Genomic DNA, 555,687 nt, shown 5'->3' with positions numbered 1-555,687 from the left:
ATAACAGGAAAACATAAAGGTGAAAGCCCAGAGGTGTTAAAATCTGTGCAGCAATTTCAACATAAATCTTTCCACTATAATTATGACAGGTGAAGCATTATTAAGCACTAGAAGAAAGATCATCAAAGAAGATATTTTGCCAAAAGCATTTGAAATAAGAAAAGCAGTGAACGTGGACCTTTAGCAATATTCAAAGCACACAATTCTGAGCACACAAACCATCTTTGCATGAATTTCTGCCCACCATCATTTCAGCTGCCTCAGTGGGGCTGGTGGAAAGAGTAGGAAAGTGATTTGGTTGGTAAACATGAACTCAGATTGTACTCTTAGGTTTAGATTTCAAGCTGGGTTTCAGTACAACTCTTTTATTTAAACCACTAATGCCATTGTTTAAGAATCTCAACTTTTGAGATTATCTAAGTGCCAGATAAGACCACAAGATTTTCCAGTTATCCTTAGAACCCTGGAGATGATTTAGTATTTAGAACACGTAGAATCAGTGTGAACTAACTAAAAATGCCGTTGGCACTAGGCCATTGCAACATGATCCAATGGTTAATTTGATTCCCATTAATTAACCCATGCCTTGAGGGCCAATCAAAGAAAGCCTGTTTTGGCTTAAGCAGTCTCCATGGAGGCACCAACCAAACATGTTATCTGGTCCAGAGACATAAGATTGTCCCTGAAGTCAAATTTCAAAACAGTACATTTGTGTTCTAAAACACGCTGAAACCAGCATCAGTCTGGGCTCCTGCATTAGTTTTCGTACATTTGTTTGCCAGTTTTGTGTGGAGGTTTCATCCCTGTCATGTCATGATGAAACATATGCTGGGGAAAAAGAGTTAATGTCATAGGGATGAATAATAAATAATAAAAGTTGCCTTTTAGACCATACTTAGTTGTTGAGCCTAGTCACAAGCCCCAAGACTGGACATAAAATGTTTTTATTGCACTGTGGAATTGAAGGAAACATAATACAGCAAAGCAAGATTTCCAAATGTTATGTTATTGCATGGACTGCACCTTTCCTAGCGCCTTCACTTATCATCTCAGGAGAGGGCTGCACAGAGCTGTACCTCTCTTCCCAAGTTAGTGAACAGCTAGCAAATCCAAGAATATTAATCCTGTGGATTTCTGTGCATATCCAGCAGTGCTCCGCAGTTCATAATTTAGATACCCTCTGTTAGGGTAAACTGAAGCAATTAAGGCTAATGAAATGCATAAAGAACACAATATTTAGGTGTGACTCTTAACACCTGCATATTTTACAACTGTAAAACTGTCTATGAAGGGCATAGTGAAATAATTACACTAGTCAGTTCCTCCATGGAGAAAAATTCTTACACTCAGCTAAATTATGCTAGGGCATAATTTCCTGAAATTAAGGATAAAATTCACAAGATCTCTGTCAAGAATATCTGTTTGAGCTAAACTTTTGTCCTGAAAGTATAAACAACATTAAGCATGCCCCATGTTTAAATTCTCATGCAATATGGCTTGTGCTTAGAAGAACCAAACACCCTTCAGGTCTTAAAGGACTGTAACACTATGTCAGAACACAACCACCCTCTCCCCTCACTTTGTTCCCTCTGGTTATTGCTGTGCTGTTCTTTGGAAAGCCTGGAAGATAAAGGTGTTTTGAGCTCAATTAATTGCACTTGGTATTTGTGTACCAGGAAGTCTTTGGTATTTGTGTACAAGGCCTTTGAGAAAGAATAGAGAAGGAAAAGGTATTTTGCCTGTTTTTAACATGGATGTTGTAATTGATAGCTGTTGGTGTTCAAGAAGATGTGGCCAGCAGAGCAGCTTGAGAAGGGAACTCAGAAGGGATCCATCCTCTCTGTTTACAGTGCCGAATCCTGCTACAGCACTACTGGGAATGCTGCCACTTCTGGATCCAGCACAGACATTGCCATCCAAAACAGTCCCTCTGCTGTGTCTGGATACCATGACCAACCTTGCAGGGCACACAATGCTGAATAAAATGCACTTCGACCAGCAAGGTGATGCCATAGTCACATGGAATGTGGCAATTACACACACATGGTCACAGTGCTGGTGCTGCCTCACAGCTCAGGAAGCACAAGCAAGATGCCTTGATTCCTCCACTGACCTTGTGTTTTTCCATGAGTGCATTCCAAAATGTTTAAATGGGTTCTCCAAAATTTTGGAGTAGACTATTTATGTGTCTTGCCAGGTAAAGTAGGTCCTGTGGAAATCCATTTGCCTCTCATTTGCTTGCCTAGTAGCCTTGATCTCCTTGAGTAGGAGATTAAATACACATGGGTTTGTTTTCAAAATTATAAATTACACTGATTTCTTATGCAAATAGCTTAAGAATTCTGGAGTTCCATAATAAGATAGTGCTCACTACAGCTCCCAGCTTAGTGTTATACTTTTAGTTTGAAAACCTATGCATTCCTCTCTAGTTTCACCTTGCAGTCACAGAGAGCTGTGGCTCCTGATAGTGATCCCTAAACTCTGCTATGCCCCTTGCTTACATTCAAAAACAAATGTTGTACTTTGACAAAAAAAGAATCAAACACTTCAATTAAAAAAAATAAATTAATTTAACAAAATTTTTGCATGTCATCCCAAAACATCTTTAGGTGTCTATGTAACAATGAATCAGTGAAAAACCAGAGATTCCTTTGAGCTTGCAAAAGCCTGCATTTACACATTTGTTTTAATCTCAAATACTTCCATTTTGATTTAAAAATTATTCCCAGGTGAATTTAATCAAGCTATTTTGGTCCGTTTGTGGGTGACATTATTTACTGTTTCTTTCAGACTAGTTATTTAGATTATTTGGCAAAGAGATTGAGGAAAGAAATACAAAACAGACATAATTAAAGGAGACAACTGTACGTCTACAACCTTAGAGTTGTTCACTGGTTGTTAAGCTACCTCATCTCTTTTCTGTGATTACTTTTAATATTGATGTAGGCAAATAAAGGTGAGAGTATGCTGCAGAACTCATAGAAAAAAGGACCAGTTTTCAGTTCTGCATAGGTGTAATACATTGAGATTTCCTGTGTGTATTCAGTGGAAAACTCTCATTCCCAATTCTGGAGTGGAAATTCACTGGTAAATGTTTGTCTTCTGGGTTTTTTTGCCAGGGAATCAGTTGACTACCTTACTTCATTCAAGGGAATTTCCCTTTTTTTCCTAAGTTAGTCAAGGAAGAAGGAGCAGGCTGGCTGGTTGGCCAGCCATGCAGAAACTTCCTCAGGTCTATGCTGTTCAAAAATTAATCAGCAGCTTTTCCCTCCACAAGGACAATACCTTTGCACCCATGTACTGGAAATGTGTGGACTGTTTCTATCAGAGTAAGCATTTTACAAGTTCAGCACAATGGAAATTTAATTGTCCAGCCACCTTAGGCTTGGTCTTGTAACAGAAATAAAAATTGCTATAGAGAGGATAATGTTTCTGGGGAAAAAAGTAACGCACGGTCATAAAAGAGACCAATACTTTAAAGCTGTGCATAGTCAAGGAAGCATCAGCCAGGCTTCTTGGTTGAAAGTGGTTTGTCCTCCAAAAACACAAGGTGGAATTTGTACTGAACACCTCCCAAAAGAAAAATTTATTGCAATGTAGGATCCTGGGGAATAAGTTAAGTCTAAGAAACAGCAAATAGAGTGACACTGCAGGCTGGTGGATTCTGTTACTGCTTTAAAAAGTAGGCTCATGTCAGAGAATGTTTTGGTTAGAAAGCCTTTCATTCAGTACAACAATTTCAATAATTCTGCTTACAATGCAAGTATCATAGTAAGTTAGGTCAACTAGATATTATGCTTTTTCTTACCTTTCTTTGTCTGAACCTCCATGCTTAAGCAGTTCATTAAAACTGGCATTTTGAACATAACATAGAGAAATCAAAAGATTGCCTAGAAGTATCTGAAGAAAGAAGAAAAAAATTCTGAATGCCAGGAACAGTTAAGAAGTTTTTAGCTGAAGCTCCTCTCTTCCCCTAACAGATTAATCCAAGAACAATGCATGGTGCTCCCAAATTTCAACTATTAAAATAATTTAAACAAAAAATTAGTAATATGTCTTGGATTACTTTGATATCCAGTGGGAACATGTATTCAAAACCAAGGAAATTAGGCAGTTAAAAAAAAAAAAAAAAAGATGGCAAGGAGGTGCCTTTCTAACATGTTGTCAGGCTATGGAGTGACACAGTAGGGCCAAAACTCGCATTTTGGCAGCTGCTACTTTGCAGAGAAATTAGCACCACTACAAATTACCTTCTCTGCAAATTTGAGGATGCCTCCTTCAGAAATGCTTCGCCCTCATTCTGTGCTGCTGCTTTTCAGAGAGACACATTTCCTTATCTTTCATCTTACTGGAAGAATAAGAAATGCAAGATAGTAACAGTTTCTGCTGGATTAAGGGCAGTTTCAGGGGTGGTGCTGACACTTCCCTGCAGCCTCAGACACAGGGATTCCTACTACAGTATTTCAACTAGCAGTGCCAGTCCGCTCGGCTGGGATTCCTCTTTCTGTATCACCTACAGCATGGGGGTTTGCATATGCACCACTCACCTACTCCTCCTCTATTGTCAGTGAGAGATACAGGCGACTGGGACACTTGTCATCTCTTCCGAAGGCAGATAGCTAAAATGATTAGGTGAATTGTGCTCTTGAAACTCTTGTTTATCTGCATTGACTATAAAACAGTCTAGACACCGTGCTCAGAGGAAGGCAGCCATGCTCCTGACATGTAAAGTCAGGGAAGATGAAAATCATACGATGTGAGTGAGAAAAGCAATTATATTCTCAGTCCTGAATGTGGGTTTATCTGTCTGTCGGTCTATGTATGTATGTATGTATGTATCTATCTATCTATCTATCTATCATTTCAGCTGAGTGTTTTTGAGAATTTTCGAAATTCCTCAGCCTATATCAATAGCAGGGATGGGAGGTGTAATAAATTTACAGATTGGATTAAAAGATCTGAGAGGCAGACAAGCACTGCCTGAAGATAGGACAGCCAGAGCAGAGCACACAGGAGAGATGTAATTTTTCTGTGGGTAGTTATAAAACCTTTAGTGCTTTGGCCTGAGATTCCCAGAGTTTGCAGCTAAGGAGATTTAAATGTATTTCTACCATTATTATTTCTTCAATCTCTAAGATCACTATTACATTTTAAATCCCCAAAGTACAAAACAGGAAGGTGTACCTCTTTTCTGCCTTTCCAAACAGGAAGACGCAGATATTTTTTTTTTCTTTCTTTGCAAAATTTTGATCATTTTATTTTGTTTTATTTTAAGAGTTCTCACGCTGGATTCAGGTCCCATCAGAAAAATCTTTTTTGTAGACCTGAGCTCTTTGAAGCTAAATCTGAGCTTTCCTGGCAGGAATTATTGTCTCATCAGGAATGCATCACAGTGGAGTAAAGCAGACTGTCTCAGCTAAGTGAGGGGAGCACCCCATATTGCCTGAGTTTCAATTACATCTTCCAAATGTTTCTGTACTCCTCAAACCACAAAGGAAAAATCAGACTGGAGCTGTGTGGTGCCACTCTCGGGGAAGAGCAAACTCCTGGGGTCCGGGGTCACACAGTGTCTGGGACAACACAAACACCAGTAAGGGAAATGAGATGGCTGGAGGACAGTGGGGTCACAGCTGCTTCCTCAGGATGTCTCAGGCCAAGCCCAGAAAAAAGGGGTGGAAGGGACTATTACAAATAACTTTACAAGTAACTTCAATGGCCAGGTCCAAAATTCAGGGATGTGATTCATTTTTTCTTGCCTTATTTCCAGTACTTGTGGATGATAGTCAGAGTGTCAGCAATATGTGATGAGAGGAATCTGATAGTGAGAAGAAAAGTTTGAGACAGGTATGAACTCATTCTTTCCAATACTGCAAAATTCAGATGAACCCTGAAGAGTTCAGTAAAAGTCATGATGATAATAACTCTTTACTTTTTCTCCTTGCCACAAAATGATGCCTCTTTGACATTTTTCAGTGAAACTGAAATGTTAGGAGGCTTTGTCCCTTCTGCAGCTCCTCAGTCATGAAACAGAAATGCCACACACTCCCCTTGCTCCTTTCAGGCACACACGCAAATATTTTAGTTTTTAAAATAAAGGATAGAAAATGCTTCCAAATGACGGGTGAATAAATAGAATGTTCGACTTGTATTTAAAAGGAAAAATTTAGGTTTTTTAAAAATCACCTCCCATTTCTATTGGTCCACATGCCAGTGTCTCCTGAAGACTAACAACATCCCAGTTTACTGATCAGGCCATCACCTTGTCAACAAGGTCATGCAAGGTGGTAAGAAATAAAAATATTGCTTACTTGATCAGCCACACAGCTCCAATATTGATAGGTGAAGAGTCAACATGAACAATTCATAGCAAAATTGCCCCAGTTAGCAAAAAAATGGATTAAACTGTTCACAGGAAACTTATGATCAGGTGTAAGAGCTACATTTGACCCCCAAATAAATGTTTTCTACTTATTGATTCATCTACTTGTACTAGAGACTATTACATAAATTTTAAAAGGATTTAGAGTGACCATTTTGTCTAGAATATAAATCTTGTGCCTATCTGTAAGTTGTTCATATTTGCTGTGGACTTTCACAGACAGATAGCTCTTTGTGTTTTTTGAGATATAAGACTTTAATAGGATTCAGTATTTTAGGGATCAAATATTTATTCTTACACACTTTTAAAGCTTAGCTGTAGCTTGAATCACTTGCTGTGAGCTGAAATCAGTTCTAGAACAGTAGTTTTTGCAGGCAGCCAGGCACAGGCATTCCTGCCATTCATTATCTATTGCACAAGTGCTATAGGAAAAAGGCATTGAGTTCTCAGGCTCATCCTAGGGCCATTGGTGTAGGCCTCAGATATCAGTAATGTCTTTCATCACATGCACTGGATATTTCACAAAATGTTCCTCTGGTGGTTTTGGGTTTTTTTTCCTGAGGAAGAATTAAAACATTTAGAGTTAGGATGTGAAAAAAAGCAACTAAAATAATAATTTTGCTAATGTATTGGTTTGAAAACAAACCAGTGGGAGATCACAGGTCAATATTAAAATTAATAGGAAAAATTAACAATAAGTGAGATAATACAAGGAAAAAGCACTGACAAAGTCAGATACAACCTGACACCCCATTAGGGTGGTGGTAGCAGTCCAACTGAAGTATTTCAGTTGAAGTGGTGATCCTGTGAAGGTCTGGTCTCCAGCTTTCAAGTGACTTGAAATCACTTCACATGATAGGGTAAAAATTATTATAACGTCACCTGCATCTTATGACCTTGATCACTTTTATGTCCGCCAGTGATTATACATCTCCATCTCCATGGAGGACTCAATCTCTTTACTGCAAAACACTGAAATTTGCACTAGCACATTTTGTTCAATAATGGTTTTGTTTGCAAGAAGTTCGGTTCTGGGTAAACAAGTAAACTCTTTCATACTCTGGTCCAATATAGCATATGCTTCCCCTTGAAAATTATCCAGCTTCTACTCTAAAATTTTCTGATTGAAGATTGAATATCATACAAACTGTATATAGCTCACATTTTCTTATGAATGATTAATTAGAGGTTCCCATAAAACAGGATTATGAAATGTGAACTGTTCCTGACTAGGAATGTCAAAGTTGTTCCAATGGCTTATTTTCATCAGTTGCAGCACCCTGTAGTCTTACTAAGAACACAGTGCCTTAAATATCTAATAAAAACAGAGCAAGAAAGCATGAAAGAAAATGAATTTTCTACTGATATTAATGGTCAGCAGTGATTGTGCTTTAATTTTATTCTGCAACAATCGAGATAGAGCATTCCCAAAGTCACATTGCATGCAAGTAAGGAACACATATTTTTTTTAAGACAAGTGGATGTTATTTTTAGTCAAGCAAAGAGAAAGACAAGGCAAAAATCAAAACTTAAAAGTAAGGATGGGGTAAAGTAAATAGAGCTGTAAGCTGAAGGGGAGCACAGTGCTTGTATTTTCCATGGGATATTTTGTCTTAGGTCATAAATTTTTTGAGGTGGTGAATGTCCTTATGTCCTTCTGCCCTGCATTTGTGTAAGAAACAAGAAGAGATGCACTTGCAAATATACACATTCATTCTACTCATGTCCTAGGTTGCAATATAGATGTAGTCAAGTATTCTATTACCACCAGCTGTGGGCCATTAGCTGCTATCACCCACTCCGGATGACAGGCAATGGGCCATCCTTAGCTATTATCACTTGCTAATGACCCACCCCCCATGACAGGCAATGGGCCATCAGGGACCCACCCAGTGACTCATGGACTTATCTCATCCCATTGTGAGATGCTCTGCCGAGGAGGGAGGAGCCAGGTGTTCCCACCTGGATATAACCTGGCCTTGGAACTGCCTGAGCTAGCCCTGTCTACTGGGTTCCCAGAGGACCAGAGCTACTACTGGATCTTCAGCTAGAGACTAGACCTTCACAGGATCACTGCTTCAACTGGACTACTTCAGTCGGACTGCTACTACCACCCTAACAGGGTGTTAGGTTGTATCTGACTTTGTCAGTGCTTTTCCTTGTATTATTTCACTTATTTTTAATTTCAATCTTGACTTGTGATCTCCCACTGGTTTATTTTCAAACCAAGACATATTTTGGCGCCCAACGTGCGGCACGACCTGGGGAAACTCAGAAATCCTATCAGCATGATGCTCAGCTTATCTATATGGGTACTGTATCTCGCTCTCTATATTTTTCCTCAAATGGGATACTATCTGCCCGTCATATTGCTCTTGTTGCGACCAGGGAATGGCATGAGGATTGCTCTATTGGTTTATTATGCCTATGGCATGGTTACCTGTGAGGCGATGAACACCATTCGTTATATATACTCGACTTTGTCTGCCTGGCCTAACCTGAGCTGCTTCGTCTGGGACCTCCTCAGCAATCGCACCCAGCCTCTGGGGCTAGGAAGAGAGAGCGGTTTCTTCCAACATTTCAGGTCAGGCACAGCCGTCCTTGACAATATTGAGGTCTCCCTGGATGCTAAGGATGGCATAATCTTCCTGTCAGTTCTGTTTTCTTTTTTCTCTGCGACCAGCACCGTGTACCTCATGCTGAAGATCAGAACAATATTTTGTCTTCTTGAGGAGGAGAAACAAAGCAAATCAGAACAGCCGAAGCCGGTAGCAGTTGCCCCCGTCCAGAAAAAGAAATCAAAGAGCAAATCAGTCCGCATAGCGACTGATGAGGATGCGGCAGGACCATCTCACCAAGCAGAAGAGACAGAGCCGGAGATCATCACTCGCTCTCTATCCCTGGGGGAGCTGCGGGACCTACGGAGGGAATTCACCCGGCAGGCGAACGAGTCCATCTTGACCTGGCTGCTCCGTATCTGGGACACCGCAGCTAATGACACTATTCTGGATGGAAGTGAGGCCAGGCAACTGGGATCCCTGTCTCAGGATGTGGTCATTGACCAGGGGATTGGGAAAACCCAGGAAACTCTCAGCCTCTGGCGGCGATTGCTACTGAGTGTACGGGACAGATACCTGTGCAAAGAAGACCTCCAGATGCACCAAAGGAAATGGAACACAATAGAACAAGGTATCTGATGCCTGAGGGAATTGGCCGTGCTAGAGATCATTTTCTCAGACAACGAGAGATTCCCCAAGAGCCCAGAGAATGTCCGGTGCACTTCACAAATGTGGCTAAGATTCGCGCGGCTCGGACCAGAGATATACTCTCGTTACCTGGCAACACTGCAGTGGAGGGAAGGCGAAGACCAGGTGGGCGTGTTAACAAACAAACTGAGAATTTATGAGGACACTGTCACCGCTCCACTACGCACCCAGATCTCATCAGTGGAAACAAACCTGGCCGAGCAAGTCCGGAGCTTGATTGAAGAGAATCAGAAACTAAGGAAAGAGCTCAAAGAAGGACTTTTCCATGCCACACCGAAACCAACCAGAGTCTCTGCCATCAGGAGCAGACATCCCCCAGCCAGGGAAAGAAGACAAACTCCGCGACGTGACCTGTGGTTTTTCCTGCAGGAGCATGGGGAAGACATGAGAAAATGGGATAGGAAACCCACCTCCTCCTTAGCAGCCCGGGTACGTGAACTGAAAAAAGAAACATCCACTTCAGGAGGCTCATCTAGGTACAACACTGCCCCAGTCTCTTGTGGACAGAACTCCAGACAGAATGGAAGTGATAATATGACTGATCCTCTTGAAGGGACCTCAGGAACACATTTACAGGACAAGAACATCGTGCACCAAAAACAGGATTAGAGGAGCCCTGCCTCTAGCCAGGTAGAGGAAAGGGACAATCGGATCTATTGGACTGTGTGGATCCGATGGCCTGGCACGTCTGACCCACAAAGATACTCGGCTTTGGTTGATACCGGCGCTCAGTGCACCCTGATGCCATCCAGGTATGTGGGGACCGAATCCATTTCTATTTCTGGGGTGACAGGAGGATCCCAGCAGCTGACTGTACTGGAAGCTGAAGTGAGTTTAACTGGGAATGAGTGGCAGAAACACCCCATTGTGACTGGTCCAGACGCCCCATGCATCCTCGGCATAGATTATCTCAGGAGTGGATATTTCAAAGACCCAAAGGGACATCGCTGGGCTTTTGGGATAGCAGCCGTAGAGACGGAGGACATAAGACAACTGAATACCCTGCCTGGTCTCTCAGACAACCCATGTGCTGTAGGACTACTGAGAATTGAAAAACAGCGGGTACCAATTGCTACAGCAACAGTGCACCGCCGGCAATACCGCACTGACAGAGACTCTGTGGCCCCCATCCATAAGATGACTCGGGAACTGGAGAGCCAAGGGGTGGTCAGCAAGGCTCACTCACCCTTTAACAGCCCCATATGGCCTGTGCGTAAGTCCAGTGAAGAATGGAGACTGACAGTGGATTACCGTGGCCTGAATGAAGTCACACCACCACTGAGTGCTGCTGTACCGGACATGTTGGAACTTCAGTACGAGCTGGAATCCAAGGCAGCAAAGTGGTATGCGACCATCGATATTGCCAATGCCTTTTTCTCCATTCCTCTGGCAGCAGAGTGCAGGCCTCAGTTTGCTTTCACCTGGAGAGGTGTGCAGTACACGTGGAACCGACTGCCCCAGGGGTGGAAGCACAGTCACACCATCTGCCATGGACTGATCCAGGCTGCACTGGAAAAGGGTGAGGCTCCAGAACATCTGCAGTATATTGATGACATCATTGTGTGGGGGGACACAGCAATGGAAGTATTTGGGAAAGGAGAGAAAATCATCAGAATTCTCCTGGAAGCCGGTTTCGCCATCAAGAAGAGCAAAGTCAAGGGACCTGCCCGAGAGATCCAGTTCCTGGGAGTAAAGTGGCAAGACGGACGGCGTCAGATTCCTTCTGAGGTCATCAATAAGATCATTGCGATGTCTCCACCAACCAACAAGAAGGAGACACAAGCTTTCCTAGGCGCCATAGGCTTTTGGAGAATGCACATCCCTGAGTACAGCCAGATTGTGAGTCCTCTCTACCTCATAACCCGCAAGAAGAACGATTTCCACTGGGGCCCTGAACAGCAGCAAGCCTTCACCCAGATCAAACAGGAGATCGCTCATGCGGTAGCCCTTGGCCCAGTCAGGACAGGACCAGAGGTAAAGAATGTGCTTTACTCTGCAGCTGGGAGCCATGGTCTGTCCTGGAGCCTTTGGCAGAAGGTGCCTGGTGAGACCAGAGGTCGACCACTAGGATTCTGGAGTCGAAGTTACAGAGGGTCTGAAGTCAACTACACTCCTACCGAGAAAGAAATCTTGGCAGCTTAATGAAGGAGTCCAAGCCGCCTCAGAGGTGATCGGCACAGAAACACAACTTCTCCTTGCACCCCGACTGCCAGTGCTGGGGTGGATGTTCAAGGGAAGGGTTCCCTCTACCCACCATGCCACTGATGCCACGTGGAGCACATGGATTGCCCTCATCACACAGCGCGCCCGTATTGGAAACCCAAATCGCCCTGGGATTCTGGAAATCATAACAAACTGGCCTGAAGGTGAGACTTTTAAATTATCTTCAGAAGAAGCAGAGGAGCAAGTAGCACGTGCCGAGGAAGCACCCCCGTATAACGAGCTGCCGGAGAGTGAAAGACGCTATGCCCTCTTCACCGATGGTTCCTGCCGAATTGTAGGCGCAGATCGGAAATGGTAAGCTGCAGTATGGAGCCCCACACGACAAGCTGTACAGGCTACCGAGGGACAAGGTGGATCGAGTCAGGTCGCAGAGCTTAAAGCCATCCAACTGGCTTTGGATATTGCTGAACGAGAGAAATGGCCAAGGCTTTATCTCTACACCGACTCTTGGATGGTAGCCAATGCACTGTGGGGATGGTTAGATCGCTGGAGAAAGGCTAACTGGCAGCGCAGAGGAAAACCCATCTGGGCCGCTGAGATTTGGCAGGACATCGCCACCCGGGCAGAAAAGCTGACTGTGAAAGTTCGACACGTGGATGCACATGTTCCTAAGAGTCGGGCTAATGAAGAGCATCGTAACAACGAGCAGGTGGACCGAGCTGCCAAGGTGGAAGTGTCACAGGTGGATCTGGACTGGCAGCACAAAGGAGAATTATTTCTAGCTCGTTGGGCCCATGATGCCTCTGGTCATCAAGGGAGAGATGCGACATACAGGTGGGCTCGTGACCGAGGTGTGGACTTGACCATGGACAACATCTCACAGGTCATCCACAGCTGTGAGACTTGCGCTGCAATCAAACAGGCCAAGCGGGTGAAGCCTCTGTGGTATGGGGGACGATGGTCAAAGTACAGGTATGGGGAAGTATGGCAAGTTGACTACATCACACTTCCCCAAACTCGCCAAGGAAAGCGCTACGTGCTGACCATGGTGGAAGCAACCACAGGATGGTTAGAGACCTACCCTGTGCCTCATGCTACTGCCCGGAACACCATCTTGGGTCTGGAAAAGCAAGTCCTGTGGAGACATGGTACCCCTGAGAGAATCGAGTCTGTCAATGGAACCCATTTCAAGAATGGCCTCATAAGCACCTGGGCTAGAGAACACGGAATTGAATGGATATACCATATCCCCTACCATGCACCAGCTGCCGGGAAAGTTGAACGGTGCAACGGACTACTTAAGACCACTTTGAAGGCACTTGGCGGGGGAACCTTCAAAAATTGGGAACTGAACTTAGCAAAGGCCACCTGGATGGTTAACACAAGAGGTTCTATCAATCGAGCCGGTCCTGCCGAGTCCGAACCTTTGCACACAGTGGATGGAGATAAAGTCCCTGTGGTACACGTAAGAGGTTTTTTAGGAAAGACTGTTTGGATTAGTCCCACCTCAGGCAAAGGCAAACCCAGCCGTGGAGTAGTTTTTGCCCAAGGACCTGGTTATACTTGGTGGGTGATGAAGGCAGATGGGGAAACCCATTGTGTCCCACAAGGAGACCTTATCTTAAGTGAGAACTCTGTAGATGGTAATAGAATAAGGGGTGGATAATGTCCTAGGTTGCAATATAGATGTAGTTAAGTATTCTATTACCACCAGCTGTGGGCCATTAGCTGCTATCACCCACTCCGGATGACAGGCAATGGGCCATCCTTAGCTAATATCACTTGCTAATGACCCACCCCGCATGACAGGCAATGGGCCATCAGGGACCCACCGTGTGACTCATGGACTTATCCCATTGTGAGATGCTCTGCCCAGGAGGGAGGAGCCAGGTGTTCCCACCTGGATATAACCTGGCCTTGGAACTGCCTGAGCTAGCCCTGTCTACTGGGTTCCCAGAGGACGAGAGCTACCACTGGATCTTCAGCTGGAGACCAGACCTTCACAGGATCACCGCTTCAACTGGACTACTTCAGTTGGACTGCTACTACCACCCTAACAGGGTGTTGGGTTGTATCTGACTTTGTCAGTGCTTTTTCCTTGTATTATTTCACTTATTTTTAATTTCAATCTTGACTTGTGATCTCCCACTGGTTTATTTTCAAACCAAGACAACTCAACACACTGTGAAAAGCCCAAATGCAGGGGGACTGTAAACTTACACCATTGAAAGGTTCACAACTATGAACCTGCTCTTACATAACCATATGTCTGTACTGCTGTTTCCACAAAGCCCCCGCCAGAATCTCAGCATCTAAAAGGAAATGCTCTGCAAGTTGTTGAAGCTAGTGGGAACTGAAGTAATTATGCACTATACTAAACTGAGGTAGAAAGGTGTATGACATGTTTCTCAAAACTCCATGAAAAAAAAAGTAAATTTAAATAAGAGACCATATCATGGTGCAAAGTTTGGTCCTCTGGTCTGAACAAGCTGTAATTCAGCATTTAACAATTGCAATTTCCTAAGCTTCTCTGAAGGAAAACAGCAAAATGAGAAAGAAAGATGCTGTGTTTACTGTTTCCTGGTCAAAGTGCCTAGGCAGCCCCAGAGACTGGGAAGTGAAATTGCTTGGGATAGATTGTTCACACATTGAAAATATTACAGGATGTGGTTGAAATACCTCTGATCACAGTCATCCATTTAGACTCATAGGTGCTGCATGGTGTACCTGAGTCTATTTTAGGACAAAAACACACTCTTGCACCATGTTGTGATCAAACTTTTTTGGAATTTGTGACCTTCAGCTCCAGAAAGGTGGGCTTGATAAGCTAAGAAGAGCAGCTCCCCTTGCCTGTTGAGAGGGAACTACTAAACACCAGGTAGTTTGGGATGCCTTCCTGCAGAGTGCAGGGCTCTGCATGCAAGTGATACAATTACAGTGCAACTTCTTACACCATCATTCATAAACCATCATCAAGAAAGGCACACCTCCCTCATCAGAAAGGCCCATATGCCATGGGAATCAGCAACACAGCTTTGGCAAAACAACATAGTGTAGAACATCAGCAGCTTTCAAAGAGTATCACTTTGATATGTAAATAATTGCAATTGTATGGAACACCACTAAGGTCCATATGTGAGTATATCTATACCTATATTCCTGTAATCTTCTGGAGCATTACAGAGGGAACTTTGCCCTCTATAATCTCCCTGGCTTAAAAGCATTTTTGGTATCTGCAGATAAAATGAACTTAGAACACTGAAATAGTCAGTGCTATTTATTTATGGTTTTTTCCTTCACTGAAACAATTAATGAAGGTTTGCAAAATATTTGTGGGCATATTGCTACAGACATGGAGACCTGCTACCGCTGATGCAGCAGTGCAGCTTTGGGAGGGGAGGTATGTATCCATGTAATGACTTTTCCTTGGTGGTGGGGAATATACAATTTTAAAATATCAAAATTGTAATATTGCATGATGCCCAATGATACTAAAATGACTAAGTGCTATTGCTATTGCAGCACATCAGTACAAACAGTAGCAGATTTATGTGATGTTGTGCATTGCTTTTTATCATTTACAGATCCTTCCACACCGAAGTCAGGCAGTGGTAACCACATAGCCTTTCTCCTCATACAGGGGGAAGAGAAGTTGTGCTGCCTTTGCATCCAGATTTTCAGGACTCCTTCTGTCCCACTGAGCTCCCTGCACCCTGAGGTCTGCTGTGGCATATAGGGCCTAGGAGGCAAACTGATGAAAGAATACATAGAGGTGTCTTCTGCAGAGGCTATGCAGAGCTGGAGGAGTTCCAGGGCAGCTTTGTGCCACAGCTTTCACCAGAAGGTGAAATGTCTGTCCCAGGATGGATTGACCAAACCCAAAGAGAACAGGAAGCAAAGGCACATGGTCCCTCACACGGCCCTTGAATCTCAGTGATGCCATGTCATCCTAGTGGTACCATGAGCCTGAATGATGCCATAATGGCTTTTGGTTTAGTGTCAGCTCAGACACTGGCACAGGTTGCCCAGGAAAGTCGTGGATGCCCTATCCCTGGAAGTGTTCAAGGTGTGGCTGAATGGGGCTCTGAGCAGCCTGGTCCAGTGGAAAGTGTGGTGGGGGTATTGGAACCAGATGACCTTTAAGGTCCCTTCCAATTCAAACCCTTCTGTGATTTTATTATTCCCTCCATGAAAGGAAATTAACTCCTTATCAGACACAGCTTCACCCACAGAAAGCTTAAAAATTTATGCCCTGATTACTGCCAGTTGTACAGTCTTTGGAGCACACACTGGCAGTGCTTTTACACACACTGAAACCCCCGGTGGTGAAGGGTTTCACAAGTGAAGGCTCAAATCTGGAGAAAAAACAAGAGGAGATATGCCTTTTTGAGGAATCAGACAGCTCTAGGAAGCAGCAAATCTCTCGTCTGAGCTTTGAAGTGGGCAAAATATGCCAGAAACATGAGAATATCCAGGGGCCAAGATTGCACCCGCCTTGAACAGGGATAAAGCACTAAGTGCTGTGTCCACAAAATGGATGCATTGCTCCCTGCTGAGATAGATTTGCTCTTTTTTTTTCCCTCATCCAAGTCATCAGTTCTTTTAGGTGAAAGAAATCAGCACTGGGGTTTTTGGAATTGGCCCACAATACCAAAAATCCAACATAATACAGATTTTCCAATGATAATCACATAATTAATGAATAAGCGCTTTGCCATTTTGGAGAACTGCCACCATTAGGAAGTCTGCTTTCTTCAGAAGGGAGTCTAATCGCTGGGAAAGGAGAGGTCAAAGGCAATTATTTTGCCTAAATGATCATGACTCTTTCTTTTGACAAGCAGTATAACAATTTCTGGCATGGTCCTTCAACTGAATGAAAACCTAGCTGGAATATCTTATCACTGAATGCTTGGAGTATAATTTTTTATCCTGAATTTTTATTTTAGACCACTATTGGAACTGAAAAAATACTGCTGTCTTGTTTCTTCCTGCAAAGTACCAGTCAGGATCTCAGGGCTTCCCAGTGCCTTTCTTCTCCTATTACCACCTGGAGAAAACTTTGGAAGAGTTTATTTACTGTGAGGGGGAGAGTAATTTTCAGGCTGTTTTAACACAGAAATTTCTGCTTAGTACAGCCATGCAAAGCAATTAGCACGTATTCCTGATAGGAGATTGTTTGAGACTATCTCACACCATCTGTACTGGAGACATCATTAGCAGCAATACATTTAGGAATCTCATTAATTATGCATATTTAAAACACACAATTGAAGAAGCAGTGATCCCTTTTAAAGCCCTACCTGATATTTCTCTGCTAGTAACAAAATCCTCTTCTCACTTTAAAAATTGTGCTTCGTAAATTGCATAAGGTTTGTGAGAGCTTTTTAGGTATATTCTCTCCATGTAAATTCACTGAAACACAATGAATCATATTCCCTTTCAGCGTGGGAGCAGGAGAAGATCAATCTATTTCCTACATCCAAGTGAACTTGAAACCTGGCTGCATTTATGCCAAGCAGCCCTGGGCCTGCCCAGGCATCCCTGTGCTCCTGAATGTCCCCAGAAGCAAAAAAGGGTGTAGGAGAGGGCAGGGAAATGGGCTGTGCTGGACCCTTGACTCTTCTGTGCACAAGAGCAAGTGATGGCAGTAACAAGCAATGAAGCAATGCTGTTGCAAAGAAAATCTCAGCAGAAAATACTGTCATAATACTAATAATAGTTTTTTACAGTCAAACAACCTGAGATTCTGCAGAGTGATCACAAAACTGTGTCAAGCTGCAGTTTTCTTCTCCCAAAGTTTTTCCATTTCTCCCATCAGCTCTTTATAGACAAATGCTTTGCTACAAGAAGCCAAAGGAAGAAGGTAACCTTCAGTGACTTTTACATTAGATGAAACCCAGAGCAGTCATGTGCAACAGTGCGTCTCACAAGACATCTTCTTTGGGGTATGATAAACTTTTTGACTCCTATTTCTTGACTAGAAGTGGGAAGAGGCAGGAAGAGTAGGAAAGAGTTGCTGTAGGAAGAGTTGCAAAGCAACAAACTACTTTGTCATTTGCTTCCCACCCTCTTCTTTCTGCTCAGCATCCCCACTCCCTGTGAAACTGTACCTAACTGTCGCTGTTGAGCCGCTAGCAGAGAAAAAGACCCGGATTCTCAGCATGGCATAAAAAAGAGATACTTTTATTATTTAATTCCAACTTATATAGATTTTTCAGAGGTCACTTAGATTGGTCAGTCAGAAACCTCCCCCTAGGCCTGATTGGCCAGGCCTGAACTGTCCAAATCTCGAGACACTATTTTTAATATCATCCAAACTTTATCTTTGTTTATAAAACACAGGAAAAAATTCTCATGGGAAAGACCTGTGCTAGCCACACCTAACCACGACAGCAATGATAAAAACAAGAAATAGAAACTCCTTCACACACAACCCTGTGAAATGATATAAAGCAAGCCAAAGTTTTAAAGGACAGAAAAAACCGAGGCCAGAACAAAAAGCAGATGGCAATGCAGTTAATGGAGAGGAATATGTTTCTGATATGGAAAGGCAGCCTTGCTAAATTTTTGATCAAATATATCTGCACTTTCAATAGAAACCAGAGTTAGGGTGTGAACCCTAAGGCAATGTGTTCATAAGAAAACGTAATTTACTTAGGTACTTCCCAAGAGTAAGTATGCTGACCACTGCTCATCCTCTGCAGTTGCTTCTGCACCTCTAATCTTATTGCCTGTGAGAAATATTTGTAATAATGTATTTGACTCTGAATTCCCATTAAGGAAACAATAAATCATGTAATAGATTTCTGAATCTGCATGCATAGAAAAGGAATGACTTTACTGGGACAGGATTATTTTCTATTTCTTTCCCTGTACATGCAAGTCTGTCCAGTTCCAGTAATAAGTGTGGAGCTGAAAAACAGTGTTTGTTGCCAAATCTTGTACTTCTATGTTCTTCCAGAGGCATGTCAGCATCTGGACATTTGATTGCCCCAACTTCCACTCTTTTCCAAATAGGTCTGAGATTCCTTGGTTATAGAGAAAATTTTGGAAAGATGAGTCCTAAACCCCATATGGATCTATAATTTATCATTCAACCAGCCTTATGATTTTTAAATACTTTAGGTTAGCAGAGTTATTTTCCTACACATTTCTTTGCCTTCTCTTTCATAATAGGGTGGGAAGGAGGAAAGGGAGGAAAGCACCCGATGAAACTTCATTTCACTTCTGTGTGAGCCATGCAAGGGGAAAAGCTGGTAAGAGAGACTCCTTCCTCGTCATTGCAATCACACACACAAGGGCTGGGCATTGGCTCCTGAAGCAGAAATACTCATGGTAACAATTTAGTGAAAAACATGATGAAATGAGATCCTTAAAGCTGAAAGTCCCTGATGCTTGAAATTAATTAAAATATATTTTAGCTCATGCAATAGCATGCACAAGGTTTCTCTCCTTCCCACAAAAATACAATAAAAGAAATAATAGGAGGCAGTTTCCCATCAGCCAGAGCAAAAGATGCTTTATATCTTTGAACCTCAGTTCCAGTCACCAGCACATTCCAGATTCTACTGGTTTTTTGACCCACGGTACATGGACTCCTTATTGCTTGAGTTAATCTACTGGCTGGAGTAAAGCCTTGTTTTTAAATCTGAGAGCAAAATGAACAAAGAGAAATCCAAGAAGAAATCGAGCAAAACATTACATGGAGGTGAAATCTTGTTTTCCACATATAGGGCCAAATGTGAAGTCAGTGGAGTAGCTTTGAACATACAGTGGTGGAGCTGAAGGCAGGACTTGGCCTTTGAAGCTGTGTATTACAAGGTTTGGAAGAGAATTTGGGTTGCTCCTTTGCAGCTTGGCTCTCACAAAATATGATTTCTGGACCTCATCCTACCAAGACAGGAATTATTTCAAACAATAATCATTTTGTTTGCATAGCTTAAGATTTCACTCAGTTATAAATACATCTTTTAAATTAAATTTCCCTTGGAAAACAATGATTAAAGGAATAAATTATTCATTAAACTGGGGGTATTCTTGGTGAAACCTAGAACTTAGGGTGGGGTCTATTGAGCTCAAACCACTGCTTCGTTTTTGTCATGACCACAACAATAGGATGTTCAGTCTGAAGCAGAGAGTAAGTTGGCCTCATGGTTTCTTTTGCCCTTCCTGTAACAAAGTGAAAAATTCACTGACAAGAATGGCATGAAGTTTGTTGTTTTTCTCTCTCTCCTTGCTCAATAAGGACAGACAAACTGTGGCTTTCAAAACACTTCATCTGTGGACCACACACAGCCTGAGGTTAATGCTATTATTGTCTCTTCATCAGGCTTTTCTTGTCTGCTCTGTCAAATGAATTGCTTGTTCCTTTATTAAATAGGATTCTTTTCTGGTAGCTATCTCCCTTAACCTGAAAATTATCTCCTTCCCTAGTGAAGAAAGATCAGCTGTGTACTCTAGTCCCTTAGTGAAATGGCAGAGACAACATCTCATCAAGGGATGTTATAGAGTGTTCCCTGAACCTCTTACAGAAAAGGCAACCTCCCTTATTTTTCCTCTCTTTGGGGCTGGAGAGTAAGTGTGTGGTACTCAGGTTGAACTCTGGTTCCCCCAACCTCTTTAACTGACCCTTCAGAAAGTAAAGCCTGACTTTTCTTAAAAAATATTAAATTTTTTCTTAGATTTATAGCTATCTATGAGATATAAGAACTGTCTAGAAAGCCTTTCTGCTTTCTGGGAAGTTCCAAGAGATGAACAGGATGGTTATCTAAATGAATGATTTCTGTCTGTGTGCACAGTGTAGCTTCACCTAATGTATCTTTGGTCATTGGCAGCATTTCAAAGACTTCAGAAGATTCTCTAAAATATCTACAGGACTATCATGATCTTCCTTTGTTCAGTTTTCAGTTCACTGCTCCTATGTTCATATTGCCTCTCCTCATTTTCCCAAGACTATGAGATTATTCTCATAGAAGTTGTCCTGGGGCCTAACTTTTGCTTTTTATTCCCTGTACAGCAATTTTTTTCTGGTGCAGTCTTTTTTTTTTTTTACCCTTCCCTTTGTCTTCCTCTTTTCTCTCACCAGTTGTGTTTTCCTAACTTAACCCCTCACTTAGTAGTTCTGCCCAGAAGGACTGGGCTAACAATTGTACAGTCATGATCTAATCAGATTGAGATCTGATGTCTTTCCTTTGTTGACTGGCAGGTGACATTTAAATCTTCCCTTTCAGGCTCACTCAAGGATGTGGGAAATATATTGATGTTTTTCATCTGGGATTTGTATTATATGAAAAATATAATTATGAAAAAGATAATTCCCTATTTTTTAAAAGCTTTGCCATCTGGAGGCATGGTATATTCCCAAGAAAGGTTATATTTGCAGTGGTTTTTTCCCCCGTAAATTACAACCAACATGCCAAATTTGGTTGGAAATGCTCAGATGAAGGGCAAGCTAAGTGGATTACTCTGGTTTTTTTCTGGTTAATGGTGCTGAAGCCTGCTCTGTTCTGGGGAGAGGGGAAGCAAGAGCAGCTGTGAAGTGAACCTGCTGGCTCTACCACCACAGGAAGGGCCACACCCCAGTCCACCCTCTTCTTACCCCTCTATCAATGCTCACTGTCTGCTCCTTGCAGAATGTGAGCGTTTCTTGGCTGTGCTGGTTTCGGGGGCAGAGGGAGAGGCTCAGCCCCTCGCTACATGGGATGGAAATGGGCAATTTAGCACCTCTGCCCTTGAATGAGAGCAAACACTACCAGACTGAGCCACGAGGGAACGGCAAGTGAGGTTCACATCTCTGCTTCTGCACTGGAGAAAGCAGACACACACCGGGCCCACAGAGACACAGGAATGTTTCTTGGCATGCCTTAAACTGGGGTCACTCGGCACCTTCTACTGGAAACCCATGAAGAAACCCCATGGGTTAAAACCCATGAAAATAGCCAAAGAGGAAGATTTTTGATGCCTCCGAGTAATAGTCAGGATTTCACACATATATAATCCAAAGTATACATTATTCCAGAAGAGGTCTGTATTTAAATAGCAAACCTCAGCATAAATGCCCATGCAAAAAAGCTGTAAAAAACTGACATCCGTGTTTTGCATGGGTATGTGGCAACACACTATTTTAAAGTCAGTTTTTCAGAGAAAAAATGAACAGGGAAATGTGGGTTTGCACTGTTAAAGTTTCCTAGGTGGTCAAATCAACTGGCTACCATGCTGAGGGGATGACAATTCCTCAAGTAGCATCCAGAAGAAGAGCACCAAAAGGAATTGTCCCTTCTCTCTCTTGTAGGAGTATGCACTGCTGAAAAAAAGGGGTCCACACAGTGGGATCCACAAACTGCTTTTTTTTCCCTACTGGGACAAAAAAACCAAAGCAGACTCCTAAGCACAAAATAATCTGTGTGTGTCACTAGGTGGTGAGACTTTCCCCCTGCAAGACAAATGCAGGATAAATTGCACTCTGGAAGGCACACAGCCAGGCTGCAGGCTGTGCTATGACAGTGCTGAACCAAACATGAGGGAAGGAAATTTTGGGTACATCTGCACTGAAATATGGACTGTTCTGAACTTCTGCAAGCAAATAATTAATGCCATAGTATTCAATATGAAGTTTGTGCGTGAGTGAAGCTTATATTTATAGATGTTCTATGTATAGATGTACAAATGTAGAACAGAAGAGTTGTGTGGAATACTGGGAGTTTCTTCTCAATTAGTTAATATGCAGAGGGCCACCAAAAGAGCAATGGGGGTGGCGGGGGGAAAGAGCTTGTTTTTATCACAACTGGAAAACACAGTATATTTCTGCTAAGAACCCAGTTGGTGTTAAAATCCTATTGGAGATTTGGAGATACTGCTGGGATGACATTTTGATGGCCCCAGAAGAAATGTTTATAGTATAGGAGGTCAGAAGAGAAAGTTTGGTTCTGGAGAGTAGACACCTGTGCCTTGAAGGAAGAAGGAAGTTATGAGGGCTGTGAGCCTGCCATTTCCTGATGGAAACTGCACACGGGATCACAGGGACAGCTTGTGGCTGCTCAGCCCCCAACAGGAACAGAGCTGGACCCAGGCTTGAGAGACTCCAAACAGGTTTGCTGTGAGCAGTAAACAAAATATTGATCTCTCCTGGTCCTGTGTGGCTGTGTAGTTGTTTGGGGACTGGCAAACCTGCTGGGTGAGAGGAGCTGCTCTCCTTGAGGAGATACAAGCAGAGGATTTGTAACAACTGCATGACTTCCTTGATACTGCGTGCAAATAATTTCTGTTCAGCAGAGTGAACTATAACCAGGATGAAATGAAGTGAAGTGAAGTGAAGTGAAGTGAAGTGAAGTGAAGTGAAGTGAAGTGAAGTGAAGTGAAGTGAAGAACAGAACGCAAACCACCATCCCTGAGCATGATGGAGTTACTGTTACGGAACAGCAAATGTATCACCAAAAAGGGCATGGAGCACTATTGAGGGGTCTGAGGCAAGGTGTGCTCAGCACTGTCCTCAGAAAATACAATCTCCAGGAGTCTCCCTGAGCTCATCCCATCTCTGCTATCAGCAGCTGACAAGGGCACAAGTTATGAATTTAAAATGGCATGCTGTTCTTCTCCGTCACGGTCACAACACAACAAGTACATGAGTCAATAAAATCAGATAGTGAGGAGCCCTCGCTGAATCCAGTAAAACCAAAATTCAGATGAATTATTCTAAATAAACTTAGAAGGTAAGCAAAAAGTCACTATCATTAACAGATTCAGCTAGCTTGGACTCATGTATGGCCAGCCAAGGATGATGTTCCAAAGAAACTGGGGAAAAACAACATGTTCAGCTAGTTTCCTTTACAAAAATTAGACTTAAAATAAAAACATGACATCTCAAAATCTTTGATGAAAGGCTTGCTTTTCCCACAGGGTCTGGTGAATGTGAATTACAAGAAGTTAATGTTGTTGAAAGGAGGAAAATAGGATAATCTGAAATGTGGTGCTGGCAAATATCCTTGTGTGCCTTCTGGCTAGTAAAATAAAGAACACTGCTGTTAGGAGCACTGCTAGAAAATGGTAGACCACTTCCAGACCTGAGCAGCCACAGACATATACTTTGGTTGTATCAGATATGGCAAAGGAAATAACTATAAAAATTTGTCATAGCAAGGTGCGGGGAGACAACCAGTGGAGAAGTGCAAGCAGTTTATTTGATAATGGGTATAATCAGAAATCTTTGTGCAGCTGACATAGCAGAGTACTAACAGAAAGGGCACAAGGCACAAGGGAAGTCTGAGGGATACAAAAGGGAAAACAAACCCTTATGGAAAATATATCTGAATGTGAACATAGAGAATACAATGCTTTTCCAGTTATTAGAAAGGTATCATATTTTATCTCCAGACTCATCTCAGGTTACATCTAAGCAAGGGTCATGCCACAAAGAGAAGCAAGGGAGTAAGGCCCATCAAATTTACATATAGCAGCCTACATTAATTTTTATAATTTTAAAAGTATTTCAGTTTTCCCCCCCTCCATTAGCTGGTTAATAAATAATTAATAAATAAATCTAATAAATTAATAAATAAATCTAATAAAAAAATTGTCTGACAATATGTCAGCTTCCATTTACATGGGTGGTGTTGTAAGGACAGTCATTCTGCAGTTGGGTAACCGTGGGCAATCTCAAAATGTACAGATCTGTGTATGCAAACTGGACCTATGTAACTGTTTATAGTCTTAGTGGATGAAAGCTCTTGGCAACAACCAAGCAAATGGAAAAGTTCTGGCTGTAAAAATTGATTAGGCCAGCATTTTTTCATTTCTCACTTCTTAGGGATCTTTTCCAAAAGACTAAGTACATCTCTTGCAAGCAGTGGAATGCAGCTTAAATGCAGCGTTGCAATAAGCATCTATTTAATCTGGGAAAAGAGGTTATGTTTTTAGACCTATTAGCAAAAACTATATTAATTAACTCATTTTAAAATACTGTTTAGCCTCCCGCATGAATAACGAAAGGAACAAATGTAAAATATTAGGCTTATGAATAGCTTAGATATTTTCTAGATGCTTGACTGCAAGGAGAGATGAATTTTTCTTTAAAACTGGTTAGCACCTATTATAAAATATGGAGTTTTTAATCTGAGAGACAAAACAGATAAGCCAAGATACAATGAAGAATTAGTTTGGAAATATCCAAGTTTATTTGTGTTTCTCCCTCCTCCCTTCCTTTGGCTGATGGTGGTCTACAATCCTCTGAACCCATTTCTGCTGCTGATGCAAATGCAGTGGGGACTGACTCCTCTTGTCCTGGCAGGGAACCAACCTCAAAGGGCTTCCAATTTGCACCTTGTAGAACTAGCTCTGTCACAATCAAAAAATGAGTTTACTGGAAGGCAAATCCCAAATTAAATAAAAACTAATGCTTGTGATTAAGAAACCTCGGCAGAGCATTTGCAGTGCAGAATTATGATCGGTACATCAAACACATCTGGAAGGTGCCTCAGTTTGTCCAGAAGGAGACACTGGAATGTGAATATGGACTATGTTGGGCCATTGTAAACTTGAAGAATGTAGGTCAGTTGCATTGCAAATCTGTTATCACATCTTTTTCCCAGAAACAAAATGAGAACTTTTAAAAAATAAAAGCCAAACAAATCCTTTGGGTCAATGACTGAGATTACACTGCAGTTGAATTTTACTCCAAGATCAAAGTCTATCATTTACAGTAAATGATCTTTTACTTATGTAGTGAGGTGTTGATCAGCATTTCACATCTGATTTCTTTATCAACAGTTTCTTATTTGCCTTAATCCTCTCCCTTTTGCACTGCGTATCACCAGAAGAAACTGTTTTCTAAAAAAAATCTGCTGTTTTCTCTGAGTGTCACATCAGTTAAAAGTAGAGAAATGGTGGATGATCCTGGTCACTGATGCTGTGGCTATGTCTAGGAATGAAAGCTCTTAGGTAGAAACTCCTAATGCTATTTCCATGGACAGCTGACATTTTGCATGAGTTCGTGGTTCCTTGAGCAAGACCTTCTTGCTGCCTGAAGTCAGGCCCACTCCCGGCAGATGTGAAATTAAAGTTCTTTGTTTCCCGGAGCACAGATGGTAATCTTCCTCCTAGAGCTCATTTCTGAAGAGGTCAGGCAGATGGGAATGGACCTTTTAGGTATCTATTAATAATTATGTTATAGTTGTATCATTCTAGCCTGCTTCTTGCTTCCACTAGGCATGCCAATGGGCTAGGAAGCTAAAGTCCCCTACAGACCTGTGAGATAGAGGGACATCTCACTGATTCTCCTGTTCATGGCACTGCTCCTCAGGTCTCTCATCCCAAGCTTGTCAAGTTTGGATATTCCCTTCAGCATCACCACTCTAAGAGAAGAAGCCCTAAGAATGACAAGGCTGGCTCTTGTCCAGCATCTAAGAGAGGTGTGAGTGACAATAGCCCCTGAGAGATGTCAGCTCTCCAGAACAGATTTTTGAGGCCTAAATCACCAAAAATCAAGGTGTTTTGCAGATTCAAGGAACCAGTTTCTTCTCAAGCCCCAACCAGTAACACCCAAGTGTTCTGAGCCAAGAGGTTGTGTACCCCTAAATTTCTGCAGGCTCCAAAACAGCAGGAATTAGAGGCGTGCAAGTGTAATTCCTCATGTTCCCTATTGAAAGCTTGAGTTTCTTGTTGTGCAGAAATGTATAATGAGGTGTAATTTGAGTGTAGTGAAAATTTTGTGTGCTGATAACTTTTATCCTCTCTTTTTCCTTTTTCCCCCCAATGGCAAACATTGCAGTAATAATTATAGCAGCAGAGTGGATATTAGTCTTGTTTGCAAAGGCTTCAGGTACTGAAAAATATACCTGAGACATTAGGAAGTAAAAGAGGGTGTAGCTTATTTTAAAAGGCAGTTATCCAGTTCCAGGTGGTTAGAGGGCAAGGTCAGAGCATTCATTCATGATGTGGGTGGTCTGGACTGAGAGCTGAACTATGTGCAAGGGAGTGGACTGCACAGTGGGAGAAAGAAAGCTTGAATTTATTGCTTTTTCATTTTATTCCTTTAAGTAGAAGTTCTTAATGGAATATGTACCAGCAAAGGCAAAGTTGCTGGTAGAGCTGGCAATGCTTCGTTTAAAATTACTAAAGATACTTAAGACAATCTTGGGAGAAAAAACACAGAGAAGAATAATATTCAAACTAAAAGTAGCTATGGGATAAGTACTCAGCTCTGAAACAATTCTGAATTTTGGCAAATCTGGATCCAAATCTACTGGGCCATGGCAAGCTATATTTCTTATTAAAAAAAATCTTTATTTTATATCCACAGGGAGACCCCTGTGCTGGTTTCATTTATGGAGCACAAGGGATTATTTAGGAGCGGCAGGGGAGCCATCTTCCTTTGATGATAGCATAACAGGACCCCCACCATGAAGGGGGTTTTGGGAGTGCTCCAGCAGTGTAAATTAGCAAAATCAACTTTCTGGCTAGTAAGTATGGGTTCCAATCCATTACTTATAGGCAAAATATTTCATAGTCATAATACCGGTTTTACAAGCAAAGCTTTTTCAACTACATTTTAATCTGATAGGAACTTTTCTGTCAAAGAGAAGAAGTGACTAGTTGTACTTTTGCTCTCCATGGAACATTTATACCTGTGTTTGTGATGCCCCAGACATGGGAGCAGGTGCATGGCTTCTGCAACACTGCTGGGAAACTGGACTAAAGCCTCTGTCAAGATCACTGAAAAAATACTTACTTTTAGTGGCATCAATCCCGTGTATGACAGAACAGAGCTTGGGCCATTATACTTTCAAGGTCACTAAAGACAGCAAATAGAGAAAATGAAGAAAAGATTATTCTAGAGCAGCTTGATTGGAGCATGTGAATAAGAAAAAAATTTACATGTAATATACCCTTTCAAAGTCTACTATAATTAGTCTGAAAGGTTTAACCTACTGGAAGCATTGCTTTCTATTTTTTGTTTCAAAAAATAGAAAGCAATGCTACCTAAATTTCTGGAAAAACAGTACTTTCAAGTCTGTTATATTAAGTATTGTTTCGCTTTGAATGTACTATTTCCAAATAAAATTACAGATGGACCAGGGAAGATGTGGAGTCTCCATCCTTGAAGATACCAGCTACACACAGCCCTTTGCTCATCTCTCCCCAGAGGGGACAGGGTAGGGAATGGGAAGGGTAAAAATGGGAAAGTCTGTATTTTGTGATAAAGACAAATAAACAGGTAAAGCAAAAGTTGTGTGTGTTAAATAGAGCAAAAATAAGGAATTCATTCACCACTTCCCATGGACAGACAGGTGTGCAGCCACCCCTGGGAAAGCGGGGCTCCATCACACAGAATGCTTACTTGGGAAGATAAACACCTTATCCCCGAAGTTCTCCCTTGCTCCTCCTTTCTCCCAGGTTTTATTGAGCGCACCCTGTGTCCCAGCCGTATCCCCTCCCAGCTCCCAGTGCCCCAAAGCTACTGGTGGGGCAGCATGAGAAGCAAAAAGCCTCAACTCTGTGCAAGATCTGCTCAGCAATAGCTAAACCATGGGGATATTATCAGCACTGTTTTGGTCACAAATCCAAACCAGAGCACGATGCAAGTTACCACAAAGAAGATTAACACCATCCCAGCCCAACCCAGTATATTGGTTCTTTTTATCACCGTAGTCCTTATCTTCCTCAACTATCTTCTAATGTCATTTTACATTCAGTCAGCAAAACCAGTATTTTATAGTTATTCAGGCATTTTTTGTTTAAACAGCAATTCCAATGAGCTAGTTGTGTAATTTTTTTGAATGATTTCTTTCAGTGAATTGGATATGTCCAGCAACTCTGCAGCTGTAAAAGTCTCTGCCAAAAGAAATTCCATGGCTGACTGGCATCACACATCACAACTCCAGCAAGAGGAGCTCTCACCCACTGGCTCATTCCCATTCTCTGTTGCATCCCTATAAGTCAGGAGTCAGTTATATTGGATGCTAACGGTGTGAACAGGAACTGAAACTAGGTTTAGGGTGGTCCCTTCCGATCTAAACCATCCTGTGATTCTGTTACTTATTATGATAACTAGAAGTAGTATTGATTAAAAAAAAAAGGAAGAAAAGTAGAAGGCACTGAAGTAAAAACAGAGAAAAGACAATTGGGAGAGATAGGGAAAAAACCAAACATTAAAATGATAGAATATTTAGCTGTTGTGTGTAGCAGTGGAAGGCTGTTGGGTGGCTGAAGGCAACTGGAACACCCCAAAGAGAGAAATCTAGTGATTACCAGCTTCCTCCTATGGTTTATTGCCTGGTGTATAATGTTCTGAATACACTAGATATTACAGGCTCATTCATCACAGAAGTGCTTTAATGGAACCAAGGGTCAAGGGAAAAATGAATGCTGAAGACAAGGGATGGCCTAAGTGTGTATGGATGTTATTTCTATTTTGGCTTAAGTTAAAAGGTTGCTGTGTGTCTGTGATGCACAGCTTTTCATTAATAGCTGCTAAGTGGTGACAAAAGTGAGCACAGACTACAGTATTTCTGGGTTTATGAGCATAGGGTTATTATAAAACTCCATGAAAATTTTCTAGATATACTAGGTAAACACTAAAAGATGGTTTTAAACTAACAAAACAAAACAAGAAGCTAAAAGGAGCAATCCATCCCTCTTGAGAGAATGTGGTAATACTTAGCCACAGAAAAGGGGAACTTAGGCATGCAACGGGAGCTTTATCCCAAGCTATTTCATTTTGATCTGTCAATTTAATTCAGATTTTTAATGTTCCTTTCTGACAAGCTTGAGAAAATTGTATGTAGAATAGTTAGCAAGAGACTTTTTAAAATTGGGACTTTATCACATGTCAGAGAAATAAATGCGATGAAGACTTCAGAGATCACTGGGGTTTCCAGCTGAGTCACTGAAAAAACTGTGAGCAAATACTATGGGAACCACTAAGTCCCCTGAGAGGCTATGTGCACATTTCTAACTTGCTCTGCATGCCAAAGGAGCTCAGAGAAAAGATTCCATATTTATGAAATCTGAACTCACAATAATAGCTTGATTAAGATCTAAGTGAAAACATGAAACTCCAAAATTAATTATTTTAATAGTGTATAATTTTCTCTTTTGAAGCTTTGCCTAGAAAGGACCAAAGAACACAGCATGCATAGGAAAGGCCTTTTGAATGGTTATTCATTTCTGCAGTGTTAATGACACGCAAGCAATTGTGCAGGGCCCACCCATATAATGAAGACAGCACAAATCAAACTCTCTCAAACCCACGTATTGCCAAAACTTAGTTTGCCTATACTATACAGCTCCTGTTCAGCCTGATTCCATACAGGGTTTGTGGTAAATTAATTGGTTTTATGGGTATAAATTATTCTTTTACAGCAGAGTCTGCCATTTACTACAGAATTGCCTGTTCAGGGAGCTCAATAGCTGTAAGACATTTAGTCTTCCCAGTTTAGCCAGTGACTTACTTGTTACCCACCACCTCAAGCCTACAGAGAATCTGTGATTCGTGCAGGTGAAGGGAAGCTGCAGGAAGGATAAGGATCGTGCCCCTGAAGAAGGTACCATAATGTGCACAACACAAGAGGACTAAATTAGGGACACTCACAACAACCTCAAGAGTTTTCAAGCATTTAATCACTTTCTAAATATATTTCATCTAATGATCTGATTTCTGGATGTTATTTCCTGAGCTTTTTTTTTGATCTGAAGACCAAGTCACAAGCCAGCAAGAACAGGGCTGAATTCTGATATGCACCGCTCACTTAGAATTGATCAAGTACATTAATAAACAGGAGAAGGTTTACAATGCGGGTTGTCCTTTCCATATATATCCTGTGTCAAAGTGAAGTAGAAGAAATTGCCAAGGATTATCAGCCCAAATCTCTCTACCCACATCCCTTGAGAAGATGTGTGTTCACACAGGTTTGAGCTGATTAAATGCTGTTCCTTAGGTCTGACCTGGGATCACAGCTTCCCAAAAGAGCAAAGATGAACCGAAGTTTCACAGCCACTGAAAAGGAGTTTGCTCTCTCCGCCATCTACATCCCTTCTCTTCCATCTTCCTGCTTGCACAATGCAATTTGTATTTCTATACATTTAAATCTTTGGATTCCAGGCAATGATTTGTGCAAGACTTATTATCTCATCACTGGTGTCACAAAAGCTTGTACTTATAGGGGTTTATTCTTTGGCCACCGGAGAAGGAAATGATCTAATTACAGACTAATATAGTAGGATTGTTATTATGTTAGCAGCCCAAGTCTTCTCTTTATAAAACCCCTTTTTGCATTGTCTGTAATTTGGCAATTTTAACTTCTTGACTTGATTTCTTTCATCCCATGAGGCTTCAGTCTATTTTTTTTTTAATAAAATTTTCTGCCAAAACCCATGCTAATTTCCAAGAACACAGCTGAAAAGAGAGATGCTATTTTCCTGACACTAAGTCTTCCATAGGAAAACTATGGCCCACCCACAGCTCTGAGCAGGGAAGAAAAATTCAGGGTGCAGGTTGAATTAAGGGATTGCTGTTTGAAAATCAAAAGCAATCTAAGGACTCAAAAAAATGTTTGGAAAAACAGTAGCTTGCACATGTTCATGAGAGACTGACCAGAGCTTTGTATCACCACTCTTCAGAGGGGCTGCCTGCAACGAGCACACTTGGCTTCACAAGGTTTTCTGCAGCAGGAAGATTTCCAGCCCAAACCATGAATAATAGTTCCTCCAGATTGAGTTGTAGGTCTATGTATATCAGATTTAAAGTCTTGAGCCTGCTGATAAATCCTGTTACTGTCGGTACAGTTACACAGTTGAATTTTACTTGTTTGCACCTTTCACAAGCTTAAGAAATTTGGCATAAGCTCTCTTTTAAAAAAACCCAACAGTATAAAACCCATGCAAAGTGAGTATTATTATCCCGTTATACAGATTTGCATCTGAGATATGAAAAGTTTAAAGCCAAATGTATCCACTGGTTTTCAGGTATCCAGCCAACAAGTAAAATTTAACTTTTCACTAATTTTTTAAAATTTTTTTTCTGAGTACATGGCTTGACACAACTGTAGCTATGTATTTTCTGACTCCTGCAAACCTATTTCAGGTCTCAGACATTCAAAGAATAGGGTATGTACAAGATAAAGACTACCTGTGAAAAACACAGAAAAAACCAGTGATCGCCCACAACCCCTATGTGACCTTGCATTACATGGAGGACTGCACCTAGGATAGGGAAGGAACTTCCTGACCAAGGGCTGACAGTAATATCCTGTATAACACAGTATTTCTATACAGTTACCCACCAAGATTAAATTATGTAAATAGGCATACTCACTTCCCAAAAAGGTTTTGGCCAGACCTACTTCAATACCAGCTTGGTATTTCTGTGGGTTTTCTCTTGTTTGTTTGTATGAACAAAAATAATATGAAATTATTAGTGTATTTTATATTGAAGGGGTATAACCACTGCACAGTAATTATGCCAGATATTTCGTATAGCAAAGATATTTATTATATAGACACAAAGATAATAATAATTTTATAAGATCAAACCTTTCTTTGGTATGTATTATAGAACAATTAATACCTTTTATTTTGGAAAACCTGAATTCTAGATACAGAGATCACTATTACACTGTGAACTCAGACATTGGAAAAAGTTGATGACAGCTACATGTAACATTACTCACACGGTATTACAAAACAAGCAGAGGAAATAAAACACAGTATTTTCTTTGAAACTGTTGAGATGTTCTGACAAACACACAGAACCATTTGAAATTAAGATAAACACAATATCCTCTGAGTGCTGCTGTGCTTGCAGCCCTTGCAAATAGCACATATGGTTTGTTCTTTTATCAAGTGTGCTTCAGCTTTTTTCTCCTAATGAGTGACTCTATGTGTTGTTGGGAGCAAAACAAGATTAAGTTAAATACACTCTGGCTGTTTTAACTCAGAATTTCCTTGTATTTATGAATTTCTATTAAATCCCTAAGGTTATTTTTAAATTGTTATTTTATCGTTAATCTTATTATCATCCAAAAAAACTGGCTGCAAATGATTGCTTTGAGGATTGGCAAAGACATTTGTACAGCTTGAAACAATTTATTGAAAACATGTTGCTTACTTAAGAGAACATGCTGTCTTTAAATGCTTTTGGTAAGAAATGTTCATTTCTTGGATTTCCATTCTATTTATGGACTCTGAAGACAGGAGAAAATACACTTCAAAGTGCACTTAGAGGTTGCATATGTTTTTAGGATCACCTTATCTTAAACTCAAGGGATCTTCCTTGTCCACCAGACTCCTCAGTGCACAGCACACAAGCCAAGGTAAATACTTTGCCTTTGCAAAGTATTTGATCTCTTCTTCAAAGAAGAAACATGTCACCAGTCCTGTTGTAAACTAGTGAACTATGGTTTAATAACGAGAAGATTTTAGTTTCAGATCAACGGAACAATTACTTTTAGCTAAATGTATTTCTGTGAACGTAGTAGGTACAACAAACATTGATTTATGGTGATGCATCTCCTTACTTTTCACCCTGATATCTCTGAAACCCTATACTTGAGTCATTTGTACATTCACATAACTTCCTAAGAGGAAATACTTTGTAACATGAAATATCTTTGCTATTTTATAACTGGTGAAAAGGAGGTATGGCCTGAGTTACACAGAGCATACCAAGTAGAACAAAAGTATGAACCTCCCAAATGGTGAGTCCCAGTGAAACTTCCTCTTTCCTGTGTGTAATGGAAGCTCCAGGGGCTGGATCTACTCGCTGGCCATTACAAGCATGAGAGCTCTGTGATCTCCCACAGCATGCTGGATACTCTCCTCCCCTCTCTGGGCTCATGGTGGATATCTTGCCAGCAGGACCTGGCAGGGATAGTCTAGGACTTTCCCTGATTATCAGCTCTGCCCAATACTGATTTTGTTTTTTTAAATAATCCTTCACTTTCTAAAAAACAGCTTATTTCAAATGTCATTTTAAACTGAGACCTAATCCTTACTAATTTTTATTGCCCTATAGGAAGGTTTTGACACAGTTATGTGATTTTCTTCTGCAGCTTTAAATCCTGATACTTCTGCTTTCTATGTAAGTAGCAAACACAGAGGCTTTCCTCTTTCTACTTTCCTAGTTTTCCACTGATCAGGTACCTTGTAATCTGCCTTTCTTTAGAACACAGAAGCCCAGAGCTTTTCATCATGCATTGTTTCTTTTCCTTTCCTTAACTTGGGAAGGGGAAGAAAGGAAGGATAGAAAATAAAAATCCCAAGCTTTTAACACAGATTCAGCCCTCAGAGCACCTTCTAGCAGCATGGAAGAAATTTATTGGCTTTCAACATGAAAATTTTGCTGCAATACTTTTAGGTCAAAATTAAAAAAAAAAAAGTAATCTCAATTTCCGTATATTCATCTACCTGGTTAGTTCCAAAGATCTCCCTGTATATCTGTCTGCACTCAAATTTCATAGAGGAACAGATATAAATCTTTTCTCCAGAATGAAGAGAAGAAGGAGATGGCTCACTTAGAAACTCAGCTAGAATCCCACATTTCTAGCTTGCTTTCCCATGTGGTCCCTTATTTCAAATTCACAAAGGCTGGATCCAAAAGCCCAGCAGTCCAAGTTGACTCTCCTATATTAATACATTCTTTTTAATATCCAGTTTTGAATGAGGAGAGTGACATATATGCTTAGGCATTCAAAACAGCTTCCTCTTAAAATTAAATATAGCTGTCTTGTAAAAAAATTGAAAACTTTGGAAACACAATAGATAGAAAGATTCCCCCAACCATGGGTATGCATAACTTACAATCACAGCCAGATTTCAAAGCTCCTGCCTTTACAGCCACACCAGAGGTCTTTTTTATTGCGATTCTTTTCCAAATAACTAAGTGCCTGCTAAGTGGTAAATAAGCAATTTACACTTTCCTTTTTATCCTTCGTGGGGCAGCTGACATAATGGCAAGAGCACACCTACCAGTTTGACCAACAGCAACACAGTTTTGGCCAGATCCCTCCATTCCAGTTTCCCAGGGATAAGAGGCGTGCGTAATGACTTTCCTGTTTCATTGTAACATTTGCCGTGTTCTACTTGTGGCCTGATTCAGCATCTCCCGCCAAGACACTGCTCCTTGCTTAGATTGATCACAGAGAGTTTAGCCATGTTTTTGTCAGTACTGTGCTTCCAGAAAGCTAGAATTTTTTACAGAAAGTATACGATCACTGGAAAAAACTGCAGCATGACTTGCACTTAGGTGTCACTTCTGGGTCCCCTGTAGGACCCGAGCACAGGGATGCTTGTTTGCCTGAGCGCCTGAAAATGAAATTCAGCATTTTGGAGTTTTATTTGTACTTTGCTGAAGTCTCCTTTCCTCCGTTCTGAGCAACACGTCTTTTTCCAGAGCTCCTGCCAAGGGAGGGAGCCTTGCTGTCCCTGCCCACCTCCTGTTACCGAGCGCCGAGGCCACACCAAGTTAAACGCTAGGGGTGTCACAGTTTAGTGCACAGATTGATCCAGACAGGTAAGAGATTTCTCAAAGACAACATCAGGTTTGCTTTTTCCTGGCACTTTTTCCTCCCCCTAGATTCTTCTGTCAAACTTCTCACTTTAAAAGAATCCAAAAAGCTGTTATGGAAACCTAAGAAAACCTTCAGGCATTTATTATTTACCCACCTACAACCAATAAGAAACAGATCATGATAACAAGATCATCAGACTTTTAAAGATCAGTGGTCAGGTTTTGACAAACTATGTTTGCAGCATATTTTTATCTGGCAACACGTAATCCAGTCACACAAAACCAACTGGTCTCAATTACTACCAAGTAAGCAGAGAGTTTACTTTCTAATCACCTCATTAGGTCAGCACTATTCACTGACATACAATTACATTGATACAGTCACTAAAAATAGTTCACCTATGTTCTTCTTTAAGGTCAAGCCTGGAAATTTATGGTAGCTGTTTAAATTTCTGTGAGCTTTAGATCTTCATGGAAAGTCACCAGCCCAGCACTCCCTCCAAAAGCTGTGGAATAAACCTGAGGAATATGATCTCCTTTGTCAGTGATCTAAATTAGGCAAATTGAGTACTCACGTTTCCAGCTTCTGCTTTACAGTCACAGTAATATAAAATTCCTGTACATAGCCTACCTGTTGGTATAAATGCTCAAAGTAAAGAGAAACCGGGCCAATTACATCCTGTTGATTAAAAGGTATTTTAGGCTACATTAAGCACTCCCCCAAGTTATTTTATAAAGTGTTTTAAATAAACATATTTTGTAAGTTTTATAAATTTACCTTATTTTCTTGAGACATTATGGTTTTGTTGGTTTTCTTTTAATTCTTCCTAAGTTTTCTGTGTATGTTTAGGGGTGTACAGTTATCATGGGCAACTTTCCCAAAGTGTTATGCAAGGTGATTTGAGATTCTGTTCCAGGAGCTTCGTCCTTTTATCTAAGTATTTTCCTTCTCAAGTAAATTTCTTCCTTCCTGCCTCTGATCTGAAATACAAGACCTCTTTCTCCTTTCCCTGAAAGTCCATGTTAACTTGATCCTCACACTAAGTATGCAAGATAAGGCTCCATTGCTGTCAGTTTTACTGCTTTCACTGTTACAGTTGTCTTGCTTACTTTTTATACTTGGTATACAGTGTATGCATATCAATCTTACGCATTATACCAAATGTTTATTCTCACCTTCTCTCAAAACAGTCCAAAAAAAAGAAATGACAAGTTCAGAAAGATACTATACTCAGCAGTTTCTGAAAATGTTGACAGGAGCTTGGATGGGGCAGGGGAATGAGGGTACACATGCAGAATAAAAGCCTCTGTGCTGAAGGGCATACCAGTCCTCCCAGTAGATCCTAGGAAAGGACTGAGCTCCAAAACAAAATGGTTATGCTTTCCTGGGCAGAATGTAGTCAAGCATTTCAGTCCAACCACGAGCAAGCAATTTGAGTGTTTCCACTACCTAGGTCACGGTCAGGCAGGCAAAACAAAGTATTCAAGGAAAGGAAACACCTTAAATAGACTGAAACACCCAAGTATTTTTGCTGAATAACAAGCACTGCCTGGAGGACACCATCCTTACCAGGAGCTCTGGCTTGGCTGTGGTGACCACATAAAGAATCCCCCAGAGCTCAGCATGGTTTCAGGAGCTCACATGCTATATAAACGTGCAGTCTCGTTCCCTGAAGCCACATCACCAGGCACTAGAGAGGAGCAGCCCAAAAATAATATTTTGGAAAGAGCACTGCCAATCCATCCTTCATATGAACAGCTTTTTCACTGGCTTGCCTTGAGGTATTAAAAGTTATGATATGAAAGCCCTCCAGGCAATCTTCCCTCCTAGTATTGTTAGCTTGTCCTTTTACTAATTCTGGTCTGCTGTGAGGGCCTCCATCGCTTCCCAGAGAGAGTTCTGGTTTCAATCAGTGCATTTAGACATCTTATTCCTGGGCTTTAGCTTTCTCTAAATCTGCAGTTTTCTTCCTTCACCTATTCAGATCTGGCTGTTATATTTCTTCTACTCACTTTTCTCCTCCCCAAAATGTATCTGCTTGGCAAAAAATATTCCCCTTCCCTGTATCGATCATTGTAATTGGCTGCTTCCTCTTTTTTCTGTTGTTTCCATGAGGCATAGTCCAAAGAAAAAATTATGTTTCCTGTTCACAAAAAAAAAAAAACCCAACAAAACCCAATCCAAAGCCACTGTTTGTCCTCCTCTCCTCAGGGCCTGTAAGCCACCAGACCATGAGGCCCTTTCCCATCCATCTATTGACAATTAAGGAATGTGCCTCCTTGTGCTCCTATTCCAGTGGCAAATCCTGCACTAGGTGCAAGGACCCTCCTGTAGTAGCTACTGCACACTTGTGGGGTAAAGCTGAGGCTGAGGGTACTAGTGAGGCCATAGGGTACTTTTTGCAAAGGAGGAGAAAAAAGCATAACCTGATGATGGGTTAGCAAACAAGCCCTGAGAAACACACTAAACATCAGACCTGGCTGGGTAGGTGAAAATCCAGATTAGAGATGAAGGCTGTGGCTTCAGGCAGGTGTACTGGAACAGGTACATGGAGGAAGGATTGTGGTACCTGTGAGTAGCAGAACTAAAATAACGCCCACCTCCAGTGGAGCTGAGTGGGAAGAGGACTGTGCAGCTCACAGCGCTAGGAAAAAGTAACAGCTGGGACATCAAATGCAAAGCGAGGCAATGGAGGCACATTAGCTAGACAAGTTTTCATCTTTAAACTGCATCTTTAAACTCTTACTCTGGAAACACCCAGAAAAACCTTAATCCACCACTAATTTGAAGAATAGTACCCAAGTGATGCCAGGCTTCCTCAGAGAACCTCAGAGCACCTCAGACTACCCACAAATGGCCTTTTAATGCTCTAGAGCACCACAAACCATGCCCTTTCAAATTAATACTAGTAGTAGTACAAATCTGGTATATCCTTAATCTCTAGAAAAAAAAAATACCCCAAACCCAAAATACTGTAAAGAGATGGGGGGAGAAAGAGCTTTATTACATGTGAACGCAGATCAAAACAATTTTCTGTGCCTATAGGAGTTTGAGAAAAAAATACAGCAAAACATAACTTTCAGTGAGGTGTCATTGATGAATGATTAATGGGCTATTTGTGTAGAAGTACTAAGCGCTAAGTCTCATCTTGATGAATCAGTTTAAATTCCACTAGAGCTATTAATAAATCAAGAGGTCAGCTCCACTCCTAATGTTATTATTATGGTGACTTTTGTCTGCTAATGCAAGTTTTGACATCTTCTTCACACCTTAGTATGAGAGAAAGATACATGTATCTCCTCAGTGAATTAATCAGCAGGATTTTGCATCCCACCACTCTTCCTTGCACTCCTTCAGCTTTTCGAAGGGAACATCAATAATATGTGAAGGACTATTGTGATAATAGCTGCAAGTTCCCCACACCCCTTTCTTAACGACTGTCCTTGTCACCTATTGTCCTTCCTTCCCTACTCCACATAGTCCTAGCCACGCCCCCAGTTTTCCCTATTAGTTCCTGTACCCTAACCCCACGTGGCCCTGGCCACTCCCTCAGGTTTTCCCTATTGGTTCCTGTATCCTAACTCCGCCCCTGTACCTCCCCTGTACCCAGAGGTCACTGGGCCTGTGTGCTGTCCCTGCCCCTCTCTGTTTCCCTATAAAACCCCTTACCCTCCGCCATCTTGCCGTCTATGCTCCACATGTGTCTGTGCATGTGAGGCCTTCGCCCTCGAGGCATCTCTGCCTCGGGGAGGTCGTTGGCCTCTGCTGCACCATGCAAATAAACATCTTCCATGGACACAACGCATAGACCCTCCTCGCCTCCTTTATCACCGACGGTTGTGGAAGCAGACGAACCAGAGCTAGCCTTATGGCTCCCTGGCCGGTGAGAGCGCAGTGTCCAGCCCTGGGACAGAGGGTTTGGAGCACTGAGGCGCTGAACCGGGCTGGGTAGAAAAGCTCTAGGGTAAAGTCTGCTGCAACATCCTCTAAACCGCAACAAAGGACAAGGATATAGCACTATGATAAAACTGAATCAAATTGACAAACCAGCCCTTTCAGAAATGGAAGCCTTCCCTCTCCCTTCTTCAATATCCTCTTCTCAGCCTTTCCCTTTGCTCTCCAACTGTGCAGGCTACCCACCCCCTCCCTCATGCTGACACCAGCCCTTGTCCAAGCGCAAAGTAAGTTGATGCAATTTACTATCCAAGCAGAACTTAAAAAAACCCAACAAAAAGCACTAACAAAAAGACCCAACACCCTATGGCACACTGTTTTGAAAATAAGCCAGAATACTTGTGGGAACTTCAGCAGAACAGAATGGCATTTAAGTGCTTCAAATTGATTTAAATGCAGTGACGAATGTCAAAGCCAGCTCAGGGTGAGAGGAGGGGAGAGAGTAGTATCTCTCCTTTCTGATAGCTGCCAGTTGCTAATTTGGCTCGTCCACTTATGAAACTTTATCTTAAAACTCTAGGACACACTAATGAGCTTAAAAATCATTAAAACTACCAGTTAGTCTGATTTTTAATTTGAGTTTGTCTAATTAGTTCCTACACACAAGTAATTCTCCACATCTTCACTGTGCTGATCAGTACTCAACAGCAGAAAGGGTTGGTCATTGTAATACATTAAGAATTTATTATTAATCTAAAAAATACTCAACTCCTACTTGTAATAAGAAACATTCTTAAGATGATACAGGAATTAATTTTTTTTCATAATATGTTGATGAACTTACATCTTCTGAAACACAAGCAGGTTCTGGTTGGTGTGAGAACCCTACTCCTTACAGACTAATTTAAGGTTGTGTGACACAGAAAGAGAGTACAGATAAAGACTGAGGAGAAATAGTTTCTACAAATTCTTAGAAATCATTTCAAAGAGAAGGGGGACTGAAGAACATACTCAAAGCTACACTGGAATTTAGAAATATTAATACAATTACTGGGATGCCAGTCTGAGGGCCTTTTTGTGTTTAGAAAAAAACCCCACAGTAGCTTCACAAAAAAAAAAATTCTACAAGACTATTCAGTATTATTTAGTAGTAATTTTGCAAATAATACAAGTTTATACACAAAAAACCTAATAGCTAAAAACTACACATAAGGATGTATTGGCCAGACTCTGCCACACACATGGTCCCTGCTCTGCAGAGTTTACAAAGTGCCCACAACGCATGCGCCCAAAACCAAATGGCTTTAGGTAAACTGTGTATTTCAGCCCCAAAATTTAAAGTGCTTTTTAAACTAAACATTCAGCAACCTCCTGTCTCTGCATTAATTAAATATTAAGCAGACACAGGAATGAGACAATGTGGTACAAAGCTTTATTCCCATGTGTTTAATGTTCCCCAAGAATTCACAAATGGTTAAGGCATGACCAAGATTTGCAGGTGTTTATAGGCTTTGGTTCTCACTTGGCAGCCCCTTCTGCAGCCTTGGAGCACCTTGCAAGAACTAAAAAACATCTCAATCACCCCTTCCCTTCCCTTCCCTTCCCTTCCCTTCCCTTCCCTTCCCTTCCCTTCCCTTCCCTTCCCTTCCCTTCCCTTCCCTTCCCTTCCCTTCCCTTCCCTTCCTTCCCTTCCCTTCCTTCCTTCCTTCCCTTCCCTTCCTTCCTTCCCTTCCCTTCCTTCCCTTCCCTTCCCTTCCCAAGCTTCCCTTCCCTCCTTCCCTTCCCTTCCCTTCCCTTCTCTTCCCTTCCCTTCCCTTCCCTTCCCTTCCCTTCCCTTCCCTTCCCTTCCCTTCCCTTCCCTTCCCTGGTAAATTACCTGACTTGGACGACTGAGATGAAGGGCAATGAAACAGAAGCACAGCAACCAAGGAAAGCTCCCTGTAGGAGCTGAATGCTTCATGACTGTGATAAATACATGTCATAATGTTGGCTTTTTGCAAATATTACAATGGATACTATGTGTATTGTTTTAATTCTTTTCTTATAGAGGTAGCCTGGTTGTGAAAAATTGCTGTGTAATGATGACTAAAGTCTGTCTAATACTAGCTGAGTTTAATAGTAGTAAAATAACTGTTATAGTTTTATTAGAATGCTTGAACTGGATAACATCCCACGAACAGACCCTGCCTCTGACACTCCAACTATCAGCACCTGTCGCCTGCAGGAACCACAATCTGGGAGTGAGAACAGAATGAATGAAAGATGACCGCGCATGCCCCGAGGAGGCGGATCAGTTCCCAGAACATGCAAAATAGTTTGGAGAAAAATATGAATATGTATAACTGTTTATGAATATGCATTAGGCTGAAGAGTATGTAAAGGGTGTTTCTGTCCATACCAGGTGTGGGGTTTTTTTTGGCTGAATGCCAAAGCACCCAGCACTGATCTTTTGCTTTTATCTGTCCCCTATTGTCTTTTATTAAACCCTTTTAATCCTAACAGTAGAGTGGACCTCGTTTTTCACAATGACAAACATTCTGAGCCTGTGGTCAACCCTTGTACCTCTGCTGACACATAGCTCCAAAGCCAAGGCCCAGCTCACACACAAACTCTGGCTCCTATATGCAAATATCCTGCATTTACTGTACAGTGCATGGCCGTGGTGTACACACCTGCTGCACACAGTCACACATGCAACAGGACAACCATCCCAGGCTAATCCCAGAGCAGGCTTGGAACAGCAACACAGCCAACAGATGGGAAGAGGACCCTGTCAGCACACAGGACATCAGTGTGATGATCTCAGAGTGACCTGCACTGCTCAGCAGGCAATCTGCAGCAGGTTTGGACCAGATGGGGTTTTTCAGGGTGTGATCTTGGTTCTTGCTAATGGAAATAATCATGACTGGCTGTCTCAAGTGCATGGATCACTGCAGAGGATAGGATAAGACTCAAACTCCTAACCAGAAGCAGATGGAAACATTTATAATTGTGGTTCTTACACACACACACACACACACACAGACACACAGACACAGTGGAGGGGGTCTAAAGGGTCTCACTGCCAGAGGCTGAGAGCCTGCCTCTGCAGTGGGGGAATATTTCAGAGCAAGCAAGTTATCTCAAGTACACTCCTCTTTTTCAGCATGGAATCAAGATCAGCTTTTGTCCTCTGCTATTATATCAGGAGTTCCCAGTTAAACAGCAATAATATTTAAACAGTTATTGTCTTTGTTGGGAAGACATGAGGAAAAAAGGGTATGATCTTATTCTGACTGCTTTGTTTCCTTACCGTTACTGCTCATAAAAATGTACTCTATGTTTTGTGCCATAAAACACTGCACAGCTTCATCTTGTGACAACATATATATAGATACAAGGTGGGCATTTTAGTAATTATCTCTGGCAGCCTCCCTCCTTCATTTACTGCTCCTCCCCAAAAGAGATTCATAACAGGTAAGATCTTATTTTATATCAGAACATGGGATAAAATGGTCACCAATTGCTTTAAGTAAAGAAAAAAAGATCAAACCCTTAAATAACTTCATCATACAGGCTACACATTCTTCAGTGGCTGTAAAAATCACTTAACACTTCTTTACTCAATTATAAAGAGCGATATCTCCCTTTTGCAAAGACTCCTGTTATTGAATGAAAGCTATCAGTAAAAACAATGCAATGGGAAAATACCAGGCTCAGTAGGAGCTGGCGAGCACCAGACGTAGCTGTGGGAGTGACCCCCACAGTGGGCTCTAGCTAAGATATGCCAGTTATGCACTCTTATTGTAAACTGGAGTTCTGACAAACACTCTTTTCCCATTATTGAACTAATGAAGCACAGTGTTATTCTGCAGCTGCAAACCAAAATTATTGGCAAGGGAGGTTTTTCTTACTGTTAATCGAAGCTAATCAGCAATAGCAATTTTATTCATATATTTAGACAAATGTTTCTCCTGGAAAACAGGAACTTTTTAGTGCTTTATATGTATAAAAAAGGTCTCTCCCTCATCCTAGATAACTAGGTGGTGGCCCCACTTCAGGGAGAGGTGATGATCTGGAGAAAGAAGACATCCCATCAGCAGCTGAAGGGCCAGCCCAGCACATCCACCTGCTCCCAGTCCTTCAGCCTTTCCTCCACTCACACCCTGCCCAGCTCTGGCACTGCAGTGTTGACTTGGTCAGCTCTCTCACCACAGCAGGAGTAATAAATCCCAGAACAGTTAGGGTTCCAAGGGGACCCTAGAGGTCACTTACTCCAACCTCTCATTCAGTTTATAGCCACATTTTAGAAATCCAGCACAATGTTTCTGACCCATCAGAAACTGTAATCACTCTAAGCACCCCAAGGGAACAGAATCACACCTGAGACTGAACTGGCCTCACTTTTTCCCTTGCTATAGGAGAGATGGATTGAAATGAACAGATTTAGCTCTCTAACATCTGCTCAGCAAATGCTCACATAAATCAGGATGCAGAATATAGTGTGTTTGCCACACCCTGAATAGCAATAGTCATGCAAGATGAAGAGCAGAGTGAAATCCTGGACTTGCTGAAGTCCATGGCAAGACTCCCATCTAATTTCAGGCAGGCCAGGGTTTTAATGCAGATTGTTACCACATGTTAGATTTTAAGATCAACTGACAAATGCAGTTAATAGCTACACTAACTGCATTCATATTATCAGAACCCAATCCACAGAATTCATGTATCTCCCAGCAACACCTATGACTGCCCTCTTAAAAGTACCCATTTTCACTAAGAAAAACTGAAATTCCTCTAATCAAGAAACATTCTCCCCCAAGCAAGCATATTTTCTATATCAGCTTGATTTTTAAGTGCCTAAAGATACTATTTTTAATGTTACATAGTTTATTGAAGTACACTATCTTACTCATGCTTAGACTTTTTCCAATCTTTTTCTGTTAATTCCAACAGAAAAGATTCTGTTCAAATAGCAAGGACAAAAATTGGGAGTTGCTCTTGAGGTAATACAGTGGTCTCCTCAAATCAAACCAAACATCAGCTAATGCAATAAGCCTAGAGGTAATACTGCAAGTTCATGCCCAACATCATAGTGTGGCTGTTGGTTTTTTTTTTTCCTTAAACCCTTAAAATAATTTAATAAAGAAAGACATTACCTCCAGACAGTTATTCTTAAATTCATCCAAGACTAAGATGAATTACTACAACTCACACTTCTCTCAGTATGATTGTTTCAGATTGCCTGTGTATTTAGGAAGACTAATGCACTCTGGTCACATTATTAAAATTCTTCTGTTAGCCTAAGGGAGAATTAAAACACCTTTTTCCTCCTATAGGCAGCATCTTCACACTGCAGATGTAAGGTTAATAGTTCAGTGAGCTATTAAGAATGAATTGAGTTGGGCAAAGTGTCTCTCACTATGCTGTGCAGCAGTCCAAGACATAAATTTGAGATACACTTATTTTGAAACATTTTAGTGGGTCAGTTTCTATTTTCTTATTCGCTCCATCTTATTTTCTCACAAAGTCAGTAAAGAACTTTCTACTTGTAAGGTGCTGGCCAAAAACTCCATTTGACATCTCAAAGACAAATCTTTCTCACTAATGCAGTATCACTCATGAGGACTCTAGAATTCCAGCTTCAGTAAACTATCTCATGTCCAGCTTGGCTCTGAAGCAAAGGCAGACTCTAAAAGATGATTAATAAAAATGCGTTTTTTAGCCACCGCTGATAAGATTATGACTACATAAAAAGAGGCAGGAACCACCTTGATTATACCATACCATGGAGATGTTTAAACTACTTGCACCAGCACTCAGCCATTTACCCTGCCAGTCCTGGCACAAGCTGCTCCAAGAGGGATGTTGATCCACTTTCACATTAAAGGCCTTCTCTAAGCTCTTTAATGCAAAGGAGACGCTTCAGTACTGCTGTGCCTCCAAACTGTGGGTAAATGTTAGTTTAGCATTTCCTGCAGGCTCCTGTTTTACATTCTTTCTCCCCCAACCCATTTATAGCAGAGCTTCAGCCACATGGTAACTTTGAAAAAACCCTACATTCCTAAGCCCAGCCCAGTGCACCACAGCACCAAAACTTTAAGACATCACCTAATGATTTGATGGGAATGTAAGCTCATACATAGCAGCATCATTAGTGCTCTCTACTGGATAAACACATAATTACTCCAAAGTCAGTATAGCACCGCAGGGACCTCAGTAACTAAGTAGAGTAAAATTACTTGCATTTCAATTGTAATGCTTGGAATATATTTATAAAATCTTACGCCAGTCAAAGGAAGTTAAAACCTTACATAAGGATGCAACAAAGGATGTGCAGAAGTCCTTGAAAACAAAACACAGCTGAAGTCGCAACTCTGACATCTGAAATAGGACAATTAGAGGAAAAAACAGGCAAGACTGCACAAGAACACTTGAGTCAGGGTAGTTTTAATCAGAAATATTCCTTCCCGTTCTTCACATACTATATCCACATGCACAGATTAATTTACAGCTAACAACTGTGAAATTCAATTTCAGAAATTCCTCTGCCCTCGAAAGCAGTAATGCATTTGGAGGTGGTGAAACAATTCACTTCATCAATGTTCATACCCTACTAATACAGGGCAAGCTTCTACTTCACAATCAGACTAAGTGGTGTCACTTAGTTCACTGACTCCCAGATGAACAAAACCAAAGCAGGGTTTCTGTTACGTCACCATCACCACCAGTGTCCATGGCTCCATCTGAATGAAGACAGTAAATGTAATTTACCATTCCATCCAGCCAATGCTGAGCCACCAAGCCAGCCCCACCACCAGCAGAAAGGTTGTGCTGCCCTGGAGTTCAACATTATTCAGAGCCAAACATAAAATACATAATTTGGCACTGAATCATTAATGGTTTGAGCATCTGAAACCGCAAACCTTTGCTTAAAAATGTGCAGTGACTGGCCTTTGTGAGAACCTCTTAATAATATATTTCCCCATAAATACCTGAAGCAAATCTACCCCTACACTACCCCCTTCTCCAGTGGCCACACAGATTTCTTAGCAGGAGGTCTTGCAAGTGCTGAAGACACAGAAAACATTTTACTGTAACTGCTACTTGCTTGAATTTTTAAATGCAGGACTGAGACTTTACAGAAAGTCACTTCTCATTATAGAGATGAAATAGTTAACTCTTAAGTTTTTAAATTGCATTGTTGTTACTATGTTTGATCAATTTTGGAATTATGTTTATCACTATAGCATTTAGAAGCTAGCCAAGAAAGAAACAGTGATAGGTGCAGCCCTGAACTGACGTGAATGCAGTGTAGAAGATGCATCTGTATCGTGGAGAGGTTACCATCCATCAACAAGGGACAGGAATGAGGAGGCAGAGAGTGGACATGAAGAGGAAGAACATCAGAACACTGCTGAAGCCATAGCAGGAAACATTTTGTAAACATGATTTCCACCAAATTTGTTAAGGGGAGAGTAAGATAAAAGAAAGTTGCCAGGTGGATAGGGCAAAATGGGTTAAAACCACTACCAAACACAGAACTGCTGAGAAAACTCACCAAGTGACAGTTTTCCTTAATTTGGAATGCCGCAGTTTTTCTTAGCTAGGCAGACTCTTGGCTGCATCCCTTCAGTTTTTCACAAGGCCCTGGAAGTAGGAGGAGGGGTAAAGAGAATAGTCGTGCTCGGACCTCGTAATCTCAAAGATAATATGCATTCTAAAAAAAAATTTTAAAAATCTGGGGTTAAGGAGGTTCCAGGGAAAAGGCTATCTACAACATAAAATAATACATTTATGACATCAAGTTAGGCAGTTACTACACATGCCCACACCTCTTCATGGAAGAAATTGTGCATGATCTTTTTAAAAAGTAGGGAGAGTATGCAAGGCAGAAAATGATATGGAAAAAATTAAGCAGCTATTTCTAAAGGAGTTCAAGTTAAAAAGAAACTCCAAAATACTTAAGTTTTGTGTAAAAAAAATTGCTTAGATAAAACATAGATGCAATGTAGAGATTGGACATTATTATAACTCAAATAATGAAAACACAAATACATCAGAATTGCCTTGACCAAATGATTGATATACTTTTTCTCATGTTTTTTCCTTATGTATACGTGGCATGTGAAGTTGGTATGGTTTTGATTAAACAAAACAAACTCTTTTTGGTCCCAAAAAGAGAAGGAAATCCACAGCTTTGCATACCCACACACTCTGAAGTTCTTGCTTACATTTCTTTCCAGCTTCTCCTTCTTAAAAACCCTCTGGTTGTTTTCATCTCATCAGATCCTTTCTGAAGCTGAGCATTCATGCACGTTCCCAGAACAGACACTGGGGAATATGAGCTGCTACTCTATAGTTCATCCTGATCTTACCCACTCAGCAAATCCTTAGTAGCTAAGGGGACCAAATAAGCTGGAGATGAGCTAACTTGACCTCAAAAACAGCCTTGTCAAATAAGCAGTTAAAACCTCATGGTTGAAGTGCCTCCTGACTTGTGGCTCATTGTGCATTCACAACTGGAGAAATACTGACCACAATGCACAAACTCCACACTGGATTTTCTCCCAAGAAAATGAGAAGTTGCAGAAATACTCTACTCCTTGATACCCCCAGTGAAAGGAAATGGTCTTCATCTACACTCAAGCCTGTGATCTGTGAACAAAGGGTGCACTTCAGGCCTAGTGGACTAATTGCATTTTTGTCTTTCCATTCACGCCTTCCACCATAACACACCCTGTGGGAGCAGAACAACTCTTGTAGGCTGCAAGATCACATTGACACTCCCTAGGATCCCACTCCAGGAAGTGATCCTTCTGCAGAAACCTTTGTAAGTGCTTTTAAAAAAAGATTATCCTTACATGTCTTCTTTCACATCAAATCCCCAAATGCAAAACACAGCAGACCAATCCAAATGATGAAATCATCCGCCTAGTTGCTTGTTTATACTGCAGCAAATTCCCTTCCCCAATGAATTCTGCATAGCTGCTGTCTTCATGGTCTCAGCAGTAGGAAACACCTCTTGCAGACCTGGGATGTTTAAAGCACAGCACACAACCAGCAGCTCCTACTGGAGCCAAAGCACTTATTTATTAAAAAAAAAATATTAGGTTCTGCATTACGTTAAAGCTTGATGTCTTCTTTCCCTTGGCAGCCCCCAGATTCAAGTTACTTAATCAAAGCAGAATTGAAACAGCTCAGATCGAGAATAATTCTTCAATTAGCCTGAATAGGACTTGGATGAAGGGGAGGTTCCCACGATTTTTTCCTTACAGGCAGTACCAAACTTAATCCAGAGACCACATAAAGGCAGCAGTTTCTAATGCCAGAGGGAGCTGTGGGCAGCCAACCTGAAGAGACTCAACTTCAAACTACATATTCTAGGGGCAACCCAAAACTTTCCAGTCCCTCTCACACAATTCACCACCCAGCAGTACTTCACAGATTATTAACAGGCCTGTTAATTGTTTGAGTTTCCTAGGTATTCCTGTAGTCGAGAAAAACAACCAAACCCAAAAGCCTTCTCTCAACTTTTAGTCTGGGGAAACTTGAGGAAAAATATAGAAAAGTTGAAAACAGTTTTTGAGAATCATGTCTTTATTTAAAGGTGGCCTAAATGGTTCTGTGCCATACCTTCCATGTTCATTGAGAAAGGCTGTATTTTAACTAACTGTTATGTCCTTTATTATTTCAACAAGTTGAAGTAATTTCATCTTCTTTGAAGATTTAAGTATCACCAATTGAGAAGACAACTCAAATGAAACACTGTCATATCATTGCATCTTAAACACACAGGAAATTCAGCTACTTTGTTCTCCAGATACAGTTGGACCATTAAGAGTTCTCAGATGACTTGTTTTCCATGTTTTTGTGTGAGATCCTCCAAACTGAGATTTACAGATAAAATATACAATCAAAAAAACCCAAATCACCACTGTTATATTTTACTAGCACATCTATCTTCCCTCTCAAGTCAAACACATGAAAACTTACATACTTTCAGACAACTTTTGAGACATTTAAAAATATATTTTGACTTCTTTATGCAGCCCAACACATGTACAGTAAAACACTCATTTTGCCCCATTGATTTTTAAAAACTGATAGGAAATATTATTAAAATTTATGCCAGTTTAAAAGATTTAAGAACAGGCATACTGCAAAAATGGATTCAACTGTAGTTCAGTAAAACAAACACCAGGAAAGATACAGCAAGAAAATTAAATTAGTTTCTTCTGAGAAGCTGAGCACTAAATATTGCAATCCTTTAGAGAACACTTGAGAAAGGGTGAGTCAGTAGAAAAATGGTACTAACATTTAAAGCCAAGTACTAACACATCCCTGTGTTTGGCAAGGGATATGCCCTCCCTTCCAAACTGGAATGGCCTTGCATTTCTGCAAACCACCTAAGGCTGAAACCTCTTGTTTTGTCATTTAATGCATACTTTAGGAAAACAAACAGCAAAACAGTTCACAGCTCTTGGAACTGATTTTTTAAGAACTCCAAATAAACAGACATCCAAAACAGAGTCATGCAGCACAAAGTTAAGGACAACAGTCTATATTCACAGAGTAATAGAAACTGTAATTATAAACTGGTCAATTTTGATACCTGCTCCCATCAAGTTAAAGCTCTTTCCAAGAACATACCCTAGAGAAGTGGTCTCCAAAGTGAGATGCATGTACACCAAGACAATCCATTTGGGTGCAAGAAAAAAGTATATTTTGTAGAATTAACAAGCAAAATTTTAAATAATTTTAAAATAGTATTTTTTCACTTTTCTCTCATACTTTTTTCAATTTCTACTCCTGTGTATGTACATAGTATATTAGTACAGCAATACATACGTATTTCATAAATTAGTAAATATATATATACTGAGTCGCCACATAAGAGTTTTTACTGAGGGGGTGTACAATCAGAAAAATTTTGCAGATCACTGGACTCAAGGATGCTGTATGATACCACAGTTACTTACACAATCACATATCCTGTTATTGAATTAATTTTTTAATATCAATCTGAAAAACTCTCCTCAGCAGCATATTTTCAATATGCCTATTGAGACGTTTTTCCTTCAAAATCTAAAAGGATATAATGATAAACCAGAAACTTTTGGAAGATCAGGCTCCAGTAACACAAGGCATTGTTGACAAAATGTCCTTTGCTGGAATTACACTGAAGTTACAGCAGTGAAATTAAAACATGTGCAACTTTTAAATCAGATGAGAGGCATCCTGTCTTTTTGCATTTGCCTCATTTCTGTTCAGCACTAGGTCTTCTCCTTCACCACCCACTGTCTCTCCTTTCTGTATCAGCTTCATGAGGAATCACCTACCCATGCTGGTGTTTATTTTGAGACATCTATTAAAGCCCTTTTAAACATGATTCCTAAAAATATTACCTGCAATGGAAAAAAAGAAAAGGAACAAGAAATGTGTATCCTGAATCCATATTCCTATCTAGAATCCTGCAGATTTAGAAGAGAACTTTCTGTTTTAAATAAGGGACGTATTCACTCTGGGTAGTTTCATCTGTTGTGCCTTTGATCTGGATACTTCAAGCAAAAGCAGATTCCCAGTGAACTGGGGATGTGTGTATGCACTAACACAAAAGAACGTGTGGTCAGGCAGTGCCACACTACACTACATCCTGGCACACCGAGCACAGCCAGAGCTCATGCTGGACACAACCCAGACAGCACCACACAATTCTCGGTTCTCGGTCTCATTTGACCCCACACCTCTGTGATTTAAAAGCATATTACCAGCTCTGAATTCAGATGTAGGCAGGGCTATGACGACTGGCTGTAAGGAACATGAAAGCCTTGAAGATTGGCTATTCTGATCTCATTTACATCATAGATCATTTACTCATCCTTTGAAAATGTCCAATAATTTCCATTTGATTACAGCCTTCTGAGGATACCTAGTGCTACAACCCATTACATCTCATTGTAGGTTGTTACCCAGGGATATCAGCCTTATGGTCAAAACTGAGCACATTTGCTTGCATCACAACTCCTCCTAGCTTCCACTTGCCATGATTTGTTAATTTTTATGCCTCATTCCCCTATATAGCAGACACCAACACCACCCAAAATGGAGCAGTTAACCTTTGTCGTTTTATTACAGTTTAGTATTCCCTTTATTTACACTTGAATCTTTGAGCCTTAAAAACAAAACCGGCAATGCGGCAAGACAGGAAACCCAACAAAAGAGCAAAACTCTAGGAAGGGACTGGAAGGGACTTCTGGTTGATAAAAGTCTAGTTGCCTACTATTCGGACACCACTTTGCATTTGATTACTTTCATAGACATACTTGGCTCTTACTTCAAAGCTCTGCCCAGAAGGCTGTTCCAGAATTAGTTCTAGTAATTTGGAACTTTGTTTCTAATCTAAATTTTATTTACAGAAAGTTTATACGCACTTGCTTTTGTTCCAACACCATCAGCTCACAGATCTTCTGCACTTTGTCTGTCACTTGTATAAAAAAGTGTTCTGACTCCATGAACAAACTTACCGCTACAGATTAAAAAAAATAAATTAAGGTTTACCCATGAAATTAAATTTCCAGTGCACAAAGAAGATAAAATATTTACCTTTCCAGAGAAGGGAACAAAGAAAAAAAAAATTAAGAAAAGCTAGCCAGACAGTGTGATTTGTTTAGTTATCCAAAGAAGCATCTTCTATCCTCATGTATAAAAGAGCTCACAGACATTGCAAGCACTTGTTACAGGGGTGACAGTCACAGCAATCCACTGTAAGGCTCCACATGAAAAAACTGTACAAAATTAACTGCACAGGAGAAAGTTAATGCAACTGCAGTGACTATTAAAACAAAGACCAAATCAAAGTCTGTCTTGGTAGAAGCAAATACAATTTTAAAAGACATACCACCCTTGAGTTTGGTACAACTGCATCTCTTTCATAAAAGAAAATAACAAAAACCCCTAAGCTTCTGAAAAGGTCTTATGTATTTTGTATCTTTCTATTGATTCAACTTAGAAAACAAATTAAAAACGGAGCCAAAAGGGTAAATAAACAAACCATCCAGTATTCATTCACAAGCAACAAATCAAAGTACCATATGTACATTTTTCACTCATATTATGTCCAGGATATAGAGGCATGCAACACCATTACTGTAAACAATAAAAAAGGTGCACATTTCAGAGCACGAAATAATTCTCCACTTCCACTATGTTTATGGAAACCTTTGAAGTTGGGTATCTATGACTCACCAGCCTAGGACAGTTGTCAGGTCAGCGAGTACACTTGCAAACAGGCATCCTGAATTTTCAAATCTATTTGTAAAACCCCAAGCAACTGCATCAACAGAAGTCAACAAGGTGAAAGAAGTAAGTTATTTCCCATTTCAGACAGTCATCATTTTGCAGATCCAACCTGATTGGCATTATTCTCATGTAAATTTGCCATACTTAACACCTAATTTAGAACAGGCAAACAAGGGTGCAGAAAGCCTTCTAAGAGCTCATGAAATAAATATAGTACAATAGGTATACAAAAGTCATACTGCATGTTATTTTTAGGTAGGCTACATAATTTGTATTTTTACTGTGAGAACATAAAAACAAAACTGACCTTTACAAAATTATGATTTCATATAGAGTAAAACCACTTACCCCTGCTTCTACTTATTTGTAGTTTAAAATGAACAGTAAATTGATACAGAGAGAAAAAATATTCCCATGGTAATGCAAAGAGTAGACAGCTTTTTATTGTATCCTCAATCAGGATGAAAAAAGCCAAATTAACCTGTCTTATAAAATATTTTAAAACCAGAGCAAACTGGCAGTGAAGCCTAAAAGGAAATAAAAAACCCTCTTAGACTGAAAGTTACAGAATTTCAAAGCAAAGTGAACTTTCAAAAAAAACCTCATCCAAGTACAATGAAATGACAACGTTCCCTCATGCTGGTCTCAAAACATTCCAAGCTTCCATGGCTGAACCGCTGGTTCAGAGACCTACAGCTGAGATAGCAATTAAAGGAGGAGGTCAAAGACAAGGTATCACAAACTGTCACAAGAAAGCTTGGAAAGTATTAAAAGAAAAGAAAGGAAAAAAAAAAGTTAAAAAAAATCAAAGTGAGCTGCTCTAGCTTTCTTGAGCATAACATCCAAACCTATTGTAGAATAAATAGCATTGTTTTAGTGATAATATAAAAATAGCTTGCAAGCTAAGTTACCTTTCAGACTAAACTCCATATATTTAGAGTCATATGAGCAAGATTTCATTCTCTCAACTTATCTTACGCATTTTCAAAGCACTTTCTAAGGAATTTGTTTATTTTTATACATTTATGCTAAAATCTGCCAGGTCCACATGCTTTTTAAGGACATACTTTGTCATCTAATAGAATATAAAAACACAGCAAAAACAGTGCAGAATTTTGTAAAAATACTTTAAATAAATTTACACTTCACTCTAAGATTACTCAAGAATTAATCACTGGGTTCAACAGTGTAAGTCCTTTACTTCTCTTATCTTCATTGCACATCAAAACCAAAGTTGTTATTTCTGCCAAGACTCAAAGGAGTGGATCCTCAACCTCTGCTGGCCTATTGAGCAAGCACACACTGCTCCACAGGCAGAATATTTTTTGACTTTTGCAGGAAAATAAAAAATAGTCCTGAACTCACCAGAAACTTCTCACTACCAGCAAAACCCAAAGGCAAAACTTCAGAAGACTCTGATAAGCAAAGATCCTCAGCAAAGATCAATAGAGGCAGTTTTTCTGTGACTTCACAAACATAGCTCCATTTATATGACCAGTTTTTCTCAGCAGTACAGGCCGTGAAAGTTACAGATTACTAGGTATGTATTTTTTTAAAAATAAAAAAATAAAGGGCAACACTTATTGCATTTCAAACTAACAAATTTTTACTTCTGGAAACCTAAAAGCTTTCAATAAATGTCTTGATTTCTAATGCTGACAAAAAATAATTGACTACTAAGACATTTTTCTCATTTTCTGCAGCCTCAGAGAGTTTAAGTTACAGTACTGCAAGGCACATACAGAACCTCTTCCTTTCCAATACTCAGCAGATATATTCCCTGAAATAATTTTAAAATCCTCAAAACAATTAGAAATGCTACAAAGTTAACAACTGCTATTTAAAAACATTGCTCCTACACAACATGCACTTTTTTTGGCTAACAAGTTAGCAAATATTTGTAATTTTTTTCTTTCCATTTACACTGGAAATAGACTGAATAAATTTTAACCTGGCAAATAATGTATCATGTCACATTTAAGTTATTGCCTTCATTACAAATTGCATCATTTCTGAAAATCCATAGAGGTACTGTATTTAAAAATAAGCTGTGGGTGAGAGACTACAGATGCAGTTTAGCCCATCTGAAAATGGGTTTCCACATAAAGCAATACCATCAGTGTAAAAAATAAACTTTCTTCATTCAGTGGATGAGGAAAAAAACTGATGTAAGTGCATTTGTACAGTTTAATGCAATGTCATTAGCATCTACTTAAAAATCTTAATTTTCTATCTTTTGGGCAAGCATCTTACTATGAAAGCAACTGAACTTTTAAGAGGTAGTTTTTTTCCATTATGCGCTTATTTATTTAAAATAAAACATAACCAAAAAAACACCAATATTTGCTTTTGGACAAGGATCAAGTCTCAACTCTTGGTACAATATTTGACAGAGTTCAGTATTTTATTTGTCCTCAGCAGCACTGGGCTGCTTTGGAACCAGTGTATTCCAGGTTGTCTTCATGGTCAAAAGACCAATCTACCGACGGTACTGAACCCACCCCCTCCTCCTCCACCTGTGGGCCCACAACTTCCTGGGGGATCGTTGTCATCAAATCCATTGGGTCGGAAAGAGCAAGAGGCTGAGGCAGCTTGAAGTGTTTGTGTTCGAGCACTAAGCTCTTGCTCCTGAAATGAAAGAATAAAGACAATTAAAAATAAACCAACCCAACCCAAAACCTCATGCCCTTGAAACAGCTTTTAATGCAGCATCACTAATTTCTAGTGAACAGCTTTGCTGAACTTTCAAGTTGAACATCCACAGTCAATCTAAGATGTACAATTTTGCTGACTGTCAGTAAGCATAAGTAAAACAAAATTAAATCCATCTGAGTTCATGCTAACTCATGAGTTATAGTGACATGGAATGTCATTAAAAATAAGATTGCTGATCAGAAGCAAACAAAACAGGTTGATATATGTTTTGTATGAATTTTCATTATAGCAAATTTAAAATGCCCTTGTTATTGGTAGCAAAATTGAAAGGTAAAACCTTTAGATCAATGTTAATGACTTTAAAGACACTTTTCTATTCCACTCAATCGACTGCATAGAGTAACAACATACTTGGATAAAAGGCCAAAAGACGGACAAGCTATCTAGTTTCTATTCACTGCAGCTTTTCAGCTTTCAAGTATTATTGTTACGCAAACTCTTACAACATTAGTAAGCCCCTGCAACTCTCAAGCACTTCATAAAAATCGGAGTCAACTGCTGGCAAATGCACCTGGCACAACTGGAAAGAACAAGAAATCTCTGCCTCCCACCAGCTGCTTTTTCAGCTGAATCTTCCTGAGGCTTTTTAAGACATCTAAGAAGGGGATAAGCACAGGCTTTTCTCTCATTAGACACATCATGCACTATTTTGTCTCTGGCCAACTAGTTCAATAAATCCTGCAGCAATACTGTATCTTTATACACCTTTCTCAAATTAGTGAGCTTCAAAAATTGACAGAGAGAAGGCAGGTGTTGGGCTGTGGAAGACCAACAGAGAAAAGAAGGGGGACCTGGAAACAAACTGACAGTACTGCAGTGCTAAGGCTCATATCAATAGCCTCCTTCACATGACACTTCATCAATACACACCTCCCTAAAGTCAATGGGAACAAACTTTGAAACAGGGTTTTAGTAACTACAGGAGTCACCTTCAATTCTTCCTGACTGTATTATACAATCATGAAAGCACTAAACTTAAGTCTTGTCCATGTACTTTCACAGGTGCTAGAAATAGTCTTTGTGACTTTAAATTACTTCGCCCTCTTCAAAAAACACAGCCTAACTTTAAAACTGTTGTACACTACTAAGGAAATGCATACTCATTTCCAAAACTACATAAAATATTTGGAGGACGCTCTCTACACAGATGCGCTGGCCATATTCCTGAAGACATTACTATGCTATCTCCAGCAATATGTGGATTCACAGGTATCTGGCTAACTGTATGACATAACAGAAACTAAGTACGTTTACTAGGAATAACAAGTAACTACTAAAAACTCACTTCTAGTACCAGAAATCAACCACAAATCTTAATTAAAATAGCAGACCTTGCATAAATAGCCTGTTTAGTTGAAAGACTACACTACCAAACTGGTTAGCTTACAGCACTGGCATTTTTACAACCAATAGCCCTATTTCTAAAAATGTTTAATGTTTATAGACTGATAGTATTTATCCCAACAAATCAGGCAAGTAAAACTTGATAGTCAGTACAGTTCTCTGGACTGAGAATAATGGAGAACATCCACCCTTTGCTTTCCATTTGTTCCCAGAATGGGTTTTAAAAAGAGTGGGAGCTACCCATATTGCAGGTTTAGTTATTTACAGTAAAACCATCTTAGTTTACCATGTGGTAAACTGATATGCAATAGCAAAACAAAAGCAGTAAGATAAAGAATTGTTTAACATGTCTTCTAAAGAAGTAAAGGCTTTCTCAGGGCAAAAAAGTATATTCTTAATTTAGCTGGAAAACATTCGTTTAGAACTCTGAACCAATAGTGAAATATGGCATCTTTAAATTAGAATAATCTAATTCAGTGAATTACACTATTGCATTAATTCGAGAAAAACAGCAACTGAGCACTTGTAATGAGCCTCAATTAAAATGAGAAAAGGACAGGAGCTCAGCAACTCTGTGATTAGTAAAACACTACAATGAAAGCCAATACTGAAGAATTCAAAGGTGAAAGGTAGGTAAAGGATCCAAAAACAAACAAGAAAACCCCCTAAAAAGCAAACAAAAATTATAAGCTTGGAAAATATTTTTCATTTTGAGGAGATTACAATTAAAAAAGGAAAATTCCTCCAAATAGGACAAGGAGCAATGGTTTTAAACAAAAAGAGTAGGGTTAGACTACATATAAGGAATGAATTATTTATGAGGGTGGTGAAGCACTGGAAGGGGTTGCTCAGGTGGTAAATGCCGCATCCCTGGAAACATTCGAACCCAGGCAGGATGGGACTTTCAGTAACTTGGTCTACTTGAAGATCTCATTGCAGGGGGTTGAACTACATGGCCTTTAAAGGCGCCTTCCAACCCAAGCTATTCTGTCATTCTGTGATCAGAGATTGCTGCTACAGAAGCCCAGGTGAAATCCAGAGAAGCTGCGGCACATAATCAAAGACAGACAGGACACAAAAGCTTTAACCAGACAGCTTGAAAATAGCAAGAGGGTTGCAATTTGAGCTCTCAGCTCTCCCGTTCACGTTTGTAAAATACCTGCAGCAGATTTTCCACAGTGAGATTTAGCTCATTTTTTTTAAAGTTAAATTTACCTAGTTCTTCTAATTTGAGTTGGCCTATAACCCTTATAGGAACAGCTTAACTCATCAAAGAGCACCACAGTAAAACACATTATTGCTCCAAAAACATCCAAAAATAGCAGCACTGTTCAAAGAAAAACACACTGAAGTGTGAGGAACACTTTTTTCTAACAGCAAACAGAAAGGCTGTTACAGCTAGGCGAAGTTCTCAAACCTCAGGGAGCGTGCTCTTGGCCAGTGCTGGTCCCACAGAGGATACAGCACAGGCAGCAAAGGGAAAATGGAATCTAGTCACCCACATCTGGTCATCGTTTCAGTTGTTCCAGCATTTGGGTTTTGTAAGTCATTACAAATCAAAATACACTAGTAAGAACACCACTTAGAAGTTTTTAAGTATACTTAAGCCACTCTTGTAATTTAGTAAAGGCAATGAAGCTTGAACTGTTTGAAGCCTCTCCTGTCTGGAATTACAAGTGGTTAAACAACCTATACAGGCATTGACACTAAAAGTTTAAAATGAAATGAGTTTATGCCATTTTCCTTGACATTTCCCATCCAATAGTGACAACCTTACTATGAAACCTGTCCAGTAACACCAAGATGGAAGCCAGAATGGTGATTTTTAAGGTTAATATATCAGAATACTTAAAAGTTACCTTATTCTTTCCTTTTGACTGCCTCTTGGGAGATTTAAGGAGATATCCTTTACATGAAATTTCCATCTTACCTGCAAGTACAGTTTGTTATCTTTTGTAATTGCATCCATGAGGTCTTTTTGTAGAGGAGGGTCTCCATTTACCCAGAGTCTATTTGTTGGATTCGTGTTGAAGCCACAGGTACTGTTTTGCTTTTTGTAGAACAGAACATAAGCAGTGTCCTTTGGAAATCTGCTGGTGATTTTCTGGACTGACTGGAATGAGGTAAATGTCACTCTGCTGTCATTGAACAGAAACCATTCTCTTGGCATCTCAGGGTCCAGTTCATTTTCTACAACAGTACAAGGACTCTCCTCTGTCAACAACTTATCCTGAGGAGAAACTAAAGAAAGAGCTGTAGACTGGTGGCAGAGCCCTGAAGGACCTGACCCAGTAACATTTCTAGCGTATGAATAATAATGTCCACTTTCAGAGGATACACCAGAATGCACCACCACAGAGCTCAACACATAGGGCACCAACTGTGGGCAGGTCACTTCATCAGCACCTGAGGGCTTCAGTTTTTTAGCAAGGTTTTCTCCAGTATCAGAAATCTCCACACCAACAGACCAGCCTCCTGAAACTACAGCTAAAGGGGATGTTGCTCTTTTCACTGGCACTTCCAAAACAAGTGGTAGAGACACATTGTCCAAGATTTTGCGCCTTACGTGACACTTTGGATCATATGAAAATCTCAAAAGAGTGAGAATGAGGTATTCAGGCTCCTCAATGATTTGCATAGTTTTTTCAGCATTTTGTAGAGAGGCACACTTTTCACAATAATACTTATTGTCTCCACTAAGGATCTCAGGTGCCAAAAAATAATTGAGTAAGTCTGTAACTGACAGGGTATTTTTACCTACTAGACTCTGAGATATATCCCCATTATTTTGAACTTTGAGTTCAGAAATTGTGGTATTCTCAGAGTTTGGCTCACTAGAAAAATCTTCAATGGTTCCTTCATTCATTATTGTGTCACAACCATGATTTACTTCCAAATTACCGAGAGGTATTTCAGCAGCAGGACTGCTTGCTAAAGTATTTCTTTGCACCATGTAGTCATCTTTCATTTCAGAATGTTCCATACATTTTGGGTCAACATTCTCTAAGGAAGTTGGAGGACAGAAAGCCAAAGAGAGATCTGTGAAAGCTTCTTCCTTTTGAGACATACTTTTGCAGTTCAAACAGCATATATTAGTCTTCAATTTTCCTCCAAACATCTTCTCTATCAGAGTTCTTTCTTCATTTCCCATACAAGGTGCTTCAGAAAATACTTGTGTTTTATGGACAGCTTCTTGTGCCTGGGACTCCTCATTTATTATACTTTCAGAACTCTTGGCTGAAGACAATGCTTTCAAAGTTCTCTCTTCTTCATGCAACCTGAAACAAAGAAAAATAAATCCAACTAACTGTGCTATTTTCCAAATACTGTCACTACCTCAGATTTTCTTTTCCAGATGAGCTAAAAAATATAGATGGTTAAGTGCCCAGAAGTATCCTACACAAAAATATCTGTTATTTTTTATACAAGCAAGCTGAACCATAGATGTCTGTGCTATCTAAAACAGAGTACAAGAGGCACAAATGCATTTATTGTGGGTCTCATATGTAATAGAACACAATGGATATATTGAAAGAACTGGCAAGTATTAAAAAAATCTAACAATCTTTTCATTATTTACCATTGCATTGTCTTAATAAATCAGCTCTTGAGTTGACTAGTCCGGTATGTCAGATTTCGTAAGACAGTAACTAACTATTTATCCTCTGCCAGACGATTTCCAATATAAAGGTCAAAATTCTGCAGCCAGGAAAGTTAAGAAACTACAGCAAGAAAATCCAAACCAAAAAAGAAACCCAAGACATGGGGAGAAAATAAGAGAACACTTTCACTACTGAGAGAAACTCCTCCAGAAGTAGAATGTGTCACAATAATATTGTTCAAGCCCCATCTCAGCAAGCCAAAAATAAAGAGGGTTATTAATAAATGTAGGTATTACTGCTTTATCTCTGCCACAGTTTACTTGTTTACTAAGCAGGTTATAAAGGCAGGTACATCTCTTTGCAACTTACGTGCCCAGTATGAAATACAGCTGTCTCCACCAGCATGAAATTCCAGAAGCACAACTAAACTGCTTTCACCAACCACATTAGTTTAACAACAGGACCACGACTTGAAAATAACACTTAGTTTAGATACGTAAAAGTGGCACATTGTTACCACCATAACCTGTTTTCAATTATGTGGATTCAAGATGGCATCCAGACTTCACCGCAGATTAAACCCATGAAGAAAAGTAGCTCCATAGACCATACAGAAAACAAGAGAAAGACAGGAATGAGGCTGAAAATTCCTGGTCCCCACTAAAGCAGTGGAACTCTTACACAACCGTTCCTAGGAGTTCAACATTATGTGGTAAGGCTCTAAATTCATTCCCATTAATGGCACAACCATACCTGTCTAGCAGGAATCTGAGATATTCTGAGCAGTCTTGCTGGGATCGAGGGGTGAACCATGGTGGTCTGGAAGCTTCAAAGAAAATTCTAGGAGCATATGCCTCCCTCTGTTTATGTGAGCGAAGAACAAGCAAGGTTACATAGGAAGTACTTAAGAAATTGTTTATATTATTTTAATATTAACAACTCTACTTTAGAATTATCCCAGAGTAGCTAAATGAAACACATGGTGCACAAACACTTAAACAACTTAATCAAACGAAGGGAGAGCCATTAATTTTGTAGCAATCACCTCCAGTATGAAGATAAAAAGTTTATCCTGCTGGCAAATATTAACATATAGTGAGTGCAAGCCAGATATTAATGTTTAGTGAGTGCAAGCCAGATATTATGTACAATAATAGCTACTGTTCGTGCTGGCGAGTTAAAAAACCTGTTTGCTTTCTTCAGAACAGCAGTACTTCATAAGTACCCATTTATTTTGAAGCTGATCCAGCCTCATCCCCGTCACAAGTTTATTGCTATTATTCCAAGAGAAGTGTCCTGTGTCTTTCTAGCACTAACAGAATGTTATGAATAGCTAATAATGTTCACATTAGAATTTGAACTACAATAAAATTTAGTGTAAAAGTCACTGCAGATCACAGTTTACCCTAGAAAGATACTTAAAATCAGCTTGTATATGAGCTCAGGCCTAATTTGGATTTTCTTATTCTTGCTTCTCAAAGAAAACCCATGGCTGCCTATCTATAAAAACAACAAAATGCCAACATATTCCAATTAGAGAAATGTACTTTTCAGAAGTCCATCCACACCATCTGAGCATTTGAAGGCAGACTCATCTCCATACAAAACTGTAATATTTACACTTGATATACTCAAGAGGACTCCCATGGCACCACGTTTGTTTCTCAATTTTGGTATATAGATCTAGGCTTAAAAAAAAGCAGATGAAATACACTGACATACCTGGGTATGGGCCAAAAATGCAAAAAGATGCTGTAATTTTCTCATTAGGGAATTACAGCCATTTAGATTCAAAGATAAAACATGTCTTCTGAAACTGAAATGAAAGAGACAGACATCAATTTCCTTGCTAGACTTCTAACAATGCAGTTATCATTGCAGTTCAGATAATTACTCCAAATTGAAAGAAAGCAAAACATGTAACACTTCCCTTTAATACTGGGACTCTGCTCCAGTGCAGATGCAAAATTACCGTAACAACTAACACTGCAAAATACATCTCTTAAGTACTTAAATGTCTAGGAATGGGCTACAGGCAGACAACATTTTTAATACATTCCAGATTATAACAAAAACATCACCAAAAACTTTCACAATACTGTATTGAGCAAGGACAGAGGGAAAAAGGACTTCTCTCTTGACACTGTGCAGAAGGATCAGGATTTTGAATGGCTAAAATTGCAGTTTCCAGAGCTGCGCTTGAACAAAGCAATCAGTAACTGAATGCAAAAAACTCCACTCAGCTCTAGCAAGCTGAGAGACTCAAGGACATGTTACTATTCTGTGAAAATCAAGAATGCAGTAACTGCAAAAATTAATGTGCAATGAAAAGAGCTGTTAAGAAGCACTTACTCAGTAGCCATAAAAAGTGCCTGAATAACACTGTTCATGTAGCAAGTATTTCCTAGATTTATTAGACCTGTCTTCCCAGTTTCAGATTTTCCAGAAAGTCTAGATAAACAAGACGGCAAAGAACTGGATTGAGAAGTCCAGGCACTCTGACTGAGAATCAACTTAATCTTCTCTTCACTGGGTTTGGGCATATCCTACAAGAGAAACATTTAACACACTTAACAGGTTTTTGTATTTGTTTCTACAATAGGTCCAGCCATTAATCAGTACTGTATTTTCCCCTGCTCCCCAATTCTCCTTCAAGGTCTTACTGCTGTCCCTGATAGCCTAGGAGATACAACAGTCCCATGCCCTTGTTCCCTCCCCTACACCAAACCTTCTCCTTCAGAGCTTTATTTTATATTTCAAACACAGTTAGGATTGACATGAGATTATATGGTTAGCTCTTTTCTCCACGCGGAAGCTCTAAAGAATTTAGATCTGTGGAACTACAGCTTCATATCTGGGAAAACAAAACATTCCACCCTCTTAACATTCCTAATGTACCTTAATAGCTTCCAGAATGGGTTCGTAGAGCTCTGGAAATCCTGAATAATGATACATCATACAGTGTATCAACTCAGTCAACTGCATCAAAAAGGCTGTACTGGAAGGTAAGCCATCTCTTTTGAAGGAGTGAACCAAACTGACCACATGCGGGACAATCTGAATGGGTAAACAAAGAAACAAACAAAAAGGTCTTAACTGCATTTTCTCATTGTTTTTTTCTTCTACAAACAACTTCATTGAACTTCATTGGCTTATACATGTCAAATGACAGGGGATCTTCTGTTATTAAATACAAAGTGGTTGAGAAACAATGACCTGAAAAACATTATTCTTTACCCATGACAATTTTCAAGCCACACAATTAATTATTCAATGTTCTCTTTAGCTCACATAGCAGGTGTTGGAACTTTATGAACTTAGACAGTGCATGCTAAGATTTTAAATGGTCAAGCGACCAAAAGGACTCATTTTATTAAGGATATTAGCTGCAAACATTTTGCTTTTGTGCCACCACTAACAGTTTAGTATCCTGTTCTAATTTCACTGATATGGTTTTTAAAACACACCTCTCAATTTTCCTTCAACAGAATCTAATGCTTGGAATCATGAGCCGATGAATACATTCCTGCTATTCCTACAAGGAAACTGGCTGACAGCTCCACCTAGTGAGGGAGCTCAGCTCCATAAATCATGACCATGTCATTTATTAAGAGGTGAAAGTTTACCACAGCTATGGTAATCTATTTGAGGCTTAGTTCAGATTCAGGACTATTTTAGTCAGAATTTAGGGTCAGAATTTAGAATCAGAAGTGTTTTATCTCCTTCCTCTTCTTCAGCACAGCTCTCTATTTTTAAATGCATGAGACATTAGCCTTAAGACATCAAGTAGAAATTTACTTCAAAGCAATTCCCAAAGAGTAAGGACTTCTTACTGTGAACCAAAGTATTTCAGTCACCTTTGCCAGCTTCCAAGTGATAAAAATTTATTAACTGTGAAAGAAGTTGATATAATAATTTCTAATCACTAATTACTACCTAACAATTTGTAAGATAAAGACATGAAATACAGAAAAGGAATTATAAGAATACAGGAATTTGAGGAAAATATACCAATTACAACAACCAATATAGTTCAAAACACCAAAGTAAAAGGGGCCAAGTGCAAAATACCGATTTGCCACTTTCAAATATTGGTTGTTCTGAGTATAAAAAGTATTTTCACATCTCTGATAAACAAACCCTGCTCTATAGGTAAGCAAGATACCCACTATTTAAAAAGAAAAACAAAGATGAATTCTTCTCTGTACTACAAGTCTGTAATGAAAACTATTGCAACAAAAAAGTTCTGTTTTCCACTTTATAAATGTGGGTACATAGCAATGAGAAAGGAACAACTGAGCTCCAAGGAGATTTCTAACAAGCAGGTCTGAGATACAATAATTCTGCACAGACAAAGCACATGGGAAGAACAGAAAAAGTACAGCTTCTCAGTTCTATCACAGAGAGTCAAATTCTGCAGGCTGGATAATACTGAAAGTTACACTTTAAATACACACAGAATTATCACTTCTGGCTTGAGGTTGCATTAAACTTTTATACATCAGTAGATTTTTGACCATAAGTTCTACATCATAAGTGCAAGACTGCCTTTTCTATAAAAATATCTAACTAATTTATGCTAATGATGCTCAAGTGTAAAGAAGGGGAAACAAATCTCAGATGCATTACCAAGTAAATTAATTTCTATTTATCAAATGTGCATTTAACCATTTCACCATCAGGCCATTTGTTATAAATGGTCAACAAACACTTTAAATGAATGAAAATATAGAATACTAAATGACAGTAGCATAAATGATGATAGTGAAGAAAACTGTTTAAAATGGAGCAAAAATCCTGAATGGAGGTTATTTATGCAGCCTCCAATAGAGATCTTCTTCGTTAAATTCCTCTTTCTAGAATATGCTGTCTCATATTTTACATTTTTCTGATGTTTCGTCTCTCTCAGGAAAAAAGAAGAAAAGACAGTAAATATATGAAATATTTACATTTTGAGCATATTCAAAGCTACTTGGCTCTTTCAATTGTGACTCAAATTTCTATCCTAGGCCAAGATTAGGGCAGTAGAGAGAGGACAGAGAAACTTCTGACATCTATCATTAAAAAGCAATGTAACAGGCATAAGGTAATTACTCTGACATTAAACAAAGAGTTTGATATCCCTTCAGAGCCTTGGGGAAAGCTTGGAAACAATGAGCCAAGCTGTTACTATTAAATCTCAGACATATTCCTACTAAACTTTAAGCTGAACACCGAGTATGGGAACATCTTGCTCTATTAATACAGTCACTATCATACCCTCCCATCTATGGCCTTAACTAATGAAATGCATTTTGAAGTGGGGCCATTAAAAATAGTGTCCTTTAATTTGTCCACTAACATTGACACAGATAGCACAGCTTTCTGGAAGTGAAGTACTTCTTGGTCTCACGAGCCTATTCCAGGTGACTGTGTTACATACAGCAGGTAACTTTATCTGTTTTCCCCAAACAGCTGGCCTCGAAAACCTACTTGCAGCCCAACTTTATCAGCCAGTTTCACACCACAAAAAATGGATTTCCAGAAGCATGCAGTCAAAATGTGGTGCTCAGACACTACTGCCAGAAATAGGTACATACAAGGAAGGACAATGCTTGCTTCCAGTTATATATGAAATGGCTGAATCTGGAAGCTAAAAAGCCCAGTGGTCTGTGACCACAGGAATCTGATTCTAGAACCTTCCAACAGACAAAATCCAAGCGCATCAATTCTGCTGCTCTGTACACCCGTTTCAGAAATCACATAGTGAGTGACATTTCAAAGGACTGAAAAACAGTTATTTAGTAACTCACCAAATGAAAAGCTTCTGGAGAATGCTGGAAACTAAGTAACATATGGGAAAGGACAGCAAGGGCACCAGGCCTCACTAGAGGAAACCAAAGTCGATTAAAGACCTAAAAAAACCCACACTTATTTCAGTAAATTTGCAAAGTAAAATTTCATAAGAAGCATAAAACCAAATCTTCAAACACACAACCATTTGAAACAGACAAAATCATTACATGCAAGTGAAAGCTATAGATACATTTATATCATATTTTCAGAGTAAGAAGATACTACATGTTGCAATAAACATGCTACACAATTGCATAGGTGTTGGTAATTCCTTTCCCTCTCCCTCAGTTCTGAATGCTCTTTTCGGACATACCAATTCGATCTTCAGCAGAGTGACATCAATGAGGATGGTAAATTTCTGGACTGCAGCCAATCCTTTCAGCAGTGCAATCACCCATGTTTCCACATGCTGAGCCAGGGGCCAGGAGAGCCAGTCAATCATTCTGAAAGACAATTGGAGAACAAAAAATATAAAAAACCCAATATGCCACTAACTTTAATCTCAACAAAAAACATACTCTATATTAACCAATTACGTGCAGGAATGTTAGGAAGTGGTAAATTAATTTTTATTATATCCCAAGTCATTTAACTCTGAAATTAATAATGATTTATTTAATACATTAGAAGTAAACACACATGCCCAAAAAATACATAAGCATATAAAAGTCAATATTTTGTATCATTTCTTGTTAGTCTAGAAAATGCACCCTGATTCTATAGAGAGTAAACTAACATTTGGCAAAAACTTACTACTGAAAAAGCACCTGTACTTGGTAACCTCCCCTCTTATACTTTTTGCCCCAAAGCAGACCTAAACTGACTATTAAGAAAGCCTCTTGAACTCACAACTACACTCCTGGAAGCCAGCTCAAATGCTCTAAATTAATGGTAAAATCTAGTAATTTTAAATACATTGAGCAGTCTGGGGTTTACATGCATCTCAAAAGGAAGAATTTCACTTGAGCTACAAAAAAAGGAAAAGTGAAGGGACCTCCCGCACCTAGAAAATGCAGTGAAGTATCAAGAACAGAAAACAGAGGTATTCTAGCCTTCTAAATTTTATTAGTCAATTTATACTGATCCTTAAGGTAGATGAACAGATTACTTGAAGCCATTTTAAAATGCAGACAATATTGTAAGGGATTGCCAGCTAAACAATGAAATTTAGGCTTTGTTCTTCTGAGATTTTACTTGGCAATATTTTGAGTTTTCCTTAACTGTCCACAAGATCCCCTGCTTTAAATAAAAAGAGGCAGCACTTATTAAGTGGAAGGAAAAACTTTTTACCACAAGGTGGTCACATATTGAGACTACATATATATGTATCTTAGAACTATGTATAATCTGCACATACAAAATGTAAAGGTTTCTCTAAAATAAAGGATCTTTAGGACTGCCTTCTTAACTAAGAAGCACAAGTCTTACCAAGTTTCTTCCACATTACTACAAAAAAAAAAAAGACTTGGGAAAAAAGTGGCAACATCATCATCATTGCTCTTACACAAAGCTCTCATTTGCTCAAGATGTTAAATTCAAACATGTTTATCCTTTTCATATACCTTCTAAAACAGAGAATCAAAAACACAGGCCCAAGCTGGTTTTGTCTGCAAAGAAATAAACAGACCCCACAACTCATAGTCCAATCAACTTCAAATCCTCCCCTCCCTGATCTGTAGGCTGGATACTTTTTAGCAGTGGCAGAAACACCTGCACAGCTAATTTAGGCCTAATGACAATATATTTGGTTTTCTTAACTGTATAGACAAGTATTCTGTAGAGCCCTACATCAGAACAACTGCTCTAAAACATATGACTGGTAATCTGAGAGTCAATGCTTTGGAGAGCAGATGCCAGAAAAACAAAAGCCAGAAGAAGAAACAGAAGTGAACTTGCAGACCTACTTGAAACTGCCCCAAAAAGCATCAAATCTTAGATCTGGTAGGTGAAGATTAGGTATTTGGGTTGCATTTACTTGGCTCCTGCTCTGTTGCAATCAATGACTGCATTTTTAATACAAAGGCAGATATTAGTATGGGCTATGAGGATCATGAACATAAACAGAGGATGCATTTTGTGGCTTGATGAGATTAAGAGAATCAGAAAAGCCTCAAGAGGACCTTCTGCTTCATACCATCCTAAAATGAGCAGGTCTTCTACCCATCTATGTGCCTAGTAAGGACAGCATTTTTGATATCTTTGAATGGAAAAAAAATTATTTGTGCAACCTCAGACAGTAACTTCTTTCACAAAAATATCTTCTTCATCCCATCAAAGAATCTGGCAGCTCAGGCACGAATCCGTCAGATTAGGAAAAAACCCTCCAAAATAGCAACAGAAGATCCTCAGACTACCTGGCACCCCAACAAGTCTTTTATAGTATTTTACATTTCTTCCAACAGGACAAAGCACCTGGTCATATCTGGTGCTTTTCTTAGCAAAATTTGCAGTTTCTCTTAACAAAGATACTTGGGTTGAAGTGCAAACAAATATTATACTTGCCAGGATCCTGAGTACAGCCAGTCCATTTCCTCTTAGAGTTCTGAAGTAGACCCTTAAAGCAGTCATATATCCTCAAAGTGATTCAACAGTTTTCTGCTTTTCCTCACTGAGGAAGGCCTCATGAGACAGCTGAGTCAATCAAAAATAGCTCAAGCCAAAAACCAAGTACCCTTCCTAACATGATCCTGTGTCTAATACACTACCTGCTCTGAACAAACTCAATTTATGAGTCTGTTAAATATAAATTATTTACTACTCTGTGCTCAGCTTTAGACAGACTCTGGAGTGCCATGGAAGCTATACTTAGGAAGTGAGCAACAAGGTCTCTTAATTTACAGTCACCAAAGCTCTGCTGACTATCATCAGACCTTGTTGTGCCTGAAGTTCTATATCTCCTGGGAATGCTGCAAGCCTGGTGACAGCATTGTCATTTGGTGCTCCAGACATTCCAGCTGCATTAACCTCTGTACGATTGCTCCACTAAGCCAGAAGTGAGTAGTAAGTAACTGCAAAGAGCTGCCAGAGGTAGAAAAAGAAGCTGGATGCAGTGTTGACATGAGAGTATCCACAAACAAAACCAACATGGTTCCATTGAACAAAAGTAGAGGCTCTCAAGATCAAGTATTACCTCAAAGAATGAACAAAGCAAGTAAGATTGCACTGCCCTTGTAAAAGCAAGAGAAAAAAAAAGCCCCACCGCATGGCTGGTACTAAAAAAAGAGCACTTATTTGTTAATAACAGCTCCTATTGTAACCAAAGCTCAGCACTGCATTACTTCCCTAAGCAGAGGCACACAGAGAAGCCATTCTCAAGCTACAGTTCTATGATCACACTGTGCTGATGCAGTAATGCAACATAATTGTTAAAATTACTCCAACTCGAAAATTAATCACTAGCACATTATTGGAAAATTATCAGCATGCCCAAATCCCGAATTTCCCAGATCTGTCACCGGGCACATGACTTTGGTGAAATCTATTCAGTCAAGGACATTCTTTTAAAGTCTCTAAACAATATGTCATCCCTCAAATTATATTATTAATGCTGCTTCTTTGCATTATGTTTTCAACTGAAATACAGCTTCTCAACTTAATCAAACCCAGGGAATGTCTTCAGTCAGAAAGCTCTCAGTATTTCACCAAGACACGTAAGTGCTACACTACAAGAGTGTCTAAGTAGTACACTACACTCAAAGGGATGTACTTAAAAGCAGACAATAAACTTAATGTAGTTAATTGCAGACATTAAACTCTTAGTTCATGGCTTCTAAATAGTTCTTTTTTAAACAATTCATATTTCTAGTAGTTCCTTGTTTAACTCCATTACCCATTTTTCTCCCCTTCAGTGCTCAATAACAGCTTCTTCAATAGGGTTTAAAAAATAATTCAAAGAACTTCAAGGTCTTCATCCTTCTATCATTGTCATCTTTCTGCATCACTATTATTCACATAACTGAATATTAACCAAGTCTGAATCCCAATCTGTTAAAACTGCTTCTCATCTCTACCATGTTTACTCAAGGTTAAATTAGGGACAAAAACAATATGCAATTGCTTCCACATTATTCCTATTCCTCTATCATTCAAAGAGCACCCAAAAAACCTCTGAGGACTTGAGCAAAAAGGGTAATAGAGGCTGTTCCTCTGTGAATCCTACTTAAAAATGGGAAGATATCTAAGCAGGAAAATCCCTCACAACTGAGCAGTAAAACTAATTTCTAACTGGTTCCTCTCTTCAGAGCAGGAGATGATGCTTAAAACAATCATGTGAGACTATCACTCTGCTTCTTGGAAAAGCAGAAAGGTTCATCTTCTGAAAACAAGGCCTTGTTTCTCAGTTTGACTGTAAACCCCATGAAGTTTCCTACTTATGCCACCTTCCATAAGGTAGGAAACCTACACAAAGATGTCACCTAAGAGGAACACAGGTGTTTCTATTTAACCCTCTTCATACACCCCACTAGAGCAAGGGAATGAAGCCAAAAGGCTAACGAAAGCAGCAACTTTAAACTGAAACCATGCCAGCAACATTCACAGCATTATATATATATATATATATATGTACATATCTTTACAGATATCTATAGATATATCTATATCTCCTTATAACCTTAACATGACAAAACACATGACTTGGAATACCACCTTAAAAGTTCATCTTTTTTATGTTCTTGCAGGTTTATTTTTTTAATGGAACCTAAGTAACAAACAGCTTCAAGAAAGACAAGATTAAGAAAGAGACTCTTCTCTCCCTCCACAATGAAATATATTACCTGCACAGAGCTTGAGTCATACTTGCATCTTTCACATTAGGATCTGTAGTAAGGCTCCTGATGAGTACTGTAATCATCTGCAATGGTATGTGCTGCACAAGGCTTGCCAGTGCAACAGAAGGTTCGAATGAAGTATCTGTAATAGTTGAACATGACATAAGGTAAGGAACTATAACCACAACCCCACAGAAAAAAGTAGGCTCTATGTTCTATCCTACAACTTCACCATAGCTGGAAAGTGACAATCATTCTATCCTACATCTTGCATTCTATTATGACGAACCAGACCAAAGTTAAAACATTTCAATGAATTATGGACAATGAATAGCACTGAATTACAAACTCCTTTAGACCATTTCATATCCATGCAGGAAAATCTGGAAACTTCCTCCTCCTTCACCCTAAGTGGAACTAAGAAGCAGGTTTTGTATTTTGCTAAAAAGAAGTACCATAAGTTGTTTATTATACTTCATGTTAAGCCTAGGGATATAGCGCAGCTAGTGTTCCCCATGTCCTATCAGCAACTCTCTGCGAACCATACCACTTATGGCAAAATGCAATGTTAAGTTTCCCATGTGCCTCAACAGCAAAAGCACAATCCAATGAGAACTAATACAATATTTCATAGATTTTAGAGGTCAGAAAGGATCTATTTACAATCACATTTCCATTACTCAGGCACTGGATGCTCCCTAAAATAGCCAAGTTTTATATATTCCTTTCATAAATCCCAGTTTGGTGAACAGTTCCAAGAAGCAAAGAAGAATCAGCTTTTCACTGAATCACAGAACTGAGCTGGAAGGGACCTCTAGAGATCATGTAGTCCATCCCCCCAACAAGGTAGGGTCACCTTGAGCAGGTGACACAGGAACATATCCAGGTGGGTTTGGAAAGTCTCCAGAGAGGGAGCCTCCATGATCTCCCCGGGCAGCCTGTTCCAGTGCTCTACCACAGTCAATCTAAAGAAGTGCTTCCTCACGTTAAGGTGAAACTTCTGTTTTAGTTTATGGTCTTTGCTCCTTGTCACGTTGCTGGGCACCAGCAGAGTCTAACACCAACTTCTTGGCAACAGCCTTTGAAATATTTATATGCATTTTACTACTGATAGTTTTATATCTTTCTAACAGGGCACCCAAAACTTCATTTCAGTATATCATCTAAAGCATTGCACCAGTTCTTCTTCCAAACACCATCCTGCTCTGCAGTAAAATAAATCACTATTGGCCCTCTGGTTTTTGGGGGGTGGGCAGGAAATAAAAAGGGCTTTGTTTTCTGGACGGCCAAAAAGTTGCACTTCAGTATCTGGGTGAGAAAGCAGTGGTTCCCTGGTGATGCCTGCAAAACAACCACTGCCTGTGCTAAGGCTCTTCCTTTTCTCTGGATAACCTACGCCCTCGTTACTCCGTGCTGCTCCCGCTCACCCGCGGCGGAGATGACGGCGAAGAGCTCCTGCAGGGAGGGCAGCAGCGTGTCGGGCTCGGCCTTCCAGACGCTCCTCAGAAGCCCGCTGACCTGGGTCACCTGCGAGACATAGAGGCGCAGCTCGGCCTCCCGGGTGCCCTGGCTCTGGAAGTGGGCGATGCTGCGCACCAGCTGCTGGCAGAAGGCGAGCGAGAGCTTCCTGCCGCGGGGCAGGCACTGCGGGAAGTCGCCCAGCAGCTGGCAGAGACGGGCGCAGAGCGGCGGCGCCGGCCGCTCGCACACCAGGCGCAGCGCCTCCACCTGCAGCAGCTCGAAGAGCTCCAGCACCGAGGGGCAGCTCATGATGAGGCGCAGCCCCGCCTGGATGTAGTCGAGGATGGCGGGGTCGCGGTTGCTCAGCTCGCCGTAGCCGCGCTGCAGGAGCCCGAGGACGAGCCCGCGGTTGAAGAACGCCTCGAACTCGGCGCGGTGGAAGCGGCCGTAGGCGTCCAGCACCTGCCGCCCCACCTGCCGCTGGAAAGGGTCAGGGCCCTGCAGCACCAGCCGGGTGCCGAGCGCGAACATGGCGCGGCACTGCGCCTGGCTCAGCGGCGTCTCCGCCGACTCCACCACGCGCCGCACGATCACTCGCTTCAGCGGCAGTGGGTGCGACGAGCTCACCAGCCCCTCCAGGATCTTGTCCATGGCTCCGGGCGCATCGGCCGAACGGCGGCGGCGGCGGGCCGGACCAGGCCTCGGCGGGGGGAGCCGCCGCCGCCGCCGCCGCCTCCCCGCGGCCCTCTCGCCGCCCTGCCGCGCAATGCCGCCGCTCCCCCCGCGGCTCCTGCCCGCCCCTCGCCCGGGCAGCGGCAGCCCCGGCCCCGCTCCCCGGCCCGGCTGAGGCTGTCCCGGCGGACGCGGCCGAGCTCTGCCCACGACCCGGAAGCGGAGCTGCGCGAGCGGGAAGCCGACCCGGAGGGGGCGGGGAGGCATCGCGCAGGCGCCGGCTCGGCCGCGGCACGCCCCGGCACCCGCGCGCGGCGGCCAATGGCCAGCGGGGGCGGGGGAGGGCGGGGCCCGGCCCGAGGGGCGGAGGGAGCGGGGCGGGGGGAAAGGGTCCGGGGGCCGGGAAAGGCACCGAGGGGCCGCACGGGAGAGCTCAGAGTGCCTCGAGGGGCTCTCAGGGGCCGCGCACTTCAGAGCCGGCGCGGGCTGTTCCACTGTCACCCGCTCCTCTGCGCACACAAGGTCCCCCCGGCCCGCTCCGTCCGCTGTCGGGGAGACTCCCTGGCGTGTGAGGCGATGGCCTCCTGCTCCCACCTTCGGCCTACGTGCACAGCCCGTCAGCTCCGCCTGGGATGTGTATTTATTTCTTCAGTTACCGCTCATCCTCATTTTTGGGTAGTGGTTACAAGTGTGCTTGTGACTACCAGCACTTCCTCAGAGAAGCCTTTGCTGTTCAGCAGTGCTCTAACATAGCAACACTTAATGCCAGCACACATGGGCTTGTAAGGCTGTTCCCATCCTTATTTAAGCATGGTAATAATTCCTTTCTGACCCAGTTTATCTGCAGCTTCTGACACTCAAATCTTGTTAATGTATCTTTCATTTTCATACCACAATATGTTTTCAATATGAGCGGGGAAAAAAAAAGAGTTCTGCAAATTGCAAGGACTGAATATTATCGTAGAGTCGTGGAATTGGGAAATGGTTTGGCTTGAAAGGGATCTTAAAGGTCATCTAGTTCCAGTCCCCCCTTATCATGTGCACTCACTACGTCATGTTTTTCAGGGCTCCATCCACTTTGTTCATATTATGTCTGAGAACTAGGTGACAAGAAAGGTCACAAATTGAATTAAAAACATCATCACCAGTAAAGAAACTGGAGACCAAACTCCACTCACTCAAAATCCCTTAGGCCAGCTTGCTGGTGACGTAGCTGGGTATGCTGGCAAAGTCTTCTTAGTTCTCTGTTTCTCAACACAAACATCTTAATGCTAGGTGGTTGAGCAATACCTGTAATCCAGCATTAGGAGAGTATAGAAAATGGGCCTCTTTAACCCCTGGTAGTATTTGAACTAGAGCAGGTGCAGAATCTGAGCTGGAGCTTAGGTTGACAACAGGTACTGTTGACTTAAGAGTAAAAAAAAAGACACACAAGCCCTACATGGACAGCTGTGAGATAACCTACAGCTGTCAAAAAACAAAACATGAAACCAGGGAGTTCAGAGCTGACTTGAAACTTGAGTCTGTTGTATATAAAACATTTCAATTGCTCAGTTACATTGCTTAGATCACTTGGACTTAGCTCCTCTGTCCTTCAGTTTTCTGTTTGCTTGTCACAGATGTAAGGTCTGGTTCTAGAAACCACCGCACAATTACCAAGTCATTATAGTCCAATAAAGTGTGTTGATCAAGAGCTTTTTCACAAGAACTTTGCAAAGTTCAGAGGCTGTTCCCACCAACATCTTAATTCTTTAAATTCCGTTTGTACAGCGTACTGTATTGGAATGATATCTAAATTAACTTTTCTTTCAGATGAACTTTGTAGGAAATACTCATAAAAAATTGACCTCCAGAAAGGTGCTAGATTGCGTGGCTTGTACACCTGTGAAACTTAATGCTTTGCATTCTGTGATCTGGATTAGGAGTGTTTTAATTTTCTTATGTTTACTAGTATGAATCCTTTTTTTGATTTATTTTTTTTCTAGCACTGTTCAGGGTGAGTTCTGAAGCCAGAAGAGGGGAGGAGGAGTCCACTAAGGAGCCCAAACAGAACTCTGAAAGAAAGAAGCACTGAAACCACGTTGCCAGTGACACATGCATGGAAAGGGATAAAGTGAGACCTTATCTAGGGAGAGAATCATGGAGAATGGAAGCAGAAAGGAAGTTTGGAAGTATGAGAAGCTGCAAAGGTACTCAGGTATATTACTGTTTATGTGAAAGAGAATAAAGGAGGAGAAAGGCAGCTGTCATGGCAGGTTCATGGGGCATATAATGGAGTGGGAAAAGAAAAAGGATGATGAGAGAAGCAGTTGCCACAAATAGGGAAGCAAATGGGGAGGAGCTGGAACAGTCATCTGAAAAGCTGGAGACGTGGATGATTTGCAGGAGCGTGGCGATATGGAGAATGCTGAAATTATGAGCAGCTGCAGATTAGCAGGATCAGGGGCTCCTGTGAGCCAAGGGATCAAAGGTCTCAGCTGTTTTTCAGTGTTTTGCCCTTTGTTTACATAGCATTGTGGATGGGAGGGGAGGCAGTGCCCACTGCTTGGGATAGAGGAACAAGCTGATGGTCTGGGACAATTCTGTCCAGCAGCCCAGTCACTGCCTACATAAAGCAAGTTCTTCTCAAAAGCCCTGGGAAGATCTGAAAATTTACAGGCCCCATAAAAATGAAAATTGATAGCTGGAGGTGGAAGGAGGGTAAGGTAAATTCTAGCAGGGAAGCTTAGAAATAATGATCTTATTTGCATGCAGATGACCAAGTATGCATAGTCTTTATTTAATGATCTTATTTCAAGTAATGGAACCAGCAATGAAAAACAAGTGGTTAAGTGTTATGATGTTTGATTGAGTTATTGAATTGCCTGTGACCTCAGAGCTAAGACTAACCTGAACTGTGGGGATGATCCAAATTACAGCCTTACTATTAGATATGCAATTACCAATCTATAATTATGAGCTAAATTTTAGGACACTGACTGTTCCTCTGTTTACAGTGAAATCTAACTCCTATATATATTACCAAATGTGACAAAACTAAAAATAAATTCATTCTTCAGTGAATAAAATATATCTTCAAATACTTTCTCTGAAAAAGTAAGTAAAAAAAAAACCCAGTCATGTTTCATCAAAAGTAATGATTATTGTTAAATACTAATTACTCTTATTGTGAAAAAGCACAACTAGCAGCAGAAGGTTAATCATGGTGGCATCTCTGTTATAACTTAACAATCTTAAAGAAAGGAATGCAGAAAGGAAACTTTTTACTAACAATCCTGGATTAAGGATATCCTGTCAGCCTAGAGACATTTTGGACCTTATGCACGAGATGAACTCTTCATAGCAAAACATTTCATAGATAAGGGGGCCATCTTAAAGGCTCATGAGGCTCTAGATGCAACATCTGTCTATTCCATATGCCACTCACATGAACCAGGCTAACATGCTGGACTTCCTGCTGCTGTGCAGAGGTATCCGCATGGCATTTCCAGTGAGTTCAGTCTGCCTGAGAGGCAGGACCCCCCACACATCTGCAGTAGGTTCAGGCCCTCTGACAGCAAGCTTCATGTGGCTTGGCTGTGTGCTTGCATGACTGCTAAATGTAGCGCAAGACAGGCAACAGGAGACCAGGGGAGATGAACAGCAAGCTTCTCTTTTCAGTCGCAGCTTGCTCTTAGAACAGTGTCACCGTGACATGAAACTGCACTATGAGTCACGAGTCAGGAGCACTCCTCGTGGCCTCGATACCAACTCCAGTGCTGGCTGCAAGCAGCGTAGTTAACTGCAGGGTTGGGATCGGTCAGGTACAAATGGTGGTGGCTAGGTGCTTGAGAGCACTGTAAGGTTCAATTAGGTAATGTTTGCTAACTATTAATTAAGTGTTTTAAGTTTTGAAGTGTTGATTAGAAATGGCTGAATGTTGAATCATCATGTTCTAGTTGTACATGTCACATGTCCCAAAGGTTCATTCAATCTGATAAACAGCAGGGCACAGGTTTATTTATCCAAAAATCAAGACAGCACAGCGTGTGGCCCCAGTGTCTTACTGAAACCTGTTATCATGATGCAATTATTTATTTTTGGAGAGAAGCTTTGATTTGATAGAGATGTTTTGCCTCCTGCAGATACAATCTGTCATGATTCAGTTTTGTGTATATGATATAAATATATTTGCTGTGTCAAGGAGCAACATCTGACTGAATGTGGCTTTATTTCCAATTCTGCATTAGTTTTCCTCAGTTGTAACACAGAGATGTTGGAGGTATTCAGGACCTGTGCAGATAATTGCCTTGAAAGTGAGCATCCCTGACTTCAGACAAAGAACTGACTATTAACAGCTGTGATTAAAGGCTGCAGTCCAGCCATGGTGGGAGATCTAGGAAGCTCCTTAGCATTTATGTGGCAATAATCTGCCACAGTATTAGGCTGAGGCACAAGAAAAGTTTAAGGAGACTCAGGCCTTAAACACGTGCCGTGTGGATTGTGGGGCCAGAAAGCTGATGTTTTAAAAGGCAAGAATTTCCATGTGAGATTTACTGGTAGACTATCTGCCACTGCAAATTTCCAGGAGTAAGAAGCATCCGTGTGATTCAGCATGGCTCAGATATATTTTAGCTGAAAAACTGTGTCTAGACTCAGGCTTCTTTGCCAGATACATTCGCCTTCTTTACTAGGTACTGTCTCAGTAAGGGGTTCAGCTGGTCCACTGTGATGAGCATATTTTGTATTTCTTCCTTTTACTCAAAAGGATAACTGGCAAGTCTTTACACAACATCTTTGTCTCCCATCTCCCTTACATCAATAAATAATATTGCTTGTTACCAAATATACTTTTCTCACTGACATCTGTCTCTAAAGAAAGACACACCCTAAAGAAAGTGAATGTACTAGCCATAGTGAAACAATGGTGGTTAGACTGATGTTTGGACTATTGGAAACTCAACTGTATTAGACTCTTCTTAATGTTTTTCACTTTGTGAGATTTAGAATTACATCAGTGAAGTCCCACAGTGGTCACGAAGGTTTAAGGTCCCTAGACATTCCCGGCTACTACCCAGAGGCAATGCATATGCCAGCTTTGTGTTTTGCCGGTAAGATACGCATAACTTTTCCAAGCCCTGACAGTCTAAAAAGTGAACTTTTGGTGGCTCCATATCTCCTTTCTCTTGCATTGCACAAAACGTTCATAGTAAATGTCCCAGATTTTCAAGCTGACATAAACTGCTTTATGTCTAGGATGTGTAAGGCTAGATGTTTATATATAGAGAGTCAGACTAAGTTGTGCCAAAACCCCCTGAATTTTTGCAATCCTTTATTTATTTTACTTGTGCAAATGCTTACTTTGCATGCATAAATTTGCAATACAAATGCAACTTGAGTGTGTTCATATGAAAATGTGGCATTATGTAGGAATTTATGTGCAATGATACGTGCTATTTTCAGGGAAGAATTTGTAATGGTGATCATCTCTTTCAAGTGCAAACTGCTCTTAAACCCAGAAAAACAAGCCTCTATGTGGAGCTTCATTTGATAAATGATACTATTAGATAAAATTCAGATACTTGCTGAGGAAGTAGCCTGTTTACAGAAATAGAGTTATACATCAACCCAGCTGTCTGTCAGAAAGTAATAAAAGCTGATTGCCTGCAAGGTCATCTGTGACTCAGAAATTAAACAGAATATGGACTGTGGAAGTCAACTGTAAGGCTATAGCAGAGAACAATACATACTTGATTCCTCCTCAAAAGATGTGTCAGATATCACACCTTTCTCAAGAAAGGTGTGACTCGTTAGGTGAAGAAAATATCAAGCGTTGTACTTCATTGCATATTGTGCACAAGTGAATTAAGAGGTTTTTCGTGGCGTGATATGTCTAAAATTTTCGTGAAATGTTCGGTCGTCACAAAGGCATCCAAATAGATACATATTCTAATTTGTAAAAATGTGAAGCATTCTTCACTTGGAAAAGTAGCAGGTTTAGCTTAAGTTAGACTGCTGTTTCTTTTATCAGTTTTTAATAAGACACTTGGCAGAACCAATACTGAAACCCTTATAGCTGTTGGCTGACACATACAATGTCTGCTGCTTAATGAAGGAATAAATTGTGTAATAAATCTCCTGTTTTTATTGCTGTTTCTTTGTGTGAGGAGTACAAATTACCTTTCAAATGTACAGATTTCTGCTGTCTCATTCATATATTATCTATGTGTATTGCAAAGGGTACCATAAAAGGATGTAATATGTCCAAGACCAAATATCAAAGATGCTATCGTATCTTCTGCTTATATATTTTATGGATGACATTTGGCAGAATTACTGAGGACCAAATGCACTTTATCATTAAAAACAAGTCCAAAAATATGTGGCAAATCTAGGAGAGAAAAAAAGGTAGAAAGAAAAGAACAAAAAGTTTGTTCCTGAGAGATTTCCTCATGGCTTCATTAGTGCATATTTCAAAAGAAGTGCTTTACCTTATTGGAGTCCATTGATTTTCCAGTATTACAATATCTATGCATCTTGTGAGGAATACAGCATCTTCTATGTACCTTTTCTAGTTGTTACCTTACATTTATAGACCTTTCACTAATCCAGCATTTTGACATGTGTGGAACTCTTTGCCCTGAGCTAACTAAACAAAATGTTTCAGTATATGCCTGATAATGTGGCACAAAAGAAATCTCATTATTTTCAGTGGTACTCCTGTAAGGATCAACTTGTCATCATTGCCTGGGCCTTTGCTGTTCTACTGCTGTGTGCAGACTCCTCCACAGTAATCTACTGTGTCTTGCATCTTGGTTGGTGCTTCTCTTATTTTTTGGGGGGGCATTTGTTGTATGTTTATTTGTTTGTTGAGTTTTTGGTAGCATACATAGAGTCTATATTTTGTCTTACTTCCATAATGCTGTTATTACCACTGGTCAGTCTTCATCCATGGACTGTACAACTCTATTTGTTCTGATTATTTTACCAAAGATTAAGCACTCGCTTTCTTGGGTTCTGAAAATTTTGTTCCAGGTAATAATCATGATTTTCCTTTCTCCACTTAAGCCATCAATGGGTTTATCAGTTGTACATCAGTCACAAATGTCTCTTACCATCTTTTTTTTTTTTTTTTTTTTGTCTCTTGTTGTGGTTTAAGGGATGTTAAAACCGACCTTACCGAGAGCTTCTCTACCCAGCCCGGTTCAGCGCGTCAGTGCACCAAACTCTCTGTCCCAGGGCTGGAGACTGCGCTCTCACCGGCCGGGGAGCCATAAGGCTAGCTTCTCTGGTCTGCTTCCACAGCTGGCAGTGATAAAGGAGGCGAGGAGGGTCTATGCGTTGTGTCCATGGAAGATGTTTATTTGCATGGTGCAGCAGAGGCCAACGACCTCCCCGAGGCAGAGATGCCTCGAGGGCGAAGGCCTCACATGCACAGACACATGTGGTGCATAGTCTACATGTGCATAGATGTGTGCATGGACAGCAAGATAGCACAGGGTCAGGGGTTTTATAGGGAAACAGAGAGGGGCAGGGACAGCACACTGGCCCAGTGACCTCTGGGTACAGGGGAGGTACACGGGCGGAGTTAGGATACAGGAACCAATAGGGAAAACCCGAGGGAGTGGCCAGGGCCACGTGGGGTGGGGAAAGGCAGAAAAATGGGAAACGGTAAACACATTAAGACGGAATGGGTGGGGGGACCTGCAGCAATTATCAGAACAGTCTCTGTTTAAAAATATATTGCTTAGTTATGCTTGTGATATTATGATTTATTCAGTAAACACTCTGTGTTAAAAATGTCTGTCAGTCATCCTTGTGATTGCATCTAACCTACACTGTGTGATGGAGACATCCAGCGTAGTTCCAGCCCAAGCAGGTGTATCTGTGCCCTGCCTCAAATAATAACTAATGCAATAATAACCAAAGCACTTCACAGAGGCACAGCTGTGCTGCTGCTACTTCTGGCACTGCAATTCATCTGCCACCAGTTCAAGTATCTCTGCAGTGTCCTTTGTTGGGAGGTAGGCAGGTAGGTAGGTCCTTCATTGCCTGGAAAAAGGTAAAGTTGAGTGCCAGAGCCCACCATCAGTGTCAGAGCATTGCACCTCTGAAATCTGTACCTCTTGTCAAATCCAAATGAAATCAGCCCTTTTATCTTAATGCTTATGATGAGGAAGAGTGGGTCAGACACAGGGACATGACAACATATGCCTCTTTTCTTTGTAACAGTAAGAAAAGGAGTCTGACTTCCAGCTCAAGGAATGCCAAAACACTAGAGAGATCATACCATGAATAAATTCACCTAGCAAGTGAAGTGCTGGGGAATGAGGAACACAGCAGCTCTGGACAATAATGAGGGAAAGAAAACAAAGAGTATTTTGGGCAAATGTGCAAACATGTTTAATGAAACAGAAGTCAGATGCAGACCCACTAGCATATATCCTCCAAAACCGAGGCAGCATAAGAAGTGCATTGTGTTGGTCTTGTACAGACATCCTCAAAGATTTCACACTTAAGTGAGCAGATCACAAGGAGTAATTTAGGCCTGAGACACAGGGTAGTCACATTGGTAATCAGAATGTACAATTAGTTTCTATCTTCTGCCAGAAATGTCAATGTAGTTTAGTGTTTTTTTGGATGAGTTTGCAGAGTTGCAATTTCATTTGCCTAGTATACTGTGGAGATTTTTTTGCTTTTTTCATTCAGGTCCAATATTCAAATCCCCTGAAGAATACTTAGCAACAAAGCAATATATCTTAATGTAGAATATTTTGGTTTGGCATCTGTGATAATCTTCAAAAATAAGCCAGTCTATCTGTGTTTTGATACTTTGTGTTGGTATTGCATGCTCTAACTGAAATGCATAGCAATGAAAGGAATTGTATCCATCTTTTTGTTTGAATACCTGAATTCTTTGGTAACAATTTGGATCACTAAGAAAATTTTCTGTACCTCAGGCTTACTTAAGATCCATGGAAATGTGTTATGGGATATAGAAAAGCAGCACAGGGTCAAAAGTATACTTTCAAATGTGAAATTTTGTAAAACACATTTTTATTTTGATTCTATTTTAAACTTCAGCACATAAACTGGAGTTTTTGTCCTACTCTCGCCTAATCTTGCAAAAGATTAGTTGTGGCCCACAAGTTGCTCTTGAAATAGACGTAACTGTAGACAGTCTAAATCATTTACCAAAGGCCAAATAATGATTTTACAGCACCTGGGACTCTCAGAGAATGATGCTTGACACTACTTTGTAAAGCAATATATTTTTGTTTCGATTGTAATTTATCTGTATTTTAGAAGTGGATCAGGAGGAAAAGAAATGACACCTGCAGTTTCAAAGTGCTTTATTAGTATCAGCCTTAGTAAAAGCCAATAGGGTGCATGTTTTAAAATTGCTGAGATGCTTTTGAAAGTCCACCTCTGTAAACTCCTTAACATTTTTCCTCATGAAGCTCTATCTCACATACCTTATAAATACCTGCAAAATCACCCCATTCTCTTTTTGTTGCTCTTTATCAAACTACCTCTTGATGTAATATGCTGCTTTAATCCCCGAAAGGCTGCCAGCCTCCCAAAAGCAGCAACGAAAAGGCGGCCAGTTGCGCTGAATACGGACCGGACGCGCAGCCGCGGTGACGCACTCGAGCGAATGCGGCTTCCAGGAGAACGGTAGCGCTTTAAGATGAAAGAGGCGTAGTCTTCTGCGTTTGGGATTCTAGAAGGTTTATTGTAGGAATGCGGGGCGAAGGACGAGGTAAAGGACAAGGTCGCCTAGAATCCAAAGCCCAGAAGCCCCGCACCCGGTTTTGCACGGTGTTAAAAGGGCGGTGAGAACGGGGCGTGCCCAGCCCTGGAGGACCTATCAGGAAGGGTCTTAGGGAGAAGAGCAGGCTTACAAATCTATAACAGTATTGCAGGGGATGGTACATAATTTTTAACTAATGAGATGTTTTAGCTGGGGAAATATTCTGGAACAGAAATTATAAATTTAGGACTAATTCACTGCAGCAGTAATACTTTCAGAAAAAAATCCAGTTTGCTTTCTGTGATCATTCCTTGTTTTTACTGGCCTGAATAATACTGTGATTACATCCATTCTCCATTTATTTTTTATCTCTTCTCTCTTGGCCCATATTTACATCAGCAATGCTCAAGAACTGGACTGCTTTTCCCATTTTGGGATTTTTCAGCATGTGCTAGGGCATAGCTTGCTTCATAGTGAACATTTCCAGCAATCCCAAAGCAATAATGCACCAACTTCACATGTGAGGGAAAAAGCAAGTGAGTATTACATGAACAGAGGTACCTCTACCCAACTGTAAGTAGGAAACTCCATCTACCGAGGGACTGTTTGCCACTTCAGTGATAAGAAGAGCTTAAAAATAAGGTGGAAATTAACAAAATCTTGTTCATAATTTTGTCTTAATGTGCGTGCTTATATCATGAAAGGACATGCCATGAATAGATGTTTCATTACAGTGGAATAGCGTAGCACTGGAAATATAAATAAAGATTGTATAATACAAATAGAGATGCTTAAATTAAAGAAGTTGGGATTCGTCTGGAAAGGATGAAATGAAACTGATTTTTGCTTCATTTGGATAGTTAAAATAGAAAAAAGGACCATTATAGTGCCAGTGATAGCACATTATAGCACAATAGAAATAATCAGGATTTCAGTTTAATGAGATATTGTAGAATGTGAGAATATTTTGAAGTGCTAAGGAAAAAGAAGTGTCCTAAGCAGTAGGAAATCGTAATTGGTAGATAGTAGCATTTCTAAAGAATAGTGACAGTTTCATATGAAAAAGCATTGTAAGAATGTTGATTAGCTTAACTGGGACAGGAAAGATTTACAGAAAGAAGGGATTCAAAAGAAGAGCAGCCTTTCTCCGGTCCTTGCAAAGCATTGACTAGTATTAATTAAAACTGAGACAGGACAAAGCTTAGGGCATGCACAATAGCGCAACTTCTTTTTTGTGAAACATAATTCATCTTCATGCAGCCAACCTGCATCCCTCCCTGCATCAACCTGCAGCCATCCTCTGAATGGCATTGACCAACACAGGTGAGTATAGCATTGCAGGACATGGGAGAATTACTCACTGCAGCGCTCATTGCCTTGTACCTAAGTGGTTGCATGGGTAAAGTGTTCATATTCCACCTGTTGGTTTAGCCGGTCCTCCCTGCATTCCAGGTAACCTGGGGCAGGAGCTCTCTGCCCATAAGCCATGGACATTCTGGTCTCATTTGTGTAACCAGCAGCATAATATTTAAGTCCCTTTTACCTTGGTTTTTTACATGGAACTGAGAATTAGGGATTATGATGCTTCTGACATGGCTTTGTGCATGCTGGTTTTAGACGCAAAACAGGGAAACAGCAAATGGTAAACTGAGCTTCTATCTGGTATTATTTAGTAAGGTCTGCCTTTTTCACACCAGTCACTGGCAAAATGAGTGCAATGAAAACTTTGATTTTTATTTTACCTTACTGACTTATGGCACTGAAAATACATTTTAAAAATACATTTAACATAAAATGAAGGGGTTTTTTATTCAGAGCCGTCTGATGCCATTGTCAAATATCTTATCTTACTTGATAATATAATTAATCTCTTAAAACTGAAGGAAATTACCATCCTAATCATTATTCTCTGGTTTGTCAGCTGAAGTTAGACCACATTTAATACTAAGGCTATGTAAAATCTGATATGCTGGGAATATATAACATATTTCTGAAGGGCATGATGATAATCAGATTTGTCTAGACATGTAAAACACAGTTTTGATGCCATGAACTCCTCCAATTAATTTCATGAGTTTTTGAGACTCATAATAATTTGACTCAGATGTAGTGTGGGAATTAGAAATTGTAGCAGCCACAAAGATTTTTGTAGAAAAGTCCCAGACTTCTTAAAATAATGAGGCCACGTCCCCATGTGTTATAAATACTATTGGTGTGTTGTTTCCAGTATTTAATGTATTCACTAGGATTCTTACTCAATGTAGGTACTTGCCTGTCTGAGGAAGGGTAAATTTAGACATTGGGCAATGTAGTGTATCCACTGGTTAGTTAATGGCAGACTGTTTCCGGCTGCAGCCATGCAGCTGTGAGCTTTTTCAGTTCATTGTGCTTCTGTCATGCCAATCCAATACATGCTGGCTAGAGCAATCCCTCTCCAGAGTGGCTGAGGAGTAGTGGATCAGGTCAGGATATCCATGATTTTCCATTGTGGCTCTTCTTGGTAGGAGTATAATGCTGTTCGAAACAGCACCAGTAAGCTGGTTGCATGTTTTAAAGTTGCAAAATGAGGGGTGCCACAATTCCATTTTTAATCTCGCCAGTGGTATGGTTTGTCCTGCAGTCAGATGTTTGCATGTTGCCAGCACTTCACGGCCGTGGAACACCCACTGGTTCTCATATCTGTCTTTCAGTTCCTCTTGCTTTCCCCAAAAGTCTGGTGTACAACCAGCTGGCAAAAACATGCCTCTACTGATGAATGTGTTCATCTAAAGCACTGATGACATTTCATTTGTCAAGCTGAGTCTTTTCCCATCTCAGTCTGGGTTTGGTGTGAGTATTCTCCATGTGGAAAGAGAGGTTTGTCTTTCTCTCTTTCTTTCCCCCCTCTGCAGACTGCCCTAGACACTGTAATACAATGTGAGCTGGCACAGACCGGGCTGTGGGGGGCTGAGGGCAGTCTGTCTCCACTGTCTGCCTGTCTTTAGCCATCAGCTTGTCTGTCTCCACTGTCAGACTGCACAGGAGCAGTGGATGACTGAGAAAGATGGGCTGTTCCATGCAAAGGACAGCCCCTGCTGCAGCAACACCCCAGCTAGGTTGGTCTCTAGCCTCACACAGCTGTGCCAGACTCTGCCGTGACAGACCCTTGTGGGCTCCCCTCACTGTCCCCAGCTCCCATTCCTAAGGGAGCAAACAACTCTTACTGTACTCAAAAAGAGTCAGCCAGAGAATAAAGGCTTGGAAATCACAGTAATATTTAAAAAACAAGTATCCATTACTGAAAGATATACTCATGTCTTTTTTTTTCTCCCAGGAGAAACTTAAAACAGCCTGCTTATTCAGCTTGATTGCATTAATGTAATTGTTCTTTGCTGCTAATAATACATTAAAACAAACATTACACAAAATAAAATTTGTCTCCCTTTGAAAGATATGGCTTGAAAAGTTTTGATGTGTGAAATCCAGTTCTAGCTGGGACCTATCTGAATTCCCCAAGTAAAATAAGCCCAGTGTGTAATTGTGTTTCAAAAAATGGGAGCATAAAATGTCACCTAGAAGTCCTAGGGGAGACAATAAAGGAATTAATTGGAGAAAACTCCAAATGGAGCTCCAAATCTGCTGGTTATGACCATAGGAAGGTTTTCCAGGAGGCTCATCTGCTTGGCAGCATCATCCCTGGAGACCTCTGTAGGCATCTAAATGCCAGCCAGTGCACATGAAAAGGAAAGACAAGAGTTGAAAAGTAAACTGTAAAGAGCAGACAGTTAATTTCCTGTACAAAGGTAAAATATCTCCATAGGAGAAAGAAGTAGAAAATCTTATAGGTAAAACTGGGATGACTGTTTCTCAAAGAACAGATGAAAATCTTAAAGAATGATGGAAAACAGAATTTGAGGCTTTGGCAATCTGGGCTTTAGCACTTACAGTGCATTGTGGGAATAAATGAGTCTCCACTCTGTGGACATTCTTCAAGTATCTAAAAGAGGAGTGTTCCCACTGCCTCTGGGGTTTCTCAGCATAGGGTCTAGCTGTACCTCTGGACATATTTGGAAGAACTGACATTGCCAAATCTAAGGCACACGTTTTCCCCTTCCACACTGTGTCCACAAATAGGTGTCTGTTGTTGCACCTGAGGAAAAACAGCCTGGCTGTAAACTTTCATTTGCCAACTGTATTCCTTTAGTGGTACCTTGGTTAGTACATCTACCTGGCTGCTTTTGTGTGGGTTGCTGCTAAAAGCAGTAGTCCACTTTCTTCTGATGCATGTTTCAGCACAGAAGCTTTGAAGATAGAGGTGTTTTCACTGTGAGTTAGCATCTACCGGTTTGAATGTATGGTGCCAAAATAGCAGTTCCCCACAGCAGACACCACATGAGAGCCTTATTCTAAGAGTGGAGGTTAGAGGGGGATGCAAATAGTTTTTCCTCAGCTGACAGGAAAACTCTGAGGTAGCTCCCCAGGGAAGCTGAATCTTTCCCTGGGGAATACTGGTGAACCTTAGCATCATCATCAAATTCATTAAAAGTTGTTCCTTCTCTCTTGAGATTAATCTGAAATGTAGGATTTAGCAGAGGACTGAACAAGTTTTCTGTTTCCATAGGAGGTCCTGAACTACAATATTCTTCATACTAGCTGGAAGTGAATCACCTCTGAAGTAAAAAAAAAAAAAGCAATTAGGTTCTTTTTCCTTCAGTTATATTGTTATAATGTCTTATTCCAGTGTTCATCCAGGAATATATTAGTTATTACTAATATTATAATACAATTATAAAATCTTTTGAGTGGATGTATGAATAAAGCCATCAAATAAGACAAAGTGCTAATAAAATCTTAAACAACTTGGGGAATATTACCATAGTAACACTTAATGAAGAATAAGTCATACATAACAAAAATACAGTAGAACAATGAAAATAATACAACTATAGTTATATGTTATTAATTAAATCCTTTCCCTTAATGTAATTTGATTATACTCCCATTCCACTAGGGGTCAAATTCATCTCTGGTGTGACTTGGAGGGAGTGGATTGGAGAGATGGATTTTTGCGTTTGGTTAGGGCTGTTCAGAACTTCGTGTCATGCTTCTTCTGAAGAAGTTCTGAGCACTCTCTTTTGGCATTTGTGTAAACCTGAGCTACAGTTTTTCAGGCTTCTTAGTGTCGTGTCCCTGCACGCCCCGGCTCCTTGCGCTCTTGTCCTTGAATGCCGTCTAGCGATACTGGCACTCTGCTGAACCAGAAATATTTGCTTAAACTCAGGCAGCAGAGCCGTCCTGTGACTCGGGGAATACTCGCATCAGTAGGTGGAGCTGTTCTGCGCAGCAGGAGCTCACTTAGATGCTCTGGCTTGCATCCCCCCTTAGCACAGGCATTGTGCTGCTGTAGGTCAGGGGAGTCATGTGAAGAAAACCTGTTAGCTGTCCTTAACTCGCACTTTGACCCCCAGCACAGAGCGGAGCGGACAGCAGTCCTGCGGGATCCTGACGGGACAGGAACTTCCCATTAGCAGAACAGAGCCTTAAATTAGGGAGTCCGTAGTATAAAACTGCTGGCTGAGTGTGCTTGAGGTAACACTGATGAGTGGATGACCAGAAATCAGGAAGCCATTCTTTTTTAAAATGCCACCTTTGTCTCCTACTAATCAGCTTGCTGACTATTTCATAATGAAGAAATTGAGCATTTTCAGTGCAGCCCCGGAATGTTTTTGCTACAGTCAGAAGTCTGCATGTGCAGATCACTTTTTTATTAGGTGTGTTTTCTGCCTTCTCACCAAAGTAAACATACCATCACTTGCAGTCGTTGAATGAATTTTATGTTTTTTGGTTTATTTGGAAATTTATTCTGTATGACTGCTGGTGTTTGAGTGGAAAAGCTGTCTGAGTTCATTAGTCAAACAACGACAAGGCTTCCTGGAGCTATCTCTCCATGCTTGTAAATTTCTTGCTAATACTTAAACTTCATCTGTTTTGCTAGTCCTTCCCAAAATTTTCAGTTCTGTTAGGCCACAACACGGTTTTCTTTTTTCATATATCTCCTGTTCCACAGAAATTGTCTTATGCTGTTGAGATCTGGTGTTATTTTTATTACTTTAGTAGCTCTCAAAAGGCATGGTATCACATAAAGCAAGTACTGCAACTAATATAGTACATCCTGTAAACTCTTCTTTTTTATTCTGATTGCACAGCAGACCATGTAAAAAAAGTAGTAATAATTTGTCTCCTTTATTGCATTTAGGTACTGGACAGATGGCCTACAGACATAACTGCAAAATCCCTTTTCTGTTCACTTTGCTGGATGATTGCTCCGTTTAACACATTCCTGAGCTTGACTCTTCACTTTCAGGCTTATTATTTTACAAGGTACAATGGCTAATCTAAACTGTTATGTCAAACTGTCAATACCTGGAATCCATTTCTTTCCCCTTACAGAAACACCTAACCAAACATTCAGGGGAAAAAAAAAAGTGAAGAACAACTCTCATTCAGCTGTCAATCATATTGTTCTGTAAACCAGGTGACAAAGATCAATGAAGTAGCACACCCCATCTCTATGAGTTTTCCTTGACTCTTTCAGTTATCTCAGTGCTTCTTTGCCACAGTAACATCTGAGAGCAGCTATACTTGCCCACTTATAGCTATAATCTCAGTTATATGAAACACTGCTTCAGCAATGTTTTCTTTAAAAGACAGCCACCCCCTTTTGCTGCCATCCCATATTCTCCCTTCGGCTATAAGAGCTTTATGCAGAAGATACTTTGGCGTCTCTGAACCAGTGCTTTTCCTCCTTTTTTCTCTATGAGAGGCATTAACTTCTCTCAAGAACTTCTTTCCAGGGACTTCAGACTGACTAAGGTATCTTAATATTCCCTTTGCTAAAATCGCAGGCTAAATGATGTAGATCTCAGTATTAGCAATGAGAACTTGTTTCCCTGTCAACCAGGTATGTGTCTTGCAGCAGGCTGATCAAAGATTCCAACATGCCGTCATAAAGTCTGTGTCAGCAAAGCCTCAGGTGACTTAAAGCCCTAAAGTGTATGTACTTGAAAAATATATTTTGGAAGAAAGTCTGAATGCAGTTAGCAAGGACTATTGCAGCACCATGGTTGTGTAAAGCAACAGAAGCAGTCATGTTGTACCCAGATTTTGCCTCAATCAATGCTCAGAAGAACCGAAAGAGGGTGTAGACTTAAGGAAGGCACAACTTAGAGCAAGCAAAATTCCAGATAAACTCTAGGGAAAGAAAGTTAGGTTTGACTTATTCAATCAGGCTGCACAAGAAGGTTCTGGAATCTCTGTCCATAGAGATATTCAGCACTGGACTAGAAATAACCCTCAGTAATTTCATCTAGTTTTGAAGATGGATCTGGCTTTGAAGTTGGTGATACTTTGTGCAGTGGAACAAATGACCTCCAGAGGTCCCTTCTAACCTACATCTCTCTGATCCTGTCATAAAAGAGCTGATGAGTTGGGGTGAGAAAGTAGAAATTGGGTGGACGAAGGGGAAAAGACAATGCTATTTTTCCTGTCTACTGCAAACAGTTTTCTTAGGTTCTTATTCTGTCTTGGGGTATTCCAGAATGTTTAAGAAAATGCTGCTGTGTCCAAATGACTCAGATCCTATAATGAAATATAGCAGGAATATGCATAAGGATAAACAATTTTGAATCTATCTTCCAAAGAGAGTTATCTGTAAAACAACAGCAAATGTACTAATTGCAGTATCTGCTTTTGGCATGGTTGAATGTTTTCTGTGGAAGCAAAACTAGATGGAGTTTCTTAGTATCTTTGATAGTCATACATGATCACATATATCCATTTCTACTGATCTTTACATCCATTCACCAATCACTTGTTTTATAACTGAATCTGCAAATAGTTTCTGGATTAAAACTCTAAATTTTGGGATGCAATAATGCTCCAAATGGAAAATTGCAGTTGAGAGCAGAATAGAAAGTAATAAAAGTACTGTGGTGATTATGCTGATTTCTCATGTTTGATCATTTTGTTTCTTACGAGTCTTTGAAAAGAGTGCTCAAAATCCCTGGGCAAGGATGGTAGGATGGTGGTCAGTGATCTAAAAATAGCACTGAGAACATGCGCAGATTTAGCAGCAACACTGGTGATTCATGATTTATCTGATTCTTCCACTTCAAAAAATATTTTCTTGCATCTCTGCATGGCATCAACTTACATCTTCTCTCCAAGATCTGCTGCTTTAAAAAATCAGTAGAGCATAAAGTTGTTCCATTTTCAAAATAATAGGAACCCAGGTTTTTCTGGATTTCATATTTTTAAGGACTCTGAATGAGATCTCTACTTATATTGTACATTTGTACCATTTAGTTTTTCTTCCTACAGTATACTGATCTAAGAGAGACTATGTGAAAAGACCTGTAGTAGTAAAAATTGAAATGATTTATGCTCCAATCAGTATTTTTCCCTGGAAATGCTGTGCAAATATAGCAGCACATTCCACCTTTTGCCATACACAACAATCAAAGAATATATTGTCTTTCAGTGATCATTGTAAGGGAAACTCACTAAAGTGACATTTCAGTATAAATTTATGATTTGAAATGTTCTGCTAAATCATTTTCCTCTTTCCTTTTCCTTGTGTCTTCATGTATAATTTTCTTTCTTCCTTGTATGAAAACTCTTTGTGCCATACAAACTGTGATAGCATCGTCATCAATGTGGTTACTGCTTCCTTGAGCCTCAGTGAGGGATGATGACCTTGAAAGCAATGGGAAAGACCATAAGAAGTAATTTTAATCTACTTAATTGAACATAGCCAAACAACAGTTACCAAAATGAAACTGCAGTGTGGTATTTCCAGCAGATATTTATGTTTATGGTTCTGTGCCTGTGTTTATTGTTTAGTGGTTAAACCAGTAACTAGCGCCATCTCTGCAGAGGCAGCGAAACTGAGCTGTCTTTTCCCCTCCTGAGGGTGGGTGATGCTTTTTTTCAGTTACCAGCAGAAGAATCTCTGAAGGGAAGGTGTGTGTTTGTCCAGACCCCTGTGCTGTTGTCCTTTCTGTGGGATGTAAAGGATGTTTCAGGGCAATCTCCCTCAGGCAGTACTTCCAGCAGGGCTGGGCTGGCCTGCGCATGCACAGGACGAAAGGCCATGAATGTCAATGCAAAATCTATTTCTGTGATTTTGCACAGAAACTGAGGCTCCATCTTTATTTGAGTAAGAGTATTGGTGGCCAGCTCATGGCGACTCAAAAGCAAGTCAAGACCTGTGCTGATTTTTATGCTTTCCAAGTTGTATGGTTGGCTTATCCCAAGACTAGATATTGAGATTTGTGGTCAAAACTTAACCCAGAACCCATCAAAACCAGTGAGAGTTCTGCTGACTATAGGTGGACTCAGATTTTACAGGTACTGGCAAATATTCTGTCTCACCTGACTAACCAACTGACAGGAGAATAAGGGGATTAGTGTCTAGGGACAGGGAGATTTGCCATAGCTCTGGAACTTCTTTTACACTTCTTCAGTTTGTAATTAAGGGAATTTTGGAGGCTAAGAAGCTGTTAAATGAAAAGCTCCTATGCCTACTCTCCCTCCAGAGTTCCTTCTTGCTAGGGAGGGCTCCTTTCTTCCTCGCTGCTGTAGATTGTTTTAGGAAGGCCCTGCAGTCCTGTACTGTAATTGTGCTCTTGTTAAGGGAAGTTCTTACATACCTGTTTTAGAAGTTACTAAAATGCATGCATATTTTAGTGCATGGAGCCCTGGAGCCTTAGTTCCCCTCTTTGCACAGACAGGAGCAACTGTATTGGATTAACAACCATGATTGGCACCCAGAAAAATAACACAAAATCAGAGGTAAACAAGGATGCTTTGGTCCTGAGACTGTGTGGAGACATAGCCTTCATACCTCATTAACAAAGTCTCAACTGCTCACATTTCTGGTTGATAACAAATGACAGTCAAAGATATAAAGTCTCTGAATCACACCCTGCACCACTGAGCCCCTGCACTGCCACTGCCATGGACTGGGAATACGGGGATCTTGGCATCCTACAGGCACCGCTCTTTACTGGTTCATTTAGCAACATATCTGACTTCTAATCTTGGATTCCTGAGCATGGGCTTTTACCTGTTGCAGCTCTAGAGTCTGACACAAAGAAAATTTGCTTTTATCACTAAAATGTGACTCTGATTGCACTTCAAGAGTGAATTTGTTGCTGAAGTATGAACTATTTCTATAATCGCATTTTCAAAGAACCAAGCAAGAAATTATATAACACTGGCAAAGTAGGCACATTTTTATAGTGGGAAAGAGTCATATTTCTACAGTTCTTGGTGATTTCAAACCAAAGATACTGGTTTTGTATATCTGATATAAAAAATGAATTTCCTTTAGCATATTCCTGCAAGTGAGTGCTGTAAAATCAAAAGGGAGTGTGTGCATTTTTATAAGTACACGAGTCAGTCGATGCCATGTCTTCCATTAAAAGTAAATCAAATCAAGTGCTGCTTATGCCATCATGTTTCTAAGGGTACAAACAACATATTTTTTGAACCTTAGCTGAGGACAGTGCAGTGCACCTGCTTCTGCTATCTTCTATCAACTTTCCATGCAAGGTATTTTGGCCTTCAAACCCCACATATTGATCAAGGTGCATAAGAAGATAACCTAACTGATGTTTCATAATCCTGTCCAAAGTGTCTGTAATTCAGGTGGCAGGAGAAAAGGGGAGGTAGAGAATGAGAAATATTTTTAATTCATAAACTAATACATCTGGTATATATCTTTTTGAGACAATACCCCAGGTTAATCTTGAGATCAACTGGCTCTGCACGTTTCAAAGGCTCTTGTGGATAACTGCCATATTGAACAAATCTTGAATGCCTCTTTCATGTGACAGAGTAGCTGGGTGTTTATAAATTTAACTTTTGCTGTGTCATTTGAAATGGTTCCTATTAACCTGGGCCCTGAGGTGATGCTTTAAGACAGTGAGGTTCTCGAGTTGAAGACACAAGATAGAGGTAGAAAGCTGTACAGAATTTTTTTAAATGCAGTTTTATTTTTCTTTAATGAACAGTAACTGAAGCCCTGTTATTGAGCAAATCCAGATACAATGTATATTCTTAGGTGTGGAAAGCTGGCTTCTAGAAAAGGGACACGCAGATGTAAATAGATTGCTTCTTAACAAGCCGCTTCTTAACAACAGCCATATTCAGCCAACTATTAATTAGAGACCTGCGTCCAATCAGCGATCTAAGGTCACCATGACTTTCTGCAACATGGAGGTTGTAGGAGCCGTCGAAAATGCGTTAATTGGTAGCAAGCATGCAGAAATCAGGCATTATAGGTAAACATAGATACATGTTAAGGCAAGTAGCCAAACTTAGGGCGTGGAAGTATATAACCAATAATATTGTACGATTACAGAATATGCATGATTTAGTTAACTACACTATAAAACTGTATACTGTAAATCAATAAACTGAAGCTTGTAGTAAATCCATATTGGATTGTCAAGCCTCCGTTTCTCAGCACTTAGGAGTGGAAAATACCTTGGTGATAGTAACCTCTCCTCCAACAGGAAAATCCTGACCCTATGCCAGAAGCCTACAGGACTGGCCCAGCAGCAAGATTTTGGGTAAGACAGTGAAGACTTTTTGCTCTGTAAATGTAGATGTAAACATATAGCATTTAAGTCCCAATCCTGCAGCAGTTTGACATTACCACATGTTTATGGAGTGCTTAGTGGCAAATAATATAAATATGGAAAAAATCAGCTGTCATGCATTTATGTTTGCCACCACCATCACTTTCATGTGATGTTAGGTTTTTGTATATGAAGGATCATTTTTATGATCTCTTGGGGTTTTAAAAATTTTATTGCAACTCATTTTTTCTTTATCTCTCATGATCAAACACCGTATTATGTCGCTGTTGAGCAGCTAGCAGAGTAATGAAAGCACCAGTTCTCAGTGGCAAGAAGGAATGACCTTTATTGTTTTGATTTCATCACATATATAGAGTTTTCAAAAGTCACCCAGATTGGTCGGTCAGAAGCCTTCCCCCAGGCCTGATTGGCCAGGCCTGCACCATCCAAGTTCTGGGACACTGTTCCAACAACATCCAAACTTTATCTTTATTTATAAAACACAAGAGGAATTCTCGTGGGAAAAACCTGTGCTAGCCACAGTATTAGTATTATATAAACATTTTAAATTATAGTAATTTGGATGATTTTATTAAAAATGTTATGTGGAGTTTCCCTTGTTCTTTCTATTTGTGTCTGCTGAAAGACTGTAGTAAAATAGTGATTTACTAAATCCATCTGAAAATTACACAATACTTATTAACAGATGTTCCATGTTGCTATTCTACCAGCAAAATGTGAAGAACAAAAATTCGGTATAAGGAAATGTATTGGAATGTCCTTAAATCATATGGAACATAGCTGTACCAAGCGTAATAGGTGGTAGAACAGATGGGCGAAATAAAGTGAGTTTATCTGCCAGCAGGTTCAAGTCAATTAATCAAGAAAGCATGTTTACCATATTTCTATTTATGCCAGAAATGAAAACCCCAGAAGGTAAAAAATCCCGCCATATCTAATAAGAAAATGCTTGGTTTTGTAGGCCTCTTTTTCCCCTTCCATAAATCTCTGTAATCCTCTTCAATCATGTGTGTAGGTGTTTACAAACACTGTGAAGGAGCACCTCCCAGAAGAGCTTCTGGTAGCTAGGAATTGGCTCCAGTACACACAGGAATGTTATCAGTGCTGTAGGTTTAACTGCAGTACTTCATGTTTTAGAGAGCAATATTCAAATGACTTGTCAGGATAAACTTTGTATCATGCATTAGCTGTTAGAAAAGCTGTTATTGGAGCGAGAATTCCCTAATACCCCTTTCTCCCTTTCCTGACCTCAGAAGACTGGAGAAAAATATTTGCCCTTTGCTCCATGGATTGCAAGGGGTGAGAGACTGCAACAAAATCTCACTCTTTCTTCTAGTCCTTCTTATGTTTTTGAGTATAGTGAAGACAGTGACTCTGAAAATTAAGGTTTCGTGAGACAGTTTGTGAACCTTTGAGTATTACTCGATCAAATTTATTTTTGGACTCTGACAGTAATTCTTGTTCCATGACCCATCCAGCTTATCTTCAGTTGCCTACAGTCATATTTTCCTGCTTCCAATTCAGACAACTAAACCCCTACTGAGTACTTCCCAGCCAAGCCTCCTTTACAAAGCCAGCTGCTGCTGCTGGGATCACCTTTATGTGGTGCTTGTAGGATTACTGCGCACACAGTACAGATGTGTGCCTACAGCCCCATCTCTGAGTTGCACAGTGAGATAAAGTCATCAATGGCCACTTAGGAAAGGTTACAGGATACATATAATCCTTGTGAGTACAAAGCATGTCTGAGGACACAACTGAAGTGTGTTCCTTGAATACAGTGACCTTCTGAGGACATGGCAGGTTGGCTTCAGGTGGTACCAGTTATCCTTTTCATCATAACTGGCTCCCTCTACTATGTTACAGGAAGGGCAGGTATGGGTATGTGTAATGGCCATAAAATGGGACTGTGCAGGGAGAAAGACTTCGCAGATTTCATGCCCAGAACGACTTAGTTTTTGCCCTGGAAACACTCTGAGTACGTTGTCGAGATATTCTGAAAGAGACTTGCAAGCCGTTGGAACAAAATTGGTGGACTGAGGGCTAGTAATGGAAGAAATAGCTGGAATAATATGACACCCTAAAGTACAGTAACAGGATGTATTTTCCAATGTAAAACTTCTATGATTGCTGCTTTTTGGAGTAGGATGAAATCCCAGCTGAATTACAATTGGCAGTTTGTTATAGCAGCTAGTCTTGAATTTCTTGTAAACTGAGATTGTTGTTTTGGTTGGGGGTAAACAGTCCCCCAAAGGGAAGAATGTTACTAACTAAATCAGAAAGAGCTGCCTGTTGTACTTCTTTGACTGGAATTTTATTTTAATATCATTCAAGTCCTTCTGACATCCATCTTTTTTCTCTAGATAATTTTAAAGGAGCACTTGTACCCAAAGCTAATAAAAAATGTTTTATTGGAGCAGTTTTTGTAAAGAAAAAAAATTCTTGCTGGTAGTTCTTCTCCCACCCACATTTTATCTTCTACTTTGAAGAAATTTTATTTCAAAGTGAGGAGAATTATTTTGGAAAACATTTAAATGTCTTGTTGAACAGCTGCAGAATGCAGTGCCCTGGGTTTTGCTCCTATTTTAAAAGTCTTTGCATAAATTAACAGAATGGACACATTTATAATTTATTGACATGTTTTGACTGTGGACTCGTGTTACAGAAACTTTGATTAATTGTAAAAATCACAGTAGTTTGCTTTTTTCTTCCAGCTTGGAATTAAACCACTTCATTTTCCAGTCACCACTACTTTAGAAAGAAGAAATGTGGAAATGGGTAGGCATAACTGCTACTGAAATTCTCTAGGATGCATCTTTAAATTTATTTCCTCTTCTATAGTCTCAATCTGTTGTGATTACATTTGGTTTTGCTGTGCTTTGGGACAAAGGATGTCCTTGATCATGGCACCTCACTCTTTAACTACCAGCAAAATAGTACTACCAGCAGGAAAATGCTGATTATCACAAAATTAGACCAAAGCCCCCAGTATTAGATGATAATAATCTCTGATTTTTTTGTTTGTCTGCTGCTCTGTGCACTCCCACCAGCCTTACCCTGGGAGGTAAAATTATAATAATTTTGCCAGTAATCTGAATTCAGACTGAGTTGGTTGCAGTCCAAATGGTGGATTTACTACCAGGAGTTTTCTGGGGACTCTTCACTCTTTTGTGCTTGGCATTGCACAAACACATAGTGAGAGTTTGTGTCTGACCTAAAAAACTACCTCAAAGCTGTGCAGGCAAACACATAAAGCAGAAGCAGGAACTGAAACTAATTAATCTAGTGTGCTGACTCCAAACATCAATTAGCTGGGAATAAATTTTAACCCCTGCTTGGGCCAGGCAGGATTTCATTTGATATCAAGAGGTGACAGTCTGTATAATTCATTTGCCATACTTTGTGTTCTGGGAAGAGGTTTATTACATTAAGTACTTCCCTTTTTTTGGTTTTTCACAGACCCAATCACCTTATTTCTTCTGAAGTGAAGCTGACCAGTTAAAAGCATGCTTAATACTATTTCTTCATTCTTGTCAGGTGCCACCCTTGTCAGTAGCACCAGTAAGCACCCCAGTTTGTGTACTGGTGTGAGGTGGGTGTCCCACTGAAGGACATGCTGCAGCCTCAGAAGCACAATTTCAATGAAGCCAGGATGCAGCCACAAGTCGTCCTTAAAGTGCAGGATGTTTTCAGTCAAAGTAAAAAATGTATAGCAATAAAACATATATTAACACAAATCTTGAACTTGTATATTAATTTAATAAATAGGAAGAGAATTATTCTAGAAGCATCTGAATTGGCCTCTCAGTCTATGCAAGAGCCCATACTGGCCTGCGAATCCTGGTTTCAGTGCACTCCAAATCACTTTAAGAATTCCTCTTTCAGCAGAAGTGGGGAATAATAGTTACTGTGCAGTTGGATGTAATGTCTTGGGTTGTGAAGGGCAGAGAAATATTAACCACAGTTGGCAGAACAGCTGGGACTTGAACAATTAGCCTCTAGACAGAGAGATAAAGCTCTCTTCCTCTAAGCCCTAAGATATTTTGAAGGGGATTAGTTGCTTTGCAAAAATTGTGTGAAAGTTGCGAGATTATATATAGTGACAAAACATCCTATAGCAGTGACCAGAATTATGTTACCTATGATTAATAAAAAATGACAACACTGTCTGTATGTGGCCTATTTCAGCAGGAGGAATCCAAAAGTTACATGCACAGAGCCTGCACTCCATCCTGCTGCTCTCTGTGGTGAAGGAGTCATCACTTTAGCTAACGCAAGGACAGGCCTTTTGCAGAACTACTGTCCAAGATACACTTGTGGCACAATTAATCTTCCACTGTACTCTGATGCCTTAAGGACCCTGGAAATGAAACAACACACTTTCAAGGTAATTTTACTGTAGGAGATAATATAAAAGCTGGTCTTTATTGGAGGCCTCCGGGAGCAAATAGGAAAAAAGTCTGTAAAAGCCCAGCCCCTAAAGGGCGAATACAGTTTTAGAAGTTTAGTAAATTAGCATATTTGACAAGAATCACCAATTAGAAGCACAGGTGATAAGGTAATTTCCCCTTCTGGTTCAACCTTTTTCTGGAGCTAGCTGTACTTTTTTAAAATGAAAATATGTCTCGAAGAGCCATTTTTTTGGCCTTGGTAGCCAGGGAGAGCCAAGATAGGATTGGGACCCCTGGAATGTGTTTGGTCTTTCTGCCTGGGGAAAGGGAATGGTAAAACTACTGAGAATAACTACTAATACAATAATAGGCTACAAATGTATGGGTAAAGAATACAGAGAATATATAAAAGAAAAAGTCTGGCATCACTGTGACCACTTGATGTTTGAAACACTGTAAGATCCAGCAGTTTTACTTTACCACATCACTCCAAAAAAGGGCAGTAGTTGGTTTAAGACTTTGGCACAGATGTTTTCTCTTTTTCAGTTACTGTGTTACCTACATGGCCAGAGGATCCATCTGCAAAAGTGAGTTGTGGGGCAATGTGGTGGTTTTGATTGGCCCAAAACATCAGTAAAGTATTTTGAACATCTAGGAGAAATCTGGACCCCTCAGAAGCTGTTGTGGTAGGCCTGGAGAGGTGTCTGAGGGGTGGGGAGTGGCACAAAGATGGCTCCTGTGTGTCCTGAGTGAAAGTTCCGGAAGTTTGTACATCAAATCCAGCAGAGCCAATCTCTGATGGCTCTGAAGGTGATGGACATGCTGACAGCCAAGTTTGGGCCAATTGGAGGTGCTGGTTACGCCTCCATGAAAACATATTTAAGAAAAAATCAAAACAAAGCAGGCATGCACTTCTTTCACTTCTTTGTAGTTGGAGGAGGAGGAGGTGGAGGTGAAAATATGTGAGGGAGAGCAGCATGGAAACGCCAAGGTCAGTGAAGAAGGTGGGAGAGGAGGGGCTCCCAGTGCTGGAGCTGAAAACCCTCTGCTAGCCGTGGTGAAGGCCATGGGGGGAGCAGGAGGTCCCCCTGCAGCCCATGGAGTCCACAGGAGTGCAGAAATCCACCCACAGCTCATGCCAGAGGAGCAGGTGGATGCCTGGAAAAGACTGTGAACCAGTGGGAGTCTCATCTAAGAGTTAAAACTGCAAAGGCCTTGACTGGGAGAGAAAGGCCTTTTCCTTGCTCCTGGCATGGAAGCAGCTTGGCCTCGGCTTGGGAGAGTCTGCACAGCACCCTATGGACAAAAGAACTCATGTTGCAGCAGAATTCGGGTGGGATGTTGCTCGTGAGATTGGACCCACGCCAAAGAAGTTCTCAGAGGACTGTCTCTCATGGGAAGGACCCACATGGCTAAGTAGAGAACCCCCTCTCCCTGATGGACTGACCAGAGAACCCCTCTCACCCTGCCCCCTGTCTGTGTTGCTGGTCTGGAAAGAGGGAAAGGGGGAGGGGTGAGTGGACTGCTTCTTAAGAGGGTGGGGGGTGAGAGCAGGAGAACTGTCTGGAGAGAGACAGAGATAAGTAGAGATAAAGAGTATTTGTAGTAGAAGAATTGTAGTGATAAATAGATTTAAGAACCTGCTCTGTGGACTGACAGAATGCCCCACACCCTGCCCCCTACCTGAGCCTGTTGGTTAAAAAAGACGAAAGGGGTGAATACTATAGGTTCTTAAGGGGGGGTTTGAACAAAAAACTGTGTGGAAAGTTTGCTTTCGCCTTGCATTTATCCTCCAACTCTGTTAGGTAATTAAATCACTCTTTTGCATCTTTAAGCTTGGAGCCTGGTTGCCCTCTTTTCATGCATCTTCCTGGCAATGTCCTATCTCAAACCTTGCAGGCATGAACCCAAGCTTTGCAGCTTGGAAGAGCTTTCCCATCAGCACTTGAATGCTGAGAGACTTGGAGGGTGGTGAGCTAGGGTAAAAGTAAAGCCCTTGTGAGTGGCTCTGCAGGGTTTCTGAGGTCATTGGTCTGCAGGTGTCTTATGGGATGAACTTCTGGGAGTTGTGGTAGTTGATAATTTGCCCTCAGTTATTCTAGTTTTAATTTCTAGCCTCCAAAATGGCCCAGACTCTGTAGTGCAAAAGATAAAAGCAAAAATTAGCCATACAAGTTCCTGTATCTTTTGGGGGCTTTTTTCTGTGTCCTTTTCAGCAAATATAACAATTTCAACATGTCCCTTGGTTGGTTTCTTTTGAAATCAGGCGCCTTCAGCAACTCGATGCCCCTTTCTCATAGCACTGAAGAAGTGATTCATAACTGACTGGGAGAGACACTGTGCAATCAGCATCTGTTATGGCTTAATTCTGCTGTTCTGTTTTACTTGCCTTTTCTCTAAATAAGAATTCCTGTGATGTGGGGGTGGTGTCAGTTTTGTGATCAGATGCAGCCTGCAGCAAGATAAACATGGAAATAGTAAGGAAGACCTTATATTTACTCTCTGAAGCTTTTTATTCAAGATAAAGGTCACTTTAGGGAAACATGTCAAGAATTCTAGTGAGGCTGGCTGACATCTAACATTACCAGAGAACCAGGAGGTTTAAAAAGGATTTACAACGGCAAGAGGAAAAAAGGAAATATTCTAAAAATATCTTTTAGAAATCTACAAGTTTGCTTTTTGAATGTAAGGACGTTCAATCTGGGTCATGTCTTCTGAACTGCAGAAATCCTCAGGTGTAAAATGATCTTTCCTGTTACTGTTCAGAGATGCAGCACAATGAGCCCACCATTTCCCCCTCTCTTGTGTTTGCCAGCCATGGTAAACTTGGTAAAGTGAGATGACACTTAGCAGATATTTATGGGCTGGACTTCAAAACCAAACATATAGCTTTAAGAGAACAAGCCTCAACAGATACAAGTGATAATACCAGTTTCTGAATCACTTCCTGAAACCTCTGTTTTCTTTGAGGTGTCTCATTCCTGCTGAAATTGGGAGAACTGGAATGTAAGTTATTAAAGAGGCCACCATAATCAGGAAGTGTAAATTTAAGAAGAGCCTTTCAAACATTGATGGGAGTGTGTAAAATGTGCTTCCTCCCCCATCCTTTGTCTGATGCAGCATGATATTGATTTTCTTCTTTGATGGTCAAGGTTTTGGGGTTTTTGCCCTAACAGGTATACTAGATATAAAGGCAAAGAAAGCTCTGATTTTGAAGCTATTGACTTCTTATCTGGTAGATGTATAAAAAATCCTCCAGCCCTGAATAGCTAAATGGATGAGGATTTGAGATTCCGCACCATTTTTGAGACATAGCACCACTTTAATCTGATTGACAGAGAATCTGGTGAAAAGTTGGCCTTGGTCACCAGCCTTAATCAATTTAGTAGCTTAAGGGTCTCTTTCACATTCTAGTAATATCACAAAGAGCACCACCATGACTGTTGGTAGTGGCTGCTCTTTCTCACTGAGCAGAGGTGCACATTAATGTGAGAAAGCAGGATGTCCTTTTGAGGAGCACTGGCCTGTCTGGGAGCATTGGCTGAATTGTTACTCGTATTTACTTCTCTTTTAAGTGCAGAAGTAATCATGGCCTGCCTCTCCAGCAGTAAATGCCTTCAGTGAGCAAAGTGGATGAAGGACATGTAAGAATTTGACTTGGTACTCTTGGGGGACACCTCTGATGTATGACACTGGATAATGCAATAAGGATATTCAGAAAGGGTATTTAAAAGCAGGTCGAGATATAGCTCAGATCAGCTTGAGTCAGCCTTGCATTGCCCGCCTTGTAGCAGTTCATACATTTATACTCTGACAACTGAATGATCAGATAATGAGTTAAAATCAAATGTGCTTTTAGGACCTGCTGGAAAAACACAGGTTTATGTCAGCCACTCATTTTCTGATGCAATGGGTACTCTTCACCCTGGCTGCTGGGACATGCCTTCCTTCCTCTAACAGCAAACTAAAATATTTCAAGTTTCAGTGATTTCTGATGGGAAAGCCAAAGCCACTGAGCTTTTCCAGATAGCTGCCAGGCACAAGGTTGGCCTCCCTGTCACCACAGTGCCAGAAGTCCACCATGCGTATATTGCTACACAAGATCTTGCACTCGTCCCTTATTTCACAGCACGTTCATTCCAGCTGATCCTGTCAATACTGTGAGGGTGGCACTGCCTAACTCCTAAATTTGATGATAGGGGTGAAAAGGCAACCAATTTACTGAAATTAAGCTATAAAGTTATTATATTTGCCTGCTAGATCCTACATCATGGGCACGACTGGTTCTAAGAACTTATTTGCTATATGGGAGATGACTTCTCTGTGGTTTAGGACAGGTAACAGATTCACTGCCACTTCTAGGACTCCAGGAGTCCAACTGAGTACAGCATGGCACAACTAAGACTTTTAGGGCATGCCTGTCCTTATTTCTGGTGATGCTCTTGGTCCTAGAAGCTTGGTGCTAGGACAGTCTGAAAACCACTCTAAAAGATGACTCAGGAATGTGTGACACGGCTGGCCTAAGAAGAAGGAATAAAACAGTAGGAAGCTGCATGCAGGCACTGAAAACTGGGGCCATAGTGCCCAAATGTGTCAGTAGGCAATAGTATCAGTGTGCATTTTCATGCTTTTTTCCATTTCAGATTGATAAACATTGTATTCAGTCATTTACTAAAGTTAATAAAAGATGCTGGTAGCAGGCTTTGAGACTGAATTCCTTTATTCGGGGAAGATATTCCAAAGAGGCAGTGAAAATATTCACTTCCCCTAGACACTGCTTTCAAAGTGCCTTTATGCTCAGTCACCATTTCTGAGATGTTAAAGGGCAGCTCAGTCACAATGTTTATGGAATCTCTGCCCTTTCAACTTAAACTGCCTACAGGGAAGGCAACTAATTCTGGCTCCTTGGAATGTAAACAGTAAGGAATTTTTTTGAGCACCATTTTTTCCCCTCCAAAATTCTACCTGTCATTTATAATAAGGTTTTTCATTTTATTTAAAACCTTCTCTACTACAGTAATTTCCATATTATGATGAAGTATAGATTGTGGTGAGCAAATACCCTGCTCTTTCACAGAAGTGTTTTTCTTAGTATTAGCTCCTAAGTGGGTCATGGGACTGCCTTCCTAGCACAGAGGCAATAAATGAGGAGCTTTTCTTTACTTCCAACCTTGTACTCATCATCCTCAGGCACAGAGTAATGGAGAGTGGAGGTCCATTCCTCCAACCTGCTGACTCACTCCCCTCATCTCAATTGGTACATAAGTCAATAGCATTTACTTCCTCTGTGAAGCATAAAAATCCCTGTTTTTTTATAGCTCACAGGCAACAATATTTCTCCTCCTGCAAGTGGTCATGTACCTAGAACATATACACATTCTTAGCAGTTAATTTTAGGAAGAAAAATCAATAGTGGGATGTCAAGATTATCTGTATATTTAGCAACTTTGTATATTCCAGTTTTGTTCTTGAATTTTCAATATTTGACAATGGTAGATAAATGCTTTTTTCTCCCCTGTTAAGTAACAAGACTTTCATTTGAACAGCTTATTGCTCTGAAGAAAGTGACTGTAGAGAAAAATCACTCAGAATTTGGGGGAGGTGGCAGCCTGTTTCTGGCTAGATTTTACTTTCTGTGGTGGGTTATATGTTTTACAGAGTTAATCTGGGCTGAAGCAGGCATTAAGAGAAGGAATCTTCTCTTATTTGTATTACTTAATGAAATAGCCTGGTGCAGAGCATATTGTAAGGGGAGATGTGTGCCAAGTAGCAGGTTCTTATTCCATAAATTGTAGGATTTTAGGGAGTGAAATAAATACAAAAACACAGAATGCTGAAAGCTTTTATTAGCTGAACTCTTTTGAGAGGCCTTAGGTAAATGAAGACTGTTTCGTTCACTGTGATCTCTGTGGAGAAGAGAGATCCAGGTCACCATTGCACAACTCTTTTTATTGACAGTGCAAAGAGAGTATTAAAGGATACCATTAGATTTTTATATGTTTCTGTATTTGTTCAGCACCTGGTTAGAATTAGTGCAAATGGACGTACATTTTGCTTTCTGAAAGTGATATATGTTGTGGCATTTCGTCTGCTTCCTCTTTGGTGTTGCTTTCCTTTTACTTTCAGAGCCATAGCTCAGGACAGATTTGACTCAATGCTGAGCCCTGAGCCAGCCTAACCAAAGGGAAACCTTCCCACAATGCGTATGAGTCACCTTTCCATTGAGGGATATCAATGACTTCAGGAAAACAAGCAAACCAAAGAGAGCACTGTGGCAGCACTTGTGGGATGATGGTGACCAACACTGGACACCACATGTGGTCCCATAGACCAGCCATGGGTACTTGCACTGGCACTGGCCAAAACATGCATGGTAATGCTTACACCAAATCCTCCTTATTCTTTTGTGGGCAACTCTTCTAGGGCTCGAAGAAATGGTCCCTCATTCCACCCCAAACACCACACAGCACACCTGAAACCTCAGACTATCCCATTTCATTGCAATCTGCTGCTGATAGACTTTCCTTTGCGTTTATTCCTCTGATGACCAGACAGGGATCCCAACCAACTGCTCTGGCTGAAGTCACTTCAGCATTCCTGCAAGATTTGCCTTGATGACCAGGTTTACCAACTACTGGAAAAGGGATGTAAGGCAGTCTGTTCTCCACCTACAGCTGTCCTTAAATATCCCACGCTTAACCTGTTAGTCCAAGTTCTTTTTTTTTTTTTTAATTTTTAATTTTTTTTAAATTTACATTGCACTATTACACAGATTAAAAAATAAAAACAAAACCAAAAACACCCAGGCAAAAATCAGAAAATAAAAAAGCTTTCTCTTGCTACTTTGTGGCCATTTAATTTCCTTTTACATATTCTAACACCAGCAGTTTCTGATCAAGGAGTTGAAACCTTGTGTTTTGTTTTCAGTATTCTCTGATCAAAGGAGCAAGTCTGACTGACACTGAAATAAAGAGGAGTCTGCTTTCCAAGACTAAAATAATTCATCATCCTCTGCCTTTCTCAGTAAGTTCTAAGCTTTTAGCTGTTCTTTTAATGGCTTCTCTGGATAATTGGTTTGTTGTTTACAGGCAGAGGTGTAACTGTCAGGCTGGTTAAGGAGTTCTGCTCCTATATCCATTTTTTACCTATATTAGTGTTGCCTCCTTTTTTTTCCCCTAAGATCTGTAATTGCCACTCCCAGCTTGTGCTGTCATTAGTTCCCTGTGCCTTTTACCTGGTGCTGCTGCAAACTCACCACAGCAGTGATTTAGGAGCTCTCCTACCTGCCTAAAGTTTTTGGATTAAATTGAATATGTCCCCACCTGCAAGGCTTGAGAACTGCCATGCTCCCAGTTGCATAGGAAGCAGGTTTTGACAAGCATTCAAAATACAAGTGCCCCAGAAACTGCTGGAAGAGACAATAGTTTGACTCTCAAATACTAGGGAAATAATATTTTTGGTTCCAGACAAAAGACCTGATAAGAAGAGAGCTGAATGAGTTTTGACCTCTGACTTGTTGGGTTTTGTCCTTCAGTTAAGACCTCAACAGAAGGGCATTTTCCCAGAACAAACTTATGATAGGGTGAAAAGAGAGATTGCAGTACAAAGAAAGAAGAAAAGATTAAAAGGTAAATAACTAAATGGAGAAAATCATCGTCTTTTCCTTTTGAACCTTCCGCCAAATCCTTTGATCTGTTTTTGGAGCTGTGCTCTCTCTGCTAAGGAAGACGAAGCAATGTCCTTTTCAAGTCTTTGCAGAGACATCTTGTTGTTTGGTTTGGTTTGTTTATACCAGACGGTCCAATTTGTTATCTCTTTTTGCTCCATCAATATACCAGACCTGGGGAAAAGGCGAGAGGGGAAAGAGCAGCAGTTGTTAATGATAATACAACTTGATTAATGTGGGAAACCAAAACTTAAACTTCAATTTTCAGAACTCATCCAGCTACTACCATGAAATCCCTTTCCTGCTCTATAACATGATGCAAAAAAAAAAAAAAAAAACCAAACCAAAAAACATTTGCTCAGATTTAAGCTCGGGATTATGTTTTCATTCTTATTTATGTTGTAGCTGTTAAACAATTTTATGAGATTTTTTAAGAACCAAATTTTGCACACAAGTAGTCCCACTGAGCTGGATTTCAGCTCAGTAATACAGGGGTAAATGGAGATTAGCTCCTTCAAAGGCAGATTTACTGTGGTATTTTATTATGTCTATTTCTGTGGGAAAAAAAAAAAGACAAACTTTTAGCAGGCACTTGCTTAAACTCTCCTGAGACAGTCTGGAAGAAATTCTATTCAGGTTATCAGACATGATGGTTTGGGAGGGAGAAAAAACTTACTGTGAATGTTTGAACCAACAGTCCTTAGTTAAGTAAAATTTCCAGAGGTGTCAACAGGAAGTTTGGTGAGGAGTGAAGGATCTCACTACTGCCCATAGGTCTGTTAGAACACTAACAGAGTAATTGCACAGGGAAACAGGGTGACTGCTGTGAGCAAATTCACAGATTGTTTAGGACAAACAGTACATTTAATAGGAAAGGCTGACTTTAAAACACTGGTTTTTACTTTGCATGTCAAGTTAGCTTATAACCCAGCCTAGCATTTAGATCACAGCACACCAGCCTGAGAAACGACTGCCTGGGAAGACAGCCAAGAGCTAAGAAAATTAGTGAAGGGAGAAAACACTTTCTGTAAATGTTGAGCTTCAGAGAATGTATGCTCCAGCCTGATATTTTTACAATTTTCTTGGGACTGATAATCATATCCTTAAAGCAGTATGCTTTTATGTGAACAACTGTTACTTCTTTTTGATTAGATATGAAAGATTTTACACTTCTGGTTCCTTTTGCTTTATTTCCTCCTGTACTCACTTCTCCTACCCCATCCCAGGAACAGTTTTACAGCAGTCCAAGAGTACTGAATTCAAGTTAAGAGTGACAAGTCCTTCTATTTTGTCACAGACAGGAACTTTGAAAAGGAATTGTACAATGGGTGGTCTGCAGTACTGTTTATTACTAAGCTATTTTCTAACTAGAGAGAATAATGTAACATTAGCTTTGTAATAAACAGAATTGTAGTCCACTAAATACTGTAAAATTAAAAAATTCAAGACGATTTCAGCTCTGCACTTTATTAGCAAAAATGAATAGTAATACGCATTTTTAAAATAACAACACATGCTATTACAATAGTAGAGCTTGGACAGAAAAAATTCCCTTCAACTATATTGCACAAAAATGGCTCAGAAGTGTGTAGTGTCCTCTGAAGATGCAATGCTGTATTCACAGAGCTTATGCACATGCCTACAGAAGAATTCCACTGGTTAAAAAACATATTTTTAGGATGGAGTTACAGGATAAGGCATAGGGGTGCTAGGTAAGAATGGTTGCATTGTTTAGTATCCTGTAATAAAACAGGGGAAATAAACTGGAATAACCTAGCTGATCTAATTTGAATTTACTGCCCAGAGATGCTCATAGATCTTCCATGTAATTTAAATCAAATAATGCTATGTATCAAGGACTACAAAAGGTGAATAAAAGGAGCCTAGGTCACATACAGTTTTGTAAAGAGTGAGAACTCCAAGCTGCTTCTTATGGGGAAACATCTGAAATATTATCTCGGTTGAATTAATTGAAAGTCTTTTCAAAGCAGCATAGCATTAAATTGGTTTTTACTTCCTTAAATTGTGGGGTTTATGCCTTAAGTGTAAGCACATCTCAAAAGTTTGGCCAAAAATGTAATCCTAGAGTATTAATAAATTGAGATTTTTTTTCAGCTAAAGGAAGGTGTATATAAAAAAGCCTGAAACTGCAGAATGCAGAAGGAAAGAGAGCTCTTGCAAACGTACCAGAATCAACAAATTACTCCACCACTGGCACTAAAAGATTATGCTGACATGACCAGTGATGAGTAAAGCTTTTTGAATTGAAAATAATAAAACCTATTCTCATTCCCGTATGGATTGTAAGAAGTTAAGCACAGTAGATGCTTAAACACAGCAGAATGTTGTCTTTTCTTAAATGAAATATTGCTTGGTGGTAAAGAAGCCTCACACAAAGTGATTTTATACTCGTATTTCCTATAAAATATGTGATTGGTTTTATGATAATTTTACTTTATTTTATTGCTTTCATATGGTTCTTGTAATAAATTTCCAACATTATTTTTACCAGTAGAGTAGCAAAAAATAAGAATAGAGTTATATGGTTGCTGAAATTATTTATATTTGAATATATATATATAGATATATATATACACACATACACATATATATTTTCTCACTCAAAATCCTTATTAATTTATTACCTTAGATAGAAGACTATAACTATAGCTAAAACTATAAATAGAAACTGTACTTGAATGGCTTTATCACTTTTAAAAAGCCCTGAACACAAAAATGAGCAATCAAAGACATTTACAGAAACACACTCTTTCTACAATGAAAACAAACAAAAAAATCAATACAATGATAACAAAATATCGTTATTGTAAATCAATAACTATCATAATTACTACAATATTTATGCTTTTATATAATTATCAAAACCAATGACATAACAAAATGAATCTAGAGAAGGAGGCAGCAGTAGTTTTTCTGGCTGGCCATCCTTCTTTCTGCCCACAGGATGCAGGACTGGTTTCAGGTATAAACCAGAAATAGTTCTGCTCATATTTGATGCCAGTGAGATTTTCCTGGTGTGCAGCACAGCCCCATCCTGTTTTCCCTGCCTAGGTACAGATGTTGTGCTGTAGGTAAGCTACAGGACCTCTATGCCTGCTGCAAGCTGCCTGTGGTGAGACCCTTCTCCAGAGAAGTTGGTCCATTTTTCAGTGTCTGTTCTTTGAGGAGCCTGAGGGGATGAAACATGCCAGAGCCTGCATTGTATTTTTAGATAGTTGAACAAGAAAGAGAAACATAAAATTCCTTCTATGATGCACAGCAGGGATCCCGGGCTTAATTGGCCAGATGTTTCGACAGCTGTGATAGATGACAATTAAAACTTGGTTCTTTTCCATATGCATAACTTCAGGAATCAGAGGGAAGGACTGAGCTTTCCCCATACATTGTGCACAGTTAGAGAGGACCTTCCCAGGGCGTCTCTGCTGCCTGCAGTGGATTTGGACCCCTGCTCCCACCATGGACTTGTGAGGAATTGCCTGGTTTTGTAAATGCTGCTAGAAATAAAGTCCTGCACCAACCTTCCACCTGAGGTTTTCTTCTGATCAGTCCTTGTATACACCAAACCAGTGAGAATAAAAATTAAGGCTGGGATATGCAGGTTGTCTTGGTATATCCAGTGCCGTCATTTTAGTGAACACAGGTGTGGAAAAGGAGCCTCTGTACTTGGTTTCTCCTCCTTCCCTTGCAATCTCTATGGCCAGAGGCATTTGGGCTACCTTTACTGAAAACACTTTCAGGTTGTAGAATAATAACTGCAAGAAAGAAGCATTACTGTGAAAGGGACATTCCAACACATTGTACAAAGGATTTGTTAACAGAATTCCAAAACTTCTTGTTAAGCAGAATCCTGGTTTACTGTGTAGGATTGAGAGCAGAGAGTAGCTTGTTGCACACCACTGTCAGGGAGGGACCTTTGATTTTCACTGCTTTTGGCCAGTGTACCGTGCTTATTTGACATGTTATCAGTCACATTTGACATGACAATCTTCTTCAGATAAATGCCTCTTTCCTACAGAGGAAGGAATTTGATACCTTCAGACATTCAGGTTTTTTGTCCTTCACAGAAGACATTTAAGAATTCACCGATTCGAGTAATAGCCTGAGAGTCTACAGTAAGAGTCTGGTAGATATTATTATGTGCGCTCTTTGTCTTCAACCACTTTTTTTTAACATTAAAATGGACACAGGATTACTATTGTATGGTCTTGCAACTTAATATTTTTCAATATGCTGTGCATTTTCCGATCTCTGTAATATTCAGAGCCCAGAAAATTAGCTGTTTCATGCTCAGGTAATCACTTTTGCAGTGAAGGTGGGTCTAAATAAAGACTTACTTCTGCATCAAACACAATTATACACTCCTTTTTTTTTTGCACACTGGTCAAATTTCATTGCATTTACACTTAGTTTCTGATAATTATTTTCAGAATGGGCAGAACAAACCCTGCAGCTCCTGACTTGCTGGAAAACAGCATTCAGCACCACTGTGTTGTGCTGGCTTGGTGAACCTGTGTTCTCTTACAACAGCTGAGCTCCAGTGAGAGGAAAGCCACTCACCACAGAGAAGTGTAGAACCTCTCCTACAAAGAGGTCATCATCATTGTTGGTCCTTTGCACCTCAAAAGCTCAAGCCTGAAAGTAAGCTTTTTTTCTTTTCTTGTAAACTGAACCCAGTAGAAGAAAAGCACTTGCTTGTTTGCAAGCATGACAGCTGTGCAGGTATCTGGCACTAACACACGTCAGAACTTGTTAAACCATTTGGTTGCTTAATACATAAAGAAAATCTCCTAAGGAAAACATCTTAGTTTTCACCTGTCATTTGAATTACCAGTGAGATCAGTTCTATTGTCTTTTCCTTCTTTGCTGAGGAGAAACTCATGTTTAATTCTCACTTAATTTGATGGCATTTTGATCTGAATTAATGAATCTGAATTAATTTGAATAAAAAATAAAGGACTCATAAAATCTGTAACCAATTTTGGAAACAATTCCTTGTAGATGTCAGAATAGACCAACAAGTATGATACTTCATTTCAGCTTTTAGACTACTAGTGGGTTGTCTTTGGGAAACTAAGGGTTGGAGCATCTGAGGTAAAATGATGCAAAGAAGCAGTGCTGTTCTTCATAGTCCTGGTACAATTACTGTGTTAGCAGACTTTCCAATTAATCTACAATCCGCAGCTTGACAATGTAGTGATCACTCAAAGATGTTACAGCTGTCCCAGAGGAATCTAAAATGTCTAAAGTGCTGAATTTATTTATCACAGTGTCTACTTTCCACTGTACCAGATACCATTCTAAGCTCATTCTCCATCTGCATAAATGGCTGCTTTAAATAAAATGCATACCCAGGCTGAATGGTCTCTAGAAAATCTGACAAGAAGTGAAGTCAGACTCCACAACGTGGGGTGCAAATGCGCACATTTGCAGCTGCTTTTGTCTAGAAGTAGCTCAGGCAGAAATCAATATATGAGTGAGGCAGAAGGTAAGTGTTAGACAATGAATACTTTTGGTCACCTGCCTGTACCCCAACCCAAAATCACTCACACACTTGGCTGCCAATCTTGCATCGGTTTTGAAAAGATTTTGATGCACCATTAAGGAATCCTCATGTGTGAGCTACCAGCATAAATCAGCTTTTGTTCAAAGAAAACAGGCTGCTTGGCTTCTCTACACTGTTTTTGTACTCCAGAAGCTGCAGCAAACCTGTGTAAACCCCATATTTGTGCCTTAAATTCTAGATTGCTCAAAAAGGGAGCACAGACTGAATGATGTACGGTAGAAGGAAATGGGATGTTCCAGTTTGAGTGAAACAGATGAAGCACTTCTAGACCAGGTAGTCTTTGACACAGAATAACAGATATGCAATAACATCTCACCCAATTACAGAAATAAGCAGTGTTTTTACAGAAAACCTTTATTGGTGTAACGGTACATTCTTACCTTCTGTCTAAACCATCCAAGTAAAAGCAGAAAATTTTGAAACATTCAGGATCAATTTCAATTTTTTTTCTGGTGTGTGTGTGCGTGCACATGTGTGTTATGAAGCAGGTTCAGTCAGCCATTACTATGTTGAAACCTACTTTTTCTCTAACCAGTCCTTGAATCATCTGGTCTGCTCAGAAAAATTTTCCCTGTATTTATAATCTACCATTGCAGATGTTTCGGGTCACAAAGTTAAGAGCAATCATACCTAGAAATACATTTTCAATTAAGGTTTTTAGGAGAGATATCAGTTTCTTAATAAGAAATTTAAGTAGTATTTGTCTCAGACCACAAAGTTACATACTCACTAACACAAATAATTTTGAAAAAAAATTCTATTGTTCAGGCCCATGTGTTTTTATGTGTCTACCCTTATGCAGTGTTTCTGGATTTAATCACCTAGAAATTGCAGAAAATTGTGTGCTCCATTATCCATGATGCCACTCAATGGAAGTAATCAGAACTGTATTGGAACTTGGAACTTGTCTGGCTATCAGATGTTTCTGCAGCAAAAGGTAACCTATCTAGATATTTTTAAACTATTGAAGTTACTATGGAGCATCTGGTAAAGATTCCTTTTCTACTATTAGTAGTGGTAGTAGTAGCAGCAGTATATTTTTACAAGTATTACAAATGCTGTTATTTTCTCATTATGGCACACAAGACTCAGGGGAGTCATATCCACTTTGAATCTGCATCGAGAGAATTATAAACCTTAAAGACAGCTTTTAAAAGATAATTTAGGTAAGAGTTTCTATGACCCTAAAAACACTAGCTTTGAAGACTTAAAGCTAAAAGAGCAATGTGATGATGAATCCTTAACTGTCACCAAAAGGACAAGCAAATTCAAAACATTTTTTGCCTTCTTGAAATTTGGCACCTTTTTGTCAATGAAGCTACCAGAAGAAACTAAAAAAATGTCTTGGGATGCATTGAGCAGTTTAAAGTCCATCAGGTTTCTCAAGAGAAAATAACTTCCTTACTTCACTGGAGAGTTTACAAGCAGGTAAGTAGTAAATCTCTTTGAGCTGAATGTCAAAACGCATAAGATACAAGAGAACAGAGAATTTTGTTAAGGAGTGAAAAAACTAATATTCTCTTTTCTGCTTTGAATTTGATGACATTGTAGAAATGGTTTTAAACTAAAAGTTGTGGACACCCATGGACGTCATTGGGGCATGAACAAGATAGTGAGACCACAGTTCAGTGTCTGCTCCATTAATTCTTGCTTAGCACCTTGTTTCTTAGTATTAAACACATGGAGGTAGGAGATGAAGTAGGATCCAAGGTAAGACAACGTCTTCTCTAAGCAGTGAAACTGTTGTGGGAACCATGTGGTGGGACATTCTGAGACAAACCTCAACTTTATCAATACTGCACCAAATTATGCAGATTGAGAAAATCCTGTTGCTCAGGTGCACCTAAATTAAGGACATAGCTAAAGTGTGATGATTATAATAGTTCTTCCCTTTGTCTCAGGTGCTTAAATTTCATTTCCCAAAACACTGGATGCAGCAAGTGATTTATGGCTTAACAGTGTCAGAGCCCAACGAAGAGAAAACAGGAATTGGTTCAGACTCACTCCTATTTTGAAGCAAAAAAACACAGCCCAGAGCATTTTGAGGCTTGGGCTTGGTTCAAGTCCCTTATCAGAAACCCTACAATTGTTTCTGCCATCTCTGAATGAGGAATAGATCTGATCCTATTATTTGGTATTGCTAGGTCAATGTCTGATCCTCTGCTGGGAAAAACTGAAGTCTGTGGACATTTTATACTAATTTAGAGAGTCTAAATTTTTCTCCTTCAGCAATAAGGAAAGAGATGGAAAACCTCACAGGGAAAAAAGGAAGGTGAAGTGATCCATTTGTGAGGTTGGGTATTTGGCTGGGAGAAAGGTGTCCTGGATTAATGAAAAAATTCTCTAGGCCTGGAGCGCTCTGAACAAACGTCTCCTCCGAGAGCCAAGGGCTCTGACACCCCCTCCCCGACCCACAACAGAATTTCTTAGATGGAAGTGAAGAAAAAAGTATTTATAACAAAACCATGCAGAGTGCCCTGCAAGGCACAGGGGAAGGGAAAACAGGGTTAAAGGAGTTATTAAACCTGATTAAACAGCTGGTGAACTTTAGTGTCCTTTTCCTCAGACGTAGTTTCTCTTCTCCGGGCCCCGCCCTGGGGGGATGGGCGGAGTTGCTCCAGTAGCTCCCTGGAGCTCTGCCGTCCTCCAATCTCCTTGGGTTTTCCGGGCGACAAAGCAAATCGGGAAAAAAAAGGGTCCAAACGAAAAAATTGGTGGAAAAAACCCCCCACAGGAACAGAGCTAGCAACTTCGACAGCCGTCGCAACCGCGGTCTCCAGCGAGTCCTCATTCACCTCCTCCTCGCTCCCCCGCAGCGTGGCTTGGGGAAAAAATTTTCAAAACAACCCGCGCTTCTCTCCGTTGCTGAGTGCAGTTAAAGCCACAGAACCACATTTCTGAGCATACAAGCTAACGATGGGGAATACAGGATTATCATAACATCACTCCAAGACAAAGGGCTACGGAGATGTCACTGGTTTCAGATGCCTTTCTCAGCTCTGTCTGTATGCCAGCAGCAAGTGTAGGGGTACTTTGGACTAATCTAGACTACTGTGTATTTTTTTCTTTTGAAATGTGTATTTTCTTCCAGTCTGTAGTGTTAGCTCCCACAAGGGCTCTAGCTGGAGGAGACTGCCTCCCACACCACCCTACCTCCAGTGGCAAATCCCTGTCTCCGTCCCTGTCCCTGCCCATGCAGGCCACTCCCTGCAGTACCACAGTGCAGTGGACCTGCTGGCAGGTCCAGGAGGAACCCCCATGACAGCCCCTCTCAAGCATGAACTGCAATAACTCTTACTCTTGAAAGTCAGCATGATGCTCATAAGTTATTCATCCCAAGATGCATTCATCCATCCATTATTTATTTGCATTTGTTTTACTACTATCATTACAATTTCATATACAGAAGCATAGAGAAGGAGATGGGAAGTTAAAGACACAGGTAGCTGCTGGACAAAGACCCTGGGTTTGCTTCGCTTTGGCCGCTGACTGCCTCCAGGTTTTGTGTGAAGGCATATGAGAGAACTACCAAAATATCTCCTCTCTCCATTCCCTTCTTGGTGGAAATCCTTTCTGCAACCTAAATTCCTCAGTGTAGTCATTTCTATTCTGTTGATGTGATGAGGACCCTGGAGTGTACCAAAGTGGTAGTCAGTGCTGCCATGTGCAAAAGCCAAGAGGGAGGCAGAGGTGGATAGGGAAGGGAAGCTGGAGCCACAGGTCTCCATCTTCCCGCCTTAGTGCATTCTGGGGGTTCAGGTTTCTGTTAGGAGGAGAACGAATTGGTTTAAGGTGTACTTGTACAATGAACAGATCTAGATTTACTATTTCTGGCCACAATGAGGTGTGGGGATTATAAGTGAAGTGGGAGATTGTGTTGAAAGGAGTTGGTGGAAATTCCTGTGTAGAACACTTACCTTCCTGGCATCGTTTCGCGACAGGCTCGGCTACCCAGACTGGGGACAGATGATTGGGAGTGATTGGTTTCCTGTGCTTCTGCCGTGGCAGCTGCTGGCCCTGCATGCTCACCATGAGTCGGCTGCGAGGTGAGGAGTGCTCCCGTAAACCACCTCCATGATCATTGCCTGGAGACAGAAGTTCAAATACCAGGTACAGTAAGGCACAAGATTGAAGGCCACTGGATTTCCCATTAGGGAGCTCGAGCCCTTCTGTAGCACAGGGCTTTTTGCAACATCTTATTGACCTTATAAAAGCCATAGCAGTTTTACTCTGACGACTGCCCTCCAAACCTCCTTCTTTCAAACAACATGCAGCACTACTGTAAATCAATGTCCAAAACCACTTCAGCAATACTGCTTTAATCTGGAGGAACCATTTTGTAGAAAAGGGACATTACTTTAAAAGAAAAAAGAAAAAATAAGAGGTATACAGAATTTCCTAAGAAATAATTTTGAGCCTTTTCAATCAGTTAGATATTAATTTTGTGCTACAAAACCACAGATTTTTTATTCAATTTAAAGAAAAAAAACGATTGCTACTTTGCTTCTGTATAAGAGAAAAAATAAATTGCCATGAAATTAGATGGTGGCATATAAACCTTTTATGTAAATCAGGACAAGATGTTAAATAGTTGTAAAAAGCCCTTAGCATGAAAAGTAGACTGTTTCAGATTTTATATGTTCTGGATTTTAAAAGAACAACTTATCTGTAGCTTTGTGTAAAACAACTGAAGATTTTGAAAAACATGAATCCAACAAAATGAAATCAAGGTCTGAGAGATGAAAATTTAATCAGGAAAAAAGAAAGCACTAAATAATGGATGTCAATGTCATGGATAGTTGAACATTTGTTGTGCAATATATGGTACATAGAGTTGTTATGATAGAAGGTTGTATTCTGCGGCTTTTTTCTGAGCATAAGCCCAGGTGAGAAGAACAGCTGTGAGATAGAGGAGCAGAAGCTAGCATCCCCTGTTCTCTCTTCAATAATTGTAGAAAGTGTGTTTTGCTGATCATTCTTGCTAGGCATGAATGAACACATAGGCTCAAGGTCCAGCAGATCTGGGACATTGTCTGTGTATTTAAATGTGTAACCAACCAAGAAAATTAACTTTTAGACACTATTCTCTTGCTTGGGTATCCTTCCTAATATTTTTTTCATTAGATTTTTAACCTAGCTAGCTGTGGTTGCAACAATAACCTTATTTCCCCATTATTTTCAAACAAAAGTACTAATATTGTGTCTTAAATTGGGGTAAAAGCCATGGCTAAGGATGCATCACTAGAGATCAAAACCAGTAAATGTCAAGAGTTTTCTTATTTCTGGACTTGGAGGATGGAGAGGAAATTTACACAACTGCCATTTGGTTTGGAAATACTATCCTGAAATAACTTTCTCTCTCTGAGTAGAATGCACATATTGGAACTTCATGCTATTTGTAAAACACTTGCATCACATAATTCTGCACTAGAGCAGTGTAAATTTGGGTCAATTTCATGTGCATCATAACACGATGTAGAGAGATCTAAAATATTTATAGTATTGTGCTGTATGATATCTTAATGCCATCCCTGCATTTACATTTCATTTAGCTGCTATCCTGCCCCTAGGGAAATCTCTTTTGCCCAAGAATGCACACTCTCTAACAAATAGGATCAAAAAAGCTCAAAAAACAATTGAACAGCAGTAATATTTACAGAAGAAGTATCTGTGTGTTCAGCATTATCAAGAATATTGACCTGGAGAAGCATTTTTGCACCTGATTAAAACCATTATTAAGCACTTGGACTGCAAATGGTAGCAAAACTTTAAAGGAAAAATTAACTGAATATTTATTGCATAGTGTGCTCCATTGTTAAAGCTTTCTGTACATTGAAAGTGTCTGATGTGTCCATAGCAATATTCAAGGCATCTGATCCCCCTGTGGTTTAGACCCCCATTAGAAGTTCTCTGTGTGGGAAGACTCAAATAATTAAGGGAATATGGACAATTTTATAAGTCTTCAGAATTCACCTCAGAAGGTGAACAGCACTTTCCAGTGATCTAGGAAAAATAAACCGGAAGAAACTCTAGGGAAATAAGTTTCTGATAGAGTAGCATTTAAAAATGATGGGACCTTTGTCCAAAATGGAAGTTGGACAGAAACTCCAAGCCACATGGCATGAAAGCAAATCAAAGTTGGGTGGATAGTCCTTTGATCAAGGCACAGACCTGAGAGCAAGACCAGGTCCCTGGTTTTGCTCTGCTGCAGACTCTTGCCTTTACATCTGCTGCCTGTTTTGTCTTCTGTGTACAGAGACTGAGAGCATCTGAACTGCTTGGGTGGGGCTGGCTCTGTCTTCTGCATGGAAGTGCCTCTTTTGCATCTTTAGGAAAAAATTGGAGCTATATCACCTTCAAGTATTTTACAGTATGTTGATTCATGATTCATGAAAGACTGGGAGCTTTTTGACATTTTTTTCTGGACTGGTAATTTCAACAAATGTAAAAAACCTATGGTTTTCCTCTCCAACAAACATCCTGCTTTTCAACCAGCCTTGCTGCATAGTGTCCACTGAGATCACAATTTTAATAAAAATGCCTTCAAAGCATTAATTCCACTGTTATTAATTCAAGAAACCTATCAGAACTTCAGTGTTCATAAAAGAAAAATCTTCTTTGGCTCACCAATACGTAAAAGTAATCCTTCTAATACAGTAGCACTGCCTCAACAGGAGCCAAAAGCTACAAATATAATTACTGAGCATGACTGGCTCAGGAATCATAAAAATCTTGGTTCTGAATAAAAAAGTCAGACTTCTATTAATAAATTATAACAATGACTTCTTGTAGCAAACAAACCCTGTATCTTCTTATGAAAAAGAAATGCATCTTTATGAAAAGATTAAATAATCTGATTATGTAAGAGCATATTTGTGGCCTAAAAATATGCCGCCATGCTGATATCACTGATCTTTACACTGAATTCTAATCAGGGTTTGGTAACAAAAAAAGAAGAGAGCTGTTCCTCTATGCAATTTCAGAGACAGGGCTTGCTGTCTTCCCTCTAGGCAAAGTAAATTTCAGAAGTTTTATGCCCAACTCCACCACTGTCTGTCTGAGACAAAGATGTGTTTTTAAAAGGACTCATCAGCTGGCTGATTTCAGTAGACTCAGCAAACGCAGTTCTTTCAGTGGGAACTGAGCTGGGCCACTGACAAGAGCTTTTTGAAGTCCTTCCCTCTTCTGATGTCCTTGGCCCAAATCACTCCTTTTCATGGCAGAGTAAAAAAAGAAACTCTTATAGGAAGGAAATCTCTAGACTGCTTTTTTGCATTGTTTTTATATGTTTTCCAAATTGTAATTTCTGTGCAGGAAAAGAGTTTACACCATTAACCTAAAAAGCAAATGACTGAGGTTGTGTTTTCACTCAAAAGCAGTGGTGGAGGCTTCCCATCACCCTGAGGATCCTTGTTCAAGTGCCTGGCTCCACAGCTGGCCTTGGAACCCTCTAAGAAAGGGTTTTCTAGACTCCAAGAAGCACTACAGGGAAGATAAACAGCAGAAGATAAACAGGGAAGATACTGGCTTTCCTGGTCCTCTCTGTAAGCAGCTTCCTTTCTCCCAATGCACTCCTGAACTTTCACAAAGCCTATTACTGATTAATGATGAGATAGCAAGAAATTGTGAAAATAGCTTTTCACTGTGAGGTGCTTTATTGCATAAAGCAGTAGCTTTCCATGTATGCACAGTACTACTCATTCATTTGAAGGGCATGAACAGATTCTGTGTAAGTCCTTAGATTTTGCATTAGAATTCAAAGGAATACTATACATTCTGTTTCTGAGAGAAAGCAGTTTTCTTAATTATGGAGATATCTGTCACTGAGCAATTAAAAAGGAAGGAAATAAACCCAGTAAAATATGAGAGTAGTCATATCCAAGCTCTGTTTGGTGGGGGAATTTACAAACACTGGGTCAGTGCAGGCTCAGGTTGTAATGCAGACGAGGCACCCTGGAATCAGGAGACTGTAGACATCAGAACAGAGTCAGGCTTGCAGCACATACTGGTTTAAGCAGCAGAGCAGAGAGGAGTGGAACAGGCATGGATGTGGTGGGATTGGATTCAAATGAACAAGGCCATGTATCAGCACTACAGGAGATATAAAACATCAGAAGTAAGTTCAGTAAATCAAACTGAGGGCGTTTTCCATTCAGATTGAATGAATCCATTAGTAGTTGTCCAAAGCAATAAAAATTATAATCTGGGGGAAACATATGAAGAGCACTCAGCTTCCATGATAATGAGGCAAGATTTCATTTACTCCTTGCTATACAAACTCAAGTGGCTGAGACCACCTTTCCTTCAATGGTGCTGAACCCAGTTTAATGTGATAAATAGACAACTGTTATGACAGGATATTCAAAGTGCCCTAGTCCCGTAGGCATGTCTGAACAACCTACCATTACAGCAGAGCATACTTACAAAAGAAGTAGGCAATAAAAGTGTAATAATTCAAACATAGCCATTCCATTGTATTCATAATGGGAAAAGTTAAAGCCTTCCAGATTAGCTTTGAGGAACTAGTGACTAGTGAGGATCTATAAGAGAAATGTTGGAGAAATATAGTACCCTGATGAAGAGTGAAACGCCCCTTGTGAGGAGAAACTATGTCTCACAAGCCTCTTAGAGCTGTCTAAATATATAGTTTAAAATGATTGAGTCGATGTAGTTCACTTGGATTTCCAGATGATTTTGGGTTAGGTATGAAGTCTCTTAATGAAACCTAGCAACAATGGCACGAGGAGAAAGATCTTCGCATGAATAAAAAATGCAGCAATTAGGGCACGATCTCCACAATGGTAGGCAAAGACACTTTATTGCCAAAATCCAGGGTTTTGAAACTGTTAGTTTGTTATGAGTTTACATACTTGTGAGGCAGAACAAATGTGCTCAACCAAGCACCATAGATCACAATAGGAACAGGCATCAGGTGTAAACAACCACGAGCCACCATGGTTTGAGCACTTCTGGTTCTAATAATTGTTTTTCAGTTATGTAACTTGTTTTTCACCTCTAGTTTAGCTGAGTCATTCCCAGAATGCTTTTCCAAGTTGGCTGAAGTAACAGAAGTGAGCAAGGATTTTACAAGGGTAACATGGCACTTATTTTGTAACATTTTTCTTCTCCGCAACAAGAAATGTTACCAGAAGACTTAAGAATCTGCAGAGAGGGTGTCTACAGGGTGGACTAGGCTCTTCTCAGTGGTCCCCAGCAACTGGACAAGAGGCAATAGGCAGAAACTGATGTACAGGAAGCTCCCCCTGAACATGAGGAGGAACTTCTTTACTGTGCAGTGACCAAGTGCTGGAACAGGCTGCCCAGAGACCATGTGGAATCTTCCTCACTGGAGCTATTCCACGGCTGTCTGGATGCAATCCTGTGCCATGTGCTCTGGGATGACCCTGCTTGAGTAGGGAGGCTGGACCAGGTTGGACCACTCACTGTGGTCCTTCCCAACCTTACCCATTCTGTGATTCTGTGATGGGAATAAATGTATTTGGCAGAGGAGAGAGACAGAGGAGAGTTCTGCCGGATCAGTGCTAGGATCAGTACTGTGCAGTATATCCGTAAACAACACAGGAAAGAGATGAGCAGTGATATAAAAAACTTTGCAGATAACGATAACTGATGTGAGAAAGAAATAAATATTGGAGAGAGGTCCCATGATCTTAATAATAACACTGGCAGCTGAAATTTAATATAACTCAAGTGTGAAAGCAAAAATTACCCCTAAGTTTATACAAACTCATATTTACTAGTGGTACTAGAGAACAATATTCCAAGATTATAACAGACAGTTTTATAAAAAATTTCTGGTCAGTGTCCAACTGCAGTAAAAAAAAATTAATCTAGAAATTAAATCCTAAACTGGGGCTGTTCTCCATTCTGACTGAATGAATTCACTAGTAGCTGTACAAAGCATTAGAAATTGTGAGGAAAAGAGCAGAGAACACAAGAGAGACTAATTCCCCACCTCTGAATACTGCATACCATTCTGGTCTTTGCATTTTAAAGGATCTAGAAGAAGTAGAAAGGTTCAGAAAATGGCAACAGGCATGTCAAAGTTATTGGACAACTTTGGTTGAAGGCAGGATTAAACAGATGGGAATCCTTCAGACTGAAAAGATAAATGCCTGAGGGATGTAGACCAGTGAGTGACATGACAGAGTGCATAATGATTGATTGTTCACAGCTTGTTCCACTAGAAGAACAAAAAGACATGAAATAGAGCTAACTGTATCTAAATTAGAAATAAAGGATATGGTAACAGACCTGAGGAACTCCCGTGTATATACTGATGGTTTACAGGCACTTGGGTGAAGATTGCAGGAACTTGTGTAAGGAAAATCTGTGAAAGGAATGCTCAGTGGCCAGAAACTACTTCTGTTTCAAGAAGTCCCTGAGATGCCAAAGGTTAAATGGTAGGAGAGACTCAGAGGACGACCATGTTCCTCAGATATCTGCATTTGATCATCGGTGGAAACAGAATACTAACAGCAACAATCTGGATTTTTTTACCCTCCAGTATGATTCGCTTATGTTCCTCTGTAGCATTATTTCAGTACTCGAAGTGGCTTATAAAAAAGAGGGAGGATGACTTTTTACATTGGGTACATAGTGACAGGACAAAGGGGACCAATCTTAAACCAAAGGAGAAGAGATTTAGATTAGGTCAGAATGTTTTAATCAGAGGGTGCTGAGTCACTGGCACAGGTTGCCCAGAGAAGCTGCAGATGCCCCATCCTTGGAAGAGTTCAAGGCCAGGCTAGATGGAGCCTTGAGTAACCTGGTCTAGTGGAAGGTGTCCCTGCCCTAGACAGCAGGAACTAAATGATCACTGCCCTAGACAGCAGGAACTAAATGATCACTGCCCTAGACAGCAGGAACTAAATGATCACTGCCCTAGACAACAGGAACTAAATGATCACTAAGGTCCCATCCAACCCAAACCATTCTAAGATTCTATGATGGTCCATAACAGGGCAAAGCAATCTCTAGTTGCAAGCCATGCTAAATTTGCAGGTTCCCTGTTTGCAGCTTAAGGAATGGTGTAGAGATCATGCTGTAATTAGTAAATCTTCCGATGTTTGTGGCAACAGGACCAAATATCCCAAGTTATATATTAGTAGCAATACTGAGCATGCAATAAAATTGTAACTGTGAACATTTCTGTCTGGATTGTTGGTTACTGTGAACATACACAATGGGCAATATACCAGGGGAACTAAAGTAGTGTAAATCACCCTTTTACATCATTTTAAGGCCCTTCTTTAAGGCCTTAATTTAAGGCCCTTTAAGCAACATGAAATGGTCTTAAATTAGTAAATAGCAGGCTGTTCCAGCTTACATCTACCATTGTTTGAAAGAGGTAGTCCCTGCCCATTTGATTTCAGACAGGGAAGAAGTACAAGGGAGATGGTAGGAGAGTAAACTTGTCACTGATGTGGCCCATAAATGCATGCTGCAGAGCTGCTTTCTTGATTTTAGGTGACAAAGAAGAACAAGTTGAAACAAATGACACAGAAAAATGTTCTTTAGATTTGAGCTGTTTCAACAATAATTTGTTGTCCATCAGATTTATGAAGCTTAACTAATGCTTTGTGAACTATATCAACTAGGATATCCTTTTTCTTCAAATATCTTTTCCAGTTCATTAGCTTGTAACTAAAATGTCTCTTGGGTAAGCTACAAATTCTAGAAGCCCTAATAAACTGACTAACCTATAGCCTGTTCCCATCTCCGCACTGCTTTCCCTTTTGTAATTCAGCAGGTTTATTCCTGTCAGTATATTTTTTCCTATAAAAAGAGCTGATTATTTTCCACCTGCTCTGTACTTGACCTCACCCTTCATGACACAAACTTTAAAATTATTGGGATACTACATGTAACAACTGAATTTTGAATTGAAAGTCAGGCCTCTTCTTAAATGACTCCACCAGGCCAGTGTCATAGGTGTAACTGGTAGAGTTGCTTTTTACAGATTTTTGGCTGGTTTTAGCTTTTATATTTCTCAACTAATGGTTATATGTTGTTAAAAGATAACCATTAGTTGAGAAATATAAAATATATATTTTTACTATGACATAGGTGTGCAGTACCATTTTTGTGGGAGAGCAAATAATCAGAACTCACCTCTAAATGGAGTAGACTGTCAACATAAAAATCAAGCCTTGCTTAGCTGCTCTTCATTGTGGCCTGATGTGCAACAATAAGCAAAGCTTTTAGCCTGCAAATGTTAATGGAGAAGTAATTCTAATAAATATATAAAGCACAGGCACCTTCATTATCATTAGCAAGCATGCTGGATTATTCCTGAAAGTCTCACTTAAGGAGATAAGTAGGCATTTGCCATTTATCCCTTAGTATATTTTAACTCAACACATCACTTTTCATGTTAACTTTGTGGAAGGTATTTTGATCTTAATTGTTTTTTTTTATTAACACGTTACTAAAATTGTGTATCCATTTACACCTAGCCATCCAGCACTGAGTTGCAGAGCTATCCATCAGGGACCACATACATGTCTGTGGTATGGGAAGTCTTGCTAGGATTAGGTAAATGAGGAGTCGGGATTTAGGTGGAAGTGTGGTGAGAGGACAGGCTCTGTAGGGCCACCCCCCTTCAGCAGGGAGTAGGGAGACTGTGACATCCAGCTTGCAAATATTGCTCCAGATGGAAGAGCTAAAGTGGCTGAAAGAGAGTGTTATAGGAAAGGAAGTGTTACTGTCAGGCACCATTTATTCCACAGCACTCCTCTCCCTTCTTTCTTGGGACTTTTTGGGAAGTTTCAGCACAGAGCTGTGTCCTGCTGCTCCTAAGTCATGGCTCCTGTGTATGGTGCCACTGCTTCCCCATGCATCCAGGGGAGGATGAGAAAGGCCAAGCACTACTAGGAATGACAAAGGATGGCAAAATTTGCCTCCCTGTGCTGTGGCCTCCTCTCCAAAGAAAAGGCTGAACAAACAGAAGTAGTCACCTGTGTGGTTTTGCTCAAGCATGGTCAGATTACCACACCACTGTGTGTTCAGCTGAAGAGCAAGTAAAAGGAACACTTCACAGCAAACTGACTATGTTTATTTGTATGGGAACAGGAAAGAACAGGACTGATAGAGAAAACATTGTTTCCATAATTTTTTATGCTGAAGAGGCAAAAAAATATGCACATATGGCTACCTCTTCAAATTATGGTCAACGAGGTAGAAATAAAATGAACTGTTGTCTATTCTTGAAATTTGGTGTTTTGTGGCAACTCAGGTGGAAGTGGGTAATTTCTATTTTGACAAATTAGGGGACAGCTCACTCTGTTGACTTGCATTTCTCCTTGACTACACAACTGAATGTAGTTATATGTCTGGGGATTTTGTACTCATAATATGTAATGGCATCTCAAATTTAAAAAAAAAAGCACTAAAATGTACACAGTTAAACTGAAAATAATCAATGAAAGTGGTCTGCTTAGCACCTTTAAGAAGTGTATACTTCAAGATGGTTGGCTGTATTTTTTTTTTGAGTTCCTATTTCTGAAGAAATAAAATAGAATGTCCCAGAATTTGATCTACCAAAACGTTTATTCCCTCTAAAAAGTCACCTTATCTTTGTGATTTTTATTTGTATTATACATTACAAATATCTGTGAAAGTGTACAGTATATACACAAGCAGTCATGCATGGATTTTTCAATAGTTTATTGTTCCATGGACATTTTCCATAAAATGATTTATTTTTTATACACTTCCTTTCATTTCACCTTTTTTTGCTTGTTCTGTCTGCTCCCATATCTCTTCACTATTTTAATACACGGCAGTCATATCAAAAAGCCAGATAAATCAATTAAATCATTGATCTAGAGAAGAAGAAATAATGGTGCTGTAGAAACACACCTCAACCAGAGACAGTGAAAGTTTGATTAGATTGTTGCAAAAGAAAAAGCAGCCTCTTGGAGTTGGAACTTTATCTATTAAGTAGAATGATCTCTGTATAACAGCCTTATTTTCTTCAGTTCCTATTCTTCCTTGTCCTGGCTGAAACTGTTATTGTGGCCATAACAGGCATTTATGCTGTTTATGCTATCGCCCAAATGTGAGCCATGATTAGTGTGCTTGCAACATGACAATATCGCAGAGCTGTTTATGGCAACCACTGTCTGGGAAAGAGTATGGAAGGGAGGAACACCCTGCCCTGCATCACGGCTCATGCTGAAGCTGAGCACACTGCTCTGTTCCTCCTTCATGGGGAACAGATCAGCTGCTTTCTCTCTCAGCTTGTACCTCTGTGAGCTTCCTTTTGGATTTTTTTTTGAAAGTCCAATGAGGAGAAGACAAGGACCATTGAAGTGGCATATAAGATTATTGCATTTCTTCTTGAAATTATAAAGGCTGTATGCTTGAACATGAAGCAATAAATTTGCTCAGGCTGAACATTGTGATAAACCCTATTGGACAGTGATGCAGGGGAACCAAGGCAGATTTTCTTGCTATGTCAACTTTTTGAAGGGAATCACAGGTATTTCCTGTATCTGTGGTGCCATCATTTTATATGGACCAAAATTGCACCTTCATCAATAATTTCTGCTCAGTTGTGGGTATTTTGAATCCCTGCCAATACTTTTGAACATCTACAAAAAGAATTAAAATATACATTTCAGTCCAGCCATCAGGTGCAGGAGAAGAGAATTGTTGGGTTTTTTTCTCCTAAGTACACCATCCTAATTAAAAAAAGTAAAATTAAAATTGTCTTTCTTTGGAAGCTAGTCTTGCATTAACACTGCATGTCAGAGATTTCAGGCTACTACTTTGTCTGGGAATGGCTTGGTTTTCTTTTGTCCTTGGTAGTTTTGCTTGAACAGTAGATCAAGAATTTCAACATTGTTCTTGTTTTATTTGTCACGAGTGGAGACAGAGGGTGGATAGATTTTACCAGTTGCTTAGGCCTCTGACAACTAGTGACCAAACCTATTCAGAGTGACCAGCACCCCAAAACCCAGTCTCACTCACAATAAAGACAGCCGATTTATGTCTAATGTAAAATAGATTATGGTTTATTAGACACAGGTGAGAATGGAGCAAAGAACTAGACAATGTTTCACTACCCAATACATGAAAAGCTATTTATAGTTAAACAAACATATATATAAGTTGCCCAAAATAGGGAGATTAAAAACAATATAGCACTAAAAGGAAAAGAAGGTACCTATTAATATTATTATGGCTGGCAAAGAAGAATACAATTTAGGAAACCAACGATCTTACCAAGTCAAATTTTTGGAGCTGAGATGCATTAGGATCCTCCCTCAATCCCACGAGAAGTAACCACAGGGCTGCGTCCAGACACCTGGGGAGAAGACTTTCCCTCACACTCCAATGTCCATGTAGAAAAGCTTCTACTTTTGCTGAGATTTCGTGGTGTTTTTATAGGAAAAAGAGTGTGGATTTGCGGTCACTTAAAAATTTTTCGCATTCTCTCAGTGTCTCACCTTGACTTCCAGGTGCCAGTACTAGATAGCCCTTGATTAGGCTATTGACCTAATCTGAGCCATCCATCTCTAGCCGGCGATCAGGGAGAGAGAGAGGAGGGGGGGGTGGTGTCCTGCCACATTATTGAAATGGACACATAGAGATTGGATTGTCTATATGTAGTGTACCACAGAATGCAATAAATATTTTTCATATGCCTACTACCTCATCTCACAGACTGGAAAAGGGCTTAAACAAAATGTCAGCTGAGAAATATGCTTGACTCTGTGTAGCCAATGAGCAGCTACATGTTTAATTTTTTAAAAGCATTTTGACATATTCCCTGACATTTTATCCTTTTTGTTATGGAACTGTCACCTTTTTTAAAAGCACTGTTGTGGCATGTGGATTTATTCGAGTACCATTTCCAAACAGCAGGCTGGTTTACTGCTCTTTTACACACCGTGTCTTCTAGAAATCCTAAAATAAGGAGAATAAAGGCCTCAGTGCTGATGAGAGTAGATTACATCTGTGCTGAAATGAATGAACTTGGTATCTAAATCAACTCTCCCCCATTTTGACAGTGTTTCATGTTATGATCATTTTTTGTGTTCTATTTTTCCAACAACCGTATTTACAGAAATTGTAATCTGAGATTTAAAGCATCCTATTACATTTTATAGGAAGTTTAACAGAACAGTAACTATCAGCCTGTAGTCTGAGGGAGCAATTCTTTGATATGATTATGATTGTTGCTTTAACCTTCCATTTCCTTTGTTTATAGCAAGTTGTGGCACGAGGAAAATATCATGCACCACAATGCATCTGGCTAGAAAGCAAAGCTGCTATTGCCAATACGTGCTGAGGTAATGAATGTCAATGCTAAATGAAGGACCGCAACACCTTGAAGAGCATTAGATCATATTGTGCTTCTCTGTGGCTAGCACAGGTCTTTCCCATGAGAATTCCTTTTGTGTTTTATAAATAAAGACAAAGTTTGGATGTTATTAAAAACAGTGTCCCAAGACTTGGACGGTGCAGGCCTGGCCAATCAGGCCTAGGGGGAGGTTTCTGACTGACCAATCTGGGTGACCTTTGAAAACTCTATATATATGATGAAATCAAAACAATAAAGGTCTTTCCTTCTTGCCACTGAGAACTGGATTCTTCTCTCTGCTAGCGGCTCAACAGCGACACTTCTCAGCCCTTGCTCAAATTTTTTCTGGAATATCCCTGCAGCCATATCACTTTTCCAAATTTTTATATGATTATCTTATTGTTAGCCACACAAATATACCTTGAACTGTACAAGAAGACTGAATGGAAATGAAAGTCTTCATTCATGAAATCTGCAGTTTTGTACTTCAGCACTCCTAAGTTTATCAGATTTAATATGAAAATGAGCATGAAAATAAATTCATTTCCACAGGTATAATCAATAGAGATGGTGTTTAGCAGTTTCCTCAGAAAGTAAAGCGCCAGTGAAAGCACTCGACAGACTCGAGCTCTTGGAGATTCATTACCAGTAGCAATACCACAGGCTTTTCCCTTGTATGCTGTCATCCTACTCTCACCTTTAATTGTGAAATGCTTGTTTATTCCCCGTGTTTTAACTCCTGCCCTCATTAAGGAGAGGGAAATGAATGGCAAGCATAGAAATTGTGTTGTGGTACAAACATTATCCAGTATATATGTCTCTTCTCTAGCCAGTTTCACATGCAGGTTAATTTTGTTCTTCCAGCCACAAGAGACATTTGTTCCACCTGTCCTTTGAAGGGAAGCTTGAGCTCACACTACATGTCCCCTGAGCATGGCAGAGGTGAAGCAGCTCTGTCTCAAAGACTCTGCTTAATCTATACCAAATATTTCTTATATCCTATATATGTTTGGAAAAACTTCCATCTGGGCGTATTATTTCCACCTAAAGGAAAACTTGCCTCCGAAAATGTAATATACAGAGTTTCCTACTTCCCTCATAGTTTTTTCTTTGCCATTGTTTATTCTCAATTTTATTTTCCTTTCTTCATTTTAAGTACATAGCAAGCAACCTTCTCAGGCAGATCACTGCCAGAATACAAAAGGCAGGAAAAATAAAACATATGTATATTCTGGAATGAGATTTTAGGGAAACCCTAAAGAAAATCAGTATTTGTCTCAATTTACTTTGCAGTAGGAATATAACATTTGTACAGTAAAAAACAACCTCCATATTCCCTTGGCAAAGGCTGCTGGACAATAACTCTGTGTAAGCCAGCATTCGCTTCTTGTCTTGTAGTCTCATTTTTTGTTCCACACAAAATGTTTTGAGATTGACTTGAAGGATTAAAGTCTTTCCACCACACCTATGGAGCCATGTCGAGCACAGGGAAGGGACAGGTAGCCACAACGCACATGGTCACACTGGCCTGAGGGCAAGGGAGCAATGGAGCACATCCGCAGCATTTGTCTCTGCCTTCCTGTCCACCCCCACGCTTCCTTCTCAGCTCATCTCTTGCTCGCTCTCCAGCCCACACCACAGAGTTTGGCTACTCAGTTCACATTTCCTGAGGTTCTGCTGGGTAATTTTAAGAAGAAATGTGAAAGGTGCAAGGTGAGTCCCACGTGTGATTTTTTGGTAGGCAGCTAAGCATACATCTCTCGCAGAGGGGGCGAATCCTCTTCTTACTCAGATGCTGCAGCTTCAGAACACTTTAGCTGGATCCAGCAGAATTTCTCTGGATTTGTCACAGGGGAAAAAAAGTAAACAGACTCTGTCACAGTGTATCAAATGCATATAATTCAATACTTCTGCAAGAAGCTGTACTTCTAATTTTTTCCTGCTTCTTGCTTACAGAGAGACTTACAAGTAATATATGTGTAAACCACTTGACCCCACATTGTCCCTAAAAATAACAGGAAGGAAGTGGTTACAGAGTTATTAGCACCATCCACATTTGCTAAAATGTTTTTTATAACCCTGAAGTTAACATCTTAACAACTAATGCTAGCTAACTAGTAAAAGAGACACCCCCACACCCAAACAAAAAATCCCCCAAATCCGTGAATGCAAACACTGTATTGTAATGGATTTATACTTTACCTGTGGGAGTTACCTTTTATTAAATGGTCTTTACAAAAATAGTGCCAGTCACTTAGGTCAATTTACCCTGAAATAGCTGAAGTAGTATCTATTCTGGAGACATTTATCTAAAGGCAGTGAACCAAGCAAATTAACATGCTCTGGAGTTACTGTTGTCTACCTCCCAAATATATATATTTTTTTAGAAGGATCAAGAACAAATGTTTTGTTCTAACCAGATGTATTGAATCACTGTAGCTATCTTCTCTATGTGGTTCTGCTACAGGATACAGAATCCTTGATTTTTCATGATAGCAGCAAAATATTAGGTTGGCAGAAAAATACATAAAACACAGAGCTAAATATTCTTACTCTCAAGCTGTAGAAAGAGGTCCGAAAGCTACATGAGAGTAACTACGTTAAATTCAGTGGAATATTTGCATGTATCAAGACGACTTAGATAAAAGTCAGGAAGGAGCAGGGGCTATTTCTTGAAACCAACCTTCTGCTAACCAGAGAAACTGACAGATATTAATTCCTTGATAAAAATGGGCTTGACTTCTCATATGACCTTAAACATGACTTAAATTATCTTAAATATGTTCCTCTTAAAAAGAATAGTAATACTTTACTCTTGTCTAGAGTCTGTTCGTTGAGGATTTTAACTTATCCTAACCACTCTGTTAAAGGCCAGACTGTCCACGACATGGAGAGACAGGCAATAGCCTGAGAGGCTCAAAGGAAATATGGTTCCTTCCTAAGCCTTGTGATCCCTCTTAGGACAACAATGTGATATGATTCTACTTTCTCCCAAGCTCTTTGAGGCAATCAACTGCTCAACGGTACAAAGGAAAAAGCTCCCCAGACACTTACCCAGATGTAATTAATTTTCCTTGGTCAAAATAAGGCACATAAGACAAAAACCTTTTTTTATACCCCACGGCACACAAATGTTTGTCTTGGATTGATGTTATGATAATTCTTTATCCCCTATCGTTGGCTTACATCCCCAAGAAAAAAATGTGTAAAAAAAAAGTGTGGTCCTGTCTCTTTAACTACACCCAGCCGCAGAGAGAAACGCGGGTTGTTTTGAAACAAACCCCTGTTTTGAAAACTTTTTCTCCAAGCCTCGCTCCGGGGGAGGATTCGTCGCCCGGCAGAGGCTGCGTGCTGGACGGCTGTCGGAGTGAGCTCTGTTCCCTTTTTTTCCCCCATTTTTTCTTTTTCCTCGTTTAGACCCCTTCTCTTCGATCTGCTTTGCCACCCGGAGACCCAGGAGGGCCAGAGGACAGCAGAGCTCTCAGGGAGCTCCACCCAGCCCTGGGGGGGGGCGAGGAGGAGAGGCGCTGCGTCTGAGGAAAAGGACTTTTTAATCAGGTTGAATAACTCCTTTTCACCTTGGTTTTCCCCTTCCCCTGTGCCTTGCAGGGCACTCTGCGTGGTTTTGTTAAATAAACAGTTTTTTCTTCACTTCCATCTAAGAGGTTCTGTTGTGGGTGGGGGAGGGGGTATCAGGGCCCTTCGCTCTCGGAGGAGAGAGAGTTTTATCATTAACCCGGGACAATGTTGAAAGACCAGTTATAGCCAGGGCCCAAATTTAACTTACCTCATGATGACAGCAAGGGACATTATAGCTATTTTACAAGTGGGTCAGATTCATGTAATTTAAGTGAAACTCTCAAAATTAAGTAAAATGTCAGTGACAAACATGAAGCTAGCCCCACTGTCCTCACCATCAATCACTACATAGTCATTATTTCCATTTGTTTCATTTACTTTACAGTGCAAGGCAGATAATATTTTTAAACACAGTGGAAAAAACAGACCTCGGCTAGCAGAACAGACAGCCCACTTTAAGCAGTGAACATCATTAGCCCTTAGGTAGTTAATTCATGCTACACACAAGTTTCTACAGGACAGAGAGGGTCAAAATCCAAAATATTAAAGATTGGGAGATGAGAAGTGAGGAACATAATCAGCTGGGCATATACTAAGCTCTCCAAAATATTCTTTGTATCACTCTTTTAAATTGCCGTGCAGGGAAAAGAATACACAGTGTACTGTAACCCTAAGACAGGCTGCAATATCATACACAGACAAGAGACTGCTATTTTTGAATGACATCAAATTGTGAATTGAAGCACAGTGGGTAGGAAAATACTGCAAAGGGGTTTGAAAGCGATGGCTCATCTGTGTAGAAAAATAAAGTCTTTTTAAAGTCCTGCTGTGACCAGTATAAAATGATCAGGGCTGCAAGTCTGCATGTGGTCTGCCAATGTGTAGAAAACAGGAGGAGAATCATTGTCCAAGGCAGAGCTGTACATTACAGTTACATGAATAAGCCAATACTAAATGGTGACAGAAAGTTATCCTGCAAGTAAAACTTTTCCTGAAATCAAGGTGGCTGTGATTTAAAGTTTTGGCAGATTAGAACAGGGGCTACCAATTTTCAAACATGGGGTGTCAGAACTGTAGTTTTTCAAATTAGAAGAAAAGTGTGACAGCAGGAGCTTGGCAGAAGCTCAGCAAGAGCAAGAGGGGTTTTTCCCTTCAAGAGATGAGATGTTGCTAATTAGCTGAGTAGTGGTATCTTACCTATGTGGCAGGCAGGCAGACAAGAGTTCTCTGCCTCTGTTGCTCCTGGTATTACAGAGAGCTGTGAGCCAGTCCTTTGCTCACATGTCTCCCTTGGGGTGCAACATCCTGCAACACCTGCAACATCCCTCTACCTTCTGTTCAAATCTGCTTGCTTGCTGACTTGAGTAATGCCTTAATGAGTCCTTGATTTTGCCAGTCAAGGTTTGATATGGTTAATCTACTTGTGTTGTCAGTGACATTCCTCTTGATGAATGGATTATGTATGGTGAGAGAAAAACCTATACTGGAAGCTTTATGTTCTTTTCTCTGATGGAGTTCCCCAGAGGTTACCCTACATGGACATGAGAGGTTTGGAGTGTCATGGCACAGGGCACCAGGTTTGCTCCCAGCTCTAAGGTTTTTGTTAGCATCAATGGCCGGAACCCACATAGGAGCTGTAAAATTTAATAGTCCAGGCTTTGTTTACATTGACCATTCCCTGGGAAAACTGTCAGGATCCAAGTTAAAGGCAAAAAATTCTGCTCAACAGAGTAATGGACTTGCACGAAGTATTTCTTCAATTGTCAGCTGCATCTGTCCTATACCTGGACTCCCCTCCAGTGCAAGAGGGTATAGCCTGTAAACGGAAGAAAATGCAACTTCAAAGGTTATTTTTCTATTTGCAGCCACACCTTATTTCTGAACATTCTATTCAAGTTCTAAAGTCCTATTTTTTAATGGAAGAGAGTATCTGTTAACACTTCAACTTACATTATTTTCTTTAGTTTTCAAGTGTTTACTTTTCTTGAGATAAATGTGGTATCTTCTTGGGCTGTTCTTGTGCATTCTATGCATTAAAGGATATTTATGTAGCTGTAAAGGCAGATACATATTAAATAAGGATGGAGTTCTCATAACCATTTTATCAAGCTACCAATGGCAAGGTATCCTGTCATCTTGCTACTTCAATCTGGCAGGCATTTGTGAATTTTCAGGTTTTTAGATGTTGCTCACCTTCAGCCAGCTGCCACAAACAGAGACAAAATCCATTTCAAAGGAGAGTGTGAATTACTGTATGAACTACTCCACCAAAAGCACTGGAAAGCTCTAAGGGGTTCATAATCTTTTGCATCAAATCTTTTAATTTTCATCATGCAAATGAAAATAAAAAAGCTATCATGGTTTGAGACAAAGTTGTTTTCAATATAATATGATATAAATAATTACACCAGTGGAGGGCAATGCAAATGTGAACTTGGCTGCTTTCTGAAAAATTGTCCCTTTGAAAAATGAGGGAATTGGGAACAGCTGCCCATTGGCAGGGACACTCCTTTTTGTAGGCTATGCTATCCCAGAGGATGTTTTTTCTCTGAATGCTGAGGCAAAGGGAATGTGGGATTAAGTTTAGGACAAAGCCAGATTCTTTTGAGTTTTTGGCAGAGTTGTAAAGGGAGAAGATCAGTAATATTATTTTTTTTGTAGGTAGGTAATAGTTATAGTTATAAATTCTCAGAATGAAACTGGAAGTCTGAACTATAAGGGGTTGGTCGCAGCAGAATAAAGTGCCATGAAACTGCTTACATAGCTATATTAATAGGGTTGGATTTTGGGATTTGAGGGTTGGAGGTTTTTTTTTTTTTTTTTTTTTGAGGAATTTTCTTGACAGCTGTTTTTGGTGGGTTTTTTCTTTTTTTTTTTTTCTTTTTTTTTTTTTTGTGGTGGAGATCAAAAATACACTTTAAAACAGGTCTGTTCTGGCAATGTACAAACCTTCCTTGAAATTCAGCCTACACAGAAAATGTGAAAAAAGTGATGGTGAAATCTTGTCAGCAAGTAGGGAACCACATATTGCTTCCATTTCAGCTCGTCTGATGACTTTATTGTTTTAGACAGTAAACTAACTGCTGGCTTGCCCTTTCACCTCCTGTCCCAAAGAAGTATTGCCAAAAGATATTGAAGTGGTTTTGCCTTGTGAGATAAAATAGAGCAGTGTGATTTTTTGGCAGAGGTTAAGTATCCAACATCAAGTAATAGGGAATTTGGCCTGAGAAATGGCATCCATTACTAGCAGACCTAATAAAAACTATGGCTTCTGCCCTGAGCATGGGCCACTAAAAGACCCCTGAAGTCTACAGAATTTGTACTAATGGAACTGGTCCAAAAATTTAACCATTTATCTTGACTCTTTTAAGCCTTGCATGCTGTCTAGTCATTTATACTGGTGCAAAGTGGGCAGAAATGGAATTAAAACTGTCTCTCTTTTTAAATTTGTTTGGTGTTTTTTTTTTTTGTTTGTTTGTTTTTTTTTTTTTTTGTTTGTTTTGTTTTCTTTTGTTTTAAGCTGCAGCCCCACAGTGTTTAGTACAAGATCTGCATATGTCTGTCTTGCCTGTCAAATCTGATCCTGATTTGGCCTGGGCACACAGCTGCACCATTGTCAAAGTGGTCAGAGCACGTGATACAATGGTTACACAAGCTTTAAGCGATGCCACCTCAGACAGAGGCTATTACAGTAAAGTCTCTCCATTAAAATGTTTTGAACTATAGAGAAGGCTTATGCTGTTCAGCATTTTGTGTCATATGACTATGGTATTTTCAAGTTCATATTAGTGATAAAATCATGTTTTCTGTCCTTTGGAACTCTGTTTCTTGTTGCTTGGTTTTACACAAAACTGCACAGCAACAAATGTTGAAACTTAGAGAAAATGCTATTGAAAAAGAGAACAATAATACTGTATTAGTGCTTTGTCTGGGATTTCTACAACTGCCTTTTTCCTGGCAGTGGGGCAAGAAGGGAAGTTACTGTTCAGATTGATAAAAGACAGTAGCATGTTATATCCAATGCACAGAAAAACACTAAGTTTACTTGGTTACAAGCATTCCTTGTATAACAAACATGGCAAATATTGCCAAAATGTAAAGACAGCAAGTTCATCTGCCTTTCAACAGGAGGTGCAATCTACTCAGCATAAGACATCAATTTGGTTTGAGATTTTTTATTATTTGCACTACCCCCATCTCTCATTTAGTACACAGTGTGATACTTTCTCTGCAGTGCTTTCTCCAGACATTCTGTATTGGTCTTTCTCGACGTCTTTTGATGAAAAGTATGTGATCATTTCAGATAACTGAGGAAGTGGTTTCCTTTGACATTGTTTTCTTCTGTATTTGGTAGTATGGTATTTGTCTCAATTTCAATTTCAGCTCCATGTTATTAGTTACACAGCTCTTCCTCTGGCGGGTGTTGATCCTGCAAGTTGTTTGATGTTGACAGTGGCCTGCAGAGGCCTCACTAGAGCCACTGGTACAATCTATTGCCCACACAGAACAATCTGCAAAGTCAAGACTTTGATTTGTTCAGTAAGTCATGGTTTGCAGTTCCACTGCAGAACCTAGGTCATCATCTTCTTGCTTCTTCTGCAGTAATTCTGTAGCTGCATTGTAATATGTGTGTTTGGTATAAATTGCAGTATTTAGGTGAGCAGGGTATCTTTTTGGCACATGTTCATTATCAGTGTAAGGAACAAGGTATGAGGTACCGAGAGCCAAACTGTAGTTTACGGTCACTGATTCTGTTTGTTGAGAGCCTGACATAGTTCACAGATTTCAATTTTGTGCAGTAATCTACAGTGACAGTTATGCAGGAAGCCATACCAGTCAAGTTCAGTCCTGCTAGGATGTGTTTTTTGCTGACCTTCATTTGGTGCTTTAGGTTTATTTTCAGTGTCAGAAGCATCCTTTGGTTTCAGGCAGGGTTGTTGGTTCCACCATGATATGACTTTAATGGGTGGGAGTGATCATGCACAGATGGAGGAAAGAAAGGTTTATGCTTTCATTAGGATTTAATTTTTGATTCCCTAGTTCTTTGCAGGTAAAAAGCAGGTATAAATTCAATAGTCTTTGCTGTACTGTGGTTAGTATGAAGAAGCAATGCAATTATGCCATGCAGTCATTCATACCAACTGTCCAGAGAATGAGCAACCTTGGATTTTTACCCTAGCTGTGCCTTCAAAGATATTTCACTGCTTGGGAATACAGAGTGCTTTAGATCCTTTTCAGTCCTTCTTTGATTCTGAGCCTAAATTTAACTTCTCTGCCTGACACAGCCCTGCTTCCTAACAAGGTTAGCATGACAGCCCCAATTGCATTTGGTGTACATCAACTCCTTTCCCTTGGTAAACTGTTATACAGACTGCCAATTGAAGATAACACAGAAAGAGCTTCTTGAAAAGAAACCCTTTCTATCCATAAAATATACTCTGAACAAAGGCCTAAGACAATAAATATTTGCATTTCTTCTTGCTTAGACCTTTGCCTTTCCTTGAAGGTTTAGTAAATTCCTATCAACGTTCTTATTTCCCCCTGTGCAGTGGGAGTCTTTGATTTCTTGTTAGAGTTTCTCCAGCAGAGCAGCTCTACTCCAGCTGCTGACAGGCCTTTAAATTCTACTTCTTTTCCTCATCCTGAAGTTCTTCAATGATTTATCATTCTTTTTGATCCCAGGCCTTGGCCTGGAAATAGTAAACCTTGATAGCCAGATTGGATCTAACTAGATTGGTTCTGGCTAGCAGAACGGGGATATCCTCCAGTAGTTCCACACATTGTCCCCTTAGGAAGTCTTAAGTCTGTAATGATTTAATTTCTTGTTTTCTCCTTCCCTCATCTCCTTATCCACTAAGTTAGAGACTCCCGGTAAAGACTTCATATTTATAAGGTAGAATATAGGACGTTATACATAGGAGTTGGGGAGATAGGAGAGAGAGATATTTCAGAGCAATAAGCACATTGATTTGGAAAATGTTGGGAAATAGTGGAAAGATATTAATAATAATAAAACCCCCCATAAAATGGAGGTTTTTAATACTATTTTTTTCCTTTTACTACAGATATCTGTTAAAAGCTGGGCTTCAGATGATACTTTCCATATACCAGAATGTGCTGCATTATGCAGCCAAGTACTTTATTAGGTCGGTGTCTTGTCTTCTAATCGTGCAAGTCTGCATTGCTTTTTTAAGAATACTTTTATAGTTTGCCTGGAGATTTCTGATACATTTATTATGAAGCACAGGTAGAGGTAGGCTAAAATTTTCAAGCCTGAGTGGATGCAGTTAGACACGCTAAATCCATATCTAGGCACTTAAGGAAATGTGATTGTCAGAGGCAGGGAGCATAGAAAAACATTTGAAATAATTTTGAGCTTGGTATTTTTGGGCATTAGATACCTTTTTTATGCTTAAGTGTATTTTCAAGCTCTGCAAATTTTGACTGTATGACAAAAGAGAGCTTAAGCCTACATATCCATTTTAAAACATTTCAGAGGTGGATGAAACCCTGATTAGCTAAAATATTTTTTCCATATTGACATAGGGCATATTTCTGAACAACCATCTTCCAGTAACATCTTGAGCCTTAACATAAGACTAATCTCAAAATCAGCCTTTTTCCTTCCTGTGGTCTGCAGTATGATTGGCTGTACAACAAAGCCTTGCCCAAGAAAAAGTATTCTTCAAGACTGTATTTTTAATAATGGCTCTTAACAGTGTTCAGTGCTATATATATTCAAGCACTGAATTTTATTACTGAAAAAAGTAAGCAGGGTTCTCATTGCAATGCCTTCCAAATCTAACAGGACATAATTTTTACAGATTTGGCACTTAGTTCTGAATTTATGTAGGAGTTTGGGATTGCTTTCATTTGAAAAGCGAGCACAGACTAAAACTCAATAATATTTGGTTCTTAAGGGAGCACAGAGAAACAGCCCATGCAACTGAATTGCACGTAGCTAAGTCTTGCAAGCTCCCTGTTCAACATCTAGATTGTCATTGGTGGCACTCTGAGTCTGCTGCTACCCATTCCTGTGCCAGCAGGATCTTTCCTGTTATGTGTTACACTCTGGAACATTAAAAATTGAACAAGGAAGAATGTGAAGAAACTCCTATTGTGAGAAGCAAAATATTGTTCATGAGAGACATTCAAAGACTAATCTCTGAATTGAAAAGGTGGTTTAACTTCACTGTGATGGTTGGTTCAATGAGAGCCTTATTCTGCAAGCATTTATGCATGAGTAGCTTTATATAAGTGGATAGTTCCATCAAACTAGATTTTTGTGTATTACTTTGTTTGGGTGTTTGGACAAGGTCAAATTATCTCTTGTGTCTTCTTGGGGTTTTCCTTTCAATTTTGTATAGGTTATAAGGTAATTTGTTTAGCTCCCAGCTTTGTATCTCTGTATCTCTGTTTTGACTTCAAACTCTCAAAGCTCAATCAGTCTTGCTTTGCACAGATCATTGTCAGGCTTTGTGCTGCTACCTTCTAGATGACTGCAGTTATTACAACACAGAAAACACTAAATCCAGCCCTGAAACAAATGATGTTGAATAGGCTAATGTAGCTATCTAATCTGTATTAACTTCAGTTGCTTGGAGAATGATGGTATAGGAGTGAGTTACACTGCTCAAATATCAGGCGGTGTCTTGGAATAATCACAAGTAGTCTCAAAAGGATTGATTGATGTTTCAAATACCAGAACTTATCTAACTAGAAAAGAAGCAGAAAAAAACCCCTGGATTAAATGAAGATTATTATCAAGCGAGTAAAAGACTTTAAAAATTATTTGTCTTAATTCCTCTGTTGCCATACAAACAAACCTAGTTTTCAGTTGCCGCGGATTAAAGGCCAGGTGTATGGATGCCATTAGCACTTTGTGGAGTGGCAGCACCAGCCGGAGGCGAGGTGAAGCCCTCCCATTTTCCTTCCTGACAGGACCCGGTATCCCTGATCGCCCACCCCCCAAAGTTTTGAGGCTGGAAGACAGCCGGCCCAGAGGCTCCGAGGAGTCGCTCGCTTGCCTCCTAGGGAACCCGTTTCCCGCTCCGGGAGAGGAAAGCGACTGGCGTTTCCCACCGGTCCTGCTGCGTTCCCCTGAGCCACAGTGCCCAGGGAGACGCAGATATGCAGCTTGCCAGCCCGCGCCGAAGTGGCGCCGTGCTCCTCGGCAGCGACCCCAGCCTGGTCCGACCGTCCCCTCAGGCCGGGCGAGCTCCGCCACGGCCTCCCAGCCCCCGGCAGTCGGCAGAGGCGGCCGCGGAGGCCGGGCTCCCTCTGGGTGGCAGGAGGTGAATGGCAAGCGCCGGCTTTTCCCGCCCACACCCCAGTGTCGGTCTCGCCTCCTCCAGCAGCAGCAGTAGCGGGTCACCTCTGCGCGGCTGAGCCGAGCCGCGCCGCGCAACGCTGCCACAGGGCTGCCGGAGAGGAGGCTGGCGGCTCCCCTCGCTACCTGCGGGACGACCGCCGGCCCGCGGTGACACTGGGAGGGGACTCCCGAGGGTGGCGCCGGGGGCAGGAGCGCCGTGCCCAGCGTCGGCCGCACCTCGCTCTCCCGGCGGCGGCGGGGAGAAGGGCGACGGGCGGGCTAGGCTCCGGCTGCCCAGGCGCGCAGCCCTTCATTTCCTCTCGCCGACCATCGTGCTGCTGGAGGCTCCGGACTATAAATAGCAGCTCGCCCGCCGCCGAGCGCCTCCCTCACGGACTGGGGGAAAGTGTCGCGTCGGCTGCCCCGCCGGGCGCCCGCCCCGCTGCCGGACAGGTACCGCCGCTCGGGAGGGGTACGGGGGCTACTGCCGCTGGCCGAGGTTTTGTTTCCTTGTTTTCCCCGCGGGCTCCGGCGCGTCAGGCGAGATGAAAAGCCCGGAATCAGTTCCGGCAAAGTCCCTCCCTTTTATTCCCTTATCAAGTTTCTTAAGGTTACAGCCCGCCGGGAGCCCTGGCAGCGGCAGAAGGCGCGTTCGCCGGAGCCGCGGTCGCATCTCGGCGAGGGAGATCCGGGCTGGAGGGCGCCGAGGGCGGCTGCCGCTCTCCCGCCCCCTCGGGGCCGGCGCTGAGGGAAGGAAGGTGGCCCGGCGGCACCAGAGACCCGTGCCCGGCCCGCCGCCGCCCTCCGCGGGTCGCCGGGAGTGCGGAGCAACCCGAGCTGCCGGGGCAACTTCCAGCTAGGAGCCGCCGGGGATCTCCCCTAGCTTATCCCGACGGCGGCGGCGTTGCCCTCCGGGAGCCTGGATGCCGCCTTGGCCGCGGCGCCGGCCCCCCTCCGTGCAGCTGCGGCCGTGGCCCATCTGAAGGGGCATCAGGGGGTCTCGAGGACCTTATCTGCAAAGGTTTTGTGTCACGTTCGAAAGTTGGGGATACTTGGATGAGGGCAGCGACTTCTGTAAGTGACGCTAAGGGTTAATTTGGTGGACTTATTGAGCTAGAGGATCTCCATCCCCATCTTGCAAAAAGCAGGTCTGCCGAGATGTAATGGAAACCCCAGGAAAGGTATTACAGATAACTGAGAAGAGTTGTAACTTGAAATTGTATCAGCCAGAAAAGTGGGGGTGGGGGATGGTGTTAAATTTCTGATCTGTGATCGAGTACAGCTCTGTTTTCTTTTTTCTGAAATGACACAGAGATTTTGAAGCACGGATGGCAGAGCTTGGGACTCTAAGCTTGGTCCTCAAGACTAACCTGGTGCCGTATCCAAAATAGAAATAATAGGATGAAGTCTTTGTGGAGCTGTGTTTTCATCTGATGCCTTGTTATGTTTCCATTTCCCTTCCTTGCCAGAAGAAATTTACTTATTTACCCATTAATGATGTGTTAAAATAGATATACTAAAATCAGGCCATAGGTATGCCATTTAAATCTGACTTTGAATCTCAAAGATGAGAATATTTCCAGTCTTTACTGGCTTACAGGCACTCTCTGTATTTAAATGATGTCTATACAGCAAGAATCATGGGGTGAATGTCTCCTTCTCAGTCTGTATCAAAGCAAGAGTATGTAAATAATTGGTTACTAACAGAACTTCTACGCAGATAAGTATTTGCAAGTGTGATAGCAGTCTTAAAAAAGGCAGTTTTCTAGTCACTTGATTATTTTCAATACTGTTTTTATTTTACTTGATTAAACTTGATCTAGCTTTAAAGCCCTGCAGTATCGTAGTTTTTTTGTTCTGCGAACCTGTATATTGGATGGGGTTTGTGTAGGTAAGCCCTCATTACTGTATCTATCCATGCAGGTCTGAATGCTGTTTACTTCACACATATTGATAATTCCACCGAAATTAAGACACAAGTCACAAGATTAATATGAGCAGCAATTAGTCCTGTGAGATTTTTACAGCCCTGATGGCATTAGTGGCAGCATGTGGCAGTGCTACTACCTCAGAGCCCTATTTTTGTTCTTTTTTTCCCTTTCCACTTTCTGTCAGGTTCTACAGCACTCAAGATAAGATTAAATCTTTCTTTAAAATACGTCTTTTCTTTTACTGGCTTTCTTGGACTGAAGCTTCACGTTTGAGTTCTCCATGGGTTACTCAAACCTTGCAAGTGTGGGTGATCAATCTTTTGCTCTTGTTTCTATTTTTCTGGAGAGACTTATCCATAAGGCTGCTTTAGTTCTTTTTGATCAAAGAGTTCTGTCTTTCTCAGGCTGAGGTATATCAGTCAGAGCAGGTGTAAACAGGTGCCTCTTACAGATCCTCCTTTATGATCTATAGTCTCCTTATCTTCTGATGCCACGGAAAGATTTCACAAGGTTAGGTGAAGGTTTTGTGAATCAAAAATGCAAGATTAATACTCTGCTTATTGCCTGGAAGTCTACTGTACTGTAAGAAGACAAAAAACCCAAAAACCCCTAACCCCCAACAAAAACCACTGGAGTGGAAGACCTGCCTGGAGCATCGAAGTCAGCCTGTAGAGGACAGTGCTGCTGGCTGACAGTAATCAGTGGAGGCTGTGAGAGAGTCTGCAGGTGAAGTAGTTGTTTGAATAGGCCTAGGCCTAAATTCACTGAATTTTTTGAGGCAAAGTAGTGGGATTGATAGGTATGCTGAATTATTTAGCTTGTTATGGATACATATTTTTAGCATATGACTTCTGCAGAGAAATATGAAAACAATACTTTTTGGATTTATGTAACAGATTTACAGGAGGAAGTTAAGATGGTTTACTGAGACAAACTGAAAGGTGGACAGTTACTCCCAGACTAAAGTTTCTTCAAAATTGCTGGTCATTTGAGGTAGCATGCTTAAACACTTGGGCAGTTAGCTACATCTCTCTCCCTAAATTATAATTTCATAACCCTTCCTGTATGTCAAATTATTCCATCCTGACTGATGGAAATTTTTAGAAAGGGCTAATTTTGCTTGGTTGGTTAAATATCTTGTATTACACTAATATCTTATTATTATTGATGAATGATGAATGTTATTTATTACACTTTTCTCAAAAGTGTTCCTTCTTCCAAAGCAATCTGGGCTGATATAATTCAAATTCTATGAAATACTCTTCCCTGGCTTTTTTAATTAACTTGTAAATCTCCCATATCCCTTTGTGTGTCAAAACTGTGGCTGGATGGGAAGCTGAAATGTTATTTGGGATAAGTTGGCAGTCCTGGCCCCATTAGGCCTTGGGTCTTTACTACTTCTCCTGGGTTTAGGAGCCCTCCCCATACTTCCTGATTTCACCTACCAACCTGGCAATCTTACTACAAATTCATCCTGGGTTCTCTATCTCTTTCTTATGCAGCAGTCACAGCTGATTTTGCTCCTGCTGTCTTTAAGGTTTTTTATAATGGAATGCCTAATTCTTCCTTAACTCAGCCAGATAAGGATCTGGTTAGTTAACTTCTCAGGCTTTCCTGTCCTGGATTGTTGATACTTACAGAAAACCCGAGGCAAACTATGAAATGCCGGCTGGATTGCACAAAGGTTGAGTGTGGTGCTGGGCTTCAGCTCACAGATGTCTTCACAGTCATCCAGGATTTTAATTAAGAAGACTTTCTCATCTTCATACAAAATCCATGCTGACAATTCTAAAGAGGGCTGGATGTTTGTGGATTTCAGTTTTCGGCTGTTTGGAAGGCTATGCTTTTGCTGTTTGCCAGAAGAGGAAAACAATATAAATTACTGATGTAGAATTCCATTCCATTTCCTCCATTATTTGCAAAGGGAGATCCAGTTGATTTGGCCAGGTCAGTAGCAATTCTTTTTGGGGAAGATTTTTTCCCCCATTTTTTCTGTCATCATAAATTAACTAGATATGGGCAGAACCTCAAAGAGCAAATAAGATTTAAGCAATCCATTCTACTATGGAAATTTCAATTAGGAGACAGGATACGTTGTCTGTCTTCCAAGTCTCGTGTACCTTTTTGGCAAGGTATACTGAGATAACATACTGAAAAGTGAAATGGGCATCTTATGCTGTACATGGTATGATTACTAATTTGTCTTAAGAGGGAGTGAATGGAACAAATTGTATCTGCTGATTCTGTAGGTTTTTCAAGTTTACAGTGGTAAAGCTAGCTTATATGTTTCAGCAATGGGTTTGGAATTGTTTGATGTCAGTGTCATTAGTGGGACTTTTAAGAAACGTAGAGTTATTTCTGCTTCTCATGTGTACTAAATCCAAGGTCTAAAGAATTTACCACCCTTATGAATCCAAAGAGATTGGGCAGGAGCATTCTATTTACTGTTGCTTCAGCTCTGTCTCTGCTCAGGAAGTTTAAAATTGGGTTTGGATGCTGATAGTCTTCTTGCTTCAGCCTGGCAAATTAAGCCTCTTCCTATTTGTCAGTGAATTTTCCCCACAGGTTCCTTTATATTGTTTTCAGTGTTGAAGAAGGCTCTATTTAATCAAAATACATAAGAAAACACAAGCTAAAGGTGCTTACTTGACATAGTGCTGTGTCAAAGTGTTAAATGTGATGCTGCTTATCAAGTAATTTTGGCAGGCTGAGATTGTGCTCTGAGTGTCATGGCATTACAAATCAAATCCATCTGTGCTTTTATGATGGATATTTTTTGTTTTGTTTTGTATCCTGTTTCTATGAAATTTCACCCTGTGACCCCAGTGAAAATTTATACCAAGTATGGCAGTTAAGTCAGTCTGGGGAGCACTTTTTCTTAAACTTAACATATATAAATTACTTAACCACTTTCATTTGTATTAATTTCTTTCATTCTGTTATCTGTAGTCTTGCCAATAGGAGTTTCTTGCTGCAAAAACTAATTTGACAAATAGAGCAAAATCTTTTAATATGAGGGTCTAGAAAGATCCTGTTTTTTAATGTGACTGCAAGAGGCAAATATGTAATGGACAATTAAGAGGAAAAAAGTCTTGTGGGAAATAAATTTTTGCTGTGTTTTGACAGTTGTTCGTGTACCATCAAGTTTGTGTAGTGTTTGTTTAGTTATCAAGTGTGATTTTAGCATATTATAGCAATGCTAGTAAGATGCACTAAACCTAGGGTGCATATTTCTATTATGAAAATAGCTCAGAAACATGCAAATGGGTGTAAAATCCAGGTGTTAAATGGAGCTTGGTATCTTGTGCATTTGTGGCTGTGCAAATGGAGCATTAAGCAGAATGCATCAACTCTCTGGTGTTGTGTGGTGTTTCTGTAGCAGCAGTAAAAGGTTCTGTTTGCTTTGTGTTTGTGTAAGTGGCTAAAGAAAACAGCTGTCAGTAAAACTGAGTTTTCTAAGATGAAGTAACTTTCTCTGCTATAGAAATGTAATTTTGGAATAATATCTTTATTGGGTTATTCCATTTTATTCTGTAAATGACAATGGGGTCTGGTACACAGAGCAGGAGATACTGCATTTGACGTTCACAAATACGTCAGTCTGCTATTTTTATAGTTTTAAAAATATGCTTTCAATTGATGAGAAGATCTTTAATTTTTCAAATTAATAATCTAGAAGTTGAAGTATTTGAGACGTGCCTTTTTGCTTTAGCCAAGTAAGTGTGTGTATTGGGTATTTTTTTTCCCCAATTCAAAAGACAGCCATAGAGCTCCACTGTATCTGGAATTTCTGTATTGCTGCCTGCCATGACACAGAACTTGGGCAGCTTTTATAGAATGACCACATGATGTATGCTCTCTAGGTTAGCTGGAAATGGGAATTCCACAATGTTTCCTGTGTGTGGAAAGTTGGTCATAAAGCAGAGTGCCCTGCAGTCCTGCACAGCAGCTCTTTCCACAGGAGCACTGTGACCAGGAACATCAGATGGTGGTCCAGTGATTGAACCTTGCAATAAAGACAGAGGATGTAAATGAAGAAGAAAATCCTGGCGGAAAAAAAAAAAAAATTGAAATAAGCATTCTCAGTTTAGACCTCAGTTTAGACCTGCAATTGAGAAATATTATTCAATTTGATCTGTAGTTTCTATACAAGCACAGATGCCTAACTTGCATTAATTTTCACTGAGTGAATCTATGTTAAACATTTTTCCAAATGAATCATATGTGGTAGTTGTTTAGCCATAGAGTTACAACAATTATGAATTATATATTTACAACTGTGAATTTTTCTTTGCTTTCCTGCTGTTGGTGTCAGATAATTTTAAGTTCTGCTATTTTGTCTCAGCTGGCTAGTGCTGACTTTTTCTACTAGGAACTGATAGTTTCCAGGTATTACAAACAAAAGTGATGGCTGCTATTTTTATGGAAATGGTTTTGGTTTTGGTTACTACAGGTGCCCATAGTTGGAAGCTTGCAATGTATCAAACAGCCTACAGTAGGTGGCAGTGTAAAATATGAAGAAGCATAAAAACATTTGGAATTCTTTACAAACCTAATAGAAGCTGCCACATTTTTGGCTCATTTCATAGACAAGCACATTTTTACTGCATATTCTCCTGTTAAATATGAGGTCACTTGTTTTTCATGGTCTTAATATGTCTTGAGTCAGAGAATGTTTGGGTAGTTACTGTAACATAGCTGGTGTAGTGAAAATTCAGTCTACACTTTTATTGTGGTTAGCTGGCTTGTGTTTGTAGTTATTGGTTAGGAAAACAACACATTGTTGAAAATGTTATGTGAGATGTACCTTCCTTACCTGTAGGACAGAAGTTGTCAACTGATAAAACAATGATTGGTGAAACTTAGTTTTAATATTTTATAGCTGTATTATAGCCATTTATTATTTATCTAGGATGAGCTGGTATGCATATGTTGTTTTTAACATAGAATCAATGGAACTGTATGTAATCTGATGTCAAATTGCATGCACTGTTTGAGTTTATTGTCTTTCACTTAGAGAATGTATATGTGTTAAATAAAAAACTCCTCACAGCTGCTGTGGGTATCAGTCTTCTTAAAAATGTCATGATGTGTGAGTCTTTAAAAGTTCAAATGCATCTTAATGTTCGTCAAGCTTTGCAAGGGTGCTTTAACGACAGTGTGAGTTAGGACAGTTTTCTCTGAGCAAAGTGTATAATTTGTTAGTAAAGGTTTGAGTCCTTTTGAAGTTTTTCTTCAGCAATGCCTGATGATACAAAAATTCTGATCAAGGTGGAGAAAACATTTACCAGAAACCTTTAAATTGGTTTCTCTACCATCAAGATTCGATAGCCTAGAGATAGATTTCCCTACTAAAGCATAAAAAGCAAGAGGGATCAGAGCAGCCAGCCTGTAAAGGTTGTGTGCAGAGTTGCTGAACTGCTTTGTTAAGTATTTGCAAGTGAAATGAGAAAGCAGTTTGATGTATCACAGTGAAAGCTTTACAGTTTTATAAATTGGATTTCTCTCTCTGACAAAAATGAAAAGCCTGGTCACAATAGTTTCTTTGCAACTGTGTACTGCAAAAAGCAAAGCTGTCTACATGAGATTATTAAATGAATTTAGGCTGTCAAAATATACATGTGAATATATGTAGTACCTTGCACTAAAATTGATCAGCAATTAATCTGATGGTAAATGAAGAAGACTGTACATACAGAAGGTATAAGTCAGGATATACTGAATATGTTTAAAGAATGAACATTTTGCCAAATCCCAACTTCTGATAATGACTTATTTTAAGCAGAGGATAGACAAGTACTATGAAGCAGTGGGAGTGTTTAGTGAGGAAACACTTCTCCTTCCTTGCTTTTTGCTCATACGATTATGCTTTTCACAGAAGAAAATGTTCAGTACCATTGATACCTGTCATATCAGTATTTTGAAGACAGTGTGAAAGATTTACCAGCAGAAAAGGCAGATGGTCAAGGAAACCTACACATGGAAACTTACTGAAAGTATGTACGGCTCCTTGTGGGGCACAGTAAGTAGTGACCCTCTATGTTTATGTAGTCTTTGGAAAATTCAGCCTTAACTTTTATCATTCAGAGACTTCAGCAAAGGAAACTTGGCGTAAACCCTACTTGGAAGCTCCGAATCTTAGTTGTTGCTTGTACTCCAACTGTAAATTGAGGCACCACGTCTCAGTTTGGATTGTTTTGGTTCAGCATTCACGGCTATTTTTGTTTGTTTTGAGTGGTTTTCTTAATTGAATGGCAAGCTGTGGTAATCTTGCACAAAAGCAAAAACATGCTAAGCACCAATTAATTAAAAAAAAGGGTTGTGGATGTCCATATTAATGTTAATAGGAGTTGTCCTACAATTTGCAGCTGAAGACTAATCTAAAGATGTGTGGGAATCTGACACAGCACACCCCTGACAAAAGCAGAATGTGAAAAGTCACTGACTGAGTCACAGGTGAAAGGAACAGAGACACTGAAGCAAGATTAAATGGTAGCTTATTTTAGACCTATATGAAAAGTATTCCAGAAATAAAATGTCTGAGTTGATGTCCAAAGATCTCACCTCCAACCATGATTATAAGGAAACTGAAATCCTTTGGTCCAGTTTGGACCAAACTGTCCAGTTGGGACCAAGCTGTGTTTTGTAACCCATGGGTGAAAACTGAAGGAATTACTGATGTTGATCTGGGAAGCAATGTGATGAATCCCAGCTTAAGCAAAGCAGAGTTTCTAGAGGTTCTGGGAACAAGTCACTTCTTACTTGAGCAGTGGGAACAAAAGGAAATTAACTGATCTGGAGTTCCTTACTTGCTTTTTCTGCTAAAGCCAAACCTTGTAGCCTTCTTCCAGGTGGTAATGTTTGTTGGCTACCATATTTAAATAAATCTGACATCCCACTAAAAACATGCTACAATTGTTTCCATGGTACTCTGAGAAGATAAATTTATAACAATTATTTTAAACATGTAATTCAGCACTTGCTCTATTTGTTGAACAGCTTGTTAATAAGGTGTCGTAGAGTTACTATGAATATTTATTAAGATTTATATCAAGAGGAAAATATTGAAAAACTGTACTCTTTTTCAAAAGAAAAATTATGATTACTCATTTTCATTGCTCTGAAATTACCTTAACAATCAATTTTGTTATGTTAAAATAGAATTACATACTTGGGCATTTTGCCTGAAGAAGAGATCTGATATTTACGGCTCTCTCTTTGTGGTGTTTTTTTTTTTAACCCTTTTAGAAAAAAGAAGAATTAGCTTTATCCTCATGAGCTGTTCCATATGGGGGAAAAAGAAAAGGGCCAAAACACCTTAAAAGATAAAAATAAAACATTTTGCCTATTTTAAATGAAATACTGATGAAGATCTAGCCCATGTCTGTGGGAATTTGTCTTGGCAGGTGCTTCCCAAGTTCTGAAAAACATCAGCTTTGAGAATCTATTTTTGTGTTCTGAAAGAGCAGTGTCTCCCACTAAAGATTGAAGGTTAAGGTAGAAATACTTTTATGGAAATTGAATTACAAAGTGCAATAAGATATATTTTTAAGCAATTTTAAAACTGTCAATTTTTACCCTAGTTTTTTATTTCTGTATTTGGAACAGTGTTACAGTTTTACACCCAGATGATGTGTTAGTTCTGCTGTAGTAAATAATTAAAAAGAGTCTTTGTTGTATTGTCAGCAATATCAGACATCTCTCATCTCCCTGAAGTGATCGGAGCTGATTCTGACCCCATTTGCAGTGCTGAAGCTCAAGGAAGCACTTTGTAAGACCTTGGCTTTGTGTTTTCTTTCCTATAAATAAATAAATAATAATAATTAAAAATCTTAGCTTAATTTAAAAATGTTAAAAATTTATCAGTTAATTTAGCATCTCATATGTTGATTCTGGAAATGCACAGAAGGGACAAGATGGTGAGAGACCCAGTAGTGCTGGTATTTCAGTAGAAAGTGCATGTCTCATGTTGGAAACATTCATCAGGTTGAGGGTCAGACTGGAATTTTGAGTCCTGGAACAGGAATAGGATGTGCCTCTGTTGAATGGTAATGAGGAGCTGGAGGAGAGCTGGTGTCTGCAGAGCAGGGCACCTCTGGGGAGCCATAAAAACACTCAGGGCTAATAGAAATTTGCTTACCAGATGGGAAATGAAGGAGTTCACCATAACCAGTCTCAGTGCTGTGGCTTTCCTGAATCTTTAACAATGAAGAGAAGTCTTTGTATGCCTGGCAACTTCCCGTCTTACCTCAAAGTTTGTTTTGCTCCTGTTTGTGTTTAGAGAATTTCTCTGTCTGTGAGGAGATGATAGGCTGGCTGCCTCTTTAGACTATAGTAAATTCTATTCTTACATACTGTTAAGCAGCCTGGTTTTTGTATTTTAATGAAAAGTGCATAAATTTTTTTTTTTTTGGAACTTAATGAGAATTGTTCATTAGTGTAGAAAACTTGTGAAGTCTCTGTCATACTACAGCCAACTTGCCTGCTTGTCAGTGATACTGGATTTTCCTCTTTCTTGCATGGTTATCTTTCAGCTTGTTCTATTTCTGTCCAAATAGTGTTGCTTCCATTCTAGCCCAGTGAAGGATATTCATAGCTTTCAGACCTAGTTCTCATCACAGCCACACCACTAGCAGAATCAGACAATGCTGAGGTGGGAGGTGCATGGAACTTGCCATGCTCTTCTCAGTAGAATTTTCCGCATCTGACAGGTGATGCAACCAAACAAATAAAACTCAGATCCTGTAACGTCTGTAGGCAGCAGGTGTTTATACAGGTCATGGACTGCAGTGGGTTGGGTAACTGAAAAAAATAAAATAATTTATACTATGTTTAAAATAGACACTGCCTTAATCCATCAATTTAAAAAGTCATATGTGAAGAAGAGTACAGTGTAAGGAAGTTCATAAGATTGAACAAAGAAAGCCAGACAGATGACTCTTTTTGTTTGCTGTGCCACATTGAAAAAAAAAAAAAAAAAGAAAAAAGGCTCTAAAAGAATTACCAGGCAATGAGGAGATAATTAAACCATCAAGCGCAGGGAATTTCATGGCCATTGTGGGTAAACATCTCTGGCTGCTCCAGGCAAGGGACCAATTTAATTAAAAACAATGACCAAAAAAAAAAGCCAAACCCAAAATTCTAATTTAGTTAACCCATTTACCAAAGAAATATATTGGAAACCCATTAGTTTTCCTACAGAAACTAACACATTGCCTATAAGTGCAGCATTTTAGAAACTTTCTTTGACATTGCTTTAAAAATGTACAAACAGCATGGGGTGCAAATGCTGGGGGCTTAAAATTAATTTTATGCTAATTATGTGATACTTTTTTTCATAATTAAATATTTAATTTTTCACTACTAAGTAATGGGAAAGCTGAGATCTGTAGCAGGAATTGTATTTTTTCTGTTTATTGGAAAATTTTTAGGGTGGAGAGAAGGACACAAACAAAGTCAACCGTACCCTGGACTGCATAAACAGCCGTGTGGGCAGCAGGAGAGGGAGGAGATTCTGCCCCTGTGCTCTCTCTGAGTCTCTTTCTGCTAAGACTCCACCTGCAGTGCTCATCAGCTCTGGGCTCCCAGCACAGGAGGGACATAGAGCTGTTGGAGTGAGCCCAGGGGAGGCTGCAAAGATGGGCAGAGCTGGAGCCCCTCTCCTTTGGAGGCAGGCTGAGAGTGTTGGGTCTACTTAGCCTGGAGAAGGCTTCCAGGGAGACCTTAACAGCAACCTGAATGTGCCGCAAGAGAGCGGGAGAGGCACCCTTGGGTGTGGCTTGGGAAGACAAGGGGCATTGGCTTAACACTGAAAATGGGCAGGTTTAGATTAGATATTAGGAAAAAATTCCTTACTGTAAGGGTGATGAAATGCTGGAATAAGTCACCCAGAAAACCTGTGCATGCTCCATCCCTGGAAGTTTTCAAGGCCAGATTAGATGGGACTTTAAGCCACCTGATCTGAAGGAAGGTATCCCTGCCCATGGCACGGGAGTTAGAATGAGATGATCTTTAAGGTCACTTCTAACCCAAACCTTTCTGTGATTGTGTGACTGTGCAATGAAGCAAAATCTTTGCACAGGTTGTGCAGCAGATGGTGTTGTGGGTGCTCTCCTGGCCTGCAAGCCTTGCCTTGTCTGTTATTGCACCATTTTGGCTGCAGCATTACCAGTTTAACATCTCATTAGCACATGGGAAGCATATGGAAATAGAAATTTCTGGGCTGGATTGCCCAGGGAAATACTTGGTGGCTCAAGTGAAGATGGGTGAGCTTGAGACTGTGTTGTACCTCAAGCTGCCAAATCTAAAACTTCAAAATCAATGTCAATCTAAAAATTCAGAGTGAATCAATGTAATTCTTCCAACCTTCACTTTGCAAGAACATTTTTATTTTTACTTGGTTTCCTAAATTGTTACAGAATATGGTATTTGCAAATAGTACCATTACTTCATAAATTACTGCCATTCTTACTGGCCCATTTAGATGCCTTAGTTGCTTTACTGAAGTTGTGGGGGAAAAGGCTAGAAAAGAGTGCTCCTGTATACATGGACATATATAAAATGTGGTGCCAGAAGGGCAGCAAGGGAGAAAACATAGGTGGTGGCCAGATGTACCTGTGAAACCAAAAGGCAGAAATAAACATTCTCATGGAAGCTTTTGCTGCTGTGCTTACAAAGAATTAACACTTCCTGTTGTGTGGAGTTGTACTACTACGTTGTGCCTCTCTGACAGTACTTTGGAAACATTTTGAGTCAGAGTGTGTGTATCCCCTTCTAGCTCAGTGGGGCAGTGATTCCTGAAAATAGCAACTGAATTAAACTTGAGATCATATTATTAGAGGGCATAGTTATCTAACAGTTTCTGCAAGTAATTTTCCAATCTTACTTTTAGTTGTGGATTTAATATTTAACATGCAAGGATTCTTAATGTTAAGAGTGATATTAAGGAACATTAATATTTAATTTGGTGTCATAAGTAATAGCTTACAGTAATTTTCACAAATGAAATAGGTAAGATATCTCTCATAGTTCCTTAGGAATTTTGGGGCTTATTAATCACTCTTTGCCTAAGGGATAAAGCATAAAATCTTCCTTTGTATGTGGCTGCCGGAAGTTAGATTACATTGGAACTAAATAAACTCTGAGTGGAAGGAATTTAGATTAACATCCGTATTTGTAGATTTTTAAATTACCTTAATCTGGAAAAACAAAGCTTGAAAATTGTCATCTGTGTCAGCACTGTGTTAAGCTCTGGGTTGGCATGGTTCTCACTTCTGCTTTGCTCTGAACCGGCACTTGGTGTTTTGCAGCTCTATTTTTCATTCGTGGCAGCAGGATGTAGTGGAAGAACTGTCTCCTTGGATGTGTGCTCTGGATTTCACTCTGCAGGGCAGTTTGTTGGTCTGAATTGGTGACTTCTCTGGAACAGAAGGGTCGGATCAGATCAAGGAATTAACCTCAGTTAAGGCCTTCAGTATTAAATCTGCATTATTATTAAAACCAGAACACATTGGTGGTTTTATTAAAAGTCTTGCTTTGAGCTGTGGTTTGAATTTGAATTCTTTCTTTGAAGAATTTTTGGCAAGATTTTTTCTGGCTCCCCTGTGCCTCTGTTCCTGAGGTGCAGAGGCACTTTTGTGTGTGCTGTTCATTGCTCACCAGCTCAGTTTCCTATTCTTCATCTTAGTTGTAGTACACTACCATTAAGAATTACTTAATAATTTGGCTAGGACTGTGCATTGCCAAAAACTGAAATATTCCTCTTTTCTTTGTGTCTTTAAAAATGGTAGTTTTCTGCCATAATCTAAAATGCAGTGTTATTCTTCACACTGAATGCAGGAGGTTTAAGTATGTTCTTTTCAACACAAAAGTATAGAGTTTCTGGCTGAGAAAAAGAGTTTTTGTTTTTTTGGTGTCTTTGTTTGTTTGTTTGTTTTAATAGTGGGATATAGAAAACCATTTCAGAGTATTTAGGTACAGCCTTGTAGGGAATGTCTGCCTCAAACATGGTAATGTTTTTCCATATAATCTGGGAATGATTTGGGAACAGAGCAGTTTTTCTAGAGGATGCTGATGTTGGAAATGGTGGAAATCTAGCTTTGCGGGAAGGAAGTCTAGTCAGTTCCTATAATGACAGCCAGAGATGATTCAAGTAGGAGATAGGTATGAGGGATTAGGAGAGTATTTTATAAGCGTTAAAAAGATGATCACTGGAAGTGAAGTGACAGTCTCTTGGTTAATTTTGCTGTCTTCGTTTATTTCTTCTTCAGTTTTTAAGGCTCTTCTGTTAACATATTCAATTCAGCATTGAGAAAAAGAAAATGTAAGCTTGAAGTATAGTTGTGTGTGTTGCTTTAGTCTAAGGGAACAAAATAAAAAGTAACAAAGTTTATCTAAACTGTTTTATTTTATGTTTCATCCGTTAGTGATAGGAGGGAAGCTGCAAGGAAGTAGCTGCACAAACCTTTGGGCAGTTTGAGAAAATCTTAGACCAGAAAAATGAGAAATGACAGAAAAGCTGGGAGAGCAATGGGAAAACTGCTAGTTCTGTACTTCCCTCACTTTCTACCTTTGTTTTCCTTTATAAAACTGAAGTGTAGCTTACCTCAGGGCATGACAGATAGCTGTTGTCTTTTTTCTTTTTGTTTGCTTGTTTTTAAAAGAAAAAAACCCTGAATCTCAAAACTAGTCCTTTGTTTTCATATAACTTTCCTGTGCCTGTGTAGAAATGAATTTCAAATATAAAGTGAAACATTTTAAAATTATAATGTGGTTTATCAATAAAATGCAATTTATTTTGTGTAGCCTACAAATTAGTTGCTTCATGGCTATTAGAAATTTTGTACAAGTCATAGTCAAAAAATTAATTTAAAAAATCCAGTCACTCTTTTCCTTGTGAATGTAGTTTTTCAATCTAACAGAGGAATAAATAATCTTAATTAAGCAATCTGACAGAAAAAAAGGCAGAAGAGCATGCAAAACCTCCCAGGCAGTATTGAGTTCCACCATATGAAATAGAGGAATGTTGAGTATTCTGTAATCAGTTAGCACAGGACAGCAGTGTTTACTGCACTGACTGACTTGTCATCCAATAAAATTTCCTGAATGCTGTCATGAAAACACATAATTTAGTAACAACAACAAAAGTTATGTTGCTCTCAAGTGCAGTACTTGGCTGGAATCTGTGTCCATCTGCCACCAGTCACTGGTGGAATTGTGTTCCTCACTCCTGGAAGCACAACTCAGCAGACCCAACAAAGGAAGGGGGCAGAATTGGTACTGTGGGATTGAGTCCCATGATGACATAAAAAGAGACAAATTATACTTTTCTAGCCAATGTTCTATGGGTCAGAACTTACTGTTGTATTTCTTTAACCACTTTTTATTTAGCTTTCTTCCTTTAGTTAAATGTGCAAATTGCTATTCAAATCTATAATTGTTTTCTCACCATCCATGGAAATGTGGATAAAATGGCAGAGAATGCAGCTGTCAGTTTGAGCTGTGCTCATTTAATGACTATGAAATTTGACCTCAAGCTAGGCCTTTCCTATGGATAAGAGATTTGATGGAAATATTTTGGTATGATAGCATTTCAAAATTTTGACATTTATTTAAATGGATACAGACTGCATGTTTGAATCTGTACTTAGCCTTTCACTTAACCTGAAGACTTACAACTGAAAACAAAACAAATGAACTAAGCATTTGCTAAAATCGTCTTGAGTGATGCCTGCCATGCGAGGAAAACAGCAAAGCAGCTGCCAGACAGTATCAGACCTAAAAAGAGACAACCTCATCTCTGGCCAGGTACAGCAAAAAGTTGTAGTAAAACATGGTTACTGCAAAGCAGATATTAGGAGGTAAACGATCCTTTTCATTTTTTGTATTTTAAATGCTCTGGTGTAAATAGCATAAATGCACCTGATATGTCTTAAGATGTACAAAACATCCTAGAACAATGTCCACTGCCTCTTGTACATGGCAGCTGGTGACACAGCTGTCTTCTGTGACGAGTCGGCCTGGCACTGCTGCCGCCAGAGCGGGTTACTGCAAAACCTGAGATATGCTTTGTCTACAGGGCTCTTTTTCTGCTCAACAAATTGATGTCCAACCCCTGATTAACCTCTCTGGAGCACAAGACCAGAGGTACAGTACTGGATTTTGGGACAGTGGAATATTAAGCTGTTACATTTCTCTCTTCAGGCTCAATTGGGATTGCTCTAATTTATGTCAATTTTGAGCTGATACCTCGCAGCCTCTGTGCTGTTCAGATTAGTCCAAGCATAAGGTGCTTTGGGTAAATTGCTTCTCTCATGCTCAGATTGGCTTCTAGCACCTCTCTCCTTGGGGTGAATGTAGGACCATTTTGTTGCTGAGATGAGAATTTAATTTACTACCAGCCACACTGTGGATCTTTTTAAGGATTAGCCCAGAATAGATATGTGAAACATTTAATTTTGATACTATTCCTTTCCTTCCCCCTTCTCTTTGAAATGGTTCCAAACACTGTGCAGCCAGATACTTGAACTGTACACTGATAGGTGCCACTTCTTCCTGTTGCTGGATTTTTTCTTTCTTTATCTTTACAGAGTTTGGAGTAAAATGCAGCAGCCATTTAACAGAGCTACATAGCCACCATTAAGGACAAACAGAATAGTCTCTATCTGAAGCTGTACAGGAAACATTAGTATGTATCTGGGAGTTAGGTTTTGTCCAGGATGCCATAATTAATGACCTTACTGGAAGACAAGTGTCCATTGCTTATATTCATACAACAGCTCTCTTGCATGTTCATCCCAATGTCAGAGGGTGCTGTGCCCCTATAAAACCAGCAGTTTTTCACCCTTTTTTGAGCTGTAGATACACAGAAGTCCTTTCTATCTTGGCACAGCGATGAATTTGATGAAAACTCTTAGACTGCTTGTGTTGTGTGTGTTTTATCTCCTTACTACTAAGAATATATATTACACTATCCAATACTCCCCTCAAATTTTGCTGCAGCAGTGGACAAAATACTTGACTCAAAATTGTATTTTTAAATATTTTTTCCAATGTAAGTGAAATGATAGCTCATCTCAGCATCAGTATTCTATTGAGAATGTTAATTCAACTGGGAAAAGTTCTCAGAAGTTCTTGGAATCCACTTTTTCTTCAGATAAAATTTTAAAATTAAATTTGACTGATTCCCCAAAGTGTTTTTTGTGTCCTCTATCAATAACATATAGGTATGAGATTTTTTTCTGGAGAAAACTTCCTGAAGGTGATCAGTTGTTGCTTTCTGCTTCTCTATCCATTCAGCTCAGCTTGAGTTCTGTTGGTAGCAGCAGTGGAGTGTAAGGAGGAGAAAAATTGTGGGAGTCCCAACCGTGGGTGCCCAAAAAACCCCGGAGTTTGGGGAAGGGAGAGACTGCGGGAGAGGGCGGGGCCCCGAGGGAGCGCAGGTGCTGTCAGCAGGTCGGCAAAGCAAACAGGAGATGCAGTCCAGATTGTCGGTGCTCCAAGAAGGGTTTATTAGGGTAAGGGGTGAGGGGAGTTGGAGGGGTCTCGGGGCATCGACAAAATGGCCCCGAGCCCTCTTGTACAGTAACTTTTATAGGGGGAGGGGAAAGGGAAGGAGGAGATTTGGGGAGCAAATGGGGAAAGGGGGATTTCTGAGCGACAAATCATATATCCAAGGAAATAACAGTACTATAAAAAGAAAACCAACCAAATAACTGCTTAAACATGAACAAAGAAGAACACTCTAGAATCATAACCATATAAGGAACCAGGGGAGGGGGAGAGAAGTGGCTGTCACCTTGTCAAGCCTGGGTGCCTTCCAACTGGCCTGGAGAGCAGGGGGTCCTGGGAGTGTACCAAGCCCAGGATCCATCCCCATCTCTCTCCCAGGGGGTTGGGGCACCCAGGTGAGCCATGAACACTGCAACAAAAAATGAATTACTGGTGCTGCCTGTCTCTTTACCAGAAGTGTTTGTAAGTTAGGTACTCCATTCTTTGTATACTTGCAGTCAGGGCAACCTGTACAGAAATGGCTTTCTTCATCAAAATGAGAGAACATACCACTTAGAGTACCATTTTCATCCTGGAAATGGAAAATATTTCCCTTCTGAGAAGCACAAGCATTCAGACACACTCATGTCTTTGCAACTTTAAAACCACCACGTAACTCCTTAAGAAAATGAATCAAGCTGTCAGGCCTATAATCTGTGTTCAAGAGCTCTGAGTCTTCCAAGGCTCAACATGTAGGACCAGAATTTTGTCTCTTTGAGATGAAAGTCTGTGAGTAAGCAGAGGTCCCTCTTTCACAATTCATTGAGTAAATTGATGTTTCTTGCTGCGGGAGGATGGCAGGAAGCGGCAGCCTCCCAAAACAAGGTCCCCCGTCACGTATCTCCACCAAGTCCGGGCTGGGTGGCCCCTGGGGCACGCTCCGCCTGGCATGTGACTCCGGCCACAGAAATTCTAGCAGGAAACGGAAGGTGAGGCAAAGAACGTGCTGCACGCCATCTCCGGGTCTGCCAGGGAAGTTTATTAGGGTCCTTAGGTGGGGTGCAGGGAAGTTAAAGGGGTAGGAAAGCGGGGGAAAGGAGTAAGGGCTGGCAGGCTCAAAGATAGAGACCCCGGGCTCCTGCCGGCATCGGCCTTTAAGGGAAGGGAAGGGGGGAAGGATTGGCTCTCTCAGAGCCTATCCCAGGAGGTCTGAAGGGAAGACAGGCAGGGGAACACACCAATAGATTTCGGATAAATTAGGGTGCATATTTCAGAAACAGCCAATAACATACAGAGCAGGGGAACAAAAGAAAAACCACATGGAGCTCACATTGCTATAGTAAATAATTGCCCTTTCTGATATGTCTGAAATGTTTACTCTGCATATATACCATGCATTGGCTGATTGAATGTGAAGACTCAGATAGGTTTTGGATTTTTTCTTCCCAGTTAATCAGAATGTGTGTGGTGGAGAGCTATGGTGTAAGAGAAACAAAAGTGAAGCTGTGCAGTCTTTGATGGACTGAGCAGTCATTGAAAGGAAAAGCATTTTCAGGATCTCAGCACTAACATCCATCTGTCTGTGATTTCCAGGGCCTATTTTATTTACCAAGGTTTTTAGGAATACAGAGCCACCTTGTAAAGAGCTCTCTGAGAAATTATTTATTTTGTTGCCAACAGGATGACACCAGTCTGTAGTTAGCCATGTCTAGTCTGTAATCAGACTCAGTGGGGCAGATTTGGTGTTCTCATAAAGGGAACATGTCTGGAGAAGATTGGCAGCAGAAAACAACACATATACTGAAGCAGCTGGACTTAGATAATCAGTACTCCAGGAGGCTTGAGAAATTTGTTTTTGAATGTTTTGCTTAAATTTTACGTTAAGAAATAAAATGGTGCCATTCTCTAGATATAACACCTAGTCCCTTCAGATTGTAGGAAATTGTTTATTTGCATACATTCATCTGCTTGATTATGCAATTTTTGTATTTGTTTAATGGTGGTGATCAGCTCTGTTATTACAAGAATTAATCCCATCAGGAGCAGTCTTGTAAGTATGGAAAATCATAACCTTCAGGGATGGTGATTCATCTGTGTTTAGAAGGAATATACAGATATTAAATCCAAGTTATATTATTGAGCAACCTGAGATCCCTGTCTCCTGGCTTAGTACAGGGGAATGGGAAGCAAGAGTAGAAGGCAGATGATGAGCTTTGCTGTGTGGTGCTGAAGTTGCTTGGGAAATTACTCTCCTGATTGGTTTGTTGTGGTGTTAGTGCTGGGCAGCAGAAACAAATAATGTTCTGGCTGTTACTGGTCCCAGCCAGATTTTCTAGTTTGTGTTGATACCAATGCTCATTTGTGTTGAATAGCAGGTGTTGAGGATCAGCATATCTTTATTTTTGTCCCCTTGCCACGGGGGTGGTGCCTTTCTCAAAAAAGGAGGAGTGGCAACCAGCAGTATTGCAGTTTCAGACTGTCACTGCTAAATTCAGTGCAGTCTGTTTGAGAGGGAGAGAGTAAGATTTTGAAAACTGAAAATTTTAGGGAATTTAGAATTTTAGGGAATTTAGAAATTGAAAATTTTAGGGAATAGGGGAAAAATCAGAAGCAATCAATGTTCTCCAAGACAGTGCTTTGATACACTAAACTCAGGTAAGATAGTTGGTTGTAATTATTTTTCCTTTAGAAGTAATTCTTGACAACTTTGCATTATGTATGTATGTATTCTTTTTGTTTCTGTGCTTGGCCTGGTCCTGGCTCACAAAGGTATCTGAAGACCGTTTGGCCTTATGGAGCAATCATTGGAATAAAGGCTTTATGTTGCATGCAGTAGCCTAAAGAGAATTATGACAAATATGTGTGGTCCCCTGCTACATGAAAAATCTGCTCTTTTTGTTGAAGCTAGCTCTAAAGGGACTTGCTAATAGTGTTAATATTAGTTCTCAAATAATCAAACCAAAACTTTTGGAAATAACTGTAGGTTTCTATTGTGGCATCATGTCAGATTTATTTGTTAGATGTTTCTGGTAACACGGTGCTTGGTAACTTAGGGTTTCCCCTATGCCTTCTTCTTTTTCTTCTTTCTTTGCATAAGAAAAAGAGCCCAGCAACAGTAAACCCCACAATATGCAGGTTCTGGTCCTATCTGCATCTGCACAGATTTGCTGTGAAAGAAATCTTGAGCTATCTGTATCTTCTTGAAGAATTTCATAAGTTAGAAAGTATAGATTTGTATATTAGTAAACAAACTTTCCATTATTTCTGTTCTTTTATTTTTTCTAGTGCCTCTTTGGTTTGGTGCTCTTATGAGAGCACTGAATTAATATTTTCTAATCTACGATTTTGCAAATAGCTTGTCTTTTTCTTCTCCTCTTCTGTAGTAGAACTTGATGCCTCAGTGTTTCCTGTCCTCTGAGGGTATACCATTCTCTTATCCTCTAGAGGCTGCTGTAGAAATTGCTGTAATACAAAAAAACCCTGCTAATGTGATTAGTAAGTTTAAGGTTTTACCTGATTTTTTTATTAGTTTCCATTTAAGGATGCACATCTAGACTCCATAGTTTCTCTATTTGGCTCAAGGGCCTTTTGCTGTAGAATAGGTTGGTCAGTGTTTGTTTAAATTTACAGAAGTCATGATAAGCAAGTTGTGCTTGTTACAAGCTGTTTCTTATTGAGTCTGAAAAAGTACAGATGCAATCAAGCATTCTGAGAGTAACCTGCTGTCTAATCCCTGGCTAAACCCAGAATGATTTTCTCAGTCATTTACCTAATTCTACCCAGAAGTCCTATCAGCAAGCTGGTCTCTTTATCCCAGATGGATTAGTTTAGGTATCATATGTGTTTATATATCCCACTTATCTTTCATATGATCAATCTTTAGGTTTTTGGTGAGCAACTTTCCCTTTAATTCCATCAATTCATGCACACAGCTTCTTTACAGGCTAGCATTTGGCTTTCTTGTGCCTGCATAATGTATAGGTAGAAGTTCCATCTTTTTATCATTTTTATGAAATACAGGTTTCCAAGGCTGTCTTCAAAGTAATCTCAAAGTTGCAGCTGGGTAATAAAAAGGTACTTGAATATTAAAGGAAAGGAATAAATAATAAAAAAGGTAGTCAAAGACAGACCAGAATTTTGCTGACCTGTGTATTATAAATATAGCCGGTATGCGGGATATCAAGCTGGATTTAAAATACCAAGTTTAAAAATGACAAGAAGCAATGTTGATACTAAGGAGTTGTGTACGTGTGTTCAAGTGGATGTGGTAAGTCTAACAGAGCTCTGTCGTTTGCTGAAAAATAGTCAGAAAACCAACGGTAAATTACTAGTACGTTATTATTTTGGCTTTAAAAAAAGTCTAGTATGCATCAAGCCTCCTCTTATTTTGCAAGACATGTCTGAGCAAGACATGTCTGAGCAAGTTACTCAGACTTTGTCAGGGTGAAGTGGCTTCCATTGTGCCTGACATTAAATAGCTGCTAGAAAAGGGAGATTGAGTAGACAAGAAATAGGGTTGGGTTAAGGCTTGCAGGAGGGCCAGACATCCTTGAAAGAGTCAGTTGATCGCCATGAAATGCCCTGGGAGAATTAGTGTTGTGCCTTTTCAGCAGATGTGGTGTAAGCTGTGTTCCCTCTTGTGTTTGTAGCAGTTACTGCATTTCAGCAGTTTGTAACAGGTACTACACATGAGAGAGGTGGTGACAGAGTTGCATTTCAAATGTGAGTACGTCTGGCCTTTCTGGCTTTTTTCTGTAGAATCAGTGAGGTTGTGTTCTGTGAATAGATGGACAGTTCTTAGATGCTATGATATAAATGGAGATAATTGACATTGGCATTTATAGTACTTCAAAAGATGCACTTGTAACTTTGGGTTTAGGGTCTTAAGCTTCTGTGATATGGTCTGGACTGAGAGAAGAAGCTCAATATTTCAAATAGACCAGCTCAAAGCTGTTCAATAAAGGTACCTGCATATATTAAGCTTTCTGGCAGAAATGCAGGGCTTAATCTGGCATAACGCTAAAGTAACTGTGTCCATAAACTTTGGATTTGGTACAAAAATACATTTAGTTTTGAATTCATGTAGTATTTTGGTAGCGTTCCTGTTTGCATTTTCTCTGAAGAGAAAGCCATGTGCTGATAAAAACAAACTTGTACTTTTATGATTGTGTGCAACTGCTACTTTACTTGCCCTCCCCATGTTTTTTAACATCACATAGTAGTAGAAAGAAGCAAAGTACACCAGCTACTGCTCCATCTCTTCTGTATGGTGATAATAGAATAAGGAGCTTAATGGGAAAGAGAAAGATGCTGCTTTTCTGTAAAAGTCATGTAATATTACAAGCCATGTTACTGAGATTGAGAGAGCACATAAAATGAGTAAAAATATTTATATTTACTTCAATTTGTGCTTCCCTGGGGAAACGTGAAGACCAAATACTTTACGAAAATATGTGCTAAAAAGATTTGCTGTTCTTATCTAAGAAGAAAGTACTGTCATTTCATAATTAGGCCAAATAAAATTAGTGTTCCATCATAACTTCCTGAACTTTAAGTCAAGCCTCTTGTAAATAGTTCAATCACCAGGGACTTTTAAGTATTACCTGAACTATTTAGAAACCTGTCTTAGGGATCCAGAACAGAGTTGCTATATTAATTTTTCTGTTCTATGCCATGAGAAACTGCAACTTTTTGTCTCTCCTGCTTGTATTCTGAATGTGGTTTTTTTTCATTGCACATTCTCTTTTAGTAAGCAGAGCTTGTTTTTCTATCAGTATCTCCGAGTGACAGTGATAGTGCTATCTATTGTTTCTTATTCTAAATTGCCCTTAACTTCATTTTATAATTAAAGAGGATGGAAATACTGCTTTGCAGCTGCTGCTTTCATGCTTTGTCATGATTTTCTTTATTGTTGCTTAAGAAAAGTGACAAGTCACCATCTGAGATTTAGAGCTTTGTTACTATGGTAGTACCCTGAAGTTCTGTCAGCTAAGACTGCATTGCTTTGCTGTGAGTATTAGAACAAATGTCATATCCTCTTCTGTGGCTTTGAATCTTTACTGCCTTAAGTTTCTAGTTGGATACTTGGATTTTTGATATCTAGAGGAGTACGACTACAAACCTTTAAAAAGAGAGACTATTCAGAAATTACCTCTGTATTTTTCTGTGAGATCTCCCACCCCGTTACTAATGGTTAGAAAATGAGTCACTAGAAGCCCCATGTAACCAATGGTGCTGAATGTCATACCCTATTTCATTTTGGGAGTGGGGGAAAGTGAAAGAAATGTTAAGTTGCAATGAACTTCTTTTCAAAGTCTGCTAACCCATTTTGTTTATTTTGTTCCTTTGTCATGGATAGACCAAAAGCTTACAGGCTGGAGGTCACGTAAGACTTTGGCATAGTGGTGGAATGTAGAGATGGGCATTTGTAAAATTGTAATTTTACAGATGTGTTAGACAAAATGGTGAATCCACTGGTAAATCAATATAACCTATCTATTCAATATCCCAGTGGAAGCTTGCGGCTCTAAAAAGGCTGAAGGGAATCTAGCTAATGGAGGGTAATTGCAAGTGTATGTTTGTGGTTCTGCAGACAGTAGAAATATTGAAGGTTTCTTTTGGAAGAGTGCAGTGAGTTGGAGAAGCTGCAGGGCTGTGTGCATGCTTATTTGGCACTGATCAAAACTCTCCTTGGCCTAGGAACAAAGATGTAGCAGGATAACAGAGATGTATCAATTGAGGCCTTTCTCTACAGAGAGGATTTGGAATTTTTGACCATTTAAAGTGCATTTACTGGAAGGAGAGTCTTTGAAAAGATGAGATCAAACCGCAATCTCCAGAGAAATGGCTTGCTAGCATTGAGAATTTGTGCTGTTGCTGAAGAACTTGAAATTGAGAAATGAGATAGATTTGCATAATGCCTATTTTTTTCTTTAAAGTATACATGAAAAGAGGTAGGAAACCAAGGATAGCATGGTAGATAAAGTGATGTAACTATACAGAATAGACAATTATGATGATAAAAGCTAAGTGCAATAAATATTTCTGAGAATTGTAGTCAGGTATGTAACAACTGGTTATGACTACGCCAGCTTTCAGTGCAGTCAAGGTTGTAATAGTTGAACTGCAAGCAAAGCTGAAACACTTTTGTTCAAATCCCAAGAGCTTGGGGTATGAAATGGAATAATTTGAATTGCAAAATGTAAGACTGGATATTACAGCCATAAGGTAATAGCACAGCAGTCATAGCAGAACATGAATATTGAAGGATACAACCAAAACCTAGAAATAGAAGTTATTGAATGGCACTATGGTACATGATATTATAATGTTATTAGAATGGTGCTGTAATAACTTGGAGGAAATGATAGTGAAACAGAAAGCACTTGGATTGATGTCAGTTCAGTGAGAGGTGCTATGACGGGGGGGTGGGTTTGGTAGACTTCTGAAGTGCTGAATCTGGAAACAGGAAATTGTACTGGAGTAAAGATAAAAATTACTGGGCACATCTAGAGAGAAACATCTTTGTAAATATCAGCTGGAGAACAAGTGCTGCTGATAATGGTAGGTAGGGCCGAGAGAGTGTGGTTGAGAGGAATAACAGTTTTTTTTAATTTGAAAATAAACTGTGGGACCAAAACCAGGTGAAACTAGTTTTGAGTAATGTAGTTTGAACTCAGACTTGCATATCTTGAGGATTTATATGGGTTTGGTGTTATATGTTTTCCTGAGAGATGGGTTCAGGGAAGGATTATGAGGACTGGAATGCTTTCCTTAGAGGGCATGAATTAAGAAATAACAACAACCCCAGAACATGGCTTCCTTTAACACTTCCTGTAAGGAAAAAAAAGAGAACATACATGTAAGATAAAGGTCAGTGTTGGCATAATAATGTGGATAATTCAGACAATAAGACATTTACTTTGAAAATTACAGAAGGTTCTCACTGTTAAACCAGTCAGTTTCTGGAAAAACGTTCCTCTGGGGATATAGAGGCAAGGCAATCTAGCTACTTTTAGGCTTGAGCTCAATAATGTGTTGTGGAAAGGATTAGATTTTGATGTTACGTGTTGTAGTTAGTCTGATAACTCAGAGGACTCTTTCTGTTCAGTATATTTTAATGTTGTTGGACTAATCCTATGTGTCCAGCATGTAATTTCTGGGTTCAGCTGGGTGTTTGGTTGAAGTCAGTTTGTCTTTCTTTGTTGAGATAGTCCAGGCTTTACAAGGAGTAGTTTTTTCGTTAGCAGTTTCTTTTGAGAATTAATCCAATTAAGTTGAAATGTCACTGCAACACACAAGAAAATTTGCCCTAAACCTTTCATTTCCAGGTCAAGAGAAAGCACTGAATGCAAAGTTTAGAAGACTTCGTGCCTTTAGAACAGATGATGGTGTAGCTGACTGGTTTCCGACCCTTGGTAATTTTTTTTGTGCTTGAAAGGTAATCATAGGAACAGTCTTTCCTTCTCACAAATTTCAAAAGGAGCAGCATCAGAAAACAAGATGACAACAATTTCCCTCCTTCACCTACTACCCTTTTAGACTTCACACCTCTTCCATCCACCTGCAGAAAGAGTCTGATGTGACCGGTCTTTACACTTGTGCTAATGGCAAGGGAGTTTTCTAAGCATCTCCCTACAAAGTGATTTTTGAATGGATGTTAGGCTCTCTTGCTAGAGAAAAATAAAGGTTGAAACTTCTTATTTTGGTAGAGCAGGAGAAGTCAGCTGATGCATCCATAGACTAATTAAATATAGCTAAGCTGGATTTGTGGAAGCAAACAAACAATAAGCAGCTAAATAAAGAAGTCTTGTGGGTCTGTGTTACTGCTGGGGGGTGGTGAATTAGTGTTTTAAAACAAAAGAGAAATATTGGGCAGAAGTTAAAGCTTTGGCTGTATCTACCACGAATCATCGAAGAAAATGCCAACTTAGTGGTATTCCAAACAAAATGCAAAATGTCAGTCTTCCTTTGACTCAATTATTTATTTAAAATTTTTATTTGTTTAAAAAATGATTTTAAAAAAGAGGAAGAACACAAGTAAGTTTGAGAAACTGCACCATGCCAAATTTCTCTGGTTGTATCTTCCAACTAACATACTCCTAATTGTCCGACTACCTCAAGGAAATCAAAGAAGAAATCAGGTTTTGAGTAATTTATGGATTTTTTTTTTCTCCCTTGTAAGGTGCCACTATGCTATAGTGAACTGGGGAGGGGGTGGGTAACTACAACAACCTACTCTGGATAAATTGAGTGGAATGCTTTTAGAAAATATTGTTCATGGGCATGTGTGTGTGCTTATAGTCTGAAAATTTTAAGATGTTGTCAGAAGAATGCAAAAGCTTCTTAACAGGAAGATTTACGTTTCTTAGAGTTTTTTGTCTAAACTCTTGCACAAGTTGCTTTTCTGCCTTGAAGTAAGATGGATAAAATTGTTTAGGCTAACATCTGAAAATTCAAGAACAGACAGGGACAAAAGTCCTGAATCCAGTGATGTTCTATCTGGGGATAAGAGTTTTAAGGCTGTTATACACCAGTTGCAGAAATTGTGCCCCTCTACCACGTGCAGAGGAGCTGTTGGTCCCCAGAGCCAGTCACTTTAGCTGGGCTTGTTTAGAGAGCTGGAAGAGCATGAGACTTAAAAACCTTCCTGGAGGTTTTAGTGTGTAGCTTCTTTGCCTCTCTTTTTACCCTTCTAGACTTACCAGCAGATCCCACATAGGACTCTTTCCTCAATCCTTCTCATATGTTCTCTCCTTTGTGTTCCCACCAACTCTAATGAATCTTCCCAGGCTATACTCTGTTGCCATTTGTTATGGATATGTCTGTCCCTCACCTGTCAAGTGTGTTGCTGTATTTGGACCTTTCCTTTCTGCCCCCAAACTTTCCTTCTTTTTGTGGTGTTCTATTCCAACTGACTCTCTGATGGCTCTTTACACAAAGTCAGCTGTCTTGAAGAATTGAGAAGTATATACTGGAATTGCATTACTTTAGAAAATGCTTTCTTGAGAAACACTTTCATAAGTTAAATAATATTCCTGATTATTCAATACAAAGAAAGCATTCATTTTGAAAGATTTAGATACTAAGAGATTCAAATCTTTTAATGTATGCAAATGTGGCTAAGATCAAAACAACTTTCATGTCTGCCATGGTGCAATGACATTGTAATGGAATGATGCAGTGAGGAGGAGGAGATAGCTCATGATGGTATTATTAAAATTTAATTTTGTGCTGAATTAATTGTACTGTTATATAGTCACTTTGTCTGAGTCTATTCTTCTTCAATATCTGGTTCTATGTCATTAGTAACATTGATAATTGCTCCAGTGCTGACTGGGATGGAGTTTAGTCCAGCCACTCTTTTTATTTGGAGGGCTTCTTCCTCAGGCTGTGCTTAAGGTGAAACACCTCTCTATGGGCTGTGGGATCCTTCTACTCTATTTTTGCCTACTGCAAACACATCAGAGACTTAGTGATACCACCTGGTGAGAGAAACCTCCTCCAAGCTCTGGCCAGGCTGTAGGTGCTCTGCTCTGCCACTGTGATGGGATGACACGAAGGCAAAGAACACAAGTGTGAGCAAGGAACATCCTGTTTGTAACCACCACTGCAGAGCTTTGTAAGCTGAAACTCCAAGGGATATTCTTCCTTTCAGCCTTTTTAGAGTCAGATCTTTCAGTGTCTTGGGTTTGTCGGTCGCTTTCTAAGCTCTGTTTCTCTGCTTCAGGCCTGTTTCCCCGTTAATTCTTGCCCAGAGGGTCTTTTAGAAGCTGAGAATCCTTCAAAGCATGTAGGTCTGATTAAAATGTAGGTGATAATCCCTCAGCTAGATGTTGAGCAGGTTTTCCAGGCTGGGCAATCAGATGCAATTTTACTATGGATGAAAAAGAGGCTGTTGCCAACCATTCACATCCTGAGGCAAGCTCAGTTTGTGTGTCAAGGGACTTGGCTTGTACTATTGTGCACCTTCAGTTTTCATCACAGAAACATTCAGCCCTAGCCTGCCACTAGTAAAAATCACAGCTGTGTTTCATGTTTAATATAAAGCCATTCATTTAATTCAGACATACCTGTTTTGTAATAATTGCATGCTACCACTGCAGTCATGGCCTTGTTACCCAAATAAGTCTGTACATGATGAGCATGAATATTTTATGAAACCAACTCTTGAATTTTGTATTGTGTATGACAGCCTTATTTTTTTTAAGTTATTGCTGTGAACTTTTTATCTTTGTGTGAGGGGTTTGATCTGAAAAACATGTACTTTTAGCGGATTTTATGTAGCTGGGCTATTTACCAGTTCCAACCTCTCAGACTAAGGCTGTCTAAAAAAAATTATAAGAATTTGCCCATTACCCTTTTAGTTGAAGAGAGTAGGGTGTCATACAGAGTAGATAACTGTATGCAGAAATCCAGTTAAATGTGTGGCTCTACTGCCTAATTAATAACTTACTAACTAAGATGAAACTTATTTTTCAGGATTATTTCTATTTCTTCACTATTTCCAGCTAGTGGAAAGCTGCATATTGGTGAAAACAGCGCTAATGTAGTGATGGATATGAATAGGAACTTTAAGTTTACTTGAGTGAAGTGTTAAACTTCTCAAATTGCCTGTCTGCATGGAAAGGTGTTGGTAGGTTTTGGCTCCCAACAGGTGGTGTTTCTGTTGCTTACAGGTTGTAATGGCAAGGAATTCTGCAGCCCCAAAACCAGCAGACACATAGGTCACTCTGGAATGAGCCATGGAGGAGAGCTTCAGTATGTGCACATACGCAGTTTGAGCTGTCCTAATCTTAATGGAAACAGGTATTTGGGGAGAGCCAGATCATCCTTCAGCCTGGGATTCAAGTTGTGGTTCTAAAGTATCACCTTTTAGTTTCTTCCAAATGGTTTTAGCTTTGGATGAATTTAGGGACATAGCAGCAGCTTGGTTTAAAAAACTGTGAAGCTTGTAAGTCTGCTTAATACACCTTATTTAGTCTCTAAAATACATAACCTTTATTCTTATCTGCTAATTGAGGATATGTTGTTCAATTTAAGGCAAATGATCAATGAATGACTTGTTATTGCTGTCATATAAAGCAGAAACATTCTTAGTCTTCGTGTTCCATGAGCTTTGTTGCTGTTTTTCCCTGTATCTGTTTTGCATCTATTCCTGAATATTTCCTTCCCCAGGTGAAATAATAGATTCTGTGTAACTGAGATTTCTCTTGCACATAGAAATTGAATCATTATTGAGATACAGTTAAAATTATTTATTTTACTTTCTTAACATAACAGCAAGAAGTCACATTTCCTAGATTTATTTGCTCAACAATTATGTTCTTAACAGTGATACTCTCTTTTTAATTAGAAATGTAGACAACCAGATATTTGTGAACTTTCAGGAGCAGTATATTTAAGTTGGGAATGTACATCATATAACATCTTTCCCCCCCCCCCCCCCACCCGTATTTTAGTTGACTTTTAGATATTCATATTAAATATAATCATCAAATATCAACTCACTTACTTTTCCATGCTTTCCTGCTGTGAGTTTAGAGGTAAATGAGGGAAACCCAGTAATCTCCTTCTGATGGAAAGTGGAGGAGCAGGAGAACTCATGATGTCATGGTTTAACTCCAGGCAGCCACCAAGCCCCAGGCAGCCACTCTCTCCTTCCTCCACCAGCAGGATCAGGGAGCAAATTGGAAGGGTAAAAGCCTGAAAACCTGTGGGTTGAGATAAAGACAATTTAATAGAGAAAGCAAAAGCTACACACACAAGCAAAGCAAAACAAGGAATGAATTCCCTGCTTCCCATGGGCAGGCAGGTGTTCAGCATCTCCAGGAGAGCAGAGCCCTACCACAGGGAACTTGGGCAGACAAACACCATCCCCACAAACGTCTCCCCTTTCCTTCATCTTCCCCCTCTTTACATCCTGAGCATGATGTCACCTGGTCTGGAAGGTCCCTTTGGTCAGTTGGGGTCACCTGTCCAGGCTGTGTCTCCTCCCACCCTCCCAGGCACCCCCAGCTTCCTCACCAGCATGGCAGCAGGAAAAGCTGAAAAGGCCTTGGCTCTGTGCAAGCCCTGCTCAGCAATGACAAAAATATCTCTCTGTTATCAACCCTATGTTCAGCACAAACCCAAAACACTGCCCCACCCCAGCCCCGGGAAGGAAATTAACTCTACCTCAGCACACACTGTCTCCCCGTAAATGTGGAATAGCCAAATCAAAGCCTCTTCTGGGTCTTCACAGGTGAGTTAGTTCCTGTGATTGTTCTGAAGAAAAAACACTTGTTATTTTCATGAAGATTGTATGGAGAAAACCAAAGCAGAATTAGTTGTATTAAAGAGAGCAGGAGGAGTTCCTCCTTCTGTTATTACCAAACAAAAAATGATGGTGAATTCCAGAACTGTCTGGAATTTAGCAAAGGGACTTTGTTCCACGTACTTGAGATCTTTAATCTCAAAAGATATTCCATTGTATTTTATTTTGTGTGTGACCTGATCCAGTCATCTTCTAGCTAGAATGTTTTGGAGCTCAAATGGATTGCAAATCTCTCAAATTTGCTGTTAAAATATTTTTAATACTTTCAGTTTAGATATTCCTCAGATATTGTAAGTTTAGGGGAAGGGAAGATGTAGAGAGAAACTGTGTTTCCTCAGCGATGTGGTTTTTTTTTTTTAAATATATATAGGTGTGAAGACTGATGAAGTTTTTTAGTTCTAACATATGATGCAAACCATTTTGGTTAAGAAATGCAAAGGTGTTGGTGACTGCAAACTTAAGATAAAATCCTGTATCTTAGAGAGTACAAGCCGCAGTCTTATAACAGTAATTTGTCTGTTATAGTAGAAATGACCGCTAAAACTGATGTACAGCAATTTTGTATTTTAAGTTTGCTTCTATCTTTTACATGCTTATAGATACTGGAAGAGAGAGGAAATAAATCTTCTAGTGGCAAAACTTCCAGTTACTACTATTCAGATACTGTATCTTGTAGAATGGCACAATATAGTGCAATATTTTTTGAAATTGGTTACTGTGTTTTACCTTTGTTCCTTTCTGTATGGGATTGGTGTTCCCAGCAGGCAACTTCCCCAGGCTGGTTTTACTACCAGCTTATGTATAGGAGCTCCTGGTGAATTGGGCTATGCTATGTTCATTTATTTTGGATTTTTCTTTTGTTCTGTTGGAAAGGCAGGTTACAGGTCTGTGTATTTTCATTCTTGGAGACTAGAGAAAGTAATGTTCTGTGTAAATAAATTTGTAAGTAAGTAGTGACTGCAATGGTAATATTTAGCTGAGGTCCATCTGCTCTGAACCCATGGGGTCATAATAGTGGCTGAACTTGTCTCCACAGTTGTTTGCATGTAGCTGATGTCTTGAATCATTAGTTGGTGCAGTCACTTTTGAATAGGGTTTTGAAAGACTGATTTAACCTTCTGGTATTTGTTTTCAAGTGTTACAGAAGACAGCTTTTATAACCCAGCTTTCTTGCTGGCCCAAGAGAAACTTATAGACAGTGCTGTAGCATGGCTGGGGCTGAGCAGACATGGGAGGAGGAGGAATTAAAGGCAGTGCTCCTTGAGAGTACAGTTGGAAATTTGAGTAAAGCTCATGGATTAATTTGGATCTGCCAGGAATCTTCTTGAGTAAGGACTGTGTTTGAGGTCCGTAGTATGGGAATTGTTGTCCTAAGGCTGCAGTTACACCATCATACTGAGCTGACACCTCTACGGTCTTCTGCAGAAGGACTACCTGTGGGAGCACATTTTGTCCTCTGTATTGGGTGGACATCGGCCTTTCTGCAGCCAGGTAGATCAGGGTACATCTTGGTTAGGTTTTCATCGGGGCCAGTTCCTTGAGTGTGGCTCCATCAGCACTGGTGCTGCTGTGGGGAAGGAGGGCTCGCTGTCCCAGCAGTCTGTGCCTGTGTGGGGTCAGCGGCTGCTCCGGCACAGCCCGAGGGAGGTTGCACTTGGAACCCTTGGTGTCACGGTCAGGTGGCTGTGCTGAGCAGAGCAGTAGATTCGTGCTCAATCTCTGCCTAGCGCGGTGCAGTAAAACCACGTGGGATAACTCCCACAACATATAAATGACTTCCTTCCCCCAGGGCAGGTTTTCAGCTGGATCACTATCAGTAGGTGGAGGTGCATCGTTCATTGGGTGTGTGAGGTGATACCTGTTGGCGGTAAGTGCTTATTTGTGTTATCCCTTTTAGAGGAAACAAAAGGCAAGATTTTTTTTCCCCTTCCCCCAGAAAGATCACGTCTCAATGTGATCTGGGAATAAATGCTGGGAAACTTACATGAATCATTTAGGAATTTGCTTGACTGGGAAATCTGTCAGCTGAAGGGAAGACGGAGCTCTTCTGCATGGTTGCTACTTTTTTCAGCTGAAGGGAATACCTTCAAGCCAAGCTAGCATTTAATTTTTCCTTATCTGTCTCCAAACAGAATAGCTCACCTCTCACAACCTTTTTTTCGGGAGATACTTTGCTTTTAAGGTCTTGTTTAGTTTAAGACTTAAAAAGGGATTTGCAAACAGCGGTGATAGAGGATGAGGGTGCTGGTTTGTTTATGTGGTGCACAATTGCCATTGTAAGGCCATGCATTCCTTGGAAGAAGGCTGGCTCTGGTCAGGGATTGCCTTGTCAGCTGGAGTTCCTATGTAATTCTTCAAGGCACAGTGAGGTAAGGGTGACTGAACTGAAAACTTGCAGAGGATAAAGTTATTACAATATGGTATGTGTGTGATTCAGCATAAATACAACAGAAATAACCACTGGTACTATTGTGAAAATGGATAATTATTTAATGCTTCTATTATCTTTCTTCTTTGCAAACAAAAAAAATTTCAAAATTGCTTTCAATGCTCAGTAAAGGGGGTCCTAGGAAATGATATGACTTATTAACTTGCTAAATGTTGCAGGCCTGACATTTTTTGATTATAATTGTTTTTGAAAGGCACAATGGCTGATAAATTGTAGGAAGAAACGTTTCAACTAGTTAAGGATGACAATCTGGTCAAATAGAGTACTATAGTACTTGCAGCCTATCAAAGTTTAAGTGAAAACTACAAACATTTGATCAGCCCTAGCTTTGACCTTGCTGGAAGGAAATAAGACAGGCAGGAGACAAAGTGAGGTTATTGAGCAGCTAGAAAGAAACTGAAATTCTCCCTGGGAACAATCAGTTAGCTTGACTTCATGTAGCCAGCTGCTAAGCATCTTTAACTTCATATAGAGAAGCATGAATAACATTTTATTGCTCATAAATACTTAGTGATACTTGGTATATAGGTCTTGCCTGTCTTATTTTAGTGAGGAAAAAAGAAAAATCCAAACCTAAAGAGAAGATTCTTTTGTAAGACAGTTTTTTATACTGCTTTCTACTATTTTCTACCTTTATATTAGGGTTTCCTTTGCAGATCTCTGAAATCTTCTTTGGAACGCAGTCCCTGAATTTATGTCAGCCAGGAGTTTTCTCCCCTGCTGATCAGCTGTTAATGATTTTCAAGGTAAAACTTAAATATATATTCAAGTATAGATTTTTGAAATCTTTACTTAGATATATCCATATATCTGCCTATTTGAAACTCTTGCGTGTATTCATTCTTTTTGCTGACTCTGCCTTGTACTCTTATTTCCTCAGTTCAAGGCATAAAACCTAGTGCTTTTTTTCAATGTTCAGGGATCAGGGATAGAATGGAGAGTTTTAATGGGGGAGCATAATGTGTTATTTCTATTTTATAACCTAATAAAGAGACAGTACGTGGAATTAGCAATATCTCCTTGCTTAAAAAGAATATAATTTTTGAAGACAAAATTATGGACTAATCTTGCAGCTTTCCATTTGAAGACTGTTTTCTGTGCTGTGTGTTGCAAAGATTAAAGAAGTACTTAATGCAAAATGATGTGAACTAAAAATATTGTACCTTTTCAAAGGAAGAGAATGGGAGTTTAGAATGTATTTGGCAGGGTCTCTGAGGACTCAAAGATTTGAGTTCTAGTGTTTTTATTTTTGAATTGCTAAACTAATGAAATTGGGCAGTCGATTTTATTGACTTGGTTACAGAGGTTTAGAAGATTGCAGTAAAGCTTGCATTTTAACACTTTACCAAAATGTCCAGAATTAGATACTGTGCTAATGAAAGCTGCAAGGTATTATGCACTGATTTGATGTTGATCTGGGCTTATGATCCATAAGAAAACTTGGATCCCAAGCGACTCTGCTAAAAGTGTTTCCTTAAGGTAGTGCATGAAGCCATGAAGGTGCTTACTCCCTTTTGTACTTGCAGTAGTGACCTCCTACACTTTCTGCTTTGGCAGGTATAGCCTGGTGGTTACCCAAAACTAATAGAACATTCTGTAGTAGCTGTTCGCAGAGTGAAAGATGCAAAGTTGCAAATTTCACTTCTGCAAAGTGAATGTTGCAAATTTTTTAATGGGTAGCTGTTGTTCATGCTAGCCTTTAAGTACTGAAGTCAATTTTGTGCAGGTTTCACATGATAAAACTTCCTTGTAATTTAAAAATTTACTTGAACGTGCTACTGGGTTTTTTGACTTCTAATGTTTATGAACAGGGTGAGAGGTGGGTTCGCATTGCTTCAAGTGATCTAAAATGTGCATTTCTTTTGTATTAATCAGAGATGTGTAACTGTAAGGCTGTTGCTTACAGTTACTGTATGTTGCAGATCTTTTTCTGTGTCACGTGAATCAAATAGTCCTAATTTTCCCCTGTCCATAGAAAGTGATCATAAAAATTATAACCTCACTTTCAGGGAGACAGGGGACATCCAGCAGAGAACTTGATAAATTTTGTGGTTTATGAGCTGGAAAAATGGCCATCTTTTCTAAAATTAGTGCATTCAAGGACATAGATGCTTCCACCTCTTTCTCTCCTGGCCACTCACAAAATAATTAACTGGTCCAGTTTGCTTATAAATTATGGTTGTGGTAACTGTGTGTGGAAGAACGTTTAGGGGGACTTTAGACTCAGCATGCCCCTGTCTCTAGCCATGGACATTATTTAATGTCTGTCTCTTGAACTGCTGGTATTAAATAACTGAACACAATATCTTTTCTATCTGACTTCATGCTAGGAAAGAAATTATCAAGGAAAAAAATTTAAAGGCAATATATGACTAAGTGGTTACCCTGACTGATAGTTTTATTCTGAAATGGAGACAGAAGGGAAGTGGATTATTGAGGTAAAAAGTCTTTCTACTTTTCCAGTGAGACCCAGTGCTACAGCTTAAGACAGACATGTCCTTTGGAGTTGTTTACCTTTAATTTTATTATTGTGCCAACACTGGTTGTGATTGCCTTTGGATGCCCATCAAGTGTTTAAGTTAAACCCAAGTTTGGATCCCATGATTTCTTACACCTTTTAGGTCTGAATAATATTCATACACTGTTAGATTAGTTTAACTTCTCTGGCAAACTTCCAGGCAACAGGCACCTTGAATATTACTGCTGTGGAACTGCTGGCCCTGCTGCCTTGCATTTCTAGATACTGGCTGATACATACCAAAGTGTTCTGTCTCAAGGGTTTTTCTGCAGTGTGCTATTCTTACTGTCCCCTGTGATTTACATGTTAAGGTTCCTATGCAGAGCAAATGGTGCACAGAGGAGATAAAAGGAATTTCTAGGCTGTTACTACTTTACTGATAGATATACTATTTCCCCTAGAGGAGAAAATAAAAAAATCAATACGCACATCTCCTCCTGGAACTTTGTTACTCCTTCTAATAGCCTTTTGAGAAGCCCAGTGTGTTCTGTTTACTGGGTATTGTTCTTAGCCAGTAACCTTTATTTGCTTTGATAACTTAGGTTTTATTCAACTATTAATGGTTTTCAAGGCTTTTCCGTCTGGGACCAGACTCATAGGTTCTCATTTTCTTTATGCTACTCAAAGAGATTGAAGCAATCAAGAATACCTGTAAGTAGATGAAGATGCTATTTAGGGTAGATTTATAAGGTGTTTGTAAAAAGGACTGGAACCAATTGGTTCACAAACCAGTAAGGAGGTTGGTTTCTGTTGGATTCTAGCACAGTGTTCTCTAAAACAAGAAGGGTACCAATGAGTTGTGCGAAAGGTGTGCAAGATACCTGTCTGAGAGAGGACCAGCCAAAAATAAAACAGTGCACAGAAAGTTGGAGACCACAAGTTTAACCTGCCAAACTCGTTTGTTGTTTTTCTTTAAAAGTAAATAGGTCTATTGCAAAGACTGTTTTCTATGTTGTTAAAAATACAGTCTGTGGCTGTGAAACAAAGTGAAGAATTAATTCCATCCAGCATATGGAGACTGGTAGGAGTGTACACACTACCAGTTCCCAAGTTCCTTTTGTAAGGGTCATTGTGGCTGGGCTTTGTGTGTCGTGTGGCCCAACCAGCATCTTTGGATGGATTTGGTCTTCAATGCTGAATATGCTCATAGTGTAAGATTTCAGTGTATGATAAATATTCCATTTGTAAGTGCTGTATGAGTCATCTTTCCACAGCTGTAGTCTATCAATTTACAAAACATTAGCAGCCATCTGCACCTGCATGATGGAGCCTCTGATAGCTCATTTTGGGCAAAACAGCATCCTGGTACTGGAAATTGTAGGTCAGGTTTTGAGATGACCATAACGTTATGAGGTCATAATTTCAAGAAGATTATGAAGATGGTGTAAGAGAAGTATAGCTGCTGATGTTCAAGGGAAAACAAGAAAGAAGGTGTGAGTGGGAATGAATGGAAAAGTCAGAGCTGTACCTTCTACTGCTTAGATATGTGTTGGGACTGCTTGAACGTATTCTCTTCCTTGCTTGCCAGGGTATTTGATAATGGAAACTGAAGAGCTTTTAGCTTTATGGCAGTTCTGTAGAACCTCCCTAGAAGGAAAAAATTACTTGGAGATTTGTCTTCAGACTGTCATATTTTTGACTAGGCTATTTTTCATATTTACAAAGTAATAGTTGGATTTGGTCTGCTTTCACTGTTGTAGTGCTGTTGGAATTGGCTGTGGTATAGCTATTGGAAATTGCTGGACACAGCAGTGGCCATTGTTTGAGGGATAAACTGAAAAAGAAAGTGAATATCAAGGTGAAAATAGGAATGAAAGGGGCCACAGAAATATATAGTGCAGAAGATGTAACAGTTGAGAGTAACTTAGTCGGGAATTGTTAAGAGTTGTAGTTCTCCACCAGATAAAGATGTCAGTGTTGCTCTCTGAAGGATAAAGGCTTCTGATTTAGAGATTGAACTGGCTTCTGAAGCCCATGTGCTGGGGATTGGGCAGCTTCTTTTTTTTCTTAGACTGCATAGGAGTATTAAAATCCATCTGGCAGGCTTCAGTTGCTTGATTGTATTAAGGGTCATACCAAGAGTTCTTTTTTTGAGAAAGGCCTTTACAAAAGTGTTGGATATTAAAAGCATAGAATATTGTGGAGATTAAAAGGAAGATCTCAAGAATTACTTTTCTGGCCTTATTTTTTCATTCTTGCAGCAGTGTGAAATGGTGCTGTGTTAACTGCAGTTTGGACAAAAATATTAGTTTCTGAATCTCTGGTGGTCAAAATTCCTATGGAACTTAATACTAAAATAATTTCCAATAAACAGAGGAGGGATTCTGAGAAGGAAACAAAGATCTCTTATATATGTCAAATATAATTTTTTCATGAACTTCAGTATATGTTGTTCCAATAAATGAAAGCATTGGGTTGGTTATTTTTAAGGTTTTATGTGGGGGGAGGGGGTGTTGGTAAGGGGGGTAGGGAAATACATGACTCATTTCCTGCAAACACGGAAGAAAATGTTCCGAAAGAACTGAAAACTGTTAGAATAGTGAAGTTTTTAATAGTTAACAATTGGTATTTTATTATTGTCCCTCTGAAGGAAATGGAAATAAAAGACAATCTACCCTCTTCCCCTGATGGGGTCCCGGACCCCTAAACTCAGTTCGGGATCGGGTTGGCTACGTAATCGGAGCCCGGCGAGGCAGCCCGCTCTCGGGGGGGAAAGCAGGGCGGCCGGGAACGCCAGAGCTCTCGGGGGAGCAGTGTGAACCAGAGATCGGGAGCGGAGACAGGAGATGCAGGCAGTCAGCTTGGCAGTCCAGGAGGTTTACTAAAGGGCAAGGGGAGATGGAGGGGGGAGGGAGGGAAGGAAGGGGACTGGATCGGCGAGCCAAAAGCGAGGTTTCTGCGTTGCGTAGCAGCTTATAAAGCGGGGGAAAAAGGGAGGGGACAAACCGAAAGAACCAACGGGGTACATAGAACTCTGGATTGACAATAACTTCATCTTATGAGGGAACAAGGGGGGAAGATACAGCACTTTAAATTTTCCAATCAGAGAACACGGCATTGGCAGACAAAGGAGAACTTCCTAGAATTAATCTTTATGTAATGTAGGAGGGGAGATGAGCTGGGCCAATAGCTTTACTTCAAAGCTCTCTGGGAGCACCCCCTTTAGGGCTGCTTTATTCCCATGACACATCCCATGGGGCAATGCCACTGCTAGGGATGCTCAGCTGAGCCAGAGCCACTGCAACATTCCTCCGGCCCCCTAAATGCATATTTATATGCCTAGTTATTTATACGCCTATAGCCAAAATATAGTTTTAGTAGTATTGGTAAACCCTGGAAATGCTGCATACAATTACAGCTTCTGTATGAGGTTCTACAGTTACTGAAAAGAAACTTAACTTTTCTTAAGAAGTGTGAGGGGTCACCTGTGTGACCTTGGGTCTTTTCCCCTATTACTTACACTGCTCACATATTACAAAAAGAAAGTAGTGTTTGAAGTGCACAATAGAATGGAAATCACAATAAACAGTGGCATCTTTTGTGTTTTTTGTTTTGTTTTTAATGTTTCAGTTGACCTTCACATCTGCTGCCTAGATTTTGCTCAGCTTCAACAGATTAAGTAGCACCATCATTGTCCTCTTCCATTTCTTACTCATCTTCGTCCTCTTCCCAGGCAACCCCATGAGATTCAATGTCAAGGATCTGGCATTGCTGGCCAGGTACCCATCAGGTTGTTTTGACAAGGAAGGAAAGCTGAAGATCTGCCGAGTGGTCAGGGATGAAAAATTAATAGGTAAAAATGACTTGCACTGAGAACTACTCCTGGTTGTGATGCCTTAAATCACTAGTAAAAAATTTTTAGACGCAGACACACAGTATAGGAGAGGGGTTTTACCTTGGTTTAATAGGATCCCAGATGCACACCGACGAACAAGCCCCGACGATATCCCCCGTATACAATTTATGGGCAGCCTAAATTAGAATACCTATCTAAAAGTCTCCAGTAAGAAGTCTAACAAATGAAGTAATTGCCCCCTTATTAAAATTACCTCCCCCCAAAAAGATTGCTACTTAGTTTACAAAAAACATGTCTCACTGATGGGGCCCTGTTCAAGGTTGGTACTTCGTGCTTTTGAGATTGTGGGATTTGTTTCGTCTTCCCCAAAGGATTCTGAGCAGGGCAAGGGTACTAGGGTGATAAACATGTAGGGTTAAGATACAGGGAGTAAAAAGTACAGGAACGGGGAAGGGTAAAAGGTTATATATAAAGGATATATATAAAGAGTATAAAAGTAAAATAAAAAGGACAAAAACCCATCAGGCATCAGTTGCTGTGCATGCTTTGTGCAGTTGTTAGCTTGGTTTCACTCATCACATACACCTCAGTTTGTTGTTTTCTTCATTACTAATGCTTGACTGGCACTAAATACCTTTCTAAATAATGAAGCCATAGTCATATACCTGACTAAGAGTACAAAGTCCTTAACATGATGATTTTTTTTCCCTGTAAACAAAGACTGTTTTTTTTTTTTTATTTTCTGCTAGTAACTGCTAGTCACCAGTCACTGGTTGCCATGTTTTAAAAATTAGATATCCAGTTCCTCAGTTTACACCTCCCATCTCTAAAAAAGATGTTCTTTTATCAGTATAGATTTTCCATGGCTCACTTCCCACCTCCTTTACAGGTTTCTTCAGGCTTTTGTGATCGTATTTTAAATGTCTTTCTATTTCCAGTGAGCTTGAATAAAAGTTCCCTCAGTAGCTGTTAAAAAATAGCTCATGTTTAGTGGTAAAATCAGTCCTAACGCAGTAATTGCAGCAACAGCAAATATTTTATTTTCACTTGTCTCAGCTGATCTTCATTGTGATTGTATTTACTTTTATTCTATTAGAAAAGAACCAAACAAGCTCAAACCCAGCACAGATTCAGTTATAAGGGGCTGAGCAAGTTCCAAGTCACATTTTCAGGATGTTTTATACGCGTTCTGGTACACAAACCACAGTGTGCTTTTCCTAATGATAAACAGTCAGAATTTCCTGTTTAGTGTGCAGCAACCTTCCTGGGCAGAAGGTTTTAGGAAGCATTCATTTCTGGCTGCTTCGAGGTTCCTCACCAGGTTTATCTACCCTGTGTTCTCCTTGTAGGCAGCATATAAATTCCTGCCTGGCTGATATCTGATATTTTTGAGGATATTTTGAATTTTTGGTTACTTATTAATATGTTGAGTGCTACTATTAATAATGCAGCTAAAAATATTACATTAGCTGGAGAGAGACCAAACGTTTCCGTAGCCTGGTATCATGGGCTGTCTGTGCCATGGGCAGTGGTAGTAGATTCTAGGAAGGTGTTTAAAGAGCTTCATGTGTGTAGGGTGTTCCTATAGCCCGATAAATCCTTCTGGGTCCCAGCAATCACACAATGATCCCTTGAGAAAAAGGGTAATTTTTGTCAGCGCTTGTTGGTCACTGTGTATCCTGTTCACTGATAGACTTGTCATTGTTAGTCTGACTAATCTTTGGACTTGCTTGTTTTTCATACTTACAAGGTAATGACTCACCCAATCCTATAGAAAATTATCTTTTATCTGAAAAAGCTGCAGTGTGAATGTGATTCCTTCCTTCTGATGACCACTGAGTTCTGGGAGATGGAATTTAGTCTTAGCAGTGCCCTGCACTTGTACTATAAAGTTACATGCTCGGATCTGATAACTGTGTTTAAGTTTTCGGTTGGTGGATGTATGTCAATTTATGTTATTTTCTGTCTTGTTCTTGCACTTTAGTAGGTCTGAAAAGATGCCAGAACTTCAATTCCTTTTCTAAGAAAATCCCCCAGGTTATAACTGAACACAATTATTCTAAGTCCCAGTGCCTGTGTGTGTGTAAACCTCCTACTTTCTTGTAGGGAAAAAGCTACTCTGATTTTCAAATGTTGCCTGTTGAAACGTTGTCTTGGTTTGAAAGACAGGTGCCTGCTAAGAGAGGTGGAACCCTCCCTAAGAACAGATAATGTGATCTCCCTTCCCTCTGAATTATTTTAATTTTGAAATCAAAGGCTTTTAGGCAAAGATATGGGAAAAGAAATAACAGTTCTTTACTAGTATCTATAAACAAGCAATAAGAATAATAGCAACCACAACTAGAACCAGAAACCAATAGCAGATGACTTGTGAGCTGCTGAGCCTTTTTCCGTGTGGTGTAATCACGGTTGCAAGCAGCAGGGGCGCTGTTGAGCTCCCGGCTGGGCAGGGCAGGTGCGATGACTCCCGAGCAGCTGCAGGTGGCGCTGTGGCGCAGGGTCAGGTCAGCTGCATGCCGCTGGTAATGGCGAAGAGCTGAGAAAGCAGGCAGGCAGGCAGCTTGGAGTGACGAGCATGGCGGCAGGGGGCTGGGGCTGGTGGTGGCTCTCCCCGGCTAGCCAACGAGGTAGCAAGGATTCTGCAGTCACGGCAGACGATGCGGTCTCGTGTGGCGGAAACGAGGTGGGCAGCAGGGACAGCCGGACTCCCCGGCAGCTGCTGCGAAAAACACAGCCAGGAAAACTTACACTCCCAGTAGGAAAGTGGTTGAATCAAAGCTCACCCAGCCAGGAGGAGAAGACAGAGCACAGCTGGATCTCCTGTGGTTGCAGCCAGAAGCAAAGAGCAGTCCCTTTCCTCCTGGTGTCCCACAGACGAGAGTGCCAGTCCCAAACGGCCGGCTGCTTCTATCCCCTGCCCCACCCAGCATACCCTTTTGTCTCTTACAAAAGAATTGATGGCTATAATCACCCAGACACTTGTTGCTTAGTGACAGGGATGGAGAAAAAATTCCAGTTCCCCCCAACCTCCGACAAACGTCTTAATGGAAATTATCAAGAGGAAATGAGAATGTTATTAATTTATTTACTGTAACAAGACATCCTTCTGCTCAGTATAATGTTGTTAGTGGTGGCCAATTTAGGGAAATGCAAGAGTTCCTCAGAGACAGCTGTAGAATAAAGTGACCTTAAGGTACAGCTGTTCGTCCAGCTCCCTAGCAATTCCAGGCTGGCTGCCATCTGGAGGTACAGAGTTTCATGTGCCCTCTCAAAAACACAAAATAATACATCTTGTGTAAAAAATATTCCTTCCTCTTTTAAGAAATGACCTCTAAAGAGATCACATTTGTCTGCAAGATCAGTAATGTTTATTATAGATTTATGTATCTATATGTATATAGAGATACACCTACAAGTGTGTTTTTTAAATGTAAAATAATGCAATATTAAAAATCATCTGTTTATGGAAGGATAACTTTTTAAAGCTTTTTGAACCACTCACTGACCGTGAAGTTGTGAAACATTCCCTGTTCTCAAAAGTTTGTTTACATGCCTGCCTGTGTCTATAAACAAAAAGATGTTTTTCCCACTGGTTAAATATTATTAAAAAGTATAGAAAAATAGTAATAACAAAATGGCTGTAAATATTTAGGTGTCATTTTACTCCGTTTTTAATGTTCTGAAAATTGCAAATTCAGATTAGCATGTTCTAATCTAAGTTTAATAGTTAATGTTTTTCTGTTTTAATGTGGATTATTTTTGATCTTCTAAAATGACAGGAGCAAAAGGTGTTCCATACTAAAGTGCTTGTTTCTGCTCCCATGTGAGGAAAAGGGAGAAAAGCTGAGAAAACAGCGTTGAGTGTGTGCTGCAGTTACCAATTCTCCCAGCAGCAGAGTAAAAGAAACCTTCTGGGAAGTTATTAGGCATCTGACAGCATGTTGTGTGTAGGTAGCCACTAAGTGAAGCTGTCTTCTTTTGGTTGATAATGATTTTCTTTTCTGACCTTTATAACTAATGCACCTTCTTTGAGAATCATTTAATGTGTGAAGACAAAAGGTTGTTGTTATTAATCTCTTACTTCTTTGCATGCAGAACCGAGGGAGAGATGGTGCCGACTGAAAGGAAATCTGCTTTTTTAAATGAAAAATAAGGTAATTCATTTTCCTACTGCTTTTCTTGATGTGCTGCTTTAATGTGAAAACTTGAGTAATCCTTTTTCATGATAGCTGTATTGACGTGTTTTTAGGGACAAAAAAAAAAAACCACTGTTATTAGAAGAGTGGAAATTAAAAAAATCCATTGTTTGCTGTCTGTAACATTGGCTAGTCTTCATGATATCAACATCCTTTAGCTGAATCAGAAATAGTCCATGTCCAGGGTCTGCTCATAACATAGACAAGTCTAAATCTGGAGTTACTCCACCGAATCCACTGGAGCAGTGAAAACAAAATCGCTCAGTTAAACAAGGCATTGTGGCAACGTTCAAGATGCAATTTCAGACCCCTACTACAACCTTTTAGTGTGGTTTTCTAACTAAATCTGTTATAAAGAATGGTATTATTTTCTCTTCCTTTGTTGTAAAAAGCAATTATATGCCTAATATGAAGGGACTGTTAAAATAGGCTCTGACCCTGACAAGCAGTGCAAAGCCTTGCATGAGCTGCTGAGTGCCCTTGTTTGTCATTGGCTTTATTGGGAGTGGAGGCCACTCATCTTCTGGAATGAACAAGCACTAAATGTTGAATTGCCCTTTTCTTACCCTTTCTCTTACCCTTTCCGTCTGATACTATGAACATGCTTCTATAGTTGCCTGAAAATAGAACTGGGGATATTGCGCAGCTTGGGATGCTCACCTATTAACAGTAAGTACTTTGTAATTGGCTTCCAGGATATTTTTGTACTGTATGTATGGACCAGCAGTTGGATGGAAATGATTGTACTGCTGGGCAGATTGTGTATTTTATTGGAAAGACTTTTCAATATCACATAGTGGCTTATTTTAATATAAGTGATGAATATGATAATAGTGATGAATGTGCACATATGGTACATTTTTAAAGCAGTGTTTGCTTTCAAAGCACTGTTTGGGAGCATGTGAGAGATTTCTGTATGTTTGCAAACAAGCGGAGACAGTAGGACATAAGGGTTTCTCTGGCTTGAGTTTCATCCAGCTGCATTTCCCTGGGTGGTAAATGATCTGACAAGTTTGATGTAGGTGACAGCAAGCTCATGGCCACCCTTTTGTCATATCTTTGTACGTTATCATTCTGCTGTATGATTTGCAGAAACTATTTATAGTGAAGGGCTTTAAATTTGAAACTATTCTCTTCTATTCCATGTTCCTCCAAGTGCCCTATTTTCATCGGAGCCTTGGCATTTTGTGTAACAGTTTAAGGAAATGTTTTGATCAAATTTGCAACAGTGAAGAAAGGAGTGGGAGTGTTTTGTGGAAATCAACTGCTATGCCTTTGAAATTCAAAGCTGCACTTTGAGTAACTTGGAGAGTGAGACACAAATTAATAGCTTGTTGCTGAAATGATTTAGGCTTGCAGGAAATAAATGGGAATTCCCCTTGAAATGTTGCAATTTGATGGAACCAGTTAAATGGGTGGGTGATTTTTATTCTACGTCCAGGTCTGTGCTAGAAAACTTTGTCTTAATCTGATTTATTTTGCTTTTCAAGTTTTCAAAATTTGCAGAAGTTGTGGAAGGAACCAGGAGATTTGACAAATTTTGGCATATAAAAGACTAGTGACATGATTAATGTCAGTGTTTTCAAAAGGTGACTTTATCAGGTACTTTCTTTAATTAGAGAGATCACAATAAGAGAGGAACTTGGAAAGAGAATCAAACAAATGAATCTAATCACAGAATGATTGGGCAGTGAAGCCCAATTGTGGTGAGATATAGCAGGTGCTTTGTTTTAAAATGTCGCAACCTACCAGGCTCAGTACAGAGACCACAGAGTGCTTAAAGGGCAATGTGGATCAAACTAAATGATGTAGCACTTCCTAGTCAGCTTATATCCTAGAAATTTGTAAAACAGTCACTTTCAGGGGCTTCATCTTTTGGGTACTATAAAGCATAGCTTCTTTGACAAAGACAAATCTCTCTTGAATCTCATATCCACGTTTCAAAAAATGCAATTTATAGGCATATGTCATGGATTTGAGACTAGACATTGCCAGGAGGACACATGAAAAGAGGGCAACCAGGCTCCAAGCCTAAAGTTGCAAAAAATGTTTAATTACCTAACAGAGTTGGAGGATAAATGCAGGCAAAAATAAACTTTTCATACAGTTTTTGTTCACTCCCCCCTCCCTCTTAAGAACCTATAGTATTCACCCCCTTTCCTCCTTTACAGTCAACAAGCTGGGTGGGGGGGCAGGGTGTGGGGTCTCTTTTCAGTCCACAGAGCAGATTCTCAAATTTACTCATCACCACAATTCTTCTACTACAAATACTCTTTATCTCTACTTGATTCTCTCTCTCTTCAGATAGTTTTTTTCTGCTCTCACCCCCACCCTCTTAAGAAGCAGTCTCTGCACTCACTCCCCCCTTCCCTCTCTCCAAACCAGCAACACAGACAGGGGGCAGGTTGAGGGGTCCTCCGGTCAGTCCAATCAGGAAAAGAGGTTCTCTACTTAGCCAGGGGTCCTTCCCACGAGAGACAGTCCTCTGGGAACTTCTTTGGTGTGGGTCCAGTCTCACGAGCAACATCCCACCCGAATTCTGCTGCAACATGAGTTCTTTTGTCCATAAGGTGCTGTGCAGACTCTCCTGAGCCGAGGCCAAGCTGCTTCCATGCCAGGAGCAAGGCCTTTCTCTCCCTTGCAAGGCCTTTGCAGTTTTAACTCTTAGATGAGACTCCCACTGGTTCACAGTCTTTTCCAGGCATCCACCTGCTCCTCTGGAGTGAGCTGTGGGTGGATTTCTGTATCCTTATGGACTCCATAGGCTGCAGGAGAAACTTTTTGCTCCCCCCATAGCTTCCACCACGGCTAGCAGAAAGTTTCAGCTCCAGTGCCAGAAGCACTGGAGCACCTCTTTCTCCCCCCTTCTTCACTGACCTTGGCGTTTCCATGCTGTTCTCCCTCACATATTTTCACCTCCACCTCCTCCTCCTCCAACTACAAAGTGAAAGAAGTGCATGCCTGCTTTGTTTTGAATTTTTCTTATATATGTTTTCACAGAGGCGTAACCAGCACCTCCAATTGGCCCAAACTTGGCTGTCAGCATGTCCATCACCTTCAGAGCCATCAGAGATTGGCTCTGCTGGACTTGATGTAAAAACTTCCAGAACTTTCACTCAGGACACACAGGAGCCATCTTTGTGCCACACCCCACCCCTCAGACACCTCCCTAGGCCTACTACAACAGCTTCTGAAGGGTCCAAATTTCTCCTAGATGTTAAAAACACTTCACTGATGTTTTGGGCCAATCAAAACCACCACAGCATACTAAGTAAAACGAAAGCAATTTGTGTGCTGTGAGGACAGAAGGGAGTGTACCCTGTACTTTTTTTCCTCTTAAGTTATTCTAGAAATGAACAGGTTTCCCATCTAAAGCAGATTGTTGACGTAGGAAATAATATTTTAAATTTTGAGAGCTAGTTTGCCAGTATAATAACGAAAAGTAGTTATATGATAAAAGTTATTAAACATCTTAATAAACAAAATTGCCGATTTTCTCTTCTTTACTAGAATTAGGAAAGGTTTCAGTAGGCTGCTAATGCAGTGTGTGAAAGATAAGTCCCAAACAGCACAGATGAAGACATGCTCCTATTTTTGTTCCTGGAATCTGACTTGGCCTAAGGCTTGACATGGAAGAAAGTTTTGATGATGTTCCAAAACTGATGTTTTGGGAGATCATCTGAGTGCTGAGCAATTAACTCCAGAAGTCACTGTCATGAAGAAAGGACTGATTTGCTACTATTTGTTAACTGCTGTCAGGGGCATGTGCTTGTCTCCCTATAAAAATGTTTATAGTTTAGTGGCAGACTCTCATTTCAGTTCAGATGTTCATACATTATGCTACTTGTGTAAGAAGCATCTTCTCTATGAAGTTGCAAAGGATGCCTCCCAACTTATCTGTGCTGTAAATCTTAAGTAGCGTGGGAATAAATTTTCAGTGTAGGGAGAAAATATGGTTCATTCTTCCACTTTTTCATATTTGGTTGCAGGACATACTTGGATGCATAAGCTATTAGGCATCTTAAGGACATTTATTTTCTTTTGTCTAGCAGTGTAGTTAGTTATTTTGAACTGAGACGCAAGCCAGCATTTGCTGGTATTAATGAAAATTGCCCTTTGTAGACTTCAGTGTGGTTCTGTGCGGTGTGGGTAGGTAGGTGGTTTTTCTGTTGATCCTCCTCCACCCCCCAAGTCGTTTTCCTACCATATTGCATTGGTTGTAGATGGGAAAATTATAGCAGTGAGGGCTCTGCAGGAGTGGTCTCTGTGAAAAAAGGTCAGGGCTCTGCACCAGACCCACCACAGGACACAGCTGTGCCCAGCAGCAGCACAAGTGGTGCCTCTGGGAAGATGTATTTAAGAAAGGGAAGTGTGAGAAATAGCCCTTCAAACACTAAAATCAGAGGAGGAGAAGATCTCCTCCAGATGGATGAGACCATGCAGGGACATGTGGATATACTCAGAATGATCTGTAGCCAAGGGCCAGCCCACATTGAAGCAGGTTCTTCTGAAATGAACAGTAGCCCTTGGAGAGGACCCATACTGGAGCAGGTCTTTGATGTTTGCACCCTATAGGAGGGACTCCATACTGGAGTAGGGGAAAAGCATGAGGTGGAAGGAGTGGCAGAGGGGAACTGTTATGGACTGACTACAACCTTATTCCCTTCTCCCTTCTGCCACCTAGGAGGTGTGGAAGAGGAGGTTGCGTAGTTGAGAATGAAGGAGTGTGAAGTTGTAGCTTAGGAAAAAAGGGGGCTTGAGGAAACTCTTATTTTTTGTCTTTGTTTCTTATTATCCAGGTATATTTTAATTTGCATAAACTTAAATTAATTTTCCCTGGGTTGAACCTGTTTTCCTGTGACGGTTATGTGCAAGTGATTTCTCTGTCTTCATCTTAACCCATAAGCATTTAAATTTTATGTTCTCACCCAGTCCTGTTAAGGAGAGGCAGTGATAGAGCAGGCGGGTGGGTAGCAGTCTAAGCAACCACAGATATGACCTGGCATGGGAAGCATATTTTGTAATACCTTCCTGTGTGAAGTCCACAAACCTTGAGTTTGTGTGTGTAGGCTTTGTGTTCACTTCCCATGAAGCGGCAGATGTGCCTTTGTGTGCTATGAACACAATAAGTATATGCTGCTTTTGAAGGCAGAGTTGGGAACTGGGCTCCTGAAAGCTGTGGTCAGCAGTGTGACTGAGGTGGGGAACCTCGGTGTGACAGGGTTTCCAGAGAAGTATTTGACTTTGTGTGAATCTTGGAGCAATTCTTATGAATCCTAGTCCAAAATATTTTTTATGGAACTTGGCAACTTTGTGACTCACCTAAAGTCTCTGGTAAGTGGGTTATATACTTAGATTCTACCCAATTCCAGACAGGGAGGTGCTGTCTTCCAGAACTTGTTGAGTGGGATACTGGGAGAATGATTAGTCAGCAACAGTTGCTAATGTGTACCGTAAGTATTAGACATTTACGTACATTTTTTCATTCACATAGGAGGGGGCTTTTGATTAGAAATTTTGGATCTCTTTGAGGATTGCAGTATTGTGTACAAGTTTTTGTTTTAGTTACAGATCACAATTTATAACAGTGGTTTTCTTGAGGGGAAAAAACCCAACATAACCCAAAAAACCCCCAAGAGAACAGTGCATATTTTTGTCATGATGCTTCATTTCCTTGACTTTCTGTTCATAGCTCCTTCAGAATAATTTTTTGTTTTTCTTTCCACTAAAGGAATAAACATATTACTTCAGCCTTTTTCAGTTTCTTAATCCTTATGTCAATTCAGGGCTGGATTCTCACCTAAATTGTTATCTGCCACATATGTGTGAATTTGGAGTCATTGCTAGTAATATAAATAAAGAAGCTACCTAACCCCTCTATGGTTCATTTTCCCATATCCTAATATTCCCAAATAGTAGTGCTGATACTTAAGCAGATTTATAAATTATTTTGCAATCTACATGCAAAACAAATACACTAAAAAGTACAACTACGTTTTGCATCTCAGTAATAGCTCCAGAGGGCCCATTATGTTCTATTGAGTAAACAAATTGACATTGCCGCTTATTTTTGAATGTGTATTTAGCAATTAATTTAAAAATGGATTATTGATCAATGGTCTGTAGTGGATTCTCTAGGACAATCATTACCGTACATTGTGTAAATCTTGCTTACCTTGTAGTTTAATGATCCTGTGGAGGTACCCATTCTAATCTGTCAGGCCAGTTCGTCCATGCACAGGCTCAATAAACTCATTCTGCTTTTGTGTGGGAAAAGTTGCCTTTTAAGGTATTTGTGATCTATTGATTTTTAAAAATTACCATGTAGAAAGAAAAAAGTTTAGTTTGCAGATGACAATATTGAAAATTAAAATAAAAGCTGCTATGAGTGCTGAAAGTATCTTTACATTAGAAGTCATATTGCACACAAAATTATAAGCATTTTTTTCCTCTAACCTAAACAGTGTTGTGGTAGCAAACTTGTATAGCACATTCATACTGCAGTAAATCCATATGAATGTTTCCTGACCCCCTAAAGCCAAGGGACTTATATCGGCCAGAGCCAATCCATGGACTTAACTCCACAGATATAAATTGGAGTGCTGTAATACACTTATGCCAGAGAGAATTATGTAAAAGGTGTTGAATGTTTTGAGACTTCTCTTTTAATGAATTAAATTTCCTTACGCAAAGTGCATTGTTTGGCTTAAGATTTTGTAGAAAAGTTTAAAGAACAAATCTAAATGGTTATGCTGTCAATAGAAACAAGCTTTCCTGTAATTTATGTGAAAGCTTAACATAAATTATGTTACAGCATTTATCGCAAATGTAGTATGTTAATAGTTGGCAAAAAAAGCTGAAAGTAAGATTTCAGATTGATTCATAAATCAATAACCAGAGAACCACATGCAAGGTAGAAATAGTAATGACATACTCCTGAGTTTCTGGTGGGAATTATATTGTAATGCAGCTGTGAAAATGTTATTTGTGTTTTCATGGCATAGTTGTATGTGAGTTCTGCCACAAATAGGTGAGAATGTATCAAAGAATCTTATCTGCATCAGGCAGGCATACACAATGTATCTTCAGCATTCCATAGCTGTAGAGTTTTAGTATTTTCTCTCCAATTTGATATTTTTAAAATATTCTTACATAGTGAGATTGCTTTATATATATTGAAGCTCTGGAGCCTTTTCTGATCTGTTAGGATATGAAATTTCTGTGTGTGTGTGTGTGTGTGTGGTTATCATTCTGTAAGTCTGTAATATCTCCAGGGCATCTTGAAATAAAAGCCTCTTCTGGCTAAGGATGTACTTATTATAAACCATTTTTCAGCAGTGATTTTAATTTTCTAGAGCATGCTCTGTGTCAGTTGAAAGACTGAGCAGCTGAATAAGTGCTGCTGCACAATGTAGCATAGCTTTGGGATTGAATGTCATTGCTCATGTGGTTTTTCTCTAGCTATAAACTACATGTATGATATTGGTTATGAGCATGTTCTGCAATACCTGCAAGCTGAGGAGCAGTTAAGTCAATCTATGTCTGTAAGTTTCAGTGAAATATATTGTTGCTGTGTTGGTAAGATTCTGATTTGCAGTAGGAGGGGTGTTAAATGGAGAAGAAAGTAGAATTACAAAACTGTGGCACAGGCAGATCTAAAAGCCTTTTCACCCCTTCATGGTTCAGAAGTCTCAGTGTGTTTCTGAACGTTCTCAGCCCCAGTGTTGCCAGTGCTTCTGCCTGCACTTAACTAGGCTGTAAGTTGTCCTCTGACTGTTGGAATGAGATATATACAGCAATACATACATGTGTCTATAGATGTATAGCTATCCATAAATATGTAAATATCAGGCAGTGTTTAGTTAAGAACTCAAATGAATTTTTGTTGCATTGGGAGGAGGGATGTTATCATGTGAGCTTTGAATCTGCTTTAGTGTAAGTCCTGTGACCTGTTCATGTAGCCATGCGTTCATGTCATCTTGTAGATGTTTAAAGTCCCTCACTTACACTGGATCTTTTTTTAAAAAGCCACTTGTGTTGCCCCTTATGTTATACTGTGAAGGTATTTTTGAGTGCTTTTTTTTTTTTTAATGCCTTATTTTAATAGTAGATTTTTTAATGAAGATTTCATGGTGGTTTTAGCCATTTGGACTGGGAGAATGCTGTGCAGAGAACTCTGTGCTAGCTGAATGCTGCAAACTGTAGCCCTAGAAGCCTGCTGAGCACAATGTACATTGTGCCAATGCATAGCCCTGTGACAGCCACCTCTCCTTGGGGTAGCAGGAGCTCACAGGGCTTGCGTTCCCAGGAGTCTGTGCAGTACCACTAAGGTCTATGTGCTGACTGTTGCTGCAGTCTGCTTTCTAACAGTACTTGAAAATACAGTTTATAACCATTGAGGAATGAGAATAATAATTTGCTCCTGTTTTTACTATGAACTGAAAGACTTTATATCTCTCTTTTCCCATCTTAACAGGATCCTGGCAAGCCCTATTGCCCTTTTGCTATCTGATTCCCTCCATTATCTTGCTGCTTTTCCACCGTGCCTCCAGATATTACTGGCTTGCTTTCCACATAGTAAAGCCCTCTCTTCCCTTCCACTGCTGTTGGAGTCAGACCTTTCTTGTAACCTGTTCTCACTTAGATAATCCATTCTGTTTCCTGGTTTTCTTCTGTGTCTGCTTTCGTCTCTTGCTTATCTTGTTCCATGGCTTCATTTCCTTTAGCTTTTTCACGGTGTAAGCAGGCTTATCTCCTTCTTCTTTTGTGCCTACCTGTCCTTGACCTGCCTGGTGCCTCAGTTGTGCCTACTACTCGATTTGATATCTGAAGTCTGTTATTGCTCTGTTTACAGTGTCTTCCATTGTGTTTCGTGCAGAATCCTCCCTGGTGCTGTTGCTACTCCTTGTACTCTACAGAACAGCCTTTTACTAATCTTTGAATAAACTGTTCTAAATGAGAGCTAAGAAGCATCTCTTGTTTGTGTGACTGTCATTTCCACCACTAGCTCACCCTCTGACTGTGGCTCCTTTTTCCACTAGTCATTCTCAACTTCTTCCATTGATTTTATTATTTTGAGAGATTAATGGTGTGCTGTACATAGACTGAAAGCATATATGAGAAACTGTAACTTAGTACTGAATATTTTTCAGTACTAAATTGCATCTAGACCTGCCTCAATATTTGTTTGTTCAAACTGCACTTCCATCTTGCCTTTTAGAGGCTTCTTCCTGTGCATTTAGCCATGAATTCAGTTTCAGGGGGAATCAAACACCTGCCTAATCTTTTCTGTCAAATTCTTTCTCCCATTGCTTTTGGTGGCTGAAGTAAACATCACTTCTCTTCCTGCTACTCATACAATTTTTAACATTGCTTTCAACAGGACTGTGTTTCTAAGTATTCGTGTTCTGGCTATCTTTGTGTTTTACAGATTCTTTTTAAGATAGACAGCTCTTTCCAGCCCTGTATCACCTAGAAGTCTGGACTGAAATAACTTAATTTTGCATTTTATTTTAATGTAATGTCCTTCTCCTCCTGTTCTTGGTAAAGAAGACAATTGGTTAGACCTCTGCTGTCAGGGTTTAATAAATCCATGTGAGACAGGAACAACATAACACCAATGTGATGCAGAAAGTCGTCCCACTTTATTCTTCAGCAGTGCTTCTTTTAAAGCTTTTTACTTTCCGTACATGCGACACAGAACTCTACATATGGCTTGTACATGCGCCATGCAATTATATAATTGGTTATAGGTGATAAAAGCTAAGCACGCACTATATGATTGGTATATGCAGATTACTAATTTGGGCAATATTTCCTGTATTCCTTGGCCAGCAAGGAATTTCCTACTTAGGGCAAGGTATCCGGTTTTCTCTGACCAGCTGCTTGCTTTCTTGCAGCATCAGCAAAATGCTTCCTCTTATCTATTTTCAAAGACTTTCATAGGTCTGTTAAGACAGACCTGCTGTTAAGACAGACTAGACCCTGACACTCTGCAAAAACAATTTTCTTCAGGTTTTTTTTACCACCACTCTTCCCTTTGCATCAGATTCTCATGTCCTTCCTTTTATAAGCTTTTTGTTTTCACTGTGAAGATTTTTCCCTGTCTCCAATACCCTTCTTGTTCTTTGCTGAAGTTTTCTTTTGAGTTCTTCTCATTTGAGCTGTGTCCAGCAAACAAAAAATGTGTTCATAGATCTGTCAAAGCAGCAAGGAAGTACTAAAACAAGACACTTACTAAAAAAAGTAATCTCATTATCTTCTCCAAAGTTCTGCCTTTACAAATCATCTTTGCTATAATGCTTGCCAAAAGTTCACAATGATAATATGTTTTTAATTATAATAAAATGTTCATTGGCTCTTGTGTGCTCTGATGTGGGTTTGCTTGTTTGTGGTGTGTAAACTCTCCAGTTTTCTTGTTCATCATCTGTGTTGTGTATCTGTCACTTGTTAATATAATAGGGTCCTGTGATCCCTGATCTGCATTCATAAACCCTTGGGTGATAAATATAAACTTTTAATCTGACCAAATCCCTGATTTTGGAAGTGTTATCTAATAGAATTATTTTTTAGAGTTTATTTTTTTTTAATTGTGGTTTTTTCTATCCCTGCAGCAATTGCTGAGTTATAATTGTGTAATAGATGGAATTGTTTGTATTAAAATTACATAATAGATGATAATCAAGCATTACTCTTGTTTGGACTAGATAATTGTGTAGATAACTATTTAACAAAAGGTTATAGAGCATCCCCATGTGGTGCTGTCTCAGTTCAGTAGCTCTTACTCGATTTGGTGCTGCTCTATGGTAGTTCTCACAGTGTGAGGTCTGTCAGATGTTTTTGTTGAACGGCTTCTTACATGACTGCAGAGAGTCCTGGGAATGAGTGTGCATTCACTGTTTGAGATGAATTTACAAGATCAGGACTTGATTAGCTTCCCTACTGTTTTGGGGCATTTGGTGGCAGTTTTTGCAGTACAAGCTATAGTTTCTAGTGAGGACTCTAATAGCTGTCTGGTTTGGGTTAGAGAAGACCTGATATTGGAGACAAGAAAGGCTCTGGAATGCTGTGCACAAGTCCCGAGCAGAAACTGTGTAGCAGACTTTAGCTTTTAACACATGAAAGGAACCTAAGGATGGAGGAAGGCTAATAAAGCCAGTGTATTAACATGCTGCTTTAAGAGGGGACTCCTGCAGTCTGTAAATCTGCACTGAAGGGAATCATGGAAATGTTTTCGTTTGTGTTTTGAAGTTGGTGTTGGCTGTAGCTCAAAGAGCTTCTTGGCCTGTGAAACTGTTTCACTACACAATGTGTTCCAGTGAAGAACTTCATAGGAAAAGAAAACCATATCAAACCAAGCAAAGACACGACACTTTTGATTATAATCAATCTGAACTGGGATATTACTCCAAGATAATATGTTGTGAAAGAGTTAGAGATTGATCTTGGAATAGCATACCTAGATTTCTTTAGTGCTGAGCGACTAGCAATCAAAGAAACACCCACATTTTATTTAAAAAACAAGCAAACAAAAATAAACCACCTCAAAAAAACCCTATGGTTTGCATCAGATTTCTTCTGTTTAAGGCAGTAAACTAGTTTATGAGGATACTGTTGCTAAAGTCCTCCTTCACTGAAAGTGATCTGTGCCTGATATAAAGTGTTATTCATATTTCATTTTCCTGCTGTATGGATAGTGTAGCCTGCCTGGCTGCCAGCCTGTGCATTCTGGGCTTCTCTGTTGCATCTGTTTGTCTCACTGCAGACGCTAACCTCGGTTCAGGTTGCTTTAAATTTTGGTTATAATGGAAGCTGTCAGTAGATGGCAGCAGCAATCTCCTCAGATAATAGTTTTAGGTTACCAGCCAAATGAACATCTTACATTAATGTTAAATAATCCTAAGGAAAAACAGTCTACTGAAGTAATTCACTGCGGGCAAAACTGGCTTTTTTTCTTGGCCTAAAGCAAGATTTTGAAGTCAGGGGCTGCTGGTTAACCTTGGTTTAGACTTTCATGAGCCAGCTGATGAGAGAAAAAGTGAAGCCAGAGTATGTACAGCTGGAGACATCTTGCAGCTGCAAAGTGATTGATGGCACCAGCCCAAGGAACTCATGGGTGAAGCCAAATGGACCATTAAGGATCTTTGGGCTAGGCTGCTTTCCCCACCATACTCATTAGTGATGGTTGTGTTTACAAGGGCTTTGCACATGTATAGATACATTTCAGGGTGCTGCTCTTGAAGCTGCATTAGCGATCCTAACTATTTCTAGTGCTTACTACTGCAGTGGCTCTCAGGTCTGAAAGCAGGCTGATCTCAAGGGGCAGAGGCTCCAGCCTGCCATACCCTCTGCCCCTTCAGGAAGTGAAGCATAAAAGGGTTGTTTTATTCTGTCCACATCCTTTCCTGCTTGGGGTTGACATAGGATGTGTTTTTTGGTTGCTGGAAGGTGCCTCAGGGAGGGGCTGTTTTACCCCTCTCAAGGATTCCGTTGTAATCCAGATGCCATGGCCTGGTTGCTGGAGAGATGAAGGGTAACATTTTTGTGTCACCTTGACACCAGCATGGGAATACCAAGAAATAGAGGAGATCAGCAGTGAAGGGCAGTCGTGCTTTAGGCATCTGGTTGTGCCAAGAAAAAGACTGGGTTTTTTACCTTTCCTTCACGCTGAGATGAGATTTTCATTTTTCTGGAGGAAGTTGAATATCTCCGATTTATAAGAAAGACTGTAGCTCTCTCCTACTCTCCCATTTGGGATGTCAGCATTTTCTGACTCTTAAGGGCGAAATAGTGCCTCCTTGTTCAGTACTTCCACCAAGAATTATTTACTCTTCTCATTCTTTTTCTGACCAGCCCTGACAACTGAGCTGGATTCTCCACAGCGCGACCAGAATTTATTTACTGAGTGGTGAGAACTAATTATAAGTCCAATGTTTTAAAAGTGGTTGTGCTTTGCCAAGTATGTACAGTTTGCACTTCTCAGCACTGAATTTCATTTAATATTTAATCACTTACTTGGTGGGGATACTGAGAGCCTTTAGCTCTGCCTTCAGTTATCACCTTGCTGTACACATTGTTGTACCTAGGCATCTATTAATAGAAGATATTTGCCTTTTATACCTTTGCAGTGTAATTTTTCTGAGCAATTGGATAAGAACCTGGTAAACCTTTTTTAAAAGAAAGTTAATGTATGCTGCACCAGTGCTTCTGATTACTCTAACAAGTTTGTGATATATGACTTCTACAAAACCTGTTAACTCTTTACCTTCCTATTATTTTATTTTACTCTGAATTATAATTTCTACCCATGTCTCCACTACAGTGGAGGTCTTCATTAGAAAGATTTGTAATCTGCTATTATGTGCCTGGTTGTAAAAGATTAGTATTATTAGCCACATGCAAGTATTGGCCAGGCTATTAACCAAACTTTGGTTTTTTAGGGTTAAATATTTTTTTTAAACAGAACATGTTACCTAGATTAATAAAAAACTGGCATACTTGGAGCTTTTCTGTAGCTATCTAATAGAAGTTCAGAAGTGAAATCTGTAGCTGAAATAATGCATGCTCTTTTGTACAAAGGAGGAGACAATGGCAGATTTTTATACCTTAAAACAATTGTTAGGTTTAGGAGAGTTTGCTTATGTGGTCTTGCGGGTGATTTTGTTTTTCTGCCAAATTTTTTTGTTCAGTGTTAACATCATTGTAGAGTTTTTGGTAGTGTGTTTTTTGTTTTGTGTGGGCTTTGGTGGTTGCTTTTGTGTGTGTGTGTGTGCGGTGGTTTGTTTTTAATCACATGCATCTGGCTTTTAGGCTTACTCAAGTACTTAAGATTTGGCTCTCCTCACTCGAAATGTCTTGAAATGTCTGCCTGATATTGAATATATCTGTAGACTTTTGCCATTGACCTTTAGAGCAATATTTATAAAGACTAGAACAAATGTGGAACACAACAACTCCTGAAACAAAAATGGATATCTATGTACTGTTTCAGAAGGGTATGAAAGCCTTCCTAATATAAAAACATTTTGAAGTACTCCCAGGAGAGGAGATATGGCTGAGCATTACCCCTGATGTCTCCTTTTTCTCACAGGTAACACACCAGTGTTAATGGATCAGCTCTTTAGAGAATTGCAATTAATTCTCTTTCTGTTAAGTACATTGCAGATACCAGTGCAGCATGGGATGTGTGACAAGTTCCTATGTCCTTCCTGCTTCAGGTGGTTTGTTTTCATTGGAGTAGGGATCATGGGTTGCAGCAGTACTGCTTTTTTGCAGGAGTTATTTGGATGATGTAAGTTTGCTGATGTGCTACACAGCTGAATTAGAAGATACTCCTAATTTAAATAGCCAGGAACACACCATCATTTCAAAATTAGTAGGTGGAACTGCTTTTAGCTGACACACTCTTTGATTTTATGGATATCTCCTAGATACATTAATAGCTTAAATAAACACTTAAAATGTAATGGGACATTTTGAGGATTAATGTCAGTGTAGTCCAAGGCAGTAATGGGATTCAGTGAAGCCAGCCTGTTTGGCATTTTAGAGAAATAAATAGAGTGTATCATCAATTTTTACTGATGACATTTTCTGTGTTTGAGGAGGATTCTCTGATCGATATTCTGGTGAGGAGTCAATGTTGGTGTGGGTTTTATCAAAGCTTTGATAGCTCCCACTTTGATGAATATGATTTTAACACTATGTATGGCCATCTTGAGCCACACCACTTAATAAAGAGAAAAATTCTCTGCGATATATGTAACAAGAAGGAAATGTAATTATTTTCTTTTTTAAAAAGTGAAACCAGCTAAGAGAGACAAAAAAATGGGAAGAAGCATTAGGGTGGTATAGGTTTTCCTGGATGCGTCCTTCCTCTTTTTGTATATATTAACCCTAATTTTATTTTGGAAGTTTTATATAGATTTTAAGGAGTTAGGACTAATGTCTGGAATGCTGGACACATGGCAGCTACCAGAAGCCAAGTTATTGTTTAGAATGCTTTTAAATTCCTCTGCATTTCCCTTTAATGAGCACAGCAGATTTGGTCAGGTGTGTGGGAAGAACCTCTGTTCCCTGAGTTCTGTGTTTTTGTTTCTACCTGTCATTCTTTTCTGATCCGTGGTGCAGACATTAACCCTACGAATCCCACTAAACACTTTAAAGACCCATTTTAGATTTTTAAAAATGGTTTTAAAGTACTGGTGCTTGCTGTATTTTGTCTTGGAATCTTTCTGTGGTCACCAGTGATCACAGTATGATTGTGTTGAAAGGGTGGGATCTTAGGCTTTTTCTGGTGCTGGTTGGAACACATTGTGCTTCACTTATTTCAGTTCCAGCTAACTTGTATGTGGGGAAAAAAATCACCTCTATTCTCTGAGTTATAAAATTAGTGTTTTGAAATAATTTTAAGGTCGAGAGCTGTGCTGGGAAACTAGGACACAGAATTCCTGTGTCATAAAAATAATTAACACTTTAACAGTCACTATTAAGACTTAGGTGTTTAGCCTATTTAAAAAGATGTGAATTGAAGGGAAAAACCCCGTTTTGATATACATTACCACTAAAATCTTTAAACAATTATTTGAAATGCTCAGTAATCTAGACTGGAGAAAATTGCATGTGGTAAGTGGTAGGATATGAGAAAAGGCCTCAAATTGTGTCAGGGGAGGTTTAGATGGGATATTAGGGAAAATTAGGTTGTCCATCATTGGAACAGGCTGCCCAGGGAAGCAGTGGAGCCATTATCCCTGGAGGTATTTAGAAGATGTGTAGATGTGGTGCCTCGGGACAGGTTTTAGTGATGGGCTTAGTGGAGACTGTCACCACGTTCCAGTATGTGGCTGCAAAGAGGATGGAGACCTCTTTTTTACGAGGAGTCACATGGAAAAGAAGAGAGCTAATGGATACAAGTTACTCCTGGGGAGATTCCTACTAGGCACAAGAGGAAATTTTTTTACAATGAGATCAATTAGTTGGAACAATATCCCCAAGAAAGTGTTGGTTTCTCCAACTCTGGACACTTCTAAAATTCAGCTGGACAGGTTCCTGAGCTATCTAGTCTGGATTGTGCTTTTGCCAAGAAAGGTTGGACCTAATCATCCTTGGGGTCCCTTGCAACCTGGAATCCTATGGCTCTAAAATAGGCACTGTGGGTTCAGAATTTCTCTTCCTTCCCTTTCCGAGAAGACTCAGTGTGTTCTACCCTGTCTACTCTGACACTAGTTTAAATGGGTTTCTTGAAGACAGACATAAAAGCTTTGTGTGAAAGCTTGTTCAGGTGAAAATATTTTGCCTGAACAAATTTTCCTTGCTCTCATTATACAGGTAGTTACCAACCTGTTTGCTTGCTTTAGACTGTTGCATACGTTGAACTAATGCTAAACTTCAGAAAGTTTGCATATAAGAACTCGAAAAGATATGCAGGTGGGTCATTCTGTTTCACTGGTGTATTGTGTTTCTGTCTGTATTGATAGTTTTAATCTGACTACTTTTTCATTATGAGGAGTCACATGTTGGTGTACATCCACTTTTAAGTAGATTCATATCTGAAATGTCCTGAATGTCTCTGTTGGGAACATCAGGTCTTTTTATTCTCTGAAGCAATAGGTCATGTTCCCTTGTGCCTGCTCCCTCCTGCCCCTGATAAAATTGCAAAAAAGAAAGGTAGGATGAACTTTCATACCTTATTCAATAATGCATCCTTTTTTTATTCAGTGATATGTTATTTCGGTGTTCAACCACATTGAATGAACTTCTAAAGTGGCATGAGACCAGGATGAACAGTATCATGGACAGGAATGTTTTATTTGCCTTTTAACTTTTATTTTATTCACCTTTTAACTTTTATTTTATTCATGGAGAGTCTGATTTTTGAATGTCTTTGCTCCCCCATGCCCCAGTTCCATAGGTGATGCAAATATTTTTTGTCTGATCTGTGAACTGTCTATGCCTTTTTAGCTTCTATATCACTATTTTCCCATTTGAAAATTAAATTCAGACTGAATTCAGTTTGTAGGAGAATGTTTCCAGTTTCTTTCTGCTTGGTGCTGGAAAGAAGTTGGATAAATGTCTAACCTACGAATGATTTTGTCGTCTTCCCAAACTTGAAAGGAACTGGAAATATTCTTCCATAATGTTTCTTTAGCTGCCACATAGATAAAAGGGAATCCAAATTTTTTTTCATACGTGCAAGGTAATTTGAATGTTTTCAGCCCCATTCTACAGTATTTTAAATATGAATTTTTGTTGAATGAAGGAATGTTCTTCTAATTGTTTTTCAAAAGGGGTTTTGAGTACGTTTTAATTAATATGAAGTAGATAAATTAAGGATGGGGGGTAGAACTATAATTAATTTGTTACTCGATTTCTTAATTGCATACTCAGTTTTTTTTTTAAATTACATGCCTTATTCTCCCCCTTCCTTTTAGAAGGTGGTAATTTTTGAGTGTAAGGCTCAAGATGGAAAGAATCTTTGTCAGGATAATTTCAATGCTCATCTGTGTATTCTTAAGCCAAGTATTTAGCTTGCCTCTGAAAGCTGACTCATGATTGCACTTTTTAAAACATTGTTCCCTGCTTGCTGTGTAGGAAAACAGAACCTGAAAGCAAAGTCTTGTTCCCTATGAAGGAAGCAGCATGATTTGTATGTAAACTTTACAGAGCAAAAAACAACAGAAGTGGGCTTACGCATGCTAGAAATTCTGGTTAAGAAGTTGGGACTGTGCTTCCGTTGTCTTCATCTCTCTCTGGTTATCATGAAAGACGATTTTCTGAGTGACCCTGCTCTGACAGATTTTTGCTTCATGTGCCTCTTCTGACTCTCTGCCTCATGGAAGGGGTCACTAAAGACAAGGAAGTTTTGTACTGAATTCTGCTTTCCACCATGATGCTATTCCTATGTGTGTACTTCTTGTCAGAAAGGAGTTCTCATCCCTGAAGCAAGATGATAGTTTTTTTTTTCCTGGCACTAGACCTAAACTGTGGCTCCTGCCTTCTAGGGCAGTCCTGAAAATTTACACTGCAGCTGGACACAAAGGCCAAAATTCCCTTTTGCTGGAATGATGGAATCTTGCTGACGTCATCTTAAGATCTCTAAATTTGACTTCCTACACCTCTTTCCATTTGTATGGGAAAACTAAAATATCACTGTCCATTTTTAAGATATAATAAAACTTTTCCTATTTAAATTTAGGAGCCTATACTGTTAAAGTCAGAAGTGACTTTTAGAATTGTGTAGCTAAAGGAAAAAAGGTCTGGTATTGAGTCTTGTATGTGATTTTTGTTTATTGCTTTAAGTTGTCCCCAAGGGGAATTTCTAAATATTTATTGTTTTTCAGAAAAGCAGGGGGATTATTGTTGGGTTTTTTTCTCTTTTTTTTCTTAGAATAACCAGCGAAATATGGAACTGTGTGAAATATTGCCCCAACAAAGTATTGTTCTTAAATGTTGCTGGCTCCATGTCCTTGCGTTCCAGTCTTGCAGAAGTTCCAAATCTGTAAATACTCAAATTTTCTACTTGTACAGGAATATATATTTTCTGATCCAAAGTAGATAGAAAACTGTTGAAGGAGGCCAGCTCTTCCCTATTAAGTAATATTGCTGTGGCTTGTAAAATGGGAAAATGGAATATGTGAAACTGCAGCTTTCATTTTGATGTATTGCTGGCTGTTATGCCTTTCAGAATTACAAAAGACATACTTAAGTACGAATTGGAGAATAATGTGAAGGGAAAAAAATGTTACTTTTTGGCAGTGCTTTAAAATGAATTAAACTTTAGAAACGTTCAGAGTCAGGTGTTCCCATTTTGATTCATTCCCTTGCCTTATTAGATCCCTAGTATTTTTTGTCGTAAATTACCTTTTCCATTTCAAATTAAAAAAAAAAAAAAGACAAACTAGAGGAAAAGCTTTTTCTTATTTTCTTCTCCCTCTCTGGAATAGGAATGTCTTCAAGTTCAGTAAGTAAGTAAGCGAACATTTACAAATGGATGAAGGGGTAGAATTTTAGAGTGAGGTGTTCCATAAAACTGGAGTAAATACAGTACCAATTAACTGGTCAAAACAACAACAAAAAAAATGGAATTATATTTTTCTTAGAAGATCAGGTATGTGTATACATAGGGGATGTTTGTGGTGTGTTTTGGGTTCTTTTGGGTTGGTTTTTTTGTTATGTTTGTTTTGGTTTTTTTTCTTGGGCACCTCTTTCTTGGAATGTGAGATCTGAAGGCTGTAGTCGGAGCTGTCCTTAGGCTGTGCCACGTTTCGGGAGCCACAGAGGCCTTGGATTCTGGCTAGAACTTGCCAGACCATCTTAATGAGGTGTTTTGCATTCTCCAGATCAGCAATGTAAGAAAAACTAAATTCTGATTAACTCTGCTGATGGTACACACTGGTACTTCTAGAAGGAGATTAAGGTGAGCTGCTTCCTAACAATTTCCAAGCTCTTCAACAGCAGTGTAAAAAGTGAGCAGCATGATGGCCACTTCACAGGTGATTTGTGTGCATTAATACAAGCATTCATTAGAAATTGGAAGAAAGGTCAAGACAGGTCTCTCAACTATTCTTCCAACAATTCTACATCATTTGGCATCATGGTGAGGTCTTCTGAATCTGATTCCTCCATTAATTAAAAACAAAAAAGAGAAAGGCCTCTTTAAATGGGATATCACTTGTGAAGCACTAGCTAGATGTGCAGATACCTCAGTAAGCTTCCTTAAATTCCTTTAGGTTCTCAGCGAAGGAAGACAGTGACACATCCCTTGAATTCAATAATCTATTTGAGATTTTGTTACTCTGTTGGTCAGTATGTCTCTAAAAGCTGGCTCAAAACAATATTTAGAAACTTTTCATTATAGGTAAAACCTTGATATGCTGAGACCTGGTCAAGTGAGATTCAAAAGTCCATGGGTATAAAGAAAAGGAATTTTTCTGTATTAACTGAACATTGCTTCATTCAAAAAGTGTAAAAGTCTTACCTTAAATAAAAAGTACAATTTTTATTTCTTCTTTAAAGAATGAGTATGTTTTTGGAATTCCATATTGCTGACTGTTTTGGTAGGCAAAGGAGTCTATTATATTGTAATTCAAAGTTAGAGTAAGCAAATTTTGAATTTCCAGAATTTAGTTCTGTTTAACTTTCTGTTAAGAAAATGTCTGTATTTAAGCAAAGCTCTCCAAAGGCATAATTTAAGCGACTTTATCCTGCAATCAGGGTCAATATATCTTTTTTCTTTGGAAATTTTAAGAGGAAAGGTGAATGTTAGTTTGTTCTCTCAAGTTATTGAGCTGAATGACAACTAAGTTCAGCAAATGTAGCCCATTGATTTTACTATGAACTCTATTTGGAATAGTGCATATTGCCAAAATTCCTTTATGTTGATACCAATTACTGTATTGCATGGCGATCTTGTCTTTTTTGTCCTTATTGGTGACACTAGACTCGGTGGTTGAGATATATATTATTGTGCAGCTTTGCTTGCTTGTAGTCTTACTTAAGATGAAAGTTTTGTCGTACAGTTCACCTTGCTTTATCAGTTAAAATTCAATGCTAAAGAATTTGTTTATTTTTATTTAACAACTTCATGTCAGCAATACATCAGCTTACACTTTGTATGCAATGTCCTACTTGTCTATCAGTAACGTAGGTTGTAATAGCTGAGAGGCAGATAAGGTATAAGGCTCCCCAAATTATTCCCAGATGTCATTGACTTTGATTTCACTGAGAGTGCTGTGGACTGAAGGTTTTTAAGGTTATGCCCTTTGTGTAGGACATATTTGAGGAGAGAACTCAAATTTAAACTCAGCATTGCTGTGTGTTGCATTGACTTTGTAGATGAGTGAGGTGTGCACACACTGTATGCAAACTAATTATGTTAAATATTCTCTTTAGTGGAAAAAATGTCCAAATAGTACTAAACATGTTAAAATTAGAGAATGAACTAAGTGGATGAAAGACAGTTTTTCACATAATCAAAACACTTGTTTTCAGATGTTACTAAACTGATTAAATAATAGAATTGAGGTTGTTTTTTCAAGGATAAGACTAAATTATAAAGCAGGAGAAAATGGAAAATAATTTATATGCTAAATATATTTTTGGAGATGAAAAATTTGTACTCTACAGAGACACAATTCAGTGTGCTTTGTTACACCGAGTGTATTGAGGATAAATGTGAGAGATGGCTAATCAAAATAAACCAAGAAGAATATGAATATTGAAATAATTAAAAGGACAGTTGTTTTATGAAACCAGGAATCTTGTATCTTTGGCTGGATAGATTAGGAACATTTCAAGGACTATTTATAGATTTTCAGGACAAAGTTTTAGGCTTATTAGAGATAACCTCTCTTGTTCTCTTTATGTTTTGTGGGGTTTTTGGTTGTGGGTTTGATTTTTTTGTTTTTTGAGGGAGAGCATATTCTAAAGCATTGGAAATCCTACTTTATGATCTCATGAACTTGAGAAGTCTTTCATTGTAATCTACCAATGGCAAGGTAGAATAACATTCTTTGGGAGAAGAAACAATTGTGAAACAGAACAGAGCTACCTTAAATGTGCATAATTATGATGGTTACAACAATATTAATGAAAGTATTATTTCAGATGCTAGTTGGTACATGGAGAGAGGTTGTGGATTAATTAAGAATTACCACAGTGCTGGAATGTGATACACTGTTCTTTAGTAAGTGTTGTTTTATCCCTTAGAAACCTCGGGAAGGCAGCAGTTTGACTGACCCATTTCAGGTCCTGAAGTCACTTTGTTCTGTTTGTTCTTGCTTGTTAATAATAGACTTGGTTGTACTGTGTGTACTTCTACTTTGCTGCTGCAGCTGAGAGCCAAACAGCAGAATAGGTTTGTTTTCCAGGAACTGAAGGCTGATATGCATCCCTCTTCCATGCTTTTCCTAGGATGCTACAAAGACAGTATCTGGCACAGTAGCAGCAGTTGATGGAAGTGCTCCTTCCAACAGCTCAGATTCCAAAATGTGAGACAAATATGCTGCTAAATCATGCTCTAACAGCATTCATGACTACTGGATAGTTAGAAAATATTTTGTTTTGTTAGCAGGAAGGTGAATGGAATACTGCTCCTTAATGTAAAAAAACATGGGACAAGAGGATCAGTAAGGGTCAGGGAAGAAAGGTGCCTAGAGAAAGCAGCAGCTTGAAAGGTGGTGAATATAAAGGAAAATAACTAAATCTGTTTTATGGATTCTTTGCTTGCTGAAGGTGGAATTGGAACATATGTGTAATTATGTCTCAAAGGGTGCTTTTTCAAATTGTACAGCATGTGCTGTACCTTCCATGGTTCTCTTCCCTCACTGGTAGCAGAGCACCTGCTGTCTCTTGCAGTAGCATTGCCCACTACATAATGACTACATACAGGAAAAGTGAGTGACCTTTTGTAGTTAAGAAACTGCAGAAATTGCAGGTGGGTAGGGTCTGATTTGGTGAAAGAGTCATATTCTCTGCACCAGTTTGATCCTGCTGTCCACAATCTGATATTCAGAGCTTTAGAGCAGTGACGGCTGTAATTATTTCTTCATTGTAGCATTCATTTAGGTCACTCTTAAAAAAAAAAATTGAAAAATTGGAATTATGGCAGGCACTGTATATTGTTGTGCCTGAATTTCTTCCTGATTTTTTTAAAGTGAGAGCTGGAAATGCAGTTTGCCACGTGTGAAGTTTCTTTGATAAATGGCCTTAGAGGAAGAGATGCTTATGAAGTGTCACAGTCCAGGTGCCTGAAAAGGTTCCAGGGTCCAAGGTGCCTGACAAGCTCCCAGGAGAATGCACTTTCTGTGCAGAAAGCACTTGGCAGTGTATGCAATGTTGGATTGATGATCCTTTTTTCAGATGTCAGGATTGAGTGTTTCCTGAACACTTCAAACTGGATTTTTGTACCTTGGTACATAAATTATTTAGCCCTTCTCTTGGGCTTCATTCATGTCAAATTGTTGCAGGGATAATATGTTTCAGCTGTTCTTTTAGTCTAGTTGCCTCATCTTGGTTTTAAAGTAGTTAAGTTTAGTCAGATCTGTTTGTTTCTTCCAGTTTCATTTGTCAATCTCTGTTAGTTTTCTTTCCCTCTTTCTTAAGGGAAAGGTAGTTCTTCCAGTTTTGTATGAAACCCCCAATTCTCATTCTGTCTCCTAGTTTTATTTTCCCCTGTAGCTTTTTGTCTTTGCATTTTGTCCAGTTTTTCCATTTTCATCTCAACACCTTTCCTGCATTACCTGTATTGATTTCTCATTTTACAGTGTAATTTTTGTATTCTTTCATATGATCCATGTTTTGGAAGCTACATAATTTCAGTATTACCAGGCATATGAGTATTATGTTGCAATTTTCAAGAAGCTATTAAATCTGACATATTTTGTGACTCTTACTCCTGTATGTTATAATTAACTCTAACTATTAATCAAGACAGATTAGTAACTAATATAATGAACTAATTCCTTTCCACATTATTAAAGTGAGTTATTATTTACTTTATGGGGGAAATATTTTATGTATGTTAGAAAGGATGTTGTAAGGATGGAAAACATTAAAACGGTTCAGTTAACAAAATGTGATGGCTTTTTCCATCTAATGAAAAGGCTGGTTGTTCAAGAGATTGAATGATTTTAACATCCATGCATTGTTCACTATGCAATAATAAATAAGGTGACTTCTAAATCAAATTTTAACAATCTGCTCCTAATTCAATACCTATTTAACCTTCAGAGCCTAATGATCTTCCAGTAAACCAGCAAAATCAGTAGCTTATCTTACAGTGTCATCCAATTTTCCCCTTTAGGTATTGCATTTCTTAATATTTGAAATTGAAGGTTTATTGAGCTACAGCTGCAAAGCTACTGTAGTTTTGCTTACAGCTTATAGAATGCAAATTGGTTGCATATAACTGTGTGCTTGACAGTGACCTTGCTGCTAGAATTTGTGTGGCTTGTGTTGACTTATTGACAGTGAGCTCTTGAGTTTCCTTCAGTGTAAATAAAGTGCATGGAATTAAACTTGCACTTCTTACCAATAATTGTAAAGTTGATGCACCTCAAATTTAGTGGATTCCTAAATTTAATTTTCAGTAAAGCAAAGCTGTTGTTCAAAAATTTAAAGCTATTTCTTTTTCAAAACAAATTACAGAATTGTGTTAGAATTCTGCTCGTATTAGCCTCAAAATTCAAGGAGCTGAAGGTTTCTGCAACATAAATGCAATTTTGTTCTGCTTGTCCTTTTTTATGCTAATTTGTTTTACTTCCATAGAGGCTGGGTGAGAATCACTGAGGAAGGCTCTTATTATGCTTTGTTCATGAGCAGAAGGCAAGTCCTGCACAGAAAGAGTGTGGAGTTTTTCCAGTTTTCCTTTCTTTCTTTTATTTTTTCTTTTTTTTTTCCCCCCTGTAGTTCCCCAACCCAAAAATTTCAAGATAGATGTAGTATTTTAAGATAGATGATGTATTATCCATCTTATTCTATTAGTCCCACTATTTAAAGTTTCATCAGTGTTATCCAAAAGGGGTCTTTGCACTAAGATCAATCCAAACAGGCAGTGCAGGACGAGGGTTGTTTGGCTTTTGCCGTCTGGGAGAAAGGCAAATGATTACTTTGAGGTCATCTGTGGGGTTGGATCATGTTCCTTGAGGTTTTCCTGTGGTGCAATAGGGTTGAAGGTGTGCTGGCAGATGGGAGGCCTCTCATGCACCAGTCCTCCTGCACCTTTTTGGAAGACTTGCCCTTGCCCTGGGTCCTGGTGCTGTTTACCTCAGGAAGCCTATTGAACAGCAATTTTAGTTATATGAAGGTTCTGTATTGACCTCTTTTTCAAAGACTACACAAACTTGTCCTCTTCTGCCTCTGCTGGAGCATGAAGTTCCTTGCCTTAATCAGTTATCTTTGGAAAAAAAATTGCAGGAAATAAATTTTTGTTTTCAGCTAACTGTTAGAAATGTTGTGATACAAATCAGCTGTCCTATAAACACCTGTCAAAATAATTAATTGGGTGCAAAGCCTCTCAAACTGCTCACAAAAACATGAATCAGAGTCATAAATTGATCTAGTTTGGGAAATGACAGGTAGTGTGTGGCCATGGATGGCTAGGAACTTAACAAGCTGCAAAGCTGCAGCCTCCGTAGATGAGCTACATGTTGCAGAAGAAACTCCAGGAAAATCAAAACATTTTCTTTCAACAATCCTTATGAGAAATTATGTGCACATTTAATGAATGAAGAAATGCTGCTACATGTCTATTACCCACCTTCCCTGTCTGGTTTTGGGTGGGCAGGTTAGGTTTTTTTTTAAAGCCCCTTTCCCTATTTTGTCTTTGAACCAGCTAGGACAGAATCATTAGTTGTTGACAATACAGAAAAATTGGCAGCTGCTCTCAGGAATAATTTTGTAGATTTAGGTCTCTTCAACTGTACTTATTTTTGGTGTTGGTATCTAATTTGATGTATTCCGATTTGGATATATTCTGTGGAAGGCCAAATTCATACTCTAATCTTGCCATGAATAAGTACATATTATATACCACTTTGTTACTCCTAAATAAACCTCTCTTTAGTCATTAGTATGTAGCTTATGATGTGAAAGAATAGAAATGTGGGAGGAAAAACCAATAAATAAAATGTGCTGTTGTTTGTGGACACAGAAAAAAAATCTTTACATGCAGAAAAAAATTGGAATGGAAAACCGCATCTACTAAAGTATGCTACATAGAGAAATGATAGTGAAAGATTAAAGCAAAAGGTCGATTCCTGGATTGCCAGCAGTATTTTGTTTAGTTGGAGGATTGAACAGCAGGCTTGGCACACCTACACTGATATTGACAGGTGGTGATTTCATTGAAGGTCAACAGCTACACCAGGTGAAAATTCCATGCTCAGGCAGGCGACACTTTGACTAGTGCTAGTAGTTTTAACAAATGGATTTATTTAGATTGCTATGGATTCTAAAAAAAAAAAAAAAAAAAAAAGTAATATCTTTAGCTTTTTTAGTTTTAGTATTAGTTTTATTATTTCGTAGGCTTAACAGTTACAGGATGATGCCTCCATCGTGCTTATTCTCTGTATGAAATTTAACCAGGGCAAGTGCTGGATTCTGCACCCGGGATGGGGCAGCCCTGGATGGACAGACAGACTGGGGAATGAGAGGCTGAAGAGCAACGCTCTGCAAAGGGACCCAGGAGTCCTGGTCAGTGCAAAGTTGAATGTGAGTCAGCAGTGCCCCGGCAGCCAGCAGTGCCAGCTGTGTCCTGGGGGGCATCAGGCACAGCATCGCCAGCTGGGCAAGGGAGGGGATTGTCCCGCTCTGCTCTGCACTGGGGCAGCCTCACCCTGAGTGCTGGGGGCACTTTGGGGTGCCACAATACAAAAAAGACATTAAGCCCTTGGAAAGTGTCCAAAGGAGGGCCACAAGGATGGTGAAGGGACTTGAGGGGAAGCCATAGGAGTGGCTCAGGTCAGTTGGTCTGTTCAGCCTGGAAAAGAGGAGACTGAGGGGAGAGTTTCTTGCAGTTACAACATCCTTATGAGGGAAGTGGAGGGGCAGGCACTGATCTTTTCTCTCTGGTGACCAGTGACAGGATCCAAGGGAATTATATGAAGTTGTGTGAGGGAGGTTTAGGCTGGATATCAGGAAAATGTTCTTCACCAAAGGGTGGTTGGGCACTGGAACAGGCTCCCCAGGGTAGTGGTCACAACACCAAGCCTGACACAGCTCAAGAATAGTCTGGACAATATTCCCAGGCACAGGGTGACTATTGAGAGTCCTCACTGGGGACTCTTGGTGTACTGTGCAGGGCCAGGAGTTGGACTTCGAGGATCCTTATGTGTACCTTGCAACTCAGGGTGTTCTATGATTCTTGTTATCATCAACCAAAATGTTTAAACGCTCAATAGGTGTCAGGAGATAAAAAGGCAGCTGAATCTTGGCTGGTTTTAAATTAGTTCAGCTTGACTTCAGCCAGCAGATCTGCATCTCTTAAGGCCACATGAGGCTCTGGCATAATAGGCAAAGGCCGCTGATGTTGTAACTGTAATTTGTAAAATCTTCAAAGACTGTCAGGAAAGCGTATCAGCTTTCTCACTCATTTTAGTTCCTATTCTGTTCCCAACTTTCCTGGCTCTTTGAAACTTGTCATTTGTCTGTTTCTAATTTGGGCAGTAGTACATGACAGAAGAAAGAAAGCAAATTGATCCGGTGTGATAAATTGATAGGGATGGGTGAAGTTAATTTGTTTCTTTGAGCAACTTTTGATCTGATAGTCTCAAAATTTGGCACACAAGTGTTTTGTACAGGAGAGAGCTGGGACAGAATAGCTGTTATATTATAATTTCTAGGATCATGAGTAAGTCAAACTAACATAACAATTTAATAGAGTCTCTGTTCTGCTGTATTGTACTTTCTAATTTTTAGCCCCAAAGAGTTACTCTAGATCCCACCCCCCGCCACTGTCTTTAGACTGTAGTGTTGTTCCTATCTGCTCTATTGCGCAAAGCATTGCTGCATCTGCAAAGAACCAGGATGGAGTGACTGAAAACGTAGAAATCTCTAGATATCATGTTTTATGCCTTCATCTCCTACTTCTTGATAGAAATAAATGAAAATTAGTTTAATCTTCACAGTAACTGGATTTTAGAAGTGGAAAAAATTGTGTTAAACATTCTAATAATCTGAACAAAGTGATTCGGAAATTCTCTGAACTCAGTAATTTTGTTTGGAGAAATCTTTGTTTTAAATTGAAATACTGATTTGGATATATGCTTCAGTGGATGAGGTTTCCTCTGCTGGCAAGCACCTCAGTAAATTGGTGCTCTAAGCAGCATGCTGATTGCGTTAGAGAGAGAGAATCATTATCTTTCCTCTAAGTGATTTGAGATGATTTGCCCTAGATCAGCTAGTCCATGAGGTCTGCAAGCATGCAGCAGACTGCTTTCCCATTATGTGCTGAATGGTTACCTGAAAAAATAAATGTGGCATCTCAGTGTGCTGCTTTTTCAGTCAGATATTTGAATTTGTGTGTGTATGTGTGCAAGCACAGCCATGTGTACCTGGAAGGCAAAAGGTGAGAGGAACAGTGATAAATCCTTGAGAAGCATCGCAAACTGCGTGTCCAAACTGCCAGATTTACTGCTACAGGAAAACAATATAGGGTGCATATTGCATAGCAGTAAGTCTTTCTGTTCCTCTCTTAAGCATGTGAGGAAATTCTAGAGTTCCCCATTTTTGGGATCCAGAAAAGTGCTCTAGCCCAGCACATGGCTCATCCTACATCCACCAGTCTTTACTATTTTTCAAAACACATTCTAAAAAGCTAAATTGACTTTTTTTGTTACTCCAAGTTTATAAATGGCTTCAAAGAATCTATTTAAGGTCAAGGATGTTAGCATGTGCTGCAAGCTGTGAGTGCTTTTATATTCCAGTATGAGTGTTTCAGTTTTTGTTATGTGTCCCTCAAGGTGTGGTGCAGTTAAACTACAATCATTATAGTTCTCAGGGCATAGTGGAGTAAGGAATTCTGTGTTTTGCTGAGGTATCTAAAATGCTGATGGAAAGTGCTGCTTAGAGTCAGTTTTCTGAAAGAGCTTTCCTTTGTAATTGAGGTTTTTTTTCCCTCCTCTGTAAATTTTTTAAAGCATTTTCAGATTGCTCTATTTCTTAAAGCACCTTCATGATTTACTGGCAAAGTTAATTTCTTTAACATGATTAGTTAGTTGTCCTGTCTCTCCTTAGAACTGGCAATTAACTGAAATTCTCATATTTGAGCTGCTACATTTACCATGAATAACTTGTTTAACGTGAATATCTTCCTACGTAAAATATCTGAAGTATCTGTCTGTGGAAAATATCTAAATGCTTTGGGTCATATTGAATACCAGAGGTGTATGTTTGATCATTCCTTGAAATAATGTGTAGTCCTTATTGTGCTTTGCCTTCTGATAGAGGACACTTGGCTTTTAGCTGTACATCAGCAGGTGTTATTTGTCTTGCGCTAAGGAAAATCTTTCTGGATAGAAAGGAGTTCCCTTGTCTGAACCCTTCCTTTGTATTAGCGTCTTCTTCACGTACATGAGCTGATTCACGGGAGAGCAAGGGGATGATTTTTTGTCATGGGTAGGGCTTTGCTTGGGGATGTCTCCCACTAATCCTCTGTTTCATGTAGTAGTGTTCGGCTTTCGGTGGAGTCTAGTAGCTCAAATCAAGAAAATGTTACCAGCTCTCTGCTCCACACACCTCATCCAGGGAAAGGAGAGTTTGCCTGGTGTTCTGCTATGCTTTAATGCCCAAAGGTTTTCTGTACTATGCTTATGTGATATCAAAGCAGTTTCACTTTGAAATGCACATATGTGATAATAAGGTCCTTTGGTTTTTCAGAATTGTGTCCTCTTTCTTACAGTAGAATAAAGAAGAGAATACAGCAGAAGAGAAGAATGTGCTGAGTGAAGAATCATCCTCTTTATGAGGGCTCTGGGAAGGATTGAGACATGATTTCATGTTTTCAGATTCTGCAAATGTGTCTGTCTTCTGTACTGTTCACTGGACTGTAAAGAAAAAAATATTAGTAAAAAATTTTATAGTGGGTATGTTATTTTTGAAGCCTGGTACATTTTACCCTCAGAGGTGCGGGGGTTTTTTGTTGGGTTTTTTTTATCCTGTTTCTCCTGGAGTCAGTCTCTTGTAGAATTAAAATTCTAAAAATTACAAGATAGAAATAGCAGCAGTTTCCCAGCCACAGATTAGTTATCCCAATCTCTTCTTGGGGGAATTATTCTCTCAACTTTCAGTCAACAGCAGGAAATTAAAAGGGGGATGGTTTACTTTCAGTTGTGATCATACTCTTAATGTGCAAGTAGACTGTTTTGCTTCAGGGTACCTTAAAAGGATGTTCACTAATGATGTCTGTGGGCTTTGTAAGTGAAGAATGGATGGATAAATTTAAAAAAGAAATGGAGAGCAATGCCAGTAGTTACAGATTTTAGCTAGGATACAAAAAGATTATTTTTCTTTGCAAAGAGATAATAGAAATAATATAGCTAGCTTTAGGAGTCAGCTCTCCACATGATTTGGCTGTCTGAATTCATAGGAATTTTGCTATGCTAGTAGACCTACACTGTAGTGAAGAAAGATGGTTTCCTATGGTCTTGACAATAGCTAGGAAATCACCTCTGGAAATCTACATATACAGATCAAATAATACACTGGCACATAGAAATGAATTGCTGATCCCAGGGCCATTTCTCTTTCAGTTTTAATAATAAACCAGCAAAACCTGGTGCAGTGAAAAGACTTCTGCTCAAATATGTGCCCTGATGTAATTGCAGTCCTTCCTTCCCCCAGCCTGTCCCTGTGGCATTCAGCTGAGCTGCGCCCCTTGTCTTCCTTGTGCAGATAAATAAGGCTAATTATTCCAAATGTAATGAAAATGTGCAGTTGGCATAATATGCAATATATGCAATAATTAAGAATACTTTTACTATGATGTACTTGACATTTTTAGGTTCCCCAAAACACCTAAATTACCCTTTCTTCTATTCCTCAAATTAAGCCTCTGCTAAAGTGAGGGAGTAAATAATTTGAGTAGAATTTTCTAACAGAAAAATGCTGCTTTTCAAACTTACTTTTCCAACACTGGGATGAACTCTGTTCCAAGTTCAGACCAGGAAGGAATATAGGGTTTTCTCCTTTGTTTTAAGATAGTGCAGACAATTGTAACAAGAGTGCAAGCTTTGTGGGCTCTTCGTAGTGTATTTATAATGTTTCCTTGTAAAATGATTATCAAATTCGTATGTTACTTTTTTATTAACTCTGATCATTTACGATAGGATTGGTCTTGAAACTAGCAAATGGAAACCTTGATCAATTTATTTAACCAAAGCAATTAATTCAAAATTTAGGCTTCTTTATCCAAGAGCAACTACTTGAAGAAAAGCGTAACAGTCTTTTTTCAATATTGTAAAAGTTGGTACCTTATGAGAAAAGTCTGTCTCTAGAAGAGGGAAGGGTGGGCATGGCTACAAGAAAGCTAGCCATGAATGCTTCTGGCTAGCACACCTTTATTTTTTTACTCTATATGGAAAGGAAGTTTAAAAAGTAGTTGTGTTGCATTCAGCAGCACTGGGACTTAAGGGGAATCCAAGTGAAACAAATGAGCTTTGGCTCATTTTTAATAACTTCTGTGAATGTGAAAATACTTTTTCACTGTATATAGTCCCAAAATAGCATGTGCTGTCTTGTCCTTGGTGGCCTTTCAGAATGAGGAACCATTAGAGTGAGTAAGGTTTCTACAACCTCCTGAAAGGAGGGTGTCAGTCTCTTCTCCCCAGCAACGAGGGTGAGGACAAGAGGAGAGAGTCTCAGGTTGCACCAGGGCTGGTTTAGATGAGATATTAGGAAAAACTTATTCATCAGAGGAGTTGTACAGCCTTGTAACAGGCTGCTCAGGGAAGTGGTTGAGTCACCTTCCCTTGAGGGATTTAAAAGATGTGTGGATGTGGCTCTCAGGGACAGGGTTTAGTCGTGGGCTTGGCAGTGCTGGGTTAATGGTTGTGCTTAATGATCCTAAAGTTCTTTTCTGACTGAAATGATTCTATAGTTCGTATTCTGTTTAATTTTTCTGACCTGGATCAGAGTCGTGCTCTCTTCTGTCTTGTGAAGAATTGTAAATTACCTAGATACTTCTTTCAGAAGTGATGAATTTCTCACTGTTGGTTTCTGTGTGTACTTCCATTTTAGACAAAGGATTCCCTTGTGTTTCTTTCTACCTCTGTTAGTGGAGAGTTCAAATGCAGAAAATAGTTTTCAAGTCAGTTAATACATGTGATTGCTTACTGAAACTTCATCTCTGTTTCCAAACTGTTGGCCAAGTAAATACATGGTTGCCTAATGTATCTGCTGTATTGATTTTGGGAATCTGAATGTGACTGCCTGTCCCTGATGCCACACACTGATGCTTGCTATTTCAGCTTTTCTGTAATGCAGCATTATGCAACACTTGAAAATTATGAAATGAAATAACAGAAATGAAAATTAGAATTGCTGTACAGAAGAGAGCAAAACATAAAGTGCTTGATAGTGTAAATTTTGCTGATTAAAAAGTCTATTTTAAAAATCCCCAAAGCTCTTAAAAACACATACCAGATGACTGAGACTGTTATTAAAGAATGCTTTTGTAGTCTATGGAGCTATAGTTATGTAATGATTGTGTTACCCTCCAGATCAAAGTTACAAAATAGATGACTAGAAAGAAGATTTCAGCTGTCTGAGAGCTTTAAAAGATGGACAGGCAGTCACTGCTGTTGTGAAATATCATTCATTAACCACAGTAGGAGTATAATACTCTAAGTGCAGTAAGAAATTTAATTGTGGAATAATGCCAAATTTTATGTAGCTGCTTTTTTTTTTTTTTGGTACTATGAATGGTTATAAGGATATAACTGGTTGTTTTTCAGGGTTTTAGCTGCAATAAATCTGCTATTTCTGGTTTATTTTTTCTCCTGGGTTTCTCGCCTTGAAGACTGACACCTTCAGACATAAGAGTGTTTAAAACTCTGAGTAAGGTTTTTTCCCCGTGGCAAAAAAAAAAAAAAAAAAAAAAGAAGAAAAAAAAAGGTTTATTTCGCCCTTCTCTGTATCAGTCTGCTCTGTTTTGAGCTGAAGTGTAGATATTGAGGAAGCTCCAAAACTGAACGTCGTGGGGTAGAACAAGCTTAACTTATAAATATGCAAAGTTTGAATTATGTGACACACCAGACATATTCTTGAATCGTTGCCCTGCCAGCTGTGCAGGCATAACTAGTACAATAATTGTGACTTTTCAGAGATAGTGAGCTAATGGGAAGCAGAAACTTGGGGGGAAATTGTGGCCATTGGTTTAGAGAGAAAGTGGAGATCTTCTTCCACTTTCCTCTGTCACCAGGAGGTTCTTAAGGTCAGACTTCACATGCGGTAATCAAGTGTGAGATTAAATCATTAGAAGCAGTGGCAAAGGAGGCAAGATAAATGTCTTTTCTCTCTCTATGTGACATCAAGTTCACTGTGAAATGATACACAAGGACCTCGCTGATTTGAAAGAGCCAATACTGGTAAATAAACTGTTCATTTGGAAGTGACTCCAGCATTCTGCTTGTCTGCCCTCAACTTCCAGAGAGGCAGGAGCTGGAAATGCAGTAGGCATAGTACCATTGCATGCTTTGGAAATTCGTTTTTCTGATGCTCTAGATTCTGTTCTGATTGCAGATTCCTCTGCCTTGTTGGCAACATCCCACATTGAACTAGTATGTCCTTTGAGATGTATCAATGTTAAATCTTGAAATTAAAAGAAAAATAACTTTTTGTAGTATTTATATGCTTAGGTATTAATATTGAAATGCTTAACTTACAGGAGTTTTCAATTTTTTCAGCAACTTGTTATTGATTGGTTGTGGTGTTTTTGTTGACCGTAACATAAGGAATTAATGTAAAATGGCCATAGACTTTGCAATTATGTGGATTAAGAATCCTGTGATGAGGTGGTGGAAGTGGTTGTTGCCTGCATATGGAAGTGTAGGCCAGCTGTTTAGCAGCTAAGTTAAACTGTTCTTCTTGTATATTTGAGGGAGTGAGAGGGATTCTTTACAATAAAGAGAAGTTTTTCAGGAAGACAAAACCAGTAGATCAGAGCTGTATTAGCTGCACGTACATAGATGGTGTGCCAAGGCATTCTTATGCAAAACAGTGCAAAACAACTTCAAATGTTGTTTACTCAGATGCCATGGAAGTATTTCAGGAATTGTGTTTTATACTTGCTTGCTGCTGTGTGCTGGCTGTGGGAATTAAAACTGGACCCCTATGTGCCATTCAGGACTGGACCCAGGAGAAATGGCACAATGGAGACTGAAAACTGCATGCAGAGATAGGGTTGCTCAAATTCTCTTATTAATATTGAAGCTTAGATCTTGGAATGGGAAACTTTTTATTAAGGCAAGCCAATAAGACAGCCTTTTGGATTTGGCTACTGTTTTTTATGAGGCTTGAGGGTTCCAGATCCATTTAAGACTTCCACTAAACTACCCCTACTGGAAAACTGTGTGGAAATCTGTTCTTGAAAAATCTTCTGGTAGTGACTTTTTAATGTTCCTTTAGAAAAACCCTAAGCCTGAGGAAGACCCTTGACACCCCAGGTGAAAAGCCTTCGCTGAAGCAGGTTCATTGCGCAAGATCTTTCTGTTCAAGCAGTGGAAGTAGTTATCTTTATTATGGTGCCAGTTTGCACTGCACTCTACTGTCACGTTCCTGAAGTCTTCTATTTAGATTGAAGCCATAGCCAAAGGGAGTCTAAATTATGTAAATCTTGTCAGAATCACTGTTCAAACCCTAGAAGAATTACTGCTTAGTTCCTGTCCATAAACATAATTTAAAACCCAGGGCTTCCTAAAGAACAGAGAGAAAGTCTGTATAAGAACCACCTTTAAAAAATTTTTCATTTAGAGAGATTTAGCTCATATAGAAACAGACATCTTGTTAGGCCAAATCTCAATTCAATTTTCTTTTTTGACTGTTTTATTTCCTCTTTTTACCTATTTTTATGTTTTAGAAATGCTGTTATTTTGATGCTGAGGAAAACTCTTAATGTTTTAATCTTAGAGATGAATAATATTTTGACTACATGAAGAAAATGAAGGTATTTTGTATTTAATGGCTTTCTGTACAAGTCTAATTGGATAATGATTTTGTCTTCGTGGATAAAGCTGAACATCACTACCCTCTCCAAGAAAAGACAGCAGGGAGTACAGGGACCTGCTTTACTCAGGCTGCTTGTAAACACAGAGGGACAAAAACCGGGAACTATGTGTGTAAAATACCAAGCAACAAGATGGTCTTCATTTGATTCTGACATTTTCAAGTTTTTTAGATTCAAATTAGCTTCCTCATCATTGCACAGCTGGAAGGATGCAAACACTGCTGGTGTCTTCCTGGATGGGGTGAGAGTAACCCCATAACAAGGGGTATATGTTACAGGCAGCTTACTGAGGTGGAGGATTTGATTTTGATGGTGGTTTACATAGCCTTGGAAAAGGAAAAGTACTGGATTTGTTTCAGCCCTTAGTGACTTTCATGCAACATAGCAGAAGTCTTTGGTTAAAAGGGACTCTGTGATGCTTTTACAATAACTGAAAAGGAAGAATATTGTTTTATGTATTGTAAAGTGCAGAGTAGCTAATATTGTTATAAGATGATCTTTTCTTTCCATCCTGCAAGAACTTGTACAGCAAAATAGCAATCTCTGTTGTAACAGTGATTCTACTGAAAGTGCAGACTGTAGCTTGAGCCAAAATCTGATCTATGAAACGGAATTTGTTCTAAGTGTAATTCCCAAGCCACTGATGAATTGCAAGGGACACATTTGACCCACAGATGTGGAGTTGGCAGCTGAAAAACCTGGAACATGCCATCATATTTCTCAGTATACCTTAAGATGTTTTGCTTCTTAATGCACCCTCTTGGTGTTTGATTTCATTTGTTTGTTTTGGTTCTTCTTGTTTTGTATTTTTTGCTTATTTTGGTTTTTTGTTTGTTTGTGGGTTTTTTTTTTTTTTTTAATCTTAAAAGCATTTTCAATGCTCTGTGTCAGTGCAGAATTCAGTCCAGAAGACATGGATTCTCATGTCATCATTAGGTTTAAAAGCAGTGTAATTATATCAATAATTTTCAATGCACAAGAGAAATAATTTATATTCTTAAGCAAATGTGGTCTAAACCCATGTTTTGGAACAAGTCATTACAGAAGCGTTGAAACTGATTTTCTTCTTTTGATTTCCCTTTTTTTTTCTCTCTAAATGCAGCCTTATTGAAAGACATGAAAAGTGAAAGTTTGATTTCCTATTTTTGTTAACTGCACCAGAGCTGTGTGGGAGTCCAGTCAATGCATTTAAGCAAAGAAGCAGGCAGGCAAATTTTCCGGAGTTAGAGGTGTCTGGAGCGAAGACTTGGAATTGCCATTCTGAACTTCATTTGTTTCTCAAAGTAGCCTTGAAGCTTTTTAATGGGCTTCATTTCAGTTACAAAAAATCAAAACCTGGGGTTGGGGCAAGAGGATGCCATAATAAAAAAAAGTGAATATTTCTAGATGATTAGTTAATCTGCAGTCACACCACTTTAGCATTTATAGTTTTCCAAGTTTTTACAGTCTTTTAAATTATACTTGTTGCAAGACTGGCTCTTGTATTACAATGTGACAGCAGTGGTATGGCACCAGGAATTTGAAGGTTTTTGGAATTGTGCAGTGAACTGTACCAGCTGCTGGAACAATCCTCCTCATCAGTTAGTACTTTGAATGCAGAAATCTTTTTTAAATGAGAAATGCAAAACTTCTAGTCTTCCAGTCAAATACGTTTTTCCCCTTTTAGTTTCTTGTTCTTAATATTTGGATTCTTTTATATGTGTACCAAGCAGGTTTTAGGGCAAGTAATTTATCTTTAATTGGATTTTTTAAAATTTCATGCTGTATATTCCAAAGGATCTGTTATTTTCCAGTTTTGGGGCTGGGGCGGGGTGCTGCTCACCCAGAACTTAGGGCTAATTTTCAAATTATGCCTTTAGAAAAGGAGAGGAAATTTGCTTGGTGTGGCAATAAATGCTCAATGATATTATTACTAAAGTAGAGACTCATATGGTCCGATGTCACTACATTTTGAGTACCTTTCAGCCTTGGGGGTTTTTTAACCATAAAAATGAGATCTTTTAAAGAGTAGCCTAAAATCCATCGTATAAGTGTTCAATATGCTCTTAATATAATTTAAAAGGCTGTATGGAAAAGGATGGCAAAATAAGTTTAAATATACCTTAAGGGTATTTCATATGTAGTTTTCACATAATTTCTATAATAATAAAATAAACTACTTGACTAGAAGACTTTTTAAAATTTTTTTTGTCTGAGGAATATATCTGGTCATAACGTTCACTTTAGTTTCACTTTAGAAAGATTCTAACTTCTCTTTTGAATTTGACTTTTTTTGTCAGATTATAGTCCTGTGAGTCACTGGATAATCATCTGGAGTTCATTCATGGATGTTCTATTTACTTCTCCTTTATTGTCTTTGTCTTATTGAATGTCTTGATGATTTTTAAAGCAATTCGCATCTCAGCTTTGATGGGCTGATGATCCTTTAGGAGAAGGGAAAGAACAGTATATTTTGGGCCAAGAAAAGAGGGAGATTAAGTGAAAAGATCCTGTTTAATGGTAGGAAAGCAATAAAAGGAATAAAACTGAACACTGTATGAATGGTTGAAAAGGATTTCTCCAAGGCAGAGAGCTGCTTCAAGGGGCATGAAAGAAAACTTCACTACTCTTACAGATCTGAAGAATGATAAATGTCCCGCTTACCTATCACAGAGATCATTCAGCTTCCACAATAGTGATGCACATTTAATACTTGTATTTGAATTTTTGCCGTTATTCATGATTTTTAAGCAATAGTTCTTACCGAGTACATTTATATTTTAGGCTCTATTCCCACAGGTGTGTTTTCCTACTTGTATTCAAGTTAAAGTTCATTTTATTTCTCCAAGCATCTTAGCTCTTTAATTTCTGCTAAACTTTGTTTCTCAACCTCTTGTGTTGGCAGTAGTGCTTCCACTAGTATTCTGTATTAGCTCTCTTATGGATATGAGTGAAATAAATATTTCTGTAAGTCCTGTCACTTTCTTCACTTCAGAGAGGAAAACTGCAAATCCCACTATTATCTTTGTATCCCTAGGTAAGATGCTCTGTAAAGGTGAGATTTTTAGTCTGAAATGATATAAAAATTACAAGTCACATGTTGACAATGGAGGAAAGGGAAGGGAGAAGGAGGTGGGACACAGTAAAGTGATGAATTGTGATGTCACTGTTGATACTATGAACATATATTTACCTTCATTAATAGTAGTAGTAGAATGGTGACCAGGGTGACAGGAAAAGCTATTTGTTTGAGCCCTCAGTGTATGGTTCTTAGAGTATATGGTATATCTTTTCCAGCTCTTTCCACCAAATGGGGCCAGAAGAGTATTAAGGACCTCTAAGCAGGTCTGTTCATGCATAAACAGCAGTCCTCCACTTAGGAAATCTGTGTGACCCAGCACTGCATGTGAGAATAAAGAAAGTAGGCAATGCTTTACAAACCTCTGGCACTAACACAGCCACTTGGTTAGAATTGGATTGCCTGTTTTTCTGCCCCTGTGCAATGGAATAATCTTGTCAAATTATGTAGGGGGCTTGGAAGCCACAGTGTCACAGCAGGCTAGTGGCAGAATTAGGTCAAGTTTCCAGCGTTTGACTATGGATTTCTTATACACGGTGTCCAGGACTTCTGTGGCTGATGGTGCAGAAATTGACAATTTTTAATAACAAAACACCATCACAACAATTTGAGTTTTACTTTTTTGCATTTTTTGTTTCGTTTTAGAGATGAGGAAGAAGACGGTTTCACTGTTCACCTACTTCATGTGTGCGCTATTGCTCTGATTCAGGAAAAAGCCCTAGAACAATAATTTTACTCTGTGTGTGTGTGTATGTGTGTCTCAGTTGTTTTCCTGTTCAAGTTGAATGTGAATTAATTGGTAGGATATAGTAATACTTGCTTGCAAAAAGAATGCATGATTTTGATATGCTTTTAGATGGATTTGCTAGCTATTTGTTGGATTAAATATTTCATATTTAATGAGTTAATCCCTGGCTGCAGTTGGGTATTGTCCTAGATCAGAACAGCTTCTCTGTGTTGTAGGTCTATCTAGAGATTATCCATTTCTTAAAACTATTGGTATTATTTTAATGTCTGTTTTGTTCTTTGTCATATTCTCCTGAAAGAAGAGATTTGGCTGTGCATCACAGAAAACTCTTTGTATCATGTTACATAGAACCAGCTGAACAGTTATTCTGCAGCTGTCCCCAGCCTAAAAAGTATTAGTAGGTAATTTCATAGTATTTCCATCTGAAGAAGGATATGGAAGTAGTTTACAATAATGGGTGAATAGTCTTTCACGTCACTTGTTGTAGATGGGAGATCTATATTGGATTTCAAATTGTGATGCCTAAGCCATGTAAACAGCATTTTACCTGATAAAGCTGGCAGCAAAAGAAAAAAAACAAAACCCAAACCATTGCAGTTAAGGTAGCAGTATGAGATAACTGAATGTATTATTGGTAAGAAACAAGGCTAACTTCTTTGTGTTCTAGATAATGTGGATATGCTTATCAATTGCTTTTTATTACCATTAAAATTTTAATTACTTGAGTCCTGGCTACTTTTAATCACAATGTCTCTGAAGTCCTGCCTTGAAATGTGGATTGTTGTAAGACAAAATACTGAAACAAATTAGCTAAGGCTTCCCAAATGATTATTAGGCAGAGCAGACCTTAGGATTGAATGTCTGTAGGTATATGTTCACAGCCAGTTTGCTTTAGGATTAACTTCCAGTAAATTTGAATTGCAGGACTTGACCATATTTGTTCTTTTTTTCTTTTCCAAATTTAACATTTATTTGAGAAATGTTAGGCTTCCTGTAAGATAGAGGCCATATTGGTTTTGCAAGTTTTGCTCTGTATTATAGAATATACTCCAGAGAAGCCTCTCAGTTGATACTGTACTGAGCACAAAAGCATCTTACTGAGTTGTTTAGCTGAGACATAGGGAAACATTAGATACTTATTTACAAAAATATGTCGTAGGTCCTTGTGTTTTCAGGCCCATTTTCAGGGCAGGTTTGTTAGTAGCATTACCACCATATGCTACATATTGGCTGAGGTCATGCTGGAGCTGGGAAAGGTTTTTGTCTTTTTATTAAACTCTGAGGCTGTTTTTTGTTATTTTTCACATACGTATTGGTTTCAGTAATTTGAAAGACTGAGATGAATAGGAAAGAAAAGCAGCAGTATTTTTTCTTTTTTTTTTCCCTGTTTGCTCATCAGAAGTTAAGATGAACCGTCATTTATCCATTTCTCCTTCTGATTCGCCTCAGTCGAGCTCAGAGACACATCAGAGAGCAAGTCAGTGAAGTGGGTATTTGCTTTATTCGGTGCACCGGATGTGTGGGGATTGTTTCCACCAAACACACACACCTCAGTACCCCAAAGACACAGTGTTATAGGTAAAATTCATGAATATTCATTACATTCTTCAGGATAGGAGTGGTTATACAAATTACTTCTCATAAGTCATTAATTTAGCAATTTCTTGTGCTCAATGGCAAAAGGATTCCTTTTGCCCCCTTTTATCTTGATAAGGTTAAGGGAATCCACAAGGCTAGAACTGATGGGTGCCATGCTGGTAGAAGGGCTAAAAGCTCAAAGAAACAAGAATGGTTGAAGTGCAAATAGATTTGGGTTTTCTATTTGACTACTCCTTTCTCACTTCAGGACTAGAAGTGTCCTAGTGACAGACTAGTTGTGTGGTTTCCTTCCTGAGGAGGGTGGAAATATTTACAGTGGTGCTGAACTAAATTTATGAACAAATAAGACACCTGCAGTTCATTCAGATTTACTTTCCTGTGTGCTTGTTGTGGAGTACTATTGTCAAATATACTGTAATTTGGAGTGCCCTCTTTATAGGTGTGCTCCATTAATTTTTGAGGCTTGCAATGTTTGCAAAAATTCAATCAAGTTGTCACACTAAACCTCTATAGATTATGTGAAATTCTCAGTGGCTTGTAGAGACATAAAACACTCACTCATCTTATGCAAAAAGAGACTAGGTTGTGGGAAGATTAGGCCTTGCTGCTTTGAGCTGAAAAGGAGTGATATCAGTTATCAATTGAAACAAAGTTTATTCTTATTTTGAAAGCATTAGCTGGATTTTTAAAATAATTTTTTGGTTTTTGAATTCTAAAAAGAGATACTGGTGTCCTAAATTCTTCTTTCTGCTGTGAACTTGAGCTGCACATTGACATTTTCCCCCTCTTGTGAACCTATCAAAATAATAATTGAAATAATGGAATGCCTGATCTCAATTTCTCATACAACAGCTTGGTCTCCAAGGTTTTCAACTGAAGTGTTTCAAAAACCTCCTCTAGATTTTAATCCCTTATTGCTCCAAGTCTCTCTAGGAGAGCTGCTCTTCAGGCTGCTGTGGGATATCACTTGGCTTCCTCTACAGCAGTGACAGTGGTTCTGCTTTGAAGGTTTGAGCAAGCAGAAGGATTTCTTTTCATTCCTCTCATCCTTAGAGAACATGAAAGTATTTTATGTTGTAGATAATGCTTTCTTAGGTGGAGGCGGAGACAGCTGTTAGTCTAGGTGGAAAAATTAGATTTTAGGGATACTAAAGAAGGCAGATTTGTGACATCTCTGAGCTAATTGTAAGGAAGACAGGTAGTGTACAGCAAGTGGGTAAACCTGTGTCATGAAACACAGTGAAAGCAAATGTCATGAAACCTTACAGTCTCTGACCCGATGGCTTTATGGAGCTGACTCCTGCAAGACACAAGGTGCTTGATGAGCCTAGCGCTGGCTGTTATTACATGTTTGCTGCATTGGAGCAGTGTGCTTGCTAGGTGGGACAGAGCACACAAAAAGGGACTTTGTTGAAAATATGTGGAGACCTCTCTCTCTTTACAGGCAGAGCTGGATTCTGCTGTCCTCGCAGCTGATCTTGTGCTTGTGATTTCACATCCAGTGATAAGCTGTTTGAATGAGGTCTGACACATCTTTTCACCAGTTATCACTAGCCACTTCCCTAACCTGAGCTGTGCTAATTGTATTGCCGGTAGTGATTGCTTTCTCAAGGGCTGAAGTTGTCGAGTATTTAACAAGAAAACTCCTACGTATTGTGAAAATTAGCCACCACCTCAAACTGTTTGTTTTAAGTGGAGCCTCATGGCTTAGTTTTCTCAGAGCATTTACTTGACTCCTTCTTAGTAGTAAAGGTTGCTAACAAACTCAATCACTGTCGTCATGAAATAACAGGATAACCTTAATTATTTTTATGCCAGCTTCAGTAAGGGCTCCGGTTTCTGTTTGCTAGAATTCTACTACTTTTAGCTGCCTCTTCATTTTTGGACATCATCAGGAGCATGGGCACAAGTCCCAGAGGCAACCTGTAAACTGAAATGAGGTTATAGTTACCTTCGGGGCTGAGCTTGGATTTGAGTGCCTTCTATTGATTGCACCATTCAAAGTCCTGTGGATTTTTTTTTTCATTTGAAGATGCTAGTTTTATTCTACCAGCTAAAGATTAGGTGAAATAAAATGTGTTACAACTTCTTCTGTAGGAATAACAGAAGCTGGGTTTCTATATTGTGGGGAATTTCTAAACACGAGCATAGCACAGCTAGTCTTGAAGGATCTGAAAAATTGGAATTCCAAATATTGTATGGAAAATAATTTTAAATATTTTATAAAATTTAAGTGCTTCACCACCATAGGTGGCATTTGAATGTACTATCTGGGATTTAGTTCTACTGCTAAGAATGATTTTTATCTTTATTCCTACATGTCTGTCTTTCTTCCATGTCTCAACCAGTCTTACCACTGCAGCATAGTGAAACCATGCAATTGTCAAGTTTAGCACCAACATGTGTTCCCTTGAAGTTAATTGTTGTTTCATGCAAATGTTTTGGCAGTTCCTTTTGTTAATATGGTGATTATTTCCTGATGAAAATCAGGTGAAATCAAAAGCAGATTGCAAGCTCCATTCCCTTGCACCAAAATGAAACTCTATATGTGTTCAGCTAACAGTGAGGCAGATGTTCCTTGGATTTACAGCTTTTTACAGCCTCCGGGATTAAGAATGACTTTTTCTGCAAGGTCCAATATCACTGAAACAGCTGTGACTACATTGCATATTCAGAAAATGCTGGCAGCTGTGGTGAAATTAGAGGTGGTGCTTATTCCAGCCAGGAGTACAAGGTGTAGGCCAAGGCTTTTTGTCTGTTGCTGGGTTTCTGTTTTGTTTACTTTGTGCTAATTAAATTTTTTTTAAAAATTTTTGCTCAAAAAAGTTTGCTCAAACTACTTCAAGGGCATCAGTTAATTGATGATGATCTTTTAATAGCATATTTTGATCTTTACTGAACTTGAAATGCATAAATTTAAAGCCTATCATATCTAAGTTGAAAGGACACATTTAAATGGAATGCCAAATTGAAATTTTATTGGGAAAGAAGCCAGGAAATGAAGACTTAAAGTTCTGATATGGACTAAATTGAGAATCCCACATGCTTTGTGTCTGTACAGTGCTTTACATTAAGGAATCAATTTCTTGTTTATTCTTTGCTGAAAAATACATGGGTTTAAACTTATGTTTTCACTTTAAATAATAGACATTTCTAAGAGATGTAAGAAAACCAATAACATATGAACAGGAAATACAAATAATATTTTTTCTAACCTTATACTGAGCTTGAAATACTACTGATTTGAGTTATCTTAAGGTCATTTTAACTACTGGTTTGAAGCTGTGCAGTGTAATGAATGAATTGACATTATGTTGCTGTTAAAGGAAAATAAATCACCCTGCTCCTTGAATTCATCCTTGGTCCCAGTGGTGTGGTTCTGTGCCCATCACTGTGTTTCTTCTGATGGTTTTTGAATTGATTCTGTTCACTAAATTAGCAGAAAAATCCTCGTGTTTCTGGGTTACTCATCTTCAGGCTAATACTTGATACAGCTTACAAAGAGTCTCACAGAGCTAATACTAGAATTAGAGCTAGAATGAAGTGTGTGGCAGTGAAGGTGGCAGTGCCGGGGGAGGACAAAAGCACTAGATATTGTGATGTATCTACATAAGGATGGCAATTAGACTGGCATTACTACCTTGATTCCTTCACTCTGAATTGATTGGATTTTGTGGCAGGCTGCTCCAAAATTCCTCATTCCAAATAAATCTCTGGCATTGCTAGTCCAAGAGCCCATAAGTCATGCTAAGGTTTCTTTAAGACGGTAGTGAGAGCTTTGAAGAAATGAAATCATAAAAGCATTGAATGGTTTGGGTTGCAAGAGACCTTAAAGATCCTCCCATTTCAGTCCCTCTGCCATGGGCAGGGACGCCTTCCACTACATGAGGTTGCTCAAAGCCCCATCCAACCTGGCCTTGAAAAATGAAAATGTGAACATAGATGAAGTAAAAGATAATAGATTGCATAATAGAGTAACTAAACTTGCTTGTAGTGGTCTTAAAAACAATTTAACTGTGTTTTCTTGAATTTGTATATGTTGCATTTATAGTGCTTTTTTTGGGCTGGGTGTGGTTTTGGCATTTGAAGCTGTGATGTTTGCCATTGCTACAGGTATAAGCTGGAGTTTTGGCCCTAGAACAGTTATGTGATGGCTGCTTTGGTATTGTGGTAAAAAAAGTATGAACAAAAAAGCAAAAATGACTTGGTAGAAAATTTAAATTTTGGGTATGAAGGCTTTAAGGGTTGTTGCCACTTTCAAAAAGTTGCCCAATAATCACAGGAACAAATATGTAGTGAGTATTGTATTATTGCAAAGTATGTGTAAATGTTCTCACAGAACTTGATGTGTTGTAGTTTGACTTCTCTTTCTGGTATCTTACATGTTTTAATAGAGTAATTTTTCTCCAAGTGTATAATACTAGACATCAGCTCTCTTGCTGTCTGCACCCAGTTTGTTGTAGTTCAGAGGGCTCTTGTGAAGACCAAAACAGTTTTCTCATTTCATCATGTATGATCCATCTTGATAGAAATCAAGGCTAACAATGATGATAATGATAAAAATGATAAAATTCCATGTGCAATACTTTTCACGAGGAATAATGCAGTTGAACTTTTGAGCTGCAGCCCAAACGGTGGACTTTAGAATGTTTTTGGGCCCCAGAAAAGCTCTTACCCTGAGCATCCCATCTTCGGCAAATGGGAAGTTTGAGAGCAAGGGATGGATAGCTCTCTGTATGCTCAGGCTTCATTCCTGGTCCGCACAATTCAGGGTTTGGGACCTCAGACTGTGTTCTGCATGCAGAGGTTGAAGCCAGCCTGATAGCGTGAGCAGTCTGTCTGGTTTGTGCCTTTGTGGAGGTGCTGTCAAATTGGAGTAGTTTTAGGCTGGGCTGATCTGGGAAGTGCCCAGGTATAACCTGCATGTCCTTGAGGGCTGCTGCTCTTGGATGTGTGTTGAACTGTTTCTGCATGAAGGAAATATTTCTGACAGATTGGCCTTTCCAGCTTTTTGTTCCTTCTGCAGCCCATTTGCCCAACATAAAGGAGCAGGAATGGAAGTAAGAGACTTATCCTAGAACGGTCTGTCACCACGTGGTATTGAAACATAGCCTGTCTGATTTCTCACTAATCTGAAAATGAGAATGAGCTTATTTGTTGACCTTATATATGATAGCTTTGGGTTTTTTCTGTGGAAGAGGTTGTTTGGGGATTTGTATTTAATGAGGCCAGAACTGGGTCAAAATTAACACCTAGAATGGAGAGAGCTTAAAGGCTTAACAGGAGTTTGTATCCGGTGATGCAGAAGCAGAGTGATCTTAATATGACAGAACTTTCTTCTACTTGCCAAGTCATATCAGGTTGTTTAACCCAGAATAGAAATGCCAAATGGGACCTTTTACTTATCTTTTCACGTTTTGCCTTATTGGTCTATGATAACTTCTTAACAGCAGAAAATTCTCTTTCATCTATGACTCAGATGTTTTTATTCCTAGCAACATTTTATTGGTAAATGAACCTTAGAGAAAATGTTGATACACTGTTGTTACTCTGTTTTCTTACTGCCTTCCTGTACTGTTGTGTGACCTATAATAAATAATCTTTCACAACAGCACTGTCTTTTTATGGCTTTTGTAAACTAGCAAAACTGTTTTACATATTACAACCGTGACAGTGATGACAATTTTAGTAACTTAAGTCTTGTGGTTTAGGCACAATTTGTTTCAGTTTATGTACTGTATAAAGGTGTAAAGGTGATTTCAAAATGCAATTACTCTGTAAAACACACCACTTTTTCCTGGCAAATTAAAACATTGTAATTATATCCGTGTGTTAACTCACAGCCATTATGTCAAAGTGAGGGGTTTATATAGGTCAGCCTAACTTCATTTAAGGCTAAAATTCTGGTACAACCAAAGAATTAGTAATTAATGACCTCTTCAAGTTTAAGTAGAGCGTGGCACTGCTCTCAGGAAGGTTTATCAGCAGTGGCATTTGTGCAGAGCTGAGAGCAGCTGGAATGAGCTCAGCACAGCTGCCTGCAGTTGCTTGGGCACGACAGCCTGTCTTCAGGCACTGTGCAAAATCCTGTCTCCGTGCTGAAAACCTGGGATACTTAAAATAGGCTGTTTAAATCCTGGGCTCTTTGTGCTGGCACACTGGATATTAACTGCAATAGAAACTAAGAACTCTCCCTGTTAGATCCAGCTCTCTGTAAAGCTACTCTGCTGCTCTTGAGCTTTATGTGAAAGAAGACTGTGAGTCAGGAAGGTGCTAAAGGCATTTTTCTCAAGCTGTGTTTTCTGCCCTCATCTGCCAGTAAGGGTGCGGTCAGTTCTGTGTACTTTTTCCTTGGAAAGTGGTGCTGCTGGAACAAAATCCTGCCATGGGCTGCCTGGTTCGCTGAGCTGGTTGTAGGGCTACCTTAGAGTAGATCTGATTAGCCACAAAGTGCTGGAGGGAGTTTGTTGCCTCTCAGGTAGAATGATTTCAGCTGAGGGTCTGTACCATGTGCACACATTAGGACCTGTCCACAATGTGCCTCTCCAGCCTTCACTCTGTTATACTTGCATAAGATACGTTTTCATTTTAAATATAAGATGTGGATGGGTGCATGTTTTAATGATAAGCTTGTCATAGAAATCACATTTCATAACATCTACTGGACTTTGAGTTAAGATTAGCTTTTCAAGTAATTTTGATGCCTTCACAAATGGCAAGATGGCAAGGTTTATATTCTGTATTAAACACTTTACATCAGAGCTGAGTGGGGCAAGTAGTTATGTAACTATTATCTGTGGTTAACAAAGGAGGCCCAAATTAAATATTGTATAAATGAATGTGCAGGATTTATGAATGTTTTTCCAGCTTGCTGAATTTGACATTTGTCAGGCTCAAATGAAAGTGGCATTGATACTAAGCTAGGCCGTTAAAGTAGCAGCAGTTGCTGAGGAATATGTGAACCACCAGGGTTGCTGCTGCTTTCTGGGACTACAAGTGAGCTGAGTTTGTAGCAGGCCAGGGAGAGGAGGATGCCACAGCCAGTCTGCTTGTGGGAAGTGGTGGGGAGAGCTGTCATATAAACAGGCTCATTCCCTTCTCTCATATATCCTTTTCTTGTGGTCTTTATGTGCATCTCTTAATAGGAACTGAAATTGTGAAGAGTTGCAAATGTTTGGGAGACTTCTTGGTCCCTCTACTATGCTTTAAATGCTCCTGTATCCTTATGTCCTTGTGTCACCATCCAGTCCCTTATGTGAAGGTGGGAGTGCTTCCGTGTTTCTGGAAAAGCTACTGTAGTGATATTTTCAGTACAATTTCAATAAATTTCCTCATCAATATAGTATGATTTTCAGAAAATGGTAAAAAAGAAGGGAAATGAAGTACAACAAGACTGATGAACCTTGAATCTAGCCTCTATATCTTCACCTAGCATGGCATTGCATTAATGTTGTACCAGTGATTTGGGGTTGCAGAAATTCATAAAACTTACTAATTTGTAAAATTTTTAGGTTTTTCTGTCAATTTTGAGTTAAAGTGTGAGCTTGACTGATTATCCCCGTGAGAGCATATGACTGGAGTATCTTATGTTACAAAAACTCTATTAACATCACTGACGTTCTGGACTCAGATTGGCCTTTACCATTGTCTCTGACAGTTCAGCTGTTACAAGGTCTAAAGACATGATGGATGGTGGTGCCTGAGGATAAATAAACTGTCTGAAGCTCTTTTTTGAAGCGCTACATAAAATAAACCAAAACCCATAGTTTCATTCATTCCATTAAAAAAAAAAGCTAAAACAAAAATAACCTACAAAATAATGAGGTAGAATCAATATATAGTATAAAGTTTAATAACAGAAAATACCATCAAAAGCTCTTGTGAGAAGCTTGAAATTGGCACAAGGAACATAACAGTTTGGGATTAATTTATCTGGGGTAGTTATTATTATGACATAGTCAGGAAGTACTAGAAAAGATATTTTGAAAGGTGTGTGTGCATGAAAATTATTATTTTAGGTATCCAAATAAAAACAAGACAGTCTGGTAGATTAATATGGCCATTGAAAAGTTTATTTACATTTTCCACAACTAAAAAATTAATATAAGAAATGTCTTAGTGGGAAAAATTCTGCTCTTCTGTTGAAGGCTTTTCTGCTGTGCTACTTCTAGAGTGTGTCTGTGTTCTTCAGATGAGAGCTCAACAGCTGTTGATGTTGACCTAGGCATAAAAACATTGCTTTTTCTCCTAAAAGCAAATTTCCAGTTAAGGCATTTATTAATAAAAAAGAGGGCGAGGGGACATTTATGGTATGCATGTTTCTTATGAGCACACATAGTTCCAGTGGCTTTGTTTTTCAGAGCTGGGATGCCAATATTATTCCTATGGATAAAAGACCATAAAAGAGTCAGTCTTGAAAATTTAGATTTTTGTGTGTGTGTGTAAACTTGTGGATATGATACTTCTACTTAACATTCCTAGCCAGTTGCCTGGATTAAATTCTATCTGGATTTAAGAAAGTGCTCAGTGTGTTTCAATTTATTCACAGCAAAAGTGGTTAAATGGTAGCTGTAATTCTCATCTTTAATATATTGACATGGATAAGATGTTCTGGAAACCTGATTCTCTTAAGGACTTCTTCCTTGTGTGAGAAATTTATCTGAAGAGAAGTTCTGTGGTAAAGAATTAACAAAAACTGATTGTGCATATCCCTGGCAATTGTGAGGAAGATTAGTTGGAATGAGTCCAATTTCATTCTCCTCTTCTCAGAAATTACTGTGCTTATATTGGGACCTTAGAACAGAGTAATTACAGCTACTGGCTTAAGAAAGTTAAAAGTCCCAATTTTGGTTTCACTTTGGTTTATCGATATTAGAAAAATGAAAAAAAAAAAGCTCTCCGGAAGTGCTTCACAGTCTCTGGAAATGACACTCAGTGTCAGATCTTTTAAGTAATCATCTGTACATGGAAATACTTGCTGAGATTTCTCCTTAATGCTTTCATGTTCATTCCTTCTCCTCCTCCTGGCCTCTTCATGAACATCTCTGCTAAGGATCACTGTCCATGGGTCTTGTGTGTTAAGACAGTCTTGCTGTGCACATGCCCAGAATGATGGCAAGCTTGTCTTGTGCAAGAAGATGAGACTCGTGTGGCTGTCAAGCCTTTCTTTTGCTTGGTTCAGGCGATGAGTGCAAGACACCTGCAGGAGGAAGACTATTAGAGATGGGAGCATCTGAATGGAATTATAGATGTGTCCCTTTTTATTTTTAGCAGTTTTTACCTAATGCCAAATATGGCTATCTAGCTTTGCTTTAGTTGGATTGAAGTCTACAGCAATGTTGGAAGGACAAGAATCAACTTAGTGGAAGTTGTTGCTTCCTACAAAGTTATTTGTGTTGAGGGTTTGATTAACAAAATCAACATTTCACAGCTTTATCCACCCTTCTGCCACAACCCTGGAAAGATGAAGGCAGTAGAGTGGCCAGGACTTGTGGCCTGAGAGGACTTAAGGAAACAGGGCTCCAAGTCTAATTGAGCTCCAAGGGCTCAGTGAGTAGAGAGAGAGCTTGTAGCTGCAGGCTTCCCTCAAAACAGAAGTTTGCAAGAAATCCGTAGAGATTCCTGCAACGGGAGAAAATAAGATTTTTTTCCCCTTAAAATTCTGAAAGAGAAGGAAATGGTTTGTATTCCCACTCTGAGAAAAAATCCAGGACCACAGCTGGGCATCATATATTCCTTTGGTCCCCTGTCAACACCGACATGAGATCATTCTTCTCTGGGTCCTGGCTGGTGGGGATTTGGTGGTGTTTGACCAAGAGAACTGGAAATGCATGTGTAGGGATCATGCTGTGTCAACCTTATTATTTTACCAGGCTGTCTGCAAGCTCACAATGTCCTAAAGTGAAGCTGGGGTGGATGTGACAACACAAAATAATTTCATTAATCGTATTACTTTGAAATATTCAGCTGGTGGGTTCTGCTTACACCTTATCAAATGTGATTACAGCATCTCAGTGTGATAAACATGCACCTTCTGTAACACTGAAAAGTCACATTTAGATGCTTTGACATTTAAATTAGTAGTAATAGGATGTATGTAGTGGGTACTGAAGTCAATGTTGTAAGTAGCTTCACAGGGTTTCTATGCAACTGAGTATAAATATTGTACTAATTGTTTAATGTGCTGTTATTTTATTTTACCCTAGGTTGCTGGTTGCCCTTTATGCTGTGTCATTTTGATCAGTTTCCTGGGGAATATCTAATACTTCACTCAATGTTTAGAAATATCTAATACTTCACAGCAGTTACAGTGAGAAGGTGTATCAAGCAATAAATAGCTTTTTGAGGGTGGCTAAATGCCAGAGCAGTGATGAGGCTGCTAAATGAGACAACTGTTTGTAAAAGGGCTTTTTTTTGGGAAATATTTTTCTATTTTGCTCTAAATGGAAAATAAAACAAGTAAGTGGAAGCAGGGGAAATAATGGTTTATTTATTATACATTGAGAACATTTCACTTTGCTGCTCACTAAGTGTCTCTACTTTGTGTATCAACTGCTCGTAAAAGTCTGGAAGGATTTGGCAGCATAGCACAGGAGAGCTCTTACTAAAACCACGAAGGAACAAATGTGTAGCACTGTGTTAGCATCGTGCATGTATCTGTTCTCAGGGGGATACTTTGCATGTGTAGTTGTGTTTTGTGGTCAAATATCCTTGTGTTTACTCACTGAAAGCACTACATAGATGGAAGCAGATTTTGAAACAGGATTTTCCTGCATCTTTTAATGTCTATAAAGAAAAATAAGGTTTTATGTAGCTTTTCTAGGAATTAGTGTTTGTTTGGTTTTTTTGGGAGGGAGTACTATGGCTCAAATTTCCCTTAGTCAATTTTAATGTCGTCTGGAAAGTTTTTGATCTTCTGTTTGAGAACAGTGCTAAAACTATGACTTCTAGAGCTTAGTTTTTTCTTCTCTTTTTTTAGACCTATAATTACAGCTTCAAGTTGGAATATGAAGCCCATACAAAGGTTGTAGTTGGCTCTGTAAAATGTTTCTAGGCTGTTACGTTGCAATAAACATTGACATTTCCAGAACAATGTATAACTTCATCATCTTTAATCCAGTACTTTCAGCTACATTTTTCTTCTAATAATAGTCATGAATGTGTTTTAATTTTATGCTGAAAAATCCTTGGGGAAACTTAATTACTGTTATCTCTAGTTCAGCATTTGACATAGTTGTTTCAGAAACAGTGTGTTGCCTTTTTATGACTGAAGAAGAAGGAAAATGTAGAAGGGCAAGATAAAGGCTATTTTTCCTTAACTTGTTCATGATCATGCAGCAAAATCACTTTGTTGCCAGTGAGATTTTAGAGTATTTTATCAAAAGACCTTCAAATGCAGCATGAACCAACAACCTAAAATGCCCCAAAAAAGCACTATTTAGCCAACGTGTCACAGGTTTAAAACACTTTCTAAAAATTGGGATAGGATTCTTGCAACAGTTCGATTTGTGTTTTGTAGCCAAACTCAAATTCTCACAGGTAAAAATGAATGACTTTATGTAATTTTGTGAGAACTCTGCAGTGATCCATACTGCCCTTTTGCTTGCCCTAAACTTATCTGTGTTGTATGCTTTATGCATATTTCCAAGTGTTTTCAAACACAGTTTTACTGAGAATTTTATTTTTGCTTTCTTTTGTCATGGGAGTACAGTAAACTAGGAGAATGTCTATTGTAGATGGTTATGTAAAATAAAAGCCAATGTAATATCAAGAAATATTTAGGAAATTATTAAAAAAAATTAGAAGGATTGAATGTATTAGCAAATGTATTATGCTGAAGGAATTGATACGAGTTCACTAAACACAATTACCCATTAGTTCCGAAAAGTTCCTGAACAAGTCTAGTAGAAGTTTGGAGGTATTTTAGAGAAGCATGGTTGTGAGCTTGCCTTGTTCTTAAAGAATTCTCTATTTGCCTTTGCTTACTGTTATAAATTCATACGGTGCTGTGTGGATCTTTGCACAGATGCCACAATTACTGTGTAATTTATTTATTTAGGCATTTTTAAATTTTGATTTAATGGCTTCTGTTGTGATGTAAATGTGGCTTTTTCTTTGTTAAAGTACTCTGGTTAGGAAATTAATAGTTTGAATTTTTGTAAGACACTGACACGACTGGAGTGATTGTCGCTGTAGAGCTGCTAGCAGAGAAAGAAGACCTGGATTCTCAGCGTGGCATAAAAAAGAGAGCTTTTATTATTTAATTCCAGTTTATATAGATTTTTCAGAGGTCACTCAGATTGGTCAGTCAGAAACCTCCCCCTAGGCCTGACTGGCCAGGCCTGAACTGTCCAAATATCGAGACACTGTTTTTAATATCATCCAAACTTTATCTTTGTTTATAAAACACAGGAAAAAATTCTCATAGGAAAGACCTGTGCTAGCCACAAGTGATAAGCAATGCTATTTCTCTGGAAGATAGGAAAGATTTCAAAATATTTATGTTCTTGCCTGGTTTCTTTACTGTGCAGCATTTTTGGTGTAACAGGTAGACTACTGGAACAAATTTTGAAGCAAGTTGAGACAATTATCTCGATGATGGTGAAATCTGTATTAATTTCATAAATAGTAGCCAAAGATGGCCTTTGAAATAGCTTTACTATTCTATGAAGGATATGTACTTCAAGGCATATTTTAGAGCTTTTAATTTATCACAAATTTAACAATCAATTTTATGCTTTCTGTTTATAGCCAATATATTGTATTGTAGACTTCAGTATCTTCACTGTATTTGAGGCATATGAAATGAATCAAAATAGTGTTTAGATGTAAATAAAGTAATATTTAGGGCCTGTTGATGCTGTAATCAACAGTTTCTGGATAATTGCATTTGAGTAACCTAACTTTGTAATGGCTCTATTAATTTTGCTTTGAATATAGAACATGATACTTAAATATTTGAGAATCCAGAAGACTGATAATAGTTTCTGTAGGTGGACCCTTTTGTTCTTCATGCTCATGGCTTCAAATAGAGATTGCTTAGCTGGAGTTTTCAGTTTGGGATTGAATTTTATAGTTTCTTTTTAAAATATCCTTTGATTTTTGTAAAATGTAGAAAGAAAAGATTTACAGAGAGAAGGTGGAATGGTCTAAGTAGAGATAAAAGTTCGTTTTAATGTATTTACTCATCATTTAAAAAAGAATTATTAGTTAAAAAATAATTTCTGTTAAATAGGTTAGAAACCCCAGTGCTATGCTTTGATAAATACCCTTGAAAACTTTATTTGAACTGCACATCGAGTAACTAAATGTAGCTTGAATTTAAACATATGATGGTGTCCCCACTCCAACAAGTAGGTACTGTCCTTGCTCACACATACTCGGCTATTGATCTTTTTTTCCTAGCTGCTAAAAATACCTTTCCTGAAACTTCTTTCTGTGGGCTCATTAGTCCTATTTTGTTTTTGTGCGTTTTACTCTGAACACTCTGAACAGTGATAGTGGTGGTATATCTGAGTTGAGAACACAATATAAATCAGTAGCTGGAGGCTGTGGGGTTTATTAGACCAAGTGACACAGCTGAGAAATGACACCTCCTTGATCACAAATGCCTTTGTTAAGGTCTGAAATCAAAACATCTGTATTCAAAGCAAAATAGAAGGTGAAGACAGTTCCTCAGAGTTAAATACAGATCAATTTTACCATCTCAGAAACAGAAGGTAATTCCTGGGACGGGAGGCTGGAGAAGAGTAGACAGTGTGTTCTTGGTAGAGGGAAGAGATGAGAAAGCAGTTTCCTCCTAAGGATCAGAGACAGGCAATTTATAGCTGGTGGAATGTGAGGAGTTGGCTGGGGGGGGGGAAGAGATCATGCTGGGCCCATAATTTTTATTTTATGGCCCACTGGATGTATTTGGTATCTAGCAGGGTTATGAATTTTTGCCGTTATGTCAATTTAGTTCCTCGTAAAGCTGCATCGTCTGTTCCAAAGCTCGTGTTTGAGAAGTGCTGTGTTAGTTTCCCTTGAGGATGGTCTGAGAGCTCAGATATGAAACAACTGTTTTATGAGAAGTGTCCTCCTGCTGATAATCTGGCTGCTTTTGTCCCATATCAATTGTCCGCATGAACGTGCTTTTTTCTTGAATATTTGTTCGTGCTTAGTTACAGTTGTTACAAGTAGTCTAAAACAGGAAAATATGATGTTCTAGTAAAACAAAATGGCTATTCTTTTTTTGGGTGAAGCACTTGTTTTTCTAAAATCTCTATAAAAATTTGCTTGTTAAGAATAAGGTGGGGCAAGCTTAATGTTTGTGATTTCATAATTTCCTTTGATATTTAACTTAAGCATGAGTCTTGCTGCTTACAACATTTTTCTCCTGATTCCCCAGCACCAAAGATCTGTAGTTTCTCATATGGATACTTTGCTAGGTCCTGTTTTGTGGAAGAGTTCCTGAAATGTAATCCTGAATACCAGAAAGCCAGTATCACATTTGAAATAAAATAATGTTGTTAATCAGTAGGGAAGGGAGATGTCTTTCTTTTTAAAACTAAAATTGATGAAGCTTAATAAATCTGTTTCATTTCAAAGAGTATGATGTAAGCTTTCTAAAAAAATGAGAGCCTATAACCTAGATGGTTTTTCTCTGGGTGCCCACACATGAATTGACCACTCTGCCTTTTATGTCCAGTGACTTATTGGTTGCAAGGGAATATGAGAAGAAATTTCTCTGGGAGATTAAAAAACCCATCATCTTTCTTTCTATGGCTCTGAGGTTTTTTGATTCAATTTTCCTCAAACATGATATCCTCTAAACATCTCTTCCTTCATCCTTATATTTTAAGGGCCTAATTCTGCTGCTCTTACAAGGAACACAAAAGTGCAGATTAAAGGCAGAGTGTACCTTGCTCTAATGTATCTTCTTATGCCCCATTGTGTTTGGGAGTGGTCTGGAGGGCTACCATTTCTTTAGCTGCAAAAAAGAAAGGAAAGGAAAAGCAAATGCTGGAGGAGTGGTGAAGTTCACATGAAGAAGCTTAAAAAGAATTAAAGTATTTATCTTCTTTGGTTCTCTGTTTAGAAGTTGGTGTTTATAGATGTTGGGCCTGGTGACAATTTACAGGTCTGCTAGGAATTCTCCTGATCCTCTTACAGACTACAGCTAATCACACAACATTAATCTCTTTGCATGCTGAGTCTTAAGCATCCTCAAAAATACTCTGTTTGCTTCTTCCAAAAGCACTGTGCAGGAGATTAAAGCTCAGGGGGTGTGTGTGGGACAGTCATAGCCTGTTTTTTCAAATGAACATCACTGTGGGCAGTCCAAGGAAGCAGAAGAACAGGAGCTATCTTTACAATACATCCGTTGGATATATTGGCAGTTTATAATTTAAAATATTCAAACCACTTAAATTTTGCAATATTTCTATTCCAATTTGGAATCCTATGGTTGTGGAAAAAGTTGGTAGCATATAATGAACTTTGAGTTGATTTTTCACTTCGGGAATACTTTCAGGGGAAAGCATGAGAAAGGTTAAAAACTGTATTTGTTATCAAGGACTCCATCCTGAGGCTGTCTCTGGAGTTCTGTGGCTCATGAAGCTCAGTCTTGTGCAAAGTACAGTTCTCTGCAGTGGTAATTTGCACAGCATGTTACTTGTTGGAGGCCAATGAGTAGAATGCAGTTTGGTCTTGTTTTTCTCTGCTCTTGAAATGTTTTTAAAATGCCATATTTTGCTGTAATTTGTGTTGTCATTTATGATGTTTGTACTTTAAATATATTCAAATAATTGCACACGCTGTCTGTGCATCATTTAAATCAATGATCTGTATGATGCCTGAAAACATCTTGCAGTTCCAAGAGAACAGGGAGAACAGTTATATAAGCAACTATTTTTGTTCACTTTATATACCTACATTCTTAATTTCCTTTTCAATATAGTTTTTCTCACCTTCTGATGCAAATAATCCTTATCACTACGTTGCTAGACTTCCTCTTACGTGAATGACTAGCTGAATATAAAATAAGGTCTAGGAGCTGTGACAGCCTGGTGCTGTTGCATCTGGATAAGTGGTGAAAAGAAGATAGGCAAGGAGAAGAGAAAATCTGATACTTGATAAATAGTCAAGATGGGGTGTCAACTATGAGTAATCATAGAATGTCCTTATAAGTCTAAATCATTAGCAATTAAGTGGCAGATAAAAGTCAACATCCCTAAATGTGAAGTTCCACATGTGAAGAAAGGTTATAAAAGTTTCCCATCAAAATAATGGGCTTGGCACCAATTCTTGCATTTCTGCCCCAGAATGAGATCTGTAGAGAGATATATTTCTCTTAAAAGGTCAGATGGATGATCAGTTGTGGTCACAAAGTAAATTGAATATTAGGAGATGTTGGGAAGGGAGAGAACAAAGCAGAGAGCTCTGTCTGTAAAGATTCACCATGCAATTAATTCCACCTCATCGTACAGGATATAGAGGAGCTGGGAAAGTTTCAGACAAAGGACTGTCATCAGGACAAAGAATAAAAAGATAAAACTTTTCATCCTGGATAAGAGGTGATGATCCAGATAGTCTCTGATAGTCATCTAAAAAATCATTAACAACTTGAAGAAGAAGATATGGATTAATGGTTTATTGTCTCTTCCAGTGTGACGTTAAATTACACTGGGGGAACTGGATTGCAAACAAAAGAAGGTGGTTTTTCATGGAATGCATAGTGGAAATATTGGAATTGATCGCCATGATGTCCTGCAGATGCTAAATGTAGACATATGCTGGAAAAGGTACCAGCTGCTCTCAAGGGGCATTATTGAGAGTAAGTGAATGGAAAAAGCATCTGAGGAAAAAATTCAGATGTGAAAACAGTAGGGAACTGAAAGAGGACTGCCTGTGGTTGCTCTGCTTTTCCTCTTCCTTGGATACTTCTTTATGTCACTTGTAGGTAGAATAAGGGTTCTTTGGTCTGATACAGCTCTTTGCTTGGAAATGTTGCATGTCAGTTTTATGTCAAGTATGCACATGCTCAGACATACCAGAATTCCCAGGATTACTGCAAATCTGGGGGCACAGCTGTGGTCAGGGCTTCTTAACATTTCTGAAGTAAAAAGGCAACATATTGAGAACTGAACAGAGATGAATGCCACATTTTTATGTAACCACCAAAAGTGTAGAACAAAGTGGGAGAACTTTGTCTAAAAAAATGAATTATCCAAGGTGTGTGTTGTGATGCATCACTGGGTCTTGCCCCAGAATATAACTTTGAAAAACGTAACTAATTAGTATCTGAACTACATATAACTAACTTCTGGTGGGAAGGTCACAAGAGATTTTTTCAAGCCGAAATTATAAGCAGAGTGAATGTGGGGTGTATAATAAAGAGAATGTGTATTTGTGTATTACTAATGCATTTTGAAACTGAAAAGGAAACTGCTTTTGGTTATGTATTCACTTTTATTAAAGGCAATGATCTATTAAAGGTAGTTTTCTGTTCTGCAGAACTTATTCTGTGATGTAAGTCAACATTTTCCAGAGTGAATGCAGATTAGTGGTACTATATTGTCAGCTTGAAGTTGGGATCTGGCAGCATTGTGTGATAGTTTAATCACAGTGGGTAGCTCATGCTTTGTAAAGATGATTTGAGCATCTTTCATGAGCTGACAGTTTGTAAAGGTGGTTGTAATGAACTGCCAGGTCATAGCTTGCCTGAAGTAATTGAAGCACCTCATCAGACGCACAACAAGCACATTTTTCCTTATCACACAGCTTGGGGTGTAGGCTTTGCATTACTTAATAGACACAGGATGGAGATATTATTACAGCAGAAGAATATATAATAATAAAGGAGATTTCAGATTGTTGAATTCTGCTTACTAACATTTAAAGGGGTGTTTTTAATTCTGCAAATTATATGCTTGTGATTCCCATGCAGTCATTTGTTAATACCTCAAAATTAGAAAAATTTTTTTACTCTATTTGATAATGGGCATATTGCTGTACAAATATATTGAAATCAATTTAAACTATTAGCTTTTCTGTTTGTGAATGATATTGCCCTATAATTCCTGTTCCTTTTTTTCTTGTTGAAGCTATAAGAAAGCTGTGCTTTATCTGTGGAGTGATGAACCTCATCTGTGCTAATGCCAGAATAGCAAGTGTAGGTGGTAATGTTTATGGCATAGTCAAAAGTGTGACCCGTGCATGTGCCTGCATTATTGAGCTACTATCAGTCTGATCAGCTCATTTTCCAGTACCAGGCAAAATAACTGAGGTGCAAAATCACATGTAGTTTGGTGTATGTAGCATCCCCAGTCTCTAGGGTTTTGATTTAATTATTTCAAACTTGTGATTATATGCTTTTAAAAGAAATCAAGTGTGCAATTCACACACACACACACCACATGGACCTCGCCCCCAGCTGGCTGTGGAGGCTTTTAATAATGTCTTATCTTACTTTCTGTAGAGTTTGTTCTTTCTACAGTGCTATAGCTTTACTTTTCTACTTACTGTATTAGCACAAAGGAATTACTTGAAATGTCACTTCTAATTTTAACTGTCAGCTTAGTTCTTGACTTGATATACCTACCAGTTGATTCCCTACCCCACCTCCAGGAGCAAATCTCCTATTGTAAAATCAGATCACAATGACACACTTCTTCCCCCCCACAATGGCACTCAAGTCAGAACTACTGGAATGCAAAAATAGCTCAGATGTGATGCTCTCTTTGACAGCTTCAACAGTTTCTCAGTGATTTAATTTTCTAGGTTTGGGGACACTTCAGCAGTTTCACAGAGATATTTAATTCATATTTAGAAATCATTGAATTGTCTCCTCAAATTACTGTTTTAAAACAATTTCCGGATCTGGGGTGGTGTTGGGGTGCCTGTTGGTTTAGTCAGTATTTAGATAAAGGTGTAAGAGTTTAAAGTCTAGTTGCTGTTTGGCATTTGGACTGATCCAGTAAGTTTTTATAAATTATTGAAGAATACCAATGGCAGGAAGAAAAAAACCCTAATATATTACATCTTAACACAATAGTACAGATCTGAATTTGATAACATTTTCCATATATAAAGACCAGATCACTAGAATGAGCCCTTTTAATAGAGTAAAACCTAGAAAAATAAAATAATAGCTAGTCCAGATGAGCTTATGTTGTACACCAAAAGTAAGAGAAATTTGGGATCTCTTCAGGTGCTGAAGAACAAAGCTGATCCTCTATCAGATATGCATAATAGTTTCCTTGATTGCAATTTTGTAATTTAATTTGTAAGTAAATTTCTTGTTAGCTTTTTGTGTGACAGAGCATAGCATAGCTCATATAAATGATGAAAAGTCTACCATAATAGTAATTCTGATGGTTTTTTTCTTCAGGTTTGTGTCAGGATGTGCAAAATGTTTTGCAGCAACATGTGCTTTATTTTCTGGCAGCCTTATGCTCTTTCATCCCTTTTTCTTGTTGCTCTTCTTGTTCCCTCTCACATACAGAAAAAGCAAATACACTCTGCTCAGTGTTCTGGATTGTGTATCTTAAAAAAAGTATTCACGTTCATTTGAAGTTGCAGCATTGCTCCATTCCAGCTTCCACTGGTGCAGCGAAAGGAGCAACTCATCTCTAAAGAGATGCTTGAGCTGCAGCATCTGTGGTCTTAAAATCAGAGATCTTGAAATCATCTTCTTCTCTATTGTGTTTGCAGTTAATGTTGTGTGTCAACTGCACTGTGAGACAGACTACACTGAGACAGATTCTCGTTAATTATTCAAAAGCTATTCTTGCTGCCTGCTCGCCAATTTGTTTGTATTATACACATGTCTTTCATATCCAAATCAAAACACCAAGTCTTTCAGTCTTGGCAACTATAGCAAACTACACAGAAGCTGTGATTCCTCATTCCTGGTCTTGCCTGAAACCTGGCTTGCCTGAAAGCAGTATAACAGAGAGTTGTTTTTCTTTGCATGTTGACACATATCCAGTTATGTGGTTTGGAGGAAATGTTAAGTCTGGGGACTGCTCATATTTCTGTGTTTCACCTGTGGAGCATGAATGTCACCAGAGGAACAATTTTCTGCAGAGATGGAAGGAGGAAAAGGTGTTAAGATTAATTTTACTTTTTTTTTTTGACTGAGAAACTTTTAAGTACTCACAGCTGAGTGTTAAATGGACTCAGACCTTTGCTAACTTCCAGAATAAGCTCCTTCTTTTGGTCATACCTCCTCTGAAAGATTGCCAGCTCTGGAAGGAATGAGGCTGCACTATCCACTCTTCAAGGGAGGGTTATCTGGGTGACTCAGCTGGGGCTTTGAAACCTAAAGAATTAAAATATTTATCAGGGTCTTGCAGTGGAGAACTCTCCCTAATTAGTCTGCTTGTTTTGTTGGACTGTTACTATCTGTTTTCCCAAACTGACTTTAGCCATTGCTCATAAGGACTTGTATTTCACTTTCCTGGTAGAACCTCAAAACATGTCCCACTCAATAGCACTTGAGGGTTGCTGCTGGGTTACAATGTATTGCCACTGAGTTACTGCATTCTATAAATAAAAAAAGTTCTTAACATAGCACTTGTGTTTCTACCAAAACTCACTGTCATTTCACTATTTTTTCCTTTTCTCTTTTTTAAAAAAAAAAATCAGAGTATTTTTCTGTCTACATGACAATATGTGCTTTTTATTTAGCCCAGCCTGAATAATATTTCAAAGAAATCGATTTATAAGTGGTTTCTAGATATTTTCTTAGTCTACTACAGCTTCTCTCTTAAATTCTGGCATATTTCAACACAATATGCTATTTCGTTTTATTTTAACCTTCTGTTTTATTTTAACCTTCTGTTTTATTTTAACCTTCTGTTGTCTTTGGGTGTTGATTTGTGTTTTGATAACTTGGTTTGCAGTGTTCATTTAGTAAGTGGTAAAAGGTTAGAGAGAATAAATATAGGCTTTTCCAGGAAATCCTTGTTAGACTTTCTGAAATGTTATGTGTTTTGTTACTAGTCAGTTTTTCAGTCTTACTTTATTAAATTTCCGCAGTATTTGTTATGAAAGAGCTTTTTACTAGGTCAGTTAAAGGTCCTTTTGTGAGAAAAGCAGGATCAAGTCATCCATTTGAAGACGAACATGAAACCCTTGGCGAAAAGTTTGAGTCTGGTTCTGGCAGGCCAAATAACACAGCACAGATGCAGAGTTAAGGAGCAGACAAGAAAACTTTAAATTAGGCCGTTGTTAAAAATATGAAATGCTTTATGAAGTCATTCATTAAGTGTCAGACATGTGAAACTAAAGTTTGCGCTTTTGGTAAAATATGGCGCAATATGAAAAATATTTCAATTTTTGGCATAATATGAAAAATATTTCATCTTTAGGATCACTTGGAATAAAGTAGGAGTAGTGTTAAAACAAGGAAGAAGTGTTAAAAAAAGGATTTACATTAATGCCTGCAGAATCACACTGAAGTAGAGAATAAGCTCTGTGATATTCATGTTGGGATCCTGGAATGACAGAAGTGTATGGATGCATGCTCTAAGGGTTATTTGTTACCAGATTTTAGGGATAAAAAGTGGATAATAAGAGTTTTAAGGGAAAAAAGATTAATTCTGAGGGAGTGATTGATGGCTTCACTCTTCTGAAATAAGTCACACTTACTAAAACTAGAAGAGTCTGCATCTTGTCTGCAAGGCACTCACAAAAAGTGATAGTGGTAATTTGTATCCTATTGCATTCAGCAATAGGTCCATATCACTTAATGTCACTTGAATTGCATAGCCAGAGACCATATTCAAAGTTTCGAGTGCTGATAAAGAAACCCCTTTCAAATAAAAATTTAATAGAAATGCCTTCTGTAAAATTATACATTATTTTGTTCAGTTGAAAATATCCTACTCTTGAACAGAATCTGATGTTTGATTCGGCCTTGTTAGAAAATATGAGAAAATATGAAAGTTTGAATGAGCTGGGCTTGCCTGACTTGCTTAGGAATGAAGTGTCATCTAAACTTTAGAATACTTGAAATATGAAAAAAGCCCTTCTAAATTCCTTTTAAAGTTTCCTGCATTGTCTTTTCTTATAGTTTATTCCTTTTGTAACGCATTAAGCAAAAGTAGAATGGCACAGATCAGTAATTAAAGAATGCCTGTATCCATCTGCCTAGTGACTTCCATGCTTTGTTGTCTTTGTATCTCCATGCCACATCAGCTGTGAACAGCCAAACAGAAAGACTTCCCAGTCAGGATCCAAATCCTAATGTTTTGCCATCTTTGTTTCACAGAGTTCTGATGCTGCTGAAGGGGTAATCCTGGAGCGCTGCTGGGTTGTGGAGTTCAGGAGTAAAACAGATGCTTCAATAGTTCTCAGTAAGTAAGACATATCTCAACGTGTTCAGTGTGATCATCTATTTCTGCCAACAAAATTTACAATAAAAAATCCCCAGCCACCCAGGCATTGAAACTTTGCTACAAATTTAACTAAAATATATCCTGCTGTCTGTTCAATGCATACATTTAAATACTGGTGGTCTCTGAATTTATGCCTAAAATGAAAACCCTAAAATCAAGTGAAATCATGTCATCTTCTTCCTCTAACAATAAATAGAAGTTTGAGGCTCTGTTTTGTCAGGTATTTTGTACAATATGGGGTTTGTGTTGATGCATAGTCAATGCATCTTATTCTTCAATAACTAATCATTACTAAACTCTCTATTAAATGACAAGTTTCCTGTTTTTCTCACCTCCTATCAATTCTTCATTAATAAAATTATTAAAAACAGCAGAAAAAATAGCTATCGCATATAAATGAGAATCCTTGTTTTAGGGGAAAGACTTTATTTGGAAAAAGTGTTGACAGTTTTCTCTGCAGGAACCTCTCAAACAGCCATTGTGTTAGAAATTTTTTATGACATGGGTTCTTTCTGATACTACTGCAGAGTTTTGAAGTCCTTAGAACAGTTTGCCATTTTCTGTTAGCTGTGATGGTCTAAGAGCAGAGGTAGAAATGTTAGGCTGCATTTGTGGCCTTGATGGATACCTTTACATTCTGTAGAAGTTCTTATCATCTTTTTTTATGCACCAAAATCTCCAGCCCACTTCTAAGAAAATGTTGCATTAATTATGCTGACTTTTGTTCTCACCTGCTGAAGTGATTTTTAGTGGTTGGTCATGTTTGAGAAGGCAGTGACCTAAAATATATTCATTGTGGATTTTATCCTTATCCAAGTAGCATTCTGGGGAATAGCTCAAATCCTTCATCTTTTGTAGGGAACAAAATCATATTTTGTGCCTGGTGTTGAGGCACTGCATCAAAAAGGATTTCTTTCTGGGTTTGGAAGCATTGCTTTGCCTGACTGTAGAAGCTGAATGTTTCCCATTGACACTCAAATTGAAACTTTTCTAATTGTGCCCTCAATGAGTCCAATTCATTCATAAAATTACCAACTTTGAGTATAAATACAGTTATGTCAGTTCCCTTCTGGCATTTCTTTTACAATGCTTGAACACAATGCTGCTGAACTGAACGCAGCTGTAATTGCTGACAGGACTCAATTTGCTTTGAAGCCTGCAAACGGGACAGTTTCTGTGGCAGCAAGACTGGCAGGATTTAAACCCAAAAGTCAGGGACATAGACAGGAATGAATACCGAGTTGGCACTTCAGGCTGCCTGAGGACAAAAAAGAGCCTGTGAATATGTGTGGAGGGAGAAATATGCTTGCATAGTTAGGAATGAGCTGAGAGACAGACTTTCCAAAACCAAGTTTTTGAAGGTTGGTGGTATGTCAGTAGGAACCAGAGGTAACGGTGGCATTCTGAGCAGTCTCTAAAAACAAGTTAAAGTGGAAAAGAGGAAAAAGTGTAGAAAACTCCAGGTAAACAGAGACAGCAAATGATGATGAGTAGCTGGGGCAGACCAAGCAGAAGACAGAGGAAGAGACAGACAGGTAGAGGAGAAGTGTATTTCAAACTTGGAAATTTTCCCATGCTGGAGACCAAGGATGACAACCTGGCTGATGATTTTGTTGGATGGGAAAAGAAAGCCAGACTATTATGAGGTATTAGAACAAAACTGAAGACAAATGAAGATGATTTGAAGATACTGTGTACTGAATGAGGATAAAATACTAAAAGAAGTGAAATAATAATCCATGTACTGTAGGATAGAATAAAATTCAGAAGACAAAATGTGGGAGAAAAGCAAAACTCAGGAACTAAGAGGATAGGTCTTTTATCAGTAGGGGCTTTGACCATGAAAAGTTTGTTTCATTGTCACAAGATTAGATCCATTGTCTATTGGGAGTGAAAAAACCGCTGTAGAATGTGTATCTGGGACTTCAAAGGATTCAGATGAAAGAAGGATAGGAGGATAACCTGCTAACAATATCAAATTCCTTGTGGATCTGATGGAGGAGAGCTGTGCCACAGCACAGCAGAAGCTCCATGAAGGGAGGCAGAAATGATCTGTGAAATTTAACATGTGGTGGTAAAAGGATTTTTCTTCACCTTGCAAGCTTCAGTTTGGAACCACAAAACGGGATTGGAGAGAGAGCCTTTGCCAGATTGCCTCCATGTGTCTCTGAGTGTTGGGCTGAATCCTAGGAGTTGTAACAGTGAGAAATGTAGACTGACTGGGTTATTAAGGAAAAGAATGTAATGAAGGGTAGTGGAGTAAACTTGGAGGGAAAAATAAGAACGTTTTCATGCAGCATCTAATGATTCTGCTGAGCTGCTGATCACCGCAGGGCACTGTGGTCTCTGAAACAAGAGGGGAATAAGAATAGGTCAGACAGTCAGAGCAGCTAATCCTGTCAGGGCTTCAAATGCTCCTAAAGCAGCCTAACTCAGAAGGTTTCCAAGGGGACCATGGAAGGAAAGAGAACCAGTTGTTAGGTGAACTTTCAGTCTACGTGTGGCTGATGGCCTGCATACCCTTCTAATGGGAACTGGTCACCATCAGCAGGACAGGGTGGTCTTTGGGTCACTGTTATGTTTCCCTGGAATAGGGCAATAGGAGCTATGTGACTGGATGTTCACACTGCCACCAGCAGCAGCAGCCTGAAGCTGACCTCTATGTTGTACAGAGCCTCATGCACGTACAACTCTGCCTCCTTTCCTCCTTGTGAGGGTGTGCAACACAAAATTGACAATGTCCCCACGATACACAGGCACAGTGAAATGGAATCAGATGTGAGAGACAGCATGCAAAAACTGCCTTCTCTTGATCTGTAAATTTCTTCTGTCTTTCACAAAGAGAGGTTCCTTATAGGCAGCGCTGTGTGTGGTTCAGTGGTCCCTTAGGGAGAGTTAGGGAGATAAGAGCTGTAACACCCTGGTAGAGCTAGGGAGGAGGGTGGGAGGGAGCAAAGGAAGAAAACAGAGCTTTTCATACAGGTCACAGTCATCTAAATCATATTACAAAAAAATCAGAAAAATAATAGAAAAAGGTGCCTGTATGGAGGAACACCCCTAAGACAGCAAGCACTCCTTTAACTTTTGGAGACTTCTGTTTCAATAGCAGTGGCTTGGAAAGGCAGGTCAGGATCACTCCCTGTTTTAGAGATGGAATAACTGAGGCATATGCAAAGGTTACTCTTGCAGAGAATGAAGACCTCTGAATCCTGCCTTTTTAAAGGTAGACTGATGGTCCAGCCAGAGAAATGAACTGCCCCCATTCAGCAAAAGCAGTCCACTGCTTTGCAAGGCCAGCCTTGGAACTTGCAGTGTATTTGTTCGGGGATCTTGAGATACCATTGTGGTATTCAAATATTTGTGTGGTTTGCATTGCTTCCAGTATAGGTGTGGTATTTAAAGAAAGGGTAGAAGCAGAGTGGCATGTGTGGAAACTGGCAGGTATTAAAAGAAAGGGAGTATTGTACTGCAGTAGTCAGCCTGGGATATCGTGCTATACTAATTTCAAATATGCAGACTCTTATTGAGGTTCTGTGGGGACTTAAATGAAGCTTATAATGGTAACTTACATAAGTTTTTTCCATCATTGCAAAATTAAAAAAAAATCGCTGAAGATAAAAATTTTAATTAAATTCTTTATCTTTGATTGAAAATGTAACTTCCAAAGGAAGATTACATAGCATCATGAGGAACTGTGGGATGATTTCATTGAGACTAATTTGAACATGAAATGCATCAGCATATGGAATTCAGACAGCTTTGTGGATTAAAAGCCTCTGATGTCTGTATTAGAAATATCCTGCGGATATAATTTACGTATTAAAGCTTCCATTCTACTTTTGTTACAGCATATGATGGTTAGCTGTGATGGTGCTTTGTATTTTAGAGTGTCAGTGACTCACTGATACTCTTAACCATTTGCATCTGCTGAGCTAGGAGCTGAGAATTATATTTTTGCTGGCATGTGTGAAAAGAGACAGACAATATTTAAACTTTTTGAACCCTTACTTTGCATATTAGCATAGGAGGAGGAAAAATAGTGATCCTCTAAAAAGGTCAAGGCTGTTGCTGTGGATGTTGACTGTAATAGAAGAGATACTGTTTGTTAATCAAATCTTGCTAACAGCGCTTAAACAAAATGAAATTGCAAATCTTGCCAACACTGCTTAAACAAAAGGAAAGCTGTTTTGGGTGGGAAAATATTTGCTGGCGGGAGGGGGGGTAATAGAGAGTAATCTGTAACCTTGGCATTCCGCAAGATGTACTGTCTCAGCAGAAGAAAAACAGAAGCAGCCCTCAGCAACAGAGAGGCGAAAAGTGCAGAGTACACGTAACCCAGAAGATAAGGCCTATAAAAGACTGTAGAGTCGGGGGGGGGGTTGCACGCCATTGGCAGAGCCCGGCCGCCCTTGCTATCGCTTGCTTAATAAATTACAAATTGTTAAGTGGCTTGACTCTGTATTAGTTCTGTGAGTTCAATACATAACACTGACCACAGGTTTTGTACATTTTATTAGTTCAAGTCATCCCAGTAATTTCTTCTATGTCTTGTTCAACATGTTGTTATGCTTATAACTCTCATGAAGGAAAATAAAGCAAGACAGAATATCAGTCTTCCTGTCACCTTTATCTGCTTAGTAAAATAAACCAAAAACACCTTCTTAAAAAAAGGAAGTTAATAACAAGTGAATAAGATGTAAAACCAAAGTGTAAATATATTTGTTTTATTTTATTATGTTTTTATTTTGAAAGCCTTTCATTTCAAAAGGCTGCGGTCTTTTGAAACACAAGAGTCAGCTCCAATAACTGCCTAAAACTTTTGGTGAATTCACAGTGTGTTGGTTTGAAAACAAACCAGTGGGAGATCACAAGGCCAGATTGAAATTAAAAATAAGTGAAATAATACAAGGAAAAGCGCTGACAAAGTCAGATACAACCTAACACCCTGTTAGGGTGGTAGTAGCAGTCCGACTGAAGTAGTCCAGTTGAAGCGGTGGTCCTGTGAAGGTCTGGTCTCCAGCTGAAGATCCAGTGGTAGCTCTCGTCCTCTGGGAACCCAGTAGACAGGGCTAGCTCAGGCACTTCCAAGGCCAGGTTATATCCAAGTGGGAACACCTGGTTCCTCCCTCCTTGGCAGAGCATCCCACAATGGGATAAATCCATGAGTCACACGGTGGGTCCCTGAAGGCCCATTGTCTGTCATGCGGGGTGGGTCATTAGCAGCTGGTAACAGCTAACGGATGGCCCATTGCCTGTCATCCGGAGTGGGTCATTAGCAGGTGATAGCAGCTAACGGCCCACAGCTGGTGGTAATAGAATACTTAAATACATCTATGTTGCAACCTAGGACACACAGAAACTGAGGTTTCTGTGTAAAAGATTGTGATTAAAATGACAATAAAATACACTTTAAAAATTTAGAGGAAGCTTATTCAGACGTTTTTAGCAAGAAATTTATTTTCATTTTTAAAACAACTAAACTATCAAAGTACTTAGAGGCAAAAGAGGCAATTGTTATTGTTAAACTGAAAAACTTGGGAAATATGTTTTATTATGAAATAATGCGAAGAAGGAAAAGTTATCTGAGGATGAAGGAACTAACACCAAAACACCAAAATTTCTGATTTGAGACAGTTGCTTTAGAGTAGAAAAGGCCTTCCAATGCTGCTGGGGATGTGTCAGTTTTCTTTGTGCTATTCCCTTATTTGACAGCAGTCCTGTAGAGCAGGGGCATTGAGTTCTTTATTTGAGCTGCACAGGACCTGTGGGACCATAACTTTCTATGCTGACTTTGGTGGGACAAAGTCTTGTTGAGAACATGCTTCAGCAAAAGAGTTGTTGGTGAGAAGAGCTCTGACCAGAAAAGGCTCTGTGCACAGACCTGTTTGCTTTCCATTATCTGCTTGCTCAGGTCTTGCCTTCAGTGAGTATCTGGTACTGCAGTGAGGAACAGCAAGAGATCAAGATACAATGATGTATAATTTTCCTTTGAATTTTGGGCTACAAAGATGAATGTTTGTTCTGCAAAGAAAACCATTTTGTTTAACTTTTTGTAAGTTTTCCTCTGTGTTTATGAACTTGAAACCTCCCTGGGGATGTCTAGCACAAAGATGAGGATTACTGATGTATCACAGGCTGGGAGGGCTGCACGAGCCGGCTCCCCCCTGGTCCGGGGTCCCTGGTTTGTGTAATCCCACCGGATGTGGGGCGGGCCGCCCCCAAGGTTCCGTGGCATGGCGTCAGTCTCCAAACCACGTCAATTCAAGCAGGAATATAGTGAGGCTAAGAAAAGAACTGGACTCCATCTCTGTTCTGGCAGGGAGGTTTATTTGGGGTAACGGGGAAAAGGGGTGCAGGGGAGGAGAAGGGGGGAGGAAAGGCTGGGACAGGATAAGGGGTGCCAGCCCAGAGATGCAAGACCTCGAGCTGATCTGGATGTTGACTTATAAAGGGAAAGGAAGGGGAGGGACTGTCTCCCCTGGAGCCACTCCCGGGGAGTCTGAAGGGAAGACAGGCATAGGGAACCCACCAATAGATTTCGGGGTACAGCAGAACATATTTCAAAATGAACCAATGGTATACAAAGCAGAGGGACAAAGGAGCACATGGAATCCTAACACCCCACGTTACTACAGATTACTGTTCTGCTATGGGAGATTCACAAGTAGATAAAAAATTTTCTTAATATTGTATGTTCTTAAATCTGACATGTCATCCTATTCAAAAATGATATCATAACAGTAAAACTAGGAGTGCAAACTAGATAAGGCACTGTTGTTGGGGTCAGTAGTAAACGTTTGCAAAAGGTATGGATTTTTTTTCTGAAACTACTCATTGTAAGTCCTGTCAGCAGTAACAGTACACCAAGGGTGCTTGTGTATCTGTATTTTCTACAATAACTTCTTAACAGCAAAATATGAAGTGCTTTTTTCCACCTATGAAATACTACTGCATTTATTATTTACTTTTTCATGAATTAACAGATCTATTATTTATCTAAATATCAGCATTTTAATTTAATATTTTTATTAAACATGTAGTAACAATTGCTTATTGAAATATTTATATAATTTTTCTGATATGCCTGCTGTTCATTTGAAGCCTTCATTACACTTGTGGGCCTGTTAGTTTCATTTTGGGAAAGATTCACATCAATTTTTTCTCCCTACTGAAACTTGGAATTAAGTGTCTGAGCTTGTTAGGGATTACTGTATGCAGCTGTTTTAAAATAATAGTCAGCAACTACCTGAGGGAGAAGAGCAAAGAGATTATGATATTTATTACATAAGTAAACTTGTGTGCTCCTTTATTGCCACAGACTTTTTTACCAGTGTGCATTTTTCACGTGTTTTTTCTGGCACAATGACTTTTGGTACATAAACTTCCCAATATCTAAAGGGGGATCTACAGGAGAGCCGGAGAGGGACTTTTTACAAGGACATGGAGTGATAGGACAAGGGGTTTAAACTAAAAATAAGCAGGTTTATATTAGATGTTAGGAAGAAATTCTTCCCTGTGAGGGTGGTGAGGCACTGGCACAGGATGCCCAGAACAGCTGTGGATGCCCCAGTCCCTGGAAGTGCTCAAGACTAGGCTGGATGGAGCTTTGAGCAACCTGGGATAGCAGAAGATGTTCTTGTCCAGGGGCGGGGGGGAGGGGACTAGATGATCTTTAAAGTCCCTTCCAACCCAAATCATGCTGTGATTTACATGCATTGAAACAGAATGGGAAATAGGTAACTTACCTACTCTTGGATCTGCAGAAGAAAACTTTTTACATTTGCAGTGATGACTATTTTTCAGGCATTTTCATATGCCTTTCAGAATTTAACTTAGCTGTCAGAGTACTCCAAGGATCTAAATATAGCAGACTGTAGTGTTTTGAAGTGATAGTTTAGAATGGATGTCCACATCTCAAAAATGGCACCTGTTAGATCAGAATACAGTGAATTATGCCCACGCCTACTGCATTTTGCTATCTGTTTATGGTTCCATGCATATTAATGGTGATTCAGTATGCCTTTTGAGCTTGGCAGTCTGATTTTTACAGCTAAGAGGTAAATATAAATAGGATGATTTCAATTGAAAGACATTGATTTCCTCCCAAAGCAGATGTTTTTTATCTAGCTAGTGGTAGGCTATTTCAAGGCAAGATCACTGTTCTGATTTCGATTTAAAGATAAAGAGAGAAAAGAAAAGAACACCTTGGTATATTTTTATTTTGGCTCTTAAGTGTTTACCTATTTCTCTGACAGCATTTCCTTCACTAAGGTATCTTGGATATCCAAACAGCTTTTATTAAAATTGTCTGTGCTTTTGTGCTTTTAAAGGCTAAATGGTGAATAAGCATGTGCTAATTTTGGGGTTTTGTGGGGTTTTTTGTGATTTGGCTTTTTGTTGGTTTGGGATTTTTTTAATGTTAGAGTTAAGATTTTTTTGACGTTACAGTGACTGCTGGTTAATTTTGATCTTGATGCTGGTTGATTACATGTATTTTCTTTCCTTTTGATTTTCCACTTGGAGCTCTAAAATACTGTGAAATAAAACAGACTTCTGACTCGATGTCAGTGACAGAAGGGAGTAGAGCACTCTGCTGTTGCAGATCTTACCACAGCAAGAGAAAAGTTATCAGCTCTTCTAAATACTGATCTTTCTGAAGTCTACTGCCCTCCTGGCTCACATGCAGTTCCAGATCACAGAGGAACTCACAGCTAAATCTTTCCTGTCTCAACAGTCGTCTCTGACAAACAGCAAAGCTCAGGTTGGTCAGGTCTGGTCACTCAAAACAGATTTGGTGTGTAAACAGGATCTAATGAGCACCTGCAGTGCCCTAAGATTTTGAATATTCTTTTCTCCATAACTAAATACCCGGTTTTTCTGACTGAGCCAGCGTAAGTATTCAAATTCTTTCCTCTAACTAGCGTTTTAAACTGCTCCTGAAGCCAGAGAGATGTTTCCATTTTGTTTCTCTTTCTAGTCTTTCCTCATGAAATCTGTAGTCCAACAGGTATATGAAATGTTACCCAGCATTTTTAGCAGCATCTGCAGACCCACAGTCAGTTTTCCTTAGATCCAGCCCAGACAAAAAACTTGTTCCACCTCCACAGTGATTTGTGTACAGTTTTTAGAGACTTCCAGACTTGAAGTTTCATCTTTTATTCCTTCCATAACCATAAAAGCAGAGATAATTGTAACTGGCAGATGCTCAGTTTATGAAGTGCAAACAGGTTTAGAATAATATGTGTGCAAATGCCCAAGGTTAGATACTCAAGGTAGTAAGAGGATTTTAATTCACATTGTATGGAAAAGCACTTTTCTATGTTTGGATTTTTGAACTAAGTGTGAAAACCTTTAAATGTTCTGTTTTGTCCAGTAATATGATAAATGGCTGATTTAGGTCAGAATGATTTTGATGCCCAACCAAGTACTTCAATCCTTATTAATACAATATCACAGGTGTTTTATAGAGTTTTATGTTTCTAAATTAGTTGGTAACTTGTTTTAAAGAAGCATTGATTTTTCTTTCTTTCCCAGTTTGCTCTTCTCAGTGTGTGTTGCACTAAATGTCACATTGCATTTGTGACTCTGTGAAGCCATCTATACTGCAGAATTTTAAATGCCTAAGAGGTGTTTTTTCTTCCTGTTCTAATCTTAATCAAGTGACTGACCCTTGCTACTTACCTGGATTACTTGGAAGATTCAGCTTTATTTTTCCTCCCTTTTCTTCTTTTGTTCTTAAAAAAGTTGATCATTAGACTCCAGGCAGAACAGCAAATGACACGTGGATAGTAATGAGGGCAGAATGCAGTGGCATGGACTCACAAGCAGCCCTCCCCACGCTGCCTGGGGACGGCTGCTCCCAAGCCTAAACACGCCGGGAGGCCTCTCAGCGGCCGCGAGCTGTGAGGCTGTCCAGATGAGGTTCTTGTAGAATAGTGACAGGTCAAAAAAGGCAGCTTTTCCATTCCAGGTTTCCAGGCGGTTTATTAAGGTCAGAAGTGGGGGGACTAGGGGACGGGGGAGAGGGGAGGAGAGGCGGGGAAAGATGTGAGTTCCATGGAAGCCGGAATGGAAGAGGCCGATTCCAGATCCCGCTGGGGCTTTTCAGTGGGGCCAGGGGGCGGTGCTGACTCACATCAGCCAGTCAGGGAGAGTCAGAGGGGAGGGAATAGGGAAGGGAGCATGCACTACAACACCTATGTGCAACCTGAAGAGTCTTCACAGAGGGGTTATGTCGTGCTAAATTATCTGCATGTGTTGCTGATCTGTATTCTGGCAAGGATGAATGAGAGGCTGAGCATAATGGACATCTGTAATAGAGGAGATGATGGACACATTCATTCTGGTGAACCCTACTCTCTGACAGAACTGTGCCTGCTGCCCCTGCTAAATCAAATTCTTTTTCGAGTTAGCAGCTCAGAGAGCTGCCTGCTAGGCTGCAGAATCTGTGCTGGAAAAGGATTTCCCATTTTGGTTTCATTCTGCCACCCAATTTAGCCATCTGTTAACTGATTTTGGAACTACTCTGTGGATATGCTTAGTACTGCACTTAGTGTGAAGGAGCTGGGGTTTGACTCCAGAGGTGGATGGGGCTGCATGGTTCTGTGACCATGAACATAAATGTGTGTGTGGTGGTTTTGATTGTGTGTAACATCAATATTTCCATCATCCCCTTTTTGAATCACAGTTTCTAAGAGCTATTTTTATGTTTTCCGAGTGCAGAGTTTCAGAGTGGAGAACCTGATCTTTACCTTGAAGTTGCATCGAAGCCAGACCGTGAATCTTGGGCTGTGGCACTGGGGGAGGCGAACTCGGAAGGTTTGCGGAATAAAATTAAACGGCTCTGGAGGCTGATCATGGAAATCAAAAAGGAGAGATCATCAGATGAAGCACAGCAGTTTCTCCCTTCATCCCAGCTAGACAGTCTAGGAGAGCCCCAGTTTACGAGTAAGTGCAGGACTCATTTTATGGAGTGGTACAATAAAGGTGACCCAGTCTCAGACTGTGTCTCAAGCAGGGTACAAAATGCTGCTCAAATTCTTGCTTGTCAAAGGGCAGTTTAGAGGAAGTAAACTGCTGAAAATTGTTTTTAAATGTTTTCCCAAAAAGTTTTGTTTATGCACATATAACCTTCAGGGGAACAAATGTGTGATTACTGTGTTTCTGAGTTTTTCTCTCTAACCTATTTTCTTCATAAGACTTCAAGTATTTTTTTCCTCTTTTATGTCCTATATGAGCATATGGACTACTGTTTAAAATATAGTCTGATAACTTTGATAAATGCATAAAGCTTTAGTGATACTTAAACTAGTATCACAGATTTGTTTTCTGTGATCTAAAAGCACTCTGGGGATTTGAATGCAAGTAGCCACATGTTGAGTTGTATTTGGTGCACTGGAATCAGGACACTGTATTTCAGTTGCCCAGTCACTTAATCAATTCTATATCCAGCATATTCATTAAGGTGTTTCAGGCCAATATGCTAGTGGCAAATCTCAACTCAAAAATTTGTTAAAGCTCTATTAAAAAAAAAATTCACCTTTCTAAGCTCTGCAGCTGCATTTTTTCTCACACAGATGTGAATGAATAGCTACAGTAATGAGAATGGTGTGAAGCTAGACTTAGCAGCATCAAGTTTTCATGAAGAAGACACAGCTATAAGTTTGGGGTGATTTTTTGTTTGTTTGTGGGTTTTTTAAAATTATTTTTTAAACAGAAATCATGTTCCAGTTCATATATTAATTCAATCCTTCCCTTCTGACTATTTTCTTCAATACTGATCAATAATTAATAATGCTTACTGGAGACAATACAAAAATGGCAACAAGAGAGTTTAATTTCTACTAGTTCATTGAAACCATAGTTGTGATCCAGTTACTTTCTGCATCGGGTGAACAACTCAGTGTCATTTACCTGTCCCTCCTTCCTTCCTACATTTCTCTTGTTGCATCTCTCTGGTTCACTCCTTTATTTTAGCACAAGAAAATATTACCCTTTGCGGCAAAATATGTAATAGAACATAATTCCACAATGGATTAAAATATTCTTCCTGCATCCTGCATAAGGAAAGGAATTAATGTATTTATTTTCCGACAAAAAGAAGTTGGGTTTGTTACTTTACAGTTTGTTTATAAGTCAATAATGCAGTTATATTTTACTACATTAAACTCATTTACATACTTTCACAAAACAAGGGGTTTCTTTTTAATGTGATGACATACCTACTCAAAAATGAGTTGTTAGATTTAATATTTTTCCAACAGATACGTAGTCATTTGAAATTAAAAATACTAAAAGTACCCATCCGTGAAAGCCTGGGCTTTTTTTCCTAGTTTCCCAGCAACAGAAAGTTTCTATTAAGATGGAAGTCTTCTTCAAAAGTAGCCTTTTTTTCAGGCAAGTATTTCATCAAAATTTGCTTTGACCATGAGTGTGCAACATAAAATTTTACTTCGGAGGCAATGGCAGTAGTTATAGGCATATTAAAATTTTCTTATGTATTGACAAGCAAGACATGTAAGTTAAATTATTTCTAATTTTTTCTCCCTTAATCTCTTAAGGTATTCAGAGAATTGCAAATGAGCCAAAGCTGGAGTTCAGTCTTGGTAAGACATAACTTTGAATTTTTGGAATTGTAACGGCCCCTCTCTCTCTCTCTCTCTCTCTCTATGTGTGTGGGGGGGGAGGTTTTTACATATATAGTGTTATAGAGTGTAATGTGTGACCTGTTTAAAAAATTAGGCTCTAGGTGGGAGAGGTGCCTGTGCATGTTTTTTGAAATGCTGATTATGGTTTCTTAATTGGTTGGAATGGCTAAAGGCCTATTGAATTCTCTAATGTTGTGCTGCTCTATCAGGCTGAAAAACTATCCAACAGCCTTGTGAATGTTGTTCATGAAATACTACTTATTTGGAAAAATACATTTAATTTGATGTTTTTGAAATGATATTCAGATAAAAGTACTGTTGCTTTAGAATAAACTTTAAAAGAGATATTATTTGGTAATGAAGAGTCAATAGAAATGTTTACCTGATTCTGACATTTTATACTGAGTATGAGTAATCAGTATATGGGAACTATATATTGCTATAGCATATAACAGAATTGTTTTGGGAAGGTTCTGTCAGCTGAAGCCTCCCCCTCCATTCAGAGGGATACAGAATGATTCAAATTGCTCAGTAAGTCAAGCAAAGTATTTGAATAATGGTATACTTGTAATACAAGATCAAGGAGCACAGTTTTTTCAGCCCAAACTGAGTGCTTAGAAAGGAATATTGTCTACTTTTCATTATAAAGTGCAAAAGCTTCAAAGCTTTGGAGATAAGTGAAATAATTATTTGCTATAAAAGCACTAAACACAATAATTCCATATTGGAAATAAGAATAACTAGGTTTAGTTGATTAGTGGTTGGACTCTTTCTTCAGGGTCTTTTCCAGCTGAAATGATCCTGTGATTATTCCCTGCTCCTGTATATGGTAAAACAATACAGTTGCAAATAGTGTAGTTTTTGAAGTATCTAATACTATGTGCTGTCTGCATTCTGAATGAACTGAAACTTGTCAAATTTGCTGTGATTTTTAATCCATATGACCTGATAATATTTATCTGATGTTACACTGACAAACTTTTACTCAGTTACTCAGTATCTGCTACATTTACTCTAGTACAAAATCTTTTATAACATCTATTGCAAAAAAGTGTATGTGAAGGAGAGGGAAATACAGATCTTTATAAGCAGAGTATTATATAAATATCAACTAGTCTCCACTATTTGGAGAATTTAAATTATCAGCAAACAAATCTCCCCCAGAAACTCCCAAGCAGAGCAACCAGGATAGCATCAGTGATGTGACTGCAGGTTCTGTTTCTGCCCCTTGTATTTTGGGAGCCTCTTTCCTGGCTGTCCTTGGAACTGGGTTATATTTGGCTTGTGTGCTGCAGTACCCTTTGGGATGGATGCAGTTCTATTTGAGCCAATTATTTTTAGAATACCTTATATTTTATCTGGGTATTTTTCTATGCATGTCTTTTAAAAATTAGATAGTCGTGGCATTACAAAAAACTTTGTGGAGTAGGTTTTGGTTTTTTTCTGTATGGATTATTTCTGCAGAAACTGGTAAATCTTGGTGTGGAACAAGGGCCTCATTCTCTGTTGAGGAATCATCATGGTATAATAATCGTTAACAGTGAATTTGACTTTTTTCTGCATTTCTATATGCATTTTATATGTGACTGTAGTATTTGGGCAGAGCCAGTAATTGCGGTGTTCCAGCAATAACAAACTCCCACAATGACTCTGGTGTAGGGTAGGAGAGGGAGGAAGGTGCTACAGGCACTGATTACAAATTAGATGAGCAATGCTTCAGGAGAAGCTGCTTTCAGTGATAAATGTGCCCCAGCAGGCAGAAGTATAAAAATAAAGTAAAGCCATTTTCTGACTTGTTTGGGCTCATGCTGGATGGATCTCTGTTTAATCATAGTGTCAGTATTTGTGTTTTGCATTGGGCTGTTTCTAGTAGGCATTTATGTTCTGTGGCTTGTTCTGCAGCATTATTGATTGAGTCATTGCAGCTCTGTGAGGGATCTTATACACTGGCTCCTGCTGCTGCACAGGTGGCAAATGGGAGCAGCAGCATAAACCTCTTGCTTTTGGCTGCAACTTCTGCCCAGGGCTGTAAGTCAGGGATATTTGGCAACACAGGCAGCTATATAAAGCTGATTCTCAGTGTCTTGATCCTAAAAAAATACTAAATATTGAAGCATAACTCCTTTGAATTAGGGGAATCCACCTTCCGCGATTCAGCAGTGCATGAAATTCTTATCTTAGCAATTATCCTTCTTACTGGAATATCAACATTCCCATGCCAGCACTTCCAAGCTCCCGCAACCCCAGATACCAGCACTGTGCTGTTTGTTTGTACAAAAGGGCAGCAGACACCTCCTGCTGCTGAGTGACACAGGAGAAGTTTAGCTGGGAAGGATGCACATGCTGCTTGGCCCAAGCAGTTAAAATCCCTCTGGCAAGGGCAGCCAGTGGAGATGCTCCTGTGCTGTGCACCTGGTTCCTGGCAGGGCTGGAAGAGACTCCCTGCAGCCTGGCCTGTGCATTTGGGGACTCTGCGCTGTTGCTGGCAGGCCAAGGACGCTGCTTGACTGATATCACCCTTTGCGGGATTATGTCTAATTAAAGACTTGGCATTCACTTTAGCTAGTCAAGGACTTCCAAGATCTCTGTCTGAGGTGAACCGTAGTAAGCAGGAATGAGAGAGGAATTTGCTGCAAGCAACCACAGTGCTGTGATGAGTGCCTGGCTTGGGTAACCAAATCTTTGGGCTCTGTAGAGACATTTCAGCTTGATTAGGCTTGTATTTGGCATTTAGAATTTGGAAGGCAAACCTAACAGTTAATGATGTAAAAAGCTGGTCTCCAGCCCTGAAAGATTGGCTTGTACCTGTAATTTTATTAATACTCATTGTGTAATCAATATTATTACATTGGTTATGTAGCATACTTACACGTATATTTGTTTTGTTTAATATTTGTTTTGTACAAATATTTGTTTATATCAGTTGCTATAAAAATGTGTATACATGTATTATGAAAATTGTAACATCTCATAATTGTATTTTAACTCTCTTGCCACTAGTTTGTCAATACATAACATTCAGAAGTGGAACTTCAGTAACAAAAAGTAAACAGCTTTTAAATAATATTTGGGTGCTACCTAATACATGAGTTTTATTTAGGAATATTGCATCTAAATACTGCTCTTCAGTGTTTGAAGTTCTCATAACTAAATTTTGAAATAATGGTGTTAAAACTCTTCCTAGGGTTTTTTCGGTTGTGGTAGATACCTTGCTCCATGCTATAGCCATAATACTCTGGAAAGCATTCTCTTCACAAAATGTCCAAATATTGTCTTATTTTATATTAAAGTTCAATAAAGTGATATCTTTTTCCCTGAGGTCAAAGCAAAGAATAAAACTTGCCTGAATTACAGCTTTCCACTGCAAGACACTCAGAATTTTCAGTACTGTGCCTGTCTTGCAACACAACTTTGGATTCAGAGCATCCTTTTGACTATGATTTTTGAGTTTTATATTCCTGGGGACTCTTTGGAAATATGGCTGATTTCTGAACCTTGTAGCTGCTGCTAAGTTTAAGTTTGCAAACTTTCACTTGTTGTTTGGCACTTCAAGTGCCTGTGTTCTGCATGAAATTCCATGAAGCACTAGGAGGTAGAATAGCTTGTGCAGGGTGCTGGGTAGAGAGGAGGAGCAGAGCAAAAGGAATCAAAACAGACACTGCGCCTGAATAACAAACTGGTGAAGTTGATAAAAATCTTTCCCATGACTTTGAAGTGTGCAGGTTTAGATCTTTTATAGATGTTTATTTTGAAGCTACTGTTCTTGGTTGTTCTCTAAAATACCCCAGCCCCTGAGTCCCAGATCTAAGTAAGTATGTTGTAGGTTCCTGACTTCACACAGATATAGCGTGGCTACTTTAAGGTATGTGTCTGAAGTATGAGGTAGTAGTTATGGGAGATAAATTATATTGTGCATATTTATGAGCACTATTGTGAAGTTTTCAAGAGCTTGCACCTCTAAGGGTGTTTGCATTTACTTGATAGTGAACAGGCAAAACAGCACAACTAAACTGCAACAATCAGAAAAATGAGGGAGTGGGGTAGAATGCACGTTGTTAGTCAAACAACTGTGAACTTGGTAATGAACATGATGATAATATGGAGAAATAAATGGAAAAAAATTGTTAGTTAGTCTCTCAATAACCAGTAGAACTTTAGTTTTTTTGCATTTGTCTAATTAATTAGAGTTGTGAAGAGAGGGCGAGGGATATGGTGGTTGTGGTATGGTAATAGTAATCTAAATAGCTGTATAGAAAGGAATGTCTCTGCAAATGTTGTAGCATATTCAGGTGGTAATGCTAATGGGAGCACCTGTCTGGCATTTCCAAAAGCTCTCAATTTTTTTGCAAATATATTGCAGCAGTGAAGTTTGATGAACTGCTCTATTGTGGAGTAACGTCTAGGTACTTTTCAAAGTGTAAAATAATGTAAATGTTGTGGCTATGTTTTTACAAATTAGATAATTTTACAAATCCTCATTAAATAGTTCACAATTAATGAAAAACTTCAGCAAGTAGGTGAAAGAATTAACATTAAAAATTTCTAGCTTATTTGGTTGTTCATTTTACCAAACTGAGATGATACAAAAGCAGTCTAACTGTAAATGTAGAAGTTTTTATATCCTCCACTGTCTTATTTTTCCCCAAGTGATATTGTGATGCCATCTCTTTGAAAAAGGTCTTGAAGCAGATTTAACTCTGCACACTGAACATAAATGCTACATTGATGCTGCTCAAAGAGCATGTCTGAATGATTTTTCCAATTCTGAAATATAATCTGGAGCTTTTTCAGCAGCAGCTGTTCCTGGAAGAATGATAAGCAGAAAGACTTGTTTTACCGCACTTGAAGCCAGCCTTGATCCTAGCAGAATTTGCCCATCTAACTCGGTTGTCCTTCTGCTTCATCAAGTTATGAGTTGGTGAATAACTGATGCTTTGTTGTGTTAACCAAGTAAAATTTTTTAAAAAGTCATCATCATCATCATCACATTTTTGAGTAAATCTAAATAGTGATCCTTTCTCTGTGAATCAAACTCACAGCATCACTTATTGTTAAGGGGTATTTATCCCTGAAAAAAATTCAAGTGTTTGGCCATGTCAGAAACAATAGTAGCAAAAATATAAAAGGGGAGGGTGGGTTTTTGATTTTTAAATTTTATTTTATCCTTACATTTCACTCTTTGTTGTTGTAACAATTTGCTGAATTTTATTTGAGTTTGTTCTGGTCCCACACAAATTCCATCATCCACCAAACCAGCTAGACAGGTTTTTTTCCCTAGTTTTGCTGGTGTTTATTAGATATAGTTACATCCCAACAACAACAAATAATAAATAAAAGACAATTTAAATTGAACAGAAAAGATTCAGGAAGTAGAAAATCTATCATGTGATTGGAAAGAATGCTCTTGTTTCCCTCTGGGAACTACTTATTTGGCTTCTGTCTGCTTTGAGATTTTTGCACTGCACCATGAGATGCCTTAAATGTAGTTCATTCTTACTAACTCAGTGTTGCTAGGATGAGTCTTTTTTTGACTGAAAGGAATCCTCCCAAAGAGACAGCAATTCAAGCCCAGTCTGAGACTGTGTTGGCATGTTTTGACTTAGTACTAGTGATGTTTTTCTAGTAACTCCTGGAGGAGTTTCTTTTTCCCCCACTTCTGCAGGTGAACTTCAGCTAACTTCTGTCAGTTTCAATGCAGATAAAGCAACAAGTCAAACAGTCTTCCAGAAATGTTCTAAAGTAGTGAATGCATATCACCTTTCACATCATGCTGTCACCTCTCTTTTGGCAGTGTTTGATGATGGGTAATGCAAATGAAGGAAATTGGTGAGTGATGTTGAGTTAGTGACCCTTGAGGAGAGTCAGCTCTTCTTGCTGTGCCTCTGCATTGTGGGGCACTCACAGTAAGCTTATTTTATTATATGCAGACATTGTGTGAACACTGCTGAAAAGTGATTTGGGGATGGGGATGGGGATTTGGGGATTTGCCAAGACCCCACAAAATTTTTTTTATCCACCTTTCCTCCACCAGTACTTTGTTAGCTTTTAAGAAGGCTTTTGGGATTCTGTGATAGCCCTTGCCAAACTGAACCTAACCTTTTGGGGTTTTTGTATAGGCAGCTTTCTGAATCTCTGCTCCTTCATCATTGTGCACCTCTTTAAAGCATCAGTCCTGGGTTTTGTATGTTGCATACTCTGTCAGAGAAAAAGGCCCAAACTGTCCAGATACTACCATTGAGACTTGGTAATTTTAGGCTGCTTTTTTGTAATGAAGTAGTCCTAATGCCACTAGTGAAGTAAGTAAAAATATGAAGTGGTTTTATTGGTGTGTTTTCCCTTTGAAATCCTTCCCTGTTTTAGTTTTGCATGACTCTTGTTTTGGGCATAGCCAGCTTCTTTGAGGAAGACTGTCCCATTCCATTTGACAACGTCAGCCTGCATTTTCTGTTTGGATTTCCAATTGCATTCATTGTATTCCCCCTCAATTTATGCAGAATGTATCATACCATCCTGATATGCTAACCTATAGTGTTCATTGTATTAAACCCTCTCTTAAGAATGCATTATATGTGAACAAATATTGAAAAAACAAATCCAGGAAATGGAGATGTATGGGGTGGAGGATGTGTGTAGCATGGACACACACCCCAAAAAGCTCAAAACCAGAATAATTTTCAAATACTCATACTTGGTTTTTTTCAGCTATAGTGGGTTTGAGTCCTAGAGAATTAGGTCAGATTTTTAAATCTGTAGCTGTAGGCACTGTAATTCTAGAAATCTCTCCTTCAATCCCTTTAGGGCAGGGATTGTCTTCATTTGCATTGCAGCTAGAGAAGCAGGATGCTGTCATGGTCCTTAAATATTAATCTGTACTAATTGTAGTGCTGAATATGCAACGACTCAAAACCCCCCAATAATGAAACTTGGAAAGATGGTCAGTTAGTGTTCTCCCTGTTTTTTGCAGGTTAAGAGAATCTGAAAATTCTATTTATATACTCTTTATATTTCTGTTTATATAAAATTCTGTTTATATATACAGAGTTCTTTCTGGAATTATCTATATAGAGAGTTATACAGATATCTATTCTATAAAGCTCATATACATGAAAATCTGTTTTGTTGCTGGGACCCCATTATATCTAGTATAGCATTACTCATTTTTGTGTCTTATCTACTTTGTTTCTGTGTTAGTAAGAAGCAATTTCTGATGGAAGTAGACACAGAAATATTTCCAACTTTTCAGCATCCATTGATGCTTAATGATTTTCATTAACCAGCTTTGACTTCTGTAAATTCAATTTCTGCATAGGTGTTAGAGATTAAAATTCTACATTACAGGGTGCTATGTAGCAGTTAGTTCCCACAGTGGGCTCATTAAATACAGGGATGTTTATTTGCTCTGAAGTGGGTCAGAGCAGAGGATGAACCAGCATGAGGGAGTAAATCATTACTGACTGAGCATATTCCAGAGTGATGGACTTACGGGAATCTGCTGACATACTGATGCAAGTAGTAAGGAGCATGAGGATCTTTTGGAGTATCAATATTAAACCCAGGCACAAAGTGAGTTTCAGGCAGTTTTCTTCCATTCTGCTCCATGAAAGTGAAGTATTCCCTGTTTCTAGGAGCTTTTGCTTTTAAGAAAAAAACTGTATTTGAGCTACCAGGAGAAAGTGGATGACAAACAGATAAATATAAATACGTATAAATCAGGGCTGTGACTAAGGAAAACTTTTAAATCTATTAGAATAAAGATTCTCACAGCAGCTTTCACATGTTTTGATATAAACACTTATCTAGAGATAAATTTTGAATAGCTACGGCTAATCTGTATGGAGAGGAGTTTGTAGATACCTGAATTTGAAAAGCTATTTGACAGTTTAAAGGGTTTTTTGGAATTTAACCATTCTGAGAGACAGTGGTTTAACATCTTAGCTCTCGAATGATGCAGCAGATAATAGGACTAAATTCCATGAGAAATGTACGAATTTTGAAATCTTGTCAGTTAGAAAACTGCTGCATTTAAAAGTTCAGAAAAAAAGGAGGATAAGACTAGGGAAGACCCTTCTTTTTCAAATCTTAAATAAAATTGGTAGGCTTCTTAGTAAAAGCAGTTTTTTCTTGATACTGAAAATGCTGCTTTTATGTCTACAGCATGTTTTTATCATAGACTTTGCAATTGTTTTCCCGTGTTTGCAAAATTCCTTTTATCCAGAATTTCAGAGGGATACGGTTGTGTCTATGCTGAAAACTGTGATGTTTTCTGTGAAGGTGGGTGCCAGCTTGGTATCCAGCAAGGCTGGGCATTAGAAACAGATTAATTACAAGAACTCAGTCTTAGCATGGGTTCATCTACCTTGTTCCATGCTGCTTTGCCTGAACTATTTCTAGTTTCTGAGGTAAAATACTCATAGCTATCAGTAATATAATGATAATTGGTAAGGCTGATTGAAAGTTCCATAGGAAAAGGTCTCCAGAATTACTTAAGAATTTATAGGTGTAAGTAGAGAGTTAATATAATTTTGTCAAAATTGAACTATCTTATAAACTTTTTCTCACTTAGGTATTAAAAAACCACCAACAAATAACTCAGTGGATACCATAATTTGCCCTTTAGTATTTTCACAAGCATAGTGCTTGGCTTTTAAAGTATTGGGTGTTCTGGTGAATTTGACATTAATTTTTCAGTTGTTCTGATGAAATGGAAAATTTGTATTTTTAAACTTTCGTAGGGAAGTAGGATTAAAGATCATTGCATTAGAGAGAAGTTATTTTTGGCATACACTGCTGTTCTTTTTTCATCATTATTTTTCTCCTTCTGCTTTCCCCAAAAATATACCTCCTACTGTGCATGCTTTCTTCTATTTGCCTTGCCAATCTATGTGCTCTTTCCAGTTCAATATTTGAACCTGATTTTCTCAAATGAGGCTCTTCAGATTCCCTAGGATGGCTCCCACGTAGGTCTGGTAGATCTCAGAGCAGGAGATATGACTTGTGGGGGCTTGTGTGTACACAAATGTGTGTCCCTTTACATCTTAAGGATGTTGGAGTGGCGGAAGAGAGGGAGTGAGATAGGATGTGTCAGTTCAATGGCTGAGCTGGGAAGGGGAGAGCCATGGCCTACCCGGCAGTTTTCTGCCATGGAAGGAGATTTAATGGGCAGCATCTTTCCAGTGAGACTGGCCCTGAGCGCAGTCCCATTACATCATCACCCATCCACAGGCACAGTCCCTACATTATCCTGTGGCTCTGTGCTTACCTGGTACATAACAAATCTATGACTGATTTCTCTGTGGATCCAGGAAACTTGTCTGAATGAAGAGGACTATTAGGATCCTTATTGAGAATGCTTTTTATTGCAGACAGTTGTACACAGAGAGCAAGCCAAATAAGGATGAATTTATTCCTTTGTTGTTATAGAAAGCTCTATAAGACTTCCTTACCTACAACAGAGCTTTGGATGGCAGTTCTGGCACTGCTGCCTTCTTCCAACCTTTTCCTACCTCCTAGGAAGCTGACATTTTAACTATTCAGGATGCAATAGATTTATTTTTTTAAACTCTTTAACTATGCTGTTGCCAGGGAAGCTTAGAAGGCATACAGTGTCTGTAGAACATTTTCAGCAATAGATGTTGGTCTTCTCCACAAGTTCATTAATCCTTTAAAACTACACTGTTTCTTCTTCTAGCAACAGGGCTTTTTCCCGTCACACTGCAAAGTCTGGTAGAATTAAATTTTTAAACTTTATATCTACTTAAAAAAGAAATTGTGTATAGCACTAAGTTTGTTTAAGAACCATTTTCAGTATCCCTGATTATGTGCTTCAGTGGCTGACATCTTAGTTTTCTCTGCTGCTGCCTAATGTCCCTTACAATCCTGGGATTTTTTCTAGGCAGGAACAAGAAGAAAATTTTATTTTGGGATTACTGGACAGGGCCAGTTAGGATGCCAAAAGTAACATTTATGGTTAAGGTACTGGAGATTATCAAAGAACTGGAGCATATTGAGAGAGCTTGGACTGCTTAGCCTAAAGAAGAGAAGGCTTGGGGGGGATCTCATCTGTGTGTCTAAATACCTGGTAGAAGAAATGCAAGGTCAGGCATCCATATTCTTCTTAGTTATACTGTATAGAATGAAGTTAAACACATGTGAAAGTCAATTAGAGCACAGCACCCCCCCCACCCCCCATCACCCCCCTACTTTTTACTACAAGAGGGGTCAAAAACTGGCATAGGTGACATTGAGAGGTTGTGAAGTCTCTGTCCTGTGACATGGTGAACACCCAAGTGGATATAGCCTGCTGGGGCTGCCACTGCCTGGGCAGAGGGGTTGGACTCATTAAGCTTAAGGCTGATTTCTCAGATCTGTATGCCGGGACTTGTTATGTCACTTTCCAGTAAGAGTTTTGAGGCTTGTTAGAGCTGTTAGTGATTGATTTGACATGGACTCCTCCCATGTTCTGTACTGTATATGGACAGTAAGGTATCTGTTGATCCTTACTGTTGTTGATACCTTACTTGTGATCTGAAAATTCTTCAGGATCTCCACATAATCACTTATGTTGAAATTAGACTGTTTAAAATTGCTGCCATCTATGTGGACTCAAGCAGTTCTAGGGAACTTCCACCGTTGCATAATTTTTAAACCCTTGCATGAGGCACACTGAACACACCGTAAAGGATTTAAGAGCAGCCTGAATTGCCTTTCTTTTTGAGCAAAGAGAGTTAGGACTGGATAGCGTGAGCTATTGTTTAATTCATTTCTGAATGCTCTTGGCCTGGATAATATGTGCTTATTTTTATGAATTTTTGTATACGTGCAAAATTATGTTTAATTTTTTCTGTATATTCTCTCAGGGAAAAGTTGTCAGTGGGAATGCTTGCATGAAAGCTTGAAGTAAAGCATGTTTAGTAAACATGTATTTGCAGCAGTGGTGTTGCCCAGGAATAAAATTGAAATGGACTTTTACCCTGAGTTGAAATTCCTAGCCCTTTCTCTGTGAATAAAAGAATTTGGGTCAAAGACATAATAAGCTGAGGATGACTGTTTAGTGATTAGTGCCCTTTATCCAGTGGGGAGCACCTTAGTTCTGAAGTGAGGATGGACAACTACCTAGGTTAAGTGGTACTGGAATGTAAAATAATATATGTAAAATACAGAAATTACAATTATCTTTTGTGCCCTCTACTCCTGCTCCCAGGATAATCTTCCTTATTTTACAGTCAAGGTGAGACAGCTTTGAGTGGATACAAGCAGACTCTCAAGTCTTCCTCTCTCCTGTGTAATTGCGGCTTTTTGTGGTTTGCAGCTGTTATGTCAGAGGTGGGCAGAATGCTAAACCTGTGGCTCTGCCCCATATGTGACCTCTTTCTGGTCCAGTGCTCTGCTGAATCAAGAGAGGCACTGGCACCGTTTCTCCTTCAGCTGCCCTGCTGGGTGTGCTGTGAAAGAAATCAGCAGTGATGTTTTTACAGGATGTGGACGAGCAGCTGTGCCCTGCCACTGCCTCCCAGCCTGAGATTGTCAGGAGAGGTGTGTGGTTTTCAAATGCTGACAGGGCCAAAGGTGGGCTTGGAGCTGCTCCGTGTTGTCAGGGCTGAGACAGTCGGGATGTGCCCAGGAGCCAACCTGCAGGTGTGTAGGGACCTGCGTGTATTGTTCACAGCTTAAATGCCTGGGGACCTCAAATACCTCCAAAGCCAGGCAGCAGGTGTGCGGAGGCACAGAGGACTCTGTTGAAAACCCACTTGTGGATATCTCTGTCTTGTTGGGAGTTTATGCTCAACTATTTTTACTGCCACTTTTTCCAGTTGATTTTTTCTAACCTTTAGCCCAGACTGTAAAACACTTAATGAAAAATTGCCTGGAGAATTCCTCCCATCTCTTTCCTTGTGTATCTTTCTCTGTGAAGGTAAAGTCACCTCATAATTTCAAAGGGGTAGCGATGATTCTGGAAGACAAAAAACAAGCAAATGATTTACAGGTACAGTAGTCAGAGTTGGTGCTTCTTGTGCAAAATGGTAATGACTAAACAGAAATGAAGCAACTCTGTGTTGTTAGGCCAATAATATATTAACTGAAAATATTTTTAATAACTCAAAGCATGATAGCTCTTGACTTTTTTGACTCTAATGGTACTTCACTGTGTTAACTGAACATTTGTGTTTCAAATGGCAGCTGTTAAATCCATCTCTGAATATGCCTGCAGAAATAATTGCAGTAATACTTTCATGTTATAGAACATTTCCCAATGGATTTGTTTTTAATCATTATATGTGGAAATAGAAGTTACATAGATAGAAAAGAATCTAATTAATAGAAGACTAAAGTCATCCTCCCCTTTTGAACACATTAGTTATAGATGTACTTATTTTTGGAAACTCTGAAATGCATGTCCTGTGGTGAGATTTAACTCAAAAATGAGGTTCTCCTGCAGGCCCTGAGAAAAACAGAATTCTCCTAAATGCAGCCGTACAAAATCCCCCACAACACTAGATGCCGCATGACTAGCAGACTGACCTGAGGTACTTTACTGAAAACAAACAAAATGCTTAAGAATGCTTTTCTTCATTGTTTTACCCTTACCCCCTTTGGCTAATAAATTTTCTAGTCCAGTCATAGACACTTTAGTTATTATGGTCAACCATACTTTTCGTATATTTTTTGCCCATTGTGTGGAATATAAAACTGACACGTAATAAAGAAGCAGTTTTTAAATTTACTTCAATCTTGTGTCAATGTTCATAACAAGCTAAAGGTTCCGTCTGGAATCCTGTTGCTTTTAAGATTGATTTCTGAGAGATTGAAAGAGTGTAGAATTTCATTATGATGGGTTAAGAAGAATTTGATCTTAGTATTCCTTGAAGACAAGAATTCTTCACATCTGAGAAGCTAAGGATTGTTGGCTGTAGGGTTGTAAATGAACTGCTTTAAAAACTGAAGTGGGCTAGCACTGTTTTCATCTTTGAGATGAAGAGCTGCAATACCTGGGTAATTCCGCATTTAAATCTCAAAGCTTCTAAGGGGTCTCTCCACAGAGATAAAAAAAAATTGGGCGGTTGTTGTTGTGGTGGTGGTGGTGGTTTTGGTGGTGTTTTGCAGTGTTGTGGGTTTTTTTTTCTGTTGTTTGTTTGTTTTTCTTTATTATTTCTCTCTCCCCCCCTTTAAATCCTTAACTAATATTTCTTTGTACAAAGGAGTGGAAATAATTTAAACTTATATCACTATGAAGAAGTCAGCTATGTCTTTACATATGTCAACACATCAAAATCAAGGCAGTTTCAAACATATTATTATGGTGTGTAAATAACCATTTTTTTACCCTTAAAGAAACTTCTGCTAGAAATGAGAGTGTATTTATAGTAAAAAGATCGAATATTCTGGTTTGGGTCTTACTCCTTTGTAGAAATCATTAATGTCCCCCTTTTAAATCTGACTCAAAATACAAACTGTAGAGTTGAAAATTTAGAGTAATAATTATGAGCCAGTATCTTAGAGAAAATGAGTTTGGTGTTGATACCGAAGAAACTGTAAATACAAATGTATGTGCTGCTTTAAAAATGTTACTTTAAAATAACATCTATAGCAACCACGACAGCTGCAGTCACTATGGTGTTTTTCATGCTGTACTTTTTAGACGGCTGTTTGTCTGTACCACCAGAGTTCTCATGGCTGAGATACATTTTTGGAGAAGTTTAGGAGTAAAGGTTATTCCTTCAGAATAAGCAAGTAAACAAATGCAGGATGCTCATGGGAGATAGATTCCTTGAAGCTCGTCCTCTTACACAACCCTTGACCTGTGAGCTTTTATTATTTCTGGACTCTGTCATTTATGTGAAAAAATACAAATATATGTTTTTTAAAATTTGTTGTGAAGGAATTCTACTTTGCTATGTCATGCAGGTCCTGCCAGCTCATGCTGTCAAAGCAATCCTAATTTATTGGTCAGAATGACTGATTCAAAATCCTCTGAGGAGTTAAGCATTGTCTCTTACTTGGACCTCTAATTTAGGTATTATTCTAGAACTGCCGCCTTTTCAAACAATTCTTACTTATGTTAGAACATCTTCTCCTTTTAACTACAGATTGTGTACAGATTACTTAACATTTATAATGCATTTCCCTACTAGGAAATTTAATCATTACCAGTCTAAAAGTGACTGTTCTGGATTGCAGAAATCTATTTTCTCCTTTGATTAAAAGTATGTCTTGCTGTTCTTTGCCTTGTCTTTGAAGTACATTTTAGTCTACTTTCCTTTGAGACATGTCAGAGTGTGGGTTTTGTTTTGCTAAAAGGTGGCCTCTGACATATAGGAGGGATTTGTCAGTGCTTTGCATTCCATTTTCTGTAGAGGACCATCTTTTCATGCTGTCTCAACAGTCATTTTCAACATCAGGCACCTGTGCTGTGAGAACCATTTGTGAATCAGCCGTCATGTAGGATCCCAGCAGAGTGAGGGGCTAAAAAAAGGAAAAAAAATTACAAACACACAGGTAAATCATACACAGCCTACTTTTTTTCACAGGCCATGTTTTACCTCTTTTGAACACCACACAGGAAGGGTACTACAGTGCTCAAACATTCCTGGTTTTTTCCCATAGGTTATGTTGAGGAGGTGGTTTTGGCGGGGTTTTAAAATCCTCTTATTTTTGGGGTGTTTTTTGAATCTTTGTGAAATTGAAACTACATCACTTTCTTGTCTCCTTCCTTGACACATAACAGAAGGAACACAGCTCTTCTTATGCCAATGAATCTTAAGGGTGGTTCAGTAAGACACTAGACCAATAGCTTTTTTTTATTATTGTCTGTATTTTCTTTTGTGAGCTCCCTACTGCATCTTGTCCTGACATCTTGATTTGATTACCTCTGCTATGCAACATTAATACCTAAAAAAGGAATTAATAGTTTTATTCACCAGCAGAGTCTCATGGGCATCGGGGCTGTGGCCACACATCAATTAGCTTACAATTAACTACAGAGCAGGCTCCAGGGAACTTTACACAAAATCCTTAATGCAGCCTCTAAACCTGCAGCATTTATTAGGTGTACTCATGTCAATGTTAACATCAGCTTGTTTGGGTGACATCTTGTCCAGACTACACATGGATCACTCCCTCCTGAGGGCTGGGCTGGACATCTGCTCAGGAGCCCGAGCTACTGAGCTCCCTTACAGCTGCTCAGAGCAGCTGTTGTGCAGTAAGGAAGCAACCAAAAGATTTCAGGTTGTTTAGAGCTCTCCCTCAACCTTCTTGTCTGGTGTAGTTGCTGGACTGTGTTGCTTGACTGCCTTCCCTGTTTTGCAAGGGGCACTTCTTTCCTCACCAAGCCTGAATGTATCTTGTGAAGATGCAAATGGTGACATGGATTTGGAGTAAGGCTAAGCAACAGCTGCATTTTCTTTACATGTTAGAGAAAAATTCTGTCTCTCCAGTGTTGTAAAGTAATACTGCACATTGAGGATCAAACTCACGTAATGCTGCACTTGACAACTGGCATAGCAGTGAATAAAGGCTCATGTAAAAGGAAGCAATGTACGCTCTTGTAATAAAAACAGATGTGGCAGACTGAAAACTTTGAGACTTGGCACTTTTGTGTCTTTTCATCTTCTTGTGGTATCGCTGATGTATTTTTTTTGCATTTATCTTTTTTTTTCCAAAGAGCTAGAAAATGTTAGGAACCAGCAGAATATATTTTATTTATAAAATCTGAAAGAAATTTTTACAGGTTCTAGTTGTTTTCTATGAGCTTATGGTATAAAGGAGGTCATAGTTCAAAGACAAAGGAATTCTGCTTACCATTTGTAGCTCTTCTGATTCTTCATCTGGTACTTTAACTTGTAACCACTCTATTTTTTGGATAGTGAGAAATCTGTGAAAGAAATTGCAGCAAGATTTCTTCTTCATTAGATACTTGATATGACAATATTAGGAAAATGTGAAGGGGAACATGGTATTTAGCTCTGTTTCCATGAGATTTAAGCCCTTTTTTGGTATTCTGAAATACCAACAACACCAAAATAAATTGCAGCCTTGGAACAGCAGTATCAAAATTGATTTCTATATGAATATATTTTGGTGTGCAGTAATGTATAGCAAGTTTTTGTAAGGCTTCAAGCTCTTTTGCCACCCCCCCTTCTTCATTTCTCTCACCAGAAAACTGAAGATCAAAGCCTAAATATCATTAAGAGCTGGTGCCATGAGCAGAATAATTTTGAACAGAAGGTAAAGAGGATAATTGAGAGTATAAGGCAGACAGCTGGAGATCTGCTTTGCTGTCATGGTACTACTGCAACATCTCTGGGAGTTTTCTGTGCTGTTAGAGTCACAGTGTGCTCAGTAAGGAAATGCAGTCTTTTAGGGAAAAATTACGTTATACTACCAACTTGAAAGAGATACAGAGACACATATATTCTCAGACACATTTTCAAAAATTACAGGAGTTTAAAAACCTTGATCAAGAGTAGTTTGTTTCATTATTTAAGGAACCAGCTTTTCCAAGCCAAGCTGGAAGTTCTCTTCTGTGACCTTGTTGCTGTTGTGTAGCTGAAGTGTAGAGCATGGAGGTGGTGGAATTCAGCTCTCCACAACTGTAAATAAAGCTGGAGTGGGCTTGTGAATGTGCTGGAACAGATTGTGTGATGTTAGCAGTGGATCAATGCACAGCAAATGTAAATAGCTGTGGATGGATACTTAACACGTGTAACTGTGCTTTTGCTCCTGCAGTGCAAGTACGCCTGTGAGCTGTGTGTTGATCCAGTCAGCCTGTTTCCTGAGACTCTTTCATCTATCATACTTAAACCCCTAAGTATCTGGGGCTGTCCAGGTAAGCAGCAAAGCTGTTAGAGGAGAAAAAGGCCTGTTCTAGCACGTCAGAATTGAAACCGCTGCTCAGGAAATGCTGGTAATGGCAGTGAAAAGTTGCAGTCTAAGCCTTTGTACTGCTAAGGAAACTTCCTTGTCTGACCTTCCAGGAGCTACTCTGGCAGTCACAATCCACCACCTGAGCTGGGATCAAAGCCCCTTGGCAGCTACATCCCCCACGCTCACACAGGCCTTACTCAGAAATAGATCTCTTCTGATTTTCACGGTGGTGATTCTAAACAGATTTATCACTTCATCTGCAAATAAGACGATGAGTGCAACTGGCATCTCAACTTGTGAGCATGATCGCTTATCCCTGCCCTCCATCAGCATACAACATTTGCCCCCAGCAGCATTCATGTTTGTCTTATTTCAATGGCTCATAAATAATCATGTTCTTTTAACTGCAAATTAAGTGGGTAATGATTGATGTTTTTCTGGGCAGCATACTGATATATTATTTACAGTTAGTACTGCTAATATGCTTTGGTGTTTGTGGGGTTTTATTCTCCCAAAACCTGTCCTTGTAGAGATGCCACAGAGATACCTTCATTTTTTTTTTAATGCTTCATTTGGTAAGACTTTCCTATAATCTTTCTCCTTGGATTCTTGGTAGAAATTTTCTTCCCACTGTTTATTACCGACATCCCTGATACTAATTGTATGTGCATTTCCCTGAAAATAGGTTACTTTAGCAACCAGCTGTCCATTCCAGAGAACAGATATATTACTTTATAGAAATTCTAATCCCCAGAGACAGGAACAGTGATCTTGAATGTCTTCTTAGGTAAAAATCAGTGTATCTTTACTTATTTGTGTATGTGCTCCACATGTAGTCTTATGTTCCACAGAGTTTCTTTTAATTGTAAGAGCTTACCTGAGTCTGAGCATCTATTTCAGTCTCTACAATAGAATTTCTCTTCTTGTGCATACCAGTTGCATGGCTATATACCTGTGCTCTCATTTTGGGATAACATGGACATTATAACTTTTGTGACCACATCCTTTGATATTTAGTGTTGCATGGTGAATTGTTCTGGGAGTCCACATTGCAAATTGTCGTGGGAGCAACTTCTCTGTTCTTTCTGTCCCCTTCTGTCCCCATCAGCAAACTGGAGCATTCCTGCTGGCACAGGAATAGGACAACCAGTTAGTAGTATTTACAATAAACCAATTAATGAGATCTATTATGGAGCACTAGAAGGTGTGCTCATTAAAAACATTTTGTGCTAATGCCCATCCTCAAATGTTCATCTTGTTTGCTTTCAGGCATGTTTTGCCATGCAGACAACCCATTGCTGTTCAGTTCTCAGCCCTCTCACAGTTGAATTTGCTCTTAATTCAAAAGTATGGCCAAAACTCCCCTGTATGTTCCAAAGCTGGATTATTCCTAAGCTTTTGCATGTGCCTGACCGAAGGTATTCCTTTTCAGTGGAGGCAGAAGCAGTGGTGATGTGCACTTTCTTCTCTTACACCTCACTACCCTCCCCAGCACACCCCAGGATGGAGGAAAGCAAACTGTGTGTTGTTCAGTGTTCTGCTTGTAGCACAGGTCTGTGTGTGGTGTTCCCTTATTCAACATGTCCTTTTGCCCACTAAGGAATAGCTATACCTTACTTCATTACCTTATCAACACAGACTGTACATTATTATTTATAAACTAAATTGCTTTGAGATAATAATGCAGCAACATTGTCAATGAAATGAATAAAATTTTGAATGTTATGTTCACATTTATATGGACATGTGAGGCACAGGCTTTTCCCATGCCCCTTGTCCCCTGATACTACTAATTCTCTGTTGTTTTGACAGTGTACAAAATAGTATGCCTTGGCAACAACAGTGCGGTGAGGTTAATTCCTGTTCCTAGCCAGCCAGATTCCTTGGAATCTGTTTTGGTGTGGAATATGAGAAGGAATGAAGCTGTGGGAAATTGTGTTTCTGTCACTGAAGGCTAAAGAAAGAACTACCTTGCAAACCATTATGTAGGCTAATACCTGCATTGTGTGAATCCAGAGCATGCAAAGACATTCACCAATGTACTGTAATATCCTCCACTAGCACAGATAAGCAATTCAGTTTCAATATAATTTCCCGTTTTTTGGCCTCATCCTTGGCTCATTTCCCAAACAACTCAGTGAACTCTAAGCTGGGGATATCTTTCATTCCTACTGCCCATGTTGTTTGTTTTAGCTACTGCATCTTTTTCAGTTCTGGGAGATGCTGCATCTCCCCGTTTCTCTGCCAGATTAATTTCTTTTGGCTCCAGTGGGCTTAGTGCTTGGAGCAGAGTGCTGAGTGCCTGGTCAGAAGTGTTAAAGTTTCAGGGAAGGGAGATGATGAATTTCTAGGCTATTTCTAGTTTTGGATTTTGTTTGTTTCCTTTCTTCTTATAACAGTAAGCATAGTATTTGGGATTTTTTTAGTTTTTCTTTCTGTACTCTCTTCCTATATAGAGGTAGCATTTTCAAAAAATTCTCCAAGATCTCATGAGGAAACAGTATGTAGTCTTTTACATTTTTACCTGGGCCCACACACGCAGAGAAGGACAAAGAGCACAGCCTTTGTCATCATGTCAGCGCAGCACACATCATGTCAGCGCAGTACAGAGAGCAGTGAAATAACAGAGGAAGATCTGTTTCTTCCTGTTATCTTAACTTTTTTCTTTGTTGATATTAAAGCATAAATTATTCTTAATACAGTTCTTCCTTAAACATTTATTTGTACACTGATAGGCTCAGCAGAGGTGGGATCACCAGGGGAATGGATGACTCAGGCTTTTTCACACTGAGTCAACAGTCACAATGAGTAGATTCATATACTTTTGGCATGTAAGTACAAGCTGTCGTTTCATTTCACTGAGTTTTGTTAATGAATTTTTCCACAATTAATTCAGGCATAGTGAAGTATTGAGAAGCAGCATGATCTACAGTCTGCTTGGTTGTAGGCTATGGTAGAAAGTGCATTGATGTTGTTACCTGCTCTCTCTCACGGTGTTGCATTTGCAGTTAAGGAAACAGCCTCAGAATGCCTTTTGTGCTTGTGTTTTCATCAGGTTTTTTTTGAGCAGTGTGCCAATAATCCCTAACACGTGTGTTTAAATATATAACATATAGCTGGTCTTCTGCTTTCATAACTGTGTAATTGTTTCACTTTGGTCGCTTTGTTTCTGTGAAGACCTAAGGTTTTTGGAGATACTGATAGTAAAATAGTTCAAAGGGTAATAATTCAGCATGGGGCTCTGAAGCTTGCCAGACTGTGAACAGGATATAACAAGCTTTTATTCTTTGGCATGAGCTTAAAGTAGTCCTTTTGTTTTGTTAAACTTTTCATTTGGGCTGTTTTGAAGGGAAGTGATGCAATGTGGCTCAAACTGACAAACTGTGTTCCTTACTGGGGCAACTTTATTGAATATCCTCTCTGACTAAAAGGCAAATTGTGAACAGCAGTAGCCCAGTGTCACAATAGAGATAAATAACACTGTCATCAAAGTAGATGCAGGTTTCATTTAATTTCATTTATCCTTCTGCACCATTGTCTCCCAAAGGGTTCTGATGCTTTGTGCTGATCCTCCCTACTGGAGATATGGAGATGAGTTATTTTCCTGTCAGCTCTATCCAATGAAATTCAAGATCATGCTGCTAAGCCACCTTTTTACAGGAAAAATTATCTAATACTGGATTGCTGTACTGTCAGAAAAAGGAATTGTCCCCTATGCTCAGACAGCACCAAGGTCGTGACCACTTACTGCAAATCTTCCTATTGTTAAAGGTTTCTCAATAGGATAAAAGCCTGCGCTCTTGGCAGCTAAAAAATTTAGTCACATCTCAATAATATATTTGAGACAATCCACAAGTAGATCAAACTATTATTTGGGGGGGGGGGTTTGCCTCCATTCATCATACACTAGTACTTTTTCAAGAGTTCAGCTGTAAGATTCCTGTCAGTCAACTGGTAGTGTTTTTTGGGGATCTAATTTTATTTTTCCTGAGTGTCTGTGTCCCTTTGCTTTTCTCCCTTGTCTTGTATCCAATTGAACTGTGAGCTGGCTTGCCTTCCCTTGTGGTGGGTGTGAAAAATTTGACTGTCTCTTTGCTCCAGCTTCTGATAGTGAACATGAGCTCTCTTGCCATTCCTCTGAAACTGTGCTGCATTCTAAAAAAATGATCACACATTGCAATATTTAAGGGTTGTATGGTGGCATGAGATCAGGTTTTGGGGGTGGGGGGGAAATGGCTGTATTTGCAAACCCCAGTGATCTCTTACTGCTTCTGTGATGAGCTTTAGAGAGGACAAAGTCAAGTAAGTGGGTGTCTGCCCAACTTTTTATGCTTTGGCAGCTGCTTTTCAGTAAGTCCAGGTGATGTCAAGTAGTACTAATATTTAATAATTTTAATAATGTGGTGGGTCTTAGCAGCAAGGATGTGCTGGCAACTTATTTGAGCCTTGTGCTGGTACATCAGCTGTTTCATAAAGACTTCATCATACACAAACTTTTATGCTTATTCCACTTTTCCCACCAAATTACAATAGGATCGGTTTGAGGGGTCACTATGTACCAGGAGATTTCATTGGCAATTTGGACTAAAGCAAAAACTTTAATCTCTGAAGGTTAGATTTAATGGTCTCCCTATCCCTTTTAACTGTAATAAAAGAGAGATGAAAAATCTTCAGCCAGTTTTCCTTTTATTTACAACAGCAGCTGGTTCAAGCCCAAAGGAAAAAAAAGGTGTAGAACAAGCTGAGATGGCCTTTTGTATGTATTGGGGCTTTTCTAGACTTGGCTTCTCCTCAGACCAAGTTTGCTTGCTGTGAGGACAAGCTGACTCACCTTTTAAAAAGTTAAAGGTCAGCCGCACTTGAGGAAGCCTGTGGTAGGCAGTGGCTTATTGAAAATACCCTCAGCTCTTTCTTGACAATTGCCCCCTCTGACACCGTAGAGGGCTTTTCTTTGCTTCCCTCAGGCTTTTAAGGTCCCAGGGTAGTTTCTTACCCTGCAGAAAGCACTGGATAGATCCCATCACAGTGTTCACTGTTGTATATTCCTTAGGGAAGAATAGAAGGTGGATGGGTTTTGCTTTGGAGCCAATGCATGCTTCGTTAATCTGTGTCCCTTCTGTGGAGCAACTAATGGTGCATTTATTTATTTCCTCCTCCTTTTTCTTTGGTGCTTTCATCCTTTCAGTTTGAAAGCATGCAATGTGTTAGTCTAAAGAGTGAACTCAGTCACCTGCACAACTCTGAGCCCAGGATAAAAAAGAATTATTAAACCTGAACTGAACTTCTCTATTAGGTAGAATGAGTTTCAATAATGATGCTATATAGGCAGAACGCAATTCTGATTTATATACTGACACTGACAAAAGAATTGGTCATGTTGCTGTCTGCATTTAGGTGTAGATTTATACCTGATGATGAGTTCTGCTAGGAAGTTCACAAATCGTGACAAACTATTTAAGCCAACCTAATCACTGATAGCAATTAGCTGGTTTAGAATGTGTTTGAAATGGTTGTGTAACTGGGAAAATTGTCAGACAAGAGAGGATCCAATAAGGCTGCTAAGAGAGATTTTGTGGGCAAATTAAATGAGTGCTTATGTGAAATTAACTACTATAGCAGCATGTGTAAATGTGCGCATATGCGCAAGCACACTCACGGACTGCAGCTGATGAGCCTCTGGCAGGGAGCTTTGCAGAAGCTGCAAGTATTTTTAGTGGAAACGAGATCTCAGCTCAGTTCTGCAGCATGTGACTTCCTATTTCTGTAGGTTACTTCCAAGGGACTTCCTCTGTTAAATCGACTTGTCTCTGGAGATTTAATCTGGAACCGGAACATGGACTGCTTTGTCTTGTGCCTGTGACAGCATTTTCCCAGAGTTTGCTTCTGAGTGTTTTATTTTTATTTTCTACTGTCCCCAGCATGCAAGGATCTAGTGGCTGCTACCCATGATCGGAAGCTGAATACGGTTATCCAAGTCTCAGTGATGCATCCAGCAGAGCACATTTTGACGCGGTATTCAAGCACTGAGATCGTGGAGGTGAGAGTCTTTCTTATTCAATTAACATGTTGATTAATTAATCGCTCATTTCTTCCTTAGAAAGTGAATGAGGAATAAAACAAGTTAGTGCACAGTCTTAGGGTAAGACAAGCACACTCTGGCAGTTAGTAAAGCATACCTAAGTGTGCTGTAGCTCTTGGTATTTAACCAGGATAAACAGAAATTAACTTAGCTTTTCATGAAAGCTCTGTTGTTCCAAGTAGAGGCATGGAGAATATTCCAGTTCTCCAAACACAGGTTTAGTGTGGAACAGGGAATAGTTGCTCTCATGAAGGGACAAGGCAAAGCAAAATAAAACTGAAGTAAGAGTACAGCGAGTTTGGAAAGGATTTTTAAATTGCAGAAAAACATAGGTGTATAACGTGGTCTGTTACCCTATTTTTTTCTTGTTCTATTTTTTCCATTAGAAAGTTGGTGCTTTTGCCATTTGAAAACTATTGCCCTACTGCTGTAATTTGGGAAAGGAATCTGTGTATGCAATTGCTGTGACTTTGTATAAAGTAATTAGTAGCTTGCATCATACATTTTTGTCTGAGGCTGCTTTGCTTGTTCTTGCTTTGCCCTGTAACCATCAGGTTCAGAAACAGCAAAATGGTTCAGAGAAAATAAAGGGTGAGCAATGTAGGTGTAACTTGCTTAACTCACTGGAGAAACTCATTAAGAGCAGGAAAGTTTCATTATAAACACACACACGATTTTGCCAGAGGCTTGTTTTAACTGTTAAATACATTAAGAATATTTCATGAGCTCTTTGTGTGATTACTCTCAACCAACTACTAATTAAATTATTATGGTTTCAGCCCTCAACCATCCTGAAACTTTTTAATGCAAATAACTTGTATCTGATCAGGATGTTTTGTTGCAGACTGTCTGGAATGATGTAGTGCAAAAGATGAATAGATAACCTTATTTTTTTTATAGAAGTTGATGCATTTCCTAACACGATGTCCTAGACCTCAGTAAATTCTCGAATTTGTTTTGTCAAGGCTCTCAGCTTTGTAGTCAAGCTTTGGTGGAGGGGAAGGAAGGGGCACAGAAAGTTATTTCTTTAAGATAAATGACCTTTATCATCCACAATCCTTTTTTTTACTTAATAGAAAAGGTAAGGGTACGTGCCCAGTAATCTTTGGAAATTAAGTACAATTAAACTTTAAGAAATTATAAACAACATTTTGTATGATTCATTTAATTGTATATCTTTAACTATGATATAGTTACTTTCGTGTACAATTTTTAGGTATAATCATAATGTTTCCAAACACAGGAATGTTATTTTATTGCTCTACTGCCTAAAGATGAGTATTTCAATCCCCCCTCCACAAATCAATATCCTTAATGTAATACCGAGTGTCTCTATAGCATTTCTATACACTTATTATTGTGGCTTAGTGAAGATTGCTCTTTTTTGTATGTGTGTGCAAGTTAAATCTTTAGCTCATTTAAATTAAGATGAAATTCCAGTACTTTCAGAAAGTGTCGTGGGAGTAAGAAAGGGTTTGGTTATTACAGGTTGTATTCCAAAACCTGGTACTGGCTGAGCTGTTCAAAGATATGTTGCTAGGCTCTGCTTCAGAAGCACTTCCTATCCTTTCCAAAAACCTTTCCAGGAAGTTGTTGTGGTTTTGTTTGGTTTTTGCTTGTTTGTTTTTAGTTTTCCTGATAAAGTTTTGAAGTAGTTTGTTTTTCTCATTGATTGGGTAATAATACTGAGCTATTCCCATCCCTCTGCTGTAGACAGCTGACACCTTTTGGGTTTCTGTGCCTCCATACTGACATCCTACACACTGCACAGCTGTTACCTTACTGAATGTTTGCTCATGTTGCACAGGGTACAAAAGATCCACTGTTTTTGACTGGTGTGACATTCCCACCGGAATACCCCATCTATGAGGAAACTAAAATAAAACTAACAGTCTATGATGTCAAAGATAAATCCCAAGACACGGTAAGTGCTTTGCTTAATTTCTTGCATAGATCTTTCTGAGGAATAAGTTTCTTGCCATGTTGTTCTTTGGCTCTCTTTAGCAAACTGGGGCTGTGGATTAATGTAAGATTGGTTTCATTGTTCTCTTGCACCTAAAATCTGCTTTATCTGCAGTTGTTGTGTTAGAGACTAGAGAAAGAGAACCATGCACTTAAGATAGGAACTTTGCTACTGGCTTTTTTACTGGTTATACGAATCAGCACAGATATTCCTGGCAAATAAAAGATTGCTCTGGTGTCCTTTTTGAGGGCAGAGAACATATGAAATAGACTGAGACCACATCACTGCAAATAATTTTTCAGAAATATATTTCTGATAATATTTTACTTATATGCACAAACCAGAATGACAGTAGAGCCTGTAACTGGGGAGAGAGCTACTCATACTTTATTTTAATCTCTTGTGTGTAGATACGTCCAACTTTTCTGTTGCTGCTTCTGTTACTGATTTGTAAGAGTCCAAGCTCTACAATGTCACTGCTAAAGGTGAATCATTTGAGGTTCAGGTGTTGTACATTCTTGGATACAGAGTCAGCTTTTTATTCTTGGAACGTTTCTCATGTGTGCTGATATATGGAATTCAGTGGGACAATCTGAGTAATTTAACTGCCAAAGACAGAGCTTGAGTGCTATTGTATGTGCTCCAGGTGATCTAAGACAGCCTTACAGAGCTAGATGCCATCACAGGACCTATGGGAGATATGTGTTTTTCTTCTGTGGCAGCCTGAGTCCAGCTCATAGTTTCCTCTTGGGCATCAAGAACGGCCCTTGACACCTGTACTTAATCAGTTGAATTGCTCTTTACTTATCTGTAGTTGGCACCTAGCATGATTAAAGCAAGTGCAAGCTTATGTCCCAACTGTATATGTGTTCATTATCTATAAGAAGGAAATTTAAGGCATAATTTAACACTTGAGACTGTCTTTGAACTGCTTACAGAAGAGTTCTATCTTTAGAGAACTAGTAATTTTTTTTCAGGTAGAAAATTACTGATCTGTTTATTTAAATTTTTGACCTTTGTGATCAGGTTGGTTCTGTCCCCTCACTGTGCTCTTAGATGGAAATGTGTGAAATATTTTAGGCGTAGAACCTGGATTTCTTCTCTGTTTAAGAATAACTGGGGAAGGGGCATGTACATGCAGTTTCATAGTGCATATATTTTAATTTTTGGTTATGGATTAGATAACCTGGAATCTGGTTAAAATGGAATCTGCTGTTTATTCAATAGAGTTGTCACCTGTGGACAGGTAACAGGCACTGAGTGAATGGAGTTGGACTTTGTCCTTCCCTTCCAGTTTCATTCTGACTGACAGATGATGGAAAATAATATCCTATCTGTAAGTGATGAAAGTGGACTGGATTCATAGTACTTTTCCCTGTACTACTGCTTTTCTAGCTGCAGGCTTCTCTACTTCCACTTATGCAAGAGAAGAGCTAGATATTGAATATAATTTGATAAGCTTTTTGCAAACCTGTAAGAACTTTTTGTAACTGTTCCTTAAAACTGTAGTACAGGACTAGAGTCTCTCCCAGGGAACCCCACTGATGTAGCTCAAAAATCTTAAGAGAGAATACCTTTCTCTTTTGTCATAGTGTTTATGTTGTTCCTATGTGAAACATTGTAGATCTATAGTTTGTAGTATCTTTTTGTAGGGGAAAATATTAATCCCATCTCTGGTTTACATACATTTAGCACTTTTTACTACTCAGCCGTTCTAAAGCTGGATGTAGGTAAGAAAAACATAAATAAAAGGCAAGATTTAAGTCAAGGTTGGCTGCAGCATATGTGAATGACCCCAGGCTACCCAGGTTGCAACTTCATTTGTGGCAATATTTGGACTTCTGTTTCCATCCTAGAATGTCAGCGACAATAAATCAAATGGCTTGACTTTCTTAGAAGCCATCACACTTTCTATTAGTTGGGGTGACCTTTTTCGAGTCTGGATGTTTATGTAGATTCATAAAAGTCAGGTTTAAATGAGCTACAATTTGATACCATTACCAGTATAGCTACAACAGCACAGACCTCCATGCTTTTTTTACAGCCCAAGAAATGGGATGTGTCCCTTTAGCAGTAGAGCTGCTCCAGGTGCTGTTATAGTTCTGATTCTCCAGTCTACAGTAAAGCTGGCTTTCTTGTTCCTCAAAATGTGCTGCCACAGCTTATGGCTGCCAAACATAGTCCCACCATTCCTCCAAACAAATAGGTAATCCAGCTGGGGGTGGAGGGGAATCCAGGCATGCTAGGTATGCACTGCTCTTCTTGGCTGTGCTTCCAGAGCAGACATCAGCTCATATAATTGGGCATTTATGGCAGAAATGAACCTTGGATTTGAGTGTGAGAGATTTTGCAGAAACTTTTCTACAAAAATAATTCCCACAATATCCGGGCTGTACTACTCCTTGCTTCAGTTACTAAGCTCAGAGTAACTAATATCCCTTGTCACAAACATATACTTTAACTTTTCTTCTTTCTCTTGTAATTAAAATGCAACTATAAGAAGAGAATTCTGTACATTAGTTAAACTCAGCAAGATTTTACTGCGACTAATAGAAGACTGTGGAGAAGTTGGGGAAAAGGCAGTGATTACATCATGGGGTAAAGCGTTTTCTTGGGTTTTGCCTAATCCTGACTCTATCTATACGAGAGAATGAGGTCTCGTTTTCAAACCTGCTGGATTTTTACTATAATACAAATATAGCAAAATACTGCTTGGTTTGTGCCCACAGGTCATAATGTTAAAGTGAAAAGGGATGTTTCTCACTGAGAAACAAACAGAATTTACTTTTGGCACTACTCTTTTTTTAAAAGACTTAAAAATAACCTTTCACTGTTGGTATTCCTGTACCAGAAAGGAGATAATTACTTCACTCTTGCTTGTCATTTAAATTACATTATATAAGAAGTGTGGTTTAATTATATTGAAATACTGTGCAGCTGTGATCACATTCACTGTGCTTGACACACTGAATGTTCTGACTGCACTTTCCACTTTTTATGCATCTCTGTCTGATGTTGATCATAGTTACATCTTGCCTGTGTCAGACTTTCTGTCACTGAGGCTTTTTAATAGAATGATACAGGGTTTTTGTTTGTTTGTTTTGCCTAGTCTTTCTAATTGATGGGTTACTGTAAGTTTTCGTATAAATAGAAACCTTTAAGAGAGTCTATGGTATTCCTAGTTTGCTTTTATATACTTAGAATGAAATAGCTGGGGTGTTTATGAAATATCATTTAAATATATCTGGTGGAGCCATGCATACAAAGTGGTGGGTAATGCCAAATTATGAAAAATGTATAGTGACATCTGTTTCTTCATCACAAAGATTTCTTCTTTCCATATTGCCATGAGCAATTTTACGTTTCTCCGGCTTGAGCTACACTGTTTTTAGGATTTAACAAAGTTGCATTTTGTAATGCTGGGACTGTGCCTATTCTTCAAGTTATTGTCCAATAAGGTCAGAATAATAGTCTGGTAAGATGTTCAGAAATTACCTCTATTCCACTTTTGCACAAGCATGCTTGTTCTTACCTTTCTTACAGGCATGCGAGTGAGCACACTTTGGTCTAGCAAGTTTTAGAGCTGAAGCCGAGTTCATTCTCTGTGAAAAAACTGCTTGGCACAAGTCAAGTGCCACTGCCACATGACAGCTCCACAGAAAATACAAAACTGATGAATTTGTTACATTAAGAGGAGCCTAGTGACTAATCTGGGAGGCAGCAGTTGTTTTTTTGTGTTTGGAATATATGTGTCCTGCAGCAAGAGTTCTGAACTTGATATGCAGTGCGCTGGGGTGCGGAGGTTCATTGCCCTGAAAGGGCCGATGAAGAACCCCAAACCCCTGTGGTGAACGCAGCCCAGCTCCCTGAAGGGGAAGATGTGTTCTCCTGGAGCTCAGAGACTGACATCTAGGCCTCCGAACTCCTCCCCTGGAAAGTTTGTCTTGAGTTTATTGGTTTAAAGTTATGCTGCCCTGCCTTTCCTCCTCCCCTGTTGCTACCTCCTCCTGGAAACTTTGTTGCTGCCGCCCCTTCCCAGTTTAATATAGTTTGCTCCCTTGAGTGCCGCTCAACTCTGTACTGGAGCCCGTTGGCTCCGCCCCTGCTATCCCGCCCCTGGAAACCCCGTACCCTTCCTTAAAACCCCGGTTCCCTCATTGCTCCTGGCTTCTCGCCACACGTGCTTGCTTGTGCTGGAAAGTTGCCAGAGCGTGATTTGATGCCTTTGCTTTTGCTACCTTGTTAATAAAGAGGCCTCGAACGCCTTCACTTTGGACTCTTCCTTTGCTTACCTAGGGGCTGGAGCCTAGTGATTAGTCTCCCCGCAACTAGCTGCTGCCCTTTGCCTCAGGGATTTTCCCTGCTACGGCAGACCGAGGGCGGAGACAGAGCTAAGGCTAGGTGAGAGCCAGGGCTAGCGACCTGCAAGCTCAGGGGCTACGCCCCCTGAAAGCTCCTTTTCGACTACAACAACTGGCGCCCAATGTGGGGCATTTTTCCCAATACTGCCAATTTAAACAGCACTGGGCTGCCTCTTTTTTATGCATGCAGGGACAAGTGCTGGGAGCAGAGCTCAGGAGCAACTTCCTGTACCTGGTGAGAACTTTCTGTATCTTATCTTTGCATCACCCCTTCAAAGATAATCTCCTTTGGATGGATATCACTACTGGAATTCATATGTGATACTGCAAGTTATAAACAGCCACTCTAATGTTATGTCCTGAGAGCAAGGAGAAACTGGATGTATAAAAGGCAGTTGAAATATTACACATTTGACAGTCAGGTATCCCTTTTTTTACTTTCCAAATTTCATCTTAATCACTGAGAATAAAATTAGATTAATTTGATCATTTTAGAAGTAGTGGGGCTAGAAGTTCAGTTTTGGATATGGGAACATATGTTGCAAAGTGGCAATTTTAGATTACTTAGGCTTTAAATTGCATGTCTTTTATTAAGGTTTGAATCTTCTACTAAACTTGCTCGCTAGGAATGAAAATTTGTAAAAGGTTTTGCCTTGTGTGTTTCTTCATTTTGCAAGTATCCCTGTTAAAATTGAATCCCAGTGGGGTGAGTGGAAAATGAAGACTGTCCATCACAACAGAGGCATTTTGTGTTGAGCTGTGAAGCCAAATCTGAAGTGACAATGTTCTGTGTTCACTTGAGGGCATTGATCCCTGTCACACCACCACCACCACGCAGTTTGGTCTTTGATGCTTTGCCATCTCTGCTGAAGAGACACAGGGCTGGAACATTAGGAATGCTGCAGAGCAGTGTGTGAAATGCATTAGCAGAGATAAAAGTGAAATCCTGTACCTTGCTTTCCTGCTCTCTGTCTGCACCAGAGTGCACTCAGTCCCTCACACCTGTGAATGCTAAAAATACTGAAGCAGTTTCTCTTCAAAAATTGAAGCAATGTTGAAAGTGCTGTACTTTGTTTAAAGAAAAAGCCACTTAAGTAATTCCCTGTCTCAGTTCTGTTCACTGCAATCTCTGCAGGAATTGCAGAGAAATATTGCCTTAAATTAGAAATTCTTATTACCTCATTCTTCCTAATAGAGCAGTACTGTAGAGTACTGCAGTCTTACCCACAGAAATACTTGCAGTAAAGCTTTAGATATTCATGTTTTTATTCAAAATAATCTATATTTTTCTTAAATATATACTTGATGATAGATTTAGTTTTCCTCTTGCATCAGGCTAGATATTCTTACTAAACATCACTATTAGGATATCGAGGGGGAGAGGAATGTTTTCTTATTCTTCTAGGCACCTGCATGTGGAATCCACCTAAAGTGCTATTGTTGGTATTTCTCAGTATTTTTTAAAAGTCTTGGATATATAAAGGGAAATTCAAACTGATGACTTTCCTGTGGGTTTATACTGATGTAAAACGTTTCTTTGAAGTGACTGAGGGTACAAAAAGGTTTCATATATCCTAGTGTATCTGTAAGAGAATTGAGGATAAGTGTCAAGACCGATAAAGTCACAGGTTTAGACTTAAAGTCCGTTTTGTAGCCTCACTGCTCTTTGCACCTCACCCTTGAAAATTCAATGGGAGTATTTGGCTTTGCAAAAATCTTTGTCCCTTTGAAACTGTCTGCTTTTTCTCCTACCCTTTTATTATTATTTTTTCTTATTGAGGCAAACTCCTCCCTATTGCTGTATCTTCAGGGAAAATTGTAACCTACTGTTCATTAATTTTCCATTTTCTTTTTATTTTCTGCCTACTCTGCCAATCAAATGCTACTGCTGCCTCACATCAGGCAAAGGTTTGTTCTAAGAGCTGACATTTTGGAAAAGATTTGTAAAACTACCTAGCAATGAGACCAATGGTATTCTGTAAAAGTGTAAAGGGCTGCCTTGAAAATGTCTTGGAAAGAAAGGAACTAATTAGTAAATGATAGCATTTTCCCGTAGCTTTTATTTTAACCAGCTATGGACCTCAGTAACATAGACAAGATTGTTGCAGTCTCTGTAGCGCTGTCTAAAAAGCTTGAAAATAGATCATTCTTGTATATCCTTCATTGCTCTGCCCCTCACTAGAGCAGCACAGAGCACATCCCAACAGTCAAACAAATCCAAGGTGGCTTTTGCACTGCTCTGTCGTTTCTAATGATGAGTTTTAGTGTTCAAGGGACATGTGCCTTGTGCATGTAAGGCTGGGATGTTTTCCTCTGAAATATGCATGCTGCAGTGAATAGAGGAAACAGAGCATGGCATAGTGTTTCTGTAGTCAGTGTGGAGTAACTTGGCTGTGAAAACAGGATTTCAAAGTGTAGAATATGCTTCTCTCTTCTCAAGGGGTTGATCTGCTTTCCCTCTCAGTGCCTTTGATATTGACATTCCCTGGACATTGGAGGTGCCTTCCCCCTCTAGAGGGATGGCTGGTGCTGCCAGCAGGCCAGGTACTCAGCCGTCATGGGGAGCCCAGGCCCTGCAGGGGTGAAGGATTTCCTTGAACTAAATGCAGCAACATGGAAATGTTTGAGTAACTCCAAGGGCAAGATTTGTTTGTTCTCATTGGTAATTTTGTCTTTATTGTTGGATCAGGGACCTAGGATAAGGTTTGTTTGTTTTCATTGGTAATTTTGTCTTTAATGTCAGATCGGGGACCTGGGTACCCAGACAACAGCCGGTCTTGCTATCAAAGTTTGAGGCAAAGAAGGCATTAAGTACCTCAGTCTTTCCTTGTCCTTTGTCACTCCCTGTGTCCCTGCATCCAATAAAAGATGGAGACTCTTCTTAGCCCTCCTTTCATTGTTAATACATTTATAGAAACTTTTTTTCTTTTATGGCAGAAGCCGGATGAAGTTCCAGCTGGGCTTTGGTCTTTCTAATTTTCTCTGTGCATAACCTAATGGAATCCTTGTAGTCCTCCTGAGGACTGCCTTCCTTTTCTTCCAAGGGCCACAGACTCTCTTTTTCTCCCTGAGTTCCAGACAAAGCTCTTTGTTCTTCCAGGCCAGTCTTCTTCCCCACCAGCAGGTCTGTTGGCATATGGGGATGGCCTGCTCCTGTCTCTTTGAGATTTCATGATGAATGTCCAGCCTTTCTGGACTCCTTTGCCCGTCAGGACTGCCACCCAAGGGACTCTGGTAACCAGGTTCCTAATCAGGCTAAACTTTGCACTCTGGAAGTCCAAGCTGGCTGTTCTTCTGACCCTCTTTCCTTTTCTGAGAGTTCAAACTCATCATTTTGTGATTACTGTGCCCAAGGCCAAGCCCCCAACCATCACATCATCCACCAGTCCTCTGTTCACAACCAGCGGGTCCAGTGAGGTGCCCACTCTGGCTGGCCCACTCAGCAGCAGTGTCAGGAATGTCTCTTTCCCACACTTTAGGAATCTCTTGGACTGTATCCCCTCTGCTGGGCTGAATTTCCATCAGATATCTGGTAAGTTGAAGTCCACCGTGAGAACAAGGACTACTGATAGTGTGACTTCTCCCAACTGTTTATGGAATATTTTGTCCACCTCTTCATCCTGTTTGGGTGGTCTGTGTGTCTTGTTGCCCTTCCCACCAATTCTTTCTTGTAAACACTCAACCCTATGGTCACAATCATTAAGCTCTAGGCAATCAAGACCCTCCCTAATACACAGGGCTACCCCACCATCTCTCCTTCCTTGCTTATTTCTTCTGAAGGCTTTGTAGCTATTTGTAGATATTTCACCCTTTGTAGATATTGAGGTAAAACAGAGCAAAGTATCTATCCTATAAGGATTGAAAACATGAAAAGAAAGGTTCATGGAGCAGTGGTAAGTCTGCTCTTGCTTTTGTGTTATGAAAGCAGGCACTTAGAGGTTGGAAACTGATTTTACTTTTTGAGTTTTGGGGTGTGTGTTCTGTGAAATTGAAAACAGCAAATTAAATCTTTTAGAACAGATTTTTCTTCCCCTACCATGTTTCTCACAGAAGTGTCTTTTAGAGTTATGGCCATTTTTGTACCAGTAAATGTTTACATCTGAAACTTTGTACTTAAAAACTGAAGCTGAACAAATAATACTATTAAAAATAACATTAGAAACATCTGCATTGGATGTAACGTGAGACTTTATCTTCTTGAGCAAATTTTTGCTAGAATATCATATTAAATTGCTCTCAGAGTAAACTAGTTAAATGTTTTGTATTATGGTGTATTTTAAATATTTGATGAATAAACATGAAAGGCTTGTGTAATCATTTAGGATTTTCAATGCTGTTAGAAATGCATGTATAATTAAATTTTACAGTAATCAAAGCCTTTTTATATAATGATTATGCAGTATTTTACAGAAAAAAATTCCCATGTGGCTGAAATACTCCATGCTTGGCTTTCTTCATGCCAGAAATGAGGATTTTATTTTGATCTGTTCTTTGTTTTGTCCTGTTCACCATGGATTGTGTGATCACAAAGGGAGGGCAAAAACCCCTGCCTCCTAGTATACATTTTCTTTAAGGATCTTTTTGCAGCTTGCATAGTGATGGCTGGAAAGCCAGAAGAACAGAGAACAAATGTGGTCTGTAGTGTGGTCGAAATTTAGTGCACTGGGTTCTCTCAAAATCTCAAAAGCATAAATGTGAACAACCACTATTGACAACAACAATTGTGGACCCAAGATTTCAGTGTACAAAGCAGTTACTGCTTTGAAGAGAGCATCTGTTGCTTTGCACTGTTACGGCACTTTGTGGTATCTGAGATGTCCTTTCACTGAGGAGGATGCTGACTTCCCTTACCTTGAATTAATTACTTATTGATGAGATCGTGGATTATAACCAAGGACTCACAGGCACAGTGACAGTTATGTTACTGTTTAGTCTTTTTGGTGTTTTTTTCCCCACAATTTTTCAGAGTTTAAAATTTGCTGTATTTCCCCTCTCCCCCGAGTTCTTTCCATCACAGTAGTAGTATTTTTTAAAGGAAGCATAGTTGAAGATTTTTATAGTACCGTGCAGCTGTTGATGTTTATTCTTGCAGTCTTAACATCCTTAAATCCTTTGCCATATATGCAGTCTCACTAATGTGAAATGATAAAGCTGAAAGTCACAACTATCCAAACCACTTTAATAAGATTTTGTTTTTCTTCTTGTATTTTTTCCCCGCCTCCAATTCAGAGTAGGGAACAATATGATTTCTGTTTTACTGGGTTCTTCTATTCCGGCTTTCCCTGCAGGCTTCAGCATATTTTGGTAAGGCACAGCATTTAAGGCATAATCATTGCAATGGCTCATAAACCTATCAAGATAATTTAGTTTAGAGCAAAATACACCGATGACAAATACCAAAGACTGTTCTTTCAGCTTTGACTGTAAAATTTACACCTGAGCCATCTTTAAGTGAAATTCAGAGGGCTCTCACTTGAGAGGAAATAGAAAAATGCATTTTGTCTGCAAGTTCATAAGCAGACATGCTGCCATGCAAGTCAAGAATCATAAAGGAGTTGTACATTTTCACCACTTCAAGCATGTGTATTCTTATGAGATAAAAGGAAATTTTTGAGTGTGTGTGTATTACATTAGTCTGAGATCTGACTTGACAACCATTTCTGGTGGAAGCTGAAATCTTTTTACTTCATGTGTCTCACTGTTACGCATGGTTGTCTGCGTTTCTCAGGTTTTTGGTTCTAAGGTAAGACTGTGGGCATTTGTCACTGTACTTTTAGTGAAAGAAAGAAAATCCCTGTATCTCTTTTGAGTAGAAGTCTGGATCTATTAGCACAAAATTGTGCAGGTGTTACTGTCTTGGAAGTTTGTTTACTACTTCCACCAAAATCTGGGAGGAGCAGCATTGGATCATAGCTCTTCTGTTTTGTTTTCTCTACTTTTCTCTTTAGCAGTTTTACTAGGTGTATTAGAAGTGCATTGAGAAATAAAAGCTAATTCCTTTGATTGCAACAGCATCTGCACTGTGAACAGTTTTATGTAGATATGTTTTGTCTTAAAATGAAAATCCGTGAGTTTGTATTGGGAGAAAACCATTTCTCTGTTGAGAACCCTTCAGACAGGGTTGTTTGCTTCCAAACAGAAAATCCGTGTCATGAGGGACAAATGTGATTTATTTCCTCTAGAAGACAGCAGTTAGTATGTTTCTGAGATGCTTGGAAGGTTTGGATTTTGACACACAGCTGCCTCAGAGAAATTGAACATGGAGGTCCTTGATTTGTTATAGCTGTAGATTCTCACCGCCTCTGTTCCTGGGGAATAACTTGGTAGCTTTTCAAAAAGAAGTAATTGCAAGGCTCTTGCTAAAGAAATTATCTCTGAATGTGGAAGCTCTGGACAGTTATTGCCCAATTATTACTACCTTGTTCTGAAATAACTTCACCTCTGTGAGACAAGGAAGTTTCTGAATAATTAACCAGGTCCAAATGGCTTTTGGTCTTGGGTACAACAGAAGAAAGACTGTCCTTGCAGTCAAGGACATATAAATAAAAGTATAAATTAAAGCGTAGGTACTTTATACCCAGTTTCATTGAGAGGCTTCCTGAGACACTTTTTCTGTGTACACACAATTCTCTGTGAGATTCATGTCCAGAGTTTCATTGCCCATTAAGACAACCTTGACATTATCAATTAGCAATCCTCTCCTTGTGGATAAATTGTCTGGACTTAGAATTAGCCCTGTACAGAGTATGTGATGGTAGTGCAGCAGGGGATCCCTTTTCCCAGCTCCTTTCTTAGTGTTCCTCAGGCAGGAGCTCACTGGGCACCAGAAGAGGTTCCTGTAGGAAGGACCAGAGGGCTTAAAGATTTTATGTCTTTTTTCAGGAATGTGGGACCTCATAATCAGCAGTACATTCAGTATGAAGAAGACAAAAAGCAGGTTGACTCCACCTGCATTCAACTCCACAGGAATAGGATACGGGCATTCTTAGCATCTAAAATATTGTTCCCCAAAATCCATGAGCTATCTATTGAAGGAGTTGAAAAGACAGTAACAAGAAATGAAGGGGCTTTATGTAGTTTGAAAAAGCAAAGCATTATTTGCCTTGGTTTTGGTTTGTTTCCCCTCTTTTCCTGCCAGTTTGTTTTTTCCAGATTTGCAGTTTGGTTTCCTGCTAGGTGTGCAGCCTGTTTTGTACGCCCAGGATGGACCCTGCTGATTATTTAATGTTTCTGAAACTCTTAGATGAAGCTGCTTCTAGAGTTACCTGAATTTATTTTTCACTTTTAGTTAAGACAAACTGGATGTGTCCATTGAATTACTACTGAATATAAGTCCTTTACACAGGGAAAAACCTGCAAATTCAGATTATTTAGAAAAAGTAATTAATCCCTTTTATTATCTGAACACCTAGCTCAAGCAACATAAAATAGTCTGTTTTGTCTATCTCCTCTTTAAGAGAAATTGTGAGGAAATTTGTATGTACTCTGTTTACATCTGTGAGATAATCATAGAGAACCTTATGAGACTGCATAGCTTCGACATGTCTTTTGATTAGATCATAATATTGATGTCTTTGAATTATTAAAAATGGAATGGGAAATAAATTCTTTGCTTCTTTAGTGAGTGTCTGTCATCTATAACAGTTTATTGAGATGCTGTAAGTTTACGTGCACATCACACTTCACAGTCTTATTAAAATGAAAGTGGTTGGTTCTGACTTTGGGAATTCAGTACTGTAGGCCCTGCCTGTTTAAGACCAGGTTTTTTGCATCCTGGCTGCTTGGCACTTTCCGTAACTGAGGTTGAACTCTCTGAAATCAGACACAATGAGTACTTTATATAATGATGGCAAGTTGTTTAATATGGGGTATAGGGACAGGGAAAAAATTTTAGATTTTCAACAAATTGCAGTGTTTTATTACCTATAAAGGTAATTTATTCTGTATTCTATAGTCTATCTTCTTTATTTTTTAAAGAAAAGCAAACATGTATTTCCAAAAGGTTTTAACATCTATTATGACTTCTAATTGAGAGATGATAAAATAAAGCATATGTGGTTTGGGAGTGTGTAGATGTTTTCCTCTACTTTTTTCCCCATCAAGTGACAAGAACACAAGAATTTAACCTGGAATTAATAAAACTTTATGTTGAAAATGAGCTTCTAAGGCAACCTCTGGACTGTGGAGAAGATATGCTGTGCTGTTACGTCCTGTAGTCCTTCTCTACTGATACCCAGACCTGGAAGCCTGGGAGATGTTGTGTCTGGCCAACATTCCAACCCAAAGTTCAGAGCAGAAGGCAGATACTAGGAAAAATCTAGAGGGTCTAGATGTGATCTAGAAGACCAATCTAACAGTGCCTAGCAAAGCAGGCCCATCATTGCTCTCTTAGATGTCACATCACATTAAAATAATTTTTTGGATGTTCTGTTTCATGGCTTCTGAAATTTGATTTGGGCACATGATGAGTGGGGGATGGAAAGCAGCTGACCAAGTGAAATGATTAGTAGGGATGTGATAGGAAGAAAGTCTCTGGAGAGAGGGAGATTCATATTCAGAGATAGATTGAATTAGAAGATATGGGCAAACTGTGGCATGTTCAGTTAAATAGCCCACACTATTCTGCCTCAGATTTGCATTCGATTAGAGCTGGATTTTTTTTCCTACAAATAGAGCTGCATCTCTAAAATGGGCTTCAAGTCCTAATTCCTCTGATATTTGCAATTGGAAAGAGTAATGACACATGTAAGGCATGGAAAAGAGTTACTGGAGAGACAGCCATCAATATTGCGGAGCCTTAGGATGACACATCTTTGCCTTGAGTTTGTAGTGAAAAGTACAGAATTAACTGAAAGATTAATGTTGCAAAGACTCAAGAGTTGTGAGAGATAAGTACAAAATTCAGGTAAAATGAAGGAGACTACATTTCCTTTTCCTACAATCACTTTGCTAATCCAAAGATGATATAATTACGTTGTATACCTGCAGTGCATGTGATTATAATGTTTACCTTCTCACTCTGGTTTTCGGGGCCTAGAGAAGGGGAGGTTAAGTGATGGTGTTTGTGTCATTTGCTTCCACAGTTGCCAATATTCTAATATTGGGTATAACAATTTTTTGGTGATGTTGAGGTTAGGGAAACAAATTCAGTTCCAGCCTCCAGAAACATGGAACTTAGAGTATTAGTAACTAAAACTACTGCAAGTAAAGTGTAGATTTCATTTTCCTTGAAAACGGCAACCAATGTGTGCTGATATAAACTGCAAGTGCAATATGATGAATTTTGCAAGTGTGTTTCTTAATATCGTAAAAACATTGTGTTCAGAGGATATCAAATTGTATCTAGTTTGCGTGCCTACACCAAAATAGTAATCTCAAGTACTTTATTTAATTTTATTTGTGGTTTCTCATTTATATGATATATTTATGGCTCATTCAGGATTAGTCCTGCAAAATATGAGAAGAAGCCTTCAATACTTTATTAAAGTAATTTAATTTTTCAATGAAATATTTAGGTTGCCTTTTCCAAAGAAGGAAACACTGTAATTACCATTAAAATAATGTAATAATATTGCATTATTGTTAGCAGTTATTTTAAGTAGATAATCACTTTCTCTTAAATTTGCCTATGCTGTTACTATAAGGCTATTCACATCTAATAACACCTCACCTTCCTGAAGAATACAGTGGTTAAGGGGGACATTTGGTTTGGCTGGGCTCAAATTTCTAAAATACTTTCATTTTCTTGTCTTCCATGAAATTTAACCTGTTTTAAAAGGTGATATTAGACAAAGCAGACTTTATATGTTTCGAATAAAATTCCATGAATGTTCACCTGGTGTGTTTGACTTCCCTTGAATAAGCTTTTCTTGGTTTTATTGGGGGATGCTTTTAGGGGCGAAAGGGACTCTTTCTGGCAAGATCCATGGCCTGATGGATCTTGCCAGGTGTAGATGGCTGGCTGAGTCAAAATTTCCACGTGGCATAATTCCTGGAGCTTGAGCTGGCAGGGAGTCTGTGGGTGGGGTGCTGCTTGCAGGCTGGAATATAGGTCAGTATCTGAGCAATGAGAGCATTTGCAGGAGTCAGGGCTGGAATTCTAAAAGGTGCGTGTATTGACATGAAGGTTTCTACATTCATTTTTGGAAGGCAGCTGAAGTTGTTTCTTTTTCATTTCTTACTCCTTCTGGTTTTCAGATCAGTGAGATCACATATATTATTTTCTAGCTAGGTGGAAAGATGGTAGTTTGTACCCCAGAGCAGTGTGTGCTGTTTAGTGCTCTGACTTTTTTCTGCATGCTGTTTCTAGAGTCAATATTAACAAAGCCCTACGGAAGATGAAAACAGTCTGTACTGGAGCTGTGTATAGCATTGAAGGTCTGCTATATATTGATAGAGCAGTTCCTATTTATGCAGGAGGAACTTCTATATCTGTATTTAGAGTAATGCAGTCTTAGAAAAGGTGCTACTTTTTGAGGTGTAGTTTCTTCAGGATTTTTAAAGAAAAAAGCTGGTATGTAGGATACAGTATCAGGTATCTTCATTTACTTTTCTACTGGGGCTTTTTTTTTTCCTCTTTCCAAATCTATATGATCCTTGTTACTGCTAATCAAGTTCACTGTCTCTCCGTAACCTTTCAATTTTTAGGGAGAGAAGTTGAAGGAAGTAAAGCTTGTATCATTACATTCGGTTAGCTTCAGATCCAGAGCTGGAAATGTACCAGTTCTGTTAATCGATCCTTTTCTCTAATGTCTGTGTCTGAAAGTAGAGGTGATGTGTGACTGCAGTATTTCTTTGGTGATATCACATCAAACACAAAGTTGTTTGCAACATGTACTGAGTGCTCCTGCTTCCCTCTTCTGAGGGTTCTGTAAAAGGGTTACTGTTCACAGTATTTTAATGCTTACTAGTAAATTGCAGAAATTTACTCCCGGAAAAAATAGTTGTGCAGATAAGGATAGTGACTGCCCTGTTAATCTGAAGAAATCTGCATGCTTAACCCCCTATTTTTAAAATAAATGCAGCATTGTGCCAGGGAAATAGAGCCTCTTGTCTTGTGGTATGTAATTTCTCTATGGAAAGAGAGAGAAAGAGAGACATTAAAATAAATTAAATGCACTCATCACTGGAGTTAACAATTGTTTGACTAAGAGGCAGCAACACTACTCACTGCTGGAAGATAAGAGTTGAAGTGGTACCTTACTGTGGGTACTGAGAGGCTTTAGACAGGCAGGTTTGAATCAGGAACAGGGCTGGAACACAAGGATTCAGACCTCCAGTTCAGGACTAAACCCTCACAATAAACAAGGACATTTTGAAGTCAAATGCTGCCAGAATGAGCAATGACACTGCGTTCAACTAAATTCTCCTGGCAGTCTTACAGATAATATTAATTTCAGAAGCTTTATGGCTGAAGAGGATGTTTGCAGTGCATTTGTGCAAGTTGCATTTCCTCCCCAGGAGCTGTTAGTATTTTTACTGTGTTTGAATTGAACATTGGATGTAATTTAACTTTGAAAATTTCTTTCTAATCAAAATTTTCTTTACAGTAAATGTGCATGACAATTTACCTAATTACATCTCCATAAATTATTTTTGAATCCAGTATTTTCAGAAATGATAGGGGTCTTGATCAGTCTGTCCTTGTTTGGAACTGAAAGGGAATTTGTTGAAAAAAGAGAAAGGAAGAATGGATGCCTCACTAATCTTCATGGAAATTGTTAAATTTGTTATGTTCTTCTGATGTTGTTAATGGTGCTTGCCATTGGAGTTTCCGTCTTTCAGTTCCCGAAACTTGGAGAGTCAGTTCAATAGTGAATTAAACCTGTTTTGCCGTGGCCTCCCTGGCACCCTCTGGTGCAGGAGGGGCCCTGTTTGACTGGTGCAGTTTGCACTGGCACTTGGCAAAGGAGCTAAAAACTTCACAAGAGGATTTTAGTTAGCTTTTTGCTCTGCTGACAACTTGTAGATTTCTAAAAAGTGCCTTAAAAAATAACAGTTTCTTTCCAATGGCTTTATGGTTTGTGACAACCTTTGTTTCATGGTTCTACCTTGTTTGTTTGTCTTTTAAAGCACAACACGTCATACCCTTGAACAAAAGAGAACTTTTTGGTATAAATTTCACTGAAGATTTTTCCTTCGGTTGGCTGCTGCAAAGATAGTAGATTCTTATATAATTTTTATTCACCTTTAGAATTAGATTTATGTGATTTGTGACTACACAGCTCTGTTGCATGTTACAATCTGGTTTTTTGCCTTTTAGCATAGATCCACCGCATCAGTGCAAAGAATAAAGAAAAAGGCAGTTTATCCCACATGACAAAGTTATTCCCTTAATGGGCACAGAATACAACTAACCTTAGACTGTTGATGTTACTGCTAACATGCTGTAATAGTCATTGGGGAAATTGTAGCTAATATACTGGGCTGGAAAAAACCTGAAAGGTCTTGGAATGATACTGGATTGTCTGAGGTGCTTTTAAAGACTGAAACATAAGGTGTTAATGTTTTTCCCTTTTTCCTTTGTGTTAGAATTTTTGCTGTAGCTAAAGAGTATATTAAGGCTTATGAGTTGATTTTATAAAGATATTCAGACTGGAGACACTTATGCACCTGAACATGTCAGCAGTCTGCACTGTGGACTTGAATCAAGCTAGACATCCGATTTCCTATTTTCTAGCTATTTGAGGTACTTTTTTTTCAGTCCCATGTACCTCCTCAGGCACTTTTAAAGCTGCTTGAAGAAATGTGTCAGCACCTTTTTCAGACTCTATGCACATTTGAAAAATGTGATCCTAACTTCTCCAGAGTGGTGTCCACCAGAGCATTTCTGTTAGAATATGGATGTCAGCCTACTGGCACAAATCAATATGCTCCACAAACTTTAAAGAGGAAGGCCAAGTACCTCTCCAAGGGTTAATTGATATGGGGTCTGGATAAAACACATTCCTGGCCTTCAGCTCACTCCCCAGACCTTCTCCCAGCAGTTGTCTTTAGTGGGAAAATGGACAGTTCTCTCCTACAATCAGATGGGGGTGCGGGAAAGACTGGCCTTACACAGTGGTATGTGTTTTCAGGGATTCTTTGGACAGACTGGGGAAGAGATGTGTCTGTGTCCAGTCTCCGTCTTGGTGATTATTCTACTCCATTGAGTTGAAAAAATTCAGTTAGATGGTTGAAATGCTCTAAAAAAAGGGGGAGGAGGAGGAGGGGGAGGGGGAGGAACCCAGATTTTAATGCAGTTATACCAGGTATCTGTACAGTGAGAGAAATACCGTGGGGACTGAAGATCAGGTAGTACAGGAGCAGGAGTGTCTTTGGAATATAGAGCCTGGAAACCTGCCTGGCAGGTTCATAGACAATCGGTAATATGGCATCAAGATAACTTATTTTCAGAAGAAAAACTGCCATAACTGTAATGAGGTGATAATTCAGAAGAACAGACTGTTTTCACTGAAACATTTTGGACTGAATTCCAAAATATTACAATATGATATGCTGTTTTCCCTCGTGCTTCTTTTGGAAACTGAGTAAGCCTAGTCTCAGTTGTTGTAAAATTCTGTTTACCTTTCTTTGTACTTGAACACACAGATGGCTACTACAGTTTTGTTTTCTATGCAACAAAAAGGGATTTTAATAAATAAAAGGGATAAACAAAATTAATAAATTTTGCTTCAATATCCACCCTTGTGTTTTAGTGAAAAACTTCCCAGTAAAACTTTTAAACTGAGATATTAATATGTCCTCATTACTCCTGTTCTTAGAGTCACAAGGAAGTCTGTGAAGGTTGAGATCCTTTGCTTTTAAATCTTTGTTACAGAGGCCACTGGAAAGGAAACTTTTTGGGGGGTTGTTATTGGTTTGGGGATTGTTTGGGGTTGTATATTTTTCATTTTAAGTAATTGAGGAGACTAGCCTAAGAAGAAGGAATGAGAAAAGTTTTGTGGGGGCTAATATACTGATCCTGTGTTCATATGGATGTATGTAATTAGCACAACAGTATTATAACTATTTTAAGCAGGACAATGCTAATACTCATTTGTTCAGCTCAGGACCAACAGGATTTGAAGTTCTGTGAATCTGTCCCACTCAATACTGGATGTACACAGGCCAGGTGGTTAAAAATGATGCCAGCTTCATAGCTGGGTATCTCTGCTCTGGTCCAGAATATCAGTCATAGTCCTCAGAACAATGCAAGCATGGCAGCAGTCAAGAGGTGCCCAAAAGAATTCAAGAGGAATACAGCTCACAGGGAATTTGCAATTTTTTAATTACATTCAAAGATATGGTCTTTTAGAGGACAGTATTCAGTTAAGTTCAATATTAATCTATTTCTGAAAGACAAAAAAATATGCTGAGTCACAAGGGGATCTATTATTTAAATAATTTTGGTATTATTTGGCCTCCAGACAGTGACTTTTCTCTACTTTATCAATGTGTGCTTCTAGAATGTCTTTTTTGTACAAAGACATGGCAATGAGTCAGGGCAATTCCAAGCAAAAATATGGGCTGGCTGGAGAATGGATGGAGAGCAGCCCTGTCCAGAGGGACTTGGGGGTGCTGTTGGAGGAGAGGCTGGACATGACCCAGCAATGTTAACTCACAGCCCAGAGAGCCAAACGTGTCCTGAGCTCATCCAGAGCCACAAGGGCAGCAAGGGAGGGAGGGAGGGAGGGAGGAGATTCTGCCCCTGTGCTCTGCTCTGCTGAGACTCCACCTGCAGTGCTCATCAGCTCTGGGCTCCCAGCACAGGAGGGACACGGAGCTGTTGGAGTGAGCCCAGGGGAGGCTGCAAAGATGGGCAGAACAGGAGCACCTCTCCTTTGGAGTCAGGCTGAGAGTATTGGGGTCAGGCCGAAGATGTGGCTCTGTGGAGACCTTATAACCCTTCTAGAGGCACCTAAAAGAGAGCCGGGGAGGGATTTTTCACAAGGGCATGGAGTGATAGGACAAGGGGGAATGTCCTCAAACTGAAGGAGAGCAAATTTAGATTACATATTAAGAATAAATTCTTTGTTGTGAAGGTGGTGGGACACTGAAATAGGTTGCCTAGAGAAGCTGTGGATGCCCGCTCCCTGGAAGTTTTCAAGGCCAGGTTGGTTGGGGGTTTGAGCAATCTGGTCTAGTGGAAAGTGTCCCATGGCAGGGAGGGTTGGAACGAGATATTTTCCAGGTGCCTTCAACTCAAACCATTCCATGATTCTATGAAATTTGAGTAGGAACATTAAATTGGAAGGCCCAATGCCCACCTCCAAGTTCAAACAGCTCCAGTTTTAAAGTCTGAGGAACACTGCTTTAAATATCTCACTTTCATTTGATGATAATGCCCCATCACATTCATTTAAAATAGTCATACTTCCTTTCAGCTGTTGTGTCCTGTTACTAAAGAAATTTCAACTATTTCAGTTTTCTTACCTAAAATTAGTTCTCCATTTTTACTAGCATCCTTAATCCCATTTCTTGAATGTGAATGGCAAGTGTACACAGTATTGCTGATAAACAGGAAATAGCTTTTGTGTTGTATCTAAAAGGCATAATTGTATTTTTTTTTTCAAAATTGTTGATTCCTTATACTCAGCCACTTACTCCTTATACTCTTAAGTCTTTGTGTGACTGTGTTTTCTGAACTAACATGCTTCCAATCTTATAGAGGACAGTGCCTCGTACTTAATACGTTTATATTTCTGTTACTCATATCTTCCATGTGAAATTCCTTCTGTAGCCCATTGTGGTTTTACTTGTTACAGATTCTGCCTTTTAAATTTCATTATAAAGCTTCTACAACTTTTGCTGCAGCCTTCAGTGAAAACCTGAAATAAAATTAGCCCTGCCACTGAATCTCAAGGAAATCTCCTTACTGTTTCAGCTCTACATTTCCTGATTAGCCAGCCTGTTAATCTCTCTAATTCCTTTCCAACTCAGTAATAATTTTTGAAAAGGCGCTATATCAAATGCTTTGTTGAAGTTCGGAAGATAAGAGCTACTGCATTTCCTTTGTCTAGACAAGCAGTTATCTTATTGAAATAAAGTAAATTAGTCTGCTTGATCTCCTCTTAATGAACACACGTATTTTTCTAATAAGAATATATATTTGCATGTATGTATATGTATTGTGACAACCATCAGAAATAGTCACCCAGTCAGCGAGGACACAAAATCATGACTAAATCTTCAATTACTGGCAATGGCTAGAATATCTTGCAGTTTATAGCAAGATACTAGCTAGATCATACACTATCCCTGTCATCCTACTGATGTTGGATATGTAGGATTATAAAGAGCAGGAAATACTCTGAACTGATGGGACTTCAGGAAAAGGAAGATCCAGAACTGCACTAACAAATGTCTGAATCATAACTGGTGGAGTTGTGGAGCAGTGGGTGGGTTTTTTTCTTTTTGTTTCTTTGGCATATTTGAGAAGCTTGATATCTGTGAGACCTCTCTGAAATGTAAAGGTATGTTTTTTGTCTTATGAGTCTAGTATGCAGGGTAAATTCTCGATTTGTTATTTTCATTAATTGATTTATATTCCTAAATACTTTCCCTGACACTCATTGTTTTGGTTTTTGTTTTAGACTAGGCAATGTAGTCGTATTTTCCTTTAGTACCTACCATAGTTTATTTGCAAAGTGTTTCTGACTGCAGCTTTTAATCTGTTTGGATCTTGGGCAGTTGGTGTGTTCTAGATGGCTGCAGGTGAGTTGACCAAAACCAAAATATGCTGCTACATATCAGTGTGCTTTTAGCATGAGCATTTTAAGCTTTGGTGACAAGAATCTTTTTAATAAGCTCAGGAAGTACCTCAGTATCTGCAGAAAAAGGCATCTTTACGGGGTCTTAATTGCATAATTTTCTTATCTTTAGCAAGTAATTGTTTTTCCATGGAGAAAATATGTTTTTACAAGCTTTTGGTAGATGTCTGGTGTGAAGCATTTCTCATTTGCAGTTTTGGAGTTCTCAGAGACAGATTCTACTCATGTATTTAAAGGAAAGAATGGGTAAATGTTGTAACACGGTCCGGGAGGGTGGCACAGGCCGGCTCCCCCCCGGACCGGGTCTCTGGTTCTTGTAAATCCCACCGGATCTGGGGCAGGCGGCCCCCGAGGTTCTGCGGCATGGTGGCAGTCTTCCAACCACGTCAATTCAGCAGGAATATCGTGATACGAAGGAAGGAACTGGACTCCATCTCTGTTCTACTAGGGATGTTTATTGGGGGTGACGGGAAGAGGGGTGCAGGGAAGGAGAAGGGGGAAGGGAGACAAGGCAGGAAGGAGATGCTAGCAGCTCAGAGATGGAAAGACCTCGAGCTGGTCTAGGCTCTCACTTTTAAGGGGAAGGAGAGGGGGCAGGGGCTGGCTCTCACTGAGCCAGTCCCAGGAGGACGAAGGGAAGATTGGCAGGAGGGTTACACACCAATAGGTTTTGAGGTACAGCAGAGCATATTTCAAAATGAACCAATGGTATACAAAGCAGAGGAACAAAGTAGCACATGGAATCCTAAAACCCACGTTGCTACAGGTAAATTTTATTCAGAGGTAAAGTCAGCTGTTTACAAAACAGGCTCCTGAATATTCACCACACGTCAACAGAATATGTCCTCCTCTTTGCCTTCTTAGTAAGAGAATCTTTCTATGGAATAAGCAGCATTGAAGTAACAAAACTCTTGAGATGGGGTTGAAAAGACAGACCAACCATTCATTGTGTTAATTTATGCTATGATTTGACATTGTGCACTTAATCTGAACTAAATGTACTAGCTATTGCAATATAATTTAATTCTGTTTTTCCCCCCTGGTTCTGTTAAGCCGCTTTAAGCCATGTAAATACCGCTTTTTTTATATCTGTTAACGTAAATATTTACCATTTGGTTTAATTTCAAAGACGTAATATTTCCCCCTAAATTATCCTCTATAGACCCACAGCTTCCACCTGTTTTTGCACTGGTGTTACTTTAGTGACCTGGGTTTGTTTTTAATTCTCATTTACACAGCTAGGAGCAGCCCTTAATTGTTTTAAGCTGTATCTAGTTTGCAAAAAGCATAAAGTATTTATATTCATGTTTATAAAATATATGTTTAACTGCACATTTTTCACTGCGCTTCTTGACACTCTCCCTGTTAAGAATAATTTTTTTGTTGGCATGGTGCTTTCCTTACAAAATTGCTGCCATCTAGCATCTGGCTGGATCCACTTTCCCATGAGGTATCTTGGTGAAAGAGCTATTCAGATTAACTATATCATAGTTAATTAAAATGATACTGTCATTTCATCCTTTTTGTTATGGTCCAGAAATTCTGACGTTTAAACATTAATTTCTTTTCTCCTCTTATACTTGTTCCCTTATTTTGCCGACTTTGAAGAAGATAGCCATTAGCCTTAACGCTGTTAGGGTAAAAATTATTCATGTTCCTGGAAAGGAAACCATTGCAGGAATCCTGTATGTCACCATATCAGTAAAGTAAGTGCAGTTGCAGTTTCAATGATGGTGAAATTATTGTGTTGTTTGTATTGACTTCAGGGGAGGGGGAGTGAAATTAAGAGTTAAGATGCTCAATTTAGTTATGGATATGCCAAAACATTATTATAAAAGGAACATTAAAAAGATAATTGTTAATACAAGGAGTTAAGACATCTTTCACATTTAAAGTGAAATGGTATTTCCGGCTTCTTTTGCTGGAAAACAGAAATGAAATATGCAGTGCAAATTTTCATTGACACCAGTAACCATGGGAACCTGCTTTCAAATCCCAAAGTTCTGAACTGAGAGCAGCAAATATTATGGTTATTTCCCTTGAAGACATTGCCACTGTCCAACCAGAATGAAAAAGATTTGAAAAAGTGATGTATAAAATCATAGTTTATCACATCTTACATTAGCAGTTTTGTTTTTCAAAATAATTTTAAGTTTGTCATTAAAAAAACACCCCTAAACTACTGTTCTAGTAGTTAAACTAGCTATGTAGCTGATTTTATCCAGTTAGGATTAGCTGAGGTTATAAAAGTTATTTAAGCAACCGGGGGTCTTTCAAGGATTTCATGTTGGTCTATCTTCTGTTCTTAGCACCCAAATTGTTCTTCAGAACAAGATGCTTATAGCTCTGAGAGGCTTCTTGTGTTTCACTAATAGTGTTTGTAAATCCTCTGAGGAGATAAATCACTTGAGTAGGGTGCTGGATGAGAAGGCCCTGAATAGCCTGGCTTTTAATGGAGCTCTGCCCAGCTGGATTGTGTGGCTGGTACACATGGCGTTTTGGGATGGTTTCAATTAGGTCTTAGACTTTGAAAAAGGTATTAAGATAGTATAGTGGTTAGAATACATAAATGTGTTTGTTAGGGGGGATACCCCCATCTGTGAAGGGAGGAAGCAAGCTGAGTAATCCTGTGGTATTTGGAATAGGAGACAAAAAACTATGTTCTTAATTTTTTCCCCAGGCTTACTATGTTATCACAAGCAAGTGACAAATATTTCTATTCTGCAGAGGATATTTTCTTTTGCAAAATTACCTCCAGTGCATGAGATGAAATATGTTTGGATACATTGCTAGGAGCAGTGAGTCAGGGAACTAAGCAAGCACCACTATAATGGCTGGGTAAAGTGGAGCTTCTGCCTCAATATAGTGGGGGAAATACCTAAGTATTTTACAGAGAAATGCCTGGTATATTATGGAGTTAACTCTCTCTTTTAATAGATGGTACGGTAAAAAAATACCAGGCTGCTTCCATCTGTGTACCCTTTTTTGTTTTCTAGCAATACTTGGATGCAAGGAAGCTCTGTTGTCTAATAAAATTCTGCCTTTTTTCTTGTCACTAGTTTTAGATAGGGGAATGCTTAGAAGCTTAGAACTGCTTGGAGTTTTTAATACACTACTATCTGGTTCGGATGTCCCCACTTGCTGTTACACGGTGTCTGGGGTGTCCTAAAAGCTTCAGCTTCAGTCCTTTGTTCTTGGATAACGGCTATTCCAGCTTTTGGACAATGTTGATAGCTACTCTGATATTCGACATCTGTATTCAAACTGAATAGAAAAAATGAAGTTTCTTTTTCCTTTCTTGGGATGCCAGAGGGCTACCAGTGTCATTAGAACTGATCTTTCATCCTGGTGCAACAACTTATTTGTACTTGGTCAATTTTTAGACCTCTTCCCAAAAGCAATATGCATTCCACTGCCAAAGGCGACTTTCTGACTCCAGTGAGGAATTCTGAATCACTGTTTGTGCCCCTTGTGAAAGTATCTCTTATGGAGGGGAATGGTTTTGGTTTTCTGCAGCTAAATTCCCCATAAGTAATTTGTAGTATCTCTGGCAGTTTTGGGCTGTGGGAGAAGGGAAAGTTACTGATTTTCCCCCCATCCCTTGTGTGAGCAGGGTTCTGAGCAGGATGGAGCAAGAATGCCATCATTTGAAACAGTTTCGCAACAGCTAAACCAAGTAACAAAATCATAATGCATTTCTTCTTTTCCTTTTTCTTTCTCAAGGGTATATAAGCACACAGTAATACATGTAGTAGCTTTTTTTTTCTTTTAATGTTTGTGGCCAGAGTTTATCTCTCTACCTGAAATGAACTGGGATCTGTCTTTTCTGCAGAAAACTGGTACCCAAAGCTTTGCCAGAGCTTCTGGGCTTATTAACCCTTTGTTGCAGGAGCAGATACACTGGGGTGGGAGTTCCATGGAGTATTACTGTATGTGATGAACAGGAATGTGATTTGAGTTGGCATTTCATTTAGTTACCTAACTGAGCTGCCTTTAATTTAAATGTTGCTGTGTGTAAGGTTTGCTGAAATATTTTGTGTTGTCCTACTTTACCACCAGTCAGCCTCCAGGGGCTTCACCTTGATTATTTACTGCAGCTTGTTTTCACTTATTTTGAGTATTGTGGTATTGCTTATTTTAATATGCAAACAAGTGGAGGTTTGGGGTTTTAGGGGTTTTTTGGTTGGTTTTTTTTTTTTTTGTTGTTTTTTAGTTTGAAATGTGGGTGTCAAGCTCTCCTGATCTGTTGTACAGGAATTTCTGTAATTTGCAGGAGCAAAAAGCCATTTGTGGGATTTTTTTTTTCACACACGGAGAGAACAGATCTTATTCTTTATAAGTGAAAAGCAGGGAAGTCAGGACTAGATTACAGAACAGTCACTTAGTGCAGTCTGGTGTGTATGTGTCTTCATGTAAGTGACATATATAAGTATAGAAAATATTAGTACAAGGAAGAATTTCTGTGGAGCCTTATTGTAAATGCTGGTATATAACAGCCAGGGATATGCTTGCCCGTGCTCTGGTGAGTATTACAATAAAGTCAAGAGGCGTATATGTGAACTTTGATCATTTTGAATTTGAAACTTTGCAGATGGAGTTTGTAAAGGCTTTAATATAAAAAGGCTGGGAATGTGGGAGTTCAGAAAAGCAGAGAGGACTTTCCTTTGTGATGTGAACTTGGTGACCATGGAACTGGCTGCTCTAAGTCAAGCACAGAGCCTAGTTCGATTTCTGGTTACTAAAAAAGAAAAAAAATATACAGGAAGGAGTAAAGTCCTTTTCTGGGTTCGGTGTCACCCTGCTTACTCCTAGCGTCTCAAGAGCAAGGGAATGTGCAGTACTGGCCCTTTGCCACAGGGCAACCTTTATCTGTGCCCTGCAGGCAAGAGGAATTATTTTGCCCGATGATTCATGGGTTGCCAACAGAAACGAATTTATGAAGAATGTATTGGAACTGTTTGTTATCAGCATAGGATGTGGGAAATTAGGAAGAGGAAAAAAATACTGCTGTTAATACAATTGAACTACATAACTGAAAGTGGCTTTTGTTGCTTTTCTGTATGGAGGCACTGCTGGAAGCAAACTGGGAGTCTGCTCAGGAAGTTTGGTTTTCTTAAATGATATTAATTAGGCACTGGTGCTTATCTTTACAGAGAAATATTTTCAAGACAAAATGGCAGTCAGCCTACAGAGTTTTGTTCTTGAAAAGACCAGGTTGCTGAGATGACACTGTCCTTTTGTCTTTGGTGAAACGGAACAAGAATAGTAGCTCTGCCCTTGAGAGATCTTTAGCATTCCCAACAAAGTAGATGAACAAAAGGTTAAAACATGAATAATTCTCTGTCATTTCAAAGACTATTTTTTAGCAGAGAAAAAAAGAATCTGTCAGACTTCACTTTTTGAATTGCTTTTTTTCCCCTGAAGTTTATTTTCTTTGGTTGTGGATGGTAGCTATAATACTGGCAGGAGCTCTCTCGAGTGTAGTCACTTGTCAAGTGAAGTGCATGATTTTAAAATGGTCTTCCACCAACACAGCAACCCAGAAGGATCAATAGGAGTTTTTTTGGTCAGAGAACTAATGATACTTATCATGACGCTGACACTTCCAGTTGCTGCTTCTTTACATTGCCTTTGGAAGAACTAAGTTTCTGTGAATATAAGTTATGGATAACTGGTATTTTTAAATAGAAACTGAAGTTAGAAATAAAACAGATTGTCACTTTGAAAAACTTGGAAGAAGCATGCACCAAAAAGTAGCCCTTCAGCAGCAGTATGCCTTTTCCAAAGCCTTCTACCAACTAGAAATGCTAGAATGTGTTTAGCTGTGTTCACAAAGAAAACTACAAAAGGGGAAATAGTAATTTTTTTTTATGAAGGCATTTCTTTACATATGTTTCCTTTTTAGGCCTACAATATTAAAAAAAGGTAATAAATTTAACTTTGTTTTACAGGCCCATTGTAAAACTTCATAATGTCTTATACGAAAAGGAAACTTCTCACTGCAAACTTCATTATTAAATTCTTGGTAGTGAAGAATGGAAAAGAGTAGATGTTTGGCATTCCAGCAAAGAAAACTTTCTGTGCATGGGAGTCCAGAAATCCTGGGAAAAATGCTTATGATGTGTGATCCATAATAGTGCTGTCAAGACTGAGATGTTAAATACCAGCTTCCCTCAGCAGGGCCTTGCAGATCTCTGCATTCAGCTCATTGTTTAGGGAGGGAAAATCATTCTCTCTTCCAAGAGAAAAAGGTCTGAGGAAGCAAATGCACCTCAGTTAGCACAAGAATTTTGAAGAAAAGCAGGGTCTGAATGCTTTCTGAGTATTGTGGAGTCTGAATTCTCTCTGACAGAGGCTGAAAATACCATTCTGTGTGTCTTCTTGGGAGTGATGGTGAGGGATTAAGCAGGTGCTGCTTTAGGAATGACGTTTTTCACTTCGGCAACGTGGGAAGGAATTGATGTGTGCTAAGAACAAAGATGCTAGGTAGGAAAATAAATTAACAGTTGAATTAAATTCTGATGCAAGAAACAAAAATTATAAACAGAAATGAAAGGACATGGGGGCCAGAGAATTGGTATCTGGGGGTTACAATATGGACTCCAGTAGCTTAGACCCTTCATTCTGGAGGACAAAGGTGTTTCGTTTTACGTAAACATTGGGTGGCTTTTATGAGATAGACGTAGATCAGAAAATAACTTCCACAAGTGTCTAGATTTTGAGCTTGCTATTTTGCATGATTGGGCTCTTCCTGCAGAGGTCTGGGACTCTCTCACTCTCTTGTTTGCAAAACATTCTTCATGGGTTTCATTCAAGGGCTCTTGATTTCTTCTCGCATATAAAAGGAAAAAGGGAAGTATGGCTAACTCAGAACACTTTGAGAATTCTTGGGATTTTGAGTGACTTTCACGTGCCCTGAAACTGTCTCTCTCAAGATATTTGCAATTGTGGATTGCTCAGAGCTTTGTGGAGCAGTGACGGTGTAGAGAGTGGTGTATAAATCACTGCCTTTCAGTACCATGATCTCTGTGTTGGAGGAGGAGCATTTTAAGCTGCAGTCTTTAAATCAGACCTGCCATGCACACTTTGTTAATCCAAACATTATCTTGAGCTGAAGCCTTACATGCGGTTTGGATCAATGCTGGGTCCTCCTTTTAAAAGAATGCTCAGCTATTATTTTTAAATGTGTACTTTTAAGTCCAAGCGTGTTTTAGTTTTTGTAGACAGTAATTATTGAAGATCATTAATGCTGGTTTTATTCCACTCTGATCTTTTCAAAACCAAAAGATATGGACTTCAATAAAGAATATTTTATTAATGGCTCTCTGACAATGACTATGCTGAGAACTTTGAAGTCAAGGTTCTTGCAGCAGTATTAAATTAGGTGTTATTTCAAGACATTTAGTGCTTAAAGCTGAGCAGAGTGACAAATCACAGACTGCAAGAGAAAGCAATTAATCTCTTGTATGCCGTGTCTACTGAAGGTGTATATATAAACAATTTGTATAGTCTAACTGCTCATTTTCAGCCTTGTACATCTGAATAAAGATGGTTTTTAATGGTGCCTGCATTTATGTGCAAATAGTAGAAATTGTATAGTGATTTTTAGTAAATATGTATGGGAATACTTAGTTTGATTTTGCTGATTTTGTTTTTAGTTAAATTCTTAACATATTAAATTCTAAAAATATTTTCCCATTTGTTAGTCAAAATATGTAAAGGATTTTGACCCTTTTTATTCTTTCTTTTGTGAAATGAACTAGGAATGCTAGAATGAATCTAGGCCAACTGTATGGGAGTTTTTCAGGTGGGGAAAAGTCTCAGTTTTCATTTCAAACAAATTCTGATGATAGCAGCACTGTGCTAAATAATCACCAAATTGGGGAATACGTGTGAGGATGGGATTTTTTGGTCTTCAGAAAGATGTAATAAACTTTTACATAGGGAGTTTCAAATGATGTTCATAAAATGTCTGTTTCCCTATAAAGTTATACTCTCTTCCCATCTCCAGTGTTCATTGATCTCATTACATTCTCTTCATTGACCTCATTACATTTTGTCCGACCTCATTTGTAAATGTGGCTGCTACTGTTCTAGATGAGGACCCTGACTGCTTACCTGTAGCATAAGAAATTAAAGTCATAAATCTGTGTGTAGGGGGTGTTTGTGGGTGATTTTGGTTTGTGTTTTTGAGGCTTTATTTTTGGGGTTTGCTTCTGAATCAACTTGTACAATTCAGCTGCTGGATGTGGCTTTTTTAACACTGGAAATTGAATGGCTTTTGTTAGAAAACTGGGCACATGAGCATTGACATTCATGCTAAATTAGTTAATGTCTTGAAACGTTTCCTAGAATTAGATAAAAATTAATGCATTTTTGTTCAGTGGAGTTTTGTCTTGCTTATAATTTTTTTAGAAAACACATCTGCAAGATGCTTGAGTTTGGAGAACTACTTTTGGAGGTCTTTTCCCACCTTAATGATTCTATAATTCCTCTATAATAGTCATAGTGGATGCAGTGTGGGTTTGTAATAATTTATACAGAATTCATTGCACGAGTTGGATGAAGTTCTATGAATACAACTTTATTTCACATATAAGCTCTTCTTTGTTGCATATATCTTTTTCCTTTTTAGATATGAGTTGTGGAAGGGGAAGCCTGTAAACGTTAATTTTCTAGAACTACCATTATTCTGTCAGCTCATAGGATGCTGTGCAGTTCAGGGCACTATATCACAACCTGTCCTCTAGCTGAAGAGATTACCATATTTTCACATGTAAAAATACCATTCATGTCATTCATCATGTATTAAAATGCTTTTCTTTGATAAATAATTATTCCCTGTATCAGGGAAGAAAATTCTACTGAGTGTAGAAGGAATGAGGCTGCTCTGTACTTGGGTGAATTATGATAACTATAACTTATGACATACAGACCTATGATACATAAGGCTACCGACACATTTTTGGAAGCACAGACCCTGTGGTTTATTAAGCAGATAGAATCTTCCACTTGTTTTCAGAAGTCCCTCCTCAAGACATTGCAGTATCTATAGTGACCCATTAAAATCTATGCAAATTTACACAATCTATGGCAAGATGTATCTGTTCCTTTGACTTCTTTAGAAATCAAATCTGTCATGTAATCTACATAAAATCATTGCTGCTAAAATGTGAACGTGTTTTTTTAATCTCCCTTACTTTTGTTGTAGGCTCACTTCCTAGGAATTTCTAATATCAATAATTAATCTAATAATTTTTGATATTAGAGAGAACCCTTAATGATTTATAAGGCAGCTATCATCCGTAAGCTAATTTATGTAGACCTGAACTCAAATCAAAATTAAAGTCATGCACTTCTCCAAACCAAGTGTACTTTTAATGAGTAGACCGGTTTTAGCTAAGGCTGTTTACTGACAGAGTAGTTTCTAAAAGTGCATTGAAACACAAGCCTATTTAAAATTTCGTGTTCCCATTCCTGGTGTCAATTTGCACATATACTGAGAAATGATGCTGGCTTAAATCTTCACCCCCCAAAGTATTTCATGTCACTTGCTGAGGAAATAAGTGGTGACTCAGCAAGCACTGTCAGCAGAGCACTGCTGGGAGCAGCAACGGATGTGAGAGAGAAAAATTATCCTAGCATCTCAAGTGAAAAAAACATGTAAAATATGAAGAGGGAAAAGCTGTTATTGGAGTTTGTACCGTAACTCTTCTGTCAAGTGGTTGCAATTCTTTCATTTAATAAGCTGTCTTCTTGTGGCTGGTGTTTGGATATCTCACAGAAAATATGTCTGGGATAGAAGGGAGATGGCTCAGCTGTGAAACACCAGGCAATACCACAGAGAGAGTGTCTGTGTTCTTACATTGCTTATGGCAGTCTGGGGGAGAGCTAAGGGTCCATAGGAGCAGGTAGCCTTCTGTTAGACAATCAGATATGATGGCGAAAACAGAAATTTTCAGGAGCACAAGTTTTTTTCAGTTCCTTAAGGAACCATGGGCCAAGAAAAGTGTCTTTCCATCTTATACCAGATTGTCTTTCCATCTTATATCTAAAAACAGATCCTATTTTTCCCAGAAAACATTATCTTGTGAAATTTCCAAATAAGAAGATGCAATATAAAAGCAAGAAAGAATCTATAACTCATTTCTAGAAATAGAAGCATGGTGGCCAAATTTCAGACCTGAACAGGTTTGCTAACAATATTGCTTCTAAAATATTCTGTTTATTTGCAGAAAAACATCATTGACAGAGTTCCCAAAAAAGGACCACTTTTCAGGTTTAGAAAAAAGTATATTTTGTTTATTCTAGGTAGTGAAAATATTTAAATATATTTGGTGCTTGCTCTGAGCCTTAGAATCTTTCTGCATCCTCAGAATATTAATTCTGAAAGAACCAAAATGATTGCTTAAAAATATATACCTAATGTCTTTATTCACACCTTGTGATTCATAAGAATCAGAATTTAATTTCTTAGCTCAGGCAGCTGTGACTATCAACTTTCCTGAGCCTACTTATCAGTCTGAAAGTAGGGTGCTCATGGCTTATTTGGTTTTAAATAACATCTCTGCAAGAGCTTGATCGTGCTTATAGAAAAGGAGTACCATGTCTTGCAGATTGCAGTTATGCTTTAAAAAAAGTTAAAATTGACATTGTAGGGAGGGAAAAGGGTTTATCTTAGTGTGGCAATTAGGCACAATGACACATACTCAGGTGAGGAAAACTGCTCTTCCTGTAAAATGGTTTTGAGAGAAAATCATGTGCATTTAATGGGGAAGTGACTGTGAATATAGTATCACTGACAGAAAAATGAAATGCTCTTCACATGAACCTGTCTTTGTTACTAGAAAGAACTGTGTGAAATCTGTTTTTTACCTTCTATTGTAGGTACAAAGTTATGTATAGGTTGCTGCAGAGTAAAATAGGCCCACAGTGATATCTCCTTCTTCCTTTAAAGCACAAACTAATTGAGATCGTGGGAGAGATGGCACGTCTGTCTTGAAACTGCTTCTAAAACCAGAAGTGAATTTATTTGATAAATAAATAAACAAACCCCCTTTCATTTTCTCATCTCAGAAGAGAAGGAGACTGTGCAAAGGTCAGAGCACTATCAAAGTCTGTCTGTTTAAAGATGGCTGATGAGGAGGTTATTTGTTTTAGCATTTGTGTACTTAAGAATTTAATTACAGCTATGCAGGTTTAACTGTTTTAACCCAAGAAAAAAAATGCTTTCTCAAATGAAAAGAAATAGACAAATACATTTTTTTCTTTGTAGATAGCTTTGGAAATGTTTATATTTGGATAGTTGGCAGTGTTTATATTTGGATAGTTTGGAATATTTATTTTCTCAGGATCTTATGGAGGTTCTTCTGAGAAAATTTCTTGCTCCTCTCAAGCATGGATTGTTAGCAATGTGGATGAAGCACACGGGAGCCCTGGACACAACAGCAATTCTCATGGGGGTACTGCAGTTCCACAGGTTGGAAGAGCAATTATCCATGGAACTGCAGCTATAATCTTGCTAAAACAGACTTTTATGAATAGATAGGTCCTTTCTACGAAGGCAAAGAAAATAGAGCTCGTAGGAAGCCCCCAAAAATTTATGTACTCCCTCTCATCTATCTAAACTCTGTTCATACCTTCAGCCACAGTAAATCTGATGAGCAATTTTACCCAGAGTTCCCCAAAGTAGAAGTGAAATCCCATCCATTACGTAATGCTACCACCAGACTTCAGCCTCAGCTATTTTTTAAACATTATCACAAATTGTCAGACGAACAACAGGAAAATCCTTATTGATGAATATTCTTTTCTTTTCTTTTCTGGATATTTATGTGGGATTCCTTCAGCTTCTGCGTGTTAGAGAAAAAATAAGTGTGTGCAGAAATTTCCCCTACTTCTCCTAAGGGAAAAGGGTTTCCTGGCTGATGCAATTCTTTACACATGGAACTGCTTCAAGGCAGTCAGGAATAACAGAAATAGGATGAAATATTGTAGTCTCTCAGTATAAGACCCTGTATTTTTCTACGAACATGAAGTTTTTGGTTGAACAAAGATTTCATGTGTCAGAAACAAATTGTGTGAAGGAAAACAGGTAAATTAGTTGTTCTAAGTGTGACTGAGCAGTGGATCTAATGCAGCAGAGAAAGGGAAACAGGATTAATTCCTCGATGAATCCAGGGAACTCTATTCTACATACACAAGTTCGCCCTTTTCTGGAAATCTGTCAGTAATTGGATCATTTGTGTTCAAGAAAGATGAATGGGACTGGAGCAGATGATGTGATCTGGGGAATGGAGAGCCTACTGTATGACAGTATTGGAAAAACCTAGCTTATTATCCTAACAAAATGAAGTACGAGAGGGCATAGGATTCCTTTCTTATTAATACATCAGGAGACCAGTAGGAGGAAGAGAAAATAATTACGTAGCTAAAAGACCATGTTGGCAGAAGAGCAAATGGGTACAAACTTGCCATGAATAATGATGGGCTGTAAATTAGAACATGACTCTGAACTATTATTGCAATTGTTTTTTTGAATGGCCTTCCAGTCAGAAGGAGGGAGAACAAATTCAAATAATTTCAAGGTATAGTTAAAAAAATAGGTGGAGGGGGTTTTATTATGTGGTGTCTGTGACAGTAAAACACTAGAACGAATGATCTGAAAGTTTTTAAACCCTTCTGTTGCTAACAGCTCTTTTTATTGAAAATATCAGGCTCTTGGTTGCTTTTCAAACTGTTGTGATGGATTTTGAGGTTACTAAGAAAATGTATGCTCCACTCATATTCTTTCATATGCAGCCTTCTCTGTTTCTCTTGATGTCTCACAGATGTGCAGGTTGCTGATGGATGGCTCTGCTTGTAGACATGGCACAGACTGTAGGGAATCAATGTGAGTCATTTTAAGTCTTCACAAAAGTTCTTCCTGGTGATGCTCCTGCTGCAGCTGCCTGTAGCAGTAGCTGCAGGGAAATTATGCTGCTGGAATTCCCTGCAGGAGATGCCCAGTGGGAAATAAAGAAGGTTGAGACTGACTGGCTGAGCATAATTGCTCTAAAATGTTCACTTCAAAATCTAAAAATGTATGTTAAAAAGTTACTCTAAAACAAGGGTTGGGGCATAATATCTTCAACTTTTGGGGGGGGTGATCTTATAACAATTTTTTGCTTCCATAAGAGGTGATATTTTTTTAGTTCTGTACCTCACATAAAAATAACTCCTTCAAAATAATGAGTTTAAGGCCCCCAGCTGTCAATGCACTCAGGCATTGGCAGATGGATAATACCAGCTTCGCGAGGGAATGTTGGAGGTTTGTGTACTGGGGATGTGACTGCTCCAGCATGTTAAATTCTGAGTTCTCCATTTCAGCTTCTCCCATGAGTCAGAAGACAGGAATATTTTGTGTAGAGTACTGAAAGGTCTGGACTTGTTTAAGGCAGAAAAACCTTTTTTCCTTTTTTTAATATGTGAATAACCTTTTGTCTCTTGAGTAGATGTTGCAATCTGTTGACAAACAAGGAGTGTTAGAAATACCTCTACAAGATACAAATATGAATCTTGTTTCTTGTAACTGGTTCGTCAGTGGAAATGGTATCATTTAATTTATAGTAAGATTTCTTAAGGCAACTTTTACAGCAATAGATGCAAATTATGAAATGCAGACTTTAGTGTACTTGAAAAAAGACTGTTTATTCAGGAAAGAAAAAGATGGGATTTCAATTTATTTTGTCAAGATATTCAAAGTTTAAATTTTGCTGCAGAAGATCATGTTCTGGACATTTTATGATGCCATTGAGTTCATCTGATCAGTCCAGTAATATTTGCCTTAATTCCTGTTGTCTTCTATACACTAAAGAGAGACTGAGCTGAGTGGCTGTTAATCAGACAGCTGTTTGTGCTTTTCACCACGTTTGGCTTGTATCCTCTGAAGTTTGCCCTGAAATAGGTGGTTGGAGTACAAGTTCTTTCCTTGGTCTCTCTAGCATGGTTTTTTGGACAGGTTCTCTGATATTCATATGGGAATGAGATTCATTTTTTTAACTCTTCCTACCCAGCTGCCTCAGGCCCTGTGAGCAGTGCTGGAATCTTGCATTCTAGAAAGGCATTTTTCCCTGAAACTCCTACCTAAACACTTAGGTTAGAGTCTGCTGCTTCAGGGAAGCAAGACGCTCAGACAGACAGATTGAGAGATTGCCAGATAGTCATGTTTTGCTGAAGCAATATGCACAGATGGGTGTGGGTGGAGTGGGGTGAAAAAGCGTGATAAAAATATGTATATAAGGAATATATATGTATTCCTACATCCTGTTTTCTTCATCATTCTGGAGTGAGTATTCTTTGGGATGTAATTTGTCAGAACATCTGGATTTCTTTGGCTGTAGTTAACTGCTGCTTTTTTTGGATTGTGGAGCCTTTCTCAGTCGTTTTTAGATAGTGGAATTGCCATAACCAGCCTGAGGTATTTGGATTTGAGGAAGTAACAACTCTGCATTGGCCAGCACATGTAAATGAAGAGCCAAAAGAGCTTAGGAGTGCTCCATCAGTAGCTTGCTGACAGAATTTAGGATTTGCCTTCTGTGAATTTTATTTCAGAGTGGAAGAAAGCGAGGAAGAGCAGGCATCACAAGAACTTTGAAGGGGATTTTTACTCTTCAAATTTTGCTGACTGCTCCCAGTATAAAACAGACTTTAAGGGGTCATTCCTGGAAATTATGATGGGGAGGGGGGCAAGGCCTACTGGCTGATTGTAACAGCTACAGACTTAAATGTGTTGTTATATTATTTTATTAAAATTATAACTGAGCAAATGGCTAGTTTATATGCAGGTACTCAGTATATAGGTACTCAGAATATTCAGTACCTATTAAGACTTTAGAAAACTGCTTCACATGATTAGGCTGTCTTTAAAAAGCCTGAAAGATAGAGGAAAAAGCTTGTAGTTCATTAGCTTGCTACCAGAGGTCATTGATTGCGAAAATTCGGCAGCTTAAAAAAACCCAGCAGACCAACTGATAAACAGCACCGCTGTCAGTCAGCACTTATTGCTTGGGGGACTGGGTGGATGAGTGTGTGTCATTTCCCTATGCTGGCTACACACTTTGCAGCTGTGTTTGAGCCCTTGCAATGCCTGAGCCATCACTTATAGATGATCCTTCACGGGTGCAAAGTGTGCACTGAAACCACAGTGCAAAGGCTGCGTTTTGCTGGGAGCTGTTCAGGAGGGGAGTAATGATGAGCTCATCAAGCAGAACAAGAATGCTTAACAGGTGCAGTAGTGCATGGCTTTTTCGTCTCCCCAAAAAGCAACGTTCTGCAGCAACTGGTACTGGCAGAGTATCTGTACCCCACATTTCAATAAAGAGCAAATTAGTTGCGAGTAGCAGAAGAACATCTATTTTTAATGATGCTAAGACTCAAATGTTAATTATCCCTAATTTGTAGAGGCTATTTTTCTTTGTCACTTTTAGTCTCTCACATAACCATACAGCTGACAGATCTTTCTCTGTAGAAAAAACCCCTGTTCTAAATTGGTTTAAAAAATTGAACCCAGACCTCATGCTGCATGCTGTGTTAACAAGGTAAATTAACACTTCCTTCCATTTTTTCATTGCGTACACTAAAAACATATGAAAGATTTTTTAGATTTACATGGATAGATTTGACAGCTTTTTCTTATTTCCACTAACTACAAGAGATAAATCAATCTTAGGAGTTTGCCTTCAAGCAAGGGTTAGTTATTTATTATATGAAAGTAAATAACTGTGGAATAGAATAGACCTAAATATGCAGAGGTTGCTACAAGTGTATTCCAAAGGGGTGTTTTTTAGCTCTGTGATTTTCAGGTTGTTTTGCAGTGTACTGAGGAACAAGCTGTGTGTTTGATCTTAGTGTTTCATGGGTGAAAGTCCCCTAACAGGAGCTGCCTCTTTCCCTCTTTGCACATCTCAGTTGGTTTTGTAATATGCAGAGCAGCAACTGAAGCTGTGATCCATGCTAAACTGGGCCCTGTCCCCACTGTGGAACCTCTGCTTGTCATCTGAGCTACACTGGGACCTTGTATGGGTAGGGCTGGTGTCATTTTGCGTTGAGGCACAGTGCAAAGTGGTGCAGCTCTGCTGTGGCTGGAAATTATGCTGAGTTAATAAGCCTTGCTGGATCAGATCTCTGCTGCATGCCCCAAAGCACTCATAATGTGTAGATCTTTTCTGTCACTTGATCAGCTCCAGTTTCCATGTGGATATTACCAAGCGGATAAGTTTTCTGTGTGTGCTCATTACAGAGAGAGTTCCTAAGTAATGTGTTCTTTTTGAACTGTGGGTTGTTTTAAGGCAATTCTGATCAAATGCCCAAGCTGCAAAAATAAACAAACAAAACTGTATTTGTAATCAGACACTCAAGACTTGTGTGTTTTTCTGCTCATTATTCATACACCAAGTTATGCACCTACATAAGCTGTTAAATTCTGTTAACCTCAGTCTTTGCTTGCGGGATCTCATAATGCTTCTCTTGTGCCATGTGTGCTCTAGAAAGCACAAATAGATGCAGCCTACACAGAGAAAGTAATTGAGCTGCAGAGGCGTCTAAAAGACAAGCAGCTTATGATGATTCTTAGAGACTGAGAAGTATGAATTTTCTATTGTCCTCATATTACATCTTGAGAAGTGTGCCTGGAGGTAGCACAGAGTGTCAGTGCTGCACAAATGAGTGGGCTTGACTCCATGCTCTGACAAAGAGTCACATTCTAACACTGCCTACTGCAGTGCCTATCTGCACTGGAAAGGATGCAGATAGCCCTGCCCTTCTCTTTGACCTTTGCAGATAAGTAAACACTTGAAACTGTCAGTTGCTATTCAGCAAGTAACAGGGGCATAGATATTTTCCCTACTATCTGCAGTGGAGAATATATATGTGTATGTATATATATATATAAAAATAAATTTGGCTTTTAAAAATTTAATTAATATATAATAAACATCATATATATGATGTATATATATGATGTGTATATATGTGATATATACTTATTATAACACTGCAAAACATTGCAGTACTCTGTTATATCTTATGTTCCCTTTATTTGTTTTCATCTTTAATTGAATTTTTGTGTTTATTAGTGCCTCTGCATATCTTTCCCGTTGGAACTGTAAACCCTGCAAAGTACTATATGCATGCCTATTGGGAAAAGATTTTCTCTTTTGCTTTATATGGACTCTTGGAAATAATTATGCGCTAAATGTTGGAAAATTACTGTATTGATATTGTCTTCCATCCAATAAGCCCATTTCCAACAAAGTATTGATGAAAGTGTTTTACTTTGCTGACTACAATATGGTGATTGAGCTATTTAGCAAATTGTTAACCTATATGGTGAAAATAAATAGCTGGTGAATGTACAATATCTTACTTTAAAAATTAATTTGCTGCATGTACTGGAGTGCGTTCTATCCTATAAAAGCTGATTGATTTTGCAGAACCCAGTAACAATTTCAGCATTTTTAGCTCACCCAGCACAAATACATGAAGCTTTAATTATTTGACTGAAAAGTTCCAACAAATAGTTACTCCTGTACTCTGATGGGTGGTGGTACCTGGCTGGCAGGCAGGCAGTGGTGGTGAGGATGGGGCTGACTGCCCATAGCAGCTCTCTGTGAAGCTGTAGTGCTGTGTGGGCAGAGTTCAGTGTTTTTTACCTGTGGGTGAAGAGCTGTGCCAATGGTCACTGTCCCCAAGCACCTCCAGGTTAATGTGCATGCACACTGTGTTCCCGTACGACTGCCAGAGTTCCACTGAAGTTGTAATTGTGTTCCTGGAAGGTGCTCTATTGAAGGAGTGCAAGTCAATTTTTTTGGTGATTGCTTTCTGTAGTCTCTTTTTTCCCCTGCCTTGCCTGATGTGCTGTGTATCTGGTTATTGTGAGATGCCAGGAATGTAGAGCAGTGATGACAGAATAGTGCATTTGAGCAGCCAACAGCAGTGAGTACTGGGAAGTCCCTGGAAGCCACTGCTGATTTGATGAAATAAATCCAAGTGGAGTAACCAAGGAAAGGATTACCATTATTTGTTTTCAAAACTTGAGTGCATTCTGAACACGGCCTTTGATCATCAACTGAAATGCAAAGGCTTTAATTAAGGGTGGGCACAAAAGATTCAGTAATGATAATGATTCGATCTTCTGAATGTAGTGTGTGTGGATGTGGCTCAGTGCTGTAAATGACTGAAATAAATGTTCTTTTTAATCATACAAAACTGCCTTCTACTAAAGGACAGTTAATTAAAGCTCAATTTTGCATTTATGCTTAGAGAAATTTAACAGATCTGTCTGTGATAAATACAATACTCATTGCATATTGTTCTGTATGAGATTTGAAGAAAATTAAGCATATAATGAGTGCTCACTGTTGTCCACGGCTGTTCTTCCTGGTACAACCAGCTGTGCCATGTACAAGATAATTGTGTTATTCTACAAACAAAATTGCAGGAATGGGTACTTGTCACCAACATGTTGCATTTAGCCTAGGTCACAAGATGTATTTCTTGCGTACCTTTGTGATCTCTTCTTGTCTGGGGAGGTAAAGCTGTAGGATGTGCTGTTCCGGGGAAGCATGGTCTTACCTCAGTTGTGAATGAACTCCCCATTCAGAGGTTTGCATTTTGAACAGGAAAACCTAGAGCAAATAATGAGAAAACTGAAATTCTAACAGAGTAGTGGTTACTTGGGATTATAATCTGACTTTTTGTTTGCATTTATTTTATTGTAGTTGTTCTAGAATACTTTTGAGGCCAGTAGGGAAAAGTTGTTTTATGACAAGGTTTTAAAAAGTGCAGCAGTTTTGTTTAATCAGAAAAGGTACTGGGAGAATATTTGACCTTTCAAATCCTTTGTGTTTATCTCTTTTTTTTCTCCTTCATTTTGTGGGTTGGTGCTAGAACTGACTTGTTTCTTATGTTTTATCATTGACTATGAGCTGACTTTGTGTTTGTAATGAGGCCTGCGTGAACGTCCCATAATGATACCCCGATAATTGTAGCATTCCGAGAGTTTGTTCAGGAACTCAATCAACAGGCAACGTGACTGTAGCTCCCATGTATGTATTTACATAAATGTATGGAATCTCTCTTTCAATAAATATCAAATAATAAAACTGTTCCTAAATTTACATATATTTGCACACACTTGCATCAAGATATTCAAATTAATTTCAAGCAAAATATATTTTGGGGAGTAGAGAGGTACCATCTAATGTCAGTCCCACCAAACACAGAGTCACATTTGGCTGTACAACCACTGGTTATAAAGTGGTTAAAACCGAATGAAAACAAACTTGGCTGAACCAAAAAGTATTGCCAAAAGCAGCAGAAACTGATTCTGTATTTTAAGTCCATTTGAAATTCAGGCATATGCTTTTATTATATGGAAGGCTGTAGGTTAGTCAGGTGTTGACATCCTTTTCCACTTCTCTGTTGGGTCAGAAAAAGCAAAAACACATTATCCTGAACTGAGACTTTATCCAGCAAAAGCAGGAATTAATATTCTGTGATTATAAAGGAGTGTTGAATTCCCTTGATTTCAATAAGCATAAGACACTTGAACTTTCTCTTGATATGAAGCACAACTTATTTTCATACAAAACCATGTGTACTTTCAAAAATATTTTCTAAACTGATGCTGAGTTACAAATACAAAAGTAATTGATGAAGAGGAATTCTTAATTTAAATTTAATTTTAATTCTTTAATTATTTGTCTATTTTTCTTGAATAAATATCCATAATAATAATTAGAAAATGTAAACACCTCACTTCTTGTTGGGTCAGTTGTCACCTGTTTGAGGCTGGGACAACCAGCTTTTAGCATCTTAAGATAACATAGCATTTTTGGCCTGGTGTTGACACCCCATCTTTCTTTTAAGAAACAGATCTGCTCTAAGTTATTTCCCCAGCTTCAAAAGGGTAAGATGGGCATCACCAACAAGGAAATGTCAGTAATTTCATTTTCATTTGTGACTTGAAGCATTTAAAGGTAACTTTTAGATCCAAATCTTGTTATTGACCATTTTGTACTAGTATTCCGTAGAAAGCCAGAGTTGCTAATGTTATATTACTAGGGAAAATTGAAATGTAAAACTGCATCCAAATGAGGTCTCCCACAGATTTCTGAAGTATGCCTTCCCTCATTAAATTAATTATAACATTTTTTACTATCTTCAGGCTTTTGTGGAAAAAAAAGTGTTCTCACTGTAGGGAATCAAATGGTAAGAGCTGACTGAGAAAAGCTATGGTTCTATTCTGTCACATCTTTGTGGTGTACTTTATATTGGTGCTTTATAACAACGTGTATTTAGAATGACAAATTAAACAATTAGACAATTAAATTATCTTTGCTTTAAAGGAGGGTTTATTTTTGTGCACTAAGTTGCAGCTAGAATAGAAGAATTGAGGGCCACGCTGGAGGGCAAAACAAATGAGTCTTTTGCCAAGAGATTCACAAAATTAGTGTGAGTTTTACTTGGAAATCAAGTCCTTGGGGAACAAATATCTGTTATTCAGGTTAGGTAATCAAACAGATGTGCATGCTCAGTATATTCTTCCTTGCACGTTGCCTTTAACGGCAAGTTATTTCAAAGGGCCGCATTTGGCCCAGGCAGGCAATGTTATAGGAATGTCACCGATTTTTTCTTATACTTTTTCTATCTGATTTTTACTGTTTAATCAGTTGTGTGTTCTCAACCACCACTCAACAATAAAATTATAGACACAAAATACACTCCTCCCCCCACCAACCTGTACTATATTTTGGGAAATACAGATAAGGAAGCCAAGTTATCCCATGCTTGCTCTTGTGAAATGAAAGTTGTTGAGTACAATGGCAGCTCCACCTTGCAGAAAATGCCGGGACAACTGGAGCTCCTGTGTAGGGGAGAATACAGAGGCTTTCATTCTTTGAATGCTTACAAACATCTCTCCCCTCAGAGATGCTCAGAAAGTGGTAGGAGGAGGCAGGGTCATACACTAAGTATGACTGGGAATTAGGATTTCTGCTGCAGATCAAGTGGCAAGGCAAGTACTTATTTGGAGAAAATACATTTTCTCCAAATACGTTTTTACTGTGCTCTTTCACCTGAGGTTAGAAATTTTGTTTCCAGATAATGCCTCGAGATGAAGAATTCTGTCACTCAAGTTACAGCCAAAAAGTCTCCTGTTACTACAGGAGCAACGGAACACAACTTTTCTCCCTTTAGAGACTCAGGAAAGTTCAGAATGATAAAAGGGCAGTTGTAAGAGACTTCTTCCACAGGAACCAGCACATATTGTGCTTAGTTATTAACTAATTTTTATAAATTATATATATATATATATATATTTAAATTTATCTCCAAAACATCAAAAGTATGAGGAAAGAAAGGCACAAGCACTTCTTTCATCCTTTTTGGAAAGCAACAACAAAAAATTTAATGATTTATTGCCTTTTTTTTCCCTCCCTTCTCTCAGGTCCGCACCAGTGTCCTACCTGATCACAGGGAGCCAAGAGCAGATGTTGGGGTAAGCAATTATTTTCACTGATTGATTTTTTTTTTTCATGTCAGCAGCAGGCACAGACACTCACTTCTCAACAGGAGCTGACAAGCTTTTTTAATAGCAAAAGTTGGGCTAAATGAATAAAATAGTCAAGATGGGAGTGAGAGTCTCCTTGATTGATGTAATCCTGTTCACATCTTTTTTGAAAACCTTTTTCAACTGAAAATATCCTAAGAGAAGCACAACTGTCTAAACTCCCTGCTAATGCCATGCAAGCAATCAGGATGGGATTGAGAGCCTGGAATGGCATTGCCTCAATGAGCTTGGCCTGTCACCTTCTGGTCTTCGTGGGCAGGGTATCTAATGTTCTGCAGCAGGAGCTGCCTCTGCTTTGCGTTTTAAGAAATTACATTGACAACATATAGAGGACTCATTTCTCTGTGTAGATCTATAGAACTTTTGACAAAGGTACTGGGAATTAATTTATGGGTCAGAGAAGGCTAAAACCTTCCAGATAATATAGACATCTTGTGGGATGGGAAATGTTGGTCCTGTTAGAGCTGAATAAAAGACCGAAGGCCTCCTGGTGCAGGTGTCAGATCTGTTTGCAAACATGTAAAGTAACTGGTGTTTTAAATTTTAGGCCTAAGGTGTTGACTTTCCTGCCTTACCAGGACTTCCTTGGCATAGTTTTCAGGACTTAAGCCAGTGTTTGAAAAATCTGTAGCTTGGAAGCAAGTTCAATCTTAGTGAATTAATCAATGTCTTTTAACTTTTCGTATAGCTATTATAGAGACTTTTCTCTTTGCCTAGGTGAGATTATTCATCAAACTATTCAAGACACCTATCTTAAGATTTATAATTTGTGACCACAACACTAGCAAAATTGCAAAGGAATAAATGTCTGCTATTAGCATTACAGAAGCAATTCTGTTTAAAGCCTACTTTTCAAGCCTCTCCAAGTCACATGGGCAAAGTTAGACTGGTTTGTAGACTGCCAGTTCAAGCCCCAGGGTGGACTGGTGGTATCTAAATCAGTATGGAAAAAGTATTGTACAGTTTGATATTAGACACATTGAACATTAGCATAACTCTTCATTTGGGTCATGGGATGATTTAAAATTTTATTTGATTTTACAAATATCTCTGAATTGTCAAGCAAAACAGTTTTTTTCTAAATAAGCATAAAAATATGAAACAGACAACTAAGTAGAATGTTTTAAACTGATAAAGTCATTCACCTTTAATTTTATAACCCTGGAGAAGTAGATATGACACTCAGAGATGGTGGGTACCATGACCAAAGCTCTGTAACTCTAAAAGAGAGCAGTGGAATTGCTTCTTGGCCCTGGTCATGTGAGAACTCTTACTTAGGAATCTTAAATAGATTTGTAGTTATTTTGTGCTGCAGAAATAAGCCCCAAGTGACCCAACTGTATATCAGTTTCATTCCAGATACCCCTCTCCCCCTTTCCAAATGGTCAGGTTTCAAATACAAGCACTCAAATGCCATGAAATGTCAGAATAAAGGCTGCCACAGAGACACTGTGCTGTGGAATGGGTTCTTACAGTATGAAGAAGGATATGCTCTTGGAAGAAGATAAATAATCTGGGCTAGATGTGAGACCACAGCATTTTAGTGCAGAAACACTGTCATATTGACTGATCTAAAGGAAGACAGAACTATCTGTGTGTTCACTCCTGCAAGGCTGTACATCACTGTGTCACACCTGGATGTCTTTCTTGCAGAGGTACATTTCACTTAGGCATTGAAAACTAACCATGATCTTCGTTTGTACTGCTGTGTAATTATTCTCTATATATATCCAACAGACTTTTTCATTCCTTTTTTCCTGTTCATCACTTCCCAGATTGCCTGTTTTCCCAGCCTTTTCTAGACTCTCAACTTGTGTCTTTAATCCTTCGCTTCTTCACTGTCAGCAAAAGCAGAGGAAATCTAAGCCTATGCCATTGATAGGAACAAGCCACACCTCATGACTTAGTTTACCAAATTGGAGATTGGTGTTGGTGCTTACCTAATTTCAGAATTGGGATTTGAACTGTACATTTTATATGGAAGAAAACTGATATTAGTGTAGAGCTGTATTGTTTGCATTAAAACACTCAGTGTCCGGCTGGCTTTCCTAAAAGAAAGCAGGTTGAAAGTTGTTTTGGTTTTTTTACCACAGGAAGTTACTCTTCTCAGCAGTTACTCTTCTCAGAAAATTCTTTTCTCTTTTCCCCTGAATGGAAAATTGCTCTCTGCAGGCAGCCTCTGTTGACTCAGAGCGACTTGATTCTTCTTTAATTTGTATCTCCAAGAATGTATATAATTTAGCCTGGAAGTTTAATTTGCCATTCCAACAGTAAACTTTGTGTTATGTAATAAAAAGCCAACTTTGTGTCCTTCTTATTATTTTATTGCAAAATTTAAACATAATGTCATGATCTCATTGTAATTTATTTAGTGCAAGTGATATTGTATTGTATATTTGAAAGATAAATAGATAGAAGATGGCTGCAGGCTGTTAGTTCCTTTCCCATTGTTCCCAAGGCAAGAATACAACTGCTGGCCAAGTGGACAAAATGAGATTTCAGCAATGTGCAGCAGGATATGAGCAGAGGTTAAAAAATAACCAAAGTGCAAAAGAAGATTTAATCGTTTTCATCTTTGTATTTTTTTTTAATGAGTGAAGGTATTTTTTATAGAAGAAAAAGATGTAGTGGTGTAGCTTAATTTACCTTTAGGCATTCTACTTGTATTAAAACATTTCTCTGCACTTGTAGTGGAGTGCATAGGTCCACCTTACGATGGAAATAGGGGAAACAAGCACTTGAAACATTGCCAAGAACTAGAGAAATATAACATTTCTATTAATAAACTTGTGCTGATCTCAATTTAAAAATACCTTCCTAGCAAATATGTTCATATTAAGAGTACATGGATGGTAGTGCCGAAGGCTTGAGGAAAAACCATAGCAAAAACAAACGTAGTAAAACGCTAAAAAGTTGGCATTTCTTGTAATCCTGAAATTAGAAAAATAGGAAAAAATACAAAATGCAAATGCTTGTACTGAATGAAAATTTTCCCATGACGGTACATCTTACAACCTGTTATTTGTCAGGTTGACTGACTGTTCTTAATGGAAAAGAGAAAGGTTCCTGCCCATAAAGACAGGGTTTTTAACAGTTTACTGATAATCATGCTACAGATGCATAAAATACTGATAATCATGCTACAGATGCAACATTTTTCTAGGTACCAAAGAAAGATTTTCAAGTGGGAGACCAAAAAGTGTAACAACTAAAAAATGAATGGATATATTATCTTTTTTTTTTCTGCTTTGATTTGTAGCGAAGCTTCCTGGGTTGTGCAACTTTTAGAGTAGGAGATCTGGTAAAGTCAAAGGAGCAACAGTTGACCCTTACCCTCAGGTAAGTGTTTTGCTCTGTTGTGAATCATGGTGAGTTAATAACCCTTAGCATTTCTCATCCAAAGAAAGGCAACAAAGGTGGGGAAAGGTCTGGAGCACGAGTCAGAGGAGGAATGGCTGAGGGAGCTGGGAGTGTTTATCCTGAAGAAAAGGAGGCTCAGTGGGGACCTTATCACTCTCTAAAATTAACTGAAAGGAGGTTGTTGTGAGGTGGGGCTTGGTCTCTTCTCCCAGGTAACAAGTAATAGGACGGGAGAAAGTGACCTCAAGTTTCACCCGGGGAGGTTTAGATTAGATATTGGGAAAAAATTCTTCACATGAAGGGTTATCAATCACTGGAACAGGCTGCCTGGGGAAGTAGAGGGGTCACCATCCCTGGAGGTATTTAAAAGAAGTGTAGATGTGGCCCTGAGGAGCATGATTTAGCATGGATTTGGCAGTGCTGGGTTCATGGTTGGACACTCTAGGTCTTTTCCAACCTAAGCAATTCTATGACTGCTGCTTGACAGTTTTAAACTCGATACAACATCAGGTATATTAGATGTGAAGTTGAAGTGCTTCTAATTCTGCCATGCACAAATTCAAAATTAAATACTGAAATTTAATAGCAACCCTATAACCTGGAGCTTCCCAGGTGCTAGATTAGAAAAGGTAATTTTATAGTATGATAGCCTGTGGAAGGATTGCAGGGAACTTGGCATAAGGAATGTCCTTTCAAAGTTTCCTTTAGAAAGGAGCATAAGATTCTCAGTTTTGTTTGGTGTGTGTGGGTTAGAGAATTGACAGTGTACAGTTTGGTTTGGTTACTAGGCATGTTTAAAGAAGGCAAGCCTAATTATTGAAGGTGTCTCCCATGTGAAAATGGTTGTGGTCTGCTAAACTCATTGCTATATGCAGCCATTCTGAAACTGGGGGGGCCGTGATGTACAACTCTAACCAGAGCTGCAGGAGGGTCAGAGCCAGTATTCAAAACCTAGGGCTAGGCTCAGCAGATACTTCTTAAAGCTGTGCACTGAAGGAAGAAAAATTGGTTTTCATCCCTGATACTGCATTGCTTGGCTGAAGATAAATCAAGATACAAATCAAAACCTTTTGAAGGTTAGGGGGAACCTTTTAGGTGGTGATTTTCCAAATAAATTCATTGAACTTCATATAGCGCAGGGATTTTGTTGAGCTGATTTTTGCAAGCACGTGGGAGGCTTATTTGGGATTACTGGGAAGGTAAAGGTAAGCTGCACAGACCAGCTGCTCCAACCCATCTTGTGTCTACACAGGAAACATTTCAGGAGGAAAGAAGCTGTGCCTAAGGGAACTGAGACACTGGTGTATGTTGTGGCTGGGATATTGTACATAGGTGCGGTAGGAAAGTTGTGTTACATTTGTTATCGTGAGCACAAGAAGACAGCGTTAATTTGGTTTAAGGGGCAAATGTTGAGAGATGTTATGATACTGCCACTATGTCAAGGACACTGATTTTTTTTGAAATGGAAATTTCTGGAAGTATTTTGGCATCTGCCTTCCTATTTCAACAGGAGTACTTGCATATGAATATGTAGTTTACAGGGCAAATTTAACAAAATACTGTGATTTTAATTTCTGCCAAACACAGAAAATGCCAAGCCTAGCAAACAGATAACTTTGTCTAACAAAAAACCCTAACAAACAGATAACTTTGTCTAACAAAAAAACCCAATTAGATAAAATGTGAACTGACTGCTCCCTATAGGAATGGATTGCAGGATAAATGAATGCCAGCTTAGTGATTGTGAGAGTCTATTCCTACAGGAATTTAAGCTGTCTCTAGCTCTTTGGGATAAACTTTGCTTCCCTGACTGACATACCAAGAATTTGATCTGAAAGATTGCCTCCAGCAGGTGCCACAGTAATTGACAGAATGTAAGTTTTCAGGACAGTTTCAGAGTATTATTGATTACAAATCTCTGATTATTTCAGAGTATTTTTGATTACAAATCACTCATCTGATTTGTAATCAAAAAGTTAAGATGGAAAACTCATAAGAAATAGATGAAAAATTTGCTTTTAATTGATATCTTTAGTCTTGGTTGTCCTCTCTGTTCAGCTAACATTGGAAGACAATTATACCAATTCAAATTAATTTGCAGATACATTAAATGGTAGGTTTTAGTTAGCTGGATTTTTTTAATAAAAAAATCCTTATCTTTCAAATGTGGGATTGTTTTCTGATTATGATGATTCAGCAGCAGAAAATCAGTAAAAATTATCCACATTTCTTCAATGGCAATTTAACCAGAGCAGTCTACTAATTTAAGCTTGTATTCTTCTAATCACTCTTTGAGGTATTAGTACCTCCCAGGGGGCTAGAGGACATATCAAGGGACTTGTCAGAGCATGAAATTCTATTCAGTTCTTGCTGATATGCTTTGGATAGGAGTTTATCAAGGAGGGCCTGTGACTGATGTACTCCTTTGTTAGATTGGAAGTAGACATTTAAGGACGTGGAATTTTTAAAGATTTTAAGATCTGTGGTGTGCCCTGTAAATGTTGGTGCAATTATAGGATCTGGTTAGTTTTTAACTGAGTTCTATTTTTGTTTTCCTTTTTTTTTTTTTAGTTATTATGTCTTGCCATTGTCTTTCTGAGGTACAATGCAGCAACATAAAATTGTTTTTAAAAGAATATTCATATATTTTTCTGTTATTTTGTGGAGAGCTGGCATGTGTCTACAATTTCTTACTGTTGATACACTGTGCTCTACTTTTCCCTTTTCCCACCATTATGCCCTAATAATGACTAGGGACACAAGTTACAAAACTTCAGCAAAAGAAGGTTTTTTTTTTATTTTCCTTTCTTCTCCATAAAGGTGCGCTATGCTGGTGGCTGAGTGTTTCTGGCAGATCTGTGCAAGTATAGCTAGTCATCAAAACATGAAAAGGTCAATTTGTAGAAGTGCTTCAGTGTACACAACTGATATTGGCAGAGGAATTTAGTTACTAGAGATTTGGGATTGCAGTTCCAATATGGAATTTATGAAAACAGAGATGCTTTGTGTAGATGTGAATGTTTCATTCTGCACTGTTAATGCAATGTCATTTGCTTCCAGCTTTCTCATAGGGTTGTGATGATGAACAGGATAAAATGGGCTATTAAATAAAACAAAAGCTTTTCTTCAGTAGGAGAATATTTATTAATATTGACTATATGATATATTGTATCCAATTAATAAAAAGCATGTATACTTTTGTTGTTGGTTGTTGTTGTTGTTTGTTTGGTTTGGTTTTTTTTGTTTTGTTTTGTTGGGGTGTTTTTGGTTTGGTTTTTTTTTTGTTGTTGTTTTGTTTTTTGCTTGGTTGAGGTCTATGGCTTTTTGTGAAGAGCTAGCAATTAGTACTTCCATTAGCCCCTTCCCCTGTGGTGGTAGTTTGCCTGTTTCCAGGAAGGCCCTCTTTAGCTTGGGCAATTTTGGTGAGAATTCCACTTAGTTATATGTAAGAAGCAGCAAAGGAAAAAGATAATAGTGCTCTCTTGTGTTCTCTGCAAAAATAAGGTACATCTGTCTGACATGATCCTCTTCAGCCACTGCACAAAAGTGTAAGTAGGGTAATTCAGAGTGAAACTAAGGCGGTGTCAATACCAGTCAGATCCTCTGGCCCCTGTGAGCAGGGACTGTAGCAATGGAGAGAAACAAACAATATGTAGGATGGGGTGTATGAACTACACAGATTATCTGGGAGATTGTGCCTGTGCATGTCTGTCAATCACGTACTTTACAGACTTCCTTTAAACATGTGTCAGTGCTTGAGCTGTTGGAAAATATCTATTTGTCTCGCTATCTAATTTTAGTCATCTTATTTTCATTAATCTTGGACAGGACTGAACTTGCTTCCTTTAAATAAAGGAGAAAAACCCAGCTATTTTTGGAAAGAAATTTAATTTGCCTCTCTCCTAACAGCTTGTAGTTCTGTGGGCCAGAAAACATGTAACTGCACTTTGGTAGTAGTAATATTCACAAAGTTTAACTAATGAGAGAGAGGATTGGAAAGCAGCACAGTAATTTCTGCAGTCATTTATGTACTTAGCATAACTTCCTTAGCAAATAATAACTATAAAATACTATATATTTAGCTGCTTTTCCCTATTAAAATTCAATAAAAGTCTGTCTGCAACTAGTTCTACTTAGTCTCCATCCTGAAATTGTTTCTTGGCTGCTTCATGTTGTGTCATACACCCCAGGAAGCTGATGAACAGTTTGGCTTTATAGGTCAGGCCAAGCTCCAATACAGTTGAGCTGAAACTTGTTTTGACATGAAGCTTAATCAACTGTATGTTGAAATAATGAAAACAGAAGGAATTGAACACTACAAAACTTTGTTTATTTTCCTTGGAATGCAATAAAGTGTTATTTACAGTGGAGTTGTTTAAAGCCTGTATAGATTGTAGTAGGCTTCACTGTGAATTCAAAGAATACACATTTTTGTCCAAGTACAATACTTCTATGCATGGGTATTTCAAAATATATGATACCAGTGGAGAAATTAATTTTATGACAATCTGTAAGTTAGTCTGTGCTAGTTGCATTTATTTGTGTTATGCACTGGAGAAAGGGGCTGCCTGCTAGACTCAGTCATGCAGTTTGCTTTTCAGGCAGTCACTTTGTGTTTTTCAATTAACCGAGCCATACAAAGATGCAGTCTGCTTCCTTACTCATTGTGGTTTTGAATATTTTTCTTTTTTTGTGGAAGAAAGGTGTATGGCCATGGGAACCAATTAACAGGCCTAAATTTGCATATTCAACATGTAGTAATGAGACTTGATGAGATCAGCATTGGAGGCAAATGACTGCTGCTCTTAGTCCATCTAGCTCACTTATTTTGCATCTCTAGCTTGTTACCTTCTTCCTCTCTGGATGCCTCGGTCAACATTTTCTGGCCGGAAATAATAAAGTGGGCACAAATTTCTGCTGCTTACATTGTTGCTGGCTGTCTCCTTCCCTCATGTTTGGGGGAACTAATACTGACCTGGGGATCCTTAAGGACTTGAGATGGTAGAGAAATCTATTTCAAATGTGGGTGCTCTGTCAACAGGTGTCAGATGATTGCTGCTCCTTGTCCCAGGCTGCTGAGAAAAGTGTCAGCAATTTTCCAGCTCCATAAGCCAGTGGGATTTTGTGCCATATATGGACTTCTTACATTGACACTTCTTTTATTTTTTTGCAGCATTCCCCATCCCAGCTCACCCTATGCAGATTGGCAAGGTGCAGTCCTTTGTTCTGTGGGGATATAGTGTCTCTTGTCTCATGACTGGGAGCAATTTGAGGCAGGGACCACCTTCACTGCACTCTGTGGGTACAGAGTGCCCTGCTCAGCCTTGTTTAACTACAGCAAATAAGCTGATTCCATCCTGATGCATTATGAAGTATCCTAAAACCAAATTCTCCTGATGCTCTGTTGAACACTGTGTATGTGTGAGATTCTCTTCACATCTGTGCAGGCAAATTACACAAAGTGCATACATATGTGTGTATGTGTGCACAATACTGTTAGTGAAAAGTAAAATAATACAGGATTTTATCCTATTAAAGTATGATCACTAGGCTTTTTTTTTTCCCACTGCATCTTTTCTGTTTCTCATTTTTAATTTTTTAATTTTTCAAGTGAAATGTTAATCTTGTGATATTACTGTAAAGTTTGAAATGCATGATGTGTCTATTTGAAGACGTCATGCACTACTGGTGTTTTAAAATCACAGAGTCTGACACAGTTCACAGCAGTTTTGCCCAGGCCATTTTATAGAGTTCTTTGCTGATTTGTATACCTGTAGCATTCAAAAGAAACTTTGGTTTGGGGATTTGTTTGTTTCGTTGTTGTTGGCTTTTTTTTGTTAAATTGTGTTTTCATATTTCTGTGTGGGAAGATAAGAACTGGAGGAGGAAGTACAACTACAAAGCAACAAGTCACACTGTTTACTTTTATTCCATTGCATTACCTTCTCTTGCAGGTAAGGCATGGTCCATATTGCAATATTGCATCTGTATCAGACCAGAACAGGAGTGTATCTGAGAAGAAAATAATAGAAAAAAAGGATGTAAAAGTGAAATTAGATCAATCATTCCATTTAAACCTGTACAAAATACATATTGCTCCTCATGCAGACAGGCAATGCAGTGCTCGCTGCCATACTGAAGCCAAGTTTTCATAACAGCAGCCAGGGAGAATATTTAGTGTTCTAAAGAACACGAGACAAGGACGGAGAAAGTATAACTACCATTTCAGTTTTTTTTTTACTGAATCAACAGGTCTTGTTGGCTTGTATGAGTTCATTCACTTGATACTTTGATCAGAACATCTTCAGGTGTTGAAAAAGTTTCAGTCTTATAACCACACACTTAATCTGGTTTTTAAAGGTCTATGTGATTTGCTGACATCTGATGTATTCCCTTTCTCTTTGGGAATGCTGTAGTCCATTTGTTGGTGTAGCCTAGTTTGGATGCTGGTTTGACACAAGAAGGGCAAAAGAAGTGAAGTCAAACCAGGACACTGTAGCAACTCAGGCAATGATCATTCAGAAGACACTTAAGTTGTTCTCATGCATTTCAAAATTATTATGTATTTCTGCTCATAAACACCATTTGGACACAGAACCCTTTTTATTACTTTTCTTCTGTATACTTTGTTAATTAATATTGGCTTCTGTAATTGCAAAACTCTCTGGAACTGGTTGGTTTTTAATTTTTCCTTTATTTTTGACAATAAAATAATTGACAATAATTAATTTGACTTAGAGCAAATGAAATTTTACACATGTAAATGATGAAGAATTATGTTTATTTTTCAAAGTTTTATAGAAGAACAGATTTGTATAGTGACAAGATGAGTGTACTCTACTGAGTGCCTATTAAAGCCCAGTGGTTTGCAACCAAAATCATTATTTAAATTTGAAGTTTGGGAGTAACTATTTTTTGAGATTTTACTGTAGGAGTTGGACTTGATGATTCTAATGGGTCCCTTCCAACTCAGCATGTTCTATGATTCTGTGATTTTATGATGTTGAACTTTTCTATGAATTCTTTTTTCCTGATTCATCCCTCCTAATTTTCACTTCTCAGATTATACACAGTATTGCCCCAAACACATTTTTTTTTATTCTCCTTCCTTGCTGTGTTTTTGCAATTCTGCTGAACTTATTCTCATCATTTCCTTTTGCCTATTTTTGCTTGGTGCCTGTTGTTACCCTTTCCTCATTATTATGAAATGATCTGTTGTTCTTTCCTTCCTTTCAGAAAATCCAGCTGTCCAGAATAAGCCAGGGGAAATAGACTGTGCCAGTAGCCTTGGTGCTTTCTATCAGGAAAAACTGAGAAAGCACTCAGTATCTTTCTGAGTTTAAACACTTGTCTCTTGCAAATGGTAGTCAATGATACTCTTTCCTTGGGGATGTAAATCTGAATTGCTGTTTGTTTTTTATTAATTGGAAGTAAAATATTTGTGGAGATGATAATAAAGGAATTCACCTGGAACTGTACTATCATTCCCACAAAGTTCAAGAAATGGGATGAATTTTGAATCATTGCGCTGTGGAGGGATTACAAAAGGAAAACTGATATTCAGATAAGTTTTTTTGTTTTGGTTTTGCAGGGGTTTTATTAATATACTGACTGTGTCTTTTCTTTGTACTCTGCAGTGGGATTGCAGGTCCAAAGTAGAATATTGGTGCAGTGTTACAACCCTTTATCCAATGGTCCACAGACAGGATAATGTCTAGCATGAAAACTTGGCAGTGTTCATGGATTCATCCATCATTTATAATACTTACCCATCCTCAGTTTTGTGATGAAAATTTTCGCTGTCCTAAGCATGTTGCCTCCTTGTCAATGTTTCCTTTGTGATTATCAATAACCAATTCAATACAGGTGACTGCAGCTCTGCATAATGGAGAGTGGACTAAATATTTACTGACAGTATTTTACTTGAAAGAACTTGATGCTGCAAATGACCCAGTGTCATGGATTGTTTTGTTTTTTTTCCAGAACTTCTGATGGTGGAAAGACAGTTGGTACCATTGAAGTCAATCTTGTGAAGATGGGAGAGCTGGAGGAGGGGGAAACAGACCACATCACAGCAGATACCCAGGATCAAAAGGTAGAAACTCAGTTTATTGCACAAAGTTAATTAGAATGATCAATTGTACCAGATGTCTAAAATAATAATTCCAAAATGGGTTAAAAACTTCAAACAAAATTTTTATACTATGTACACTTGTGGCTAGCACAGTTTTTCCCATGGGAAGTTTTCTTGTGTTTTTGTAAATAAAGATAAAGTTTGGATGTTTTGGAACAGTGTCCCAGAACTTGGACAGTGCAGGCCTGGCCAATCAGGCCTGGGGGAAGGCTTCTGACTGACCAATCTGGGTGACTTTTGAGAACTCTATAAATGTGATGAAATCAAAACAATAAAGGTCATTCCTTCTTGCCACCGAGAACCGATGCATTCATTACTCTGCTAGCTGCTCAACAGCGACATACACTTATCCCCCTAGACTAAAAAAACCTCATGAAAATGTACAGACTAATATTCTAACCTGTGTTTCCTGAGTTTCCCTTTCCTCCTTTAAGAAAAAAGAAAAGCTTATTTTTATCTCAACTGAATGTATTTGATCACTCCTGATCAAAAAAACTGTCCAGAGGGACACCATAATTATGGCTTCTTTTTTCCTTGCATAGTTGCTCTGCTTTCTGCCCTTGAAGTCCTGTTCATGTTGATTTTTACATGTTGTCTGTGCCCACAATACTGAAAAGTTGGGAAGAATGACAGACAGACAAGCCAAAGAAGAGGTGAATTCCCTTGTAGAGGGGCAGGTTCAGCTGTATTTCATGGGAGCACACAGATTTTGCAGCCCTAAAACAATGGTTCGCTGCTTAACACTATGGTGTATTCTGTTCTTCATGGGGAAAAAAAAAAGTAGATATTGCTACAGGGAATGCAACATTTTTTGTTTGGAAGTAACTATTTTTTGAGAAAAGGCCATTGTTTTTAACATATTTTCTGCTCAGCCAAACCAGTCTGCTTTTGGGTCAGATTCTGAGGGTAGATATTACACTTTTTTTTTCACCACTTATCTCAAAAGACTTCAGTGCCCTTTTAAAACAGTAGATGAGTGGGACCAGTTCCAAAAAGCCAGAAAATGCTGTGAAATCTTTCTGGTTTTGAACTGTAAAACCTGAAGTTTAAGGCAACATAAGCTGTTTTTTCAGCCTTCTCTTTCATTTAGCTTTTCTTCCATTTCAAAATGTGGAATGAGAATCCTCGCAATTATTGGAGATGTAATTAATGAGCTGTGTCTGGCCTGGGGGAGACAGAAGGCTTTAATAGCCTCTTTCTAGGGGTTCTAATACTTGTAAAGAAAGACCAGCCTTGTGACAGATGTATTTTCTGTGGTCTTTACAGGAGTTAGTACAAATTTGTTGCAGCACAGTCTTGATTTATATGTTGATAGCGAGGATGCAATTGTGAGAATGTACAGTTATTGAATTACTTAAATAAGTTTTGAATTGGGTTTGCTCACTTTTAGATAAACTATGTGCAGGGAATTTCTCATGGAAGAGGAAGGCAGTGGTCAAATTCATTTTCAGATACCAACAGGTAGAGAGTACATCATGTCTTGCTCTCTGCCTTAAGTTCTCCAACTGAACTTCTAGAAGTTGGGGAAGCCCTGGGAAGAGAGCTCTTTATCACCTTCAGAAACTCAATTTTGTTCTGTCTGGGGGTAGGAGGAACATTGAAAATATACTTTATACTACATTTAACATAGGTGTACACTAACTGATTTTTCCATAAACTTTTTTTATACTTTTATGCACTAATCTTATCAATGTTCCAGTTTGATTGTATAAAAAATTACTTCAATCACAAACTGTGAGCACATTTTAAAGATTTTTTTATGCTTCCTACTTTTCCCTTGTTTAAAAATTAATGAAGTGTTTTCTCACACTGTGGATATGAAAACTGCTTTGCCTAAAGAAACCTCTTTGAAAGCACAAAACTTGTCAAAAATTGTTTTAAACTAAAATGCTTTCTTCTTATAAACAGATTAAAACTTACTTATAAAGCTAAACTGTTAATATCTCTCAACACTTCTGTCACTGCACCGGTAGGAAACATTTCTGTTTTATTGTGAAAGAGCTGATCATATTTTGTCATTTTCTTGGCTGTTATTCTGATTGTGTTACAGTACCTTGGAACAGAAATATAAAGACAAAAATAAAAATGATAATTAAGACTTGGAAAGTTTATATTATTATCAGTGATGGTTTTCAGCTTGCCTTTTATAAACTGCCATGGATTTCAGACCCCTGAATGTGTCACACTTGTGGTTGCATTTCTTTTGCAGTGTGCATTGGTTCGTGAGTGTACAGCTGCTGAAGGCGTAAGTGGGAAAGACAACCTGCCTTCCTTAAATGCAGGTAAGAATTCCAGCATCCATAAGAGATGACTCTTGTAATGCTATGTCAGATCCTGAAGAAATTACACAGATTTGTGGCAGAGATCATAAAAGTCTCTTCAAATGCTGCCCAGATGTTTAAGTTCAATATTTTAGTGTTTTATACATATTTGACAGTATCATTTTACTGAGAAATGTGAGGAAATGTGTGTCAATTATGCTTTCTGAAGTGGTGCTGGAATCTCCGTCTCCTACATCTTTACTGTTCAATGATTTTCAAGGCTGTCAGTGACTTCTGTGGGCATGGAATTAACCTCCTAAGTTTGTCATGTCATTGCATGGCATTGTGTTAAATAATTGTGCGTTATTTGTAAGTGAATACTGTGGAAAATCAATCTCTCTCCTAGCTGTTGAAGTGGCATTTTCAGTTTGATCTGGAAGCAATCTGTCTTAGAATGAAGGGAGATGTTGGCAAGGCATTCTCAATTCTAGGTCAACTCTGGGCTTGAGTGCATGGTGTTAAACTAGATCTCTTTCATTATACTGAGAAATATTACATGCTGATATGCTGCACCATAAAACTTTCATTAGCTCAAGTTTATGAATCTCCACTACTCTGCAGTAACAATGTCACAAATAAGTTATATGGGTCATCTGAAACCACGGCGCTGTCAAGAATTCTGTGTTTGCTGAATACAGTTGAGGAGAAATGTTACTGAAGTTTTACAGCCTTTTAAAACCTTTACTGAAACTTTTTCAGCTGACTTCTCTGATAGGATAGACTTATTAGACCAGCTTTGCAGTCTGAAGGAAGCACTAAAAACCTCCAAAAATTCAGTTTTTCCATGTATGCATGAATGCTGTAATTTTTTTTTTCTGTCAGTTGTTGAGAGTAGGTCAGAAACAGAGAAAAATTTCTTCTACAGAACTAGCATTTCTTTTCATAAATTCAAAGTAAGAAAGATGTTAATGGAGAATTACTGAATGTACAGGAACTACATCTGGCTCCAGAAATTCCTGAACTGAAAATAGCTGGAGGCAGGGAGGGTATCTTGCATCTCTAGGTATTTATTTGTGGCTTTTCTTGGAGACAAGATAGAGAGCCAGTTAAAGGATTTGGTCTAATTCAGTGCAGTTGTTTTTGACTCTGATTCTATATGTAATCCACATTAATGGGTCTTAAAGAAATGACATTTCTGTGCAGATAGAATGTTACTGATTCACAACAGATTTTTTTCTATTTGCTGCATCCATTGTGTGGGTTTGATTGAGCTTTTTTTGGAGTTCATTTGTATGGGAAAATGCAGTAGATTCTGGAATGTATTTTGTTGGAACTTCCAAGGTAAATGTCAGTTTTATAAATATTGAAGTCTGAATTGCTTTATCAAGAATATTTGCACGTGATTCTATAGTGTATCTACACAGCATTTTTGTTTTATTTTATTTATTTTTCTCATATACAAACACAGTATAAAACCAAACCAGACCCAACATTACTAGGTTTTATAAAGTCAAACATACAGTTGAGGACTTTTTTTGGTAATTTTTTGGTTTCTTGGGTTTGTTTTTTTTCCCTAAAGAATTGAGGGGAAAGAGCAGAACTGCAGGTGCATATGCAAGAAATGATAGCATGCAGGATATTGGAAAGAGTTTGCAGTCACAGGAAGTTTGTTCTGATAAATAATTACTCTCAGTCTGTACTTGTGACTATCTCTTCTCACCCAGCATTGCCTCTGCTTTCCTGGTGACGCCAGGCACTGGTTACAGGTTTTGTCAGTCCCACCCTTTTTATTGAACTCTCAATTTCTTTCCTTAGAAAATTTTAGCTCTCCTTTTATACTGTCAGCCTCTTTCCCCAACCCATCAGACTTTGTCCCCAGCATGCCTCCTTGACTGGGTCTCCTGTGGATTAAGGCTTTCTGAGTTGCCTGGAGACAGACTGGATTTCTCATATGGGCATCCGTGTAGAAGCATCAGGCAACTGATAAATAACATCAACATCGCCTGAACTGTTTTCCCTGCTGTATTCATACAGAACTCCCCCAGAACAGTGTGTATTCCATACACATATGTATTTAGTACATGTGTATTCTGTTGTAAAGATTTATGGTACTTTCTATTTCTTGTTGTTTATCAGGCATTCAAAATGATGAAACTGGAAAAAATACCCCTCTGTGAATCCTGAAGCCAGTAGGCATAGAAGCACACTGCCATTCTTCTGAAATTTAAATCTTAGGATTGGGAACTTGCAGCCCTCCAGTGAGTTATGAGATGCTTATTGAGTGAGTGGGAATGAGTAGTGTATTTCAGACCCTCATGACTATTCCATTTACAGCCCAAGAGATTGGATTTACGTCTCAAAATTCAGTTATTTATTTATAAAGCTGAAGAGTTTGCCAGTTGTTTGCATGTAAACAAATTGCATTCTGCAATAAAAAAGAGAATAAAAGTAATTGAAATTAAGCAAGAATTAAGAGAGTTGTAATTATTATTCCTGAGGTAATACACGTAATATACCTATGCTACAAAGAAGGATATAAATACAAACACTGTTAGTCAATTAGTACAGACAGAGATATGCTTTGATCTATGTTCAATAGGGAGTGAAAATAAAACCGGAGTATTCAGTCTTTTATTATTTTTTTAATTCTACTTACAAGGAAAGCAATGGGAAGGATATTGCATGGAATTAAAAGCACAGAGATCTTCAAATTTAAAAATGAGAATGTCCAAAAATATGGATGGGTAAATATATGGCATTGGCTTGGTGCTGTAGAGAAAAGCTTTAAAATAGTTTTTTCTCATTTTTAATCACTGCAGTTCATGTGGATTTTATTTTTTTTCAATGCCTCTCATGATCAGTCTGAATACAGTACAGTCTGAATACAGCAAGGATTATGTCTATGAAACTTCCACTCATTTTAGTAAGTACTTTTTATTAAAGCCAAATCTAGTCTTGCCATTCTTACTGTTTGGGTGATTTTACATGCCTTCTAGAATTCTGCTCCAGGCAACTTGTAGTCAGAAAGCAAATATTGTAATTGGACAGGAAGATGCTTCTGACATTTTTATGGACTCACATGACTTCAGTAGTTCTTTTTATTAGAAAAATACCAAGTAATGTGCAGATTTTATTCACAATCTTAAGCTTTAGCAACACTGCATATTGGAATTATTTGGATTACTTTTGAAAAAATCCCAGGCTTTTTTCTGAGTTTTTAAATGAAATTTTCTTCTTAAACTTTCGGAGAGATGTTTTGAACATTTTTAAAAACTTACAGCACACTTGAGATTATCCCCATCTGAATATCGAGACCTGAATCAAAGACCTGAAAATTCAGCTTGTACCTAGAGAGGAGTTTAATAATTCTACCAGTGATAAAATCATGACTTTGGATCCCTATTTTCAGGATGTTTCTTAGTCTCCCTTGCTATCTTGCTGCAGTCCTGATGGGTTTTCTCTTTTGTTTTGGTTCTTTCCCCTCTCGTGATGGTGGTGAAAATGGGAAGAAAGCAGTAAAGAGATTGTGCAGCTACATATGTGCATTAGGTTCCCACTGATTAAAGTAAATTTTTCAGTGTAATAGATTCTGAGAGCAAATTGAAGGGCTTTTCTTGGAAAAACATCATTTGATAAACTTCTTAGGAAGTTAATATAAAAAGGCAAAATAAAGAAGAGAATCTTTTGTGTCTGGGGCATCATCATATGAAATATCCTGGTAATATGTACCAGTCTGCTTCCTACTAAGCACTTCCTACTAACCCACTTCAGAATTATGGTCTGGTTTGGCAGTTTTCTGTTTAAGGCCAGACCTGAAGTAGGCCTTTTCTTGAACTCTCCCTGAAATTTACATTCCTTGTTAATGGGAGAGGATATTAACGTTAATGGGAGTGCCACATATCAGTTTTGTGAATTGACACAGACTGTTAATATTACTGACAAGACTGATTTCATTGATTATAAGAATCTCAGGAAAAGAAAAGGAAAAAAGGAAATACGCACTGCAGCATATTTTAATCAAGTGACATAATAAAGCCTGGACACTGGGTGAAAGTTGATCATAGGCACAGGACTTGGAGATGCTTTTTTCTGTAGCTTAATCTGCATGGTGAGGAGCTTCAGGCTCTAAAAATGTGTGCAAAAATGCTCGAACATTAAGATATTTCGGGTGTTAGTGTTAGCGTGGAAAACACATAATTACGGAATGATTATATGCAGGTACTTTTTATTTGAAGAGCTCGGAAGCCAGGGGTAAAGACAGACCCAAATCTGACTTCAACATGGATTTGAAGTGAATACATTTTATACCCTTCCCTTACATAACTGTTGAATAATCATGTTAATCATCAACTTTATATTGTTTCATTGTTTTCCCCCAAGCATGACTTCAAGCTCCCTCTTCCCACAATATTTCTGATTTATTACTCAGGTGCAAATCCACATGATTTAGGTAAAACAATTCCCAATATTTTCTAAGCAATCATCATATTCTATGTCATCATGTACTTATACAGGTACAGCAGGTGCAGTTTCACATGATTTAACATTTGCCGTAAATACAATACCCACTCCTGTTCCCACGGCCTACTTTTAGCTACCACGATTTTAGAAACATTTTAACCCTATGTTATCATTTGTAGTAAAGAAAAATTACTGTTACTCATATGTCAGAGCTATCAAGCATCTTTTTGGCTTATTTCATAACACAATGTCAGAATTTAGTTGTTGAAAGTAAAATCACTCATAACTAAAGACAAAATGACTCTAAAAAGGCTTCCAGTTTTTCATTGAAGAGTAATCATGAAAGACGTCTCAGTAGAATGGTGGGAATACAGAGTAGTACAACTGCTTAAACATTGCTGTTTACAACATTCCTTTCTTTGAGTTGTCAGCTCAAATTATTACTGGGTTTATTTTTGGTATCTTTGAATCTCTGGTCTTGTTTTAGGCCTTTCCTAAAGGATTTAGGTTAAAAAACCTGATTGCTTAGATAGACAAGACAGTTTGTGTATCTTCTCTCATTTGTTCTGTATAAATCAACCTACATAAGCATTAATGGTAGCAGGGAGTTGTGAATTGAAATGTTTATTAGTAGATGTCATTTTAACAGCAGCAGTTTCCCCACACCACACATGGCGAATGCATACCTTTGAGTTATAGACCACTCAGTGGCAGATCAATGGGAGCCTGCTGGAAGGCAGCTTTTTCCAGAAGGCTGATAGAAAGGAACCAGTGGAGGATTTGGATGGCTGTCCAAAATCATTCCGAGTTAGGAAGCAGTGGATGTGTGTATTAAATGACAATTGTTTGTCTCCAAGTAAGTTTATCAGAGTAGTCAAACAGAACTTTTTCTTCCTCAGCTCTTTCCCTATTTGTTCTTCCTGGAAAATAAGAGCAGGTTAAAAAAAAAAAAAGTCAGAAAGGAGAGAGTAGCCATTTCCCACCTTTACTATAGAGCATCATTGTAAGATCTGAATAGAAATGTAGCCAACATCTGAGAACTGTAAAATAAAAAACATGATGGGTTTCAAGCATAATCCTCCAAAACACCAAGAAATGTAATTTCATATCATGTTGCTATAGTGATCTGAAAACAGTGTGTGTAGCATATTGACAGGGCTGTTATATTTAATTATGTAGTGGCAGTGTCTTGACGACATCAGTGACCAAGGTAACTCTAAAATGGTCAATGGTCAAGTTTCCTTTAATGTGTCTGCACACATTCTGTTTTTGTTAATGACTTCTGTGTGTGCATATCCAGGAGAAGATGCAGCTGAACTCTGAGTTCTGTGCCATTTATTGGAATTGTGAGTGGTTCTAGTAGGTGGTAAACAGTAGTGGAGACTGTACGGAGTTCATTGTTCATTTGTGTTTTTCCTAACTTCAGCTTAAATGTAAGTTTACATTTTCACTACTTTAAAATCCTAAATTCACAGGTTACCTACTATGCTGGTGAAAAGTGATTTAATGACTAGGCTAGTAATACTTCATCCTCCACATGCTGGTATAAAAAATGAAATAAAAATAAAATGGTTTTAATAGAACTTTAATCGTTCTAAAATGAATTTTGTAAGCCAGAGGGGAAATAAGGTTGTATTCTTACATTAAATTGTTGTCATAAATTTTCAGAGTTGCATAACCAGAGTAAAGCAATTATATAATTTTTCCTCTTTGCAGTGTTAAGAAACGCAGTCTGTAAGTTATATAGATTCCCAACTTCTGACAACAAGTGGATGCGGATCCGGGAGCAGATGGCTGAGACCACCCTCACTTTCCATGTTCCTAAAGAACTAATAAATTTGCACATAAAGGAGGATATGAGAAGGTAAGGAAGAATCAGCAGCAATAATAAGTACTAAATTTTATTTTTCTGGCTTGGAATCAAGCAAATGATGAGCTAAAGTATATTATGAATTGGGCATTTTCTGGCTGCTAAGAATTTACAGTTGTAACTGGACAACTGAATTGATTGCTCAACTTTTTAGGACTCCAGTGACCTCATAAGTTCTGAGCAATGAACTGTGCTGAAGTCCAGTCATGACTTTAAATCTCTGAGTGTCACCATTTGGTTAACAATAAAAATAATCTGGAAAGTTAACATTTTATAAAGAATCAGCAAATGATAAGTCTGTGAACAACATTGTGGTGTGTTTGGCTATGTGGCTGGGTAGTGCTAATTATAGAGAAACATTGTGCAAGCAATGAAAAATGACAGGTTTGTAGTGAATAAAGGAGCAATGAGAATAAAAATTACTTTCCTCTAGCTAATGTAAACTAGTTGGCATAAGAAAAGGATACTGTAGTAATGTTGTTTGAAACCTTTGTTCGTGTTTGGCCTTGTAATCAGGAGAGATGTCTGAGAATCATTGCAATGTGTATGGCCTGGGGAAAAAGGAGGATAGGGAACATGGGTGTCCCAAAATCCTTTGTATGTCTAATTTCCCACTGCAGGGATTAAAATGGCAGCCTGTCCTTTAATCCTTGTAAGCTGTGCTGATACAATTGTGGGGAAACCCATAATTTTAAGTAGTCCAGGGCTACCCTGAAGACAATGTCTTCTTTTTCCAGTGATAATTGATGATGTAGATGATGTTGTCTCTCTCCTCATAAAAGTTGCTTCACACATAGATGGGCATCTGGTGTCATGTGTAAGAGTAACACTGTACTTACCCCATGCTGCATCCCGAAGCCATCATGTGCACTTTCAGGCAGCTCCTTCCTGTTGTGGTTTACAGAGGGTTTTGTCCTGCAGTACGGAGCTTCTTTTCATTTTTATTCACGCCATCTCTTGCTACTGTGTGATCTTTTTATGCCAATAGAACAGCATGTGGGAGACTGGAATCTTGATTTTAATAAAGTCAGTGGACTGATACATACTTACACATGGTGATGATGGGTTATAAAAATCCTATTAATTGTTATAATACTTTATTTTATTCATTTAGTACTGTGTTTAGGCATTTATGGCCTCATCTTGTTTGAGAATACTTATGTGCAAGGTTTTTTTTAGTAAGCAATAAAAATAGATTATGCTGACTTGCACAGTTCATGCACTTCCTATGTTTTCATTTGCCCCAGGGGTAAATGCCTTTTCAATGTTAGAGGATTACTTTAACCACTTTTAATACTACTGCATTATTCTCTCCAAAGGCATAATGCAAGCAATAGCCCTTATTGTTATTTCATATTATAGAATTCACCTTCCTGGATAAACTCATAGTAAAAATCACCACAATGGGGTTTCCTCCTTAGCAAAATAAAGAAAAGATTTGAGAAAGAAACAGAAGTAAAAGTTGCTCAAAGATTGAGGCAAGTGCTTCTGAATTTCCTGACTGCCAATGCGGTTAAACTGTTCAAGCCTAGTTGAAAATGTGGGTGTGAAAAAAGAGAGACAAAGTGATTGATACAGTCTGAGAGAGGACATAAGACTCAGCAAAAGGAGCAACAACACATGGTAGAATACTAGCAGATGGTGGAGATAAGGGCATCTCTGTCATCTATCATCATGTAAGAGTGTGGGTTGGAGCTTCAGCTTTGTCTGGGCTTAGCGTTTCGAAATAATTGCAGAGATGTGTGTTCTTGTGGAGTCCTTACACTTGTAATCTAGTGAAACTTGTGAGGAGGATATTACTACATCAGCTCTTGAACTCACTCAGAACATACACTGCACCATCTCCAGGCTATTCTCTTCTGAAGTATTCTCCTCCTTTTTCCCCCCAGTTTGTGTAAAAGGATAAATATTTTTGTCTCAGAGGCCACATCTTATCATACTTAGCTGTTTTCATTTTATTCTGATTGTGGCTTCGATACAGTCAGGTCTGAAGCAATTGCCTATAAAAATATGCAAGTAAGTGTTAATCTTATTCAGTATTCATTATAAATTGTAGTGTAAATTCCCTTTTCTCACAGCTCTTAAGATTGTTTATCTCTTCATAAAACTCCAATGTTCATTGTTAACCAAACTCTTTCATTTACCAACATGATGCTCTGAAATACATAACCTCTAAGGGTATTTAATTTTGGGTTTCAGCATGTAACAATGTTTTTAAAGAAATGCATGCATTAAAGATTTTATCCTTCAAACCTCCCTGGAAGAAGTTTTATTAGGAGCTATATAGTAATTTTTATTGTTCTAGTAGGGGTCATAAAGTCTGCTTTGCTGGTTTTTATTGCAAAATTATTTCTGTTTCCTCTTCAAGGCATTGCAATGAACCCTTTCTCCTGTTTTTCATATTTCTTCACACAAATCTGGCCCAGATATTTTATGTGTGCCATGCATGATTAACCAAGTAGCTCTTTGAACCTAATGATTATTAAAAAGACTTAGCTTATAGTAGTTGTTCAGAAAGTTGATTGATCTATATAATTGAGGTTTGCAGTTGTAGATACAACTGGTGTAACTGGATCAGCACAGCAAGAAATTTGGCTGAAAAGAGAGTCCAGCTATACTCGAATTTGGCCTGTGGTGTTTGTGATCCCAACTCATAAACAAATTTCAAAGATAAATTACTGAACTTAAAGCCCCTCTCCATAGTACAAAGCACATACTCAAGCTTTCTTCTGCATCAGAAATTATAGTCCTGTCCCATTGTCACAAGGCGCTTTTTTTTGGTGTAAATCTGTGCAGTCTGGTTGTTTATTTCTTTCATGTGACATTATGGAATGATGACAAAGTTCACACTCTGAAAAATACATGTTTTCCTACTTCCACTTATTACACAACTTCTACGGAGAAATGGAGCCCCAGGCAGCAATGCCATACATTGAGAGTAGGCTTTGATGTTTCTGGGCCTTTGGATGTCAATTTTTACTTGACTTGGTTTTGAGCAGTTGAATTGCAAAACCGTTATCTTGATAAGAGGTGATAGCATTAAATAGAAGTGATTTGGGATAAACTCACCATGATTTTTGAAGGTATTTAAACCAACCATGTTCAAGAGAGGCACTGTTAACATGCCTATCCACTTAAGGACTTTCTCAGCATTGTTTCCCATAAATACCTTCTTTTCAACACTTGAGAAGTTCCCAAACCCGTCAGTAAAATGTAGCTAAAATACGAACAAATGCAGTATTTACCCCATTATACATCAAAAGTATGTGATAACCTTTCTCTTCTTATTCTCCATCAGTTACTCTATAGAGGAACGTAAGTGTATGAACCTAAGTGTAACTTGAATTTTGTAAATAGTTTTCAGGCAATTGCCCTCCTCAGACAAGACCAGTTTTAAAACCCATTAATTTATAAACTAAAGGATAAAATATTGTAATGAATGAACACTACATCATTCTCTGTCCTCTTCATTTCACTGTTCACAACTAATTTTGGGTAAGATGGCCTCTGTGAAAATCTGGAGGACCTTTCACAGCTGACTTAACTAGAATTTGCCGGATTTTACTCTGATTTTGGGTGTTTAAAGTTCTACTGCATTGGAATGGAGTGACATCACCTGATTTTTTGGAAATAGTTACTTCTACATAGCATTACCTAGAATTCAGCAGTGCTAAAATCTATAAAATGCTAACTTACATTCTCTAATGAGACTGTCCTCTCAAAAAAGGTTTTTTTGCAAGATCCACACATAAGACTCCAGAGAAATCATTCAGCACCAGTTAGCAAAGACTGCAAAGATTTCCAGATATTATATTTGTGCACAGCATGCCCTATAAAAGTTCATACTGAGCAAATTAGAGCCTCCTACAATATAGTGAAAAAAATTAGAAATTGAAGTGAAAAATAGCCTTTTTCTCAAGATTATAGTTATTTTAACACACTCAAACTCTGTCATCACGAAAATAATTTGAATTTCTACATTATTAGCTAAGGGTTTTGAACTTAGCAGTACTTATCTTTGGCTCTAATAGCACGGACTTGGCTGTAATTTTGTCAGGTCCTGTCACTTAAGGCATTAGTTTGACTAAAAAAGCCTTGTACAGTTTTATGATGTTGCTTGTGTCATAGAGATCCTTACTCTGTTTTAAATGATGCACTCTGATTAAAAAATTGGGGGGAAAAAGATAACAGGAATGCACAAAATGTTTAAATGGTTGAGTAATACTTCAACTAATTTTGATTAATCTTGCCACACATATGATTCCAACCTGAAAGAATGTAATAAAGTTTTAAATATAAACTGTGAAAGTAAAATGTTTTTGCTCATACCATGGAACTGAAGCAATATTGTCTTAAGCTTGTTCCACTGTTTTCTGATTAAACAATAAAAATTAAAAAACAACCGAACAAAAATCCCCTAAAACAATTATAGACACTGTTACTAGTTACTAAAATATAATTTAGGATAGAAGTCTAAATTTCACAGATGCCATTTCTGAGAATTACTGAATTTGAGACTCTGCAATTGTCTGATACAGGAGAATTATCCTCTACTATTAAATGCAAATCATAGAGTTAATCTTAAATGATCATGCTGTTTGAAGATGTTGAGTCTTTTGTATTGGTTTGAAAACAAACCAGTGGGAGATCACAAGTCAAGATTGAAATTAAAAATAAGTGAAATAATACAAGGAAAAGCACTGACAAAGTCAGACACAACCTAACACTCTGTTAGGGTGGTAGTAGTAGTCCAACTGAAGTAGTCCAGTTGAAGCGGTGATCCTGTGAAGGTCTAGTCTCCAGCTGAAGATCCAGTGGTAGCTCTTGTCCTCTGGGAACCCAGTAGACAGGGCTAGCTCAGGCAGTTCCAAGGCCAGGTTATATCCAGGTGGGAACACCTGGTTCCTCCCTCCTGGGCAGAGCATCTCACAATGGGATGAGATAAGTCCATGAGTCACACGGTGGATCCCTGATGGCCCATTGCCTGTCATCCAGGGTGGGTCATTAGCAGGTGATAGCAGCTAACGGCCCACAGCTGGTGGTAATAGAATACTTAACTACATCTACATTGCAACCTAGGACATTATCCACCCCTTATTCTATTACCATCTACAGAGTTCTCACTTAAGATAAGGTCTCCTTGTGGTACACAACGGGTTTCCCCATCTGCTTGCATCACCCACCAAGTATAACCAGGTCCTTGGGCAAAAACAACCCCATGGATGGGCTTGCCTTTGCCTGAGGTGGGACTAATCCAAACAGTCTTTCCTAAAAAACCTCTTATGTGTACCACAGGGACTTTATCTCCATCCACTGTGTGCAAAGGTTTGGACTGGGCAGGACCAGCTCGATTGATAGAACCTCTTGTGTTAACCATCCAGGTGGCCTTTGCTAAGTTCAGTTCCCAATTTTTTAAGGTTCCCTCGTCAAGTGCCTTCAAAGTGGTCTTAAGCAGTCCGTTGCACCGTTCAACTTTCCCGGCAGCTGGTGCATGATAGGGGATGTGGTATATCCATTCAATTCCGTGTTCTCTAGCCCAGGTGCTTATGAGGCCATTCTTGAAATGGGTTCCATTGTCAGACTTGATTCTCTCAGGGGTACCATGTCTCCACAGGACTTGCTTTTCCAGACCCAAGATGGTGTTCCGGGCAGTAGCATGAGGCACAGGGTAGGTCTCTAACCATCCTGTGGTTGCTTTCACCATGGCCAGCACGCTTTCCTTGGCGGGTTTGGGGAAGGGTGATGTAGTCAACTTGCCATACTTCCCCATACCTTTACTTTGACCATCGTCCCCCATACCACAGAGGCTTCACCTGCTTGGCCTGTTTGATTGCAGCACAAGTCTCACAGCTGTGGATGACCTGTGAGATGTTGTCCATGGTCAAGTCCACCCCTCAGTCACGAGCCCACCTGTATGTTGCATCTCTCCCTTGATGACCAGAGGCATCATGGGCCCAACGAGCTAGAAATAATTCTCCTTTGTGCTGCCAGTCCAAATCCACCTGTGACACTTTCACCTTGGCAGCTCGGTCCACCTGCTCGTTGTTACGATGCTCTTCATTAGCCTGACTCTTAGGTACATGTGCATCCACGTGTCGAACTTTCACGGTCAGCTTTTCTGCCCGGGCGGCGATGTCCTGCCAAATCTCGGCGGCCCAGATGGGTTTTCCTCTGCGCTGCCAGTTGGCCTTTCTCCAGCGATCTAACCATCCCCATAGCGCGTTGGCTACCATCCAGGAGTCAGTGTAGAGATAGAGCCTTGGCCATTTCTCTCATTCGGCAATATCCAAAGCCAGTTGGATGGCTTTAAGCTCCGCAACCTGACTCGATCCACCTTGTCCCTCGGTAGCCTGTACAGCTTGTCGTGTGGGGCTCCATGCTGCAGCTTTCCATTTCCGATCTGCGCCTACAATTCGGCAGGAACCATCAGTGAAGAGGGCATAGCGTCTTTCACTCTCCGGCAGCTCGTTATACGGGGGTGCTTCCTCGGCACGTGCTACTTGCTCCTCTGCTTCTTCTGAAGATAATATAAAAGTCTCACCTTCAGGCCAGTTTGTTATAATTTCCAGAATCCCAGGGCGATTCGGGTTTCCAATACGGGCGCGCTGCGTGATGAGGGCAATCCATTTGCTCCACGTGGCATCAGTGGCATGGTGGGTAGAGGGAACCCTTCCCTTGAACATCCACCCCAGCACTGGCAGTCGGGGTGCAAGGAGAAGTTGTGCTTCTGTGCCGATCACCTCTGAGGCGGCTTGGACTCCTTCGTAAGCTGCCAAGATTTCTTTCTCGGTGGGAGTGTAGTTGACTTCAGACCCTCTGTAACTTCGACTCCAGAATCCTAGTGGTCGACCTCGGGTCTCACCAGGCACCCTCTGCCAAAGGCTCCAGGACAGACCATGGCTCCCGGCTGCAGAGTAAAGCACATTCTTTACCTCTGGTCCTGTCCTGACTGGGCCAAGGGCTACTGCATGAGCGATCTCCTGTTTGATCTGGGTGAAGGCTTGCTGCTGTTCAGGGCCCCAGTGGAAATCATTCTTCTTGCGGGTTATGAGGTAGAGAGGACTCACGATCTAGCTGTACTCAGGAATGTGCATTCTCCTAAAGCCTATGGCGCCTAGGAAAGCTTGCGTCTCCTTCTTGTTGGTTGGTGGAGACATCACGGTGATCTTATTGATGACCTCAGAAGGAATCTGACGCCGTCCGTCTTGCCACTTTACTCCCAGGAACTGGATCTCTTGGGCAGGTCCCTTGACTTTACTCTTCTTGATGGCAAAACCGGCTTCCAGGAGAATTCTGATGATTTTCTCTCCTTTCCCAAATACTTCCGTTGCTGTGTCCCCCCACACAATGATGTCATCAATATACTGCAGATGTTCTGGAGCCTCACCCTTTTCCAGTGCAGCCTGGATCAGTCCATGGCAGATGGTGGGACTGTGCTTCCACCCCTGGGGCAGTCGGTTCCATGTGTACTGCACACCTCTCCAGGTGAAAGCAAACTGAGGCCTGCACTCTGCTGCCAGAGGAATGGAGAAAAAGGCATTGGCAATGTCGATGGTCGCATACCACTTCGCTGCCTTGGATTCCAGCTCGTACTGGAGTTCCAGCATGTCCGGTACAGCAGCACTCAGTGGTGGTGTGACTTCATTCAGGCCACGGTAATCCACCGTCAGTCTCCATTCTTCACTGGACTTACGCACCGGCCATATAGGGCTGTTAAAGGGTGAGTGAGCCTTGCTGACCACCCCTTGGCTCTCCAGTTCCCGAATCATCTTATGGATGGGGGCCACAGAGTCTCTGTCAGTGCGGTATTGCCGGCAGTGCACTGTTGCTGTAGCAATTGATACCCGCTGTTCTTCAATTCTCAGTAGTCCTGCAGCAGATGGGTTGCCTGAGAGACCAGGCAGGCTATTCAGTTGTCTTATGTCCTCCGTCTCTATGGCTGCTATCCCAAAAGCCCAGCGATGTCCCTTTGGGTCTTTGAAATATCCACTCCTGAGATAATCTATGCCGAGGATGCATGGGGCGTCTGGACCAGTCACAATGGGGTGTTTCTGCCACTCATTCCCAGTTAAACTCACTTCAGCTTCCAGTACAGTCAGCTGCTGGGATCCTCCTGTCACCCCAGAAATAGAAATGGATTCGGTCCCCACATACCTGGATGGCATCAGGGTGCACTGAGCGCCAGTGTCAACCAAAGCCGTGTATCTTTGTGGGTCAGACGTGCCAGGCCATCGGATCCACACAGTCCAATAGATCCGGTTATCCCTTTCCTCTACCTGGCTAGAGGCAGGGTTCCTCTAATCCTGTTTTTGGTGCATGATGCTCTTCTCCTGTAAATGTGTTCCTGAGGTCCCTTCAAGAGGATCAGTCATATTATCATTTCCGTTTTGTCTGGGGTTCTGTCCACAAGAGACTGGGGCAGTGTGGTACCTAGATGAGCCTCCTGAAGTGGATGTTTCTGTTTTTAATTCACGTACCCGGGCTGCTAAGGAGGAGGTGGGTTTCCTATCCCACTTTCTCATGTCTTCCCCATGCTCCTGTAGGAAAAACCAGAGGTCACGTCGTGGAGTTTGTCTTCTGTCCCTGGCTGGGGGACGTCTGCTCCTGATGGCAGAGACTCTGGTTGGTTTCGGTGTGGCATGGAAAAATCCTTCTTTGAGCTCTTTCCTTAGTTTCTGGTGGCTCTCTTCAATCAAGCTCCGGACTTGCTCGGCCAGGTTTGTTTCCACCGATGAGACCTGGGTGCGTAGTGGAGCGGTGACAGTGTCCTCGTAAATTCTGTTTGTTTGCTAACACGCCCACCTTGTGTTCGCCTTCCCTCCACTGCAGTGTTGCCAGGTAACGAGAGTATATCTCTGGTCCGAGCCGCGCGAATCTTAGCCACATTTGTGAAGTGCACTGGACATTATCTGGGCTCTTGGGGAATCTCTCGTTTTCTGAGAAAATGATCTCTAGCACGGCCAATTCCCTCAGGCATCGGATACCTTGTTCTATTGTGTTCCATTTTCTTTGGTGCATCTGGAGGTCTTCTTTGCAGAGATATCTGTCCCGTACACTTGCCAGCAATCGCCGCCAGAGGCTGAGAGTTTCCTGGGTTTTCCCAATCCCCTGGTCAATGACCACATCCTGAGACAGGGATCTCAGTTGTCTGGCCTCACTTCCGTCCAGAATGGTGTCATTAGCTGCGGCGTCGCAGATGCGGAGCAGCCAGGTCAGGATGGACTCATTTGCCTGCCGGGTGAATTCCCTCTGTAGGTCACGCAGCTCCCCCAGGGATAGAGAGCGAGTGATGATCTCTGTCTCTGTCTCTTCTGCTTGGTGAGATGGTCCTGCCGCATCATCGTCAGTCGCTATGCGGACTGATTTGCTCTTTGATTTCTTCTTCTGGACGGGGGCAACTGCTACTGGCTTTGGCTGTTCTGATTTGGTGATGGTCTGTGTTGAGACGTTGACTGCTTTTTTGGTTCTTTTCCTCTTGCCTGCTGACTTGCTTAGTTTCTCCTCCTCAAGAAGACAAAGTATTGTTCTGTTCTTCAGCATGAGGTACATGGTGCTGGTCGCAGAGAAAAAAGAAAACTGAACTAACAGGAAGATTATGCCATCCTTAGCATCAAGAGAGAACTCAATATTGTCAAAGATGGCTGTGCCTGGGCAGAAATGCTGGAAGAAACCGCTCTCTCCTCCTAACCCTAGAGGCTGGGTATGATTGCTGAGGAGGTCCCAGACGTAGCAGCTCAGATTAGGCCAGGAAGACAAAACTGAGTATATGTTCCGAATGGTATTCATTGCCTCACAGGTTACCATGCAATAGGCATAATAAACCAATAGAGCAATTTTCATGCCATGCCCTGATCGTAATAGGAGCAATACGACGGGCAGATAGTTTCCCATTTGAGGAAAAATATAGAGAGCAAGATACAGTACCCATATAGATAAGCTAAGCATCATGGTGATAGGATTTCTGAGTTTCCCCAGGTCGTGCCCCACATTGGGCGCCAAAATATGTATTGGTTTGAAAACAAACCAGTGGGAGATCACAAGTCAAGATTGAAATTAAAAATAAGTGAAATAATACAAGGAAAAGCACTGACAAAGTCAGATACAACCTAACACCCTGTTAGGGTGGTAGTAGCAGTCCGACTGAAGTAGTCCAGTTGAAGCGGTGATCCTGTGAAGGTCTAGTCTCCAGCTGAAGATCCAGTGGTAGCTCTTGTCCTCTGGGAACCCAGTAGACAGGGCTAGCTCAGGCAGTTCCAAGGCCAGGTTATATCCAGGTGGGAACACCTGGTTCCTCCCTCCTGGGCAGAGCATCCCACAATGGGATGAGATAAGTCCATGAGTCACACGGTGGGTCCCTGATGGCCCATTGCCTGTCATGCGGGGTGGGTCATTAGCAGGTGATAACAGCTAACGGGTGGCCCATTGCCTGTCATCCGGAGTGGGTCATTAGCAGGTGATAGCAGCTAACGGCCCACAGCTGGTGGTAATAGAATACTTAACTACATCTACATTGCAACCTAGGACAGTCTTTGAAAGATAAATCCAAGTAATTTAATATCCAAGGAAGGGAGAGAGTTTAGGAGGGAAAGAGTTTAAAGCAGGAATAGAAGGGAGAGGGTTTTAAGGCAGGAAGGGGGAAATGAGTTTAATTTAGTTTATATACTGTCTACACTTTTGTATCATAAAAAGGGGGTGGTGGTGGATTGAAATTAATAAGGAACTTAAACATTTCAGCTCTTAGGAACAGCATAAAATATTATCAAGGCTTTGCAAACCCCAGTCTATTCTCATATATACAGGAAAACAGGCATTAAAATATTTTTAAAGAATATGTTGGCTTGGCTTTTTTGGGATGGGTAGATTGCTCGTGGCTCTGCTGGGATTTTTTTTCTGTTTTGTTTGCTTTGTCTTTTTCTTTTTTTCCCATTTGTTTGTTTGTTTGTAAACAAGTGTTCAGGGCATGCTAAAGGCAGGCACACCCTACACTATAGTTTTTAGTTGCCTGTCAGGTCAGGTTTACCAAAACCTGGAATAATTTTGGAAAATTCTGTAAGACAAAAATGGCAAATCCTTTCAGTAGATTCTAAATGAAAATTATTAGTAAAGAAAGAAAAATATGCTTTTATTCTTTTCTTTTTTGCTTCCCCGGAAAGGATTAACTCCTCCTTAATAATTATTTGTCTGTTTTGGAAACAATATAGTGAAAAGACTACGATTCTTTTATTTCTGGAGGGAATATTATATTGTTTGTCTGGGTTTATTGCCTATATATCACAGGAGCATAACTTGTAGCAGAGAAACATGAGAGTAATTTTACCTGCTTCTGTTCTGGGAAAAAAAAATGTTATCCATAAACGTATATAGTTTAAAGTGAGCTTTGTTAGGAAAAATAATTTCTGTGCTCCTCTCCTTAGAAAGAAGCTAAGAAGCTTCTATGCTTCCTTTACTTATGAGTGATTGAGATACATCCCAAAGCTTCTGGTGTATATTTACTCCAAAGCTTCTGTTTGATAAATATTCAGAATTTTGATGCTGTTTTAATATTATGGAAGTTTTGCAAATATAATCTGCAAAAATGTCTCATCTTGTTTTGAATTCTGCTAAGCTCTTTGCTTCTGATGTCTTGCAAAAGTAGATTTCAGAAGCTAATTTTGCTTGGTGGAGGCCAAAATCTTTTCATTTTTAGGTTTTGAATTTGTCATGTTTGCTTCACTGGAAATTGCATCATCGGATTTTTGAAGCTGTATATATAAGAAATTTCTACCTCATCTTCATACAGCATTTTTGGTTTAAGTGCTTTTATCATATATTCTGTTAATTATCTTCTCTTCTTTTAATGGCACTAATCTTTTCAATTTGTCATCTTTCAATTTGTCAAAATTTGTGCTGTGTACTTAATGATGCAAATGGCTATTTTTGCTGTTCCCTTTTCTGAGACAGAGTAATTAGATAAAAGAAAATTCTTTGAGGGACTGCCCCCTTCTCACTCCTCTTGCTCATCTTAACATCTTGCTGATGTTTTGTTTTATTTTGATTTATTGTCACTGACCACAGGTTTTCGCTGTGAATTCCTCAATGGTGTCTGAACTGTTGATGGTAGTTTAAAAAAAACAAGTTTTTTTGAAACATGATTTCAGTATTGGGACTTTCAAATAATTTTGCAGCATGATGCATACTACTAATTCAAAGTGCTCCTTACAGAAATCAGGGGTTTGTATTTTAGTATTGAATATGTTTCCTTAAGACTTCTAAGCTGTTGTATCTAAAGGGATGAGCAAGTCTTTTCCTGTTCCTGTTGTTATTAGAGTGCATGGCACAAAGCAGGAGCTCTTTAAGGAGAAATTACCAACTTGAATAATACAGGGAACTCATTGTGCTTCTTTCAGGTACTTTTAGTGGTTTATTATAATCAAATACCTAAAGTGTTCTTAAAAGCAAAAAATTAAAAAAGCATGAGTTGGTAAATCAAAGGTAGCATATTCATCTGAGCCTTGGGTTCTCAACCATTCCTTGAAAATGGACTTCTTGGAACAGAATTAGTCTACCAAAGGAAAGAATGCATGTGAAAACCAGAATGTACCTAAAACAGACTTAAAATTAGCCAATTAGCTAATATTTAAGGTGGAGAATGATGAATAGAACAGACTGTTTACATCCACATTCTGGTTAGATACAAATGGGGTTAAGATGATGCCAAGGCCACCAAGGAACATAGCTGATTAATCAGGGGAGGAGGCAGTGGAAGCCAAGACATGCTCCTGGGTGGAGTTTCCATGGGGCAGTGACAGAAAAGATTATCCAGGAGGCAGTTTGAGGAGCTGAACAGAAAGACAAAGACAAACAGCTGTAGTCAAAGCTTGGATTTCATTTGGTAAGATGAGCTTAAGTTGAAGCTGAGCTCAAGCTCTGTCATGGTGATGAGAGCAATTACCTGGAAAAGACTTCGAGAAAAGATTTGGAGTGAGGGAATAAGATGATCAGTAGCTCTATTTTAACAACACACAGTTTTCCCTGAGCTTCCTGCTCAGTTGACGAGCTATTCAAAATTCCACGGCTGCATTCAAAATTTGGATCAGTAACTGATTTGCCCTTTGTAGAACCAATATCTATTTTAAATAATTATTTTTTATAGCACAATTGTTTTTTGATACAATTACTGGTTGAAGTGTGTTTTTCAAGTTATTCAATGAAATAAGTTATCATATAAGTATTATAATATTATCAAAATAGATGAAATTTTTTTTAAATTGTGAGTATTAGCAAGAACTATAAACTTTCAAATATTAAAAAATTACAGTTTTTCCACTCTGTTTAGTTTTACAAGAGGCCTTTCATGTAATAATAATAATAATAAAGCTTGGTACTATGGACTAATGTTGATGGAGTTTATAGAAAAGACAATACTTTTTTCATGCATAACTCAGAGTTGAATTGAGTCAACAACCGCAGTGACAAATTGTAAAAAAACCCAAGACATAAATAACATTTTAATCCTCTGTCTTCTATAGTTCCATTAGAAAAAATAATAAAGATAGAAAGTGTGCAATGAAGCTATTTTCTGAAGGAGAGTCTGTCATAATGTCATGTTGTCTCGTGATTTTTTATTTTACTGTATTTAAAAATGAAAAACAATTCAGAAAAGGTAGTTTTTGACGTTTTCATGCTACATATGTTCTAGATGGCTATAGAACTAGAGCACTACTTTGTGCTAAATTACTTTAGCACAACATAGTGCTACTTTTTTAAGCCTTGTAGATGTCTTTTTTGTGACATATTAGAAGCTGAATTTTTACATCAGTGATTTGTACATATTTCGGAGATGAAACAAATATATATCTTGTAACGAGTAATGGGGGCAGGATTTGATATTTCTTGAATACCTATTAAAGTTAATATTGAGGGACTTGAGTTTCCCCTTCCCCCTGCTGTTGGTGTCAGTGGAGTTAACTCATACTCAACTGCTTAAACAAGATTTTGGGCTTGGCTGGATTTTTTAGTCTGAGATAAAAGGTTTCTGTTCCTGATGTTGTTGAACTTCAGCTTGAGACCAGCAACTCCAGGCATGAGCTTAGGTAGAGGCAGGGCTACAATTCTGGGATAGAATACTGTATTCCCACATAGAAGGAGCAGTAAGGTTTTGGAAACCAGGCAAGTGAAAACATGGTTGCTAAAACTATTAAATTAGACACCATAAATATTAAGGGCCAAAATAGTATCACTGCAAATAAACAAAATTGTATACCTTGACAAATTTTACACACTTTTCTGAGAAGAAAGCCCTGAGATTTTAGTTTAATGGGACTTCTCACATTAAGCATCTAAACACTGGCAAGAAAAGTGGTCATTGAAAATGGTGGATTTATCCTTTCGCTGCAGATTATTCTTATGCTACAACACTGCCGGTTAGTATCGATGGAGGAAAGTTGAATTGTTTTGGCTTCAGGATGAATTAGATGGAAAAAATCATATGTCATTATGATGATATAACAAGTTCCTGTGTTGTAATCTTTGTTTCCATTTTCATGCTTTCAAGGACATGTATAAACAAAATGCTTTAATTCTGCTTCCAGTGCAATCTGTTTGGGTTTGCTTGTCATGTTCATCAGGAGCAGGCTATGCCTATGTAGCTTATTCTAATACTGTTCACACTAATGCAAAAATAATAATGATGGGGAAAACATCACTGTACCAGTGTGTGGAGGTTCTGTTTAAGAAATAATTTTAAGACTTTTTGACTAATGGTCATATCTGCTGTGATAAGTGAACTTATCAATGTGCTGCAGGCTCATTGTTTTTTTTCTCTCTCTTTCCACCCCTTCTTCCCATATTTTTCCTTTTTGCTCAGTAATTTTTCTGTAAACAAGAGCTGTCCCCTGGAAGTCTTTTTGGAGACTTCCAAGAATTCAGTGAAACCCTCTCCTTGATTCTTCGAGGAAAATGAGGAAAACTGGTTGTGTTGCAAAAATTTTCTCCTACACAATTCCAGATGTTTGCCGACTCAAGATCTCTTATTTTCCCTAAAAGCAGGTCCCACAAAGTGTCTTTGGGATAGATATAGGAGAAACTTATTTTGCAAGTGGGAGAACCAAACAGAAAGCCCAGGGTACTGTAACTAATGCAAATAAACAAAATTGTATACCCTGACAAATTTCCTTGTTTGTGCAGGAAGTGAAAATGATCTCTATTTCACTCAGCTCAGCTCTCAAGAGTGTACAGGAAAACTGAAAATTTACGAAAGGATTTCCTTTTGGATTTCCTTTTGGATTTCCAGTGACATGTTTGGTTATGATAGTACTGCTGTTTTGACCTGATGAACACTGTAAGGATGGACATGACGTTTTAGGGAACTGGTGGTGTGGGTTTTGGGCTTTTTTTTTGCGTGTGTGTGTTTTGTTTTGAATGCTAAAGAAATGTGCTGAGGGCTGCTGTGTTGGTTAAACTGACTTGTAGAAACACTACTAGAAATATATTTGTAACGTAAATGAACGTATTGAAAGAGTAGTGCATCAAAACAACTATGCTGTAAGTGTTGGGAAAAAAGCAAATTTTATATTCTTTCCAATGGTGTTTAATATTCACAAAAAATTACTTGCTGTGAACAGAGCTCTCTGGAGCCTGGAAGCCTTCTTACCTCCATGAAAAAATGAGTGTTTAATTTTGTAGGATTCTGCATTTATACCAGATGAGTTTTGAACACAAAATTACTGCATTATTCACTGGCATTCTTTATTGTGTACTTGTAAAACAGAAATGAAAAGCAGATCTTAAAACCATTCTGTAAACAGATTTTATTTCAATTAGGAAACATTTCTGATGTTTTCTAACAAATTTGTTTTAGATTAATTTGGATGAATTTTAATAGATTAATGAGTTAATTGGTGCCTTCTCTTTTTGCCTATTGGTACAGGAATCAAGAACTTAAAGACCTGGGAGAACTTGCTCCTCACTGGGACAACATGCGCAAAAGTGTGATTGCTCACTGTGATCAGATGCTGAGCATGTACCAGGACATTCTTGCAGAGCTTGGGAAGCATACAGGTAGGAGTCTGTGATTTCATGGAAGTAGCCTCTTTTCTGGGACAGTTAAGAATTTACTAGATTGTTAGCTATGAAATGCTGGCATATTCAGAGGGAATAAAATTGGATTGGAATGGACCTTAAAGATTATCAAATTCCGACCCTCCTGCCATGGGCAGGGACACCTTTGTCTAGACCAGGTTGCTCCAAGCCCAATCCAGCCTGGCCCTGAACACTTCCAGGGATGGAGCATCCACAGCTTCTCTGGGCAACCTGTGCCAGGGCCTCACCACCCTCACAGGAAAGAATTTCTTGCTAAGAGTTAGTCTAAATCCCCCGCTTTCAGTGGGAAGCCATTGCTCCTTGTCCTGTCATTACATGATCTTGTAAATAGTGCCTCTCCAGCTTTCTTGTAGGTTCCCTCCAGGTACTGGAAGGCTGCAATTATGTCAGCCTGAAATCTCTTTTCCAGGTTGAACTACTCCAATTCTCTCATCCTTTCCTCAAGGAGATGTGCTCCATTCCTCTAGGCATCTCTGTGACCTCCTCTAGGCTCACTTCAACAGCTCCATGTCCCTCCTGTGCTGGGAGCCCAGAGCTGATGAGCACTGCAGGTGGAGTCTCAGCAGAGCAGAGCACAGGGGCAGAATCTCCTCCCTCCCTCCCGCCCCTGCTGCCCTTGTGGCTCTGGATGAGCTCAGGACACGTTTGGCTCTCTGGGCTGTGAGTTAACATTGCTGGGTCATGTACAGCCTCTCCTCCAGCAGCACCCCCAGTCCCTCTGGGCAGAGCTGCTCTTCATCTGCTCATCCCCAGCCTGGGTTCATATCAGGGTTTGCCCTGCCCCAGGTGCAGCACCTGATTGTTGTTAAACCTCATGAGATTTCCATGCATGTCCTTAGTGTAGTAGTGGTCTCTGTCCACACTGTGCCAGAAAAGCACAGAATTAATATGGGATGGGCAGTGCAAATATATCCTTAGTCCAGAAGGAACAGTAAGTGCTGCCTTGTTCTTTCTCATGTGGAAATGGTAGTCTTGGATTCTGATGTGCGCTGAGTGCTTGTTCCCTTAATATCCAACAGAATCCTGTGGTCAGGGTCTAGAACGTACCACAGTGTCCACATGCCAGTGGAATAAAACAGTATCAATGACAAATGTGCAGAAAAGACAGCTGATCTTTTCCTCCTGTAGAATTTCTTATTCACAAAAAGAACATGAAATGTCTGCAGAACAATGTAATTATTCTTTTGATTTTTTTTTTTTTATTATTCACTAATCATTCAAGGAGCTTACATAATTCTTTTCTGTTATTCAAGACTACCAGAATAATTTCCTGGATCACTCTGTATTTTGATCAAGCACAGTTTTCTGCCTGTATACAGCAGGCCTTTCTGCCACTTCCTGCTGGTGTGCCTTCCTCTCTCCCCTCTCCTGGCCCAGTTTATGAGATGTTCCATAAGGAAATGGACACATGTGCTCCAAATTACCACAAAGGCCTTGACATTGTTGCTGCTTTCTTGCCAGTGTCAGATTTCTAACAGCAGTCCTCACAATCACCATCTCAGAGATGTGTTTTCGATGACCATGTTGCCAATGCTTATTGCCTCTAAATGCTGTATTTCTCCATCCTTTCACCATTAGATGTTCCCACTGTGGCTTTGCTCCTATAATTTTGTGTGTGAAGGCATAGAAGTGCATGTCAGAGATAAACACTGGAATATTTCTGAGAGAAAGGTACATTATGGTCATGAATATTTGTGAAAATACAGGTAGAAGTGATGATAACATCTTGTGAAATACCTGGAAAATATTTATGAAGTATTTGCAGTATTTTCTTCATTACTTCTAGCTTTCTACATATTCCAAAGTAACCTTTGTGTGTGTACTGAGAAATGGAGCAATCAGGCTCATTATACAACTAAAACACATAGTAGAAAAAATTCTTTTTATAGTTAATTGGATGCATTTGGTTTTATTATAATGAATCTATTGCATTTATTAGGTGAGACACAAATCTTTCCCTACCAAAATAGGCATTAAAGCTGTACTTTTATCCTTTAGCTAATATTTTCTAATATAGGACTGAGCATGGTATTTGTCATTCCAGATTGCTCAGGGATAGTGTTCTTGGCCACAGGAAAGGAAAAATCCTATTTTAGAGTATGAAGAAAAGCCAGTCTCTAACTCAAACGAAGCTTATTGGGAGCAATTCATCAACAGCTTAAATATTTGTAGGGGTGGGGAAAAATCTCATATGTTGCCCTAAATGTTGTGTAATAATTTGCATTCCGTTTGCAAAAGCATAACTTCTTGTATTTATTATTGTTTGCCATCATCAGGGTATTCTAATTCTGATTTTGGCAGACTACTATCTACCCCAGTATGAAATTTCCTGTGGTTCTGTTTTAAATTATACATATGTATAGATATATAATATATATAGATGTATTTTCAATCTTTGGCTAATTACATCTTGAAAGCACTCCATAAAGTGTCATAAGCAAGCCAATAAATGCAGATAATGAAGGAATCAATGTAATAACTATAACTTGCAGGAAAATATTAAAAGGATCTTTTGAGATTAAAAAAAAAATAGACAATATAATCTATTACACATAAACACTGCAAGACCTGTGTTGTGCCAAGTGACTTCATAAAGGGTTGATAATGTGAAAGAAGCTGTCTTAATTGGGTCTTGAGAGAAATGAAGTGGACCTTGAGAGAAATGAAGTAGAAACTGAAATTATCCAGGAGGACAGAGCCAGCGCATACAAAAGAAGAGTAGGGACATTTATCAGAGAACGAAGCAACCTAACAATTGTAGCAAAGAAGAGAAATAATCAGGAAGTGTTAACTTGTTTCTTTCTTCTCTATAAATAGTGTACTTTATAACTTCCAAAACCAAGATTATATTCTTTGATAAGAAAAGCAAACCAGACATTTGTTTGACTTAATGACAAGAACTGCAGTTACACAAATAATTATGTTGAGAGCACATTGTAGAGACTGGAAATTCAAGTACTTATGAAGTAGAAATTGCTATGATTAGGGATGTGAGGGCAACTTTAATTCAGACTTTTAAGGTCAACATTTTTCAACACATGCCAAAAACAATTTTGCTTTTCAATTCAGCCTATGCAGGTGTCTTACTTCATCTTAGCATATTGCCTGAGTTTGGGTTGAAGTGTTCAGAAGAGCAGATAGCATCTGCAAATGAAATTCTCCAAAATATTCCCATGTTCCTCCAATACAGTCACATGTTCTGAGTGATACCCACTTCACACTCAACTGAGTTATTTGTGGAATTTAGTGGAGAAGGCTGTTGTTAGGAGACCACTTAATTTCTCCTTGAAATTGAGAGATTGCTGTAGAAGTATCCAGAGACCATATTAGTATTAGACAGCAATTTTGGTGTTGCAGCATATTTACAGAAAATGGAGACTTAAGAAAATTAAGACTTTCAAATCTGAGTTGTTTTGGCAAACACTTTTTTACCCAATAATGTGAGAATTTTAGAGAATGCAAAGGATTCTTACTGCAAGGAAACATTTCAGGAAGCTATAAGAGTTAGGTGACATAAACCCCAATAATTTCAGCTGAATCTAAACCACAGATTTGGTGATATTGGGAGGGAGCAGAACTCTGAAAATTGTTTGTTTCAGGCCTGAAATCGTCCCCAAATGATTTCTCTTACCCCCCATTTTACTTTTTTTTCTGTTTCAGTCATGAAACTGAAAAATCTATTATTCACCCAGTCCTAGAAGGAGAAAAAAAGACATTCAAGGTTAATACAATTGAATATTGCTCTCAAGAGCTGAACACTACCCCTGCCTCTGTCACAAAGTTTCTGTGTGGCGCTAGGCAAGTCACACTTGAGAAGGGGTTGGTGTGTGTTGCTTTTTTTTTAGAAGCGTGGCACTAGACACGAGTTGTTTTCCAGAGGTGCTTGCTACTTATGGACGCAATTTCACGCAGTGGGAGCTGTGCTTCCAAAACGGAATATGAGGTTGCATTATAATGAATGTTCTGCAGGACAAGTTCCTCCATCTCTTATATTGATACATTGTTTATTTAATTCTTATTTTCTGACATTAGGATGGGTAAAATAACCCTTTTACTCAGCCAATTAAAATTATTGTCTAAAAATCTGTAAAGCCTTAGAGGCTGTTAATATGCATATAGTAGACAGGTTTGAGGAAACTAGTAACCTTGACTTTGAGGGAGGTTTGAGTGGCATGTTTAAATCCTGAATAAACACTGAAATAAAAGTTGGAAACATGATATTGAATCACTGCTTCTAAAATGAGCAGCAAAGATACTGAACATTCAATGAGCTGGGAAAAGCTGGTATGTGATATGTTATTGAATCCCATTTCACAGCTCCTCTTCAGGTGGTTGTCAGATGAATGTTGCATTTATATTCTGGTATTTCCTAACTTTGAAGAGTTTGATCTTGCAACAGTAATGACAAGAACTGTTTTAATTGAAGGAATGTAAGTTTTTTTTCAGTTCTTAAATGAAACTTACCAAGTTACTTAAAAACAGACTATTCTGAAAGTTAGTTTGTGGTATGGATGCTATTGGTAAATGCATATTTGAAATGTTAATTCTACTGCATAGATCTCATACCTGAGCAAATCTAGTACCTGATATCAGGCAGGTGGTTCTTACCCAGTGTATTTCTGGCACTGGATGGGAAAGGACCTTGCTACACAGGTCTTCCCTGAGAAAACAAATAACACAATTCAGCAGTGCTGCAGGTATTGTGCTTCTGCACAGGACAGAAGTGTACTCTTGAGAGCAGGCTCTTCTCCCTCCTACTCTTCTTTCACCTTTCCTTTTAATTTGCTGCCAACTCATGCTCCTCTTATTTAGCCAGTGTTTCCTTGTCTCACATCCAGTTATCAGTCCTTAAGCTTTGAACTTGGTCTCAGCTGAATTCTCAGAAAAAATCTGCCCCCTTTCTGTTCTCTTTCCTAATTACTTACAATCTCCTTCCCTGCACTATTCTCATTTATTTTCTAATAGTTTGAGTTGCTTTTACTACTCCCCTGTTTGTCTTCTGTGTTTTTCAGATGCAGGTTTCCCACTGTGTCATCAACAGCTCCTGATTTCAATCTGGACACTGGGGTTTCTTATCTAATCTGAAACTTTGATTCCTCTCAATTGCTTTTCTTCCTACATTTGCTCTTTGTCGCTGTTGAGCCGCTAGCAGAGAAAAGACCTGAGTTCTCAGTGTGGCAAGAAAGAGGAAATTTATTATTTTGATTTCAATATATATAGACTTTTCAGAGGTCACCCAGATTGGTCAGCCAGAAACCTCCCACTAGGCCTGATTGGCCAGGCCTGAACTGTCCAAGTCTCGAGACACTGTTTTTAATAACATCCAAACTTTATCTTTGTTTATAAAACACAATGGAATGTTCTCACGAGAAAGACCTGTGCTAGCCACAGCTCTTCATCTATGTTAAATTATTATTTTAATTTACTAATCTTAGGGAGCAGCCTAAGCAGGCTTGGCTGGTTTGGAGCATCATTGGTGCCTTCTGGCAGAGTGGTTTGTGTTAGGAGGCTCAGTGCCTAGTCCTGCTGGAATCCATGGCAGTTTCAGCAGATAAACTGTAGCAAGTCTTGACTGAGCAAGTGAAAAACAATTTAAAATATTTCCTTTACTTTTTTTTGCATTTGTGTCAAGAAAAGGCTGAACCCTGACAGAATTCATTTAGAAATTCTGTCTGAATGAGAGGAATTTTAGTTCTAATGATTAATATTTGGCAATATGATAAGTTGCTTAAAAAATGGCCAAAGTAAATGTTGGGCTGCCTGAGTGAGAAGAAAAGACCACCTCTTTCCTAATCTACACCCTTTTATTTTATAAAGATTCTTTATCAAATATCTTCAGGTAAATTATATTTCCATACTGTCAGACTTTAATTGTATTTCTTTATACCATCATAAAGTTACTCATAATCTCATACTTTTGAAATATGCAGCCATATTAATCTTTTTTTTTTTTGTTATTTTTCCAAGGCATCATGCCTCCTGTGAACTAATTTACAGCTTTCTTTAAGATAATTTGTTTCTTTGTTTGAACTTTCTAAGAAGAATGTGTAGTCTACTCAATATAATACTTTTCTTTGAAGAAAAAATGTTATTTGGCAAAAATGCAATGCCATCATACCTCTGTACCCTTTTGGTTTTAGCACAGAAGAAACATAATACGCATTAACTGTTGCATTGTCTCCAGCAGACTGCAGACTGATTTCAGACAGCAGGGAAAAGTATCTAGCTCCTAGAATAAAAAATTGGATTGTTCTGTGAATTAAAACTGGTTTGTTGCTTCCAGTATGGATACATGCTGAGATTCTGTTAGTGAACTATTCATCTCCTAATATACAATTACACATTAAAAATAAATTAAAGAAGACTCCTAACATACAAGTATTGTTCTCACATTAAAAGGAAGGGAAAAACATCTGCGTGCTTAAGATAATGATTCTTTAAACTTTTGTTTTACAGGTTCTTCCTTCAAGTCAAGCTGTAGCAAAGGAGAAAAAACATTAGAATTCATCCCAATAAATCTTCATCTGCAAAGAATGCATGTGCATAGTCCTCGATTGAAAGGTAAAGAAATTCCCCAAGTATGACAAAGTATGCTCTGAAATACAGTTACACTGGAATTTAGAAATCAGGTCCAAAGTTAAAGCTATGCAAGGGATTTCTCTGCCTTATCTTCTGATGCCACAAGTTGTGGACACTGCAGATCTTGGAAAACTAAGGGGTGGTTAACTAAATTTCTCCTAAGTTCCTTTCTACAAATAAATTCCAGAGGTGTGCTCATTTTGTTCCTATGACACTTCAAACAAATAAGGAAATGCAGATATGGTCACTGAAATGTATTGGTAGCGTATGTATATTTAAAAAATTCTGTTGTAGCAGTGCAGAACTAACACTGTCATGATTCATAGGGACACACTGCAAAATGCTCAGTAAGATTCATGTCCGTCTCAGGCATCCACTAATTTGTCATTGTGATCCATAATGTCATTGTGCTGGAAAAGCCAGACTTAATGCTCTTGTTTTAAGGTGGCTTTCCTTGTCCCTCCCCCAGTTTGCCACCAGAGACAGTGATAGATACAATAGTGATAGATAAATACAACACTTTTCCTCCCAGAGGTTGCTGGGATGAGCTCACCAGCCCAGGTGATATGAGTTACATGGTTCCATTAAGGGCAGCATTGCTTCTATATTTAATATATCCTGTTTCTTAGGAGGTTGTTATGAGCCCAGCGCTGCTTGTCTCTAAATCAGCTTATGCAGTGCTACCCTGTCATACCCAGCTACCCCACAGATGCATTTGCTTACTGTTAAGTGGAAATATATCACTGATCGTGCTGAAAGTACTGCAAACTTCCGACATCTCCTGGTAAGGGGGATAATTTTCTGTAACATCATCTGTAGTTTTTTCTAATACAGAATTGTGTTGCTGCTATTTGCATATGATTTTAGCAGCATCCTTTACAGACTGAAGATTAGAATGATACATGCATATGACCAAATCATAGCACAGTGAATAATTTGTTGATAAACTGAGATCTGTTAAATTTGCTTTCACTACAAATGTGGAAATTACTCTCTGTAATGTTTTTTCCTTACTAATACATTTTACATCTAAGATTGTAAAACAGTAAGTACAAACAGTGGCTATAGGAGTTTTATACTGTGTGAGACTGAAGTTCATTCACTTCCAAGTTGGAACACAGGGACTTCCAATTATCTCTTAGATACTGTATTGATTCAATAGTTTGTTACTTCTTTTACTAAACAGATGTGCTTCCAAACATTTGAACAAGATGGGGATATATAGTGACATAATGTGACAGCACAGGTTTTAATTTCATGTTAGGAAGTTAATTAATTAATTCAAAAGCATTTTAATTTTATGATGGTGGCCAGAAGCTTAATATTATGTCTTTCCAAGAAAACCTCTTTGTGAACAGGACACTGTATATCTATTTGTGAAATAAAAAGAAAAATGAAATTAAATATGTCACTTACTTAATCACCCACAACTTTTACAGTACTTGAGTTTTGTTTGGGGTTTTTATGAATTTTCTCCTTTCTCCTCTGAAACCAATTTGCTTGGGGCACATGGTTAATCCATAATCAAAAAGTGCACAGGAAGAAATAAATGTTAGAATTGTCCTAGTTGCCTTCTAAATTTGGAAGTTTAAATTAAAAACTCTGCCTCTATTATTTAACTAATGTTCACTGTGTCTTGTATTAGATATAGACAGTCTGAACAGTTTCTAGCAATTGTTAATCAATGTGAAGTATGCAGCACTTTGATACCATGTTGGTCTTTCATACCTCGTGCTTTGCTTGGCATATATCAAAGGACACCAGGAATACAACCAGGAGAATGACATGGGAAGGGGGAGAATAAAAATTCACGGACATGGCATTTAAACAAGCTAATGAGCCATAGATGTGTCATTAACCTTTACACTTTCAGATGTCTTAATTTTGGGAATGCAAGATAGGTTTTTATCCCATCTATTGTATATGCACGTTGGTATGTGCTTTTTTTGTGTTTGACATGTTCAATAACAAGTTTACTTTTACTGAACTTTGATTTGGGTTGTTATTGGGTACTGACATGGAAGAGAAAATACCTGTGTGCTTAAACTTTCAGTAGGAGAAATTTTGAGAAAAATACTATTTCCCTATGGGTCAATTGTATCCCTGTCCCTTTGATAAACACCTTATTATGCTATGTTCATCATACTACAAGGCTTAAATTTATATATTGGCATAGCTTTGCTTTTGTCCCTGTTTATATAAAATGTGTGCTTGTTTTAAATAGATTTGGTGAACTGAAATGACTTTTGTTTTGCATCTGGCCAGTCTGAGACACTGACTGCCTCCTGTTAAGGCAGACAGGTTGATTCAAAACTGAGACTGAGCTATTTTTGATAATGTGGTACAGCTTCTGCTGCATTTTAAGCTCTGTCTTCACTGCAGTGGGGTGTCAGCAGTAGGCTGCTCTTGCTTGCTGGTTATGAGCTCCTAGAGCACTTCTGTAGCAGCTCACTGGTGGTGACACTGCACATCCTTCCCAAGGAGCTCCACTGATGTGCAAGTAGAGCACAGCGAAAGGCATTCCCCTCAAGCCCTGCAGCACTCCGAGGTGCACTGTGCTCTGGGAAGTGGGACTGGCATTGCCTTGTGCCCATCACCAGCTGTGGACATTTTCTCCTCGTCCTTTGCTATCCTCACTCTCTCTGTAGGTTGTGGGAGGCACGTGCTCAGCTGTGCTGGTTGTTTCTGTCTCAGACAGCAGCTCCTTGACGATGTTGAGAAGAGGCCACAGGCTGAGTAAAAGCTTCCTTCTGGATAAATCCCCCTTTCCAAACTATCTATAAACAGGGTCATGTTTATTTTTAAAACAGTCAGAACCAGGGTTTAGTCTTTTAAATGTTTTCTTGTTGTTGAGTTATCTCTAAGCATTATCAGAACCCTGATGAGTTCACGTCTTGTCTTGATTTCAAGCCACTGCTGTTTTAAAACAGCAGAACTCCTTACTGTCAAGTACCAATGGAGCTCTAATAGCTGAAGAATATGTATTATGGATAAATCTCTATTAAGACCTAAAAGAATGGGCTATTTAAGAATCTTGAAGCTCACCTTAGGCTAATGAAATTATGTCACTTGTCCTTTTAAGTGGAAGTTGGAGAGTCACCAACTCATTGGAGCTCAAATCAATTTGAGCAAATATGTTCTGAGATTCAGCTTGGGAAGTAAAACATAGTTCATTAACTGTGAGTCATTTGTATACTGTTCTTGCTTCTAGGGATATTTACCATCAGAATGCAAGAAAAGTTCTATTTTAGGAGAGGACTAGATTTTAATTTACATGGGACACTTCCTTGATGAATAAAACAGTTCACAAAAAACATCCTGTAAGGTTTGCTTTACAAATACATTTTAAGAATAAGGCAATCTGAAATGTATTTTTATACCTCTAGCAAGCTTGGGTATAGAACAGGTACTGCTTAGTGTAAATGTGAATTTAAACTTTGAAGAAATAATTATTGTGGTTTGGTTTATAATTAAGTCTTCAGCTCTGCACTGACAATCACTCGCATGCTCTTTCAAAAATGATGTTTCATCTCCAGTTCTGTAATCACATATCCACACAAAAAGTTCATCCCCTATGTCATAAGTCATCAGGTATATACAGAAAGAGACAACACTTTGTTGTCTCAGCAAGAATTTCAGTAGTATAATTTATTTCCTATTCTGGTAACTTCTCAGCTGAAACAACTGACTTTGTGTTCATAAACATACGTAAAAAGTTAGTGTATGTCATAGAGTGGAGCTCTCCAACTTAGCATTAAACAGCATTTTATTATATCATTAACATTTTACCTAAATAAATTCAAACTAGAGAGGAAGTAGAGATTTTTACTAGTCTGATTGACTTCATTGGGAATGCAGAGAATTCATTGTCACTTGCAGTCTTTAAATCAAGATTAGATGCCTAAATAAAGAGATGCCTTCACTCAACCAAGAGACATTAGCTTGATGCAGGAATCATTAGCTGTAATTCTGTATCTGTAATTATTCAGTCAGACTATTCCATCATAATGGTCTCTTTTGACTCTAAAATGCTTGAATCTGTACATCTCAACATGGCTACAAGTTAAATAATGAAAGGGGCAATAAAGTGAAATACACAAAGGGCCAATTTACTTGCCAGCTTTGTAAACTGCAGAGCTGGAATATTGTTCTACACTGCAGCACACAGTTTAGACCTAGCCGTTAATCAGATGAACTTTCTAAGGTGTGCAGGTGGCTGTATGGAAAGATTGATTAGCTCTTGGGCCTTCTTGGGACATGGATTATCAGTTTTTCCCTGGAAATGATATAGACTTGTCCTTACTTTTTGTAGAGTAGATACCACAGCATTGCCATGACTTGGGGATAGGAGCATTCAAATGTCTGTGTTTATCTGTTCCCATTCCAGATGCTCTGTACGATGTCATCACCGTGGGAGCCCCGGCAGCGCATTTCCAAGGATTTAAGAATGGTGGTCTCCGGAAACTGCTGAGCAAATTTGAGGCAGAAAGGCGAAAGTAAGTATTCTTTCAGGTAGCTAGGAAAACATCATTAAAGTTGCATTAAAATGCTGTGAGCTCACTGAGTAACAGAACAGTTTATCCTGCTGAATGCATGGAAGATTAAAATCTAGTGGGATTGGACATTGCATACATAAAATATTTCCTTTATCTTCCCTGCTTTGCTGAACTACAAAACTGAAGAAAAATCTACTTTCAGTGTTAAGACTAATTTTGAATAAACTCAGGAAATGGCCTCAAGGTGTGCCAGGGGATGTTCAGGTTGGACTTCAGGAGGGATTTCTTCATGGAAAGGGTTGTTATGCATTGGAATGGAAGAAGAATCAAAGAAGACTCTAGAGAAATGGTGGAGTCACCTTCCCTGAAAGTGTTCAAGAAACAACAGGACTTGGCACTCAGTGCTATGGTTTAGTTGATATGGTGGTTGTTCAGTCAAATGTTGGACTCGATGATCTTGGAGGTCTTTTCCAACCTTAATGAGTCAAAATTGTGAATTTTTTCCCCCATATTTCAGGAAGTTTGAGGTATATCAGTACTTGAAAACCTGCTGTTTGGAGTGAGGTATGTCTTTGGTAGCTGTAGACATTTTTCCAACACAGAAACAGTAGCTTAAGGCAGCAACTTTATTTCTGACAGCCATAGGCGTATGCTAAGAAAAAAATATTTTTAATACATCTGTGAGACAAGAAACTACTCTTACTCTTCAGAAAGCCAAAATCAGACTAATCAAAAACAGAGGTTTCAGTTTATTGTTGTACTCAAATTATTTGTTAGCTGTTGAACGTGTACAAAAGTGTTAGTTATATCTTTTGCTAACTAAGAATTGGATGTATTTTTGTTTGTTGCTGTGGCTGTTAAGATTTTCAAGCAGGCACAGCTGTCACTGGAAGCACCCTTGGTTGTGACTGCTCAGTTCTTCAACTAGTGGTGCCAACCCCAGTGTCACAGAATTCTAAAGAGAATGCAGGAAGGAAGTACTCTAAATTACCATCATGCTCCACAGAAAATCAATTCTATTATATTCAGTGCTCAAAAAGGTTTCATAGATACAATATCATAAAGACTAAAAGGAAAATTCTATAAATCTGCTGTTGAGTTCTAGGTTCAATAGGAGTTGGCATCAATTATTAAAACCAAACAAAACTCAGCAGATATATTTGTTTTTAAAGCTGTATTATTGAGGGATTTTTGCTTGCACTATGCAATATAAAAACCCTATTAAATATTCTAAAATCTTTCATTTCCCTGGTCACCTCTAATGATGAAACCTGCCAATGAAACATGTATATCATTGACCACATAAGACACATCTTATTGAAGTCATAAGATATAAATCATGTAACAGATACAATCTTATAAATCCATATGATATAAAGAACATTACAGTTCCAGTTCTCACAGTGCTCAGCTTTCAGAAAGCAAACCATTTCTCACTGGTCCTGCAGCGTATCCATGCTGGCAGAGTGTGATTTCCCCAAATGGAGGATAGCTGTGAAATAAATTATTCTCTGTGATTTCTGTTCACTGGAGAAAAGAAGGGAAAATGCTTTATAGGGAAGAGAACTTCTTCCTGGGAGAACACACATTGCAGCATTTCATAGGAATCTCCAGACAATGCCCTTGTTTCCTGGTTGCTGGTAACAGGGGAGAGGAGGTGATGGGTGAGAGCTTTGTGCAGGTGCTGCTGAGGCATTTCAGGCCTATTTCCAGAGCCTGCACATCACCTCACATTAGCCCTCCTGCTTAGATTTTCTTGCATCCCTCAGAAACACCTGTGTTTTAACAATTTTCAGTGACAGGATACAAGATGTTTGTGCTGACAGTTCCCTTTGTGTTTCTCGGTTCTCCTGGAAAAGCAAAAGTCTGTCTTCAGGATGATATAACTAGGGTAGCTATGTTAGTATCCTGCTAGAATATTTCTAAAAAAAGAGCCTGAGACAGAGTAGCAAACTTAAGTTTGAGCACTGAAAGCAGTGCACTGCAATTTTCATTAATCACTTGCCAGACCTGAGGAAATGGTCCCTTAGCATGTGAATTCTCACAAAGCAGGAAGGAGGAAGCCTCCAAAATTAATCTTTCCTGCTGTCTTTGAGGGTAGCTCAGAGAAAACTCCATGTTTTTGTTTTTCAACTTCAAGAACTTGAGTGAGTTGCAAGACAGGAGCAAGGAAGCTCTCAATATGATCTCACTGAATATTCAGGAGGGGCCTGCTTTAAATAAATACATGAAAGGACCATTCTCAATCTTATCACAGGGAAATTTATTTCACTGTGGCGACAGCAGCATTTTTTTTGTATGCACCTCTTTGTTTAGCTGCATAAGGATACTTTCAGGACACATAGCATTCCCAAAGGCAGCTTTTGCAATTTTAATTTTCTGTTTTACAATGGAGGCAGCTTTCCTGGAGATTTGGTTGAAGGAAGAAGTGACACCTTGAGATATTAGTCTGAATATAGGAAAAAAAAATGCAGATTCTGAACAGAAAAAAAAATGCAGATTCAGCAGCCATTTCCTCTAGGCTAACTGAACTGAAGACCTAGAGCAAGATGTGGGAAGAGATTAGTTCTCAAGCCAGTCCTGGTAGCTTTCAAGAGGTGACAGAATGCCTTGCATGTCTTTGACTGTCAGTATGATTATTAGAACAGTTTTTCAAAATATTCAGCAGTTTCAGCATATTGTAAAGTATTTCTTGCTTGGTCTTAGAGTTGTGGAATTAACAGACAAGAGGAACTGTACTCTGGTAGCATTTGCTGTTGCCAAACTAAAACAAGACTCAGACATATGTTCTGTGAAATTTTATCAAACAGAAGAATGTGGAAAATGTGCATCTGAAGATAATTCTGGCATGTTTTCTATTAAACAGAATATGCATCTTTGTACAGACACAAGGGGAAAACATTGTATAATGATATTTTTTAAAAATGCAGTATTTTTCAATTCTTTTATTCATTACCATCAGGAAGGCCATATTAAAACAAATTATTTTAAAAAGGCAAATTTGTAAAAATATTATCTGAAATAAGAGGAAGAAAAACTTTTCTTTCAGGTGAAAAATATAGTAATTTTTGGTATGTGATCTGAAGTCCATTCCATTGCTTTATAATCCATTCACATACTGGGCTTTTTCACTTACAAAAAGGCAGAAAAAAGGCCCCTCCACTACAAACATCAGTCATGTCTATGAATCATGACTCTAGTGTGTCTGTCCCTTTAGTAGAAAGTGGTGAATTTCATAAGACAAGTAAGAACAATTGATACTTTTTAATAATTTTGTTTGGGCATTAAAATAATTGGATATTATTATTAATATATGGTAAATCATTGCACAATATTAATTACCTGTATATGTGTCATAGATATGTTTATGGACTCCATGGGCTGCAGGAGAAACTTCTTGCTCCCCCCATAGTTTCTACCACGGCTAGCAGAAAGTTTCAGCTCCGGTGCTAGAAGCACTGGAGCACCTCTTTCTCCCCTCTCTTTCACTGACCTTGGCGTTTCCATGCTGCTCTCCCTCACATATTTTCACCTCCACCTCCTCCTCCTCCAACTACAAAGAAGTGAAAGAAGTGCGCCCCTGCTTTGTTTTGATTTTTTCTTAAATATGTTTTCACAGAGGCGTAACCAGCACCTCCAATTGGCCCAGCCTTGGTCGGCAGCATGTCCATCACCTTCAGAGCCATCAGAGATTGGCTCTGCTGGACTTGATGTAAAAACTTCCAGAACTTTCACTCAGGACACACAGGAGCCATTTTTGTGCCACACCCCACCCCTCAGACACCTCTCCAGGCCTACTACAACAGCTTCTGAAGGGTCCAAATTTCTCCTAGATGTTAAAAACACTTCACTGATGTTCTGGACCAATCAAAACCACCACAATATGATATACATTTATTTTAGAATATTTTTCTTTGTGCTGTATTGGTTTGTTCTTTTTTTTTTTTTCCTTTCCTATTCCTAAATAAAAGAGAAAGTCAGTCAGTTTTTCAGATACAGTCTTTTTTTGGCCTGATGGTAGAGATTATTTCTCCTTCCAGAAAATGGAAGTGCTTGTCTTCTCATCAGTCTAGATGGCACAACAAATTATTGTTTTTAAAGCTCAGTTGTGCAGAAACATTTAAATCAGACATTTTCTAAGTTATACCCATATAATACTTCACCGCTTGAAGTGTTCATAAATCACTTCCAAGATACACAAAGGATTTTTTCTTATTTAAAATCTAATTTAATCATCTCTGTTTTAACCAAAATGCATAGATCTATGATTGCAAGTTATTTAATGCCCCAGTTCTAACCACCAAGAAAAAGAGGTGTCCCACAAGCTGCATTAGGTGCTGTGATTCACTGTGGTTTTATACATAATTTCTAGCAAGCTGTTTCGAAATTATCCTGTTTTAAATTAGCAAAAGCTTGAAACTGGAACGGTACTGAAAAGGATTTTCTGTTAATTTCTTCTCCCCAGAGCTATAATTATTTAATTTGGATTTGAACAGCCTAAAAGGACTGTTTCTGTTTGAAGCCTTGATTTTTCATCAAGATATGAGTTGTGTCCCTTCACTATCAATCTGTTTGGTGACCAGAGGTTTTATTAATGATGCAATATTCTGGGCTCCTATTGCCTGGATTTTATAGCCTTCAACCCATTTTGTTTCTCTGAGAAACCTGAAATGGTACCATTTCGCGGAAAAGCCCAGAGATGTTGAAACGATAAAGATCTGTGTTTGATCTAATTGTAACCTTCATTCTCATGACAGCCTGCCATGCATAACACTTTTCACAGAGATGTTATTCTTTGCTCATTTTCCCCTATTTTTTGCATGTATACATGTGTGTGAGAAAGAGAGATTGGACTTCACTGAGTTAGGAACGGAGAGAAAATAGAAGAGCAGTGGAAAAGCTCTGTGCATAGAGCCTTAGCCATTGCCTTAAGACAAGGATTCATGGACATTTGAATATCATAGACAGAACTAATACCATAATTTCATTTTCCTCAGTATTCAAAGTTAGAATTTCCAAGGTGACAAGGGAATCTTGAAGAAATAAAAAACTAGAGTAATTCAAACTTCTAGATTTTCTCAGGCCTGTTTTCATAACCTCAGCATTGATCATCTGGTGTAGTTTTATTTCCTGAGACTGTGAATTGTCCAGAGTCTTTTTATGTAGCAATTTATTTCATCATGAGTTCCCACTCTAGACAGAATACATGTGATCCATAAGTAAGCCACTAAATCGGTATGTTCAGTAATGTACATAAAATTGAAGTTATCTAGGGGTAGATGTGATGCCTTATCAGTGGTAAAAATTTTGAGACACAGACACAGTATAGGAAAAGGGTATTACCTTGGTTTAATAGGATCCCAGATGCACACCGATGACCAAGCCCCGGCGATATCCCTTGTATACAATTTATGGACAGCCTAGATTAGCATACCTATCTAAAAGTCTCCAGTAAGAAGTCTAACAAATGAAGTAATTGCCCCCTTATTAAAATTACCTCCCCCCAAAAAGGTTACAACTTAGTTTACAAAAACATGTCTCACTGATGGGGCTCTGTTCAAGGTTGGTGCCTCATGCTCTTGAGATTGTGGGATTTGTTTTGTCTTCCCCAAAGGATTCTGAGCAGGGCAAGGGTACTAGGGTGATAAACATGTAGGGTTAAGATACAGGGAGTAAAAAGTACAGGAATGGGGAAGGGTAAAAGGATATATGTATAAAGAGAGTATAAAAGTATAATGAAAAAGGACAAAAACCCATCAGGCATTATATGCACTTGCTATCTATGCTTTAACTGTATTCTTGATGCTAATGTTTGTGGATTTGGCCATGAAAAATGAGAGGTCAAATGTTCGTTGTTGGAAGATTTTAAGGCAGTCCAAGATGGTGGCAATTTAACTCAGTCACACAAATTACTCAGTTGACAGTGGGAGCACAGTAACTTGGAGGGTCATTACAAATTACACATTGAGTATATTGCGGTATTTATTCTCAGGCAAAAACTTTGTTAATCTAGAATTAAAATGTAGCCAATTTAATATTTATTCAAATTAAAGCAATTGAAGCAATTTTAGAACTGAAATGACTGCTGACAGTCATGTCTTCATAGTTAATGATGGTGGCAATATACGGAAATGATCAAGTGTGGTTTTATGTGCTTAGTGAAAGCTTTGAAACTTAACCCAGAAGACATTATTATAGACTTTTTCAGAAAGCACGAGTCATAATTTACATATCAAAGGTAGATTTTCGTAACGCTGCTGATAACCTGCACTGGACCTACCCATGTGGCCTTTACCCTAATGCAAAAGTTTCACATAGTTTGTGCCTTAGGACACCTGTGAAAGTTTCTCTGTAAGTTCTCTTGGCAGCTGCTTCTTCTAACTAATAGTACTTATACACCATAGCTATATGCAGCAGCGAGCCCTAAAAGCAGCTGTAGATGTGAAAACTTCACTGGCTTGTAAGTAGTAATGCCTTTTCATGAATGGTTAGGCCACAAAAAACCTCAGCAAGTCATAGATGCAACAGTGTGGAGACACAATAGTTAGAAACTCCAAATACTCCCAAGCATGTTGCTTCTAAAAAATAATTCCAGACTTTTCTAGGGCAGAGGAGGTTGCCGTCAAGTTAGGAGAGAAACTAAGTATTTGAAGTTGTCTCATGCTTTCTGGGGTTGAGAAAATGTTAAAATTAGCCAAATAATGAAGTCTGATAATACACTTCATTCTGAAGAAAGAGTCATTTTCTCTTCACTAATTCTTTTACTTAAAAGCTATGATATACTTCATTGCAATGAGAACTGCCCACATCTTTAGTGTTGCTCTTCCTTCATTCTTAGAGTGGTGTCAGTAGTTTTTCTGCTGTAATATTCTCTGAAGCTCAGAGCTGTGGGAGATCAGTGAAAATGATCTTGGATTTAAAGGCTGAGGCAAATCCCAGAAAGGAGTGTGTGCATGGTGAGCTTGCTAACAGCCTTAGCCAGATTCAGCCTGCAAAAAAAGGCTGTTTGATAAAGGAAAGGAGAAGCCTGAAGGGGAATTAGAGAAGTATCAAGACTCTTAAGACTATGTCTTCACTGCAGTTAACACAGATGATTACTCTTTGTCCCTGCCCTGTCTACTGAGCCTGACAGCTTGAGTGTTGCAGTGAATGTAGAGATGGGTCTGACTTTGGAAGTCCATCTCACTAACACTGTGGTCACCTCGAAGGTAGAGGTGGTAATTTCCTCTTTCTTAGAAGGATAGAGTTTTGGATTTTTTCCAGTTCATTCAGAGGGACAGTTTATATGACTCATTTTGCTGAAATACTCAGAATTATGACATCTAGTAGACATAAGTCTAGTAGCTCATGTAGTGGACTGTGAGTTGGAGATGCACAGTAAGCAATTTAGATGTGACTGGTAACATGGCTGAGCTTTGCTCACTCAGGTGCTATTCATCCTGACTGTCTCTACAAAGAGTTGTATCTACAAATGAAGACTTTGGTGAAAGACAGAAAAATGCAATGTGGTATTGGGGAATTTGGGACTGTAACTCCACAAAATATCTAAGCAATAGCCTTAATTTTAAGACTGCTTGAAGCTATCCTTATTTGCCAAAATTATAGAATCATAGAAAAATGTTGAATTGGAAGGGACCCAACAGGATTTAATTTCTAATTTGTAGAAAACTAATGAGAAGGAACTGGAATGGACACAGTAGAACACACGAAGGGGAAGTGGGGGAGTGAAGAGGTCTGGAAAAAGACTGAAATGAAAAGCAATGAATGAAGTTCAGAGGGTTGATCAAGTGTAAAAATTCAAATCTTGGTATGCAAAATTAAGAAAGAAATCAGTGGTGAAAGGGTTGAAGGGACTGAAGCATTTATTATGAAAAGGCGCAAGAGGAGAGAAGGGAGACGCAAACAGATCCATCTGGGAGTAGTATGTATGTTCCTCTGGCATTGGTGATGTGCTTGGAGGAGGTGCTTGGTTACATTTTTTCCTGTGTTAATCTGAAGCTGCAAAAGATTTTGGTTAATTTCTCTAAAAGACTGAAGCAAGGCTTTACAAAAGGAACATTTATATACAAGAGGTTTAGGTGAGGAGCTGCACACTACATCCAAGAACCAGTGGGTGTGTGCATGCTGTCTGAAATGGTATTTGGGAATACTGGTATTAGAGGCTATTGCATAATTAGTAGCTGGGGGGGGTGGGGAGGGGGGAGAGGGATAGGAAAAGATGTCTTGCAAAAGAACTGAAGTAGTTTGTGAACAGCTGAAATAAAGTAGGAATTTTGCAATATGCATTTGTGTGGTTTTGAAGTAATTCACTCCCAGACCCCAATTCTGTGTCTCTTCTTGCAAATCAGGAACCTGTTTTTTATTAAAGATAACTCTGGTTTTCATCACCTCCTGGATGTCACTGAGGCTAATCAAAACACAATGTGGGCCACTGATCAGTTAAACATTAACGGCCCATTTTAATAGACTTAGTGAGCTAGTTAATAATCTGTTGGGGAGTTCAGCTGGAAAAATAAGGAGCCTTATGTTCTTTGGGATTATTACCTGATTTGGTCAAACCTTTTCTATCTCCAGAATTCAGTTTTTAAAAGAAACATAAAAATGTGGTGGTTTTATGTTTAGATCAGTCACTCATAGGAATTTTTAGGCTAAACAGTACTACTTGGAGCATGTGTTGGTGGGTAGTCTGTTGTAAGCTACTGTTCATTGTTTTTACCCTTAAAGGCAGGAGTATTTCAGTGGTACCTGTGAAGTTCAGGCTTTTTTTTTTTTTTTTTTGCAAAAGTAGTGGTAAGATGTTTAGCATGTTAAGCATTGCTATTAATAGCAGAAATTAATCTGACATTATGTGACTCTCTCTATTATCACAGTACTGGATACCAGTGTATTTACTATTCACCTGAAAACACAGCCAAGGCAAAAGAAGTTCTCAGCAACATCAATCATCTGCAACCTCTCATCTCAAGCCATGCAGACCTGCTGCTTAGCTCTGCAAGCCAACGTTCTCCAGACAGCTTGAAGAATTCTTTAAAGATGCTTTCAGAAAAGGTAAGATTCAAATCTTCACTGCCATGGAAAATGGAAAAACCAAGTCTCTAACTGCTGGGGTTTTTTACCTGCATAAATTGAATTTCATAGCATCAGAAAATGTTAAATAAACTTGACTAAAATAAACTTCAAAATGTTCTTATTAGAAAAATAATGTCATTTCGCATGTCTGTACATTTTCCATTTAGAAAATTAATGAAATATATAAATACTGCCTTTATTTAAAAGTTTAGTTAATTTAATTTAATGTGTCTGCATTATCCTCTGGTGGCCACATATTGGGGTTTATCAAAATATCAAAATTTATAAATAATTTTGTGGTATGATGAATCATTATTTTTAATTCTCTTTCTGTTATGCTTCAGGCTGCTGCTTGTGGGAGATAGGTCAAGCTAGGTTTGTGCATCAGGTTTAGAATAATGCCATGATCAGAAATGGTGATGCAGCCTGGAAGGAGAACCTGGGAAGTTGGCACCAGAAAATCTCAAATTTTAATTCTCTTTCTCCTGTTATATCCCTTTGTTGCTGTAGGCTCGTCTACATGTTAGTTTCTTTAGTTCTAAATCAAGGAAGCTAATATTTCCAGCCTGTCTCACAGACTGAAAACGGAGATTAGCTGAAGCCTGTAGTACTTCCCAGCATATGTTATTCTATAAAAATGTGAAGCACTCTGGCTGTGACCTGAGAAGTTGCAAAGAGTTTCCCATTGCTCCACGGGCCATCCCTTCAGCCATGTGATCCCAGTACAGCTCAATAACATGACCAATAACCATTTCAAAGTGTCTTCAGCTATTGGGAAGTTACAGCCCTTGTGAGCCATTAAGCACCATTATCCCAGCAGTTCCTCATTCAATGGGAGAGTTTCAAATCCGAACATTGAGCTCAGCCACTTGCTGTGAAGGCATTGCACTGGAGCCACGGGGGAGAGAAACATTGCTCTTTGTTGCAGAGGTGTAAATCCACAGCAACTCTGAGATCACTGGAGTCACTGTGAATGTCAGGGACAAAAGAGGAAAGCAAGAATTCATTCTGGAAATAAAACAGAGGAATTTAGGGAGCGGGGTTGTAGCAATTATAGTGTACCTTTCCATGCAACATGGTATTTTTAGCTGTGCATAGAGCAAGTGGAGCTGCTCTATTAGTGGTTAGTTCAAAGCAATCTGTACGCACAGGTGAACCAAACCAGACAAAGAAGTGTTTGTTCTGAAGATCCAAAGTGTGGTTGCTAAGGAATGTGTGTGTTAGCTCTGGCCATTTGCCTTAGGCAGGAGGACAGGATGATTTCAGAGGGGCTGCAGGCTACTAAAGCACTGCTTGAACCAAGGTCTGCTGAGAGTCTGGCTATAGAAAAGGGCTAAAAAAGGCAATCCATTCTGTTTGCAAAAGTCATAGCTATTTTACATTTATAGCTGGTCACTTAGTTGAATACGTTCACAGCAATTTTTCAGGGCCAGGATTAAATTGCTGTTAGTACGTGAGCTCAGGTTCCCAGAAGAAGGATTCTCACCTGATGTACTCTGTGGATTTCTGTGTAGCCTCCCCGTTTTGCTTGGAAGAGATTCATCCGGTTGTCTGAACAACTGCTGCATTAATGGGTCAATACCTACTTCCCTGTCTATTACCAAATTTACTCTGAGGAAAAGATGAATAATGGAAATGTAATAGGGTGCAATCATTGTTGAGGAAGTAAGTGTGGTGGGACAGCTGCATGTACAGAAAGGAAGAGAGATGGAGAGGAAAGGAAAGACCAGGAAACAACTTCAGGGAAAGAAAATACCATTTCAAACCCCCAAATTGTGTGAACCCACACAATACTGCAATTAGACCCTTCACAGTTAATTCAAATCATTGTATTGATGTCTTAACCTATCTATATGATCTAGCACAGTATAGGAGAACCAAGACTGACAGAGTGTCCCTGGTTATATTTAAGATAGAGTAGCACACTTTCTGCTGAATAAAATTACATGATACCTACTTGTATTCCTAAAGGAATATGTAGTGCTTCTGCTATTCCATCTTTCCTGTACTTTTTATATGTAAAAAAAATGCTCTTACATTTTAACTTGATAGAAATTTAGAAATTAAACAGCTGTTTGAGGTTATAAAAATTATTTGCCTGATGATTAAATTCCACAAGTTTGTTAGAAATGAAATCACTTGATACATAGAATATATGCTTGATATATAGAGTATTTCTTTGTATAATTATTAGGTAACAGTGAGTAAATCTGAGCTATCTATCAATAACATGAATTACGTTTAAGTGTTCATGTTGGAAATAGAAGGACTGGCTGCATGGATTGAAAATGGAAAATTAAATCAAATAATTCCACTGCTGCTTCTTAAATTGAGCTAGTTTTATCATATTAAGCATGGTTTTACTTCTCCACATATAATTTGCAATTTACTGTAGTGTTTTCCTGAGACTAACCTTTTATCATCACTTTTGGTTAATTGATTAAGGAAGCCTTTAGCTGTCGACAAGTGTATCAGCATTTGCAGCTTGCAGAAGGCTTGATAAATTCATTTTCCAGCTGTGCCTATCTTTGTTTGCAGAAATAGTCTTCAGTAGAGTATCTAAAAGTGTTTGCAACGTTTTATTTCTTTGTATAGACTCATTTTGTGATTTCAATGCAATTTCATAAATAGTGATGTTCTGCAATTTTAGCTGTACTGAGCTGTTAGAAGATGAAGTTAAAATGTAGATTGCTGTTAAACCAATGGGATCCCTGAATGGAATTTAATTACTAAATCATTTTAATTTCTGTATTGAAAAATGGAGGATTGCTTCTGTCCTGATTTGTTTTTAAAAATTAATTTTCCCTATAAAATATTTCTAGACAAATATATTACTTAAACTTTTCAGATCATTACCTAATGTACATTGCAGTCATAGTGGACATTCTTTACATCAAATTTTCCAATATTTACAATTTTCTGAAATTTAAAGCTCTTTTGAGTCCGTCCATGCCTGATGCAGAGACCTGAAATGATCTCAAGCTGACTTTGAGGGGAAGATTGGTATGAAACCTCAGCAAAACCATGATATTGCCATTTCTAAGGATAGAGGAGTAATGGAGTTTCGACTCTCTTGACATGGAACTGTAGAGGAGTCTTGAGGAGGAGCTCTGCTCTTACCGCACAACCCCTCAAATCTCATTTTGCCATGGTAAGGCAAAGTATGGCAGGATTTGATAGCAATATTCCCCAAAGACTAATTTATTCTCCAAACATGCACCATGTGGAGAGGTAGGAAATGCAGAAAACTGATATTGTCCTGTAGTGCAATTCAGGACTACCAGGAGACAGTCATGAGGGGCTGAATATTAGAAAAGAGTTAAAAACCACCCTTTCCCTCAGGCACGAAGTTGGTAAGAGGGAGAAGGAATCAGTCTGGTAAAATTGCCAGGGAGATGAGTAGTGTTGCCAAGCCTAAAGAGTCCCAAATCAGGTCTGAAGGAAGTCCTGATTTTGGTTTTAAAAATTGATAACTTAGCTTAGATATGCCTGAGGTTCTTGTTTTTAAAACTTTTGAGATTTATTTGCAGTAAAAGTTCCCAGCCTTTCCCTGTACGACCATTAAGAAAATATTCTTTTTCCTAAACATAATGCAAATAGGAAAAAGCAGAAACTTCACAAGAAAGTACCTAGCCCAGCAGCTGGAGCCTTAAGGAAACCATCAATTATTTAGAGCCTTTTTGTCTTAAATGTCAGTAAACTTTTGAGAGGTTAATGAGGCAGGAAGGCAAGAAAAATAAGTTGAGTAGGAGTGGATATGTACAAAAGAAGAGCAAGTAGCAGGAAAAAGAGATGGGATAAGAAGAGAAGTAAGAAGTACAGAAACTGGGAGAAAGACTTCCAGGAAGAGAGATACTGACACTTGAAATTTGTTTGGTTTGGGGTTTTCTTTTCTACTTTTTCTCCAGGTTTTGCATAAGCAGCATGTAGGGGCTGAATGAAGCTTGGCTGATCATTTCCTGCTTGTTCAGGCTGGTTTCTCTTGACTCTTATCTGCATACCTTCCCACATCCCTGTTTAATTAAGATTATGTGCACAAAGGCACTTCAGCACCTGAATCTGCTTGCACATGGCAACCCACTATGTTCTGGGAAAATGGGAAGGCAACTAAATCCTGCTGACATGGGATAAATAATTTCAGGTAATTGTGCTGTGAAAGAAATTTTCATCATCCCCTGTGAACCAGAGCTTCTGTGTGGGGAGTAGCACTCTGGCAGCCTGGGTGGGATGTGTGGGATGTGCTATAGCAGCAAGGTACCCTTTGTCCCTACTCTGACAGAAGAACCCTGTTCAATTTTTTTGAAGTAACCAAAACTGGGACTCTCCCAAGCTGTCCCTGTGGCTTTGCTAGTGATTACCATCCTGAAGTGAAAGGAAACTTGTCCTTGTACCTCATTCTCTCCTGTTCAGTGGGTTCTGCCAGCTGATGGAGTGAATAAGTGTCCTAGGTTGCAATACAGATGTAGTTAAGTATTCTATTACCACCAGCTGTGGGCCGTTAGCTGCTATCACCTGCTAATGACCCACTCCGGATGACAGGCAATGGGCCATCCGTTAGCTGTTATCACCTGCTAATGACCCACCCTGCATGACAGACAATGGGCCTTCAGGGACCCACCGTGTGACTCATGGACTTATCTCATCCCATTGTGGGATGCTCTGCCGAGGAGGGAGGAGCCAGATGTTCCCACCTGGATATAACCTGGCCTTGGAACTGCCTGAGCTAGCCCTGTCTACTGGGTTCCCAGAGGACGAGAGCTACCACTGGATCTTCAGCTGGAGACCAGACCTTCACAGGACCACCACTTCAACTGGACTACTTCAGTTGGACTGCTACTACCACCCTAACAGGGTGTTAGGTTGTATCTGACTTTGTCAGTGCTTTTTTTCCTTGTATTATTTCACTTATTTTTAATTTCAATCTTGACTTGTGATCTTTGTTTTCAAACCAGTACAATAAGTAAGGCAAGTGTCCCAGGGGAGAGGAGCAATGGAGATGGAGCCATGTGTTTGTGACACATGAGATGGACATGTGTGGCACACTGGTAGTAACAACAAGTGCGGCTGCATGGTGACAGAACAGACATGGAGAAGCCCTTATGCAGAAAGCATTTTCCTCTCCTTGTTGAGGTGACAGGGTGATGAATAGTGCAGGAAGGTTGAAGGATTTTAAAAACATGGTAAAACTCCAGCTGTAACAGTCAACATAGAAAACTGATACAGAGATTGAACAGCATCTTCAGAAGACCTGAGAAAACTACTTCAGGGTTTCCTTTCTTTAAAAAATACATAAAATCAAGCTTGAAATCAGGCTGATTTCTGGGTACCTGATATTGGGGTAGATACCTACAGGTAATGAAATTTATCTCTGTAAACACTGCTTTTGCAGATACTGCTATTTCAGCAGTGTAGAGTGGTGGGTTTTATTTAGAGAGATGATTAAATTGGATAATCATGTTTTATCTGACTCTTATTCAGAAATTGCTGTGCAATGGTTGGTTACTCTTGGAAGTGGTTTTTGTTGAGGCGTGCATCTACAGGTGAAATTTGGAATTCGAAAAAAATGTGAAAAGTCTATGATCACTATGACAGCTACCGTACTCTTGTGTTAATCCTTAGAACACTGGGATTGTAGAATGTGATGATATCCCTAAAACCCTTGAAATGTTCCTCATTTTAGGGCTACTTTGTTTTCTGCCTCTCAGGCAGACCTGAAACAAATACCCACTCTGCTTAAGGGTAATTCGGTGTTATACACCTTTTCTGCGGTACTGCATTCTTTGGTCTAACCTTTTAATTAGTTTTTATTTTTCCTAGACAGAGTTATTTGTGCATGCATTCAAGGATCAGCTGGTCAGAAGTGCCCTTCTAGCACTGTACACAGCCCGGCCTGGCTGTGTCCTCAAGAAACCAGCTGTGCCTAGAAGCAGTGCAGAAGACGAGGGTGATGTGCAGCACCAGGACCATCCTTCTCAGATGAAAAGGCAGGACTCTATACCCCACCACTCGGAGTACGATGAGGAAGAGTGGGTAAGTAGCCAGAAACCTTGGTTGGTGTTCAGTGAGAAGCCCTACAAATCAGCATAAACAAGCACAAGCGTTAAGTGTCCTTGTCACATGTCATTGTGGGGGGAAAGGGGTGCAAAACTGTAAAATTGTGTTTTTCAGATGCATCCCAGATTTTGAAGCTCAGTTCAGAGGATCTTCCTAAGTACAGTGTGCTGCTCTGAGACTGCCTGTTTGTGCATATAACAGGGAAGATGATGAATATCTTCTTGCCCAGACAGAAAAATAGTCTTTCTATACTCTTGAATTGGTTTTGCTAGTGGGGCAGATTTAAGAAACAGCATGTGCTGTTCAGAGACAAATGTTCTTTTCTTCCTCACCCCTTCCAGCACCCGTCCTGACCCCTCAGGCTGTAACCAGTTTAAATACACGTGAATTAACCCTCAGCAAAACAAAGCCTTTTCCCCTTAGATTCTGTTCTTAGAGGGTGTCTGAGATTGTGTAAAAAGAATTAAATATAACTTTTAGATTTTAACATTCTTAGCATATTGTTCAAAGATATTGATTATTTATATGGCTGAGATTTTATAAATCAATTATTTTGGTAGATGTCTTCATAATAAATCTGTTCATTTGTTACATATTATCTCAAGCTATTTTTATTCAGTCCAGGCTCGTGCTTTGAGTTCATCACTGTATTCTCATAAACGTAAAGGATGCCAGCATATTCATCTCTACTCTAAATAATTAATAACTTGTGTGAGCTATGGTATTGCACCTGAACTGTAATTTTTATCCACACCAAAAATAAGGGAAGAAGAATATATTTCTTCTAGAGAACAGGCAATTATTTCCAGCCCTATGCATTAAATAGTCATGAAATTTAAACAATAAGTAACTCATTCTTTTATTTGTGCTCTGGTTTTAGAGCCTTGAATTCCCTTTTTCTTTTTTTCTCAACAACCTGAGGGGCTGGAATGGTGATTCTTTCCTTGAAACTAAAGCCAAAATGTTTGTTTTCAGCTGTTGAAACATTCAGAAATATAAATAACACAATTTATAAGAGAGAGAAATCTCACATTGTAAAAAATGGTGCTTCTGTGCAAGCTGTATTTTAACACAGTACTGCAATTTAGCATCTCTGAAGTGAAGATAACTTTGCTCTTTTTCATTATTGATTAAAAAATATATGCTGGGTGCTTGGTCCTCACCTATTATAAAGTATAAATGTGTAATTTTAAAGTGTATCTGTTTTTTTCTGCTGAATTAGTAAGATTATCTTGATTCAAAATTGTGTCTTTCACTATTTTTTGGGTTAAGCTGAGTCAGTCACTGTTAAACTTGAGACAGTACTTGAGACTAGAGAAATTATTTTATCTGAATTCGAAGGATTAGACTTTGATTAGATCTCAGTTCTTTCTGTCATCTGAGGTGATTGATAATGTGAGTTTTAATGATCTAATTGTCATTAGCATTATGAAAAGATAAAGAATAAATTCATATTAAATTTTAAAAAATATTAATCTACCCTGAAAGTCAACCATAAAGGAAAAACTTAGATACCTTGCTTTGTATGCACAGTACTGTATTCTCCTTCACTGATACGGGTTTTTTTCTCATCATTATCAAGCACTTGTGTTATATTTTGCAATTGGATTTTCAGTTTCAGTTTTGCCTGAAATCTAAATTCTTAAACAAATTTTTAAGCTGACTCTGTTCCATCCACTTCCCATGGCTGTGTTACCTCATGACAATCACAAAAATACAAATGCTCATCCCAGAGTCACTGGCAGCTGTATGGATTAAGCTGTTTATATTGGTGCACTATGCACAGGCAGCAGGAAAGCATCACTGCTGAAGGAAAAATATTTAACTTGAGAGTTTTTACATTGCCTCTGGGTAGATATTCTCTTCTCTTGCCAGCTGCTCCTGCTATCCTAGAACCTCCCTGCAGGAGGACACAAAGCAAGTCTTCATGTATAATGCAAGAAAAGGTGGGCACATTGCCACTTGGAGCTGACTCTGTTCTGTACTTCTGACTGACTGGTTAACATGGCTGGAGCTACAAAGGGCAGAAAAAATGGCATTTCCAATAAGCTATGTGCAAATGCTGACGTGGTGATCAGACATAGGGCTGAAAGACTGATGCGTGTGGGATATATTCCATTCCGTGTGCCACAGTACAAGAGGGTGTTAATCATGCACATTAATTAATATATTTACTACATCTATGAACAGAGCTCAAAAAGACCCTAAGGAAATATCTGAATATCCATCCACATGAAGGAGACACAGCATTTTCGGAGCACTGGAAATGCAGACGTTGTGTCATACCTGGCACAAGTAAAGCACACAACAGCAGCGGTGTATATGGAGGGACGAGAAATTACTGGGGAGTTTTGTAGTGAATTCAGAAAGGCTGAGAATCCTTTGCAAACAGAGAGACAGCCCCTGGGCCTCCACTGGCTGGCAGTGTTTAGAAGGAAGGCATCCACTTAGGTGCAGTGACAGAAAAGAGTATCCATTCCTGCTCCCCAAATTGAGGAAGCTCTATTAGCTTCTAATGATACTTTCAGAGCAGATGGAAATTAATGTTTTTTCAGTTGGGTAAGTGAAAGAGAATTAATTTACAGGTTGATTTTCAATTGTCTAGGAAAAGTATTCAGCTTTCACTGATGCCAAGGCCTAGCTTTCCTTGGAGGTCTTTCAGTGTGCATGCCTGTTTGCCTGTGCCACAGCAGAGGTGACAGTAGAAGTGTGACTGTGACCACCTCAAGCTAGCAGTACCCGGCTACATGTGCCAGGACTCCCTAACATCCCAAACGGCTTCTGAAGTTTGGAAGGAGATGTAAATATGTCATTGCTGTGTCTGAATGGGGTCAAGCCCTATTACAGATTTTTGCCTTCCCTGTCATTGCCTTGACTTTTCTCCTTAAAGAAGCAGCAATGAGAGGGAGACAGAGATCTTGTTCCTCTCATTCTTTCATACCACAAACTTACTATAGCTCCAGCAACGGGTGGGAAATCGGTGATCAGGGGAAAAGTATCCTGCTTAGAAAACTAGTATTTCAGTGTATCAAGAAATATTTCTCCTGTTCCTTCACTTCACACAGATGGCTTATAAGAATGCTTACTCAAGAGACTGCATGGACTCTATTTTGTCCTTCAACCTGGTACATGCTGTAAAATGGTCACTTGTGAGGTTCTTAGGCAAATTGAATATAGACTGCTTAAGGAGATGAAAGGTGGGTGGAAAATGTGCTAGGCTACAGGAAAATATTCTGGAAATCGTAATTGATGACAATGTGAAATGGATGAATTTCTTCTCATGGAGAATCATAGAGAGCGACTTGATTTTCACTGATCAAAAAAAGCATTTTTACTTGAAGTTTGTTCCTGCCAAATGACAGAATTCCAACAGCCCTCTTAGAAAAAAATGACTGCCTTTGGTGCAGACAGAATAACATTTCAAGGAATAATATATAGCTCTACTTTTTTTATCTGCCTATAATCCCAGAAACCTCCTCTGTGGAGAAAAAGAGCTGTGGGATAGACCCTTGCTCCCTCTCATTTGCTTGCATGTAAAAAAGCTAGATATATAATAATAAGAGCTTTCTGTGAGATGTTTATGAATTTTGCTTCTAAAAAATCCCACAGGGAATGTTTGTTGTGAATATTGCATAGACATCATCGCAATGCTGGGTTAATAGTTGCTTTGAAAAGACAAGAGTGCTCTTTCCAAAGTGAAACAGGGACTCATATTTTTGTTGCTTGTGCAATAACTCCAGATACTCATTAAGAGCTTAATGCTTTTTGTGTTGGCATTAAACTACCCCAGCAGACAGAGGAAAGGGAAATTGCATTGCTGCAGCCATGCTGTGCAACTTGAGTTGCATATTGCTCAGCAGCTTAAGTGATTGGTAGCCCTGAAATTTCCTGATACTCTCTGGTAAAAGTTGGTGATATTTGGAGGCTAGAATTTTTACTATTTTCAGTATTTTACTGCTCTTCATAGAATCCTCCCCAAAATTATTCTTGCAGGTGGTAAAAATCACTTGCTTTGCACATATTCTAAATGTTTTTCATTATTGCTTGAGGTGCATATAGGATGAAACTTTTGAAGGAATCTATACCTGTCCTCTGTCTTTTAATTGTATCTAAGCATGAGTTTTCAATTTTCTTTAACCTGCTTTCTTGTTATTTTTTGCAACTCTATTTTTGTGCCTGAAGACCTGACATATACATACTGCTCCTGGCATTGTAAAGGACAGAGCAAAGTAGTGATATTATCTTCTAATTTTTAAACCTCAAGCCAATCTGGTTGCTCTGCATTATTTTTAGAATCACTCAGCATTAAAACATGTATGTGGGGGCGGGGTGGTTTCTGTGGGTTTGTTATGGTTTGGTTTTAGTCTGATTGCTTGTCTTGTGTACAGTCTCATTTCTTTTATGGATTGGTTTTCTCTGTATTCAGTGCCACAAGAGTAGGTGCAAGAGCTTTGATTTCTGCAGCATCCAGCACTTGAAGGGCCCTCCCTGTATCTCTGTTCTATAACAGCTCTTTCTTACACTCCTCATTATTTCTTTTGTTCTGTGCTTATACAGAATTTCTTCTATCACTCTATTACTTCTGTAATTCTCTTATTTCTTACCAATTTGGTTAAGTGTGATGTTTGCAGTTTATGTAAGAGGTGAGGAACAAATTTGAAATTTTGTTACTTATAAACATGTCATGACAGGAAGTTTCTCATTCTAGTCCTTGAATTTTACGTTTGCTTCAGCAGAGTAACTGATGTGATAAAATACAGGACATGTTAAATTACCAAAAAGAGGTTTTTAGGTACTATGACAAAACTGCCAGTTCCACACAAGGTTTGATTTCACAAGGCTTTGAGTGTGTCTACACTCTTAAGGTATCATTTAAACAGACAAAACTGCTCAGTTCCTTGCTATTACACCTGAAACTTTGCCTGCATTTTCATGTTGAGTTTGAAGCACGTATTCTCCCGCGTCTAAAAACCGTAACAGTTTCAGTTCATTTACACTGCAAGAAACTCCATGAAAAAGGCTCAGGTTGTTAATAGGCTGAAGGATGAGAGAAATAGTCATACTCTGACACCCAATATTTCTAGTAATTTGCATGTATCTGTCTCCACTTTAAGGTGTTAATGTTACTATTGTCTCTCTTTTTTTTTCTTCTTTGGTAACATGCAGTGATAATTCTGCTCTTTTCAGGACAGGGTGTGGGCTAATGTGGCACAGAGTTTGAACTGCCTTATAGCCATGGTGGACACACTGCTTGAAAAAGACACCATCAGCGACAGCAAAGAGGGTGAAAATGAGCCTTCAGCAGCAGATTGTAAGGTGTTGCATTCAGGTGGTAAGCAACCCCGCCAATTTTTTTTTTAAATCATTGACTAGAGTAAATAAAATTTTAAACAGCTACGGAAAAGTCATATAGAGAAGACTCCATAGTATCTTCAGTGAGTGTGCTAATAGCAAGGTTTTGCACACTTGTAGGGAGTTTATTTATTAAACTACAGATTTATCATATGCTCAGTCTGCTTGCCATGCTCAGTTGTTTGTGTTACAGTGTAAACTTTTTGAAACCACAATATTTTATTTCTGAAGGATGATGTAATTTAATTTACTTCGGATTTTACTTGCATGCAGTAACTTCAGGGGAAGAAAAAATGGAGTGTGTTTTACCCTGCAGGAAACCAGTATGGAAAGGTGAACATTCTGTATCAGTGTCATTCTTCTGAAAACCCTTCCACTTCTCTGAGGCAACATACTGATTTTTGTTTTCTGATTTGATAGAATTCATTTTTACCTGGATGTACCTGTCAAAGCCTGTGTCAAAAGGCCAAGTAGAAAAATTCCATGCAGCGATGTAAAGAAAATTTTGACCACAGCAGGTCCTTGTCACCAAATCTTTTGACCTTCTCTTATGGCTTATTCATGTTTGCATTCCCTATGCTTACATTAGATCTGCTTAATGAGTCTGATGAGACTTTCTGGAGCGAAAGTGTGTTGCAACAAATGAAAAAGATCCTTAGTGATAGTGGTGGTAGTCCTCATAAAAGGAAACCAGAGCCAACCTTTGTGCCACTCTTCAGTTAAATAAAACAACTTTCCATACAAAACGACAAACCAACACAACTTCTTTATTCTATGGAGCATTTTATCCTGTATCTTCCTTTACATGTTCTCCCCAGAATTTTATATAATTTTATATCAAGAGTTTTAAAGGTATCAGTACTCACTTGTAGTTTCTTTCTTGCATAAAAGAAATAAAATTACATTTTAAACTGTGTACTGTGACTCCCCCAGTCACAGTACACAGTTTAAAATGTAATTTTAAACTGTGTACTAAACTCAGTACTGTGACTACGGTGAGTTCTGTGCGATTCTAGTTGTAGTGTTGATTTTTAATGCAGGTGTAACATTTGCATTTTTACCAGTATGAGAGATTTGTGCCAGAGTCCCGGGAATCCTTGTTTTCAGTGCCAGGTATGTTGGACTTGATTTTGTATGAATAGTCCAGAGAGCAGCTTATTCCGTATCTGTTTGCTTCTCTAATTTTCTGTCTACTAGGCATGCCATGTTAGGGAGGTAGATGATATTATCTCTGTTCTCTAGTGAAGGCTTGCAGGTGCAAAGTATCAACACAGCCTTCTACATTTTTCCTGCCTTCCTCAGAGAAGGTACAAATATTTAACTGACAGGTAGGGGTAGTTTTGAACTTGAAAGAACCCTTAGATAGTGAAACCAAGCATATCCATTGCAATTAAAAGAACAAAACTGAATATTGTTCTTGTTCCTAGCTCCCGCCTCTTCCCTGTGGCACTATCAAGCTTTCCTGCTACTGTTAGAAGTCCGGTCAGGTAAAATAGTAGTAGTACACTTTCAACCAAACTTTCTCCCAATGACTGCAGTGCATTTGTGTGTGTATGCATAGACACACATGCCCTGGGCTTTATCTGTATTTCATAGCTATGGAACAAAAGTTCAGATTTCCAAACCTCCCTCCTCTATCTGAAAGAAAAGGTATGATTTAGGAAAATTATTTAGGAATTCTTTCTGGCATGCCTGGCAACATGAACTTTTACAGATTTTCCCTCACTCTCTCCAACCCCCTGAACATGTCCTCTTTTATTCTGTATAGGCCATTATGAATTTCACCAGCCCATTTGAGTCTTTAATTCTAGTATGCTCATAGCTTTGACTGAGGCTCACACCCTATACAGGCAAATGAAATATTGGTTAGAGCTTTTAGGTGACAAACCAAAAAAAAAATAGAAAGTTACATCATTTTAAATACTATAATAAGCAGTCATCAAGTAGAATGAAAGGTAGCACGTGCTAAGCAATAATGATAATTGTAATGGCTCAAAAATTATAGATGAGTTTAATCCAGCTGAGAAGTTGTTGTCTGAAGCTGGTGGGCCAAGGACACAAAAAATATTAAGCTGCTATGGTCCTGGAATAAATTCTTCTCTTTTTCCTTCATTTCAGGGCCTTCCCTATTTCTCTTGAATCAGTACAGGTGCCCTCCTGGGAGAGCTGAGTCACTGCTTGTGTTGAGCTGTCCTGAAAGTTCTGTAACACCCCATCACATGAGAGCTGCAGAGATTTGTGGGGTATACTGCTCTGTTTTCACGTTCTCCTTTTTGAGGAAGACATAAATTGTGGAATGCCTTGAACAGCTTGTAGGACTTTCAAGGTCATGCAGAAATTGAGACCTTTTAAAATTGCTTTATTTTATGGGACTAACTTTAAAGATGGAGCTTTCTGAAGAGCTACCCAGGTGTGTGCCAAAGTTGTTTGTCTAATGGTTTTCAAAACCATTGCTTTTGGGGCCAGAATTTTTCATGCTTGCCTTCTCTGTGAGAGTGTGGGTTTAGATGTTTGTTTTTCTCTGCATCTCCTGCTCTGAAATTTAACATGAAATCCTGAGGGTGCACCATGAAGCACCTATACAGAGGTTGAGATTCCAAGTTTGGAGTTATAAATTTGGCCTTACTTCTGCTTCATTTTGCACTTGAAGCCTGGCTGTGAGCTCATAGCATTTTCCTATGATATAAAATCACAGTGTGTGTACACCCATGGACGCATCTGTAAAATTACAGAATTTTGTGCCACTTACAATTCACAAACATGACATAAATGAAAAGCTTGCCACATCTTGCTCTTATATATGATAGGTAATTTGAGCATATTTGAACATAATGTATTTCATTAACACTGCAAATATATGGGCACAGATTAATCTTTGAGTCTGAAACTGCTTTAGTGCTGGAGGTGATCCTCAGAAAAAATCTGCTGCTTTTGTAAGAAAAAAGAATACAGAGTTTTTAACAGAATAATGATAAATATGCCTTAAAGTATGGGATGAAATTTTGGCTTATTTAGTGAACCTCACCATTTTTTTTTTTTTTGTAGCATGCAGCAATGAAAAACATTTCAAAGAATGAGCACGTGTTCATTTTAGATGATAGAAAATGTTATGACAACAATTCAGTGCAACAGCATCTTCATAAAAATATAGATGTTGTTATAACATATATTCAGAGTTTCCTAAAGTAGGTTTATATTTGCAGTCTCACTGTTGACATCGTGTGATCTTATTCCTTTTTTCCAAACATGTCCATATTTATTGTTTGGAATCTTTGTAATTGGAAGTATCGGGGCACTTTTTTCCCTGTACTCTGCCTTTCAGTGTGAATTGTACCTTCCTTAGCTTAACTTTTCATGCAGTCTGAGCTTTGAGTGTATTCTAAAGACTGAATTTGAGTTACAGTTACCAAGGTAACATGTTATGGTTTCATCAGTTGCTGGACTATGATTCCTCAGCAGGATAAATCATGAGAAGGATTTTAAAGGAGTGAGGTTTTTTTTGTTGTTCTTTTAACTCTAGTCTGGTTCGCCTTGGAGAAATATGTGACAATATTAAATTCTTTTTATGTTTGCCTTTTCATTTTCCATGAAAGTTGGAATGTGAAAGCCTGTCCTGCAGCATTAGAGGTGCCAGTGAAACACAGCAGTTTGCTCTTGTGCTTACAGAGCCCCTGACAGATCTGTGTTTGGCTGCTGTAAGAGGCTGTTGTTTCCATCTGCTCCTTGTACCACCCCATCAGAGCTCCCACCCAGCTATTCCTCCACTGGCTCTGGGTGAGAACTCCCTAGTTTGATACACACAGGCTCCACCACATTATCTCAAGATGTTTGAGTTGGCAGTGTGATTGCACCTGGATTTTGCCCTTAAGTGAATTACAGAATTGTAAGCTCTGTGAATTGGCCATTGATAACCTTTGGCACAGGTAGCAAAGAGCACCTGGAGAATGGTGCCACATTTCCTAGCTGCAATTAGAGGAAACACCAGTTCCTACACACATTGCTACAGACATGTGTGGCTTCATTTTTCTTGTATTATCTGATACCTGTTGGGCACTGTATAAGTCTAGATTCAAACTTTCTGACTTTCAGTGCCCAGGGCATGGGCACTCCATCCTTTCAGTGCATCTCTTCCAATGCAATGCTGGTAGAAGTGGGAAATAAAGCCATGTTCTAGTTTTATTTCTATCTTCAGAAAAGCTGTTATTGCAAATTATCATTGAGTCAAGAAGATGAAAATTTTTCCTGTGGTCTGTGTTTCCTTGAGTAGCAGATATAATTTATTTTAAACAATCACTTCTGAAAAGCTTTGTCTTCCCTTCCTCTTCCTCACATTTTTCTTTCCTTTTCCCTTAAGCTTGTCTTTGCATCAATTCTACTTATGCCTTTTTTTTCCCTTTCCCTTCTCACTTCTGTGTCATCCTTTTCTTTTTGATAGGATCCTTGCTTGGGCCAAATGTAGCCCAGCACACAAGAAAACCCCATCAGCAGTACTTTCTCTAATACTTAGGCTACAGACAGAAACTGAAAAATGTGTAAGGGAAAGAAAGACTATTTAACTGAATCAATAAGCTAAAAGAAAATATCAGAATATTTAGGTGCACAGCATTCATAGAGCAAGATTTATCCATTACTCCTATGTTTAAAGTGTATTACATTTCCTTGTCTTTGTCTTTTATTTCCTTTTTATTTTTTTTCTGTTTTCATTGTGACTGAAACTGCTGAGATACCTGTATATCTATGATAAAATTGTTTCAGGTTTCATTATTAATCCATGTGACAGTGTAGAAAATCTTGGATGATTACAATGGAATAATTAATCCCAATAATTCAAAATTATTCTTCTGGACACTAAACTGTTCAAAGTAAACTACTAATTTTTAAAGTGCGGGAGTACCACGAAGACTTATTCAGGATTTTGCTGTTCCTGTGAGAATTGCTGCAGCATTATGAGCACAAAGCTTCATCCTTTCTCAAAGAGCTTAACCCTCTTGCTGGAGTTAAATTGAGCTTCAAGAGCTGAGTGGCAAGATGAAGAAATAAGGCACTGGCATTTTCATGGTGCAAAGCTGAGTATGTGAACTCTTCTAAGTCAGTCTTTTTAAACTCTCTTTAAGAAATATAAATTAAAAGACTGTTCCTGTCCTAGTTGAGTAAAATCAAATTCTGCTTTAATTATTTCATGCTGGTTTTGAGGGATTTACTGCTGCTCTGTGTGTTTGTTGGTTTGATTTGTCTGCTTTTTTCCTTAAAAGAGAGTGTGTCTAATGTTCGATTTGTGATATCAAGACAGCATGTTTATGTTTTTTTAGCCCTATCATTTCAATTCTATCATGGATTATTTGTATGATCAGGTAGTAAGTGATTAACTCAAGTGAAAAGTTACCTTGTGGGTAGCTGCAGTTACATTTATTACCATATGTCTGTAGTGCCTGTTTCCGTTAAGGGTATGACATTATGCTTCTGCTTTTAATTTCAGGCTTAGTTTCTAACATCACACCATTTAAATTTTGAGGTGACTTAACGCCATTAATGGATTTTATGTGGCACAAACAGCAGTGACAGCATTGACTTTTTCTCTATTGCTAGGGTAAAAGGAGATACGAGTGCTATGCTGAAGCATCAGTGTTTTTCCTTTCTAGTTACCAGTATATTTTAATAAGCACTTCAGTGGGCCTGACTGTGAAAAGAGCAGGAGCTTGCTTTTCTGCCAAACTTTATCAAATTTAACATGTGGTTTGATATATCGCAACTTGGCTATGAGAATGTAGAACTGACTAGCTGGGTGCTAACCAGGTCATTTGCCTGAGCAGGCCTGCTGATTACGGAACATGGGACTGAAGGGCATTTTCCAGCAACCAAAGGGCAAATCCTGTCAGAGGCTGAACTGCCACAACTCACTTAGCAATGGACATGGACTCAGTGCTTTGCTGAACATAAACTTTTGTCTTAATCTCATTCTAACTGCACAGTGGTGGTACCATCATTTTAATTTCATCCTTCTATTTTTCATTTTAATATGTTCAGCTTTTATGTCTTGTTTTAGTTTCATTTCCAGTGGCTGACTAGCACAATTTTTGTATTGAGTTTCCTGAGCTTCATTAGGAGGCTCTGACAGTTTTTTTGGATGCTAAGTATTGCAAACTGACAGGCTGCCCATGTCATTTTAGTGACCTGACAGTCATCCTGGAGTCTCCTTGTTGCTTCTGTTCTCCTAGTGTCTTTTTTGAGATGTTTACTCATTCAGTTAATTCTTTGGCCTTTTTCAAAGGATTTTCCACTGTGTTGTGGATACAAATCTTGCAATTTTAATTTAAAAGGAAGTTGAGCTCTGAAGGGTCAATGTGTGTGAGTCCCTGAATGTGTTAAATACAAAAGTAATAATTTGTACTGTTCCTTTCCTGAAGTGACTCTTCAAAGGTATTCTGAAAGGTACTATAACCTAAAATGTATACAAAGTGAATCTACAAAGTCACCCTAAGAAAACTCTTTTAGACATGTCAGCAGTAGCTCAAAATCAAGCAGCATTCTGAGGTATCAACAACATTGTGGCAGGTTAGGTCCAGATAATATAAATCTGAATTTAAACCAGGATTTTAAAACTCCCTTTACAAATAATATCTTTTTATGAATTGTATAAGTATTACATATTTATGCCTTGTATACAAGACAATCTTATTTTCTAGTATCTACTGAATTTACTTGTAAGCTTCAAAATACCACTTTGTTTGTTTGTTTCACAAACATCAGCTTCACAGTTGTTCTCAGTTTCAAGAACAACTTACAAGCTGCAGTACTTACATATAAGTAGGTGTTACTGATGGATTTTTGGAGTTTTCTGTATTATTAATGAATGACCCTTATTTATATTCCTGCTGGAGTATTTGCAGGAGGACATCCTGCGTAACAAGTGACACAGGGCAATCTTAACAGAGCAAAGATTGAGCACCTTTTTTCCCCCTACAGTTGTCTTTTCTAAGATGCCAGTCTCTGATACACCTCCTGTTTTGATTTAAAATAAAATTATAAACATGAGAATATATTTATCCATTCATGAACATTCTTTTTTTTTCAACAATTCAGTCCCTCTCATATTTGCCAACTAGCTCCACCTTCTGGGGACTGAACATCCTTATTAACTGAGATCAAGAAGTTTCAGTGTGAGCAAGGAGTAGATTGTTACAGAAAACTGAATCACACAAGAGTTGTCTTCTTTCCTTCTGATATGTGCAAATCAATTTATATTCTATAATAATTTATCTTTTCTCAGTCACTAGGGTAAGGATTTCTACAAAGATACAATTTTTATTGTTTTCCAAAAAGCCAAATACATATGTAAGTAAGGCTCTGTATTCTTTGGGACATTAAGTACTCAGTAGGATTTATCTTTAATAAATTTAGTGTGAATGTCCTTTAACAAAAAAATGGCCTTGAGAATTTAAAATCTTCAAATTCCTTTTAAATGCAACTATTACAGACAAAAATTACTTACGTTAGTAAATTAGTATTCTGAACATGTAGTCTCTGCCCCAAAAAATATTCTGAGAAAATTATCTTGAAGCTACCACAAGGTATGTGCAAAATAATTTGGAAAATTGTAATAGAAGGTGGTTATAAGTTGTTTACTGCCAACCGGGAAGGCTGCATGAAGGAGAATCCACTTACATTTGTTTTGGGCCCAGCATTATTCAGTATTTTCATTACTGACTTGCCTTATGAAATATGGATGATGCTTATAAAATTTGCATATGCTGAAAGCTGGGAGAGGCTTCAAGCACTGTGGTAGCAGGATTAGAATGGGTCCTGATGAAATGGAGCGCTGAAATATTAGGCTGCAGTTCAGTAAGGACAAATACAAAGTTATGCTCCTGAAGAAGAAGATGGAATGGTTAAGTGGCAGCTCAGTAGCAACAGATCTAAGTGTTCTGTGACTTGTGGCCAGTATGTGACCACCTCTATTCATAAAATTAAAGAATGGCCTGGGTTGGAGGGGACCTTAACGAACATCTCATTCCAACCCCTTTGCCATGGGCAGAGACACGTTCCACTAGAGCAGGTTGCGTTGAACACTTCCAGGGATGGAGCATCCATAGCTTGTCTGGGCCACCTGTGCCAGTGCCTCACCACCCTCACAGCGAAGAATTTTATCCTAATATCCAATCTAAACCTACTCTCTTTCATTTCGAATCCATTCCCCCTTGTCCTGTTCCTACATGCTCTTCTTTTATAAAAAAAGGCTGTTAACCCTATCCACATGACCTGAAATTGTAATAGCAGGTTCAAAAGCTTTGGTTAGTTGTAGAAATTCAGCTTTTTCTCTTGCACTGGCTGTCAGTTTTCTGCCACATCCTTGGCTGTGTTGGTATCCGGCTCTGCTTTCCCATTGAAGATGTCTGTTAGGTGTACCTTCAAGTCTACTTTAAAATGGCCAAGTATAATCTTTTTTATTATTTGCTGAAGTAAGATGCAGCCAACACACTCTATTCTTACTACATGCAGCCCTGCTCATTGGTTCAGTATGCATTACATCTTTTGAGCTTGTTTTGCTGCAGTTGCTTTCGTTGGTATATGTTTATTGATTAATTTAATAAATTACAGCAATTTGACTTGAAAGGAGAGTTTAGATTGCCTGGGCTGTCTACTCTGACTTCCAGTACGTCACACCTTTTTGTCCACCTTATTTCTAAATTCATCTGTGTTTTGCAGCAGCCGCTGGTTGTTCTTCTGCTTTTATTCCCTAGAATAAACAACCCTGTTAGACCTTGTTAGTTTCTCCTCATGAAGAGGCGAAATCAAGTTGCTGCTCAGCCTTTTTCATCATCTTAAGGAGATTAAACTCTAAATCTTGGTAACTGTTCTCTGCAAGCTCTCCATTTTTCCAGGAGTCTCTTTAAAACGTGTACACCAGACCTTGGCACGCTGTGTGTCATCACTCTGTTAGTCAAGGGCATGTATAAAATCACCTCTTTTTGTGAAGCTTGTAACTGGGGGTGGCTTGTGATCTGTTTTGTCAGGATGGCATTAGTTTCAGAAGTGCTGTTTACCAGGGAACGCTTCCTCGTTCTGTATTAATCATGTTTAAATATGTATGACTGTGTTAAAACACATGTTGTCTGACCACAAAGACAACAAAGGAACTCAGGTTGTTCTCTGTGCCTGCTCTGTCCTTGTTCCCCTTTCCTGCTCCTTACTTTCTGTAGTTTCTCCCAGCTTTCAAAGTTCTATGCAGTCTTCTTGGCTACCATTTAATTAATTCATGCGTTTTCCTGGAGCTCAGCCAAATTTACTGGCAACAGGCAGCTGTGTTTTCCTGCCTAAAGAACTTCCTCAGTACTAATGAGTCCTTCACTGGCCTCACTCAGAATGTTACCTGAAACAACATGCTGCTGTCTTCCACCTAATTACAACAGATTTTAATTATCATTGATTCTTAATTACACTGATCTGCAGAAAATATGAGCCAGTGATGGACTGTATTGTCAGTTGCATTCCCAGCTTTTATATAGATTATTCTAAACTGTTTTAAACTGTACAATGAAACTGAGATGTAGATTCTGAAGAAGGGAGATTTATTTGTTCGTTTTTATTATTTGCTCAGCTTACGGGGTAGGCAAAGCCATATGCAACTACAATGCAGGTCTGATTGTATTAAATCCTGTAAAATTTAGGAACAGCTGGGATATTGGGCAAGTTTGTGTAAGCTGTTTTGACTTTCCTCCACTCCTAATTATCACAGTTTCATTTGTAATGTATTAAAGACTCCCATTTTTCAAGCATTTCCCTAGTTTGTTTTTTCTGATATTCCTAGCATGTTTTTTTAACAGAACAAAATGTTTCAAAATAGTTCTAATTCTCTCTGGTAGAAGTGGCTAGAAAAATAATGAGTTCAATATCTCTAAATATTTAAAGAGAACAATATATAGAGAAGCTAAAAAGAGAAATTAATATGATCTAAAGCTTATTATATTTCCAGCCTGTGCCTTAAGCAGGTAATACCCTTCCAGATACGTATTTGTCATTGTGTTTTGCCATCCAGCACCCACTTTTTCTTAAATACTGGGTTATTCTCCCTGTTTTTGGCTTTTTGGTACTACTTCATTTCTCATGTAGCCAGTTGCAAATCCTGGAAAGAACAGGAGATCTTCATCTCCACTGTGTTTATTTTGTGCTAAATGAAGTTTTATGTATTTCCCTGTATGCTCTGTTTGTGACACTTAAATACAAGCTTTACAGAGATGTAAGGATTGTTTAAAAAGGCCATTGTTTCAGGGTGCAGCTGGATTCAGGCCAGAGATTTAACCCCAGTCCCAGTGGTAAGATGGAGTCCTTAAGCATGTTCTGCAGTGGCATTTCTGGTTCCACAATGGTTTGGGGAGGGCTGCAGGGTTGTTTTAAAGGTTGGGGTGATCTACACAGCCACTGCAGCCATCCTTCCTCGTGGAAAAGGATTTTTCCACTACAAGTTTTCCACTGTGGAATGCATGACCTGTCTCGTTCTAGGTGACTGGTATGAGCAGCTGTACCCACTGGTGATTACTCTGAAGGACTGCATGGGAGAGGTGGTGACCAGGGCCAAGCAATCCATGGCGTTTGTCCTGCTCCAGGAACTTGCCTGTGGTTTGCCCCAGTGTTTGATGCTGACCCTAAGAAGAGATATTGTCTTTAGCCAAGCAGTAGGTTGTCTTGTGTCACTTACTTCCTTCTGTTGCTGTAATTATAAGCATACTGTTCATGCCAGTGTTTGTGGTTTTCTTTTTTGTTGGATTTTTTTTTTCCAATTTGATGCAACTTTTAATATATTTTCCATGGTATTCACCTAAATATTTTATAATGTCGTAGGAAAATAAATAGTAAATATAAACTCATAATACTTGTATCACTGATCCAGAGAAGCAGTCCTGCAATGGACTAGAAATTTGCCTAATTTTGCTTTTGTACAAAGAATGGTCCATAAATCTATCTTTAGCCTTCCTAAGTTATGAAGTTATCAAGTCTAGCTTTGAATATGTCTTTCTGGTATTCAAAATCATAGAATCACAGAACAGTTAGGGCTGGAAGGGACCCCTGGAGATCATCCAGTCCAACCCCCCTGCCAAGGCAGGGTCACCCACAGCAGGTGACACAGGAACACATCCAGATGGGGTTGGAATGTCTCCAGAGGGGAAACTCCACAGCCTCCCTGGCTAGCCTGTTCCAGTGCTCTGCCATCCTCAGTGTAAAGAAGTTCTTCCTCATGGTGAGGTGGAACGTCTTGTATTTGAGTTATAGACATTGCTCCTCATCCTGTGACTGAGAACCACTGGAATCAGCCTCTTGGCACTGACTTTGAGATATTTATATGCATTAGTGAGATCCCCTCTCAGTCTTCTCTTCTCCAGACTGAGCATGCCCAGCTCCTGCAGTCCCTCCTCATATGAGAGGTGATCCAGATCCCTCATCATCCTTGTGTCTCTCCTCTGTCTCATCTTGTCCGTTCTCTAGTCTCATCTGGTATTTCATGTCCTAATGAGCCTAGAATTGAACACAGCACACCAGATGTGGCCTCATTAGGCACTGGCTAGGCAACGTTAAAGCTAGGAATTTTTTTTCTCCTAGTCACCTTGGAAATTGAGAGCAGATTATTTGTTTTCAGTTTGTAGCAGTATTTTAAGTGTTTGAAGACTGCGAGAAGTCATGTCTCTCCTCAGAACTGTGTTTCCTTGGTAAATAACTGAAGACCTTTGCATTTTCTTCTGTAGATCTGTTTTTTTCAGATAGATTTTTCTCTAAATATTTCATTTAATTTCTCCCTAAAGTTATATGTTGCAACTACCAATGAGATTCAGTTGCATTAGATATTGAACCACTTTCAAATCCATTGTAATTCACAGTCTTATGCATTTAAAGCCTGGCAACAGAGGTTCTGGTCTGATTTATGTCAGTGTAAATAACACACAATGCCACAAAAAAATTGAGCTTATCTAATATAAATTAAGGGAATATTTCACTACTTTATACACAAAAAAAACATCAATAATATATTATTATGAAATGAAAATATATACCTATATAGTCACTAAACAGAAATATCTGTGGTGTTTTCTCAAATATCTAGATGTTACCTCTGTTGCATATAATGACAGCAAGCCTCTTTTTAACTATTCGTCTTGTAGCAGTACACTTCTTAATTGCACGTGTTTTAATTATCTTTATAGCTCACTGGATTGGTCTGTGGGTTCATAATCAAACTGCACACAGGTTTACATGATCAAGGATTTTTACAACAGCTTCATACTGTTGGATTGCTCGTGCAATATGAAGGACTCCTTAGTACATATAGTAAGTATTGTTCTGGGACAAAGTTTCTTATGTACTCAGCTCAGAAGTTTACCCAGGAAGTCTTTATTTTAATCTCTGCACTGTTTCCAGTAATTTGGCTTGTTGAATCCACAAATATTATCCTTAGGAGACAGTAGACTTCCACATAATATCACAGCTGAAGTCATTGATACTGTGTTGTCAATTCTGCACCGAAAATTATTCATCTATTTTATTCTCAGTTCCTCTGAGAACATGAGCTGCTAATTGTTCCACACAGACCTGACCCAAAATACCAGGTTTATAAAGCTAATCCAAACAGAAGATTTAAACAGTTGCTGCCTCCATCAACCCCATCCCTGATAACCAGTGCAGGTAATATGAAGATAGCTTGAACACTGTTTAATTCCTAGTTTGTCACAGTTGCCATTATTTGATAGGTATTAAAAAGTATGTTCGGAGGGAGAAATAGCCTTATGTTTCAAACTTTGAAACAGAACTATTGGAATCTTTCCCTAAATTAGAGATTTTGACTAAATTAGAGGGATTTAGCATTTCTGCAGCTCTTTAATGCAATTGCTCACTTGGAGATTCCTGTCTTGCTCCCTTTTGCATGATGCTTATTGTTGTTATTCTCAAAATTATTGTCCTCCATCAGCAGGGCAGCCTTTTAAAAACACTTTCAGAATCGACAAAAATGGCTTTTCTGAAGTTATTCTATGCCTATATAGAGCAGTAATTTTCATAGTTATAATTTGGGCCACAGAATTGCCAGCAGTTCTAGAAATCAGTCTGGTTTTATGTAGGCTTCTTTAATGTGGCTTTAGGACTGTGATTTTTAGATGCACAGACTGGAAAATATAATCTGTATATTGCTTTATTATAACCTATATAGTAACTGATCTGCCAACTCTGTTAATAACCTCTTTAATCTTTTCATGTAGGTGAAGAAGCAGGGATGCTGGAAGACATGGCTGTGGGCATTTCAGATTTGCAGAAAGTAATGTTTAAAGTCATTGAAGCCAAATCAGAAGATTTTTTGCCTATTATAACTGGAAGGCGGTAAGAACTTTGTTTGCTGGAGCCCAGGAAACAAAGCTACAGTTTTAATCTGTAGCACACAAAACCCAGCTAATGGTTTTCTTGTTGCTGAATTCTGGTTTATGGAAAGTGCAGTAGTTTTACTTTTCAGAAGGTGAGGTAGTAGGGTAGTAGTAAAATCTTGTAAGCTCTGGGTTGCTCTCCTGATGAAAAGCTAAAAGTTCCAGTTACTAACACAAATTAATCAGAAAAATGTCTGTGTTGTGCAGAGCTGCCAGTGCATTATTCACACTCAGATACTGGATCAAAAACAAGTGACAAGGTCACTATTTACAAATGTTGCCTCTAACTGAGAAACTTTGGTTTTGAATGTCCAGAACTTGTATTTCAGTGTGACAAATGGAACTGCAATTCCAAGAGTTAGGCCTTGATTGTTTTTAAGATGGAAACCGAAAAACTTGGATGCCCAAACTTAGTGGTCACTTCTGAAAAATGAAGCCTTTCTTAACTACTGGAAATCACATAGGACATACACAACCTCAGAAATCTTTGCACAAAGCCACTCCTATTTTATGAATCTTACATAAGTACTGGTGAATGTCAGGACATAAACTGAAATACTCCATTAATTTTGGCTATTTGAGGGTTAACAAGATTGGAATGGATTTTTCATCTTCATTATTATTCTAGTCTGAAGCGCCAAATGTTTTTACTTTTGCAGAAATCACTTCCTTAATAGTATCATTATTCTTAAGATGACTGTAAATTAAATTCAGCTAAAAGCAGCAACTTTTAGAAAATATACGTTTCCTCTGAAGGGGACTTTCACCACTGATTTACTTAATTATTCTGGATGATTCACTCTCATCCTATGGGCCTTCTGAGAAAGGATTGAAATAAATAGCAGGAAGGCTGTAGTATAATAGGCGACACATTGGGAATAATTAAGAATAATTATGGTGTGTGGCTAAAACAGAAGAAATACATCCTTTGTAAATCACAGTAGTAAAAAATCTTGAAAAATCCAGCAGCTACATTTACTGGCTTGCTGCCATTAGTGTGGTCCCTGAACTGTCACATCAGGAGGTCCTGGACTTGAAGGAGACCAGGTATTTCAATTGCCTCAGGCATTCTGGATTGATGGAGTAGTCAGTGTTTAGGAAGAATAGCTACGGCCCATGATTGCTGTACTGTGCTTACTGGCAGGTATTCACTGGATGGGACTGGTATTGGAAAAAAATAAAATCTATAAAGCTTATGTGGAGGAGTCCCATTCCTCTTGAGGCTATGATGAGACTACTCCTATCAGACAGCATTGGAAGTCAACCATAAAAAGAGAAGACAGTGAAAAACCTAGTTATTTTGTAATTAATGTTTAGGAAACCCTCAATTTTTAGATCAGTTTGGTGTGCCTCGATAAAATGAGACTAAAAGACTGTAGAAATGTAAGACAGAAAATCAAGCCACAAATTGTTATCTTGAAGAGTCAGTGTATTCGCTTGTAATTGTTTTATCTGGGGAAGTGCTTAAGCCTGAGATTCTGTGTTCACAAACAGATCAATGCAAAGTGTGGAAATGTCTAGTGCCTGACCTGCTGGTGTGGGTGGCTGACCCTGGCCACCCAGTTTTCTATTCAGAAACTCATGTTCAAAAAGATTAAATAAAATGAGAGGCAAAAATGTGTACTTTTAGAAAATTCTTTACAGAATCACAGGATATTCTGAGTTGGAAGGTGCCCAACCACCCCTTGGTGAAGAACATTTTCCTGATATCCAGCCTAAACCTCCCTGACACAACTTCATGTAATTCTCTTGGATCCTGTCACTGGTCACCAGAGAGAAAAGATCAGTGCCTGCCCCTCCACTTCCCTCATAAGGATGTTGTAACTGCAAGAAACTCTCCCCTCAGTCTCCTCTTTTCCAGGCTGAACAGACCAACTGACCTGAGCCACTCCTATGGCTTCCCCTCAAGTCCCTTCACCATCCTTGTGGCCCTCCTCTGGACACTCCCCAAGGGCTTAATGTCTTTTTTATATTGTGGCACCCCAAAGTGCCCCCAGCACTCAGGGTGAGGCTGCCCCAGTGCAGAGCAGAGCAGGACAATCCCCTCCCTTGCCCAGCTGGCGATGCTGTGCCTGATGCCCCCCAGGACACAGCTGGCACTGCTTGCTGCCGGGGCACTGCTGACTCACATTCAACGTTGCACTGACCAGGACTCCTGGGTCCCTTTGCAGAGCATTGCTCTTCAGCCTCTCATTCCCCAGTCTGTCTGTCCATCCAGGGTTGCCCCATCCCGGGTGCAGAATCCAGCACTTGCCCTGGTTAAACTTCCTACACTTGATGATTGCCAGTCTCTCTGATTTGTCAAGGTCTTTCTGCAGGGCCTCTCTGCCCTTGAGGGAGTTGACAACTCTTCCCAATTTACTGTCATCAGCAAACTTAGTTAGTATTCCTTTGAGTCCTGCATCCGGGTCATTAATGAAGATGTTGAAGAACACATGGCCAAGGATGGAGCCCTGCAGAACCCCATTAGTGACCAGACACCAGCCTGATGTCACCCCATTCCCTATAATCCTTTGTGCCTGACCTGTGAGCCTTTTGCTCACCCATCATATAACATGGTTATCTAGCTGTGTGCTAGACAGAAGGATACTGTGAGAGACTGTACCAAAAGCTTTGCTGAAGTCCAAAAAGGTTACATCTGCTGGCTTTCCTAGATCAGTTAGGCAGGTTAATTTGATAGACTGCAGCTCAGAAAGCTGACTGTATCCTGTGCTGCATCACAAGCAGCGTGGCCAGCATGTCACGGAAGATGATTTTCCCTCTCTATTCCACTCTTGTGGGACCCCACTTGCAGTACTGCATGCAGCCGTGGGGCCCCAGATAAGGACATGGACCTATTTGAGTGAGTCCAGAGGACTTAATGAAGATAATCAGAGAGATGGAGCATTTCTCACGTGGAGACAGGCTGAGAGACTTGGGGTTGTTCAGCTTGGAGAAGACAAGGCTCCAGGGAGACCTTACAGTATCTTCCAGTTCCTAATGGGATTACAAGAGAGCTGGACAGGGACATTTTATAAAGGTATGGAGTGATGGGACAAGTGCAAATGGATTCAAACTAAAGGAGGGTAGGTTTAGATTAGATGTTAGGAAGAAATTCTTTACTGTGAAGGACTGAAAAAGATTGCACTGTGAAGTTGTTGATGCCGCATCCCTGGAAGTGTTCAAAGCCAGGCTGGATGGGACTCTGAGCAGCCTCATCTAGTGAAAGGTGTCCCAGCCTATGGTGAAATGAGATGATCTTCAAGGTCCCTTCCAACCCAAACCATTCTATGACTGTGCACATGAACTTTGAGGTGTCACAGGCTTTGATACCATGTTTTCGAGAAAGCCCAAGATTGAACTGGCTTTTAGCGCCACACTGAAGTGATCTAAAACAATGTACTCAGCTGGAAGAAGAGCTGGCTAAAGAACCTCCAAGCTGAGTTGCTGTGACTGACCATGTGGGCGTTTTTTTTCTCTTACAAAGCAAAGGTCCAAGTAAGTGACTTGTTTCAGATTTATTGCAATGAACTAAAAGTGTGCAATTTCAGCCAACTCAAAATAGCTGCAGGATCTATGACCCCAGCTGTGTGGGGGGTACTTTTTTGAAGCTTTCTAACAAGACTGCAAGTGTTTATCTATCTTCATATATTATGATAACAAATGTTAGAGAATAAGGCAAAGAAAGTTAGAGAGGCATGTACTTAAGCAGTCCTGTTTAGGCAAACCATAGACATTTAAATGTTTAAGACCTAAATTTATACAATTTCTTTTTAAACAGATGATGAATTATTATTTAGTCTCTTAAAATATGCTTGCTTTCTCCATTCTGTTTTCCCGAAAGATCGTTAAATGTTAAAAATTATGTACTGTTTTTTCCATCTCATTGGAAAATTTAGTAGCCACCTAATCCATCTCCTGCCAAAATCACCTGATATGTCTGCACTGAATCTAGCTATAAAGGATAGAAAGCATATGACAATAAAATTTACTGTTGTATTGCTGTTTCTTCTCTAAGTAGAATCACAGACCTGTAAGATCTTTGGTAAACTGATGTCAAACAAGTCCAGATTTGGACTTGTTTGACAGTCTGGACTAGAAAGTCCAGATCTCAGCACTTCAAATTGTTTCTTTTTTTCCTCCACCTGACTTCAATACCATTCCTGGACTTTCTAGACAGCTCTGTCATATTTTGATAGCCTTTTCCTTAGATAATCAGAAATTAGTTTTTTTCATTGTGCAATTGGTAATAGACTGTTTAAAGTTACCAAGGATTATCTCTGAGACTTCATAAAGTGTGTTGAAAAAGGAAAAAAAAGACAAGGGGAAGCTCTCAAATGGTTCTGATGCTAATTTATCATGCCTAAAGGTCAGCATTTCTCAATGTTCTTTCACACACAGAGATTTGTAGTGATTTTGGGAGTAGTGACGTAGCAATGCTGTGATTTGGTGCCATTTTGGTTCTGTAACATATGCTCTTTGAATCAGACTAAACCAACATTTCTTCTCAAGCTCATCAAAGGATTCCATCACAGGAAAGTGTTCTGGTAGCACTTGACAGCAGCCAGCAGTGCTCTCAGGCAGGCTGAGCATTAATGCTACTTTGCAGAGGTCATGGGAACCACATTCTTTACTATCCTTTTTGCTGACTCTCTATTTCTTTCACATGGGTGAATTAATGAAACAAAACACAAACCGAATAGACTTACCTTGGCAGCAGAACTGTTTTGTTTTTCCTTCCCCCTCCCTGATACATGTATTCGTCATTCAGGACCAATACTCCCTCTCAGTGAGGAACATCTGGCATTTGCTCAAAGACTGCACACCAGTGCTTGGCTGTACTAAGCAAATGCTGCTGTTCTTGCTGAATACAATTACATTGCAGTCACAGGTCTGTACTGGATCCATTTTACTTTGTTCTCAAATATATGAGCAGGATAAAGTTTAAATACAGCCACTGGCTCTTCCTAGTGGAACCTGTTTATCCAAACACTTGAGGTGGTGCCACTCCTCCCTCAAGATTGCTGAAGGTAAAGAGCTACTGCAGAAACGGACCTTTTTCTTTATGGTTTTCTGTCTTTTCTCACCCAAATTCTTCATGTGTGTAATCCAGATGGCATTTTTATTCTTTAGCAAGTACATGATTGATTAAGATAAGAGTTGGAGTGACTTCACGATAATTTGAGTAGGTGCAACCAGTTATCCATCTTAAATCTGCATACAAAACTTGGGTGACTTCCTTGGCCTGGCTTCTGCAGGCAAGATAGATCTCCCTTCCCTCCTCTTGCTGTAACACCACTTGTTGTTGGTGTGGTGTTCCAAATGTTCTATGCAGGAGAGAAAATTTCAACCTCTGTTATCAGTCAGCCCTCTCTGATTAAAATGCAAGATCCTGGACACAAATGGATTTGCTTCTAGTCTGTTCTCCTTTTGATTAGACTGATTTCTCTAATAATGAAAAGAAAGCTTATAAAGGTAAGTTAACAGCATGCCATTGTTTCTTTTGTGTGATCAGGCATCAGTTCTCAAAGGCAGGTGAAATCCAACTTGAGGCTTCCACATGATCAAAATTTTGGCCTGGCACCCTAGCACATTTTTCATAAAGTCAGACCAAACACAAACATAAACTCAGAACTGCTATATATCATATCCTTTCTCCTAAAACAGGATTCATGTTTGTGTAATGAGCCTTCAATTATTATCTTCATTGAGACAATTTTGTTATTGGTGATGCTTTCTATCCCCAGGGAGAAAATGCTTTCTATCCCCACTGAAGAAAACGGGAGTTTTACTTTGGGTTTTTGGGAAAGGTTTTTGCTCACATTAATTTTAGAGAGGATAGCGGATCAAGTTGTGACTTTGGGAGGAAGTTGTTTTTGTAACTCACCAATTTGCATTTTGAGAGTTGAGGGTTTCTTACTGATGTTTTGCTATCAATATCTGACTTTTTTGCTGCTTTCGTCTTTAGTTCTATTTTCACTTTAGTAAAGAATTTAGTGTATACTCATACATACCTGTCTTTTTTCATAGAGCTTCAAAAACTATTACAAGCCAAAAAAAGTATCTCAAAAGTAAAAAGACCCACAAAAATAACTCCTTTATGTCCTGTATAAAAATTCTAAAAATTTTTCACCAAGTCCAATAAAACCAATCTTGAATAACTCTAAAAATAATAAACATGCTTCTGACCAAGCCTGAGCTAATTAAAAATGTTAATTATGCCTCTGTGAAAATGTATTAAAGAAGAAATCAAAACAAAATAGTCACGCACTTTTTGTTAGCTAGAAGAAAAGAAAGTGCGTGACTATTTAATTGTAATGATTCTTAAATATGTAATTCACAGAAGCAAAAAATAAAATGTGTTAGTTTTACTTAGCCCAAAACATCAGCAAAGTATCTTTAACATGTAGAATAAATCGGAACCCTTCAGAAGCTATTATAATAAGCCTAAAAAAGTATCTAAAAAAACAAACAAAACCCCAATATTTGTAGCAAAAAAATTGTAGTAACAAACTAACTAAAAAACAACCTTGTACACTGCCCCCACCCAAACTATTAATTAAAAATAAATAAACAAAAAAAAAGTATCTTAAAAACTTATTTTTACTTCTCATTTATCCTCCAACTCTATTAAATTAATAAATCAATTTATAACTTTAAATTTTCAACATATTTTTACCCTTCAATGCGTCTCTCCCACCCATACCTTATCTCAGCTCATAAATCCAATATTTGACATTTTTTATTTTCCCTCTTTTTCTACACAGCTACAACAAAAAAACTCGAAACATCATAAATACCTAACATTTAACCAAAATCAATCCATGACAGTTATGCTCTTAAAACAAGCAAGCTGAATCATTGCTTTTTATGGTTCAATCAAGGGAAAAAGAAAAAGGGAGAGATTTATAAGTCTACACATTCCCTATAATTTCAGATTATTTTAAGCAAACCAATCAAGAGCCCTGTCCTTATTCTTCTTTTTATTTTTCCTAGTGAACATTACATTATAGAGGTCCAGCTTCCAGCAAAGATGTTTGAGCTGCTGCCACAAGAGATTAAAGAAGGGAAGCTGCTTCGCATGTATCCAGTGCTCTTTAATGTTGGAATCAATGAACAGCAAACACTGGCAGAGAGGTAAAAAAAAAATCATGTTTCATTTTCTGTCCAAGTACTCCATGCTGGTACAGGATATCTCTCAGGATTAGAAATAAATCTTTTTTGTTATTTGCTCTTGGACCATCTCACATTGACTCAGTGTGTATTTTAAAAGTTATTAAAGGAAATAAACACAAGTTATGAAGCGATGCAAAACAATGAAAACGTCCAAGTGAAGATAAGACCATGTGCAGGGCTTCATTTTACTTAGTCAGTGCCAAGTTTCTCTTGGATACAGATGGATTTATATTTCACAGATGCAGAATTTTGTTTGTATGTAGTACTTTGAAATTCTCAATCAAGAGTTTGAAAATTCAAAATTCTTGAATTTCAAAGGTGGGGTTGAAGACACTGAAGAAGTCATAAGCTAGATAAATTTTCTCCGTTTTTTCTAGGGTTGTGGACTGGTAGTTAATAATAGGGATTGCATTCGCAGTACATTGTAGAAACATGACAGCTGATGTTAAAGTTCTGATGTGTTATTACTCCTCTGCAACAGCTTGCTGGAAACTAATTAGTATAATAATAGTCAAAGTTTCACCAACCTATTATTTTTCTCTTCCAAGAGAAGGGTATCTGTCGGTCATGTTAAATTACCACATTTGTGCAGTGCTAAAACTGCAAGGTAGAAGTCAAGATGTCAACACAGGCAGCTACTTTTTACAAACCTCTTTTTTAAAAACCATTTTTATGAACAGAGCATCCAAAATACATTATACATTAGGTTGCATTCACTATAAGCTCAAAAACAAAAGTGTAACTGGAGAAATAGAAAGAGACAGTGAAAATCCTTAACCTGGACAATAGGCAAGAAGTTAAGCACCATCAGAGTTTCACCTCCTGCTCTTTGTAGACAGCCAAGTAAAATCAGTCTTTTAAGGAAGACTACTAAGGAATACTATCAGGTAGCTTTGTGGATGTTTATGGGAGACTTTTCCAAGATGAGTGGTGATATGTGAGAAAATTTAGGCAGAAAATTGAAATGGGAGACATAGACAATCAAAAGACAGTAAAAACTGGCATTTTACTGGTGAAAGAATTGGATAGTTATTAGAGAACTTGGGAACTTCTTGAAAATGAGAATAGGTTATTCTTGATGCCATAAAGAAGAGGAAAGTGTTGAGAGGAATGACATGGCCAAAGTGGTAATATGCAAAAGCAACAAAGTCAGTCATGACAATTGTGAGTGAGACACATCTCGTCTTCCAAAATAAGAGATATGGCAGTATGTGGTAACCAAGAGACAAGTTGGTGAGAGCTTACATGGGTGGGATGGGCAGGAAGGATTGTGTGATACAAATGTTCTGAAGAGAGATTTGACAAGGTTTAGAAACAGCCTGGTTAGCTGGGGACTTTTAGAGGAGTTGGAGTGAAAAGATGCCTGGCTTGCAGGTGAAGTGGCAGGAAGTATTGTTCACAGTGGACATTTTACACTGTGTGCAAAGAAAGCCATGAATGAAAAAATACCCGCGTATCTATAAATATGGATGTGTATTATTATCTATGAAACAAATCAATTCAATGAAGAGCAGGTTTTCTGCATGCAGTTACAGTCTGCTTTTGTCTTAATTCAAAATATTGCTTAACCCCTAAAGCTGCACATTTGTTTTTGAGACTGAAAACGCTGCATTGATTTTTGGTAAAAAAAAAAGGGATGTTTTTGTGTGATAAAGAATATGAGAATAGAAATACATTTTTGTGGTAAATTTATCAGAAATATTAGATGAAAATATCTCTTTTTTTCCCTTTTTTTCTTTTTTTTTTTAATAGAATACACTTGAGAATATATCTTATTTAAAAGAAATATGCTAGTGTGGCAGTGCAGCAATGGCTACTGAGGAAGTGGCCAAGTCTTTAACTGCTTTGACCCATTTAAATACTTGCTTCACCTCTGCATGATGCAGCAGTGTATTTGATATCTTCTGATTTTTGTTGCCTTTTCTCCACCTGAGTTTCTCACTTATCTGCCAATGCCTCTCGTCCTGTATTCCTCCATTTCCATTTCAAGTCTATTCTAAAGATGAATTGCAAAAACTTGGCCCTAACTGCGCAGGGGAAATTGCTGTCTTTACAATCATATCTTCTATAGTACCATGAGAGATACCATGAGATTTTTTTTTTTAGTGTGTGAAAGCTGGCTGTTGTAGAAATCTTGGTCTTGAAGGGAAAGATATTCATTTATATAGCTGTAGTTAGTTTGTAATTGAGCTTCTCTTCCATCTTGTGTCCCTTGAATATTGTTCAGCTCTGGTAGAAATTAATATACTTAAGCAAGAGCAGCAGTAAGAGATGGAGGGGCTGGTGTTCTCTGCCTATGGTCCTATTTGGAATTCCCCCAAAGTGCTTTTTCATTTATTCAGGATTTGTGAAGGCAAAAAAAATAAGTGCCTTAATTCATGTTTGTAAATGGATTACTTTGTTAATAAATTTTTGGAAAAATGGTCAATGAATGATGATCTTGTTTCCATAAATTAGTTCCAAAGCACACAAGAACTTAATGACTGCGTGTTTGACAAAATCTAATACATTCAGCACTATAAAACAAGTAATTTAAATTCAAAGGTTTTTCTTTCTGCAAAGAAATAATTCTGAAGGATAATTTATCTTTGTTTTGAGTTTTGGTTTTTTTCATAATTTATTATGCATTTTCACAGGTTTGGAGATACCACTTTGCAGGAAAACATTAATCAGGAAAACCTAGAACTTCTTAAAGAATATTACAAATTATTTACGGAAAAAATGCCTCCTGATTGTGAGTACAAAATAATGCAATATCCAGATGGCTTTGAAAAGCTTTGATGGCTGAAAGATTATAAGACAGTAATATTAACACAGCTCCATAACTTCTGCTATGAATTTAAACATTTTGTATCTGTACACAGCCTTGCTGAAGTCAAGAGTGATTTCAGGCCCAATGCCACAGAAGAAATTACAGGGAGAATGAAGCAGAGTAATGATGAACTGAACAGCTATTTAAAGTTATTAAGAGAATAAGCTTCTTAATATTTCATGTGGAGGACAGTCTGTATCTACTGAATTTGTACAGGAATACTTGGTGGGAAATTTCATCAGTTTCAGTCATTCCTTCTATTCTTATTCTGAAAATGTATTGGGGTTTGGTGAACCACTGAGAAATCTGCAGATGCAAATATAAGCAATGAGCCACATCATCATGATATGAATAACAAGGTTTCATTAGAATAGGCCCTGTATTCCAATTTTATAGAAATTTGATACCATAAACATGAACATTACTATGCTGTTACTCTGATTGTCGAAAGGACTGAAAAGATTATTTGCATCAATCTCATCCTGTTAAAGTACTTTTAATGCCTTAACTATAGTCCCAAATGTTGCAGATTTAACAGCCCCATTTTAAATCCTGTGTAAAGCTTTGATATGTTACTGTGTATAAATACATGTTTATCTTTTATATCAGGATGATTTTAATTTGTTAATAATTTTGACAGAAGAGAAGGCTCTGTTCCTAAATGATGGGCAGGATGCCCATCCATCCACCCACAGACTCAGTATTTCTAGGATTTCTGCAGAGAAACTCATACAACAAGTTAGGTAATTAAATTAGGGAAATCTTGCCAAGAAGATATCGTCAAAAAACTAGCTTTATCCAGGGTTAGGTTTAAGGTAGATCTGCTACCTCATAAATTGATTTGGTTATATAAAAGCAAAAATTTGCATACAGATAATATTGGCTGCCTTTTGTTAACAGAATTTAAACTTGTACTGCCTTCCTGCAGGATTATTAGTGAGCCACACAGTTGCTGGACTTCTTCCAGACTGTGCAGGCTTTTGAAAATTAATCTTGTCTAGTTCATCATGTCTTTTCTGGTTATTATAATCTTGCTTTTTTGTCTACCTTAAGATCTGAGTCTCTTCTTTATAAAAATTCTTTTAGAACACAAAGCACCTGTTGGCTCCATTGCTCTTCCCAGTAGCTCCCTGCCATTTTATGGAATCTCTCTTTTGCCTTGGAGGAATGTGCCTTTTAAACCACACCCCTGGAAAATAGGTGAAGGTCTCAAACTTGCTCATTTGGGGGAGGACTTTATTCCCCCCCCTGTTCCACCACCTCTAAAAGCCAAACCTCCATACAAGACTGGCAGCAGCCCTGGTGCTATAGCCTAGTGAGAGCCATTCAGTACTGATGGCTCTTTGATGGTTTTGTCCCACCTTGCCAGACAGTTTCCTGCAGTGCTGTCCATGCTACAAAATAAATGCAAAACCCTGTTCCTAAAGCTGTTAGTTCCAAACAGTGCTCATAAAGCCCCACAGAACTTGGGGACTCACAGCCCTGTTTGCCAGGCTGTTCCTTCGTCCCTTGGCAGCCTTCTTTACTTGCCACTTCATTCATATATTCCCTTTCAAAGAATTCAGTTTTCCACTCCCCGAAAGGTATTGCCACCTGTGCTATTAGTTTTCCTCTCCTGTCTGTATTTCCCCTTGTCAAAAATGTTCTTCCTTGTAACTAAACAAACACTGACTTTCTGTCTTCTTTTAGATAAACATATAATCTGTCGTTCACCAATTTCTTAATCTCTTCAATTCTTTTACTGGAAACTGAGAATAAGAGTGTGTTCTCAGAAAGATTCCTACCAAAAATGCCCACCAAATATAGCACTGGTTTAGGCACCAAATGGTACTGCTTTTATAGAAAAGCTAAGGGCAGTAATGATCCAAAAATATAAGATTGTTGTTTAATAGCACATAATTAACTGAAAACAACAACTATGGGGTGTTTGGTACTTCCAGACTGCCCCCCTTACAATCTAGGAGCCTGATTTGATGGTTTAACACTGCAGGGGACACAAGGGGTTTAAGCAAGTGATCATTCCTAGTCAAGGTGCAGCTCATTTGGCAGTACTATAAATTAGGAGACTCTTGCTTTACATGTGGTGAAGTCACCTCTCCAAGGTGTTGCATTTTCTACTGTGAACCAAAGGAAAGCCGCCTGGAAACAATAAAATGTTTAGTGATACATTTGCCTAATCTCGAAGCATCTCTGTCATTGTGTGCTTTGCATTTTAAAGAAACAGATGCAGCCATAAGTGTAATAGTCTAGCAGAGTGTGATGTGGTTTTGTGTGCTCTGCATTATCTAAGTGTATAATCAGGATTTGTAATACACAGTTAAAAAAACACATTAAGATTATTGCAAAACTAGCTTGGATGTACTTTTTCCTCCTTTTTTTTGTTTATTTGTTTGGGGATTTTTTTATTTTAGGCAACGCAATACGACTAAAGCAACTTAAACATTTTTTGAATAGTTCTTTTTGAGTGTATTTAAGTTACTTCTTACTATGAATCATGGATAAGGGAAACCACAGAATTTATTAGATGTAAAAGGTTAAAAACCTGTTGATAAGAGAGATCATTCTGGCTTTCATCAAGTTAGGGGAGTGGATATTGCCTTCATTAATAGTTACCTCATTTTTATTCTTTCAATTGAATATAAATCTTCGGGCTTGCATTGTTGTTGGTTTTTGTCCCTCACTGGATGAACAACTTTTTCTTCTTAAAGAAACAGTATCCATTTACCAATTTGGTGTCATTTTGTTTCAGTTGATTTTGGGCCTTTTTTGGTTTTGGTGATAACTATAATTGAATATCTTTTTACTTCACCACCATGAGAAGAAAGAATTTCAGAAAACAGATTTTGGTTGTTTCTATTGATTTTCAAAACTAGTGAAAATAGATGTAACATTAGAAAAAACCCTGCTGTATACATATGAAAGAGATGAGGAAATTAAACTGCCTGCTCTTGAATTTTTGCTGCAGATGTAGGATAAATTAAACTTAAGCTCAGATGCCATACCCAGAAGAAGCAGGTAAAATTTTGGATTTTATGTAAAACAGAAATTATTTTCTACTTCAAAATAAAGCCCCATTTAATTTCAGATTGAGAACACCCTTTCTTACACTTATTAGGGTATGCTTAGTGCTGTTTAACCTTTGAGTTATGTTTTATAAGAAACTAAGGCACCATTTCAAAACAAAAATGAGATGTTTCATTTTGAAAGAAAAACAATTTTTTAATTTTGAAATTAAAAAAAAATCCCATTAAAGCAGGTCTTAATACTTTCAGTTTTTTCTCTTCTGATTTCCATTGACTGTCTGTAATAGCTGATGAACAGAACTGCAGCTGAGATTTGATTTTTTTTTCACAATCCATTTATAAGGTAAAGGTTGAAGATACTTCGATTTTCCACATGAAGATTAGGGAGAACAACCCAATACTCAGAAACACATAAGGCTTGCTTATTCCCTGTATATTTAAATGGTGATTTCTACCTGTGCTTCCAAACAAGGCTGTTAATAATAATAAAATAATAAAATAAATTTTTTAAAATGTTCTTTACTATGGGCATTCTTTGGTCAGGACAACCATATCACCAACCTTACCATAATGAGCAATCTCATAATCCTTTTTATCCAGGTCTACCACATTTTCAAGAACAAAATGATTTAAAGGGATTGCTAGAAAATCTTCATCAAAATATCCAGGCCAAAAAGAGAAAGAATGTAGAAATCATGTGGCTGGCTGCAACGGTAAGCTCTCTTTTTTCAAAGAAATTGAAGAACTAATGATGAACTAATTTTCATAAGCCTGCTGATATTGTAAATACAATGGATTTTAAGGATATGATTGGAGACCTCAGTGGTTAAAGCAGGCAGATGTGCTGAAATGGTTTTCTAACGTAACCCATTCTCAGAGTCACTCATTCCATTCATGAGTGTATCTCCTCTTCCTCCACTTAAATTACTGACATTTTGTTTTTCTTGCTTTTTGCACTGGTAAAACCTGCTCAAATTTGAGCCATTTGATTAATATCCATTCTTTGATAATATAAAATTAATCAAAATATTTTTTTTTTAGTGTCTGTAAGCCTTGAGGTATGATGTGATGTGGGATGTGATTGCTTGCTCTGGCTTTTGTTTACTATTGCTGCATTCAATTTTTGATTTTCTGTAATTAAATTACTTTCAAAAATAAGTGTTGCAAAAGACATGCAAATGACAGACAATCAGACATGAGAACACAAAGAAAATTGTTTATCAAATAGTGATTAATACTTATTTTGCTTTATTCTCATAATTCCTGTTTCCCAGTTCTGTGGGGTTTGCACATACCTATTGAAAAAAAAGGCCAGAAAAAACCAACTCTCAGATGTTTTATAAAGAGCTCAAGCTTTTCAGGAATGTGAAATTCAGCCAGGTAGTCATCTTCTATTCAGAAAAGTATCCTTGGTATGTCTGCCTCCTTATACCAGCAGGGAGTTTTGGTATCTACTGAAATTGAAGCAAGGCTTTGTGTTTTGGAAGACTTTAATATGTATATGCCCTTCAAGGCAAATAAATATTTGATACAAAATTATTAATAACATTTCCATGACTTTTTATTAAAACTAGGGAAAAGACTATCTTAACTATGTCTTTGTTTTAATAACACTGCTGTAACTTTCATATTACTAATAACATTTTGCCATGTGGTGAATAAATATTATCACATGCTATTGCAGTAGAAATCCTTTGTAAGTAAAAATATAAGTTTTTCTTGCAGTACCACTCCTGCAATTACTATGAAACATTGCTTTCAAAAAAGTAAAAGATACGTCAGTACAGAATAGTATAAAATGAGCTGCAAAGAATATGACTGAATGTGCTTAATCTTTGGGTATAGAAAGTTGTATTTTACCATCTATTTGGGGTTCCCTGAAAATAATTTCATGGGTAAAAAGCATTTTTTGGACATACAAAGTATTTCAGGTTATTTTCTTCACTGATTTCTATTTCTCTTTAGGTTACCTTACTTTAACTTTCTGAAATGTGTATTTCTGGAACCATTCACCTCTATTGTTACACCTCTGTTATACCATGTTCCATTTATTTCTTGAAAAGGATGTAAGAATGTAACTTTGTCAGTGCAGTAGCTGTGCAATATCACTTTTTTATTGCTGTAGGGGTATGAGATTCCACATATGTATCTGTACCTGCATGCAATCCCTGATAAAATGGAACTGTGAAAATAAATCTTATAAAAATTAAGTCTATTTCTTCTCCTCCTATAACATCTCTACATCAGAGCCCATCACTCATCCAGAATAATTGCCTGGGATTTTTTAAGACTTTATTATGACTTTTTATTTTTAAAATTTTTTTATGACTCATTCATGTCAAATAGTCCCAATAACTCAAGGACTTCCAAAGAGACTAGTGTAAAGAGAATTAATCTCTTCAATTAAGCAGGTAACTTCTTTCACCGCAATTTTAAAAAAACAATCAGATTGTACTTTATTTTAATCCCACTGCAACTGTTCAAATTTTTAAACAGATTTAACTTTTAAAATTTTGAATTATAGAATGGAAGAAACACTCACAGGTTCTCCCTCACTACCCTGTACCACTTCGGGTTCTGAGTCAATTAATTGATTTCCTGAAATTAAACTTTTGAGATTGCCCTCACCATGGTATCACAAAGACCTTAAAGACTCTAAGTATTTTCTGGGCCATTGATTTTAATAGAATTTGTGAGAATGCAATTAAAGGATGAAGAAATGCTTATTTGCTGAAGTCACATTATAGAGGTCATGTGCCTGTTTCATCCTGCAAGTTCCCCCATGAGAGCTGAGGTGGGAAGTTCCTTTGGATGATTACTGCTGTAATTTATTGTCTTGCCCCATTCTCATAAACATATTGGGGTCTGACGCTCTTACACCCGTGGTTCTCCAGGGATAGGAGCCAGCAAAGCAAAGTATTACTTTTTCTCAGGACAAATTATTTCTGGGGAAAGGTAGATCCACACTTGGGCCCAGCAGTTCTCCTTCAAACTTTTCTTCTTCTAGTAAAATACTGTTTGAACCCAAAGTATATACAAAGGGACTGGTACAACCACAGACTGATTCTTAAGGGGAGAAATTATCCTCAATAATGTCTTGTTTTCTTTATGCCTTCTTACTTTGTTAAAGTATACAGTGAAAGTAAACAATCCATGGCAGCTGTTTGTGTTAAACTTATTAATTCTGGGTCACATGTTGAACAGTTTACCTATTGAAAATAAAAACTATTTAAGTTCAGGTGTGTCTGAATCCATACCTTCACAAGAAGTTAGTATGCTGCATTCATGTTAGCGAGTTAGGCTTTACCAAGGTTTTTCTCTATGCATTAGGTGTTCAGACAACTGAGCTTTCCTAGAATAGGGTGGTTGTCAGAGAAAGTGAGGAAACAGTGATGTTTCTTTTATAGCCTAGGCCAACAAAAATCCTTTCGATTTCAAGTTCAGGAAATTGGATATATGGATACTAACTTTACATAGGTGTTTTCTTCTTGAGAAATACTGCAGCTCTCTGGATTGACTTTCTGGGCTTGCAGAGCTGTAGGGGGGCACAGCCTGCCTGCTCTGAGAAGGGCCAACCTGTAGGGCCTCCCTTGTTTCAGATTTGCCGGAAGCTGAACGGAGTGCGCTTCACCTGCTGCAAAAGTGCCAAAGACAGGACATCCATGTCGGTGACGCTGGAGCAGTGCTCCATCCTGAGGGACGAGCACCAGCTGCACAAAGACTTCTTTATCCGGGCGCTGGATTGCATGAGAAGGTAGGTGGGGTTCCGTGCACTTGGAGCTAAGCCAGGACCTAGACCACAGAGGGTCTAAAGCTGCTTGTAAATGCCCAGCAGAGCCCAGGCCTGGCTGAGCAGCAGCCTGACAGCTGGTGAGTCATTCTTTGGAACTGTGGGTTTGATCAGTAATTAACAGTTTCTGAGATAGGTGTGTGAAACCTTGGATTGTCAGCTCACTGACTGTAGAATCTGACCAGTGGTCTGAACAGCAGTAACTCTAAAAACGTTATATTTCAGTTTTGAGGGCATTTTAAAAAACATTTACACAGTCATAAAATCATTTGTATAACATTTGTGCAAATACTGCAAAAGCAAAAGAAACATTTGTTACAGATGGCAATTCCTACTAGTTCCCATTATTGAAAAGAAACGTCCAAGTACGTTTGGACTGATGGTGGTTGCCACTTTTACGTGATAAAATCATTACTGTGCTTTTAAAAAAGTTAATGAAAATATGTTTCATTCTAAATTGCAACTATGCAGAAATTGAGGCTGATGTTATCAGGAATGTTTAATTAAAAGATGTAATGATTTCTCATTACCTGAATCTTTGATGAATAAAAATCTCATTCAGCAAACCACTTTTGATCGTGAAATGAATCCAGATGTTAGATTGTCTAAAGAAACTTTCATCTTTGGTTTTAATCATATCATAATAATTTTAATAATATTTTCTATAGGACTTTTAAAAAATGTATCCACAACACTAGAATAATATATAACTAAGGTCCCTGCAAAACTAATAGAAAATATTTTGGTCAGCCTGCAAAGAAGTAACTGAATCGTATATCAGACTTTTGTGAGACACAAATTGTTTGTATGGTGGATTTGCAAAGATCATACTAAGTAAACATTCATGTTTACCGTTTGTAATGGGTCATTCTGGACCTTCATATTTATTATTGCCAAAATAGGTGTTTAATGTCTAGATTAATACTATAGGTTTACCCACATAGTGTCCTTTTATATTTTGGCAAAGATAGCTGTTCTAAAGGGAAAAAGGTAATTTTACAAAGAGTAAATGAGCAGGGGTGGCTCAGTTGTAGGTTTGGTTCACAAGGTGCTGCTAATGCAGTGAGATGTGGTGTACTGACCTGAGCTGTATCGTTTTGTGTGCGTTGTTACCTTGCATAAATCCCTCAGTCTCAGCTGTAATTCAGTGAGTGAATGGCTTGTGTGCAGTCCTTCATAACTACACGTTTTATCATTAATGAATTTTGAGTTTTCTGTGTTAAATTTCATTTGTGTTGGCATTTCAAATGCTTTTTTTCTTGTGTTATGTCTCCAATAAATTCAAAAATGTGTAAGCTACAGTAAGTTACCAGACACAGGAGAACAAATTAATTATATAAAATCATCATAATGTTAGAATAGCAGTGAGTAGTGGATTGGAAAATTTTCACAGACATAAACATAATTTAGAAAAAACCCTAAATTTTTAGTACAAAAATCTAGTAGGTTTTTATAGACCAAAATATAAGTGATTCTGAGTGGGTTTATATCGTGTGACTGATTTAAAAGTTGAGAAGATTAACACATTAGTTATATTTGCAGGTAACAGTAATTTGAAGTCACAAAAGAATGGTGGAAAACCAAAAGAATCTGAAGAGTACTTAAAAATTAAATTAGCAGATGGGTATATGAGGTTGAAGCACCATTACAACAATGTAAAATCTGTTGGATATACTGTAGTTTTAAACAGAGAAAACCTTTATCCTGCTCTTTCTCTGTGAATGGATTTTAAACTTGAACTAAAGTAGGTGAAAAGTGTGTTGTATGGAAGGCAATAATTTTGGCTCCGGTGCTAAGATTGTCTGAGTATTAAAGCAAAGGCTTTGCAAGTAGTGGAAGTAGCATACAAAATAAACTGCACCATCAGGATAATAAATAAATAAATAAATAAATCTCTTAACTAGGCCAGCTGTTATCAGTCTAACCCTGTTCACATAACAGCAGGTTTGGAAACAAAATTGAAAAAAAAAAAAGAGCACCCAAATTACTCTTTCTCCCTCACAACTTGGTGAATGAAAGCCCAAAGATTCAGAACAGAAGAGCACAAATGTCAAATGGGTGCAATGAACTTTACTCTGTGGTGCCCCCAATGAGAGCTGGTCTGGCAGTTTAAGAGCTGACTTTGGGTGCAGGTTTTTTGTATCTTTGGTGCAAGAGACATTGAGTAGGGCCTGCTTGTTCTCACTCCCCAGTGCTGGAGTGCCTCTGGAGCAGTGCTGGAAGGGACTCAGGGACACAGCATGGCTGGCTGGGTGCTCTGGCAGGGACCTCCAGCTGGGCACTGCTCCTGTGGCAGACGGAGAAAGGTGCATTGCACACAAAGGCAATTTGAGACAGCAAGCTGGGAAGGAAAGAGCAGATAGGCAAAGGGGAGGAGAAAAAAACGTAATTTCCACAGGTGTTTCAGCTAAACGTCCTGTATTTCACGTGAGGAAAGCTTGGCAGCTGTGTTTTTGAGGTTTGTGTGAATGAGGTCAACACACTTGTTTGGTAGCCATTGTGGCACTTGTCCCTTGGAAGTTTCTTTTTATTTGATAACTTTTGCAGACTGTTATTTGAAAGACAATGCTGTGCATTTCTGAACTTTTCGTTAGCTACTTTTAGAAACTCTTAGAATGATTTTCACATCTAAAAGAACCTATTTTGTTTCAAGGTCAGACAGAGAAAAACTATTTGCCATTTAATTTACAATTTTAGCAGTTTTTCCCAATGAATCTTCTCTAGATCACTTTGTTAAACTTTGCCAATCAAATCCATTTGTGCTGATTGCCACAAATTGCTTTTAAGCCTTTCAAAAGAACAAGTGGACATGAAAATTTCAATTTTAACATCCAGAATCCTAACAGACTGGATTGATCTTTGAAAGGTTTCTTCCAAGAGTTAACAGTAGGAGATAGAGACTAATGTGAAACTAAGTAAGTTGTAGAAGTAAATGGTGATCCAAAAGCAGCCTTTATTGGAAATGCCGTCATTTTGAGAGATGAAGATTATAAAGGTGCCTCTGTAGCTGTAAGGCTTTTCCTTTTCCTGCCAGTGCTGACACAGCTTTGCTGACTGTTAGAAAAGGGAAACGTGCTTACAGCTTCATGCTTTCTTGCCACCAGAAATTTGGAGATGCTGGACTGTGTGTCGCTGCTTGTTAGCTTCTTTGGGGTCCCCAGAATTGTGAGCAATCCAGAAGCGATTCCCGATGCTTCAGTGTATTTGCTTCGGCGTACATTGCATAACCCTGTTTTGGAAAATACTGCCAGTAGCTGTTTTTTAATGGCTTAGTTTGTAAATGAAATCATTGTCTTGCAGTGATAAACTATACAATGTTCATTGCTTCTTTGTATTAAGAAAAAAGGCTGTACAAGAACCCTATTAGTTCTTCCTTTAACTTATGAAAAAAGGGTCAATGAAGCAATGATGGAAATGCAAGCTTTTTCCTTTACCATGTGTAATAAGTGGTTTTGTCTTCAGTCATAAGTCTGCCCATTATGATGCTGCAATTGGTGTGTACCTGAAGCAGCCATTCTATAAATAAGTCCACATATTGTAATTTCCTCGAAATAGGTATGTGATTTGCATTGATCTTAGTGACATGCATAGGGCAGAATGAGGAAAATCAATATATCATCCCCTCTGTATCGAGAGCTTGCAATTCACATCATATTAAAATACTGTTTATAATGTCACTGCCTCTTTCAAATCATTTTTTGCAGGCATCAGTATTCTTATTTTCCCTTCACCGATACATGAATATTTCCTATCATTCAATGCTAACTCTATTCCAAGAGACAGTAGAGACCCAAAACTGATTTACCTGAGTTCATTGCGTAGCTGTCAGATGATTCTACTTTTTGTCTTTAGAGTTGGCCACTGTTAAGGGAGGATAGACCCTGGTAGGCAAAACATAATTAAGCAGTTCTGTAAAAAAAAATTGTTTTTCCTTTTCTGAACCTATTTAGCTTTAATGATTCAGTGACAGGGTCCCTTTTGGGGGCCATGCATGAGTAGGGAAAAAACTCAGAATCTACTGTCTTTGAGCATATTTCCAATAAAGCCTCAAAAGTCATAGCAAACAAATGGAATGGCAAATCCACTCTCTATAGTCAATCCTCCATGCTGTCAGCCTATCATCATTCTTAGCAGGGCACAAAACCTGTCACATATTTCTGACACTGAATACAAAATTTGACTCAATGTGGGACACACTGTTTCCACTTAAAATAGCAGTTAAGGATATTTCAGGGTATTTTAGATAAATTGCCTACCAAAAATCTGATTGAAGCACAAGTATAAAGAATGAATGATCTGGGCAACAGCTATGGGGTTTTGATAGGCAAATTATGAAAAAAATACCTCCTTTTTTAAAGAGCTGTTTGAGGACAGCTTTTCTTAAAAATGTGTGAGTTGAGGAGGAGGAATAGCTCTAGTAGCTCTTTAATCAGGGACTTTCAGGTGTTCTGGGTGCTGAGATGCACCTTGGTCAGGGAAGAGCCTGAACCAAACACCAGAGCTGTGATTGCCACATGGACCAGGAAGCAGGAGCAAAGGGAGAAGATTAGAGACAGGGATGATCCATGTGCAACCCTCTCTGTGCCTTTCTCCCATCTCCCAGCTTTTACCCTGCCCCTGTGGGCTTGTGGCAAGAGATGCAGCACATGAGGAGTCACACAAAAGAGGAGGCACAAGTTCTCCTCTAACCTTTCCCTTTTCCCAGCCCATCTGATCTTCTCCATCTTTTTCTTTTCTTCTAAGAGCACTAGTGCAGTGTAAACAAAACTTTCAAAGGAGAGCCTCACTTCCAATATAGATTTTTACATCCTGCTATGGCTGTTTAGAAAGTTAACATCTATATTTTGTGCCACAAAATTTAGATGATTTGCATCACCTGATGTATTGACAGAAGCCTAAAACTAAATTACTAGTTTGGGGATTTTTTTAATAGCCAGAGTGTGCCGAGGAAAAGAAAACTAAATGGGGAGAGATAGTCACAAGATATAATGGGAGTCAATGCCATTGACACCTTGCTGGAGCCTTTTAGAATTAAGGTTTATTCCTGACCATCCTTCTGGAAGAAGGAGGAGGATTATAGACAGTCATTGTGGCCAAAGTATCAAACAGTAGCTTGAAAAGGCTGTGTTAAATCTAAGCTTTTCTGATATAACTTCTGAATTTCACAGAATTGAACTTTATAATGTGTCTTGAAAGCAATTCTCAGGTTTTAAAGGCTTAAAACAAACCAAGGGAAAAAATAAAACAAAGGCAACCCATGCAGGCTTGATTTGCACTCTGGAAGGTCCTGAGGTTCAGACTTCTACATGGACAAATTAAGTAAGTAGAATTGTTTTATAATATAGTCTCACACATTGTGTCTGGTTCACCGGGGTCAGATGTTTGAGTTCATGTTTTGCAAGGGAATGTTCCCTAGCTGACTGCAGAAGTTTCATTGTCCTGCACCTTATTTCTCCAGCTTCCTCCTAAGTGTGGTTTTCAGACTTCTTTCTGATTAACATCCTAGTCAGAGTCCCGAGAACTCTCTCATGTGATCTTTCTCCCTCTTTTTCACTAGACTTTTGCTTGAATATTTCCCTCCTTCCTCTGTGACATGTGCAGCTGCCTCTTCCTTCTCCTGTTCAGAGTTTGGGCACTGGCCTCAGTCACAGCACAGAGAGCACAGCACAGCCAGTCCCCTGTCTCATGGCTTTGGCTTCACCTTATGGCAGTCATCATCTGCCAGGGAAAAGAACAGCAAGGAAAAGCCTTGTCCAGCCCCTTGACCTGCCATAGATTGAATCCTCACAGTATTTACCTGCTGAATTTTAACAAGGTTTTGTGAGAAAGAGATTTGAGAGTCTTGCAGGAGCAGGCTCTTTTGATAGTTGCACTCTCATATTTTTATTTCTTTGGTGCAGCATATCAAATCCTGTTCTTCAGCACAGAGGTAATTCTCTCAAAAAAATAGGGGGGCTGAGAGCTGTATTTTTTTCTTCTTTAAATGACATTGTAAGTCTGAATTTTCCATTCAAAATGAACTAACAGTTGAGAGTAGATTCTTAATGGAAAGCATTGTAGAACCTTAATTAGAATTACCTTTCCCCTGGAATCTACAATAATATTCTTGGACCAATCACTTGGGAGGAAGGGATGTTCAAGGGAAAACAGTGAAAACCTTTGCCACACTTTGCAAGGAATATTTCAAGAAGTGACTGAGTCTATGTTGATGTAGCAGGCAGTAAGCAAGAATTCTGAAATAATGTTTTGTTTTCCTGTCAGTCCATCAGGGGAATGTAGGCCCATTAGCTATCTGTATTGTGTCTAAATTTTGACACCAGTGTTGGGTGAGTGAGTCCTTGAAATGCATCTGCTCCTCCTTCAGTGACTACTTAGGGAAGGTGGGCACTTCAAGGGGACTTAAAACCTGACAGTAAATTTTAAGTAGTAGGAAAATACTAATATATCACTTGCAGTGTATAATATGTTATTGTATATATAAAAATAGTTCCTTTTCCATTGAAAAAGAAAATGTTAGATCATGTTTAGCTTTCACCTTTGTGACAAGAAGCAAACCTTGCTTCCCAGGGACCTCTTTGCTGAAGATCAAGGCTCTTGCCCATTGACTTAAGAATGTATGTGACAGAGTTCTCCAAAGGAGAACTGGATTAATGGAATTCCAATCAAAGGCTTGCCCTGTTCTGAGTTGTTCTGCTTTGATTTGTACGTTTTATTTCTCCCTGAGATATTGACAAGGTAAACAATCTGTTAAGTAGCCCAAATTATTATGTGTCATATCTTGATCCAAATGAGAGTATAGAGAATTGAGCTTTGTCTTTGCTCTCTGTGAATGTTTTAATCATGCAGTATAGACAGTAAGAAATGTGTTTAATTAATGACTAGGTGCACTCTATGGTCACTTAGTTTTACAAACCAGCCAAATGAAAAAACCTTATCCAATAAATTTGGTTTCTCATTTAGTGCCACAATCTGTGTTTGGATGCTTAATAGTGCAGAAGTGAATTTAAAGACTGCACTTGATTAATTACAAAATTTAAAAAGAAGGAAAAGGAAAATGCTTCTTAAAAACCTCTTCTAATGGAAAGTGTTTCTGTCACTTTTGTCATACATAGATTGCAGGCCCATAGTTCTCCAGGATTTCACCTGTGATGGTTAGGAAAAGGTAGCATGCAAGGAGTCAGATCATCCTAAAATATTGTTTGGTGTTCACTTTTGAGTTTCTTTTAGTTGTTCATGGAAAACTTCATTATTGCTTATTTAGAGCTTCCATGAAAGGCTAGGTCTTATCAGAAATCAGAAACCAGATGTATTATAATCACCAGACTGAGTAATACAAGGTTTCTTCCTGTTAAATTTCAGTTTTATTAAGATTTTCTGGAAGATTGTGTGGGAAAAGTCCTGTATGCATGTTTATTATCTGTCCTATAGATGAATTACCATGGCTATGGCCATGTACAGCGAAATCTCAGTAAGAACAACACTGCCAAGTCTAAAATTTAGGTAAGAAAGAAGCTGGAAATGAGAGTAAGAGGGCAGTAATAGCACACAATAGCTGGTTAAAGCTATAAAACGTGCAATCTCTTCAATATGTTGTTGGCCTCTAAAACAGTGTTCTTCTAAGAATAATATAACATGGGCGGGGAGAGCTCATAACTTCCTTCCTGCAGTCCCAGAAATCTACAAACTATCAAAAGGTTGCAGGGAGGACAGAAAAGAGAAGCAGCCAGCTGCTCTTCCAAAAAGGTGGTTTCACATTAGAAGATTCTGCATCTCTTCAGGAGAAAGATGATGCTACAGGCTACAGGCTAAAGTGTCAGGTTAGAAGTCTGGTTGAATTATGTATGAAGCAGGTAACAGACACTTTTAGGTTTATTTCTGCTCTCATTTTAGATTCCCTTAACCCCTTCATAAACTTAATTTCTCTTTGTAGGAATGTCCTCTGCTTGGATAATCATCTTTTCTCATTCAGCACCCCTATTTCAGTTTTCTTCCGTAAGTTCCATCCCTAGGGATGCTACGCAGGCTCAGGGCCAGTCACCATCTCTAAGAACTGGCCTGGTGCTTGTTATGTACGTGACGTGAGAGAATCTGGCATTCTATCTCCGTATTCTCTTTTTCCATTTATTATTATGTCTTCATAAGGCCACTCGGCATGTTCTGTTGTACAATTCTGCTTTCAAATAATTATGGTCCTGTTCAGCTTCGGCCACTGGATCTGAAATTTTCTATCTCAGGGAAAGAATCTATCTTTAGGGAAAGAATCTAAAATCGTATTGGATACAAAAATAGAAGGAGAGACATAATTCCACCCTCTTCCTCCTCCCCCAATATTTCATATCCATGATTTGAGAAACTATCTGCGATGTATGAGGTTTTCCCCCTTCATTCTGCTGCTGTTTTCTCTTTCCAGTGAGCATTTCTCTATTTCTTACTCTCTTTCATTGTCATCTTGGTGTACAGTATGTTGAAGAACCCTTTTGACTGTAGCCTTTCTCAGGTCAGCTGAGGGAGTTAGTTTTAGCAGTAGTTTCTAGTTGTTGCTTTCTGCAGCAGCGCTGGTTTGGTGAGTGACATTTCATAAACATGTCCTTATCATTACAGCAGCCACTGGCAGCCTTTCACTGGCACAGCTGGCGGAAACAAGTTCTTTCTCTGTGTTTACCTGCAGTACAAATCCTGGTGGCTATTTGTAGTGGAGTGACTAAAGGACTTTTCATTTGGATTGTTATGTGCTTATTATATATTTCGTACTTTCATGATGTTATCTGCAGTTCCCTGGAGCTACACCCACTAATGGAGCCAGCAGCATTATATCACTATCCTGTTGTCTGGATCACCCAGAGATAAATTTGGGAGATAATTTTGGGAACTTGCATTCTTAACAGCCCAAGTCTCTACTATAATCTGTATAAACAGGAAGCATGTGTTCATAAGGAGGTTGATGCAAAGGAAAGGTTGGAGTGCTCTCAAAATGCACAGCCAAATCCCTCCACAGTTGACTCGTAATGCTAGAACAGTTAAAATAATTGCTGCAGCCCTGGGACTCGGTGGTGTTGCTGTTGTGGTTCTAAACATATCCCTAATGCCAAAATCATTGGGCACTTCTTTGGCGGTGCATCTGCAGTGCTGTTCCTGTGCCCTGCTGTGGGCTTCTTTCCCTGTCAGCTTGTTTTCTGTCCCCAGACTTGATATTGCCACATGTGTATTGTCTTCCAGAAGTGGGAAAAGCCCCTGGAGATGCTCCTAATGCCCCAGGAAGGTGCCAGAGCAAGTTTCTACCTCTGCAGATTCTTGCCATTCCAGGCAAGACTTAGCCAGGATTTAAAGTCCCTTAGACCAGGGAGGTCAGAGGCTGGGAAGGGAATCACTGTTGCCACTCTCTTCTGTCATGGGATTAAATACTTTGGTGTATGACCCAGCCTCCTAGTTAGGTTACCAGTTAATGAGTCAGAAGATGCCTCTGGGTGTGGTTTTCTGGAATCTCACTTATCCTTGTGTGAAACTATTGTGTAGTACATTTATAAGAAATCTTCCTTTTCTACCTCTTTCATTCATCATATGGGGTTCCTGACGTATCATCAGCTTTCATTTCATGCTACAGCCTCCCCCTTCACCTCATTTCCTAACACTGGGGAGAACAAGGTAATGTTTGAGGCTGCTTATCCCTCATTTCAGTTTAGCTGAGCTCAGTCCCTGTGCCCAAAGAGGGAATGCACAGATTCCTGTTCCTTCCCCTTGCACCAAGAACTAGCATGTACCCTTTGCTTCCAGAGGAAGACAGGCTAAAAAGGCATCAGCCAATTATCAGCAGTAGATCAATGAGATGCACCTGGCTTTAAAAAAAAAAAAAAAAATTACTGCTCAGCCACATCCCTACCCTGTCAGTCAGCACTGTTAGATTTGAGGAACTTGTTTAGATTACTAAAAAATTGAAAAGTTTAAGGTGTAATCTGATCACACAGTCATGTATTTCATAAGACCCTGTTGTAGGATCATCTGGTTAATAGTTTGTGTCTTTGATGAGCTGAAAAGTTTGATGAAAAGATATCATTCCTGTCAAAATAATGCTGGGTTTTCTATTCATTTTGCAAAACTCATTCCTTGATGCTTCAAAGTTGGTGATTTTTTTAATTTAAATTCCTTGATAACTCATTCATAACTGTTGACAACAGAGCATCTACAGAATACAAAGTAATCAGCACAGAGAGGTTTGTAACTTCCAGCAAACTGCCCTGTGGTGGTGTGGTAAGCAGGAATACTTATCACATTCCACAACAACCTACTGTGGGAGGGTCCACAGTAGGTTGTTGTAGAGTGTTTTTCATAATACATTTCAGATAAGAAAAAAAAATCAACACTTGGTCTGGTTTGTTTGGTTGTTTTTGGTTTGGTTTGGTTTTTAGCACACTTAGTTTAACCAAGACTAGTATGGTCTCTGTTCTAAGTATATTTCAGCTGAAAGGCTGTTACATGGAAAGCCTCAGGAATGAAATAAAAATGGCTAAACTAGTACTGTGGCAGAGGCATTATTGGCTACTTTTGAAATGATAAAAATAGCATCAGGCAGAGGCAAGCAGCTACAACAACATCTCATTCTCAAAGGTCCATGAAATGATTCTGAAAATCCACGAGAGTCTGCTTTGATAATATTAGTTACAACTGGTTAGAATATTTATTCCATTTGCACTTTTTAATGTCAAATATTTTTGACTCAAAAAGCTCATAATTGACAAGAAAAGGGTGAGACAAAGAAATGTACTTGTATCTCTTTCAATTTTAAAATGGGAGAAAGCTAGTATAGATCTGCCAAGTCACTTATGACATCGCAGTCCCTTTTTTGTTGGAAATTAAATTTGAATCTTCTTTTTCTTTAAAACGGCCTCTTCTCATAGGCTGCTTTGCTTTAAATATAAGTCCTGTTTCTGTACTTGAGTGAGCAATAGCAAAGCTTGTAAACAAAGTTCATTACCTTACTGACATTTCCTATTCTGCACATTACTAATTCTCTTTTCTCACTCCGTTTTGCTGCTTTGGTTCATGCTGACATACCAAATGCAGCCATACTGGCTGCACAGCAGCCGGGGTTTAAGGCTGGCTGCCTCCTGGACACTGCTGAGCTGGTGTGTAAGCTCTTGAGTGTTGATTGATACTCCTCCTGCAACATCATCCTGAATAAAGTCCTCCCTTGCTTTCCTGCTGCATGGTCGCCTTCGGGAGATGGTTGCTCCCTATGTCACTTTTCTCTGAATGAATTTGCTGCTAAAATAGCATTATCGGCAAATTTGTGTACAATCACTTTAAACTTAGTCTGACATTCCTGTTACACAGATGAACATCATTTGCCATGTGAAGATGCCTTTTGAATTTATTTTTAAAGTGAGCTAGCACTTGTCAGACCACTATGATGTAGTTTATTTTCCCTCATGTGCAGTGGAAGCAGTTTGAGATGTGCTGCTAAATAGGGGGGTTTTCCTTTTGCTTTTGTAGGTTTGTTTTTTCCTGTTGTCTTGCTGCATTCTATAAATACTGATGTGTTCTTGTAGCAACTGACATCCTTCTGCTCTTTCTCAGAGGGAAAAGTACATTCTGGAAAGGAATGGACTTTTCACACGGACAGGGACTCCTTCCACTAGACCCGATCGCTCCAAGCCCTATCCATCCTGGCCCTGAACACTTCCAGGGATGGGGCATCCACAATTCCATTAAGCCCTTAGTGTGAATAGAGCCTTATGTTTCATGCTGACTTTGCTCTACAGAAGTATTAGAATATTTTTTTTGTGATTGTGATTACTGTCTGTCTGACTATAATTTGCATAATTTCAATCTAGTAGATCAAAAGTCAGTAAAATATTTTTCTGCCTACAGGGAATTGAAATAATCTTTTGGTGGTGCTTGACAAGGCAACATTGCATACTTTGAAGTTTTGCCTCCCAAGTATGTTGGTCTGTGTTATAGTGCACGTAATACGCACACACACACACACAATTATAGCCAAATATAGAAATGTAGGAATTGGTACTTTTTAGCTTGTCACATTGCTGATTAAGTATGTGACTTAATTAAGTGAACTATTTAAAATGCCTTACAAACTTTGCAAATATTTTTCCAAGGCAGGAAACTATTTTTAGAGAAATTTTCTGTATCACTGTGGTTTCTGATTGTTTTTTGCATGCTTTGATTGGCAATTAAAAGGTAATTAAAACAGTAGAGACTTTCATGTTCTCTGTTGCCCTGTAGGTTTATTATCTTCAGGTGACAATGCTTGTTTGTAGATGAAGATCTTGGTGGGATAAAAGCTCTAGGAAAATGTGGTCATCTCATATAATGTGATTGAGCTCTTGTTTCTGGTTTTCAGGGAAACTTGAGTGCAGTAACACTTTTCAAATCAGACACTTTTTCTCACTTTCAGACCGAGGGTATTTGCTGGCAAGAGGCTGCTGAGCACAGTGATCTAGAAAAGTCTTTGTAGGCTTAGCTGATTTAAAAAAATATTTTATGACAAATGTATCACAAACTTTTTATTTTCTGTCCCAAAGACAATCATTCTTCCTGCTGTCACAAAGAATCTTCTTTCATGCAGTACAATAGGGATAACAAAGCCATTTGAGTCTCAATTTAAGTTTAATTCCAATGTAATAAACTTGCATGAGGTGGTAATGAACTTGAACTCACAGCTTAGATTTTCTCCTGCATGCTTATACTCAGGCACAGGACACATACTGTCCAGATGCAGTTCTGTTTTGAGAGTGTTTCCCTCTTGAGCAAAATAATCCCTGAAATGTTCTGCTTTGCTTGTTTTTACAGTTAATACAGTAACACCATTTGGAGTTCACCTCTTAGGTTTGAATTAGACCTCCATAAATACACACCCAACAGAAGAAAAAACTATCATAGTGAGTATCAGGATTATATAATTCTAGCAAATAGTGAGTTGGTAAGATAAAGAGACTGATCCTCTGAAACAGAGAGTGATCAGACCAATCAAAACCATTTGGAAAGCAAAACTCAAATGTGTTTCATAAGCCCAGTGCAGTCCAGTGAGTACTGTGCCTATAACAGCCATCGTCTCCCTCAGGTGCTTTGAATTATGACACATAAGTCTTTTCCAAAATACTGGCTTGTGCCCCATATGTTTATTACATGCTTGGACAAACAGCCTTTACGTGAAATAAAGCCGGAATGGCTCTAGCAAAGCCAAAGGAATGACACCAGCAAACCCTGGATAGAAATTTGCTGTCAGAGGTCTCTGGTGAGCCCTGTCCCATGCCCTGCTGCACCAGCTGTATCTCAAGTAGGGAAGGAAATGCATATCTTTAGGATGCTGTGACCAGTCCTTTCTGGCCAGTCTGCTCTCCACTAACAGTCCACACCAACAGTTAAATTAAAAAGCACCTTCTCCCCATGCACTTGGCTTTTCAGGCACAGATGAGGTATCAAACTTCCCCAAATGTGGCTTTCTGTAGTGAGGACTTCACTGATCTCTATGCTAATGTGTAATCAGATGGAATAATGAGTCCACACCGGGCTAGCAGAAGTCTAAAGACCTTTTTTCAGACAGGACCAACACTAGATATTACTGTGGGCTGCTTTATGCAAATACTACAACTTCATTATTATTGCACTACAAAATGCATTAGGCATCCACTTTCCGTTTTAAATGAAGCAATGTATTACTTCAATAGCTACATTTGAAGTTCTCTGCAACTTAAACCACAGATGTTAAAACTATTGGAATTAAATGAACCCCCTCTGAATTGTACTCCTCGAATAGATGAGGGGTTTTTTTTAATTATAAGGTTTATTAAATGAAATATGTATTACAATAGAGAAGAAAAAATCAAATGATCTTATATGGCAAAAATAAAAACTTAAAGCTTGCTATCCATACTCCATTGGGTATGGAATGTGAAAAGAGAAATAAAAGACACTTAATCTTGTTGCAAAGCCTAATGTTCTGTACCACATCATAATGTAGCCCAAAACAGACAATTGCTTGCTCGTAAATCTCGGTTTTTTCTTTTATTCACATTATAGAGAAAAATCAAGACTGTCCTTCAAAACTACTCTGTTGTCAAGTGAGCGTGAAAGTTTATGTTGTTTCTCATCATGTTTGACCATGTTTATGATGCTGGAGAGAAAATCTGAGGCTTGCGAGGTTCATTTTTAGGTGATGCAGTGGCAGTGCAAGTGAGGGCTGGAGATCATAAAACTCTGTGAAGATGGGGGAAGAAAAGTATTGGGCAATTGCCACTGGAGAAGATTTTTCCAAAGACCATTGAATTCAGTGCAACACTTATAATCAAGCTGTTTCTACAATAAAATTTTAGATACCCATTGTATTAATGCCTAGTTAAGGACTCAAGTTCCCAATACTCTCCTGGTTAGTTGCCTGATTTAGGGGCTCTGAATCATCCCATGGATGTTCTGTAGATGTAGGGGAAGCCTGGGCTGTTCAGTTCAGTACCTAAAGACTTGCCACTCATAGTTAAGGAGTATATGATGTGTTGCCTTTGAAAGGAGTTGGATAAGGTATTGGAAGTGTATTCTGTAGTTATCCTGGTAAACAGTTGAAGGTAAAATAAAGGTAGGAAGACAAAACTTAGCCTGAGGAAGATTTTGCTGGCATCAGCACCTGCTGTGCTTTTAAACATAGACTTGTCACTAGACACTGATTTATTTATTATCATGAGGTCAAGGAAGCCAGAAGTTATTAAAAAGAAAAAATGTGTAAGAAGCTATAAGTGCACTGTTAAATTGCTGTTTCAACTTCAGCTGCTACAATATATTGGTTGCTTCCTTTGTTGGTTTGTCTAATTCATACAATAAAATAACTACTGGATGATTTGAAATAAGGTTTAAAGTCCACTTTGGTTACTTTCCTTGTTTACATGGAGAGCAGTTGCCATTAAGCAATGTAGTTATAGTGCATTTATCCTAAATTGCTGTTTATTTTCATAGAAAAGCTTTATTTGATAACTCTTCTGGACAAAGTTACTTTTGCTTACATAATTTTGGCAACTATGAATTCTGCAAATATTTAGCCAGTTTGAGTAGACAGATGTGTAGAAGTTGTTTTCTTCAAAACCTTTTTCAGTATTTCACTAAATGCTGCTCTAATTTTTCTACCATTGTGATTTGGTGTATTTATTTTTTTAAAAGAATTTATTTATAACCAGAGTTCCTTAGTAAAAATATGCAGGTAATAATTTGAATGAATGGGAGGGAGAGGAAGCTTTCTAAATAAAGTATGTATCTTTATGAAAGCAAGTTTTTGGTAGATAACTCTTTCCTCGCCCTCAGGTTGTCTGTTACTTCTTCAGTTGTTAAATTATTTTGTACTCGAGAGAACATTACTGGTCAAATGTAAACCCATTTTTTTCCACTGAAGTTTCCATTATCTGTGAGCAATTCCATCTTAGGGTGGATTATCATATTTTACATTTTCTACAGTGCTCTGCATGTGTTTCATTACTATGCACCATACCTGGGAAAATGTCCCTTATTATTTCATGCACCAAAATACTTTGTCTGCATTGACAAACATCCTTGTCTGACAAGTTGCCGCTGCTGGCCTGCACTCAACATGCCTTTAGCTTTTTTTGAATCTCATATCTGCCATCATTAACAATTCATGCAAGGAGCAAAGCCAAAGGAATTCGTTCAGGGCATTCAGAGTGTTTGCTCTAACCACGTTGTAAGAGAGTAGGAAGGAATCATGAACCACATGGTACACAAAGAGTACACAAGCCAACCCTGTCTCCTTTGTACATTAATGAGACAACAAGAGACTTCTGTTATCATATCATATCATATCTCAGCAGACATAATTTTTTAAAATTGCTTTAGCTGTTTAATTGCAGCTTTTGTGTTTTATAAATTTTATTTAAGCTGTGAGTAGCAGTGCATTAATGGCATATTTAACAAACACAGAATTGAATACTAATAAAAAGAGACAAGCATGATGTCAGGATCCTTTCCATGTATACTGGGCTCCAATGAGATGATGTGAACTGATAATGAGTTTTTAATAAAGTTTAATTGAGAGTAAAGCTATGAGAATAATTGAGATTTTTTTTTAAAAAAAGAGAAATTGTTTAGTTGTCAGAAGTCTCTAAGTGCTTTCCAACAGCCACAGAAGCTCAGGATTAGCCAAAAAACAAGGACAGCATCAGCCTGCTCACAGTTTTTTGGACAGTGGCTGCACCTTTTCATAGTCCTCTGGCCATGAGCAAGTGCTAGAGAGGACTATGAGTGTTAACACATCTCACCCACCCGGAAAGGCAGTATCATTCCCAGTGAGGTTAGTGTGGGATGAGTTATAGGATAATTGAAGGGCATTAGCATTTATTAGAAAGTAAAAGGGATCCAGAATTCCTTAAGGCCTGACATTGTTATGGGCATTTGGGGAGGATGAAATGTTTCTCACTGACAACCTATGTGCTTTTTGGCTGCACCGTAGATTTTTCTGTATGAACACCTGGCCTATGGCTCATATTTATTTGATCCAAGCACCTCAAGCATATGAGTGTTACTGGTTTTCCTAATGATTAAAGAAAACATGGCCAGAAACATGAGCAATGCCAGGATTTAATGTGTCTCAGACCTGACTGTGTTGAGAACTGTATTCTTGTAAAGTGAGTGAAAAATAGGGGGCGCTGGCATTGTCCCCAGCACAACCTCATTCAATGTTGTCTTCTATGAACACTGAAGTTACTTCAAAATACAGGGTTTTTCTGGAAAATTGGAGCAGTGTTTATCTAAAGTGGGGGCACCATGAGATGATGAAGCACTGAAATGTTTCTTAAACTGTTTTCCTTATAGCGTACAAAAAAAGCAGTTAACATAATAGAGTAGAAAAATGCACTGTAGAGAGAAATAACCCTCCACCACCCCAGTGAGGGAAGATTTATACCCTCTTGCTACCTTCTGTGTCCCATCCTAGGGAGGGAGGGAGGGAATGAGGGAAGGAGGGAGGGAGGGAGGGAGGGAGGGAGGGAGGGAAGGAGGGAAGGAGGGAAGGAAGGAAGGAAGGAAGGAAGGAAGGAAGGAAGGAAGGAAGGAAGGAAGGAAGGAAGGAAGGAAGGAAGGAAGGAAGGAAGGAAGGAAGGAAGGAAGGAAGGAAGGAAGGAAGGAAGGAAGGAAGGAAGGAAGGAAGGAAATACTCCAATATTGCTACTGGCTTGCTGCTTCTTTGGAAGAAAATAATAATGGATGAATGTTTCCCATAAAATCCTGAATGTTTCCAATTTCGTTATATGTTTTGAATTTTTCATAGTAAAACACCCTCTTTTCCCAATTATAAGCATTTAAGAAACAGCATCCATCCTGCTTACTTGTGATTGCAATTACCACCAAAAGTGGAAAGCCCCATTGCTGTTCTGCTTGGCAGTTGCATATGTGGCTTGCTGAACAGTTCGTACTTAAATTGTCTCTACCCCAGAGACTCCAAAGTTTCAGGAATTGGCAGACTTCTGTAGAAGGTCCCAAGGCAGTACAGTGAAAACTCTGGTGAGAGTATTTCCTTGCTGCTGATTGTGTGTTTGAGAGAACACAGTCTGCCACATAGAAAAAAATTATTTTATACAAAAATTAGCATGTATCAATAGTTCAATCCAAGTCAGGAAGGAAATTGTTGGGGTTTTTTTATCTGTAAGTGACTCAGCTCATGGTTTAGTGATACTGACGGTGCAGTGAACTCCTCTTCTGCTCAGGGAGTCCTGAGTAGTTCACAGAGCTTATCCTAAGAGCTGCATATTTGATCTTTGGCAAACTGTGAATTACTGTGACTGCACTGAGCAAAACCACCTCATTCAGCTCTTTGTAACAGTAAGAAAAACGTGGCATTATTATAGAGAGGAAGATATTTGCACCTGTGTTATAAATTATTTACTCCTTGCTGTTGGCAAAGATTTAGGGATGCAGGAGGTAAATACATAGCTTACTGGATTTTTAGTCTTTAGTGATCTCAAATCTTCCAAAAGTCTGTTTTTTCTTGATACTAGGAGCAAAACAGTATGGGTTTTCATCTCTTCATTCTCACCATCAGTGCAGTGCTATTTTTGCTTTAAAAGTGAGTCTGTGCCAATATTGTCTTTGTGAGATATGGCAAACTTCTTAATAAATCTGCAGTTGTATTCAAACAAAAACTTCCTTATAAATGCGAGTTAACAACCAAACAGAAAAAGCTTCTTTTCAATATACCGTTTAAAATATTTCAGTTTCAGTTCTCCTCCTTGGTACTTGGGAAAGAAAATTGCTTCCTCCTGAAGAACAGGCTCCAAAAACTGTGGCCGTCTTCTAGAAAGATACTGAAACAAAACAATTAAAATGAAAGAATTACATTCACTCTCAATTTCTCATAGGAAGGGTTTGTTCCTCTAAGTCTCTACACGCTACCTATTAACAGAAAGGACAATAAAGGCATTTAAATGAGAATTTTATCCAGCTTTCTTGTTTGCTCTGAAGGAAGTAGATGGAAAAAATAGTGTGTTTGGGATTCAAATAGAATTTTCCTTGCATTTATGAAGTTCTCTTAAAATCTCCCTGCTAAAAATAAGGTGGTTCATTGGTAGATCTGTTGGGATACAATCTCCAGGTTGCAGCAGTCTGCATCCCAGCTTATGCATTTTTGGGTGGGTTATTTTGGTTAGCTGCCCACCTAACCTAAGCAGGACTACATTTTTTGTTCCTGGTACCAGCTAAAATCAGATTTAAGTGCTTTTTTTTTTTTTTTTTTTTTGTGACTGGGGAATCTACATGTGCATGAATTCCCCTTGTATAAATATAGCCACATACTGTGTGTGCTGCTCAAAGAACAGCTGGGATCAGAACAGATTAGATCTCAAACTGTTAATGTGGTTTTTTTAAAAAAATGTATCAGTGTGTTACGTGAAAGTTTTTAATGAACTGACATTATTTAGCTGAAATGGAATAGCATTTTTCAGCTCTTGCTTATGGTTTATGACTCACACTTTGGGTAATCCCATGAAGAGATTATGTGAGTTGGTGTCATTAATCAGAAGCAGACACATTTCTCCTTTTGTATATCTCAAACCGAAGTTGCAGGCAAAAAAGCAGTATATCACAACATTCAAATTTATAATTCCTGTGTTCAGCACCCTCCTCTCTTAAAATGACCCAAATTACAGATGCGACATAGATTAAGTGATCTTCTATTTACGCCACCAAGGTTCTCTGACCTTAATTTTCTCATCCCACCCATAGATTTGAACACCTAGAAATGAATGACAGATTTTGAGGATTATTCTTCATGCATGTCTACTTACTAATACAGGAAGTCTTTTCTGCCTCTTGAATCAGCTTTGCCACTTGTCCTCACCATGGGGAAAAAGACTAAAAAAACCTTTGCCAAAAGAACAGAGATGATTCACGAAGATTTATTTTCATGGTCAACAGGAAGCATTTAAACCTGATTAGACATATGATAAATATAAATATATCACGGATTTATATTTCACTGTGCTATATGAGGTAAATGTATAACCACATCCTTGGTAAAACTTTCTTGCTATGACAGAAACAGACTAGAAATCAGTGTGACTCACTAACCAATTATGCCAGTGCCATAACCTTCTGGAAGGGAAATGCTGTGGGTATTCAGAACTTACCTGATGGTAAAACATGTGGGGTTTTGTTTGGTTGTTTTCCTGCACAAAAACATAGATCACATTTGCTTTACTGTTGATTGTACATTGGATTGAATTTCAAACCTTGCAAGAGAAGTTTGTCAGGATAGATTTTGCAATTTTGTCCTGAGAATTTCCCATAAATATGTAATTCTAATACTTTATAGAAGAGTGTCTAGAAAGATTATGAGAACCATATTTTTTGATAGAAAGAGAAACTTTTGTAGAATTGATGTGTAATACTGCAGAGCAGTATTGGTAAATAGCAGAATGAAACAGCAAATCCTTTCCTTGGAGTATAGTAGAGGTGAAAATCATGTTTCAAAAACTGCTCAGCTGTCCTGACAGGTAAAGAAGAATCTCTTCTCCAAACCCATCACTTTTCAGTTCTGAAGCTAATCTCTCACACAGTCACCACAATGACTTTGCAGGACTTGAAGCCTCTGCCCACACTTGTAAATTAAAAACCACTGGGGATAGATTCTAGAACATGATGTTAGTAATTTTATCCAGTGAAATTATTAAATGTTTCCTGGCCCAGTTTTGGCAGATTTTGTGCACTCTCAGGTGATTCTGCAGTTTGGGAGTTGGCATGACTAAGGTACTGTTCCCATTGGGTGGTATCTGGTTGTCCATATTGGAAGATTAAGGGACATGGACCCTTAAAGTCTACTGGTTTTTGCTGTTCAGCTGCTGAGGGTGGATTTAACCTGCTAATATAGGTGTCTTAAATGCAGCAGTAACAAAAATTAGGATTCTAATTGGAATTTTTTCTTTATGATTCTTAATTTTTATGATATTAATTTTGTCAGTGTTACTTTTTACCACGCAGATACTCTAAATGTTGAGGGACGAACATTCTTGCAGAAATTCTGCATCAGTCACAAAGGAAAATACTCATTCTTCTGCAACCAGCAGAGATTTCTGAAGTGCTAGGATTAATACTGTTAAACATATATATTTTCCAGTAGCATATGTTTCATGCACATTAGATATAAGGCTTGAAACTGCCCTTCTTTCATCTATTCTTCAGAGTTAATGGTAAACAGAGCTAAAAGTAAACAGAGACAAATAGTAGGGGTGATGCTCTGTGATGAGCAATTGTTGGTTAACAATTTGGGAGATGTTTCTACATTCCAAAGCTGGAGTGAGTTGTGCTTTTTCGTTGCCTGCAGTGCAGGGCATGTGCCTCCTTCACTTGCCCTGGGAAATCCAAACACAGCTAAGCCAATAAAATAGGTCAGAAATTTGCACATTTATAATGATTTTGACTTCGAGGAGAACACATACACAGCAGAGGAAAAGACTTGTGTAAGCTGAATTTTGATTTCAGCATTCCTGCCAAAGGATCCCTGCCTGTCAGCGTGATCACATAACACAACAGGGTTTTCCTGGATATGGTTGTGTGGCTGTAAGACCAAGTATCTCCTTGCCTGTTATTAAATACTGCTGCAAGAGGGTGTGTTTATTAATCTGTTGCTCTGTGCTGAACTGTTATGTCCTGTCCATAATAGTGCTTAAAATCTGTAGCCTCTCCACAGCTCCAGTAGCCTGCTGTCTCTGACCACCTCCTCAAAATTGAAATTTTTAGCTCTGGACAGACTGAAACCCCATAGTAATTTGGAGCTCAAAACCATCAGTTATTTCATAATAGCTGTTTCTCAAGATCTAGGTGTCATATCATCATGACTACACCATGAATCTGCTGCTTGGTCCAACTCAGTGGTCAAGCCTCAGGTTAGATGGTGTGCTTTCCTTTTCATTTCTTAAATAATGCATTTGAAAAGTCATGTGTTATAGCCAAACAAGGAGAGAAGAAAGGAGTAGGGAGATAGAGGATGCCAGCACAAACAAGAACAGTAGGGAAAACCTTGCAGCACAAAAGGTAAAATAGGAAGAGGGGCGTTAGTACTGCAATTTGATGAACAGATTAGATTGTCTTGTTTTTTGATGTATGTTTAAATAGAAGCTGTCTCAAATCACTGACTGAATTCCTTAGTATTTTTAGCTCTGTGACTGCTCATCAGTTTCATCTTCTACTTTATTTAGTGCCATGTATATTTGAGGTAAAAAATTGTAAGTTATTGATAACAATGTGCATCAGAAAAAGAATAATTATAAAGATCATTAATACAGAAAAGGTCTCTGCTCATTCCCTTCCTATATCTTCCATTTTGAAACAATGCAGAACCATTTTTTTTTTAATGGTTAAAGGTTTGTTGTATCAACTTTGTCTTTCAACATAAAATTTTGTTGCCCAATACTCCTTTATATGTTTCGTCTGAGTTCTTCTCTGATACGAAATCCTTCAGGTCTAGGCTGAGACCTGCTTATTTCCTTCTGAATCACGTTTTATTCTTCTAGATATTATAGTGCAGCAGCTTCATAACGACTAGAAGACATTCACAAGGATCCTTCCTTTTCTCTTTGAAAAAGTTAAGGCTGCTTTCTCAAACTGCTGTGCTGCACATTAACACAGTTGATTGTTCTCTGAAGTGTTTCAGTCAATCTCATTAACATATATAATGTAGAAATTAAGATGCTTTCATTCCAAATACTACTTTAGAGAAGCTGCTTCTTGAAAGTTCTAAATTTTACTGTCTTGAAATAAAAAGAGCAGGTAAGTAAGCAAAATTGTGTAAGATTGAGAACTGTTGACAATCCTTTCTATTAAAAGAAATATCTCTGCTATTGTCAGATGGGATTCTAGAGAAGCATCTCACTTTTGCTATTTTTCTGTGTCAGCACTGGAGTTTGACAAGAAAAACAAAGCTGGACTAGAAACTGCTTACGTGAGTCTATCTGCAAAAAAAGGAAAATTCCCATAAAGGACAAGTGCAGCAGGACATGAATTCAAACCGTGATCACCACTACCACACATAGATACAAAGCTGCTGATAGAAAACTGTCTATCTATTGTGCCTTAAGTACTGCTGTAGGACAATTTAGCATTTCCAGTGTCACTAATAACTGGAGCTGGAAAAGTTTTATAAAGAGAAGCATATATCCCAAAGTGTGAAAATGCATCTCCTCCAAAAGCCTTTCACAGGGATGTCAGTGTGACTGATAATCAAAAGTCAGAATGTGCCCTTGTGTGTGTGCTTGACTCTATAAAGACTTGAGAGGCTTTTTCCTCACACCATTTTCGTTGTCTCTGCTTCACTGCTTTGAGGTTCAAACAATTTATCATCTGAATTTAAAAACAACAGAAAATACCTGCTGCTTTGCCTTTGTCTCATTTGATAAGCATGCAGCATTATCCCACTAGGAGTTTAAGATGATAAAACATCAAATGAGTCAGAAGGCAGCGTGAAATGGTTATATTGTCATTAACTTAGAGCACCCTTGGCTCTTACAATGTATTTGTGCTGTGCTGTAAGTCTCAAATGAACAATTTGAGATTCAATGAATAAAAATTGTATGATAGGTTAGTGGGGTGTTCATGACTCCAGATGTTACAGACTTAGAAGCTTTTACTATTCCTCTTAAAATTGCATGTGTTTGTGAAATACTAACTTCTTGGTTATTTTGAGAGTCTTCTTCCTTCCCTTTGGTGTGAGTTCCGAGCTTTTAGAGTATGGTCTGTGATGGAGAGAACACCTGAAACTTTGGCTGTATCTTCACACCTTAACATGTAGCACTCTGTTCTGGTTATGCTGTCAGTCAGAAACCAAATAAATTCAACTGACAGGGGATTCCTGCTGTTTGCAGTAAAACTTCTTCAGCTTTGGATGAGACAGGGGAAGCAATGTTGTGATGTTGACATCTGGGTGTAGAGCCTTGCTTTGTTTAATAGTCACTTAGTAACTATTTGTCTAATAGTTAGTAGAGGACACTTTTAGGGTGTGTTGGAAGACACTGTCACTGCAGTGCATTGAAAAATATTGGCAAGGCATCCGACCCTGATCAAATATTCCTCTTAAATTAAAAGCATATTTAGCTATTCTGCTCAGCCTGTTCTTAGGTAGCTAATAATGGAGTTGGATCCTCTTGCTCTATTTTAAGGATGTCATATTGGATCAAGCACAGAATGATGTGACTAATTTGGCAACCAGAGGTCCCTGTGCATCAGCTGTCTGCAGTCGTTTTCCTGAGGGGAAGATAGAACTTTTTATGTTAAATGGTACTGATCATTCTTTTCAGCATATCAAAGAACAAATGTACCATAGGCTTTTCTATTGAAAAAAGAAATAATTGAACAAATGGCTTTTATCTGTATTTCCATCATTCCACCTGCCTAAATCTCACTGTTGCTAATGGAACTTTGTAGCAATGTAGATAAAAGACAGTCACACTGCTGATGAGATGTGGAGCCCAACAGAACCAGGAACACCACATAAATGCTAGGGTTCATCCCTGTAGGGGCAGCCTGCAAGTGTGTGACTCAGTCCGCTTGGAATAAACCATTGGCATGCAAAGCTCCAGCTCTCCACACTGATGTATCCAACCTATCTGGTTAATGCAGTGGCTGTGCAAACTTACTGAATGCTCAACTTTATTGCTGCCCAGATGGATTTTTCCAGAGGAAAAAAGTTTGGTCTCTGCATCTGGTCTACCATAGGAGCAATTATGAGGTCTGTGGTGGAAAAGACTCAGGGTACAAACAGAATTCACCTGGACTCTGTGACTGGGAAGGAAGAGAGAGCTTAACTATGACGGTTAAGCTAGTGCTCTGAATTGTGAGCATAATGGGGGTGAGCTGAAACCAGCAGGCTCACCTTGAAGAGTAGGAAGGGGGTGAGGGGACACTGCAAAAGGATCTAAAGGGCAGACCTGTGGGATGCTGTAAAGATTAAGATAAAAAGGAAAACGACAAGCAGTAGGTTCTTAAATTATATAGAAATACATGAGAAAATATGACATTAGCAGAGAGTGATACAGTCAGTCCTCACAGCTGATCACAAATGGTAACAACATCACTGTGAGCAGAAGAGGAAGGATGTTCCTCCTAGATGGCTCTAGGACAGAGGCATTAACTGGGGAAGTCTCATAGAGACACACAGAAGTAGTAATTTCAGTGTTCACAAAGCCAATGTAACATGCAATTATCTTCAGTCCTTGACAGTTTCTGAGAAAATGTCTACAGTACAATTTGCATTCTGCCCAAGTTCTATCCATGGACATGTGAAATCTGTTGAACAAAAGCAGCAGGCACACTGCCACCAGATATTTCTTTGACCTAGGTGAAAACAGTAGGGATTTTATTTTTTATCCTTTATTTTGGTATTTAAAATAGCATGTGATGTCCTCTTTATTAGTATAACATACAGATTGAATGTTCAAAGCAAAAAATGAAATTAAGAACTTATTGTGGAAGGCTTGTTCAAAAGAGAAATTGTGCAAGGAATGGTTTTGATCAACCCCTTGCCTAGGATTCCACTTGTTAATGCAGTTCTTGCACCTCTCTTGCTATCCAAGCTTGAGAAATGCAACATTGCCCTTTAATACACAAGTCAGAAAGGCAGACTTTCTGTAAGCTGATGTGACTGCTGCTGTCTTCAGAGTACCCTTCTCATCTTACCAGGGGCTGTGTGATAATACCTTTACTGTCCCACAGCCTCTTCATGTCTGCCAACATTTTCTTTCTTGAAAAAAGAGCATACCTAGGACATGTGCTTCTGAAAAGGCACTGTGTTGTCATGTGATACATTTGGAAATTCTCAAGTCCACAGAGAAAAATGGAGAGTTAACTTTTCATCACAGGATATTCATAGTAGATAGAAAAATAAAAATCTTACTAGTCCTTACTGCCCAAAGGAAATCTATAAACAGGACTCCTGAATGCATGCGCTTAACCTTCAGGTGATTGAAACAGTGTGGTTGAAGGGTGAGTAATTCTACTTGTAGAGAAGCTGCCAAGACTACAACAGCAAAGCCTGGCAGTGAGCGTATTCCTGTTGCTCTGGTAGGACAGTGACCACACAAAATTAGAGTGATTCAGTGGAACTTCCCTGTGAGCAAATTAGTTCCTCCTTGAGTTGACTGAAGAAGTTACAAGGCAATTTATTTCCAGGAATGTAAGTACAAACCTTCAAATCAAAAGAACTCCTATTGATTTTGAAACTGAGTCACCAGTGCTGATGAATTTTTGAAGTTGATTTACCATAATTTATACTATTTTAGGATAGCTGTTCATTCTTTCCAAAAAGAGTGTGTGCCCTTTATATTTCTGCCAATAAACTTCCTAATGAAGCAGGACTGAAAAGCCTGTGAACACCATGGAGACACTATTTTGTCCTTGTTTAATTGTGACATACTCATTATCTTTTTTTCTTTGCTTCCTTAGTTTTTTTTTTTAACTTATTTCATTTCTGTTCAGTGTGTGTGTTCATTTTAGTGATAGTGTAGGTTTTTGTGGAAGATATTTAATGTTCACTTGTGAATACTACTACAAGGCACCTAGCAGGATTAATATAGCAGCCACCCAGTCATTGTGCTTCCCAAGTCAGCTGTAGAACACAACAGTTATATTGGAAATACTAAGATAAATCTATTTCATCAAAATGGCTATGTACTTTCACTTTGTCAAAATAGCTGCGTGTTGGCTTTCTTTGCTATTTAAATGCTGTTCTATCTGTTCCTAACTTCCCCTGTTTAACAGCAGACAAACCCAGGGAGCACTGAATGAATCGGATGATCCCGAAACAGGCTGTCTAACTGATAACAAGCCAACTTCTCGACACTTCTATCCCGTCGCCCTGCTGCTTGTCAGCTCACACTTGCTGGTTGTGTGGCTTATTTTAAGTCTTGCTTTGCTATTAGCCAAATATCAATAAACTTCACTTGTGTTCCTTTCTTTTCTACAAACAGCAACAAACTAACTTTAAAAAAAGGAATTATCTTGTAATATTTCTACAGTCTCAAACCCCAAGGATTCACCTTTAAAATACCAATGTCTGAAATGTACTGTGTTTTCATTCTCTTTTCCTGAACTCTGAGAAATATACTATGCATTGAGTGAATTGATTTGCTCTTTCTGTTCATAGTAAAGCTTTCCCACTGTAATTAGTGCAAAGAAAGCCCACTAACAATGCTGTCACTGAGTAGAAGATGTGGAATCCTGAATGCTTGAACCCCTCTTTCCAGAGTAATTAGTCTGACCAAAAAAAAAAAAATTAAAAATGAATTTGCACAACACAAACTAACCCCTAAACAAATACGGCAGGGCGATGGTTTGTGAGACTTTTGTTGTGGTTTTCTCATTGTTACTAGCTGATGGGATTGTTATTGTTTAATAAATGATTATTACTTTGCTACAACTAACCCTTTTCTGTAGAGTAACTAAATGGAATAGAATGAGTTCTGTTTTGTAATGAAATTAACCTGTTTGTAATTGTTGCTTTAGTTGCTTTTGCTTTAAAGACACTTTTATATTCTTTTTAACAAAGTCCTGTTTATGTCCTGATGCACCACTTTGGCACTTGTGACTTTTGTACTGTATGTGAACGAACATCCTTCCTTTATAAAGCAGAGAGGTGGATTGGGCTGTTTGAAAAGCCATTCTCTCTTTTTTTTCATTGCAAAGCTGAACATACAGGAAATGAAACAGAGATGAAACTTTCCTTCACAAATCTCTAGGGCCAGACTTAATAAAATGCCTTATTCCTAGAATGCGCATTTTAGGACAATGTATACTCACACATATATAGGAAACAAATTGAAAAGAAAAGGTATGAAAAGGTTTAAAAAGCAAAAAGGCAAATATATTTCTGGAATTAGAACAAAATGTATCATTAAAGTATTTAAATTTTTTTTACTGAACTTTAAACCTCAAGGGCAGATACATTAGGGGCGATGGAAAATCTTATCACTCATTTCTGAGGGCAATAACTGTACTGGGCCTGGCCTTGGATTTAATTTTGTAAGATGTATCATCACTCATGGAAAACAAAAACGTAGAGTTGAATCTTTGTTATTTTTACTTCAACTGTTGCTGAAACTCTGCAATGAACAAATAAAGCATATTTATTTATTCTGTGTTTCATGAAGTTGTACTTTTTCCCCCTTTCACTAGAGAAGGATGCCGCATAGAGAATGTTCTGAAGAATGTCAAATGCAGAAAATATGCATTCAACATGATACAACTGATGGCTTTCCCAAAGTACTACAGACCTCCAGAAGGGACATATGGAAAAGCTGACACCTAAGTTTAATAAAAGTGTAATCAGGAGCATACATCATGCTAATTAGTGAATATAACAACCGCTGTTTTGATGTATGAATTGGGAATGTATAACCAGTGGAGGTGTTATTTTTATCAGGTTTTATGATTTTGCATTAAAATAAATCTGGTCAGTCATGAAATAAATACCAGAAAGCAATGGAAAAAGCAATGGAATGGATATTCGGAAAATCAAATATATTCAACGTATCTTTGTGAAGTTGAAGCTTGGTATGACTCATAAGCCAGCTGGAATTAGTTTTTGGGGTCATTTGATTGAAGATAAATAAGGGAAATGACATTTGCTGTAGGAACAGAGATCAGCAATCTGGGAGGTAGCATTCTGACTCCAAAACAAACCTTGAGATTTGATTTAAGGGGAATTTTACTGATGGAAAAAGTGTATTCTGGAAACTGCGGAGCACTGAGGTCTTGATCACTAATGATAGTCCTTCGCAGAAATATTTGTGAAAGATACTAAAGTTAATACCTGGGCTAAATATAATTTTGGTAATTACATTTAGCTTCTTTACATAAGTATGGTAACTTCATAATATGTTTTTAGTAATTGCAGCCTGTAATTTCAGTAATTCCACTCTGATTCCTGCAGTTCATTTGGATGTATCGCTCTTGGCTTTTTGTACCCCAGCCAAATACCACTTATTTCACTTTCACATAAATCACACTGAAATCAGAGGGATTAGTTCCACAAGTAAGGTGACCTTCTATTTAGTGTAAACCCTTAAAAGTAAATTTTCTTTAGGGGTAGGGAAAATAAGTTGTATATACAGGAGTTAATGTTTCTTTAGGCTATGAAAACATGGATGTTATTACAGAGCCCAAAATGTTATAATTATGAGTAAACTGCTTTGTTAGGACTAGTTAGCCACTGCAGCTGATTTATATAAAATTTGTAAGGCTGCAGGTAGACACTCTAGGATAAAGAGCTATCAGCTTTAAAAATGTATGTAAATGCTCTGCCAGCTTGTGTTAGTCTTGAAATTTGTCTTGCAAAGAATGTTTGTGTTTTCTAATTGTATGTATTTATTGCCTTCTTCTGCCTTCCAGAGAGAAATACAATTTAAAACTCCCAAGTATTCACTGGTTAATCCCCTTTATGTAATGCATTGATTTTCATATCTAGAACAGAAGTATGAGAAATTTATCCTTATGAAACTACCCTGGGAATTTGAGCATCTGTAGGATATTGTAATTGCCATGGATAAAGAAGTTAATGTTTGCTTACTCCTATAGAAGTCAACGAAATCTCTATGCACCATGGGTTATAATTTGTTCTTTTTAAGCCATTAATACCCATTACTGGGTACAAATCTGTAACTATAACAGTAAGAATTTAAGAGCCTAATTCTGCAAATTCTATTTGGGTGATCCCATGGAAATGTTTTATCATGTGGCTAAAATTAAATCCATCTTGTATATTTGCAAGATCAGACTTTGGAGCTTATAGGAAAACATCAGAAGGAGATCCTTGTTCTAATATTCATTGACTTCAGTGGAGCCAGAAATACAATAAGTTTAATTGGAACTTTTTTTTCAAAGTAAAGTAGGTAATGTGAGTAGTGTTTTGATGCATTAGGTTTTATTTCTAAACTATAATGTGTTGTCATCAATTTCTTCCTTGTTCTTGGAATGTATTACTTCAGTAGATGTCAGAAGAGCTGGCATTGCATCATGGACAAGCTCAGGCAGATGAGTATATAATGCCCTGATTTCTTCTTGTCATGTACCAGTAGAAGTAGGCAATACTCATTGGGTGACTGGATATGTGCATAAATTAGTGTTTGGATCTATGAATATAATGTAGCTGATCTGTATGAAACTTTTTTTGGATTTATGGAATGTAAACCTTCCTAGGTTTTCTTCCTAGGAAAGTTAATGTTTAGTTCTGTCAGACTGCTGCACTAGCCCTCATTATCTACATGTTTATAATTAGCGTAGAAAGTCCTGCATTGCAGTTTAGAGATCTCTGAAATAACCCACAGGTATACAGCAGAGAATGCCAACCATTGTACAGTAATTCTAAAACTACCTGTAAAAATATGAGTGGGGATGGCGTTCACTGCTGGGTGCTATAGGTTCCTTTAGCTCTTTATCTGAGTCCCATGGGCATTCTATCAAGTTCAAAATATGAAATTATCTAGATTTTCTTGTCAGGAAAATAGTCTTTCATGACTTTGCCTCAGCATTTTAATCCTCCCTGCGTTCTAAATTGCCACTTCCACTACAATGTTATTTTTGTATTGAAGTGTTTTTTCATGTTGAAGCCATGGATTTGGCGAGGAAAAAGAAAAAAAATGGCCCTAGATTACTGTCCTTTTAGTTTTAGCAGCCACTCACAATATGTTCTTGGGAAAATAAATAATCTGTTATTTGCTAAAGGCAATTAAGACTAAAACCCAAACCCGCATCAGTGGACTGCAGCAAAACTTCATTGTACTTGGGCCATTACAGAAGAGTTGGCTGGGCTTTGTGATAAATAAGACTGAAATTTTTCTTGCTAATTTTTCTATTGGAACATATTGTAGGTCAGGAGACCTTTGTAAAACCTGAGGTGTTCCAAGTCTCCTGAAAAAGCCTCATTGCTTCTGTACCAAAATGGGCAAAACGTTTTGTTGTTTCGTCACTGCCTGCTGGGGGCTACTGTGGTCCCTGTGGATCCCCAGTGTGGGAAAGGCTGTGCCATCAGCTGAGGTGTCAGCTGACCATGGATTCAAAATCCATGGGTTTTCTGGTTTGCCTTTTATGGAGAAACAAAGAGGACTCTGCTGCAGGTTGATGGTTGTGTTACTTGGTGTACATTTACTCTTTGTTGCAGCTGCTTCCAGCCCTGTGCGTTGTTTGAATTGAACAGAGCAGTTCAATCATCCCAGGGGTCTTGCACATAATCTTGTAGCTCACTGTGGATATCAGAGGAGTAAAACTAAACAAATTAATTTTTATAAGCAAACTACATTGTTTGTTTTGCAAAGGAATAAGGCAAACGTAGTGGTTTTGGTGGTGGCTTCCCAAACATTGTTCCATACCTGCTCTCTTAAAACTTTTGTAAAGTATAAAAAAAATCTGCTTTGAGGGAGGGAAGTTCTCAAGGGCTACAAATGAAAATTCAAAAATACATCTGGCATCGAAAGCTAAATCTTGTCTTACAGAAGATATTATTTGTAGAAATCAAATCAGGATCTGTCTTGAGGAATCCTGAAATAAGGGCTTCTAGCTTTCAATATTTGTACAATGCATTACACATTTACATGGGGATTTTTTACCACAGAACAGTGTCTAAATGCAGAGATAGTCTAACATGCCTAAAGAAATAAGGAAAAAAATGTTAAAATAATTTTTTCTCAGAGATGACTGTAATATTGTTATAATACATAACACGCCTAGGACTGACATTAAGCAGGCAGATCTTTTTTTCTGAAGTCTTTTGAGGAATTTAAAATACATCCTTGTTAATGTTTATACTTTGGCTTTTATGGAGCAGTTAGGAAACAGAAATTTTTAATTATGTTTTCTGATTTTTGTTGATGTGAAGCTGTGTATTTTGATGGAATACTAGCAATGTCTGTGTTATAAAGAGCAAATAATTTAGGAGGACAGCTGAAACAAAATATTAACTGGAAAAGAGCCTTAATGAAGTCCTTTGCAATGCTAATTTTTGTACTTTCTGAATTTTGCCATTATATAAGGGAAAAGAGGAAATTAACAAACCCTTTTTGTGTCTAAATCAATCACTTCTGATGAAAATTCACTTAGTTGCAGTGGAATAAATTGTAATGGTATTCTGAATCTCCACTAGCAATTTGGGTATAAAGAAGTGCAACACTTCATTTTGAAGCCCACTCTATAATATACCTATTAAAAGTTTCAGGGAAAACTTATTTTTATTTCTAGATTAAACACAAGTTCCAGGAAATCTTATGGTCCATTTTAAAAAAGCAGAAAATGCACTGAGCATCAACTGGTGTAATAAAGAAAGCAATTCCATTAAAAACTATGCAGCAGAATTACTTGTGTGAATTAATGTATGTAATCAGTTAACAGTCTTATAAGTATATTGTGTCAGTTGGTTATGTTGTAAACTTGAAATCATTGATATATATATTTATGGTCTTTTTTATTGTAAAGAAGTGTACTGTATAGGCAATGCCATGAGACATTAATTTGCATCTTGCTTTTCACTTCATTGCAGCTTAAAAGCAGATGTTTACAATGGAAATGCTTTAAAGTAATTTGCTACTTTTCAAAACACAAGCCTACCTTGTATATTGCATGTTTAAAACAAAAAATCACACAAATGCTTTTTTACAGAGAAAAAAAAATTGCCAGACCTCAGTCCCTAAAGCATTGCTGTTTTTCCTTAGTAATGCAACACACTGATTGTTGTGTTGCCAGAGCATTCAGCTTACACTCTGCAGCACTCAAACATTTATATCCTCTTTCTCTCATAGCATCTGCTGAATAAGTAATATAACACCCATTAATATCAACAAGATACTCATAATGCAAGGTTAAAAACTTGCATTTGCTCAGATGTGAGCAAACCCTTCAGGACAAATAAACTAGAAGACACTTGTGAACCAGTGTCGCCCTGTTCCAAAGAACTGAAACATAAAGCATGGGGTTTGTGTTCTGATTGGGAGAAAGAGTTGCAGTAGGAGTCTGACTGTGATAAAAGACTGCCCTGGGCTTGCAGGGTTAAGAGTGGTGAGATTTGAACCACACTGCCCTTACTTAGGTTTCCAGCTCTTGGCAGTGGTGTTTGGTTACTCTCTCCAAGCATACAAAGTGCTTAAAAGGTTTCAGCACTTCTGTTCATGAGTGGTCTGACTTTCAAACTCCTAAAATCCCAAATTACTTTGGTACTTGTATTCCTTTTGTGTAGCTGTCCCTTGTGAAGTTCCTGTCTTACATTCTGGAGCACACAGGGCTGTGTGTACAAATAATGTTAACAACAGGACCTCAGTCCACAGCATGTGTTTGTCCAGAGAAATGAAGCACATCTATAGCAATTCAACACTTTTTATATTTCAAGATATATCATTTTTGTTTCATTGCAAGTCTGTAAGCCATGTCCATTGTACATTGTGTGTATATTTTTATTTAAATAAATGTAATGTTTATTTTTTATGTTTCTGACTTTTTTGTTTGTTACCCATTTTTCATTGTCATTGCAGTGGTGTTGCACAGAGGGAGGATTGTCCACACTGATGAGTGGATTCCCTCCTAAAGGAGTTAGTGGAAGTCCATTCACAGGTCTCATCACTGCTAGGAGCAAAGATTTTAAAATAGTTCTGATACAACAGTTAAGAGCCTGCAATGGTCAGAAATTAATAGTTTCTATTGTTTCTAGTCTCAGTACAACTTTCATCTCAGAGCCAGGAGGGTCCTGCATTTTCTAGTTCAAAACAAACGAAACATTCACATGCTCATAAGGAAATCCCTATCACATAACTGCTGACCTGTATTTCAGGTGGGATCAACATCTTTCATAAAGAAGACTTTTAAAAAGGTGACATGTCATGCTTTGTCTGGTATTACATCTTCACCATCTCAGTGATGGACCTTAGGAAATAATTACAGGTTGCTTCTGTGCTGGCTTTTTGAGCTGCTGTTGATATCTAGATTTATTATATGATCTCTCACCACAATGAAAGGTAAGTTTTCCATGGTTGGCTGAAATGTAGCAAATAGACCTCTTTTTGTGTATATGATAAAATGTGTCTCATCTGTATTATCAGTACTATCAGCAGAACATTGTTGCATAACTTACTGTCTCTGTTTATATGTTAGGATTTTTAGTTGTTTTACTGAGATATATTCAGTGAGATTTTAATTATTTGCAAGGCTCATGTTAACTTTTAGAAAACACCATGAACTAGTAGTTCTTATGGAAATAAGTTAACAAGCTGTTAGCATTCAGCTAACAGGAGCATAGGAGTTTTGTCTCTTACTAATAAAAGTGACAGTATTTTAAAATTACTTTGTCTCACTTTGCATGCTTATGGATTTTATTTTCTGTATCAAATGGGAGCCATTTTTTTCTCATGGCAATGTAAAAGAGAAGAGAAGAAAGAACCTACAACTCTAGTGAGATGACAGAGCAACATGATAGTAAAAATAGGTTTTCACCAATTCCCTTTCCAATGTTACTTCAGGACATGTTTGTATGACCTGCTGTTTCTGAATCACAGTCTGCCGTGTTCTGCACTGGGCTGACCATTGCTGCCACTAAGATTAGGTGCACACAAATGCTGCTTCTGCTTGGCAAGAGCTCTCCTGTGAGTTTAGTGATGAATCTTGAACAAATCACAGCCTTCAGTAGTTACGTGACAGGTGCTGTTAATGGAATAAAGGGGAAGAAGGTTCTAGATGCAAACTAGACTGTGGTGCTTGCTCTGCCCAACTAAACAAACCTTACGCATTTCTGTGTAAGCTGTCCTGCTCAGTCCTAACCCAGGACATAAATGAGAAGTACACTTGCTCTGCTGCAGGGAAGATTAAGATTCTTGACATTATTACAGGAGTGGATTTAAACTGCTTCTAAATAAGTTGGGATAAGAAGTTGAATTGAAGCAAATAGAGTTTTGCTATTGGAAGTGTTGCACTGAAGACAGGCTCATATGAACAGAGCTTTAGCAGGGCTTTTAGCAAGCCTGGTGGCATGTGCTGACTAATGGTAAAAGTTGCTTCTGGGGAAAAAACAAAAGGAGAGACAGAAATGGGAAAGGGAAGGTGTTCCTCTGACTGGAGTCTGCAATTCCTGCCATGAGTCTGAAAATCTCAAGCCCTGGCTGGCTGTTCCCCCTCATATCTCTGTCGTCACTGGCTGAAGTGGGGCTCGGCCAGGACAGTACTCTCTGCTGACAGGTTGTGAGCTTGGTGCATGTGTGTCTTTGAGCCTCTCATGAAAACCAGAGGCTTCAGTCAGGGGACAGGAGGAGGAGGAAGGAAGGGACCAATTCTGTTCCTGTAGCAATCACTTTCCTAAGTGCCTGCCGCTGCAGTACCAGGCTGCAGGTGCCAGGCTGGGAGAATAACAACAGGAGAACAAGGAGAGAATATTGCTATGTTCATTCTATCTTTCCCCAGCAAAGTCCTCACGGATATCCATTTTTCATGGAACAATCATTTGTGATTACTGCAATTTACAGGACAAAGCAGTTTCATGCTGGCTTGAACAGAATTAGAACAACTGTCATGTATAAGGAGAGCAGAATTTACCCCTTGAGTGATACCACTCCTTAGAAGTTTTCTTTCAGAGACAGAAAAGTTTACGGTATGATCCTGAAGTCATTATTCATAAGGAAAGAATCAGAAATGGGGCACTTCAGGTGAGAAACTCCAAGGACCAGATTTTGTGAGGTTTTAGAATAATTAACATTCCTGAACTTTGGTTCAGAACTGCAAAAACATTTTGTTTGTACAAAGCCCCACACAGGAAGAGCTTATTCATGCTCATGGCAAGGAAGTTAATGGCAGTTTCCTGTAAATTATTATAATAAGTAGCTGACACTAATGAACTTATGTATAGAAGCAGATATATTCCTTCAACACAGTCTTTCCAGGAGGACTTTTAAGTGAGGTAAAATATTCTAAAGCATCTGAATGGGATCTGTTTTTTTTAATTAAGATGTAGTGCCCATCTTTCTTGGGCACTTATCAGAGTTTTAAAAACTTCCAATAAATAGGAGCTTAAGTCTGGTCTCCTACTTAAGTCAAGGTAGACTCTCAACACTCTGTATTTGAATTTAGCTTCTATCTGGTATGAAATATCACAGTCTGGCTCTTGCTATTTTTTAAACAAGGCCAGAGTACCAGGAAATAGCGACAAAGTTGTGTCAAATGAGGCATTGAGTCATCTGAATTGATTCTGTTTCCAGATGGAAACTCTAAGTCTTTGTGACAAAAATGAGACTGATGTTCATGTGGTTAACATGAAGACTGGTTTTCAGCAGCCAAATTCTGCTGCCTACTCTTTAATATGGCAGCTCTGAGACAGGTTCAACTGGAGCTCAGTAATTGCAAAAGTAACATCAAAAGTAATAAATGACAGCCTTCTTACCACTCAGTTCCATGAATGATGTCAAAGTGTTGGGGAGCAATGGACAAGCACAACTGCTCCCCTCATCCCATTACTGCATCGCAACTGCCCCCTTTATCCCTTCACTGCATCATGGCACGTGGCTTCCCTTTTCAGAGAGCAGCTGTGTTGTGGTGGTTACATGATGGAACTCAGAGCTCAGCTCATGGGATGTATGTGAAACACCCAGCAGATAAACAGATGAAAAATAAAAACACATTTAATGAAATCAGGGAGCACAGATCTCCAGACTAGTCAAGGACTGGTAAGGAAGGTTATGTTTAAGCTCTGCATTTCATACTGCATTCAACTTTTGTCTTCACCTGAGATGTTCTTGGAGTTGGAAGATTTTGCTGCTTTGTGGTAGTAGCTACGATGGATGTAGACTACAGGTTTACCATCATAAATATTAAAAATAACCTTGAAAAAATGACAGGATTGTTGTAAGAGCTGTGGCTGACTGGCCAAGCAGGTATTGTGCACATACATTCTCGTACAGGCAAAATGATTTTGCAGAAAAAATGGTTGTACTGCTTTGTTCATTCTCCCAAGAGCAAGAGACCTGGAGCAGCTGAGCAGGTAAGGAGTGCAAGAATGCATCAAGGTAATCTCTTTTATGATTGATAAGAACTGTAATTCCATCCAAAGATTAAAAAACCTTTTAGAGGTTGACTGCAAGAGATGATACAAATAGGAAGTACTTGCTTGTTTGGATAAGTTAATTATTTACACTGTTCCAAGGGAATATTTCATACAAACTGAGGTAATTTTCAGTGTGAAAAAAACCCAAACCCCTAAACTCACAAAATAACATTAGCATAAATAACATTAGTAAAAACCAATATTTTTAATGGTTGCTTTTACCTCCTCATGATACAACACCTCCACGCTTTGTTGAAACAGAGGGTTATTAAAAAAAAGCTAAAATCAAGGGGTTTATTTTTTAATACCAGTATGGGAAATAGAAGTGGGCATTTCATGAGTGGGAAGTAGTAGATGTTAGCAGGCTTTTTTGTGTGAATCCAGTTAGTGTGCTTAGCTATAGAATGCTGATAAGAGTTTAAAAAACTAAAAGGAGCAGCACCCAGTTTATATTCACATATTTATGGGCATAGTTAATGGACATCAGCAGAGGAGATGAGATCCCACACTTTTTAAAAATCAACAGGAAAGCAGTGCACACCATGCAATTCCCTTTTGCATTAAACTTACTAAGTCAAATCAATTTTTACGAGCACATAGGCTAGAGCTCTGGCACTTAATTCCTTTTGATCTTCTGCCTGCTAAATTCTGCTTCCCACTGTGCAACCATGCAGTTTATTTTTAACAGATGATTTGTTTGGACACCATTAAAACAAAAATATTACAACTTCTACCAGTACTAAGGCACTGAAATACCTGGCAAGTTATTCACTGTCTGCACACACACACAAATAGCCATTTGCACAAGGGGAAATTGTAGAGTTAAGAAAATGCCGCTGTTCTGTCCAAGAGCATGAAGCACACAAAATACAGGATCCTGACTTATGCAAAGCCAGCATTACAGATTACTCTCTGTAATAATTTATGTGCTTGAGGTGCAGCTTCCAGCTCACATGGCTGTTAGGTGTCTGGGGAAGGAGACTGCTATGAGGTGCCACGTTTTAAATGGAAGCTCCTGTGGCTGAGTCGATGGATTTTTCTTTTAATTACAATGACATTAACTCAAAACTATCCTTTCCTATGATTAGCGTTCTGAAAGGCACATTTCCTAATTATGGATTCTTTTTTCATCTGGCCATTACTTAGTGTTAGTGTAAGGTCTCTTCTACATAAGTATTGTACATCTTTTACACGAAGGTTTTCATGCTCTTTACATCTTTCTGTGATGAACATCATGAAATGTTATAAATATTTCAATATGGATCATGCTGCAATTATACTTCATATTTTTAATTTTTTTCTTATAAAATTAGTAGTTCACTGATGTTTACTGATGGGCCTACAAACAGATCTTTTTACCCCCAGGTATGCTCTGCTTGCAACAGCCAAATCCATACTTGGATTCTCGGATTGATTCGAGCACCAAGAATTTAAATAGCCTCAAAGGCTGATGGATTGCATAGGGCCCTTAGCCACTGACATCATGGACCCTCAGTAATGGCAGCAAACAAGATCTTGGGCTCACACACAGATTAACTCATTGCTCTCCTTCAGGGAGGTGGGTCTGGGAGAAGGGTGGTGGCACTTTAGCTGGGAATGGAACTGTGAGGATCCAATGACCTTTGGGTATTTTCATGGTTTATGATTGCACCTTTATGGATCATAAATACTGTCATAATCCTGTGGCCACTAAATACCCTGACCTTTTGTCTTTAACACCTCTTATCTTCTTTCTAAGCAATGATCTAAATAATAATCATTAGTAATTAATGATTTAATGAATTATCTACTTAAGCAGATACGAGTTCATGTCCTCAGAAAGGATGGTATTCGAAAAGATAACCAGATAGATAAGAAATTCCTTCTATGGATTACATACTCCAGTGAGTCTGGATCTGAATCATCCCTATTTCAATAAATCCCTGCCACTATCAGCAATATACATCCATGACACCACTGCAATCTTCTAGTACTTAGTTTTCTTCTGCTATAATTTTTTTATAATCTAGCTTCCTGCTTTTGGTGGTTTTCTGGTACCTTGGGAAGTTGGATGGAGAACTGGGTCAGGAGAGCTGCTGTACAAGCTTTGCCCTTTGAGCCCTTGCAGAATTGCTCAACAGAGGACTCTTAAAAAATTACAGCATTTGTGCAGGCTCAGCAAACACTGTGCACAAGTCATGCTACCAAGTTACACCTCAAAAGCAAGGATCAGATCCAGCCAGAGGAAATTCTGTGGGACAGCTTTGCCTTCGATATGTCAATTGCAAATATGGAACACTTCAGTAAAATGCAGGCTTTTTGCATCAGTTCAGATTTTATTATGCAGCAGGCATAATATGGCAGATTAGTCTTTTTGGATGTAGGTTAAGTAGAATACCACCTTGTCCAAGGCTTGGAAAATTTATGTCTTAAAGTGAGTTTTCACTAAATTTGCTAGGAAGACAGAGTTATGGTATGGATTGCAGTGAGAGAACCAAAGCCTGGAACCCTAACAAAATTATTCTAATCATGAGGCAAAAGGATCAGAAATGACCCACCTAATCTTCCACAGGATAATCAAATGCAGTTCAGGAAATGTCAGGTGTAATTGCCACTAAGCTTCTTTGAAACACACATTTGTTTTATCTATCAGGTTTAGGACATACTTTGTTCTGACTTTTTGTTCCATTTCTTTAACTTGGGCTTGTGTTTTGCACCCAAGGGAGGATGAATGTAGACAAATTTGAGATTTGTGGGTCTACATTTAATTTACACTTTAATAGAAAATTATTTGGTCCTCCAATAAAGCTTTTCTGTTAAAGTTCTTATTTTCAGGTTGTACAAATCGGTCAGTGCAGATTTTATATCTAATATGCTTCTTATTTGGGAAAAAAAGTACTTCTCATTCCACCTGAAATTAGACATTGAAAAAATGAAAAAAAGTTATGTAAATTAGCCAAATCCATCAGGGAAACTGGGTATCCTGTGTATTGCCACTTTTAATCAGCGTGCTTTAAACTTAAAAACTAGAATAGCAAGCTCAGCCCTTTTCATGGTACTAAAAACTTTTTATTCCACTTCAACAGTTTCCTCAATCATTTTCTCCCAGTGCACTGCTCAGTACATGACTGGGTTTGACAAGGAAATGTGTTAAAATATCTCCTATTACTGTAATGCATTATTGAAACAGCAAAATGAAGATTAATGGCAATTAAGGCAACTTAAATTCCAGTTCTGCACACAAGTAGATAGGACAGTATTATACCTATTCCTATTTGAAGCAGCTGGATGTTCATAGTTACATATCTTTGCTTCCCTAAAGCAATCTGTGTCACAGGAGCTTGACCTTGGAATGTTGGCAGTATGTTAAACTCCTCTATTTCTTTGTCTAGTATTTGCTCCAGTTTTTATTGACTGATAATTTTCATCCTCTTCCACTGTCTAGAAAAAGAACATAAAGCAAAAGGGCAAAAAGTGTAGTGCACAGTAATATAACTTTTTCTTCATTACTATGTATACAGATATATTGTGCACCAGTGGAAATACAGAGACATAACACATTTTTTCTCTGTGCCTTGTTCTACAGAAAATTACCATCACCGTGGCAATATATTCTTGAGTTTGAGATGTAGGTTTCAGCACTGAAAATGCTACTGATCAGAGTTTTCCAAGTTGCTAACTGCATTGAGATTTTGCAAATGATGCAAGATGTAATACATTGCCATCACAGTTCTGAGACTGCAATTTGAATTTAATGCTGCTTTATTTCATTTGATCTGCTGAAGGAATTTTGATGAATTCCTCACATCAAAATGTTTTCCAAGAGAAAATTAAATGTTTTCATTTTTCTCATTGATAAATTAGGTTTCATTAAGACTATCACATTTGAAAATGGCATGGTTTGTATAAGATGGATCATTTCTTTATTATAAGTCCATATTTTATTAGTTATCTTTGTAGGTAGTTGATAACTCATTCACTGTTTCTTTCAGAGAAGTCTTTTCTGTAAAGACTCATATAATGTGTTATTTATATCTGAACTTACCACAACAAAGACAGCAAGACAAACAGTAGTCCAAATAGATGAATATGGGAAAAAATATCCACTTCTGTGTCATGTCAGACCCCATTGTTTTATTCAAAAGAGTTTTCTAGGACTTGAGGCCAGAAGAAATTACGAACTTTTCCGTGATTCATAAGAGGTACTTCTACTTTAAACCAAATCACTTTAATTAGACTGAAGGACTTCACTCTAGAAATATATAATGAATTGCTTACAAAACACATCACAAAACACAGCAGTTTTCATAAGTGCCTTGGTTGTGGTATGACATGGATCAGGTAAAGTATGCCCAGATAATCTCATATAGCTGAGAGCAATACAAATCCCAAGGGCACTGCCAGTTTGTCTCAGGGAGTTTCCCATCTGACCATGACTGAGACCCTGCATGTGCATACAGACTCCTGAGAGGGATGTGTAGGAATCACCTACAGGCTTTCTCATGTGCTATTCTCCATCAGGAGTGGTTATATTATCCAGTGTTGCCTACTGAGTCTGAAACCTTCAGTGTGAGAAATAGATGAAGCTTGGATGAAGGAAGGAGCACTGTGCAGCTTAGCTCACATCAGGTTCATTAGCTCACATCAGGTTCATGAGTTCTTAGTTTTAGGACAGGAAATTCAAAACCAGCAAGTTGAAATATATAGTCAGGGGTTTTACATTAAAGTGGAGACTTGGACTTATGTCACTTTTGTCATCTATTTTTAGTCTAGTTGTCATTTACATTCCAAGGAAAGAAATGGTTGCAGCAAGAAACACCATAAATCCAATTGTTGGAGAGTCGCCGGGATATAACACACACGCTCATAGCGGTATCGGTGTTATTCCATTTATTTCTTCTAAGACAAGCATTATTATAGACAAAAGGTACTGTCCACGCGACAGACTGGTACATATGATTGGTTGTTTGGCACTGTCCATGCGCCTATTCTAGCTTGCTGATTGGCTACAAGTTTCTAGGCATGATTTTACTTGAATCAGATAAAGTTCTGCCTGCATCAGCTGAAATACTGACTGTGTGATTTGTTTCTCTATCTTGCTTTATTTCCCCTATGTTAGTTACAATTCTGGCTCTCTTTCCTTTCTATCTCCTGGGAAGGACATTGAGGTTTTTTCGCTCTGGGAAGGCAGGGAGACCCCGAAAACCCTAACTAAAAGAGGTCCCTGCCGGGTGGCTTCCACACTGCAGGAGTGGAGTGGATCTGGGGCCAGTGAAACCCGAGCTCGGACTGACTTCCTGAAGGCAGGATTAGCAGGAGCCTTGGCGATGAAAGAAGATGCAGTCTCTCAGCTTTCAGAATCCAGGGTTTATTGGTGGGAGAGCGGGGAGGAGAAGGCATCTGGGACCAGGACGAAACGCGGAGCTGAGTTCTGAGGAGCTGAGAGCACCAAATGGAAGCGAGCATGGGGTTAAAAGGGATGGAAAGATGGGAGGGGTTTTTAGAGGAGAGCCAACCGGGACGCAGGGGATACAGAAGTGGCAGATAAACAGGGGAATAGGGGTGCGAGGGGGGCAGATACAGAACTTTAAAAGCCAATAGTAACACTGCGGGTAAAGAACTTTCTAGCTATTAACTATAGATGGGATAAAGAGGAGGAGCCAATACCTCTGATTCCTGACCCATATTCATGGGGCTAGCCTCAAAGCTTGTCAGGGAGACGATCTTCTTTCACCCTAACCAGAAGGTTTCTTCAAACTCAGGGGGGTTTGCTGGTTATTTCAGACTCTAAGCTCACCTGAGTGGATCTCACTGCTACAAGACATCTCAGAGTTGGGAACAATAGCTGGGTTGTGCACACACATTTGCATCCTGCACGTATACCTCAGTTATATGGCCTTGCTGTGCTAGCCATCCTGCAACATCCAATTCTTTAAGGAATGTGTGAACTGACCCCTAAAGATACTAGTCATTCGACCTCTAAACTTACTAATCGTAAGTTAGGAGGGACTAAATGGGAAGTTCTGAAAAGCAGTTTAAATTAGACACAGAAGTCAAAGTTAGGATTTCTGAATCTAAGCCACAGCAGCTGCCAGCTGTCAGTGTTGTTCAGCTGAGGAAAGGAAAAGGAAGCTGTTGTTAAAAAAGCACAAAGGAACCTAACGTGTTGGAAAAAGTATTTTCAAGAATCCTCAAGGTATGGAAAAGCAAGAGAAAAGCTGTCATAAGGAAATGAACCTGGGGTTGTCTGGATATGTCTGCACTATGTTGCCAGTCTGCAAAAATTCAGTACCAAAAATAGTTTTTAATAATCAGGAAGCGAGTCTTGAATTCAGCCAATAACAACATTTATTCTGCAGTGACATTAAAAGTAAGTAAATAATTTATGACTGTAGCCCTTAATCCATTTGCAGACAAGACAGTAATATTGAAAGTTGTCTATTGGTCAAACTGCTTATCTACTTCCATTTTTTATTTGGTGAAAGGAAGTTTTGAAATGAAAGGTAAATAAAATACTTCCCAGCTACATGTAGGGATTCTTATTGGCTCCCTCTTTGTGTGCTAATTCAATAGCAAAGCCTTTGCTGAGTCATAAGACCAAGCTTTTTAACCTGCAAAGGTTAGAAATCATTGTTATTGAAAGCAAGGCAGACAGCACAGCAGGTAGGGCCGTCAGTGGAATACCTGCCAGCCTCATGACCTGAGCAGCAGTGGGAGGGAATGCAAGACTGCCATTTCAAGGGAAAGAACCGACAGCGACATTGCTTTGAGCATCTGGATTGTGAGATTAAGCAGCAGCAAATAAAGCAGCAGCATGAATACCATATCCTGAATTCCTCTCTGCAGAGACGTGCTTCTCTGAGCTTGAAGGAAATGTAAGGAGTTGCAGAGAGTTGCAGTGAAATTACAGAATAATCACAGCAGCGCTGACAAGAAATTTGTTGGCAGTTTTCACATCTACATGGCCATAAAAAGCAATGGCATTCAAATATAGAGCAATACACTGACTGCCCCAAATGCCCCTTGGTCTCCTCCTTGCCAAAATGCCTTCCCTTTGTGCTGAAGGAAGAGAGATAAATGAGGAGATTCACTCTTCAGAAGTTGCAGCCTGTCAGTGGAATAGTCAGCACTTCCAAAAAAGCTCTTTTAATTGCACCTTCTTCTCAGTCACTGGAACAGAATTAGCTATTTAAACAGAGGGGTTTAGCCATCATTCCAAACAAAATCAGTTCTCCCTGGGAATATTAAACATCTTGGGACTGAACGCAGAAGGGTTGGTTTTTGTTGAGGTGGGGTTTGGGTTTTTTGTTTCTCTCTCAGCCCTTTGCGACACATTTCAGGTGTAATCACTAATGAAAGCAGCCCTGAGTGTAAACCCTCTAATGGCAAAGCAGCAGAGCTCTTTTGTTATGGGGCCAGAGGAAGCAGCACCATGGAGGAAACCCATCAATCCAGGTGCATTCCTTAATTCCTCCCAGAGACAAGCTTCATCATAGGCATCATACATGGGCAGGCAGGAATGTTGTTAACACGCAGAGAAGTGGTGTTTTTTGGATGAATCTTGATAAGTTAATCTGCAGTTTGAAAAGGAGACAGATATATGGGGGAGAAAAGGAAAGGCTCCATCTTGTCAGGACAAGCTGAGCAGGAAGGGGAGATCCATTTTCAACATTGTTTCCTCCTTTTGCCTCAAAGATCAGAGCTCTAACTACTCTCTAAAAAAAAATTAAAATATGCTTAAAAATATAGATTTATAACACTTTTTTCCCCAACTGATTTCATACTGTAGAGCCGACGGGAGCACTTATTGTGGATGTTATCTGGATGAGCCATATTTTTCTTTGAGTGTGAGGGTGTGATAGCATTTAGATATCAAGGCAAGGAAAAGTTAACACTGGGACAAGACTTTTCTGGATCAGACTGTTGCATGGGTTTTTTTCCTGCTGTTTATAACCACTTGTTCTCTAGCAATACAATATGGTTCAGCAATTACTGTAGAGGACAAGGTTACCTTTCTGCCTTCTTGACAGCTCTTGTTCAGGAGCCAGATCAGGGTGTGTGGGGTTTAAATACCTGTATCTGTCTCTTTAGCCAATAGCAGTCCTCAGATTTCAGTTCCTTGTAATCCTGGTTATAAAATTAATGGTACCATGAGATATGTGGACTTTGAACGCTATTGTGTTGGGTTTTCATATTTTCTGGACTTGTTGCCTCAGGTGAATATACATGTGGCATATCAAATATAAAACTTATTTAAAAAGTTTGTTCAGGCACCAGAATTTAGTAAATGCTTACCTCTGTGTAGCAGTGCCTTTTTTCATATATACTCTATTAAATCACTGTATGACTTAGAAGCTGTAGTGACCTAACAAATATGGGATCTAAGACAAATGCTTAAGGTTTCATGTTTATTTTCTTAGAATAAGATGAATTTTTGCCAGAGCTGGGGGCCAGTTTGTATGCTAGTGAACAATATAGCAATGCATTGAAAAATTCTTACACTGACTGTTGATTGTTGTTCCCAGGCCATGAATTGTAAAGGCAAATAATTCACTGTAGTGAGACAGCAGTTATCATACAACTTAGGCACCCTTACCAGTTAAGATTCTTGTGTTTCAAATCACTGTTGGACTATTTGATAAAAAAGAATTTACAGTTTGATGGTAAATTCAGCAGAATGGTGCTATGTATCTATGTCTCCTCCCTTAAAATCACTGTAAACCCAGCTGATCTGGAAGCAATCTTGTCTTTATTTTGTTCCAAGGACTTTGATGTACAGAAGATTTTGGGTACTCCTTTGTTGAGAATTTGAGGCTGCAGAAAAGAGCAGAAATGCTTGAAGGTCTCCTGTTCTGCAGTTAGCTGGGATCAATTGATGTGTGACACTGCCAAGGTTCTGAAATGGCTTTTTGTCAGATATCACCAGAATTGACCTATTGTGATAATAGCTGCAAGTTCCCCACACCCCTTTCTTAACGACTGTACTTGTCACCTATTGTCCTTCCTTCCCTACCCCACGTAGTCCTAGCCACGCCCCCAGTTTTCCCTATTAGTTCCTGTACCCTAACCCCACGTGGCCCTGGCCACTCCCTCGGGTTTCCCCTGTTGGTTCCTGTACTCCTAACGCCGCCCCTGTACCTCCCCTGTACCCAGAGGTCACTGGGCCTGTGTGCTGTCCCTGCCCCTCTCTGTTTCCCTATAAAACCCCTTACCCTCCGCCATCTTGCCGTCTATGCACCACATGTGCTGAGCATGTGAGGCCTTCGCCCTCGAGGCATCTCTGCCTCGGGGAGGTCGTTGGCCTCTGCTGCACCATGCGAATAAACATCTTCCATGGACACAACGCATAGACCCTCCTCGCCTCCTTTATCACCGCCGGTTGTGGAAGCAGACGAACCAGAGCTAGCCTTATGGCTCCCTGGCTGGTGAGAGCGCAGTGTCCAGCCCTGGGACAGAGGGTTTGGAGCACTGAGGCGCTGAACCGGGCTGGGTAGAGAAGCTCTAGGGTAAAGTCTGCTGTAACATCCTCCAAACCGCAACATTGACCAGAGAATGAAAGGATTCCTCAGATGCATTGGGTTCTCAGAACTCTATATAGCACCATGATTTTTCATGGGAATGAAACAGTCCCTTAATGCCACCAGGTTTATAATGCCAAGTTATGGCATTTTACAGTTAGCATTTGTCAGTGACTGTCTCCTTTTGACACTGCTTAATTTGTCAGTGACTCTCTCCTTTTGACACTGGCCATGCTTAGCCAATCTGTCAGATAAAGTGATTTGATTATGTGTGTGCAGTGAACTCAGAATGTGCCCAAAGCACAAGACTCACTGTGCTGTAGGACATGTGGGTCTTTACAGTGTGTCTGACTCAAATAGACACAACACAATTGCTGTACAGCACTGGCACTGCAACATCAGGATTTTGAGTGGAGGATAGAGCAGCCTCAGGTCCAGAGGTGCAAACCAAACACAGAAATTTGTGATGGCCAGTTGTTGTCAGGTGGAAGTACAGGCATGTTGGGAAAATGGAAATGCATGTTAATGTGGTCTGTGCACTGAATTCCAGAAGTGTTCTCTGTAATACTGCTTCCACAAAATGTATTGGATGTGTTGGTGCAGCCTTTATTTTGTTCACTGTTCATGCTCCATGCACAGAATAGCATGAGAATACACAGCCAAAAACTCAAGGAGCCTGTGCAGAGATCTGTGAAAGTATTCTATTCACTTTAGCAATGCAAAAGTGTTTTTTAAAACTGCAATGTCTCCTAAGGGGCCACTTTAACTGTTTTTCTCATAGCTTTTAAAAATATTTTCTGCTTTTCTCGTAAGAGTTCTCTGTTCTAGTTATCTGTACAAACAAAGCAGCACTTATTTAATTCAATTATGGATCAATATTTGCTGCTGTACTTAACAGACACTAGTGTGTAGATGCTTGCTCAGTTATCAACCATATAAGTAAAGAAGAATTTTCTCTTAGCCATGGTGGAGAGAAAAATTAGGAAGCAGTCACCTGAGAGATGAAATTTAACTATTAGATTGTGACACAAGGCAGATAAAACAGGGGAAATGCATCATGAGTGTAGACAGGTCTGTTTACTGAGGAAAACCAGTGGCAAAATTTTGTTTGTAGCCCTTTAAAGAGTGTATGTAGTGACAGACACATATAGGACAACTAAGCAGATAACTGACATGTGCTGTAGTTGGGCATTGATTATTCCTCCTTAGAGGGAGTTGTTATTAAGGCAGTGATTTCTCTGCCCTCTGTTTCATGGACTTGGCATTAACACTTATGAGCATTATATTTTTTGCTCGCACCAGCTTGAGCTTTTCTGTCATCTGGTGCTATGGACTTTATATCCTGCATATGAGACAACTAAGTTTGTCTGGAACTTTTACTTTTTGCTTTTTTTTCCCCCCATGGCTGCAGTCTAGCAGCTACTTTCACACCAACAACCTAATTCCTTTCCTGGCCTTTCTCCTCTCCTTAAAGCATTCATAAAGACTGTGTAACTGTTTGAGGTCATCATTAGAGTTGAGGAAATCTTGCCTGGCAAGGAAATACTTCAAGAAATAAGTGTGGATGTGGTCTGTTTTAAATCTGTCAGGACCTTTAGAGTAGTGAAATTGTATCCTGCTGTTTTAAAGCAGAAAAAGTGCTGCCAGTTCTGTGTCACACCCTTCTCAAATGTTTGAGCAGATGTGGACATAAGTAATAGTGATAGAGCAGTACTGGGTCCCACAGAGCTGTCCCTCTCTTACCAGAGATTTCTTTCTATTGGGAAAAAAAGGAGATAATGTAATTTTAAAGGTATTTCTCTGTATATTCCAGTGTCTTTCCGAATGTTTCAGCCACGAAGAAAGTCTAGAGTCCTGTAAAGTCTCAATTTGGAATCCTTAACAGCAATAGAATCAGGATTTTCGTGTTTGTCTGGCTTCACACAATTCTCTTGAGTCACAAGGTGTGAAAAGAACCTCCCTTGGTTTCTAAATTCCTCAAAAAGAAGCCTACATGCAGCTCTTGGCCCCAGACTTTGTCACTGATTTATGTCCAAAGTATTATACAGGTGTAATTGAGCCTTTATCCAACTTTTTCCAGCAGGATTAAGGATGGCCAAATTTATACCAAAATAGATGATTTATTATGATAGCGATTAGTCTAGAAGATCTTAATCAGAATTATTTACTACACAGTGTACGTAGCTATAACTAGTAGTGCACTATTTTTGAAGCAATATTGAAGCAATTATACTAAAGCAATTATATTTAAGTAATTATATGAGCGCTAGCAAACCAATTATTAGGAAGAAATTGATGTTACTCACCCATAGCAATCTCTTGCTATGGTGGCAATCTCTTTCACTCAGCCTCAAGGAGTAACCTTGAGGGGTGCCCCCACTCAAAGAAGCAATCTCCACATACACTCTGAGAAGGGGTTTGTAAGGAAACCCTCCCATTAAAAAGTGGGACTGGGCTTTTAGAGTGATATATATATATATATATATATATATATAAATCATGATTACATATTTTATGTGTGTACATATATGTATATATATAAAAGATAAATATATATATAATGGCAATATAAAGTGATTGTCTGTCAGTCACATATATCTGGGTAGCAGTGTCAGCATAGCATCTCTAGATACGTTACCAGTAGTGTCACTTTTTTGTTCCTTTATCAGATCTGCCACATGTTCACCGCAATGTCAGCATGTTTAAATTTGGGATTGATGAGTCAGGCAGGCTTCAGCATTATTCAGCACCAAAAGCACCCCCTCCTCCATCCAGCAGAGATAACTTTGCAGATAGGGTCTTGTTTGGGTTGTCTTGCCCCTGCTCTAGGAAGAGCTTCCTGCTGCACAGTTGCAGCTGGAGTTACACATATCCATTTCCTGTCCCTGCTTTTCACTGCCTGTCTGCTCTCTGCCTTCTACTTGACCACTTCCTTTTCATAGGAGGGTGATGCTGCTTGTTTGTCTGTCTTCTCCACCTCATTCTTTCCACCAAGTGCTGGAGCAGAGCAGAGGTGCAAGGTGGGTCTGTGTGTTGCAGAGAGGGAGTTGCGTGGAAGATTTTTCCTATGACTGATTCTCATCTGACTTTATGATATTTTCTCCAGCAGGAGAATATTTAAGGGGACAACCCCAGCCTTTCAGTAAGATCAAATCATTTGGGAAAGAGACTGAAATGGAAGGAGGTTAAGATAAACTTCCTTTTGCTTTTCCCAACCAGCTGGCTGAAATGACAGTGAACCCTTTTCCAGTGTCTCAGTAACGGCAAACTCCTTGGTGATACTTTGATACTTTGTAACAGCATTGTGGACTATTCAAATGAAATTGCTCAGCACAGCACTGCAAGTGAGCATTCAAGTATAATAAAAACAGAGTAGAATTTAATTTAAGTGTTAAAATATTTGTTCAAACTTCCAAAAGATTGAGAAGGAGAACATATTCCTATATTCTTCGCCCTTACATGTTTTCTCCTACTCATAATCAGATCTCAGCCAGTGCACCACACCCAACCTGAGTGAAACTGTTTCATCTTTCAATTCCAAATGATTTCGTATCAAAAGGTAAATAAGAATCTGTTTACAGTAAAGCATGGCAGAATAGCTCACTTCTTCACATATTTATCATTCTGTCACCTGAAAAAATTGCAACACTTGCCTCTTTATAGATTTTGCGGGTAGGGTGGCTAGACAGTGTAGGCTCCTGCAGCTTCTCTGTCTTTTAGAAGTGCACTTGACATGAAGAAAAATAAGGCTTTTTACTCTGATTTTAGGTGCTTTCACTCCCTTCAAAACAAAGTTGCTGTTAGCAATCTGACTAGATCAGTGGCGCATTTCTTCATCTGACATAAAATCAAGAAAGGAGTGAGGAGGGAAATCAGAATGTCTTCAACAAGAGATGACTATTAATATCGAAATATGCTGACAATGAAATTTCAGAACATTTTTAGCCTCGCTCGCTTGTGAGTAGGTAGCCAGCTGGGTGATTTTGTTTTGGCATTGAAGTGATGACTTCTGTTCAACTCAAAATTCAGCACTGAGTGCTGAGTTGCTGTAATCTGAGACAAAGTTGATTTGGAATGTCAGGTGCTTTCTGACGAGGAAAAATTTTATCTGAAGCCATGATTTCCCAAATATGATAAAGCTCAAATCCAGAAAATTTGACTCTGCTTCAAAACAGGTGCTGGAAAAACACACATTTATTTTTCTTTACATTACTAAGCTGTAGGCTGCCAACCTTAGCCTGCTAATGATAAATACACAATCAAAGTATACTCGTGATTAAGCTATTTGTTTTAAATTATAGTGTTTTATACATGCCTTTTCTATAGTTATTTTATTTCAGAAAGATTCATCTTATTGCTATGCAAGGTATTCTGCACCTATGGTTTTGTTTAAAACATTCTTTCCCTTGGAATCCAATAGGTTTTACACTTCCTCATCCTAAGTTCAGCATTAAAAGATTTGAAACTGCTGTCAGTTGGAACTGATTGCTAATAAATCTTTATTGAAAACTATAACAGGGAGATAATTAAAGTTATTCTTCTCTTATATTTGTGGTAGTGCTTAGAATTAGTTTTATACTCCCCAACAGTTTTATACTCACCACTTAGTTTTATACTCTCCTTTAAGTGAAAGGTGCAACTTTAAGAAGAAGCATATACTTCACTGGTTTTTTTTCATTCTGGGGTATATTGAACTACCCAGCAGGTTTTACAGGAAAAGTAGTGGCTGAAATATTAAATGAATTGATACTTAAATATCTCAGGTTCAGGAATAAAGCAGCATAGATTTTTTAGCCTTGTCAGGACAGAGGCCTCATCATCCTTGACTGTATTTCACAGTCCACCGGAATAACTAAGTTTGGCGTGGAGTTCCAGGTGCCAGCTCCTTGCTCTTGCACTGGTTTCACCTCCTGAACTTCTCATGTACTTTCAATGTCCTTTCACATTGTGATGGCAGAAATCCAGCAAGAATTATCTTGTCTAGTTCCAGGTGTGAATTTTGCCATTTTGGTGTTGCATTGATTTCCTCGGACTGAAGGTGACAAAGAGGTCCCTGGGAAGTAGCACTGTTTGTTCTCCAACCTTCAGCCTCTTTGTCCAGCAATGTTCAGACATTCTGATGTCCTGCTTGGGGCTGCCTTGAAGCCCACCTGCGTGGAGACGCAACCATTTGTTTGTCAATAATGTTGTGGAGGAAGCATTCCCGAAAAGCATTTCCTCAAAAACATTGTGTTTTCTTGTACACTATTTCATTCTGTTGAAGGAGGAAGGAGGAGGAATATAAAGTACAATAAGATTGTTGCCTCTGTGAGGCAGGTTGAGACATGGCTGTGCTTGAATTTTTGCTGAATGAGGTGCTTTATGGGCTTCCCCACACTGAGATCTGCTTAACATTTTTCTCCTGACACACAGTTCCCATATGATGAGATTATGTAGTACATAAAGGAATGCATCATTTGTGATCTCTTCAAAGAATATTCCAGGAAACGTGAGAGAGAATCCAGTGTTTCTGAAGGTGTATTTAAAGCCTCTGCCAACAAGATAACCTTAATAATTAGGCACAGATTTACTTAGTCATTTTGCTTTCAGTGCTGCTGACATTTCTTAACAAGAGGCTAACAATAAACTAATTCAGATTGAGTTCATGCCTTCAGGCTTGTTCAAACCATACAGCAGTCTCCATAGAAAAAAAAAAAAAAGGCTCTGCAGAGGACAGGGTGTGGAAGGCTTTGCTTGAGAATGAACATTTCTCACGTCAGCAGTGTTTTAGATTTCCTGGTGTAAAGAATCTTTCAACTCCAACAGATATCAGATGCCTCTTTTTCTTCATCTTTTTCTTAATCCCAAGTTGCCAACAGCCCTTGTAGAAATAAAAAATTCTGTCTGGTTGTGCAAATGGCAGCCTGACTTTTAATTAACCCAGTAAACACATATAGATCAAATTTGCTGTATCCATTCATCTGTACTTGAATTAGGGAGAGGGATGTCTTCAGTGCTGTAATGTAGTAAAATTTATTTTTGATTAATCTGATTTGCACTTGTAAGTGAGAGCTAATTAGTACAGGTCATTCATTGTTTATATCTGGGACTGCTGAGAATGGTTTGATTTTTCTACCTACTTGGTTCTGGGCCATAAAAATACATCCACTACCTGCAACTTTCAGGTTTTTCACTAAATTGATACTAGTTTTTGTAGTTCATATTATATAACAACAAAGTTTTCTTAGGCCTGGATCCCTGAAAAGATTTCTGAATCTTTGTCCCTTTTAGCTTTTGCAGTATGTAAATCTTGGATCTGAGTTTTGCAGATAGGACCTATTTTTATTCTTCCTAATTATCCTCAAATAATTTCTCATTTTGATTGGAGAGCATACTGAATCAGAAAACTGGGGTTTACAGAGCCCATCTCACTCCATGTTTCACTCCCAAGTTATATTAAATTTGCTGGCATACCATTGAGACATCAGACAGAAGAAAAAAGAGTGTATGCTTCCTCTTCCTCCGCCCCCAGAAAAATTCAGTCAGATTTATGCCTCTGACTTCCAATGTTTAATCTTGGAAAGATTTTCCTATTGTCCACCTGAATCTGTCTGGAATACTGCAGACAGTGAGTCTTTCAGGAAACAAATGAGCTACAGCAGAGTGGCCTGGGAAAGATGTTTGGATGGAAAATACAGTACTGTAAGTCTGTTCCATGCTGCTACTCAAATACCCAAAGCTAAAAAAATACGTTGCAAGAAAGTTCACTCTCGTGGTTTGGGTGATAGAAGGGGAGAAGACTGGGACAGGATGTATTCTGAGATTACTGGTTCCCTTAATAATGGCAAAAAAATACCCCTGGTATTCTGTAGCTGCTGTCAACTGGAGCTGGTTAAAAGGCATTTGCCAATGGTGCATACAGTTAAGTGTTTTCTTTCCTGACAGCTTTTTCTGAATGAACAATTTAAGTTGGATTTCTCTGCACTAACTAAACTGCTTTAAATGTGATCCAACTTTATTCTTTATACATTTTTTTATTACTTCTCCGTGCATAAGCCCTCATAATCAGCAAATGGCAATGTTTCCTTGTAAAATGCAAATGCATTTTATGCATTTCATGGGAGCACCTGATTCCCCCTCCCTGTTAGTCCACACTGAGGGAGGTCAATGCACAAACCTAGCATGGCACAAAGTAGTCAAGTAATTTTTAGGACGTATGTATGCCAGAGAGAAAAAAAAAAACAGGTTCCAACACAGAGCAAAATAAGAACCTAGCAGATTGTCAGAGCAGTTGTGATAGAAATCTGCAGAATCACAAGAGAGAGGAAAGGGGCCCCAACACATCCTGTTAAGGCATCCTGTTTGTCCACAGAACCAAACAGAAAGGGGAGGGAGACCCCCACCCTGCACATCCTGTATCCTGTATTTGTTGGGAGTGGGCTGTTATAGAATCATTGCTTGGGGCGGGGGGGGCACTGCGAATGTACAAGAACTTGTTTCCCACGACCACCGAAGGGCAGAATAAGACCACCTAGCAACACCACGGTGCAAGGGGCTGTACCAACTCCGGAAGATATACGTGGTCAGAAAATAGAGACTGCATAAAAAGGGGGGGCTCGGACTATTTCGGGGCAGTTATCTGCCCAGCGCTGCCTCGCTGATACCCGCTCGCTCTAAATAAATCAAATTATACTTAATTGGACATTGTCTCTGATTGATTATTGAGACCTAATTTATAACACAGTGAGATGGTGGTGGAACTAAACTTCCTTCTCCAGTTATGTTGTAAATGTGAGTGCAAGCTTAAACATGCTCACAGATAGATCCAGGCAGGTTCCTGATGTTGCTGAAACTGGATTAGCTAATACATTCTTTTCCTCAGGTATCACATTAGGTTTCAAATAGGCTACAGGAAGCATTTATCCCTGTGCAGGTTGTATTGCTGAACATGAGCTGTGCTTTAACTAACACAGACAGCCTTTGTAGAGGCTGTGTGGACTTTCATGTTCAGCCATACTTACTTTTGTTTCAGATCAGTAAATAAAAACAGGGGAAAATATGAACAGTTTTCAATGAAATAGGAGTGTCTATACAGTGATTCCTCTGGTTTATTCATTTTTTGTTTCAGATTTTTTTCTGTTGCACAAATGTATAAGTGACTTTATTGAATAAAGTCTGAATAAAAATTTGTTAAGGGCATCAAGATCTCATCTTTTATGTTTATAGCTTATCATGGCTTCTAATGACTTATCTTGGGAGTAAAGATGTGAAGACTGACCAACAGAAATCGAACCACACAAGCTAAGTGGTTAAATATTTTTAATTGAGAAGAAACACTATCTTTGAAGGTTCTCTATGTTTTGAAAATCAAGAGTCTTAGTGGACTGTATGGAATGGACAGCATTATCAAAGATTATGTGAAGAACTATGCCAACAAAGCCTTTTGACAATGTCAATACATTCCACTTGGCAAAGGAGAACCATTGGATACTTCTCTGCAGTTCTGCTATTATTGGAAAAAAAGACAAATGTTCTTTTGTTAGCGTTGTCCAAGAGTAAAAAAGAAAGGTCAGAACATATATGACAAATATATTCTCCTTACTGTTTTATTTCTGCCACCACACCCCCCTGGTGATTTAGCAAAGTTCTAATAAGAGGGAGGAAGGTGAGAAAGGAGATTGGAACACAATGCTGCCCTTATGAGATGCTAATGTGTGCTTCAGGAAGTCACCTGTCAACAGAGAAAGTTTTCACTTTGGCAACTAATGTCTTTGTGCAGTGAAGCTGCCACATTTTTACAGTTTGTAATGCCAATATTGGTTTTGGGTCCTTTTACTCCACTTTGTTTCCCAGAGACTTTAGTGTTCTGTAGCAACTGCAGCTTCATAGAATCATGGAATTGTTTAGGTTAGAAGGGGACCTTAAAGATCATTTTGTTCCAACCTCTTTGCCATGGGCAAGGACATCTTTCACTACATCAGGTTGCTCAGAGTCCCATTCAACCTTCCCATTTCTGTCTATTATCAGCTGCTAAACCTGGCTCTTCATTTGCCATATAGCATTTTCTCTTTATTTTTCTGGAACTAGGATTTTTATTTAGAGTATGGTGTAATATTTCAGGAGCCCCAGAATCTGTGGACATAGAGATTCTGCTAATATAAGCCATAGCTAAATTTCTGGAGATTCATGGGTATTAAACTGGCTACATGATGGTCAGCCAAATCTGACACAAATGTCTGTTGAATCCATATAAGGGGAGCATGAAAAAAGCCTTCTATCTGTAGAAGCAGTGCCCAGTTGAAAATTCTCTGGTTCTGAGTTTCAGATGTGCCAGCATTAAATAAACTACCATGCGAGCTCCAGAGAAATGTCACCATTCTTCTCCCAAGATAAATCAGCTGCTTTAATTTGTATTGCGATGACTCCTACAGACCCTGCTCAGAAATTAAGAACATTCTTTGCCTACCCTGTGAAAATTAAGTAGAGTGAAGAGAGAGCCCTTGTACCAAGATGCCTGTAGAAATGATGCTAAAACAAAATGGATTTTGAGGCCAGGTTCTAAGTGACTTGATTGGTTAAATGTCCAAAACTGGGATGAAGTCTTCCTCTTTTTCAGTCTATGTTGGCATTTTATGATAGAAGAAAATATTGTAATTCTTCTGTAAATTTTTGGGTTCAAAACATGTCTTGAAAGTGACACATATTAGATTTAACCTCTAAAAACTACTTCCCTACCTCTGAGTTGGGAATTGAAGCCATACTCTTTTTGTAACCATACACTTGGCAATGAATTGTACAAAGATCATGACTCTGCCTGTGTATGATTTTCTGTTCAGCCACAAACCTAATGAATTGGCAGTGGTTTGACAGGCACTTCTTTGGTATTACAGACCTCTCCACTTCTCACTTCTTTTTTAAGGGTGGATTTCCACGGTAAGAGACTGACTGGGTGTAAAAATTCTCAGGAGTGTAACTAACCCAAATAACTAATATTGCTGAATTTCCCCTCCCTACTCCCTCAGGGAAAAAGAAGCCGTATCAGAGAATTAGTGTGACACAAGTACCAAATTCAGGACTCCTTTCATCAAAGTGCTGTGTTGACTTTTCCTTGCAGGGAAGGGTGCTTGTACGATTATTTGAGAGTCTCTCTATCAAAGAGCATGAAACTGTGTAAACCAGGCGTGGGCTATGGGCAGTTTAGCACCATTCTGCTAATCTGGCTTTCTTTCTCTACATAAAGTGGCTTTATTTTTTTTTTTCAAAGACCAAGCATAACGAGTTCCTGTAATTTAGCATGAGTTGTGTTGTAGGTAGCGTGTTTCTGTCAAGTTCCAGTTAATTTCTCAGCATTCATTACACTAAGTTTGTATTCACATGGGAGATATGTTGTGTTAATACTGAGAAAACATTGAAAAGTTAGGAGAATGAAGGCTGAAAAGTTCATATAGCTGTAAGCTTTTAAAACGTCTTGTAGCCTTGTCCAGAAGCTTTTATGAGCATTTACAGTTTCCATACGGATTATCAATTAATAAACAAACATAGGGATTCTTTTTTCAGAAGTCTTGAATTTTACCAGGAATGGGAAAAAGTAAACTGTAAATCTCATTAAATTAATCAGTCAATGCAACTGATAATTTTTGAGCTGTCAGGTGTAACTTGTACCAACTGAAATACACAGTGAGATAATTGTACTTATAAATTAAACCTACATCCCGTTCCGCTGTAAAAAGAGGGAGTCGGAAAGGATTCCTTTTAATAGATTTCCCCGACAAAAAATAAAGCGCAAACGTGGCAATATTATATCTGAGAACTGTTTATTGATAAAGAAGGGGGGCAGAAAAAGGAACCAAGAGGAAAAGAGAGGCAGAGAGAGTAAGAATACCGGACAGATCGCTCCCGCTGTACCCCGGTCGCCCGTCGGCAAGCGTTTGGCAGACGGGGCGTGTGCTCTGCGAGCCGCGACAGTCTGCCTGGCTCCGGGGCGGCTGGGCGCCATTTCCAAACAGCAGCAGCTGCGTGTCCCTGCCGTGGGCAAAGAGCAGGAACAGGACTCGAGGAGCAGTGCAGGCGGGCAGGGTCGGAGCACGGTGGCTGCAGGCGGCTGCAGGCTGCGTGCAGGCAGGGCTCTGGCAGCGGTGGCTCCGTCGGGGAAGCAGAGAGCTTGAGATTTTCGTGGCGACGGAGCTACCTCGGGGAAGTAGCGAAGCAGGGCAGGACAGGGGCAGATAAGACAGGCAGACAGGACAGCCAGCCAGGGAAGGAGCGGATTGCAGGGGGGGGGAATGCGAAGCGGGGAGGGGGCAGAGCTGACCCTCCACGCGAGCCCCCGCTCCCAGGAGGGAACTTTAAGAGAAATGACCCTCCCAGATTGTGTCGCAGTTAACTGCTTTTATGTGCTTGGCCCTCCTATAGCGTGACTTCCGCTCATTTTCCCCCGCGCATTTTTTCCCGCCCATCCGGGGATCTGCCCCGCCAGGAGGGGGAGCTTGCTTGCCGAGCAGCAGTGGAAGCTTCCTCTCTCCTGACTGCCTGCCAGGCGAAGCCTCTCGGGGGACAGAGCTCCCAGCACATACACAGACCCTAGGGTAATTCTTTCACCTCATGTATGACATATGTTGAGGCATAAATAAAAATCAGATTGGTCTCTCACAACCCATTTGTAATAGTTTCCCTGAAACTGTTAGAAAAGAAACTTACAATTAAATTGTTATTAGTAATACGCTTCTGACATAAACGAAACTTGCACCATGTACTCCCAACTCTATATGGATTTACTGTTATTGTGTCATTTGTTTATTGCAGTATTCTCTGGGGCTTTTAGATGGAGACTTAATAATATTAATTAAATAGTGCTGTCCATAGCAACAACAATAGTAATAAAGAATCAGGCTAATCCACAAACAGATACTCAGCGTACTGAAAAGGAAAACTACCCAAGGATTAATCATGGTCTTAATACCAAATTAATGCTGTTGAAATAATAAGTTTACTCAGACTGAAAACTCAGTGCCTGAGTGCAGCTTGAGACCGTTCATGAGATCTGAGGAGTACATGGAGGAATTAGAGACTTAGAGAGTATCAGATGGCAAATTTCCTGGGGCTAGCCATGGCCTCATGTCTAGCTGACAGGAAGTGGTGTCAGAGTTGGCTTTCGCTTGAGTAACACTGCCTTTCCATGGAGGTTATAAATTAATGATTGCTTTTCCACTGCACAGATGATGCCACAGGAAAGGACATAGTGGCTTATCAAAATATGCTGCTTAACTTCCAGCTCCGGATATTTCTGTGTTTGAAATAACTTCAAAGGTGAATGTGCCTTTAAGAATCTTATAAAACAGATACTTGCACAGAACTTTTTAATTAACCCCTATGAATTTCCCTGTGGAGTCAATTGTACTTTAAAGGACAGGAGGATTAAGAGACCATTCTGAAGGATCACTTGCAAGCTACAGTTTACAAGGGACAGAGAGGTGAATGAATCTGTGGTGTAACTTAAAGTATTTCCCTGACATCTAGTATTTGGAAATGCTGAGCAACTTGAGTCCCTACAAAACATTTTCTGAGAAGAAATTGTACCTCTCGTGTTGGACAATGAAAACTTTGCATAATTCCATATAATTCCAGGACCTGATCTGTCCCAAACTTACATTGAGCTAATAGGGGAATTTTTCCTTAATTTAGAATTACCGGATACCATGAGGAGTTGGAAGTGGCCTACAAGAATCATTGAGTACAACTCCTGGCCCTGCACCAGGACACCCTAAGAGTCACACCATGTGCCCCAGAGTGTTGTCCAAATGCTCCTTGAACTGTCAGGCTGGTGATGTGACCACTTTTCTGGGGACCCTGTTCCAGTGCCCAGCCACCCTCTGGGTGAAGCACCTCTTCCTCATTACCAGACTAAACCTCCCCTGAGTCAGCTTCTTGGACAAAGAGGGACTGGCAGTAGATTAATTGGTAAGCACTGGCATTTTTTATTCAATCAAGGAGTTGTAAAAACAGCTGTCTTATTTTTGTAGCACTGGAAAAAGCAACAGTCTATCTTTTTTCCAGCTGTGGGAATTAGTTCTTACTTAGTTAAATGGGCAGGTTTTCAAGGATTTTCTCTGCACCTCAGAAACTGTTCCAGTACCATAATGGTCTGTTTGACACACAAGTGTTCTGCATCTTAACAAGAGCCAGCTGTGAAGTTACCTCTTCTTGAAGATCTGCATAAACATCTTGAAAGTTCATCCATGAGACTCCTCATGGAGTTTCCTCCATCTCTACCTAGCCTATCTAAACTGAAAAGGAAGCAGATCTTCAAGGGGTGAGAATGCAAAAGGTGGACATTTCCTTGTGAGAAGTGGGGCTCTTTGGACTTCCTGGCTGACTGCTCTGCAAAAAATAATAAGCTGAGGTTAATATTATTAGCAAGTATTTTGTCTAAATTATATACCTGGTGAGATTGAGTGTTGATCAGGCTGTATTTAATTCTTAACATTTTATATTAATTTTGGCTTCCTGACGTTGTCATTGCCTCAAGTAAACTGCTTTTGTTGGCAGTGTCCACTCAGTGACTTACCCTTTTTGTAGATTGTAGTTGTTACACAGGAAACCTCTTGTTCCTTGTCGGACCTTTATGATAAGAAACAACACAACAGCAGGTGCAATTATTCCTGGTTTCCTTCATTTGTTTTGATGAAAAATCAGTGGCAAGTAGGACTCTTTCAGGCTTCTGTCATTGTTAATTTTCGTATAGAATTCACAACAGATGAATCGGGATATTTGTTTGGAGATGTTGCTGGAGAAAATGATGATGTTTATGTGTGTTGTAGACTTAATGCACATGTCTTGAATGAACTCTTTTAGTATTTTCTGAATGAACTACAACATCTCTGGCTTAAATATAAAACAAAATTCTGGTTGATCTCATGTTCAGGTTTTTATTTATTTGGGGGGTAACAGGTTCTCAATGAATAACCTCACATTTTTAAGACTAATTATTTTCTTTCATTTTTTTCAATGTTGTAGTTTTTAATTAAATGAAGCAGTTGCCTAGCACACACTTTTAAATTTAAAAAATGGCAGGCTAATTATTTGTCCAATTTGCATTATTGAGAGATAAAACTTTGTGACACAGAATTACAGTTTCTGGTATAAACTGTATTTGCTTCTTTCAGTTAGAAGTGACTGTACATACAGCCTGTATTCTTCAAGGGTCAAAATGACTTTAACAATCTTCTTTTTCAGATTAACTTTTGAGTTAATTAAAAAAGTGAAGTAAAGTGAAGTGGTCAGAGTCTACTAAGTCCCCACCCCTCTTTCTCTTTTAAAGCATAGGGTGCCAGGAGATTTATTCCTGGGAACTTGCTAAAGTTCCTCATCACTGATGATGATGAGGAGTGCTTTGCTGGAAGATTGGGCAGCTGAGGCTAATTGGCTCATGGTTGCGTCAACTGCACACAATTTAACAATGCCATTCAGTCTCCCCAGATGGTTGTGAATGAGTGTGTAAGAATAAACTCCGTGGGGTTTAGTTATGGGGATAAAATAGGGACAAGAGATCTCTAAAGTTGAGTTTTAGAACATGAGGGTTTATTGCGAAATAGAGTGGGGGTGAGAGGCCTGTGAGCCGCAAGACACGACTCCAAGCAGGCCAGCAGAAAGGGGAGGGAGAGAGAGAGAGAGAGCAGAAAGAAAAGAGCAAAAAAAAGAACGATTTGCCATTTACAATACAATAAATTGTCTTCTCTGTTGAATATTCAACTCTTCTTTAACCAATCTAAGACAAACTACAACTCCTACAGCATTTACATACAGCCTATAAGAATCGTCACATTACCATACGGGGTCATGTTTCAAACCTTAAAAAAACCTGCCTTTTGGGATTTCTACCAGGCAGGTAGGGTCTGCTCTGACCCTTGGACCTGCCTGGGCAGAGGGCATTGTTCTATCAAGAGGGGGGATTACCTTCTGTGGCTATACCATTGTTCTTTTAGTTACTCTACAACTCGAACCCTGTCTTCATTTTCAATCTCGCTCATATTTTCCATATTCTCAGCATCTTTTGCAAGGTAATCATATCTATAAGGCTTTCCTATTTCACCTTCCCCAACATGAGTGTTTTAAGGTCATTTAAAGAACCCAGTTACAGTAATCCAGTACAGACGGAAAACCCTTGTCAGAGCAGGCAGCTGGAAGCCAGGAGGTTCCAAATTCTCTTCAGCTTTCTCTCTCCACTCTGTATAGGGTGTGGCTCATCACCTTCCAGCCTGAGTTCAGCACCTGCACTGCCCCCCTGACAGAGGGGGGTGCCTCTTTAGTCTTCAGCGGGACACACATTATGAGTATAACCTAGTTAAAGCCTCATTCATTGTGCTGGACACATACATTGTTATAAAAACGTGCAGTCCTACACAAGATAGCTACAGTCCTACACAGGAAGCAACTGTGGAAGAGAGCTTACAAAGAGTGAGTAAAGACCATTCCTGAGTCAGTGAAGGTTCCTCAAACATTGTGCAAAACCACAAAGAAACCTAAGAATTTGGTCCACCAAAGCTGATACAGGGCAAGAACACAACAGCTGAATTTTTGAAAGCTGCTTAGATAAATACTGGCAAAGCATTGCATCATATGTACCTGCTCATGGTTTTGATATTAATTCTTCTCCTCAAAACCCATTTCTTCCTGTGATGAAACCAGAAGACCAAATTATGAATGTCTGATGGAGGCTGATGAATTGCAGGAATGGAAACTTGCTTCTAGAGAGCAGCAACATAACATCTTTGAAAAAAGGTATAAGGGCAGTAAAAAAGGTAAAAAATCCGGAAGTAGTAGTGGGTGGCATAAAATAAAGACAAAATTTGTACTAACTGCAAAAAATGATTCTGTGATGCTACTTATACGGGCATCTGCCTTTATGGTGCAGTACAAATATTGTAAAAAAAATAACAATTTTATTATCAAGGAGTTACTCTTTTTATTGAGAGGGAAGGTGCAGAGACAATGCAGCATCATGATCTGAATGGGATTAAAAGCGAGAATGAACATTAAGGTATTTGCTATCTTCAGGGTTTCCCTGGATGCTCTTCAAGTCAAGAGCGAAATATCATGGAACTAACAATGCAATGGTCTGTTTTCTGCATAAGATCACCATTGCTATTAAGAAAATACAAGAAATAACTGTGGGGATACCACAAAGAGGAAAAGCAATAAATAGCTGAAAAGTTTGATGTGATATAATCTTACCTGATAGGATATTAAAACTGGATTTTTGAAGTGGATAGAGAGAAATGCGGGTAAGTTCAAGAATGCAGCACTCGATGAACTAATAAATAGAGACTCAACTCCGATTGCATATTTTCACTGGTAACAGCAGAGCTGTTCGAGTTATTGGTCATGTGTAAAGCCTCATTTTCTACAGCAAGATATATAACTCTGTAATTTACCATGTTCTTAGGTCTCACTGCGTGAAAACCCTCCATCAGGGAGGAGCTCAGCTTACATTCTCTTTCTGGCCTTCTATTCCAGTTACTGAAGCTGGACAATCCCTGAGTATAAGTGGAAGACACATTTAATTGGTTGTTATAATTCTTAGAAAATTAGATTCAATTTGGATAGTAAATCCATGTAGCTGGATTACTAGACTTACTTTAAGTGTCAAGAGGATCAAGTGACTACAACAAGGAAAATATATAGAATATTGAAATGCCTCAGCCAAGAAATAACAGCATAAGAAGGACCCACGTTGGCACTCAGGGGACTTGATAAACTCTGATAGTTTAGCCAACACTGAAATTAAAATAAAGATACCTGTTAACTGTTAAGTGCTGCAGAGAAATTGACAAAATTACAGTATAATAAAACATTGTATTTGATGTCAAAGTGAAGCTTTATGCAGACAGTGCACTAATAATATACTTTGGAGTGGAAGGTAATGCATAAAATAACAGGCTTGAGAAAGCTCTAGGCAGTGCAGGGGAGAATTCTTGAAAAGATGGCAAGCCCCAAGTGGAACATTTTAAAATCAAATGTGGGTGTTAGAAAAAAATTAAGGTTTGAAACCATGGGACAGAATAGCTACAGAGAGATAAAGAACAAGCCTAGAATAATAAAGGGCAGGCCAGTTCCAGAGTGATAGCAGAGAGGAGGGCAGCACACTCTAGGAGGCATGGCCAGCCTGCTCTGAGGAGTGCAGCAATCCCCAGCCAAGCACGAAGGGATGCACTGCCCTGACAGCCTGAGCACACTCCCAGCTGACAGCCCAGAGCCCAGTCAGCTGGGACCAAGGAGCCATCCCTGTGCCCTGGAGCCCATTAGCCTCCTGACAAGGCACAGCAGGGATTTGACTCTTACCTGGCTCACACCTCTGTTTGCTGGGAGAAAGGTGAAAGAAGACAACTTTCATGTCCTCTAAAATATAAGACATCAGAAATGATAAGTTTATACCAAAGTTATGAATACTCACTACAGCCATTCCTTTTACACCATAGCACTTGTTCTTTAATACTATGCTGTCAAACTGAGATGTCACAAAAGATATACAACGAATACTTTGGTATACACCTGAATTTGCATCAATTACATCTGGCAAAGGACAGAATGAGCAATGTGTTTTTGGCAGACAAGCAATTAGGGGAAAGTGGTTTTCACAAAAGGACTGTTTTACAGCTCAATTACACTATTCAGTATTACTCTAACTGAGCTGAGGAAGGAGCATTTCCCATGTCTTGCTTCCAAAGCTATAGGAAATCTGCAGCAATACAGCATTATCTTTCATTCACAGCTGCTCAGCTCACACACCTGGAGTGCTACTGTGCACACTATGCCTTGATTTTCTTGTCTCTGTCATTATGTCCTGCCACTGTGACCCCAGCTCATGTGTTGGGTTGAAACGTTTTGTTCCTATTTGCCAGTTTATGCCAGACAACCTTTTCTGTGCCAGCATTCTCATTGGTATAACTCTCCTGTTGCTCTCAGAGAGCTTTTGAGATGAAAGCTCTTGGGGCCGGGGGAGAGGATCTCAGATACTGACACAGTGAATGTGTATTAGTTGCTGGGATAGAATCCAAATGAGGAATGAAAGTTGAAAAAATACAACAAAATTTTCACATATAGAGATGAAATGTATAACATATTTTCCTCTTTGACCACTAAATGGCAGCACAAAGTACTCAACATCTAGTTCATTCCTTTAATTTCATTTCAGTACATTTTCTTCTTGAAAGTGTGTCCTGGAAACAGACTGATTTCAGTGTAACACATGGCAGAATAAAGTTCAGGGGGATTTGGACTCTGGTCTGGCTGTAAAGATGATGGTAATCCATACCTGAAAATCAGGTCTGTTGGCTTGGAGGGGAAGCTGGTGGTAATGAATGGATTGATGCTGGCAGACATCCTTTGCAGGTTTGAATCTTGCTTCAATTTGTTATTTGTTCACAGTCACTTGTATTGTTCTGAAATCGTGGACTTGAGAAGGGCTTGTCTGAACAAGAATGTCCTGCATGGATTACTTAAATCAGCTTATAAAACTGCAGTGTTAAACTGTGCGAAAGGGTGTGTGGAAATATTTTGTCTGGTTTTGCTTGTGCTTTTTTGTGTTTTTCTTTTTTTAATACACTGTAGGTAAATACCTCAACATTTGCTTTCAGCACAATGCTCTGAGAAAAGATTGGTTGCCATCTTGGAATGAATACATACGGAATATTAAGGTAGAAACAGTGCTCAGTTCTGGTTTCTGTATAAAATTGAAATTAATAGAAAGGGAGGTTTAAACAATGGGCTACATAGACTAGGCAGAAGCAAGCTATGTGAATTTACAGAATTCCATTTGCATTATTTTTCAATAGATCAATCAATAAGGCTGTAAAGAGTTTTGTTATATGTAGATGTCTTTGATTATAAAGATATGAGATATTTTGTAATAGGACAAGGGAGAATGGTGGGGTTTTTATCTCAGCAGGAGCCTATCACTGTCTTGGGGCTGCAGAGTGATGTTTCACATTGAAATAATGACTGCAATTAAGTGTCATGTCAGGACTTCAGTCAGGTGCCTGAGGCAATCCTTCCTCTGATGCTAACTTAGTTTCTGGCATTTTTATTTATACTTTCCTTTCTCTGAAACACACAAGATAACTTAGAGCTGTAGATCACATAGTGAATCCCAAGCAAGGTGGGAGATGGGACAGTGGTCCCTCTGCAATGCCTTGCAGGCCCTACTAATATGTTCACAGTGATAGTGAATGTTTGGGCTATGATTTTTTTCTACAGGTCAAACTGCCAGGCACCTTTAAAAATGTTTTCATCCACTTTCCTAAGAAAGCAAGGTTCATATAGTCATGTCAGGTTCCATCCTCCAATAATCTCAGAAGTTGTTGGCTAATTTTAGTGAAATGGCAGGAAGAATTATCGTATCAAAGGCATTAATCTTCCACAGGTTTGAGGCATCAGGGTTAATGCCATGGCAGAAGTTGCATTCAGCAGTGAGAACTTTCCCTGTGACAGACACTATAGCAGACACCGAGGAATACATACCTAAAAATCCTTGGAATAATGACCCATGGAGCTGTTCCTTTCTTCTTGGCTTTTATGTAGAGTCTTTTCTGAGATTATCTTGGCATCTCACATGTAAATTCCTGATCTTTCATGGCTTTCAGGTCTCATCTTTCCTGGTCTATCAAGAGCATGGCCAAGGCTTCTTTTTAAGAACTATCAGTCTTGCTTTAGCTGGAAGATTTAGACAGGTCACTGATCATTTGTGATTACCCATGCAATGGGTGATTCACTGGCATGTGGAGGGGTCAGCCCTGACGGTCTGACATTGTCCTCAAGCTTTATTTAATTTGAAGAAAAAGCTCTGTTATGCAGTTTACCCTGGCTCTGCACTATTGTTTACACAATGAAACTTTCTCATGAAGGTAACAAAGCCAGGTCTTGGGGTAATAACCATATTGTGGTCCTGAAGTACAATAAACATAAAAATCTATTTTCCCAAGAAGAATGAGGTCTGGATTTTTTACTGGTTTTTGTTTTGGTTTTTTTTTGGTTTTTTTTAATTGATTTTTTTCTCTCATGTCTCAAAGATTGCCACACTTGAAAGGAAAATGTGCTTTAGAGAGTCTTGGATCTATCAAGGCAAATTCTCTAATGGTAGCTAAAAACATCACTTAGTACCATGTCTACAACTGAGAGGACAAAATAACTGAAAGTCGTACAAAGTACTGCTTTTGATCATCAGTTGAACATTATTCAGCTGAAGAGCTCTGTTTTTTATGTGCAAAACCAAAGTAAAAAGAAGTAGGTTCATATAAAATCTTTGTCTTATTCACTGACTGTGTTTCAATTCATTTTTCAAATTTACTCTGTGGCCCTATTATATTTAAAGCACATTTGTTTTACTCATTCATCTCTTTTTCTGCAGCCAAGTCTATAATGGCAATTTTGGCTATTTGAATGCCTATTTTAAAATTATTTATTATGGTAATTGCTCTTTGAATGCTACCAGTTATTTTTCTGGATGAAATTCATAAAAGTGTTTTCCCAAGTGGAGCCTTGGGATTCCATTTTGATATTAAATCCATGCATTAAAATCTGTGTTTCTCCAAAACCCTCTGATTTTAAAAAGGATTCCATGTAGATGGCATAAAAATCCATGTTTCTTTACCAATAGGAATAGAGAAAGTGTTTTTATTTTATGGGTAGCCTCTTTTCCCAGCATGATTTCACCACAGATTTTCAAGAGTAGTTATGACTGGCCTGTGCTCAAAACTATCTGCTGGTGGTCCCTCAGAGTAAGACAAGAATTGTCTAAATTGGGTCCCTGGTTAAATTTGGCAATCAATAAAAGGATAACAAAGAAAATATTCTCCTTTCAATTTGTAATACGTGTTTCAGGGATTAGTATGTGTTTTCAGGGTTTGAGTGTGTTCAGTTTCATCTAACTTTTCCGTGTAGAAACTAGACTACAAAGGAAAGCAGTATTTCAGCACAGATGCTGAAGGCAGTGACAAATAGTTTTGGATTTTCCCCAAGTCTGGTGAATATTCCAAAAATAAATACCAATTCTTGAAAAGCATTAAAGCACAGAGGGCAGCCCAGATCCCACACCATTGTACAGCCTATGCATGTATGGTACTGACTCTGACACATGAGAAGCTGACAACTGGAAAAGAAGTGTCACACAAATAACTTCATTGGAAAAGAATAGCCTGCACTGGCATTCCTGTATGCCTGTCAGAAAGGGAAAAGGTCCGCTGAAGATTCAGTTGAGTTTTTTGCAGCTGTCGACAGAGGTCTGCTCTTCCCAATGATCTCAAGCACTCCTGATTCTGAAAAGGGATGGTTGAATGAGGTTTTGCCCTACATTCTTTTTCTGTGTAGGTGCCAGCAGGTCATGAAGCAAGGATTTTCAGTGAAGGCAAGCAAATGTAAATAATAATAATTCACTATAGAAACTGGTCCCAGTTCTGCACAGTGTGTGCACCTTTGTTCCTACAAAACATTAATTCCATGTGAAGTGGTAACGCCAGGAATTCCTTTACAGGAGCTGACATCTCAGCGTGTTCAGCTGTGCCCTTATGCTGTCTCTGCAGGTTTCCTATGTAGGTCGCCATGGGATGCCTTCCTGGCTCCATGGACTCCTTCATGTCAGAAAGTGACAAGGACTGCTCCAGTTAGAATTTTAATGGGGGAGGTAGGAGGTTAGAAGTTGAGACCATCCAAAAGAGAAGAGACTTGCCACAAATTAGAGGAAAATGGTAGTAAGCTTTTAGCCATATGTTGGAGGTAAAGTTTTTCTTAGAATTGGCTGACAGCATGGATGTTGTCAGATTGCATGTTGCAGCTCCATTAGTGTCTGCTCAGGCTGCAAAGAGAGCGAAAAACAGCCCATGCAAAGCTTAGTCTTTTCTGGAAGCATAACAAAACCAGCTGTAATATAAATTAATTAGCAGGTGATGCTTATTAGGTTTGGATGTTTTCTGTAATACAAAAAGTCACAGTGTCAATACCCATTTTGTATGTTTGGGACAGCTGATATATGACAGATTGTTAGCTTTTGTATTCTTAGATCTCTCTGCAATCTAGGTAGAAAAGCAAACTTGCAGTGCTTCCAGTAAGGTCTGCTCATAGCACTGTAATTAAGACTCAGATTTGGGAATTTGACTTTCACTTTATTCTACCTTTAGCTGGCAAATTAAGCTGCTGCTAAATCTCTTTCCTATGTTTTAGGGAATTTTCTTAAAGTACTGTTAAGAGATCTGAGGTGCAGCTTCAAACTTATCCATCTTCCCACTGTTGGCCATACAACTCTTGAAACGAAGAAATTTTGAAAAAACCCCACTGTTTGGGGACCCAAGTGGAACAGACACCAGGTATCTTTCAGAAAGGCTGCTCCTTGCCTTCTGAAATTTTAAAGAATAATGAAAGTATTTTCTTGCAAAGTGAACTGGCAGAGGTGTTCCCAAGTCGTCCTCCAGGATGGAATATTGTAGATATCTTAGGAAAGGTTCTGACTGGTGTAGATTAAATATGAGCTCCTATAAAGAGTGTTTTAAGCAGGACTTAGACCATTCTGCTTGAGGGCATCTGAGAGTGACATTGCCAGGGTTTTCATGTTCTCAGTGCATTGTGGATTTTACTTTTATGAAATGTAAAGGAAAACATAATTTGGAAAATTAGATGAGGTTTCTGAGGGGCAGTTTTGGTATAGAATCTGTCTTGCTGAGATCTGCATACTTGTTATCCTGATTCTATTAATTACACTCTGAAAATAAGCTTATCTACTTGAAGCAAATGCTGTGAAACAGAATTTTGTGGGGAAAAATGGATATTGTAGGAGATAAAAAAGCAGGACTCTGAAACTCACAGGAAGGAGTAATTCTGAGACAAGGGAATGGGGAGAAAAGTCTAAGATTCTCAAGATCTGCACTAAAATGGTAAGAATTAAGATAATTAAGATTATTCTGGAGCATAACACAATGTCCTTTTAACCTTCCTTTTTAAAGACCCCCTTCACTTTCATGAAAATTGTCTTTTATTTTTCACAAGGCAGCTAAAACTTTCATCATTAAATGACTTTTCTATAATATACAACAGAAATACAGTTCAAAGATAATAGTGTCAGAGGGCATTCCATTTAAGTGTAAAACAGAAATGAGGAGAAAGTTATGTTATTCAAGAAATGTTCCCTATTTCCCTCAGCAATCATATTTGATATTTATTAATTTTTAGAAGACAACTCCAAGAGAAATATTTTCTTAAAAACAAAATTGTTGCATGACTTTGCTACCCTTGTCTTTATTACTGTCAAAAATCCTCTGAGGTTGGAAGAGATATTTTTCTGAGATTTTTATGAGATGGAAGAGATAATTTTCTATTACCAGGAACTCAGTTAAAAAAAGAAGAAAAAAAATCCATGCCCCAAAAGAATAGCTTCGTGGGAAAAGATATTAAACAGTGACATAACCAGGAAAACTAGAGCTAATTTAGATTGACAGTGTTTTCAAACATGGCAGAACTGAGAGAACTTTTTAGACAAAAATGTTGTGCTAGATCCTTAGAGGACATAAATAATCATATCCATTTTCTTCCTCATGAGATAAAATCAATTTATTTTTTTTTAAAGGCAGTTAAAAGAGACAGGGCTTCAGATTCTCAGAGGCACAAAAGATCAGTGAAAGCAGGATAGAGTGTCTGATGCTGGATAGGTCTCACTCCTACTATCTGTATCTTGGAAAGTTGCAAAGGATAAAAATGGCCTACAAATAATTCAGATGATCTTGATAGTTCTAAGTCCTCTGGATTCCATGAGAGCTTTTGTCATTCATTCACAACTGTGAAAATACATTATTTTGAGAATATCCTCACTCTTCTACTTGATGGGCAGCACAGAATCAGCACAGTCGTTAGAAGTGGGGAATAGATTTGCAGAGTAAATTTATGATCTGTGATAGTCTCCTGTACAACATCTAACTTCTCTGTAATGTGATATTCTTCCAGCCTCTGGGCAAGGAAGAGTCAAAGCACTCAGGGAGTTTGAGAACCTTAACCTTGAACACATTGTGATCTTAGAGCATAAAGAGCTGTGGTTTCTGGGAGAAAAACGGAGGATCTTCTAGGCCCTGTGTTCTGCTTTCTCCTTATGCAAAGGAGACATCTCAATGAGTGTTGTATCATAGGACTAAAACATTTCAGTGATATTAGCCATCTGCCTGAAGACACATTTCTTGCTGTGGGGTAAGAAAGTGAAAGACTGGTTTGCTGGACATATTCTTGATCCTTGCTGGAATCGAGTTTCTAAAGCTGGCATGAGGCTGCAAAGAATTGCCTTTCCTCTGAGTGATTCCATGTAGTCCATGTAAACTGCTTCCTCTGAAGGGTTTAACTGCCCCGCAGGGGGAAGTTATGGCTTCTCCTCTCTGATCTGATACCTGATAAAAATAGGGCTGAGCTTACCATTCACTTCCCTCTCAGATATGGTGAGAAATCTTGTATTTAAAGGGGTCTGCTGAATGAATTTTATCAGGAGCTCAACCAGAGAGGCTTGTGGGTACAAGTCTATGGAAGCTTCAGAGATCACACAGCCACTGTTTCCAGCAGCATTTGGCAATAACTCAGAGAAGCAATTACTGTCTCATCAAGGAATGCAAGATGAATAACCTTTGTTACTAATGTATATGTTCCTTGCCATTTCCTTAGAGATGGAAGGCTGTGTCTTCACTGTGTGTTTCATTTCAATAAAAATAAGAGGAAATGCACAATTAATGTAGTTTCCAGCTCACTTTTTTGGGCTACTGATGTCTTGATGTGCATTTGCAGGCAGATAAGTACCATTATCACGGGAGACTGTCAGTTCAGGGATAATAGGAGCTAATTCAGGGCCCTCCTGCTCACATGTTGATGTGGGGATTTTAGTGTTGGGCGAGGTTTTTTTTGAAATGTCATCAGTGAAAATAATTTGTTCAAGACACAGAGGAATCTGCAGAATACTAGGAAAGAAAAGTTCCTATTTTTGTTATTAAAAAAATTGTGGGTAGTCTCCATAGAATATAAATGTAGTGCAAAACGGTTCTGTTATTGCCTTACAAATACCAATGAGAATGAGTTAATTAATGTGTAATTGTGCCAAGGGCTGTACTTATAAAGTGTACAGTATATAAGGTACAAAATTAAGATCTCTGTTCAGTCACAGAACAGCTAAAATTAGGCTATGCTTTGAGCTGTCCATGGCAGTAAAATGAAACGTTCAAATGAAAAAGAATTAAACTCTTTCAGGGCTTTTTATGTTTGAGCAATTAAAGCATCTCATAATTCCACAGTACATGAGATCCAGTGGAAGCCTCATTGAAATAGATTGCTACAGATCCACTATGTCACATGAATGATTTGAGCAACCAAATAATCTTTTGAATATAGTAAAATGACCAAATACTAATGACTATCTTGTTTTAATTTTAATAAATTCCAGTGATGGATGGTTCTGACATATGTATGCTTTCAGTTTTCACATGAAGTATTTGAAGTTCAGTTGTATAATGTGGTTTCAAACATTGAAATATTGTAAATAAGTTTTAAAAAACAACCCAGACGACCATTTTTTTCCAAAATATTTTTGGCCAGAAAAAGGAGCGTTAAATGTATTTTTGACAAAATAAGTTTTGTGTGGCAATTTGGACTAGATCTAAAGGTTCAAATGTCAGCTTGAAAAATCCTCAAACTGAGACTACTAGTCTGTGAGGCTTCAGTTTGTTCTTGCTCAATTTATTGGAAAAAATGTTGGCAGAAATTAAGCAATATCAACATTCATTCACATATGCTTCTTTTTCTGCATTCATATTTTAAATGTGCTAAAGGTTGAACAGTGTCCATGACCTATCTGCTTTTTTTGTTACAAAAGTGGTGATAGCTTCTGCTCTGAATCATATTCCAGGCAGTGAAGAAAAAAGGAAACAACAGCTGTTCTGGAAATAGAGACTTCGTCTGCATTGTCCCATCATCTTGAGATCCCAAGTATTTGGAGGACAGGCCAAAGCCAACTTTTGAGCATATGTCTCCTGCTGTAGCTGGGTTCTTTAGCTTCTATCCTTAGGAAAATTGAAGTTGATTTGCATTATTTCCTGTTCACTTCATTTCTGCTTTTGCATGCATACTTGATTGACCAGTTACGGAATTTTTTATCATAATCTCTTTTTGCTGTGATAAAATCTAATTGCAAAATTCCCAAGAATTTACTGATCCTTCAGCTTTATTCAAAGGACTGCTTTTCTCCTTAAAATACTTTGCCTTTTTCCACAACTGAAAGGGCAAGAGATTAAAGGGATTTGACATGTACCAAAGGGTAAAAAATATCCGTTTACCTCCTATATGAGCTTTCTTACTTTCAGAATTAGGAACATCCCATCTGAATATTTTTTTGCCTGCTTTGCACCACCCCTTTAAGGGTTGTAACAGCACGTTTGCCCTATCAGAGGGCAGAGTCCGGAGACGCGGGGGACCACTGCCGGGCAGGCAGTGCCGGACAGGCGGAGCCCTTGAGTCCGAGAGAGCACCCGAGAACCGGTCTATGGCGCAGCAAGAAACGCAGTCTATTTGGTTGAAATCCCGGAGAGTTTATTCAGGGAAAAACAAACAGAGGGAGGAGGGGACACCAACCAAAGAGCCTCGATCAGTCTCGGGCGGTCCATTTTAAGGGGGCAGGAAAAAGGGCGGGGGAATACAGGGGAACCAATTAGGGTAACAGAACACATAAATGACATCAACACCATCAAATAGAGAACTGGGGTAGGAGGGGTAACATTCTCAAACTACAAATCAGGGAAAAGCAGGGGTGCAGACAAAGGGGAACAATCTGGAATATGACCATAAAGGGAGGCAGGGAGGGGGAGAGCAGAACCAATCATCAATCGCCTGGGCAGAACCTGGACCAGGGAACAAAGCTGCCCAGAGATATGATGTCTCACTCCCATGGTGACGCCTCTGGGTTCTTGTCTGCCCACGGGTCAGGGGCTTCCACATGTGCCAGGGCAACTGCCACAAAGGGTAGGACTCCAAGAAAACCACAGGTAAATTTATGGTCCAGAAGAAGCTTCTGGGCTAAATTCAGATCTGACCTGACATGGGCTGTCTGGTTGAGCCTGGATGTGGTTCCTGATGGGGTTTTCATAAGGCTAAGGATGCTGTTAGGATTGGGATTAGTGTTGACACCCGTAGCTACTGGTGAGCACTGGCAGGAGACAGGAGAGGCTGGAAGAATCAAGTGGTTCTGCCTAAACCTGGTGATGTTAATGATACACTTTTCCAAGTCTGCTAAAGCCATCTGGGCAGACAGGGTTATGATTAAACAGGCTCTGCAAGGGTCAGAGAGCTACATTTATGGTAGTTAGAAATATTATTTGTTTGATTAAGTGGGTTAAGGTTAATAAGAATAGCTCTTTCACATTGGTCCAGTGACTTAAGCATTCTGAAAATAGTTGTGGGTTGCTAACTATACTTTCTTTAAGCAGATAATTGATTTTTATAATTCCCCTTTTTACATATCTTAGGAGTGTTCTGCGGGCTGTGTGTGTCCTGAGGACTTCATGTTTGGGAACATAAGAAGGAGTCATAATGGAATAAGTATTCTAGTTTTTGTGTGGTTTAGCTATGCATGTCTCTGTATATTTTAGAATTTTATCTATGATTTTGTGTTTCTGGAAGAAACATTCAGGCTTAATTCCTGACACTTCAAAACATTGCACTGATTTATGTGTTTTGTGTGTGTCTATCAATCCACACTACTCTGTGTGCACACTACTGTGTATTATAATGTGTGTGGGTTTATGCACATTATAATATCTGTGTAGTGACACGCACACACAATTAATATGTTTCATAGACTACTAAAACTATATTCTTTACAAACTACTAAAAAAACCCCAGACCATGACATGACAAAGGAATTAATTTATCTTAAAACCTTTTTGGTTTTTTTCTGCATTGCAAAAGAGTATTTATTTAAGCAAGTATAGTCTTTCAAACATACAAGATGGTACACTTTCATTAATTGATTTAAGGTTTTAGCAACAGAGAAAAAGTAACACTTCTGGTAAAACAACCAACACATCCCAAGAAACTGTGATCTGGTTCAACACCATTTCATAGGACTTCCAGATAAAACAATTCTTTTTTTTTTTTTTTGCCTTTTAGAATTTGTTCTACAAACTTGAATTAAAACATTTGGCGATGAGGTAGAGAGATGTCATGGGTTTTCCCTTATATTCCAGTTTAAAATATTTTTTTCATTTTCTTTTAAAATGTGACTTTGTCAAAAATCATGGTAGCTGCTGCCTTCAGATGACAATATTCCATAAAGAATGAGTATGAGATATTTTGGTAGTTAGATTTTTGCTTTTGACTGTAGAACTTTCTGACAGCTTGTCTTGCTGAGAAATCTAAGTTATAGCTTAAGTTAAACCTCCTGTAATTTTCTCACACATTGCTTTTTCAAAAGGAATAAAATAAAGATTTTATGTTGAATTTGACCTTGCTGTGTTTGATGACATAAATGAGGGCACAGGCTAAGCCTGACTGTGAAATTGGGACCTTCTAAAGAATTCGGATTTGACTGTGGGCACAGCAATGCAGTTTATTCACAGCCTCATTGCTCTTTTGAATCTGATGCTTTGATATGATGATTTGATACCAGTAAAATGGTCGAATGTATTTTAAAATAAAGAAAGCAATTGAGGTTGAGAGATAAAATAGTTCCAATTGGAAAGTTTTCATGTTTCACAAACTGCATTTGTGCCACAGACTGAGGTTGGAATATTTCTAATAACCCATAAATATGACTGTGTAGGTATCAGAAGAAGGTAAGTCAGAGGAATAAACCTTCCTCCTCAGTAAAGATTTGGACCATCTGAGATAAGTCAACATATGCAGAAAATTAAATCTGATTTAATAATTATGAAATTAACAGAAAATTTTATTTTTAAAAATCTGAAGGTTACTACTTTATTCAGTTCAAGAAGTAAGAAGGATAACAGAGTGCAAGGATATCATCGTGGAGAGAAAACCCCTTAGAGAGCAAGCTTTGAATTAAATCACTACAGATGCTGACCTAGGGATTGAGGAAAATCAGTGTTTCTGGTTTGTACAGCATTTACGGAGATACAAGCAGATGCAGAGGTGAGGAGTGAAAAGCACCAGAATTCCTGTATGCATTGGCTTTATTCCTCCTGGGCTAACTGAGGTCAGTGACAAAGTTCCTACTGACCATAAAGTTGTACAATCAGGCGCAACTGCTCACGTTGTTGTTTGGTTTTTATTCATGAAGAAAACAAAGACTTATGAAACTGGAAAACCAAAAATTTCCTTGAGGTAATTGTGAGCTTGAAGTTTAACAGCATTGGAATGTGACTGCAGCTGCAGTATTGGCCATTTTCCTTTACACAGGAGACTGATGAAATTCTCTGTACAAAAAGTTATCTGACCTGTCTCTATTTGAACTTGAAACAGAGCATGGCCTTTATTGTACTAGTAGTGCTGTTTATAATATTAGGAGTAACAAAAAAGGGATAGAAAACTTCTTTTTACAGATATATGTGCATTGCTAAGACTGGCAGTGTTCCTTTTGGCCTGATTTTGTCTCTTCCGGACAGGCATGCGCGGAATGGGCTGTTAACTTTTTCATGTTGGGCCCCTTCTAGTCTACTTAACATGGAAGACATGCAAGGTAGGTGATAGTGTTAAACAAGTTATTTTGAGCACAGCTCCCAGATATTTATCACTGAATGTAAGCCAGAAGATACAGTAGCTGTTCTGCAGGAGAAACAGCATTTTTTCTAATAGATGTTGTCTGAGGCTTGAAGTTTAGGATTTTTTTGATTGTCAAAATTCCTTTGTTTGTATTAGTGATTTGAAATATTTCTTCATCAAATAAAATAAGTTAGGTGGAATATGCAATCATGGATCAATAAACCCAGAAAGAGAATCGTAGTACTGGATGTCATTTGCTCTCTACTCTCCATGAATTACTGAGACTGTAATCTCCTCAGGGCAGTCACTGTCTGCTATGTTGTGTTTGGGCAATGCCTAGCAGAATGTGCCTCTGCTTTTTCTTGCCTTCTAAGTGCTGTCTCAATACAAAATAAGTAACATCATTATGATTCCATTGTATTTCTTTCTAGTAATCAGTCCTGTCATAATTCAAAAAATAACACTGCCAAGACTCTGAGCTATAATATCAGAACCGACAGCAGCAATTAGCACTATTCTTTATTCTGAAAGGTAGTCCCCTGATAAAAGTAGAATTTAAGACCTTTGAAAGACCAACTGCAATTTATAATTTATGTGGCTCTGTGGCAGGTAGTGCAGTATTTGAATAAAGTAATGTCTAACATCTATATCACTTATGTGAGTTAAATGAGTTGTGGGTATTAGCAGACCAGGTAATGAACCATAAGTTCTACTAATACTCAAGTTTGGAAGGTTACAGTGGAAGCCTGGACACAGCCGTATTTAAATTTAGCCTATTAGCTCAAAATAGATCATGACCACAAACTGAATTTTATATGCATGAATATGCCTCCATAATTATAGAAGTAAGAGCAGCAATAATTGCAATACATAATATGTAATCACTATAAAATAGGGGAACATTTCTTTGTTAAAGTAGACCTGTTGGTACTGTGGTGAGAAAATTCATGGGAGACTGAATGGAAATCAAGGCTCAAATATTTGTAGGCATTCAAAATTTGACTCCCAAGTTTTAAGATTAGTCTGCACACCATATTCCCATTACTTGTTCCTGTGCTTGTGATTTTTGTAATCAACCTCATAAATGCATAAAGCAGCAGTATATAGCATTTTAAATATTAAAAGTACTGTAGAGGCATTACTGCTAATTTTGTCCATTTTATCCCCCCACAAAAAGAGTAATTTCTTACTCCTCACTGTCTTTTCCCCCCTTCAGCGAAGTGTTATGTTCAGTGATGAATACTGAGAATTCACAGGGCCTCTAAAGTTAGATGCCTGACTAACTCCTGCTTCAGATTTGATGAGATCTTTCTCTGCCTGTCCTAAAACTGTGCTTGGACGGACTGGAGAGTGGAATGTTATAAAGCAGAGCTGTAAGTGCCAGAGACAGGAGGGCAAGACTCACATCTGAACACGTAGGAAACAAGGTCTGAGAGATTAGGGGGCAACATGTTTTACCTACACATCCTCCTGTGTTTGGGGTGAATCAGCTGATTCCCTTGGCAGGAAGACTGAAGAACAGGGCAAGACTGATGGAGGGGTTGGATTCACTTGGGTTTCTTTGCAACCCTAATGAGCATGACATCTCTCAATATCTGTCCTAGGTGAACTCTCCAAGATACCATGTTCTAATAGTAACAGCACTTGTATGCATGCTTGCCTTCAAGGCCTGAAATGCGATACAGCTGCTCTCAAATTTCCAGGCACTAGTGCTTCAACAGTCAGCCTCTTCCAAGTTAAAATGAGGACAATTAACAGGATTTCAGTATGCAAACAGCATCTTGTATATACATACAGCTTGCCTGAACAACGGTATGTCATACTTCTCTGCAGTGTGACTCTGTAGGTGCTGCAAACTGCTTGTGCCTGAGGTAGCATTGCCATGATGCATTGCCATGATGCATTGCCATGGCCTGAACAGTCCATCCTTACTCCATCTGCTGCTGCTTGTGTGAGGATGAGGAAGGGAATGGCAGCCCATATAAATAGCCCAAATCCAAAGCAGACATTGTCCCACCAACACATCTGCCTCAGCTCTGCCAGGAAAAGGTCAGAAAGCTTCATTCTCTGAGATCCACAGATGCTTTGGCTTGTGTTTCTGGTCCTGCCCTGTCCTCAAGCCACATTTTCAGGAGTTTCTCTTTACACTTCCTTTGTTAGGGAAGCTGCTGGGAAGAAAAGCAGGTTAATCAGAAGCCAGGAATGGGAGATGGATGTTAGGATGCCTTTGGCAGTGGGGAAGAGGAGTTCTCTGTCTAGGATGGGTTGTGGGTTATGGGATGACGTAGAGAGAAAACATGTCAGAAGAGGGACAGGATAAAGGAAGGGGAGAAATGAAAAATCCCTGATCCTTGTGGTTCCTTTCAAAGTGTCTTTCAGACACAAGACCTAAGCTTCCATTTTCTTCATGGACAGCTTGCTCCCAGACCTTCTCCTTTACACCTGCTTAGTACTCTTTTGATTTCTCCCAGCCTTTCCTCTCCCCCAGCCCCCCATCCCATCTTTTCCACCCCTGAAAAATACAATCCTTTTTCTGCCTCGGGACAGCAACATTCCATTTTACTTTCACGGCTGTGTATCTTTGAGTCTTCTGCGCTGTAAGGCAGTCTAATAGTGTGGAATCAACATGTTGTTTCTGTGCGTGATAGGAAATTATTATAATCTTACTGAAAGTAACTACTTTACTTACCTTTAATGCTGAGCAAGTTCTAAATAGGCATCTTGAAAAAATGGTGCTGCACAGAGATGCCCATTGCACCAAAATTCTTTAAACCAGACTTCAGGTAAATACAATACTAGCAAGAGGGCTTTTCCTGTTTGCTCAACAAGTCTTTGCTGAGCAATAAATATATTTCTATCACAGTGTGGCTGGAAAATAATCCTGTAATGAAATGCACTCACGTATTTTCAATTACTTGTTCAAAGGGAAGTACTTGATAAAAGGAGCAGTGTTAAGTGTGATCTGAAAGGAAGCTCTTCCCACTGCCTAGCTAGAGGACCATACGCCAAGGTAAAATATTTCATTATCAGGTATAAAGTATCAGCTGTTGGTAGGTTACATTATAGTAATGAACCATCTTGAAACTACAGATCAATCTTTCTTTGATTCCTGTGCTGTGTTTTAATGCACAGTGAGCTGTTTTGTCTGCGCTATTCCGTTTGGTTTAATTGTCCACAGTGTTGTTAAGTACCTAAGAGAGCAAAGGGGGTTTGGCTGGATCTGGAAAGAGTGCCCTAAGCAATTAAATGCAAAACTTCTAATCTATCCTTATGTTTTAAATGTTGCTATTTTCTATGAAAATATTAATCCAGGTGTTATTATCAAAATCTGAAATTATTTAGAACAGTTTTTGTTGATCATCAAGCAGATGTGCAATGTAGCTAAAATGTATAGAATACAATACGAAAGAGTTAATTCTCTTTAAAACCATTCGTTAAGGCTGACAGCAGAGATCTTATTTATACACATGCCCACTATCACATCCAGTGTCTTAAGTAACTGGTATATTGTTCTTAGTGGGCTAAGTTAAAAGACCATAATAAGTCAGGATGCTGTTTCCAGGATGCTATAAGCATCAGGACAGATTTTACACAAAGCGTAACTAATTAATTGTTTTTATGTCCCTCATGAGGAGATTAATTTTCTGGTACTCACTACAGAATAAAACCATGAGCATCCATGAGCAGCTCTAATTATTATTATCTCTTATTCTACAGTTAAAGAAAACAGGTATTCAAAAGCCAGCAGGACGTGGTTGTGGCCAACCTCGTCTAGATGACTCTGCTTGACTAGAGTTGGTTGGACCAACTCAGATGACCTTTAGAATTCCCTTCAATCTCAATAATTTTGTGATTTCTAAGCCAGAGTTTATGAAGCCTTTACATAAATGGAATTCCAAGACAAGTGTTTGATATGCTTGGACACTAACCGACAAATGTTTCATGGCATTTCCAAACTCCTGAGTGAAGATGTAAATCTTCCCTGTGCAATCCCATGACAGTAACCCACTTCCTTTGCATACTTTAATAGACAGACAGTGTCTTTACATGCCTCTCTATAGAAAAAAAAAAAAAAAAAAAATCAAGACTGTGCCTTACACCTACAGAACTACAAGGCTTGCATGTTGCTAAAGAACTAAATTGTCTGCCCATTACAGCTGAAAAAAACCTGCCTCACCACTGTTTTTATTAATTTTGATTAAAATTTGCTATTAAAAATAGAGGAATAAAGTTTTTTATTATCTTAAATGAGTTTTCATTAGAACTTTGATCCAGCAAAAATCCAGTCTAATGGAACTTCTTAAGTTACTTACTCCTATGAATTACAGCACTACATACACCTTTGGGAATTGATGACCCAGTATGAGGTATCTGAAGCATATGCTAAAAATGAGATAGTGGATAAGGACAAAGTGTGTGAGCGCTGAAAACACAAGGGTTAGTTTCAGTCTTCCATTTACAGCTGTCAGTTTAAGGATAATTTTGATCCCTCCATGGAAATTGTCCGTTTACCCCCAACGATATACCTCCCTCCAAATCAACCTGGCACTCATGAGCTCGCTACTTTGCAAGCTTGCTAGAAAAAATATTCTTGAAAAAGAGCTTTTTATTACTCATTCCTTCATCCTACTGCTAGGTCAGCAGCCCAGTCAGGCCTTCTTTTTTGTTTCTGGTTTTGTTAGTGCCACCTTTTTTTTGTTTTTTTTATACACAGACACACTAATAATTGTATTGTGGATGTCTCGGGTTTAAAGAGAGATACTGTTGTGATTTAGTCTAATGGCTATAATTTATCATCTGTTGTCTGTTCTGTGAAAGATGTTGCAGAATTGCTTGTGTTTAAAGAAGGTTCTTTTAATAAACTTGGTGTCACTTGAACACTTACAAGAAGAGGTAATATAGTTCTCTGAGCTAGACTGAGATTCTGTTTACTGCAATTATTATAGTGACCTATCCCCTTTAATTTCTTAGAAGTTGTTTTGGAAATCCTCCAGTATGTGAAGGGCCAGAATGCAGCAAGTATTTTCACCTTGCGTGTTTTTCTACCTGTTCTAGTGAAATACTAAACATCAATGTGCAGCTTAAGCCTCCAATGCTGTTGAGAGCTCAGACTAATCTTTCAGAGTAGGTTTGCTTTTGATGGTCTGAGGACATTCACAGTCATAACTCATTTGTGTTTTCTCCTGTGGTAGTGTGATGGCTCTGCAGGGAAAAAAGGACTGCACACAGTTTTTCATTAACCCTGATTTTGGTAAAGAACTCTCTCTGGGACAGCACAGACACAGAAATGGGAGCACAGGAGAATCCATATCCAGTTTGTTAACCTGGTAGTAAAGCTTACAAATTACTCCTGGCCATGTAGTTTGGACAGCTATTACTTGAATGCATGTTTTGTCTGCATGGAACTACAGCATTGCTTAATTGGTATTTTCCCTTTGGATACTCAGTTGAACAGTTCATTTTTTCACAGTTAATCTTTAATTCACAGCCACTCCAAAATGTGCTCAGTACATTGAATATGCTGATTAGTACACGTTGAGGATAGGATAATAAATTGAGAGGTCATTTGTGCAGTGAACTTTGATCAGGGATCTCTGTAATTTTCAGGTCTCTGAGCTCAGACACCGAAGGGCAGCAGCTCTGTACGGACAGTGCACAGAATGGGTACCATGGGTTGACCTCTGGGCCAAACTTGTCCCCATCTTTTCACTCACTCCCCCACCTCAGCAGGGCAGTTCAGAAAGTGTTTACCTGAAAGACAGGTGGGTGGCTGGAGAGCTGGTTAGGTATTTTCAGTAACAGGGCATAAGACATGCTCAGGGTTCTTTGTTGGTTGATTACAGTACCCAGCTGGCAAGAAATTGCATTATGTGCATTGAGTGCTTTCTGCCATTTAACACTGGATCTTATGTATGTTGACATGAACCCCTAAGAAAGAATGTTACACCTCTAGCAACTCTATGTTTAAAGAAGGACTGTTAGAGTAAGTAGAGAAATTACATATTTATGTCACCAGGCATACAAAGAAGATGATTAATTTTGACTGTTGTAAATATCTTTGAGGTTAATTAGCAAAGAAAAAGGAACTCTTTTAATTAGAGAAAGTATTAGTTGTCCCTTCTTTTGATCCTGGGTTCAAGAGGCTGACCATGAGTGAGTTTACCACATCACTGCAGTTGGGAACATCTTTTTAATTGAAAGTTGTATCTCAATCTGAAATGTAACCCTTACAGCATAAGTGTTGCTACCAGAGACTCATCTTAGTTATCTTTCTCATTTTCTTCTCTTTTTGCTTTCAAATTCCTGAGAAGAAGACATCTAAACAAAGAGCATTGATTGCTGTTTTAGTGTGAGCTATCCACAGCAGAAGGCTGGTGATGCACAGAGTTCTGTAAATTCTGCATCTCATCCCAAGGAGTTGTCACCTCACTGCTCCACAACTTCCTTGTTGTAAGCAGGGTATTGCTATTCTCTACATCCCAAATGAAAAGCTGTGTCCTGGAGACACCATCTAACCCTGAAGGTGTAGCCATGTGCTTAAGGGGATTTCTTTAAAAGACTCACGCTAACTCAAGAAAATGCAGGAAGGGAGACTATAAAGAAGGTGATAAGACAAAAAAAAAATAGTAATATACAAAATTAATTAAATTATAGTCATCTGACTCATGTTCAAATAATTTATTTTGCATATCTATTTATTAAAATTTTCTCTTTATTCTTTATTTAACCTTCTACCCTCAGTGATGGTGTTGTAGGGCTTTTTTCCAGAAATGTACTGAATTTCCAACTGTTGAAATGATTACAGAGAAGTTATAAAAATTCAGACTTATGTTTTACAGTAATGTTCCCCTGTTAGAATATATTCTGAGATAGTTTTGAGTATTTTTATGTGACGTAAAAATGGAGTTAAATCTCCCTTGGTTCTAAAAGCACTTGTATATATTTTGGACTACTCAAATCTCTAATTTTGATTAGTAAAAAACACTTTTGGGTCTTTCATCAAGGAAAAATACAAGGAATTTCAAGCACAAGGTGGGTTTTACCACTGTATTTGCAAAACAAGAATGAGTTTGTACAATTCATTGTAGAAGTATTGCCAAAGCTACACATCAGATACTATTTGAGCAATCTTGAAAAAAAACTACAAGAAACACTTGTATTAAAAGGAGATTTGAGTTTTATCTGTACACAAGGAGTGGAAAATTCTTAATGGCTTTAGATATAGCCAAGATTTTTACTGTTGAGCCAATTTTTCTGGATTGACTGAGAACTATTTTGTACTAAGTTTGTTTGTTTGTTTGTTTGAAGATACTGAAAGTTGAAAATTCCAGTAATCCTTTCTGGAGTACAGAATAAAAAACACTGTAAATTTCCCTCAAGTCCTGAGAAAGTTTGAGAATGTAATCCATATATGCTCTTTATGTGTGCTCATATGTCACAAGATATTTTCCTAGGAACTGAGACAAATTCAAACTACTTCATGCCATGATTTTTGACAAATAGTTTTTCTTCTCTTTTTACAATAACTTCAGTAGACTTATAATAAAGCTGCAGCTTAAGAAGTTGTTTAAAGCACTGTTTCTGAAGATGCAATAAGTTTTTGGTAGAAAATATTTTCAAGTAAAAAAAAAATTGCAACTTTGCTTACAAACCAGAAAACAGCCAATAATGATCTTAAGCGTAATTAGATTTCTGAGCTCTCTTAATATGTTTTTGTTGTAGCAACAGCTGTGAGTGAATGTTATTCACTCAAAAGAAAAATCTTTTCTTTGCAGAAATGTCCAGCTGCACTGTTCAAGTTACAAATTACTACATATGTCCCAGCGTCCTAAATATTGCATAAAGTTTAACTCCCTAAAAGAGAAGAGGGTTGTAGAAGGAAGCACATATGATGTTTTTTACCATGAAGCAAGAAAGTGGGAAGGGCAATGGCAAATCTTGTTTCATACTGTTAATAAACAATGGTGTTCACAGCATGGGCTGGCTTTGTAAACAGTGAATATGTTACTTAATTCTTACTCCCTTCTTCTCAGAACCTTGAGATTTGCTAGTCTCAGCATTCATAGGCATGACATTTGGCTAAAAAAATAGCTGTGTGTCATTCTTCCTCAGTTTCCCAGAGCTTGGGTGATTATGGTGGTTTCAGGGTACTTTGGATGTTAAAAGATTACCATTACTGAGGTGGTTTGCACTTGAAATGCTACTTGTAGCTGGTCAGGGAGGAGGGATGCTCTGTTTTCAACATAAAGTACTCCTTGGGTTGGTCATGGTGTGAAGGCTTGGAAGATGCAGTTAACAGCTTAGTGAGAGAAGTCACAGGTATCTCTGTTAAATTCCAAATATTGTCAACTTTAATATTTATTGGTTGGAATAACTTTCAGGATGAGAGATTGAAAAAAAATACTTTTTATGCCTTCACCCCTTTCTTGTGACTCCTTGTAGCATATTTGTCAGCAATGCTATTATTTTTGTACTGTCCCTTTATGTCAATACAGCTTAAAAATACTTGTTTTCTGGCACTATATGCAGACTCATTAATTCATGTGGCCAACCTCAAACAGGCTGTGCTGTGCCTGTTGGCCTCCTTACCCATTCTTTTTATTTGTATAGGCATAGAGAGCTTTGATGAAATCATGAGAACACAACTTTGAAATTTTTATTTTAAGGCAGCTCTCCTAGAAGAAAATTATCTGTATAAATACCATGTTCCATGATAGTCTCACAGCATCATCACCATCCTACTTGGCTGGTAATAGGACTTCCAGGAGCTCCACTGCCCAGAGGCAGAAATTGTGGCTTCTCAAGAACAGTTTCCAGAGAGCCACTGGCTGCTGGTGATGTGTCCTTTTCCTGTGCATTGAGGAGGGCAAGTCATCATTTTCATAGCTTGGTTTACAGTCACCAGGTAATTGAGACCTTGGACAAGCACATATCTGGGGACGCTTATGTCCCACCTGCTGACACAATTGATGCCTGCTTTGTGGAAGTTTGCTTGAGATTCCTTCACCAATGCTGAAATAAGTTACAGACTATCCAGAATTATCAGTGCTTTCAGAATATCCCAGAAGGTCATGATGGGAAAAAAAAGGGGACATTAAACTGACCAAAAAAAAAAAGCCCTTTAGGTCTTTAAGCCAGTGGTTAACATCTGCTTTTTTCTTTTGTTATAGCTGGAGAACTTAAGGCTTACAAACAACTTCAGAAATTCAATGAATTGAATTGTCTAAGTTGTCCCAGATAGATCTTCATAATTTATTAGTGGTATAAAATACTGGAGAATGAGGTCCTAAAAAGGAATTCTGTGATGTGATAAAACTACAGTACAGCCAAGGGATTTTGGTTAAGTTAACTTATCCAAATGACTGATACCTACTGCTAGGAGGATTGTTTGGGGTAAAATAAAGCCTGGTCACTGTACTGCAGTAGGAAGTATCAGAGAGAGAGAAATGTTGTCTGAAGATTTCAGTTAAAAATTTAAAATGTCAAATGATGCATGAAAGCAGGAGGCTTGTTACAGCAAAAGTTACAGAATTTATTCATAATGATCTAATTTTCTTTGAATTAGTTGTAGCAAGCTTGCCAAAAGAACAACCAAAGGAAATACAATCTCTCATTTTTTATCTTCAACTAATAGAAGAAAAAGAAGATTCTTGAAAAATATGATGTAAAAAGCCACGATTAAGGTTAATGAGGAGAAGAAATACCCAGCTGTCATAATGGATTATGATTAATACCTGCTGTTCAGTATCACTACCTCAGAGGGCTGGGGAGTTCCATGTACTACTGACTGGATAAACTGACCTGAATGCCTTGAGATTGACCAGAAGTATGGTTTAGCTTCTTAGTACTCCACTGAAAAACAGTAGATTCTATCAATCATAAGAAATATTAGATTTTTGTCCTTTTTTTGATAAAGACAATTTTGGCTCATTGGGAAACTAATGGCTCAAAAGAACCTGAGCTGGGATTGCTAGTATGTCCTGTATTATTGGAAGACTAGAGATTTCCAGTTAACTGCAGGAAGTATGTGAGTCTTAGAAGAGCTGGGAAAAGCAACTTTTAGAAAGGATGATTTCTCAGTTTTATCTGTGGCACAGATACACTGCTCCAATTAATGTTATCATTGTTTGGGCCATATTTCAGTGACGTTAGGGTATTTTAAATTTGTCTTTAATTCTCCTTTGTCACTTTATCGAGGTCTGTCATGTCTGGTAGAGCAGCCATTAAGTTTCTGAAAGGATTACTGATATGCAATATTTCATCTTGAAAAGCTCAGCACAGTTGCTTCCTGAAAGGCATTGAAAAAAGCTACAAGTTGATGACTTCTTTTCAGCTCACAACAAAATACTGTATTTGGGTCTAATGAAGGTTCCTTCAGCAGCACTGTCAATGCATTTTAAAATTTAATTTCAAGAAAGCATTTTGACATAGAAGAATTTACTTGCAGTTCTTTGTTTTCCTTTACTAGCACTTGTAAAAACAGTACATCAGAAAATGTTCTGTATATACTGAAGTGGAAAGCTCTGAGGAGTACTGAGTCCCACTAGGAAAAGAAAAAGGGGACAAAGTTTGTATGGCTGAGGACTTTGTGGAATTACAGTTTGGAGGTGAGATCATGCTGTTGATTTTTCTTGCCTAGGGAATTTGAATATGATGAGAAACTGTGTTACAAGATGAATCTTAAATAAATATTTGGGTTTATAAATTTGAAGCAACTGTGGAGACATCCCTCTGGAATATAAACCCTTTTATATTCCCTATGAAAATCAGGTTTCGAAGAAACAGGATGAAAGATTCAATTCTTTCCTAGGTGACATAGCATCAGGGTTGATAGGAACTGTCATGATCCATTCCTGTTGGATATGTGTTTACAAAGGGACTTTAATGAATTAGTCCACAATAACTCAATTCTTTTATTTTGTTCATGAGAACATTCTAAAGATTATGCTTCACACCTTAGATAACTCCTGATATTTCCTTGACTGTTTCCCTCCCAGTTCACCATCTACCTGAGATTTTAAAGCTTTTACCCAATAGTTAGTCACCATTGATCTCTGAAAAATCTGATTCAGACTCAGAAGGAAGAGAGCCACTATAAGATACTAATTGGTATTTTAAAGTTAAAATAAGCTTCTTTATCCTCTGGTATTTCTCAGGAAAATTCCCAGAAAACCACCCTGATTTCTGTTTCTATTCTAACTTCATTCCTTTTTCTCCTATATGTTTTTAACTTTTAGAGGTAGCAAGCTGCTTACGTCATGGCACAGATAAGTCAGTCATCTAAGCAGATTTTTCATTCTTTATTGCATTGTCTCATATTTTCCCCCATTTTTACAAAGCAAATTGATTACTGGTTGACTTTGTCAAGAAAATACCACATCTAACAAGCATGAAGTGGAGGGTGAGGTTATGAAACATATTTGTTTCCTTTTGTCTTTATTTATGATGTTGGTTATTGGCTTAATTAAGTCTTTTGATGAGAAGAGATGAATTCTCTGGCGTGGTTTGAAGGAAAATAGTTGGAAGGACATAGTTTCAGGGTGCTGATTTGAACTTTTTATTGAAAAAAAAATACTTAGCTTGCTCATTTATGGCTTTCTTTTCCTCCTCCCTAAGTCCATATGAGTAAAATTCCATAGAGTTCATATGAGAAAAGTTTGTTTCTTCTCTGCCTCTAGGGAAGACACAACCCTTTAGACGTTACAGAACAGTCCCTTTTAAGTATGGCTCACTGTCATGTTGATCAGTCTCCTGAAGCTGTACAGAAATTCCAGTATGTAATGCTGTTCCTATTGCTAGTAAGTTTGGCCTTCGTATGTATATGCTGCAAGTGAAGGCCACTTTGAATAAAAATTAATATTATTTCTGTTCTTAAGAACACCAGTACTAACCTGAGGATACCATGAAATTTGTGTCTCTTGCTCTGATTTGATTCACTTGTTCTGAGCAGTAAATTCATTCTCACATTCTTAATCCTCCTGCCAAGATATTCTATCATGACCTTGACTCAGAGCCTCAGGATAGGAATTTTCAAAGAAAGCTGCCATTAGAGTCTGTTAAGGTAAAGACATGAATAATTTGACTTCGGTTCTGGGAAGTACTCTTTGAAATTTAGTGTTCAACTTTCTAATTGCAGGCAAATTTCCTTATTTTCATCCAGCCCCTTGCTGAATTCTGCTACTCTGAAAGATGGGGTGCAGTTGATTCACAGTGAGTTGTAATAATTTTGCTTTCACTGTTATCTTAAGATGACTTTCACTTATTTTCCTTCCTTCTATTTGACCTCATTCCTGCAGTGGATGTTTCACGTTTCCTGTGTTTCTGAAGGAAGGGGTTGGCAGCTCAGTCACCTTTCAGCATAACTGTGATGAGAGCAAATCTTGTGATATTGGAGTTGTTGATAATTACACCGAGGCTAATCTTAGGTTACTTTAGTATCATATTGTTCCTATGCATTTGTTCCATATTATTCCTATGAGAAATGCAACAAAATATTATGAGTTTCATTTTGTTGTGGTGTTGCCCACATTAAACTAAAAAAGGATTTGAGTCACAGAAAGAGATTCACTGGATGACAGGGCACTTAATTTGCGGTTCGTGGACAGTAGAACTACACTAACTATGATGCAGCTGCCTAGACAAATGAGTTGACTAACAATTGCATGTGTAATTTATGTACTTGGCATGGGTAGTGATATGATTATCTAGTGCCATGTGGCCTAGGACACACTGTTTTGGTTTCTACAGTAGCTACACACCTTGGGTTCTATTAAACCTTGAACCTGAAACTTTGGTGGAAGGGTTGAAGCAGCTGAAACACTGCTTTGTCCCTGGAGAATGCCTGTTGAGGTATATCTATATAGATACATACATCTCAAATACACTGTTTGCCCTCGTTTGTAAGTGCTACCACTGCACTTCAGGTTCACTGACTCAAATATTCACCTCCCTGAGCTTTTGCAACATGGGGCTGGAATGGATTTTAATGTACATTTCTTTACTATTATTTTTCTCACATAGCCATATGAATGAGAAGAATAATCTGAAATCGCTGTTGATTCCCCATCTACTTCACTGCAGGCAAAGAATTCCCTTTTTTATATTTTCCTCAAAAGAGTGAAGGTCCCAACAAGAATGGTACAAGCAGTTCAGAATTTAAAATGTCTGTGAAATCATCTGAGCAGTACCTGATCAACAGGTGCCCAAATATTTGGGAGCCACTAGAGGCAACATTCTATGGATGAACAACTTATATTTATCTTCAGGGTCCAACAAAACATCAAGAAGGCAGGGGCTGTCAGACATCATCTGCACTAGTGCTACTTGCATTATCCTGTTAGGATATAGGCAAGAAATATGGATACTGAGTACTGGGAATGGAAAGGAAAAGCAGATTTTAAATTATTGCAAAGTCAGGAACACAGGACTGTGTAGTCCAAAACTTCTGTGTAGGAGCATTATTCTTCTACTCTAGTGTCAAAAGATAGTTATTTTTCTTTCTGTACACAGAAACACTCTGGTATGAGTCTCCTTAGTCACCAAACTGAGTAGGATTAATTGGAGAAAATAGAGCACTAATATTTTCCTTAATATTTGCCAACAGCAGCCGGAAAATATTACCTAGCAAATGCCACACAAATAACTCGACCTTGTGTAGAAGAAATACCTTCTTCAACCTGGGCATGTTTACTTCAAAAGTTGCCACTCTGAATCAGTTTACACTGTTCTGCCTGCCAGATTAACAAGTCAGATCAGATGTGTCATTGTTTTAGTCGTATTGAAATTTTTGCTCTGGAATATATGTGAATTTCCTAACTGAAAAAAAAACCCCAAAAACCAACAAAATCCAAACAAGTAACAAGCTGTCCTTAATTTAGTTCATCCTTTATGTCAATCAGTTAATTTAGTATAACCACTGGATTCAGGATGTAGTAAAGCTTTCAGCTGGCTGCTTAGCTCTCAAAAAAAAAAAAAAAAAGTAAGCCCTAGGAGAAATGCTGGAGACCTAGATTAGCAAATGGCCTCTTTTCATCACAGAATATGCACCTGGACCAGGTAGAGGTAAAACAAAATAAAAAGGATATGGCCATTGTCCAAAAGAAAGTGGCTAACAGGGTGACAAGCTGAGTGACAGACCTAACAATACTCTTTGGAAAGAAAAATTTACAGTATTTAACGTATTTGCCACTGGTAAATGGTTTAATGGAAAACAAAACTAATCTGCAAATTGATTTTCAAAATGGTCAAGATGAAGAAAACTCCAAACAAAGTAGCGCTTTGGTTCTTCTGTCATGAGTCTACTGCTGCTCTCTCAAATCCAGAAAAAAGGATTCCCTTTATGTCTTTGACTAAAGACCAAAGTTGTAACTTGGCATTACCTTACCTGTGCATATGACATCAGGTAAGGGAAAATCATATTAAATGCACACCACTGATTTACAGAAAAAATTAAAATATAGGACCATTTTATTTCATCCAAACTGTGTAATAAACACTTCTTTTGTGGATTTTTTGTGGTGGAAAATATTTCATTTGTGCTATGTCTAGAAGTGATTAATGCTGATACCAATGTGCTTATGAATTTACCAACGTTTGTCTACAAGTTCCCTGGAAGATGACATCCCACGTGCTCACATTTACGTTCATCCTCTTGCAGTTGACTGCAGATTTATCTCCTCAGAGTGCTAAAGATTTGACTGTTGGGAGCATCCCAGCAATAAGAGAGAAGCAGGCAGTGTGCTTGTTGCCATAATGAGATTGAGACTTCCTTCCTGGTAAGTGGACAGCTGAATGACTCAGACATTTATCAACTGAAGACAGAGAAATAGAGGTGCCTGGAGGAAAGAATTATGTATTACGGATAGCAGCTGGTATGACATGGATATGAATCATGAGGAAAGCAGTTAGTTTAGAAGGAGCCCAAAGAAGACTGAGCAACATTGCAGAAATACCAGAGGACAGGTGACTGCATTGAGTCTTAGAAATACAGTTACCATGATTTCCAATAATTGCTCAAAAGTGATTCCTGTCTTCGAAGTTCTTTCCCCAAAAGAGACCAAAGTTACAAACTCTACTACACAGGACAGATTTCTACCACCTAGAGTTTTGTTGTTGTTGTTGGGTTTTTTAGGTGTGTAAGAGACTTGGTCACGTCCTTTATTCTGAGAATGAAATTAACACTGCTTTGGTTGAAATTTCAACTGAAATCTTTTGTAACTGCTAAAGGAGTTGTAGTCCTTTACATTAATGAGTAAAGTCATGTTAGAGGTAACAAATGAAGGAGCAAAACATGTTGTCATTGGATAGTAGAACCAAGTGCCAGCCTTACCTTCTGTGAGAAGACTGGAGACAATTTTTAATGCCCTGTTGCTGGCATTGTACAAAAGGGAGAAAAGGCAAGGAAGAATCTTTAAATAAATATTCTAAGTTTTGACTTTGAGTTCTTTGGTAGAACAAGCACAATAGAAGTAGATATATTAAGAAATAGCCAAGACGATTGTAAATTATGTTCTTTTTCCAGTTCATTTTTGCAATAATCTAATTTCTCTGAGGATGTTCATGGAAGAATCTTGTTTCCCAGCTTGTGTCTTTTGGTCAGTGTTTGCAATCCCTCTGTATAACCTTTACAAAATTCTGTACAAATTCTGTAAAATTTTTTTCTTCATATTCTTCACATTCTTTGCATTTTGCTGATTTTGTGGAAGTCAACTGAAAAACAAAATGCAATAGTAAAGCAGGATACTGATCTATTGTTTCCCATAGACATTTAAGGGTTTTTTGCCCCATTTTGGGAATAATTCCAATGCAGGTAATGGCTACAGAAGACATCAGTGGAGGTTTCCATGGTAGTTATGGTCTGTACAGTTCCTGGCTTACTTTCTAAATAAGATCGCCTTTGAGAGGTATACTACTGGAGTGAGAGATGCAAATAACTGTCCCTTTGAAAATTAGGATACTTTTCTACACGTGTCTAACATACCTGACTTCAGGTACTGAAGCTGCAAACTTGTCATTTACACACATATTCAAACCCCTGACATATGTATGCATGCACAAAAGTATTTGCTTTGATGGAAATCCTGACAGTGTTTTTCTAAAAGCCACTAATCTCTGATTTTTCATGTTACATTTACAGGTTAATGGAATCTCATTTTTTTTCATCTGTAAGACTCCCACTGTTTATGTAATGGAAGAGATATTCCTGCTATTGAAGAAACATTTTTGATTAGTCTTTTTTCCACAGACTGTTGGTGTTACTTACCTTACTTTTGTCAAAGCTTTCATTTACATTTTTCCATATGTTCCATACATCTTGTGTTTTACTGCAATTTTTGATACCACACTCTTGAATAATCACTTCTGTCTCTAAGAAAAAGCACCTCATTACAAGTTCTTGGCATTCTTCCTAAAAAAAAAATGCAGTTTCAAGAGTTTTATGATTAAAAAAGAATACGTGAATGTAGGACATAATTTATAATATAATTTAAACCACAAGTATAAAAGTGAGATATAATTTAAGATAAAATCAGCCACTAAGTGGCTGACTGATACTTATTGGGCATCTTTTCTTACTATTCAAATAGATTTGAATATCTGCAGAGATTGGCTGTGAGATCTAAGAACAAAAAGGCCAAGCAATTTGCTAAGACGAGGTGAAACACAGTCTTACTGAAGAACATAGAAAAACAATTAATCAGAATAGGAACCTGGGATATAACTAAACCTAGTGGAATTAATATTATTCTTAGTAGTTTTAACACTTTAACTCAGAGATCTGATTTCAGAAGGGGTAAGGGAGTAGAGGAAGCAGGTAATACCCCCTTAAATTACGAATGAATATCAGCATTATTTTAGCATTGTTTGCTTTGACAAAACAATTTTGAATCACACAATCACAGAATAGTTTGGGTTGGAAGGGACCTTTCAGATCCTCTAATTTCAATCTCTCTGCTGTGCACAGGGATTCCTTTCTGTAGGCCAGTCTGCCCAAAGCCCCGTCCAACATGGCCTTGATCATTCCTTCTAATGGATTATTTTAGTAGCAGATAACTTAAAAAAATAATTAATATCTGCTTGCATAGTTTATCATAAGCACTTTGATTAGAAGAACTATTTATTCCAGGGCAAATTATTTGATGTTAGACACTTTTATCAAATTAGAAGAAGTCTGCTTTAGGAGAAGATAGTAAAGAAAGGAAGCCACCACATTAGACAGTAGTTGTGGTCAAAGGTGAAGTTTACTTACATCCTCGTCTGCATTTGCAGTGTATAAACTGACATCAATATCCTAAAAGAAAACAAGAGTTGGAATTATGAACATTAGCTAACAAACAACATCCCTTTCTCTGCTCCTTCTCACTGATACTTCTCAGCTGAGTACAGTGCTAAATATTTTATTACGTCTTCTTCTATGATGGTATGAAATGCTGACTTTTTTATGAACTTACTTTAGATGTCTTGATTCTCTCCAAATCTTCCAGAACTTCTGCCCACTTGCAATGCCCTGCTTCTGTCTTTGGCACATTAGCACTAAAACAGCAGAAAAACAGTGACCATTAGGCTAAATGGGAGGTATCTACAATGTTTATGCTGAAAAAAGTCAGCAGTATAAGATACTACAGATACATTGTTTACATGTATAGATACATATGGTCAGTGTTTGGGGCAAGCACATTTGACAAATCACAAAATCACATAGATTTTGTATGTCACATCACAGAGAGTACAAACAGTGTGGGGATTTTTAAATGCCAGATTTGTAGAATATAATGCGTGAGAAAGGTTCAGTTACCTGATGTAAAATACCTAAAATTCTTCAAAAGGATAAAAATAAAATTCCAAATCCATTCTCTAAAGTGACTGGAGACAACTAATAGCTGTGATAGTAAAAATAAGTGATTTGTAGTTGCTGTCTGATCGACATTGGCTTGATAGTTACCATAGGAAGAAGATGATTAGTCCCATCCCGTTCTTTAAAGGGCAAAAGCAATGGCTGTTCAGAAGCCAATACAGCTGATACTGCAGACAAACACTTTTCAGGTGTGTTTTCTGAAAGACACAACCAAGGTGATACCTTATCACAATCTGACTGCACAGAATTTTCCTTTAGTACTGACTTACTTAACAAATTTGCCAAGACATCCAATCAAGACAAGACCCTGTTGTGTGTAGCTAGAAAGAGCAAGTGATTTGGAGCTTGGAGAAATGTATAATCACTTTACCAAACAGTTGGTAGAAAATCAGAAGCTGAAGACACACTGCTAAATCCTGAATTTTTCCTGGGCTCCCTATTTATTTATCTGGTCATACTGCAGGCTGCAAATTAATGCAGAGGCAATATTAAAGAACTTTTGCTTTCCACCTCTCCCCGGCTACTATTTGTCACCCAATTCAATGAAGTACCTTCAACTACAACATTAACTCCAATGCTGTTGTTGCTTACATGTGATACTCTACAGTGAATGCATCAAATGCTATAGGTACGTGCATAGATGTTACAGTCAATATTTAGATACACTATATACTTACATTTCTTTACACAGTGTCTAATAGTGGGCAGTGATGCATTTAAGAATTTCCTCAGTGGAGTATGGCAACTAAAAATAAGGAGAAGCTGTGAGCTGTGCGTCATCCATCAGGAAGCATTTCCCTGTGCACAGCTTGGCAATCTTTTTTCCCAAGTCGCAAGCCCTTTGATTAAAGTTCATAATGTTCCCTCACAGACTTAGGTTAATAATCTGCAGCATTGCAGTGGTTTTGATCCAAGGTCTTAATGTTATTGTATATGCAATACTTTGTAACTGACTCAAAAATGACGTTTCTTTAGCAGTGATTTTTTTACATGAAAACGTGCAAGCAAAGGTTTAAAAATGGACCAGAGAACATAATAAAACAAGAGCTAGCTCTCTGCAGTGGTAAAAATATCCAAATGGGAGCTCAATCCATGCACTGTCAGGATTGCAGCTCCCTTGCTGAAAGCCACCTTAATAAAGCAAAGCCAGGAGAGTAATGACTACATGTGTAACAGGAGTTCTGGAGAGTATTCGTAACGAATATTTGCTACTCTCTTAAACACAAAATGTTTTAACTGCATTGCAATTATTTTGTTTCCAAGCCCCAATGATATAGCTGAAATAGCATAATTACGTAATCCTACATAAATTTCCACATTCAATAATGGGAAGCAGTTTCAGCCCTTTTTATCCCCTTTGGTTGTCTAAAACCTGTTAAACAAGAGCTGTGTAAATGAATGATTATATGATAATTTAAATTGCAGTAAGCACAGAGCAAGTAACATCTCCTATATCCTCTGAACAATTTCCATATGGAGCATACTGTGTTATGGTCAGCCAGAGTAGTTCTGAAAGCAAGGTTAAACCTGTCACTGTTTCCACAACAAATGGAAGTTGAAAATATGTGAGTACTAAACCCAAAATACTATTAATAGTATTAATAAATATATATTTTTCAAAATGTACAGGAAAACAATGGAAAATAACTACTAGCTGCTTATCTACGGTCAAAAGAGCTAAATAATTTTGCTACAGTATGATAGAAAGGCTTTAACCTTTTTACAGTAAACGATCTGAAATTGTCATGTTACTTCTTTTGGGTTTGGGTTTTGCTTGTTTTTGTTAAATCTGCATACTAACTGCTTTGATTTGATATGGTAATCCTTAGAAAATGTCTTACTTTTGTTGGGTGTGGGGGCTTTTTATTATTATTTAATTGAAGTTCTAAAGTAGCTTTATGAGGAAACTCCAAGTATATTTAAAGAAATTTTAAATCTGATTGGTGGATACAGCTGAAGAAAACATTTTAACCTCATGTTTTAGGAAAATAATTTAAACTGTACTAGAAACATTTTACATTAGGTAAACATTTTTATCATTCTACAAGTCAGTTTTTATAAAATGAGATGAAGTGGCAACAAATTAAAGTACGAAAGACTTATTATGGGTCCATAAGCACAAACCAGCTTCATATTTTACAATTAGTGTTACAGGGCCTTTAAAATCTGATTTGAGAGGGAGTTCCAGTCCAAATGCATTGTCAAATTTATGCTGCAGAACAAAGTGTTGATGGTGAGGAAAGTAATATATTAAAGTGTCTAGTGAATAACAGCCCAGGGTTATCATTAGTTTGTTATTTGTTTCCTCTTTTTAATAATTGTTCACTATGATGACATTGTGTTCTTAATGATTAATGTCGTCTTCATCTTTGGCTTTCTTAAATATGGTAGGTAACTTTTATTGTAACAAAATGATAATTTCTAATGTAAAATAAATGTTTTTCTTTCAGAAGTAATAGAAACCTTGTACTGATGATAAATACGTGAAAAATATACTATATGCATACTCTAAAGAGTACTTCATTTGTTCATAAAGAGGTCTTTAATGTTAGCTACATCCCCCAACACATTCTTTCATCAATTCAGGGCCATTTCCTACTTGAATTTCTTAATTCTTTCATCCAAACTATTATTCAACAACAGAAGCATTGTTAGCTGGCTCAGAAGCTTTGACAGATTGTTCTCCTGATTTGAACACACAATGTTGAAAGGTAAAAATTTTCTTTGGATAGCGCCTTACTCTGTGTAATCAGTAACCAGTTACTCTCTGTCTTCATTACATCTCTGTGAACATTGGACAAGGGAGCAGCTCATATTTACAGACATAAATATTTTTATCTGTAGCTTGTGTCCTGATTATTCACTACTCTAAAGATTAAAGGCTTTGGAAGTGAATGTATGCTCTTCCAAAAATCAGTCGTGATATACCCAATAATGTTTTGGAAAGCAATGCTGTTTTTCAATAATGAATTTTAATTAGGCATTACCTCTGAGCATACCCTCAGAGCAATTACCTCTGAGTGATGTCTAAGATACAGTAGTATTGTTTTCTCTTTAAAGAAGTAAATGTATAAGCAAATGGAAAAACTTTTCTTTAACAAAGCAGAAACAGCCAATGATTTTGCTTGTTTGGCTGTCACAGAAACAATAATCTAAGTTAGCCAAAAGAAAATATTCAGAACTTTTTACAGTATTTAAGTTACATGTGACAGAAAATACAGACAGTTAAAATTACATGTTTCTGCCTATATGTCTAAACTACTTTATTAATATTTGGTTATAAATTTCTCATTGAATCCTTGAGACATTCATAAGTAAGGAGGTTTAGTTCCTGGCCATGCCATTTGGTGCTATTGGCAAAGTTCTTCTATTGTTTCTCCTTATTTTGAACTGTATTTTTATTCTTTATTTGTATCTTTACTCCTCATCTGCTTCCTTGTTCTTGAAAACAAGTGACCGGAAACATACAATGTACTCAGATCTTCTGAGGGATTTAGAAACTGGTGATAACATTTTCAGTTTCTATGGGAAAAAGGGAACTGCCTACGGCTGGGGTTTTATTCATTACTTTATCACATTGGTGGCTCAGACCTCAACATGTTCCCCTGCCAGAAATTTATGTCCCCTTCTTTCAAAATCCTGGAATGTCCTGAGAATATTTCTCAGAATGCACAAAACTCTTGCCCTAGAAAAACCCCAAATCTCTGGAACCTAACCTTCTCAATTTTTCGTTGCTGTCAAATTTTCCATAACTTCTTGGCTTCTAGCACACAGATTTTTTTCTTTGATCAGCCCTTTCCTTTCCTTGTTCTCATGAGCAAACAAGCCTTCTCAAACAGCTCTCTCTTGTAACAACCTGTTTTCCCATTTCTCATTTTAACTCTGTAGTGAAATAGACTTCTTGCACATTATTTATCCTATTTTAGTCAGTCTCTTCTTCTGCCCTGTTCTACAAATGTGTGTCCTCAGCACCTTCTCATTGGCTTCTTGCACAGCAAAGTACTTTCAATCTTCTTTTCTCTGTTACTACTGCAAATTTCCCTCTAAAATTGTACCATCACCTCCAGCTCTCTCCAGTCCTTGGAATTTTATTGAGCAGCATCTCATGCATAATGTAGGGTTTTTTTAGATCCATATTCAAGTACTGTCTACATAACGCAAAGCTGAGTTTAACACCCATTCATTTGCATTGTTGCTGCAATTCCTCAGTGCTCCTTTTGCCACAATAATTAGAGCCTCCTTTAGAGAACTCTGTCTCCTCCCCCAACAAATTCTCACCCTGTGGCTCTTGTTCTGCAATCCTCCTCTTGTTGGCTCCACTAATTAATTGTTCTGTCCTCTTGCCCTAGTGCAATTACCTTCAAGGGGACAAAGTGCAAAGTAGCTGCAAAACTAGAGTGTTGCATCTATTTAAGGTTGTGCATTGTGCATAATGTTTGAGCTCCTTCTCTCTGCTCAGAAGCACACAGAACATTTTTAATGTCAGTCTGTAAGACTGGGAAGAAAATCAGGCTTTTTTTCCTTAGTCTTGTGCCAAAAGAACATCATTTTTTAAGTTTTGGGGCTATTTTTAGGAGAGAAGCCACAGAAAGTAAAGATTTCATAAGCTAATGGAAGTAATTGGTAGAGGAATGGAGCCCATAAAGAAAGCATTACTTCTGAACTAGATAGATGTTTCCATATTGAGCCCTAAATAAGTAATTTTTAAATCAAATTCTTATGGATTATGCATAGGTTTTAGAGAAAAGACATGTTCTTAGTGCCTCGTCATGGAGTAAATGCTGGGAAACACTGAAAGTCAAAGGAGCAGACTCACTGAAGGATCTCTGCTCTTTCATTCCTAAGTTCCTCTAGGCTGCTTATAGGAAACAACCAAAGGGAAACAACTAAAAAACCCCCCTGAATATGAATTAGTGTCAGAATGTAATTATTCAGATTGAATTCAGAGATAAAGATAGAGAACCTCATTAATGTTCTCTCAGACAACAAGAAACTCTGGAGCAGATGCTACCTATAGGTACAGCCCTCAAATACACTTTGATGCTAATTTTATTTGCATATCAGGATTTTTTTGTCAACAGAAAGAATATTAGTAATATTTACTTAGGATGGGATCTAGTACCAGAACTTTAAATTCTTTTCCAATTTCCACAGATTAGTCCCACCTATCAAAAAAACTTATTTTACATCTCTGGTAACTTCTGAATACCATTTGATGCCACAATAATTAAAGAGCTGCTTCTGTGCTATCATGGTGCCTGAATCCATTATGATTCCAGAGCCATTGTAGTTCTTCTTCTCTATTCCTACCAATCTTTGCATAGAAGCCTGGGAAATTAGCACTCAAGTTCCACCAGGTGTTACCAGGAGCTCAGAGTAAGCTTTCCATGCATCTGTCTGGCTTGTAGTTACTGATCCAGCAAGGAAGCCAGTGGAATTCCTGGGTCTTAAACTGAATCACATGGCTGAATGCTTGTCTGAATGAGAGCCAAATCATGTCTTAGACTGTTATGTCCTAAAGCTTTTATATCATGAAGTGCTTTCTTAGAACTTTTGTATTTAACTAGAGTTAGGCTGGCTAAAGCATTATTTTCAGCATTAAAACTCAATATTCTTTAAATATAATTCCTCTTTGGTAACTTCCCTTTCTTCTCCCTCCCCCCAAGAACTACAGCTTGCCTTGTTTTTGTTATATAGTGGTGACCCTCTTGCAGAGTACTATCCTACATGGCTTATTCTGTTTGTATTAGAGTAGCATTAACCTTCAAAAGAGTATTCTCTGTAATCAGCATGGCAGGAGACTCTCTCAGTTTAATCATATTTTGTATTCATATGTTCTATTTTTGCTGAAGTAGTTGTTGATTTGCTTTGACAGTCCTTCCTTCTCCTGTGTGTTCCTGCTAATTGGCATTTATGCCAGAGAGTAAAGTTTGCAATGCCTGTTTGAAAATTTTGCCATAAGGTCACAGTGTCATTGCTATTCCACTCTATACCTTAAACATCAGAACTTGAAATGTAAGAAGTCAAATATTTCCTTTAACCTTTTTGGTTTGTTTTTTTTGCAAAATATGCTTGAGGCCCAGAGCTCAGACCACATCTGAAGATGTGTCCTGTACTTGGCTATAGACCTGAGAGGGAGTTTGTCCTTGGGGCACAGAAAGGTATTACACCTTTGCAAAGAAACTTACAGTCACAGTAGCAGTGAAACCCAACTAAAGTACTGCAGTATTTAGGGCTAAATATTATTAGTTGAGTATAAGTATGAACATTTTTGGTTGAGAGCCTTCCTTTTAGCCTGTCTGCTTTCACTCTCTCAGAAAAAAAAGACCACTCCATGACCACAGACCTCTTCCATTAATAGCTCTGCTTGAAATAGGCGTGCAAGGTCCCTTTTTAAATGATTGAGAGACTGAGGCATCAAACACATTGCTTACTCCAGAAGCTGGACTTGCCCCCAGCCTGTCAGTTCAGGATCTCTCTTATATTTGCCAGATGGAAAAATGCAGCTGGGAAAGAAAGCTAGTACATGCTTCTTTCTCTTTGCATCCACCCATGCAATGTCAGTCTTTTCAAGATATCAATCACTTCTCAAATTGTAAAAGATCAACTTAATGTTGTCTTGATGCAAGGATATATGATGTTGATGCGAGGTTAGCTTGACAAACACCATGACTGACACAGAGACTCCCCAAGTTTTGCTAGTGGCAAAATGAATTCAGCTCAAATACATGGTAATGAAAAGGTAAATAGCAAAATTTTCATTTGTAGGGCACAGATGATTAGATTTGACCATTGATCCCCAAATGAGACCCCACAGGATGCAATATGCAATAATTAGTGAAAAGGCCTTTCAGAATAAGTTCTCCCCAATAAATAAGCAGTGGGAATAACAAGACATTCAAAATGTAAAGGGCATTAGTAAGACACAAAAAATAGAGCAAGAGCTGAAGTTTGTTTAGCAAAATGTGTCCTGATCTATATATGTGCTGTTAGGCACTCCTTGTAAATATTATTTGTGGGTTTTTTATCATACCAACAAATGCCCAGCAGGGAATAAGAACAAAACTACGGATAAGTTTTTGTGCCTTTAGGGGTAGGATATAAACATCTAAAACAGTATTAAACATGGAAACTTAAACAGCAAAAAATAGACAATATGTCATACCACTGCATAAAATTGGAAATTCTGAGACCATAAAAATAGGTGTCATGGGAACAAATAATATCTCATTCTTAGCAAAATACTCAGCTTAAAGACTGTGAATAAGACCATGCACTAATAGAGGTCTGTTACACACTTGTAATAGATAAAAGACTAAAAATAGCAAATGCAGTTCTCAAAATGGTGAAGGCAGTATTTTCAGAGCTTTTTTTAAAAAGGCGAATTATAATCTGTGACCATCTCTTACAGTGATACTTCCACTGAAATTTGCTGGATCCTGAATTGTAGAGGCAGAATGCAGTTTGAAACACTCTACTTTTTCTTGTGCTTTTAATCTTCTTTAAAGAGCAGAATGAAATCCCGATGTGTGACAATTGCCATAGCTTTCCTGAAACCAACTAAGTTATTTTAATTTCCAGAATTGTTGAAATTTTGACCAAAATATTAACCAGGGGAAAACAGGTTAATTTAACAACCTAGGAAAGCAGCACAGAAACTATTTTAAACTGGTCAATAGGCAGAAAAACTAGAACCAGGATTCTAAGAAAGAAGAAAAAAATATCTCTACTACAGATTTATTTCATATAGGATAAGCACAGAAAAGGAAAGAAAATTTGGAAAATTAATTATTTCTGCTTTATGTTACTTTAATTCACTCATAGTAAGACAACTGTATAAGTGAGAACATCCATTTAAACAAAAGTATTTTTAAAAAGAATGAAAGAAGTACTTAACAGGGGTGTTATAAATTGCTGTATATAAAGTAATTGGCAACATTGCAAAGCAAGAATTAATCCCTGGATGCCTTTATATTCTAAAGCTGTGTGGACCAATATAATCGCAACAGGGGAAACCCTTGGCTAAAATTACAGGTTTGCACTGTAGGATCACTTACTTCATTGGTTTAACATACAAAATGTCCAGCCAAAAGGAACTCACTTTGTTGAGAGTAATTGAGAGATAATAAATGATTCTGATATGCTCATAGAAGAGGCAAGATAAACTGTAAGAGGTGAAATACACATTGTAAATTTAATCCATGACCACATTGCAAAAAGCCAATCAATTTTATTAGATTTTTATATATGTGTGTGTATATTACTTACAGAATCATGATTAGCCTTGAAAAGTAAAAGAAACATTTTGGGGAATAATGTAATCTGCCACCAAAAATTGATACTTCTTACAAACTCAAAAGGGCACATTGTCAGATTAAGATCAATAATAAGGAAAGTTTCGTGTTCAAATCAGACAGCTTTCAATACCTCCCATTGAAATGAATGCCTGATTCAGCTGTAGGTTTAGAGTATATGCCACATCCACATTATAGTACGGCATAAGAGGATGAGAAATTAAAGATCAGATTTCCCCATATTTTCTTTCAAGCAAGATTTTTCATCACTTTCGAATGGTAAAGCTAGACATCAGTCTTATGTCATTCTAAACAAGGGCTGATACAGTGTTTTATCTGCCTCACAGTCACGGTCTCTATCTAAGAATAAAAAAGTTACTGGTGATATTAATAACTGTGTGTCATACTGTGTGCCTGAACACAACTCAGTTTGCTGAAGGCAGTGCAACCCTGCTGCCTTATATAGGTTTTCTTAGCTCTGCCACCAGTTTACTGCTTCCCGGTCACCAGAGCAAGGTATCTGTTTGTCCTGAATTGAAAGACAACATTGCAAACTAATTTACTTGCAGAGAACAGCTAACAAAGCTGGGTTTGGCAGATACTCACCCAAACAAGACGTAAGGTCCTCCTGGTAGGTAAAGTTAGAATCAAATTTAAAAGTCACCAAAAATATATGGCCATTCCCGTAGAGCATGGCACCTTTTTTGGTCTAAAAGCCAAAATAGGCATCATGCACGTAGAAACACGTGCCACAATGCAACTGAAGGCAGTAAGGAAAATTCATGGGAATTATCACAGATGAGTCCCAAACTGCCCAAACATGGGTACTGAAACTTCTGTTTCTGTACTGTTTCTGTACTGAGGCTTAGCTTTATACCCAACTCTTATTCTCTATGACATGCTGCTTATAATGAATCTCTGGGCATTTCCATGTGGGTCCTCAAGGTGCTAAGGAACCAGCTGACTCTGTCCATGTGAGCATTACACTTTGAGGTTTTTTTGAAAACTTTAATGATAGCATCAGTATCATTAGATAGATATGATCAGTATCAATAGAAGGGGAAAAAAATCAGAACAAAACAGTTGTCTTGCATCTGTCTCATGTCAGAGTGAGCACATCAGCACATTCTTGTTACTTTGATAGATTACACCAACTCCCCAATGAAAGCCAGAGCTGTGGCCAATATAAACAAACATTTATTTTAAGGATCAAGAAAGCACAAAATGTTCTTTCTTCAATGTTCCCTGTGCCTTCTCCATAGTTCATGCAAACTGGGTAATCAGCATAGCAGAGAGTATGACTGAAATGTGTATGCTGAAGAAGTTTACATTTTCCTTCCCTAAAATCAGGAATTTCTGCGTTTCTAACTAAGCTCACTGATTTTTGCTCCTACTCTCCAGCAGCTGAATTTCTGAACTGTTGCACTTGACTCCTTCTCCTGAGAACAGACACCTAGAAGTTTTCCAAGCTTTTGCAAGAACAGGTCCAGCAGCATTTCAGACCCAGGAAACAAAACTTTCTCCCTAATTCTTTTTCAAAATTTTACATGCTTGATTTTTCCATTATGCATTCCTGACACTACTGTGTGCCATCTCCGAAAGGCTTTCCTGAAAATTGATAAGGATTTAATGCTACAGTTTGTTTTACACTTGGACATTGAGCTTGCAATGAAAGTTGCTGTGTCTGCTTTTGTCCCTCTGCGTTTTCTACCTTTTGCTGTAAGAGCCTGAAGGACATTACTGATCTTTATCCTAGACCTGTATAGGCAGCCAGCAACAGTTTTCTATCAGAGTGGCCACAGGAGTCATCTTGTTGGCAATCTGTTTTATATTAAAGCTTTCTTTACACAGCTTCTGCACAGTCAAAGGCCTGCAGAAAATCATGCTAGAAGAATTATGTCCCATGTAATGACATTTCATTAGCCTGTGCTGGTCTCCTGTAATGTATACCTCATGGGTAATAAGATGAGGTTATATTCCTTACAGGTTAAAATAGGTACATGTACCTGATATGAATTAGAGAAGCACACAAAATTTAGGAAGAGCAGAGCTGACTGCAAGCAAAGGCCTGACGTGCCCAAATGCATCCAGCTGAGAATGCCAAGGGAAGAGCATACTGATACCTCCCTCATACATCCCTGTTCTACAGCAAAGGAGACTGCGTATAAAGCTTGTCAGACCTGGTGCTAGTGTTTTCAAGTTTATAAGTTCTCTAGCCCTTTTTCCCCTGCTGTTTATCAGCACAGATAAATATTTGCTTTTTAATTAATTTTTTAGAATTTGATGTAAAAATTTCTTCTATGTAAATTTTTTTTCAGCTTATGTTTCCATTCTAACAGCCTTTGCTGAGTACTAAAAATAAAATATGATAGCAAGTAATTTAAAAATGCAAAATGTTACATTAATGAGGCCTCTTTATAATGTAATTTTTTGAAGAGCACTGCTTTTACAAGCATGTGTGTAAGAGAACCCAGCTTTCATTTTTTATGTCAGATTGAGTTTTCTAAAAGTCACAATGTCATAATGTCTTGAATTATGACTGATTATATTATTATATTATTATATTACAGTATATATTATTATATACAGATTATTTTCAAACATTATAATGGAGCAAATACTGGTATCCACCCTTTTCCTGAAAACAAGTATTTTATTTCTTTGTAGGTTTGATTTTGATTTTTATGTCAGCTCACCAGGCACTGTGAGAACATTTTCATCATTTGCAATACCTATTTCAAAACTGAGCAATCTAGCTGAGAGAAAGAAAAAAAAAAAATCTTCTCTCTTAGTTTTAAACTATGAATTGCAAAAAGCATGGGTTTGTGTTTACTAATTTTAAATACCTGGGACAATGTAGCATACTTTCAAGATTGCTTTCTACACCAAGGCAGGAATGTGTAGAATTTTTCAGAGCACATAACAAAGTTGCTCCCCATCAACCCAAGTCTGTGGTCAGCTGAAGGGATGAAAAATACCAGCTTAATCTATTGGTTTCAGTAACAGTGAAGCATTTATACTACTCAAATGCTTAACATATTTTTCCCAAAGGTGCTTCCCTGTCCTTCAGAAAATCTGAGGGCCAGTGAGCAAAAAGAATAACCTGTTACTTTGAAAATGCTCCTTTTTTTCTTCTATGTTAGTCATAGTTTAGCTAGGCACATTTATCTTGAACAAGACATGGTTCAAATATTCTTTGATCCTATTATTATTATTTCTAGTCCCATTTCTTTGGCATCAAGACTGACAAAAGTTGTAAGTAAACTGCAAAACAAAGCAAAAAGTTGTCATTTAAAATTTATAGGATAAAAGCCTTGCAACAGCTAAGAACCCGAATGTAACTTAGAAAATGTCTTAAAATATGCCATTATGTTATGTTTTTGGTTTTTTTGTTAGAAATACCAAGTAGGATGTTTAAAGTTAAGGTTTTTTTCTTTGTAAACATTTTAACTGGTTATATGAATTAGAGAAAATGACCCTTTAGAAAATAATTAAAGTATAAACGGGTTTTTTTAAAATTTAAATTAAGGATATGTTGTTTTCTGATATTTAAGTCAGGACAAAACAGATGTCCTAAGTTATTATGAGATAAATCACTCTGTCCTAGTTTTTGGATGCTCCATGCTTCTGACATGGTTTGAGTACTAAGTTGTTAGGAAAGGTACTGGCAAAACCCCTCAGATCCTAAAGAGGGCAGAGGATCACTTCTAGCCCTTCGTATTACTGGACCACATTGCTGTTTGTCTTGGTTTGAAAGACAGGTGTCTGCCAAGAGAGGTTGAACCCTCCCCTAGAACAGAGAATGTGATTTTTCTTCCCCTCCTCCCTCCGAATTATTTAATTTTGTAAATCAAGGGCTTTCAGGCAAAGGTATGGGAAAAAGGAGTATCAGTTCTTTACTAGTATCTATAAACAAACAGTAACAATAATAGCAACCACAACTAGAACCAGGAAACCAATAGCAGATAACTTGTGAGCTGCTGAGCCTTCTCCCGTGTGGTGCAATCACAGTTGCAAGCAGCAGGGGCGCTGTTGAGCTCCCGGCCGGGCAGGGCAGGTGCGATGACTCCCAAGCAGCTGCAGGTGGCGCTGTGGCGCAGGGTCAGGTCAGCGTCGGGGAGCTGCAATGGCGGACAGGCTGAGAAACACGCAGGGCAGCGAAAAGCAGCTCGGAGCAGCGAGAAAGCAGGGCAGCAGGGGCGGGTGCCGACTCTCTCTCTCTCTCTCTCTCTCCCCAGCCAGCGAGGATTTCTGCAGTCACAGCAGACGCCACGGTCTTGTGCGGCAGAGGGCGGGGGCAGGCAGCAGGGGCCGCGGGGCTCTCCCAGCAGCAGCCTTGAGGGAACGCAGCCCGGGGGGGAAAACGTGCCCTTCCCCGTGAGGAGAAAGGTTGAATCAAAGCTCACCCAGCCAGGAGAAGAGGAAAAAAACAGGGCACAGTTGGATTCGCTCTGGTCCAAGGCGAAGAGCAATAAAAAAAAAAAAAAAGCAGCCTCTCCTCTCAGCGTCCGAACCACGAGAGACTGTTCCCAGGGCTGGCTCTTCCCTTCCCGTGCCCTGCCCAAAGCCCAGCTTTTGTCTTTTACAAAAGACTTGATCGCTCTAAACATATATTTGTTGCTTAGTAACAGGAATGGGAAGAAATTCTCAACCCCCGACACTGTTGAAAAGTCACTTTTACTAAGTGTAACACAGAGCCTGAGTTCATTTTCAACACTGTATATTGCTCAGAGTGGTAGTCAAATTATTATTTTCTTTGTAAAAGTTGTCACACAGGCACAGCACATAAATTTGCATTATTGTCATGTCGCTCATCTTTAGCTGAATGAAAAGTACTACAAAACTACTTTGTCCTCACTGTGACCCGTGTATCCTGAAATTGCACACCATTTAAAATGAGACCTGAAATATTAATGTATCATTTAAATTATGCACAATAATCTACAGGCAACCATAAAATCTTATGAATCTGAGAGATATTTTCAGTTACATGAGGGCAGGAAATGAGTGGGGATTTTGTCCTTAAAAAAAAGAGAAAAAAACAGAAAAAAACGGAAGACAGCAAAAAGAAGGAATTGTTTCCAAAGTAGAACATGAGAAAAGTTAAATACTATAAAGGAAAACTACACTTTGTGTTCTAGCTAGAGACAATGCAAACGATAACAGCAGGTACCCATAGCAGAGTTTTCAACTGGGATTATGCTCACTCTCCGGAATGTCAATGTAGATTTTCAGGTAAACAACCATCCTGCTCCTTAGAAATTACATTAGTTTCTTCTCTGTGCTCACACAGTGGAATTGTTCTTGAGAGATTGGCTGCTAAACCAAATACTTCGCAGTTAGAACCTCAGTGCTACCTACGCAATGCTTCTGGAGAAGATTCATCCATATTCTGGGGGAGCTATTTGTCTCGTAACACATCTGCAACTGCATATCACAGCTTAATCTTTTTATTAACAGCATGTGGACCTTCTCACAATGGGAAAGGATATATAAAAGAAGAGGAAAGACCTTCAAGGATATCTAAATATTGCCTTTTGCTTTAATATTCACAAGAGCCTCTGAAGGGGGAGCTGCTGGGCAGCACGGGTAAGTAAAAGATACCACTGAATTTGGATTATGCCTGACCTTGGTTGAATCAATTGTTTTCTGCAGACTAAACAAAAATTTAGTCCTAAGTTATTTGGCACTTTGAGGATTTTTTTTTAAGTACTGGTAGTTACAATCGCTAATCTCAAGATAAAATGGCCTTGTATTAGAGTAAGCTCTGCTTAGCAGCAGCTAAAACCTGAGTATTATCAACATTATTCTCATCCTAATTCCAAAACAGAGCATTGTGTCAGGTACTAGGAAGAAAATTAACACTATCCCAGTCAGAAGGACATGAAGACAGAAACTTAAGTCTAAAATGCCACAGCATGCCTCTAAAGCTAAGTGGACAACTTTACCTGCAAATCAACAGCAGATAGAATGAAAAATTTTGTAGCTGATTCATATGATTCCAGACCTTAATGCTGATATATTATTTTATCATCTCCCCTTTGCATTAGTATCATGTTGCAAAATTAAATTCAGATAATTTACTACAGAAAACTTTAAAACAGGCCTCTTTAGTAGCCCAGAGAGCTGTATCTTTGAAGGACTAAATCCACCAAAATACACTTAAAAAATCTAAGATAAGGCAAATCAGGGCTCAACCTTTCATTGTGAATAGAAGCAAGGGAGCAGGGAAATGGTGTTAGTCTCTAACTGTGTGGAACAGGATAATGAGGTGAGAAACATCTCTTTTGTATGAAACAAAATGAGCATAACTGCAGGCTCAAAGCCGTAGTCCATTAAATAATACTGTGTTTGTCTGGAATGGTAATAAAACAAAATTAAAAAGTAAAATCATGTAGTTTTCCAGTTAGTTTCTGTAGGAAATGGGAAGTCACAGGAGCAGTCTCTCTACTTGTATGTAGCTAGGGATTTCTGGGGAACACAAACAACTGGCTAAATGAGAAAAATTACAGAGGAATTAAGGACATAGAAGAGAAGTGTTCAAATCATGCAAATCAAGGCTCTCTGCTGAAAAGTTTGCTTGAATGTGAGACAGAGATGTGAAGAAAAGCATACTTAGGATTCAAAAGAGAGGGAAAATACCCACACAAGATTTTAGCCAAGATATAAAGGTTAACAACTCTCTTTTGCAAACAGTACTGTGAGACATAAATAATCTAGTGTATTGAATTATTTGCAGGAGAAACAACTACATTTATAGCAGCCTTTTCTTTATGAGTTTAGTTAGAAGCTGGCTGAAAGCATTGAAAAGAGACATGCATGACAAATATATTTTTAATATAAACTGTACTTTTTTATAACTAACAGAATTTATAAAAGTAACTGTTATTTCCGTATGTGTTTTCCTTAAATCAGTACATACAAGTGGCACTGTGAGGTCTTTTCCTCCTTCAACTGCTGCTCAATCTCCCTAGGATGTCTGTTAGAAAGTACAGGAGGATTGTAGTTGTGGTCAATCCAACAGAATCCCACATTCCCTCTGAAAGGACTTAATCATCTATTTTGAGATGAAGTGAAATGTCTAGATTGCATTTACAGGGGGAGTTTTTCTTAATGAAAATTTAAAAAAAAAGGCTAATACACTGCCACTTGAAGACAATTTCATTTGAAAGTAAGTTGACATGCTGACATTTTTCTCTCTTTCCTCCAGAGATAAAAGAAAAGAAGCTGTGAATAAACTTCTTCCAGAATAACTCCAGTAAGGAAATCAGTATGTCTTGGCTTGGGCAGCTACCATTGAATGCTGTGAAAGAAGTGATTCACGTATCTGCACTGGACACTGATGTGACATCACTTCACTACCCTGCCTGTGATTCAGTCACCAGAAAAAATGTGTAGGAGGGGCAATCTCAAGAAACTGTAGAATGACCAATGCAAGAGACTTTGTTATCCTCACTTGGGAGCTAGGGAACAGAAAATATTACATCCATTTCTCCTCAGCAACAGTCATGAAAGTTGTATTTTTCATAAGCTTTGGAAGGGTTGTTTCATTGTTTTCCCCTTGTTCCCACTACCATCTGGAAAACTTGGAGACAGAACACATCTTCATTTGGCTTTGCAAAAAAGGTCTGGTTCCAACTTCGTCTGGGGATGTCAGAGGACTGAAGGCACTGGAACATGGACAGGAGAAAAATCCTGCTTGCACTACTGCTCTTAGAATCAGGAAAGCAGGACACCAGGTGGAACACACATCTCAGTCTCTATTTTTCTCATTTTCATGTTATTGTAAGGGTTTATATTAAAGAAGCATGTCAGGGAAAACCTTTCATTCAGCAACCCCCTTAGCAATGACCTTCTAATGCACTTAAGAGCATCACAGCTCACAGACTGGCACTGGACAGGAGCTACTTCAGTGCACTGGGTACACTAAGAGTATGAGATTATTTGTGAGCCTGTAGATGAATATCTACTTTGACTGCTTCCTTGTCAAGATCCCAAGGACCAGCTAATTTCTACCTTTTTGTTTATGGTGTGTTTTCTTCTGCTGTATGTTGATAATGCATAGCAAAGTGGCCAACAGCCAGAGATTCTGTTACGTAAAGTCATTTTCGTAATGGAAGGCTGATCTGATTTCTGGGAAACTGACTAGGAGCCTTGGTTCCTAAATTTCTGGTAATGTTGTAACTACCTGTCTGTTCTGCAGGGAGTGATACCTCTTTGAGCCGATCTCTGGAAACTGTTCTGAAACATCTAACATAATCAGAATGTGCTTAAGTTAGCTTTTGTGCAGTAGCTTCTATGACTATTTTATAAAAACAATCTGTGTTAAACACATGTGAAAAGATAGCTCATCTAGAAAACCATCATATAGTTCAAGTCCTTAATGATTATTTTAGAATTAAGGGAAAAAAATCTGTACAAAGCAATCACAGAGTGCACAACAATATTTTTATTCTTAGTGTTTGGAATCCCCTTAGCTTTTTTGCTAATAGTAGATCATTCTACTATGACTTATATTTTTAACTTATCTGCACTTTTATATTCTTTTAGGAGGCACAACATAGATGTTACACCTCTGTCTTACACCTGGCTGTATATTACCCCTGTTTTTAGATACTAAGCCTTATTGAGAAGGATGTTGTCTTTTTGTTTGTATTTTTACAGCTACCTCATTCACTGTATATAAATATAAGAAACAGCATAAAACGATTAATTTAAGAGATGATAAAGTAATAGCAAAAATACCAGATGACTAAACTTACGTATGCCTTTAAAGGGGGTAGGGATACAGTTGTATTTTAAAATGTTCACTGGCTTTGGAAGCAAACAGAATTGCTTCCAGAACAGGTGACTTCTTTTCAGTTATCATGAAGGATGAAGGCATTTAAATAGGTAAATTATAACAGAAGCAACATTAGTATGACCAGAGGGCAAAACAAGCTTGTGTACTGACATAGTCACACAATCCTGTATCTGCATCCTGCTACATGAGTAATACCTTTTTATATTCTTTTAAGAGCAGTTGGGGAAATCCTGTAGTCAAAACAACATAGGATGTATCTGTATTTGAAATGCACAGTGTAGCAGTGAGGTTAGCACAAATGAGCTTGGAGGCTGAAATACCTGACGAAGCCCCCTGGGTCTGAAGAGACTTTTAGCTCAGGGTGACAGAAAGATGTTCCCCCATCCCACTGGCTTCCCTGCCAATCCTGTACCCTCCGCGTTCCCGTTGGTTCTCCCCTCCAAACTCCTCCCATCATTCGGTCCCTCTTAACCCCATGTTCGCTTCCATTCTGGGTTCTGCGCCTCGGCATCCAGCCCCGTTCTACTTCCCTCCGACCCTTCCCGCCCCCACGGACCCCGTGCCGCCCTGCTGCACCCTAATAAACCCTGGATTTCTAAGGCACAGAGTCTGCGTCTCCTAATCGCCTTGTCTCCTGTTCTTCTCTGCCGCGGAAACATCCCGCGCCCTGTGCACGCAGTGCCCCGGCTCCACCCGGCCCGGACTGCGTGGGGGGTTCGCAGCGGCGACCCATTTTCGTGGGGTTTCGGGGGTCCTGCCGCTTTCCCCAGAGCGAGAAACCTCAGCACAGCATAAATATAGACTTACTTCCTTGTGATACATTTGATTTTTTTACAGGCTTAGAAGAGAAAATAACCTTTAAGTGTATTCATTGTGGATGAACTGGCACGCTCAAGATGGTGTCTCATGACCTGCTCCCAATTTTCCATAGCCTATATTGGTGACACTTGAGTTCCACATTTTTCTCCAAAATCAGGAGGTCTATATTTTTCTTGCTTTTAATAAAAGTTGAGCTAAGACTGTGATGCAATCACTCTGGTACTTCACATGATATTGTATAAAGCTATTAGGTAATCAGTGATTAATTCAATTTTGACATAACTAATTGGTTCTGTGACTTCAGCAGAAAAACAACTGGAAAGCCATCAGAAAAGATGAGGAAAGACTGAGCACGGGACTTACTAACATAAGAATCATCAACCAATAGAATTAATAAGAGAACTATGTGACTTACAGCCATCTGACATTAATGCCTTTGTTTGCTAAAATTTTATAAATAGTGAAAAGTTTTGGTAGTCATAGTGCCAACTTTGTTGAGGTGCCATCCAGCATCCATTTCTGGGCAGAATGGTAAATAAGTATAATACCTCATCTCTGTGTGTGAATCTGCCTCTTGCACAACCTGTTTTGGGACAACATCAGATGCTAATGGTTTTGGGGTTATAGCAAGATCACCTGGCCACAATGCCCTCTGGAAATGCAACTGCTACAGAATCCTCTAGGAGATGTGTGGGGAGTTCTGAAGAGTGCCACAGAGGTGGCACACTTGAAAGGATTTCCCCCCTGTACTAAACACCCCTGAGGATCAGGGGTTTTGGCCTCACATGCTGTGAAATGTCAGCCAGACATAGGGATTAGGTTCAAGTAGAAAAGTTGGCCAGAACTTGCTGTGCCACAAATCAACTTAAAAATACCACCAGATGTGTTTACTATGTAATTCTGGTACCACTGATCAACAAAGAGTGGAATATAGAGTGTAATGACTTCATCTAAGATACCGGAGATGTTTCCAAGCCTTAAACTTGCCCTGTTACTTACTTTTCATGTCGGGTTGCAACATAACATTGAAAGCTTTGCTGAAATTTCCTAAAATGTCACATTGTTTAAGTGACCCTTACCCGACTCTGCAGTGTGCTCAGTGCTCCAGCAGATTTTTCTGTTGGCCTTGCTGTCCTCAGCATCCTGCCCAGTGGAGCATTACGCAGAAGAGAAGCACAGCATCTGGATCAGGAGACTACATTTTGGGACCTAGATGTGGGAGGAATAAAGTAAGTTTAAAGCCACAATAGATTTCTGAGTGGTTTTCAGCCCATCTATTAAGATCATTCAAAGCAGAAGGATGCTGAAATTTCACAAGTAACTTCTGCAAGTCCCCTTTACATATTCTAAATGAATGGAAAACACAAAACAGACTTTTGAAAATGTTATTTTAAATTAGATAACAGAATCCCATATTTGAATGCTGCAGAATAAAGGGGGTTCTCCCTGACAAATATTGTCAGCAAAGGATAATTTTTTGTGATTTCTCATACCAGTCATGGTAACTGTCTAGCCAGCTCATTGTCCTTTTTACTACCTTTCTAGAGATAACACAATAAAATACAAGTGGAATGTTTCACTTCACTTTTATAATTTTTTCCCTAGATTCGTGTTCAAATATTGCAAGTGTTGTGGTTGGAGAAACAAGCAAATTTTTGTTCAAGCAACTGGTTTTATACTCATAGCAAGACCTCAAAGAGATACAGTAGAAAATGACAACATGTTGACAGAACAGGTTATTTGGGCATTAATTTTAGTATTTTTTATAAAAGGAGACCCAACATAATCTGCAAGAAAATAAACTTGTGAAGGAGGCAAAAGTTGTAGAAGCTCCATCCTCAGAGGTATTTAAAAATCAGCCAAGCATGGAGCAACCTTCTGTGTTGTCAAAGTTAGCCCTGCTTTAGGTGGGAGGCTTAAAGAAGGGTCCTGTAGGTGCCTTTTCCGATGTAAACTATACAATGAAATTAGGCCTTGAATTAAAAGAAATATGATGGAGGACAGAAATATGCAAACACGCACAGATGTGTGATGGCATAAGCGTTATCTTCTTAGAAAATTAAACACTGAGAATCAGAGATATGGGTTGAGAACACAGTCTTGTTTCTGTAATTTGTAAAGGCACCATTGCCAGTTTTGTAACCCTTCAGCAGCTGGGTCTCAAACAATAGGGCACAGTTTCAGTTACCTTTATTTTGGTCACAATGAACTTACTTGAGCTGGAATATCCTACACTGAATTATTTACTCAGGCTAGTGATTTTCTTTTAAGTCCCTTTAAGAGTAATTCAGTCATTTACAAAAAGAAATTAGCAGAAAATATGCATTTCTTTTTTATAAAGAAAATGTTTATAAGCATTCAATAAAGCTGTGCTTTTTGGTAATGTGTCCAAGTTTGGCAGCCTAGAAAATCTAGATAAACTTGGCCAAGTCCTGAGTTGCTTAATTTATTTTCATAATTGCAGAAGATATTTGTTGGCATTGTGTAGGTTGTCTCCAGCAGTCTCTTCACTGACATATTCCATCTCAGAGCTTCCAAGGCAAGCAGAACTTTTTGTATATGTGTGTATATATATATGTAAAAGGTTTTCTGCAGGAACAGCATGGTGAAGCTTAGGAACAGAAATCAGTGATGCTGCTAGTGCACACCAGGGGAATTTCAGTTGTGTGACTGGATGGAGAGCACAGCTAAGAATTAATACATGGAGGAGGTGAAAGAAGGAGAAAGGTTGAGTGTAGCAGAAGGATCACTAAACTAAATCATATTAAATCATATTAATAAATCAACACTAAATCATATTCTACTTGAGAACTTGAAACTCAATCCCATGCCCACTGCCTTCCCATGAATTCATAATTATAGAAAGGTATTAAATCTTTAATCACAGTAAGATGTAATTATTTCCTTTTTCTCTTACAAGGTTTGTGACCCAAATGGATTGTTTTCACTGAGTGGACCAATCTCCTGGAAAAAAGCCAAACCATACCAAATCAAACCAAACCCCTGTATAAATATTCTTGTTTGGAAAAAGGTATGTAGAAAAGGAGAAACAAGATGACAGAAAGAAATCACAGGTTCAATGAAAAAGCCAGCTGGGTGCAGCTCTGAGTCCTGTCCCTGCCTTCATCTCACTATCTCCCTGGGATTTGGGCAAGCACCTTTACACAGATTTTTCACAAGCAACAATAATTTTCTGAGTTCCCTTTTAGAAGAAATCCTGCCTTTTAGTTGCTTTGCATTTCTGCCTCTAGGATGGGATGCTTCATGCTCCCCAAGAAAATATTTGTAGTTGCTGTAGTCAGCTAGCTCAGATGCAGGTTTCTCCAGGGTAGATGTTACAGCTTGAAGAAATAAGTGCCCTTTCAGAGTCCTCATAGGTGCAACAGAACAGACTGGGAACATGGGAACATGGACAATCCTAGAGAATGTTAAACAATCACTTAAAACAAAAATAAAAATTGATCTCCTGGTATCACATACTGGACCCAAAATATTTAGGTTCTTCCAAATTTTTGCAATTGTAGAGTGAAACTCCTCTTTTCTTATGCTTTAGAACTTTTGAGAAAAATTAAGTAATTCATGATGAAGCAGAAAATGGATAATGCACTCGTAAGTGGCATATATATATATATATTTTCTAGCCAGTATAAAATATTTCTTGTGCCCATGTAATTACTATAAGATATAGTGCAGCTAAGGCTGTAGACTTCTTTTGTTCAATAAAAATGATTGAAAATTAAATAAAATGAGTGAAAGAAAGCTGTAAGCAGTGAGGTAGCATATGTGAACCCCAGTCTAATGATTTTGGCCATCACCAGCATCCAGTGCTGGCCACTGCAGGACAAGTTTACCCTTGGAATTCCCAGGATAAGAACAGGCACCAGTGCAATGCCAGGTGGGCTCCCAATGCCACCCTTGTTCCCACCCCTCTGCTGCCCAACCTCTCCACTGCACACGACAGCCCTGATCACAGTATCAGCATTAATCACACCTCAGGAATGTGGAACACCCATTGACTTATTTACCCTGGCAAGAAGCAGGATTGGAACTACACCATTACCAAAGTACACTGCCAGGGAAACAAACAGCACTCTTTGAGCCTTTCAGAGCCGCTGTGACTCCCACAGTGTATATTAAGTGTCTTACAAGCACGCTACACACCCTTGGTTCTAACAGATATGGCTCTTCTGTGTCTATTATTTTCATGGCATACAACCTGAGGTTAATACAACCTTCAGCCTGAGGTTACTTGACTGCATGGCTTATACAAACAGATATAATTTGTTCTTTTTGAGCAAGAGTGCTCATGTTTATAGCTTTTCCTCTTACAAGTAGGTTGATGGCAGTAACCAGCTGCAGCTTTTAGAAGTCAGGCACATAGATTTCCATAGAGTCACTGAAAAACCTTTCCTTAGTTTTGGAAGGGTAGGTGAGGTTCCCACTTTGCCTTACAAGAAGACAGGCAGCAGCTTTGTTACTTGCCAGAATACATGCAGGCCCCACTGGTAGAAGTGCCAAAATTCTTAATTGGCCAATGCAGCACTCAAAAGAGGCCACAGAGCTCATGCCCAACTTTCTATCATGTTGTTAACCAACCAAAAAAAACCAGCATTAAAAATATGTTAACAACATATTAACAATTAAAATTATATTTAAGATATGTGAAATAAAACCTTGTCAGTGTTGTTATTCCTTTGCAAAAAAAAACAAACCCAGCGTGTTCTACTCACAAGAACTTCAGCTCAACAACTGCATTGTCCAGTTTGTATCTCCACAAACAGAGTCAGTGGCAGACGGTGACCTGACGTCATCGATGAGATCAAGTCCTTTCTCCAGCAGAGACAATAAGCTTTTCCACACTGTCCTTATTTATAGCTTAAAATCTAGGGAAGAAGATTACCAACACTTGACATTCACAGCCTTCTGGCAGAGGCTGCAGTCAGGAAAGATGCAGTGGGAATAATTTCTGACTAAAAGTTTAGAATATGATGATCCATCTACTCAAATATAAATTGCAGCCAGTAAATTTTCTTCTCTTATATTTTTACTTTGAAAAAGACATTCTAATACATTTGACAAATTTTAGTAATGAGTGGGCTGGATTAGCAACTTTGGTATAAGATTTTTTTAACCATCACAGACTACAAACTTTTAGTCTACATGTATTTTCATGAAACAAACCTTTAAAAGCAGTTCCTTGGTGAGCAAAAAAAATCCCCATCAGCCATTTTTTGGTAAAAAAATTTTAAGTATTGACACTAGATTTAATTGGTAAATTATTAAACTTAGAACACTATCAACAAGGTCTGAATGATCACCTCATGCTGCCACTAAGGACATATCTCATCTGTGATATATAGCATGATATACTGTATGATATGTGATATCATACATTTGATATAGCATGAAATACTGTATGAGAATTTGTAGTTATGCATGTATCTGGTCACCTGCTTATCACAACTTATCAGGAGAGACAACAGTTTAATTATATAGTATGTCTACTGCTGGCTTCCAAGTATTTCTGCTATTCTTCACTAATTTCTAAGGGAAATAATAAATAAATAAATAAATAGGAATCAGCTTTCTTATTCTACAATAGCACATTAATTTATAAATGGAAGACAGAAAGTTTTTATTAGCCTCCAAGGTGGCTAAATTCTTTGTGTTCTCATCATGATATTAAAATCTAGCCCCAGCCACCCACAAATCCTGATGGATGATGGAGAACTGACCTTTAACAGGTCAGTTAAAGGATGTGGAAGAAATCCTAGACCAGACTTCTCAGAGAGTTGTGCAGAATATTATCTCAAAAGTGACACTCAGCTCTGGTCAAGTGAGATGTCTGTTTGCACTGATACAGCACAGGCAACTTGGATGAAATGTCTCTCTTCTGGTTCTGCCTTCAGGCTCATTCAGAGCATGGGATCATAGGACCCCTCTTGGGAACAGCACTGGGCCAGCAAGAGGAACCTTCAGTGTGCAGGAACTTTCTCTGTTTGGCACAGAGGCCGTGAGAAGGTAAACTGATCTGGCATTAATGATATGAAGCCAGAAGTCATTTTCTCTGTGAAAGAACAATCTGTCTGTACCAGGGATGTCCAACATTGTCCTGTCCCATTAAACCTCAGCTCAAAAAGGATTTCTGAGTGTATATTCCCATGAGGAGCTATTAATGGTGCTTTCTTCTAGAGTTTGCTCTTTGCAGAGACAAACTCTGTCACCTTGTTTTTTAATATGTCAGTATTCACTCCTGGAATGAATTTCTGTCCTATCAAAACCTGTAAAATGGGAACCAGACACCTGAGTTGAGTGAAAATAATGTCTTCAAATTTGGGAAAATTTGAATTCAAATTTGCTTGTAGAAAATGAGATTTTACTTCATACATGTTTCTCTGAGAAATAAGTAGCTGATAATAACTGATAGTATGGTTTTCCTCCCTCCATTTCTAGCCAATTACTTTTGAAAGACTTCTGAAAATTAAAACAATTTTAGCATTCATGGAGGGCAAATGGACATGTTTGGGATATTCTTGTTTTGCCTAATAAGCTATAATTTGGTGTAGGGAATTGGAAATGTATTATAATAGTGAGAATTGGCAGTGAATTATAGCCTTGCGGTTAAAATAACCTTTAAAGTCACTATCTTCCATTACAAGTGTCTAAGTGCACAGAAAAGCCTCATAAAAAAACAAGGAATGCATGAGTATTCAGTCTCCTGGGGTTTAGCTCCTAGTGATGGTGCAGTGATGAAATAGAGAGTATAGCAACAAGGCTGAGTCGTGTAAAAAAGCAAGAGGAATAAAATCTGTGCTTTTGTGCAGACTAACAAGTTTGTTCCAAAAACTGAGTTGGGGCTGCTCTTCTTCCCTGATCCCTGCAAGCAGCAGCACCATGCTGGCCTGCAGAGCAGTGACTCACTTTACACCACAAACCACACTGTTTGGATAGAACAGGATGTCTCACCAGGAGCTGTTCCAGACTGCCTTTCTCCCTGCTGTGCTGGCTGCAGCAGGCTGAACTCCCTGAGCACAGAAAAGGGAAACACTGGTCTGACAGAGCCCTGAACCTGACATTGGAAGGTTTGTGGCAAATGTATCACTGTCCATGGCCTGAAAGATACTGCAAGCTGAAGTGAGAATGAACTTTTCACTCGTAAGAAAAAATCTAGCATTATATTATCCATACTGTCCAAAACTCCCCATCAGCCTGTACCTCTGTCCCCCATGACCCCTCTCTATTTTCAGTGAGCACTTAGGCAGACTTAGAATGGATTCTGGCCATAATCTTGTTTTTCCCAGAGAATTCAAACATTCATAATGACAGCAAGGTATCTTAGAGTTGTTTAGGTTGGAAAAGACCAGCCTAAACCTGTATTTTCATAAAACAGTTGATAGTGCTCCTGTAATCTACAATTGAACAGTTTAATAGTTTACCAATTAAATCTAGTGTCAATACTTAAAAATTCTTTACAAAAAATGGCTGATGGGGTTTTTTTGCCCACCAAGGAACTGCTTTTAAAGGCTTGTTTTATGAAAATCCTGGTTTTCATTGAGGATCATTGAGTCCAGCCATTAACCTGAGCACATCCTTTAAATATCTTCAGGGTTGGTAATTCTACCACTTCTCTGGACAGCCTGTTCCAATGCTTGAGCACCTTTTCAGGGCAGAAATTTTTCATAGTATGTAATCTAAACCTTCCCTGGCACAACTTGATGCTATTTCATCTTGTCTTATCACTTGTTACCTGGGGGAAAAAATCAATCCCCACCTGGCTACAACCTCATTTCAGGGAGTTGTAGAGAGCAATAGGGTCACCCCTGGGCCTCCTTTTCTCCAGATTCCCCAGCTCCCTCAGCTACTCCTTGTGTTCCAGACCCTTCCCAGCTCAACTGCCCTTCTCTGGACACTCCAGCACCTCAATGTCTTTTTTGTTGTGAGTGGCCCAGAACTGGACACAGCCTTAGAGGTGTGGCCTCACCAGTGCTGGGTACTGCCCTGGTTCTACTGGCCACACTGCTGCTGATCCCAGGCCTTTTTCTGCTGGGCAGCTTTCCACCCACTCTGCCCCAAGTCTGTAGCTTTGCATGGGGCTGCATTTTGGCACTTGGCCTTGTTGAAGCTCACACAATTGTCCTTGGCCCCTTGATCCAGCCTGTCCAGATCTCTGCAGAGCCTTCCAATCCTCCAGAAGGTCAGCTCTCCCACTCAACTTGTCATCTGCAAACTGACTGAGGGTGTGCTTGACACCCTCATCCACATCATTTGTAAAGGTACTAAACAGGGCTGGCCCCAGCACTGAGCCCTGGAGAACACCCCTGGTGCCTGGCTGTCAGCTGCGTTTAACTCCATTCACCACCCCTCTGGGCTTGGCAAACCAGCCAGTTTTTCACCCAGCAAAGAGCACACCAGTCCAACTCATGAGCAGCCAGTTTCTCCAGAAGAATGTTGTAGAGGGGAATCAGATGAGAAAGACTTGTCTTATGCCCTTGCTGACTGGGCCTGATCCCCTGCTCGTCCTGTACATGCAATGGGATGGCACTCAAAATGTTCCTCACCATGACTTTCCCCAGCAGCACAGTCAGGCTTACAGGCCTGGTCCAGTTGCTGATATATTCACAGAAACACCTTTTGTGTCCTTTAGGGCACAAGATAAAGCTTGTGTAGCCAGATAAAGCTTCAGCTGGACTTTGGCCCTGCTAATTTTCTTCCTGCTTAACCTCCTGTTTGTTGCTCATGTTGTGTGCAATGGTGTAGAGGCACTTCAGTTGAGCCATTGATCTCACACCTCTTTGGGGAGAGAAGCTCTAATTCCTACATTCCTATTCTCAGGTGCTTCCATGGTTTCTAAAATATCACTGACCCATGTGTTTTTGTTGTCATGTGGATCTCCATCCCCTACCTCTAATGGCAGAAGGAACTTGCTAGCACATAGTCACTTCAAAAAGTGGTGCATGCCACCTTCAAGTTTGCCTCTAGTAAGCCTGGTTTTACCACTTTCCCCCTTTTAGTTTAAAGTTGTTTCACTAAGCCCTGCTAACTTCTGTGCAAAGATCCTTTTCCTCCTTTGGGACAGGTGTACCCCATCTATTGCCAGCAGGTCTGGTGTTGTGTAGCCAAAATCATGACGAAAACCCCAAAATTCTGCTGGTGACACCAGGCTCAGGGTCAGATATTGGTCTGCTGGCTCATACCATTCCTTCCCTGCAACTGGATGGATAGAGAGCAAGAGTTGTGCTCCTGATCCCTTAACAGTAATTCCAAGGCTCTGGAATCTATTAACTGCTCTTGAATTTCTTGTTGAGACTTCATCACTGCCTACCTGAGAAACCAAGCATAATCAGAGTGTTATGCTGCAGGAAGACACTTTCACTTCACATCTTTAATCTAGGCCCTAGGAAGGAAGAAAGCATCCTGAAGAAGTGTGTCTGGTCTGCATATGGGGCTTTCTGTTCCCTTCAGAAAGGATCTTCTATGACATACACCTGTCTTTTTATTCTTTATGGAAGCAATTTTGACCCAGGGCATAGGCTGAATTAACCTCAGTGGCATCTCCAAGCCAGATGGACCATCCTCCTTGTTACTGCTCCATTCCAGTTGCAGAGCATCCCACCTCTCCTGCCAGGTCCCTGGGGCACTGGGACAGTCACAGGCGAGACATGGCTGCTGCACTGGGCAGGAGCCTGTCGACATTCCCCTGTCCATTCAGTAGCAGCGCCCAGACAGGCCGAGAGAGGAGCAGGAACCCCCTGTGTCATGTGGGGCTGTCTCGGGGTGCAATTCCCGCAGTGTGTCTCTCCTGCAGCCCTGGCTATCCCCATTCCCGGATCTCGGGTTACGCACCGCTGCCCTATGGTGCGGGTGCGGAGCAGGGCACAGCTGTAAACTATTCTGTGATCAGAACAGCCCAGCAGACTTCCAACTTTAACATCTCTGTTGAGCTATAAATATAGTTTGTTTACACTATGTTGATCTCTAATTATCTCCTTCCAAGACAAAATAACCAAGTGATACCTTTCCATTTAACTGGTACATGTCAAATAGATTGGTAACAATAAATAGAAATAAAACAATCCTGACTGACTAAGGAAGCACTATTTACTACTTGGAAAGTATAGCCAAACGTGCTGTGATAATTATCATCAGGAGTTTTTTCTGCAGTATCAGACTCTCTTAAAAGTAAGCTGCCTAAAAATACCTTCAGTATACAGAAGAAATCGCAAAGTAGTTGTGCACAGAAGGGAGAATTTCCTATTACTGACTTATACAGATATAATCTTGCAGGTTTTGACAGCGCAACCCTTCACAAGTTTCTGTCCCACACATCTTTTCCCTCTTTTCTAACCTAAATGAATCTATAATTCTATGATTAGGCAGAAAGTGTTAACTTTAACAAGACTCATCAGTGCACTTGTTTACTCTTGTTTACTTCTGATTAAAACCTCCTTATTTTACTGCTATCATCTACAGAAACTCTGTCACTGTTTTCAGCAGGGTTCTACTGACTGCAGATTTTCTGTTCTCTGCCTGCATTTAATGCTCTTTCAACCGTATACACTAAGATGTAAATAACTTTTCTCCCAGTTTTTGTCTCTCTGCTTGCTCTGTTAACCAGGCTCAGAGCAGTTGCTTTGTTTTCTCCTCGTTTTTGCTGTGTGAATTTGTTAGCAAGCAATGACAAATTTTCACAGGCTAGCACCAGTTTTCTCTATTTGCTGATATCTCTCACACAGCAGAAGCAGAGAAACAGGTGCCAAGTGTAAGATTAAATACAATACTTAAACTACATCTTTTATAGGAAATCTTATGAGACAGTTTTTAAAAGCATTGAAGCTAAACTTTGAATTTAAAATTGAAGCTAAACTCCTTAGATGAGTTCCCTCATCTTCGTAATACAATGAAGAAAGAAAGAAAAACAAGAGGTTGTCAAAAGCCGTGAAATACTCACAAGTCTCGGAATGCTGAGCAGCAAGTGGACACAGAAGATGGGGTAAGGTTTGCACAAGTGACAGCAGTAAATGCTCCACCCCCTCCTCCACTCTGTTTTACTTTCAGTTGTTATATAAATAAATTTGTACCTAATAAGGTGGAAAATATTTTCATTACAAAGAGCAGACTGTAGGGATTTCCTGCTGCCATTTCCAAGCAACTTTCCAACTTGCGGGGGGGGGAACCCTAAACAAAACAACACAAAAAACTCTTTTGGGAAATACATATGCCTACGATTTAGAAGGCAGGCAAGTGGCTGCCAAACATGAAAGGCAGCTGACTGCTTGCTTTCCCAAGCATGGACATTCATGGACATTCCCTTTTAGCATTCCTGAAAGGGAAGAAAGCTCACAGTTTGTGCCCGTGTGGCTGCACAGTCCCTTCCTCCCTTGTAGCTCAAGTGGATCCTCCCAGCCTGGGCTTGGCAGGATTGCTTACTTTTGAAGCTGACACTGTAGCTTAATGCTGACTCCTCCTCTTCGCAGCCCGAGCAGTGTTTCTGTACTGGGGCAGCCACCTCACGGCAGAGAAAGAAGTGGCCTTTTGGGACAACGCCAAGAAGCCACCGAAGAGGGTTGTAAGGACAGAAAAGAGCTTCTCCAAAAGGCTTCCCCGTCTGGCTTGCTGTGGAGCAGGGCAGAGAGATGGCATAGGCCAGCAGGAGAGGATCCTTGCAAAGGAGCTGAAAAGAATAATCTGCAAATTGCGTTGAAATCAGAAGTTGTGGATTTTAGCTGTTAAGAAAATGAGGGGTTAATATCTATAATAATCACTGGTAATGGCAGTTGTAATCTTAAAGTCCTGCTCAGACACCTCATCATGAAAAACTTTTCTTCCTTGAGATAAACTTGAATGCCTTGAATATGAGGCTCAGCAGCTCCCCAGGAGTACTGTCAGGTTTCCAGGAACCACCACTTACATATATAAGGTTCATGCATTCAAGAGGCAACACTGAAAATGGTACTTATTTCTGTGCAACCTTCTTTTTGTCCCTGTCTGTGTTGTTCTGGATGTTGGTTGTTATTCTGTGCATGTCACACTGAGAGGTGGTAAAAATATACTGCAGCTAAATGACAGGGGTTAAGAGATTACTCTGTCTCCTTACTGAAGAAGAGATGAGTTTCTGGAGTTGGACATTTCCTTCTTGTTTCTCAGTGTAATAACATTTTTCCAGGAACACTGCTTATGAAACGATACCAGTTAGTTCACTGCACAGGCATACTCTTATTACACCCAGCAAAAGCTATTACAGACAGATTCAGAAAATATGTTTATGAACCTAAATAAGCCTTTTGTAACTTCAACAGCTGTCACACAAGTAAGAGAAACAGGGCCTGGGATTGAATGTTTCCAGAGAGTAGTTATAGGTGGCTGCATGACAAATTCACTGTGTGGGGCAGCTTGCTGCCATTTCTTACCACCCCAGTGTCCTGTGGTCCAACATTTGGGTCCAGCATCCATTCTGCAGAGAAAGCACCGGAATAAAATGCCACCACATTGATTACCTCCTGCAGGGGATCAGGTTTATAGTCACTGCCACTGCAAAGAACCTTCCACCATTTAGCGTAAGACCAAAAAATAAAAAGCAGAACTCACAATTTCATGCTTGCCAGGGACTCTTGGCTCTCTCACATGATACCTTATCTGTGCCTCCAGGAAGCAGCTACTTGCACTCCCTGTACTTTGCCTCAATGCAGAGTTGGAATGTCACTTTTTAAGCAGGTGTACAGATATGAGAGGTGAAATCTGCTTCACCTGGTAGCTGTTAGAAACCTGGGCAGGATTTGAAAGTGAAAATAAAAATATAGACTCTCCACGGCTAGTTACAGATTATAAAAGGAAGTACCAGCATTGCAGGAAAAACATCAGCTTGGATAAATATTTAAACCAAAGGAACGTACCCACTTACTAACTTTCTTATGATAAGGGCTCTTTTTTCAGACAAAAGTGGTCATAAACTTCTGTTTATTGAGCTCACTCCAGCTCAAAGAATGAGAGTAAATGATATGAAGTATACATGTGAGTGTATGTGCTTGGACTTGGATCCCAAAGTCTCTCATATTTACACCGTTTAAATCTGAAAGAAAACAGGGTGTTTTCCATTTGTTTTTGCTTTTTGGTGTGATACCTTTGCTATGCTAAATTTGACAGAATTTTCTAAATGAGGAAAAATTTATAAGCAAACTGAGAAAAATAAGCACACATAGCTCTAGGTATTAATTAATTATGTGAGAATAGGGAAAGAATAACTTGTTTCATTTTTTAAAAAAAATCATTTCCTGAACACTTTCCTTTGAACACAGCAAAATGGAATTATTGTATATAGGGTGGATTTCTTTTTTAACAATCTCTCTGGGTTTGTTTTTTTTTAAGCACTGTTTTTCTGGCATTTCTGAAGTTAAAAATATATTTCTAGCTTAATATAAAAACTCTTCCTAAGCATTACAGTAGTTGTATATAAAAGTAATGCAAGTGTCAGTATATATTATATTACAGTAGGGTGGCAATACCACCAGCACTCCCTCAAAAATTAATTCCTGTTCATTTTCTTAATTAGACAAAAATGTGCTACCCAATTACACAGGAGACATTTTATAATCATCTAAATGCTACTAGCCACATCAAGGTGTTTATAGCATAAATTATTCTCAGATTCTCTTACAAGAAAAATACCCCTTCGTAATTTATGAAGGTTTCATTTATAGTGGACACGGGCTGTTTGGCAAGATACTGGCAATTACTCTCACTAAAGAGCAACTAGATGGTAATTTAGTGTTTTAAGTGTAGTGACAAAAATGTGAATGCAAACAGTAAAATGAAAACAGAGGCATGACTGTCACTATGGGAATAAAGCAGGAAAACCAAAAACTCAAACATGACAATCCTGATTTGAAGCAAAATTACCCAAATACTTTGTACAGCTGCATGACACTCAACACCAAGTTTATGGTTTTTGTACTCGTAAAAGTCTGCCCATGTTCTCGTGGTATTCCTTTGGAATGGGTATTAGTTCTGTTGCTGAACACCAGGAGAAGAATTATTACTACAGGAGCAAGAGTGAAGAAATGGGAGGGAAGAAGGCTTTTCCAGAGCAGTCTGTGTGATTGAGTGGGTGTACAAAAAACAGTTCTAGCAAACACAGACCACTTTTGGATGGCCCCAGCTGATCCAGCTCTACAGTGATTATAATTTTCTTTAAATTAATTTCAAAATTTTCAGCAAACCTGAACCCAAATATACCAGCACATGGAGAAGACAATAATGTCAATCTGAAACATATCTCTTCCCAAGTATTTTTTTAAATTATAGCATTCCTGCTGTCTTTGAATTTTTGCTGCAGGGCTGAACTACTAGACCCTCAATTATCAACCCTCTGAACTTCGCATAGGAAAATGAAAGAACTGTTGTTTTCTTCCTCTAGGTGACAGGGTGGGTATAAGAGCTAATAAATATGTACAACTTTTGTTCCCTCTACTCCCAGCATGGCAGCCAGAAGAGATAATTCCAGGAGAAACAACTTTCTGCCTCTGAGAAGTCACATCCCAATCATCCCAGCAGCATTCGCTATTACTCCACGGTTTAGAAAAGAGCCTTGATTCTAGTGATAGGGGCCAGCAGCAGAGTGCCTTACTGCTGAGGAGAGGACAGGGGAGAGTTTTATGATGAGGGACTCATGTAGATCTGTCTTTCAGATAAGGCAGGGAGGTGCATTTCTGGAAATTATCATCTTCAGATACATAACTGAATTTGGTACCTGTTCTGCCCCAGTGCTCTAACCACACAAACCAATATTCAGGACAAATAATTCTATGGAGGTGTTACTGCTGTAATAGAACATGTAATGTACCAAAGAAGTTCCTTGGTGGGAATGTGTGCATTCTGAAAACCTAGGCAACTTCTGCTTCATGACTTATATAGGGCTATAGTCTGTCTCTCCTTTTTTCATACTAAATGATCATGTTTCCTAAATTGTAGACTCTTCAGATTGCTTATTAAAAACTGGCACTGCAAAACTGCTATTTAATTTCTAGATACATCTGGAGAGCCGTTATTATTACGCCTTTCAGAACCATGCACAATATTTCTGGCATGTTATAATTTACCAACTATTGCCACTAAGAATAAGCTATTCCTATTTAAAGATACATTGTTTCCAAGCAAAACCAGATCAATTGCTAAGTCAGAAAAAGCAAAACAAAGGCAAAAGCATTTAATGCATAAAATGTGTAGAAATATGTTTCAGAATCTGTGAAAGAAGTTAACACAGAGAAATGTGCAACTCTTAGTTGGAGTCATGTGAGGAATACATAACCCTAAGTGTGTCTTGTGCCTGCTGAACAAGAATTACTTGATTTAGACAAAATATTTACAGTAGTACAGCCTAAAAGTCTTCTTAAGAGAGTTCTTCCAATTGCTTGATAGAAAAATCCCACATATGAAATAATTATGTGAATGAAAAAAGCTGGCTAATGAAATAATTATGTGAATGAAAAAAGGAATGTCTTCACTATAGAAGTTCTCTCAAATTATACTTATGTTATTTCTGTCTGTGTTAATCAGCCTTGAGTGGTGTGGCCGGACCACAAAGCTCTTGCAGTTCACACTCTGTGATGCAGGGAACTACATGCTAAATCCCCAAAACTATTGGAGACTCTAATCCTTACATTCCAAGATAGTTCCCATAGGAATAATTCTCTTCTCAATTGTTTTTTCAGAATTAGGTGCTGTGCTACTTGATCTCAGATGACTGGATATCTTCTGCACTGGGTAGCTGCAGCCCAGAGCAGTTCCTTGGGGAATCAGGCACCTTTCCCTGTTAGGTTGCACATGCTGAACTGAGCAATTTTTAAGTTAGCCAAGTAGCAGGGCTGGAAAAAGCCTTTTGAGGGTTTAAATGCCCTTGGCTGCATTGGTACTGCTTCCAACGAGGATCTGTAGCTCAGGATCCTCCCCTGAAAGCAGTGCCTTTATTCAGTATAAAGCATAGTATCCAAAATATGTGTCAGCCAATTTTTTTTTCTCTAGACAAGCATTTTCTAAGTTTTTCTCAACAGAAATTCCAAAACAGTGAGTGGAAGAACCAAAATTTTAAATTATTATAATGAAACTGAGTCTCCTGGGAAAGGGTGGGTGGATTCCTTTCCAAAAGCTATTTATTAAAACATTCTCTCAAGATCTCCCAGTCTCAGCCTAGCAGACACACTCTCTGAGGTTAGCAGCGTTCTTTGTGTCTCACTTTGCCATTTGTATTTGAAGCTTTCAGGAACACAGGAAAATTAGATCCCAGCCCATATGATGATGTGAGTAAGTCCTACTAGAAAGAAATAATATGCAAATGAGAGAGATGAAAGAAAAATGCAACTGAGTAATTATGTGCATCTCATCAATATTATTTCCCTTTTTCTTCTCTTTAATACCAAAATATGATAACCATGACATATGTATCAAATTTCTCATCTTATACTACTCTTTTATAGTTTCATTATGCTGTAATGCAGCTGTCTCTTTAATGCTCAGAACTTTTGTGACAAAAGTATAAAGCACTTCTAGAAAAGTAATTTCTGTATAAATAGAGAAAACAAAATACTTAACTACCACATGGACAGAATGTATTCTAAACACTCAAAATTAAGAGACTGAAAAACAGTGTATTTAGCCAAAAGGAAGGAAAGGGATTTCTCCAACTAGTTTAAATTAGGAGTCATATCAAATTCAAACTTGTCTTTAGTTTTGTGACATTACTTTCAGCTTTCTAGGATATATAAAGAGACTTTTCAGATATTATGACACTTATGGAATAATGAACTCCCACATCACCCCCCCGTATCACTCCTTTACATTAAAAAAAATCAATGTGCTTTCTGTAGAGAATCTTAATGTGGGGCATACTATCTACAGAAAGAATGAATGCTCTGGGAGTTGGCAGAATTGTGACTAGTTGAAGAAAAGGTGGTGGTTTGACATTTACTGTCAATAATTGGTCATTTGTCACTGAAGTCCTGGCTGTTACGATAGTTTATTGTCCTCAGACCAGTGATTTTGCCCAGAGGACCTGTTATTCAGGAGCAGCAGCTTCCCCTGAATGCTCTGCCTTTGCTTTCTCTGGGGCTACAAGGGACACAGAAATGTTGAACATGCATAGCAATGGAGATTCCCCATTTTCAGCCTCCCCTGCTCACTCTGAATTCTCCCATCCTCTGTTTTGTGACTGTCTAGCCTAGGTGACTGAAATTCATTGTAAGAAATCATGCAGTAGCAAGGAGCAGGAGAAATGTACAGCACATATCCAGTCCTCTCTGTTTCCCTGATGATTTACCTGTGTGTACTTCATGTACCCCAAAAATAACCAAACGGTTTATGGACAGGATTTCCAGTATAAAATTGGATTTGATTTGTCAAATATAACCAAAGAGTAGCATCCAGAAATATTTGAAATATAAATAAAAATCATATAGAGTGAATGTTAATCAATAGAGGCAAAGATGTTTTTTCACTGGAACAAAGTTGAGACTTTAGCACAATGAAAGAGAGGAAAAATAAGAATTCAAGTACTGATAGGCAGCCATAAGGAAAACAAATCAGGGAAGAACATCAAGTTTAAATGTAGGAAAATACATTGCCTCAAAAAGATTTCAGGTTGTGAGAGTGCAACTATGCACAGTAATGCTAATCTATAAATCCTGTGTAATGAAGACAGTACACAGTGAACTTGCAAGACATGGATGAGTGGTCAGTGTAGGCATCCTCCGGACAAGCAGTGGATGTGATGTCCCATGAGAAATAAATAGTAATAAAACCTGTCCAAAATCTCAGATATGAAAGACTATGATATTTCTTGTCACTTCCACAGACCTACAATTACTGGTAACATCTCATCATTTGCTTTTTCTAACCACAGGATTCTTTCTGAAGTGACTCCCACTGTTTACCAGAGAGCATATATTTTTGTGCAGCTCCCAATGTAGCTAGTTTCCTGTCATTAAAAAATCAATGTTGTGTGGCTAAGGGGAGGAATAGAATTGAATTCCTGCTGATACAACACTTTCTTGCAAACTCTTCCATGTATTTATACCAGTAGAGACTCTGTGATTTCCAAAATTAACATTACATGGAGCTGGTCCATAAAATTGCATGCTTTACCTGTTTTGTTTCTGGGTGACTGTAAGAAATCAATACGAAGCTACTATCATACACTTATCAATAGAAGCTTAGACCTAAGAATCTGATAAACACTGTCTTCTGGCATCCCAGAGGAGCAAGAGATCCATTTCATCTTTGGCAAGGAGGAAAGAGTTAAGTCTTTGCACTGAATGTATGAAAAGGTGAATTGAAACTGATGATAGTGTGAATTCATAATATCCTAAACGACAAAGTGCTGGAGGCCTTTTGCATTGCCAGTAACCCCAATTAGCCAAAGCTATAATCAGCAACTTTAGATCAAATCCAATTTGCTCTGGCTGGAGTAGGAAGTTTAGCTTAAAATGAGGGCTTTGGGCTAATTTGTACTTTTCTCAGAAGCGGGGTGAATATATGAAACTGGCGAATTTCTCAAGGCTGCTTAGGAAATATAAATGGCCACTGGGTGATTCCAGAGGGAGAGGTAAGTGTAACTTGAGGTTTTAAAAGTACTAGAAATATTAATGTATTTCACCTGATAATTTAAAAATAACTGCTTCCCCACCTGAGAAGGAGAAAAGCTGTTCTTATTGTCATCATTGTGATTTCTGGTTGTTTATGTGTTCTAGTGTTTACATGGGGTGTTCTTCAGTTGTGTTTTTCATACAATTTGGGGGTCACCTTTGTTAAAATAGATGAAAAACTGAGTTGTAAAGGATTTGTCACAATGTCTAGTCCATCCTTCTGCCCTAAAGTGTGAGCACATGTGCTAAAACAATACCTGGTGGATATTTTATTGAAGTTCTCTTCAAAACGTCCAGTGTGGTGAAGAGTTTCACAGGGATGTGGCATAACAGAATGTGCGAGAAAGGTGCACAGCAAAGGTGGGATCCTGTGGCAAATATAGGAAAAAGCTTTTCAATATTATTTTGTGGTCTGCTTTTCCCTTTCAAAATATTTAATCCCTTCTGTTTAGTACTGCCTGAGATTTTGTGAGCAGATCTTTCATGTGATAGCTGCAGCACAAGTGAAACTGCTTGAACGATACTGTATGACCTACCCATTTCCCTTTCTTTCAATTACATGAGCTCCTCTGTGCATGGAAGACTCCAGAGTCCACCTCTCCAACAGGTTGTGCACCCTCATGCTGACAGATTCCTTGCTTGCTTATATTAATGTCACATGACAGCATGTCAAAAATCTCACTGAACTCAGGACAATGTGACAGCTACTGCTTCTCCTGTATCATTTAGACTTGTTATCCTGTCACAAAAGGAAAAATTTGTCATAATTTGTCCATAACAAAATGTGTGGGCTTATTCCTGCTCCAATTTCCATTTCTTCTGGGTGCTTCTTCTGGTGGGTTTTCAAGCATAGGAGATTATCTGTCAAGACTAGTGCACTCACTCTTTCTTGCCCCCGTATTTTGAGGGCAGTCATTCTGAGCCTGCCTTTTTACCAGCTTGGACCCCAACACATCAGTCAGATCTTCAGGAAGGGAAAGCAAAAGGAAGCCCCCACTGTGTCAAACCAAAGGCCTGTTATCCTGGGATGCAGCCTGCCTGCCATCCACTGGCCAGCAGCACGTGGGTGGTGT

General features: G+C 38.9%; 3 protein-coding genes and 2 long non-coding RNA genes across 15 annotated transcripts; 2 read left to right on the top strand and 3 right to left on the bottom strand.

Annotated features, from left to right (window-relative positions):
- Positions 1-48,761: 48,761 nt before the first annotated feature.
- On the bottom strand, positions 48,762-73,108 carry USP38 (ubiquitin specific peptidase 38). Its single transcript, XM_085057502.1, has 10 exons — positions 72,174-73,108; positions 70,753-70,888; positions 66,291-66,420; positions 65,935-66,036; positions 63,041-63,199; positions 62,495-62,688; positions 61,865-61,958; positions 60,896-61,002; positions 58,471-59,818; positions 48,762-55,109 (listed from the first exon to the last, which is right to left on the bottom strand). Exons 1-10 carry the CDS (start codon positions 72,856-72,858, stop codon positions 54,948-54,950), a joined length of 3,117 nt encoding a protein of 1,038 aa, XP_084913628.1. The 5' UTR covers positions 72,859-73,108; the 3' UTR covers positions 48,762-54,947.
- A 159-nt stretch (positions 73,109-73,267) lies between these two features.
- On the top strand, positions 73,268-98,147 carry LOC146437641 (uncharacterized). Its single transcript, XR_014851455.1, has 4 exons — positions 73,268-75,076; positions 94,171-94,227; positions 96,972-97,035; positions 97,795-98,147. It is a non-coding gene; the product is annotated as an uncharacterized LOC146437641 (long non-coding RNA).
- A 42,231-nt stretch (positions 98,148-140,378) lies between these two features.
- Positions 140,379-457,432, top strand: INPP4B (inositol polyphosphate-4-phosphatase type II B). 7 transcript variants are annotated; one of them, XM_085057498.1, is made up of 26 exons: positions 140,439-140,574; positions 183,715-183,773; positions 246,190-246,274; positions 257,039-257,263; positions 258,877-258,921; positions 281,742-281,860; positions 283,710-283,826; positions 326,465-326,515; positions 329,847-329,926; positions 337,931-338,042; positions 340,291-340,363; positions 346,520-346,667; positions 362,581-362,711; positions 369,210-369,314; positions 373,720-373,828; positions 382,699-382,876; positions 388,715-388,927; positions 394,139-394,283; positions 404,801-404,973; positions 406,495-406,618; positions 407,542-407,659; positions 414,676-414,816; positions 417,492-417,589; positions 421,291-421,403; positions 424,290-424,444; positions 452,141-457,432. In XM_085057498.1, exons 2-26 carry the CDS (start codon positions 183,762-183,764, stop codon positions 452,271-452,273), a joined length of 3,003 nt encoding a protein of 1,000 aa, XP_084913624.1. In that variant the 5' UTR covers positions 140,439-140,574; positions 183,715-183,761; the 3' UTR covers positions 452,274-457,432. The 7 variants fall into 7 exon arrangements, with proteins under 7 accessions (XP_084913625.1, XP_084913624.1, XP_084913621.1 ...); XM_085057495.1 differs by lacking the exon at positions 452,141-457,432 and adding an exon at positions 450,728-452,098; XM_085057497.1 differs by lacking the exon at positions 452,141-457,432 and adding an exon at positions 436,052-436,695.
- A 41,208-nt stretch (positions 457,433-498,640) lies between these two features.
- IL15 (interleukin 15) lies at positions 498,641-548,589 on the bottom strand. Of its 5 annotated transcripts, none has more exons than XM_085057492.1 (8): positions 547,327-547,387; positions 546,934-547,063; positions 537,065-537,194; positions 518,157-518,266; positions 517,666-517,747; positions 517,464-517,505; positions 516,480-516,623; positions 498,641-502,386 (listed from the first exon to the last, which is right to left on the bottom strand). In XM_085057492.1, the coding sequence occupies exons 3-8, from the start codon at positions 537,125-537,127 to the stop codon at positions 502,375-502,377; spliced, it is 453 nt and encodes a 150-aa protein (XP_084913618.1). In that variant the 5' UTR covers positions 537,128-537,194; positions 546,934-547,063; positions 547,327-547,387; the 3' UTR covers positions 498,641-502,374. The 5 variants fall into 5 exon arrangements, with proteins under 5 accessions (XP_084913618.1, XP_084913619.1, XP_084913615.1 ...); XM_085057493.1 differs by having other exon boundaries at positions 498,641-502,383; XM_085057489.1 differs by lacking the exon at positions 498,641-502,386 and adding an exon at positions 515,722-515,926 and having other exon boundaries at positions 547,327-547,380.
- Positions 509,727-515,672, bottom strand: LOC146437639 (uncharacterized). Its single transcript, XR_014851454.1, has 2 exons — positions 515,547-515,672; positions 509,727-515,052 (listed from the first exon to the last, which is right to left on the bottom strand). It is a non-coding gene; the product is annotated as an uncharacterized LOC146437639 (long non-coding RNA).
- Positions 548,590-555,687: the final 7,098 nt, after the last annotated feature.

The sequence above is a fragment of the Lichenostomus cassidix genome, chromosome 4, assembly GCF_008360975.1.
Source record: "Lichenostomus cassidix isolate B80296 chromosome 4, HeHo_3.0, whole genome shotgun sequence".
Lineage (NCBI taxonomy): Eukaryota > Metazoa > Chordata > Aves > Passeriformes > Meliphagidae > Lichenostomus > Lichenostomus cassidix.
The sequence above is the reverse complement of the archived record's forward strand: the minus strand, read 5'-3'. Positions and strand labels throughout refer to the sequence as shown.

Coding starts and splice junctions, on each gene's coding strand:
- INPP4B (XM_085057495.1), top strand. Junction 246,275..257,038: donor AGATGCTTCAATAGTTCTCA/GTAAGTAAGACA, acceptor TTCCGAGTGCAG/AGTTTCAGAGTGGAGAACCT. Junction 338,043..340,290: donor CAGATACCCAGGATCAAAAG/GTAGAAACTCAG, acceptor TTTCTTTTGCAG/TGTGCATTGGTTCGTGAGTG.
- IL15 (XM_085057491.1), bottom strand. CDS start 537,127: ATGCTGAGGACAGCAAGGCCAACAGAAAAATCTGCTGGAGCACTGAGC. Junction 517,748..518,156: donor CTAATCATCTTCTTCCTATG/GTAACTATCAAG, acceptor CTGCTGTTTTAG/TGCTAATGTGCCAAAGACAG. Junction 516,624..517,463: donor CTGCAAATGCAGACGAGGAT/GTAAGTAAACTT, acceptor TTTTTTTTTTAG/GAAGAATGCCAAGAACTTGT.
- USP38 (XM_085057502.1), bottom strand. CDS start 72,858: ATGGACAAGATCCTGGAGGGGCTGGTGAGCTCGTCGCACCCACTGCCG. Junction 66,421..70,752: donor ATGACTCAAGCTCTGTGCAG/GTAATATATTTC, acceptor ATTGTCTTTCAG/AATGATTGACTGGCTCTCCT. Junction 61,003..61,864: donor CATTTTTGGCCCATACCCAG/GTATGTCAGTGT, acceptor TCACATAAACAG/AGGGAGGCATATGCTCCTAG.